This window comes from Doryrhamphus excisus, linkage group LG2 (genome assembly GCF_037039965.1).
Source record: "Doryrhamphus excisus strain RoL-2023G ecotype Guam linkage group LG2, RoL_Dexc_Guam_v1.1, whole genome shotgun sequence".
Taxonomy (NCBI): Eukaryota; Metazoa; Chordata; class Actinopteri; order Syngnathiformes; family Syngnathidae; genus Doryrhamphus; species Doryrhamphus excisus.
In genome coordinates, this window is record NC_136358.1 from 13,554,647 (window position 1) to 14,077,724 (window position 523,078).

The window sequence follows — 523,078 nt, forward strand, 5'->3', positions numbered from 1 at the left end:
TGATTGGTCACACCTGTCATGACATACGTAACTTTGAACATGATGATATTGCGCTTCCACTTGAGGGCGATTTTGTCAACAGGTATGTCTCATTTAATTATTTTTGTATTCAGTTACACAAGCCATATATTAAGGGTGGGGCTAGAATTATTCAATATTCAGTTTTGTTCGATTTTCACCTGACTTACGGTTGAAAGGCGAGCTGTCCCAATACTTGTGTCGAAATAGTGTATGTAAAAACATGGCGCAGCTACAGCTTAATAAATCACTGAACGGGAATTAACTACTAAATAGTTATCTGAGAAATGTCTGTCTATGTGTAAATATTGAAGGTAATCTATAGTATGGAAAGGGAAACAACACTTTATGTCAGTGTCCAAAGTCTTCTCATATCTAAAGTGACTTTTTTTTCTTGTGTAGAAGCATTCAGAGGATGTAAGGAATCAGGCCAACCTGGGCCCCGTTTCACGAAGCAGGTTCAACCAACTCTGGAGTCTAACCTTGAACTCTGAGTTGATCTACTCTGAGACAGGAAACTCTGACTTACGGGTTTCAGAACAGGTGATTTCAATTGGTTCAATCAACACAGAGTTTGTTCACGCTGAGTTAAGCAGGTGCACCACGACTTTAAAAAGCCCTCATCAATGGAGCCCCGTTCCCTCGATTCACCATGGGTGACCATGTAGTTGGTCTACATTTCTCATCAAATGTCTTTACACTTAAGACACCACATAAAAAGTAACTGGTTTTCACGCACATTTTCAATTGAAATAAGTAGAAATAACAAACTTGCTCCACTGACAGATTTTTCAAATTATTTTTTTAAGTGAAATGTGATTGAAACACGTGAACATTGTCTAAAAACAATTTACTTTTAGGTGTGATTCGTTTTGATCAGAAATTAGACATTTTGACGAGAAATAAGATAAATATTGTTGGTATGATTTTGAGTTTTTGCAGTTTGATGCAGTCTGACATTCAATCTATTTGCACATTGATGCTGTGAATGGATTTTCTGTTCACATAGTCTCCTTCATTTTCTGAAGGAGCAACGATGGGAATGTGCGCCCCATCGATGCACCCTATCACACCAGGGAATCCTAAAAGAAATTAAAATGACAAATCCCAGTGTGAGGTTGCAGCACCATGTCATTAACTGAATATGATTTATAATCATACATTTTAACTGATTTCTACATTCACCTACAATTCTGTGGAATTCCTCCTTGATGACCCCCACGGGTTTATGTCCCGGGAACACAACGAAGGAGTTGATTCGTCTTTTTAGTGCTAGGGACACTTTTGTCACAGCTCTGCAGACGGTGGCCTTGCTAATGTTTTCTGCATCACCTATATTATATAAAAAACTTCCGTTGGCAAAAAAACAAAGAGCAACACACAGAATCTGGGTGGATGACAATGGACGTCCACGGTTGGTGATGTTTTGAATGTCCTGACGGATGAGATTATGGATGTAAGTGATGGATGGTGAAGTGAAGCGGTACCGTTCGAAAAGAAAATTATCTGGAAATGATAGCGTGTCCAATCTCGACCTGTGGATAACTTCCCTACGAATGCGGAGCTCTCTTCTGAGTAGTAGTGCCTCTTCGTCTACAGCAGGGGTCGGGAACCTTTTTGGCTACGAGAGCCATGAAGGCCAGATATTTTAAAATGTGTATCTGTGAGAGCCATGTACATTTTTTTAAACATTGAATGCAATAAAATGTGTGCATTTTTATGTAAGACCAACAGTTTTAGATAATGGGCTCTAATTACGTAGACCAGGCACACTACCCCACGCCAATGGGGTGTGGCCAGCACACTTGTCTAATAATAAATCAAATACTTGTTGCCATTAATACAACTTCTGCTGCTGCATAGTTTTGCACCGTACTCCGTAGACGTATTTCATTCTTTTGGCCATCTTCATCAGAAGGCTTGGTTCTGCAGCTTTAGCTATTTGACTAAAGGAGGAAAGTTTACATTTACATGTTTTTTTGACATCTCAATGACCGAGGTAGACTACCGCATTACCCAGTAATAATCGAGTTTTGGTGTTTGACCTGGAAAATATCAGGAAAGATAGATATGGTTGGCCGTATTGCAGCAGAATATAGATGGACGAATTAAAATGCATAAGAAAGTTGTTGATTTTGAATATTATTTTTAACAGTCATTTCTGTGATGTTTACTTTAAAATGTTAGCAAAAATAAATTTTTATTGTGGTAAGAAATGCTTGAGAGCCAGATACAGTCATCAAAAGAGCCCTACCTGGCTCCCGAGCCATAGGTTCCCTACCTCTGGTCTACAGGGTCTTCTACAAATGGACATGCCATGGTTCAAAAAACAATGCGACACACAGCACACCTTGAAGAAAAACGACCAAACTGGCTTTAAACACGCGCGACAATGAATTAATCACACCGTGTGTAGCGTAAGAGGGCGGAGACAGAAAGAAACTCGAGGTTCATTGAAGAAAACCCGGTCCCGACCAGGTTATGTTCACAGAGTCTGTTGCCATAGTAACTGACACCGAGGTTAAGTTACCTCTCTCTGTGAAACAGGCTGGAGTTACTCCTCTGTCTCTGGTTTGACTTACCTCCCTTTTTGAAACGGAAAACTCAGAGTTTCCCTCATTTCAGGGTTAACATACTCCGAGTTTTCACTAAACCTGCTTCGTGAAACGGGGCCCTGGACTAACATCACCAGAAAGGGATGACTGGGGTAAACAAAACCTTGCAAAATGAACTAAGCCCACTAATTATATGTGATGCAATGATGGTATATATGTGATGACTTCAAAGACAAGTTTTACAACAGATCAGGAGTACAGTATACTATAGCTGATTGTGTACAGCTCTCTTCTTGTAGGAGATGATTAAAATTAGAAATTGGCAGGGAAGGAGAAGAATAGTAAAAGTAAGTGCTTGTAAATGTAAGCAAGAGGACGACTGTGAGTGATGTGAAGCCAAGCTCCTGCTCGAAGTTGAATTGTTGAATGGAATTGATTTTGTACTATTGGGTGCGTTTGCACTGTCCTGCATGCTTGATCACTTAATGTGGCTTCTTGTTATGGCTTCCATCAGGGTCGTTCCACGGTATTTGATATAATGCACTTCATTAGCAGTGGTAAGCTCTCTTGTTTTATGCAAGAAATATATGGGTTTGAATCAAAACATCTGTGTTCATGTATATATCTATATACATATATCATATTTTAGGCACCGTAGGGCACACCGGATAATAATGCGCACTTTCGATGTTTGAGATTTTTAAGTGTGCCTTATATTGCGATCCCAATCCGATGTTCGGGATCGGTATCAGCTGTAGCTCCACTGTATTTTGAAGATTGGATAACCAGATAACCGGTTGCTGTATAACATGTCGGTGTACCATGATGAAGTTGGTTTCACATCGGCTATTTGGTGCTGTAGCTATATTGGTAGTTCCCCCTCACTACGCCTGGAACATAAATTATATTTAATTATTACATTTTTCATTGTTGTGTTTCCCTTTCTTTGCTGATTGGCTGGGGGAAATCACATGGTTCATCAGGCTTGTAATGAGCTGTTACCAAATATACCGTATTTTCTGGACTATAAGTCGCTCCGGAGTATAAGTCGCACAAGGGCAAAAATACATAATTAGGTGGATAAAAACATATATAAGTTGCACTGGAGTACAAGTCACATTTTTGCAGTAATTTGACCAAAGTAACTTGAGTAACTTGCAGTAACTTGCAGTAACCAAAACAGACATTACGTCCTCTTGGAAGGCAAGTTCTAACAATAAAAGAATAGAGAACAGGCTGGATATGTGTAAGATATGCTAACACAAAAAATACACATGAACAGAAATGGTGTCGAGTGGTTAGCACGCAGGCCACACAGCGAGTTCGATTCCACCTCAGCCATCTCTGTGTGGAGTTTGCATGTTCTCCCCGTGCATGCGTGGGTTTTCTCCGGGTACTCCGGTTCCCTCCCACAGTCCAAAAACATGCTAGAATGTGTATTGTCCATAGGTATGAATGTGAGTGTGAATGGTTGTTTGTCCATATGTGCCCTGCGATTGGCTGGCAACCAGTCCGGGGTGTACCCCGCCTCTCGTCCGAATACAGCTGGGATAGGCTCCAGCATACCCGCGACCCTTGTGAGGATAAGCGGTAGAAAATGAATGAATGAAAGTCGCTCTGGAGTATAAGTCACAGGAACAGCCAACCTATGAAAAAAAGTGCGCCTTACAGTCCAGAAAATATGGTATTTCCATATAATTGAGCATCTTGCGTTGGGTCACTCTGACTTTCCAGTTTATGTGATGGGTGAGTATAAGAATAATTAGCAAGGGAGAGTGACGCAGTCGATAATAAAAGTCATGAAGAGACTAGTTGTTGAGGGACCTGTTGCAGCATGTTGACTCTCACTGTGAAGTAATGTAATTGCGCGGCTCGCTATGTGATTCAATCACACATGACATGGATGTGAGCGTGCACATTAAGTCAGTCAGGTGCTCAATTTAGGAATGTAACTGTGTAGCTTGTGGCTCGAGTTCAGGCTTGAACCCAAAAATGATGAAATGATTGTATTGTAAATTGATAATTGTTTGTGCAGCTAACGATCCCTAACCTCTGGTTGGACTAGTTGTTATTTCAGATCCAGTTTCCTACTGTTTGTGTCTGTTTCCATGACGCTTTTCAACATGCGTGTGTAAGCAAAGCATGCTTTGAGCGATTTTAGGATACGTGTCCGAAGTTGCTGTCTTCAATTAGCATATCATGCTGTGTGAGTAAGTGGAGGAACTTTATGTTAGCAATGTTATACGCCGGCCTGTTTATAGAGGAAGGCTTGGTGATGTACTGTATATTTAGCCAAGGTGAACGCAGTTAGCTATCAGTGCAACCACATGCACACACACTGTCAAGTGAACAACCAGAACACTGTTTTGGAGTATTATTCAACACGCTTGTTGTCTTTGTCAGAACAAGGGATTAAAAGTTGAATTATTTAAACACATATTGTGACCAGTTGCTAATGAACACACTATTAACAGACCTGCCATTTTATTTCATATCAAGATTTATCATCTATTGAAGGTCAGATGTATATGCACCTGACATCTTTTCACCAATAACACATTGCTTTTGGAAATAATAATTATTATTATTATTGTCGAATTTTTAAGACAAACAAATAAAAGTCACTTTTACACTGTTATTGTTCTTTGCAAGCTACCAAGCTTTACATATTATTAACTTGGGGTTTTAAACGGAGTGGGGAAGGACAGTAATAAGCCAAAAACTTACCACTTCAACACGCAATGGGAGGAGAACTGTTTTTCACTCTGTCATGTCAGAGTAGGGATGTAACGATTACCAGTATTGATGATTATGTCCTATATCGTGGATACGTAAAGTTATATTTGCAAAGGCATGTGTGTTCTGCTGTATTCCCTTTGTGTGCCCTGTCACAGCATCTCAAGATCATTTCATGATAATGCATGTATTATTTTACAGCACAGTTGTAACTCAAGCTTAAATAAGCAGTCCCTGTACTAGAAATTACAGTAAATAGCTATCAAGTTTGTGTTTATATTGCTGCGAACACTGTTATGTAAAGAATGGTATTACGTATTAATTACACGATGGTCACTACTTGTCACAATTGATCGAGAGCTGTGTCTCAGGAACGGGGAACACAGGAATGTGGTGGTTGATGTAGTGTATTGATACCCTCTCTTTTCTATACTGTTTTTTGGGGTTAAGCTATAGGCTTTAGCCCGGCATGTGTTCTGTCCTGCAGTGTGCCAAATGTGACTGACTTTCCTTGCCATTTGCCACACTAGAAACAGCCCTCGTCAGGGGTTTCCCCTTTGATTTTTTTGAAGATGTGGTGGTGGGCGGCATGAGGGGGCTGACTGCCGCTGCTGTGTTGTACAGACAGGTGATTCCGGTGCATGATTTTCAAAATGTGGGTAAATAATAAGCTACTTACATAGGATTCATATAATAACTTACGTTACATTTTTTAAGTAAAAAAACAAACAAACAAATTTTTAAGGTGTGGCCGATTTTATTTTGCATGGTGATGTGCCACGATCAATTACATGTAGCGGAAACCCTGCTTGTTGACCTCACACACTCTTATGAGGAATGTGGCTGCTACCCAAAGCACCCGCAGCTGTTTTGGTGAGTGTGCATGCATTCCATGTGCATGAGGATGTGCATCTGTTGTGTTTGACTCGATGTACATTGGAAACACACACAACTTGTCTTCCAAAGCGCCAAAACTAGTAAGGGTGTGTATTTGTGTTCACCTCGCATACACACTTGTGTGTGTGTATTTGAAGCGGCTTCGATCGTGCCGTGAGCAATGATGTTGAACTTGATTTGCAAATTAAATCTCATTGATCCAGCATCACGCCACTGACTGAAGTGGGTTTGCCATCTCATTGTTTTCATTACGTTGATTACAACAGCCAGATCACACGGAATGTTCCAACAGGAAGTTTACTGCTAAAATGTGTATTAAGTTACGCAGTTTGTAAACCAAAACCACCTGATCAGCAGATGAGCTGCTTGCATCTGACCATGTTGCAGCATAAGTAGAAATAATCTCATGAAACAGGAAAAGAACATTAAATAAAGGGATTGGAATGCCATTAAAAATATGGCAAGAGGGAAAATTATGATTATTATTATATTATTTTAACAGATGTACTTTGGACACCAATCATCTTTACTGCACTGCCTCTTGGCTTCAAGTTGGAACAGGCTGTCTGTGGATGGATGAGGCTTGCGTGACCTCCAAAGAACAAACAAGAGCTTTGCTGAGAGGTGTTGTCATTGAATACAATCCTCCTTCAGCGCTGCGTTTGTGAGCTGCTGTTTTGGCCTCGCTTACGCACAGAAACTCGTGTTTTCCTGTATCTTGTTTCTTTACAAGCGTTATTACTTCACTCAATAAACCGGCAACAAGTCATAACTAGTTAAGTGGCAGTTTTCCCACATCACTCTCATCCTGCATGGTGATGATCGGCATGATACTTTTATGGGCTTTCCTCGGAAAAGCACTTTGGTTGCACTTAATTACATTTGAGGATGAAAGCTGCACCTTGCTAAGAGATGACACTGATAAGAAAAAGACATATTTTACCTTTTACATGACGTCGATTTTTACAATATACGGAGGGTGACTACAAAAATATGAGCTGCGGGCTGAAAATGGCCCCCAAGCCACACTTTGAGCACCCCCTGGCTTTGTGGTATGGTATTTTGCTGTGTTATTTAGCTGCATCTGACTGATGACTGAAAAAAAACTAGTACTGATAATGTACATTTCAGGGAACACCAGGGAAGCACAAACATGTTCATGCGGTGATTGAATGTCTCCCATGGGTTCACACAGCCTTTGTACATTTTAAAATGAACACCAACACGATCTGTTAACCTTTGGTCCCCAAAGTCTGGAAGCGCTGACATCATCCATCATTCTGTTCATAACAGGAAACAAGTCCCAACCGCCAAGTGCTTTTCCCTCTCAGAAGATATCAAATTCTATCATGTAACATTTGTTTGAATTTGCAACTGACTGTTTTTGCATTTGATGAATATTATTATCATATATAATATATATATATAATATATATTATCATAATGAATATTGGGGTGCTCACACTTTTCATGCCTTCAAGCATCTGTTAAAATGTCCCAAAGATCTACCTCAGAATATACATTTAAAAATATATACTGCACTGTATACTGTATGTACTATATTCATGAATATGAGTATTAATGTGTGTTCAGGGTTTTCCGCTACATGTAATTGATTACCATCACAGTTTTTTTTTCTAAAAAATAGCGTTAAGTAATATATTGTATGAATGGATATGCTCTCTAGCTCCATATAGTATACATTGGATTTCACATCGTGAAGGGAACCCAAACTGCCTTCATGATTGACCTTATGGGCACCCTTGCTGTAGATGTTTTACACTGGATTTTCTATGAAGAACCCTGACAATTTAGCTTCAAATATACAGTATTATCCTTTTAGCCATAACAAATAAATATTAAACAAATGGTCAGTGAACTATGGGCAAATTGTAACCCTGCAAAGATTTGATTGTTTTGATTGATGGTAGCCATGTTTGTCAAATAATCTTGCTCAAATTTTACAGACGTGCTGGTCAGTACAATGAAGATATGTACCAAATTTTACAGTGATTCGGCAAAACACTCTACAGTTACAGTGGCCGTTTTGTAAAGCGAAATTTCATTTCAGTCTGACTTTATGGGGTCAAACGTTAGCGTATTTGTCAGAAAAATAACACACAACACACAAAGGGTGCACGTTTGCCACATGTTCACCCTTTTATGTGTAGTGGACTAGAGCAGGTAATTGACGCAAAAAAATTACATAATAGTGTTTTAATGATGATGATTAGCTTGTGATAACATGAGTTGATCCCTCCCTTAACATTCATTCATTTATTTTCTACCGCTTATCCTCACAAGGGTCGCGGGAGTGCTGGAGCCTATCCCAGCTGTCTTCCAGCGAGAGGCGGGGTACACCCTCCTGGACTGGTCACCAGCCAATCACAGGGCACATATAGACAAACAACCATTCACACTCACATTCATACCTATGGACAATTTGGAGTCGCCAATTAACCTAGCATGTTTTTGGAGGAGGAAACCGGAGTACCCGGAGAAAACTCCACACAGAGTTGGCCGAGGGTGGAATTGAACTCGGGTCTCCTAGCTGTGAGGCCTGCTCACTAACCACTTGGCCTTCCCTTCACATAATGCATATTATTTAGCCATCCAAACATAATAAGCTGTCAGTAAACCATCCAAGTAAAGGTCCAGTGTGATAGCCAGAATCTGTGATTAATAATATGATTCATTCTCTATCACAAACCTTGGCAGAGTTCATGATAGTCAATAGGCAATTCATTTGCTGGGAAGGACTTTTTTTTGTATCTTCAATAGGTAAACATGACCAAAACCGGGACACTGGAGTTGTGAGAAACTCGGATGAGGTAGTATTTAAAGTGACAAGGTTATGACTCCACTTCAGCAGGAACTAAAATAATATTATATTAGGGAGTTATGGGAACAGGGATGCTGTGGGTAAGAGCCCATCGTTCACTGCTGTGCTTAAAAAGTTGGGCTTAAACTTAAAATGCAGTAAAGGCCAAAAGTTTGGACACACCTTCTCATTAAATGCATTTTCTTTACTTTCATGACTTTTGACTTGCGTGTGTCCAAACTTTTGTCCTTGAAATCCTTGTAATAACAATCAATGAATGTAATGGGATTTCCACCGCGGCCATAATGGAAATGCCCTTGTTTTAATTTGACAGCTTTAGAACAGTGGTTCGTTCCAACGGGTCAGACGAAAACCGAAACGTACAAAAACCAAGCTAATTTTGATGGAACTTATTGTTGATTTGGACTTCCTGTACATCCTGGCGCACGCAGAAGCTAAACTCAGACCTTGAAATGAGTTCTTTCTTGAATTGAATAATTTTTGTTACCTTTTTATCAATTGCAGGTGCTTGTAACTTTCTTTGGCCCCGTGGCGGGTTATTTGGTAATCACACTCTACAATCTGTCGTTCATTTTTGAGTGAAAAGACGTATTTGATTACTAGGCAAGGGAAGTTTATTTATACAGCACAGTTCTTACACAAGGTAATTCAAAGTCCTAGACTGTAGAATATTTAAGATCTCCGGCCCCAAATGCACATGTTTAATCTGACATGGGTCACTTATCATGAGGAAATGTGGCTACTTTTTACATGAGTCGGGTGCAGCTGCTCAAACTGGGGCCACCTTTCTTGCCAGACAGAAAAGAGAATAATGTACATCCCGAGAGGATTTCAAAGCATACATGAAAAGTTTGAAACAAAATCTACTGTATCTTGTCTGGACGGGTGTCCTTATATTTTATGGCGTATATGTATTTTCAAGTAAAATATAAGTATTAGCAATTTAAATGGACTGAATTGTCAGTTCCAAGGTCAGGCTCTTAATGGTTATAAGCTGCATGCATCCGTCCAAATCACTTAAATTCAGGCAGGAGGCCTCCTTGAATTGCACTGGTGTCAGTTTGCTTCTTTTCAGGAGTCAGTGGTCTGCAGAGGTACAATAACACAGTCATTTACAATTCCAACAGAAACCAAACTTCCATTGGTATTGAACTCTTAGAAAACACGTTACATCGTGCAGATATCTTATATTCATCTTGTACATCATCAATTTATAAGAAGCGATATATAGTCTTAATACAATTTTGAAAAACTGTTGTTTAGAACAGTCCTTTTGTTGTTTGCATGGCACACTAACTTAAAGACAATTTCATATTTACTTACACAGCAGTATCAAATGACTGAATGTTTATGAAACTATTTAACCCATATGTTTTGCCTCTTCAACACCTCCACAGGCATGCACACATACATTGAGAAGACACAGTGGGTGGTCAATGGTGCATCCAGCTCCAGATGTTAACACGATGGCCTCACATCTGCAAATCATCTCCGCAAACCTTCTCGTCCTTTTCCTCTTCTCCTTATCCCCCAATGTGTTTGCGCGCGCACCAGGACGGTCTCGCCCCTCCGTCGGCTGCACAGGCCTTCCATTGTCACCTAATTAAACGTGGGCCCGCTTCACTCAACTACTGCCAGCGTCCATCATAAATGCACCCCCGCTAACCTTCCCCCACCCTTTAAAGCTGTTCGGAACAATTGTGGAGGATCTCTGAGACCCTTTATATACTTCAGATAGGTTTGATGCTGTCTCTCTGATGCTTGGATAGATACTCAAATACCCTACATTATTGCAGAAGCCAGAAGACATAGCATAGACTTCATGTGAAATTGCCTATTTTTGGCTAGAAGTGATGGTTGGCCTTCTTGAGGACCATATTAGGACTTTTATTCTGGGAGTGTAAAAACATGGTATTAGAGGATCCTTCAAAGCTGATATCTGGAATATCCGATGTTGAGTTCCTGGCCTTCTAAAGCACTTCTTAATCTGCTGAAAGTCTCAAGTATGGTAGATGGAGCAGATACAGGTTCGACAGTCTTCTCATGCAGCATAAAAGTCCATGAACGATAATGATTAGGTTGTGAAAAGGAATACAATATAATATATGTAACTTAGAAGAACAGCTGAACTTCATTTCTTTTAATTTATCTGTTCCAGACAACCAGAAATATGAACAAGAAACATATTTTATAGAGAATATAGTGTTATATGCAGGAAAGCAATTTGCAATACATTTAAAAGATAAATTGATAATTGACATTAACATTGTTTTTACACAGTGGTCAAGTGGGGTTCGGCCTGCTTTTTTTTTTTTTTTTGTTTTTAAATAAGCCATTTTGACACCAAAGACATTTGCAAGTGCCAAGAAGGTGAGAAACACTATTGACTTAAAGGAAGAAGTTGTTTCAAATTGCCACTGTAGCATCTGTTACTATCAGATAGTAATGCAAAGGTGGAACCTTTTAACACAGGTTGCAGGGAGAACGAGTTGCACAGACACACAAAGTCATCTGGTCCAGTGTGTGTAATGATGAAGATTGTACCGGCTGCTGAGGTTTACAGTAAAGTTCAAGTGACCATCCACTCTTTTTAAAGTTACCTTAATTCCCGGACTATAGATTCCAGCTGGTGACTTCCTTTTATGGGTGTGTGGGACCGATCGCAGAGGAGTGGGCGTGCCCGAAGGCAGGTCGTGGGTGGACTAACTTAATACAGACAGTTTTGGAAAGCCAAGGAAAAACAGCTGGAATCGTTGCAGATTCTGGAAGATCTAGAAAGCTTTCTGTGTGGGTTATCATGTGTAGCTGCTCAATAAGAGTCCACAACTCCGAACAAAGGGCCAAAGATTAGCAAAAAAGGTTCCCTTTGTACACACAGTATGTAGGCTGCAGGTGTCCATGTTGTAAAATGGGATGTTTAGTCATCATTCATTGCCGTCCACCTCCTCCACCTGGGAAATAAAACCACTCAAGTCAACATCTTCAATGTTGCAATTGAACAGCCTCATGTTTCCGTCAGTCTCTTGGACGCTCTCGGAATCTCTTATCTTGAGGCGAATTAGCATTTTGGATTGAGCTATCTTCTTCACACAAAAGTCTGGCCTTACAAAATTGGTGATTGGGGCTGATAGAACAGATTCATTATACCGAGTTTTCACTGTTTCACTGTTAATTTAACAGTATGCCGAGCTTGGTGGTCCGTTGCCAAAGCGTGTCGCTTCTTAGCCTCGGTGTCATCCTCCCATTTGTAAACACATGTGACCTTTGACCATCAGGCTTCCAGCAGGCTATGGGACACCATGAACCCCATGGACTGTTCTTGTCCAAGATACACAATCCCCACTCTGCCTCCCGTAGGAGGCCAAAACCTGAGCAAGGCCTCTTTTATACCCATGTCTGTCAGAGTGCAGCTATCCAATGCTGAAAGAATCCTATAATCCACTGCCTTTTCTCGCTTGTCAAGCATGCAATGGGGATGTAAGTTAAGACTCTAACACCCGGGCAAGCTTCATCTTGGTGTTAAGGGTATATTTGTTTCCCTGTAGAAGCTTATTTTAACAGGTTAGGGTACCAGACAGAATCAACACTGAATTGAGTTGACTCTTAAAATGAGGGTACGTGTTTTCACCCTTGCATGTAATTGATCTGCACGGTTTAACATTTTGGTCTTTCGGAGTGATTCCACTTTCTCCAGGCTTCACTGACCAATATCCAAATAAGTTGCACTTCATTTTGTACTTCATCAGTTGCAAAACCGAAATGGAAAGAAATATGCAGTCAATTGTTTTGCAGTTTTCCACCATTACAAACAATGACCACAATAATAACCACATTGTAATAAAAAGGGCCAGGGACAACGCATTTATCATTTATCATTAGCATTTAATATTCTATCATCACTGCCTTTGTCTACATGGTGAGCTATTTTGCAGTTGCAAAATGCACAGATTGTGAGTCAGCAACGCGCGGTCACTTAATTTCGCAGAACGATGCAGTACAGACCAAATGGACGAGTTTGTTCCGTGCAGTATTGTATGATTGTGTTGAAAAAATGTAGAATTAACATCTCATCCTATTTGTAAAAGTATGCAAAGCAACAATACTGTGTATTGTGTACTAAGCTTTGCACTATATTTCATTTAGCATTGTCATAGCTAAATTCTGTCCAACTTTACCCTGAAGCCCGACTACGGACACGCAGTAATTTGGTCAGTACATCGAACACATTGCTGATCTTCTCTCTTCTGCAGCCTGGCAAATGATAAGCTCCTCTTTAGAATAGGAGATTACAGCCTTAAATCCCAGCTCGGCATGTATGCACATCTTCTTAAGTCAGCTTTGCCCCTTTGTAAGACCCTGGGTCATTAGAGATGGCAAATTCTGCCTCTGCCGCTGCCTCGGATGACTTCCTAGACCTCGCCTTGTCGGAGGCATAAATTGGAACATTTGGGTAATTTTCAAGGCTGTCAAAGGGTTTAATCAGATTAATCATAGTTTTCAAATTAATTCACCATTTGCCACTTTGTCTGAAATATGCCCATTTTTACTGTCTTTTATTAACAGAAAGACGGATGACTGGACACAATTATATTACATACACTCCTGATTTAAAATTTTAAGACCAGTTGAAAAATTGCAAGAATTTATAATCAAAAGTTAAAAAAAAAAGTTTTTTAAAAAAAGTTTTAAAAGCCAAAATCTTGGAAAAAATGGATTCAGTGTAATTATCTGTATTATTTCCACTGTTATGATCTCTTGATGGCAAAAGAAAAAAATCTTTCTCTTTCAGTGCGGTCATTAAAAAGGCTTCTCGCTACGCACCATTACTGCTGAGGTTGGACGCATCATTTTAAACTATCAAAGATCCTGAGGGTTATGGAACAAAAAAGTCAAGTGGTATATCAAAAAAATATCGTCGTCATTATTTCCCATTTCTTGGTTTTGCATTTTGAAGCTCTACTTAAAACCGTGCAAAACAGTGCCAATGGTACAAATGTTCCATTGGTCTTAAAATTTTGATCAGTAGAAGCTGAAAACAACCCAATGCTTTAAAAGACACTTCTTTTCACATTGAAGCAAGAACTTTCCATTCAACTTTTTTTGTTTATTTTTGTTTGCAAACCAAACAGGTTTTCAAGGAACTGGTGATGACGAAATGTAATACAGTACATGCTCTCACCAGTCTGTGGACAACCAATATACAGTATCATGTTTTGGTCCATGAAATATTTTCAAACATTGCATTTGTCGTTTATATTTTTACTAAGCAGAATATATTGCTCATGATACCAGTTTCGAGTAAACCTGTCAGGATGAGGGGCATCAATGTTGATCGGACAAAGTTTGGGTTTGTCCAATTTTTGTATTATGCTGGAACTGTGCATGCCTAATTGCCTCGTATGCTTTGTCATTGTTAGTTATTGTTATTGTAGTGATTATTGCTGGTGGATGGTGTGTGTAAATGACTTTCCTATGCAGCCACACTGGTCAAGGCACATAATAAGTCTGTGTGAAGCACCTTTGCAGCCCAGTTCGGCCTTGTATTCTCAGAATATCCAATTAAAATTTTTTTATAGAGCTTTTTGTTCATTGGTTCAATAAATAACACAAATATACTCGTACATATATATTTAGACAAACATGTATAAACTACATGCATTTCATATAATTTAAATAATTTATATATACAGTTCCCCTTCACACCCTGTCTGAAACAAGTTCTTCCAAAACAGCATGAAATATTGAAATGGACCCACATATTCTTCAGTAGAAGTGTCATTTTATATCACCACTCAGGTGCATATTCCGGTGTCGGAGAGCGGTTGATCTGGAAATAGACTCCATGACAGGAATTCCAGGTGATGGAGGTCCCCCTTGGGTTGTTTTCTTACGTCCTGTGACGTTTCCTGGACAGTGCGCAAACACAGGAAGTATCTATGCGTATCCACCTCCAGCCCACTGAATTGCGAACCTGCGTTAGCGCTCGAACGTAAGTTTGTGTCGTCTTACACTGCGAGTTCCAGTTCTTATCATCGATTCCTCTGCAGCCTCCCTTAAAGGGTCGAGGCGTCCGACAGCGTGTCTCATAAAAGTATTGTTTGATATCCTGCGTTGCGCTGGTTTTGATCTTGTCCAAAACAGTGACATGGTTCCCCCTTGTGTCCACCGCTTGAGTTTTATCCGTCACCCACTGGCTCTCACTGTCACACACGGAATATTCCCCACGATAGCTCTTGTGCTCTGTGTAGCGCTTCTTCCGGGTCTTGTTTCCGGATGTTTCACCCTCCAGCCCGCCATTCACAAAATCGTCAGCCAGGTACAACGGTGGCGGTTGCAGTGGCGGTCTGTCACTCAGCAGCACTCGAGGTGAATTAAAGCGCTTGTGCTGCCTCAGAAGGTCTGTGTTCAACACCATCAGCTGCTGTTCGCCCACATTCTCGCTGCTTTCGCCACTGCGGCCCGCTGCCCCCCACTGCTCAGCATCCTGCTGCTCCTCCAGAGGCATATTGGCACTGAGGAGAGACGGCAGCGTGTCCTGTGGTTTGGTGTCTTTGCTTTTCCCCTGGTGGCTCTGGTTCCCCCGGTTCTTCCCCCTGGTCAGGTCCGCCTGGAGCAGCTGGATGATGAGTGAGTTTAAAGGGTCAGGACCGGGCGGTTGCTGCTGCTGTTGCTGCTGCCGCTGCTGTTGCCCCTGGCGACTGTTGTCCATGTTGGTTGCTTGGATACCATAGAGGTACACAAGGACCATCACATAGAGCAGGATGGACATCACTAGATTCACCTGTAAGATCTGCAACGACAGACAGAGGGAGTCATTTTCACTTGTGTTGTGGTTGCCAGGTTTGATTCCTAGACGGCATCATAATGCTCCTGGTTTTTTTGTTGTTCCGCTGAGGTTTTCAACAACACATGCTAGTTCCTGTTATGAATGAATATGGCTACAAGCGAAACCCTTGGGGGAGAGTCATTGCTACTTTCTCTTTAGGAAACCCTGTTTGTACCAAAATATAAGGCATTGCATGATGAAACAGTAGCATAGACTAGTAAAAAACAATTCAAGGCTCTGACACACCTTGTTCTTAGTCAGTCATCATATACAGTACTTGTTGACCAGTTTGCTTGTGTATCAAATATCAGAAAAATGTGCTACAAATGTGGAGGCTGCAAGTCTGATAATTTAGTTTATCTTCAACAAATAGGCTAACCTGATGCATGATGTTGCTGTTAAAATGTGACTGCAGCATTACAGCCCAATTCAATTCAAAACTTTATTTGTCTCCAAGGGCACATAAAGCAGCAAACAGCCAAAAAACACAGTAACCACTGTTTAGTACGGTAGGTTAAATACGAGAGACAGGAAGAATTAATGCAATGGTTATAAATATGATGAAATGAAAAATAAATAAAATAAAAAATAACCAAGGTTTCACCCTACAGGGCGCTCACACTTCTTTGCACATGTAGTGCATAGAGAGCAAAACAAATTGCAGTTAGGTTTGGAATGGACAACACACTCATTTGTCAGTACGATTTATTGCACCCTGTGGTTACATATTATGTCCATTCAGAGATTGTAAGAACATATTTGACTTCAGGCAAATGTGAAAAACTTGAATATGGACAAGTTGCATTTGTCATGTGTCCACATGAGGGCTTTTTTTCCTTTATAAACTTAACATTCTAGAGCTATGTGCACTGTTTGCTCAAAAGAAACGAGTATGCCACACTCTGAGGAGCATAATGTCGGACAGTGATATGAATTGTCATCATAACATCACCTCCTATTGCTTTTTTTTAAGAGTGAATTGGGTAAATACAGTAAATGACTCGAGCGACAGGTATGGGCATGGAGAAGTATCTGAAGCCTCAGGGAGTAGAAGAGAATTCCTCATATTCACAAAAGGTCAGATATTTGAAAAGTCGTGTTCCCGGAAAGTGACGTCTCCAATTTTGCAAGACTTCAGCTCCGCAAGCGTCAGAGGAGTAACTTTTTTTATGTTTTGCTTTTTCTTTGGCTTTTTTGAGGCTTTTTGGCAACATTATTTCCATAAACCGCCCACATGGCAGCATCTCGATGATTACGTTGAGCAGAGTGCCTTAATGTTGGCCACACATTCCAAAAATATGCATGTTAGTTTAATTAGAGACTGTAATTTGTCATTGCTTTCTAAAACCAAAACACAGGACTACATTCACTTAACCGCATGAATGTGCAAAGGAAATACATTGAAAATTCAAATGATGTCAAATAATCTTTATCTGATGACTTTAGTCTAAAATAAACAAGCACCGGACACGACTCTGAACAGGAAAGTTAGCTCACAACACAACCGCCGGTGATGGTGATGCAGGATTACCATGGCAACAGCAGATACCATCCTTACTACAAGCCAGTATACAGTCCCGATTGAATCTGAAGCTATTACAAACCTGTCACTCACACACTTAAAGACAAACAATAAGCATGTTTACAAGAAAACCACCCAGAGTCTGAGAGTTGCTCAAGGACAATTTATGTGATTTTTCATGTGACAATCAGATGGTTTAGTGGTCCAAAATAAACTGGTGTAACTGGAATGCTGGGCTTTTGTCTTGCACCACCACAGTACTTCATGTGTTTGTTTGTTGTTTTTTATTATGCTCTTAATTAGTACTGGTTCAATGTTCTGGCATTTTTCTGGCATTGCCAGTGAACCAAGCCTTTTAGTTGGCAATAATAATTCCACAGCAGTTGGGAAGATGTATTTATAAAGGCTAAATAAATGAAGCAAGACCAACATGCAAGTAAAGCAGTACAATGGCCAAAGTCGGATGACACAATCTGGAGGTTGTAAAAAAATGCGATTTCACATCTCATTCACTCTCAAGTCTGTAATAGTTTATGAATATGTGATAATAAAGCATAATACCGCAGAATAAAACATTATACATGTACCTAAGAACATTACAATGGAATAACCATTATTTTCATGAATATTGAATTAATTTCATATTATCTAGGGCCAGTCCAGCTGTCCCTTGTTGAGCCGCACACACACACTCGTACAAAAGAGCTTGTAAGCTCAGACTACCCATTGACCACAAGCTTCTCGGGCTTTGAGTGTCAAAAATAGGCATTTTTATGGATGTGCAATGGATACATCAAAGCACTTGTTAAATAGATGAAGGTAGCAGTTTCGTAGTACAAGTTGTTTTTTGCCTCTCCGCCTTCTTTTGCTGTCATTAATGTGTGAAACAGACGTTTTGGAACAAGCCGGGGCTTGATGAGGCTGTTCTTTAGGTATCTGTTATAAGCTCCAAGCAAGCCTACCCTTTTATTTCAGGCTGTGGAAGAGGATGTTTGGGACTTTTTGGGGAAAAAAAGTTTTGTCAACATTATATCCAGAAACTCCGTTTTGAATTGTATTTTGATAGGTAGGTTTGATTTGGTATAAAGTTGCATTGACCACGGAAGTCTGGGATTTGTTTTAAATGATTGATTAAAAGGCAATGTTTTTGCTGAAGTAACTCATTCAAACAAGACAACAATGTGCATCACTGTAAACTTATCGGATATACATAAGAGCCAATAAAAAAATATATATAAAACATATATATATATAATATATATATTATATATATAATATATATATAATATATATATAAAACACAATATTTATAGCTTTTAAAGCTGCATAGATACACAGTGAATACTTTATTAAAAATACTTGCAAATAAATATTTCCTTTTAATATGAATTGATATAATCTTCAGACTCTCGTCTAGCTGCAGTTCAGAGGCGGCACTATTCAGTCTATTCTTAATGCCATCGACATTAAGGTTGAGAAGCTAGCGCTAATCAGAGCGATGAATGTACCACGAAGGTGGTACCGTCCAAACGACCACCATCAGTGGGCAGAGACCCCACTCCATTGTACCCTGACGATCATCAGTTCACACCTCTTGACAAGAGCCAAAACATTCCTTTCTGGCCATGCCTCCACCTTTAGAGGGTAAATAGGTAAATAGATTGGATCTTGCAGCAAGTTCTCAGACTCGAGCTGTTCTTTCTAGTCTGACTGGTGTGTGTGTCTGACTTTGTCTTCTAGAACAACCTTAACAGTCCAGTTGTGATCGATTAATTGCCCTGAGAATGAACAATTTGGATAGCCATCTTGGATGCCTGTAGGTGCCACAGGTGCACCCCAGCCCATCTTGTAAAATATCTGTGCATTCTACATTTCAACATTCATACATTTCCACAGCATTTCAGTCCAGCTTCAGCTCATCTTCCAAACTATTTCTACAGTCATTCTACATTTCCATATTCAACCATTTCTATAGCATTGCACCTTCAGCATTTCACACGCAATTTTGACAGTTGAAATTGCTTCATCTTGTTATATAATCACTTGTGGTGACATGAATGCTGAATGGAAGATGTGAGGGGATCCACTGTATAAGGTAGTACTGTATATGATATATGTCAGAGCTGAACGTTTGACTTGTGAGTTAATCATTCAGACTTGTTTCCACAGTGAGTGAGTGTGATGACGGATTGCCTTCATTGCTACTTTACATCGTTTGCTGTTTTGTGTCAATGATGGATGACATTCAACTCCAAGAGATCAATTGGTGTCACTGGTGTTATCCGTGTTTGTGTATGGAGAACACAAGGTCGATAAAACTTCTACCTCTACATTGCAGTGATAGTACTTTTTTTTTAGACAGTGTTATTCATTCAGTCATTCATTTTCTACCGCTTATGTTCACGAGGGTCGCTGGGGTACTGGAACTGTCACACCCTGGACTGGTCGCCAGCCAATCACAGAGCACATATAGCCAAACAACCATTCACACTCACATTCATACCTATGGACAATTTGAAGTCGCTAATTAACCTAGCATGTTTTTGGAATGTGGGAGGAAACCGGAGTACCCGGAGAAAACCCACGCATGCACGGGGAGAACATGCAAATTCCACACAGAGATGGCCGAGGGTGGAATTCGCTCTGAGGCCTGCGTGCTAACCCACTCTTCCGCCGTGCAGCCTAGACAATGTTAATTCAAACTAAATAATGTAAGGCAGCAATTTAAATTGTGTAAGTGTGTGTGCGGATTATCATTGTCTGCCTCATATAACCACATATTTTGTTCATCTGTCTTGACGCAGACAAATATGTCACGGTTGCGCTTGGCGGTGTTGCGATACGACCCCAGGATGCAGAGAGCAGGACCAAAAGTGCAAATAAAAGGTAGTTTAATGCAAAAAATGGCAGCAGCAGGAAAACACAACAACCGCTACAAAGCAAAGACTATTCACAATGAAACCACAACAGAAAGAGCACGCACCTGAACTAAATAGGGATAATGAAATTAGAAGCAGGTGTGTGAAAAGAGCAGGGGTAAGGAAAACGGAAGAGAACAACAAAGGAAGTGGTTAACAAAATAAGGGCATGGAAACCAGAACAGAGGCAAAGAAGGAAACTAAGAGAGCTGTCACAAGGGGGTGAAGCCCGCTCGTGACAAAATATCTTCTATTTAATCCAAGTACAATGTCTTTATATGTGACGTGATTCCCCGGTGAACTCTCTTGTGTATCTATTTGTAGGTAAATTCAAGCACTTGGTGTTTGTGATTCAAAGCCAAATGTGGATTTGACCACCTGCCAACTTGTGTGTGTTTGTGTGTGTGTGAGTATTGTATATGTGGCTGTCCCCATTATTTTTTTCTGTTCTCATGCACATAGAGGCCTCAACACATTTCCAATCAAAACATTTTATTTTTCTAATGAAACAGTACTAGGATGCAGACAGTAATAGTTAGAATGATGTGAATTCTTCGTTTTTATTTGTAACTTGGCAGCAGTGATTGTTCCAGCTGTAGCCCTGTTCCCCATCTCTACTGAACAATGGCAGCACGCTGCTTTTGTCCTATCCACTTGTCTTTGTCTTTCTGTTTATGTGTACCGTATTTCACCAGGGAGGCCGAGCGTTCCTAAATGACTGAAGAGGATTTTCAAGCTCTGGCTTGGCAATATAGATAGAGGCGTGATATATCATGAGGCAGTTACACACTTGGCTTCTGTAGCGTACCAAAAAATCTGGTTACATGTACCATTCCACCCCTAATAAGGACATATTACTATGCTATTACTATACTATGCATCCATTGATCACATTGTACTGCAGTTTCTAATGACCACTCCATAAAGAAAATGTCTATATAAAACTAATATTGGCACTGGTGTACTTGACCTCTCGTCGCTCAGCTGAGGGAGGTTGATCTTCCACACTTGGTCAGACAGATAAGGTGCAAGCGATTTAACTTCTGTCATGGCTGCCAAGCTATAAAGGTAAGGATGTACCTGTCAAGTAAATTGTTATTAATTGTTGTGTGCAGCTAGAGGAAAAGAGAGGAGCGCAGGCATGCACTCGGCAGCAGTGGTATGTTTACTTTATTCTACTGCCTCTTCTGAAGCCTTAAGTGGAAATACTTTAAACTTTAGAGTCCAAATAAAAGACACACTGGAGAAGTAATTGGCCACACTGCATGGCCTTTTGGGGCTAATGAGTTGTGAACTGTAAAAAATAGTTTTAAATCATCCGTTTTATTATTTTACCCATTCTTTACAGTATTGGATTTGAATATTTGCTTGTATGAAACATCACCAACAGTACAGTACTCCGTATTTAAAACTGCATTCATTCATTAATTCATTTTCTTATCCGCTTATCCTCGCAAGGGTCGGGGGGGGGGGGGGGGGTTGCTGGAGCCTATTCCAGCTGTCTGTGGGCAAGAGGTGGGGTACACCCTGGACTGGTCACCAGCCAATCACAGGGAACATATAGACAAACAACCATTCACACTCACATTCATACCTATGGACAATTTGGAGTGGCCAATTAGCCAACCTAGCATGTTTTTGGAATGTGTGAGGAAACCGGAGTACGCAGAGAAAACCCACGCATGCACGGGGAGAACAAGCAAACTCTACACAGAGATGGCTGAGGGTGGAATCGAACTTGGATCTCCTAGCTGTGAGGCCTGCACGCTAACCATTCATCCAATAGATAATATAGTGTTGATATTATAATGTGAATTAAGCTATTTGAACTTTATAGTGTTACATTGAACATGGAGACCCCCAGTGATAATGCATGCAGTGGTGCTTAGTGACAGAGCTTAAAGGACAGTGTGCCAAACCAAAAAATCACCCACAGCGACGTCTGAGCAGTAATACTGTCCAGTGGACTCCAGATGTTTGCACACGGAATGGATACTGCATGGAGAGAATGTCACGCATAAGGTCACGTCTGTGTCTCTTTTTCCTGCCAAGTTTTTATCCTCCTAATGATAATTTATCAACACACACTAAACTCCACCAAATGTTTTGGACAGCTCAGGAAAGATTAAAAGGCGGATGGAGAAATTAGAACTGTGCATAATACAGTGGCGTAGCATGCAGATAAAAATAATGAATTGTCTCAAAGGTCTACTTTGTGGTGTTAATTTACATAATCCCTTTTGTGGAAACTGCACACATTCTATCCCTTTGCATACTTACACATCAGTATGTGAGCCAAAGCTTTTCATTTGGGGGGCTGTAGGCTATGAGGCCCCAGGGTAAACATATACAGCCCGCCAAAGCTTTTACTCACCCAAATACAACCTTGATTTTCATACACCCTGGTTTTCGTAGGATTTGTTTTTTGACAAAAATTACTCCCAGAAATAAAAAATGGTACGCTGTCATGGTTATTACATGGCCAAACAGTGCGCCTGTTTCTGTTTCCAAACAACAACATTTGCAATTGATGACATTTTAGTATGATGATTGTAATCTGTAAAAATGTTGTTTATATGGAACACTTAAGTCAAAATTAAAATGTTCAAGAACTGGATCAATGCAGCCTTCATAGACATCGTTGATGTAACAAAAAAGGAAATCATTCATATTGTCAATAAACGTAGTAAAAACATCAACTTGTAATTGAATTTAAATTTAAACCATAAAAAGGATCTTTAATGAGATGGTAGAACCGCTGACGTACAACAGTAATTTTTCATTTCAGACTAGTATATTTCTAAACAATGGCTAAAGTAGTACAATATTGACTTGTGGACTCCTATAGAGCAGCTACACACAATAACCAGCACAGAAAGCTTTCGAGATCTTCCAGAATCTGCACCTATGTCCACTTTTACCATACCTTAAACATATGTGTTGAATCCCGAATCCAATTCAGGAGAAGAGACTGGCCAGCCCGATGTTTCTCAAGAAAAGAGGTTACTTCAAGGCGTCTGTCAATGTTAAGTAGCTTTAGCATTTTAGTTTTCGACAGCATCGGTAATGTGGTTAATACAAGTTTTTTGCGGGACTACCAGTGTTTCAAAAACTCAGCACACCCACTGATTTATGGAGGACCAAAACTGCCAAAATAATAAATAAATAAATAAATAAATAAATAAAAGTGAAAATAAAAACAAAAATGAAAAAAAAATCACAAATTAAATACAAAAAAATTAATATAAATGGAAATAAAAACAAAAATAAAAAAATATATACATAAATAAATAAATAAATAAATAAAAGCAAAAATAAATACAAAAATAAAAAACAAGATTCAAAAATTAAAAATAAATACAAAAATAAATGTAGAAATAAATACAAAAATAAATATATAAATAGAATTACATATCAATAAATAAATAAAAGCTCTCTGCTCTCATATGTATTTATTTCATGCTGCAGACAATGTCAGCCTGAAATGCAGAAGGAAAAACTATTCAAATGAGGGGGCGGTCCTAAGTGTGTCTTGGGTTGAACTGTTCGCCTATTGGTTGATCGACATGTGATTAAGTAAAAGCGTAACACATCAGCTGTTTCATACTTACCACGCTCCAAATCATCCAAACGATTGGCAGCGTCCCTGAGAAGCTCGGACACCGACTTCCTGGTGGACCCCGCCATTATTGTCCCGGTAAATGTATACTTTTCTCCCTGTATACTTCCTCTTGCTGTGGCCGTTTGCAGGCATACCTAGTCGATTTTCGCACTCACATGTCGATCAACCAATAGGCGAACAGTTCAACCCAAGACACACTTAGGACCGCCCCCTCATTTGAATAGTTTTTCCTTCTGCATTTCAAGCTGACATTGTCTGCTGCATGAAATAAATACATATGAGAGCAGAGTGCTCTTATTTATTTATTGATATGTAATTCTATTTATATATTTATTTTTGTATTTATTTATATATTTATTTTTGTATTTATTTCTACATTTAGTTTTGTATTTATTTTTAATTTTTGAATCTTGTTTTTTATTTTTGTATTTATTTTTGCTTTTATTTATTTATGTATATATTTTTTATTTCCATTTATATTAATTTTTTTGTATTTAATTTTTTTATTTTTTTTTCATTTTTGTTTTTATTTCCACTTTTATTTATTTATTTATTATTTTGGCAGTTTTGGTCCTCCATACTGATTGTGGTGGGAAACGACTATTAGCAACCCCGCCCCCTGTATGCACACTCTATAATGCTACACAGACAACTGCTTTTGTTCCATGACACACACAAAATAAACAGTTTGGACACTAACTGCCTTGCAAATATTGCCAACTGTAGGTTGTGTTCACCCGAGCCTACAATGTAATGAGTCCAGCCAGCTATGATGCAAGACCCTGTTGGAGTATTTGGCCCAGTGTCAATGTCAAAGACAATGGAACAAGACAATATGATTCATGTGGCTAAATCCCTTATGCAACAAACCAGTCAGACACAACAGGACTGCCCACAGCATTCTGTCTAGGGAACATGTTGTTTATTCTTTGGAGCTGGGATGTTGCTGTTGTTTTTTTTTTTTTAGGATTTATCCGACTGATGTGTTTGAATGTTTGAGTGTTAAAATTCAGTGTTTTGAGATGAGTTGGACAAATGATGCACCACAGCATCAACAGTTAATGGTTAAAATGTCACTAAAGATTAATCTGATCATTAATATAATGTATTTGTTCAGAGCTTTGTCCTGACAAACAGACCACCCAACTCTTGGAACTGCTCATTTGATATCAACACTGGGGAGCAAAACAGTTCTCCAGATTTGATCAAATCTCCCATTTTCCCCTTGTTTTTAAAAGGCATTGTTCATTGTGGACCCTGACCACTCAGACCTAGATATCAATCGAAGGAGCCGGAAGCAGCGGTCTCATTGAGCGCATATGATTCACCTAAAAAAAGTTTCAACTGCAGAGACGGATGATCATCATGTTTGGATCTCGCCTAATAACTGAACCATACCAACCTTGGCACCACGCTGTAGGTGTTTACTGACGGAATTTTAAGTTCTTTATGTGAGTGGAATGTTTCAATACCAAAGCAGGGATGCAGATACATTCTCTGGCTGGTCTTATTATGAAAATATGGCTTTCATTATGCCTGACATCTGAAAGCGTTCACAAGAATGCACCAAAATGGCACGGATTTGAGCAATTTCCTACATTTCTGTAAGATCAGTTTTCTGCTATGACAGAGTTATACATTCATACCACCACCTCAACTCTCCAACCTAACAGTGGTTTCCTCACTCAATAAGGCATTGAATGACTGACAAGTTGTGTGTTAGTAAGAGTAGAGTACAGTGAGTGATTCAGTACTATAAACCAAACTAAATCACCCTCAGAGTTCAGGAGATGTTAATCCAGCGTCAAGCCTAATTGAATCACTAACACAAGAATAGACTTGTAAGGCTCAACAGTGGCTTTGACCTTCCTTTTTCTCTTCTGTGTGTATGTTGGTAGTATTTAATGGTCCACGGCCACTTGAAAATCAACTGGAACAGTGGCCAAAGACCCAGGACGTCCCAAAGAGTGTCAATGAGGAAAGATAATTCGTTAAAAATGCTTGAATTGTTTGTTTGGAAATGTTTGACCGTCAGGACTTTATTTTGGGGACAGAAAGATAATAATGTATTAAATGATTCACCCAAAGCATTTCCAAATGAAGTGAATCCGTTATCCATTCACGCCTCAGTGAGCAGTTACCACTGGTGGTGGTAATTTACGTCTGTAGCCACAGCTGCCCTGAGGTAGTCTGATGGAAACCCAGTGTGCCTAACTGAGCACACATGACTCACCTCAAAATGAAGACAGAGCAACGGTTGATAACTATTTTGTGAATGTGATCACAGAAAGAGATATTTTCGTGCCTTCTATTAATATCTGATGGTGACGCCAACCTGTGACTTCTTCATTGGGGCTAGGTCGGGTCAGATGGGGCCTTGGGTTTTCTCCCATAGTGTATGTAGATAATTGGATGTGAATGTTAGGAGATGTTGTCGCTGAGCTGAAATGGTAATGTTAAATATGTGTGTTTTGGCAGAATGGCATTGTTGTAAATGCTTGACAGCGCTTGTCATGTTATAATTTCTTCTGCCATTATAAAGTAAGTGTCCAAATAGTATTTTTGGCCCTAACCTGCGAATGCTTCTTCTGTACACTATCACAGAACCTGCAAGAAACTCCTGTTGGCATAAAATAACCCCTTGTCACGTCAGTCTATCATGTTTTTTCACAAATATATTAATAAATCATTAATAAATCATTGCTGTTATTAGTTAAAAAAAACTGCATATTTAAGCAAATGTTACATATTTTTTGGCTAAATAAAGCATTTCCAAGCATAAAAATGACTAAATGAATGAAAATACAAATATAAGGCATTCAGAAGGCTCATTGAAAGACATTGCATTGATATGTGGTATTCTAAACGGGTCACTAGGTGTCAGTAATGTTACATTGATGAGGCAATAGCCACCCAGTAAGTAACGTCTTGAACAAGAAGTGCTCCCAGTGCTAATGTGTGAGTCTATATCATGTTTGTTTATGTCTAATATGTCTTATTTTACCTAATTATGGCTGGTATAGTAGCATACGAGTCTAAAGCTGGCTAATGGAGCTGTTTCATGGCTCTAGGGCTCTAATGTTAAAAAAACATAATTAAAGGTTGTAAAAAGATTGTCTATATTACATTTATAAATGAGGTATCATACTTCACGGAAATTCACTTATCGCAGTCTGTTTTGGAATCAATTTAGTAGCGTTAATCAGTATGCGGATCAAAAAGATTTGCTGTGGCGACCCCGTAATAGGGGGAAAAAGCCGAAAGAAACAAACAAAACGAGGGATTACTGTACTGTTGTGGGAAAAAAAGAACACCCACATTTTTGTGTATGTTAACGCTGCTACTCCTGCACACAAAAGAAAATTGAAAAAAAAGTAAAAATTTGACAAAATGACTCTGGTATTAAACCCCAAAATGTAAAATGTAACCCTTCATGTCAGATTTACTAGCAACACAGTTCAGTTCTGTGCAATACTAGCATGAGATTTTGCAGAATCAACACTAAATTTGGTATACTACTATTATTATTACTGTTATTACATGCATGTAGTAAACGCTACTATGTTGGAACTAAGCTGTAAAATACACACATCAATACACCCTACCCCTGTAGTCTGAGCCTGCACTGTAGCCTGCACGTTCATACTAAACATCAATGTTGATGCAGCTGATCTTTACGTATCGATGGGTGGTGCTGTTCTTGGGACTCTAGGCTTTCCCTGTTAGCTAAAGTATGAGTCTTGTTAACACTGATGCAGGCTAAAAAATACAATCTGGCCCTCGCAGGGTCTGCGGAGGACAATTCTGGCCCAAATGTACTGGTAATTGCCATGGAGCCATTACGGCCCATTCAGAGTTGGCATGCATGATTTAGCTTACCAACAAACACAATCAAGTCAAGTTTATTTATACATCATGTATAGCCGTTAATCATAAAATAGCCTCAAAGGGGCTTACAAGCAGGCAAAAATTGGAAACAATAGACGATGTACAACATCCCCTGATCTGAACCCCCCCCGCCCCCCCCCCACACACACACACACACAAACAAAACAACATAAACTTGTCCAAATTAAAGAAGGATGCATTATTTTTGTCCTGTGTTGCCAAAGTCACACACACAATAAAACAATGGCCACTGTTCGTGCAATAAACATCTGGAAAGGCGGACAAACCCATATTTTCTGGAATGCTTTTATTCCTTGAAGCTACAAGCATATCGGATGATTTTTACAACTGGATTTATGTCCGTGACATTTATACGGGGAGACACAAATGTGCAAGCGTACACTATCAGGGTCTGCAGAGCAACCATTACAACCCTCACATTGATTTAATCTTTTCAAAACTTTCTCAGACTTGTAATACTAACAGCGTAACTGGCACAGTGAATTGAAGCCGAGCTGTGTTCCACTTATCACATTATATTCTTGGATTTGAACCTAACCCTCCTCGCAAGTCACTATTGTTTACCGCATTCATCACTTGTGATGACTGCAGCTATTTGTAGGCTCCCACTGACATCCAAACGTCTGCTGCTGATCCAGCTCACCGTGTGTGTGTTATGCAACATATTACCAACACAGCACCAGTTTGTTTTCCTAGTGTGCATTTTTGCTCTGTTCGTGTGAACACATGCAAATTATCAGTGGTACTCCAATAGGGCCTGTTGACAGACAGTTCCTAGTGTTTCTGCAGAATCCAACCAATGAGCACTCTAGAAACGTCTTGCATGAACACAGTCATTCAATATATATTCTCTAGGAAAGACAAATATACACTACATAGTAGTAAAACCAAGCAAGCAATCAATCAACACTGCATGTACACTGTAACGCTACACTTGTCCAGCGTATTAGATGGCATAAATCACATACGATACAACAACATTGTAACATTGTTTTGTTTTGTTTTTTAACACAAAGCTGTCCTCCATTAAGTGGTGGACATATAAACGAGATGGGCTCATATAACTAGGGGCGTGAAAATAATGTCCACGAGGAAGGAGGGTTTTCCTTCATGATGTCATGAAAACACAGAACATCAACAAACAACTGAAAGCCTCTCAAAAGTGGAGGAATCAAGGAAGGGAGATTATAGACAGTTTGCTAGTGACACACATTACTGTTCCAACATCATTAAATAAAATTATTGTAAACTGCAAGCACCATATAGACTAAATTGGGCCCTGACTTCTTTTAGACTTCCATTTAGGTTTCCATATTTAGCTACAGGGTGGAGATTAAAGTTAGGATTAGTTTAATTTTAAGGTTGAAGTTAAAACCAAATGGCAGGACAAGCAAGGATTAGGTGTGTGTGTGTGTGTGTGGTTGACATACTGGGCAGCAAGTTTTACCTTCCAGCCATTGGAACATCTGCCAGCTCAAATATCAAAGCAGCCACTAACCTGACACACAAGTCCACCCACATGTCACCTATGGGCATCTCGGTCTATACGAATAAATGGAAGATGACCACTCCCATTTATTTGATGACGGCAAAGCACACCACAAAGTGACAGTTATCAGCCAGGGAGAATTAAGTACTATTATTGTTCTTTTAATAAAAACAGCTGTAGCACAGTACAGACACTTCGGTATGACTTATTTGGCTAAACTTTCCACCAATCAGTACACTTTTTGTTTGGTAAACAATGTTTTATGTTTCCGTTGACAACAGTCAGGAACAGTATCAACACCATGGGTCCATACTGCTGTTAGTCAACCACAGTTGTTTAATACCTATCCATCATCCACTATGATCTACACTTTACCAAACATTGACAAGTCTCTGACCGTGATAGTTTAAAATCACCTCTAGTTTTCATCGTTTGGGTCACATTTTATCTGTTAATAAGCTTCCAATATCACATTACATGAATACAGAAATGCCATATACACTTACAGTGCATCCGGAAAGTATTCACAGCGCTTCACTTTTTCTACATTTTGTCATGTTACAGCCTCATTCCAAACTGAATTAAATTAATCTCTTACCTCAAAATTCTACACAAAATACTCCATTATGACAATGTGAAAAAAGTTTTTTTTTACATGGTTTGAATTTATTAAAAATAGAAAACAAAAACATCACATTTACATAAGTATTCACAGCCTTTGCCATGAAGCTCAAAATTGAGCTCAGTTGCATCTTTTTTCCACTGATCATCCTTGAGATCTTTCTACAGCTTAATTGGAGTCCACCTGCAGTAAATTCAGTTGATTGGACATGATTTGGAAATATAATAACTGTCTATATAAGGTCCCACAGTTGACTGTGCATGTCAGAGCACAAACACCAAGCATGAAGTCAAAAGAACTGTCTGTAGACCTGCGAGACAGGATTGTCTTGAGGCACAAATCTGGGGAAGGATACAGAAAAATTTCTGCTGCTTTGAAGGTCCCAATGAGCACAGTGGCCTCCATTATTCGTAAATGGAAGACGTTTGGAACCACCAGGACTCTTCCTAGAGCTGGCCAGCCTTCTAAACTGAGCGATCGGGGAAGAAGGGCCTTAGTCAGGGAGGTGACCAATACCCCGATGGTCACTCTCTCAGAGCTCCAGCGTTCCTCTGTGGAGAGAGGAGAGCCTTCCAGAAGGACAACCATCTCTGCAGCAATCCACCAATCAGGCCTGTATGGTAGAGTGGCCAGACGAAAGCCACTCCTTAGTAAAAGGAACATGGCAGCCCGTCTGGAATTTGCCAAAAAGCACCTGAATGACTCTCAGACCATGAGAAACAAAATTCTCTGGTCTGATGAGACAAAGATTGAACTCTTTGGTGTGAATGCCAGGCGCCATGTTTGGAGGAAACCAGGCACTGCTCATCACCAGGCCAATACCATCCCTACAGTGAAGCATGGTGGTGGCAGCATCATGCTGTGGGGATGTTTTTCAGCAGCAGGAACTGGCAGACTAGTCAGGATAGAAGGAAAAATGAATGCAGCGATATATAGAGATATCCTGGATGAAAACCTGCTCCAGAGCGCTCTTGACCTCAGTAGACTGGTCATGTACCTTGACCATATAGACAGTAGACATTAGCACACAGCCAAGATCTCAAAAGATTGGCTTCAGAACCACTCCGTGAATGTCCTGGAGTGGCCCAGCCAGAGTCCAGACTTGAATCCAATCGAACATCTCTGGAGAGATCTGAAAATGGCTGTGCACAGACGTCTCCCATCCAACCTGATGGAGCTTGAGACTTATTGCAAAGAAGAATGGGCAAAACTGCCTAAAGATAGGTGTGCTAAACTTGTGGGATCATATTCAAAAAGACTTGAGGCTGTAATTGCTGCCAAAGGTGGATCAACAAAGTATTAAGCAAAGGCTGTGAATACTTATGTAAATGTGATTTTTTTGTTTTCTATTTTTAATAAATTCAAAACATGTCAAAAAAAACTTTTTTCACATTGTCATAATGGAGTATTTTGTGTAGAATTTTGAGGTAAGAGATTAATTTAATTCAGTTTGGAATGAGGCTGTAACATGACAAAATGTAGAAAAAGTGAAGCGCTGTGAATACTTTCCGGATGCACTGTATAAACACGGATAGATAGGAGACCTTGTATAGTGCAAATCCAAATCACCAACTCAATTGAAAGACTGACAAGGCTGCTTGTTGTCCCCCCAAAAAGACCATTTAAGATAAATGCTGAAACCTTAATAGATTACCAGTGTGCAGGTGAACAGATACTATCATTCAAATACCGACATCTTTGTTGTGTTGTTTCACTAACCCTCTTTTTCACAACAGTCATTCAGACATGGTAAATAATCCATGTAAGATGCAAGTCTTAATTATGTTATGGTTATGTACCATTTAAGACGGCCTATTATTGTAAGGGGCCATCCATAATTTTCAACATTTTCACAAGAGTACAAAGAGTACTTTTTTGAGCACCCCCCCCCCCCCCTAAAAAGAGTACAATCCCAAATGAAAAATGTTGATAGGTCCATGACCAACTGACCCAATACAGCCAGGAAATTCGAACATGTCCAATAGTGTTCTCTGGCTGTATTTTGGGACTCTGGTCAATCAGTCACTGCCCATCAACATTGTATTGAACACGAACAAGATAAAAAATTATATCAAATGCCTCTTTTTTGTATTTTTCTTTCAAGAAAATACAAATGTATTACAAAATTGGTCTTTTTGTATTGTTCTTTCTATCCAATGATACATGTAGAAAAGTCCTGATGCAACAACTGTTTTCCACAGGATTTTTTTAAACAAGGCAATACTTCTTGTATACACACATGATTACTCAAGGAGCAGAAGAGTTGCCCCTGGTTTCCAAAAGCCTTAGGAGATAAAATCTTCTTTGAAATGATGGACACAACCCTTGAACTCAACTCAATGCGAAGTATGCAATAAAGATGCCACAACTGTTTTGAAAAGGCTTAACAATCACACCAATAGTCTATAGTCAGTGTACCACAGGAAGTGAAAATCACATTGATTGTTACTGCACTGTCCACAAAGTCAAATTCACCACCACAGAGTAATTCAGAAAATGGCAATCACAGCCAGGTCCATGCCCAAGTATAGAAAATAAACACAGAGCTGGCGAATAGATTTAGGATGGTCGGTTTAGTTTTGATCTTCTCCATTTTCGCAACGGCACTTCGGAACAAATCCGCCCTGCTCGATTCCTTCGATTCCAAGCCGCCTGGCCAGCCGCAACAGCGTCCTTCCGCTTTCTTTCCGAACGGACAAAGCAGTAAACATTGATGTATTGTTCATATGCATTGCTTGGTGAGCGATGAATGGCAGTAATTTTTTTTTTGATGAACGAAAATAGGTAATCAAAATCACCGGGGTCGGCCATTGTCTGATTGTTGTGTTGGAATGCGAAGCACGCAGAGCTACGTGGAGTATCGCGTGGACTGGTACGCTCTCGCGCTAGCATACGACGACCAGTCTACGGGACCTATTCTAGTCTATTCACGCTGAAATTTGACTGCGTCCCGCGGTTTGAACATACGGACATCGACATTTTCTGGTTTTAAAAAAAGCGTACGTTGATGTCTTATGTCTTAACCCCCCCGTACGGTTTGTACGCTCGTGAAAATGTTGAAAATTATGGATGGCCCCTACTATCACCTTGGCCTACCAAAGCCGTTTTTAGGATTTCCTGTTTTCCAAAAACTGCATTAACAGCTGCAACAATTTTATTTCATTAATTACATACAAATATTTAGTGTTAACTCGTGCGCATCATGTATTTTATTCGGAGCAGAAAACATCAACAGCAGATCAATTCCAACACCATGTATCAGTGGAAGGGAACCTATGGCTTACGAGTCAGATATGGCTCTTGGGATGACTGTATCTGGCTCTCAGACATGTCTTAACATTATAACATTTAAAGATTTTTAACTAAAACAAATGATTGGATTAATCTGATTAATCACAGATTTTAACTAATTGTGATTAATCACCATTAGCAATGCCCATTTTTACTGTCTTTAATGACTAGAAAGATAAATGATGATATATATTTGAATGTATTAAGATCTCTTAAGATTTGCACCGTTTTTTTTTCTCATTCCCACTCCACACCCACTACCATCGCACATCCATGTAGCGACATTTCAATCATTAAGAGTTACGACGTGAGTGTTCAGAACATCCAATTCATGTTTGCCTTCATCTCCCTGTTTATTTCCACACATTATTAAGCCATTTTTGTGATGTTCAGGGTATTGCTAAAGGCATCTCGCATGCAAGGACAGAATGAAGGAACTAGAAGCGTGTCGGTTGGAGATACATACAGTATTGGAGGACTGTGCTTCATCCTACGTGAATGAAGTCTGACCCAAGGTTTATGAAACATTCATTCCCACATTGGGAATGAATTTGGTGGTGGTCAGAGAGGCCGTAGGGACGAATTGGCAGCCACGTTTCCGGAGCAGGGCAGCTGTGACTACAGATGTAGATTATCACCACCAGTGCGTGACTGAGGACTGAATGAATAATGGGTTCAATTTATTGTGAAGCGCCTTGGGTGCCTTGGAAAGCCCTATAAAAATCGAATCTATTATTATTATTCCAATTTTTAGCCCTAGTTGTTTTTGTTTTGTATTCATATACACAACAGTGCAAATACAACCGTAAAATTGTAGCCCAATAATTTTTCCCAGTGCCGTGCATCAGTGTTGGATGCAGGCTGCATGAGAACGCTTTGGGTAAAAGTGAGAGGTGGTCCTTACTAAGGGATCCATCTATCACACTCTTGCTATCTGGAGGTCAGACAATCCACTCTTAAAAGTGGAACCTGAGTGAGAGGAATGGGGGGGAAAAGCGATAGTTTGGAGGTTGAAAGATGTCGAGAGGGTCATAAAGAGAAAAAAATTAGCGACATAAAGATCCGGGCCGTAAAAGTGAGGGAGATAAAGAAAATTGTTTCAGACAGTAAAGCAGATAAGCGGGTCAGAACGGACAAAGAGGAGAGCAGATCCGTCATGTGATGGAAGTGGCGGGAAGGCAGAACATCACCTCGAAACCACTTGATTCCTATCTGCTTCACCCGTCAGTCAGAATCAATAGATTGGTCAAGCAGAATGCTTTTTTTCTCAGTGTCTTTACACGGCATGAGTTTATCCGAGATGTAAGATAAAAATATCAAGACACAAGAAAGGTCACGAATTGAAGCAATAACTCTGTCTTAACTCTGTGTGTGTGTGTGTGTGTGTCCTACAGAGGAGAGAAAGCTGTGCATTGCATCATCTACCTCTTTACATTATGTTTTGTGCACATGGACAAGCCATATACGAGAATGTGCAGCATGTAAACACTCGGCTAAAAGGATAAACTATCACGGAGCCAGCGTGGCTCGACAATTGCAACCATACTGGATGAACGACCACAACTTCATCAGAGCAGAGGAGCACAACCAAATGTGAAGCAGACAGTGATGTCTTTCAGCCGCTGACTGGTGCAAAGACAGACCCATGGAGGCATGGTTGTGGGAGAACTCAACATCCCTGACCTTAACACCTTTTGGGAGGAACTGACATTAGCCACGTTTGAGCAGTTTTTCCTCTTTCCGAATGACTTTTCCGAAAGCATGGTATACATGGAAAGGAATATTCCAATCTCTTGTCTACATGAGCCTATGTGTCTTGTCTACATGAGCCTATGTGTCTTGTCTACATGAGCTATAATCAAACAGAATAGTCAATGGGGCTTGCGCAGTAAAGCGTTAACATAAACATCACATGTTTTTCTTTCACTTGTTGGAATAACTCCATATTACAAGTTTTTCGTTCGTCCAGTCTTGAAATTGTGTTTGGATCAAAAACAAACATTCCGCAGCAGTCCAGTGCTGATTGTTTGTCTGCATTTTTAAAACTGAAGAAGGTCTCGAGCTGCGTGTTACGTCATATCTGAGCAAATTTAAACAGGAAAAGATCAAATTCAATCTTCAAACTGGGGACATGTTTTATATAGACATATATTTTCTTTTTTAAGAAAAAGTGGACTTGTGAATACAGTATAAAAGGGTTTAGATTCTGTTTAGATTCAGTTCCACAGATCCACAGACCAAAAGCTGCTTGCCAACCGCCAATAAACAACAGAAGAAGAAAAACACGACGAAGAAGAACGCATCCTGACAACTTTCCGTTTGAGCGGGTACAAGATACCTCAATCGGATTGGGGAAAGGAATATTCCACCACTGTGAATCCGATTATATGTTCATTCGGATTGGCACTTTTCTTTTGGAATGAGGTGTATACAAAATGTAAAATTCTTTCCGTTTGAGAAAATATAACAAATGAATTGGAATATTTGGGTCCATGTATACGTGGCTATTGTGAGCCTGGCCTTGTCTGATATTAGTGAGAGATCACCAGTGCCTGTCTCACAATTAACCTTCTTGATTAATACATTAAGCCGGTCAGTCAAGTTCTTCCACACCAACCATGCCTTCACAGACCTGGCTTTGTGCACAGGAGCCCTCGTGGTAAAAAGTTACCCCAATGTTAGCAGCATACATTTTCCGTATGAGTCATGAATAGTGTATGTATGTCCCTAGACTTTTGCGAATTCAGAACAAGATCCGAGTGAGGATTAAATGCGGCCTGCTTCATCAGTATTTATCTATCGTCAATGAACGGGTGGACACGTTTGCTCTTGCAACAAAAAACCCAGCCATTGGTCCAGACTCTGGTGAAGATCTTTCGACTCTTTCCAAAGTAAACAGCACATCGTTTAACACACTTCTTTTAAGTCTTTTAAGTAACTCTTGTACCCTTCAGCCATCAAGACATTTCAACATGGACTCTTGGCAATCATTCTTCCTCACTGATTGTTAGTCATTTATATTTTATGGACACATCATCTCTGCTTCTAACATGCAAAGTCAAGATTTGGGTCACCCAAAGCAACAACAACTACATTATATTCCTCTTATCGATAAATTGTCTTGTATTCTTCGAGCCTTTTTTTCAACTCAATCGTGTTCACACCCCTCACTTCTCATTTTTCCTCTTTTCTCCTGCAGTAAAACTCTGAATGAACACTGTTAAACTGAATAGTTGCAGCTGTCTCCCACTTGCACGCAATCGCCCAAAGCCGTGGCAGTACGTTTGTCTCGGGGCGCCTGCAAGGGCCTTTTTTTAGAGCCTATAAAGTCCACGTACAAACTGCTCGTCCGTTGTCTCTGTCTCTGTCCTAATTCCTCACCCTGCTCGTATGTGTCTGCATGGCAAGGGTTGGAAGGGCATCCAATCCGCCACTGCAACAGCTGTTCCTGCAACCTCCCCGCACACCCGTGCATGTACTTGCACACTTTCAAGTCGAATTGACAGCTATAGAGGAAAAAACCTAAGTATTATGTACACCTGTGGGGAGGGAATTTGCATGAGGTGCATCCATCGCTAATGTTCTTGCACGTGGTGCTTGTACACTTTATAGATGGTGTTAGAAGTGCTGCAGAGAGCATTTTAGCCACACCAACAGAAAACGTCTGATTAGCCATTTTCATTTGTAAACCCATCACAGCTCAGTTCTAAACCTTTTGGGGGGAATCTAACAGCAGGTCATTTTAACCACTCGACATAGATTGTAAAATAGTCATTACAGGCTGGGTTTGAACCTGTTACAGCCCGATGCAATGAAACAGGACAGCTACTTGGGAACCACAAAATTTTTTATTGACTTTCGTTTGGTGTGTTTTAATTATTTGCTTTTGCAATAAAAAATATTTTTACCAAATTGAATATGTATTGCCTTTAAGCAATATGAACATGCACAAATCAATAGAAAGCTTACTGTAGCCACAAAGTGTACTATAAGTGAAGTAGTAGTACATGTGACTTTCAAATATACTTTAAAACACATTAGCCTACTTTACTTCCAGATTTTTTGAAACTCGTCAGTTAACAATCCGCTTGAATATGACATAATTTTTCCAAACATACAAACACAACCACATCAGCAGGTCCACTCCCTAGAACACGTCCACAAGCCTTTCCACACAGCTGCAGGGGGCTCTCGTAATATTTATGTGCAATTGAAAGAAACCCAACCCCTGTACCTGCACAAAGACATACAACAGGCTGAGTGTCATTTGTGCTTTTTTTTAAATATACTATATATAAACGGAAACAATCTTTCAAACACATCACATAACTTATGTGTTATACAAATATTTACGGTGCAGGCCTTCAACCTTTTCACCAAACTCGAGTTTATGAGAAAGCACACTTGAGCCACTCCAAGACTCCATAAGAGTTCAACTTGGTGTAAGCTTGTTATCATGTGTCACCCTCTCTGATCACAGTGGATACACAAGTAAAAGTTGAGTTGTTCCTACCGTAATAAAGGTAACCATAGCATCGGCCGGTTAGTATCCAACAGAGTCGACATGAAGGTGATTTAATTCTAGGACAGAATTCTTTGGTGAAAACTTTTCTCTCATTGAGGAGGGCTGCAGTCTGTCTGTCTGCCTGCCTGTGCGCCACCACCACCACTCTGGTTCTGCAAAGAAGCAGAGGATCAGGGTGTGCGTAATTCTCTCTCTCTCTCTCTCTCTCTCTCGCTCTCTCTCTCTCTCTCTCTGTCTCTCTCTCTCACCCCTTCCAACATAATCTACACACTCTCTCTGATGCAGGACAGATGGCTCTCAGTGCACGTTGCTGCAGAGACTTACATGCATGCATGTAAAAAAACTATAACCTGAATTAGGACCTTTTTTAATTTAACTACAACCACAAAAAATTAGGACACATTATGGGGTGAAATGTACTTGTCACCCAGACAGTCAGTCCCCTAAAGGTGTGGAGCAAATACGGTGGTGCTCGGTTAAATGCCCTCATGTTATAATGAGTGTTTTTGTAGAGCATATTCAGCTGTGTGAGAAATTTCAAGGGACTCTGACTCATGGCGTTTAATAACAGCGCCACCATGTGGTGTATCATAAAGATAATAGCACAGACAAAACAGTAAGGGTGCTTGATTTGAATAATTTCACTGTAGAATGGGTATATATTTAATTTTTAGGCACCTTTCAGGACTACTTCAGGATGTTCATAGACATTTTTTCCTTCCAATCCTAACACCTAACTTCTGGCTATGTTTCTTGACTGACAGATGGATTGAAAATATAGCCGGTGGTATTGGCCCTTTCTGATCCATAAATCGGAACAGATTGGCCCCCATCCTTAATCTCAGTGCTTATATTAATTCATCTTCCTGTTGGCTCTCCATCCAGTGGCACATAAATCATTTTTATTATTGATTGGGCCCTTTATGGCTGCACGGCGGACAAGTGGTTAGCGCGCAGACCTCACAGTTAGAGACCCACCCTCGGCCATCTCTGTGTGGAGTTTGCATGTTCTGGATTCTGGTACTCCGGTTTCCTCCCACATTCCAAAAACATGCTAGGTTAATTGGCGACTCCAAATTGTCCATAGGTATGAATGTGAGTGTGAATGGTTGTTTGTCTATATGTGCACTGTGATTGGCTGGCGACCAGCCCAGGGTGTACCCCGCCTCTTGCCCAAAGACAGCTGGGATAGGCTCCAGCAAACCCCGCAACCCTCGCGGTAGAAAATGAATGAATGGGCCCTTTATACTCCTGGCAATATGCCTGGCAACAAATGGAAGAGCAAGCAAACTGCTAGTTTTTATGCCCGTTGGAAACCAGTAAATCTGTGGTTGATAACCTGACGGAAGGATGCCGAAAAGTAGCACGGTTTGGATCACTTATTTTGGTGTCCTTTTATAAACACAGCCGATTATATGTACAGACCTAAACCAGCTGTACTGGTTTTGTCCATCACGCTGAATTAGTGTGTCTAATTGGGATTCCACAGTTGTCCCTTTTTATTGCATCAAATGTGTATGATGCCCTCTTTACGCTTAAACATGTGTACCGGTGGTTTAATTTGATGGACTTCCAGCTTGTGTGTTTATTGGAACAAAGTCGTCCAGCGATTCTGTGTCCAAACTCATTTCACGGCCCAGTAAGCGACACCAAAACAAACTTGGCAGATATGTGTTCTCTGCACATCTGGTCGTTCCTTTTGTCGCCTCTTGTTCTCAACAACACATCTGGTAAAAGTGTTTCTCCACTGTAAAGACAAGACCTGATGTGACCTGTCGGATAATTGGAAGGGTGATGATTTTGGCACTTACACGGCATGCGCAAGTGTTATATTGGGGTGCACAGTAAGTGCTCTCTTGACATTTTAGTCAAGATCTATATATTGGACTGGATTAAGCTGTCATCTTGTAATACGATACGTATGTGCAAAATGGACTTCATGATGTTTAATAAATAAATAATAAATGAACGGACATGGACACGGATAATTTCCCCCACTCCGATGTCTAAAAAAAAACAAAACAAAACATGTATCCACATGAAAACACAATGAACGGCCGCCATGTGTATTTTGCCTTAGCCTGAAAATGCACAGAGGTTGCCGTATTGGGCCCGTGACCTGAAGTCGGCTTTGAGTTTTGGCCCCCCCTGAGCGATTGACTTGACTTGACTGTTGTATGCGATATCGGGCATCTATTATGTTGGACCAGAGTGAAGTGAAGTGCAAGTGAAGAAAAGACGCCTGTCATGTGGTACTTTTAAGGATATACTGTATGTGCTAGTTAATCTTGTTCACTGTATTGCAAAATAAGATACACATGCCTATTTTTAATACTGGAAATGTTGCTGTTGTATTAATCACACAATTATCATGTCCGCATAGCCCCATTAGATGTTTATTTCCCAGTATAATAGAAACAAATGCAACCATGCTGTAAGTCGTTTTCCCCCTCCATGACAAAGCATTAGTCATACATCACGAGGGCTCCCTTTTATTAATGCAAGCTCTTACATCGTCATCACTGTAAAGCATGTCTTTCATTTTTTATGAACGCTCTTCTTCACACAGTCCCTTCGGCTGTCCGCATGACGCGAAGCTGAGTAATTATTATCCTGGGCCGGAGTGAAATCATCAAATATGGAAGCGGTGAGGCAGCAGGGGGAGAAAGTTTTACTTGGATGAACCGGATGATGAAACTATGACATGAGTGGGGACGGGTGCCGGAGATAACGTGACGAGAGTGGAGGTAAAGTCGTAAAGTAGACATTGCAGCCAAACTGTTCAGGTTGTTTTGGAAGACGTTTCACCTCTGATCCTAGCAGGTTTCATTAGTTCATGCTCACAGCCAGATAGGACAGCTCTATTCTGACCAGGTAGGACCGCTTCCAGTCTGAGGGGATGGTAGGACGAGGTCTACTCCTCTCTTCTTATCTCTAGATAACGTATTTTTAAGTCACACTTTTTTCATAGGTTGGCTGTTCCTGCGACTTATACTCCAGAGTGACATATAAATGAAAAAACTGCTTATGTTACATAAACACAGGACACCTGTTATGTTTATGTTTATTTTTCGTTTTAGCATATCTTACACCTATTCAGCCTGTTCTCTATTCTTTTGTTGTTATAACTTGCCTTCCAAGAGGACTTAATGTCTGTTTTGGTCAAGTAGTTTGTAAAATAAATTACCCGCAAAAAATGTGACTTATACTCCAGTTCGACTTATGTATGTTTATCTGTGTTTTATCTACCTAATTATGCATTTTGGCCTTGTGCGATTTATACTCCATAGAAACTTATAGTTCAGAAAATACGGTACTTGAATCCCGTAACATCCCCTCAGACTAGAGCTGTCCTATCTCGTCATGGATTGACTTTGAAGGGATCAAGATGGCATCAGAAGGGATGGCGTAGGAAGCATGAATCAAGCTTTATTACCGAACGGTTACACCATATCACCAGCCAGATGTTGGCAAAGATACTCGCAGCAGGTGTACGCAGTTTCAGAGATTTGAACTTATCTTCCACACTGATTTTTCCAGTCTTTTTTTGTTATCCCAAGTCTTTTGGGATCGTCATTCTCCAGTCCGTTTCCAAAATCAAGCCCTGACAGTAAAACCCATCACAGCACAGTTCATCTTTCAAAGACAGTGAGGTATCAAGTATTCAGCCTGCTAGAAGGAATGTGTAGTTTTGCCTCTGTATTGTACAGTACACTCAATAACCAATAGAACTAGGGGTACTTAAAGAAGACATTTCCGTCACGTGGATAGCCTAGATAACCTTAAATACAGATAGCAGGGTGTTCCTGACAGACGAGAACCACAAATTCCACAAACCAGGCTAAAATTGTTTGCTTTGCACAGAAAATTCCACGTCACGCACTGAAATCAAAAGGCACCGCATGCTTTGTTTGTTTGTGATAGACATTGAGAACAATAGCCAGTACCAACCACCACGCTTCTTGTTCCTGACATCGTTTGTGTCATTGCATTCTGTAAAACACACCACGGTTAATTAAACCCACACTACAAACGCAAACACTCATTGGATGACGTTTGCAAGGTACACCTGCTATTTTTTTGTTGTTCTTCTGGAAGATTGACTGGTTTTTACAGTATTTGTATGCAAGTACAGATTGACAATGCGACAAACAAATGTACTCGAGTCATTCCAGTCCACAGAATAAGAGTTATTTCAACCAGGCTAAGAATAAAACGTGGGGGAAGAAATCAGGAAAAAGGCGTTGATGATTATCAGAGCAGAACACTGCATTATTTAGCCCACTCTATGTGGGAGATAGACAGAAGCACGCAGAAGGATGGATGGAGACAAGGTGGAAAAGCGACTTTTTTTTGAGGGAGGAAAAATGTGGGACAGCAGACCACACGTTCGTGAGATTGAGTCATGATGAGTTAGAATTATTAAAGACAATTAACCATATTTTGTCTTGGATTTCACCTTGTCTAATTGAATGCTTTTCAGCTTTTCTTCACCCTGAAACATAAATGATCTATCTCAGCTTCACATTTAACGTCGGCATGCCTGACCTGTCACAGTCGGACGGTGCTGACAGTTTAAGTGAGAAGTGGAGAACACCACAAAGAAGGAATTTACAGGACCTGACATACGATGATTAAGTGTGACAGTGCGTGAACTCTCCATGACGCAAGTCTGTTCCAAATTACTCAACACACATTTTTCTCAGAAGTTGAGAGACCAAAATATCAAACAATACGTCCTATATTGCCAATAAATATCGCCTATGCTTACCTCGGCATTGACACAACGTTTTGTTTATTGATGCAAAGAACCCTATTGTTGACGCATCAATTTTCAATTTTAATTTTAATTTTAAAGCTTTCAAACCGAACCGCCAAATAAACGCTACATGCAGCACGGACTGTTACAGTGCATCATGAATTAGTCAAGGTTAATGAAGGTGTTTTTAATTTTTCAGCAGTAAAGTGCTTTGAATCCGTCAAAACCCAAGCATCCTCTTTTGGGTGGGGTGATTTTGCTCTTTTGTAAGATTTAAAGTAGGAATTCCAAATCTCTTATGGCTGGTATGTAGGTCACTGTGGATAACTTTACTACATGTACAGTATTTCCATGAATGCTTTGTCAGACGTGAGAGCCTGTTTCATTATGCACAACCAACTTTCATGACAGCATGGATGATTTTTGCAATGTCACCTATTTCCATCTGACCAACGTGATGACTCAGCATGTGTCCCCACACAGAGAGGACCTTGCACATGTTTGTATGAGTGTGAAACAGGGCGTTGGTTTTGGAACATTATCGCTAAGCAAACCTACCCTGAGTAAATAAAGTTTCATTCAAATGAAAAGAAAGATGTTGCCTGGAAAAGGGACATCTGGTGGGATGATATTTCCAACATTGTGTATGAACACACAATGTGCATTATGCATATCGCACATGAATTATTTGGTCAAAATGAATAGGTGCTTTCTGCATAAAAAATACATGGCTGTGCAACTTTCTAACAGCTATCTTGGCAAAGGTGTTTCCCTGCTTTTGACCCACTTCCTACTAGTAGTGGCACCAGTGGGATACAGTGGATCCCTGCACAATTCAGCATTCACAGCATTTTTTTAGTCTTTTTTTCCCCCCTAAAAATAAGGCATTTCATTTGTTCTAAAATGGTAATCATTTAAACGTGGTAAAATATACAGCATACATGTTCAGGGGTCCTTGAACACAGCATGGTTGCTGTGGATGCACTGTGCTTGTGAGACTCTGACTCATCTGTTCTATTGACATTATCATTTACTAGTGGTGGCCACCTCTACATTTTAGTCATTTAGCTACTATATTTAGGGTTTAAACCTTGATTGTGCATCAATGGCAATTGAAGAGAAACTGTTTCAGATTTGAATGTAATCTAATAATTCCAACTGTGGTTTTTATTGCAAATGTTGATCTGAAATCGGAGGAGAACATTGTCAAGCGAGCAGAAGGGTTTAGAGAGGGAGGAGCGAGCCGTGTGTTTAAAAATAGACACAAAGTAGGTGCCTTTTTAAGTGGTTAAGGTCTTTTTCTGATACGTCGCCACAACAAACACAATAAATCCAAGATTTGTCAAGCGTACTTGTAGAAAAGCAGGCTGGCCGCCTTGTGTACCATTCAGGTCAACAAAGGGAATATGAATTAAAAAGGGCTTTCCTTTGGCGTTCTTACAAAGACTGAGAAATGAAAAGGGCTTTCCCCGTGCTCCGCCTCTTTTTGCACGATGAGGCTGTTTTGTTGTCTAGTTTATAGACAGCAAGTAGCTACAAGTAGCAGACGACCAGGATATTCACACTACTTGAATCTTTCAGTCAGTCTTCCACATGGGGGGCTGTTTGCACCAAAAAGGAGACAAATTAAAGCTGAAATAAGTCAATATTTTTAAAGTAAACGTCACGTTCAGCTCTTAATTGGTGACTCGAACTGGCAACTGTAGTCCCAGCTGAGTAAATGAAACCATAGTCGGCAACAGGTGCTCTCTGCAGCTCTGATAACTAGACAAGAACATTGCCTATAAATAATGTAAATATATTTCACTGAGCATTGTGAACTACTGTTTCACGCTCTAATCAAAAAATGACCTGAACTCCAAGGAAAAAGAGAAGGAGGAGATGAATCAACAGGCCTGTGTGGAAAAGAGAGAAGATATACATTGTCAGGATGTCAGGATGATAGCTTTCACTACTGTCTGGGTCAGATTACTTCCTAGTTTCACGGATCATCGCTTGGCTCTGACACATAAAGCCGTCTTCTTATTCGCACAAATGTCCATTTTTGAATGAGTCAGAAGACCACACATGAGCAGGTAAGACAAAAAAGTGTGATGAAGATGATTTGGAGGACAATTCTTTTTAGACAGTTTACAGAATCTGACCACCAACTTCATCGCAAGAAAGGAACAAAGTTTTCAAGCTTCCGTGCCAACCAGTCAACCAATTAGAGAACTAAAGCAAATTTGTTTTGTTGCTCTGAGAGAAGAAGGTGTGTACAGAGGAGACTTTTTGGGTTAGATTGCCCAGACAGATAAGTCCTTGCTCAGTTCCCAGATGGCAGAAGGAATGTAACACCAGAGTAAGTGCTCTAATAAATAAAAGCCTTTCAACATAAAGGAAGAAGCATTTGTAAAGGAGAGTTGAGGTAAATTACTGCATACAGAAGCCTCCGTCTTGAAGCTGACACCAGAAAGTGTCCATGCTACCATAAGTACCAATTTTGACCACCAAACTACTACAATACACTACCAAAAGGATGATCCTTTTAGCATTATACATGCTAATGTAAATAGAAAAGTCAAACTAATCAGATAGGATACAGTTGGATCTGATGGTTGAATGTCGCATTTGAAACCAAAACAGATGATTTCATTGTAGTGTTATGCAATCTAATTGGAGCAGAGGTGGTCAGAAGTGGTTAGCCCGTGCTACTGCCGCACAATTACATTACGCATCAATTATAGTTGCAGAAAACTGGTCTCCTCCAAGAGCAGTGCTGCGAATTATTAGCGTGTCTTGCACGGAAGGCATGAGGCCAGAATAAACAAACAGTTGGTAGGAAAAGGGTGTTGACCAAGAAGAATGCTGTGAGAGTTGACAGGGACAATACAAAAGGCAATCAATAGTAGACGTGAATGCAGACGGGAAGGGAGTTAAGCGTAATACTTAAACAGCAGACTACATGGAATTAAGTATGCCGCTGAAACACGCAAGCCTTTTTGGTTGTGGATGAATGACATCAACAAAATGCACCTGTGGTCATTGTCCATAACTTACGTCAGTCCATACCACCACATTGGGGCCACTGGATCCGCAACACAAGACCGCATACTCGCTGGACATGTCAGGACCCCTCCAGATACAGATTAACTGCACATCTTTGAAGTGGCCTTTTATTGTGGCCACTCTAAGTCACACCTGTGAAATAATCATGCTGTCTAACAGCATCTTTACCTCGTAGTGTTCAAAACTGACGTTTACGTCTGTTGAGTGTACATTCTTCACTGAGCGGCCTTTGCATAAAGGTACACGCACAGCACCTGCCAAGTCGGCCCTTTTAACAGGAATGTCACCCGACGGTGAAGGATGGCAACCATCTGGGGTCTGCAGCAGGGTGGGGACAGGTGGGCAGGGCTATATCATCGTATGGAACATTCATATCATGAGCTACTGCATGTAGCGAACTTGTAGTCATCTGTGCGTTTGCTATTATGTTGTATGTAGTTTTATCGTGGTGCTCCATCACTCCATCACAACCCATTTAGTTGCTAAAACATGCTCATAATGTTCTAATGATGACATAGCACAGGTGAAACATGTTTGGAGTAAGCGGATACAGACAAAGTTCAACATGGAGGAGGAAGGAATGTGAAGGCTTTCATTGTTCACTCGACTTTCCATCTCTTGTTCGCACAACGTTGCTGGAGGGTCCTCTGTAAAAAAAGAGGCGGGGGTCATAGGTTTGAAGCCAACACCCAGATTATATTATTCCTGCATTGCTGAAACTTTGATACCTTTAAACAAACCGGTGTTGGTTGCACCTAGAAGCGCTTATGTTTTATTTGTTGACAGTTTTTGGTGTGGAATTGCATAGCTCCACTTGCTAAATGCTACATTTCCTCAAATCCTGTACGATACAAAAGTGGGAGAGTCGTTGCATGCATGGCTGTATGTGTGCTTGCATGTTTGGCAAGCCCAGACGGAGCACACAAATTAGACATAATTGACATCTTTGTATACGTGTGTATCCTGTTCTTTTGGATCAGGTCGATGAACCTGAAGTGGATCTTACTTGTATAGGCAGACCCACCTGCAGTATTATCTCTTTTAGACTCCCACAGAAAAGGCGAGATGGGTCAGTGAATGAGCGCCATTGTCAATGCTGACTTGGCACTCTGTCAAGTCCTAATGATCAGTGATTGTAATGAGGAAGTCATATATGTAAATGTGTCAGGTATAACATCAGCATACCTTGACAATTCTCCAACGTAGCATGAATTCCTTAGTCGCACAATACACCTGGTGACTAATAGAACAAGTGTTTCTGTCATGCCTTTACGCATCTCCAGTGTTTTCTTTGCGCCTCTTTAACTGTCACGTTGAGCTCTCTGCAGTGTTTGCTTTAATCTGGCCTCTATTGCTTTTTTGAAACACTTAAGACACGGCTATTTTCTTTGCATCATTCTTTTTCTTACCCAGATGAAGGCGCGAGGAATTCCCCTTAGTTTGTTTTTTCCCGCCATAGCTGATGAAAAGAACAGAGCACACGCTAAATTGTGTGTTTGTGTCACATGTACAGTACAGTGCAGTACATGGCTACGCATCAGCCATCACCAAATGGCATACATGTATCCAGATCCAGACCCAGTCTTTGTATACAACCATGGCTTGCTTAATGTTATGGTAATGGTAATGGTTTAATTTCATTTGAACATGCATCAGATTACAATTGAGTGCATCCCATAATCAGTTCACAGTTCCACATGTCCAAAAGGAGTAGGAAGAAGCAAAGCTTATTAAATCCTACCCCTCCATCTGGTACTTTTACAATCAGTAAAAGCTACATTTTACATACATAGTACATCAGTTACATTTGTTCACTTCCTGCTTTCATAATATGGTTTAAGGTTTTTTTTTGTTTGTTATTTAATTTTTTAATTTTTTTGTCCCATACCGAAGTACAAGGTGATATGACCATCCAATGACATAATGGGTACCATAGTAACTGTCAATATAGTGATATATGTATAGCACATCATGACTGGTTCAAGACTCTTCATCCTTGTATTTAGCAAACAAGCTAGAAGTTGATTGAGAAAAGTGAACATTTAAAGGTGAAAGGACGGGCCAAAATGTGTTCATTCTTTCAGAAGGCAGTCCCGAAACGCTTCTGGACTGAGACCACTGCCCCCACAAACTGAACTGAAGTGGAAGAAAATGGAAGTTTCATCCATCCTCATTAGGATCCCCGGGGGTATGCTGGAACCTATCCTAACTGAATTTGGGCAAGAGGCGGGGTACACCCTTGGACTGGCCTTGGATGGAAGTAGATGCATGTATATCACATATTTATAAGTAGCAGCGTATACATGGACCCAAAAATTCCAATTACATTTGGTTTATTTGCTCAAACTGAATTTAATTGAACCTTTGTATACACCTCATTCCAAAAGAAAAGTGCCAACAATCGGATTCCCAGGGGTGGAATAATCCTTTCCCCAATCCGATTGTTGTATCTTGTACCCGCTCCAACGGAAAGTTGACAGGATGCGTTCTTCTTCGTCTTGTTTTTCTTCTTCTGTTGTTTATTGGCGGTTGGCAAGCAGCTTTTGGTCTGCATTACCACCATCTGTGGAACAGAATCTAAACCCTTCCATACTTTATTCACAAGTCCAGTTTAAAAAAAAAAAAAAAGAAAATATATATCTATATAAAACATGTCCCCAGTTTAATTATAAAATATTAGCAAGATTGAATTTTATCTTTTCCTGTTTAAATTTATCCAAGGTGCGTTCTCTCAGCGCATGATCTGATATGACGTAACACGCAGCTCGAGACATTCTTCAGTTTTAAAAATGGAGGCAAGCATTCAGCACTGGACTGCTGCGGAAAGTTGGTTTTTGATCCAAACTAAATTTCAAGACTGGACTAACAAAAAACTTTTAGAGCGGCGCATGTCGACAAGAGATTGGAATATTCCTTTCCATGTATACCATGTTTTCAGAAAAGTCATTCGGAAAGAGGAAAAACTGCTCAAGCGTGGCTATTGATTGCTGATTTAGGGTTCATTTGGCGTATTTTCAATGAATCAACGAATAGGGATGTATGACAAAAACACAATATCTTATCTTCTGTAAGACCTTTCACTTGAATTATTAGATCTACATGAGAGGGTGGAGCCTGTTGAGACGAAAAATGACAAATGAGCTTAGACACAGCCAGATTTATGTCTGCTATATTTCAGGAACAGTGGTACCTCGGTTAATATCTGCCCTGTTTAGCGGGTTTTTTCACATTTTTGCTCAAATTTTGCCTTGGATTGCATTCGCCCGCTTGTTAAGCATACAAAATACTGCACATGTGACCAAGCCACCAGTATTTGTTTAAGATAAAAGCAGTGGGAGATGAGCTTAGTACTGTTACTGCCGTCATGCATTGTTTTTTTTTTATTGTTGCTGGTGACTTTAGCAGCTGTTGGTTTTGCATTGAATTGACTACACATTGGAATGGAAGGATAAAAAATGATACTTTTGCATAATACATATATTTGCAGTGTGTGGGTACTTTTGTGTGTGGCATTGGTTGCTTGACCCTTAGCGTGCCCGTGGATACACGAGTATGCAAACTGAGATGATACTTTTCAACTTTGACCTCCATGATTGCTTTTCTGTCTGTTAAGATTTAAGTTTCTGTCTTACTTTTGTCCGTCTCTTTCGCTCTCTCACACACACATCACCCGCTAACCGCTTGACTAACCCTAACCACTGACCCAAAAGGCGCCTTTTTCTCACATAACAACAGGTCAGACCTTTCCCAAATAACTTGCCATCAATCAAAATCACGTCTTTGAAGGAAGACAGTCATGAATATAGACAGGACTATGTCTTGCAAATCTCGAGGTCCTTTATTACAGTGTTTCCACTATTTTAAAGATGTCTAAGAGGTTGTGTATTCCACAAAATCTTGTCTTGAAGCTGGAATTAAAGTGTTTTGGTAAGCTGATAGTCAGTCTTTAATTTAAGACGTGCAGCAAACCCATAATCTCAAAAGCTATGGGTGCCCCTTCTCTAAAATGTTAGCAAATATTAAGGAGATGACCGATTTCCTCATGTTTTGTGCTCATAAACAGGCTCTTGAGATACGTACTATATTACTGTTATAAAATCATGAAACGCCAATTTTCCATTATAGGTATCTTTTTGATACCTGAGGCTATAAAAGCAAATGATCCAATTTTCTGTATGTAGTAATTTGTATTCATTTACACTTGCAAGAAAAGTGAACTCTGAGAAAGTTTAGGTGTCCTGTCAATGACCGCAGGCCTTTTTCTCACCCAAGACTGGCCTTTGACCCCTGCCAAGCCACATTAACTTGTTGACCCCAGGTCCAATTCCGACTTTGTAATAATCAGCATATGTGTTTTTGTGACCCTTAACACTCGTCTTCTCCAAAATATGTTGTTGGCTTGTCACTCAAATATTTAACACCTATACATTTTCTGCGATGCGCCAATGCAATTTGTTAAATATGTTCCGATCCTTGTTCTTTCCCCACATTTCACAAAACACGCAAAACACACACACAGTGAGCGAAAAAGCAAGAGTAACCCCAGTAGAGCCGCGAAGGATCAATTACTGAATTAGCATCCCAGACCAAAGAGCCAGGAATAGAATGACACTTTTTCTTCTATCACTCCCTTCCATTATCATTTCCACCGTGACTCTTATGTGGCCAAAATGTTGTAGAGTTGACTGTCAACAACCGCCCAGCATGAGATACATGCGTTCCACACCGATGGCTGAGTTGTGCAACCAAGGTTTTAAAGCGCACGCAGAGGTAGATAAAGCTACTGGATGCTGGGCGTCATTTAAAAATTACAGGTGGTTGCTTACAGCCACAGTTGTTCATACCAGTGTTCTTCAATTCAAGACACGAGCAGTTATTATTTTTAAGCCACTGTAGTAGGCTTATATCAAGAGAACTGTTTTTTTGTTTGTTTGTTTTTTTTAAAGCCACTGTGCCATTCAAGTGATGTAACTAAATACTTTTGTCTGTGCACAACAATTTCACAGATGATTACTGGAGATAGAATATGTTGTGCTCTGCTTCATATCAATCAGTGCTAATCAAAGTTTTTTTCCGGTCTGCTTCCCTTGATGTTAATAGTTACCAAAATGATGGCATTTGAGATAGCAGGAAGGATGGCGAGCACGCAAGCACACGCAGCGCCTCCGAGTAAGAGTGGTATGCTGAAAAGAAGTTGGTGAGGCAGCAAACAGGCCAAGTTTTGACAAGTCTCTCACACGCTCCTCTCTCTGCCTCACTCATTTACTCTTCCCAGCCGCTGTCATCCGCTCCTCTAGTTTCTCATGCCGCGCTCCCTCCCAGACATGTCCACAGCGTTTTACAGGGAACGCAGACGCACGACATAAATAATTTCCAAAGGCCTGTCTTGTATCGAGAGCAGCGGGAGTCCCAGAAACTGCTCAGTTTTAGGGCTGAAAACCAGGAGGCCGGTGACATTGTCTTTAAATCTACATCAACCTATCAAACAGGACCGGGGGGGACTTTTGAGATTTTTCACTACACTAAAACCAACCCAGTTTAGGTCAGTGTATGCTAAGCTATTTGAAGAAAATCCTAGCTTTGTGTTATTAAAAGTTAACCCCGATAATAACAAGTTATGATGTTTTTTGATGTTCCACCCTCGGCCATCTCTGTGTGGAGTTTGCATGTTCTCCCCGTGCATGCGTGGGTTTTCTCCGGGTACTCCGGTTTCCTCCCACATTCCAAAAACATGCTAGGTTAATTGGCGACTCCAAATTGTCCATAGGTATGAATGTGAGTGTGAATGGTTGTTTGTCTATATGTGCCCTGTGATTGGCTGGCGACCAGTCCAGGGTGTACCCCGCCTCTCGCCCGAAGACAGCTGGGATAGGCTCCAGCACCCCTCGTGACCCTCGTAAGGATAAGCGGTAGAAAATGAATGAATGTTTTTTTATGTGCGATTAGCGTGCACACGTCCTGTTTGACCCTCGGCCAACCCCGTAGTTATTGCGTTGTTGATGTTGAGCCACAAGCCCTCCATTGGTCACTGGGTGTCAGTAATTGTTTGATGGGCTTTCATTTTTACCTTGTACATCCTGTTGGTGGTTCCTACATCCACAGGAAATGTATTCATACAAAAAAGTATGCACATTTTTCCCATCTGGTTATCCTACAGATTAAGGCAATTACTGCCAGTTTAAACAAAGTCAATATACTGAATGTTACAGTCACTCCAAATATGCATGTGTGAAAATATAAGAGTAGCTCGGTATCCTGTTGGACATGGAAAATGATGTTTGTTTGTTTTTTATCTCTCTGGAGAGACGAGCATTGGATCAGATGAGATGCTCCTTCCACCATAATAATAACAGCATGTTAAACGCTACAACATCTGTATAAAGGATATTAAACTCTACAGGATATGATAAATATGTTAAATATGTTTCTTTTTTTAAAATGCATTTCAACCCCCCTGTTAGTAGTGGAATCGGACACATGGGAGAATTAAACAAATACAGTGCATCCGGAAAGTATTCACAGCACTTCACTTTTTCTACATTTTGCCATGTTACAGCCTCATTCCAAACTGTATTAAATTAATCTCTTACCTCAAAATTCTACACAAAATACTCCATTATGACAATGTGAAAAAAGTTTTTTTTGACATGTTTTGAATTTCTTAAAAATAGAAAACAAAAAAATCACATTTACATAAGTATTCACAGCCTTTGCTTAATACTTTGTTGATCCACCTTTGGCAGCAATTACAGCCTCAAGTCTTTTTGAATATGATCCCACAAGTTTAGCACACCTATCTTTAGGCAGTTTTGCCCATTCTTCTTTGCAATAAGTCTCAAGCTCCATCAGGTTGGATGGGAGACGTCTGTGCACAGCCATTTTCAGATCTCTCCAGAGATGTTCGATCGGATTCAAGTCTGGACTCTGGCTGGGCCACTCCAGGACATTCACGGAGTGGTTCTGAAGCCAATCTTTTGAGATCTTGGCTGTGTGCTAATGTCTACTGTCTATATGGTCAAGGTACATGACCAGTCTACTTCTTCTTCTTCTTAATTTATTTCAGACATGAATACTATGTTACATTATTCTTTCTCACATATGCACTTACAATATCTATTTATATATATATATATATATATATATATATATATATACATATATATATACATATACATACACAAATATATACATACATATACATACACAAATATCTACATACATACATATATACATATACAGTGAAGAAAATAAGTATTTGAACACCCTGCTATTTTGCTATTTCTCCCACTTAGAAATCATGGAGGGGTCTGAAATTTTCATCGTAGGTGCATGTCCACTGTGAGAGAGATAAACTAAAAAGAAAAATCCAGAAATCACAATGCATGATTTTTTAACAATTTATTTGTGTGATACAGCTGCTAATAAGTATTTGAACACCTGAGAAAATGAATGTTAATATTTGGTACAGTAGCCTTTGTTTGCTATTACAGAGGTCAAACGTTTCCTGTAGTTTTTCACCAGGTTTGCACACACTGCAGGAGGGATCTTGGCCCACTCCTCCACACAGATCTTCTCTAGATCAGTCAGGTTTCTGGGCTGTCGCTGAGAAACACGGAGTTTGAGCTCCCTCCAAAGATTTTCGATTGGGTTCAGGTCTGGAGACTGGCTGGGCCATGCTAGAACCTTGATATGCTTCTTACGGAGCCACTCCTTGGTTTTCCTGGCTGTGTGCTTCGGGTCGTTGTCGTGTTGGAAGACCCAGCCACGACCCATCTTCAATGCTCTGACAGAGGGAAGGAGGTTGTTCCCCAAAATCTCACAATACACGGCCCCAGTCATCCTCTCTTTAATGCAGTGCACTCGTCCTGTCCCATGTGCAGAAAAACACCCCCAAAGCATGATGCTACCACCCCCATGCTTCACAGTAGGGATGGTGTTCTTCGGATTGTACTCTTCATTCTTCTTCCTCCAAACACGCTTATTGGAATTATGACCAAAAAGTTCTATTTTGGTCTCATCTGACCATAAAACTTTCTCCCATGACTCCTCTGTATCATCCAAATGGTCATATGCAAACTTAAGACGGGCCTTGACATGTGCTGGTTTAAGCAGGGGAACCTTTCGTGCCATGCATGATTTCACATCATGACGTCTTAGTGTATTACCTACAGTAACCTTGGAAACGGTGGTCCCAGCTCTTTTCAGGTCATTGACCAAGTCCTGTCGTGTAGTTCTGGGCTGATTCCTCACCTTTCTTAGAATCATTGAGACCCCACGAGGTGATATCTTGCATGGGGCTCCACTCCGATTGAGATTGACCGTCATGTTTAGCTTCTTCCATTTTCTAATGATAGCTCCAACAGTGGACCTTTTTTCACCAAGCTGCTTGGTAATTGCTCCGTAGCCCTTTCCAGCCTTGTGGAGGTGTACAATTTTGTCTCTGGTGTCTTTGGACAGCTCTTTGGTCTTCGCCATGTTACAAGTTAAAGTCTTACTGATTGTATGGGGTGGACAGGTGTCTTTATGCAGCTAACGACCTCAAACAGGTGCATCTGATTCAGGATGATACATGGAGTGCAGGTGGACTTCTAATGGGCAGACTAACAGGTCTTTCAGGGTCAGAATTCTAGATGATACACAGGTGTTCAAATACTTATTTGCAGCTGTATCACACAAATAAATTGTTAAAAAATCATGCATTGTGATTTCTGGATTTTTCTTTTTAGTTTATCTCTCTCACAGTGGACATGCACCTACGATGAAAATTTCAGACCCCTCCATGATTTCTAAGTGGGAGAAATAGCAAAATAGCAGGGTGTTCAAATACTTATTTTCTTCACTGTATACACATACACATACATGCATACACACAACACCTCATTACTACACATGTCTGAAAAGGAGCAGGAAGAAGCAAAGCTTATTAAATCCTACCCCTTCTCCACACCATAGCAGTTACCAATTCAATAAGTTTTTGTTTTTTTTGGGGGTTTTTTTCCACACATATAATCACAGAATCTTACATAAGACAAAACAACAAGGTCAAGAGCGCTCTGGAGTCTACTTTTCATCCAGGATATCTCTATATATTGCTGCATTCATTTTTCCTCCTATCCTGACTAGTCTGCCAGTTCCTGCTGCTGAAAAACATCCCCACAGCATGATGCTGCCACCACCATGCTTCACTGTAGGGATGGTATTGGCCTGGTGATGAGCAGTGCCTGGTTTCCTCCAAACATGGCGCCTGGCATTCACACCAAAGAGTTCAATCTTTGTCTCATCAGACCAGAGAATTTTGTTTCTCATGGTCTGAGAGTCATTCAGGTGCTTTTTGGCAAATTCCAGATGGGCTGCCATGTTCCTTTTACTAAGGAGTGGCTTTCGTCTGGCCACTCTACCATACAGGCCTGATTGGTGGATTGCTGCAGAGATGGTTGTCCTTCTGGAAGGCTCTCCTCTCTCCACAGAGGAACGCTGGAGCTCTGACAGAGTGACCATCGGGGCCTTGGTCACCTCCCTGACTAAGGCCCTTCTTCCCCGATCGCTCAGTTTAGAAGGCTGGCCAGCTCTAGGAAGAGTCCTGGTGGTTCCAAACGTCTTCCATTTACGAATAATGGAGGCCACTGTGCTCATTGGGACCTTCAAAGCAGCAGAAATTTTTCTGTATCCTTCCCCAGATTTGTGCCTCAAGACAATCCTGTCTCGCAGGTCTACAGACAGTTCTTTTGACTTCATGCTTGGTGTTTGTGCTCTGACATGCACAGTCAACTGTGGGACCTTATATAGACAGTTATTATATTTCCAAATCATGTCCAATCAACTGAATTTACTGCAGGTGGACTCCAATTAAGCTGTAGAAAGATCTCAAGGATGATCAGTGGAAAAAAGATGCACCTGAGCTCAATTTTGAGCTTCATGGAAAAGGCTGTGAATACTTATGTAAATGTGATTTTTTTGTTTTCTATTTTTAATAAATTCAAAACATGTCAAAAAAACCTTTTTTCACATTGTCATAATGGAGTATTTTGTGTAGAATTTTGAGGTAAGAGATTAATTTAATTCAGTTTGGAATGAGGCTGTAACATGACAAAATGTAGAAAAAGTGAAGCGCTGTGAATACTTTCCGGATGCATTGTAGCTTCCAGAAATAGCTGCTAAATTTGTTCTGATGTACAAACAATACACTCTTTTCCTAAACTCAATATGGTAATCCAAGTCATGCAAGTGTTGTCAACATGTAAATTAATAATAAAATACAGTGGAACCTTGGTTGGTATCAATAATAAGACTAACCTAATAATGTAAATCTAATTTCATTGATTTTAGGATTTAATATATTGAATATATGAAGAGGCTGCACGGCGGACAGTGGTTAGTGCGCGGGCCTCACAGCTAGGAGAGCCGAGTTCAATTCCACCCTCAGCCATCTCTGTGTAGAGTTTGCATGTTCTCCCCGTGCATGCGTGGGTTTTCTTCGGGTACTCCGGTTTCCTCCCACATTCCAAAAACATGCTAGGTTAATTGTCGACTCCAAATTGTCCATAGGTATGAATGTGAGTGTGAATGGTTGTTTGTCTATATGTGCCCTGTGATTGGCTGGCCACCAGTCCAGGGTGTACCCCGCCTCTCGCTCGATGACAGCTGGGATAGGCTCCAGAACAGATGCACAGATGACCTCACACAGTGCATTAATAAGATGATAAAACTCCCGAGAATGCTCGCAAACCAAGGCAAAATTGTGGCCTACTTTAACCAACAAAGCAAAAAGCTTGCACTATAATGCCTTTTATTCCGACCTCCCCACAGCGATGAATCAATCAAGGCAGCATGATCAACAGTTGTGACGTCAATAGGCCTCAAAATGTATAATAAATAGCTTATCTGTTTATCTGTGCTCCTAAGGAGCTTCGCCATACTCTTGTGTGTTGTCAAAGCAAATTTTATGCTGATTTGCTGATGCTGAATGGATCATTGTCCTGTGACATCCTAGAGGCCCTGCAGCTTGTCCAGACCCCTTTTTATGTAATCTGGTTTTAAAAATTTCCACACGGGGGGAGAAGCCCCATGTGCAGCTAAGGATTGGGAATTTGTGCTGAGCTGATTCAAGGCCCACTTGGTGGTTTGAAGGAATATGCGTCATCAGACACAGTGTCTAAGCACGACACTAAGCCTACAAACCAGAAAGAGTCGGAGTTTGGTCATATAGATGACCCCACAAGCCAGACCCTAGCTTAAAAACTAGCTCATTTCAAATCTGTGTCTGTGCACAAATCCAAAAGCGTCTAGCTGGCCAGACTGGTGATGATTTAGTATCATGGTATTTATTGGATGAAATGTCTCACTCTGTTAGCGGGCTGGTGTTCAGACACAAAGTGGACATTAGAGGTGGGGGTGGGCGAGGGTGGGAGGTCACAATCCCTGCAGTGGGTCACATCGTTTCACTGCTGTCACGCTACGCTTGATGCTGTCATCCTAATCCAACAGGAAGTAGAGCTGAGTGTTAATCACTGCTCATCTGGCTGCACGCAATAGATTACACACTCGCTAATATGGACACATGGATGCATTCAATGTTTGGTAGTTTTTTACTGTTTTCAATGTATGTGTAGTATGTATAATGAATGAATGACCACCTTTTCCACACCTTTGCTCAATCTTTTGTGTAAGAGGGAAGTATCCATGAATGAATCCTCTCTTGGTGGATGCAGACATAATCCAAAAGTCGTAATCTATGAGAGAGGTGGCAGATCGGGCTTTAATCCCCCAAACATCAGGAGGAAAGCCATGGTATTGCCCCTGCTTGAAGTGATCACTTCCGTTTGGGATTTAGACGGCTTGTCTAATGGACGTGGATTGTGGGGGGGGAAAAAAACGCGGTGGATGAATGGGCAGATGCAGGAAGTTTTAACTCGTCCTGTCGAGATTATAAAAAATTGAGAGATTAATTGCTTATGATTCAGAATTAATTGGTCTAATTATTTTTTAATCTCACCAAAAAATTGCAGCAAAAAGCCCTTGCTTTGAGGTATTTTCATTTGAGTTTGACATAATTGTGGCAGCTCAAATTACTGGCTTTATAGTCATTTATTGATTTTAGCAGACTTAAACTGATGCAGTCCTAGCCATTTACATTACGCTGGATTTTAGACGAAGCCCAAGTGCCACCTGAAATCTTTCATTTTGAGAACCCGGGAATAATATTGTTTTATTCTTCAATCTCCAAATAGTTAGAAACAAAAAAATAAAATAAAGCATCAGGCCCATATAAAGCACTGATGTTAACACTGATGGCTGCCTTGCGTTGATGTGGTCAGCAGACTCCCATCTTATAAACAAGACATATCCCTTTACCCTTATCAATGGTGCTATCGGAACGTTTTTTTAATGTAAATTTCCCACCTTTCCTCTCCGCACCTCACAACTACAATCAGTTGATACTAAACAAGCCCAAACACAATGTCCACTTCAGGGTGTGACTGGTCATTGTTTTGCACCCACAATTCAAACACAAGCATAAAATTTGATTTTTAAGGCAACTTGCGTACAAAAACAGTAAGATTTGAGATTTAAAAAATTGGTTTTTTGACAATGAAACGTGCCAACATTTGTTGGCGAATGCGGGCATCGTCTTCACAAACAGATAAAACGTATTACCGTGGAAGTCACTTCAGCTGGCCCTTCTCACGTCAACAACTCGTCTGTTCACCAAAGTCACATTTTAGCGTATAAACTGCTGGTAAAACACCATGAGCCCATTTCAAAGCTGCTACAGATGGTGTCTGAAAGTAAAATCAGCATGCCAGTCACAACTACTTTGAAGTGGATTTTTAAAAGGAATTGATTGATTCCTAGGCCAGATTTACAGTAGCCTTGCTGTGTTGAGGTGGATTCACTATTGAAATCCATACAGTTTCATCTTGTCGCATTTCATCTTGATACTGTGTATTTACATTGGCTGAGACCCCGCGCCTCATGTGAACTCCACGCCCTTTGAACCCAATGTTAGAATCCGACAACTGGCAAGTTTCTTCAAACTTTTTTTTTCAAGTTGGATGAGCTCTTTATCTGACTTCTCAGTGAAGTTGCTATTCCTGATGTCGTTTGTTTACTCCTCTTCTCAGCCCAGTTATGGAGAAATAGTTATTTGTCGGCTGTGAGAAAAACTAAAATAACCTATGGGTTCTTTCCCAATGGTGCGTGTCTCCTTGTAGCCGTTGTTAGCATATGGTCCTTCAACTTTTTCTTTTGGAAATGCTTGGGTTCCTTAAAGTCACTCATAGTAAATGAAAAGAGTCTCCATCACATGCTCTCATAGGCAGAGGTGTGGACTCGACTCAACAATATTGTCAAAGACTTTCAACTAAACTTGGTAGGTATGAATGTGATTGTGAATGGTTGTTTGTGCCCTGTGATTGGCTGGCGACCAGTCCAGTGTGTGTACCCCGCCTCAAGCCCAAAGACAGCTGGGATAGGCTCCAGCATACCCGTAACCTTAGTGAGGATAAGAGTCATTGAAAACGGATGGATGGATTGGTAAAATACTGACTTTCTCCTTCTTCTGTTAATATATTACTAACATTACTAATATAGATTTTGCAATACAGCTTACAGTTGTCCCTCTGAAAGTCTTTATTTTTGTGTAGATTTTCTATTCCCAAGTGCATGTTGACTTTCACTGGCACAGTGTTACAGTGTGTGGTGATCTTTGACATACTGCACAAATTCCCAAGCTGATGTACGCTATATAAACTCATATAGAACAGATGGAATGTTTTACTCTCGGCATGTTTATGATCTGGCCAAAATAAAATCCACTTCTTTAAATGAAACACAACTTAAACTACTACTAAAAGATGAAGTTGTACATTGTTGTTCATATTTGATGTAATCTATTTATTCTCTACAGTATTATTTATTATTTAATATTACACAGGAGCCAGGCAACGACATTTTGTTGGCAATTTCACTGCTGTGTTATTGTGCAATGACAATAAAGAAAGTCTATGTCTGTCTATGTCTAAGTTAACGTTCCAATTATTGAAATATGTAAAGAAATTATATTTTTGTATATTTCTACAAATATCACATATGTTTCTGACATATAACTGAATCCGTAAATAAATATTGTGTTTTCACTGCAATATATATGATTAAACATTTTTGGGGGGAGGATCAATGGCCATCATGGAATCATAGATCATAGCGGTTACCCACGGCCATTAGGTGCACGTCTTCTGCCCTCTAATGGGCTACATCTGCACTGCAGGTGTCCGTCCAAAAAACTGCAATTTACTTAGTTACGATTATGCCTTTTTGTGTGAATTTATTAACGGGAGCTGGTACATTGCAAAACGTGAATGGTAAACACGATTAAATATTACAAGATATATTTCTCCTCTATGTTAGACCAGTTTGCTTAATATGCACTAAAGTAGAAAGAGAAATAATTAGCGTGATCTGATCTCAGATTGTATAATTATAATAATCATAATAATGCATTTTTATTTAGTTGTTAAATTAATAAAACAATAAATTAATGACAAAGACCTTACTTATGATTTTATTAACAATAATAATATTTTATTAGGTTTTTTTAGATTATTTCTTTATTTACTTTAGAAAATTGTTGGATGTTTAAATGATAATAATAAGATTATTGCACAGGTCAGCTGTTAGTTCCTGCTTCGATCTTCCGGCTTGTCGCGCCACCTCCGGTGCCAATGTGCCAATTATAATTATAATAATAATAATCATGCATTTTTATTTTGTTTGAATATGTAATAGAATATACATACATAATTGTAAGAAAACATATCTTGCTCACCAAAAATATCCGACCTTGAAAATTATCTGATGTTTGGATAATAATAATCATACAAGTGGGAAAAACAATTTACTCAAACTATTTAAAGAAAATTGTCGGATGCTTGGATAATAATTTTTATTTATGCATATGTAATAGAAGATACATACATACACAATTGTAAGAAAAAATATCTTGTTCACCAAAAATATCCGACCTTGATATCCAATATCTTGCTTGATTTCAGTTTGTACAATGTGAATCTTTTAAAAACACATTACTAGAAAGACTTTTTAATATTGTTTTGGTATTAGAATCGGCAGTACAGTTCTACACCACTCTAGCTTACAATACCTCCCCGATCATGAGTCTTACTGTTGTAGTATGTATGTAATTTATCTCATCAAGTGTGCAAATATACCTGCGAAAAAAATCATTAAAAATATTCCAGTTTTGGCCTGACCCTGAGCCATGACTTGGCTACATGACACTGTGTAGTGCTTCACTCTTTCCACTGATTCATGATATCCTGGTCAGCATATTTCCCGTCTGCTTTTTGTATTCCTGTTTGCAGCCAAGTAGTGAAGTAGTAAAGTGATCTGATGTTGCACCATATATCCAGAAGAGGGCGCACTCTACCTCCTTAACAAGGTGAAGAGCCACCAAAGGAGTTTCCTTCCCATCACATGATCGTCTGACTCATGAGAGGTGACCGTGATGACAATGAGCGTGACTCTTGTCAAATCTTTTTTGTTTCTTTTATGTGTGTATTCCCTTAATCCAACTCTCACTATAGGAGTGAAGGCTTTCAATCCAGATTAGACGACATTATGACTATGACAGGACACACTGATCTCAACACAGACAGGCAGATTAAAAAGGATACTCCTGCAGATTCCCACGCAGTCAACCACTGGGTTGGAGCTAACGTGCACTCCCTGACCCACCATGCTTCTAATCTGCAGGTTGAGTGGACTGGCCAGTGGACACGTCGTCCCCTTACAGTATGATGAAGAAGCTTAGAAGTGGCACCAGATGTGTGCTGTATCATCTTAATATTATATAATAATGATTACAGTTAGGACATACAGGACAACCAATCACATCATCTGTCATGATACTTTATTTTTAATATAGTTTTTATAGTTACTACAGTATAGTGACTATCTTATATTGTAAATTTGTTGTACTGGATGCTTTGTTGTTATTTGTCATATCAAACTTGAGCATAGAGTATATTTTTTCAAAGAAAGTGGTGAGTGTAAAGTGAGCAGATGCCACTTGAGCTGATATGTTTACTGTGGACTGAAACGTTCACTCCTGCATAGCTGTTGCATCAGCCCAGTATCATAATTTCCTCACGGGGCTGTGCAGTGGGGGTCAAGTTGAGTGTGAGGCGTTGTGGTTTCAAAATGCATTTGATAAATCACTGAAGTGCCATAACAGGAAACCATTTCTACGAGTCATCCTTACACAGCCCCTTCTCTTTGCCCTCAACTACTACACTACACGACATCTTCTACTGTAGAAATCAAAGAGAAATATACTTAGTCAGTAGTCAGTGTACCACTTGTATAGATCTGCTATGCCACTGAGGAAAAGACAGGAAGTAGAACTGGAGGTAGGAGAGATGCAGATGCTGAGGTTCACTCTGGGAGTGACCAGGATGGATAGGATCAGGAAGGAGTACAGCAGAAGGACATTACATGTTAGAGGCCTTGGAGATAAAGTCAGAGAGGCCAGACTGAGATGGTTGGGACATGTCCAGAGGAGAGATAGTGAATATATTGGTAGAAGGATGCTGCCAGGTAGGAGGCGTAGAGGAAGACCAAAGAGGTTTATGGATGTAGTGAAGGAGGACATGAGGGTAGTTGGTGTGACAGAGACAGGACAAGGTTAGATGGAGGAAATTGATTTGCTGTGGCGACCCCTGAAGGGAAAAGCTGAAAGAGAAAGAAGAAGCTATCCGCTAAAAATGATTCAACACACAGCCATTATTGTCTAAATAGGTGGCAACACAAGTGTGAGTCTTGAGGGCGTACTCACATTAGACCATTTGTACCATGCTGGATTTGGCCCCAATTCCCGCTCCCACTGGTGCGTCAGCCCTGTCTTGCTTGACCCATCACATCAATACGGATGCAGTTTCCCTAGTCCCGTTTAGACAATAGCGGCTGTGTGTTGTCATGTCATTTCCAACACATAGTAAACCGTTGACAGCGTTAACAAAGGGGAATCCTGGAGTCTCACTTGAACTTTCCTGGAGTTCAGGACCTCATATCTGTGGCCTATGCTATGGATGGTACAGCATGGTAACGCAGTTTCACTTGAGCTTCACTTCACTTGAGTGACCAATGTAGAGTACTACATTAACAAGTTGGTGGTCCAAATGGCTTATACTATATTTGTATTTTACTTCATTCAACCATAGGAAATGTTTCATTTGGGCAATGAAAGCAAAGTAAACAGGCAATGAAACATGGTTCCACCTTCACCAAATACAACATAAAAGTACATCAAACTGCTCCAACGAGTTCCACACCAATATAAAAGTATTTAGTAGTTGTTTTGCATGAAGCTGGTAACTATTAAATGAATGAAAACAAGCAAACTAAATCGCAGGTCTCGTAGTATTTGGGTATTTTTCTCCCAAATTGCACTTGCAAAATATCAAATGATGCTGATTTCGGATTTTACCAACTTAGCGAGCGGAAGGCCTGCATCCAAACAGGACCTAATAGTGGTTAAGAAGTTCCCAACAGGACTGCGTGTTCTTCATGGGTTGCATAAGATCATTAGCCAACAGGCTGAGGAGTAAACAGCGAGCTACTGTTTGTACACAGAGCAACCAGGTGGCACAATTGGCTCCATGCTTGATTTGGACCTGTGACATCAACCCTGCTCCATTGCCAATGTGACTCACCTCACCGCAGGGTGCTCCACACCCGACTCTGCAGTCATCGGAGAACTTAGACTAATGACTTCTGTACATAGTATATGTACATTTTTATGCATATTTATATATTTAAGGAATTAAGTAAGGTTAATGTATGCATGGTAAATCAACTACTAATTATACTAATAAAATAATTTCCATGAAATACACTTACACCTGTTATGCTTTCCCCACTTTTCTGACCTATAAATGTAGTTGGAATGTTGTTTTGTAGTGTTATAAACAATGCAAAAGTTTCAGATAATGAGGTTTGTGCATTTGGAAGTGAGGCCTGAAAGAAGTTTGGGATGGCTCAAAACACTCTGTTTCAAAAGGCGTGGTATACCTGCCTCTTTGTGATGTCACAGAGGGGCAGACTTCCTTATATGGTTCATAGTTAGGAAGCACTTTGAGCGTGTGACAGATTCCTCAAAAACTAGTAAACTAGTACTAGTTTTCTGTATGGGTTATTGTGTGTAGCTGCTCTATAGGAGTCCAGAACTCAATACAAAAGAGTCAAAAAATACCATACGACTTAGACACCAGCGGCTTCGATGCGGCATATATACACTATATATACATATTTCTTTTCAAATTTAGTGGGTGTGACTTATATTCAGGCGCACTCAATGTAATGTTGGAAATGATGGTATATTCATTCAACACAAAAATATATTCATTATGTTATTCCTTGGCCCATGTCCGACCCTTCCACAAAGAAATGAAGTCATTTTTGTGTAATCCTTCTCTGGAATACAAACACAGTTACAAGCACAATGGGGACACAATCAGTGAACTTTTTCTGCCCTGGGGAAACATCACCATGTCCCTCTGGGTCCACAATGGAGCCACATTCAATTCATTCCACTGTTTTGTTTTGTTTTTTCTCATCACTGAGCTCTCAGGTCATGTCCTGTCCAAACTGGAGCCCTCATTTGTTTCCTTATGCTGCTTGACTCAGGCTTTACTGGCACGGCGGTTTAACTTGCTTAGCGTTACATCAATAGTTTTATAACTTGTAGATAATGTTAATGCCTCTGGTTCACAAAGGGAAGCACTGGAAAGTCTTGGAGTGTTCCTCGGTTATATCTACGATTCTCCCCCTTAGATCTTCACTGAGCTCCTCAGACTTTCCTACTATTTTGCGTATTTTTGTGTTACACAAAATTATAGTAGTTAACTCATTCAATGCCAACCATTTTTCCAAATCTCTCCCATTTGGATGATTTTGACAGATTTTTCAAGGCACGCAGATTAGACTCTTCATCAGAAAAACAAGTTTGTTTCTACATTTTTCCGTTCTTTAGTAAGCAGTAGTAGAACATACTGTAAGTAAGTTTCAGCAAAATTTCAGTTTTTGCCAAAAAAAAGCCAAAATGTCTAAACAACTGTTTTAATTTATTCCACCCACAGCTCCCACACCTCCAGGCATGCCCATGACATAAACACACCCAAGTGCTTCCTAACTATGAACCATATAAGGAAGTCCGCCCTCTGTGACATCACTAAGGTGCCGTTTTACCATGCCTTTTTGAAACCGAGCATTTTGAGCCATCCCAAACGTCTTTTAGGACTCACTTCAAAATGCACAAACCTCATTATCTGAAACTTTGGCGTCATTTAACAGGAGAATACAACATTCTAACTACAATTATAAGTCAGAAAAGTGGAAAAAAGCACAATAGGTCCCTTTTTTAAAAAAACATTCCAGACCTTTGTGTTTAGGAGAACCTACATATGTATATACTGTATATTAGAGCCTGTGAGGGTCAATTTGACTTTGTGTAAATCAGATCCAAAGTGAATACAAATTTGTGCACCTCAAAAACCATTGAACATGCATGATGTATTGTCACATATCGCACAACTTAATGACGTTACTGTAAAGTTGACATCAAAATTCCAGTGTATAATCTGCATCTGTGTAAACCATGAACCATCCTGGGCTCTTATAAGCGCAGGCAATGATCTCCTGCCAGTGAGAACGGGAACACATTGCTTCGGTTATGAGTGAAAGTGGACGCATTTTCACACTTCTCCATTTCCTGTCACACGGGAGAGGAAAATTGTGTGGCAACGACGTCATGTACTATTTGTTGTAATGCAAGTGTCATCGGCGTATTTACCACACCGGGGCTTTTCTTTCTAGTCCTATGTGAGCTTCCACATGCCCTTCTCAAGGGTCCTTTGCTGCTCTTTTCCAGCTTTATTTCATTGACTCTTCGTCCTCCCCTGCTCTGATGTTGGCGTGTCTGTGATACCGAACTATCCTATTAGTCCATTAACTTTGTGAGGCCGCCCTAACTCTTCAGGGCAGATATAACAGGAAGTAAGCTGCTGCTGTCTAATAATGTTAAGCGAACTCTAATGCACTCACCCACCTTTCTCATAGTTTTTCAGTCCTGACATTGATCCACCGCAAAGTCGTTGGACAATCAAGTCCCTCAGACATAAAAATCACCAATAAAGAGGACTTGCATGTCATGTGACTTAAAGGAAAACGTTTTGTGCCAACTGTGCACAAGAATCCGGTAAAAGAGGCTTTTATATTTCAAAGCCAGTGTAATCGAGGCTATCTTATTAATTCTACCCCACTCTAGATCATGAATGGCTTATCCTTCCCATTCACATGGAAATGTCTCCATGCATGGCTTTCATGCACAAAGGCAGAGCGGCGTTGTGGTGGCAATCTGTGCACTTGTTTTGTTTTTTGTGATAAAATGAACATCTAAAATGGAATAAATGTGTTTGAATGGAGGCCATTTTAAAAATATAAATATGTTAATTATATTTGATTTATATAATTTCTTATTTTTAAACAATATTTTTAGATTAATTTGATAACATTTTTGAACGTCAACATTTGAATTTGATAAGGAATTTTTTTGCTTTATTTTTTAATGAAAGTTAAAATATGGACAACAGGGGAAACGATTACAACGGGAGGGTAACAGGAAACAAAGGCTAAATAGGGTGTTTCCTGAGGAAAATGAGCTAGTTGACAGTTGTGAAATGAAGGGTAGCCTTGAACCAGTAAACTTCCACACATGAGCGTCACTCCACTGTGTCCATATAATGTCATAAAATATCATGTGTGCATATCAGCTCGTGTGACTGTATTTTATATAGGCCGACCAGTTTGTGTGTGTGTGTGTTTATAAGATTACTTCAAGCTCAGAACAGACACCCGGGTCACATGCTCGGCTAATAAGGAAGAGCTAATGAGATACAAGAGGGCAACCGGCTGAGTCATGATAAAGGACACAAGGCAATGCAATATTCTGCATAGAATGTAGAAAATTCAAGCCATTATTTGATTGGCAAGAGTCTGCAGGCTAGCCGGGGCCCGCCTTCACGACTCCACTTTGAACCCTCAAAGAGATTGAGAATACAGCAAGTCCAACACCTTCGTCAGCAAAGCATTAAGGCCGCTATTTGTGGAGCGGCTGGCTTAGCGCTGCATGGTAACACCGGGCCCATGTTACCGTTTAAATACCTGACACAGCAGCTCCACTGTGCATTCACACCAGCGACAGGCAACACACACATATTGGCCAATGAGAAACTGAAGTATAATAATACTTAATCCAAATGACACTTTAGACTTTCAATATTAGTACAGACCTGCCAACATGTAGGAATTTGTGGTACTCTGCATGCAATTTGACTCTGAACAGATAAATCAATAGATATATAATCCGTTTCTCAATAGTATATAGTGAGTGAAGTGGGGTGGCGACGGGCAGTGGAAGTGGAACCTGAAAGCCGTCACACGGCCACTAACAGCATGAGGCACAGACGCTCGGTCTAACCGTGATTCACAAGGAAACACCACATTTGTCTGGCAAATGTTGAGCGTCTGTTGCTTGCGAGGCCGAAATAGGAGAATGCATGCTGTGCCAAGTTGTATTTATAACCAAGTCACATTAACATGAACCCAAGGTGTTATAATATCAATATAGTCGTGGTAAAAATTATCAGTTTATCCATCCATTTTAAGTAAAGGCACATTGTTTAGACAGATGTAATGATGATAACCAGCTCATAATGTAGCAATTTTCATGGTTTCTTGATGATACCCAAAATTAGTTAATATTTATATGTATTATATACAATAATGGGATATATTAGGAGTGTGTAGCCACTCATTATTATTTTACCAACCAACTGCCATAGAGTCAATAATCAATAATCTTAAACAACTGTACAACATCCTGAATTGCACCAGTCGTCTTATCAGCAAATAGTCGGTGACTCATCAATGGCGAGAACGGGTGTGATAGTGGATTTACAAGAGCCGGAACACGATGTGAGCGCTTCATATCGCCACAGTTAGAAGATGTAAAAAAGACAACATGGGTGTATTTTTCCATAGTCGGTTTATTGGTCCAGCAGATGCAAAATCAACACAACAGACTGTCCTTTCCTGCATAGCAGTCAGGTTCAAATAGTCACGTCCCGCTCTCTTCTCAAAAACGACAAAAAAATAAATAAAGCAATTAAAAAAAAAAACACTTTTCAAGTATGTCAAACTAACATGCCATTTAAACATAACATTTTCATACAAGACTCCCAGAAAATTCCATCCATCTCCACTTTGACTGTATGTACACTGATATTTACAGACATATTGTTACCAGCACGCTTCCCTAAGAGAAAAATAGAGGTGCTTACATTTGTGCGTAGCAAACAACGACAGCAAGGAACTTAAGAAATGACAGTGCCGAGAGGAACCCTGTTCAATTCAGTCCAGTTCAGTGTTAGCTATTTGAATGATATGTGAGGTTATTAGGTGGTAAAACGTATCATCAGAGAAAGCGATAGGCTTGCAAAACAAGCACTACAGGCACTCTACGGCAAAAATCAGCTTGGAACAAAGCACATTAAAGACACTGTGACACATAAAAATTCAAACTGAATGCATTCTGAATGTGCAAAATCATTTAGTGGCATGTCGATTGAAAAATCTGGCTCTGCCTTGACACATCAAAAAAACAGTGTAACAAATACAATCCAATGACAACAATAATAGAATTGATATTTAAATGAATCACAGTTTGCTTGCAAATCGATTTAGTAAAAATATCTTGAAGGCATGGAAGTGATGATTTTTGCGTTGAAGTGACATCTTTGGATTGATCAGACCATGTCATTTAAATACCATAATGTGAAAAATAAGATCCTTTTCATTTCAAAGAGATTTATGAGTGAGTTTTACACTTTCAGGACTCGTGCCGTTCTCAAAGGCAGGGCTGGCGGATGTCCTGGCAGCCACACGAGTGTCTCCTCAGGTCCTGCAAACGCACACAAAGACACCACTAACGTTAACACTCACGCTACGCCGCGAATATGCTGCAGTGGTTTTAGCAAACAATACCATAAAGCTCTCCTTTTGTTTGTCATCTCTTACGGTGTCATGCCTTTCCTACAAGTTACATCACCGCTTTTGTGTTGGTATTTTTAGAAGGTGTAGCGTGCATGACGGCCGCCAACAATGAGTGAGCCGACACCCTCTTAATCCTCAGCTAATTGTTAAAGAAGCAGGCACACACACACACACAAGCAGTATGTGTGGTAACAAAAGTAGAATGACACTTCCTTTGTCTTTGAAGGTGAAGGAAACGATGAGCGTAATCACACCTCTTTTCCACGTAGACTACTACGCCCTAAGCGCTGATGTTTGCGTCATTGTTTTGCTTCTTTATCAAGCTTCCATGCTGCTTTTTGTGCACTGGTAGATACAAGCACAGCACTAGGACAGCACTAGTAAACACTTCTCAGCTGTCATCTTGGCAATATAACACTATTTGGTGGTCTAGAGTTGAACCACAAGGTGTAGAAAACGGTGCAGCTGGGGTGTCCAAAGTACACGTATACACGCCTGCGCTATATGGACAAAAGAGGTTGGATGGCTTTGGTGGTAAGTTGCAATACAGGCAACCGGCTTTCTTTTTCACTTCCTGTGGGCGACCTAATACTTTTGCCCATATTTCTACTGTGGCTGCTGGGAGAGCTATGAAGCAACAGCTTCGGTTGTGTTTACCTTTGAAAGACTAACAGCGAAACCACTTCCAAATAGGAGGACACTTTGTCTTTTAAGAAGAGAGAATAAATCCACACCCACAGTCAAGTAGTTAGGGTGAATCAGCACACTTTAACCGTAAGAAGCACAATGCAAGTACAAAGGAGCGTGTTGTGAAAAGAGTGCTTCCCCCTTCCTTGTTATGTTAGTAAGAAGAGCTGGTACTCCCTCCCTGGTGTCAGTTCCCATCACTTCTTTTTTTAAGTCCAACGCACGTACACAAACTATTTGATGACAACATATCCTGCTACAAAATGTCATTGAAACTTTGCAAATAGATTTCTTCAGGTAAACATTTTATGAAAATAAGAAAACATAACAAAGAAGTGAGCAACTTGTACTTACAGGCAAACTTTACCCAGCCAGTGCTGCATGGTGAAGTGCAAGTGAAGGCAGCAGAGGAAAAGAAGAAGCAGGGTGATATAAATATAAGTAAGTGAGCACACGTGCGGTCTTACATATAAGAAGGTGAGCATTATTAATGGTGATTATTTTTCTTTGTGATGAACCTACCTGGCCGGCCAGTGCAAGAGGGAGGTGTGTCGGGCTGCAAAGGGCCAGTGAAGCCACCGAGTGAGGGAGCTCCTGGATGGGAGCTTCATCCAGATCGTCTATGCGAGGTTTCTTAATGTTTGACTCGGGGCTGGTCAGGGGAGTCACGCTGTTCCTCCTGATCAAAGTTCCAGGACCCCTTTTCACCTCCTGTACGGATAATATGAATCATTAGCTGCAAAGTGCAGGCCGGGCTACTGATGAATAATGAAGTATTACCTCTGGTCTTTCTCTGTGGGTGTTCACCGCCTCCACTTTTAGAGAGATGGACTCCACTTTGCACCCGTAGGCCACAGGGGTGAGCTTCAGCACTGTATGCAGGGGACACTTCAGGTAGGGCATCTCATCTACAACACATAAAAAAGACATGATAATCACGACGTGATGCTGTCCCACTTAATGATTTGTTGTGGGAACTTCATTTTTTAGGTCAAATAACCAAATATTTTGGTCGTATCAACTATGTAAATCAAGTAATCTCAACTCGTTAAATCAGGTTAACAAATTATTTAAATTTTTTTTACAGTGCATGAGTTAAAACTGCGGCTTTTTCTTCCCACCTGCACTTTTATCCAGGAAGTAGGCAAGGAGGCAACGCATGACAGCTTGGTGGCAGATGACCAGAACGTTCTCCTGACGCTCCAGCTCCATGATGACCGGCTCCACCCTCTGGACCAGGTCCTGGTAGGACTAAAATCAACAGTGGGGGGAAATTATGTGCTTGATTAGTTTGGTTTATTTTGGCAAATTGGCTGTGATGTGATGATGCTGAGCAGATGTGGAAGCATACCTCTCCAGCAGGGTAGCGGTAGTAGTATTTATCTTCATCCCTCAGGGCGAACTCTTCAGGGAATTTCTCTTTAACTTCATCGTACGTCATCTCCTCACACACTCCCTGCAAGGACCAAAGTTAAGACGTTAAAATGGAGACTATTTAATGAGGAAAATAAAAGCAACACCCACCGCATCTATTTCATTGAGAGCCTTCCACTGCTCGTACGGGACCCCCAGATGCTCGGCGGTCTGGATGCTGCGACACAACTGACTGGTCCAGATCTTAAGATTCTTCGGCTGCTGCTCCTCCACAAACGCCGCCAAGGCTGCAGAAAACTACAACAAGAAGGGAGACGACCATCACAACCCGGCTTCCATTGACGAGTCATATAATCGTGGGGGCCCGCCCCACCTGTCTGCCCCTCGGGGAGAGGCCGGCATCCCCCCCCAGCCGTCCCTCCAGGTTATCTGTGCTCTCTCCGTGTCGACACAGGTAGATGGTACGTGGCTGGACGTGGATGTTCATCAGGTAGTAGACGATCTTGCTCTGGATGTGGTCTTGGATGCGGTTGACCAGGAAACGGCGGCCCACATCGATCACCTTGATGAAGGATAGATCCCTGCATGGACAGGAAATAAAAGAGCATGAGCGACGTGAAAGTAAGCTTGATTGTGTGCTGGCAAGATGGATTCTTACCTGTCATGTTGATCAGGGTCTAGAGGTTGGTAGCTAGCTTTGTAACATTCAATTCTCCTTTGGAAGTCCAACATGGCATCAGTCTTGTTGCAGTCTTTGTAATCTGGACAGGACACCTTCACTTCCTGTACAGGAAGGAAGACAAGACAGTCAGACATTTGTTTGCTAGGGTCCAATTCACCTCTAATAATTGCATTACTCACCATTATATTGGACGCAATGACGTTAGGATCATCACAGACGGACTCGATGAAAAAGATCTGCAGGAAAAAGAAAATGCAGTTGCTACGCTGCACAACTTCATCGATCAGGTCACCATAGTGACAACACACGTACATTAAAGCCATTCTCACGGCCGAACTGGAGGATCATCTCTCTCCTGTCCCTCGTTGTGTTTGTTGCATCGAAGACCTGCATGGAGACATAATTGTCACTCATGAACGGATTTCTACAAGCTGGAAACAAAAAAAGTGATGGAAAACGTACCGCTACTTGGCCTCCCTCGTCCTGCAAGTAGGACTTGACGTCCCTCAGGGCTGCTAAGGCACATTGCCTGCAGGGGAAAGACACTTTTATGAGTTCTCGGATTTGCACCAGGCACTGGTTCTCAGTTGTGTGTTTGTGTGTGTTTACACACTTACTGCCTGATCTTCACTGCACATTCATTTTCAGGCTTAAAGAAATCATAGGAGCTGTAGTTCTTGACCGCCTCCCTGCGGTACTCCCCCACGTTGAAAACTGCAGGCGGTAATCATGAACATGAGATGTGCTACCGCTTAACTGGTGAGTCACTGAATGAGCTGTGCTTCTACCTTTGGTGGGCATGCCGATCCAGTTGAGGTAGCGTGTGAGTTTCCTGGACATGTACGTCTTGCCTCGAGCCGGCAGCCCGACCATCACGATGACGGTCGGGGGGTTGGCAAGGTGGGGGGACCCAGCCACTGTTGAGACAACAGTCTGACTTACAGGAATGCAATAACCAGGTTTTAAACTCACGGCATGCTTGCCCTTCCTTTAGAGTCTTGAGCTGTTTACACTTGCCCTGCACCCTCGCCCATTTCCCTTTATGATACACACAGCTAAGAATCCCTTTCAGGTTGATGTAATTACTCAGCAATTTGATGTCACATGCAGCCAACTTGGGCGCCATCCATTCGTTGCCGCACTGCACTATACAGTAGATCATCACCCATGCCAACTGACTGATCTTGTTTCCATAACACAAGAACCACATGAACGGAAAAAGAGATTAAGAGTTAATTGACAGTCAGACACCAGCAGCAGCTCTGTCTCACCTTTTGCACGACACCGCCCATCATTCTTGAGCTAACATATCCGGTGTTATACTATAACACCGGATTCCCCTCAGGACGTAAACAAAAACGTGTTGTTTTTTTTTTGTATTGTCACAAGCAAGATGAAGCCCCCTTGAATGCTTTTAAATGGGGTGGGGGTGGCACAGCATTAACAAGCCAATATTCATTGAAAAATATTTTATTTTTTATTGCAGTTTTTTGATATTTTATGTTTTTCCTATTAAAAAACATCGTTATAGCGTTATGGACTGAATGTATTTAAAGGAACTCTTAATTTGGGAATCATGCAGTAGTTTTGCTGCCGCATCAGTAAAGCATCAAGTGTCGCTCCATCCACACGCGTTGCTTTCCGGCCAATAAAGCGTCGGGTTTTTGCAGCATCACAAGCAGGTTGCGGCGCAATGGAGTTACTATGGTGACGGGTGCCGGTGCCAAGTCACGCCTCATGTAGGGCAAGTGCCGTAGCTATTATCTGCTCCCATAACTTACTATGGTCATAAAACGTGCAATAGTCTGGTTAAGGTAATTATAGAGGGTACTAAACATGCAGGTGGAGTCGTCAGCAGTAGGAGACCGTTAGCATTCTAGAGGTCATTAACGGGTAGCATAGCAATGAAATGGGAACATGGCTGTAATCGCACACGTTGATATTATGTCGAATGGTCGGTGTGGTTGCAGCAAAATAGCAATAAAAAGTATTTTACCTCTCCGGGGCGCCGGCTTGTCATCCTTGGTAGGAACCCAGATCTTTTGGATCCTATTCTGGGTCAGCTCTCTGGGCATTCCTTGAGGACTGAAAAGCCGCACAGGATAAGTGGGAAGCTCCTCGGTCAAAAATAAAATAAAAATCTACCAAAAAAAAGCCGGTGGTTGCTGAGGAAAGAGACGCGTCAGTTCAGTTGCAACTAACCGGACTGTTGAATACCTGCTAAGAAGCGTTGAGTCGCTATCAAATGCCGGTCTGCGCCGCAAGTCCGCCTTTTAACCCCGCCCGGCTGGAGAACAACGTGACTGGATGACGAAACACGAATACGAGAGGAAGCCACAGCGACATGTTGTGGTCATTTTAGATATTACAGGATGTTTTATAAAATGGCCTCAAATTTTTCTTTTGTGCTTCTGGGTAATTCTCTTTTTGCCCAATATTATTATTGCAACTGAGTCTTATCATTTAATTATTATATGAATTATTATTTCAAGCCACATTTGTTGTGATGCAACTACATTGTTCTCTATTTTTGCCTCATAAGTGAAACGTGCTGATTGTCACTCCTCTCCTGGGTCTACCACTGAGTCATCAGGAGTAATTACTCATTCATACGTGTTTGTAAAAGCCTCATAAATACCTCATATACAAAACAAAATAATATGGTGCGGAGACAGCTAAGGAGCTGTACAAAAAAGTACAATTATTGCAATTTGGAGTGGCGTCTATGAATGCGTCTATGAAAGCTTCAAACAACCAGTGAAACAATCAGTTCCTTACTACACTACTTAGTCACAACAACACTATACTTCAGTCAATGTATTTATTTGCTGGTAAACTTTAAATTAAAAAAGCATGGTCAACTCTCCATGAGAAGGATTCAGATATCTCGAGTGAAAAGGTAGAAATTCAGATTGTGAAACCAGAACTTGTTGGTTTTGTCTGGCTTGTTTGGCCTGATAGGAACACTCTTTTCAAACTTTTACAGGAAGAGGCATTGATACTCCATGTATTGTTATTGTTAATCCTTAAATTACTCAATGACAATAATTATAACAAAAAACATGATTTAATGTAGAGTTGACATACAAAACACACAAAATACTTGGTAGTGAGGCGGGGGTGTCTCATTTTTACAGTGGGGGCTGCATAGAGGAAAAAAAAGGATGTGAAAGTGTCACTCTATTGTATTGGCATTCAAGTATCTCCCAGTGTGTTTACATACTCAATAGGCACGTATCAATTCAAATCATTTTAAACGTGCAAGGCTCATATTATTGAGAAATGGGACGGCATATCTAGGTCAACCTACGCACCCATATAAACATACCGTGACCCTTTAAGCCAGGCATCATGACCTGTCCGCCTCATCTCAAGTCTTACTGGATGGTATGTGGGTCAGAGATTAATAGGTTACCCTTCCAAATGCCAGTCAAATTAGTTGGTGCGATGGATGGTGCACACTCGGGACACGTTACCAACATGTGGCCACTTTGTATGCTTAACAATGTTTGTCCTTGCAGGCCATAGCATAAATGGCACTAAAGGACGCTGCCAATATTCCTACATTAATACAGTTGCTCTGGAGGGATTCCTACTGCTGACGTCCGCCCACCCAAAAACCTCCGGGGGCCCTCTGGACCACTTACATAAGTTCTGAATGAGGCTGAGGCGCACCGAGGTACAATTCTCAGCTCACTGGAGACGTGTTAACACTACTGGGAGATGGGTTAAATGAGACAAGTAGGTTTCTTGGAAAGAGTGAGCTCCTCAAGCAAGGCGGCGTACTTGGTTTAGTTTTCTCTTGCCCCATTGTTGCTAAAATGATTTTAACACCCACAAAGTGGAGTTTCACCCTTTATTCTGTCGGCATGAGGTGTTTTTCATCCCACAACAAAATCTAAATATCTGACATTGAATAGGAATATTTTAAAAAAGGGGGGGTTTATGTACATGACAGAAAATGATGGCTTCATAATTGCTCGCCCAGGTCAAAAACTCTAAATTTGTCTTGGTTGTAGAAGCAGGCTTTGACGACCTGTCCGCCGAAATAACGTCCGTTCAGATCCACCACAGCTGCAGAAGAAACAAACGATGAATGCATATCTTGGTAAGCAAAGGATGATGTAATACTATCATTCTGCATTGATATGTTTGTACTTTACAGTACATCGTGTTGTCTTAGCTAATGCAAAGTACCACATTGAGCTTTACATAATGGGGTGGCCACCTGTTACTTTGCACATACAGTACATTTCTAGAAGCCAAATATAAGACGACTTGTCTTTCAGATACTACTCTCCCCCAGAGGAAAAATACAATGTTGTATTCGTGTCAAAACAGTAATTGGCAACAGCAAAATATGTCAAAAGCTTTCATTAGGACACTTTTGATGAAAATATACTTTATGCTTCACTTTATCGGTTTTTGGACAGTATTACACATAATCTAGTCAATTTACCCTCTACTGTATTGTTCCACAAAAACCATTGCCCTAAGCAAGCACTGTACACATTGCTGACTCATTGTCTGTGAGCCCGTTAACCCTCCATGGGGCCAAGAAGCTTTCAGTTCCAGCAATTTGATGAAAAGAAATATGTATTTTGCTGCATCGTGCTCCTAAATAACTCACAGCCTGACAAATGCTCACCAGTGAAATAAAGAATCATTATATTTTCATTTTTTTGTTGTGGTTTTCTTTAGTGTCCTGCTTTGCGAGTTGTGATGTAAGACTGGTTTGTCCCGGTGCCGCTGGGAGATGATAATGATATAACACCACAGGGAACGCAGTCTCACCTCGTTTCTGATCTGGGCCAACTCAATTAGAAAGGAACACACTTTTCGCCCACAATAATAGAGCGCTTATGCAATGGCAGAAAGTAATACCATTACATCAGGTTGAACCGCTAGCCGATATACAGCTGCTTTAATTTGCACTAAACTAAAATTCAAGTAACAGTCATCTCCTCTGGAATGTTCAGGTAATAGATACAAACCTTTGATAGCCGATTCCACCCTTTCAAACTCCAGAAATATCCTGACGGCTTCGTCATCTGGTACATCAGCAATCTCAAGAAATAAAAAGAGATGTTTTGTCACACAGAATACAATAACAGGTTCCGTTTCCTGTCCTTGCTTACCTCAAAAATGACACATTTAATCACTTTCCCGTATTTCTCGCATTCTTCTTTGGTCTCCCCCTCCAGGTCTTCGTCCACCTCTCCCCGGCCCACCATATTCTGTAGCACAAAGTGATTTGCATAGGGGACAAAGGTTAAATCTCATTGAAAGAAATCTTCAAATGAGTTGTTCTCATGTCACTGTTAGTAATGTTTGCACTTTTTGTTTTACTTTTGCAGAAATAACAGACTGGAAACATGCAGACGTACCCTCAGCAGGACCACTTTGGTCGGGTTTTTGAGGATCTCTGTGAGCGGGTTTGCATCAGACTTCTTGGAGTCCACTAGGAGATAAAAGGTCATGTGATGGATTTTTTTCTCCTTCAGAAAATATTGACAGAAAGGGGTATGCCAACTGTACCCTGTATTATATCAAATTGTATTGTTAAGACATGCAATGTCATTCAATACAATTGAAAATGTGGAAACTTTTCTATGGTGCTGCTTGTTTTGCAATACTGTGCTTTTATACAGCTATGCTGTCCTGAAAATGAATGACCTCAACAGCAGAGCACAAAGAAACATTGCGGTGCATATATAGGTCATCACATGAATGCATGCCTATTTGTGCATTCAAACTATAGAAATAATGCATGTACTATGGCAGCATATTTGTGTATAAGAGAGAAAATGAAGAGAGTGAACTCCAACCTGCTGCTCCAGGAATCTCAGCAGCACCTGCTTGGAGCGCTCCTCCTGCTAGGACAAACACCGGAAAGTCAACATGTGTGTGAAGATGGTATGAAAATACACAATAAGTGTGTGACAAACAAGAGAAGAGCACACCTTTCTCTGCAGCGTCCCCGATGATGATTTTTCCGCCTCTTTTGCTCGTCTTCTCCACAGACAACGCTGTGCTCAAGCCTTGCTCGTGCTTTCCCAGGCCCTGGCCTTCTTTGAAGCCATACTTCTGCATGATTTTGTGCGCGACGGTACCTCTGCAGGAAGAGGTACAGTTACATTGGGGAGGGAAGGGTGTTGCTAGTATTTGTGAGATGCATTGGCATTTAGCTCCTACACACCCCATGTTAGCCAGGAAGGAACTTGTTGGTCCAGGTGGAGAACGTGGCCCGTCCGAGTCCTCATACATAGGTGGAGGGATGGCGGCCTTGGAGCCTCTGACAGGACGACCTTCATCCTCATATGAGTACGAGGATGGGCCTTGTTCATGTAAACAATAGATATTAAGTTTAATTGAATGTATGACTTGAATGTATTTCATGCCAGAAAATCCCTATAACTTACCCTCCCGGTCCACAAGCGATGAAGGCGGGGCAATGGCAGCACCACCCATACCTGAGAAAAAGACCCACATAAATAACTAGTTTACTGACATCATCATGTGTTCTAGGTGTCGAGTTGTACATCGGCATTATTTCAAAATGCTCACTTCGTTTCCGCCGCTCTTTCTCATAATCATCATCCTCATCAGAATCTTCCTCTGCAGCTGGGAATCTCGAGAAGCCACTCGGTGCGCCTCCTTCATGTCTTTCCTTCCTTTTCCTGAGCAAAACAGTATATTCATAAATTATGGGTGCACCATAATTATCAGGCAGATATGAGGGGAACTATAGCACACCGGCAACTCAAAGCATGTGTCCGTATATTGTGCACTTTGTAGGGCCACAGCAGGTGACACCTCCGCTCTATACTCAGGTTCTCCTGATAGTAATGATGTGGTAGTGGTAATGTCATGATATTTGATTACGACAAACAGGTACAGTTTGTGAAATCCAAATTAGTTTGAGTCCATCGTACCTCCAGGTGTGCACAAACTACAGTTAAATCTATATTTAAAAAGTACATACAAAAGTTATCGCTTAACAGTACAATATCAGTCTTGAGAATCAGAAAAGTTTGAAAAAAACTATTGTGCATCTCTAATCTAAATACTTGTGGACTCGAGAATCTGATATAACATTTAGCCTTACTTTTCTCTGTCCTCTATCTCCTTCTGTCGCTCCTGCTCCCTCTGCCGCTGTCGTTCCTCTCTGTGCCGCTTCATCACCTTCTCATAGTCGTTGGGGAACATCGGGTCATACTCGTCTGCAAGCGGGATCAGTACATCTCCCGACGAGAATCCACTGGGCACTGGATCCTTTAAAAAAAAGCCCACCATGTCCACATTACATTTTAAAGGACGGATAAATGATAAAATTGGTTCAAATTAAATCAGGGCTGACCTTTAGGGCACCAACAGTATGCGGAGGTGTGTCTGTGATTTGTCTGTCTTCACTGGGTCCTCCTCGCTTCAGATCAATAACAGGAGCCAAGACAGTTGTTTGCTTTATCCGATGAGTCTGCATACAAGTACATACATGTCCATACTCAGGTACAACAGGGCTTGTATTGATAATTTCTTATAAATAGATATGCATACCTTAGCTTGACTCAGCGCAGCCTTCTTCACCTTCAGCTGGGACTGCAGGAGCTTGAAGTTTTTGGACCATCCTTCGGTTTTGGTGTCACTTGCACCCACCCCGAGGTCATCATACAAGGACATTATCTGCAGGTGCAGTAGATGTTCCATTTTAGTCTACAATCCTACAATCGTGTTTTTATATAACGCAAACAATATATCATTCATGGGTCCCTAAATGGTTCGCTGCTACCTACAATGAGCGTCAATGGGAAAGAAATTAAGTAAAAATCCATGTGAATAGCTAATAACTAACTAAAAAGAGAGCAGGGTCTTACTACATTCTGTTCCTCCGGTATCAAACAGATGTCGGCTACATATATCATATCTATCATTTGATATCAATATTTAGTGGGATATCCAACCGAGCAGGCCACGAGAAACTAGCTGCATGCTAACGCTAGCTAAAAACAATAGAATTAGGCAGTACTTTCGTCTGCGGTGTAGCGACTATAAAAGGTAGTACCGTTAGTGATTATGTTGACGTACCGGGTTTATGTTGAGTTATGCAGTTATTAGCTGAATTAAAACCAATAATTCTTGCTGCACATTTAACATACAGCCATGTCGTATCCTGAGGCAGCAACCAACAAGGCAAGAGCGACAGGCAACGACCGTGGCTTTGTACGGCTTGTGCCACCTAGCGGCTGGATGATTTAAAGTGGAACACGACCGCCTTGACGGAATTGATTTTGTCGAATAATCCAATTTGCTGGGTTTTACTAGTCACTATTCTTTCGATGTTAAGACGCGGAGGTACATGAATACATTTGTACATGGGGAAAAGAAAGAGAGTTGCGTTTTGATACGGAACTACAAACATGGCGTCCAGCAGACATGATATATTGCAAATGACTTTTTGTGCCAGAACCGTGAAGAGGAGGTGTATTGGTGGCTAAAAGTGAAAGTCACGTTTGCATTGAGAAAATGGGGTCCACGTGCTAGTGCTTGGTTGACAAACGTGTTTTTAATTTTTTCCGTAGAACCGTCAGATGGATTTAAGATCACTTTTGCTTTACGGCTGCCTGGTGATGGTGAGTCGACTCGGTGCAGTGCACTACTCCACCGGCGGTAAGTGCAAAACTCTTCTCTAAACGTCTATTCTGTTGACTTGTCAACTCATCCCCAGCACAGCAAGCATCCTACATTATGCTCGTGTCTCATTGTTTGATTCGTGTGCTAGTAACTTTTAAAAAGACAAATATCATTCGATACAAAGATTCACATCGTGTGCAATCTAGTCATGTTTAAAAAAGAATAAACCTGCACCAAAATATAATATTTTTGCATTTAATCAACATTGATTATAAGCATCACAATAGACAGTGCAGGTGTACTCAATGAAATGACCTAGTGTGTGGATTTGCAAAGATTGTCTATAAATGAGATTTTCAAATGTGCATATTTCATGTTCCTTGGAGTTGTTGTTTGATTACTTCTTAACAGTCTGTATTTCCTACTTTTTAATAGTAACAAATATAGACTAGATGGCATCTGCTTATAATGTTTGTTTATTGTACAAAACCTCTAACTATAGCTTTGTATTATTTCCGCTGTTCCCGCAGATTACATTTTGTTTTACACTCCTTTGTTGGTAATCCAGTTTAACCCGTTGACTTGACTATAGATATGCATGCTTTGTTTTGTCATTTACATTTTTATCTCCCACATCATTTGTGTTTGGCTTGGTTCTTTTTGGTCAGATTATAGACACATCCTTGAGGTTTTGTTTGAATGTCATCCCTCTGTCGTCTTCCAGAGCCAAATGAATGCCTGTGCTCAGAAATCCCGCCTTTGAATTGGACCGAGCCTCCCGACTGCCACCAGATGAACAAAACTTTCCGTTATACCTGCGTCAAAGGCTACGTGAGGAAAGCAGGGACATCAAACCTCATCAAATGCCAACCTGATTCACGATGGTCCACGCCACACCTCACATGCATACGTAGGTTTTCATGCGTGGTAATAATAGTACTAATAGAACTGGAACAATTAGCATGCGCATTAAACACTGTACTGTGCCAAAGTCCTAGTCTGTCATTAAGTATATTGTCTTAACAGTGCTTCAGGGAACGTATAGAACTACAGTGTCACCTCATAGAGTGCAGATTAGTGGAAAAACGTGATTAAAACAATCAATTTAGTGGTCACTTTGGACTTTTTCACAGTACTGTGTATATAACAATCAAGAGCATGCCAGGTGGTTGTGGTCGTCTACGGCCATGCAATGGGTACATTGTCGTTGTCTCTGGCTAATTTCTGTATGTACTCGTCAGTTGACCCGAGGGGCACACCACAAGCATCTAACAGCACCAAAACAGGTGAGTGGAATTGCCCAAGTCAACAATACAGTCAACAACAGGTCTGAAAAGCAGTAGGAAGAAGCAGAATTGATTTAATCCTAACCCCTTCTAAAAAAAAATCAATGTCAGTGACATTACTGACATTATTTGACAACATCCACAAAGTAGGATTCCTTATTTACATATTGAATATTTTTTGTATACTGAAAAAAAAATGTGATGGTTTTTTTCCCCCGATTTCTATAAATGCGAGTACATTATATTAAAAATAAAGAGAACATGAACATACAAAGTCCACACAGAGATGGCTGAGGGTGGAATTGAACTTGTAAACAGCTGAACTTGTAAACAGCTGTCAATATTATGTTGATCAAAAGTGAGGATTATCATCTGTATAAATTCATGCAGGTTTTTTTTGCACGTGTAACATTACAGCGTAATGACTTGACCCCAGTTTGGCTCTTTGTCCAGATGCTGTGACGGCTAGCCTGGAACATGACAACCCCACAAATTCTCATTCGGAGACCAAAATAGGTAGTATTTTGCTTGTATGACATTTTTATTATTGTGATGTTGTAAATGCCAGCCTTTAACATTGTTTTGTTGGGAATGTCTAGCTGAAGATACTGCATTCTAGCATTGGCAAACACCTCTCAACTGGTTTGTCCACTAATGAGTCTTTCATGCGTCATCATAGTTTTATAAAAGCTACCTAAACGTGTCTTCTTGCATTTCACTTGTCGTGGGGAGCAACGGGACAAGCTGGGCGCTCGTTGTAGTGAGATTCCACCGAATATATGCTCATGTTCGATATTTCTTCCTGGCAGGACTTGGCCATAGCACAGTCATTGTCATCAGCTGCATTTCAGTAGTCATCATTGGTCTAATCGGGATCGGCCTCTTTGTTTGCAAAAGGTAAGCTCCATACTTGCACTGAATTGGACATCTGCCTGGAAAAGTAAGGTCAAGCTTGTGGCAAACTTGATGTAATTTCTTCTCACCACTAGGAGGCACTGGTAATGACCTATGCTTAACCACTGTTACCATGACCCCTCTCATCCAATGACGCAGGCTAAAATACTTATAAAATACTTATAGTAGTATAGTATAGTAGAGATTTGGGCTCAGGTACTCAAAGTTGTTTGGCTGCTCCGAACCAAAATGACCGATGAACTGTTTGTTTTTGAACATGGCTTCTTGGGACTTTTTCATACGTCCACCAAATTTGGTGAAGATTCGTTGGCAGGGGGACATTTTTTCAAAATTTATAAGAATTGTGAAAATTTGTCAAAACCCAAATGCTATAACTTTTCTGACAAACACACCACACTGACATCTGACCATCTGAGTGTTTTGGTACACACACATTTAGGGGCCTTACATGTACATGACTCTGAAATTTGAGCAAGATTGGATGAAAAACGTGGCCACCGTGAACCAAAACGTTACATAATTCTTGTACAATCAGAATAGTGTAGTGGCCAGAATGTGTTGTTTTCTTGTTGTAAGTATTCTCTTTCTAATGCGAAATGTTTTATTACTCAGGAGAAGGGCGGAAAGCAACAATCCATTGCAGACGGCAGCAGAGGTGATTCCCCTCAATGAAGTTCCATCATAGTGTGGACGAGTGAACGCAAACTACGATGTATTCGTGTCTCACAGGATTGGAGGTGTGTGCTGTGTCAATCTGAAGGACAGTGTAAAAATGACATTTGGCACATTTGCAAGAAGTCTGATGGCATTGAGCTGTGTCTAAAGAGTGTCTTCTAAAGTTCTCAAGGTGTGGCTCACTCCGTTGAGGATGCGAGGCCCTCCCAGTTTCTCAGAGTCCATGGATCCCTGTCTTAGGAAGATCATTTCTTTCTTTGCACTCCGAGCTTTCTTCTTGGTGAACATCTGCAACACATTTTGAAGAGCTGAATTCCTAGCACTGTTGAGCAACTGCAGGCGCTTATCAGGGTAACATTTTGTTTTCCCTTTCTAAATAGTCTCTGAAAACAGTCCAATGTGATGTATGGTCGTGTTTAGTGTGTATTTTCAACCTGAACTCCATTAATGTAGTGGCAGAATAACACTTTCCTACATAGTGAATTGTTTTTTTTATAGCACTGATTGTGAAACATGTAGCAGCACTTTCCGTAAAGCAGCTATTCCCTTCTGGGTTTTTTTTTTTGCCAAACCATCCCAGGCAGATGTTAATATGATTTAGTCTTATCCTACATGCCGCACAAAATCTTAGAAATGCCTCTCAATACCATTGAAGTATATCATAATAAAAATACTAACTGTGGGTTTTGTTTAAAGCAACCATTCTCTGGTCCAGCTGTTATTTATGATGATGACCTAATGGAATGCATTTATCTCCTAACTTGATATTTATTTCAATACCAGGACCCTTGTGCTCCACAAAGTCCCAGCAACAGCTCTATTTAGTCCAGCTGCATCATCTCCCTTGTCGGAATGCGCCACATAAACAAGCACATGCTTGCGTCTTGACTCTAGCTCGATATATCAAATAACATTGTTGAGTTAGCACAGATTATGCAAGAATCAGCTTCCACTGTTAAGGTGCAGTTATTCGACCAAAGATATTAGCACTCATGCTACAACATGTTACCAGCAGGCGGCGGTACATGTGAAGTACTCTACTTGCTTCCACACACATTACCCACGAAGCATTGAGCACACTGGCATAACAAACCAGCAATCCAATGGCAACGACGGACCGGTGCGGTCAATTCAAATGTCAAGTGAAGATGAACACGCAGATGGCTCCGCTTCTGATTGTTTACGGGAGTTGTATGTATTGTCACCCATAGATTCCGACTGTTAAAATGTCACCTTTATGTGCAAACCAAAAAGCCCGCACGTCAGCCTCGTCAAAAAGGCATTTGGAGTTGAAGCATCCTTCCAGTATGAGGAAATATCTTGTCCTTGACAATCACACAAAGTCATCAGGAAAGTTGAAGAACACCCCTGCCAGCCCCCAAACGACTCCCAAGGTCAGGTCAGTCTTTCATTCTCACTTTTCACCTAAAAGTATTGAAATGAACTGAACTTTGAACTAGTTGAAAATGTAAATGGTTAACTATGAACGTGACCAATTCATATTTATACTATGTGAACTGAACTTTGAACTACTTCGTGGCATTTATGAACTTGCACAAACCTGGTCATATACAGGTACATTTTTAAATGTTTTATAACTTCTCTTCACAAATCTAAAATGTTTTAGTGACCTTAATAGTTGTAACTACTACTGCTAATCATTTATGTTATGTGTAGTTGTGTAAAGACACGTGCAAGGGAATAGACGGCGGTTCGCTTTACGTATAGGCGACAAGAACTACAGCTCCCATAATGCGTAGAGTGCATAGACAGGAGGTATGCCCTCTTGAGACACTACTATCACGTTTCCAGTCATCTGCAGGGATCGTGTTTCTTTCTGACAAATCACGTTTTCATCTCGCGAGATCAATTACACCCCTTTCATGATAAATCTGTGCTTTTCTTGTTGAATGTGCACATGCTAGCCTGTTCTAGTACAGACACAGACCATATGTCATTACTTGGGTAAATATCTATTTGAAAATCTTTTCAGTTGTATTATATTCTGTTTGTGTGGATGCATTGTATGTCCTTTTAGAAATTCAATGGTGCCTCAAAGTTTTAAAAACTTTAATTCACCGCAAAAACTTAAACTGAATTGTTTGTCAATATTCTCTGATATAAAGTATTGCACTGCTAGCAACTGAGCTAGATAAATGTCTGGCATAAATTGTTTAGAATATGCTAAAGGCCGCGATGGTAGGAATGAATGTATCACATTCTTTTCATTTCAATTCAGAATGGTCCCGGAAAAAATAACTGGATGAAAGGCAGGTCCGGGGGTAATATCACTGGAGCGTCAGCCATGCAGCACACGTTGTCAGTCATGAGAAAGGCGACGGGGCCCACACGGGACCAGACACACCTCTCACACAGTTGGCCCCCTGTAGACACCACACTGCCAGTCTGCACAAAGACAATAGACATTCGTTGATGTATGCTTTAGGACTATTGGCCTTCATCTGCACTTTTTTTTTTTTTGACACCACGGTTTTCATTGTAGCGTCATTTGATGGTATGTTTCTGACTTCAAGTAAACATCAGCAGAATATGGAAGTCTGGACAGAATAACATTGAACCCTCAAGTGACTGACTTACAAACGGCAGCTGTCTTTGGCACATCATGAAAGGCGAGCCTGGTGTGATGGTGTTGGGACAGTTGTAGTTGGTACACTTCAGCACGTTGTCCTCTGTCAGTGGGGCGCTGGGCATCTCAGACTTCAGGAAGTATTCCTGTTGATGATATAGTAGACATTATCAAATCTGTGTGTCTGTCTAAGAACATGGGTGGAAGCATGTCCTACGCTAGCCATAGTGATGATGCGCAGGATCTTCTCTGTGAGGATCAGTGTCGTTTTAGCGCGAGTCACTGCCACATAAAGTAGGTTCCATTCATCATCGACGGTTTTATCTGATGGTAGATCAGTAAATATTAGGACATGTAGAGAACATTTATGCTGTTGAAGGTAATACTCACCAAATGAAAAATCGGGAAAGCAGTGGATGTAGTGATATGAGGCCGGCACATCGGCAAAGTCATCACTGACCATCACAATGTCAAATTCCAGACCTTTTGCCTTGTGGACTGTGCCCAGAATGAAGTCTGGAGTACAACAAAATCAGCAACATGTAGCGAATGAGCTATTCAAAATTCTCAAAAAAGTGCATACCTGCTTTGTTGATGTTAGCCTCAGAGAGCCTTTTCAGGCGCATCACCAAATCTGGGATACGATGTCTGTATCGTTCTACGATGTTCAGTTTGCCCTCCAGCTCGTGGTCTGCTGTCTTTTTGGCGTAAATCTTCAGGGCCTCAAAGGAGTTAAATTTGATTTTGGAAAAGGTGCGAAGGAGGTCATCCTTGATGACTGATGATAGAAGGAGAAGGGCAGAAGAGTAAGCGGGTCACATGTTTCTCATCCATGGCAAATTGTAACAACATGTTGAGGATGAGCCTCACATTTGCGATTGCCTGCGGCTTCCATCAGATACCAAATGTCCTTGATCTTATCCAAGCCAATGTTGTCCACGCCCTGTGGGAGAACACTTAGCATCTTTCAAACTAAATGTGGACAGTAGTTAGAAAAATTCATTAAAACAAGCTGGATAACACTATTTTACATCAAAATGGTCATTTAGAAATGAAATCGCATGTTAGTGTAGAGGTGAAACCCTAAAAAGTGGCCAGCATCCAGCAGCTTATCTACCTATGGGTGAGAAATTCATACATATCCTGTGTATATACGTATATCATGCAGTATTATGTTGGCTAGTTCCTTACCAGTATTACAACATTGGTTTTGTTGCTGCGGTTCATTAAATGTCCCAGCTATAATGAAGTCTTTTGCTACCAAAGGCATATTTCTAAGTTTGTTTTACTTGAGCGAGAGGCACAAAGAGGTGAAGATGCAGCTCTGCAATGAAAGAGCATGTAAAATATGGCTACAAGGTGGCAGAAGTATTTTAGAAAGAAGAGCGTGGCCTGCATCTTTGCCTTGTAAAAAAAGCGTGATGCAGTAACCAGGAAGTAACCAGGCTTGAGGCTGTGTTGTGTGAAAATGATTACGCACAGTTCAGTTGCAAATGTGAAAATTGTAAATAGCTCATGGTGGTTAAAAAAATAATAATTTAATGTATCATTGTTCGGGCATTTAGGAGACCAGGGTTCAATTCCACCCTCAGCCATCTCTGTGTGGAGTTTGCATGTTCTCCCTGTGCATGCGTGGGTTTTCTCCGGGTACTCCGGTTTCCTCCCACATTCCAAAAACATGCTAGGTTAATTGGCGACTCCAAATTGTCCATAAGTATGAATGGTTGTTTGTCTATATGTGCCCTGTGATTGGCTGGCGACCAGTCCAGGGTGTACCCCGCCTCTCGCCCAAAGACAGCTGGGATAGGCTCCAGCACCCCCGCGACCCTTGTGAGGAAAAGCGGTAGAAAATGAATGTTCGGACATTTTGGCTAACTATATATATTTGGCTAAATTTGTGTTAAAGTAAAAAAATTATCTTTTCACAAAAAGCCTTTTTTTCTCAAGAACTGATATTTTGCTGAAACTCACCTATGTTCTACTGCTGATTACTAAAGATCAAAAAACGGAAAGATGACAATCTTTCATATACCATGTTTATATTGGCCAAGAACGCAATATTCTGTGTGCATTTATCAACGTTTTCCTCATAACTGGCAGATTTTAACATATGAAAACAGCCCTAAATGGCTTAATAATGTTCAGAACACTTGAAGAATGTATGCACACTCACGCCTACAAAGTGGATCCTGCAGTCTTTGTTGGTGTCTGTCAGCCGCACGGCCTCACTGAACATGGTTTGATTGCATCGGGACAAGAGGGCGGTTTTTCCCTTGCCTGGAGTCTTGCCGCTTGCAATGTCTCGAGCAGCCTGGGCCGCCTTTTCATCAAACACACCCCCTGTGTCATTAAAAAAATGATGTTACAATACTATGCAATACTTTGAGTGGCGACAAACATTAAGGGAGAAAAAAATTGTAACCCTCTTGGCCCTGTGTGAAAAAGTGATTGCTTCTAAACCCAATACCTGGTTGGGGCACCCTTAGCAGCAACAACTGCAATCAAGCATTTGTGCTTATGACAAGTATCTATCAGCGCTGTGGAGGAATTCAGGACTTTTTGGTAGCCAAAAGAATGTATAGTTCCATTTATCACAGCACGTTAAAACAGCCACACTACCACCACCGTATTTTACTTTTGCTGTGATGTTTTTTTCCTGAAACACAGCTTACTTTTATGCCAGATGTAATGGGACACACGGGCGCTTTCAGGGGCCTCACAATATTTGTTTGGGCAAGCCACTGAAAACAGCTCTGCAACCCACTTTTGGGTCAAGACCTACCAGTTGAGAACACTGCTGTAAAGACCTGCTATAGTGTTTACCTTCCTGACGTCCTCCGACTAAAATCTTGCGGACTTTCTTGCACACCTTGAGGACCATAGCACCCACGAAGGCGATCTCGGCCCCAAAGCGAAAACTCTTGACAATGAAAATGAGGTACAAAAAATTGAATTGTGATCTACTATGACTCGGAAATCAATGGATGAATGATGGCTGTAATGCAAACCTGTGTTAGATAGTAGATATGGGTGTGCACGACTGTCTGCAGAGCATTCACAGCTCCTCTGAAGGTATAAATCTGCTGGTGAGGATCTCCAACCAGGATTTTGCCACATTGCTGTTTCAACAGCACATCCATGATGCCTAGGAGTGGAGCAGAGGAAGAAGATGAAAGAATACGAACAAAAATCAACTTTGCTGGCAGAGCAACACACATGGAGTGCAGTCCTGGGCTTCGTCAATCAAAAGGACGTGGTAGCCGTGGAGTTGGGGCGGTGGGGTTTGGAGCTGCCATAGCTTTAGGTAACCTGGAAATGAAGTTGTTCAAATCTCCCAACGTAACAGCAAGCTAACAAATGTCTTACCATCGTGAGTGATGTTATAGCCTTTTTTAGTCTCATTGACGTCCGTCATTTTCATCCAAATCGTCTGCGCATCCTCAACAATCAACTTAACAGAAGATGTACGCTTAAAAAACAAACTTGTCTGAAATATGTCGGCAGAGTGTAGTTGCTGCGTACTCACATTTTTTTCCACGTTGTCTAAACATGTTTTGAGGCCTTTAAGACTAACGTGCACGTCCGGAACATGATCAACCGTGATGGTCTGATCCTTTGAAGCCATGAAGTTGTTCAGAGTGGTGGTGACCACTTTGGCCTTGGCAAGTCCCCCTCGGCCCTCAGGCAGGACCGTGTTGATGGAGAACGTGGTCAAATTAAAGGTGAGCTTCTTTTTGTACCTGCATCACATCAGTATCAAGTTACTGTGAACGTTTCCTCCACAACTCTGCATGCAAGTAAAGTTTCTCACAGTCTCCCAATGTCCCTGAAGGCCAGAGAGTGGACAGTCTTGCAGTCCACATTTGCTGGGAAGCGATGTGAGGCCTCATTGGCCACGGATTTGTTGAAGGCAACGTACAGGAAGCGGAGGTCTGGCCGCTGTTCGGTGTATTTTATCAGTGTGGTCGTCTTCCCCGTACCTGTGGCGGTGCACCCATTCAAACACAATGACAAACTCCTTATTTATATATGGAATATTATCATAGACCACAGAAACCATGCCTTAGGGCCCTCTAGACATGAAATACCATCCTTTATACTCGTATTACCCAACACAGACATCAGACATAGCACGTTTGGAGAGTTAAGCACAAGTAGTTAATTTAGCCATTTTTATGCTAGAAAATGCTCCAAAAATGCATCAAATTAGTTTAAATACACGTTCTCGCGAACAGGACATAGTCAATCACAAAACTGTCAATTTATTAATGTATTTTGAAAACCCTGGTAAGAGTGATGATGCAAAATTTGAAGTGCCAAGTGACGACTGTCACAGGAAATATCAATTTAGTGCTTTACTCTTGCATTGCGATTGCTGTCACGATACCTGCAAAAGCAACGATCTTCACCATGTGGTCCTTCTGGATGTCGTGGCTGAGGATATGCAGCTGCTCGGAGGTCATGTTCATACTGGACGACCTGTCAGAAAAACAAGGCTCACTGACAAATAAGTCTCTACAAAGTGTGTATGTGCAAATTATTGTCGAGTGAAAACGATGTAATACACATGGCACACCTATGGTGAACTCATATAGCTACAGCATAAGTCTGCTTTTTTATCGAGTACAGCAGCAAAACAACCCACCATGGAGCCACAGAAAGTTGCAAATGCCAGCTCTTTGATAAGAAAGGTGAGAAACACGATTTCATTCAAGAAGTGACTCAGCAAAACATGAAAGGGGCCAGTTGACTGTTTTCTGCATGTAAAAGTATGTGTCCTATAAAATGTGTTTTGTGTAGAGCTACTTATGGCAAAAGAATATCCAGCTTTCGACGCCCTCACCTGCCCTCTGAGGTCCGAACAGAAAATGGTCCATTATCCCTGAGATGAAGGACATAGTAGATGTTGTAATGCAACCTGGAGAAGCAAAAGCAAAGTGTTCAATAAAATCATAATCAGAAAGGCATAAAATAAATGTTATTTGTTCCAGCACCGGGCTGCACGGCAACCAAGTGGTTAGCGTGCAGGCCTCATAGCTAGGAGACCCGAGTTCAATTACGCCCATCTCTGTGTGGAGTTTGCATGTTCTCCCCGTGCATGTGCGGGTTTTGACCGGGTACTCCGGTTTGGCGACTCCAAATTGTCCATAGGGATGAATGTGAGTGTGAATGGTTGTTTGTCTATATGTGCCCTGTGTTTGGCTGGCGACCAGTCCAGGGTGTACCCCGCCTCTTGCCGGAAGACAGCTGGGATAGGCTCCAGCACCCCCTTGTAGGGATAAGCGGTAGAAAATGAATGAATGAATGTTCCAGCACCTTTCACTAATCTTTACGTTGTTCCTCCTGGCTGCAAGCAACAGCATCGCCATGTGGCTGAGGTACTCCGTGACGGCCATGTGTGACATGCAGCCATTCAGTAAAGACACCAAAGATAGCACGTCGCTGACGCTCTCATTGAGCAGCAGTATCACGGCCATGGCTGCATACGGGTTGGGACCCTTGAAGATGGAACACATTTATATTCCAGGGTTTCTATTCAACACAATGACATGTTTCAGTGTGTGTGAAGCGAGACAAACCTCAGTTTCAAGATATTTGCACTTGGGAACATTACGAATGCGCAAGGTCAAGGACGCCTCGGCATGAGGAAAAAGGCGATGTTTCTTGATGCACTCCAGGACCGCTGTTGGATCCACTCTCTCACCAAACCCATGATGTGCCATTGAACTGTCCGCCAAACAAAAGATGCTTGGTTATCACTTATAGTAGCACGTATTGTTTACTTCAGTAGTACAAACTTACATAACAAGGTTTCGGATGCCACTCGGTGACATATGTGACGTCAGTATGCCGCAGTTCCTCAATGAGGAGGATACTTCAAAGACCATAGTCTCTTCCTCCATCAGGTAGCGATAATACCTTTTCTTGTAGGGCATAAACTGCAAAAAGGGACACCCAACTTAGAAATGTAACTCTGATTATGTGTGTATTGTATTGGCCGCTCAGTTGCCAACCTTGCGATCCTCGATTATGTTACGCCAATGAAGGCAGACAAGCATGGCACTCCTGTAGAGGTCCCGTGCAGGAAGATGAGTGAATATCTGTCTCAGCACCTCCTCTGGGAGGTTGTCAATGCAACCCTGAGGCTTCTGCAGCATCCTACTGCTACCTAAAAGTCCGTAGGTGGCATCGGGTAGTGCTTCAACCTCCGGTTCTTCCAGCATGACCCCATCAGAACAGTCAAAGTCATCCTCGAACATTTCGGCTGTGATTCCCTCGAAATGGTCTATCTCCGTAACATCAGACTGCTTGTCTGAGTCTGAGGGTATTTCGGCAGGTAGTGGGCTCCATTCCTCATCGTCAGTAGTGCTTACGTCTTCAGATAACTGCTCTCCGTTGAGTCCATTTGCGTAGGCCTCTGCTGCTGATACATTAAATTAATAATAAATATGATGTGATACATAATAAAATTGCTCATGTATTTACCACACTTCCGTCTCTTGGCAGGTGTCCATGGGTGTAAAGAAGCATTGCTACGGCTGGTGTTTGTGTTTTGCGGGTGGGTGAGGGCTCGAAGACCTTCTTCACTTCTTTCCAGTTCATCTGCTTTCAAATGCCTCCTCTTGGCCCTCCCTTTTAAAGCGTTCATTGGACAACAGCTCGTTACCACAATGCCATGTTAACAAGCGGGCGATGCGTTCATTTTTTTAACAATCAAGTAAAGTCAACTTGCCTTTCACAGCTACCTCCATAGTCCCGTTTGTATGCTTGCAACACGTGTGTCCGTAAATATTTACCATAGCAATATTTACGTTTGATGGAGACAAAAATCTCTTACCGGTTCAAAGTTTGCAGCCACCAAGTGGCTAATAACATCAATCCACAGTGCGTCGCCAGGCTTTGGGAAAGGCTTTAAATATTGTACTTTTAAAAGCTTAGCGCCAGAGCAGTTAAAAAGAAGAATCCTCAGAGTTGTTTGGGGGGGGAAGTGACGTCGTAACGAAGCCACTACATAGTCGCGTCTACGCATGTGCAGAACGCGTCTACGTCTGGCACCAAGATTTCTTCTACGCATGTGCAATATACATTGAAGGAATGAAGGGACTTATATTTGATTCTTTGTTACAATAATGAATCATTTTACTTGTTTAGCCGTTATCTAAACTTAAAAGGCAGTCACACCCACACATAGTGTTTTGCGTTAATACACCCACACATATGACTCACCATGGCATAGACACATCAAAGGAGCAACGGGGTAGCAAATTTCTAGACACCTGGGGTGAAGGACACGCCATAGATAGGCCGCCACCACCAACAAATACATTAAACCCGGACCTCCGTTGTATTAGGTTTGTCTGTCAGGAATAAATCTCTTGAATTGCATACTATAGTCTCATGTGGTTATCCTTCCTCCAACTCGACACCCACTAGGACGAGGCCTAAGGTGAAAGTGGCCAATTCCTACAATATCCACACGCAAAAAAACTACGGAAAGACCTCGGCGGATTCAGAATTGATTAAAATTAGGTTTTGTGTTGTAGGAAAATGTTAGTTTTTGCTTTTACAAGAGTTCCTGCGCTAACAAGTTCTACGAATTCAGGAAAGGTTTTTTTTTTAACAAATTAAATTCCCTTTCAGACTGTGTAGTTCCTTTTCCAACCACTAGAGCACAGTGGCGCTGTATGACAGTCAAACCCTTTTTGTATATCTTACCTGTATTTGTGGCAACTGTTCGTTTCAGGACGATTCAAGTTTTCAAATATATAAAAAAGTAAAGTCTCACACAAGAACACATGTAGAAACTCATTTATTAGTCAGCTATGCGTTCTGGTAACTACAGCATCAATGAGATGAAGGCCTCAAACCGAGGCTGGATGGTCCAGCATGGATTATTTACCGCCGACTTCCGTACTTTCTCTGTTGCATCATAAAGTACAATTGATTGAGATCACCATCGATCATCTAAAGTTGACTAATCCTAAGGAATGAATATGCATTAATGTTTAAAATAATTTGTGCACTGTTTGTGCACTGTTGACAAACAAACCACAAAGCCCAATTTGAAAGGGCTTTCGGTAATAAGATGTATGTTAGCAAGTTAAGGAATGTATTACAATCACAAAATACATTGTTAAAACCCTGAAACTGTGTCCCTGGCATAAAGATATGGAACATTTAACTCTATTCCTATGTTAGGTGAAATGAAAACATACAGTACATGCCTTGCGATGCAGTCCAAACTATTCTTAAAATGTTGCACCCAAATGGTTATTGGCTTTTTTTGTACTTGAACGTCACATCACAAGTGTGTTTATTCCTGTGTGCGAACAGTAACAACTGTATAGTGTTTCTATGTCACTTTCACTGCTTCAACACGGGGAGTTCCCTTGGCTTAAAAAAAGCCTGCATCATCCCCATGGCGAAAATGTAAACCTTGGCATCCACTACTATTTTTTCTTTCTTCAGCAGCTCTGCAGAATGAAGCATAGTCAAAGTTTCAGGAAAGCACTTTCTATTGAGAACACGACAACCACCAAATCCTTACCATCTATTTTCATCTGGAATTCATCAAGAGGTAAAAGCACAACATCCACAAATTCTGGGAAAACAACAAACAGGCTATGAGTTATGTTTCATGCACTAAGAGTGTTTGTGTTCTGAAAAACCCTGACAACTCACCTCCGTCACCCGTAAAGGAGCACAAGAGAAATGGTGAGTTCAGTGACGTGGGAAAAATTCTGTACAGTTTATTCTATTATTTCAGTCATTTAATAGAGATGAGTGTCATATTAAGCATTACTGGGACTTCCTTCCTGAATGCATTCATTTCACATAGAAACATAGCATTAACTTTTCCTAACTCAAAAACAAAGCAGCAGTAAGGCCGCCTACGGTATGCAGTGTAACCTTTCGGTTGTTGCCAGAGCGAGTGTGTGGTGGGGCGAGGTGTCACTACACCGGTAATGTAGGTCTTTGGCGTAACAATGTCAATAATAATAATAGCAATGTTGGAATATTTAGTCTGTGCTGAATATGTATGCATGTGGAAAATTGCGCCTTCTCACCCAGCTGTTGTGTTGGGTTAATATTCTCCATTTCATCTCCATTGATGTTGACCATGACAATCTGGGTGGTGCAGTTGGAGAGGCCGGGGTCCAGACATGTCACTGCAGTGGTAATAACAACAATTCCTTCATACAACTGATAACAAATTTGTTTCTCTAGAAGGGCATAACTTGGACAATACCTGGCGTTACTCCGACTACTTCGCCTTTGTAGCCCGTTTCTTCCTTCAGCTCCCTCAACGCAGCCACCTCTGCGCTCTCACCCTCGTCGATCAAGCCTTAGCAAAGAGACAGGACTGTTCTATACACTGACCACAAAGAGCTATCATTTACACCAACCTGCAGGAAACTCCAGGCTGAAGCATCCAAGAGGAGGCCGAAACTGCTTCACCATCACCACACAGTCTTTGTGCAGCGTCCTCTTCAGCAGCGCGATAATGCCCACACCTGTGGGAATACTTTGTTTAAGCTGGAATTTCATCACAACTAATAGACACCACAGGTGTTAAACTCACCATCTGCATCTGTGTTGGTTTGCCTCGTCGTCCTCTTCACCGTCTCCCAGACTCTGATGATGACCACACAGTAAAATAATGTAAAAATGTAAAATAGAGTAAAAATGTTATTTCAAGAACTAAATAAATAAATACAAAAATAAAACTATGCCTTGTGTTTCCTGCAGGATCTACATATGTCGTCTTCTCCAGTTTCACCCATCTCCCAGATGCCAAGAGCTGGAAAAAAGTAATAACTTTTCCAATTTTATAAGTGTTTCCAAACGCATGATGTATTTATTAGCATAAAAAACTATGTACACAATCTGCAGATGTGGTCTGCACAGTCGATATGGATGCTAAAACGCAATTTAACCATTTAGAAAAGTTGAACAAAGACATACCTCCTCTTTCACGATGTGAGGCACACTCGTAACTTTGGGGTCCTCTGTTTGATTCATTTTATTTTCTGGGGGAGAAAATGCAAATTCAAGCCACCATTTTGATAAAGCTCTCGTCTTTGGATGTTTCTAATCATGAGTTGATCATTTGGCTAAATGCGGATACACGTTTTCACTTTAGCTGAGCAACAATACCAATGACATTGTTGCGTTTACAGAGACTAACTTTTCTTGATTTTAAACGGCAAAATATGTCAGTAATGTGTCGATTTCGCACTTTAACAGCCATATGAAGTGGGATAGTGGAAACTGGACTCACGTGAAACGCAAACCTGGTCCAAGCTTTACTGAAGAGCGAAATCACTGTAAGAGCGCTCACTGTGTTAATACTTTTGGGTAACGAAACCGTAGGCCAGATTTCTAATCCTGTATCATTTACTTTGCTAAAATACTCGACGAGCCTTGTTTACGCATGTTATATGATATGATTTAGGAAAAACATTTTTCGCGTGTTTTGAGAATGATAGCGAGTTGTGACATTGGAGTACACAGCTAAAAAAATAAACGATCTGCGTCACACGGCAATGAGGGAGGGATTGCCAGATATAGTATACGAAGAGATATCCAAAATATGACAAACAAAATTACAACTAATTGCTAGACTTAAACCTTCCGTTATCCAAGTTTCCAGGTTAGAGCTACGTTTAAATCTCTAATTAAAATCACCACCATAAAAACACAGACTGTTAGGTCAGGACAACGACTAAATGCGACGCACCAAGGTGGGTGATAATCTTAGTTTTAGAAGATCTTTGTATCTACGCTCCAAACTTGTGTGCAACGGTAAAATACTTCCCCCCAAACAGTCCACAATTGCTAGCATATAATTCGGATAAAATAATCAATTCTACGAAGGTCAAATTGATTTAAAATAAACAGATAAACTCAGAGGTGCATTCGAATTAATTTGACGTCGTAAATAACTGTACGGAAATGTCGTGGTACGGAAGACAATTAATGACGGACAGTGTTTCGCTACAGGAAATTGCAGCATGAAGAAGGAGCAAGTTGAGCATTGCCAATTTTCGGTCTGGTATCCGATATTTAAGCAACATACAATTAAAAGGTAAAAGCTGTTTTATGTTGTGTTATACTTTCTGTTGACAATAGCTAACATTAGAGGCTAGACGCAGCGAACGCTCTTATCTCACGTTGTGTATCTTGTTTATTATTTGCCATAGCTGAATAGTGATGTATTTCAATTCTTTCAGTCTGATTCTTCCACTGCCACAGAATGTAATAGACTATTTACTGGACGATGGGACACTGGTAGTCTCTGGGAGGTAAGCGAGCACACACAAACACGCATAAATGTTGCACATTTTCAAAATATGTTGCAATAATTGACTATTTTTGTCTTTCCAAAGCGACCGAGTTGCACAGCAGACGCAAATTAACAACGATTCAGATGCAGAAGAAGACATTCAAGTGAGGGAAAACAAAAGTGTCATATTTTTTTTCATATCTTGCACAGAAGGAATAATTTAGCTTTTGTTGGACTTTTCGTTCTCTATAGTGGTCAGATGATGAAACAACTACCACTGTCACAGTAAGTACAAAGCAACTATAATGTACTGTATACAAGCATTATGCGGATTGTAAAAGATCCGCTGTGGTGACTCCGTAATCAGGAAAAAGCCAAAAGAAACAAACAAATACAATGTATCATCTTGAAAACGTAGTATATCCAAATTTGCTGCCCATTCCTTTTCTCTGCAATAATAATGAAAGTGTTATGTAGAATATGATTCCCCTTGTGTCGCTCCACCAGGCTCCTGAGTTCCCAGAATTCACTGCTGAAGTGCTGGAGGCCATAAATGCTTTGGGTGGACTTGTTTTTCCAAAACTCAACTGGAGCGCTCCAAGGGTAAAAGAATAGTTACTCTATTTGCCTGCTTCAGATTATGATAGAGTAGCTTTAATATTCATTTATATTGGATGTAATCCATGCACAATTTAGTATGGTAAGAAAGAATTGCTTCCAGCTGTAATATTGTGCGCATGTTCATCTTAGGATGCTAATTGGATTGCACTGAACTGCTCCCTCGAGTGTCACAGTCTAAGTGACATATTCTTACTCTTCAAAAGCTCTGATTTTATCACCCATGACCTCACACAACCGTAAGCCCCTGCAACATGATAGTAAATTGCATAGGGATGGATATTATCATACTAAAAACAGAACATTATTACTTTGTTTGTGCAGATTTCGCCACTGCAACGACAAGGATTCACCTGATCCCATAATCAATTATGAGGTATTATTGGAGAATAGATGTGGTTTTACACATGTTTTTTGTAACATTGCAAAAAAATAGCTTGTATTCTCTTTTGTCTTCAGCTAGTTCTGAGAAAGTGGAGTGAGCTGATCCCCGGAGGAGAGTTCCGCTGTTTTGTTAAAGAAAATAAACTGATTGGTAAATTTGGGCATTATAATGCTTCCGCATCGGACAGGAAATAATTGAGAACCACTGGCCTATACTGAAATGTTCAAAGCTCAGTGTTTCTTCTGTGTTTGTGTTGCCAGCGATCTCCCAAAGAGACTACACTCAGTATTATCCGCACATCTTGAAACAGGAGGAGTCGATCGTCCATGCTATAGAGGACTTCTTTAACCGGCGCATCCAGTATAACTTCCTGGATGAAGACTGTGAGAACCTTATTTTTGAATGTCATTTCTAGTGAATGTATTGACTTACTATATGTGTCTTTTCAGTTGTGTTGGACGTCTACAGAGATAGCCAGGTAAGCACGTCTTTTTGTGATCACGTTAAGAACTAAAGAGATTGTTGTCATGTATTCTGTGGTCTTTGCAAGGGGAGGGTGTGGCTCATTGATCTCAACCCATTTGGCGAGGTCACAGACTCGCTTCTCTTCAGCTGGGAGGAGCTGACGTCTGGTGGAGAAATCACCCAGCAGCAGGTTAGCCAGCATGATAAGGTCTCCGAGTAGTGGCTGTGTTTCAATTTGTGCGCTTCCACACATAGCGAAAGTGGAGAGATGAACTCGAGTAGTTACAGTTCACAATTAGAAAGGAGGGAAGTCGAGAAGGTGGATAAATATTACCATATGTATGCAATAACAGCACACACTCACAGGAACCTGATGTCCATAGCATGCGCTACATATTGAAGTGTTAAGTGTGGAAGTGGGCAAATTGAAACACAGCATGTGTTTATAATGAAAATTCTCCCCAGGAAGGCCCCATTTTCCGCTACACCACCAGTGAGGTGACGGTGCAGCCCAGTCCGTGCCTCAGTTACCGAATCCCACGTGACTTTGTGGACCTCTCCACCGGAGAAGACGCCTATAAACTCATCGACTTCCTCAAACTGGTGAGGGCAGTATGAAGAACTGTAAAGCCCACAGTCTAAACTGCACAGTACACCCATCGCTACAGTAACATTACTGTGACCTATGTATGTAGACTACTACATATCACGTTTTTAATTGCGTCTTCTGAATGCCTTATAATTGTATTTTTCTTCATTGAAGCAGCTTGAAATGCTTAATTTAGGCCTAGAATACATAAAATGTGCTTAAGTAGGCATATTTTTCCACTAATAGTAGGCTTCAGATATAATTAGATTATTTACAGTGTATTGATGGGCTGCACGGCGGAATGGTTAGCGCACAAACCTCACAGCTAGGAGACCCGAGTTCAATCCCACCCTTGGCCATCTCTGTGTGGAGCATGTTTTCCCCGTGCATGCGTGGGTTTTCTCCGGGTACTCCAGTTTCCTCCCACATTCCAAAAACATGCTAGGTTAATTGGCGACTCCAAATTGTCCATAGGTATGAATGTGAGTGTGAATGGTTGTTTGTCTATATGTGCCCTGTGGTTGGCTGGCAACCAGTCCAGGGTGTACCCCGCCTCTCGTCCGAAGACAACTGGGATAGGCTCCAGCACCCCCGCAACCCTCGTGGGGATAAGCAGTAGAAAATGAATGAATGAACAAACAGTGTATTGATCAGGTTAATGTTGCACAGAGCAATTGTTTACAGCGCCTCTGCTGGTCACAACCAAGTAGTGCACCACATTTTGCCCCAGTCGCTTCAAGATATGAATACAGGTAAGGGCCAGAAAATTTAGAATATTTTCATAAACTTGATTTACAGTGAAGAAAATAAGTATTTGAACACCCTGCTATTTTGCTATTTCTCCCACTTAGAAATCATGGAGGGGTCTGAAATTTTCATCGTAGGTGCATGTCCACTGTGAGAGAGATAAACTAAAAAGAAAAATCCAGAAATCACAATGCATGATTTTTTAACAATTTATTTGTGTGATACAGCTGCAAATAAGTATTTGAACACCTGTGTATCATCTAGAATTCTGACCCTGAAAGACCTGTTAGTCTGCCCATTAGAAGTCCACCTGCACTCCATGTATCATCCTGAATCAGATGCACCTGTTTGAGGTCGTTAGCTGCATAAAGACACCTGTCCACCCCATACAATCAGTAAGACTTTAACTTGTAACATGGCGAAGACCAAAGAGCTGTCCAAAGACACCAGAGACAAAATTGTACACCTCCACAAGGCTGGAAAGGGCTACGGAGCAATTACCAAGCAGCTTGGTGAAAAAAGGTCCACTGTTGGAGCTATCATTAGAAAATGGAAGAAGCTAAACATGACGGTCAATCTCAATCGGAGTGGAGCCCCATGCAAGATATCACCTCGTGGGGTCTCAATGATTCTAAGAAAGGTGAGGAATCAGCCCAGAACTACACGACAGGACTTGGTCAATGACCTGAAAAGAGCTGGGACCACCGTTTCCAAGGTTACTGTAGGTAATACACTAAGACGTCATGATGTGAAATCATGCATGGCACGAAAGGTTCCCCTGCTTAAACCAGCACATGTCAAGGCCCGTCTTAAGTTTGCATATGACCATTTGGATGATACAGAGGAGTCATGGGAGAAAGTTTTATGGTCAGATGAGACCAAAATAGAACTTTTTGGTCATAATTCCAATAAGCGTGTTTGGAGGAAGAAGAATGAAGAGTACAATCCGAAGAACACCATCCCTACTGTGAAGCATGGGGGTGGTAGCATCATGCTTTGGGGGTGTTTTTCTGCACATGGGACAGGACGAGTGCACTGCATTAAAGAGAGGATGACTGGGGCCGTGTATTGTGAGATTTTGGGGAACAACCTCCTTCCCTCTGTCAGAGCATTGAAGATGGGTCGTGGCTGGGTCTTCCAACACGACAACGACCCGAAGCACACAGCCAGGAAAACCAAGGAGTGGCTCCATAAGAAGCATATCAAGGTTCTAGCATGGCCCAGCCAGTCTCCAGACCTGAACCCAATCGAAAATCTTTGGAGGGAGCTCAAACTCCGTGTTTCTCAGCGACAGCCCAGAAACCTGACTGATCTAGAGAAGATCTGTGTGGAGGAGTGGGCCAAGATCCCTCCTGCAGTGTGTGCAAACCTGGTGAAAAACTACAGGAAACGTTTGACCTCTGTAATAGCAAACAAAGGCTACTGTACCAAATATTAACATTCATTTTCTCAGGTGTTCAAATACTTATTAGCAGCTGTATCACACAAATAAATTGTTAAAAAATCATGCATTGTGATTTCTGGATTTTTCTTTTTAGTTTATCTCTCTCACAGTGGACATGCACCTACGATGAAAATTTCAGACCCCTCCATGATTTCTAAGTGGGAGAAATAGCAAAATAGCAGGGTGTTCAAATACTTATTTTCTTCACTGTATTTCAGTCATTGTGTTCAAAAGGTATAACTTTTACATTGTATTTAATCATTGCACACAGACTGATGCATTTCAAATGTTTATTTCTTTAATTTTGATGATTATAGGTGGCAACAAATGAAAATCTGAAATTCCCTGGGTCAGAAAATTAGAATATTACCTAAGGCCAATACAAAAAAAGGATTTTTAGAAATGTTGGCCAACTGAAAAGTATGAACGTGAAAAATATGAGAATGTACAGTACTCAATACTTGGTTGGAGCTCCTTTTGCCTCAATGACTGCATTAATGCGGCGTGGCATGGAGTTGATCAGTTTCTGGCACTGCTCAGGTGTTATGAGAGCCCAGGTTGCTTTGATAGTGGCCTTCAGCTCTTCTGCATTTTTGGGTCTGGCATTCTGCATCTTCCTCTTAACAATACCCCACAGATTTTCGATGGGGCTAAGGTCAGGCGAGTTGGCTGGCCAATTGAGAACAGAAATATCATGGTCCTTAAACCAGGCACTGGTAGATTTGGCGCTGTGTGCAGGCGCCAAGTCCTGTTGGAACGTAAAATCCCCCACCCCAAACCATCACTGATGGTGGAAACTTCACACTAGACTTCAAGCAACGTGGATCCTGTGCCTCTCCTCTCTTCCTTCTGACTCTGGGACCTCGTCAGTGATGGTTTGGGGTGCCATGTCATCTGCTGGTGTCGGTCCACTCTGTTTCCTGAGATCCAAGGTCAACGCAGCCGTCTACCAGCAAGTTTTAGAGCACTTCATGCTTCCTGCTGCTGACCTGCTTTATGGAGATGGGGATTTTACGTTCCAACAGGACTTGGCGCCTGCACACAGCGCCAAATCTACCAGTGCCTGGTTTAAGGACCATGATATTTCTGTTCTCAATTGGCCAGCCAACTCGCCTGACCTTAGCCCCATCGAAAATCTGTGGGGTATTGTTAAGAGGAAGATGCAGAATGCCAGACCCAAAAATGCAGAAGAGCTGAAGGCCACTATCAAAGCAACCTGGGCTCTCATAACACCTGAGCAGTGCCAGAAACTGATCGACTCCATGCCACGCCGCATTAATGCAGTCATTGAGGCAAAAGGAGCTCCAACCAAGTATTGAGTACTGTACATTCTCATATTTTTCACGTTCATACTTTTCAGTTGGCCAACATTTCTAAAAATCCTTTTTTTGTATTGGCCTTAGGTAATATTCTAATTTTCTGACCCACGGAATTTCAGATTTTCATTTGTTGCCACCTATAATCATCAAAATTAAAGAAATAAACATTTGAAATGCATCAGTCTGTGTGCAATGATTAAATATAATGTAAAAGTTATACCTTTTGAACACAATGACTGAAATAAATCAAGTTTATGAAAATATTCTAATTTTCTGGCCCTTACCTGTACATTTCAAATTATTATAAAAAAATTCAAATAATAATTTTAAAGTGACCAATTGATATATGCCCTATTGGCCAGTTTTCTGCTGCTAGTCCAAAATAAACAAAAAAACATGCCTAAAATATAAACCTCTTCAATTGCTATCACCCTTTTCTCCACAGAAGAAAAGCCAACAGGAGGAGTCCGATGATGAGGAGGCTGACACTCCAGAGTGACGTGCAGCGGAGCTGAACATTGACATTATCTCTGCATGACGTGATTTTATTACACCCCTGCCATGTTTTGGATGATGCTGAGTTAGTCCACTGACAATCACTCAATCAATCGGGGCTTTTCACAAGTGACATTGGAGCAGAGACTAGAATAATATTGGGCTATTTTTGAAACGAGTATGTTCTTTTCACTTCAAATCATGTCTGTAGTTTACACACGCACAGTCAAGTCTTGAACAAACTTGTTCATTCCAAATTCCTAATCACCTTTTTACTTACTTGCCCTATATGGCCCTGTCAATTTAGTCTGAGCACTTCTGACACACTCATTGCTCCAAGTCGCTGCAGGCACCCTTTATTTCTGTGAGTGTGTGCTGTTTCCCATCATGCATCGCTGCAGACTGTGGACCAGACGGAACCCACATTAAACTTTCTTGTCATATATTGACTGAACTGTCAAGTCTGGTGGATGCTGCAAACTCACACATTAGAAATGGATTGTGCTTTTACGTAACGACTCCAATTACGCCACGGGCTAAATGAGCTCCAAGCAGGCCACTTCAATTTGTGTAGTGTGTGTGTGTGTGAGAGAGAGTGTGTATTTTCCCCACATGCCGCTGGACTGAAATAGCAATTACAGGTTAGGTTAGGTTTATCATTGTGGGTTGTAGGCATACCATGGATGCGTATGGCAGCGGTGTCCTGCTTTAACCTGCATAGTAGTGAGTTCATCTTTTTTGATGTCTGCTCTCTCGCAGAAGGGTCATCAACTTTTAACATGCCAATTGCTGACTCAGTACAAGAGGAAGAGAGAGTGTGTGTGTGTGTGTGGGGGGGGGGGGTGTTTTCCTTGGCTACAGTTGAGGTAGCGCTGCAGTGCTTTGCAGACAGAATACTCATGAGCAGCCTCACTTCCTACTATACAGTGTGTGTGTGCATGGGTGTGTGTGTGTCTAACAGCGTCGTACGTGCAACGAGGCCGGTGTGTGCTGTTGAGCAGCGACGTAGCCTGAGATGACCTTAGTGTCTGCAGCTGTCACACAATGTGAGGATGAGTGTCCTCCCCAGTTTGCAAACATCAAAATACTACACAAGACGCATGTCGTCTGCTGTTTCATATTGGTGCATTGCTAAGCATGGGATAGCACTGAAGGCTTTTCAATTAATCTCCAGGTGACAGCATTGCTTACATCAAGGCTGACATGTCAATACAGGAAATAATGGGAGCTCGCCTTCAAATTAAGAGTTGGGAAAAGATAAGAAATGAATTTTATATGGGGCTTATAAACGAAATTAAATATCAATTTGCTCGTCATTTGCTGTGTAACAACCCACATTATAAAAATAATTGTTCAAAATAAAATGGGAAAAAACTAAACTGGCATCTACTTTTAGATATTACACTAGTTTGCCTTTCCACCTACAACACAAAGCCAAAATATGTATGTATCGTTCAGATAGCTTAGCACATATTGACCCACATTGCATTGGCCTTAACATCTGTAGCACAAAATGTATTCAAGTAGTCCCCAGGATCCTATACTTTTCAGTGGAAAACGTTTGGACACCCATGCAGTACTGTATACAGTGTATACAGTATACTTTAATATGACTTCTTAATGGGTATGCATGAAATAGCAAGTTTTCTTGTTTACAAGTTTACTAGTTACTTGTAATATTGTTACAATATTGTTATTGTTACTTGTTATATATTATTGTCGTCAAAGTGGTTAAAAACGAGTCGAGTAGTACATATGTTTATTTGGAGTATTTAGCTTTTTGCGTGTTATGCTCATGCTTTTACATATCAAAACGTAGGTTGGGTGACATTTGAGGCCTGTGGCTCAGTTTTTATTGCCCTGTGACACATTATGGAAATAAAAATAAAAAATGTTGAAAAATAGAGCAAAAATGCACCAAGTAAATTTAAAAAATGAATAATAAGTGAAGTAATAATTACACATGCAGATGTACAATACATACAATTAGAATGTCCTGTACCACCACTGAACATTCTTTAACGTTTTTATTGAAATTACGTGCATTTCCAAACGAATTCTGAATAATTTTATGCCATACTCTATATTTGAGGGATTAACTTAACACACGCGTGCTCTTATTTTGAAGGTCATGGTAGGAAGTGGGAGTACTTTCCTTCAAATTTGACAGCCGGAGAGGAGAGCGAGGGAGAAGAGGAGCAGGGACACAGCAACCTGCCGGAGGACTCACATGGTCCTGCTGCAGCTCTCACTACCGGTACAGCACGAACCCTCTCATACAAGTTGGAACCCCGACCTTTTTTTGGGGGGGGGGGTTGTTTATTTTATTTTTTTTTTTCATCACTCATCCCGTAGCCCACAGGACTTGGCTCCCCCACCCCCGGTAAAAGCAACGCCATGGCTCGGGAGAACGGAGACACCAGCGGAGGTGAGACGTGGAAGAAGCAAGTCGACGACATCAAGAAGATCTTTGATTTCAAGGAAGTGCTCGGGACGTGAGTAGCATGAACTTTCACCCCTTTGACGTTGCTCTAGCATCCATGCTGGCTTCCCTGCAAAGTCACTTTGCAGTCACCTTTGTACTTTATCACCATACTCCACATTGGACTCATTGTCTGTATTTACAAGACGATGACAATATACACAAGCATACGCTAGTAGGGGTGTAGAATTACTATACGAGAGATTTCAAACGTTTTCATGAACACCAGGTGTATTTTTATTGTATTTGATAGATGCTAAACTTGGCAAAAGTGAGAAACAGGGAATTAACTTCAGTTGCACACTCCATCTTAAAATGTAGCGTTCCTTATTTTAAAAAGGTACACACAAGTAGGAATTTACCAAAAATATCCAGTAAGACACACCATCATTTCTTGGAGACTTCCATACACCCATTCATCCATTCATGCATGTTCAATGCTGCCTATCTTCATAAGGGTATGCTGGAGCCTATCCCAGCAGACTTTGGGCAAGAGGCAGGGGAACTTCTCGGAGGCTTCATATTTTTTTGTTTACCTTTGTTAGTCAGGTTTCCACTTAAAATAATGTGTTTTTTGAGTCATTTTTCTCTTATTTTTAATAATATATATAATAGTCTATTTTTTTCTAAAGCTAAATGACTGAATTTTATTTGCTATTATGCACAAAAAAATTGAAATGTGAAAATGTAAACAAAAAATATTATAACACCATATGTTTTTGGTTTTGCTTTCGAAAGCCATGCTAATATCTGATATAGATATCCTCAAAATCTTATAATCATTAGACAAATGGGCAATAACATTACTTGAAAAGTCATGCCTGTTTTGGATGATGGTGGCCATGTTTTTCAACCACACATAGTAATGTGTTACACAAATGTCCCCTAATGGTGCATGCTAAATTTAGTGGTGATTCGCTAAAAACATGAATGTTACACTGAGTGTTTTATCATATGATAAAAAAGGCTATATCATATGAAACATGGAACAATAAAATCACCTTTTATTGAGACAAAAACATATTTTTATGAAATGAGATGAGATGACACATGAGCTCCACATGGCAGACATGTTTGTTTTGGGTGCTCAGGGGGTGATCGCTACAGGCTGTAGGCTGCTATGGTCCTAGCTGGAGGTGATTGTTGTTGAACAGCATTCATTTGGCATATGCCGATCACATGCTTTTTGACTGAAAGTGGCTGATTTTATATTGTTGTGAGGTCTCCAGCACTTAGTTTTCTTCAGTTTAGCAGCATCAAATGTGTTGATTCTAAAATATTCCATTCTATTGTCAGGGCATTGATTCAATTACTCCATCAGTTCGTATTCAAAGACGAGAGAGGACGATTCTAAGAGGGCCTGATTCAGTGCCCTGAGAATACAATGACCTGGATGAATGGCAATATTCACACACACAATCATGTACAGTAATAACAGTAATCTTTTTAGCACCTCCTGTAATTCCTGCAGGGGATTTTCTTGTTAACAGGCTGAAGGAAGTGGGTCTCAGTACTAGCGACAGTTTTGCTGCTTTTTCCCACTTGGATTCACACTCAGTGTGTCTTGAGGGACATGTAGCTCTCCTCTTCTTCTTCTTCCTTCCTGTTTTCCCCTCCAGCCCCCTCTGCTCCTCATATCCCCGACAGCCAGTTCCTGTCACCGTCTGCTCTGTTTTTCCGGCTCTGAGAAATGAGCGGGACTGGTTTGGACGCCAGCCTGGAGAAGGAGGAGGCGGAGGGGGCACATGGGGCTGATGCACGTTGGGATTAACAGTGCAGGGATTTAGAGGAACTTCACCCTGAATAGAAGAAGGTTTGGGCGGGTTGTGTAATGAGGCGAGCGGATGGCGAGCAAGGCTTGATCTGCAAAAACAGCTGAAATGGAAACCAGATTTAAAGCACACACAATCAAGACATATTGTTGATGGGATGCGGACTGGCACAGGACCCAGTGATCCGAACAGCCTCTGCAGTAGACACACATTAACCAAAAGTGCTGACAAATTTGATGCATCAGCAGAGTAGAGGAAGGGGGTGGCAAACAACTGGTCATGGAGGAGTGATTTTTGATCAGTGAGAGCACTATAAGGTGTATTATATGGACAAATCAAAGGGGGTCCTTTTGATTTTTTTATATTTTTTAAACAGGCTAAAACCAATCCATCCATATATGCTATGTATATTCGTACATTAATTCATTTATCTATTTTCTACCGGTTATCGGCGAGAGACAGGGTACACCCTGGACTGGTCGCCAGCCAATCACAGGGCCCATATAGACAAACAACCATTCACACTCACATTCATACCTATGGACAATTTGGAGTCCAATTAACCTAGCATGTTTTTGGAATGTGGGAGGAAACCGGAGTACCCGGAGAAAACCCGAGCGCCTGGTGGTCGGGCCTTCACCCGTGGAGCCCGGCCGGGCCCAGCCCGAAGAAGCCACACGGGATCTCCCCCTCGTAGACCCACCACCTACGGGGGCAAGCATAAGGGTCCGGTGTGTGTTGGGTGGCGGTCAAGGGCGGGTGCGTAGGCGACCTGGTCTTCGGCGGCCAAATCTGGTTCTTGGGACATGGAATGTCACTTCGTTGGTGGGGAAGGAACCTGAACTTGTGCGAGAGGTTGAAACATTCCGACTAGACATAGTCGGACTCACCTCGACCCACAGTTTGGGTTCCGGAACCAAACTCCTCGAGAGGGGCTGGACCTTGTTCTACTCTGGAGTTGTTGCAGGGGAGAGGCGGCGAGCTGGTGTGGGCTTATTAATAGCCCCCCGGCTTGGTGCCTCTGTGTTGGAGTCAGCCCTGATGAACGAGAGGGTCATTTCCCTACGCCTTCGGGCTGGGGAAAGGGTCCTGACTGTCATTTGTGCGTACGCACCAAATGGCAGTTCGGAGTACCCGGCCTTCTTGGAGTCCATCAGAGGGGTGCTGGAGAGCACCCCAGCTGGTGACTCCGTCGTTCTACTGGGAGACTTCAACGCCCATGTGGGCAATGACAGTGTGACCTGGAGGGGCGTGATTGGGAGGAACGGCCTCCCTGATCTGAACCCGTGCGGTGTGATGTTATTGGACTTCTGTGCGAACCACAGTTTTGGCTGACACGTCTCTTCAACATTGCATGGAAGTCGGGAACAGTACCTTTGGATTGGCAGACCGGGGTGGTGGTCCCCCTTTTCAAGAAGGGTGACCGGAGGGTGTGTTCCAACTGCAGGGGGATCACACTCCTCAGCCTCCCTGGGAAAGTCTATTCCAGGGTGCTGGAGAGAAGGGTACGACCGTTGGCCGAACCTCTGATACAGGAGGTCCAATGCGGTTTTCGTCCTGGTCGTGGAACACTGGACCAGCTCTACACCCTCACGAGGGTGCTTGAGGGTGCATGGGAGTTTGCCCAACCAGTCTACATGTGCTTTGTGGACCTGGAAAAGGCATTCGACCGTGTCCCTCGCAGCGTCCTTTGGGGGGTGCTCCGGGAGTACGGGATTGGTGGCGCCTTACTACGTGCTATCCGGTCCTTGTACAAACGGGGCAGGAGTCTGGTTCGCATTGCCAGTAGTAAGTCGAGCCTGTTTCCGGTAAACGTTGGCCTCCGCCAAGGCTGCCCTTTGTCACCGATTCTGTTCACAATTTTCATGGGCAGAATTTCTAGGCGCAGCCAAGGTGTTGAGGGAGTCCAGTTCGGGGGCCTTAGAATCTCATCTCTGCTATTTGCAGATGATGTGGTTGTTATGGCTTCTTCGGGCTGCGACCTTCAGCGTTTACTGGGACGGTTTGCATTTGAGTGTGAAGCTTCTGGGATGAGACTCAGTACCTCCAAATCAGAGGCCATGGTTCTCAGTCGGAAAAGGGTGGAGTGCTCCCTCCGGGTTGGGTGAGGTCCTGCCTCAGGTGGAGGAGTTTCAGTATCTCGGGGTCTTGTTCACGAGTGAGGGAAAGTGGGAGCGTGAGGTCGACAGACGGATCAGTGCAGCCTCGGCAGTAATGCGGTCGCTGTACCGGACCGTCGTGGTGAAAAGAGAGCTGAGCCGGAGGGCAAAGCTCTCAATTTACCGGTCGATCTATGTTCCCACCCTCACCTATGGTCATGAGCTTTGGGTCATGACCGAAAGAATGAGATCGCGGATACAGGCGGCTGAAATGAGTTTCCTCCGTAGGGTAGCTGGACTCACCCTAAGAGATAGGGTGAGGAGCTCAGCCATCCGGGAGGGGCTCAGAGTAGAGCCGCTTCTCCTTCACATCGAGAGGAGTCAGTTGAGGTGGCTCGGGCATCTAGTCCGGATGCCTCCCGGACGCCTCCCTGGCGAGGTGTTCCGGGCATGCCCAGCCGGGAAAAGGCCCCGGGGCAGACCTAGGACACGCTGGAGGGACTATGTCTCACAGCTGGCCTGGGAACGCCTTGGTGTCCTCCCGGTGGAGCTGGAGGAGGTGGCCGGGGACCGGGAAGTCTGGGCTTCCCTTCTAAGACTGCTGCCCCCGCGACCCGGACCCGGATAAGCGGAGGAAAATGGATGGATGGATGGATACTGATGAAATAAACACTGTTTGTGAAAAAATAAGCCAAATACTGCAATATAAGTTATAGAAAAGTGCCATATTTATTTTACACATTTTGTCTTAGCAAAAGTCATTTCAAAGTAAAATAGGTTAGTCTTCATAAATTCACAAATCCAATTGAATAATGCTAGTAACAATACAGTTGGGAAAGCTGCACATTTCTATATGGCACAAACGTCCTTATTTGAAGTAGGAAACTCTGGACTCGTGCAGGCAGTGAAATTATAAACTGGGCTCATTCAGCATGTCACCCATTAGATTTCCACAAAATAACTCAATTAATGTAATTGCTCCTCCTGTGACCTGATGGAGGATAGCAAGTCACTCAGTATACTTCGGGAATTATTTCATATGTATTGTCCTGTGTAACTCCCCTCTTACGCAACAACACAAACAAGTACAGGCCACGTATTGAATTCTTAGCCATGATGGTAAGCCGTATATTTTTGATGTGGTACATGGTCTAAAAACATTTGAGAAGTGCTCCTTAAACCACATAGAAATGAGTTGTCGCATGACCAGAATACCCGAATACATCACGAGAGAATGCTGCGGTTCAAATCGGTGTCATGTAAGTAGGAAAAGTCATTTTGACCAGCAGTGCGGTCGCCCATACTTGCTGAGTCACATTGCCGTGTGTGTACTTACACTTGAAGTTTGCCAGGGCACTAAAATACTGCATTATCTAATCCGTATTAGCTTCTTCCTAGCCGCTTTGTGGATGTCACCTTACCCTCCTGGGTGTGCTCACTCTTCAATAATTCAATAGCAGTTGTCTCACCTGTACTGCTTAGTAGGAGGCATGAGAGGAGGATAGAGGTCTAAAAAAAGAAAGCAGATTGTGTTTTGGTCCAGCCAAGTGTCAGTGGAAGAGAAGAGAAGGAGGACCCACAGAAAGACAAAGTGTATGGTGGGGCACGTGTGTCGTGTGCGGGTGAGATAGCGCTGATGGTGATGCATTGTGGGAACGTTGCTGTGCCATCCAGGGCATGCTGCCCTTAATTGATGCTCTAATTCCCTGCTGCTGTCTTGGTTCCCTCCACTCTTTCTGGGACTGCAGAGCACCCCACCCACTTCCACGGTGCCTTGACGTCTCTCTGTAGATCTCCCTCTTGGTATGTCCCAGGCTGCTATACATCATCCTAATTGCTCCGCATTTGACCGAGCTGTCCTTTGTGACACAGCATTCTGTTGCTTGCATGGTGATGCTTTCAGGGCTCTTTTGCACACATGCCCGAGAGTTGAATGAAGTACCTGTTGTAATCAATCGTGCTTGACATCATTGCAGGCGACCTTGGTTGACGATTGCTCGAGAAAAAAAAACAGTGCAGTGATGTCACTTCCTGTTGTTTTGCTACAAATGACCCTATACTGCACTGTGATATGTTATGGGATTTTATTTTATGTTATGCTATGTTATACAGCAGGGGTTGGGAACCTTTTTGGCTAAGAGAGCCATAAAGGCCAGATATTTTAAAATGTGTATCTGTGAGAGCCATATACATTTTTTTAAACATTGAATGCAATAAAATGTGTGCATTTTCATGTAAAGACCAACAGTTTTAGATATAATGGGCTCTAATTGTGTAGACCAGGCACACTACTCCACGCCAATGGGGTGTGGCCAGCACACTTTTGTGAGCAGCGCAGTGTCTAATAATAAATCAAATACTTGTTGCCATTAATACAACTTCTGCTGCTGCATAGTTTTGCACCATACTCCATAGACGTATTTCATTCTTTTGGCCATCTTTGCCAGAAGGCTTGGTTCTGCAGCTTTAACTAGGTGACTATTTGACTAAAGGAGAAAAGTTTATATTTACATGTTGACATCTCAATGACCAAGGTAGACTACCGCATTACCCAGTAATAATCGAGTTTTGGTGTTTGACCTGGAAAATATCAGGAAAGATGGATATGGTCGGCCGAAAATAGATGGACGAATTAAAATGCATAAAAAAGTTGTTGATTTTTAATATTATTTTTAACAGTCATTTCTGTGATGTTTACTTTAAAATGTTAGCAAAAATACATTTTTATTGTGGTAAGAAATGTTTGAGAGCCAGATACAGTCATCAAAAGAGCCCTACCTGGCTCCCGAGCCATAGGTTCCCTACCTCTGTTATACAGGGTCAGGCAAAATGATCTGACACATTTGTAGGTTAAATAAAAGGCAAATAAAGTAAAGAAAGTGTTTTTTATTTCTGAAAAGTAATAATAATAATAAAAGTAAAAAAGTGCCAAAAGTGCCATTCTGTTTCATTATGTTTTAAAAATTAAATCAGTTCTGGCGGTGTGAGGTCACCCGGTTGATTTTCGTTTCAATGCAGATCCAGTAGCTCTGAAGTTGGTAACCCATAACAAGATGGTGTTCGGAGCTGGGACGGGATCACGTCTACCAAGATTGAAGTGCAAACGGAACGCTTGTGTTGCAGTTACAGATTATTTTGTTTTGATAAACGTTTCCACAATGAAAGCGCGATGCTCACCAGTCGAATTCATGACAGCAACTGAAGAAGAAACGAAAAACAATGGCATTATAAAGAAACAAAGAAAAATGGCATTGTATGAAAAAAATGGCATTATAGTATGTACTTTTCGAAAATAAAAACACTTTTTGTTTTTTTTACTTTATTTGCCTTTTATTTAACCTCCAAATGTGTCAGATCATTTTGCCTGACCCTGTATAATGTAATGTCCTACATTGGTGTATGCATTGCGATGTGTCCCCCCCGCCCACGGAATCAAAACTGAATAGCCCCGTCATGAAATGTAATCGGCCATTTGCCCCACATTATGATTTGCGATAGCCTAGTCTTTACCATTCATTGCACACCCTACAGATAGCGGAAACCGCCAGTGGACGGACCCATATATAATGTTACTAACCTTGGCTGAGGTCTGTGCTCGACTATACATTTCAATACTAATCTCACAATATTAAAACATGGCGATGATATAATTCCTTCAGTGGGCACTAGGACTGGTACGATAATATATTCATTCATGAATTGCACAATAAATGAAAATGAAGTATATTAGTTTGCAGTGCCATGGCTCGGATTGCAATATATATTCATTCATTCATTTTCTACCGCTTATTCTCATTACGGTCACGGGGGTGCTGGAGCCTATCCCAGCTGTCTTTGCGCGACAGGCGGGGTACCTGGACTGATCGCCAGCCAATCACAGGGCACATATAGACAAACAACCATTCACGCTCACATTCATACCTATAGATAATTTGGATTAATTAACCTAGCATGTTTTTGGAATGTGGGAGGAAACCAGAGTACCCGGAGAAAACCCACGCATGCACGGGGAGAACATGCAAACTCCACACAGAGATGGCCAAGGGTGGAATTGAACGCTGGTCTCCAAGCTGTGAGGCCTGCTTGCTAACCACTCTCCACCGTGCAGCCCTGCTATATACATATATTTTCATTATACTTTTAAAAGTAATGTTAATTTCGTCTCATTTTCATAGACCCAATCTAATCTCCCAAACTGTCTCATGACACCCCTACTCATCACACATTTTAAATGCATTTACAATCGGCACCCAGTAGGCTGTGAGTCATTGTTAATAGTGATCTCATTACAAATAGTGATTTTAAATACACATAATTGCTTACCATTTTAACACTCAAGTCACATGCATATATATACACACACACACAGCGTGACTTTTCAAAAGCAGCAGAGCGTCAAAGTCACTTTCCGCTCGACGAGCATGCAGCAAATACATTTACCAGCTGTCAGGAGCTCACTCAGCACGGAACACATACAAGGTAAGATTATTATTTTACCCATGGAGGGGGAGGGGGCTGCACAGATTCACACGTGCATCCAGTGTATTAATAACCACAAACTATAGTCCATTATCGGATCGGGCACTATTTTAATCCATCCAGCTCATAATGGCCGTGGAGCTAAAAGCTTGCTGACAATTGTGTGTGAACAGTGGCACGGGGGAAAGTTGTTTAAAAACATTTCATGTGGTTGGCTGGAACTTTTCAAAACAAACGGTCCACTTCTGTCTTTTCTCCCATTGTCATTTTTAAACAGACTTGAGTCCTTTTTAAAGTGGATCAAACAGGGATTTAGTCAACCTGGAGTGCTTGTGATGCTTGACAGTATGCCACTAATTTCATCACACATTGCATACACAACTGGGATGACAAGTCCTGAGATCCGGCTGTGTTCACTTACTCAGGGAGGCCAGGCAAAAACGCTGTCCCTTTCTTATTTCTTTGACGGATCCCTCAAGAAAGATGGTTCCATCCTTCTTCTGACGCGTGCAGATAAGGAACACACCGTTGGATGGAGATTGATGAAACACAAACGCGGTGTGCAGCTGATACAGAAGGGATGTTGGTGTGGGTCTTGTTCTCCTTGAACAGAAAATTTGATTTCACAATCCCAGTGGATCTCGATAACATCTGCTGTTCTTGCGGGGGAAATCAGGGTCACAGCTTCAACTACTTGTTATTTGGAGGAGGCAACACTTGGTGGGGTTGCCCGATTTTAAAAGGTTGTGGGCATTTTTAAGAATCAGTTTGGTTGGTTTACAGGTAGGATTATATAGAAATGGCTCATCAATTATTTGTTTTTCTTCTTTACATTCTGACCAAATCATTGGTCACTAGTTTGATATTCAACAGACGTTCATTCATTCATTTTCTACCGCTTATCCCCATAAGGGTCGCGGAAGGTGCTGGATCCCAGCTGTCTTCGGGCGAGAGACGGGGTACACCCTGGACTGGTCGCCAGCCAATCACAGGGCACATATAGACAAACAACCATTCACACTCACATTCATACCTAGTATGGACAATTTGGAGTCACCAATTAACCTAGCATGTTTTTGGAATGTGGGAGGAAACCGGAGTACCCGGAGAAAACCCACGCATGCACAGGGAGAACATGCAAACTCCACACAGAGATGGCTGAGGGTGGAATTGAACTCCTAGCTGTGAGGCCTGCATGCTTAAGCACTTGTGCTAACCAATCTCCTGTATTTGTTTGTGTAAGATTACCCTTCTAAACATAAACCACATCACACAAAATTAAATATTGGGCATTTATTTGACCTCCTTACGCTGTTACTATACCTGTGCTGTTATTTTTCTGATGAGTTCACCCATTGATGGCTCTGTTATTAAAAGCCAGACATTGACCTCATACAGTATGTTGGATTGACTTGAAATGGCTTAACTTTAGCCTGTTAAGTTGAATCACCACAAAATGTGGTACACATCTTTAGGGGACTGACAAGAATATATGTGTACAATTTGAGCAAGTTTGGTTGAAAAGCATGGCTGCCATGAATTCAAATCTTGGCAACTAATTGCCCATGGGTCATTGACCATTTGTCTAATGATTAAACATGTTTGAGGAGATCTGTGTTATACATGTATGCTAGCTGTCTTGCAAAGCATTTTGAGCACAACCAGTTTTTTTCTTGACTGTTTTCAGATCAGTGTCAATCTTATATCAGCTTAACACAGAATGCAATTCTTGTTCCAAACAGAAATTCAAATTAGAATATGTTCTGTTGAGACTTTAGAGCCTCTGGCAAAGCAAACTATAACAAAACAGATGATGATGAGGAAATGTAAATAAGTATCCAATATTAATGGAAGTGAAAGGACTGAAGTAAATGTGTGCTGAGCGGAAGGAGTGGGACAAAGTAGGGATGCCATACATCACACTGCTTCTAATAAACTATTGACACACTTTAGTATAAGTAGTCTATATATCAGTGTGACTTATCTCGGCAAGTCTTATGTGATATTTTTACTTGGGAAATGGCTTTCCGGTTCACAGAGGATAAATCATACCGCTCAGAATCTCGAATGAATCATCACACCTGCTGTGTTTGTCCACCTTTCTTTCACAGTAGGACTTTCTCCTTTGCAAGAATGCAGGGACCTGCAGTTCTATTTTCCCCTGATCATTCTCAAATTTTTTTTTACATGATTTGATTTAAAGAGCTTCAGTGCAAGGCAGAATCCATGCAGAGGTGGATATTTCTCAAACACATGGCAGCTTTCAAACATCTGCCATCATCCCATTAAGTCAATCCATCAATAAAATGTTTTATGTCTATCCCACAACCCAACAGACGGTGCTAAAAGGTTGTGTGGAATGGACCAGTTTATTTGACACCCTTCACAACTTTTAACAATGGAATCCCTCAACTGTATTGAATGGTAATTTAGTTAAACTCCTGTTTCTCCAGTTGGCATCTATTCCATACTTCAAAACACTGTTAACTGCTATCAGTAAGTTAGCATGCAGCTACATGTCTGTTTTTGTCTCCTGTGAGATAAAGGTGCATCACCTCCGGTTGTGTACTTGGCAGAAAGCACTCGCGGTGTACTGTAGATGCAGTGTGAATATGAATGCAATGTTTGCCTCCTGAAGCACTGTGGCTCATCCTAGAACAGTCAAATTAACGCACAACAGCCATGTTTATACCGCAAAGTACCCTGAAGTCTGTTTTTTATGTTTGAGTATGAAGCAAATTGCAACATTCTCTGTGTACTTTAAAAGTCACATTGCATGAAAAACTCAAGCCCAGGATTTTCATTCAATGAGTCATTCACCTTGCTCAGTGCTGCCACCAGGGCCAGAAGTGTAACTATATTTTCACCTCTCAACTGGGTTAATGTATTGCATGCAATTAGATTTGATGTCCAAATATTTAGCTATGCATGAGGTTGTCGTGGTAACATCCGAGACTGTTTCCAATCCGATTGTGATTGATTGTTTCTTTTTAAACAGTGTACTTCCACGGCTGGTCGACACACACTCTGTCATGTGGACAGGCAATTTTAGGTAGACTACACACACACACACAACACACACACATAGAGGAATTCAGGCGCACACTCGCACAATGATATTGTAAATTTAGGCAGACGCACATGGTCTGCTCTGCTAAGCATCGCACTTAAGTGTGACACACACACACACACACACACACACACACACACACACTTATCTGCACCTGGGAGGCTTTTTCTGTATTATAGCAGACCTACTTTCCCAGAGTCCCATTACCACAATGACATCATTTAAATCATGTGTGTAGTCACTTGTTTAGTGTAGAGTTTTTATGCATATTTTTTTGAGTTAATGTGTATGTGGCTTTAATGTAAATGCATACACATTTTGGAAATTGAGGTCTCATTGAGGTCAAAGTTGGATGATTGCTCACGACTGACACAAAAAACTTCCCAGGCCAATGAGGATAACGGGGAGGCGAGAGAAAGCCAAATTCAACCCAAATGATGACAGCAGCTGCTTAAAATATGCTTTCGTCGCTTCCATCCTAATCCATCCAAACTGCTTGTGTGCTGCGCCTGGCACCCACATACATGAAACTATGCTATTACAGTATCTTCTTCTCTGTGGAAAACAAAGAACCCCCACCACCCTCGCCTCGAGTCCATCAGAGGTTTGACAGACACGAGCTGGTCCGTGGGCCCTGGAAGGTGGAGGAGCGAGCTGCTGTTTTTAGGAATGGACTGAACACCTCCATTTTCTATACCGCTTGCCCTCATTAGGGTCACCAATCAGCTGGAGCGTATGCCAGGTGACTTGGAGCATGAAGTGAGGGGCACCCTGGACACACAGAGAAAAAACCCATTCACACTCACATGCACACCTATGGGTGACGACAGGCAAACTGCACACAGATGCCCAGCAGAGATTCCAACCCTTAATCCACTGACTGTGAGGCCAATTTGACAGGAGTGCTGTGCTATTTTTCGAGCATATACTCAAAAATAAGAGATTTTCTCTGACCGTTTTCTGCTGCAAAGCACTATTCAAAGATTGTAGTTTTTGACTCAAGGACCAGCTCATGTTCCCACAAATCTCTCTTGTATCTTATTTATTGTGTATTGCGTGAAGATAAGACTCAAATTAAAAGCACTAAATGAATATATATGTACCATCCACCAGTATGAGCCTGGAGTTTGTTTTTCAGAGAGTCAAAGAGTGACTAAAGGTAAAGGCTAAAGGTGTTAAAGGTAATGTGCTAGCACCAACAAATATGCACATTAGTACTCAGTAATGTCATCAAAACCTACCTTTATGCATTCTCACATAGTATCAACATTTGGGACCAAAAATGAGGTGAAAGAAAAACTGAAAAAATACAGTTTGTCTATCTGTGCTGTTGGTATACGCACAATGGTTTGTTCAAGGACCGGAGAACAAAGTGGGACGGGTTGCCACCCACAACAAACATAAATGTTGGATTTGTAACTGTATATTATTATTTTTTCATAAAATAATGGCCCATATTTCCATGGTACAAATGTATGCACTGCTGCTTTTTAGGACTCTACTGCAAAATCACTAGTCCAAGATCCTGTTTATAAAAGGAACACTGGTTTTAAGGATGTGCTCGTCAAGAGACAGGAGTTTTCTGCTGTTTCAACTGAGAAAACCTCTTCGACACTTTACAGTTTTTCAAGTGAACACGTGGGCCGGGCTGATGTCATTTGGCCCCCGGTGCAGCCTGCTGCTGTTATCGGAAGGCCTTATTAACTTGTGCTTTTTGTGACGTGTATTAGTGATGAATCTGCCAAGACATTGCTTGTATTGCAACACCTGCTGTGTGTGTGAATTTACAGTGCTTGGGAAATCGAAAACAGAAAGACCTAAACAAGTACGGGCGTGTTGTTGGTTTCTGAAGAATCCATGTTATCTCCGATCTTTATTGTGGCTTATTCAGAGTAAGACATTAACAAAGAATAGTATTTGCTGGCTGGAGACAATACCATGGAGTGTAGCAGCTTGTAATATTGACGCTCTGTAACACTTTGTTAAACCAGTCTGTTGTGGTTTTGCTTCCAAATGTCGGTCTCAGCATGGAGTCTGCTATGTTTATGACATCTTCTTACAATCAATGTGTTCACTCTGCCTTTTAAAATGGACGATTTTTGCTCACCGCGACTGTAATCTTATAATATACAGCCAAGGGACAAATGTATGACACCCCATGATGCTTTGGAAGACATGCAATACATGTCATACAGACATCATAAAAGTTCTGTAATCATGAGACAAATGATCAATGACTTATCTCATTTCAATTAATTAGTTAGCAGAGGGTTCCGGACTAGATGAGGCTCTAGTCCTAGGCATTGTTATCAATAAATTGATTAATTAAAGTTAAATTTGAGTGCATTACGCAGCTGCAACAGACAAAGGTGCTGTTAATCAGTTCAGACTAGATTGTTGTCTAAAGAAGGACACCATGACGTCAAATGAAGGAATTTGAAATCCCATTCTGAAATTGTATTGTTTACGTAGGCAAAGATGATTATGATGAACAACAGGATTTTTCTGTTGCCCTATTCTTAATCACTGCATCAGGGCTGAAGATGCATGTTTTGTCGTGCCAGTTTATCACTGTGGAGGAGATTTATAAGGTCAGGGAATCAGAGTCAGGAAGGATGCAATCACACCCAGCAGTATATTACTCCCAAGACAGCAGTGAATGGTTGGAGCAAATGTGACCAATATCACCCATTTTTCCAGCTAGTTTTTGGCAGTGAATGATGTTCGCATGGCTTTCTAAACTCTATAGTGATGCTCATATTGACTTCCCATGAAAGCTGCAGTCCCTCCTTGACTCCAAATTACTATTATTATTATTATTAATAATAATGATTATCGACTGCACGGCGGTCGAGTGATTAGCGCGCAGACCTCACAGCGAGGAGACCCGAGTTCCAATCCCAATCCAATCCCAGCCTCGGCCATCCATCTCCGTGTTGAGTTTGCATGTTCTCCGTGCATGCGTGGGTTCTCTCCGGTACTCCGGTTTCCTCCCACATTCCAAAAACAGTGGCAACTCCAAATTGTCCATAGGTATGAATGTGAGTGTGAATGGGTGTTTGTCTATATGTGCCCTGTGATTGGCTGGCCACCAGTCCAGGGTGTACCCCGCCTCTTGCCGGAAGACAGCTGGGATAGGCTCCAGCAGCCCCCGCGACCCTTGTGAGGATAAGTGGCAGAAAATGAATGCAGATAATAATAATAATGGTATAATCATAATAGTAATTATTATTTTCTTTTTTTTCACCCAAAAAATATAGCAACACTACCACCGGTTAGCACAGGAGAGCATCCACAATAAAAATTAATAAAAAATTAACGACATTGACTAATTGTTTAATTACAAAAACATTTTTAGTGTAATTAACTTATGTGCATCATGGCAAGCCACACCTCTGTCGTGACCGCAGACCGAGACACAATGTAGCATCCCCACAGTGACACATAGCCTGACACACCTTTTATGGCTTTATTCTGACCTGAACGCATCAGCAGCAGAGCATTCACGTGCATTCAAGGACATTGAACATCACAGCACTGTCTTTATTATGCGTATATGAGTGGTGTAAATAAACACAAAGACAAATGTTATGACTCTACTACTCTCTCACTACTGTAGAAGTTGGCTGCATTTGAGGAGGCTTGGGAATCCCAGAAAATACATGTGCACTCTAAATGTACTGATTTTTTTTTCTTCTTGACTGGAGAAGGAGGGGATAGAAAAGAAGAAAAAAGAAAATGGAGGGAGGAGTGCGGTGACAAGAGGGGGACAATACAAAGAGAGGAAAAAAACAACAACAACAATTGCAATGACACGGAACAACAGAAACAAACAGGACAACATCAGCAAATGTCAATCTAAATTACGTGGTGTCTTTGAATGCAACTTTGAATGAAAGTGTCATTTCAGACAAGTTGACAGATGTATGGTGGTAGTGAGTTCCACAGCCTGGGTGCCAAGCGTCTGAAAGCCAGTGTATCGAATGTATTGAAAGTATCAGCAATTCACAAAAATTTGCAGTATCGCCCACCCACCCCTAATAAAGACCCCCACTTACACACAGTTCTTTTCCGGTACGATGATAAATGTAAACAGAAGGGAAGCCTCCCTTCATCCAGTGGTGCTAAGGGTTGTTGCCATGGTGAATTCATCCTTGGCTGGGTTTGGCTGAGCACACAAAGCAGACGCTGAGCGTCATCATTCTTTCATGCGGTCTCCCCTGCACTTTTTCATCAATGAAATGCCACAATCGCATTACTTAAGATGCACCTTTGCTCACGGGGGGGAAAAAAAAAAGGCTCGGAAAATGGTTTGCTGTCAGAAGGTAAATGTCTGTTTTGATATGGCTGTTACTTGAGGACACTAAATGAGCGCACCAACCACAATGGCACCTACTCCTACGCAATTGTAATGAGCTCCCCGGGCTAAACTTTATTTTTCTTTTAGTTCAGCATGCATCTGACAGCTGTCCTATGCGTTGATTCATCAGTTTCCTTTACCAGCACACAGTGGCCTGCCATGATTCTGCTCTGCGTGTTGTTTTTCTGTTAATGTTTAATTTTGTCCTACAGAGCTCCACATGCATGTTCCATCTGCTGGTAAGAGTCGAGCCCATTCTGGACGCCCCATCTGGGCGATGGGTTGAATTACGCACTTTGAGACCAACTATGTGCCAATTGTGCAGATTTGTTTTATAATTACATAGAAGAATGTGCCGGCATTTTCTTTCAGCGCTTTCTCCCTCTCGCTCGCTCTCTCTGTCTCTCTCTCATCTTCATCCCCTGCCATTGGATCCACGGTGAGCATACAGACTATAATTGGCTCTTAATTGCTGCCGTGGCAACAGTGCTATTTAAGCCTAGCTGTGTGAATGTGTGCACCAAAAAGCGGAAAAGACACACAAGGGTCTCTTAAGTCTCTTCCCCTCATTTCACTCTACATGTTAATGTTTTTACTAATGGAGTGTGTGTGTGTGGTTTGTGTTGTCCTCTTTTTATGCCCCATTGCTGCTGTAATAGAATCTGCACCCATCATGACTAACCTCCTGTTGCCATAGTGATTCAGCTAAGCACTTTTTCCACATGTGGAAACAAATGTTGAAAACAAAGTGATGAATGAAGAAAACATTTGTGCATGCATCCATTCATGTTGTTTCATGACTTTTCTTGCTTTACTTTATTTTGGTTACTTATTTCAAGTAATAATAGGAGATAGCACTCATTAAAGTTCAGAATGCACCTGAATGAATAAATGCTTGCATCTAGCAAGCTTTACGGAACCCTGACTCAGTGAATGCATCCCTGGTGATGCGCTAAAACTGCATGGCTCCCCGCCACGTCTCAGAGCTATCAGGGAAGATGAAAGTTGGAGGAATATTTCCCATGAACAAAAACTGATGTATGGGTGGTGTTTACATTCTGTGCGCTACAAACTCTCGCTGACCTGATGACTGAATTGGAGTTAAAATATCCAGACACAGGATCACTGATACACCACACAGAAATACGTACGTCTGGGAAAAGAAGGCTATCCATCCAGCCATTCATTTTCTATGCTGCTTATCCTCATTAGGGTTGCAGGGGTATGCTGGAGCCTATCCCAGCTGTCTTTGGGCGAGAGGTGGGTTACACCCTGGACTGGTCCCCAGCCAATCGCAGTTGAATCCATCCAATACGAGCACACAGGCACTAACTTAAATCTGCATATCATGTTTGGACTTCACAGTTTAAAGTGAAGTCCAAGTGTGAAGTATTTTATAATTTCAGCTTGTCATCCCCACGGAAATGACGTTCTGGGTACATAGAAATTGTATTTTTTGATAACGGCTTCCCTTCTGCACCTGCGTTTTTTTTTACTTCTTCTATAGCTTTGGTGTTCCACATGGTTCCGTCTGTATGTCTGTTTACAGCACTATGTGTGCCTTGTGTATTACATCATTTTTACATAGTTATCCTATTTACATGTCACAAATGACCCCTGGCACGTACTTTGTAAACCCCTGCTTGAATCCATTTAATGAAAGGATGAACATGGATGTACATAACCTACCAATTCAACCCAGCAGATGGAATTATGGTTTGTAATGACAAAAATAGCAGTGTGAACGCTAAGTGAACCGCACCAAAGTGACATATTTTTCCAATTTTTTTTTCTGCAGACCTGAGTACCAAACCACAAGTGTAAACGCGGCATTAAAAGTACAAAACCCGACGAATGTCATCTTCTTCTTTCTAGTCAACAAAACAAACCCTCTCTGCCTCATTCATCCACTCCCTCTTTGCATGTGTGTGCGACAAAGGATTGTTTCATTGAGTAGAAAGACAATGATACACAATTAAAGCAGATTGCGTTGTGTTCTCATGAAATCAAAGGAGCATGTGTGCTCATATGGGTGACGTCAGTACCGTGTTATCTCTGTCTGTGCCCTGTCATTATCGGGCCCTCTTGCCACTTCGCTCTGTGTGTGTCTCTGCATGTGTGCATGTCCATTCAGAGGCTACTGCCACCGCTTTGATTAAACTGCTAATTATTGATATGGCAGGAGCAGATTCACACAACTGGCATCATCCCTCCTTGCATGTGTGTGTGTGACTTCACAATGAACCCAGAAAGCAATCTGGTTCCTCTCCCTGGCGTGTGTGTTCGCACATCATTTTTCTCTATTCTCCAGTCATCATTCACTGAGTTTTGAATTCAGTGCTACTTGACGACATTTAAATTAACAGCGCTGCTCATACTCGGTTACATAATTAAACTGGGTGCAAGAAAGAAAAATATGTGAGCTGCTTAAAAACAAACCGAGACATCATGGCAATGGCCTCAAGAAGTCATATTGCTAATCACGTAACAACAAGAAGAAGAAGAAAGATGCGTCATTGTGCTTTCGTACACAATCAGTCAAAACAGGCAGGGAATATTTTTAACTAAACGCTAAAGTATAGAAATGAGTCGGGACTTGAACATTTCTACTGAGGTAGCAGCTCTAATATTAACAGGTAGAGCATTCCACAACGTTGGGGCCCGAATGGAAAAGGCTCTAGAGCCCACATACTTCTTTCTGGCTCTCGGGATAGTCAAAAGACCGGCGTGTTGTGAGCGTAGGTTTCTAGACGGAGCATAGGGTACAATTCGGTCAACCAGATAAAAAGGTGCCAACCCATGTAATATTTTGTAAACCAGAAGCAGTACCTTAAAGTCATATCTTAAATGAACTGGGAGCCAGTGCAGGTTGGCTAGTATTGGAGAAATATGGTCACACTTACGTGTCCTTGTAAGAAGTCGCGCTGCAGCATTTTGTACTAACTGCAAGCTTTTGAGACTTGCCATTGGAAGACCAGAAAGCAGTACATTACAGTAGTCAAGGCGAGACGTGACAAATGCATGGACTAGGGTCTCTGCATCAGAAGTGGATAGAATAGGTTGTATCTTCGCAATATTGCGAAGATGAAAAAATGCTGTTTTAGTAACATTCTTAATGTGTTGATGAAAGGATAGAGTCGGGTCCAATATCACACCCAGATTTTTTACAGAGTCACTTTGGGAAATTATGCTATTATCAAAACTCAGAGTGGTGTCCTTAAACAGGCGGCTCTGTTTAGCAGGGCCGATGATCAACATCTCAGTTTTATCAGGGTTCAAGAGTAAAAAGTTACAGGACATCCAATGTTTAATATCAATGAAACAAGCCTCCAAATTAGAGCAGTCCTGCGGGTCAGTTAACTTTAATGGGACATATAGCTGAGTGTCATCAGCATAAGAGTGAAAGCTAATCTTATGTTTGCGAATGATGTCGCCAAACGGTTGAATGCATTAAATGAGAAGCACTGATATGTCAGTCTTCATGTTAAATGTGTCACTGTCACCTTGTCCTAGTCCTTCCTGCTCTATCTGTGTGTGTGTGTGTGTGTGTGTGTGTGTGCTCGATAGAGAAATGCACACACACTAACTGCAAATATATGCACTGATGGAGGCAGTGGAGCTCGACCGACACAATTACACAGGTTCATACAGGAGGAAATGCAGTTGTCGTTGCCGTGGGTAACTGCAGCAGGGACCGCCAGCTCATCAACCGCCAACACACAAACACACATAAAGTACACTGGTGAGCATATTAGCTCACCTTCCAGATGTTGTACCATCCCATCTTCTTCCAATCAATCATTCCTCCGACAGGTCTATTATTATATGAATAGTAGGGGTTGGGCTGGGGGTAATTTTATGGATCTTACAATTTTCCTGCTCTTGTGGTCATGTGATGCTGCGAATGTGTGTGTTTATGAGCCCAGCGTTTTATATTGATTTACCTTCATTTACATTTTTAGTAGCACACATTCTGCCTCACCTTATCCCCTCTCTCTCTCTTCTGACCTTTTTCCCTCATTGCGGTGAGCTTGACATGATATTCAGCCACAACGAGCGTTTTCATGTGAGGGCAAATGACATACAGTACATGATCATTTCCATGGATGGTGACATCAGCGGTTATCCTTATTGACGGTTACCATGGTTGGTGGCCTTTACATGAAACAACAAGATCTTGTTAGACAGTCAGGTGATGCCGCTTTACCCTCCTAGCCAATCCATATGAGGCAATTGCATTATAGTTGCTTCATTCAATATTCAATATTTTGCAACTACTGAGTTTACATCAGATCCCAGCTTTTCGAGTGTTTTTGTGACCACAGTGAATGGCATACATTTCACAAGTAATGCCCATAATGATGCCCATAAAAGACATTTGCAATGAGAGTGACCGTTGTAATAATATTAGATTCAGCTTCAGAACCCTCTCTCTTCAATATGCCTCACAGACTTACTACTAAACACATGTATATACACATGCTTGGTTTAAGTCTGCATATTAATTTCATAGCAAATTAAAGGGGAAAATGTAACATTGTCTTATTGTTGTATGAGCAACAAGTGGTTGTTTTGTAAATATCACCTACTTTGGGCTCCATGTGCATGTTTGGGTGTGTTTGCTGTGATTTACAAGTGTATCTGAATGGAGTGGCAACATTATGTGATGCACATGAATGCACCATTTATGAAAAAGCTTGCGCAGCACTGATAGCAGTTTGCTCGTTTTGATCCTAGCTTGATAGCTTGTTGAGTATGACGTGTCCATTATCTGACTGGAATCTTTCCATGGTGTCCCAATTCTAACATAGCACTACCTACTTCTCACTAGTATAAATATTATAATAAAGCCTAATTTTCAGATACCGATAACAGATACATTTCACAAATAAAAACTGCAAAATCCAAAATTGTGGAAAGTGTTATTTTTAACATTTTATTTTAACAAAATAATAATTAAAATTACCAACAGTCAACTAAAATAAAATTTCCTAGAATCAACAAGTGATGAATAAATGTACAATCTAATTAAATAATGCTGTTAACTATACACTTTGGAAAGCTGCACATTTTGATGTTGCACAAACACCGCTCTAAGAATAAAATAAAGTTTGAAACTCTGGACAACTGTGATCAGTGAAATTATCAACTGAGCTCATTCAGCATATCGTCCATGAATGCAGCATGAATGAAAGATGTTAGATTAGACGTATGAAAGGAAAACACCCAATCCCCCTTAGCATAACCAGCACTTTCATTGCGAACTGCTTATATACAATTCAAAGGCGACACTTGGAAATAATTCCACACCGCGGACACACTGAGCTAGCAATTGTGGAGGAAGTCATCACTCATGCACTGAGACGTACTGACCCATGTTATTAATTTTATATTTAACAAAATATACAGACGGTTCATAAAAAAATGTGTCGCAGGCCAAATATGACACCCCTGATTGTAACAATGAAACAAGCATGCTTTCAGATGTACGGGCTAGTCCACCAATATTATTAACCTCAACAGTAGGCGATCTTGGGTTGCCATGGCAATGACAGAGATGCTATTCTCCAGCCAGTGTCTCATCGGTATGGTTTAGATGCTGCTCTTTAAAAATGTAATACAAAAGTGGCTGCATATTGTTGCTTTGAATATGAGGGCCCAAACATTTACATTTCAGTTTTTTTGTGTTTACATGCATTGTGTTCATGTATTCTATACAGCCTGCTCTGGCTTTATAATAGATGCTCATTTATGTGCAAGTGTGTGCCTTTACAGCGCAAACACTACATCCCACGCACTTGTTTTGTCTGGATTTGACGTCACCCAAAACCACAACAACCATTATCAGAGCAAGCAGGTGCAGTGTATGCATGCGTGTGTGTGTGTGTCTCAGTCCAAGGCTCATTACCAGGGGCAATCGGCAGCATGATCACTTGTCACGGTAAAAAATGTGCTGAACGTCAGGTGAGAGGCAAAGAGGCACGAGAGAGAAAAATAGAGAGAGGCAAAGGAGGAGGTGAAGGTGAGATGAGAACGAGGTAGTCTCTGAGAAGTGTGAGAGAACAGAAGTGGTACAGGAAACCTTCTGTTTTCTCTGTGTGTGTGTGTGTGTGTGTGTGTGTGTGTGCGTGCGTGTGTGTGTGTGTGTGTGTGCTGCTGAGGGAAGACTGTTGTTTTACTTAATAAAGGTGACACCAGAGAAGGAAGGAGGTTTCTCAATTGTGCTTGACTCTAATCAGTGTCTGGGCTTTTTGGGGCATACACACACACACACACACACACACACACTTGTCTCATTCATAACAGCACATTTCCGCTAAGCAAGGAGCGAAAAACACAACCAGCACGTATCTTCACACCCAAGTGAGAACAATAAATGAATGTGATTTCAGAGAATAGATGATGTCTTGAATGTTTATCAAGCGGTTTATACGACAATCGAATTTGTCTATGATGCCTGAATTTATGGTTTTGTCATTCACGATGATAACAACTGTTATGTATCTTTTTTGACTTTGTCTGTGTGGGAAAACAGATCTCCATCCATTTGAATGCATTTCTGATTAAGCGCTCCACTAATGTATTTCACTGAGTGTTCCCAAACAGGAGACTTTAACAACTGAATAGGATTTTCAATCTCCCAACTCCCGACAAACACGTCTCCAACTTCTAATGTGTACCAAATGAGCAAAGTGGAAGGATTGCCATAAAGTAGGAGTCAAGATTATAATTTTGTACTTATGGCGTAGAAAACCTGTTTAAAGTCTTCTAAATATGTTTTTTTTAAATAATTAGAGCCCTCTAAACATGAAATAACACTCATATACTCACATTTGTGTTACCCATTACAGTACATATAATAAGATTAAAGCAACTCCTATTTGTGTGTGTCACAGTAAATGCGTTCCCTAGCAGACCTTAGTGGCGGGTGGACAGATGTGTAGAGGACAGGAAGTGATGTCAGAGGTTCAGAGTTGAGTTTTAGCTTGCCTGCCTGTGCTATTATTATGATTATTGTGTTATTATTATTATTATTATTACTGTGCCTGTTGCAAGATAATTTGAACGTGCAATAAATGCCTTGTCTGGCAGTTTCTAGCTTGTATTTGTAAATGCGTTATTTAGGCTAATATTTAAACAGTAAATACGAAACGGCAATCTTTAATTACTTTATGAAAAAACACGTTACAGTGAGGTTGGGATGTTTGAATCGTGGTGTAGCAATTGTACAATTACACCCCTTGTGACCATGCATTTCTTGTTGTTTGTATGCATTTCCATACTTAATATTAAGTGTCATCAGTCTTGTCATAAGGAGCAATAACAAATCCCATTCCAACATAAAGCCAACAATTTAATTAACGTGAATTGCTTGGTTAATGACATGATTGTAAATGTAAACCAAATAGTGCAAACTATAACAGCAACTGTGTCTGCTCCAGACAGGCTCACTGATAAAATGAAGAGAGAAGAATTGAATATTGAGGCGTTCAGGATGGAAAGATGTGTACTTTGGTGGCAAATTAATAACATGGTGGAGTCAGCAACTTGGTCACAATGGACTCATTTTCATTCAGCAGCCTGCTTATTTTCTTGGTATAGCACACACTTCCCAGAACACACATTAAGACATGGCTGAATTTCAATTCCATTTCATTTGCTTTCGATATTTGTGTCATGGATATTTCAAATTTGCGTCTGTGAGTTAAATGCCTCCAGTGAATCAGTAATTAAAATGCTAATTTCCTCCATCAGAAGCCGTTCCACTCACTTTGTTCCTTCGGCCCAGTTTGACGAAAGTTTTGAGAACTGGCTGTCGATCACAGCTGTAACCGTGGTGACACTAAGCAAACCAATAAATGTTTTTCTGCATATTTAAATATGTCCATTTAAATGAGTTAATGCTTATTGTGTGAATAATACTGCTATTACAGGCCTTTGTAATAGTTTGGTGACCAAAATATTGAATCAGATGTTGTCTTCACAGAGGAGCCTTTTCCGAGGTGGTCCTAGCCCAGGAGAAGCTGACGGGTCGGATGTTTGCGGTGAAGTGCATCCCAAAAAAGGCTCTGAAGGGGAAAGAGAGCAGCATTGAGAATGAGATTGCCGTGCTGAGGAAGTGAGTGCTGCAACACACACAACTGTGAGCCATCTAATTCATGGTTACTTTGGCAACTGTGACTCCCTATGGATCTTTGCCATGCACCATAAGTCCCTCCATCCACCACCCCTGGGTCACAATCCACATCTTCCCTCATTTGTTCCAATATACATTATGACTAAAACATCTATCAACTAAAATGACTCGACGCTGTGCTCTGTAAAAGCTTTTTATGCAACATTATGAACGGACATGCTTCAAAAGCAGTGTCTATCCTTTTTCCCACATAGGGCCACATACTGAAACATCACTATACAATACAAAAAACAATATAAACATGTCATCATTGATTTTTCTTTCTATCTGGATGATATTTTTCTGGTGTATCACTATATGACAATATAAAACGATACAAGTCTTCTATGAAAAGCTACAAACCTTAAGCCAGGGGTCGGCAACCTTTACTGAAAAGAGCCAATTTACACCCTTGCCCACTAAAGAAAAAGAGCCTGGAGCCACAAAACATTAAAAGAAGGTCTCCTAAAGTCTAAGAAGAGAATAGAAGAATGTGTAAGGGATGCCAACTAGTAGGGTTTTAATTTTTATTTATCTGTAATTTATTTTATAGAAATGTCAAATAGCTCTGGGAAAGTATTAGTTTTTCCCGCCATGTTTACCTCTGTGAGAGAGAACTGAATAGCATCCTGTTGGCTCATCCTCGTATGGAGGACCAAAACTGCCAAAATAATAAATAAATAAATAAATAAAAGTGGAAATAAAAACAAAAATGAAAAAAAAATCAAAAACTTAAATACAAAAAATAAATATAAATGGAAATAAAAACAAAAATTAAAAAAATTTAATTTTTGAATCTTGTTTTTTATTTTTGTATTTATTTTTGTTTTTATTTATTTATGTATATATATTTTTATTTTTGTTTTTATTTCCATTTATATTTATTTTTTGTATTTAATTTTTTGATTTTTTTTTTCATTTTTGTTTTTATTTTCACTTTTATTTATTTATTTATTTATTATTTTGGCAGTTTTGGTCCTCATAAAAATGCAGAAGGAAAAACTATTCAAATGAGGGGGCGGTCCTAAGTGTGTCTTGGGTTGAACTGTTCGCCTATTGGTTGATCGACATGTGAGTGCGAAAATCGACTAGGTATGCCTGCAAACGGCCACAGCAAGAGGAAGTATACAGGGAGAAAAGTATACATTTACCGGGACAATAATGGCGGGGTCCACCAGGAAGTCGGTGTCCGAGCTTCTCAGGGACGCTGCCAACCGTTTGGATGATTTGGAACGTGGTAAGTATGAAACAGCTGATGTGTTACGCTTTTACTTAATTCCAGTTCAGGTGTGTTGACTCTTTCTTTACTTTCTGCTTTCACAAGCTTCAACTTCGGACGAATCGGACGAGAGTGGTGTGGTGACTTCCTCTTGCTGTGGCTGTTTGCAGGCATACCTAGTCAATTTTCGCACTTACATGTCGATCAACCAATAGGCGAACAGTTCAACCCAAGACACACTTAGGACCGCCCCCTCATTTGAATAGTTTTTCCTTCTGTATTTCTGAGGACCAAAACTGCCAAAATAATAAATAAATAAATAAATAAAAGTGAAAATAAAAACACAAATGAAAAAAATATATATCAAAAAATTAAATACAAAAAATAAATATAAATGGAAATAAAAACAAAAATAAAAAAATATATACATAAATAAATCAATAAATAAAAGCAAAAATAAATACAAAAATAAAAACAAGATTCAAAAATAAAAATAAAAAATTTTGTTTTTATTTCCATTTATATTTATTTTTTGTATTTAATTTTTTCATTTTTGTTTTTATTTCCACTTTTATTTATTTATTTATTTATTTATTATTTTGGCAGTTTTGGTCCTCCATAATCCTCGTGCTCATCCAATCAGCAGTCAGAACTCAGCCAGGATGCGTTCAAGGTCTCACACAAAGTTGTTTTTTTTTTAAACAAAGACGTGCATTTTTCCCACTCGGGTGTTGCAAAGGGAGCCGCAACAAAGAAGCTGAAGGGCCACATGTGGCTCTGGAGCCATGGGTTGCTGTCCCCTGGCTTAAGCCATACAACGAAATGCACACTCAAATTGTGAAGCACTTTTATTCATTGGTAACAAATTGGCTAGCTTTTCGACTGGATTTAGATTGGTGAGGCATTTGGGGGGCGAGAACTTGGCAGGGTGTGTGATATGATCATCAAGATTTGGGGTATCACCACAATACGGATTTGGAAGCATGCAGACACGATGTAGCAATCTTAGTGCAGGAGGAACTTTTGTTGTGTGCGGGGCTGCTTATGACGTGTGACATGTGTGACGTCTGCAACCACCATAACTCCACGATGGGTGCACGTCAGTCTCGGCACTTGCCCAGTTTGGCTGTCTAATGAGAGCGTACAGCTCACGTGGACCGTGACGAGTGAGCATTTGCGCCACCCTTGCAAACGCGTTGTGCACACTGATTTAAGCAGTGGTTCCAAACTGACAGACGAGTGCATCCAACATTTTGTCTCCTCTCCGGACACAGTATAGCAGGGGTTTGAGACCCTACTCAATTTACCTGGGGGCCACTGGAGCTAGGGTCTGGGCAAGGCTGGGCCGCATCAGGTTTTCCAAAAAAAACAAACACATTTATTAAAAACAGAAAAACATACAAACTTTTTCAGTGCTTTGGTTCTGACTTTCTACAATAAAAGCTCTGATAAAACATTCCACTGTTCTCAAATATCTTGATTTTTATTTTCTGCACAAAATAAAATGAAAAATAAATAAACAAATCAAGAATAAAGAAAATAAATTAATCAGTAATAAATAAATATAATAATAATAATAATTAAAACTGCAAGCAGTGATGAGCGGGCTCGAGCACCCCGACGCGGTCGGGGGTACGCGCGGGTCGGGGGTTCGCACGGGTCGGGGGTGCGCGCGCGACCGGGCCGTACAAAAAACCGCGGCGATGGGATAAGCGGTAAGGGAGTCACGGCACTTGCAATTTTCCGCCAGGAGGGGGCGACACCGGCGGCGAGGCGGGTGCGCGGTCACGTCCCGTCCGACGCCCCGAACCGCCGTAAAAAAATTCACGACGATCAGACCGCGCGGTAGGTACTTGCGGTGGATATACGTTTCCACCAGTTGGTGGCGCTATACAGTCTATGTACACAGACAGTCATAGACCAGAGGGTACCCCGAACCACCAGAAAAAAATTCGAGCAGATCCGACCATGTGGGAGGAAGTTACGGCAGATATACATTTCCACCAGTTGGTGGCGCTATAGAGTGTATGTACACACACAGTCATAGACCAGAGGGTACCCCAAACCACCAGAAAAAATTTGGGCCCGATCCGACCATGTGGAAGGAAGTTACGGCTATATACATTTCCACCAGTTGGTGGCGCTATAGAGTCTATGTACACACAGCATAACAGACCAGAGATTGACCCAACACACTAAAAAAAATTTCAAGACAATCTGACCATGAATCAGGAAGTTACGGCAGATATACATTTCCACTGGTTGGTGGCGCTATAGAGTCTATGTACACACACAGTCATAGACCAGAGGGTACCCCAGACCACCAGAAAAAATTTGGGGCCGATCCGACCATGTGGAAGGAAGTTACGGCTATATACATTTTCACCAGTTGGTGGCGCTATAGAGACTATGTACACACACAGTCATAGACCAGAGGGTACCCCAAACCACCAGAAAAAAGTTGGGGCCGATCCGACCATGTGGAAGGAAGTTACGGCTATATACATTTTCACCAGTTGGTGGCGCTATAGAGTCTATGTACACACACAGTCATAGACCAGAGGGTACCCCAAACCACCAGAAAAAATTTGGGCCCGATCCGACCATGTGGAAGGAAGTTACGGCTATATACATTTCTACCAGTTGGAGGCGCTATAGAGTCTATGTACACACAGCATAACAGACCAGAGATTGACCCAACACACCAAAAAAAATTTCAAGACAATCTGACCATGAATCAGGAAGTTACGGCAGATATACATTTCCACCAGTTGGTGGCGCTATACAGTCTATGTACACACACAGTCATAGACCAGAGGGTACCCCAAACCACCAGAAAAAAATTGGGGCTGATCCGACCATGTGGAAGGAAGTTACGGCTATATACATTTCCACCAGTTGGTGGCGCTAAACAGTGTATGTACACACACAGTCATAGACCAGAGGGTACCCCAAACCACCAGAAAAAATTTGGGCTTGATCCGACCATGTGGAAGGAAGTTACGGCTATATACATTTCCACCAGTTGGTGGCGCTATACTGTCTATGTACACACACAGACATAGACCAGAGGGTACCCCAGACCACCAGAAAAATTTGTGGCCTGATCCGACCATGTGGAAGGAAGTTACGGCTATATACATTTCCACCAGTTGGTGGCGCTATACAGTGTATGTACACACACAGTCATAGACCAGAGGGTACCCCAAACCACCAGAAAAAATTTGGGCTTGATCCGACCATGTGGAAGGAAGTTACGGCTATATACATTTCCACCAGTTGGTGGCGCTATAGAGTCTATGTACACACAGTATAACAGACCAGAGATTGACCCAACACACCAAAAAAAATTTCAAGACAATCTGACCATGAATCAGGAAGTTACGGCAGATATACATTTCCACCAGTTGGTGGCGCTGTGTTTTGAACATGGCTTCTGGAGCATTAGGTGCGTCCTGTCATGATAGACGTCTCCACCGAAAATCATAGTGATACGTGTAACGGGTGGCGAGGGATAATGAATTGAAACTTCTAGGTGGCGCTAGTGTGTCAATTTAGATTGGTGTCACATGGGAGCACCACCAGGGCGCTCAGGCCTGGATTAAGGCCTCACGTTTAAGATTTCAGCAGCATGTGACCTTCTGCAGGCAAATGATGACCTTTTGATGGTCAATGGCGAAGGATGACCATTCGCCGTGGCCACGCCCCCCACATGTGCTTTACACACATCATAGTCCATCAACTGACTTCATCAGTCTGTCAGTCAAACTGTGTATTGACTTTGATGTACATTGCTTCAAGGCAAGGCCAGACACCAGGCAGGGCCAGATATGAAATGGTCAAAGTTTGGTGGCGTGCCACGCCCACATCCTATGGAGCGGCCCAAAATCCTTCGCAATTTAACGTGGGCCATCCGTCTAGTGTCCGTTGATGCAACAACGGACTCATTCGGTCAAACCCCCTAGGAGGAGTTCGTCGAGATACGACCCATACATCCGCCCCCAAATGGCCGCCGCCACCTAAAATGGCCGACTTCCTGTTGGTTTTAGAACATGGGTTATTGAGACTTTTTTGTGCGTCCTGTCACGAGTGATGTCTCCTCCGAAAATCATGCCGATACGTGCAACGGGAGGCGAGGGATAATTATTTTAAAACTTCTAGGTGGCGCTAGTGAGTCAATTTGGCTTGGTTTCATATGGGGGCCACACCAGGCCGCTCAGGCCTGGATTCTGACCCCCCCTATGAGTTTTCAAGCCCATGCGACCTTTTGCGGGCGAATGATGACCTTTTCTATGTAAATGGCGAGGCCTGAGCATTCGCCGCCAGGCCACGCCCACCACGTGCGCTTTTCCTGCATCATGGTCCATCAACAGGCTTCACCAGGCTGTCAGGCAGTGACCTTGTGACCCTGATGTTCATCTGATGAATCTCCTGGCAGAAAAGGCCTCATGTAGATGACACGCCTTTAGCCTGTCGCCAATAGGTGGCGCTGCGACGAAATCAGGAAGTGACCTACGGGGACCTTCGGGGCGGGGCCATGATCACATGTACCAAGTATGATGAAGATCTGACCACGTGGAGCCAAGTTATTCACGTCTACAGTTACGCTCAGCGTGCAAGGCCCGGACATATGAAAATGGGCAAAATTTGGGGGCGTGCCACGCCCACATCGTATGGAATATCCCAAAATCCTTCGCAATTTAACGTGGGCCATCCGTCTAGTGTCCGTTGATGCAACAACGGACTCATTTGGTCAAACCCCCTAGGAGGAGTTCGTCGAGATACGACCCCAACTTCTGGCACGAAAAAGGCCGCCGCCATCCAAAATGGCCGACTTCCTGTTCGTTTTCCAATATGGGTTCTTGAGACTTTTTGGTCCGTCCTGTCACGATAGACGTCTCCACCAAGTTTCGTGACGATAGGTGAAACTGGTGGCGGGGGCCAATTTTTTCAAAAATTAAAGGTGGCGCTAGAGAGTCAATTTTGGAACATTGTTTTCGGGACCCCCACCAGATCGAAATTTTCGCCAGACCTGACGCGCTTGCAAAATTTGGTGAGTTTTCGGGCATGTTGAGGCCCTCAAAATGGCCGTCCTTTCGTCAGAATAAAAAACGGAACGATTACAATAGGGCTTTCGCACTGGTCAGTGCTCGAGCCCTAATAAAACGGCAAATAATAAAATCTTAAGAAACCACATATAGTTGGTGGGTAGACAAATGATTTTTTTCAGATTAAAATTAACAAAGCATTATTAGAGCCCTGTCGGCATGACAAAACAAGACTATGATCACATTTATACTTTTTTATTTACAACATATTGCGCAACTGCAGGGTCTTGAGACACATTTCCTTTAAACTTAACAAAAAACTTACCACTTCCACATGGGTAGGGAGGATAACTATTAACAGTTATTTAACCTTTAACATGAACATTAATCAAACGTAATAATTTTTTCTGGGTACATGATACCATACAGCATCCATATCAAACTTGCGCGGGCTGCACTAACATTAAACTTCAACTATCAAACTAGTGTCCTGCGGGCCACATTTGGCCTGCGGGCCGCGTGTTTGAGACCCCTGCAGTAGAGGGAGTTGGCTGCATCTGCGGTTCAGAAGGCGGGCAAAACTGCTTTTCATTCAGGTATTCAGTTCATAATGCGAGAAGAGGAGAAATAAATGCATCGTGGATACCAGCATGTTGTTAATGTTCTGGTAAAACAAGCATATTGGCTTGAAATAAGCTATGAAAATAAAAATGTGCTTCTCCTGGCCATTTTCACCCAAAGTATAGCCAGTAGTACATTTAAACATTTGCAACTGCATGTATGTGATCGGCCAATTTCACTCATGGCGATATGCTCCAAAACATTGTAATTCATCCGATACTATAAACGTATTATATTATGAGCAGAGGCTCACTCTGCTGCACTTTGAAAACCCTGTAATAGAAACAAATCTTTCTGACTAAAATTTTGAATCACACTTGTTTTTTTTAGAATCAAAATCATAGATGCCTTTTGCACGTGGTTCCCATTCACAAATCTACAACACAAGTCCTTGAATCAATACCCACTCGTGTCACGTCTGAGAGGGCTTTTCCAAATGCACTGTGGCTGTTTGCTGTCATTATCCTGTGGGCAGCTCTTCAATACATACACAGAGACACACACACACTGTATTTACTCCTTTGTCTACACGTCTAAGAATTACTGACATCACGGCGCTGCGGGCTGCCAATGCAGCAATCATACGCTCGTAATGACTCTTAGATACTTACCTGGGTACCTATTGGGAATGCCTTTGCCTTTGTGTGTGGGAAGGCAAGACCCTGTGGGAATTACCTGTGCTCCCAAAGTACAGTAAATCAGTTGTGTCAGATGTATTAGGATAACAAATGCACACATCTACACAATCAGGCTTACCTTTACGGGCAAACCTGGCCTCTTGTGATGCTGTAACCATGGAGAAATCAGCAGAGATGTGACAGACAATAGCGACGGATATACAATGGGGAGGGGGGGGGCATAATGAAGCGCAGCCAGGAGCCTCAGTCTGTGCCAATGAGGCGACTTTGCCATGGAGAAATAAAGCCTGAATGACTCTATTTTATGTGTATTAATACAGCACTATCTTAATGGGAAACATTATTGCCTCATTAGAGAGATGACTCATTTAGTTGACAATATGAATATAGACGCTGAATAACAAATTGCTTTGTCTTTGCAGGATTAAACATGAAAATATTGTGGCGCTAGAGGATATCTACGAGAGTCCGGATCACCTCTATCTCATCATGCAGCTGTGAGTTGACGTTGGATTGACGTGAATATAAATATGGTTATGGTTGTTGGTGTATTTGTGTCAAACACGCTCAACGTGCAACACAGTAAGTCGTACATGGCAACTTTTCATCAAGAACACATACACGAAAAGCAGGCTTGTTCTCTCACGTGCAATACACAAATGTCAGCGTTAGAGCCAAGCAGGATAGCCTGTGGTTCACCCATAGGTGGCCTACTGACCTCCTCTGAAGGCTTACATAAGAAGAAAAGTTGGACTGGCACTTGGAAACACTGTGGAAACATTTCAGTAAAACAAGTGCAGTGGAAGCCAAGGTGGATGATTACACAACAGTGATGTTATTTGTAGCTCCTCGTCAACAGATTATCACAGATCTTGGTATAGGTACTTGCTTCTGTTTGGATTCATTTTAAAAGCCGTTGTGGGATGCATTTTAGGAATTGTGTGCACCGGCGCTGTCATTGAAATGTTCTTTTGTTTACCATTGATAGTGGTAAAACAGGATGCTGTAATTCAGATCCTTCAGTTGACTACACTGAAAGCCCTTAGTGGGATTAGACTTTCCTCTTTTCATTAGCCAATTAACAGAGTACCTCTGTTTGCTGCCTGTCTTTTCCTAGAAACCTCCAATAGACTTTTACAACTTAAGCTTGTCATCTCTTTAACTCTAGGTTTCGATTTGGTACACATGCCTTTCTATTATCAGTGGCCTTTTGAGGGGTAGAGTCAGAAGCCACTGTACATACATGGACCCAAATATTCCAATTGCATTCGGTTTATTTGCTCAAACAGAAAGAATTGAACCTTTGTATAAACCTCATTCCAAAAGAGAAGTGCCAATCCGAATGAACATATAATCGGATTCACAGGATGGAATATTCCTTTCCCCAATCCAATTGAGGTATCTTGTACCCACTCACATGGAAAGTTGTCAGGGTGCATTCTTCTTTGTCATGTTGTTCTTCTGTTGTTTATGCAGCTTTCGTGTGTTTTTCCGCCATCTGTGGAACAGAATCTAAACCCTTCTATACTTTATTCACAAGTCCAGTTTTTATTTAAAAAGAACATATATATCAATATAAAACATGTTTAATTTAAACTATTAGCAAGAGTGAATTGGATCTTTTCCTGTTTAAATTTATCTTGGGCGTGTTCTTTCAGCGCATGCTCAGATTTGACATAACACGCAACTCGAGATGTTCTTCAGTTTTAAAAATGGAGGCGAGCAATCAGCACTGAACTGCTGCGGAAAGTTTGTTTTTGATTCAAACTAAATTTCAAGACTGGACGAACAAAAAACTGGCAATACAGAGTTATTCCAACAAGTGAAAGAAAAACTCAGGGAAGCCGGTATCACGTGATGTTGATGTTTACGATTTACTGCGCATGCCCCATTGACTATTCTGTTTGATTATAGCGGCACATGTAGACAGGAGATTGGAATATTCCTTTCCATGTTTGCAGAAAGGTCATTCGGAAAGAGGAGAAACTCCTCATGTAAACGTGGCGAGTGAAATGGTTTGAAATTAGCTAAGACGTTCTTTGAATAGACCGAACCACTGCTTCGTTGTCCATGTGTATCTCTATCAGCACACACTCATAAATGATGCTTTAGAAATAACACTTTAACCCAACAGAAGGGTTACTATAGCACCAGCCCAACGTAAGGTCTTTTGACCCAGCATGCTGGGTTGGTCTATTTTAACCCAGCAGATGAGTTACAATGCTGGGTTGTTTTAACTACATATATTGGCTATATATTCCACCCAAATGCTGAGTCGAAATAATTACAATGCTGGATTATTTTAACTACAATATTGGCTAGATATTCCACCCAAATGCTGGGTCAAAGTAATTATAATTCTTGGTTGTTTCAACTACGTGTATTGGTTATAGTATTCCCAAATGCTGGGTCAAAATAATTTTATTCTCTGTTCTTTCAACTACGTATATTGGTTACGTATTCTACCCAAGTGCTGTATTGAATGAATTCCTATTCTGTGTAGTTTCAACCACATTATGTACTCCACCCAGATGCTAGGTCAAATTACCCCAAAAATGCATTTCTCATTTCTCACCTTTATTTCACCATCTGCCTTCATTTTTTCCTGCCGTTTTTTTCTCCTCGCTTTCACACCTCATTTCCATCACCATCATCTCTTTCCCTCCACCTGCTCACTTGGAATTTAGTTTGCTTGCTGTTTTTTTCCATCTGTTCATGGGTCAGCACACCACACTAGCCATAGCTACGTACAAGGTCGAATGGAATAGTGAATGTACTAAGGGCAGATCGACCCACAAATATCATCGCAAACATTTTGAGCACGGAAGTTGAACTTCACTGGTTGTGAGCCACAGCGGGGGATTTGTGCATGGGAGATTTTGCACTCAGCAGCATCTTTCTGACTTTGGTGGGGGGGTTGCCACATGGGCGACATCGCTCCTGCTATTTCGTTAGCACATGCTGTCGTTGTGAGCGTATTGAGTCTGCATGATGTTCCAGAGTCTGGAACGGACTGCTTGTAGCATCATTTTGCCATAAGCATCACATATGATGCTTATGGCAAAATGCTAACAGCACTAATAGTCATCAAAGCTTATAAGCTTAGCTTTGATGACTATTAGTGCTGTAATGTAGTATTTAACAGCATATTTTTGTTTCACCCAGGCAGTTAGTTCTGCCAAATCAAATGATGAAAGCACATTTCTTTGAATGCCCGTCTTAACTCCTAACGAGATGATCTCATCTTGATCAGATGGAGTAAAGCCAAATTCTCATGGAACACACTTCTCATCTTGCTCTCTGGTCAAGCAGCAAAATAAGAAAACAAAATCAAATCAAATCCCATTTGATCTGGCCTTTGTGCTGCAGGCTGCACTCGGCTGTAGCGCCGCCGCAACCCAGCATATTTGATGTGCCATAAAGCATTTGTGTTATTATTTCAGACTGACAGTAAACTCTTAAATTCAAGCCTATACACCAGCAGCCCTTTTCCAAACGTATTACAGAAAGGAAAGTCATCCAATTTGTCATAAATGTGCACATGTATTTCGACTTTAAAATTCCAGCCGGCACCAAGGAGTTGTTTTATGTTTTACACAGAGTTGTAGCACAGCAGATCAATGCAGCGTGACAGCGTTTGCTTTGTTCCCCACTCGGCTTATGTAAGCTGTGACACCGCATGGAAGCAATCAGTCCATGCTGCTATGAAAATCGATGCCATTCAGTGCGGTGTGGGCTACTGATGTCGTTTGTGTGATGAATTACTTTATATGTAAATCATAACAAAAACGGCACACAAATTGTCTTCCAAGCATATCAAATTTTATTAGAAAAATGTCAAATCCTCATAGCTATGACTATATGGTTGTATTGTAGGCTTGTTCCGAAATAATGTTGCTGTCAAAATTGCTCTTAGTATGTCAAGCAATAGATTCAAATGAAATGCAGTAACTAAATGTGTATATCATTTGGGATAAGTGAGCTATTACTTTTTACAAGCAAAACACTTGTCAAACCAGAGAGCTCCAATGTACACCTTTTACTGCCCTTAGCCCATAGGCAGCATATTTACACAATGTCTATGATATGATGCTCTGATGTCATATGAATAATTGGTATTTTTCGCTCAGTGACAGAATCCTTCTCAGCATGTCAGCAATAAGAGCATCGGGGAATTATCAACACCTCATTGGGGAAAAAGTCATACTTTCCAGTCGACAGCATTCAATTTACCTCAGTCAGAATCAGTCAGAATAAATACCCCAATAAAATCTGTTTGACTCTCAGTCCTAATCAGGTTATCGTTTCACAGGTTAAGAGTTCAATACAATAATTGTTATCATAGTTTGTGCACTGACTGAATATTATCTGGAGCCTGTGTGAACAAAGAAGGTTTGCGGTTCATCACTGCAGCCACACAATTATTATGCTCAACAATGTGCATCTCTTATGCTTGTGTGTGTGTGTTTAGCAGCTTTTGTTCAGGCATAACTTCTTTTAATTGCGCAAAGTGTATCTGTGTCAATAGTCCTTCACTCTTTTGTGTACACAGGCTTACATAAGAAGGCGTCCATCCTGAGATGATTGCCCTTATTATTTATCAACATGAGAGCATGGAAACAGCCTCTTAAATGACTACACTCGTACATGCTATCATTTAATGACACAGCGTCACCGTCACTGTGAGAATTCCCTGCTTTAAAACCAGGGGGAAAAAATCAGTCCACATTGTGAGCAATGCGTTCTGACAAGAAAAATCCAAAAGTGAAAGCAATTTCCCCAGATGAAATAGATGAAAACTAAAGAGGAAGGCCCCATTTTGTAGGGTACAAAAGTGATGAAACTTGCCTTGAAATCACTTGGGGGCTCCAGACTAAATAAAAATTTAGAGGTAAACACCGCTGCATGGTGGTGAGTGGTTGGCAGCAAGGTGACCTGGGTTCGATTCCCACCTCGGGCATCTGTGTGTGGAGTTTGCATGTCCCCGTATGTGGGTTTTCTCCGGGTACTCTGGTTTCCTCCCACATTCCAAAAACATTCATTCAGTCATTCATTCAATTCCTACCACTTATCCTCACGAGGGTTGCGGGGGTGCTGGAGCCTATCCCAGCTGTCTTTGGTCGAGCGGTGGGGTACACCCTGAACTGGTCACCAGCCAATCACAGGGCACATATAGACAAACAACCATTGACACTCACATTCATACCATAATTTGGAGTGGCCAATTAACCTAGCATGTTTTTGGAATGTGGGAGGAAACCCGGAGTACCCAGAGCGTTTTTGGTCACAGACTACTAGAATCTCAGTCTCTGTGTTTGTCGGCTTGCGATGGCCCTGCTCTTGCATGTGTATTGTGTGGGTTTTCCTGTGGGATGACCAAGCTCTCCTTATGCAAACATGAAGGGAACCATGCAGTTACAGTGCATCCGGAAAGTATTCACAGCGCTTCACTTTTTCTACATTTTGTCATGTTATAGCCTCATTCCAAACTGTATTAAATTAATCTCTTACCTCAAAATTCTACACAAAATACTCCATTATGACAATGTGAAAAAAGATTTTTTGACATGTTTTGAATTTATTAAAAATAGGAAACAAAAAAATCACATTTACATAAGTATTCACAGCCTTTGCTTAATACTTTGTTGATCCACCTTTGGCAGCAATTACAGCCTCAAGTCTTTTTGAATATGATCCCACAAGTTTAGCACACCTATCTTTAGGCAGTTTTGCCCATTCTTCTTTGCAATAAGTCTCAAGCTCCATCAGGTTGGATGGGAGACGTCTGTGCACAGCCATTTTCAGATCTCTCCAGAGATGTTCGATCGGATTCAAGTCTGGACTCTGGCTGGGCCACTCCAGGACATTCACGGAGTGGTTCTGAAGCCAATCTTTTGAGATCTTGGCTGTGTGCTAATGTCTACTGTCTATATGGTCAAGGTACATGACCAGTCTACTGACGTCAAGAGTGCTCTGGAGCAGGTTTTCATCCAGGATATCTCTATATATTGCTGCATTCATTTTCCTTCTATCCTGACTAGTCTGCCAGTTCCTGCTGCTGAAAAACATCCCCACAGCATGATGCTGCCACCACCATGCTTCACTGTAGGGATGGTATTGGCCTGGTGATGAGCAGTGCCTGGTTTCCTCCAAACATGGCGCCTGGCATTCACACCAAAGAGTTCAATCTTTGTCTCATCAGACCAGAGAATTTTGTTTCTCATGGTCTGAGAGTCATTCAGGTGCTTTTTGGCAAATTCCAGACGGGCTGCCATGTTCCTTTTACTAAGGAGTGGCTTTCACCTGGCCACTCTACCATACAGGCCTGATTGGTGGATTGCTGCAGAGATGGTTGTCCTTCTGGAAGGCTCTCCTCTCTCCACAGAGGAACGCTGGAGCTCTGACAGAGTGACCATCGGGGCCTTGGTCACCTCCCTGACTAAAGCCCTTCTTCCCCGATCGCTCAGTTTAGAAGGCCGGCCAGCTCTAGGAAGAGTCCTGGTGGTTCCAAACGTTTATTATTTACGAATAATGGAGGCCACTGTGCTCATTGGGACCTTCAAAGCAGCAGAAATTTTTCTGTATCCTTCCCCAGATTTGTGCCTCAAGACAATCCTGTCTCGCAGGTCTACAGACAGTTCTTTTGACTTCATGCTTGGTGTTTGTGCTCTGACATGCACAGTCAACTGTGGGACCTTATATAGACAGTTATTATATTTCCAAATCATGTCCAATCAACTGAATTTACTGCAGGTGGACTCCAATTAAGCTGTAGAAAGATCTCAAGGATGATCAGTGGAAAAAAGATGCACCTGAGCTCAATTTTCAGCTTCATGGCAAAGGCTGTGAATACTTATGTAAATGTGATTTTTTTGTTTTCTATTTTTAATAAATTCAAAACATGTCAAAAAAACCTTTTTTCACATTGTCATAATGGAGTATTTTGTGTAGAATTTTGAGGTAAGAGATTAATTTAATTCAGTTTGGAATGAGGCTGTAACATGACAAAATGTGGAAAAAGTGAAGCGCTGTGAATACTTTCCGGATGCACTGTATGTGGTGGTGCATTGAAGAGCATATGCATGTGTGTGCACAAGCCGCTATGTTTGTATTTAGCCCGTGACTGCCTCTGAAGCCAAATAAGTCTCCTTAAGGCTTCTTTGAAGAGAGGATTAGCAATTAATGAAAAAACAAGTTAGGTGTTTAACAAGCACTAATCTGATCTGTCACTTTGGCAACACGCCGCAAATATATCAGCCTCTTGCCGCCGCATATGTGTGTGTACGTGTTTGCCCTTGTGTGTCAGCGGTGATTGTGCACATTAATGCTTGCATGTGTCTTTCAATATTATGGTTTAAATTTCACCTTGCTGCACGGCCAAGTGGTTAGCATGCAGGCCTCAGGAGACCCGAGTTCAATTCCACCCTCGGCCATCTCTGTGTGAAATTTGCATATTCTCCCATGCATGCATGGGTTTTCTCCGGCTACTCCGGTTTCCTCCCACATTCCAAAAACATGCTAGATTAATTGGCGACTCCAAATTGTCCATAGGTATGAATGTGAGTGTGAATGGTTGTTTGTCTATACAGTGAAGAAAATAAGTATTTGAACACCCTGCTATTTTGCTATTTCTCCCACTTAGAAATCATGGAGGGGTCTGAAATTTTCATCGTAGGTGCATGTCCACTGTGAGAGAGATAAACTAAAAAGAAAAATCCAGAAATCACAATGCATGATTTTTTAACAATTTATTTGTGTGATACAGCTGCAAATAAGTATTTGAACACCTGTGTATCATCTAGAATTCTGACCCTGAAAGACCTGTTAGTCTGCCCATTAGAAGTCCACCTGCACTCCATGTATCATCCTGAATCAGATGCACCTGTTTGAGGTCGTTAGCTGCATAAAGACACCTGTCCACCCCATACAATCAGTAAGACTTTAACTTGTAACATGGCGAAGACCAAAGAGCTGTCCAAAGACACCAGAGACAAAATTGTACACCTCCACAAGGCTGGAAAGGGCTACGGAGCAATTACCAAGCAGCTTGGTGAAAAAAGGTCCACTGTTGGAGCTATCATTAGAAAATGGAAGAAGCTAAACATGACGGTCAATCTCAATCGGAGTGGAGCCCCATGCAAGATATCACCTCGTGGGGTCTCAATGATTCTAAGAAAGGTGAGGAATCAGCCCAGAACTACACGACAGGACTTGGTCAATGACCTGAAAAGAGCTGGGACCACCGTTTCCAAGGTTACTGTAGGTAATACACTAAGACGTCATGATGTGAAATCATGCATGGCACGAAAGGTTCCCCTGCTTAAACCAGCACATGTCAAGGCCCGTCTTAAGTTTGCATATGACCATTTGGATGATACAGAGGAGTCATGGGAGAAAGTTTTATGGTCAGATGAGACCAAAATAGAACTTTTTGGTCATAATTCCAATAAGCGTGTTTGGAGGAAGAAGAATGAAGAGTACAATCCGAAGAACACCATCCCTACTGTGAAGCATGGGGGTGGTAGCATCATGCTTTGGGGGTGTTTTTCTGCACATGGGACAGGACGAGTGCACTGCATTAAAGAGAGGATGACTGGGGCTGTGTATTGTGAGATTTTGGGGAACAACCTCCTTCCCTCTGTCAGAGCATTGAAGATGGGTTGTGGCTGGGTCTTCCAACATGACAACGACCCGAAGCACACAGCCAGGAAAACCAAGGAGTGGCTCCGTAAGAAGCATATCAAGGTTCTAGCATGGCCCAGCCAGTCTCCAGACCTGAACCCAATCGAAAATCTTTGGAGGGAGCTCAAACTCCGTGTTTCTCAGCGACAGCCCAGAAACCTGACTGATCTAGAGAAGATCTGTGTGGAGGAGTGGGCCAAGATCCCTCCTGCAGTGTGTGCAAACCTGGTGAAAAACTACAGGAAACGTTTGACCTCTGTAATAGCAAACAAAGGCTACTGTACCAAATATTAACATTCATTTTCTCAGGTGTTCAAATACTTATTTGCAGCTGTATCACACAAATAAATTGTTAAAAAATCATGCATTGTGATTTCTGGATTTTTCTTTTTAGTTTATCTCTCTCACAGTGGACATGCACCTACGATGAAAATTTCAGACCCCTCCATGATTTCTAAGTGGGAGAAATAGCAAAATAGCAGGGTGTTCAAATACTTATTTTCTTCACTGTATGTGCCCTGTGATTGGCTGGTGACCAGTCCAGGGTGTACCGTGCCTCTCGCCCGAAGACAGCTGGGATAGGCTCCAGCACACCCTCGACCCTCGTGAGGATAAGCGGTAGAAAATGAATGAATGGAATTGCACCTTTTTGTGTTTGAGCTTTCCAGAAGGTGGTGCTATGCGCCTGCACTATGTTTCCCAACAGTAGGGAAAATTTTTTTAGGAGGCCACATTTTCAAGAAACAAAATACATCTTCCTTCACTACTATTATTATTTTTGAGAATAATAATGGCGTAACATTTATCTTAACTACTACAAGGTAGTTAAAGCGAGTCAAAGATCCTCTGACAGTAGTGCTTTGCATTTTATGGACATACTATTCCAAAAACACTAAGTCACAAAATGCCTATTCTACCCATTATTTACAATATCATTCTCCAAGGTGTCTTTAGTTGCCTTACATTTTTCGGTGGTCTTGTGGCATCACAGTATTTTGCATTTTTCCCTGAAAGAAACAACCAATTCATCTTTTACATGATCATGTATGCTTTCATTCTGCAGGGTGTCAGGCGGCGAGCTTTTTGACCGAATTGTTGAAAAAGGCTTCTACACAGAGAAAGACGCCAGCACGCTCATCCGACAAGTACTGGATGCAGTGGACTACCTGCACAACATGGGCATCGTACACCGAGACCTGAAGGTATCATGCACAGACATCTTCCTGCTCATCCTTACACACAAACACACACCTCTTATCACCTCTTAAATGCTGTATGTGCCTACTTGACAGCTAGTGATTTACTGCAGCAATAAGGGCAGCGGCTCACCACATGTTGGGTCAGGGCAGCGTGTGCTGGTTTATTAGTCTGACAAAGCTTTTAGTGTGTCTTCAATTATCTTTAAGTATGTTATGTATCTACTGTCAAATTCACCATCCAACATGTCTGCATATCTTATTTCTCCTGAAGCCAGAGAACCTGCTGTATTTTAATCCCAACGATGGTTCGAAGATCATGATCAGCGACTTTGGCCTTTCCAAAATGGAGGGAAGCGGTAATGTCATGTCCACTGCATGTGGAACACCGGGATATGTTGGTAGGTTATTCTTCCATTATTAATGGTTATTTATTCGCATATATAGGGGCTTTCCCATGCATGAAAAGTTGCCAAATTATGCTGCTCAGTTTCACAGATCGTCACAAAATTTGGTCTCAAAAACCCATAATTTGTCTGTTTTGGTTTGGACCTGCCATTTTGGGCGAAAACCAGGTGTTGTGCTTTGACAAACTTCTCCTATAGTGACTTTGACCAAATTAACATGAAAGTCCTGTACTACGATGCAGGATTTCTCTTTATCCTGAATGCATTTGAGGATAAAGTCCGCATATGTCGTACTATGATGCTGGTTCACTTACAATATAAGAGCCGATAAACGATTCGAGCCTATAAAATTCCCACTCAGTGACCAATCAGTTGTCACATTTTGTCACATCATCCACTCATCAATCCATTTTCTATGCCGCCTATTCGCACTGGAGCCTACCCCAGCTGACTTTGGCCGAGAGGCGGGGTACACCCTGGACTGGTCGCCAGCCAATCACAGGGCACATATAGACAAACAACTATTCACACTCACATTCATACCTATGGACAATTTGGAGTGCAGAGACAACATGCAAACTCCACACAGAGAATTAAACCCAGTTCTTCTCCATTTCCTGACCGTGTGACCTACATGCTAAGCACTCACATCATGTTTGTGCAAATGTGTTAGAAATTAACATAGTTGTGGTTCTTGGGATCTTGCCACCGAGCAGTCATGAAAAATTCAATGAGCCCATCTTGTTTTCGCCTGACACCATTTATGCAGGCTGGGTCATCTTTGTGTGTGTTCATGCATGCTTACTCACTTATAGTATTAATCATTAATCAGCCTTGACAGACCCATTTTCCTCCTCCCTTCTTCATCAACTGTATGTGTGTAATGCGTGTGCATCTGCACATGAATGTGTTGTGACAAAGGACAGGCACACTGTTCAACTTTCTGACAATGTCAAAACTCTTGCATCAACAAGATAATGTAATGACTGCATGTTAACGCCATGTTAAACTCACATCTGATTTTAAAAATAGCTCAAGAATGTAGGCTTGCGCTCAAAAATGACTTCATGTGCTTTAAAGTCAGAATTTGACTTTAAATGGTCAGAAGTACTCTTAAATATTTTTTTTCCTCCTTTTGTTTCAATCTTTCTTCATCCAACTAATTTGGGCCTCAAGCCCACCTTGGCCTCCTGCACGGGTTTACTTGGTCCTGTGTTTTTAAATATAATTACAACTACAATTCTCAGATTGAAAGCCAAATATGAAGGAGATGCACACAATGCTTAATGATTGAGCCAATGCTGAGCTAATGTGTTTCCATCAAAACTTTAACTCACTCCATTTTAACTTAGTAGTGATACACTAATAAGGACATGGACATGCACTAAGCCCCATCCTCCCTCCCTGGCTTTACGTGCAATGCTGCAACTCCATGTATACTGACGTACACTAACTCTAAACCCACTTAGGCTAATCTTACGTTCTAAAGGAACCAGACGTAATGACCTCAGTGTACAAAGATGTTGGAACCTATCAAAAGCAGAACACAGTCACACCATTACAATGACTCAATATAAACAAACTCAAGTGCTGTCTGATTCAGCACACATGTGCAAACTTTGTATTTTGACCCATATGAGTACTTTTTTTCTGCATATCTGCACACCAAATCGTCTGCTCTTGTGCATAATATGTGCTAAAATAGAGTAGCAGGTCTCTTTCTGTTGTCATGGAAAATGGTTTTCATTTTACATCTGATAGTTGAGAAATGTTTCCCTTTCCCACCATAATGGAGAGTATAAAGCAGCTTCAATTTCACTTGAATAAAAATCACCCTGCTACATAAACACAGCCTCAAGCTGACAGGAATGTAAACTACTATTACAAGACCAAGCCCTGCTTTAACGGTGCATAAATGACCGCACAGCTCCTGTAAAAGAGTTTCATCAGTAATTAAGAGGCTTTAAGAAGCTCATGAATGTTGTCTCCCTGTGTTTTAGCACCGGAAGTTCTTGCCCAGAAGCCATACAGCAAAGCGGTGGACTGCTGGTCCATTGGAGTGATTGCCTATATTCTGTAAGTGCGACATTATCTCCAAAACATTGATTTGAGCAGCATGCGGTGGTCACATACATGCATACTTACTCCAAAAGATCTACTCTTTCATCCACACATTGTTAATTTAACATTTTCTTGAAAGTTTCTTTCCTCAGAATGACTTTGTCATAAAATTGTCATAATTGTTTTTTATTACGGTTTATGACGGTTTTGTTGTATTTTTGCTGCTGTTGCCATAGGGCCAACAAAAATGGCCCCCAGGCCGCACTTTGAACACCCCAACCATAAATCATGCAGTTGCTGTTAATTAAAGCTCACATATACTGTATGTGGGCTGCACAGCGGACAAGCGCTTAGCGTGCAGGCCTCACAGCTAGGTGACCCGAGTTCAATTCCATCCTCTGCCATCTCTGAGTGGAGTTTGCATGTTCTTCTCGTGCACGCGTGGGTATTCTCCGGTTTCCCCCCACATTCAAAACATGCTAGGTTAATTGGCGACTCCAAATTGTCCATAGGTATGAATGTGAGTGTGAATGGTTGTTTGTCTATATGTGCCCTGTGATTGGCTGGCGACCAGTCCAGGGTAACCCCGCCTCTCACCCAAAGACAGCTGGGATAGGCTCCAGGACTCCCCGCGACCCTTGTGAGGATAAGCGGTAGAAAATGAATGAATATGAGTATGTATGTGTATGAGTATGTATGTGTATGAGTTGATCTCTATGCATGAGCGAGTGTGTGCTAGGTGCAAAGATGATGATGTTGCTCGGCGCCGTCATCAGAGCCAGATGCAGCTCTTCATGATGACCTTATATAGAAATGGATCCAGATGCATTTTTCTGGTTGTTCTTTGTTTTGCCTTTTGCTGCAACCATCTCACGCAATCACTCATACAGAATAGGAAATCAGAGGGTTTATTGCCAGGTATGATCAAATACATACTAGGAATTTGTTTTGGTGAAGTAGGTGCAGACACATCTATTAAAAAAGAATGAAAAATACAAAATATACAGAATAAACAGTATAAATACTATATGTACACAGTCTGTTTTTTGTTTGTTATTCCGGAAGTGCAGTCTGATTGTTTTTCCTAAGAGTCCAAAACTGGGCGTTAACGTAACGCATATAGTGAAAGTGTCAAAGTGGCAGGATGAGGCAGGGTTGGATTGTGAAGAGTGTCGGGGGGGTTCCGGGCCTTGTTGATGAGGTATTGGCGGAACAAAAAAAAGTAGTTGGTTAATTGAGCATGTGTGTGACATACTATATTCCACTATATTATTTAAGTCTATGTTTGTGTTTACGTCTGTCTGTGTGTTCTCCACCTGACAGAGACTAGGTGCCAGAAGTCAGAGGTCAGTAGCAGGTTAACAGGACACAGAAAAAAAGTTGTGTGGGTGTGTTTTTGTACTCAAAGAGAAAGACTGCCTCCCTGCTGCCAATTTGCACAATTAGGTTGGCGATTTAGACCTTGTTAGCTTTTAGCTGCAGCTCAGGTGGAAGGATCACATCAGGTAATCAGCCATGATAATCACCTGGGATTCTCTGTGTGTGTGTGTGTGTGTTTGTGTGTTCACTTGGAAAGTAGGTGAAGTGAATGACAGCCAATTTCATAGTGTGGATATTAGAATGCATGTGCTCATTCAGGTGGACGTGACCAGGTTGAGTCCGTCACCTGAAGACAAACCAAAGGAAAGACTTTGTTCCTCACAGCAGGCAACCGTCCTGTTTTCTTCAGACTTTTTACTTGTGTGTGTCTGTGTGTGTATTGATGGGGAACGGCATTTTAATGACTTTTTATGAAAATCTCTCGGTGCATGCAGAGCTTCGGTAATGAGGTGCAGATGATGTTTTGGTGGATCGGCATTAATTTGATCATCTCATTAGGGAGGTTCTAACGGTAGATTGAGGCAATTTGTGTTCAGCACTTAATCTCATGTCATCTTGATTAAGGTGATGCAGGTAACTAGTGGCAAGGGTGCCAGTGCAATTTGGGCTAAGTCGGTGATGTAAGCTCATATGGGATATAGCAAAAATACTGTTATTACAGTATGGCAGTGCTTCTACATATACAGTACGTATTTATTTCCACAGTTTATATTCATCAGTGTTTTATATATACAGCATAAGTGTCTATTTAAGGATATGGGGGTCACTTTCATTCATTTTTATCATCATCATTTTTCATTCATTCATTCATTTTCTACCACTTATCCTCACGAGGGTCGCGGGTGTGCTGGAGCCTATCCCAGCTGTCTTCTGGCGAGAAGTGGGGTACACCCTGGACTGGTGGCCGGCCAATCACAAGGCACATATAGACAAACAACCATTCACACTCACATTCATACCTACGTATGGACAATTTGGAGTCGCCAATTAACCTAGCATGTTTTTGGAATGTGGGAGGAAACCGGAGTACCCGAAGAAAACCCACGCATGCATGGGGAGAACATACAAACTCCACACAGAGATGGCCGAGGGTGGGATTGAACTGGAATAATACAGTATAAGAAAATATTGACTATTATAAAAAAGGTTGAAGTACACAATCCACAAGCCTTCAGAAAAGTGTTCTTTCATCATCTAATTAAGTGATGTAAAGCAGTAAACGGAAGTACCACTTTTATTCCTCACCCCATTGTGAGATTATTGAAATGTTTCCTGTCTACAGGCTATGCGGCTATCCTCCCTTTTACGACGAAAACGACTCCAAGCTGTTTGAACAGATCCTGAAAGCAGACTACGAGTTTGACGCACCCTACTGGGACGACATATCGGACTCAGGTGATCGTCTTCCTCCTTTCCCTTGACCACTTGCATCCTGTTCAGTGCAGCACATATGGACCCCACAGCGCCTCTGATGTAACTTGGAATAAATCAGTGTGGGAATGTGTGCGGACATTTGAAAGGGCCTGCTTTCTAACAGATGGTGTTCAGAACCCGCTAAAACCTGCCAAGCCAGACGTATATGGGGTATCCACTGCACACAACAGGGTGATAATTTTGTCAAACATGTGTCCCTGCTGCGTTGCCTGGGTTATTTTTCTGACAAATACACCACATGACTGCGCTGTTTCTTTTTTTTTTTTTTTTTTCATTTATCACACAGCTCACTGCACTGTACAAAACATCCACTATAACCTTTGTGTTTTTAGTGCAAACACCACTAAATTTGTTACACACGTGTAGGGACTGGCAAACCCTTGTCAAGGTTGTTTGAAAAACAAGGCGGCCATCAACCAAAACGTCTTTGCAGGGACTTGGCAACTAAAAGTCACTGACCATGTGTCTAATGAGTCTAGAACTTTGTGGATACCTTTTATGACATGTATGCTACCATGACTTCCCAAAGCATTTTGAGCATTTTTTTTTTGAGCATTTTGGTTCTGTACAGTACCACAATGAATTTCAAATGAATATGTAGCTAAAGTGCAGACTTTCAGCTTTAATTCAGTGGGTTGAACAAACATATTTCTGATAATTGGTTGAAAATCCTTTGCTGGCATTGACTGCCTGAAGTCTTGAGCTCACTGACATCACTAGACGCTGATGTTTAATGCTCTGCCAGGCCTGTAAAGCAGCCGTTTCCAGTTGCTGTTTTATTTTTGAGGCAGAATGTTTTGGGTCATTGTTCATCTGTAGTACAAAACCCCAGCATAATATAATTTAGCATCATTGTTGTGATATCTGTGATATTTTGTTCCATGAACTTTTTTTTTGGCTGATAAAGCCTAGTTTACAGCAGATTGTAATCCTGTGTTGTGGTTTCTATGTGTACTTCTTTTCATTTTCCCAGCCAAGGATTTCATTAGCAGTCTAATGGAAAAAGATCCAAGCCAGCGTTTCACATGTGAACAGGCACTCCGACATCCCTGGTGAGCAACACACACACACACACACACACACACACACAATCACAGTGGCAATGGCAAACAAAAGGATATTAACTCGATAGAGATTGTGATGCACTAACAGAGTATTTGCTTGTGTGTCAGGATCGCTGGAGATACAGCTCTCTGCAAGAACATCCATGAGTCTGTTAGCCGGCAGATCAAGAAGAACTTTGCCAAGAGCAAATGGAGGGTAAATTTCCTGTCTTTCCTTCAGGCTCTGCTGATATATGACGGGAAGATGAATCACTTTGCGGTATAAAGACTGCCGTAAATGTTTTCTCTTGTTTTTCCAACCTCCTCCTCAGCAAGCGTTCAACGCCACCGCGGTGGTTCGCCACATGAGGCGGCTGCAGCTTAGCAGCAGCATGGGGAACAGCGTGGACTCTTCCAACCCACACAGGCTGAGCCAGAAGCTGGCACAAGATCCGAGCCAGGTAGACCGGAACCAGCCGGCTCAAAGCCAGAACGCCGGCTCAGCAGCGAGTCAAACTTCATCCTTTGATAACAACATGACAGCCCCACGCAAGGAATGTGAGTAGCACACATTCATATCGGTATCATTTTTTTCTGAGTCCGTGGTGTGGAATTAGTTCCAAGTTTCAACTTCATGAAATGGTCATGAAATCTGGTGTGGTGGTGGTGGTAACTGGTGTTGAGCCACCTGAAGGACATCACAGGCCCCCTGCTGGACCGCTTGCTGTTTGCCTTAACGATGATGCAGTCCACATTCTGGATCACCTCAATCCCCAGGAACCGATGCAAGGATCCTCTTTGTGAACTTCAGCTTAGCGTTCAACACCATCACCCCTGAGATCCTCCTCCAGAAGCTCTCCCAGCTCAGCTCTACCAGAGTCAGTTGGGGAGTATTATATCCCTCTTCTGTGAAACTCCCGAAGTTTGCAGACCACATGACAGTCATTGGTCTCATTCAGGACGGCAAGGAGTCTGTGGACCAGCTGATCCGCGAGTGTGGTCAGAACCATCTAGAGCTGAACCTATCCAAGACTGAGCACAGTGGACAATGTCCCAGACTATTAGTCACACATCCACTTACTTGAAATGTCATTATATTATTTTCCCTTTTGCACAATTGCACAAAAAAGTAGTGATAAAAAGGATGATAAATTGTGTTGTTACCTTCTCCAGGTGTCCCCACCCCTGCCACTCCCTGCAGTCTGGCATCTGCAGCCGCTGCTCCCGCAGCAGGGGCGGAGCTAAGCCGGCCGCACCCCTCGGTGGTCCCCGCCCCGGTGCTCACGGAGACAAAGTGACGCCAGATCTTGCGGGGGACCAGCTGGGAGGCCACGGCGCTGTGAGGCGGAGGGACGCAAGGATATGAAGGAGAGCAGGAGAGGAAGAGATTGGCCCTCTTGTTTCAACTTTTTTTGTCTCCTCACTGAACTTCTTCATGGGAGTGCCCCCCCTCCCCCCACCCATCACCACCACCACCTCTTCCTCCTCCTGCCCCTCAACTGGTTCCTCGCCCTGCTCTAAGGAGAGCAGAGGACTGAGATTTGTACACACTGGGCCACAGTGTGTGTTCAACCCCACTACATCACTGACTCTCACTGAGCTGCCTGGCGCTGTGTCACATTAGTCAATGTCACCTTGTCTTTCCGTCGCCACTTTTATTTCATTTTTTTCTCTTAAACTTGGGTTTGACTGTTGGCAACTGGAATGTTTTCATGTTTCTATGACTGCTGTTCATTCATAGAGGTTGTACTTTTGAAAAAGCCATCACTGTCAAATTATCAGCGCTGCATCGGTAGAATTACTGTAAATAAAGGAGGCCATAATCGACAGGTCACCACTACCTCATGCAAATTACCAGCTTTCAACTCGTAAATCCCTAAATTGAGTTCAGGTGGTTTCCCATAATCCCCCATCCACAACATGACTACTAACTACGTATTTAATGTGCATCTTCCTGCTGTGTGTCCAAAAGCGTTCTGGTCCCTTCGTCTCCTCCATTTGCGTTGACTCATGTTGCACACAAAAGCAACAATGTTTATGTTTGAAATGCTACACTTAGCACTTTTAAGCCCTTTTTTTGTTTAGGCTTGCTTGTCTATTTGTGTTTGTGCTTTAAGAAGTGCTTTAAAAGTACCATATGACTGTTGAGAGGGAGAATCATGAGTTAGAGTATTTTGCACAGAAATTCAAACGCCACCCACCAATGTTTATCAGACAAGAAGTCGAGATTGTATTTTACTTTTTAATTTTTTTTTTTACTTTAAAAAGAAAATTCTTGCTTTTTAAGGCACTCATAGATTGTTAAACATACAGACGTATGAGGGACAAACACGATATCAGGGGTGTCCAAAGTGTACTTTATTTTCAGCCTGCAACTCATTTTTATTGGCATATTGAAAACATAAATTGCATCATTAATGATGACTATTCTAAGATATTACACTTGCTTTGCCACCGGTAACAAAAACTAACTTTTTTTTAGTATATGTTTACCTACTTTACAATAGATTTAAAGGGGATCTATTCTGCTTTTTACACTTTTCTGACCTATAAATGTAGTTAGAATGTTAGTATTCTCCTGCTAAACGATGCCAGAGTTTCAGATAATGAGGTTTGCACATTTGGAAGTGAGCCCTGAAAGAACTTTGGGATGGCTCAAAATGCTCGGTTTCAGTAGGCGTGGTAAAAATGCCCTTTTGTGACATCACAAAGGAGCAGACTTCCTTATATGGGTGGGACTGTAAGCCAAATAAGCTCTCTGCCCTCCCCCAATCTCTGCTTCCCTCACCCTTCCCTAAGCGCTCCTTATCTGTTTACCTTGCTAGCAAAGACTTGTATGGGAAAGCCACATTTGTTTGGTTGGAGTTCCTGATTCCCTACTAGCAAAAGAAATACATTTTAATCTGTCAACGGCTTTTCACTCTTCACGTGTGGAAGAGTCAGAAGAGCAAGCAGTAGGTAACAGTTTATCAGTGTCCGAATTGTGTTTAGTTTGTGTAAGTAATGGAGCAAAAGCGTTTGTCTGTAGCGTTATAGGATTATTAGCATTATAGAGTGTGTGTGTATACAGTCTCTACTTCCAGATCGGATTCATTATCCAACACACATGGCTGTATGTTAAAAGAAGATCTTTTAACAAGAGCTTTTCAACTATATACTTTTTTTTTTTATACTATAAAGTTAGGTTCGCAGCTAGCGGCACAAACCGGAAGTCCTTCTGAGCACTCGGGAGTATGACCAACCACAGCGGAGTGGGCGTGCCTGCTGCCGGGCATTGAGTTTCTTTGGATTTCATGCGTCCCGCAAAAACTGTCTTTGAATGAAATAAATACAGCTGAATAGGTGCAGATTCTGGAAGAACTTGAAAGCTTTCTGTGCTGGTTAACGTGTGTAGCTGAGCATAATAGGTCTCCTTTAACATCATTAATGGACAAAAGCGCATCGTCAATATCCCTTAACTAACCTGATTTGTTGGTGCATGGTTGGGTGATATACTAGATGTGGACAAGCTCCAAAACATCTTCTGGCTGCAAAGGGAGACCAAGCTCATATTTTCTTCCATTTTCACTCAAATTATTTTGTCCATATGGTGTACATAATGTTTTTGATGATGTACATAACTTATCACGCGTTTTTCTTAATTGTCCAAATTAGATGATGATTGTCCCTCGCCTTTCTATTGAAGCCATGATTTTTGCCGCTGCACCCAGTTCAGTCATGCTCAGGGAAAACTGCAGCTGCACTGTGTGCTGGCGGCTTCCCTGGTTTAGTTTCACTTTCACTCCATTTGTGTGCTGAGGGCAGCATGTAGGCATGCCCATGATAGAATTACAGTATGTTTGGTTTAATCAGATCAGATAACCAGAGCTATAAAAGATAGTAAACATGACTACCAAGCAGAATAGTTCAGTTCCATTAAGTATCTGATCTGTATAGACCGCTATTTGGTACCTTCTGTTGCAGTTCCAACAACAGTGGTGAGGTTGGCTTTCAGGTTGGCTTTCAGGTTGGAACTAGATGCAGTCAGATCAGGATTTACCATTCCGAACCTCACCATGGTGAGCGTAACTGTTCTTGGTCAAAATGCTGCATTCAAGTCAGCTGTGAAGTTGGAAATATTGGCGCTCACTAGGTTTTGTGGTGTAAACAAAGAATAATAGGAGCGTAAAGGGATTTTATTTCATGTCTACTGGGCTGTAATAATGGGAAAAAACATATTTACAAAGTCATAAATAGGTTTTCTATGTTTTAACTACATCAAATTTTAACTAACATTGAATCTGGATTGTTAATTAATATTGAATCCTACTTCATCTGTAACCAATTAACCACAATAAACAAGGCACAGCAGTAATGCATTTTAGTGAAGCTGCGGTTTACACCAATTTGGTGGTTGGAAAAGTCTCACTTTCTAGTTTTCTAGAATGCAGCATTAGACTTGATGACTTGATTCCATTATATTCCAAAACATCAACACTTCACACATATCCGATTGTCATTAGTTGCTATCCCTTTATTGTGAATATGTAGCCAAAGACAAGAATATTAGGTACATCTGAGAACATTTGATAGATTTTGTATGATTTGATATGATAGCTACTGTTAGTTGCCATCTTTTTGGGGATATTTCTCCCCTGTAAGAGTGCTACTGACGAATGTCACAGCATGACAGGTCCTCAATTGGGCAAAAACACACCATTTGTGAGACCTTTGTGATATTTGTGAGTCCTTAGTTCTGTTTTTTGGTCATGGTGACATACTTTGTGAGCTCCAAAATGCCCTATAGTTGTAAGTATTTATGCAAATGTTTAAAGCCACCGCATGTAGGTTAACCTGTATATTCCCTAAACCTACTTTGTCCTGTGTACTTGTCTTCATGAACGCACTTGTCCTTTTAGCGTGTCTTTAAATGCTGTTAAATGTTGTCTCAGTAATTGTCTTGACAAAGTTTTTTTTTTTTTTATTCAAATGTGACTGTGTCAAAGTAGCAACATTTTGTTCCGAAAAAAAATCATGTTTTCTCAGAGGAAATCAACTTTGCCGTTACCTTCATTTAAAAAGATGACATAAGGGCTTTATTCCAACGTAATCTGATTATTCATCATGACCCTGTACACTGTACATAGAAACATTGATTGCTATGCATTGTCAGAAAATCCTGAAAATAAACTATATTTATTGAAAGTTTGGCACGTTACAGGGAACAAGTGTCCTTGCTAGAATTGAATCCAAATTAGTTGTTTTTGTAAATTCTGACTAGATTCTCACAATGCCCCTTTGACCTACAAGTTCAAATCCCTACATTGTAAATTGATTGTCAGGGAGGGGGCGGGGTTGCAAACTGAAATAATGTGATGTGGTGCACATCAGTGAATGTTCTGTGAGCTTTTGTGTCATTGCTTTCTGAATGAAATCCTCTGTGTCAAAGATGCTTGTGTACAAAGATTGTGAATATAAATTATAATTTTCAAGATATTTACAAATGTTTGGCTGTTGTGGCTTGAAGGTTGTGTGTGTGTGTGTGTGTGTGTGTGTGTGTGTGTGTGTGGGTGGGTGGGTGGGTGGGTGGTTCAGGGTGTTAATTGTATCTAAAATGTCAAGACAGGGCAAGGTGGAGGGTGAAAAAATCAGTGTTCTGATACCATATCGGTGTCTGTCCATCTGCAAACAAAGTTTAATGATCTCAGGCTTACGTTTTTTTCCATTGGCCAAAGCTGTGACAACTCAGAAACGCAATGTTATGGAACTGGAGCGGCTCTCATCTATTTTGCCTTCAAGCTCATGCATAATGGATGTGTTTGCATTAACGTATATGCTCTTGTATCATTTTAGTGGCTGTCTTGTGTAAAAATGAAAAGTTCGCAGCACCCACCTGGAATTAAAACAGTCGCATAAGAGTTTCAGTTCTACAAACATGAAAATGAATGTATTTAGAATAGTACAGGTTGCTGAAATGAATGTATTTAGTAAAGTACAGTATGAGGTGCTGGTTTATTTCATGTAAGGTGGCACATAATGGCTGACCTTAGCTATTAGCTATTTCATTATTTGTTTCGCTAAAAGGCCATTCCCTGAAAAAAGCAAATTCGGGTAATCTGGCAAGAACAAATAACCAAGGAAAAGGTAAAAAAAAAATACTGTATCTACATTCCATATACTACATTAACATTTCTTTTTTGTATTATTTTGCGACTTTGAAATAGCCAGTTTGTCTTGTGTGTGCTACGCTAAAGCATGCTAGTTTGCTAAAAGATGCTAAAGGCTTGTTGTTGAGTACTCGACTAAAAATGAGCTACGTCAATTAAAAAAAAGTACGTTATGACAGGTATGTGATTGTGAACACAAATCATTTCCGTTGTCTCAAATGTAAAAGTTAGCCTTAATGCTATTTTAGCAGCCATGTTTTTTTTTAAACACATTCTGGATTAAAGCTGTATAATTTAAGTGAGTCAGTTTTGCTTTATGATTTACAATGCAACCTTGGTTAACATCATTAATTTCTTTCAGAAGGTCTGACGCTAACCAAAACAGACACTAACTGAATCAATTATCCAGAAAGCCGAAAATGTTTACACAATGTTGGTCACCTTCACAAGAGCAAGAGTTATTGCTACCCTCTCTAATTGTGTTCGTAAAATACAGTAAAAATTGGTGCATAGTTGCAAATAGTGATTAATCATGATTAATTTGAAAACTGATTAATTTGATTAAAATGTATAATCATTTCACAGCCCTGTTTTTTACAGGTTTACATTAGAAAACAATTCAAAATGTGTATAAATACTGTACGTAAATGAGATTACTTTTGCCTTCACTGAAGGCGCGACTGTCCCCAAAGACACGATGTGACAGTGAGATCAACCACCACCACTTTCCTGTTTTGACATGGGTTGGGTTTTTTTTTTAATTCACTAGTTTCTCACCTCCAAAACTGTAACCCAAAATTGATAACAAGGAAGGACATTTCTGTGAATAAATGTTAACCAAAAAACACATTTACCGGCGCGGATGTTAACCAAGGTTCCACTGTATTTGTTATATGAGGCAATGCAGGTAGGAAAACACATGGAATTAGAACTGGAATTCAATTGTTTGGAAGACTGAAACTCTTAACGTGGTACTTGTGTAGGTCCGACATCTCACTGTCTGTCTCTGTTCTTCAAAAATCTTGCATTTTCCCGTGAACTCCCATCTGGTGGGCCATCGTCACGCTCGACAACACCCTCGTAAAGCGGGCACTGCCGGCTGCAGCGATGATGATGATTTTGTGTGTCCATGGGGCTTGTATATCGGATGCCTTTCGACAATCATGTGCACATATCAGCATTCCCATGATAACACGGGCTGGATTTTGTTTTGTTCTTCTCTCCTGGAATAAATCCTGAATGATCACTAAAGCATATTGTTTTTTCTTTCATGTATACATTTTCCCAGAAACTGCAAATTTCATATTCAGGTGCTAATTGTGCTTTTTCTTTCCTCCGGCAGGCTTGGGAAGATAAAGCAGAGTTTATCATCGCTTTTCTGCGTAGAGTGAAAGGTATTTAGTGTGAAACAGATGTTCACAGACGAAAGACAGATGTTGCAACTCTCAAGGCAATTGTTACCTTTATTGGTCCCAGTTGGAATTCTTTATTAGAAGCATGCCAACACACTGTCTACAGATGCTGCTTCTGATAACTATAAATCCCAAACAAAGCTGCTTTACGCACTGTTGTCCTTGTAGCCTTTCAAACATTTGACCAACTTTTTTACCAAAGGTTTTCCATCCTATATGTGGCATATATCATCGTCCCTCATTTATCGCGGTTAATTGGTTCCACACCTGACCGTGGTAAGTGAATTTCCACAAAGTAGAATTGAAAATTTAATTAAAATAGTTTTGTGGTTGGCTGCATGTCGGCCAAGCGGTTAGCGTGTGCAGGCCTCACAGCTAGGAGACCCGAGTTCAATTCCACCCTCGGCCATCTCTGTGTGGAGTTTGCATGTTCTGGTGCATCTGTACTCCGGTTTCCTCCCACATTCCAAAAACATGCTAGGTTAATTGGCGACTCCAATTTGTCCATAGGTATGAATGTGAGTGTGAATGGTTGTTTGTCTATATGTGCCCTGTGATTGGCTGGCCACCAGTCCAGGGTGTACCCCGCCTCTCGCCCAAAGACAGCTGGGATAGGCTCCAGCACCCCCGTGAGGATAAGCGGTAGAAAATGAATAAATGAATGAGTTTTGTAGTTAGCGCATTGGAAACTTGCTTATGACTTTCTAAATATTTTTACCATTATTAGAGCCTCGTGGACATGAAATAACACCCCTATAGTCATGTTTACACTGTAATGCGCTGGCTATGAAATTAATGCGGAGACATATGACATGGCTGCCAATCATATCATATAGCAAGTTACTGAGCTAATGAGCTAGCCTCAAATTTATTTGTTCTAAACTTGAAAAAAAATGAAAAACTAGTGTTTCAAACACTGGGTAAAAATACAGAAAATTACCACTTCACACACAGTGACTGGGAGGACAACTTTTTTTCACTATCACATATGACAATCCATAGCATTTGAATGTATTTATTTTTTATCATTTTCCAGAGAATTTCCCATATTTTCAAACGCAAACTTTGACTGGTATGATTGAACAAAAACAGAACAAAAGGTAAGCGGCCTACTTCCTTAGCCAAGGAGATTTTTATTTGAAACAGTGTCTTTGTCACCATAGTTATGTGTGTTCCTTGCAGAGCTTTACCCTGGCTAATTTAGAGGAACATTCAGCGAAGTCCTGCTGTTCTTGCCCCCTCACAAACACATTCCATTCACTTGATGAAGCAGACACACACACATTGGTGTGTATCCTCTGACCTACAACACCATTAACACAGATTCCGTGATTGTGTATGGCAGGAGGATTCAATTAAAATGTAAAGAGAGCCGGTCCAGGAGTGTCTTGACCAGAAAAGCTGTGCAAATGCAAAAATGGACAACACGCTAATAATAGATCTGTGACATATGGTGTAGGGTTTGATTGTGTTTGTCTCTATGCTATTTATGTATTGTATTTCTGTACTCCAGGGACCCACACAGTCATAATGAAAATGTATTTATATTAATATTATACGCATTTTTTGTGGGAAATCCCATGTTACTGTATACCAGATAGATGTTAATTCTACCAGTATTTCCGACAGGAAAACAGTGGAACCTTGGTTAACATATGCCCCAGTTAGCATGTTTTTGGTTAGGGCCAAAATGTTTGCATGTATTTTCCAGTTTTCCGACATGTTAATTTAACTTAACATGTTAACTTAGCAGGTTAATTGGGAACTCTAAAAAGGTATGAATGTGAGTGTGAATGGTTGTTTGTCTATATGTGGCCTGCGATTGGCTGACAACCAGTCCAGGGTGTACCCCCCCTCTCGCCCAAAAACAGCAGGGATAGGCTCCAGCATACACCCGCGACCCTCAGGAGGCCCTCAAAAATATGCCACAACCACACTGTTTTTGATCCAAATCCAATGTTATCATTTAAAAAGCCTAGTGTGTTTTTCTCAGTAAAAATGACATCACATAATACATTTCAGTTTGATTAATCCTCACAAACTGATTTGGTTTAAGTAATAAATGACATTAGACATAAAGTAAGATCAGAAATTATATCAGGACATTTGGTCAGCAAAAATACCATAACAAAATATGGTATGTTGCAACTAGTACTCTGACAGAATAACCACTGTTAAGACTTGAAAAGTGACTCCACCATCTTGCTTCTTTACAGAGAACTTACAGTATGAACGCTGAATTTCAATGGCATTCCAAGATGACCTGAAGATGCAACTTGATCTTCCTGCAAGAGGCAAGTAAATATGCTTTAATTCTCTTCCAGGTCGCCTGCTTTTGTTATCATACCCCATATAACCTGGAGTGAAACCAGTTGTGTGTTATAGCAATCATGGTTGCAAAGAAAGAGCGCAATTTATTTACAGATGGTCCTCGTCCATAATTAGCCTGAAAGTCGTATGAGGATTTGTCCATAAGACCGCCCAGCAGTCTGTCATTACACACGGCCCCTTTAGGCAAGCAGGTTTGAATGTGGTTCATCACAGTTGCATAATCTGGCGAATGGCAGTGCCGGCATAGCGTCCTGGTGGAGGTTCTTCCTGTGTGATGGTGTTGAGATGATGGCCTGCTTGGCGCTCGGCAGCCTTGAGCTTCACCAGCAGCTCCTGCGCCTCTCGCTCGGCCTTGCGAGCCGCCTTGCGGGCGTTCCTCAGGGAGCGTTTTACTTTGCGAACACGCTCCTTCAGCTGCTTGTTCCTCCTGTCCGCAGCGACCAGGCGCTCCTGTATCTTGCGACCTCGCTCCTCTTCCTCAAACAGCGCCGCCTGCACGGAGGAACACAGCAGCTGGGGAGGAGAGATGCAGAGAGTCAGCAGGTTGTTTGTTTTCCTGACAAACTTCTCAGTGGCTGGCTGGAGAAGTGTGGGAGCACTAGTCATGTGATTTTCCCAGCATCCACTCTCACTAAATGAAAGTGTTTGTTTCATTCCACTTAAGTTGGCTACATACAGAGACAACAGTAATTTCTCCAGAGCCAGCCTTACTCAAAGGCGCCATCTTCCATCAACTAAGTAACTGAATGATATTGTCCATAGTTACGAGTGGGAATGGTTGCTTGTCAATATGTGCCCTGCAATTGGATGGAGACCAGGGTGTACCCTGCCTCTTGCCCAAAGTCAGCTGGGATAAGCTCCAGCACACCCCCATGATCCTCATGAGAATAAGCGGCATAGAAATTGGATGAATGAAAGTTCAATACCCTTACCACAAAGTAAAAATCTGTAAATAAAGAAATAAATAGTCAAAACAAATTATAAATACACCAATCAACATTAAACAATATAAACAACTAGTTTGCACACAATAAATTTGCACCCTATTTTCATTTTTCAAATTTTCAAATGTCCCTGTGTAACATTTCAACATTGCTCTGTATTATATACAAAATGTTTCAATTGATGACTAGCTCTCACCACAAAAGCGCTTACTGCATAGACAGTATCCACAATTCAACAATGCTCCCTCCACTTCCCCTCTCACCCACTTTGTTTCAGGGGCCCTCATTTTTCCATCTCACCGACAGACCAGAGCTGACCCCAAGTGGCAAGGTTGATTGCTCTTATAGCCCCACTGTGGCTGTGTGTGCGTGTGTTTGTGTGGATTCCCACAGGCTCGTGAAGATACAAGCAAGGCCTTGACATTGTCAGTGATGTCACATGAGGTACCTTACAAAACTGTAAGGTAAAGTATGTATTCGTTTAACAGTATGTTTGTTATTATGTTGTATTGTAGTAGATATATTTGCTACATGAGGTCTAAATATTATTACAAAGATCCCTCAATATTATGCAGTGCATTTCTCCACCACAAGGGAACCAAAACAAAACCTAGTGTTGATTATCTTATTCGCCCCACAAAGGTCACATCTGGAATATATTTCTACAGTTTGTACCCTTTCTCATAGGGTCCTAGGAACGATCACAGTAGGACATGCAAAACATGTGCAGACACACACACACACACACACACAGCATCTGTCAAAACACCCGGGTATCACCTGCCTGCTGTTCAAGCATCATCTGCACAAACACTATTCAAGGGACATGCATGTACTGTATAGTAAACATGCACAATTCCATTACTGTGCATCAGTTTCATATTCAAATATGACATTTTCAGCAACTATTATGCTACACTACAGAAATTAAACATGTATATATTTTAGACTAGAAAATATACAGTGTTTACAGTAGTATATCCATCCATTTTCTATGCCGCTTATCCTCACTAGGGCCGCAGTATATTTGTTTGGCGTACTTAATGACGACAGGTGTGCCGTTGTTTTTCTTGCCAAATATTACAAATGCATCTATCGATGTTGTTGACATCCATATGCACCCACTTCGATTGCAGAACATTGGCCGCCTGCTGCTCTGTTGGAACGACATCATCATGTTATCATCTGTCCTGACATGTAGCCTGTGTGTAATGTGTAGCCCAGTTACAATCACATTGTCCTGTCCGTGGACTGTTCCAAATAATCCATTCTGGACATGACTTGCGATATAATGCAATCCCTTTGCATTTTCCAGCCCATCAATTTGTTTATGAAGAGATGCAGTATCATTCTTCACTTCCTGAATGTTTTGCTAAGTACTTGAAGTCATCATGTTCTTTATCTCATCATTACTTCTCAGAGACTACCTCCATCCCATCCTCCTCCTCTGTATTTGTTGCGACAGTAGCTCTTTTTCTGCCCATTTTGGCGGTGGTCAATGATTAGTGTATGCATTTACTCGCCACCAAAAATGACACAACTGCCTAGAGACGTGTAGTTGATGTTGTACCTGAACATGTACTGTGTTTATTAGAACCTTATTCAAGGCAAACCAGGATGATAGAAAGGTAGTAAATAAACATAAAGGCAGGTAAATTATCCATAAAGTGGATTTGCACCTGAAACACTTTCTATGCCTCTGAGAGTCCACAAAAATGTTTACGAGAGCCACAAAACACATTCCCCACATAGTACTTTATCAGTGTATGTGCATAATTTGTGCATACAAAACATTATATTGTCTGGTGCCGGTCTTGTTAATACGCCAAGGCGCTAAACAAATGCTAATTAAAGGTTTAGGCGCATAAGTGGAGGAGAAGAAGTCCTTCAGGAGGAGTGTCTGGTTTTCATGGGGGTGAAACCTGAAGCATAACAACCTACCACACTCAATTTTAGGGCTGAATGAAGCCTAAAAAGCACCAAGAGAGGGCAGAGTTCTTCTGGAAGGCAAAGGATGTGAAAAACAATGAGTAGGTTTCATTAAAAGAGCTAAATTCCTGAACACCTGTTTGGCATCCCACTGAGCCTGAAGGTCATGACTTCTAAACATGCAGACGCTTGTCCTTGACATCAGCGGCGTCTTTATGGTCTGCCGGTATGACCTCTGACTTCATAGCTTGAGGATTCAAACCAAAAAGAAAAACGGACGATTTCCTTTTGCACTTTTGCTGCTTTCTCTCTGTAGTTCATTAATCAATAAGCATTAATCATCTCTGCAGAAACAGCCCATCATTAAACTGCCATTACTGTCATAGTAGATTGCATTTTTGTCATATAAAAAAGACAGTTATCATCCAGCCATCCATTTTCTACATCACTTGTCCTTAATGGGATCACAGATATGCTGGAGCCTATCCCAGCTGACTACACCCAGCACTGTCATGATCTCTTGAAAGCAAAAAAGCTTCCGCTCTTTGAACACAGTCAGTTTGTTGAGCAGCATAAACAAAGCCTCCCGCAGTGTGTCATTGCTGCTGAGATTGGACGCAGTAAGAGACTTCTTAAAAGAGGGCCTGAGGGCTAAGGGACACATAAGTCATGTGATAGACCCAAAAAAATGTCACCGGCCCTGAGCCCGAGGATCTGATGCCAGTCCATCAAGATGTGTCACATTGTGTTTTCCACAATGTAATTTTTCCTTCAATGGAACAATGGACTTCAGGTTGTGTAGGGGCGTCAAAGGGCAACTGGTTATGTGGAGTACATACCTCATAACTGAAGACAATGGGTTTTTTTCAACAGGGCAACACTGCTGGGCATTGTGAGCTGGAAGTCTTTGGACCATACTGCATGTCCCCTTGGTCTAAATTCACTTGAGAACATCAAGTTGGGAATGGGAATGGAAGTTTAGAAAATTGCACATCAGTTCCAGCCAGTCTATGCCTTCTGTGAAGCCAAGTCCTTGAATGCACATGACTTTGTTAGAACTAAAAATTAACCTCCAGTCGAAATGTGAATCAGGTCTTTAATGGAGACCTCCAAACATTGTTAAGCCCTCACCTTCCCTATCTCATCTCAGTCAAACCTGAGATAATAGATGTCTAAATAATAACAAACCCTGCCCCTTCTAATGGCAGGGTCCGGCTTATCTCTAGTCCCAGGTCAACTTAGTGTTCAAAACGCCTTTTGTTAGAGATGTTGATCTCTGCTATGTGACATTTGACCCCGGAATTGGTCACTATGTTGCTTGCCTGAGGAGCCAGACGGCCGATCAGTCACTGCTTTTGTCCCCAACGGTTGACATGTGACCATGTGCAGCCAGTCACATGCAGGGAATATATAAGACGCTCAATCAGTGCTTCTGTCCATCCGTGTGTATGAATTCCAATTCCCAACCTTTTGATCCCCCACCCATTTGGGTGTCAGACCAAGTTTTTCCACTTCTTGGTGTGTGTGTGTTTGGAATTTAGTCAGTGTCAGAAAAGTCACTAGGCGCACACACAGTATATATAAGTAACAGTTAATGTGTTATACAAATACAAGATGTGTGGTGGAAGCAGCAAGTTACTATAGCAACAAGCCAGATAATGAACTTAACACCCTTACCCTGCTGTCCTCCAGGGTTTCCCACTCTGGGCTGAAGGTGTGGAACGGCTGGCTCCCCTGGGTGCAGTTGGAGAACTGGAAGAGGCTGGAGAAGGTGCGCCTGTTCTCTGCCGTGTCCGGGAAGATGGCATCTTGGAAGTTGACGCCATGGGGGAGGATGTTGTAGTTCTCATCCATCCTAGTAGGAAATTAGGCATTTTTTTTTATAAAGGGAGATAATTTCACATATTTTGTTGGAGGGCAATGAACTGATAGATGACTAGGTTCAGGTATACACGTGCATGTATTTCCTCCTTACCTGAGGAAGAAGAAGTAGGAATAGTTCTCCATCACTGTATGAGACTGACAGGAGAGGTAGCCCAGTCCAGTGAAATTAAGCCGGGACCCGGCGGGTACCTCCAGCATGCTCCCCCAGGCTTGATCGCACAACAGCTCCACCTCCGCTGAGTACAGTAGCCCTTCCTCCGCGCCCTCGTAGCCGTATCCAAATCCGAAATGCAACGAGTTACCCACCCCTCTACCAGCCAGGGGCTCCCGGTGGATTGCCAGAACCCGGGCGTACACGATTATCTCCGCTAGCTCTGCGCGGCATCCCTCGCTCAGTGGGCGCCACTCGGACGGGAGCTGGCACCCGTGCGTAAAAGTGTCCAGGTGCGCAAAAGCGCCAAGCAATGCAGGCAGGACGACCATGAAAATCATGCCGAAACTCTTGCAAATGCCGGGCTGGAGTTTAGCTTGCAAATGCTATTGCTATTGCTTGAATGTTCAAACTGTTGTTGCCCGCAGACACTTTAACAGGCGCAAAACTTGTGCAGCCCCTTCCAAGTGTCATGTCACCAGTCTGCTGCAAGTGCACGAGGTTCTCTGCAGGGAGCACCCGTGCTGCATTCATTGACTCATGGAAAACAAAGTGTTGTGCGTTCTCCGTGGCCTGATTGGTGCGTTCAGTTGCATATTAATAAAAGTGCAAAAGACTTGCACTTCAAATTTTTTAAAAACATTTTGCATTTCAACTACTTTTTAGATGTTTGGAGTCATCACATGAACTGCACCAAATAACTTATCTTGAGTGTATGTCGCAAAACTGAGTACACCCCACACATTTTTGCAAATATTCTATTAAATATTTTCATGGGACAACACACACAGAACCATTAATGTCTAAATCACTGTCAACAAAAGTGAGTACAACCATATGTAAAACGGTATACTAACTGGGGCTATCATGTGATTTGTTAATGTTAATTGACTTTTGTGACACAATGTGGATGAAATTGAACTTGTATTTCAATATAGGTCACTCATACTGCCATGAATGATAGGGACGTTTTATCCTGTAGTACAACCTGGGTTGAAGGCAACGGATTAGGTTTAGGTAGGCTTTTTCGACGTACAGTATAAAACACTGCCATCTGGTGGGATTTAAGCTGAATAACAAAATCAACATGCATTTTATTTCATTTTGGTTTTTAAAAATCAACGTTTACTATTCCCAAGTATATTGTCTTGATGTTAGTCTTCGCTGGCATTATTTATGTCATGTTTAAAAATAGCTAGAACTGGTTTCCTGACTAGTTGCAAGGTGACGCCATACGGGAATATCCAACCACTAATTTACACATTACGTGGATAACACACAGTAGCATCACGGCTATGTACAAGTCTGTTATCCGCTTTGTGACGTCACTTCAAGGTAATGGCAAGCCGCGTCAAGGACTACATTGTAGTGGTAAGAAAGTCAGGCAATTATTTTCAAAATAAAAGACCTTCTTGAATGGTCAAGCATACTGACTTGTTTGCTATGACATGTATTTTATTTAGATATTTCTAAACCGGATGTTATTTGCTATTACTATGAGACTTGAAGCTAGCCCAATAGCAGAAACAGGCGTAGCAAGGTTCATCAATAACACCTTATCATCGAAGTGTTGTTCTGTTCGGACCAAGATTCCGGCTCTTAACGCAGGTCAGTTTATATCATTAAAGTCATTTAATATTTGTTGTGACGCAGTTTGGTGGATATTTGAGTACCTCTGTGTTGTGTAAATTACTTGAAGTTTGGTGACTGAACCAAGCCAAATAAAGAAAGTAAACATGTAACGATCTTAGAGAAAGAAATGATATTAGCTGAAATGATTACAACATGAGAGCTGTTCCATAGTGTGGCGTGATCACTTTTACGTGATATTTTCCATTATGTGCATCGTATATTCATTTTTAAAGCAGCAATAGACTTGATTGAGACATTATGGTTTCTTATAAAGACCTTAATCATCCAAATCATGTGACCTGATGACGAGCTAATTCCGTTCAAAACTAAATGTTGGAGCTCTGAGTCACTTAGGGTTTCCCTGCTTGTAATTAAACTCCCAGATCATCCATCATTAATCCACAGTGCTACATTTAAAAACACATATTAGCTGCAAAAGCAGCAACAAACCTATTAAATCAATACCCAACTCATAGTGACAGTTTGCATAAAACTTGTATAAGTAATTATTAAAACTTTATAACTGACACAGCAGACATAACTTGACTCCAATGCCAGCTGTTGTGACTTTACACCAAAAATGTCCAATGTTCCACCAAAAATTCATTCTTCAGCATCATGGCGTCCGGAGGCCCAATGATGAATGGAGACATCACTCGTTCTCCCAACGGGATGGGCACGCTGGAGGAAACTGTGCAGCAGATGAACGTCCTCATTCAGGAGAACATAGATTTGAAAGGTGAGTGAAGGTGTATTCTAATATGTTTTATTCATATTAATTGTCTTCACCCCTCCAGAGGCTATACGTAAGACCAACATTATGATGAAAGAACGTTTCGAGGGTCTGTCAGCATGGCGGGAGAAGCACCAGGAGGAGCGCAACCAACTGGTCAGTAAGCTCGATGAGGCTCTGGTTCAAATGGAGGCTATGACGCTTCAAAACCAGGAACTGAGCAAAAAACTGGAGGAGGCGGGGATGTTGACTGAAATTTTGGATAGCTCACAAGTGAGTGCACTGCAGCGTAACTTATTCAGGACCAAAGTTAAACATATTGAACTTGATCGGTGTGTGATGTGGCCTCCAGGTAGCAAGTCACAGTGTAGAGGTGAACACCCTACGTGCACAGCTGGCCCGGTTGCAGGCAGAGAAGAACGATCTGGTGGCTTTGAACTCTGAGTTGCAGCTGAAGGCTGACCAGAACTCGCATGAGGACTGTTTCATCGAGATCATCAAAGTGTCTGTGAGGAGGAACTAAAACTATTTTTAAATGTTCTTAATTATAGTTGGGGCATTTATTAGTAATGGGGCATTAATTAGTATGGCAAGGTTTATTTGTTTCAGACATGTTTTGACAAGTTACATTAAGGGACGTCACGTGGTTAGCACAATTGAACATGTCTGAAAAGGATTAGGAAGAAGCAGATCTTATTTAATTCTAATTCTACCCCTTTTTCATTCACATCGTAACTTTTACACATTGACAAAATGTGGACAAAAATGTGACACTGCAGAGCTTATATAGTGTAAAAAGAAAAAAGTAAATAATATGATTCAAATGTATTAAAGGTGAAAAAATATGAATGTAATTTTTAATAATATAAATGTGACAGTAAATACAAGTAATTAAAACTGCAGATAAATAAGTCATTTCTGTATGCTCCATTTGGAAAAAGTGCTTATTATGTATTGCAAACATGCTGCCTTTCAGGATGACAACGTTGTCAGCAAACACCCCGACATGGGCATGACAGCATCCCGGCTGGACAGCGAGGAGGTGACCGTCAGCCACCTGCTGCAGTCCCTAAGGAACGAGACGCAGCGGGCCGAGCGGCTGCAGGGCGAGCTGCAGGCTACCTTTGACAAGTAAAGCAGAGCTGCTTGGTCATAGCATTTAAATGTCTTCACCTGCTTTGTTTCTTTTTGTTTCACGCTTCACCCCACCTATGTTGTTATTGAACAGGATAAAAAAGCTGGAGGAGAGGAAGAGTAATGTTAACGTAACAACGCAGACTTCCATGGCAGCAGACACCACAGAGGATTGTGGGAAGGTAAAATAAAGAAAAGGATTTGCTGCTGCTCTTGTCCTGTCTTAACTAAACATAAGAACATGTTTTTTTAAGCTTTTGTTAGCGTATTTTCCATTTCTTGCAATCATTTATTTTTCTCAGTTGAGTAATAATCACCAGCTTCCTTTTTGCATAACATATATGCATATTCCTCCTTACATATTGTTTTAGTTCTATTTCACCCTTGTTATCAATATATGTCAGAATCAATCAAGTATAATAAGTCTTGTGTCTGTATAATTACTCCAGGTTCCTTCAGAGTTAGAGAATATCAAGTCTCAGATGAGGACACTGTTCAATGAGCTGCAGCAGGCCCAAAGCAAGTTGGATGAAGCAGAAGGCATGAAGAAGAACCTGCAGGACAGGTTGGCTAACCCATCAGCGCAGTAACATACATGCAGTATGTTACTGTATTGTACCACAATGCTTCATGGCGTTCATTGTGATATTCCAGATGTCGGGAGGGGGAACAGGACGTAGTGACTCTGAAGGCTCAGCTGGTGGACAAACAGGGTGTCCAGACGGAGAACGATCGGCTGAAGCTGCAGCTAGACAGCATGCAGGCACAGAGTTTAATTGAGCAGAGGAAGGGTGTGGAAGAGAGGTCAGTGGCCCATTATACATTAATTTGAATTCATATTGACTCTGCAATAAACAGATTCTGGTTCCTCCTCCGCAGGAGCAACTTGGCCCAACTGAAGGATGCATACACACAGTTGTTTGAAGACTACAATGAACTCAAGGAGGAGAAGAAGAGAAGCGAGGTAATTTAGTGCTGGAAGATGCCTAGAGAGCTTTGCACTATTTATACAGGGTCAGGCAAAATGATCTGACACATTTGTAGGTTAAATAAAAGGCAAATAAAGTAAAGAAACAAAAAAGTTTTTATTTTCGAAAAGTACATATAATGCCATTCTGTTCCATTATGTTTTAAAAATTAAATCAGTTCTGGCGGTGTGAGGTTGGCCGGTTGATTTTGGTTTCAATGCGGATCCAGTAGCTCTGAAGTGGGCAACCCATAACAAGATGGTGTTTGGAGCTGGGACGGGATCATGTCTACCAAGATTGAAGTGTAAACGGAACGCTCGTTGTGTTGCAGTTACAGATTCGTTTGTTTTGATAAACGTTCCACGATGAAAGCGCGATGCTCACCAGTCCAATTCATGGCAGCAACTGAAAAAGAAACGAAAAACGAAAAAAGAAAAAGAAACAAAGCAAAATGGCATTATATGTACTTTTCGAAAATAAAAACACTTTTTTGTTTCTTTACTTTATTTGTAAAAGCAGTGGCTGATACACTGTAAATTACGGTAACCTATTGGGTGGAAATAGTCATCAATGAATGTTTGACCTTTTAACTCCGGTTCTGCAGTCTCAGCTGGTGAGTAGGGAAGTGGTGGATGAGCTTCAAGGTCAGCTGACTGCTGCTGAAAAAGCCCTGGCAAATAAACAGGAGAATATCGACCAGCTGAAGAAGGAGATCTTCCAGAAGGAGAAGGAGCTGGAGACCATATATGTATTGCAGGCACAGGTCAGACACTATCCTCACAAGGAACTGTGTACTTACAGTATTAAGTGAGTCAAGTTCTTGTATTGTCCCTGCTCTATAGGTTGAGGTCTACTCTTCTGATTTCTATGCCGAACGGGCAGCGAGGGAGAAATTGCATGAAGAGAGAGAGCGTCTGGCTGTTCAGCTGGAATATGTCAAGAAGCAAAACAGCCATCTTCAGGAGGAAATGGAGTCGATGAGTCGGTATGCCAAAAACACAATTATCATTAGTGCTAAGTAGGTAGCAGCCAATGGAAAACTGGTGACTTCCAAGTAATTAAAGGTCCCATATTTTTCAGTAATTTTAAATCAGTGTCAGGGGTCCTACAATGTGTAAAGAGTGCTAACACAATGTGTGTCTCCATGACGTGCTATTGCACTTTTACATGGACACTAACTCTGCATTTGTCCAATGCACTTTGATAGAGTGCTGTGTTTTCCTTGTTTGTGTCCACAGGCAGACAATGTTAGAAATGCAGAAAAGACATGTGGCAAATCAACATGGACGAGGAGCAGCTTTAGTTGGGAGAGGTTTGTTTGATTGTCCCCACATTTTCAAGGTTCAAGTGTCATGATGGTGCTGCAGTTCTAAATACACAGAATGATACAAGATGGTGTGCTGTCATTAAACCGCACTTTTCTGTCTTGCAGGTACCGACTGGCAGCATCAGGGGAGTATTCCTGAACACGTCTGTCCAAAGTGCAATGACATACTCCCAGACCTAGACTCTCTGCAGATCCACATTATGGACTGCATCAACTAGCCTGTCAGCATAGTTAGCATTATTTGCACTTTATCCCCAAGTCTTCCTCTTGTTGCACCTCCTTTCTCTCCAACAAAGGATCTTTTTACTTCTTATGCAAGATTCAGAAGAGTTTGTATACTTTTTTTTGTTGTTGTTGTCATCTTCCATGTGTTTGTTAGGGTGTTGACCTGAATAATCTGGACTCTGTAAGGACTCAAGAGGCTTTGAATGGAGCATCAAGTGTGGGCCTTTTAATATAATGTGGTTGCTGAATGGGTTGTATTGAGGAGGAAGCTAATGGATTTTATTTTAGACATGTAACTTATTTATCCAACTTACAAATTATTAATTGCAAATGCCAATAAAATGCAAATGATTTACAGTGTAAAAGAAAAGATGATTGTCCCTGGTGCCTCCCTTGTTTGTGGGGGTTAGCGTACATCCCCATTCTTCTGGTTTGGTTTGGTTTGTCGCACCCAAGAACCTCCTGATTGAGGTTAATTAGGTTTGAAGGGACTTCCTGATGTGGCCTTGTCCTGAGAGGGGGGCGGGGGGCTTTGAACATAGATACTTCCTCTGAGGAAGGCTATAAAAAGCAATGCACATAAAAGATGTTATGTAAGTTATACCTGTAAACTATAAATGTTCACGTTTAATTAACCTTGTGTATTTCTGCATTTCTTGTACTGCTCAACTTCCTCCTCAAATACATTTATTTGACATTAGTTCCAACTTCCTAGATACACATATGTACAATTACTGAAGTGATGACAAACATTAAAAAATATGGCCCCCGGTTAGGGCGCAGGGGGGCTCTGGCTGCTTGGGCACTTGTGGTAGCTGGTACTTGAAAGATTTTAATACAAATAAATAAAAAAACGTTAACTGCGTCATGTGAGTGTCTGAGAGTACAGTTATTAGTGGTTCACTATCCTTCCACAGACTGGTATACAACAGCCACTGTTCAGCTCAGTGTTTACGTAGAGAACAGTGAATTAATGGCGTGTAGCATTTTTCAACTCTTCAGGACCTCACCCTTGCAGACACGCCTATTAGGGTGTCTTGAGTTTTCGCCAAACTTTTTGGATGAAAATGATTATTCGTATAAATACACTGTATCGATGTAAGTGATTTTATTTTTATCCAAAATATATTTCCCGTTTTCATACGTGAACAAAAAAATAACTCACGCCACGAAAAGGTTTTATGGTTAGGCAAATAATTAGACACCTAAAAGTGCATTTGACAACACAACGGGGTCCTTCGTTTAGCGCCAGTTTGGATTTTCTCCCTATTTCTGGAGACAACAGCAGCGGAGGGAAAGCAACATTTTAGATCTTAAATACATAGCAATAGTAAAATAACGGAAATATTCACATTCCCCGTCGTGTAGCATTGCTGAATTGGCATTGAAGATAAAGCATGTACTAACTTTGGTAAGTTGACCGTCACCTCAATAGAGAAGCATTGGATTTGGTATGTCGAGTTGAACTAAGTGTACCGACTCTTATGTACACGTTGTTTCATCAACAATACATAAAATATGCTACATTTGGATCTTGATAATGTTCGTACTTCAGTATTTATAGATTGCTGAACATAAGTGGACTACTGATAAATCTTCAATGGATTGTAAGTACAGCTTTTTACGTGATTTAACGCCCCAACTGTGTTGAGCTGTAATTGATATCCGGTATTCCCTGAAGGCGAAGATGATCTGGACATTTTGACGGCAATGATGGTTGAAAATGAGGGCTTTGGAGAGGAACAGCAGGTTGCAGATGACTTGGATGGCCATTTTGACAATGATGGCGAGGATGGACAGTATGCGGAGCCGGAGGATGAGTTGTTTGGGGATGTGGGTGATATTGAAGAAGAACAAAGTGCTAAAGAAAGCAAAAGCCAAGCCGCAGAGAGCTTGAACATGTCCCAAGAGGCATTACAAGGTTTGTGTCAGAGTGGTTTCTTTTGTGATTTAATGCTGAACTTTTATTGATGCTTGTTCAATTCTGTATCTTTTCAGATGAGTTGAGGAAGATGCAGGAGAAAATGCAGGCATTGCAGAAGCAATTGGAGGCGAGTCAGAAGCCTAGTCAGAGGCCATCACCGCCTCAACAGGCTACCCCCAAACGTACCCCAGTAAGGCCAACTGCTGTGACACAGACGACCAAAAATCAATCAGGTAAACCATAGTCACAATTCACAGAACTATACGTAAGTATACAAAACATAATCAACTTTTTTCCACATTAGTCATATCATCGTCAACTCCAGTCAGTGGCAGAAGCCAGAAGCTGCAGGAGTCCTCTGACTTTCTTTCCCAGCTTAACAAAGCTGACTCCTTCAAATCCAAGCCCAGAGTGGCTCACCAAGCAAAAAACAATTTATCAGGTACAGCCGGTCATGTAATTGACTATACAAATGTTTGAATGCCTCATGTACATTTTGGTTAGCAGAATCCAGTGGACCACGAGTGGATATTAAGATAGGCAGCTCCTTCCAGCCAGTGAAAAGCACAAGTAAGGCTGCCACTCCTCTGCAGCAGTTGCCTCCATCCACCCAGAGGAAACCCAGTCCGACTGCATCCAAGGGGCTGCCTAACCTGGGCTCTCTTGCTAAAGACGTGGCTGTGGAGAAATACTCAGGGTTGCGGCTCAGGTAAGGACATTGACAATTGGAATTACTCAAGAGCCTATTAGGTCAAATCCCACACTTGAAATGTGTTACAGGAAGCCACGTGTTTCGTCCAGCGAGATGGATCGCAAGATGGCTGACCGTAGCCTGATCCGTTTGTCGCAGGTTCCAGAACGCCTTCTGCGTGAGAAGCTGGAGGACAGTGACTGGGTGACTTTTGCGGTGCTGGTCAGCAAAGCTACACCACAAAGCAGCAGCAGTGTAAATATGTCTATCATGTGTCCCTTGTGCCATTTGAATCATTCTCAAAGAGCAGAGGCAGTGTAGCAATAACACATTCAATTTAATGTATTTGCTCATATTGTTTCTTCATATTGTTTCTGCATTTTGCAGGGTAAAACATTTAGCATCTGGAAGTTGAATGACCTCCATAACCTGGACGTGTTTGTGTCGCTCTTGCTGTTTGGTGACGTCCATAAAGAGCACTGGAAAACCGAGACGGGCAGTGTCATTGGACTCCTCAACCCAAACACAATGAAGCAAAGAGATGGATATGATGGGGTGAGCACAAAGCCTTAGTTTCACATACTGTATGTTTAAAAAGCTGATGTTCCGGTGTACCACTAGAGCAGAGGTAGGGAACCTATGGCTCGGGAGCCAGGTAGGGCTCTTTTGATGACTGTATCTGGCTCTCAAGCATTTCTTACCACAATAAAAATTTATTTTTGCTAACATTTTAAAGTAAACCATCACAGAAATGACTGTTAAAAATAATATTCAAAATCAACAACTTTCTTATGCATTTTAATTCGTCCATCTATTTTCTACTGCAATACGGCCGACCATATCCATCTTTCCTGATATTTTCCAGGTCAAACACCAAAACTTGATTATTACTGGGTAATGCGGTAGTCTACCTCGGTCATTGAGATGTCAAAAAAACATGTAAATGTAAACTTTCCTCCTTTAGTCAAATAGCTAAAGCTGCAGAAACAAGCCTTCTGATGAAGATGGCCAAAAGAATGAAATACGTCTACGGAGTACAGTGCAAAAGAAGTTGTATTAATGGCAACAAGTATTTGATTTATTATTAGACACTGCACTGCTCACGAAAGTGTGCTGGCCACACCCCATTGGCGTGGGGTAGTGTGCCTGGTCTACGTAATTAGAGCCCATTATCTAAAACTTGCTCTTACATAAAAATGCACACATTTTATTGCATTCAATGTTTAAAAAAATGTATAGGGCTCTCACAGATACACATTTTAAAATATCTGGCCTTCATGGCTCTCTTAGTCAAAAAGGTTCCCGACCCCTGCACTAGAGGGAGCAATGTGGAATTAAACATTGGCTTAAATTAGCTAATTTCTATAAAATAGGGAACTCACTGTGCGAGAGGCAAATTTCCACATTTCATTTAGATGTCTTAAAAAAAGACCTTAAATTGATTGACTTGTGTTTTATTGGTTATATTATACGACTGCATTCACAAATCACATAAGTCAGTCAGGAAAAAATGCAACAGTTTACTGTCAACTAAAGCAAAAATCCTAATTAAGAATGTAATTGCTTTTCTGGCAAAGTGAATCTCATCTTCATTGATGTCACTTTGCACAAGAATCTTCTGAGGGTTTCTGTTATAATAAATGTGTATTACACTTGCACTATATCATTCAGCTTATATTGAACATGCGCAGGTCAGCCTGACAGTGGATCACCCACAGAAGGTGCTGCTCATGGGTGAAGCTCAAGACTACGGCACATGCAAAGCCATGAAGAAGAACGGCGACCCTTGCTCTCAGCTTGTTAACATGGTAGTTTTAAATTGTGGCCCCTCCGCAAATCATTTTGTCTCTGCTAGCTAATGTATGGTTGTGTGAATTTTTTTTCACTCTACAGTATGAGTGCCAGTTTTGCCAGTATCACGTCAAGGCGCAGTACAAGAAAATGTGCTCCAAGAGGGCTGAGCTGCAGTCGTCGTTCTCTGGAAAAGCTCCCAACAAGGTGAAAGGCGCCAGCCTGAAGGAACAACTCTGTCGGGATGGCTTCTACTATGGCGGCGTGTCCTCAGCTGCCTGTGCAGCATCGCTGTGAGTAATAATGGTCTCACCATATATTCAAATGACAAGACATTTTATCACAGTAGCATCTTCATGTGTTACAGAGCTGCATCCAAAACTAAGAAATCAGGACAGAAAACTCTGGACAAGCTTTTTGTGAAGGGTTCAGCTCGCCCGGCTAGTCTGGGTAAGACTGGTAACGAAGCAGCATAAGTAGAAGTGCATGGCTCTTGACCACCACAATGTATCTCACCAGAGTCCAGTCTTTTGACTGATAGTAGAATACCTGTACTGTGTACAGTAAATGTGTACAAATGGCAAATGGATCTTGAATGTTGGAACTGATGTATTGTGGTTTATGTCCTGTAGCCATGCAATCTGGTAAAGTTTCGGGTTGTTCCAATGAATTCAAGACCTTGATGTCCGTTCCAACACCGGGAGCTCTGCAGCTGAAGAAGCACCTGGCACCAGGTACATATCACAAATATCCTACCTCGACTCCAAACCAGTGAGCTGATTTTCTTCCGTTTTTCACCAGCTGTCTCCAAGGACCCCCAAGGACTCCCTGTTCAGTCCATATCAGCTTCAGACCTTCTAAAACAGCAAAAACAGAAGCAGAGGGAACTCATGGAGAACCGCCGTCTTCGGCTGGAGGGCCTCCAAGCGAGTGCGTTGCCAAAATCACGTGACTTTTTACTGAAATCCCCAAAAGCAGCTCCTGGCGTCCCCAAAACCACCCAAAGCCCTGCAACGCCGCAAACCCCCACGCTTGGACGGGGCTTGTCTAAAGGCGAGGATGTCCTCTTCTTTGACACCAGCCCGCCTCCTGCACTGGCCACCGCCTCCCTCAGCATCTCAGCCACTAAGATGGCGGCTCTGAGGAAGCTGAGAGCAAAGGGGATGGCACTTGAGAAAGAAGACCCCAATGCTTTGAAGAGGAAGAGGACGGACACCAATGAGATCAACACCCGTGTAGAAAAAAGTCTCACCTCACCTGATGGTACATACACGGTGTCAATACCATATTAAATACTTTTCTATGCTTAATATCACCTATTCTTGGGTTCCTCTGTGCAGCTGAGTTGTCTGCCAGTGAGGAGCCGGCTCTGAAGAGAAAGCGAGATCAGCTAAGCTACATTCAATCAGAGGAGTTTCAAAAGATCCTAAATGCCAAATCTCTCCATGGAGCCGTCCTAGAAGCGGTACGCATCCAAACGGTTGACGGTATACATGCTTAGCAATTTATTGCACATGGTTCTTTAGGATTAAATAATGTCCTTTTTACCCAGACTGAGTACCAGCTGCAGGAACGATACTTTGATGCGCTGGTGAAAAAGGAGCAGATGGAGGACAAAATGAAGAGCATCAGAGAGGTTAAGTGTCGTGCCGTTACCTGCAAACAGGTACACTTTCATTATAAAGAAATGAGCCAGTACCCAAGTGGCTAAAACAGCACCATCTCCCTGCCTACCCTTTCTAACTGTCCTGTTTCCTTGCTTCCAGTGTAAATACACATACTTCAAAGCAGCTGATCGCTGCGTCGCGGAGAATCATCCTCTCTTCTGGCACGACGCTATTAAACGTTTCTTCAAGTGTCCGTGCGGACAGAGAGCCATCGCCCTCGACAGACTGCCACACAAACACTGCAGGTAGGAGGCCCTCTTGTCAATGTGGTGTACTTTAAGGAAACATCATTGCTGTGATGTATATAAACGTAATAAGTACAAACTAACCTTTGTCTCTTCTTTACAGTAATTGTGGTCTGTTTAAATGGGAGCGTGATGGCATGCTGAAGGTAAAAGTTCTTCCTGGTAGTAACAATCTAATCCAATACAAAAGCCATACCCCTAAACCGCACCAACGCGCATGCAGAGGAAGCTAAATGTGCTTAATACTGACCATTCATGATAATTAATAAAAAGAAGTATTTTTTGACCCAGTGCTAATTACAAAACCTTGCACTTATTTGCTTTTCTATACCACTCCCCAGCAAGTATAAGGGACTCTGCATGTAATTGAATAGATGAATAATTGGAGCCTTTAATGTACTGGTAATAGAAATAAGAAATAAGGCTCATTTGGAGACACAGTGTCAAAAAATGTTCATCTAAAATCTTCATTAAAATTTAGCATTTCAACAATTTTAATGAAACGTCTTATATTGGATTTGCTAATATTTCTTTCTCTTTTTTGCATTTGGGCAAAAGCAGAAATGACCTCATTTTCTCTCCCACAGGAGAAAAAAGGGCCAAAAATTGGTGGAGAACTTCTCCTGCCGCGAGGAGAGGAGCATGGCAAGTTCCTCAACAGTCTTAAGTAGAATCAATTTGAATTTCGTCCACACTGCAGCGTCGTGCTAATTTCCGGAACAAAAATGTTTTTAGATTTTAAATGCATGGTGATTTGTTTTTATTGTGACATGTATTACTGCTCATGAACTAATCATGGAACAAAACATGTATGATATTTGGGAATTATTAAACGTCACACGTCCAAATGGTTTCTGTTCATGATATTACATTGCTGAGGTAACAACTTGCGGTAAACCTTTTGTTGGAAGAATTGTGCATAAAGTTATTCTATTTTTACTATATTCTTATGACCTATTTTCTTATGACCTACAAATGTTTCATATCACTCACATAGCAATGTAAGATTAATGCTGTGACGCCTGCACATTTGGTGTATATCATGATTAGAGAAAACAGAACGTGACAGAACATTCTCTCACTAGATAGTTCTATCCTACCCTCGTGGACAGGAAATAGCTACATGTGACCCAGCAGGGCTCTACATTAAAAACCAAAATGACTTGCCCATGGGGAATCCTTAAGGTGAGAACTACTTGCCCGAACTTGCCCCATGTAAAATGAAAAGACTGCCATAATGATATCATGTAATTTTTTGTGGCATCACATGAGAATCTCAAATAAATAAAATAATAAAATAAATAATACTGTAGCGTTGCGTGTGTGTTGTATTCCGGGCTGTAGTTTCATGCATGGACGCTGGGGGGCAGTCATGTTCAGCTCGCGGTCTTGGAGCGGGCGTTTTGGGACCAAAGAAGAGGAACGAGAGGGAAAAAAGAAGTTCGGTTGCCGTGCCCCCAGCTAGTTAGTTAAGTCTGCAACAGGCCAGTAAGTAGTTTTTCATGCTGCCTTGGAAATAAAAACCATGCAACGATAGAGGTTCATCACTTTTTGCTGTTTCCTTCAGAATTAGACGATGTTGGCAGCGACGCCATGATGGATGTTTTCGTAGTCAAACGATCGCTGATTGGTTGATCGCGAACAACGGGTGTGGGTAAAACGCGGACTGTGGATTACGGACCGCGGTCTAAATAAACGATTCTGATTGGTCCATTGCAAGGATTGCTTTGCAAATTACCACCGGAATTACGCAGTCCGTGTTTTACCAACACCCAACAAGAACCGCTTTAAAAAAAAACTCTTGGCAGTATGGCATGCCAAAGTGCACTTGCCCGACGGGAATATCACTGATTAGATTTACTTGCCCGAATTTTGTTTTAACTTGCCCCGGGCCATCGGTACATCGTTATTGTCGAGCCCTGCCCAGAATGTATATGTGTGTGTGTGTGAGTGAGTGTCTCCGGAAGATCACATGCCAAAGAGGAGATACCCACACACTATGGATAACATGTTGTGCAAAAGAACCGGTTTCAACTGGAATAGTTAGACCCCCCCTTCCCTTAGCAGGTGAAACCACGTGTAACTAGGGCGTTCCTGATTCAATAAATAGCGAGGAGAATGGAGACTGTTTCAGAGTTGGTAGGAGGATTGTAACTGTGCAGTCTCCATCATCTCTCCTTGCAAGTAAAAAGAAACTCATCTCTCTGTGTCTTTCTTTGTACAGGCAGTGTTTTTTACAAGTGTTGGGGTTTAAACCGGACACCTTTTCAATTTGAAGACTGTGTTAATGAGGAAAACGCGCCAAGGCCTTTCTAGGAATGCAGAAGGAAATACTTGACAAGGACTTTATGATTTCACAGCTGTATGACCTCAGTGGACCTCCGAACTACGGAATATTTCATTATGGAAGATGGAATCCTACACATTGCGTCTGGTATTCCATAAAGTCATGCCATATTTTGGCCATAACTGTCATCACCACATCACCACACTTTTTCTTTCAGATTTTTGATTCTCCCCTCTTGTTTGAAGACAAAGAATCTTTGGTAATCCACTCCAGGTGTTCACTGCAACCTTGACTCGATGGCATTTTTAAAATAGTCCAGCCACATCTTGCAGAAAGATCCACAGGTTTTTCCCCCTTGTTGTTTCCCCCCCTTTCTGCACCTTCTCTGTCTCTTTTTGCCAGTTTTCCCCCACTCTGGAAAGTTTCCTCGTAATGATGACTTCTGCAGCTCAGCTTCTCTAATATTCCACCCCCCCCCCCTTTCATTTAAATTCTCCAAATTCTAGACGGTGCTGGATGTGTGTTAAACACATCAGTGCTGTAAACTCTTCAGGAAACTCATTTCTGTCAGATTGCCAGGAGTACATAGAGTCCATTGAAGTTTGCACTCTCCGGCAATAACAAGTGTATTGTGAATGAATTGTGAATTTAACTAGCTACAAATGCCTCATGGCTAACATCACCTTGTATTAAGTTTATCCTGTAGGTGCATGGAAAAAGCAGTAAAAACAAGCATGCAGTTAAGACAAGTCTTTAACATAGTGTTACCTTTATTATTCTTTTTGTGACGTCTACCATGAAACACTGCAGAAGTATACAATGCAGAATATACACTCCCTATTTCTAAGACAGCAGTAGCATTGTAAGCTATATCAAACTATATGGTTCGCTGTCAATGATATTGCATCCATGGCTCCGTTGATGCCACACTAGTGAAACCAGTGATATCGAGGATAAAGGCCGTCGTAATGGTACTCTCGAATTTGCTCATTTTTCTCCCTCGTTCTTTCAGTTTGCTCTGTGGATTTAAAGAGAAAGATGAAAAATTACTATATAAACATGTTTATTATTATGTGACTATATTGTATATGAAAGAAGCCTTTACAAAAATACTGTGGCTGACAGCTGTGTGACCTGTGCGCTAACCACTCGGTCACCGTGCAGCCTGGAAGTACGTAAGTAGTAAGCGGCATTATTTACTTTTGCATGCGCTTCCTTCTTTTTCTCCTTTCCGGTATTACCACAGTGGTTCCATTGCTGCTTTGTGGAGGAATATACTGACGTTCTACTTTCTCATGCACCCCATATTATTATTCAATAAATAAATGAATTTGTGATGTATATAACGCAGCCATTCTCCAGGTATCATCTGCTTCCAATTAAGGCAATGTCTTCCTTGCAGTTGAGGTAAATAAACACCCCGTCCATAATTACAGCATTTACTGTGTATGTATGTATTTTCATCAAATCAGTACATTGCATTTGTTGGGAAAATGTATTGATGGCTATGTGTTTGACTACAGTAGTTTTCATGCTTGCTATACCATCACGGTCCTCTTCGGCGTAGTTCTCATACTTATTCCGCCGCTCCTCATTGTACTCCCTCCAGCGCTCGGTGTTGGCCCGCTGCACCCTCTGCTCAGCTATGGAGACGGGGTGGAAACGCAGACGTCAGGATTGTACTTAAGTGAGTGTTTGCATTGGAATGATTAGGAAGCGTGTTGTTCGTCACAGTGACACTGGCATCAGAGGAATGGCATTACAGTACAATACAGTGCTGGAAGTCTGCTTCTTTGCTCCACATTACCCTGTGACTCCTTCTACATGCAATGTGATGCATATTGTATGGAGAAACACCTGATGCTTTCTAATATTTTGTTTCCCTTATTTTTTACTGCAGGACAATAACTTACCCAGCTGTTCATAGTAGCTCACTGAGCGGCGACTGCGGCGTTTAAAGAAGTTGGCAGCATCCGCCCCAGGCATGAAGACCCTCTGAGTTCCCTCTGCAAAGGTCAGCGGTTGAAGGTTTTGGCATACTGAGTGGCAATATTCATATGATGTCTTTAAACAGCATCACCTTTGATATCAGCTGCTGTTGAGTCATCCCGCACTGCTGCACTTTCACCAACACTAGAAACTGACAAAAAATGTTTCACCCTTTATCTTTTAAGTTGGGAAACCAACCCCAAATTGTCGTAAAAAGTACCACAATTGCCATCTTTCCAGAATACCATGCTTACTTTGCAATGTTTCCATCAAACTCCTATTGTTTCACTTCTAATGTAAAACATTTTAGTACTAAACTCAAGCCTGACTGATTTTGCCTGTCCTTATGTAACCCATTTAGCTGTACCCACATCCAACCCCCACCACAAAAGCTACTCACAAGTGAGGATGAGGAGGGTGGCGAGGAAAGACAGAGCAAAGACCTGACTCCAGGACATCTTGCAAAGAGATGAAGAAATGCCGCAACCAAACTTCACAGCACGCAAAACTCCAATGGAGGGAAGAGAAAAGTAAGTCATGATGACTGTGGAGGAGGAAAATGGGAGGAGAGAAAGTAGTAGTGAGGAGGGGCATCTTTATTGAGATGAGGAACAATAGCAAGTGTGTAAATATGAGCAGACTGGACACTAGCTGAAGTCAGTGGTCAGACATAATGTATTTATAGCAGTCAGAACTGGCGTAGTGGCAAGAGATAGCCTGAGGAAACACACAAGATATCAGCTATTAGAAGAGGATACTACCGTTAATGCTGTGATTATAGCATGGGCGTGTATTGGTAGCAGGCAGAATCACACATGTTAGCATTGGGAGAGTTCCTTGTTGTTGCTGTTTTTAATAACGGTGATAACGGTTAATAACGGTGATGAGCGGTCAAGAGAGGTAAAGTCTCACAAGTCATCATGAAAAATAAGTAGGGATGGCCGATAATTCTCAGTATTGATCATTATTGGCCCGATATCAAGCATAAAAATACAAAATCTGTCGATATTGGCATCCGATTTTAAGCTGTACATATACAACACATGCAACACAACGTTCATTCCACCACAGTAGATATGTCATGTCACATATATCAGCATTGACTGATATCGGTATCAGAAATTGAGAGTTGGACAATATTGGCATGTAGGATTTGGACAAAAAAGCGATTATCGGACATCCTTAAAATAAAATGATGTAAATTTAACCTCTGTTCGATCTGTTTTTGATATTTTGTATGTTGGAAACTTGACCACTTTATTGGTGGCGTTATATGCACAAATGATGAAAATGGGCCTATCACGCAATGTTAAAAAATTCCTGGATCCATATCGCCCCCAAAATTAAATCAGTTCTTCCTTTTCCTGAAAATCTCATCCAAATCCATTCAGAACTTGACTAGTTATTTTGAATACAAACAGATAAGCACCGGCAAAAACCAAACATGACTAAATCTGTAATATAAATTACATTTCTTTATGATTCCAAACTTTTTCTAACATTTTCTTAAATTAAAATCGCTGAATTTGCAATTTTTTGCACTATTTGCAAATTTGCACTATTCCTGATCAAATACAAAACCTAAGATCAGTCATCATCTTCCTGGCTTTGCCCAGCCTACCGTCTGAGTGCACTCAGTGAGTCCCTTAGTTGGATCATGGCACCTGGTAGTTTCTGTAATGTATATATTTTTTAATGTTTCAGGTCATCTCCCCAGGTTTCATCCCTCTTGTAATATATTACAAGGTACTTGCAAAAACATACTTAAATTGATAAACCTAATTTACTTACTGTATGTCCATTATTTTAACACCTTAATCCCGATCCTGTATTAAATATAAAATACATACTGTATATAAAAGAAAAGCTGTAGTAACGTCATAGGCTCTGAACTGTTTGAATGGCATGTCTTTTGTTTTATTTGTGTACCATCTTAATATTTGTGCATGAGTTGACATGATTGAGGTATGAAGCACACTTGAGACCTAACAGCCACTATTAAAGATGATAACAGAGATGCATTATTTATACTGCTAAGGTATGTTGAATTCCCCTTGCAGGCAGAAAGCACGTGTAAGTATCTTGTGTTGAACCCTCTCATTATTTACACTATCGATGATGTCGAAATGAAACAATGACTTTACAGTGTATTTTTCTTTTGCATGTGATATACATTTCATACATGCTATTTGTGTATTTATTTCAAATGTAAGAAGTGCATGAAATTGAAATTATATGAGCAGCAATTCCTGTTTATTATTATTATTATTATTAAAACATTATTCTTTGTACAAACAACAAACGTTCCCGCCTCCGGTGTCCGTCAACATGCCAAAACCTTTCTTATTCTGATAAGGGAGTGGCATTCTGGCAAGTGAGTGCAATTTTATGTTGTTAACCATACTGCTATATATATGATATATGACTTCACTAGGAAAATCCATTTCTCATCTTCAAGCAGAAGCTAGTCTCAACACACCCTATTGTTTTTGCTATAATCACTATGTCGCTCTGAGCTAATTTCAGCTCAGTTTGTCTTCTGAAGGCCACTTTACAGTGTGTGTCGCTCTCCCTGCACCAGGCGACCTCTGAAGGCCCAGGTATCCTGCAGGGGGAGACACATAACAAGTCAACAGAGTTAAAAAGTGTTTTTCATCATTTACATGAATATTTTTCTTTTCCTTTTACGTTCACATTTTTTGTCATGAACAAACAGAGCCACAATTGCGCCCCCACAGAGTTACACTGACCCTCAGTAATAACCTTATTCTGACCTGAACACATCAAGATTGCAATTCCAACACTATATATGTACAGTATCTCCACCCCACAAACTCGTCCTTCTCCTTATTTTACACTTATATTACACTTCCTTATTGTCAGGAGACAATTCACTGACACTCTGAAAATCACAACAACCTCTTTATTATATGTATATTATATGTATGTGTGGTCTAAATAAACAGAAAGACCAAGAAAAACAGGAAGTGGCTATCCTTATCTCTCACAGCCTCTCACTGCAGAAGTACACTTTGCTGCATTTAAATATGCTAGGAAATCCCAGCTACACCCAAAACATATGAATATCTTTTAAAGCTTTACAGAGCTGTTAATACACATAAATATATATAATTGTGTCCTCTCTTTTATTTTCTATTGATAAAATACAGCATAAATGTCCATATTTCACACATAGTGGCAAATGGTGATTAATCATTCATTCATTCATTTTCTACCGCTTTTCCTCATGAGGGTCACGGGGGTGCTGGAGCCTATCCCAGCTGTCTTTGGGCGAGAGGCGGGGTACACCCTGGACTGGTGGCCAGCCAATCACAGGGCACATATAGACAAACAACCATTCACACTCACATTCATACCTATGGACAATTTGGAGTCACCAATTAACCTAGCATGTTTTTGGAATGTGGGAGGAAACCGGAGTACCCGGAGAAAACCCACGCATGCACGGGGAGAACATGCAAACTCCACACAGAGATGGCCGAGGGTGGAATTGAACCCTGGTCCCCTAGCTGTGAGGTCTGCGCGCTAACCACTCGACCGCCGTGATTAATCATTATGAATTAATTTAAAACTGTGATTTATTTGATTAAAATTGTCAATAATTTGACAGCCCTAATAAAAAAAACTCTTAAGTGTATATATCAAATCGTATTGGATTGTGTCAGACCTGGAAGGTGATATTAATAGCTGTGGGGTATTTCTTGGCTGCGAGCTCCTTCACTTCATTCTCAATGTTTTCCTGTGTGGTTCCCTTAACGTCGATGTAATAGCAGTCAGAACTGGCGTAGTGGCAAGAGATAGCCTGAGGAAACACACAAGACATCAGCTATTAGAAGAGGATACTACCGTTAATGCTGTGATTATAGCATGGGCGTGTATTGGTAGCAGGCAGAATATAGAATCACACATGTTGGAGAGTTCCTTGTTGTTGCTGTTTTTTAACTTTCAGTATCTGTCTAGTACTTCCTGCAGTGGCTGTTGTTTCCTCAATGTAACAATACTGACACCTAGTGACCAGTGTAGACTGCTGCAAGTTTGAATGTGTCTTCTGAATGCCTGAAGTTAATTTATGTCATGAAGGGGGTAATGCAAACCTTACGGAAGCCTTGTGTCTGATTCATGCCAGAACCGTGGATCAGCAAAGGGTGGAAAAAGACCGTGTCTCCCTTCTCCATCTCCAGATGCACCCGGGGGTGTTGGGGGTTGTAGTCACGCACTCCGTGGTACATCTTGTTTACCCCACCCTTTCAACATAGGGTACTTCAGCTATGTGTGTTATTTTATTTCATTTTATTATGTGTCCTTACCTCCCACTCTGGGTAGTCGTGCTCCTTCAGCGTGCCCGTGTGCGTTCCTGGCAGTACCACCAGGCAACCATTTTGCCTGTTCACCGGCTCCATTGCTGTCCAGGCGCATACAATACGGTCTGCTGGTCGGAATGGGAAGTAATGCAGATCCTGATGCATCGGGTGACGGGATGTTTTCTTTCCTGCACATCCACACCTCAGTGAGCCTTTTTAACACTGTCATCTTTTGTTCTTGCAGACGTGGGAGCATCCATACCTGCATCTGGAGGTTTATTGATGAGCATGGTGTGCATCGCCATGATGTTGGGCCCAGTGAAGCACTCCACATATTTTAGAATCTACCAGTCAGAAGGTCAGTCTTTTATCCCTGCTTCCTGGTAGTTGAAGTATGTTGTGAAGGTGAGATTTTAGTACCTGTGGTAAGGTGCAATACTGGAAAAGGTCAGGATCCTCCTGGAAGTCCTGGAGTTTGGACACAGCTCTCTGATCAGGAACAAACTCAGACTTGGAGATGGCGATGTCTCTCATCACCATCAGACCGGGAATGTTGACTTCTTCTTGACAAATGTGCTCAAACCTCCTCCTGAAGATCAATTCCAAAGGTGACTCAATGTCATGTGTCATTTTGATATGGTGAACTACATGCGAGTGGCTGATTGTCACCTCAACAAGTCGATGTATTCATCAGACACCAGGTTCTTGACAACGAAGAAGCCATTTTGCTCATAAAAGAGTCGCTCCTCTGAAGTCAGCAGGTCATTATCCATCGTGTACCTAACAACAAGTATAAAAATTGATGTAGTTAATTATACACTACTCACAAGAGCTTTATATCATACAGATGCAATCGGTGTCTACTTTGACCCTGGCATGTGTCTACAATATACATTGTACATACTAATATATTATAATTACTAATTGTGCCCTCACTAAACTACCCTCAAAACAGGTCCTCTTGAATCTGAACACCCCACCATAAACAAGCAGAGTACTTTATTGATGTTATTCAAAGGGCAATGACAAACAGATTATGTAACCATGCATAAAATAACTTCCACTGAAGGTTTGTTTCCTTACCTGAGTTTCTGTGGGTAAAGGCTGAGGGTTTGAGCAGCAGTGGCTGCAGCCTGAAGGTAGCCAAGTCAAAGATAAAACCAACGTCATTACTGTTGACACCATAATAAGCCCCTTATAACGGTATGTCAACATTACATTGCACTCAGGGATGAATAATAGGGATAGAAATAAAATAAAATGAAATACAGCGTGCAATACCCTATCGGGGACATACTGTATAAGCAAAAAGCTTCATAACACCAACAACATTACTCTCTTCCAGTAGACCTATTTGTGTTCAGTGGGACTCCGGCCTGCACTACCACCACTGCTAGCTGCTCGATGCACACACCTTTCGGCTCCACAATATCAAACATAATCAAATTAGCTCCATGAATGAAAGGATACCAACACAGCCGGTGACCGATCAAGATGACCGATCAACAGCCGGAGTCTTTCCGAAGCCCGCGACATTGTCCAGTCGGCTTTGTGTCGTCGTTCTATCGGCTGTTACGATGGGGATCTTATCAGCGAGGCTATGTGGATGTAGGTCAAAGTGCACTGTGGCATACTTTTCCCCTTAACTTGAAATATATTTAGAATATGCAGTTATAATTACCCAAAACAGTGTATACAGTTAGTTCCACGTTATGATGATTATTTAGTATTAGTCACTGGGTTACAATGAAACCTGTTACATGCATTACGTCATTCTATCCACTAGAGGGCTCTCTTTCACAAAAACTGGTGTATGATTTCTGAGTAAACTATTAGGTACACCTACCTATTCTAAATAGAGGTACAGATACATTTTATATGGACATTTTCAAGATCATTGAACCATTTTGTAATGTCTTTCATTTGTTTATCATGATCGTCATTAGAATAAAACACAGGCAACATTATTCATTTTAGGCAAAAAAACCCCAAATTATTTGTGAACAATGTGGAAAGAAAAAAAACATAGAAGACAATGTAACAATACAAGTAATTAGTAATATATAATCACATACAGTTGCATTACCTTGCAAAAAGGTCAGTGGAACAAAATAACTTCAAAAAAGCCAAAACTACAATCTCTTTCAAATCTTTTGACTTTTGCCCCTTTTTGCTTTTTGTATCGATCTAACAACATTTGAATTGATCCCCATAAATTACAAAAAAAATCTCAAAGTGAAATGTTTGTTTTCTGTAGTAATATTTAGTATTTTATCAAACGTCTATACTGTAACTATATACCAATACGTTTTTTGGTGACCGGATATTGCTATGCTTTTGTTTTTGAACTTGACAGGAAGTTGTTTTACTATTCTACTTGAGCTTGACAGCCCTCCCGTCAGGTCGACGGTGGAGAGCAAAGCGATCCTCCTCCTCCAGACTCTTTAATCTGCTTGTGCCGCCACACAAACGGCTCGTTGGTAGCTTTGCTCCGTCGTCCGTCTCTGTCTGAGGACACTAATTCATTTTTCTGCGAGATCGCTTACAGCCGGAACCAAGCAAGAGCTCTGTATCTGTTTTTTGCGGTTGACTTCAGTGGGCGGATACAGCGGAGGAGGGCATCCGGGCCTGGCAGCTCCGGCGGCCCCGCTTGAAACGACGGAATTTAACATTTTCAGGTAATTTCTCTCAACGTTATGTTTGGAAAAGCTTCAATTCTGTTTGATAACAAAGTCCGTTAAGTTACTGTAAAATCGGCTCTGAAGTCATGGTTGAAATTGTGGTTTGTAGTTATTAAAATCGCAACACAAGAAACAGAATGCAGTCACGTTGGAGCCACTGCAGTTTTGACAAGTGCATTCTGTTTTGACTTGTTCCGTGTTGTGTAAATATTCTGCTTTGTTTCCATAACGTGTTCATTTTGGCACGCGTTGTGTCCGAGCGTATTTCAAAATGTACGCGCCTCACTTTTATTTGGTTTTCCAAAAAGATGGAACACACTGCATTACTGTACAGTATTGGATTGCATTGAAGGCAGTCAATTCAATGCAACTTGTAGACATATTTTCCAGTAACGCTTTATGAATGTAGGTTGGTTTAATGTATTACATACATTGGACTCCATCACATATTACCATTCACAATTGTACATGTCAAAAAAAATGTCTTCACTTCCTGTATTCAGTAGAAGGTTTGTAAATCAGTATAACTAATGTAAATGGCGTTGAAATAAATAATTTGAATTTTTGATGAGGAAATTAGTAGTTTTTATAGTAATATGGGTAATATGGCAATGTGCTGCTCCAATAAGTGACCTGAGGATAATTTTGGCCACAAGGTGTTCCAGTGTGTTAGATTCATGAAGCTGTCATTACATCTCTAGGCGTCCCCCAAACTGACTGATGTACTTTATGTCTGACCCCAATTTGCTTCTACTGTCCTTCAATGGGAACAACTGGGCACTCATGTATGTATTCATGTGTCTGCACCAGCGTGTGTTCTGACCCACATCCACATGCAGGCTATTGAGAGTGGCACCCCCCCAGAGGACAAAGTCATTACCTTGATATCCCCTCTACCAATAATTGTTGGGCCATATAGAAGTGCTTGATTGATCTGCATTTTGTCACCGACAATACAGCAGGTTCATTATTCAGGATCTGACACACACTCTGTCCCTTATGGAGCTGATGGACGAGGACAATGTTTCAGAACAATAACCCTTTCACGCTTCAGCTAGGGATAGAAAAATGTAAAGTGTCATGTGGCAGAACCTCAATGGGGGATTGTATTGACCTTTTTGGATACGGTTTGGCTTGTTAATGTACCACATGAGGGTGCCTTCACACTTGTCATTTTTGGTGTGGTTAAAGCCGACTCAAATCTGTTTACTCTGCTGGTATTTGGTAAAGTGTCAGGAGGAGGAACAAGACTGCCTGAGGGTCTCGGCCTGAGAGTGTGTTACCAACTTAGTGACTTGTACTGTGAATGATGGATGAATTGGTAGTACGCAAGGAAGCGTTGGAACTCCACTTAAAGTGCTTTCCTCACACTATAACCTTGCAATCCACCCTACTTTTGTGTTGCTGCAGTGATCCCGTAGCCCGTGCATTGTAGTTATGTAAAGCAGACTATAAGGGCATTATTTTATGTGTACGTGGCTCTAATAATGGTAAAGATTGTCTTTAGAAAGTCCTAAACAGGTTTTCTATGTGAGATAAACAAGGGTTGACTCTGTTTAAATACACATGCACCAGCCAGCAGGAAATGACATCATCAGATTCATCTTTTCTTGGGATTAGTAATATTTAACAGAAAGGTTGCATCATTGCCGTTGGGTGCAGCAATAACATAGGAAGTAATGAGTCCTGTGTTTTCTTTTGTGTGTAACTTTGCATCATGATGACAGCTATTTATAATATTTTGTCTATAAGCCACGTGTGATAGAAACAATATTATAACCCGCCCTCAGTGTGATCACTACAATTTTCAAGTATCGTCACGCCCACAATGCTTTGCTGCAAAGATGACTGTGCTTGCTAATGATCAGCCTCTAAAACACTGTTGCTATTGACAACCGCTCCAGCTCTCGCGTTTGTCTTATGCTCTTGCTGGTTTACATAACGCTGACATATTTTCTTTTTGTGTGCACTCATTAGTATTTGTTTTTTCTTTTGCAGTAATGTTAAAATTATCACTTTTGTGCCGTTAGAGTGAACACAATTATAAAGCATGGAACTCACAAGATGAATTATGTTAGCCATGCATGGAATGTGGAGTGCTGTGAGTTTATTCTACGAATCTTTCGCTGTGTGTGTGTGTGCGCACGCTGGTCATGCTGCATCAGAAAACTCTGACACAGTCATCTAATGATAGTCTGTGTGCGCTTGTCATCCTCCATGAATGTTGTTGGGTGTCAGAGAGGATGTTTGGTCTTGTAGGATGATGCTTGTGTCAGCGCCGTTGTGTTGGCTCGCCTTTGTGCTCTCCCTCACACATTCCAACCTAACACTTACTTTTGTGTCTCGACGCACATTGTCTGCATCACAAAATGTTTTGTCCCCTTCCAGATGTGTGTGTTGAGCTGGGTGAGGGAGATTGGCTCATAATCTGCGGATTAAGTAGTGGCATTTGTTGGAGCAGCATCAGACGGGGATTACACACACACATTCTGGTGGTCACATCAGTGCAAACAAACGATGTCGCAAATGTGAAATTTTAAGGATCCAACCATGTAAAGTTGTGGACTTTTGCATACCCTATATTTTGGCTCTATTTTTGAAAGTACTGGTACTGCGGTTTCCTCCCACATTCCAAAAACATGCTAGGTTAATTGGCGACTCCAAATTGTCCAAAGGTATGAATGTTAGTGTGAATGGTTGTTTGTCTATATGTGCCCTGTGATTGGCTGGCGACCAGTCCAGGGTGTACCCCGCCTCTCGCCCGAAGACAGCTGGGATAGGCTCCAGCACCTGCCGCGACCCTCGTGAGGATAAGCGGTAGAAAATGAATGAATGTTCCCTTTTTGTCTCAATCAGGCATCTCTAATTACAGTAAACCTCGGATATATCGGATTCAATTGTTCCCACTGGTTTTGTCCGATATAAGCGAAATCCGTTATATGCGTATACCGGAAAATGTCCGTTTTACGCATATATCGGATTTATATCCGGTATATGCGTAAATCGTATTTTATCCGTTATAAAAAGGCACTTCCTTGACTATGTTTCCAATGTACCTGGACTGGGCAATGAAAAGAGACGTAAGGTAATGAGAATTTAACTTTATTGGACTCTGAGCATAACAAATTGTTAATTAAGCTAGGCCCTGTTACGCCCGTCAGGCCTACGTTATTTCCAATAGTGAGGTTAAGATCTCATTCACTGCTGTGCTAGTATTATTGACGTCACTCACTTTTATATTTGTCCTAAATCTGGAGCCAGGAGAAAGACAATAGCCAGTGACATCAACAAGATTAGCATAACGTAGGCCTACGTGATCTTAACCTCACTACTGTTTTGGGATTTGGCCTCATGTAGACCTAGGGCCTACCCTTCCTGCCACATTCATTACACGGACGCAATGCCATGGGGGAACTTTCTTTGATCCATGTTCACAGCCAAAGCTGAAGATTATAACATCTTTGTATGAATTACAGACATGTACATGAGCATGTACAACGAAAAAAAAAAATGTCTCACATCTGTAGAAATGCCTTCTTTTTGCGATTAGGGAGGTTTAGAAATCAAACGATAAACGTAAACGCAAACGATAATGACGTCACAGGCTATTTAAATGTATGGGAACTTGCCGACTTGTCAATAGCCTGTGACGTCATTGTCGTTTGCGTTTACGTTTATCGTTTGGTTTCTAAACCTCCCTAATAGCAACAAGAAGGCATTTCTACAGATTTGAGAATTTTTGTTTTTTTTTTCGTTGTACATGCTCATGTACGTGTCTGTAATTCACACAAAGATGTTATAATCTTCATCTTTGGCTGTGAACATGGATCAAAGATGGATCAAAGGCCACGATGCGGCCATCCGATATATGCGAGGGAAATTGGAACCGGACTGGAGATTTTGTCCAAAATAGGCGAAATCCGTTATAAAAAATCCGATATATGCAATGAATTTTTATTGGAAATGCATTACAGAAAAATTGGTTCTTTTTTATCTGTCCGTTGTGAGCGAATTTCCGATATACAGTGAAGAAAATAAGTATTTGAACACCCTGCTATTTTGCTATTTCTCCCACTTAGAAATCATGGAGGGGTCTGAAATTTTCATCGTAGGTGCATGTCCACTGTGAGAGAGATAAACTAAAAAGAAAAATCCAGAAATCACAATGCATGATTTTTTAACAATTTATTTGTGTGATACAGCTGCAAATAAGTATTTGAACACCTGAGAAAATGAATGTTAATATTTGGTACAGTAGCCTTTGTTTGCTATTACAGAGGTCAAACGTTTCCTGTAGTTTTTCACCAGGTTTGCACACACTGCAGGAGGGATCTTGGCCCACTCCTCCACACAGATCTTCTCTAGATCAGTCAGGTTTCTGGGCTGTCGCTGAGAAACACGGAGTTTGAGCTCCCTCCAAAGATTTTCGATTGGGTTCAGGTCTGGAGACTGGCTGGGCCATGCTAGAACCTTGATATGCTTCTTATGGAGCCACTCCTTGGTTTTCCTGGCTGTGTGCTTCGGGTCGTTGTCGTGTTGGAAGACCCAGCCACGACCCATCTTCAATGCTCTGACAGAGGGAAGGAGGTTGTTCCCCAAAATCTCACAATACATGGCCCCAGTCATCCTCTCTTTAATGCAGTGCACTCGTCCTGTCCCATGTGCAGAAAAACACCCCCAAAGCATGATGCTACCACCCCCATGCTTCACAGTAGGGATGGTGTTCTTCGGATTGTACTCTTGTACATGTCACATGTGCTGGTTTAAGCAGGGGAACCTTTCGTGCCATGCATGATTTCACATCATGACGTCTTAGTGTATTACCTACAGTAACCTTGGAAACGGTGGTCCCAGCTCTTTTCAGGTCATTGACCAAGTCCTGTCGTGTAGTTCTGGGCTGATTCCTCACCTTTCTTAGAATCATTGAGACCCCACGAGGTGATATCTTGCATGGGGCTCCACTCCGATTGAGATTGACCGTCATGTTTAGCTTCTTCCATTTTCTAATGATAGCTCCAACAGTGGACCTTTTTTCACCAAGCTGCTTGGTAATTGCTCCGTAGCCCTTTCCAGCCTTGTGGAGGTGTACAATTTTGTCTCTGGTGTCTTTGGACAGCTCTTTGGTCTTCGCCATGTTACAAGTTAAAGTCTTACTGATTGTATGGGGTGGACAGGTGTCTTTATGCAGCTAACGACCTCAAACAGGTGCATCTGATTCAGGATGATACATGGAGTGCAGGTGGACTTCTAATGGGCAGACTAACAGGTCTTTCAGGGTCAGAATTCTAGATGATACACAGGTGTTCAAATACTTATTTGCAGCTGTATCACACAAATAAATTGTTAAAAAATCATGCATTGTGATTTCTGGATTTTTCTTTTTAGTTTATCTCTCTCACAGTGGACATGCACCTACGATGAAAATTTCAGACCCCTCCATGATTTCTAAGTGGGAGAAATAGCAAAATAGCAGGGTGTTCAAATACTTATTTTCTTCACTGTATCCGAGTCCGATATATCCGAGGTTTACTGTACCGCCATTTCTTCCCTGTGGGTAAATCATTGCCATCATTGGCGAGGTCAGGTAAGAACAATACATGATCCAATGTCCTGAAAACGTGACCAGTCAGTTCAGTTCAGTCAATGTATGCTTTATGCACTGGAAGACGTGTTTATTACTGTTGCCTTTTGGTTTCTCTGTGCCACTGTTGTCTTAGAGCTAGTGTATACACTGTACATGGCGTATAAAACACTCTCTTCCATTCATTTGCGGCTCAGTCAACAGTCCTAATCAATCCTAGTGTTCTTTACAAAGCTAACTACTAATATAACAGGACAATAAATATGGTGAGATTTCATGTAAAGGTGCTATTTTCAATCCTGTTTGCATACACCTGCAAAAGTGTCTGTAAACACTAGTATTCAATGTTGGGCAGAAGTTGTCAGACAATCACAATCTCAATTCTAACAAAATGTATGCATTTTGTACACTTTATAGTCTACGGTACAGATTTAAATTCTATCTCCCTGTGTTGATGATGCAACTTCGCCGTGTCCTACAGAGCAAGTACACATCCGAAAAACAGAAATGACACTTTTCGCTACCACATACTTCAGCAGCCAAGGAAAGAGCCCACAACCTGTTTTGTATTGTTAATCCGCATGCCAAGGAATATGTCATGCTGCAATAATATATTGCAAAATTGATTTTCGCCCATATTGCCCATCCTGACACTGCGGTGGTGTAGATTGGCGAAGCTCTGATTGGTTGACTTTATTACATTAATTTCTTCAGATGGTGTACAGCCCACTTTGATGAACGCCTCTGATTTCAGTAGTGACTATCGTAACACACAAATTACTTTTTTATTGGCCCACAGCACATTGTTGAAACAAAATTAAAATAGGGAAAATAGAGCAAATGTAAAGACAAATAGCTGGGGGGTTGATTGTGTAGTCATGCAACCCTATTCCACAGAAAAAATAAGAGTTTCATTGTCGGGGTCGGTTTGGGCTCCAGAACATCGCATATGTATATAACATAACCAATTATATTTTCATTCCAAAGTGGTGTCCCTTAAATGTCAGCATGATCATTTTGCTACAGCAACTGAACAAACACAACCTCCTGACTTTCTTTAAAATAACTCTACTGCAGTTTGCCTGCAGCACAAACTGCGACAAGCGTATGGTATCAAATAAAAAAAAAAGAAATGTGTACAACCTGTCTTCCCGCGTGAACGCTTTAGGGTTCCAGGGCACTGAGAAATAGAACATTGAGTTTCCATGCTCGCTGTCACAATACTAGACAAGTAGTAAGTGTGAAAGATGACTAAGCGGAATGTCATTCTTCATAGCCAACTTGGATGCATCTTTTTGCATCCAAGACGATCCACAGCACATTTTATCATTCCTAAGGATGATAAAAACATACTGCAAAATTTACCCATTTACGTTTTTATGCATCTGGAGTATAGTTTTTATCAACAATGTAATGGCGTTTAGGCATAATATCACCATATAGCATCAAGCGTACTTTAAGGGGCGTGTTGCACAATGGGTTAAACCATAAAGGAAAGGAAGAGTCAAGAGTGTAAATTTTGCTAATGTAGTTAAGGAAAAACCACATTTGGAAGTATGTGTCAAAGCTAGATACTTAAAGTGTGTACTTAAAGTGAATCAATATCATCATTGAGCCTCTGTGTCAACACCAGAATGGAAGCAAAGCTTTTACTTGACTGCCACAGTCTTCCAGTCCACTGCGTTGCAGCAACAGAGTGCACAGATCATGTGGATGATGTTGGAACATTTGTAAAGATGCATGCATCCATGTTAATGCATCCCTGCACTGTGAGATCATTTGCTCAATGCATCAGTACTGATGGTTGGACCGTTACGCACTCCTTGTTGAGAGCACTCCACTGTTAAATATGCTATTTTTAGCTACTGAACAATGGTCCTCTATCTGTCGTAGATGTAACATTGCTGATGTTGATTTCTGACTGGGACTTGTTGTCATGGACCCCTTTCTTTTGACTTTTTGTCAAGGGTGCATCGTGTATGTGCAAGTGTGTGAGAGCTTCACACATGTGGATCTAAAACCACTGACTTGAGGATCAGCCCTTCCAGTTGAGAAAAAAAGGTGTGACTTTAAAACACACATATAACATGTGTTTGTATTATATAAAGCATTATTTGCTGTTATTGTTTATGTAGTGTGTGTGTGTATGTCCAGTTGTTCTGCGGCCTCAAGGCTTTGTGTTTGTCATCAAGAGAGTCCCTGGGGGTAGTAATGGTTTGCCACGTGCTGTGTTTACATTTGTATGCTACAGGGAGACATTGTAGGCTTCACATCTATAAATAACAAGTTTCCTTCAGCTTAGCCTTCCTCTTCTCCATCTTTATCTTCATTTCTTTCTTCCACATGATCTTTCTCCTGTCTTCATTGTGGTTTTCCTGTTTTTTTGTCCATCCTTGTAGTAAATTATATTGCATGCATACATAGTCATGTAAAAAAAAAATACATTTGAGGCACTTAACTCATTCACTCCCAGCCATTTTTCAAAAGATATCCCCTCCACTACCGGCCATTATCGACAATTTTGACCGATCTTTCAAAATGTTCATTTTATGGCTACATTGTATAAACATGCAACCTACCAGAAGAGCCACACTCCACCATGCTCGTCCATATCCTCCATGCATATAAAAGATGCATGTTGAGCTCTTATCTTATCCTTGTGGCCGTTTTATATGGCTTCAAACGGCAGGCACAGTGATGCCTCTAGTCTGCAGTTGCATCATCAACTCTTTTTGCCTTTTGAGCAAAAAAACCCAAAAGACGACTTACTGTATGGCTGTTAGTCTGCCTCTGCAAAGATGTTTTGGTTGATGGCGGCCATGTTTTTCATCCAATCTTGCTCAATCAGGCTAGCTCTTTGGCGGCAGGATGATGAACAATGCCATTAGGATTCGAGGGAATGGAGGCTTTCATTGGTGCCAAAACTGTGAAAATACAAACCTGTACCGACACCTTTATCCAGATTCTCACCAAAATGTAATGTTGTCACCTTAAGGTACAACCAATTTGAATGCAAGTTTGCCTGATGATAATAAAATCAGCTTAGCCAAGTATCACCAGTATCAATTGGATTCACTTGACACTCCAGGACATATTTTTTTCAATGTTCTTTTTTTATTCATATTAACAGTACAGCCTTTTGAGCTATTGCTCGCAAGTATTCCGTAAAGCCCCTGTGGGTCAGTCATGCTGAAGCTCCTTTTTTGGCTCCTCTCAAAACACACAAAAGGGTCTTTGAGCTGAGAGCACCCACTGCACCGGGCAGCAGTACTGATGCTGTTTGTGTACGCTCTCTCATGGCTGCACAAACGCATGCTTTTGACTGTACTGAAAGCCTTTGTAACACTTTGTCTGGACACAAAAGACAATAATCAGTGTAAAAATGTCAAAATGCATAGAAAAGATGCCGTGACCGCCGTGTGAGTCAGCAGTATCAGATGTAGAGATCCATCCATCCTGTCGACGAAAGGGAGGTGACACCTCTTGTCTTTCAAGTCTTTGTAGAGTTCTATATCACATAGACCAGTCTTTGTAATATGACAAAAAGGGAAACTCCCTGGTCATTGTGTGTGTGCTCCTCTCTGATCTTTATACCTACCTATATATACCTAAATATGACTAAAGTGAAGTTGGCTGGCTCGAGGCTATACGATCCCCTCCAAAACACACAAACACATTAGCACCTGTGCAAGGTCACATTTCACCCTCAAGCTTTTTTTTAAGCACCACTGGTGTTTTATCTAAAATTCAGTACTCAGGAAACTGCGTCGGGTGTGGGAAGAGTCAGTCAGGATGTACAGGATGTTAAGACTATTAAAATATTGGTTCTCAGAGAAAACTTACACACATTTTCGCCGCTTGTTTGTCTGTGAGGTCATGAACACCAAATAATGTCAAGAGATAAGCCCTTGGGCCAAGGAAAACTTGATTAGAAGGAAATTGGAACAACATCAAAATCCAGGAATGTTTGTTGGTGTTGCTAACTTTGGGAGATTTCATGACTTTTATCAAAACTGAAATCCTACAATCTTTACAGGAAATGTTTTATAATATGCTGTTGTTTTAACACAACATACATGATTACTCAAGCTATTAGTAATAGTCATTCATTCATTCAATTTCTACCGCTTATCCTCATGAGGGTTGCGGGGATGCTGGAGCCTAGAGGCGGGGTACACCCTGGACTGGTGGCCAGCCAATCACAGGGCACGTATAGACAAACAACCATTCACACTCACATTCATACCCAGGGCTCGACAATAACGATGTACCGATGGCCCGGGGCAAGTTAAAACAAAATTCGGGCAAGTAAATCTAATCAGTGATATTCCCGTCGGGCAAGTGCACTTTGGCATGCCATACTGCCAAGAGTTTTTTTTAAAGCGGTTCTTGTTGGGTGTTGGTAAAACACGGACTGCATAATTCCGGTGGTAATTTGCAAAGCAATCCTTGCAATGGACCAATCAGAATCGTTTATTTAGACCGCGGTCCGTAATCCACAGTCCGCGTTTTACCCACACCCGTTGTTCGCGATCAACCAATCAGCGATCGTTTGACTACGAAAACACCCATCATAGCGTCGCTGCCAACATCGTCTAATTCTGAAGGAAACAGCAAAAAGTGATGAACCTCTATCGTTGCATGGTTTTTATTTCCAAGGCAGCATGAAAAACAACTTACTGGCCTGTTGCAGACTTAACTAACTAGCTGGGGGCACGGCAACCGAACTTCTTTTTTCCCTCTCGTTCCTCTTCTTTGGTCCCAAAACGCCCGCTCCAAGACCGCGAGCTGAACATGACTGCCCCCCAGCGACCATGCATGAAACTACAGCCCGGAATACAACACACACGCAACGCTACAGTATTATTTATTTTATTATTTTATTTATTTGAGATTCTCATGTGATGCCACAAAAAATTACATGATATCATTATGGCAGTCTTTTCATTTTACATGGGGCAAGTTCGGGCAAGTAGTTCTCACCTTAAGGATTCCCCATGGGCAAGTCATTTTGGTTTTTAATGTAGAGCCCTGATACCTATGGGCAATTTGGAGTTGCCAATTATGTGTGGGAGGAAACCGAAGTACCCGGAGAAAACCCACACAGAAATGGCCTAGGCTGGAATCGAACTCGGGTCTCCTAGCTGTGTGGACTGCTCGCTAACCACTTGTTCACCGTGCAGCCCTAGTAATAGTCAGGGTTTTAAAATTAAATCCCACCCAAGATGCACTGCTGCTGTTGGAGACTGAAGACCAGAATTTCCCTTTTTTTCAATAGTTCAGGGTTATCACAGAGTATTTCTTCAAGGCCATGTGGAGCATTCTAAACTACTCTTGGGTGAGCATCCTTTCTATCATTACATCCTTTATTGCTTCTATCTTTTTCTTCTCCTGCAGTGTACATGGAGTAATGCTCAGACAATGGTGGAGATTCTGCCCCTCCTTCTCCCACTGCAGTCCCCTGCTTGCCATCTCCATTCATTTGTGGTTCAGTGCAGCCTTCAGTTGCTTGTTATTTTCCGCCAGCATGGCTACATGGACCTCCAACTTATTCTGATGAGATGTTTCACCTCCAGGCCTTTGCTCTAACTCAGGTCATTCTAAGGAAACTTACTCAACTTGGTTTGGGCTCCTCTCAGCGCTTCTTTTTAACCGTTTCAGCTCAGTGGATTTGTTCGTTCACGTCGCCATCAGTGTGCAACACCAAAGTAAGATTGTTAAGAGACACAAACCATCTGAGGCACCTGGTGGGTGCTTCTTTTTTGCCATGCTCTGTTGAGTTGTTTAGACATTCAAGTCCCCGGAGATTTGGGTACTGGTATGTGTCCTCAAGTTAATACCCCATATAGGCTCCCTTGGTGCACCTGACCATTATGTTGCAACAGCCATCTGTCGCACCTTGTGGGGTGCTTCCCCCCTACTGTCCACTGTTAGCTCTTCTCTTTAATACGCCGAGTACTGTTGCAGCTGGTTTGGAGATGGAAACTCTAACCCCCAAATAGGACTCCTTGGTGCACACTGAAGCCTACTAGGATGATGAGCCTTAGGTTGTGGACCTTCAGGTTCATCAGACAGTTTGGCACAAGGTGGTGCAACTGCCTCATGTTGTCCGACTTGAGGTCTTTCAGGTGCTCTTGTCAGGTGCTTTCATGTTGTGGTCTAACTGATTAGTCAACTTAAAATGCTTGTTTCTCCATAATTATCTCCAACATAGTAATGTAGAGCCAGCAGTAAATAAAAATCATCATGACAAAGAGACAAACAAGAAAGAAATGTTCTTTTTGCGCCTTCTCTGGTGATGTTATAGCGAAATGATGGACAACATTGTAGCATTTTAAAAACATTCTACGCAGCTTAGTCAAAAATAGGAAGTACCTTTTGGGGGTAATTTGCAAATCTACACAATCTTGAACAAGTCCGACGATGCAGACGAAGAAGACAATGGGAAAAACGCTGAGGCTTACACGGAGCTCATCCAGTTTTTGGACGACAAAAGCCTATCACTGGTGATGCGTGAAGCCGCAGATGATGGACGCGGTGCACTGAAGATTCTCAGTGAGTACTATGCTGGAAAAGGAAAGCCCAGAATAATTAACTTGTATACAGAGTTAACCTCACTGCAGAAGTCGCCAACCGAGGATGTCACAGAGTATGTTATCAGAGCAGAGACTGCGATTACAGCCCTGAGAAACGCAGGTGAAGCGCTCAGTGATGGACTTTTAATAGCAATGGTGCTGAAGGGGTTACCAGAGACATCTAAACCTTTTGCCATACATGTAACCCAGAGTGAAGCCAAAATGACTTTTGCTGAGTTTAAGACAAAACTCCGAAGTTATGAGGATGTTGAAAACATGCGCGCAACTGTGTCTGAGGACAATGTCATGAAGGCAAGAACACAGTGCCGCGTGCCCGCCGGAGTAAAGGACAGCAATTATATGGACGTTGTATGTTACAAGTGTGGTGCAAGTGGACACATTGCCAGATCCTGTTCGCGCAGACGATGGTGCCATCACTGCAAAAGCAACACACACAACTGTGCCAGCTGCAGACGGAACAAGCAGCGGGATGACGTGCGTAAAGCAGCCGACGAGACTGGGGGCAAGGAGTATGCATTTCGGATATGCGACTCTGAAGAACCAGCGCTGGATGTCAAGAGGAAAGGCCTGATGGTGGATGCAGGTGCGACGTCTCACATAATCACGGACATCGCAAAGTTCAAGAAGTTTGACAGCAGTTTCCAAGCCGGGACTCACTGCGTGGAGCTGGCTGACGGCTCCAGATGCAAAGGAGTGGCCAAGCACACTTCCGAACAATGCTGAGGGGTGCCTTATACATCCCAACGTATCCTCAAGATGTCTTTTCAGTGAAAGCTGCCACTTCCAGCGGAGCCACTGTGACCTTCAGTGGGAAGAAAAATGCGCTGCTGCACAGACACAGAGACGGTACCAAATTCCCCATACACGTACACAACAAACGTTATTATCTGCACACATCAGAAAACATGTGTAAGACTAATGACCAGTGTAAGAAAAGCCTTGATTTGCAGAGTTGGCATGAAATCTTAGGTCATTGCAATTTTGCAGATATAATGATATAAGAATCAAACTTTGGTTTTGGCTGATATAATCATTGACCCTTTCAGTATGATGTGCTGCAGTTTGCTATTACTGTAACCTAAACAGATACGTTTATCGCAACATACAGTATTAATTGACTGTATCATCAAAACTGACACCGTTATATCTATTTGTGACATGGACACTTTGTTTCATTGAGCATGGTACTGTACATGCCCAGTCTCTCTCTAACAAAACACAATGGATGCCATTTTGTCTCCATCCTCTGTATCTCGCGGGTTGACTTTAAAGTCATCTCTCTCTGATATTCTTGGAAAAGAGGTGAAAGAGAAGGCAGTGGAAAACCGGAAGGAAAGTGGAAGTGTGTAATTATTAGCCTAGTAATTAGGTGCCGTCTTGGCACCCCCGGGATTCTGAGGAGGGGGGGTTCTCCTTCTTGACTACCCACAATGCCCCTGAGATGTGGGAGGCGGGTGTTTCAGGGGGATGGAAGAAGGAATGTGGGTCAAAATTGCTTGATCTGCTGATGAAAGAGAAAGACAGTCGGGTTCTCAGTCTGTGCAGGATGATCCAGCTTTTCATTATACGTTTTTCACTCACACACACGTGTCTGCTTTGTGTATTGCTTTGCTGCAGAGATAAAATGAAGCCCTGTTATGCTCCTCTGAAAGAAGGTCAATGACTGCTTAATTGTATCTGTGTGTATGTGTGCACTTGCTTGTGCCATTTTACATTTGCATAGTGATATTTCACATAGTGATATTTCCTTCAATAAATTGCCATAGCTTGTGTGCAGTTGTGACTTGACGTGTGTGTGTGTGCATATCGGCTGTACAGGATGACAGAGCCACCAGGATGGGCTTGACACACTTTCTCTTCAAAAATAGGCTAATCACGCAACGTACTGCATGGCGAACACGTTCTCCATTTTTTAAGTTCTTCAGATCAGTTAGGGAGACTGCTAATTTAAATACAGTATTTCCTCAGGCCTTATTTGCAGTGTTTTGATGCAAATGTCTCACCAGTGAGCTTTAGTGTCCTTGTTTGCTCATGCTTTTGTAGTCATCCCATTTTTTAACTGTTTTATTATGACTGTCAAGTCAACACAAGAAGTAGAAAGGTCTGCAAAGCAAGATATCCTGATATCTTTCAGTGTATCAGCATAATACCCATTCCCACCAGGTGTTGGATTTGGATTTCCTAGGAACTAATGTTCTTGGAAGTAAAAGGTTTCTGTGACATACCTCAAAGCAGTCTTCCAGTCTCAACCTAAGGGGTCCCCAAACCTTTAGGCGGGCCGAATTATTTCCTCCAAAATGGTCAGAAACTTCATTTTGGGGCTCACACTTGCGGTCCAAACATACATAGTTCTGGGATTAAAGTTTCTGGTTCCTGGGTTAATTTTCTGCGGTGGAACAAAGGGGTCTTTTGATGATAGCTGAAGCCAACTAATCTAGCAATGAGGAGTGTCCTGATCCAATATTGATATTGGATACTGGTCTAATGTCGGCAAAAAAAAGCCTGTATTGGATTATGTCATGTTGTAATCTCTGATATTGTCACTCCGATACCATCAGTCCATTCCATACGCCGTGCAGCACTTCTGTTCAGCTTGCAGAGCCCATGTGATTACGACGACAGCGTGTGCTAGTGTGTTTCGCAAGGAGCATGAGTGATGTCAGCAGTGTGGCAGTATGGGTCAGTTTTTCTCATCCTTACTCACTGTTAGCAATATCACTTGATCAAGCCTTTGATTTTGATGGGTTGTAGATGTCCAATCATCCAATTTTTCACCCGTAATATTTTATCGAGAATTTCACCAGTTGTTGGCTATAATGATTTTCACCAGCATCGTAGGCTATTGGTGCTATGGAGATATCAATGGAAGTAATTATTAGGCTTTGAATGAGCTGTTGACACACAACAAAAATCTATATTCTCAATTCTTCTTCCGTATCCTAGTAGGCTTTATAAATGTGACCAACTCCAAGCCAACTGCTATCCAGGTCACCAAACACACACGTAAACTCTCAGAGCCAATCATGAGTTTATGTGTGAAGATTACACATAATTGGATGGATTGTGTGACGCTGCGTGAGCGCGTTCACGCACGCCTCGCACATGATTAATCACTTCCAAACTCCATGCAGCGACACAGAAGTGGATGTGTCATGTGTGGGGGCTGTCTGTGGAGAGGGAAAGGGCAAGAGTGGAGGAAAGAGATGACGGAAAGGGTCAACTTGTTTGGCGCTGAGGACATTTCTGCGTCCGTTTCCTTGCTGTGTTTCCTCCGCTCGACTCCCCCGTCTCTTCAGCCTGCACACACACTTGACGGGGCGTTGACAGAGCAGCACAATGAGCAGGGAGCAGCTTGAGGGCGATTTAGCAAGGTGTTTCCTGCAACCGCCGCTGCATCAACACACTCGTCTGGATCTTTCTGTCCTCCTCCAATTAGTTCCATCTCCTGTGGTTTAAAAGTGAAATAGCCCTGTTTGAGTTTGTCATCTTTTATTCATGCTTTGTTCATGGTTTATACATGTGCTGCTCAAGTATTTGCAGGGCGAATTAATATTGGATTATAGGCAGCCTGACTTCATTCATGAGGCTGGAATCCCCCATGCTGCTCTCAAACACAAACAGCAAGCCTGTTTCGTGAAATTGTGCTTAGTTGTTGTTGTTGGGGTTTTTTTGCATGACACTTGACTGTGGTTTATTTGCGTGTCTTGCAGGCTGTGCATTGCTCCGCCATGGAGAAGATGAAGAGGATCAAGAAACGTCTGTCATTAACACTCCGCTCAAGTCAGACCATCGATGAGTCGCTTTCTGAGCTAGCAGAGCAGATGACTATCGAGGATGGCGGCACAAAGGACAATGGTTAGTATCTCTGCCTGCAGAATGTCTAACAACATAAACATTGAGTCTTTAAGTCAAAATACCGTAAGTGAAATAGTAACACTAATAAAACAGTAAAGACCATGTCCAGGTTAAGCGGCAGTCTATTCCAAAGTCTAGGACTAGCAACAGAAAAAGCCACAAGAGTTATGTTTAGATTGTTGAGTGGTTAACAGCAACTGTGAGCTGGACCTCATTGTTCTAGGAGGAGAATTTTAAACTGGATCCTGTGATTAACAGGTAGCCAGTGTAAGGGGTTAAAAAAATAGTTCACTTGAGCAATGATTAAATCCTTTTTCTGCACATGTCCATCGCTGGAATTTTATGACCACACAGAGTGCTTTTAGTCGCTCTCCGGGGTCTTTAAATTATGAAACGGTGAGTATTACGAAGCATGAATGAAAACACACTGTGAAAGTGTGTGTGTGCGTGCGTGCGTGTGTGTGTGCACAACTGGAATGAAGAGTTCTTTATGGAGTTATGTAACAGGAGGAGTAAGAGCAAGGGGGCAACGCTGTTGAACGCTCACATTTGCATAAACACACAGTCAGCTCTTTAAGTGAGAAGGTCAGACAGGAACCTGTCAGTTTAGAGTAGCTAACATTTAGCTTACACTGATGAGCAACATCTAGATTAAAGTATTGCACCTTGTATGTTTATACATAGACACTTGCCTTTGTTACATAACATTGTGCTCGGTTTGGCACTACAGAACATGGCCTTTCCAACCACTAGCTTTATTTGACACTTTTAAAGTGATTGGCAGGAAGTTGCTGGGATCTGCCAAAATGCACAAAGACGCGCATCCATCTTTAGCAGAATCTCTGCTACTTCCATCTGTTGCTTAAACGGGCTGATTGCCTTCTGTTTGCTTTAGCTTATTTTAAAGTTTCCCCTATTTTAATATATTTCAACTATTTTAAATACGTGTGAGGGGTCCAACAATAGTGTATTGAGAGTATATTGCCCTAAAATTGCCTTTTTGCCTGAAGTTAGTTTCTGGTCAGATCAACTTTAATGTCCTGTTGTTTTGCACGACACATAGCTACATGAGCTACACAGCTTTTATGCAACATTTATTTGCTGAAGAAAAACTAAATGATAAATCTTACAAGCTCCCACCACTGTTGAATAGTTGCCAGAGCTTTATTTTGAGATGTGTAGTGAAGCCTGCTTCTTTTCATTAACATTTTTTTGCAAAGCTGTTCTCTGCAAAGTGATGACCGTATACATCTCATCTAGCTAGCTTCCAATTTCATGTGGAAGGAAGTTTTTCGCCAGAATTTTAAAAGTGACATTTGGGTCCCTGTCCTCTCCTAAGTGGAGCACACAAGTGAGGGAGATGATCGATTTTCATCTCCCGGGTCTTGGGACAGAAAATACTGTTCTATTTTGTATTCTAGGGGACCATTAAACACTTCAATAGACTGCACAACCTTGTAACTGAACTACAAAGGCACTTTGAGCCTTCATTTGAGCTATACTGATTAAAAAAAACAAACCAAATCTCAGCATGCATTTCAAGTGAAATATTCTGCAAGTGTGATGCAACAGCTGAAACACAACCTCTAACTGTCCTTGTTTTCTTTCAGAGCCCTTCATGAGGAATGGCCGCCCTCCAACCTCCCACAGCATGCACTCCTTCCTGCACCAATACACAGGCTCCTTCAAGAAGCCACCGCTTCGACGACCGCACAGCGTCATCGGCGGCACCCTGGGGTCCTTCATGTCCATACCACGCAATGGCAGTCGCTTGGGTGAGGCAGGCACACGTTTGCACACACACATGCACACAGTGGAAATGGCCAGCTTGGAGAACAGATGGCATCTGGGGACAAACAGGAAAAGTGTCACGGCTGTGAGATTTCCGTCTTCCTACCCTGATATTTTCAGGGCACCTCCCACCTTTGCCCTGCCTGGGTTTCGAATGGAGCTTGTGTGAAGTGACTCATCACAACCTAGGTGTAACCGTGTCTATAATCCCGACAGTCAGAAGCGAGAAGCTGTCAACATGATGAAGCAACCTCTCACTTTGATTGGAGGTGTGGGACAACCGGAAGCCTCTGATGTGAATATCGAATGCTAAAGCTGCTTTTGTCACTGTTGATTTGATTGTGACTTTGTACATGGTTCTATTATAGGGCCTCGTTCCGGACTCGAGCCCATATGCAGGAATGTGAATATAAAAAACGGCAGTTGAGCAGGATGATGGTGCACCATAATCACATTGTAATTAAGTATGAAGAATACCATGTTGGTGTAAAGATTGCAAAGTAGCTTTAATGTTGTTGCATGGAGCTGGTTTGTTTTGTTTGGTTGAATGTGAAGGACTTGCAGGGTTGTCCAAAGTGCGACCCGGGTGCCATTTTTGGCCCGCTGTTCTTCTTTTTAAATAGACCTTCTGCATATTCTAAAAATGATTACCGTATTATCCGCACCATGAGGCGCACCTAATTATAAGTCACAGTCCAAATTATGGGGTCTATTTCTGTACTTAACACATACATAAGGCGCACCGCATTATAAGGCAGATGCTAAAACATACGGTTGAATCCCAAAGAACAGGTGTTTGAGTGTCGAATGCTGGAGCAAACTTTATTTTCTTGATCAAAAATGAACTCACAAGCATAACCGCAGCACCCTCAACTTTAAAAGTTCCAGGGGGGGATCACAGTATGTACAAACCCACTAGCACTAAAAAGTGAAAAGCTCAACGAGAAGTGAAAGTGTTTTTTAAGTATGGAAATAAACATGTAGATGAGTGTCACAGAAGTGACAAAAATTGAACATTTTCAGTGAAGTAGAAGAAAGAAAGTAGGGTAAGATTTGCTGTCTGTGGGTGGCAGAAGCTTTTTAGTAAGGAATTTGGAAGAAAAATAGTCTCACTGTATTATTTATGTAGACTATAGCAAGCATTTTTGTACAAATGCCTCAGCTCCATCATTGCACCAAGATATCAAAAAGACATCCCAGAAACCAAAAGGATGTGAGGAAGAAACTTCCCAGTGTGTACTTTTTTTTAATATTATTGGTATTTGTTTTTGTATTTCATTCTACCCCCTTTCTCCATGTCTATTTTTGATAATTCCCTCCATATCTTTTACATGTTGACATTTACGTTGTTAGGTTTGTTCACTTCCTGTGTTTAAATGTCACCATCTTCTATTCAAAGAGAAAAGAATAGAGAATGTGTTGCAATGGGTAGGTGACTTATGCAGTGATGACGGAAACAAAAGAAAGAGGACAATATATTAAAAAGTAAAATACTAATAAGGTACTCATGTATAGCTTGTAAAATATTGTTCAAGGAAAACACATTGGTGTCATGTGTCCTTGCCCATCCAATTTTAGGTTCACATTTATGTTGTGTGGAATTTCTGGAATTCCTGAGTGTATTTCCATGGTCCCTTTTCATTTTAGGCCTATCATGAGTCCTCCACACGTACAGTAGCTGACCTGAGTGAAAATCCACTGACCAAACCCATGTTTTCAACTATTTCCTGGAAATATAATGATGCTGGTTCACACACAATTGAATTTGTGTACTAATTTTAGGTTGTGCAGCTGAGGGCATCATTTGATTTGGGTGTGCATGCTGTATTTACTGTATCTGGAGTTTCCTCTACATGCTTGCATTTCTGTATATTTAGTTATTACAGTGACATTGTCAAGTTGCGTAACATGTTTTTCATTGCACTACCACCTATAGACGACAGATCACCTGTAGAAGAAATATCTCCACTATCTCTGGAATGAGCAACATTCGAAAAGAATTGAGTCATTATTCTTGCTAACAGACTGCATGCTGTGATGACAGAGAGCTGTGACTCCGCTGCGGTCACTTACTGATTGTGTATGTGTGTCTTTACGGTGGGAGGTAAATGGGGTTGGATGAAGGATGTGGTGCAGAGTTATATGAATGGGCACATTTTTCATTTACATTAACTTTGAGTGGATATCAGAATGGCCTTTTTAAAAATGATGAGGTCACATACCAAGTGTGCTTAAGTACCTAATAGACAATGCACATTGTCAAGTACCCTAGCATTCATTACACCCCTTTGAGTTGCACTCGAAATTCACTGGAAGTTATATTTTATGTATCTATGTATTTGTTCTAGGGGATATTTAGAAGATCTTGGCTTCTCTCCGTGGAGCCAGAGCCCATAATTGCGGTCTGGCAGTGAGCCCAGTGCATTGTGGGTGTTCAGGGATTGGTATTTTATGAGCAAAAATAAATCACACTGCCACTTTCCGTCTCAATTTTCAATTTATTAATTTGTTTACAGCCTAGAAAGCACATTTTTACTGAGGTGTTAAAAGTCTTCACTCTCCATCGGCTATCATATTGTTTATAATAGAGATTGTGTTTGTGTTCCATTTTAGACATTGTGCATGAGAACCTGAAGATGGGATCAGATGGAGAAAGCGACCAAGCATCAGGGACGTCGTCTGATGAGGTTCAATCCCCGACAGGGGTCTGTCTGAGGAACAGAGTCCACCGGCGAATCTCCATGGAGGTAATCTTGTCTCATCGACATAAAACACAGCTCTACAGAACGGACATGTTTATGGTCTTGCCGTTACCCTCCCTCCTTCTCATCTGCTCATCACTGCCACCCCGTCTCATGGGAGCTGGTGGGGGTTCTCCTTGCCTCCTAATGGCCTCTCGCTGTGTCTGGGTGTCACCATACCGATATCAGTGCTGCTCCCTCAGGACCACAGCGGCGGAGGGTTATAATTAAAAAGAAAGCTTGGTGGGATACATGTGGTCTATATGTTCCTTCTGCTAGGATGTATAAAAGGGTAGATTATTGTCATGTTTGGTTGCAGTTTTAAGTTGAAGTCCACTCATTCATATCGTTTGATAAAGATGAGAAACATGGTCTTTGTTATGCTATGTTAAAGCCTTCTGCTCATTTAGAAGGGCTTAAACCATGAAGGGGGTGTTTTGCACATACTGTTCCATAGTGGAATGCTGAGCTTGGAGGCCTTATGCCCCCTACTGGCAGACCACAACAAGTTCCAAGACCCCATCCCTGCAAATGGCAAAAAAAAATGCAAATAATGGATCTTTTTTATACTCTTAACCCTATAATATATAGTTAATTCAATACATTTGAAATTATGTTTTACACATTTAAGAAACAATTGCAATTGACACTTGCAATTGTGCAACAATTGCATTTACAAAATCTGTTACACATTACATCGAGTCAAAGCATCTTCCTGCTGGAAAATCTTGAGTGAATACACTTCTGAGATGGAATAGGTGCAGATTTTGGAAGATCTACAAAGCTTCCTGTTGGGTTATCACATGTAGCTGCTCTATAGGCGTCCAGAAACTCAATACAAAGGACTGAAAATGAGCATAATAGGTCCCCTCATTATTGCAGGTTCAATTTGAAATACCACTTTGCGGCAAACAAGCGGCGCACTTACATAATATTATTAGCTTCTTTAAAAAAAAAATAAAAAATTTAGGCAAAAGACGTACGTACAATAGCATCTCTCTATTTTTACTCTCCTCACTTCCGTTTCTCTGCGTTTCATCATCATTAGAGTTGGTTTCATTTTGATCTCAGAATAGATCCCATCAGTAGCAATCAGATGAGACGTGTAGCTTGTTGTTGTGCAAGTGTTCTTATGATGGGTGTGTGCATTGTGAATGAATAAGGACTACAAACACTTCTGTGATCACATGTAGTGAACAAGGGAGGATTCAGTCTTGCATTTGTGTAGATTGTAAAGACATTTGAAGGGGACACACTTAGATATATGTGACTTTCTGTTTTAGGACCTCAACAAGCGTCTGTCACTCCCTGCTGACATCCGAATTCCCGACGGCTACCTGGAGAAGCTGCAGCTCACCAGCCCGCCCTTCGATCAGCCACTCAGCCGCCGCTCACGTCGAGCATCGCTGGTACATATTTGTGTGTGTGTGTGTGTGTGCCACTTTTATAGCCCTGCAGCGCTCGCAGCACTGGCAGCAGACTGTTGCCATGGCAACTGGCCCAACGTGAGCCTGAGATATATTAATCTGGACTCACAAGTGCTTACATTGTTTAACCAGTCAAAGATGATCGTCATCAGATACAAAAAGATGTCTGATAAAGCTGTTCTTTGCATTCTCCTAGACTGATCGATGATAGAGAATCAAGGAGGTTTTCCCTGTAATACAGTTGCATGTTTATGTCTCCATGATCTTTTCGTAGTCGGAGATTGGTTTTGGCAAGTTGGAGACCTACATTAAGCTGGACAAACTGGGAGAGGTGAGGAAAGACACTAGTAAACCAAAATATAAGCTACATTTTATCATCATACTTGTAACACATTAATTATGTTTATTGTCCATCAAGGGAACGTACGCTACAGTATTTAAAGGACGCAGTAAGCTGACTGACAACCTTGTGGCCCTGAAGGAGATCCGGTTGGAGCACGAGGAAGGAGCGCCATGCACTGCTATCAGAGAAGGTCATTCACTGTGATACAGATTTTTTTTTTTTCACAAGATGATATGTATATATATATATATACAATATAAATCATTCTCCTATGAACCAGGTTGCTTTTAGAGTGCTGCAAACATAACGAAAGTAGCTACATTGCTAGTTAATTAAAATGATATTCGATATGGGTCAAATCACAATGTTTGTTTTTTGTTTTTTTAACTGACTATTTATTCTTTTCTGCAGTATCATTACTGAAGGACCTTAAACACGCCAATATTGTGACGTTACACGACATTGTCCACACCGACAAGAGCCTCACGCTCGTGTTTGAGTACCTGGTAAGGGCCTGCTATTTGTACAAGGGCAACTCAGCCTTTTGTTACCCATCGTCACCAAACAACATGTGTTTATTATTCAAAGTTCTTTAGTTGGGTTTGTCAGAAATGATCATTTAAAATGTTCTTTCATGCTTGTTTTTTGTTTTGTTTTGCAGGATAAGGATCTGAAGCAGTACATGGATGATTGTGGAAACATAATGAGCATGCACAATGTGAAGGTGAGAATCACCTATCACTTAAATTGGAGATTTGTTGTTTCTCATCTTTTCTAACCTTAATTCACTTATAATGAATAAAATAAATATCCTTTTATTTCAGGTCTTCTTGTTCCAAATTTTGCGTGGACTGTCATATTGTCACAAGAGGAAAGTTCTCCACAGGGACCTGAAGCCTCAGAACCTCCTCATCAATGAGAAAGGAGAGCTTAAATTGGCTGATTTTGGTGAGGAGGACATTCCAAAAATTCCAAAGTTCTGTTTGATGGATTTTCCTTATTTTGATTTCTGTTGACGTTTGTGGTGGGCCGACAGGTCTTGCAAGGGCAAAGTCCGTCCCGACCAAAACGTACTCCAACGAGGTGGTGACTCTTTGGTACCGGCCTCCTGATGTTCTGCTGGGATCGTCTGAGTATTCAACACAGATTGACATGTGGTAAGAACCTATTTGATTTTGCAAAGGGCCAAAAGCTTATCCAAAATATCACCAACTTGTGTATGTTTGCATGTGATTATAGGGGTGTTGGCTGTATATTTTATGAGATGGCTGCAGGTCGGCCGCTATTCCCCGGCTCCACAGTGGAGGATGAGCTCCACCTCATCTTCAGGTTACTTGGTGAGATCCAAAATGGAATCAATTCAATCCCAACACTGTCTGATCTGCAAAATGTTTTTATTTTGATTCCAGGCACACCGACGGAAGAGAACTGGCCGGGAATATCTTCCATCGAGGAGTTCAATTCCTACAATTTCCCCAAATACAAACCTCAGCCATTCATCAACCATGCTCCCAGGTACTGCACTGACTTCTTTGAAGTCATTCTCTTTGATTTAAACATCAGGTTAAGACATACACATACAGTGCATCCGGAAAGTATTCACAGCGCTTCGCTTTTTCTACATTTTGTCATGTTACAGCCTCATTCCAAACTGTATTAAATTAATCTCTTACCTCAAAATTCTACACAAAATACTCCATTATGACAATGTGAAAAAAGTTTTTTTTGACATGTTTTGAATTTCTTAAAAATAGAAAAAACAAAAAAATCACATTTACATAAGTATTCACAGCCTTTGCTTTTTTTTTTTTTTTTTTTTTTTTTTTTTGTCCCGTCCAGCCATTGGGGCAGATAGTATTGTTGATCTAAATGCCCTTACATGCTAGACAGATTTGCTCTGTGTCAGGAAAGGTGTTGGCTACAACTTCCCTGTACCATGAAATTTTATTTGCCGTTATTTGATGTTTTTGTTATGCCATTTGGAGTGACTGGACCGGAGCAAGAAGAAGAACAGAAAAGAAGAGGAGAGAAGAGAAAAGTGGGGTCGGGGGGGGGGCAGTAGAAGGAGAGACAAAAACAGCAGCAACAAGAATTCCCAAAACAACAACAGTGACAAACAGAACAGTTAAATGTCAATGATGGCTAAGGGTCACACTGGAGATGATATCAGTGAAATGAAACAGTCCAACTTACCAGTAGCAATAGTAACGATGAAGACATGACCCATGATAGTAAACACAATTGCAACCATACGGTTACAGTAATTAAAATCTCACTGCTTGACATCATTATTACTGTAATAATAGCATACAAATACTATATAAACATCAGGGATACGATAGTAGATTGTATAGAGAAGCACCCATGTGCTGTGAGTGCCCATATGGAGGTGTGTTGTGTATGTGAATGCGAGTGTGTGAATGTGTAATTGTCACTGAAAATGACAAAAGGAGAGAGACTGCCTTCTACCACCCAGCAAACCCCGCCCCGCGCAGCCAGGTCAAGCCCCCACCGCCAGAGATCCTCCGCCCCCGTGGGTGTGGGCAAAGCCAGGGCCGACTCCCCAAGACCCGCCCCCGAAGCAACTCCCCGTAGAGACCAGCAAGAGGCCATGGAGGAGCAATCCCAACCGGCAACAGGGCGCCAGCAGGCCGGAGGAGAGCCGCACCCCCGAGACCAGCGGGAGACCATACCCCACTAGGGCAGAAGGGCATCGAAGGCCACACACCCGTGGGCACAGGGGCGCCCCCGCCGGCCGGAAGGGAGCCCGTCCACGGCCGGAGGCACCGCCTCCCGCCCCCCACACACCCCCAGGAAGCAGAACCAGGCCCGCCCCAGGCAACCCCAGGCCTGACCACCGACATAGGACCGCCCAGGCCAGGACAGAAGAGGCCCGGGCACACTGCCCCATGGAGGACCGGGCGGTAGAGATGGAACGCCCTACGCCAGACCCCCGCAGAGCCCCCCCCCCCGTATATCTATATGGCCATATACCCACATACACACCCACACACACACATATATGTATATATATATATATATATATATATATATTATGGCAGTCTTTTCATTTTACATGGGGCAAGTTCGGGCAAGTAGTTCTCATCTTAAGGATTCCCCATGGGCAAGTCATTTTGGTTTTTAATGTCGAGCCCTGTATATATACAGTGAAGAAAATAAGTATTTGAACACCCTGCTATTTTGCTATTTCTCCCACTTAGAAATCATGGAGGGGTCTGAAATTTTCATCGTAGGTGCATGTCCACTGTGAGAGAGATAAACTAAAAAGAAAAATCCAGAAATCACAATGCATGATTTTTTAACAATTTATTTGTGTGATACAGCTGCAAATAAGTATTTGAACACCTGAGAAAATGAATGTTAATATTTGGTACAGTAGCCTTTGTTTGCTATTACAGAGGTCAAACGTTTCCTGTAGTTTTTCACCAGGTTTGCACACACTGCAGGAGGGATCTTGGCCCACTCCTCCACACAGATCTTCTCTAGATCAGTCAGGTTTCTGGGCTGTCGCTGAGAAACACGGAGTTTGAGCTCCCTCCAAAGATTTTCGATTGGGTTCAGGTCTGGAGACTGGCTGGGCCATGCTAGAACCTTGATATGCTTCTTACGGAGCCACTCCTTGGTTTTCCTGGCTGTGTGCTTCGGGTCGTTGTCGTGTTGGAAGACCCAGCCACGACCCATCTTCAATGCTCTGACAGAGGGAAGGAGGTTGTTCCCCAAAATCTCACAATACACGGCCCCAGTCATCCTCTCTTTAATGCAGTGCACTCGTCCTGTCCCATGTGCAGAAAAACACCCCCAAAGCATGATGCTACCACCCCCATGCTTCACAGTAGGGATGGTGTTCTTCGGATTGTACTCTTCATTCTTCTTCCTCCAAACACGCTTATTGGAATTATGACCAAAAAGTTCTATTTTGGTCTCATCTGACCATAAAACTTTCTCCCATGACTCCTCTGTATCATCCAAATGGTCATATGCAAACTTAAGACGGGCCTTGACATGTGCTGGTTTAAGCAGGGGAACCTTTCGTGCCATGCATGATTTCACATCATGACGTCTTAGTGTATTACCTACAGTAACCTTGGAAACGGTGGTCCCAGCTCTTTTCAGGTCATTGACCAAGTCCTGTCGTGTAGTTCTGGGCTGATTCCTCACCTTTCTTAGAATCATTGAGACCCCACGAGGTGATATCTTGCATGGGGCTCCACTCCGATTGAGATTGACCGTCATGTTTAGCTTCTTCCATTTTCTAATGATAGCTCCAACAGTGGACCTTTTTTCACCAAGCTGCTTGGTAATTGCTCCGTAGCCCTTTCCAGCCTTGTGGAGGTGTACAATTTTGTCTCTGGTGTCTTTGGACAGCTCTTTGGTCTTCGCCATGTTACAAGTTAAAGTCTTACTGATTGTATGGGGTGGACAGGTGTCTTTATGCAGCTAACGACCTCAAACAGGTGCATCTGATTCAGGATGATACATGGAGTGCAGGTGGACTTCTAATGGGCAGACTAACAGGTCTTTCAGGGTCAGAATTCTAGATGATACACAGGTGTTCAAATACTTATTTGCAGCTGTATCACACAAATAAATTGTTAAAAAATCATGCATTGTGATTTCTGGATTTTTCTTTTTAGTTTATCTCTCTCACAGTGGACATGCACCTACGATGAAAATTTCAGACCCCTCCATGATTTCTAAGTGGGAGAAATAGCAAAATAGCAGGGTGTTCAAATACTTATTTTCTTCACTGTATATATAATTATAATAAAACTAATCATTATTTATCTAAGTATTTAAAACAATAAATACATAAAATAAACTCAAACACATGCACACCCCATCCACTCAATACACACACATGCAAGCACATGCTGTGGACGTCCCTGGGTGGGGCGTCCGGAGCATCACAGGGCGGGGGACCCAGGGGTCCCAGACCCACAACCAGGCCCCGAGCCCAGGGAGGTACGGACCTCCAAGGCATAGCACCCCCAGACTCCCCTCGACCACGGCATCAGGGCTATGGCAGTGTGGCAGACAAAGGAGCGGGTGAGGGGAGGAGGCCCGCATATGAGCAAGCGGAGGGGGCGAGCAGGCGAGTGGTGAGGCGCTCCACTGGGCCGGCCGACACTCGCCGGGCAGCTGACCCCCGTGAGGGAGAGCCATAGCTCCAAGTCACGGGGAGGCCAAGCACCAGAGCCGAGGAGTTAAGACCAGCGCAAGGCCACCGACGGACCCCACCATCCACCGGGAGGGCCAGCCCCCCCCCGCCCCCAGAACCAGCAGCGCTCCACCCACGTACCGGAGAACCATCCCCGACGAGCCCTAAGGCAAGACTGGGGATGGGCAAAGACAGGGACAGCGATGCGGCAGAGCATAGGACCAGTGGCAGCAGACACCCAAACGCCCGGAAGAGCACCGCCCCCCCATCAGGCCCCACCCCGAGGAGCATGCTCCCCATCCCCACACGCCACCCAGGCCCCCGTCCCCATGAGCAGGATCAGGCCCCCTCCCAACACACAGCCCGGTCCCCGCAGCAGCCACCACAGCGCAACAACCCCAAGCCACCACCGTAGACTTCCAGCTACCAGCAGCGCGGACCCCACCGCCTGGAGGCCGGTGAACGCCCCCCCAAGGGCACGTTGGCGCCCGCGACCCAGGACAGACCCAGGGAGGTAGCACCAACCATGACACCAGGGCAAGCCCCGGCGTCAGCTGGTTCCAGCGGGACCCCCAGGAAGGCCACTGCACTGACTTCTTTGAAGTCATTCTCTTTGATTTAAACATCAGGTTAAGACATACACATACAGTGCATCCGGAAAGTATTCACAGCGCTTCGCTTTTTCTACATTTTGTCATGTTACAGCCTCATTCCAAACTGAATTAAATTAATCTCTTACCTCAAAATTCTACACAAAATACTCCATTATGACAATGTGAAAAAAGTTTTTTTGACATGTTTTGAATTTATTAAAAATAGAAAACAAAAAAATCACATTTACATAAGTATTCACAGCCTTTGCTTAATACTTTGTTGATCCACCTTTGGCAGCAATTACAGCCTCAAGTCTTTTTGAATATGATCCCACAAGTTTAGCACACCTATCTTTAGGCAGTTTTGCCCATTCTTCTTTGCAATAAGTCTCAAGCTCCATCAGGTTGGATGGGAGACGTCTGTGCACAGCCATTTTCAGATCTCTCCAGAGATGTTCGATCGGATTCAAGTCTGGACTCTGGCTGGGCCACTCCAGGACATTCACGGAGTGGTTCTGAAGCCAATCTTTTGAGATCTTGGCTGTGTGCTTCGGGTTGTTGACCTCAGGCTGGGGCGAAGGTTCATTTTTCAGCAGGACAAGAGCGCTCTGGAGCAGGTTTTCATCCAGGATATCTCTATATATCGCTGCATTCATTTTCCTTCTATCCTGACTAGTCTGCCAGTTCCTGATGCTGAAAAACATCCCCACAGCATGATGCTGCCACCACCATGCTTCACTGTAGGGATGGTATTGGCCTGGTGATGAGCAGTGCCTGGTTTCCTCCAAACATGGCGCCGGGCATTCACAGCAAAGAGTTCAATCTTTGTCTCATCAGACCAGAGAATTTTGTTTCTCATGGTCTGAGAGTCATTCAGGTGCTTTTTGGCAAATTCCAGACGGGCTGCCATGTTCCTTTTACTAAGGAGTGGCTTTCGTCTGGCCACTCTACCATACAGGCCTGATTGGTGGATTGCTGCAGAGATGGTTGTCCTTCTGGAAGGCTCTCCTCTCTCCACAGAGGAACGCTGGAGCTCTGACAGAGTGACCATCGGGGCCTTGGTCACCTCCCTGGCTAAGGCCCTTCTTCCCCGATCGCTCAGTTTAGAAGGCCGGCCAGCTCTAGGAAGAGTCCTGGTGGTTCCAAACGTCTTCCATTTACGAATAATGGAGGCCACTGTGCTCATTGGGACCTTCAAAGCAGCAGAAATTTTTCTGTATCCTTCCCCAGATTTGTGCCTCAAGACAATCCTGTCTCGCAGGTCTACAGACAGTTCTTTTGACTTCATGCTTGGTGTTTGTGCTCTGACATGCACAGTCAACTGTGGGACCTTATATAGACAGTTATTATATTTCCAAATCATGTCCAATCAACTGAATTTACTGCAGGTGGACTCCAATTAAGCTGTAGAAAGATCTCAAGGATGATCAGTGGAAAAAAGATGCACCTGAGCTTAATTTTGAGCTTCATGGCAAAGGCTGTGAATACTTATGTAAATGTGATTTTTTTGTTTTCTATTTTTAATAAATTCAAAACATGTCAAAAAAAAACTTTTTTCACATTGTCATAATGGAGTATTTTGTGTAGAATTTTGAGGTAAGAGATTCATTTAATTCAGTTTGGAATGAGGCTGTAACATGACAAAATGTGGAAAAAGTGAAGCGCTGTGAATACTTTCCGGATGCACTGTAAAGTCATGTGAAAGAATGTGAAGACCTCACAGAGCTTCTTTGAGTTGTGGTCAAAATGCTTTGGAATGTTTGCAAGGATACACATAATACAGAAGGAAAATGATTCAAAAGTTAATCTTGGTTATTAATAGAATAAATTCACTGTATAATATAGAAATATAAATAATACCAATGCTGCGGTGTACAGTCTAAAATAACGGCTCTTAATTGTTGATTAACCATGGCAACAGGCGTCACATGATGTCTAAACACATGTTTAGAAGCAGTAACAACATAGATGGACGTTGTGTAATGATAGCCTGCCTGTGTTGCATGTGCTGCGCACGCAGGAAATCCTGTGAAACATTGTAGACACAGCTGTCCACTTCCTTCCTCTTTAGGAAGTCTGCTCCTTTCGCATCTGCCTTTGCAGCAGTAAGCTGCCATTATGTTTGTTGTCTCTTTCAGACTGGATGGCGAAGGCATTGAGCTGTTGCTGGCTTTCCTCAGAGTGAGTGTTTTCCAGCAAAATATTATAAATGGAATGAATGACCTTATGCCATCCATTTATGGCGCATGTTCATGGCTCATTTTTCTTCACAGTATGAATCCAAGAAGAGGATCTCAGCCGAGGAGGCGATGAAACATTCCTACTTCAGGCATCTCGGAATGAGAGTTCACACACTGCCTGAGAGTAAGCACACACAAACACACCCACACACCAAAAGCTGAAGGAAAACACTGTTTGACATCTTTGCTCTCTTTCAGGTGTCTCCATATTCACATTAAAGGAGGTGCAGCTGCAGAGAGACCCGGGTTACAGGAACTCTTCTTACCCGGAGTCAGGTGCTCCTATTTGCTATACTCGTTCAGTAAAGAGAACTGTCTGATACATTGGTTATCAAACCAGCGTTTTGCAAACTTTGCTGTTTAGCTTAGAATATGTAGTGGGCACTCGCAGTCGGAAAATGTCATTTGAATTGGAGTGTAATTTCCAGTGTTTAAGACGCACACGTATTTTAGAAGAAAACCATATAGGCCCAACATGTCCACATCATAAAATTGCATATTTTAACGTGCACGGGTTTGTGAGGACTGGGTAGCTATGAGAAAACTTGCCATGAGGTTGTCAACTCATCAGAAATTAGAGGAGGTCATTACTCAGTCTGACTTACGGTGACATCTTAGAAAGAATGCTAAAATCATAATGCAGCAACTTAACACTCAAAAGGTAGGTAAGAATGCAAGTACAAATACGAATTAAAACGGTTACACATCACACATTTCTTCCCAGCAAGGTGTGTCATTGGCCATGGCTGTCCCTCTGTCTGGTGGACAGCAGTAGTACCACTAGTACCATTAGTAGTACCACTAGTACCACAGTTTGAGAAGAAATGATGATAATTGGAATCCTTTTATGCATCCAGGGAATGGCAAGATCAACCGGCGACAGAGCATGCTCTTCTAATATAGAGGAAGGACATCATCACTCTCTACCTGACCAACCTCTCTCGCATGAAGCCCCCACGGTGACCTCACCCTTCCTGTTGTACCCACACACACTCATTCACGTGCACACACCCCTCTTGAACGACAATATTAGGTTGGGGATTCTAGTTTAAGTTTATTTATTGACAACAGTGAGCGGGGCTGTTTGCTGCTAAAATACTACTGTATGTATTTAACACACGCCGTGTGTGTGAGCGCGTGTGTGCATGTAATGTGAAGTTGAGCCGCCGTGCACAGTTACAGCAGTCAGTAAAGATTGCAGTAAGATTCTCCTTAGAGATTCTGTTTTAGAATTCCACGGATGTTCATGTCCAGGCTGTGACTCAAGTTTGAGAGACCACTTTCTTTTTTTTTTAAATATATATTAAGAAAATATACACGTGTATATATGTATTGATTTGATGATTTATTTGTCCATCAAGCTTCTTTGACTGAATACTTTACAGCATTTCCAGGTCTTAGTTTCTTAGGGTTTTTTTTTTTTTTTTGACACTTCTGATTCTACCAAGGAGTATTAGGACCACAAAAAACACAAAGAAATACGAGGAAAAAAGTCATAATACTACAAGAATAAATAAATGATATTTTAATAAGTGAATGTGGAAAATATATAATAAATAAATCAATTAGTGGTACTAATATAACAAATTATGAAGGCATGTATACACATTAGTATGACTTATTAGTATGACTGCAATATTATGACCTTATTTTCATTCAATTAGGACTTTTCACAGTATTCCCCTTTCTTTTTGTCATATCGAGCCTTCATTCTGATGTTGTTCTGACTTTTTCATTCTCTTTTTTCCTAAATGTACTGCTTGTATTGCGACTTTGTCCTTGAAAAATTACTACTGCCATTCGTCATACAATTACTTTATTCTCCTATACACTACAACTTTTTTCAACAAAACGTTCAGCAAGATTGCCAAGTTGTTATTATGATTTTATTTTTTTCCACACAATTATGACCTTTTTTTCTTAGAATTTTTGGACATAATTTTCATAATGAAACACATTGCGGTTCACTTCACGGCTTCACTTTCACATGTTTTTTCAAAATATGTCATTTATAAATGATCACTGTTTTCTGGTTGACCACGTCCTGTTGTTAGTCAAAAGATGGATATCTTGGGCTGAAACGGCGCATTTTCAAGCATCAAAATGAACAAAAATATAAATATAAGGCATTGAAATTATGTATTGAAAGACAGTTGTGGTATGTAGTGTTCTCACTGGCCACTGGGTGTCAATAATGTTACATTGATAAGACAACAACCACCACAGGAAGTACATCATATGTTCTATTGTTATATCTACTATATAGGGTAATACGAGTGTTAAGGGCTCTAATAATGTTTGAAATTGTATTTAAAGTCTTAAATAGGTTTTCTGTGCTCTAGCTACACAAATATTCAATTAATAGCGGAAATTAACTTCAGGTCTGAAACCAATTTGCCGCAATAAAAAGCGGTAGAAAATGAATGAATGAATGAAAACATGGATTACTGTATTTTGGCTTTATGCGGATAACATTCCAACTTATTTCTCTCCATATTGTAAATTTTCTTCCTAATTTTATGACTTTATTGTCCATAAAATCTGTTATTCTTGTAGTTACTACTTTTTTCTCGTACATCTATGACTTTGTTCTGGTAGTCTTATTTTTCATGACAGTGTGGCCCTGATACTCCTTCCTACTGGCTCAGGTTTGCGACCAAAAGTCAGGATGTTTTTGGCAAGTAAGTAGGAAACCTAGAAGAAAGGCAGTGAGGCAAAACAAGGAAGTCGGTCACCAACTTCCTGCGGGATGTAACAGTTTTTTAATAGAGAATTCACACAACACATCCTCGCTCTCTCTAACTTTATGTTTAACTTGCACTTTCTTTTTTAAATAATATTGCAAGGTGTTGGCTGAGTTTACCCAACAGTATTAAGAGATGTTCCCTACATCTGTGAAGCTACAGTGTCATTGTGGCATGGCGTAGTTGGGATTGAGGGGGAGTAGCAGGGCTTCTCCACCCAACCCAATAATGTAGTTACATTTCGAAGTACACATTGTAGATTCTAACGGATGTGCTTTGCTGTGTTTGCAACCAACGGTGACGCTACAATCTCATTTCCCGCAAATCTCATCGCACTATGAAGTGTGCCTGGCATTCCTGCAATTTGTATTTTTCCAGTAGATTTTCCTTCAAATACAGGAGATATTCTATTTATCTAAAAAAAAACACAAAAAAAGGCAGCGAGACCAAGTCATACACTCACAGTAGCAAAGAAATAGCAGAGTGTAAACAATACAATGACTCCTGGAATGTATTGCGACTGAGCAGAGTTACTTTACTGTGTTTCTACATACTGATAGAGTACAAGACCAGTGCAGTAATGACTACTACCACTTGTTGTTTGCAGCTAATGGTGTACTAATGTGTAAGCACACTGTATTTGTCCTGATGAAATAGATGAAACTATATGGCAAAGTGAAGTATTTTTTCTACAAATAAATCTGGTCTGTGTTATAGCCATATTGTTTCAAATAATGTGACAATTATTTTGTTCTCTTTGGGTGGGGTAAAAAAGACATTATATTAATGGTCATCACCACAAATGAGAAAATGGCCGAGGTGAGGTTGTGTTGCAATTAACTGCAAACTTTCATGATGTCTGTATTTTGACATGAAACGCAGTGACGTGCATGATAGGACAGTTCTACGACGCCGTTATTTATCAGTGTAAACATTTTCAAATGTATAAAAGTCCTGACTTTGACCATGTCTGAAAGTGTGTGTGTGTGTGTACTATATGTGCGTCTGCTGCATGGAAGGCCTGCTGTGTTTTGTGAACAACTTCTTGGAAACACTGAGCTGCCGGCAAACAGTTGGTGTGTGACTCTTTTTACTGGAATTATTTATTTCTCATAACCATTGGAATTAAATTGAATCTGTTTCATAATCCGTCTGTGCAGCATTTTCTTCTGGAACTGAAAACATCCTTTCCCGAAACATCATATTTTTAAAAACTGTACATCATATTTCAACTGTACCAAAACATGACACGTGTCAATCGTCCAAAATTACAATCACCATAACAATTGTCTGTCAAAAATGAACATTATTAAATGTAGTTGCCGTCAGCGGCCACTAGGAGCCGACAAAATGAAATTGCGACACAATTTAAATTGCAGATGTTTTACTACTGTATTGTATGAATACTGCACACACAAACAATTTGTTAAACTATTTATTCCTGTATAAAAATAAGCATTTTAAATTTTGTGTCATGATTAGAGTCTAAAATACATATGTACTTATATCTTAGAAGGCACTGCAGATATAAAGCAGAAATGTAACGCTCTTTACATCATCAGCTTTTTCAGGTCACTTAACTGTTTTTTAAACACAGCTGCGTCAAATACTTCAATTGTGTTCCTTTTTAAACATATAAATTATTTAAATGATAATAATGTATTATCTGAAGCCTGTCAGCTTACATTTCTATTTTCCTTAAGACACCTTAAGATGACATAGACTTCAAAAAAGCTCGTCTTCAGCAGGACTTGTGTGAGGAAGAGGAGAGCAGCAAAGGAGAAGGAGCGTCCACATTGGGCAAAGCAACTGATCCATTTACCAAGGTGGGAAACTGCAGGACATTTTCACAACAGCAGCAAAGTCAGTACACACCAGAAAAGACACATATGTATCGTATATGATGCAATAATTTGACCACTAATTTTAACCACTAATGAGGCATTTTGTCAAGGTTTACTTCACCTGAAAGAGAGGAGCGTGGTTATGTAGGTGGGCGGGGCTTGTAGGTCCCACTGGACTCAAGCTGGACCAGAAGTGGTGGATGTTGGAGAGCAAAGAAGTCGGACTGAGCAGTAGACCAGATGGAGTCTGCACAGACCAAAAGACAGAGGGTAAATACATCAAGATGGAAAGCTGATGTTTATTTTGGCATCAAGAACAAAAATAGCCATTTTGTAGTCTATGGCTGCTGTATAAACCAGCGCCTCATTGGTCACCCATGCAGTGCTTGGACATAACCAGGAGAGGGAGCAGCTAAATGAGTCCAATTGATGTGTAGCCTAAAAAGACATCAGTCGAAAGCAAAACAGGAAGTAAACAGGAAACCTCGAATTTTGGTAATTTTGTTTGTAAATATTTCAGTGTATGTACTAAATCACCACGTTTTTATGTACCTGGCTGTATACTCACAAGGCTGTACTCACTTTTTGATCATATTTCTCAACAAAAGTTCCTTTTATTTTACGAGGGAGGGTACATGGCTCAGTCTGCCAGTAAATCACAAGATTCTGGAACATATGGCTTCACTTATAAACCTCCTCCCCTCTTTGTAATCACCTCTCACCATTTCCTCTTCCTGTGAGTGTAACTTTCCAACTACCACACGCTCCCCCTGCATGGATACAAGTGTTCCACAACAATTTGTACCTGTGCACTGAGGAAGGCAGGAGTCAAGGACCCAGATGGAAGTGCTGGGCTTTTGAGGGCGATGGATACAAGATCACTTCCTGTCAGGCCGAAGGAGGGAGAGGAGATTTCCAGATCTGTGCGTTTCCTGAATGTGGAACTTTTGCTGTTAATGCTCTGTGACCTCTCTCGTTCCCTCTGACCAGATGACAGGTTCAAAGGCAAAGCGTCCTGATGGGACTGGTCAGTCTCTGTATGGATGGGGCTTTTTGGCATGGGGGAGGCCTGGCGAGGCGACAGCCTGGACGAATGGTAGGTTTCCGTCAAGGTTGGCGGAGGTGTGGAGGAGCTGGAGGAATGGCGGTGGTTGGTGATGAACCGGATGACCGAGGAGGTGTCATCATGGCAATGAAGTCTTGCCTCTGTCTTGATTGAGCCGGTACAGAGGTATTGGCGTCTCGCTTCCTCAGGCTCCGCTTCAGATGACACGCAATCATCACTGCTGCGTCCAGAATCCACAGGAGCAGGGTCCATCTTCAGAATATCCGGGAATGACACAAACTTGTAGACAAACTTCTGGCCTATAACTTTTTTAATGATGTTCTGTAAAGAGAACAAGAAGTGAACATTACTTCTACTGCGCTGTATAGCCAAAAGCACATTGTTTACCTTGTCGTAGTAATAACGCAGAGCTCGGCTCAGCTTGTCATAGTTCATGTTGGTCTTGTTTTTTCTCAGTCCCCACAGCTTGGCCACCTCTTCTGACTTGAGCAGCTTAAACTCGCCATCGTTGGACGTCCAGCAGATGAGATGTCGGTGGTTTTGGTCGAGCAGCAGTTGCAGGAGGAACTGCCAGAGCGTGCTGCAGCTCTCCATGTTGGTATTGGTGATCTGGACAGAGTTATCATCTGGAATCATCACTCACTCGTGATTTTAACTTTTTGACTTGCAGGCCGCATTGAGTTAACAAAGTCAATTTGTCTTATTTTAACTGTAAAATTGTAAAAAAAAAAAAATGTGCGCGTGTCACTTTTTCAGGAGTACTTTAAACATCAGACCATCAGTAACGTAATTGAATTTTACTGTTTTGTTTTTTTACTGGACTTCCTGTCATTCAGCATCACAGGCGTCTTCCCGAGAGTAAAAAAAGAAGGGAGGACTTCCTGTCACTGAGAAACAGCACACCAAATGTTTTTATGTGTTCTTGCCTCATTTGACATCTGAGGGGATGATTTGTGGCTTTTCCGCATAAATTTCTGGTCACTAGTTGTATCTATACAAAACTGTGTGTCAGGCAGAGGAAGTTTCCAACATCATGTGATGCATAATCAAGATCCTCCTACACACACACACAAACACACACACACTGTACTAAGGTACACTACAAACCAAATAAAAGTTTCACTCATTTTCTATTCGGTCGAAGGATGCACATATTATATAGTACTGATCAGCATCACCGCATCTGCGGAGGAGAATATCGTACTTTTTTCTCTACATTTCGGTGACGTTCAATCCGGAAGCAAGGTCCAGAACTGCCCTGGCATGCCACCTCAGACTTAAGTTGATATTTCATATTCAGACATGGAAAGTGTCTAATGCCACTGCACGAATGTCATTTTAACCATGATAACATTTGTACCTGATCGAAATAAAGCATTTTACTGATGTTGCGCATTTATAATATATACTGAAGAATGGTTGTAATTAGAAGAGAAAGAAAGTGCGCATACCCTGCTTATGGCGCGGCTGCTCCTCCTCTGTTCGTCTGTGTGTGTGTGCTAAAGTGTCTTGTGTTGTGGATCCATGCTGCTGTGTGAAAGCGGATCCGCAGCTTTTTTTTCTCTGCTACCACAGAGCAGGAAGTTGGGACGCGCAGACGGACATCGGGCGCACTTCCTCTGGCGAATTATTCCCGTCCGTGTAAAGGCAAACACACGCACGCACACACATTGGACAACACTCAGCGGCATGACGTCATTCATTCTTGCTTAATGCTTAATGCTCACCGAGATAGAGTCCTGTTACACACGTCACCAAACAACCAGTCTTCAAAAGTTTGTAAATGTGGATGTATTTGTATAGAAAGTTCTCAAAAATCTCAATAGACCAAACTTCTTATTAGACGAAAGATGTCGAGTAGGAACCATAGGTATTTTTACATGCAGCATTTTGCTGACTCAAAACTGTATATCCTTTATTCCCAAGTCCGTCAATTCCAAAGCAACTTTTGTATACGGAGAAATTACAAAAAAACGACAAACGAGTGAGACATCTGTGTTTCCCCATTTCAAGCTCTTTGGTTGAACTTCCGGTTTCAGCCTTGGCGCCGCCCACCTTTGAAACATCAACAGCGCCAAATTTCAGCTTCTCTGTTAAACAGGAAAATGTCAAGCGAGGAGCCACAATGGAGAAAAGTCCATAGTATAACAGGTGTAATACCGCGTTCCAGACATGGACACAGGGCAGTTGCCATTCGGGAGTTGATTGTCGTGTTCGGAGGTGGAAATGAAGGAATAGCAGAGGACCTCCATGTTTACAACACTGGTATGCTAACATTAGCATGACGGCAGTTTTTACTGGTTAGCGGGCAATGTTTTTAGCATTAGCAATTGCAAATAATGTCACAAGAACGAGTTAGTATAATCACATTACTGTTGGATACATTTAAACTTTTGTATTTTATATTTGAGATCGAGATATCGAAGTTTTAACTATGAAAACCGAACAGATGCACTCACAAAAACTTTACTTCAGTTTAAACCAGGCTTGACAAAGTGAGGCTTTATGTATGTCTGTATGATGCCCTTGATGGGGAAAAATTGCCACTCCTGATTTTAACAGTGAATATATAGCCGGATGGGTACCCTTGCAAATTCTACATACTGTATATTATACATCGCGGAGGGAATTCGCTCTCAAATGTAACGGTTTTAACCTAGCTCATTTGTATTGTACTGTTTATTACAGTGTCAAAGCAGTGGTTTCTGCCTGCTGTGAGGGGAGACATCCCACCTGGCTGTGCTGCCCATGGTTTAGTCTGTGAGGGCACTCGTATACTGGTCTTTGGTGGAATGGTGGAGTATGGAAAATACACCAGCAGCCTCTACGAACTTCAGGTAATGCTTTCCTATGATTTCAAATCAGACTTGCAGTCTGCAGTAACACACATGTTAAAATTGTGATTTGATAGGCTAATAGATGGCTTTGGAAAAAGTTGAAGCCCAAAGCGCCTAAGAATGGCTTGCCTCCATGCCCTCGTATCGGACACAGCTTCACACTTTTGGGTAACAGGTGCTACGTGTTTGGCGGGCTATCCAATGTTAGCGAGGACCCCAACGGAAATGTCCCACGGTACTGGGAACACTTTCTAAAGTTGTTCAGAATTGATGTGATATTTAAAAAATACACCTATAATGATCTGTATTTTGCTGTGGAAGGTACATGGACGACTTTTATGAGTTGGAGCTACAGTCCGTATCGGGCACAAGAGGCTGGAGCATCCCAGAGACAAAAGGGGGTGGTCCTACAGCACGGGAGTCCCACACCGCTGTTGCCTATGCTGGTCTTGGCTCTCCAAAGCTCTTTATCTTTGGAGGAATGCAAGGCCACCGGTTAGATGACCTCTGGCAGCTTGACCTCAGTAGGTTTATTATTTGGGACCCATCCAATTCATCATGTGTTCATCGCACAATCCTTCTCCCTTCCTCAGACACAATGATGTGGTCGATGCCTGACACTAGTGGTTCTATGCCACTACCCAGAAGCCTTCACTCTGCCAGTGTAATTGGAAACAAGTAAGTTCTCTGGCTTTAACTGTAACAACTCTCCAATGAAGTGACACCCGACTCTGTTTGTCTGCAGAATGTTTGTTTTTGGTGGCTGGATTCCTGTTCCAGAGTCAGAGAAGCAAAATGCGGCAGGAATTAAATGGATCTGCACTAACTCCTTAAGTGTTCTTAATTTAGGTAAATATTTCTCCTTTCATCCCACCCTCGGCCATCTCTGTGTGGAGTTTGCATGTTCTCCCCGTGCATGTGTGGGTTTTCTCCGGGTACTCCGGTTTCCTCCCACATTCCAAAAACATGCTAGGTTAATTGGCCGCTCCAAATTGTCCATAGGTATGAATGTGAGTGTGAATGGTTGTTTGTCTATATGTGCCCTGTGATTGGCTGGCGACCAGTCCAGGGTGTACCCCACCTCTCGCCCGAAGACCGCTGGGATAGTGTCAGGTTTAAACCCCAACACTTGTAAAAAAAAAAACACTGCCTGTACAAAGGAAGACACAGAGAGATGAGTTTCTTTTTACTTGCAAGGAGAGATGATGGAGACTGCACAGTTACAATCCTCCTACCAACTCTGAAACAGTCTCCATTCTCCTCGCTATTTATTGAATCAGGAACGCCCTAGTTACACGTGGTTTCACCTGCTAAGGGAAGGGGGCTCTAACTATTCCAGTTGAAACCGGTTCTTTTGCACAACATGTTATCCATAGTGTGTGGGTATCTCCTCTTTGGCATGTGATCTTCCGGAGACACACACACACATATACATTCTGGGTCACATGTAGCTATTTCCTGTCCACGAGGGTAGGATAGAACTATCTAGTGAGAGAATGTTCTGTCACGTTCTGTTTTCTCTAATCATGATATACACCAAATGTGCAGGCATCACAGCATTAATCTTACATTACTATGTGAGTGATATGAAACATTTGTAGGTCATAAGAAAATAGGTCATAAGAATATAGTAAAAATAGGTCATAAGAATATAGTAAAAATAGAATAACTTTATGTACAATTGTTCCAACATTTCCCTCCTGTTTATTCATTTTGCACTATATTCTCCCATCCTCCATTGACCTCTTCTTTTTAGATTTTCAGTCCTGGCAAGTCTGGAAAATGCCATGATGTTTCATCATTTATTTCTTCAGTTTCGGTGTCTTCATTGTCGCTGTCTTCTTGGGGCTCCCCTTTTGGAGTAAGGAGCGCATACATTTCTGACACCTCTTGCTTAATTGGTTGGATAGCAGTGGTGATTAGCCTGGTGCACAAAACCCTAATGCAGGGAATGCAGAATGCAACAATATCCACATAAGGTGAGAATAGCTGCAAATACAGCGATTAACATTAAAACTGACATTATCAGTTGTTTATATTTGCCAAATGCGTCTCCAAAACCATCCCACATTGACGTGTCAACTCCAGAATGGTCTTTCATCTTGCTGTTAAGGGACCTTAGACCTTCCAAGGCCTTGGTGAGACTCCCGTCCGCTGCTGTGTTGTTCGGAATGAATGTGCAGCACTGATCACCAAAAATGGCACATACTCCGCCCTTCTCCGCCAGGAGCATGTCAACAGCAATTCTGTTTTGGAAAGCCATGAGGGAGGTAGCTGACAGTTGTTCATGGATGGCGGAGAACCCTCTTTCAGTGTTGTTTCCTAATTTCTGCACGTTGTAGTGGATGTAGTTGATTCTGTCTACATTTTTGTTAATTGTGCACCACCAGCATATCGATGATTCAAAACCTGCTGCTATCTGGTTGACTAATTTGTATTCATCAGGGACTCCTCTCGGAACTCCAATACTGTCTATGTAGGTGGGATCATTTTTATCCCACCCTGACACTGATCTCTTTGATTCTGGGTTTGAATGTTATGTTTACCATCTCTATTGATTGACACTGAGTATCATTCAATCTTCCTAATTTGATTCCAACACCTGTTCTGTTTATGCATGAGAAGTTTCCTACAGCTACCTTTTTAGAAAATACTGGTTTTTGTTTTTTCAGTGGAAGTAAGAGGATAGACCTTATCCCATTGTGAACAATTTTTTTTTTCTTTCTTATTCATTACTTCGATCAAACAATCTATTCCCATAGTTGAAGGCACTACTTGTAACAGTGGTCTGGCTCCTATACATACTACACAATCTCCTTGATTTGACATTTTTGCTGCCTGTTCCACTAGCAGCAGCCAGTTATTGCTTTGTTGTGAAATGCCCGTAGTGGCATAAAACCAATCATCTGCATTTCGAATTACGGCTATTTTAACTCCAGCGTGATGTGTGTAGTTATTTGTGATTGGCAGTTCAACAGGGGTCATGGTTTGATTTTCGCAAATAATTATAGGAAAGTAGGGATCTGCCCCAGAAGAGTAGGCCCATAAAAGGAAACCCCAACACGAGGTATTTAAAATAATGCTCAATGGTCGGTCATGTGGGTTGAGCTTGGCTGAGCTAAAAGCAAATGTCATACTTAATATGGCCCCATGTTTCTTGAACATAATTTTATTATGGAAATGCCTGGCTTCTAATGTGGTACCAGGTGCCCAGTAATCACCTTCCTGTGTGGTAATCAATGTGTCCCAACTTAAATCTAACACGTGTCCAGTAACATACCACCAATAACTAGCATATGTCTCCCCTGACACCTGATGTCTATTTGTAAATCCTTTCAACGATGATATGGGTATTTGGAGTTCGGTAGTCGAATTTGGGGCTATGGTCATACATATGGAGTTGTTGTATGCCCACTTAATAATCCAGGGTGTTAGGTCGACCTGTGTTTGTGATCGGTTAGGGTCCCCCACCCTTCTTTTCTGCATGTTAAAAATGTTTTTTTTTTTCCATAGTGGCAGTGACATCACTATTATTGCTCTAATCAGTCCTCATACTGCTGCTAATTAATTTTTTTTTTTATTTTATTTTATGCGTCTGAGTGATCATCTTACCTGCAGGCTTGCAACCCCTCCTAATAACGCAACAGAGTTGTGGACAATCTTCACCGGTTTGAGACGACTGCAAACTAGAATTACAGCCCCCTTTGTAGCCGGACTTCCTCTGACGGTTGTTGAGGAGCTACAAATCTACAGCAGATACCACAATGCTATTATCATGACGCAAATAGGTACAGTTAGGGTAAATACTAAGATGGAGATGGATAATTTAGTCATAGTTTATCATTGTAAATTTTTTTCTGGAATACCATAGCGTAGAATTATGTCTTTGCATAGAGCTTTAGCTACTGTTAGTGCATCTGGATGTTTTGTAGGAAACAGTTTTATCCATTTTGAAAATGAGTCTATTATCACTAAACAGAATTTTTTCCCTTCACTGTTGTTGAGTTCAATGAAGTCCATGTGTATTTCTTGAAATAAGTATTGTGGTTCTTTGAAATTGGCCACGCCGAGGTCGCAAGCTGCCCTGGGCATTGTGTTTTGCACACGCTAAACACGCTCTACAAAAATTTTTTGAATCAGAATTAAATCCATACGTAGTAAAGTGGGTGTTAATAGTGTGGCACATATCGTAGTAAAGTGGGTGTTAATAGTGTGGCACATATCCCTCCTGTTGAGACACGTGTAAAACCATGGCTCAAAATAGCGGCCCACTTATGCAAATTTTTTGGCAAGATTATTTTATTATCTGTCGACATATTAACATTTTTGTCCAGGGTTGCTTTATTCCTTAGCCAATGGTCAATTTCTTGCTTTGGACTCTGTTGTTACATGTCTGCCAGGATCTCAAAGTGTACTTGTAATTTTTCTCTGTGTTAAGATGGTTCAGTTCCTTTAGTGCCGCTTGTTTTACCATTTTATCAGCGAACATATTTCCTAAAGATATTGGATCCAAATTATTAGTATGTGCCGTGCATTTACATACAGCAATTTGTTTTGGCAATTGCACTGCTTCTAGTAAAGTTGTTAATAATCCTGCATGAGTTACTGGTTTTCCTGTTGATGTTATCATACCTCTGTTTTGCCAATATTGTGCAAAGATATGTACTGTTGAATATACATATTGGCTATCAGTATAAATTGTCACCTTTTGACCTTTCATTAATTTGCATGCTTCTGTAAGCGCTATGACTGCATAGCCTGTTATTGTTTTTCCCAAATAATTTTTCTTTGAGGAAGCATCTACAAAATCACCCCTTTTGGTGTCTGATCTAATAAGTCTGGTCTACACTTTGCAGTTTGTGTTCTTAGCTCATAACAATCATGTGGTTGGCCTTCCTCAGGGAATGGTAGAAGGGTAGCTGGGTTGAGCGTGGTGCATCGCTCAAGTGTTAAATGTGGTTTAGCTTCATTTAAGATTGCTTGTTTTCTGTCTGTTAGAATGGTTTGACCTTGTCCTGTCAACTGATGGCCTAAATACTTCACTGATTGCTTACAAAATTGTAGTTTGTCTTTACTCACTTTATGGCCTTCTTTCGCTAAATGGTGCAATAAGGCTATTGTGTCTTCTTCACATGACTTCCTATCTTGTGACGCTAGTAGGATGTCATCTACATATAATAATTTCTGGCTTCCATTTGGGGGTTCAAACGTGGACATACTGGCCATCATTGCTTGTGAATAAATTGTCGGGTTTTCACAATATTCTTGTGGTAAGCGTGTGTACATACATATATATATATATATATATTTTATTTTATTTATTTTTATTTTTTTCTCTTTCTTTCTGCAAACGTAAATGCGAACCTGAACTTTCTTTCTCTATTTGAATGGAGAAGAATGCCTGATGTCTACTACGGTGAACCATGTGAAATCTGTTGGTAAAGAATTTAACAATGTGTGTGGGTCAGGCACACAAGGTGCTCTCGCCACCACAGCTTGATTTACAACTTGTCCTGTATCATTCGCCATCCCACAGAGAGTGGCATTTTTCTCACTGAGAAAATAGGGATGTTACATCGTGGGTTATCGCATTCTACTAAGATTTTAGCTTTTAACAAATCTTCTATTGCTGGTTTTATTCCTTCATATGTATTTAGTTTTATTAGGTGTACTTGTAATTATACTACTGGTTCATCATTTGGTTCTGGTTGTATTTGTTAAGACAAACCTCGTCATGCTGAATATCGCTTTTGGATTTAGCGAATTCAGCAGCGTGTGTGGATCTGCAACACACGGAGATCTTTGGATTACTGCGTTGTTTACTGCTATTAAGTCCTGAACCATCCTCCACCCTGTTGATGGAGGTGCCTTTTTCACAGGAAATATTGGTGTGTTTACTGGGGAGTCAGCACATTTTATTAGTACACCTGCCTTCTTTAGATCTTCAATCACTGGCTCTATTCCTGCCATTGCATCTGATTTTAGAGGGTATTGTTTTATCCTGGGACGATGCTCTGTTTTGGGTCTAATTATGATAGGTGCTGCTCCTTTCGCTAATCCTACGTCTGTCATTTGAGGTGTACACTGCGGGGGTTGCTCTCCTAATTCTTCATTTGGTGCTGATGCTCCCACTGGCTGTTCCAATTGTTGCCTCAACACGTTGTAAGGACCTGAATATTCATTATCTTCCCTCCTATGAAACATTACGGGTTTTTCTTTCTGTTCACTTTCTTTTTCTTTCTGTTCACTTTCTTTTTCTTTCTGCTGTCTTTCCTTCTCCTGTTTATTTTTTACTTTTTTTTTTATCCAGACTTGTGTCTGCTCAAAATCTTTCCTCCTCCCGTCTAAACTTACTCTGAACCTTCACAATATTATCCCAACTCTGCCCTTCACACACTTCCCACGTACCATCTGTCTATCTTTATTCTTATCCTGACTTACCAAGCCACTCATAACCTGACCTTCCACAAGACCAAACAACTCACTTTCTTTTTCATTCTCTTCTAGTTTTGCTTACATTTCTTTTTTATGTTTTGTTGTAACTCCCTAATACATGCTGTGGATAATTTTTTGTTGAATTTGTGCTATTTTATCCAATAATATAGGGGGTCTACTGCTAGACTATCCTCTTTGCACGAGAGTTCTTCAAGGACTTTTTGTTTTTCTTTACTTTGTCCCTTCCCCATTTTGAACTAAATTTGGACCCAGTGGTTCTTAACACCTGTCGTGTTCTAACACTGGGGTTATTTTCAACAAGATGGTGATCAACAACCTTTTGTGGTAAAATTCTCTTCAACCTTTTCAGGTGGAATTTTCTTGCCTACAAGCATCCACAAAGGCTCACCATTTGTTTCTTGTTGGTTTGGTATAAAACACAGTTACCTAGTGGTAATTGTATTTTCATTCATACATTCACATTCACACTTCGCGCGTCTTTATTTTTCCAGCCCAGAGGACTCCGCTCATCCTATGTAGAGTTTAACTAGTCTGTTTCAACTAGGGGTGTCTACTCCACATACGGAATTTAACTGTCTGACCTGATAGAGCCTAGTATTGTCAGGGTTTGTTACACTTCTATTTTACTTTTTTTTTTCAGCACAGAGGACTCCGCTCATCCTATGTAGAGTTTAACTAGTCCTTTTAAACTAGGGGAGTCTACTCCTCCACGGAATTTAACTGTCTGACCTGCAGGGTTTGTCTCTTCTTCTTCTATTTTACTCTTTTTCTTCTATTTTACTTTTTCTCACTTTCATTTCTTTTAAACAAAATTTGTACTCACAGTCTCTGCGTCTCTGGATTTCCTTCAACCTTCGGATCCCAGCCCGCAAGTGAGGGACCAGTCCCGGAAAGGGTCTTGATGCTGTGGCCACAGTCTTGCCTGGATCTCGCTTGCCCGCTGGGATTGTCAGGTGTCTTGGAATCCGGCTCGAAGGACCAATAAAATGTCCGGTTTAAACCCCAACACTTGTAAAAAACACTGCCTGTACAAAGGAAGACACAGAGAGATGGGTTTCTTTTTACTTGCAAGGAGAGATGATGGAGACTGCACAGTTACAATCCTCCTACCAACTCTGAAACAGTCTCCATTCTCCTTGCTATTTATTGAATCAGGAACGCCCTAGTTACACGTGGTTTCACCTGCTAAGGGAAGGGGGGTCTAACTATTCCAGTTGAAACCGGTTATTTTGCACAACATGTTATCCATAGTGTGTGGGTATCTCCTCTTTGGCATGTGATCTTCCGGAGACACTCACACACACACATATACATTCTGGGTCACATGTAGCTATTTCCTGTCCACGAGGGTAGGATAGAACTATCTAGTGAGAGAATGTTCTGTCACGTTCTGTTTTCTCTAATCATGATATACACCAAATGTGCAGGCATCACAGCATTAATCTTACATTGCTATGTGAGTGATATGAAACATTTGTAGGTCATAAGAATATAGTAAAAATAGGTCATAAGAATATAGTAAAAATAGAATAACTTTATGTACAATTCTTCCAACAGATAGGCTCCAGCACCCCCCGCGACCCTTGTGAGGAAAAGCGGTAGAAAATGAATGAATGAATGAATTTCTCCTTTCAAATATCCAAGTGTATACATGCTTAGTGTGCATATAATGACTTTAAACACTGGATTCCAGACACAATGAGCTGGCAGAACCTGGGCCCAGAATACGATGACATTGGGTCCCAGTTGCACAAGTCCCAGATTGACACCCAGAATGCCAGCAGACCCAAAGCCAGGGCTGGACACTGCACCGCTGCTGTCGGATCCAGGCTCTACATTTGGAGTGGCCGCGATAGTTACCATAAGAACTTGAACTACCAAGTCTGCTGCAAGGACCTTTGGTACCTGGAGACAGGTGAGAGGCAGATGACATTATGAAGTAATTGTGCAATATCTTTTTTTGTGTGTGTGTTTTCAGATCGACCATCCTCAGCAGATGCGGTGATGCTGATCAAATCCACTGTCAGCATGCTCCATGTAGCATGGCGCCCTCTGTCTGCAGCGGACTGTTACCTCCTCCAGATTCAGCCAGATTCAGTCAGTTCTGCAGGAAACGAGCAGCAAGCCAAACAGGCCGATTCAACGGCAACAGATGGAGAAAGCAAAGGTACACAAGGTACGCAGGGACAAAAAAAATTGCATATACGGATAAAGTTAAAGCATTCTAAGTATTTGTACTCAGATTTCCAGTCCTCTCAGAGTGTAAGTGAATGCAACACTGCAGAACAAGAGACCACTTCATTGCAGGTATTTGATGCAGCTTCAAAGCCAATAATTTTATGATTTTAAGCTAAAACGTCTGTGCGTATGCAAAGAATTAATGAATGTTGTTGGATGGTGCTAGAATGAATTATTGTGGATTTTCTTTCAAAGCAGGATGTCAGTCCAGTGAAATCTTCCAATAGCCAAGTCGACCCCCAAGAAGGTGCGATTGTCAGCTTAGTTCACAGACACTTGACATGTATAAATTATGACTTCACCAAAAAGCGACAGATTGAGTATTGTCTATTTGCTTTCTCTCTGACAGAACAACATGCAGCTGAGAAGACAGCACACCAGGTTAGATGTATTCCTGAAATTTCACTTTGTCTTGCGCGTGGTTCTGTGAGCTGTGTGACAAAACAAACGTCTTTTGCAGAATTCAGAGGAAGCACTTTGGTTTGACGTTGGGGTGTTCAAAACCCTCTTTTCTGAGGTCCTGTACTACTATCTGCCTGCTGAGCACCACCAGGTGACCCTCAGCAGTCGGTCTTCCATTACAAAAGAAGTAAATATAATCACAGTGAAGATCATCAACATATAGAGAACATGCTATTAATGGACTATTGGTTTTTACAGTCCTACACTCAGAGGAAGCTTCCAGGCCCTCAGGATTACCAGGACAGAGAGAAGAAGGAGCTGACTCCAGGTCAGAGGTACAGGTTTAGAGTGGCAGGCATCAACTGCTTAGGCCAAGGTGACTTCAGCCCAGTCAGTGAATTCAAGACTTGCCAGCATGGCTTTCCTGGAGCGCCCTCTGCTGTCAGGATAACCAAGGTAATACATAAAGGAAAGCACAGGTAGCTAGGTGACCCCCCCCCCCCCAATTATTGAATTTTCTTTTAATCCAGGCCAATGATTTAGTCTACATCACATGGGAAGCTCCTCCTTCTCCATCAGGCCGCATCCTGGAGTATTCCATGTACATGGCAGTAAAGAAAAGCCGCTCTTCCAGCTCTGAGGGTCCAGGCCAATTGGCGTTCATCCGAATCTACCGTGGCACCAAAATGTCTTGCACGGTTAGCTCCAACCAGCTGGACAACGCGCACCTTGACTGTTCCGCCTCCAGCCGCCCGGCTCTCGTCTTTCGTATTGCCGCCAAAAACGAGCAAGGCTACGGCCCAGCAACTCAGATCCGCTGGATTCAAGGTGGGAGCAGACAAAGCAGCATCGACATCTCCTTTTATGGTGGCATCCACTTTGATATCCAAGTCTTGTTTGTGTTCTTTTCAGATCCTTTTAAAGTACGAGCTGGATCCAAGACAGATGTTTGTGCTGCTGATGACCCCGATGCTGCTGACAGGTGAACAAACAAACTACACACTCATTCTTATGTATTTTACTTTTTTCCTCAATTTTTTGTCCCTCTGTTTTACAGCTCCAGCTGAAAATATTACCAATGAATAATATTACAAAGAGACTGCCCTCTGGAAATCAAGCAATATACAACAGTACATTTTTGTGTACTATAGTTTATTTTTTTGCTAATTTATTTTTTGTATTTAAATATTCCTTGTACATATTTTCAAAAAATTCATGTCTGACCATTTCATTATAAAATAATTCACCAAATAACTTTTGTATGTTATGTTATAGCACTTGTGTTTTTAGCATGGATCAATTTAATTAATGCTTCTAGGTTCGTATAATGGTTTATCTTCATCTTCAGTTTTCTCTCAAGCAGTGTTTCCCAACCATTTTTGTGATACTATTTTTGTTTGTGAGTTTGTGAGTACCTCCTCACTCACACGTGTTGATAGTTCTCCAAAAGTAAAATGTAACACTTACACTGACATTTAGAACGGGGAGGCAGTAGGAAACTACAATCTGTTAGCATAATATTGTCTTTTTTGTACATGAAGGTACATTTGATAATATATGAATCATCATCACTCACACGGAAAAGAAAAAAAATACTTTCTTTTTTTTAAGTGAATTGCTCTTGGGGCCCCCCTAGTGCTCACTATGGTGTCCTAAGCAAGTGCTTAGTCCGCTTGTGCCTTGGGGGGCTATGCTTACCATCTTAGATAATAAATGTTTTCACTACTCCCTGCAATTTGCCCCTGTACCACCGGGATTACATAAAGTGGTACGCGTGCACCGGGTTGGGAAACCCTGTTTTAGAGCAGGAAAGTGTACTTTGTCATTGTCCATCTCAGTTCTAGTGCTTATAATTACAAGAACGTTACAAATCTATTCTTAACACAGGTCCCCATATTCATGCAATAAAATTATATTGTGTGGGAGACGGTTTCTTTTGGATGTGTGTATGTTTTGTTCTGGGTTTCTTTTGAGAAAATTAGCAGATGCTCGCTGCTCAGTAATTAGCTGATTAATTTGCAGACGACGATCACTTTGGCTGAATCGTCCACTTGGCATGGAACATTTATGGGCAGGTGTTGGTACTTTTACTTACTCTATCGACATATGAAGTGCAAATTTTGTCAGTAAAATGAATTATACTCGTAAGCATGACCGATTCGTAATGACAGACGGTATCATTGTTTCTAAGTTTGCGTGCAAATATTACTTTAGCAACATTTATTTCGTTCAATGTGGTGCGTATATATTCAGTAAACTTATATTCTTACTTTCGTGTACATATATTTAGCTTGTATACTCGTTTTGCCGTCCCTCAAGACGAAGATGAATTTATACATACAATCTAAAATAAAATATAGTTATTGTCATTGTTCGCCATACATTTTGGTTCATTTTTGGCTTCTTCCACTTGGAATATATATTATTGGAAAACTGAAGTCTGATAATTCCCATTTTGGGGAAGGTGATGAAACGCGGCGCAATTAATGACGCCCGTGCTTCCGGTGGACGCCTGTCCTCTGTGACGTCAGTGACTCGGGCTTTAAAGCTCGGAGAGTCAATACAGTAAAACTTTGTCTCCTACTGCCTCTCAAGTAGTAGAGATAAAATGGAGTCCTCCGACCCGCAACAGACCAGTTCCCTCATTCCAAACCTGGTGCCGGAGTTGGATGGGATGGAGCTTCAGAACATGCTCACTGATCTTCAGAAGAAATGTGAAACCTATAAGTCCAACTACCAGGTTCTTAAGATTGAGCATTCCAGGTACACTTGTTCTGTATCACCCTGTATCCAGTGAAATTAACCAAGGTGGCTTTATTACAATTTTGATTTGTTATTAGTTTACAGGATGAGTTAATGCATGCCCAGGAGGAAGTGAAGCGCCTACTTGCTCAACAGGAAAAGCTCCAGTCACAGGTGTCTGAGCGATCAGGAGAACTTCTGTACACAAAAAAGGAGAACGAGGAGCTTCGGCTGCAGGTAAAATAAGCCAGAGAAGGCAGCTTTCTTGGAATATCTTTCCAATTTCATTTTGTAAAGAGTTTTTCTTTCAACAAAAGCTATAGTCCACCAAGGAGCATTAAAGCCATCAAAGGTAGTCCGTTTTGTGGAGGGTGTGTCAGCCTTATGAATACTTGAGCACTGTTTATTCACGTGCATTTGTTGCCTGTATAGTGACTGACATTATGCAGCATGTCACAAATATCAGGTGATGACCCCTCAACGTCTGGAGTTACTCAAAGTGCAGCTGCAGCAAGCGATGGAGGTGCCCATCAAAGAACGTTTCCACAAACTAGAAGAGGTCTGTTTGATTATTAACAAGCCACTCTCTAAAGCAGTGGTCACTGACCTTTTTGATATTTTATATATACTGTATATGTATTGTTTACTATTTAATGATGAACGTGAAGGTAAACTTTGGTTTTACAGATGCCATGTCTTGTCTTGTGTAGGAGGCTGAGAAGTACAGGTCAGATTTCAACAAGCTGCGCTATGCCTTCACCATGCTCATTGCACAGGTTGAACGCCAAAAGGAGGATGATGCCAGTGTATTGGAGGGCCAGAGGATGCGCTATGAGGTGGAGGTGAGTACTTGTTTATACGTTATATGTGAGTGAATATATCTGAAGGAAATCTGCTTTTAACCTCTGATTTTTACTGTATTTATTTACGTAATCACAGAGAGTAGAGTAGAATATCAGTAATGGCGACAATGTGTATGTCACTGTGTCACTATTACAGATAGATATGCTGTAGCAGTTATACTGTATTTGCCTTCTTGCGTCATGCATGTGTCTATATAACTGACAACACTGATGGACACACTGATTAATTAACTAACTAATTAACTATATATGACTATATTAACCATACAAATCTATGGATATTACTACAGATTGCTCATCTGAAGAAGGAGAAGGAGAGCCTGGTGTCCCAGTACCAGAATTCCGACCAGCTGCAAGACAGGAAACACCTGGAGATTCTACTAAAGGAGAAAACACAGCTCACCATGTTGGTCAAGGGTCTGCAGGCAGAGGTGGCTGAGTTGCAGACCCTGAAGGACAACTCCGACCAGCAGGTGGAAAACATTCAGCACACCCAGAACCGGCAACTAACAGAATCTCAGGCTATGGTCAAATCTCTTGAGGTAGGTGACTGCTATTATGAGGGAAATAGATTTTTGGCTGCCGGATCGCAGAACTTAATACAATCTGCTTGCAGGTGGAGCGACAGTCTCTGTCCCTGCGAGCGGAGCGCATTGAGGGAGAACTTCATCTTAGCCAGGAGCAGAGCAGCCAGCTCACTGGACAATTGCACAAAGCTAAAAGAGAAGTTAATGCCCTCACATGCCAGGTAAGGTTTTTTTTGTATATATCGCATATGACGAAATAGATCAGTATAAGAAGGATTGCAGTCATTCACCATTCACAAATTTTCATCAAGTATTTTTTTTCAAAATCAACATTCTGTCATTCCTCGCTTTGAACAACAGAGGGGGCTTGTCACTACAGCCAACGTGGCAAAGCTGCATTTTTGTAACTTTAAATGTTTGCCACTATTGTGTTCATATTTTTGTCATTTAATTTGTCAATTCTCAGATTGAAACCCTGAAGCTTTCACACAAGACTGACGTGGACAATGTCAAACTGGAGTTTACGCGCTCAAAAGGGGAGGTGGAGAGGGAGAGAGATACACTGAAGGGGCAGATTGAGAGTAAGCATTTCTGTTAGAACAGCTTGCCCTGTGGATCCATTGGTTTGGAGCCGGGGTGTCCAAACCCATCGTATTTTCATTATTGTATTTTTTTTACAGAAATTGCAACTTATTTGTTTCCAATATTACGACTTTTTAATATTTCAACTTTAAGCTTGACCTGAGTTCAATTCCACCCTCTGCCATCTCTGTGTGGAGTTTGCATGTTCTCCCCGTGCATGCGTGGGTTTTCTCCAGGTACTCCGGTTTCCTCCCAAATTCCAAAAACATGCTAGGTTAGTTGGCGACTCCAAATTGTCCATAGGTATGAATGTGAGTGTGAATGGTTGTTTGTCTATATGTGCCCTGTGATTGGCTGTCGACCAGTCCAGGGTGTACCCCGCCTCTCGCCCAAGACGGTTGTGATATCCTACAGCACCCCCACCACCCTTGTGAGGATAAGCGGTAGAAAATGAATGAATGAACTTTAAGCTTCCAAAATGAATTTATTTGAATTTATTTTCTCATAGTATTATGACTTCATGCTCGTAAAACATTGTTGTTATGACTTCATTGTATTTTTATTTAATTACTGCCCCCCCCCCCCATTTTTTCCATTTACCATTCATTTTTTGGACACCCCTGGTTTGGAGGAAGAATGTTTAATTGTGGCTGTATGATGCTTTGTGTATTTTGCCAGGTCTGAAGACAGAGGTGGAGGTGTTAAATGAAATGCTGGAAAAGCACAATGAAGTCCTTGTGGAGAAAGAAAGAGAGATGGTCAGGAAGGTGAAATCCGTCTGTGAAGAGGAACTCCGCAAGACAAGCATATTGCACGAAGAAAAGTGAGAAAGTAAAACTCTGAGGTTGTCATGACAAGAGTAAAAATGTTTGCAATTGACGTGCGCTAGGCTGGAGTTGGAGAGCCACCTTGCAAAGTTGGAACAGCAGAGGTTGCTGCAGGACACTACCGTGGAAGCTCAGAAAAGGGAATGGGAGGAGCAGCTTCGCTTTGCCCAGAAAAGCGAGGAGTCTGTACGCAAAGAACTTCAAGGCCTGAAGTCAGTTCTTTTCTTTCCACTTTAAGCAATTTGTATTTTAACTACACTTCCACCATTTCTAACATTTGGCAAATGAGCATGTGCAAATGTTGAAATGGGCGTCATATTTGTAAGAATCAGATTAAAGCAGCAAAGCTCTGAGTTGGAGGAGTTGGAGAGACAGAGAACGGAGTTAGAGGACCTAAAGCAGGTAGGAGAAACCCTCTTTATGCATCATGATGCTCTGATGTGATTTTTACTTTTAACAGAAAAATCAACAACTGCATGTCCATGTGGGGGCGTTGTCAAAGTCTGAAACTGAGCTGATGGAAACAAACCAACATCTGAGGGAAAAAATGGCCATGGTGAAGGAGGAGAACGTTCGCCGAGGGGCAGAGCAGTATGACTATTAGCTTGTCCTTGTATATTATTATATTATAATGGATTGTTTTTCCTGTTCTTTTACTTCTCTCTCTCGCCCAGGCTGGTGGAGGATAGCAAGGCACGAGAGGCCAAGCTAGAAGAGAAATACTCTCAACTCAAAGACAAAATAAAGAGGATGGCGGCTACTCAGAAGAAGGTATGTCATCCATGAGGAAACTCATGAAAATGTATCCTCTGGTTGTCTACTGTTTGTCTGCTGTGTAGCGGAAAGCTAAGATGGAGAAAAAGGAGAAGAGTCAGCAGGATACGATCCAAACGCTGACGGAACAAATAGATGAACTTAACCGGGAAGGTGCTGCAGCCAACAAGTAAGCCTGTTTCTCATATTGTATGAATGAAACATTTCTTCTTATAGTGGCCGTAGATCTTTTACTTAAAATATTTTTATATATACGGTGAGGCAAAATAAGTATTCAATCTTCTGCTGATGTTTGTTTTTTTTTCATCCAAAGCAATATACAGTAGGGGCCAGTATTTGAAGTACGGTATTCCTCATTCATTATCTCTGTAATGTCATTTCAAACGGAATTTTGCCATAGGAGGTTGCAGGACTATCAGCAAAGGCACAGCGAGTTCCGGAGCCTCCTGATGAGTAACAGTGGTTCTTTCGGTGCTGGCATTTCCCAAGCAAAGCCCTCATGCCGGTCTGCCCTTTTCCTTGGGCCTGAGATACTGTTATCCAACGCACAAGTACGCAATGACGACCATTACCCAGTTTGCTTATTTTAGTATCACACACTATAATAAAACATTTTAGATTCCGTATTAAATAATGATATATTACATATTTTTCTATGTTGTGTGTCTTTAGGAAGATGAGAGGGAACAGAAAGAACTAGCCCTATTACGTCAGAGGGTGGATGATCTGGAAAGAATCCAGCAGAAGCAGCTGGAAGAGCTGGGATGTGTGGAGCAGAGGGACCAGCAGAACTCCCTACACTGATGCATTCAAGTTAGTGACATTTCATATAAAATAAATTTATATATATAATATATAATTATATATATATGAATAAATCTATTACCAATATGTATTCAAGAATTTACATTGAAGACGCATTCTTTAGTTGTTTCCACTGCAAAGCTCTTTCATGCCGGTAGGGGGAGGCAGTGTAACGTCTATCGAAGCCTGGCAGAAGAAGAGAAAAACCCACAATGCCCCAGTTTGTAGTTTTCACATAAGCCCGCTAGCTAGCGAGCTTGTGTACAATTTTCTACGAAAAAACATATATACATACACTGTGTATATGACTTTCAGCATTCGACACAGAAATAGAACAGTAAGTGATAGTTTGTTTTTGTTTCCACAGCAGAATGCGTGCCGAGAATGCTTTTCGGGATAGCGATGCAGCTTGCTAACTTTGTAACATTAGCTCGTAAGTAGCAGCTTGGCCAGGATCTTAAATCTTTCTTCTGTGTTGTTGATAGAACTTGAATAAGCGAACGTTTTCACCATCGAATACACACATTTACATGACATTATTCGTAGAAAGCCGTGGAAAGTAGCTGGTCAGACACTACACACCAGCCGAGGGAGACAAGGCGCGATATTTGAATCCCACATTGTTATCGAATTTGTTGTTCCACCGCAACGCAGCTTTAAGAAGAGTATCACTACATCGCCAATTGTCCCACCATCTTCAATACTGATCGAGTCCGATGTTAAATGAATGTTGACTTCGTACTTTAAACGTAGGCACATTTTTACGCTTGGCTGTGTCTATCTAACCTACATTGCAGCCACAAAGCAAATAAGAATAGAGAATAAAAAAAAGAAATTGCTGAATGGGGATGCTTGACCATGAAATGGTTAACGATGCGTCGCCGTAATCAGTTGCCGCAGACTCTTGTGTCCATGTATCCACAACAGACGCTGCAGCCAAGGAAGGGAGCTGACTTATCACTTGAGTCTGATTAGCAGCCTTTTCCTGACAGCTAAGAGGCTGTGATTGTATCAAATAATAGCTTGACTCTTCTTATAGCTGCCATGGAGACTGACAACAAAGACGGGCCCTTCAGTACCACACTAACTTGACTTGAGGGTACTCGTCTTGCTCGAGCTGCTTTGTTAGAGAACAAGCAGGTCGTGGAAACAATCTCTTGCCGATTCGGCCTCAGTTGACCAAGGATAACGGTATCCTCTCCTGACTCGTCTAGGTGGGATGACTACATCGACCCTCCATCAGTCTTTGCCCCTTGGGGCCAACCTGGTTCCTGGCATGCTGGGATTGTCAGGCGGTGCCGAGATGGAGCTTCAGAAGATGCTCATTGATGAGAGGACAAAGTGTGAACTGCATCGGAGCAACTACGAAACTATTAAGGCTGAACACACCAGGTACTCGTGAATCGAATAGAAGACGACTTGGTGTTCAATATCATCATTAAAAAAAGTTTTTTTAGCTTACAGGATGAGTTCATGCAAGTCCAGGGGGAAGTCAATTATCTGCAGGCTCAGCAGGAGAAGCTCCAGCTGCAGCTGGCCGAGAGGACTGGAGAAACCCTGGAGAAAAACAGGGAGCTGGAGGAGCTCCGACTGCAGGTAAAGTTAAGAATCTGGTATAAAATAGAGACAGCCATATTTTTGGTGACTGACAACGTGTAATTACTGCAAATATCAGGTCATGACTCCTCAGCGGCTGGAGTTGCTCAGAGCTCAGGTGCAGCGGGAGATGGAGGGTCCAGTGAGAGAGCGTTTCTCCAAACTGGAAGAGGTCAGTGATATTTCTTTGTTAAAATGAATGAATGAATGATGAATAACATAATTGAAAGCTCTAATGACGGAAAATCGTGTCAATTGTTGGTAAATGTTAACAAGAATTGTCGTCCCAAATATAGATGATCTCTGTGTGGCGTTTGCATGTTTACAACTGCGTTAGTGGCTTTTCTCCGGGTACTCCCATTTCCGCCCACATTCCAAAAGCATGCTAGGTTAATTGGCGACTCCAGATTGGTATCAATTTGAGTGTTAGTAGTTTGTATGTGCCTAACAATTGCCTGGCGACCAGTCCAGGGTGCACCCCGCCTCTCGCCTCTCAAAGTCATCTCTGATGGTAAAATCATGCAAAATAAGCCATAAAGTGCCTTGTTTGATGTTCCATCTGCAGCTGCTGTAGTTTGAAAGTCAAATGTTGTGTTTTGCCTGCGTGAGTGGCCACTCCACCTCCCTTCTCACTGATTTGTGCTGCTGTGTAGGAGGCAGAGAAGTACAGGGCAGACTTCAACAAGCTTCGCTATGGATACACCGTGCTTAACGCCCAGTTTGAACACCAAAAGGAGGAAAGTGCTCGCATGGTGGAGGAGCACAGGCTACGCTATGAGGCTGAGGTGAGTATGCAGGGTTTCCCACGGGACCGCAATCTTTGTGGTGGAGGAACTGACATAATGGTCACTTTTTTTTGGCTTTTTTTCCCCACAACCTTCCTGTGAGTGCTTTTAGATGGGGGAGAGGCCCACAGTAGCATTAGATTGCTAGATACTTTTTTAAGAAAGATTATGTTAAGGGGGTCTGATTACTTTGTAAATATAGCAGCATTTGTGGCGGGAATGTTTGGGACACCAAACGCCTGGAAAACAACAACATAGTAATTAGCTGTTTGTCTTCCTCGATAGATCTCTCATTTGGAGAAGGACAAGGAGAACCTGGTGGCTCAGTTCCAGAATTCTGACCCACTTCAAGACCGGAAACAAGTGGAGGTTCTGCTGAGGGAGAAAAGCCAGCTCAGCTTGCGTTTGAAGGCTCTGCAGACGGAAGTGGCCGAGTTGCAGGCCCTGAAGGACAACTCTGAGCAGCAGGCTGAGAATGTTCAACGTGTTCAGAACCGACAGCTTTCAGAATCTCAGGCTGCGATAAAATCTCTTGAGGTCAGACGTCTACCACCTTCACTCTTGATTTGGGATGTTCTCGTACTCTGCGCTGCATGATGATTCCAATGTGAAACAGGCGGAGCGTCAGTCGTTGCGCCTGCGACTGGAGCACATGGAGAGCGAGCTTGGCCTCAGCAACGAGCAGTACAACCAAGTCACCAGACACTTGCACAGAGCTGAGAAACAAGTCACCTCCCTCACCAACCAGGTACAGACCTCTCTCATTTCACATCTACTAAAACTGTTTATTGAATGCATCACCACATTTATTATCTTGTATATTTTATTCTAGTAGTCCACATGCAAATATATGTTAGCAGCAACATCATAACATTTTCTTCATCTGATTGGATGCTTAGCAGAGGTGGAAAGCCTACTAAGATATTATATATCTTATATATAAGATGTCAAGTGTAAGTACAGGTCAAAAATCGACTCAAGTAAAAGTCAATTTTTGAAAATGCAACTAATTTGTTACTTTTTAGGAGGGTTGTCTGCTCTGTAATGCAAAAAAGGAAAAAGTGGTCCAAGTGTCAAATAAGGTGTTAATGATGCAACAATACTGTCTTGTAGTATATTAATAATAAATATATCATTTGGCTTTGGGCAAAGGCAATAATCTGACTTACTTTCTCTTTCTTCACACCTTTTTTTCTTGTAAATGTACGACTTTATTCTCATACATTTTTTTTATAACTTTTTTTTCTCTGAACTTTACCAGTTTTCTCTTTTTGTGTAACTTTGAGTTTTATAGTTAATTTACATATTCTAATAAATCTACAACTTTTTTTCTTGTAAATGTACATTTACCTGTAAATGTCCAACTTTATTCTAGTAAATTATGACTTTTTTCTTGTGAACGTAAGACTTCATAAATTTACAACTTCGTTCTCCTAACTTTACGTTATTCATGTAACAGTATAACATTATTTTTTGTACATTTACGCCTTCTCTTGTAAATGTACAACTTTTCTTGTAAATGATGGACTTTATTTTCATAAATTTACAGCCTCTTTCTTGTAACTTTTGAGTTTTATGCAAATTTACACATTCTAATATCTACAACTTCTCTTGTAAATTTTGGACTTCCTTTCTCGTAAATGTACATATTCTCATAAATATACCACTTTTTTCACGTAAATGCCCACTTTTCTTTTAAATGTATGACTTTATTATTGTAAACTTATGACTTTTTTAATCTTGTGTAAGTTTACAACTTTTTTTCATGTACATTTTTGATTTTTTTCACCCAAAAATGTGCTGTTACATTCTCATAAGTTTACTTAATTCGGTATTATTACATTATAACATACATTTTTAAGTTGCAGAATTAAGTGCGCCCTCTAGTGGTTGTAACTTTGGTGTTCTGTCAAGTTCCACAACCTGTTGGTTGATCTTCTCATCCACTAGTTCTTTGCCATTTCATTGTCAGATCGAAAGCCTGAAGCATTCTCATAAGATGGAGGTGGCGAGCGTCAAACTGGAGTGTACTCGCTCCAAAGGCGAGGTGGAGAGGGAGAGAGACACCCTGAAGGGCCAGCTTGATGGTAACGTCTGTTCATGTTGTCTGAGCCACATCACCACACCCCATTGCACAATGTGAACTTTACCTGTGTGTGTGTGTGTGTGTGTGTGTGTGTGTGTCAGGTCTGCAGACGGATGTGGAGGTGCTCAAGTCTGCGTTGGAGCGACATAAGGAATTAGTTGTGGAGAAAGAGAGGGAGCTGGCCAGGAAGGTTCAGTCTGCACGTGATGAAGAAATCTACAAAACTACTGTCTTGCATGAAGAAAAGTAAGAAATAAAATAAGATGTGTCATGCAAAAGACAAATCTTTTGACTTCCTGGAGTTAACCTTTTTTTTGTATGATTTTCTTGCTGAAAGGCTGGAGTTGGAGCACCGCCTTGCAGAGTTGGAGCAGCAGAGGGCGCTGCAGGATACTAAGGAGCACGGCCAGAAAGAGGAATGGGAGGAGCAACTACGGATAGTTCAAAAAGGGGAGGAGTCTGCACGCAAAGAACTGCAGGCGCTAAGGTCAGTGATGTTGATGACCTGCTAAAGAAAAACGACACTTTTTTTTTAGGAATTTTTCCCATCATCTACAACCCTTACGTGAAAAGTAGATGACAATGCACGTCATGGAACACATCTATTGTGGATGATTGGCAGAATTCCACAAAAAATGCAATTTTCCCTTAATAGCTTGGCCTTATGCTCCTCATTTCTAAATGTATTGTTTGTACGTCAGAGCCCGATTAAAGCAGAAGAGCTGTCAGCTGGAGGAGCTGGAGAGACAGACGGCCGTGGTGATGGACTTACAGCAGGTAGGACCAACCCTCATTAGCGAGATACATGATGCTGATGTCGGCTTGAAACTCACATTGTGTGTTTGATAGAAAAACCAGGAACTGTGTGGGGAGCTGGGCATGTTGTCACGCTCCGAAGCTGAGCTGATGGAAGCAAACCAGCACCTGAGGGCCAAACTGGACGCTGCGAGGGAGGAGATGAGAACAGTCCGAGCTCAAGCTGAGAGGAGCCAACACGAGGCTGAGAGGTAAAAAAAAAAAAAACAACCTGTAGAGGTTTAATTGATCTCTGCATGACTTATCGCTTCTCCAGGCGAGTGGAGGAGAGTCATATCGAGTGGCTGGAAGAGAAACACAAGCTACAAGAGCGAGAGGCTAAGCTAGATGAGAAGTACTCTCAGCTGAAAGAGAAGCTGCAGCGGGCCGCTGTCGCCCAGAAGAAGGTACTCTTCTCTTTGTCCAAATCGTACGTATGTGTAGAACTTTAATATCATGTATTCCGTGTAGAGGAGATGCCAGATGCAGAACAAAGAGAAGAGCCTTCAAAATAAGATCCAGCTCTTAGAAGCCCAAATGGAGGAGGCCAAACTGGAAGCTGCTGCGGCCAACAAGTGAGCATCATGTTGACATTAGGACACAAAGAGCAGTCAGCCAAGCAAAATATCAATATCTTCATGCAGACGTCCACTTCACTCTGAGGAACACGCTCAACTGCGCAGAAGGTTGAGGGAGCTTCAGAGAAGACATGATGAGTTCCGGCGCCTCCTGCTGGGTGACCACGGATCCGTCAGTTTTGGCCCCGCCCTCCTAACCTCCACGCAAGACCCTTTCGTCATCGGGAACACTGCGTCTAACATACCGGTCAGTAGGAGTCAACACACTGCTGTAGAAGATCACATGACCAACAGCTCACTTTGTTCTCTGCAGGAAGAAGAGGAACACAGGGAGATGGTTCTGCTGCGTCAGCGGATGGATGACCTGGAAAGAGCCCAGCAGCAGCAGCTTGAAGAACTGGGCGGTCTGGTGCACAAGGACCACAGCGTGAGACCCCACAATGACCTTTGACACAAAGGAGAGACACCAATTATGCATCGTTTGTTTACAATGTACATTCTATGTACTGTAATCATGTACAAATATATCTTTCTTACATTTTGCACTGTTGGAGTGGTGCTTAAAGGGTTAACAGCTCTGCTTCTTCCATTGGTCACATGCTGTAGCTGGCGATGACTTGTAAGTTTTCAACTTGATGTTTTTTTGTCTTTTGTAAGAACAAAGTGTTCCAGTTGACTTTTGACTGAGTGCTTATTCTTCCAGCACATCCATATAAGACCGACGTGCTGAGTTACCTCGGCGAGAACTGGCTTGAACCTCTAAGAGTATTGGTAGCCTTACACCTGAGTTGTCCTTGTCACTAGACCATCACTTCCACAGCTTAGTATACACGTATGCTTAGTATAAAAATGCACCAATTTTATAAGATCATCTTTACAGCACACCTCTACCCAGGGAAACAAAACAATAATAATATACTAGCTAAATGTAATAAAGACGCTATCTTAAGAATACAAACAATGTATCTTTCTCTCCCTCTCCCTCCAAAAGTCTGTTTCTATGTTAATATGTTCGGTACTTGAATTCTCTGCTTTGCCAGATACTGTGGAAGTAAAAACAGCAAGACCATTAAACTATAAAAATCTAATATTTATCGTTGCATTGCAATGTATTGTGTAGCTTTAATTTAACAAGATGTTTATAAATATGCTAAAACGTTGTGCTTGTTTGTGTCAGCCCCAGGAGCAGCTCTTCAGTCCATCAAACATCTTCTTGACTTGGTGTAATTCCTCCTTCAGCTCAGCGGGGGCGCCATTGAGCTCCAGTTTTTCTATGATCTGGTGTCAGGAAGGCATGAGTTCACAAATGTCACAATCTTTGATATATGTTTTCTGTAGCAGAGAGATAAACGGTGCAGAATGTTGCGATCTGATAGACAAATCCGTGGTTTCTGGTGTGATGAGACACTGATTGCATGAGATGAGAAATAAACAGACCTCTGAGAAGTATCTGTGAATAATCTTGTAGAGCTCCTTGAGGGCTGCAGCTTCATTGAATTCGTTTTCATGCTTCTGAAACAAACATTCCAACGTCTTCACTTTAAGTGGTGAAAACAATAGAAGATACTGACTGTTAAAACGCCACCTTTGACTCCTCGAGCAGGAAGCTGTGGAAGTCGGCGTGTGTGATTGGTGGCTGCTCTCGGATCTGCCGGTAGTATGCCTTGACTTCCTGCTTAAACTTTGGAATGTCTTTGGCGTACAGCAGCTTGTTGGTGGGTGCGTGCTGCACGAAAAGAAAGTGTAAAAAAGATTATAGAAGGTCTACTAAAGCAAATAGGTTTATATTGTCAGACATTTTCCTTAATACTTTCTCATGCACTCCAAATCATTAACTTATACAAAAATGAAGTTTGTCACGTTACCTTCCCCAGCTGTATCTCGCTGAGGGAGAATGAGTCCATGAAGGCCTGAGCGATGACGGACAAGCAGCCGTCCAAGTGTGGACTTTTGTCCATGTCGAACACGAATTGGGGATTTTTCAGAATGTTCACCCAAAAGCGCAGAGGCAAACTGCAATCGAAGCAAAGTGCACTCGTTGAACGGCCCGCCCCCAATAATAAAAGCATCATCCACACCTGTTGGTCTTCCAGATGTGCAGCACATCTGGATCAGGGATCTTCATGTTGTCGGCTTGAGAGTCCAGGAAGTCAAAGAAGTATTTGACAGCCTGTGGCGCCCTGCAGTGAGGCATCCCCCACACAGACCGGAACAGGTTCTCTACAAACGAATGCACTGCCACCTTTAGAGACAGACACATGTACGTGTTACTTCCTGTTTACCTGGACTATTGTGTTGCTGTGGTACCTTTGTTGAGAGCAGCTTAGTGAGGTGCACTTCCTTCAGTTTTAACTTCTTCCTCTCTGGGCTCTTCGTTTGGTCCTCATCCACTTCAGGATCAATCTGCGGGACAAAACAAAAGCTAAACTTGTCATGTCATCACAAAAAGGTGATGATGCACTTCACAAGCAGCCTCTCACCAAATGGAAATATTTCCCTGAGAAGTCCTGATCATCTGGAAGGAACAAGAGAACAATTGAGGTCCATTTTAGGCTAACTTTTTGCATTTGGAGATGTTTTGGTGACACTGAAAAGGTGGTTTGTCACGCAGATGAAGATATTTCCCCTCAGCTTACCTTTCAGACTCGGCTGGGGGCTGTGAGAAGGTGGCTTTGAAAGCACTTTGATTGTGGCTCCATCTGGAACCTGCAGGAAATACATTTTTACATTTCAGATGTTGATTTCTGCAAAAATGTTAAGAGGTTAGCCTTTGGTTTTTTGTTTTTTCCAGCTTGCTTCAACTGCACTTTTCTGTGGTGGAATGGAATGGAAACCACCACCATGCTCATGGGGTTCCCAGCAGCATCCAAAAAAATGCTGGAAATTTATTTTTTTCAGAAGTTGATTTTTCGCAAAAATGGTAAGGGGGTTAGCCTTTTGTTTTATAATTTTTTTAAACTTGCTTCTAATGCACGTTTCTGGTGAAAAAAAACATGGAAAACCACACACACACACAACAGGGGCCCGAGAAGCATCCAAAGCATAAAATGCCAGAGTTTGAGGGTGGTGATTTTTGACAAAAAACGTAAAGGGTTATAATTGACATACATGATTTTAAAATGCCAAAGTTTGAAGGGGGTCATTCATTCATTTTCTACTGCTTTTTCCTCACGAGGGTCGCGGGGGTGCTGGAGCCTATCCCAGCTGTGAGGGCGGTCATTTTTGACAAAAAACATAAGGTATGTTTTTTTGTTTTTTTTTTTTCAACTTTCTTCTAATGCACTTTTTCGGTCAAAAAACGGGGGGAACCTCAAACACACTCAAAGGAGGCCCGAGAAGCATCCAAAAATGGCATAAAATGCCAGAGTTTGAGGGCGGTGATTTTTGCTAAAAAACGTAAAGGGTTAGTATGTCGGTTTTTTTGTTTTTTTAAACTTGCTTCTAATGCATTTTTCTGGTCAAAAAAACTGGGGAAGCCTCACAAACACTCAACAGGGGCCCCACAAGCATCCAAAAATGGCATATGGGGGTGATTTTTGACAAAAAAATGTAAGGGGTATGTCAGTTTTTTTTTGTTTTTTTTCAACTTGCTTCTAATGTACCTTTCTGGTGAAAAACACAGGGGAAACCTCACACGCACTCAACAGGGGCCTGAGAAGTATCCAAAAATGGCATAAAATGACAAGACAAAAAAAAAAAAACAACCCCCGCGCTGCGCTTTGTGGCAACAATAATAAGAATGATTGTAAATTGCTACCTTGTAGTGCTTGAGTGTGTTGAGCATGGTCACCTCCCCGATAACCTGGGAGCTTGAATCCACCTCTTCAAGAGCAATGAAAGATCCATCCGTGTCTAACTCTGCAATGAGAAATATGACCTACTTTTTGTACAGATGTCACATGGCGTGCTGCATCCCTTACCAAGATAAACACTCCTTTGAGGGCTGCTGTAAGGGAAACCAAACTTGGCCTTAAAGGTGGTTAGGATTTTCTCCTTGACCTGCTCCACTGTGTCACAGCTGAGGGCGATGACTTCCAGAGGCTCGCTGACGCCCCCGTCACTGCCCACCGCAAACAACACCTTCAGCCTCTGCAAACAACACAAGCAAAAAAAAGTTTGGTGTTTTTCATGTGTCATGTCATGTCATGTCATGTGCAATGCAGCAGTTTGGAGCCACTTGACAAATCAGTCAATCTTGTTGTCGCTGTGGAGACTTGTGGTTAAGGTGGAACCTGTGTTGGGTGGTAGTCAGCAAACTGATCTGTTTCCTTAGATTAGATTACGCCGTTGAGGCTGCACTGCACAGCATAACAGAACTCAATAAGGATGACCTGTACAGATATGAAGCAACTTTATCATTTTAATTGTGCACAGTTTCCTATGCTTTGCTCACTTTTTTACCTACAAAGGAAGCTCAACTATATGAGCTGGGATGCACACAGATGCTGTTTTGGCTCTTCTTCTATATATCATGCTTGGCTATTATTTGCTCTGTCTTTGGGTAAATTCATTCATTCATTTATTTTCTACCGCTTTTCCTCACAAAGGGGTGCTGGAGCCTATCCCAGCTGTCTTTGGGCGTGAGGCGGGGTACACCCTGGACTGGTCGCCAGCCAATCACAGGGCACATATAGACAAACAACCATTCACACTCACATTCATACTTATGGACAATTTGGAGTCGCCAATTAACCTAGCATGTTTTTGGAATGTGGGAGGAAACCGGAGTACCCGGAGAAAACCCACGCATGCACGGGGAGAACATGCAAACTCCACACAGAGATGGCCGAGGGTGGAATGGAACCCTGGTCTCCTAGCTGTGAGGTCTGCGCGCTAACCACTAGACCGCCGTGCCCTTTGAGTAAATTATGAACATTACTATATTATTAGTATTGTAAAGTGCAATTGCTGTTCTTCAGCATATACGTATTTATGAGTAAATTCCTAAGCATTATTCCCAAGCCAAGACGGAGTCATTGGTGGAGATGGTTGAGATTATGCTGTGATTGTACCAATGAGCTGAAGTCCTGAGCCTGCCACAGCAGCCAGTCCTCACTGAGCGTGTACAACGCTTTGTCCGTCACACAGTCCACCGGTCCTCTGGCGATCTGCTGCGTTAGGGCGCTCACCAGCAGGAACAAGTGCTGACCAACACTCTCCTGTGCAAAGACACCAGCAAGGACGTGTCAAACGGAGAAGTGACGCAGCTCGCAAAAAGAGGAACTGAAGAAGTGGCACAACCTTGGGCTGGTTCTATCTAGACTGAAAACTGAAGTGTGAAATGGGCGGTTAACTGAAACAACACACTTCCTTACTTGTGTGTAAGAAATGTCACTCAATGTCACTGGTGCGCACACATACATATAAATTGTTATTTTGGTGTAAAACAAGTATTTTGTGTTATGTTACAGTGTAGTTACGCTTCAGATGTATCTTTCCACAAAAAGATCTTTTTCTCCCGTTAACTTTATCCCCTTACAAAGGACATGAAGAGTACAGAATGTTTGGTATGTTTAACCAATCTGAGAAACAGAGTGTAATGACTTTGTAAGATCATAATGAATGATAATAATAATAATAAGTTCAGTTCTATTTTCAAAAAAACTAAACAAATGTATGTTTAGTTGTACCAGGAATTCAAATGAACAAAAAAAATGAAAAAACAGATTTCTAATATAAAAATACATACAGTATGTCCTATTTTATGTATGTCCTTAAAACCTACCACCATCATAAAAAAAATGTAGACCAAAATGACAAAAGAGCGACACACCCTCAAGAAGCCATAGAGACAGATGGACATCCAGTTGGTCAGTAGTTTCTCCACTGTGCACTCGGTGCGCCGCAACAGCATCTTGGGCTGAGCGTTGTTATTTTTCTGCATCAAATCTTTCAGCAGCACCTCCATCACTCCTGTCAGATACGACAAGTTGCTGTGGAGCGCCACGGTCAGCAGGGACGCCAATGCACACCTGGAGCAACGGGAATAAAGAAGAGGAGTGGATAGGAGTGTTTGAGCCCAGCAAAGATGAGAATACTAACTTGTCTTTAATGGTGAAAGTCTTCTGCTCCTCCACAGCGTGGACCATGGACCGAAGGAAGTGTGGGTCCCGGATCAGCTTGGACAAGCCCTGGCAACACTCGTCCAGATGTACCTTCACAGAGACCTGATCCGCAGTCAGAGTCACAGTGCAGACATCATGTACGTCAATCGTCAGCGTCCATCCTTACCTGACCCACGTCTGCTAAACACGCCGCCATCAAAGCTTCATTCTAAAATTACAAAACCCAAAAAACATGACTGTAAATTATATACATATTTATAATTTTAAATTAAATAAATTTATAATTATATACATATTTATATTATATAAATTTATAATTTGCATCAAAACTGGGTTGACCATGGAGTCTGGTCTGGATTAAAGTAAAGCTTGTTTGTTTCATGAATTATTGCATGATAAAATGCTGTCTGTGTTGCATATGTTGATGATTTTTCAGATTTGACAAAAAGCTTCGAAAATAGCATTAAAATGACAGCCAACAACCATGCAGAAATTACAAATGCATAAGAGAAAGTGTGTCAGAAGCTGCTCCGCTCTCAGTGTGTATATTATGAGGTATTTTTTTTATTTTTATGTTTTTTTTTTATATATTGCTGTTTACCTCAGGAAAAAGGATTCTGGATGCAAAATGCTTGTAGTCAAGGAAAGGAATCGTGCCAACATTTTCCATCAGGTCAGCCTTTTCGGTCTGCAGATCTACAAAACCTGTTGAATGAGTGACAGTTGAGTATGTGCATGCATCCAGTGCCAGTGTTGGACTGCCACTATTATGTATTATGTAAGTACTAGGCAAGTGTGTAGCTGTCAGGTAGTGTAATGCAGACACCTTTATAAGAATGTTTGATAATACTTACAAGAATACATCGTATATAGTTAAAAATGTAACAGTGTGACACACCTTGTCTGATATCATTGCGGATGTCAAGCTCCAGATTTTCCATCCGTTTATTCATCTTCACAGTGAGCTGCCGCTGCTGGCGTCGGTAAACCATCACCACGACTGACAGACCGAAAAAAAAGTCAAGTCCACCCTCAAATATACTGTATAGACTATTAATACTTTAATACTAAATAATTTACTTTGGCACCACTAACCAAGTATAATGCACGGTATGAGCAAAAGGACGAGCAGCATCAGAGTTAGCAGATGTGACGTATTCTGCAGCGTTACTGTTTTATCTCCGTATATGACCTGTGTGGAAAACACGCACACTGCTCATGTGACTCGTACTGGTGTGTTTTCTACCCGATAGACCTACCTTCAGTTGCTTAAACTTAGCGTCAGGTGCGCTTTGAATTTCACAGATGAAAAAGTCAGTTTGGTTGCTGGTTTCTTTGTTCTTCATGATGCAGGGGTAGTCTTTTCCCTCATACACGCCCAATGCTGACACATCTTCTATGCTCATCTCCAGGTTATCTGACATTTTCTGGAAGGTGAAATGTTTACATACAAATGTGTACTTTTTATTGGTGTACGTATGTGGTGTGCGTGTGTACTTTGAAAAGTGAGTGGTACCTGTATAGTGAAGCGGACACCATCGCCAGTCCTTCTGGAAGTGAAGCTTGTAAACTGAGGGTCTGGATAGAAGGTGATGGACTGGGAGCATTGCAACGACTCATTGGCAACTTTTAACGATAGAAAACTGGTAAAACCCCTCTGAGTGCTTTGAGCTGCAGGAGTATGGTAAGTGAGACTCTGAAATTCAAACATAAACACATCAGTAAGATACTAATGTACAGGCCATATATGATTTGTGTAAGATGCTGTCGCTTTAACTGGCATTTTCACAGCAGCAGGAAGAATAAGTGCATGAATTTCATGCTGAATTGCATACTGATTTTTGGCTTGAGCCCTTCACATTCCGGATGCCCTTCCTCACGAATACCGATGGTGCTTACGAGTGGAGATTCAAACCCGAGTCGTCCACTCCAAAGTCCATAACGCTAACCACTACACCACGGCGGCCTCAATTGCAAGAATTTCACTATAGTTATGAAATAAAATCTACATTTAAGTTGCTGAGGTAAATACAAATTGCGTATATACAATGTGTATACTGTAGGTGTATGTCTAGGCTGCTGTTAGCACTGAAGTAAGTCATCTTGTGACACAAATGCTAGTCTCCTTTTAAAGGTCTTCTAGTCATGTGACTTTGTAGCTGTATTACCAAGGCTGCGTTAAAGGGGACTTATTATGGTCATTTTTCATCACTTTGTATTGGGTTGTGGACTCCTATACATCAGCTACACGAGATAACCAGCACAAAAAGATTTCTAGTTCTTCCAGAATCTGTACCTATTCGGCTGTATTTTAGCGTTAGCTTTCCATTGCAGGACTCCCAGTGTGTAAAAATATATTATGTATTTGTATTATGTACAGCATTTATGGACAACTCATGAAAGTTACTGCTGTTAGTTAGGAGTTTGTTTTTTTCATGTGGTTTTCTTTTTGTAGGAGACGTGTGCATGAGAGTGCTGTACATACGTTGCTGTACATTTTATATGTTGTGCACAAAGAAACTGACTCTGACTCTGCCCACGCACACACTTACCTCAGGACTGCACACTTCACTTTACCCATGCTCATTTGCACCATTGTTACATATACCTCATGTCTGTTCATTTTAATCTTACTTCACCCATGCTAATTTGCACCACTGTTCATACCTTATGTCTGTTTACACTGCTCACACTGTTAATTATTTAATTTAGTTTAGTTGTTGGAAATGTATTACTATTACTTCCTGCACCGGGGGTCGAGAGGACTGAAATTTCATGTATGCTGTATGTTGAGCATGTATAGCATATTTGACAATAAAGTTGACTTTGAAAAATAAACGCCTCCTCCGGTTGGTGAAAGAATTGCAGCCTTCCACCTCGTCATTCACAGCAAACAACACAACGCAGAGCTTAATTTTAGCCAGTGTCAGCAAAGATGTGTCTACATGCGTTCCTGTGTGCTGTCTCACTTGAGAGCTTCTGTTTATGAAGAGGCTGACTTCCTGCTGGGTGTGACTGTGCAAGATAGCGTCCACAACCTCGAGGTTGGATCCTGTGAGGGTGATTTTTCTTTTTCCACTACAAAATACAGAACAGCATCAAATGAATAACAACAACTCATTTGTGGCTCCACAAATGAACAGACGGGTGTGCAACAATGATGGCAGTCAATTTCATGGAATTGAGCACATTATGTTCCGTCTTAAAGGATTCAGTACTAAAATCGGTAGTAACATAGCTGACCATTTGGTCTTGGGAATTATAACTTTTCAGAGTCTTGCAAAATTGGCAAAAACAAAAAATTATAATAAAACAGTACTGCCTACCAACATGCGGGCCACATTTGGCGGGCCGTGTGTTTGACAAGATTCAAGATGGCGCCGGTGTGTCTGGCTCGCCGTCCCGGTCAGCTCACTTTCGCTTTTTTTGTTTTTTTAATTATACTAAGGACCATAGACTCTCTGCTGGTGTATAACCGCCAAGAATTACTGAAAATCCAGCACATTGTTGCAGTATGTGTGAAACAAGAACACTGGGGGTCACACAAACCGCGTCCCTCATACCTGTCCGATGTACCAAACTTTCTGCTGCGGGCAGAGCCGTCGCTTCCCAGGAAACGTAGACGCCGCCGGGGGACACGGGGTGGGAGACTCGTGAAACTCAAAGCTTGGCTGGCATTCTCTCCCGAGGTGGCACGGTCCCCACAGAATATTCCGAGCGAGTATAATGATTGTTTTCGCCGCTTCCTCTCTCGGCGTTTTCTCGCTTTCGTTGGGGCATGGCTGGTGCCGATCGTTGGGCAACACGACGAATGTCGTGCACTGCGTACTCGCCGTCCTCATTGGGCCGCTGCCGGCGTTAGCCTCGGCAACCTTCGGCCGCTAAACCGTGCAGTTTCAGCGGCACTTAGGTTCCCAACGAAATGTGCACTGGTGAATGCGCGGTCAGTTCCAAGCAAGACGTTTATCCTCCAGGACCTCTTCAAATCGCACGGTTTGGATTTATTATTCATCACGGAGACCTGGATTAATGCCGGTGAGTCCGCTGCCTTCTCTGAGCTGGTGCCTCCTGATTGTACCTTCATCAACACGCCAAGAACCACTGGCCGTGGAGGAGGTATTGCTATTATTTTAAAAGCGTCTTTGCGCCATAAGCCACTGTCAGTGGTGTCTTTCGGCTCATTTGAGGTGAGCTGCTTCAACTTCATCAACATGAGCGGGTGCTTTGCGCTGTCATTTATAGACCACCCAAGCACAACAAGGATTTTATTCAGGACTTTTCTGACTTTGTCGCTGCAATGCTGGTAGAGTATGACAGAATTTTAATTGTGGGTGATTTTAATATTCATGTCTGCTGCCCTTCTACGCTTATGGCGAAAGACTTTTTAGAATTGATGGAAGCTTTTAATTTGACACAAAGTGTAACAGGAGCTACACAAATACATGGACACACTTTAGACCTCGTTTTGTCTTATGGTCTTACTGTTCATAACGTCTCTGTAGGTGATGCGGTGTTCTCGGACCACAGTCCGGTTAGGTTTGACTTAGACGCACACTGTAACACCAGCCTGCATGCTCCCGTTCGCTTTGGTCGCTTTATCAAGCCTGACGCGGCCTCGGCCTTTGCCACTCTGTTCTCCACTGCGTCTGAGGCTTTTATGACCTCCGACGCTGCGCTGGACACCGAGCAGTTGATGAACTGCTTTACTTCTACCTGTGCGACTGTCTTGGACAGTTTAGCCCCCCTGAAAGCCATGCGCCCCAAAACTAAACAGGAAGAGTGGCTCAACGATGTCACTCGAGCAGCCCGGCGTGAATGCCGAAAAGCAGAGCGCAGGTGGAAGAAGGACGGTCTACAGGTCTCCTATCAAATCCTCAAGGACAGTTGGAGGCATTATCAGAATGTGGTGAAGATTGAGAAAACAAAATACCTCTCAGACTTGATATCAGACAATATTAACAACCCACGTGTTCTTTTTAAAACTATTGACTCTGTTTTAAATCCCAGTCCATCCACTATACTTGAACAATCTTATAAAACGTGTGAAAACTTTTTGCAGTTTTTTAAGGACAAGGTTGCATCTGTACGAAGTAATATATCACCCCCCTCTTTTAATATGCCCACATTGACACAGTGCTCTAAAGGTTTTTATCAGTTTGAACCGGTGTCACTGGCTTTTATCACGGACATGGTAAAGGGTCTTAAGCCTTCTTCTTCCCCCATCGACCCAGTCCCACCTCGCTTTTTTAGGGAGGTGTGGCCAACCGTGGGTCCTTCTGTGTGTGCCATTATCAACAGTAGCCTGGCCTCTGGTACCGTGCCATCTTTCTGTAAAAAGGCTACTGTTGAACCTTTGTTGAAAAAAACTAGTCTGGATCCTTCAATTTTATCAAATTATCGGCCAATCTCTAAACTGCCTTGCACAGATGCAACCTTTTTTAGATGAGAATGGGATTTTAGACACTTTCCAGTCAGGTTACAGGGCCTTTCATAGCACTGAGTCTGCACTTTTAAAGGTTTTTAACGACCTATTTTTAATAACTGACTCTGTTGGTTCAGCCATTTTAGTGCTTTTAGACCTGACTGCTGCTTTTGACACAGTGGACCATACCATTCTTTTATCTCGCCTGGAGAACTGTGTGGGTGTCAGGGGGTCTGCTTTTGAGTGGTTTAGGTCGTACCTGTCAGGGAGATGCCTTGCCGTGGGACTTGGGGGATCTTACTCCTCCACTGCTCCGCTTGACTGTGGAGTTCCATAAGGATCAATTCTTGGGCCCATTTTATTTGCCCTCTACCTGGTCCCACTTGGCGCAGTACTTAGAAAGCATGGCATCTCCTATCACCTGTATGCGGACGACTGCCAGCTGTACTTGCCACTCGCAAAAAATGATCATGCCCCCCTGACACCCCTTCTTGAGTGCTTAAGGGATGTCAAGGCCTGGTTGGCCCACAACTTTTTAATGCTTAACGAAGAGAAGACCGAAGCTATCCTCCTCAACTATAAAGCCCCCCCTATAGACTTCGGCCCCCTCCAAAACAACATTCGTCCCTCAGCCACCAGCCTTGGCGTCATAATAGACAGTGATTTTAAACTCAACAAACAAATTAATGCAGTTATAAAATCCTGTTTTTATCATCTTCAGCTTTTATCTAAAATTAAATCTTTTTTATCTTTGCAACACTTTGAGCAAGTCATGCACGCTTTTATTTCATCACGTCTGGACTACTGTAATGCACTTTACTCTGGAATTAGCCAAAAGTCTCTCTCCCGCTTACAGTTAGTCCAGAACTCTGCGGCACGGCTTTTAACAGGAACCAAAAAGGGGGAGCACATCACCCCAATTCTGGCCTCCCTACATTGGTTGCCTGTTTGTTTTAGGATTGATTTTAAGATTTTATTGTTTGTTTTTAAGGCGTTGAATGGGCTGGCCCCCAAATACATCTCGGACCTCATCCAAGTTTACTCTCCAGCTCGGTCACTGAGGTCCGAGGGCCAGCTCCAACTTGTGGTGCCTAAGGCGAGACTTAAGACCAGGGGGGACCGAGCCTTTTCTGTGGTCGGCCCCAAACTATGGAACTCTCTGCCCTCCCAAGTAAAAAAGGCCCCCAACATCGAAAGCTTTAAGTCCCGTCTTAAAACCCACTTTTATTCTCTGGCTTTTAACTCGGAGTGAGTCGTATGGTCCTGTGTCTTTTAGTTCTTCGTTTTTATTGTAACTGGTTCTATTTTCATACTTTTATTGCTTTGTTTCTTGTTTTTAATATTTTAATATCTATTTTATTATTTTATTTCTTAAATGCTCTTTTAGTTTTGGATTATTACTTTTTATTTTTACTAGTCTGTGCAGCACTTTGGAAACTCTGTTTATAAAATGTGCTATATAAATAAAGTGGATTGGATTGGATTGGATTTATACTGTCATTTGTTCTATTGTGTGTCTGCATGCTTGTATGGCGCCTTGAAACTGAGGAGTGCAGAAGTATCACTTTCAGATGTTGCAACTGAAAAAGGGAACTTGTGATGGTGAAAGACATTTGACATAGGTGAATAGTATGACTCGCAAACCCGGAAACTGATGCATTTACAAGGCAAACGTGCAATCTATTTTGCTATCTTCAATTTATTTCGTTCCATTTTCCTATTTCTGTTTTCACACATGCTGTATGGCACTTCGACCGCCTTGACGTTATTCTTGTTACACTGAGAAACACATTATACCAGGGGTGACCAAAGTGTAACCTAAGGCAGGGCTCTACATTAAAAACCAAAATGACTTGCCCATGGGGAATCCTTAAGGTGAGAACTACTTGCCCGAACTTGCCCCATGTAAAATGAAAAGACTGCCATAATGATATCATGTAATTTTTTGTGGCATCACATGAGAATCTCAAATAAATAAAATAATAAAATAAATAATACTGTAGCGTTGCGTGTGTGTTGTATTCCGGGCTGTAGTTTCATGCATGGTCGCTGGGGGCAGTCATGTTCAGCTCGCGGTCTTGGAGCGGGCGTTTTGGGACCAAAGAAGAGGAACGAGAGGGAAAAAAGAAGTTCGGTTGCCGTGCCCCCAGCTAGTTAGTTAAGTCTGCAACAGGCCAGTAAGTAGTTTTTCATGCTGCCTTGGAAATAAAAACCATGCAACGATAGAGGTTCATCACTTTTTGCTGTTTCCTTCAGAATTAGACGATGTTGGCAGCGACGCTATGATGGGTGTTTTCGTAGTCAAACGATCGCTGATTGGTTGATCGCGAACAACGGGTGTGGGTAAAACGCGGACTGTGGATTACGGACCGCGGTCTAAATAAACGATTCTGATTGGTCCATTGCAAGGATTGCTTTGCAAATTACCACCGGAATTATGCAGTCCGTGTTTTACCAACACCCAACAAGAACCGCTTTAAAAAAAACTCTTGGCAGTATGGCATGCCAAAGTGCACTTGCCCGACGGGAATATCACTGATTAGATTTACTTGGCCGAATTTTGTTTTAACTTGCCCCGGGCCATCGGTACATCGTTATTGTCGAGCCCTGCCTAAGGGCATTTGTTGCCTGCGGTTCTTTTTTTATTGATCTACGGCACATTGTAGACATAACATTAAACCAAAATATAGAGGCACAATGTAAAAAGAAAAAGCTGAAATATTGATACTAATAATAATAATAATAATACAAAGCTGTGCAAGGATGCGCCTGCATCCTTTGATTTTTCCCTGCCTTACACCAACTTTGCTATCTTGCAGATGCTCCACATTGCGTGTTCATTTAAAAATGTTTGACATTTAAAATGATGAGAAAAATATTCTTTTAAATGTCAATAACTGTACATAATTATATTTCAGGAAAATGACAAAAAACACAGCTGAAGCCACAGAAACATTATCTACAGCACTTAAGCAGCAGGAATAATGTATTAAGCAAAGACTGCAGTCTGCCTGGTGAACACTCATACACACACACACACACACACACACACTAGCTACTCGTACCTGTTCCAGGTGCTGCTTGGTGTGACAGTGGTGCAGGATGGGGAGGACATGTAGGTGACTGTGCTGTTCCCGTGGCAACTACCATCTGGGAGGACAGAGCACAGACGGCCTGTTCCTTTGCCTTCATTGGCGGGAATGTGGAACATCAAGTTCATGCCCGTGTTGAACCACACTGGAGACCTGAGATGGGAACGTCATATGGTTTAGTAATTTGAATTCAGCTTTATATGTTTAAATATCTTGATGTGATTATGGTTCTTAATAGTCATTGTAGTCTGTGGATTTACAATAGGTTAACAAAACACAAGATTGACACAATGTAGTCCTGGAACACTCACTCCTGTGGTGTGCAGTCCATGTTGGTCTGGATCCTCACCCTGGTCACATGACTGAGGTTATAGCCTGACATAACAGCATTGTTGTGGCCGTAGAAAGACACAATGCTGGGAGTGATGGAGGAGATCTCTGGCTTCTAACCATAAAAAAGGCATAAAGTACAGTGTCTTCCACTGAAATATAGACAAATAATATTCAAACAGTTGACTTACCAAAAGGTTCATTCCTGACTGTACTGTTTTGCAAACACGTTCCTGTTGGAGGACATTTACCAATAAATCTCTCACTCTATGTACTGTACAGTGCATCCGGAAAGTATTCACAGCGCTTCACTTTTTCTACATTTTGTCATGTTACAGCCTCATTCCAAATTGTATTAAATTAATCTCTTACCTCAAAATTCTACACAAAATACTCCATTATGACAATGTGAAAATGTTTTTTTTTTACTTTTTTTGAATTTATTAAAAATAGAAAACAAAAAAATCACATTTACATAAGTATTCACAGCCTTTGCCATGAAGCTCAAAATTGAGCTCAGGTGCATCTTTTTTCCACTGATTATCCTTGAGATCTTTCTACAGCTTAATTGGAGTCCACCTGCAGTAAATTCAGTTGATTGGACATGATTTGGAAATATAATAACTGTCTATATAAGGTCCCACAGTTGACTGTGCATGTCAGAGCACAAACACCAAGCATGAAGTCAAAAGAACTGTCTGTAGACCTGCGAGACAGGATTGTCTTGAGGCACAAATCTGGGGAAGGATACAGAAAAAATTTCTGCTGCTTTGAAGGTCCCAATGAGCACAGTGGCCTCCATTATTCGTAAATGGAAGACGTTTGGAACCACCAGGACTCTTCCTAGAGCTGGCCGGCCTTCTAAACTGAGCGATCGGGGAAGAAGGGCCTTAGCCAGGGAGGTGACCAAGGCCCCGATGGTCACTCTGTCAGAGCTCCAGCGTTCCTCTGTGGAGAGAGGAGAGCCTTCCAGAAGGACAACCATCTCTGCAGCAATCCACCAATCAGGCCTGTATGGTAGAGTGGCCAGATGAAAGCCACTCCTTAGTAAAAGGAACATGGCAGCCCGTCTGGAATTTGCCAAAAAGCACCTGAATGACTCTCAGACCATGAGAAACAAAATTCTCTGGTCTGATGAGACAAAGATTGAACTCTTTGGTGTGAATGCCAGGCGCCATGTTTGGAGGAAACCAGGCACTGCTCATCACCAGGCCAATACCATCCCTACAGTGAAGCATGGTGGTGGCAGCATCATGCTGTGGGGATGTTTTTCAGCAGCAGGAACTGGCAGACTAGTCAGGATAGAAGGAAAATGAATGCAGCGATATATAGAGATATCCTGGATGAAAACCTGCTCCAGAGCGCACTTGACCTCAGTAGACTGGTCATGTACCTTGACCATATAGACAGTAGACATTAGCACACAGCCAAGATCTCAAAAGATTGGCTTCAGAACCACTCCGTGAATGTCCTGGAGTGGCCCAGCCAGAGTCCAGACTTGAATCCGATCGAACATCTCTGGAGAGATCTGAAAATGGCTGTGCACAGACGTCTCCCATCCAACCTGATGGAGCTTGAGACTTATTGCAAAGAAGAATGGGCAAAACTGCCTAAAGATAGGTGTGCTAAACTTGTGGGATCATATTCAAAAAGACTTGAGGCTGTAATTGCTGCCAAAGGTGGATCAACAAAGTATTAAGCAAAGGCTGTGAATACTTATGTAAATGTGATTTTTTTGTTTTCTATTTTTAATAAATTCAAAACATGTCAAAAAAACTTTTTTCACATTGTCATAATGGAGTATTTTGTGTAGAATTTTGAGGTAAGAGATTAATTTAATACAGTTTGGAATGAGGCTGTAACATGACAAAATGTAGAAAAAGTGAAGCGCTGTGAATACTTTCCGGATGCACTGTATATCTACTTTAGTAGACATAGCAACGGGGCAGCTAACAGCATCCATTCAGATTGATGAAAGGGCAAGGTTTGCAGATGGACACTTTCAATTGATTGTGATGTTTACAAGCATCTTTTTAACTGATGTTAGTTTATCGGTGACAAATGAAAATGTCCATCTTTACATTCATGACTCCCGCAGTAGCCCAGGAACAGCCGGTTTTACTCCACGCGCATCCAACCTCAATACATCGTTGGCACCTGACAACAAAACAAAAGATATTTTTAGTTGAGTCACATAAAATATAACATTAAATTCAGCATAAGCACAGTTTTTTTTAACATCGAACAATATTAGCAGTGAAATGCAGTTACGGAGCTCTTAATTGGCTCAAATAAACGGGAAAATAATCAAATTAAAGGAAAATAGACTATAAAATGCAAACGGTCATGTTATTAATTATCCACTATGAAAACATGGAAGTAACAGTATTTTAATCACACAAATTCAAGACAAATCTGCCCAATTTTATAAGTACATTCTTATATTAATGTGAATGACAATAAAGGGAGTCTATCTAACATTTGTTCTCACAGAGCAGTAGTGGGCGACCCCTTGATGTCAGAACACGCCATTATGTTTAATGTTTCAGAAAACCTCATCGACGCCAGTCTGATTTTCACAGCAACTCTCATTCCTGCAAATATAATGTGACACAGGGAGATAAAAAAATGCGCATATATACAGAACCACAACTATTTGTTAAGTCGTTGACCTCTGCTGGGTAGTGTGCCATTTGGAATGATGCAGTTGCATTCTGGGAACTTAGGGGGAAGGCCGACCCTGCTGCAAAGCTCGCCAGAACTTCCGGAGAAATGACAGGAAAAGATGGCGCTTGCATTTGGACCCACAGCCACGTTTGTGTGAACGTTTAGCTTGATCTGAGGAAGGCGGGGCGGAGTGTTATAACAGGCAAATGGACAACAGCCTACACTTGAGAGGAGAACAGAGACATTAACAACACTAGATTAGCTTTGTGAACCTCAGTGCTAACATTACAGTCACATTTTAACAGCAACATCATGCTAGATTAGCCTATCTGCTGAAGAAAAACAATGTCTGGAGCTGACTAAAGTATGTCAGAGCTGTGTTTTATGATGTGTAGTGAAGCCTGCTATTTTACATAGCTGCCCTTACATAGTGTGGGTATATATACATGAGGAGGGCTCAACGAGCTAGGATCGGGTCAATTGTCCATAATAGGGAACTCGTACCTGACCACCACTTAGCTTTTCAACACTGTAGGACATCATCTTTGGCTGGTAATCATCCACAATGGACAACCAGATGGAGTTTTGGCATTCATCCTTAAACGTGCAACTGACAAGAGAATATTCCATCATCGACACCATGTTTAGGAGTGAATGACGATGCCATGACGTGTCCTACCTGTTTTTGGTGCTGCACCACACACAGCTTGGATCCTGTGCGTACCAGCAGTCCCGCAGGGTTTTGTGTGTGTGGCACTTTGACACAAGCACACGCTGCACCTGCAACGCAGCAACTGTGAACAAAGTTCTTTGTGATATGCATATGTGCGTATTGGTTAAAAACATACCATGTTACCAAAGGCCACATACAGATGTTTATGATCCACTTCATCTAGATGCATTCTGGGAAACACTTTCCTGTCGTCATCAGTCCAGTAAAGCACTGTGGGACAAGTGGTGCCATGGTTTTTGTCCACGTTTAGCTGACAACAAGTAGCAAAGATGGAAGATGATTCATTATCACATGCCTGAAGTCTGGCAAGATACAAAAATGGCCAACTATAAATAAAAGCTCAGCCTCACAAAATGACATTCAGCGGAGGTGGAGTTGCGTTCGTTGTGTGTGAGACGGCTCTCAGAGATTACCAAGCTAATGACCACCTCCATTAGTGTTTGTGAAGAAGCCTGTGATCAACTGCTGGATATATTACTGTTAATGGGATGCTGCCTTGCCTTTTAGCCTGCTGACACCCAGCAATGCATTTTTGTTCTCTGTAAGTGACATCCTTATTTCAAATGCTAAGCACGCTACAAGAATAAAACCTGTTGTTCTCTGGTGAGGACATCCTGGGCTTTCAAGTGATATGTGCTTTGTTGGGGTTTGTGTAGTGAAACAGACGACCTGCCTTCTTGATGTGGCTGCCATAGCGACCAGTGGGCTTTTGGGCACTTATTCTGTTTTTAAATGTATAATTTGAGCATTTAACAAAAAGTTTGTTGGAGTTTCAGGTTTTTTTTGTAATTTTTTAAGAGGGAACACATTTCGAAATGTCCTCTGTGGTGGATAATTTTCATCGAAAATTACGACATGATTGATACATCTAATGCAGGGGTCGGGAACCTTTTTGGCGAAGAGAGCCATGAAGGCCAGATATTTTAAAATGTGTATCTGTGAGAGCCATATACATTTTTTTAAACATTGAATGCAATAAAATGTGTGCATTTTTATGTAAGACCAACAGTTTTAGATAATGGGCTCTAATTACGTAGACCAGGCACACTACCCCACGCCAATGGGGTGTGGCCAGCACACTTTCGTGAGCAGCGCAGTGTCTAATAATAAATCAAATACTTGTTGCCATTAATGCAACTTCTGCTGCTGCATAGTTTTGCACCGTACTCCGTAGACGTATTTCATTCTTTTGGCCATCTTCGTCAGAAGGCTTGGTTCTGCAGCTTTAGCTATTTGACTAAAGGAGGAAAGTTTACATTTACATGTTTTTTTGACATCTCAATGACCGAGGTAGACTACCGCATTACCCAGTAATAATCAAGTTTTGGTGTTTGACCTGGAAAATATCATCAGGAAAGATAGATATGGTTGGCCGTATTGCAGCAGAATATAGATGGACGAATTAAAATGCATAAGAAAATTGTTGATTTTGAATATTATTTTTAACAGTAATTTCTGTGATGGTTTACTTTAAAATGTTAGCAAAAATACATTTTTATTGTGGTAAGAAATGCTTGAGAGCCAGATACAGTCATCAAAAGAGCCCTACCTGGCTCCCGAGCCATAGGTTCCCTACCTCTGATCTAATGTAAACAAAAGCTGCTGCTTCTTGCAATATCATTCATTATATAACTAAAAAGGGGCTGCACGGTAATCGAGTGGTTAGCGCGCAGGCCTCACAGCTAGGAGACCCGAGTTCAATCCCACCCTCGGCCATCTCTGTGTGGAGTTTGCATGTTCTCCCCGTGCATGCGTGGGTTTTCTCCGGGTACTCCGGTTTCCTCCCAAATTCCAAAAACATGTTAGGTTAATTGGCGACTCCAAATTGTCCATAGGTATGAATGTGAGTGTGAATGGTTGTTTGTCTATATGTGCCCTGTGATTGGCTGGCGAGGGTGTACCCCGCCTCAAAGACTGGGATAGGCTCCAGCACCCCCTGTGACCCTTGTGAGGATAAGCGGTAGAGAATGAATGAATATAACTAAAAACTAGGGCTGTCAATGGATTAAAATATTTAATCATGATTAATCACACGGGGCTCTAATTTCACAAATTTGGCATGGGGGCGCACCAGGGGAGGTGTCCACATTTTCAGGCGCAGTGACAATTTCATGACCCTTGCTAGCTCCGACCAGGTCTGGTCTATTCTAGGCACAGGTGAAGCCCATCCTGCTCTTCAGTAAATTGGCTGAGCCCACAGAGTGCACACGTCACCAAAACCTTGCAGGCAGATTTTTCCGCGTGTCAGGCACATTTCAACACAACACCCAACATTTCAATGTAACCGACTGAATCAACATGTATTTGTTAGTCAGCTAATGATGGTGACTTGGCATAGTTTATTTACTAATATTCTTTTAAAACACTATTGGTAACTTATGCTAACCAGTGGTAGTTCCTATATTTAGGGTTTTGAAAAAAAGTTTAGGAGAAGAAGGACAGTACATTTAAGAAAGAGGAAGCGTGAGACATCGTGATGAAAGAACAAAACTTTCCTTAGACCCAGTACTACTTCATTTCTGTCCCTTAGTGACACTTTGTCCCTGCTTTACTTCCTACTTAATAGGCAAGCATGCAACATTATGACCATTTTTGTCTTAACAAAGAAGAACAGCAATAATTCAACTACAATCCCATGCAGGTAAAAAAAAAGTAACAAACAGAGAGCATTAGAAATGGTCCATCAATTAAGCAGGGCCACAGATTTGTGACAGGATCACTCATAGCACATGCTGACTATAAAATTGCTTTTGTTTGCATGGACAAACTTTCCACGGTTACTACAGGACGTTCAATTATTCCTGGTCCTGTGTAAATGAATGAAAAGGGAGTGAGACCCACCTTAATGAGCTGGCCATCCCCTGTTCCAATAAAGATGACCAGCCATGTGCCTTGTGCCACAGCCAGTACAGACATCATGGAGGTCTGCCTGAAGAGCACCTTCTTAGGCTGCAGCACTTTGGGCTGGGAAGTACAAACACTGACATTATACATGCAAATCCAACACACTCGTCACTATATCTGACCCATTAATGTACTAATGTACTGTCGCAGCCAAACTGTCACTGCAAAGCAATATTTGGTAACACAGGTGATAAACCAACCTGAGGGTGTTTCTCACTGCAGGAGACAGCGCTGCAGAAGTCTTGATCTTTATCTGCTGCTATGTTAAGATCAGGGGTGATATCAAACAGAACCAGCTCGGTGTTGGTCGGATCTCCATCCACACTGAACACACCAACCCAGAGTGAAGAATGAGCCCGGGCCAAGACCACCGAGGAGGCTACGAGTCTGCTGCTTTTCCTCCCAGGAATGATGAGGGATGCACCACGAAGCGACTTCATGGTATCAATTTTTTTTGCTTCGGCCTGGAGCCATATGAGGCGAACTTTGTTACTGCTGGCTTTGGAAGAAGGCACATTGGCAAAAAGATAGATGATAGAATCAATCTGAAATCCATCCACAAAATCTGCCTCCCTGTTGCTTTTAAAGAGTGGGTTGGAGCCATCACCAGCGAAGGAAAAGATGCCTCCTTGGTTACTTGCTTTTTTATCCTGGTTGTGACTGGTGTCATGGAGGTACACCGTCTCAGAAAAAGAGGGGCACATGCTCTGTGAGGTATGGTCTTTGCTTTGCTCGATGGCGGTCAGAATGTAAAAGCCTTTGCTGGCCACAGACACCAGGAAGGCCACAGATGCGCTGGTGTGCCTAGAAGGCCCCACCAGGATGTGCTCCCTGTAGAGCACCCTGGAGATGTTGGCCAAGGCCAGCAGCTCACAGTAGCCGCACTCATTGTCCGTCACACCGCAGCTGATGAGAGTTCCATTCACCACAAAAGGCAACAGTACGTTGACGCTGAAGGTTGCATTCCATTTATCCTTCTCTGTGACTCTGTAAAACTGTGCAGTATCACTTTTACCTCTAAGGACCCCTCTCTGGTTCACAGTCTGGACCAAACTCAAGTCGCGATTCAGCTGGTAAAGCCTCTCTGCTGCTGCTATGTAAACAGCATTAGGTGTGGAGACCAAGTGGCGGATGTTTCCTTCCACGGTGAAGTTAACACCTGCCGCTGAGCACCGACTTGCTTCCGACCAGAGAAGACTGATGAGAGCAGTCAGCAGCAGCAACATCCTCTTGGTAGTGGTAACCAGACGTTCTTATCGGGACAGCTTGCATGGCTCTCAGCCTGCTACTATGGAGTCATACATAAAAGTGCAGGGCACGCAACCACAGAGGAGAAGTGACTCTAATGGGAGGAGCTCACCATCTAACAGGCATTTGCTTGTTGACCTACCAACACCCAAGACTTGAGTATGCATAACTATAAAAAAGAAAAATAAATAGAAGGAAATGCCTGATATGATAAGGCAAATGAGGCTTGAACATATTTCATTTTCACACGTATGTATATTAAAAGCATAAAATCATTTTTTTTTTTGTCCCGTCCAGCCATTGGGGCAGATAGTATTGTTGATCTAAATGCCCTTACATGCTAGACAGATTTGCTCTGTGTCAGGAAAGGTGTTGGCTACAACTTCCCTGTACCATGAAATTTTATTTGCCGTTATTTGATGTTTTTGTTATGCCATTTGGAGCGACTGGACCGGAACAAGAAGAAGAACAGAAAAGAAGAGGAGAGAAGAGAAAGGTGGGGTGGGGGGGGGGCAGTAGAGGGAGAGACAAAAACAGCAGCAACAAGAATTCCCAAAACAACAACAGTGACAAACAGAACAGTTAAATGTCAATGATGGCTAAGGGTCACACTGGAGATGATATCAGTGAAATGAAACAGTCCAACTTACCAGTAGCAATAGTAACAATGAAGACATGACCCATGATAGTAAACACAATTGCAACCATACGGTTACAGTAATTAAAATCTCACTGCTTGACATCATTATTACTGTAATAATAGCATACAAATACTATATAAACATCAGGGATAAGATAGTAGATTGTATAGAGAAGCACCCATGTGCTGTGAGTGCCCATATGGAGGTGTGTTGTGTATGTGAATGCGAGTGTGTGAATGTGTAATTGTTACTGAGAATGACAAAAGGAGAGAGACTGCCTTCTACCACCCAGCAAACCCCGCCCCGTGCAGCCAGGTCAAGCCCCCACCCCCAGAGATCCTCCGGCCCCGTGGGTGTGGGCAAAGCCAGGGCCGACTCCCCAAGACCCGCCCCCAAAGCAACTCCCCGAAGAGACCAGCAAGAGGCCATGGAGGAGCAATCCCAACCGGCAACAGGGCGCCAGCAGGCCGGAGGAGAGCCGCACCCCCGAGACCAGCGGGAGACCATACCCCACTAGGGCAGAAGGGCATCGAAGGCCACACACCCGTGGGCACAGGGGCGCCCCCGCCGGCCGGAAGGGAGCCCGTCCACGGCCGGAGGCACCGCCTCCCGCCCCCCACACACCCCCAGGAAGCAGAACCAGGCCCGCCCCAGGCAACCCCAGGCCTGACCACCGACATAGGACCGCCCAGGCCAGGACAGAAGAGGCCCGGGCACACTGCCCATGGAGGACCGGGCGGTAGAGATGGAACGCCCTACGCCAGACCCCCGCAGAGCCCCCCCCCGTATATCTATATGGCCATATACCCACATACGCACCCACACACACATATACATATATATATATATAATTATAATAAAACTAATCATTATTTATCTAAGTATTTAAAACAATAAATAAATAAAATAAACTCAAACACATGCACACCCCATCCACTCAATACACACACATGCAAGCACATGCTGTGGACGTCCCCGGGTGGGGCGTCCGGGGCATCACAGGGCGGGGGACCCAGGGGTCCCAGATCCACAACCAGGCCCCGGCCAGGCCAGAGCACCCAGGGAAAACCCGGCCCACCCCCAGGGGTGAGGGAGGCCGCGGAGGAACCAGCGCCACCGGACGCACACAGGCCCCCCCCAGCAGCAGCAGGCGCCCACCACCCACAGGATGCGGCTCCCCGTCTACCCACCCCCCCGAGGGACGGCCTGCACCACCCCCGGGACGACCACCACCACCCCACCCACGCCCCATCCCCAGATCCGGACAGCCCCCCACCAACCACCACCAGAACCTCCAGGGGGTCAGCCCAGCAGGAAGGGACAGAGATACACGGCACCCACCCGCTCACCCCCCAGACGCCAGGGCAACCCGGCGACCAAGACCATGCCCCAAGCCAGAGGAACGAGACCGCCAGGGGCAGAGACAGGCACACTCAGCCCTTCGAGAATTACATTAAGAGATTAATTTAAGAGATTAATTATTGGAGTCCATATAGATTGAAATTCTGACAGTTGATCTTTGGATTCAGCAGACATTCTCTCAATTGCTATATGATCTAACAGAAGATTTTTGTAAAAGGCTATGTTCAGTTTTTTTGGGGATTTCCAATTGATAAGAATGGTTTTCTTGGCAATGCTTAACGCTGTGATGAGGAGTTGTGTGTGATTTGTTTCTACGTTGACTGCAGAAAGATCACCCAACAAGCATAATACAGGTGAGGAAGGAATAGAGGTCCCAAGTGCCAAAGAAAGGTCCTCGCACACTGCTTGCCAGAAATTACTAATGGGGGCACATGCCCACATGGAGTGTAAATAATCATCTACTACATGATCTGGGCAGTGTACACAGATGTTAGAGTCGGTTAGACCCATTTTAAACATTCTCTGCCCTGTGTAGTGTACTCTATGAATGGTTTTGAACTGAACCAACTGTAGGTTGGGATTTTTTATTAAACGGAACGAATTAAGGCATATTTGCTTCCAGAACTCAGGGTCACAGCTTGTAGATAAATCTAGGTTCCATTTGGAGACTGGAACCCCAACGGTGTTGTCACACTTTGACAAAAGAATGTACAACTTGGATAATGTTTGGGGAGCGGATATGTTTAAGAATTGGTCAATGGTGGGATAGCTTTCCCAAGATATGTTACGAAACCTAGCTCTAATTATGGATTTAATTTGTGAGTATTCAAGAAATGTATTCTGTCTTAACCCATACTGTGTAACAAGGTAAGTGAATGACACAAACTTTCCCCCCATTATGATATTTTCCAAGCAACTTACTCCTTTGTCATGCCATGTTGTAAAATCCAAGGTTTTTTTTTAAGCAATATATCAGGGTTATTCCAGATTGGAGTGTACTGGCAAGGATTGAGCGAGGACCTAGTTATTTTTAAAAATTCCCACCAAGATGTCAGAGTGGTTTTAATATTTATGCTTTTAAAACAATCGTGTTTCCTAAGGATTTGACTTATGAAAGGTAAGTTAAAGATGGGGATTTCTTGGCTAAATGATTGTTCAATGTCTAGCCATAACTGATCCAAGGGGTTAGGTTTTATCCATTTTAAGATATACTGTAGCCTATTTGCCGGGAAGTAATTGGAGAAATTTGGCAGTTCTAAGCCCCCACATTCTTTAGATTTTTGTAATGTTTTCAGGCTTATTCGTGCTGGCTTATTTTTCCAAAGAAATTTATTTATATATGAGTCTAATGGCTTAAACCAAGTTATAGATGGTTTGGTTGGGGTCATAGAGAACAGATAATTGATCCTTGGTAATATCATCATTTTCACAGTAGATACTCTGCCCATAAGAGAGATCGGCAAAGTTCTCCAACGTTCAAGATCATCCTCAATCGATTTCAACAGTGGGGTATAATTCAAGCTGATCAGGTCTGACAGATTGGAGGAAATGTTGATGCCCAAATACCTGATATTCCCTGAACGCAGTGGTATAGAGGGGGTGCTCTGGAAAACAAAATTAATGGGCAATACTATGGATTTAGACCAGTTAATAGAGTAGTCCGAGAAGGTGCTAAAGTTATTGATGAGTGTGATAGCTTGGTGAAGTGAGAAGTGTGAGTTTTTTAGGAAGAGTAACACATCATCAGCATAAAGGCTTATCTTATGATGAACATTTGTTGTGTGGATCCCTTTAATATTTCCATGTTGTCGAATTGCAGCTGCAAGAGGTTCAATGAAGATAGCAAACAATGAGGGGGAGAGTGGACAACCTTGCCTAGTACCTCTTTGTAAAGTGAATTCTGGAGAGATCAGATTATTGGTTCGAACGGAGGCCTTTGGGGTACTATATAATATTTGGATCCACGTTCTAAATGACTCTCCAAAGCCAAATTTCTGTAGGGTTGCAAAGAGAAATTTCCAGTTAACTCTGTCGAATGCCTTTTCAGCGTCTAGTGAGACGATTGTGGTTTCCAAATTATGGATGATAGAGTGATCAATCAAATTGGTTAAGCGGCGTACATTGCTAACTGAGTGTCTCCCCTTGATAAATCCTGATTGATCGGGATGTATTATATGAGGGGTAACTTTTTCCAGTCTTCTAGCTAATACTTTGCATATTATTTTAAGATCCGCATTAATAAGTGAAATTGGACGATAACTGGAAGGTAATGTTGGGTCCTGACCAGAATGTTTTATAAAATTCGGCAGGAAACCCGTCCGGTCCTGGTGCCTTGTTATTTGGCATTTCCTGTAGAGCATCATAAAGATCTGTTAGTGAAATGTTAGTGAAAGTCCAGGGTTGTCACCTGATTTTTTTCTAATTTTGGTAATTCTATGGTGCTAAGAAATGTTTCAATGTCTGGAACCGAAGGGTTAATCTGAGGTGTGTATAGTCTTTTATAAAAGTCCCTAAAGACTGAATTAATTTCCTCCGGAAGGTGAGTGATGTTACCTTCTGAGTTTCTAATGGAAAACTCAACAAAATCATTTTTAAACTCTTAATATTTCGTATCTATATTATACTAATATTGGAGTTAGATCAACTCAGAACGAAAGCAATGCCATAAAGCTGTCCATTTCTGACCTCTTGTGGCTCAAAATAGTACAACTGTAAAAAAAACATTACAACATAGTACTGTTGATGGGGAAAAGCTATCATGGGTTTACTATTGTACATTTTAACATATTTGATTATAGTAATGATTTGATATTGTACATATCTTGTGTTTATCATTCACTTTATTGTATGGTTACATATCTTAAATTAGTCTGAACGTGTATTAGCTGAAGTGTGTTGGCTCACGTGTCAGTTTGCAACTCACCTCTCCTATGGAGAACCATTACGTCTACCTATTTATTTATGTCCGTCTCCCTATTTATTTTTTCAGATATTGCGAGTATTCATTTAGATATCGTATTCACTGAGTTAATTTGGTAAACTTCAGTATTTAATGGAGTCCAGCTGCGAGACATCGGCCAAACACAAACAGTAAAGCTCCGCCTCTAAATGTGTATCACACAAGCTCATTGGAAGACAATTGACCAATCGGGGGGTCTGTAAGACGTCATGCCGTAATTACGATGACGCACATGATGCTGTATTACGACAGCAATCTATTCGGAGAGGTTTTAAATAAATCATTCCAAATGCTTTAAAGCAATTTTAAATTACTTTTCACTGCAATCACATTGCTATACTTTGAGCCTTTTATGTACTCAGTCTGGGTGTGCAGTGAGTGTATTGTAGATATTTAGTATAGCGTCAGAAACGTACTACCACTAGAGGCCGCTGTCCGTAGTGTTTTGCGGCCACGCAGCGGCATGCGGGGCTACCCTGGTCCCACTCATGCAGTGTTGGGAACTCCGCGTATAATATCACGGCTGCCCGCTCGCTTGAGAGCTTCATTTATGCCTGCTGCTCGCCCTGCTTCCATCTGTCCTCCATTCATCTACCCGTCCAGCAGTGCAGTGTCCACATCAGGAAGGAAAGAAGCAACTTTTATACATTTCTTACATCACCTTCCTTATTCGGGGAGATCATCTCTGCCTTCAGCCGTATTGGTGAGTCTTTTTCCGGGTTAAAAAAAATGTCACACAGGCTCCCATAAGGAATCACGAGGAGAAAATACTCCTCATACATTTCCAACATTTTTTTTAAAAAGGGAAGTGTGTCTAATATGATGATTACCCTCATCTGGTTTGATTCGCATCCCATGTTGCCACTGATACAGTACACTGTAAGAAATAGAGCTACATGTATTTCATATAGTCGTCTGTATTGTAATGTACACCAGAAGACCAATTAAAGGAGTTGACAGAACCAACTCAGTGACAATCCACTGTACCCATACAGTTACTTTAAGATGTTACAGATCAGTCTTCATCAATGTGCAGTTCCTCCTCTTCCTGGGCCCAAAGGACATAATTGACATTCACAAGCTGCCCTGGCTGTTGCATAACAATCCACATCTCAGTGGGTTTTGGGTTCACTCTGCTCATCTCATACATGATCTTGCCAAAAATATGTTAGTCATTGCTATCATTTAGATGTGTTTGATAGCAAGGCCTGACTTGAAGTCATCTCCGGGAGGAAATGAAGGCTTGATAAGTTAACAAGATGTTATTGGGCCCCTCATCTGACCCGTGCACTATACTAGACTCATGGAATGTGCTAGAATAACATCATTATTAAAGTAGCGGTACTACAATATGACTGCTATGATAAATCCACTTGAACCCTTGCAAGGAAACTTAGATGTGACCATATGCTGATGTGGAAATGCTGGTGTTTGCCTCCCACAGTTGGTGCTGTTACGCTACTGGTGGACCAGTTTACTGCATGCATATTTTGATGACAAGCCTGTGGTTTGCTGCCTTTCTATAGAGTGCTGCTCTGCAGCGGGTCTCCTCCCATGGACTGTGCTCTGTAATCTCCTCAACCTCAGCACCACCCAGATTTGTTTCTCAGGGTAAAAGAGGCACAAAAAGCCAAACGGGCACACAGCTGAAGGAAAATACATACGCTCACTTTGACAGTGCAATTATGAGTCCCCAAAGGGAGGCGTTCCACCCATGGGTAAAAAGAAAGCAGACTAACTTTGGTAACGTGACCTCTAATGTCATTAATTTTAAGTTGAAAGGCACGTTTTGCAACCACAGTACTTTAGGAAGTACATTTTGGACTCCAGTCTGACAATGAAATTATAACCTGGTGTTGTTTCTGTCTAATTACTATTTAAATACAGTATGTGTGTGCTGGTGATTCAACATCACACACATGGACACAAATGTGTGCACAAATGTGGTATTTTGAACTAGAGCTAAGCCTTAAGTGAGTCAGGGATGTCCAAACTTTTTCCACAAAGGGCTACAAACTGAATATCTAAGAATGCAGCAGGCCACTTGATATTTTTATGTATTTTAAAATCATTAAAAAGGCTAAAATAACTTACGTTTCAGTTTCTTATGTTTACATTTTTTCATTTTGGCTCTGTTTTTGTTTTAATTTTGTCTCTACAATGTGCAGCGGGCCAATAAACAACAAGCTGTGGGACGCAATTGGCCCTCGGGCCGCACTTTGGACACAACTGGACTAATCTGTTACTATTTTTGAATACTGTGTGCTAATTCAAAGTCTTTACCATTCAGTGAATAGATGAATGGATCACTGATTACGACTCACACAGCCAAGGATGATTAATACCTTTAAAGCGACCTTCAATCAATTTCTTCTACAGTCATGGAAAACAAGCGATAAGACCACTCTTGTTTCTTCAGTTTCTAGTTCTTTTTCATGCTCATTATCATGCCTACTACAACTACAGGTACATTTGTTTGAACTAATGTAATGATGCAATTTTGGTTATTATTAAGAAAATAATGGAAATGGCTCTCGCCCAAAGACAGCGAGGATAGGCTCCAGCACCCCCGCGACCCTTGTGAGGAAAAAGCGGTAGAAAATGAATGAATGAATGAATAATGGAAATGGTCAGCACTTGAAAATCTAATCAAATGAAAATCAAATGAAAATCTTAAGAGCTATTTTTGTTGTCATCATTATATTTGTCCAAACAAATATCCATTTAGCTGCACCAGGCATTAAAATAAACAACAAACTGAATAAACAAGGGTGGTCCAATCATTTTTTCTATGACTTGATTGAAACTAGGTTGACTCGGAGCTAGAAAATTAATCTCCACTATCATTCTACCTGTGCTTCAAATGCATTCTATATATTCCCCTGCAGTACACTTCTCTAACTAATTACTTTGCATTTAGCACTCTCTCCCTTTAGGTAATTACGATTTGAAAGCTGCCGTTTAGCTGTGACTTGAACAGATAATTGCAGCATATGTGAGTCTGTAACGCGTATGAGAGAGTGTGAGCAGTGAACAGGTCAGGAAATGGTTGCAGTGGGTGGATACTGAAAATGGCAAAACACAGGAATGACCATGTTGGCAGGGAGACTCTGAGTGGTGTTCCCTATTGCTGCTGCTGCTGCTGTAGCGGCTGCGTGGGAGATGGGCTGTGAGTGACTGCGGTAATATATGTGAGGTATAAAGTAGGTTTTTTAAATCAATCATAGGTATTCCGGTTTAACCAATCAACACTACACAAAAGGCTTAAAGCAGGGATCTCAAAGTCAATTTACTTGGGGGCCACTGGAGCTAGGGTCTGGGTGAGGCTTTTTCAGTGTTTTGATCTCAGTCATGGATGATGAGAGAAAAAAAAACAGACGGGCTCGTTCGCTTGCGTATGGGCAGAGCAAAATCGCGTCAATTGTGTGCGGTGTGCACACAGCTTTAAGCTGTCATTTTTGGGTTCATGAAACCATATGGCATCCATATCAAACTAGGCGGGGGCCTCAAACTCGCATCCTGCGGGCACGCGGGCCGCGAGTTTGAGACCCCTGGCTTAACGCATGCGTTGCAGGAAGCAGAAAAATGTAATACTGTGGGACAGTCTCACTCTAGTTAATTCGGCTGCCAGCAATAGACAGTTGCATCATGTAGACCTCCAGTTTGCACACAGTGTGCACAGTGCACTATAGGACAAGTTTAAGAATGCATTGCACAGTGCTGTGAGCAGCAAGTGTGCATTGCTGAGAGTCCAACATGAGACTCAACGCTTCGGGACAGCATGTCACTTACATTCATAATAACAATATAAAAGCTGTCCTGAACATCTCAAGGATGTCACTTTGACCACTGAGAGGAGTACATGGCCACCATGTATGGGCATGTGTGTGCCAGCAGGAAAGGGAAATGACTACAGTAGCTTCCCTGTATGTGTGTGTGTGTGTCAATGAATGAAAAAGTGCACACCACAAATTGCACATTTGTATCTCCACAGACGCTGCTTCCTCCTGTGTGGACAAGAGGATGGATGGTTGACCTCTGAGCTTGCTGACTGGCTCACTGCGCATTCTAATCATGGCCAAAAGTCCGGAGGTGAAACTTGCCGTCTTCGGCCGTGCAGGGGTGGGCAAGTCAGGTAGGCTGTGTGATCATTATCTATATTTATGGAGATACAGATCATTAATATACAGCTGCATACCGTAAATATCCAATTATCAGCAGAGTCCACAAGCGTGTGGTCTACAAAAGCAAACAATCCCCAGAGTCTATTACAACATCGGTTCTGTTGCTGCAGCATGTGGTCAAAGGGAGTTACCACTTTCTTGTGCAATACAATTGAAGTTATTATAACTATACATAATACGTTTTCGCAGTCAAATTAGAGCATTTATAGTATGTAAGATTTTATGAGATACATATTTAGAGATGTGTGTCCCTTTTGGTCAGATGCTTAAGCTAAGATTGTTAAATGTAGCACAACTGTAAAACTATGACTCAGATAGCAATTTACATAAAGTGCGTTTAAACCTGGCACGATTTTGAGCACTGATTTGTCTCTGTGTGAGTCATCATGACCTTCCCAAATCTTTTCTGTCAGAATTTTTATACTCAACATAAATTCCGCTCCACTTTGTTTGCAAAGACACAGTGTTTTTTTTGGCCTAAATACCTTCATTATCCCCGCTTAGTGTCCTTGGAAACAAAAAGCAGGGTCATTATCATTCCGAGATCCCACTGTAAGCTGCAGGAGCTTTGCTGCCCAGGTTTTACGGAAGCTTCGCACAATAACAAAAAGTGTAAAGCTTTGAAATCAGCTCTTCAGTAACACCTTCTAAGTAAAAATAATACAAGATGTTCATGTCCTTCAGCTTAGAAAGTGCAGCTGTAAAACACGACAATGGAGCTGAGCATGGCTGACAAGGAGTCGGCGACCTTAAAGTGCCAGGTTAATTCCTCAAAATCCTTGATAATCAGAATGGTCTATTCCTGCTTTGATGCCTGCAACCACAGATGGGGGGTATCGGGTTTGCAGCATGTCCAGCCATCCATTTAATACAACTGACACAACACCCACCTGGACTTTGGGTTAAGCATTTGATAAGTTAAGAATTTGCTTGGCTTCTTGCGATCCTAGAAATGATGAAAAATGTTGATTGTTAAAGCTAAAGCCATTATCTCACACTTCCTGCAAGAACACATACTCCTTCTATCCTGTTACACATGAGCAGGAATGTCACTGCAAACAATTATGGGTGATAATTCCCAAATAGCCGTCTATTGCAAGTATGCATGGGATCTTATCAGCAGACAGTCAATAGCTATTACTAACCATGCGCTGCTTTTTGGTTACAGTGACTCCAACCACCTTTTCTCTTTACTGCGCTCTCATCAACATACGTATCTATTCTCTTTGCGAATACAGTATGACGCATACAGCTCTGCATCATCATTGCTCTTTTCAAAAAGGACACACAAAGCAGGCTTGTTTGTCACATTAGAAGCTACACATAGCCTCGGCGATCTCATCAATAATGAGTGTACCTTGTCCAAACATTGTCCCTTTTAGCAGAGACCCACGGATGCAAATAAATATCCGCTGTAAATGTGTGTATTTGGGCTGTGAATTACCCTACCAGTGTTTTTGGGGACTAGGAATAATCTATATATTTTTTAAGGTTGCACATATACTATTTTCACATGATTCAAATATGTTTGGCTTCCGTTATATAAAAAAAAAAACATGACTGTTGTGATGCTTGGTTGTTTAAAACATTAAGCGCAAAATTAGTTTTGACATCTTAGAGCCCTGACGTCATAACGCAAATGACTGGAAGCAATATTTCCATTTATATGCTGTTGTGTCCACTTTGCTGCTGGATGATAGAAATAATAGGTTGCTAATGAGCGTGTCTGTTGGGGGCCTTTGTGTTGTTTAAAGGGTATGTGATGATGATGTGTTTTGGACCCCTGCACAGCCACCCACCACTAGCTTGTGGATAGACATAGTGGATCAACTCAAGTGTGGCTCCTCTGACAATTTGCAGCTGTTCATTCAGTGCACCTAAACCTTGTCTAATTACTGTGCCTATGACTAAACACGCCTGTGTGCTCACACATAGAGCGTTTTAACATTTTCTTTGAATACAAGTACATAGATCCCCGCCTATTCTAAATTCACTCCCTCGCAGATTTCATTTACTCAGCTTTTAAATTGGGAAAAGAAAAAAAAAACTCGGCAGTGTGGGGGCGAGAGGATACTTTGTCATGGACAAATATGCTATTCTCCTCAGGATAAGGCAGTATTTTCTGATCAAACTATGCATGCTCTGCTGACTGAATGATAAAGACTCTTTCAACCTGATGTACATAAATGGTAAATGTGAGCTGTGGGCTGCTCAGGCTTCTTTTTGATCATTGTTGTTTATGGCCATAAAGGAAAAAGGGAATGTTGGCATTCTCACTAAGAACCTCTTAAATTACGCTATATGTCTGATTTGTGAGGACCGGAGATAATACTAGACTTGGTTGTGCTGGCTCGATACCGTACATGCTCCAATTAAACACCTCTATTCACTTAACGCTTGTGTCTGCTATAGTCTAGTCCCATTGTTTTACAAAAGCATAACATTAGCGACAGGTCCAAAAACATTGACATTAGCAGCTATGGCTGTAGGCAACTTCCTCATGATTAACTCCACAAGATGTTAATAGTTGCATTTGAAGTACCATTAATGGTTATAGCATCCAACAGGTTTATCTACCTCTGCATGCGGTTTAAAATGTTGCTTGTTCCACTCAGCTGTAGGTATGTTACACTTATCGTACTGTTGTTTACAGTGAACTCATCCATCCGCTCATACAGTGAACTCATTAATGCTGGCTGAGCCTCAGTACCCCATTACAACATTGGTTCTGTTGCTACTGTGTTGTGCAATATAGCGTTTAATTGGCTCCAGTCTGCGACCAGTGAATTTGGGAATTTCTGTCAAGTCGGATTCAATATGGCTTAGAAAACCTGTTTACTTCTAACTAGGTTTTTAAAATATTAGAACACAACATTATTAGTCGAGAAAGCGACATCGCTTTTTGATCCTTTGATGTCGGCTCTTCCTATCGTTGTGAAGCAGAATTCACTAATTTTTTCAGATACTATGCAAGAAAATTACTTTTTTTTCCTGGCCAGTTTACTTCCTGTAAACAACGACACCTAGTGGCCAATATAGAATACTACATTCACAAGTAGAATACTTCTGACTTGTATTTTAGTTCATATAGTTAGTTCATTTAGCCTTTTTATGCTTAAAAATGCTTAATTTAGGCCATGAATAAGTACAATTTTAAAAGTGATCATTTATTAATGAATTATTATTAATGAATTATTATTAATGAATTACTTTTAGAAAAAGCATGATAGTGTGAGGGCGGGATGTTTGAACCCCGATGTAGTGAGGGATCACTGTATACTCTTTAATATAGTGACTCTGTGGTCAAGGAGATCTATGTTTTCCTTTCCACTTTCTCATGCACTCCAAATGATTATTAAAGTATAATGAAATTGTTATAAAAAATGAAATACCAGCAAATTCCTCTTTGTGGTGTTGATAAATAAACACCCAGGCTATAATTACAGCATTACACCCTTTAAAATCTTTTCATTTTTTCTTCTTTTCGTTTTTATCTGCGAATGTTAATATCGGTTTGTTTTGTGTCAGTCATAATCTAATAAAAATATAAACTAAACAGATCATATTACCAATAAAGTCAAAGCAGGATATGATACCCGATCTAATCTTCAACAATGCAAGTCTGCTGAACAAACAACAGAGGTGTGCGTTTTAATAAAACACTTTTTTAAGAAATGAATTTCATAACGTGATTGTGTGCCAGGCTTGTGAAACATCTCATCACACTCCCCACCCCATCCCTCCCCCTGCACCCCAGCTTGTCTGAAGGCCAGACAGCAGAACAAAAACATAAGGGTGCGCCAAACCTGCATCGGCCTCACAAATCCCGCTGTTTACCACCTCCAGGGAGCAATGAATCTGCCGACTGTACACGTCAATGTACACGGAGGGGTGGAGCGGTGGGGGTGGGAGGGGTGTTGGGAGGGGGGGGTGTAAACAGTCATCCAGGGGGCAAGCAGGCCAGACCAAACCACAGGAATACTCTGGACAGACAGACAAGATGCGAAGTCAAAAGGTTGACTCTGAATGTTTTTTTATATAAACTGCAGTGCTTATCGTCTTTCAGATCTATTTCCCAAAATAATTTCTTGTTTTTATAGCTTAAACCTAAGAAATATTGAATTCATCTGGACTGAAAGTTATTCCGCAGCTTTATTCAACCGAAAAAAACCCAGAAATCCATCAGTATGACGCATAGGTTAGATTATGGTGTAAAGCAGGGGTCTCAAACTCGCGGCCTGTGGGCCAAATGCGGCCCGCGGGCCAGATGCTGCCCGCAGGATGCTGGTTTGAGGCCCCCGCCTTAATAGCTTGATATGGATGCCGTATGGTTTCATGTAGCCAGAAATGACAGCTTAAAGCTGTGTGCACACCGGACACAATTGACGCGATTTTGCCCCGCCCATACGCAAGCGAACGAGCCCGCCTGTTTTAGTTTTTCTCTCATCATTCATGACTGAGATCAAAGCACTGAAAAAGTGTTTTTTTTTTAAAACCTGATGCACCCCAGCCTCACCCAGACCCTAGCTCCAGTGGCCCCCAAGTAAATTGAGTTTGAGACCCCTGGTGTAAAGGAGAAGATAAATGTTTAATAAAAGACACATTAATTACATCCAAATAATATTTTAAAACATTTCTTTTGGAAAAAGTGGCATGGTCCAGTCAAAATTGAACATTACTTGTACTGCATCTCAATAGATGCTATACCGAATTGATAAGAAATACACCATTTTAGCGTTTACAGTTGTATCTGTATCCTCTCATTTTATTCTGTTTCCACCGCAGGCAGTCATGTTCAATGACCCAGGTTTTTTTTAAAAGCCTGACCTGTTATTAGAGACAATTAACTCTCCTGTGACAATAAATCAGCCACACCTGATGCAGCCTGCAGCAATGCACACCATTGTAGGAGAAAGAGAAAGGGATTTCTAACCCTGCTGGCCTGTCATCAACACCCTGATCCAACCTGCCTGCCCTTAATATTTAGTATGTTTCTAGGAAAGGAAGCGTAGCAGCATGTCCTGCTGACCTTGCAAGTCATTTTGCACAGTGCAGGTCACCTGACAGTGGAAGGGCTGCTGCAGGGAGGAAATAACAGCATTGGATAGTCATCAATTAACTGATGAGATCTTTACAGCCATTAGCTCCAGGATACAGAGGCACCACGACAGTCCCCCGTCATGCTACCGCTGCAGCATGTTTGACGCAAAAGAGCCGGTTGTCTCTTTGACCTTCATGATTACATTCCTCCACCAGTGAGCGGCCATAAATGATGAATGCAGAATGCAGTATGGGTTCTTATCAGCACAACTGTGGTTTTACTCTTCCAGATAAGAGATTTGGAAACAATCCCGAGTGGCTTTCAGTATGATTGAATGTTTAGGGTGATGTGCGTCTGCCGCATAGAATGTTAAGTGGCTTTTATGGAGCTTAATGGCTTGCACAAGACCTCCCTGAACTTAAAGCAAAGACGTGTGCTTGATGCCTAAAGAAGAAATCATTTCATTCTGAACCAGTCTTGTGTCCTTGTATCGGTTCCTCCATATAAGAAACAGCTCTTGATCACCGCAACTAAATCTTTTCTATGAGCAAAAAGCAGACACATCAACAGAATATCCTTACGAGGACATCCCGTAGCCATTATGGAACACTTGTTTGTTAACTCATTCAATACCAAATATGCATTTATATGTCGTTAAACCCGAATGCTTGCTCCCATTTGTACGTCTTTTAAGTTTTTTTGCACGAGAGGTGACGACGCAACTGCACAGTAATAGAAGTCACTGCAGTTTTGGGTCCATTTACACACTCAACAGCAAGGAGGAAGTGGAAGAGCATGGAGGAGTGTAGCGTGCAGAAGGTTACGCATTGGAGGGAAACTTTGACACATGCATACAAGCATTGTATTTGTTGTGGTGCAGTTGTGTAGATATTTGAGCATTCACTAAAGAAAAAAATATTGTGTCAAAGTCAAAGAATTTCCCAAAAATATGTTTTTTTTTCCTGAAACTTACCTATGTTCTACTGCTGATTACCAAAGAACAGGAACAAACAGTTTTTTCCTAATGAAAGATGAGAGTCTAGCCTTTCTTTTGGTAGGTTCCATGTTTACTGTATATAGCCATAAAACACAATATTTTGTGTGCCTTGGAAAATCTATAAAATTGTCTAAAATTGCTGGTGCTGAAGGGGTTGAATTTTGAAAAACGGCCGGGATGAGATTCTTCCTCATTGTTCCCTGACCTGAAACTACTTTTCAAAAGGTTCCTTGAGGATCCAACACAATCCCCCTGGTAGGCTTCATTCTGTTCCTCCATTTATAATAATTACATGCATCATCTTGAGCACTCAGGTTGTTCACTTGTTGAATTATTTTTAGTCCGGAGGGTGTCCTCAACCTTGGCATATTGTCTGCTTGCCCACTCACTGTAATGCTGACGCTGTCTCTGGGTGGTTAGACCCAGAAGACAGCGTGAGTGGTTAGTTCCTTTCCCAGTATTGACAAGTGCTGCTCTCTGGAGGCGTTTTTAAAATGCCTCAGTGGATCTCTACGTGTATTTTATTTGATAATATAACAGTGACTCAACATTTTATTTTCTGTGACGCATTCAACCGCTTTGTATTACAAAAAAAGCACAAACACTGATGTAGCTTTCAGAAACCTATTTCAGTTTTTGAACATTTTATCACGTCACCTCTCTACAACTCAGTTTTAAATGCATTTTGTCAAACTAAAGGTGATTATCAAAGGCAGTGCAAGAATCGTGTTGAATTGGAAGTTTTTTTAAATTTGAAAACTGATAACATACTACAGTATAACGCCATTTTATGACTTGGCATGAGGAAGTGGAGAGGAAAGTGAATAGATATATTGTACAACATAGCAGCAACACAACAACTGTTGGAATTAGGGAGGTTACTTTCGGTCACAACCATTCCAGAAGAATATCAGCAAATGTACACAAACATAAGATTGCACACAACTTCCTGGTTGCTACATAATAATTACAGGCAAGTATGATATTGTTGTGACCATACGAGTGGGTCATGTCCGACATTTTGAAAATAATGGGCATTATTTATTGACGTCAGAGCAACCATTATACAGAGTTTAAATGATCGTCAACACTCAAGACTTCTTGAGGCCAATGTTCTTTGCTACAGAAAGAAGTATGCTGATTTTCAATGACATTGAACGGAAACTGGCCAGGGTAACGAAGGTCAAAGTTCACTGCAGTGATCCCCCCCTCCTCATCTTCTCAAAGGTTGCTAATGTCAGACAGATAAAATGTCAACGCTCTACCTGTTATACAGTGAAGAAAATAAGTATTTGAACACCCTGCTATTTTGCTATTTCTCCCACTTAGAAATCATGGAGGGGTCTGAAATTTTCATCGTAGGTGCATGTCCACTGTGAGAGAGATAAACTAAAAAGAAAAATCCAGAAATCACAATGCATGATTTTTTAACAATTTATTTGTGTGATACAGCTGCTAATAAGTATTTGAACACCTGTGTATCATCTAGAATTCTGACCCTGAAAGACCTGTTAGTCTGCCCATTAGAAGTCCACCTGCACTCCATGTATCATCCTGAATCAGATGCACCTGTTTGAGGTCGTTAGCTGCATAAAGACACCTGTCCACCCCATACAATCAGTAAGACTTTAACTTGTAACATGGCGAAGACCAAAGAGCTGTCCAAAGACACTAGAGACAAAATTGTACACCTCCACAAGGCTGGAAAGGGCTACGGAGCAATTACCAAGCAGCTTGGTGAAAAAAGGTCCACTGTTGGAGCTATCATTAGAAAATGGAAGAAGCTAAACATGACGGTCAATCTCAATCGGAGTGGAGCCCCATGCAAGATATCACCTCGTGGGGTCTCAATGATTCTAAGAAAGGTGAGGAATCAGCCCAGAACTACACGACAGGACTTGGTCAATGACCTGAAAAGAGCTGGGACCACCGTTTCCAAGGTTACTGTAGGTAATACACTAAGACGTCATGATGTGAAATCATGCATGGCACGAAAGGTTCCCCTGCTTAAACCAGCACATGTCAAGGCCCGTCTTAAGTTTGCATATGACCATTTGGATGATACAGAGGAGTCATGGGAGAAAGTTTTATGGTCAGATGAGACCAAAATAGAACTTTTTGGTCATAATTCCAATAAGCGTGTTTGGAGGAAGAAGAATGAAGAGTACAATCCGAAGAACACCATCCCTACTGAAGCATGGGGGTGGTAGCATCATGCTTTGGGGGTGTTTTTCTGCACATGGGACAGGACGAGTGCACTGCATTAAAGAGAGGATGACTGGGGCCGTGTATTGTGAGATTTTGGGGAACAACCTCCTTCCCTCTGTCAGAGCATTGAAGATGGGTCGTGGCTGGGTCTTCCAACACGACAACGACCCGAAGCACACAGCCAGGAAAACCAAGGAGTGGCTCCGTAAGAAGCATATCAAGGTTCTAGCATGGCCCAGCCAGTCTCCAGACCTGAACCCAATCGAAAATCTTTGGAGGGAGCTCAAACTCCGTGTTTCTCAGCGACAGCCCAGAAACCTGACTGATCTAGAGAAGATCTGTGTGGAGGAGTGGGCCAAGATCCCTCCTGCAGTGTGTGCAAACCTGGTGAAAAACTACAGGAAACGTTTGACCTCTGTAATAGCAAACAAAGGCTACTGTACCAAATATTAACATTCATTTTCTCAGGTGTTCAAATACTTATTAGCAGCTGTATCACACAAATAAATTGTTAAAAAATCATGCATTGTGATTTCTGGATTTTTCTTTTTAGTTTATCTCTCTCACAGTGGACATGCACCTACGATGAAAATTTCAGACCCCTCCATGATTTCTAAGTGGGAGAAATAGCAAAATAGCAGGGTGTTCAAATACTTATTTTCTTCACTGTATCACTATTTTATGCATATGTAATCATTTAGGAATTATTTGTTATACATGAACCCTAACGAAAATCGAGCTCTAGCTTACTTTCTAAAAACACGTTTATAGTCTTTGTGGGCCCGTCTCAGTGAAGGTCTGGCGTCTATCATTGGCCTTCCTCATCATGAAACCAAAAAATACGTGGACAAATACAGCGTCCTAACCCAATGTCCCTCCCGTTTTAACCTCCGGAATGTGAACTCTTGTTTATTGCATTTTCCGGAGGTGTGAAATCAATGAGGGCTCTGGTGTCCCATTTTACAGCGCCTCAGGGTCCCGTGGAGACCTTGGTTATTGTGTGCCTGTGGAGCTGCTCTAAAAAGCACATGGGAGGGGACTTTGTCTGATTTTTATTCAAAGTAAACTGGTATCCAGATGAAGAGACAAACATTAGCACTGTGAATGCAACCTACTTGGGGAAAAGTGTCTTATATCAAAGTAATGGTGTGAAAAAGCAGTGCAAACAAGGTTAAATTGCGGACATTGTGCTCTTGTGATGCTGCAGATTGGATGAATGAAAGACAAGCATGAAGCGTTAGCAGCAAGTCTATAGTGTGAGAGAGTAACAAGCCCCGCGTGCAGTGAAATTCCTACCCCGCATTGACATGACTAAATCAATTAGCAGCTGCACTCTTTGGCGCTCAGTTTGTGGTCTCATATTGGTCGGAAAAAGTCAAAGTGCCAAAGCACTAATAGTCAGATAGCTGACACAGCTAATTGGTGTGTCAACCTTTTAGCAAGTCTTTTTCCATGAGCAGTTTCAATGTCTTTGTCGCTCTGCTGCAGCATTATACGTTGACTACTACATTTATTTGATTTGTTTGGGAATGAGTATGCCAATCTAAGCAATTGAGGTACTCAATATGAAAAATACAAATCAAAGTGCTAATTGACTACTTGAGGCTAGGAGTCCACTGGGCCGGAGCCAGTTGGTGGCAGTTCGCGCGAAAGATTATATGATTGGCGCTTAGTGACTCGCTGTGGCGCCGAATTAATGTTCGCTCGGCATGTTGCCATATTGCTGCGCCACAGCAAGCCACTATGCACCAATCACATAATGTTTGGCGCGAACTGGCACCAACTGGTGCCGGCCCAGTGAACTCCAAGCATTACTCCAAGCAACTTGGCTCGCGCCATTACATTCCAGTGGATTCCAATAGGTGGATTGTTTGCGACATTTGGTTCCACTTGGTGGAAGATTTTAAACATTTAGAAATTTTCTTGCCGCCAAACTCAATTTTTGCCGCTGGTACGGACCACCACGAGCCAGTTGGGAGGCAGTTTGAGCCACTAGGCACCTTATTGGCACCACTAGGCGCCACAGCAAATTGCATTGGTACGAACTAGCACCAACTGGCGCCGGCCCAGTGGACTCTTAGCATATGAGCATGACGGGGAATGAAAAAGCACATCCTATTTTCCTGAAAGCTGGGATAATGCCGCAAGTTACAAGAATTTGCAAAGCATTGTCACCGATGAGTCAACGGGGACGGTAACTAACAATTAAGACGTATGTTGTTTAGAAAGCAAAGATATCTGGAAAGCATTTTTTTTTCCAGTTACAAAAATACAAATACATAAAATAGAAATCAGTCATGCGTAACTTAAAACAAAATTGCATCACTATTTGAGCTGTCAACTGTCAACATTTAAATCGTACACAATTTTATTTACCAAGCAGATCTCCTCTCTGAAATAAATGCACTGAGTGAGTCTCGTGTGTATTTTGTCCAGACAACATCATTCACGGGTGATGATATGTTTACTGTGGCCTTGTATGTTACTGTTGCTCTGGTAACATTATACTTCCCACATCTCCTCTGATTGGAAAAGCAGTCGCTATCTGATCTGGGACGGGACTGACATTATGGGATATCTTACTTCATTTCCATTAAATTGGGCTTGGACTGCCGGCGGTTTCACATATTTTCTTTATTGTGAGAAATACAGCTTGTGCCAATGCAGCGACTCCATTATGGAGTTTGTGGATGCAGACGTGCCTCAGGGGGAGGCGGGTGGTGAAAGGAACTCTGGGAAAGCTCTGAGACTGGGGAGTAGTGGTGTGACCTCCTGTTGAGGAAGTGGCTTTGTTGCTTTTGTGGATGATTTGCCTGCCTGTCTATCTCTGTTGACTAATCAGGGTGGGGAAACATCTCCCACAATTTGTGGAAAGTGACTGCAATTTTAGATGTAACAATCCTAAATGTTAAATGAAAAATATAATACTGAGAGCTCCTCAACAGTTTCTGATGACATAAAGCCCTACATCAATAAGATAAGCACAAAGCACAGTTGCAACCTTTTCACCGGCTACCGGTAACAAGGAATGAGGATATTGATTATAGACAAGGTCTTCTTTTTCATCTGGGTAATATAACAGAAAATAACATGATCACATTTACTGTGGGAGAAACCATCATCTACAGAGACCAACAGTCAAGGTAGTTATTCTAAGCACCTTTTTATATTTGTAGGCCTGCTTTTTGTTGTTTATTTTTGCTTTTATCTGAGCTTACAAACACAGCCTTCGGTAGACTTATACTACAGATTAGCTATTTTCAGCAAGGTAATATATAATTTTTATAGTGAGAAAATAACCTGAATGACTGAAGTATTACATTAGTAAACAGTGGCAAAATTACAGTTACTCTATAGCATTGCTTCCCAAATAGTGGGGCAGGGTGTCTTTGGGGTAAAAAACCCCCACATTTGTACAGAGTGTAAGGTGCCTCTGTCCACTAGAGAGAGTCAAAAGTCCCAGAGCCGAGAGGGAGGCTGATGTCAATGCAGCGTCACAACGCATTATGGGAACGTTTTAGAAGAGTTGTTTTTTCATTTCAAAATAACATTGGTACATTTCAGTATATTCCTGAGGTATTGTTAAGTTCATGTGTGATGAATTTAGTGTTGTTGCTCCGAACCTGGGGTGACAGGGCCTACTCCATCGCTGCCCCCACCCTCTGGAACTCTTTGCCCCATTCACTTCGTGCATGCCCTGACCTTCCCAGTTTCAAAAAACAACTAAAAACCCATCTGTTTAAATCTGTTCTTAATGTCTAACTTTTTATGCCTGACTGCTGTGCCCCGCCCCGCTTTTTCTCATGTTTTAATTGTGTATTAACGAATGAAGATTGTATTTTAATGTATCTTTTACTCTGTTTACTTGCTTTTATTCAACTCCATTCTTCTGTAAAGTGTCTTTGAGTATTTTGAAAAGTGCTATACAAATAAAATGTATTATTATTATTATTATTGTTACTGTTCTTAGTAAGATGACACAGGGGGTCAGACTGACCTCATTTTACATCACGTTTCAATGGCTGGTGAAGTGAGTTACTCTTGAACTAACGAACAATGCTTTGACGAACACAGTGTTCAGTCTCTCACATAGTTAGAAGCAGGGTCCATTCACTAGCTCTGTTACTTGGAATATATGTCGCTAGTACGCCACGTCCTGGGTAGCCCAATAACACACATAATGGTAGCCCGTATACTGCACAATATCATTTTTGTAGTACTGTAAACTAAAGAAACTGTGAGGCACTGAAAATTTGACACACACATGTAAAAAGGAAACTGTTACTCATGCAAATTGGTTAGAAAAAAAAACAAAATTTTTTGCTTGGTATGTCCCAGTTTTGGTACCAAACTAACTTGCCAAAAATGCAACATGTTGGATGCAGTGTGTTGCGGTGGCTTGAACCGCCGTGCTGTCATGCTGTTTACGCAGCTATCACCAATCCGCAGTGGAAAAACTAAACCAGATCACGGTTCACCGTTCCAGAGCATAGTGTGGCGACTGTAGTGCTTGGAAACTTGCTTTTATGTGCACAGCTGGCCGAGCCAACAAGACTAAAAGTGACAGAAACACAATAGCTCCATTCCAGCTAAGCTGCACTCCGGTAAAGGGTTGTTTTTGTAGCCCTTGTGATGTCTGTGAGAACATCATGAGGCTGTTCCAAGGAGTAACACAGTATCCTCTCTCCAGACAGCCTAATGGCGCTGCTAATTACTTTCTCTTTGTTCGCAATTAGCCTGTTGTTGTAATTGTAATGCTATCAGCATTTGAACTGAAGCCTTGATTTCATCCCCCAACAGTGTTGATGTTCTATTGTAACGCTATTTAATAGCAATAACCAAGTTTATCAGTGAACATAATTGTGTATAGTTTTCCAGTCAGCCTGTCAAGATGTTAAAAACACCACCTGTCCACAGTGGAGCAGATGTATCTGCAGATTAGTTTAAGGACACGTGATGCATCGAATGTGTTAACAACTCCAAAGTAAATTATCATAACATAAGGGAGAACATTTTCCTCACTGCTTACCTTCATCGGTTTGGTCTGCATGCACCTGAAAGTCAATGACTTGCTACTTGCACTGCACAGCGCCTAAATGTATTCTATCAGATCTTCTTCTATTACACTGCCGCATTAATTAAGGGCCATTGCATATCATTAAAAATGTGCCACACAAGTAGCGCCATCAGTGCCAGTGAATCGTCCCCCTTTGTCCCCCTGGTGATACTGTTTCCCTGTGCGATCCTTTTTGGAATCTGGGCCATGATGTCCATATTAAGGCCCATTAACAATGGCTCCTCTTTTCCGTGCCTATACATTTATTCTGTGGCAGTGAAAAGCGGGAGATAATGTTACGTCTAATGAGGAGCGGACTTCACACACCATCGGTTGTTCTACTCAGTTGGAATCCAGGTCAGTCCAGCGGAGATCCACTGGCCACAATATCAGGTACACCTGATGTTCTTGTCTATAAAAGTCGAACATGAAAATAGCTTCATGTTGTAAGGAATGATCTTCAGTAAAGTGTTGAAGGGGTTAGGTAGGCCGCATCCTCCTGCAGCTCCTCCCTGGCTGCAAAAATGACAAATTGAGCTGACAAGCAGTGCCGCTATGAGCTCCATAGGAGTGTAATGAAACGTGGCAAAAGGCACTATGCCCAACATAAAGGCTTTTTCTTAACCCGTCCCCTTTGGCAATTTATGAGCTCAGAAGAGAGGCCTGGTTCTAATGGATGTTTTTAACCCCCTCCCAACTTAAGAGGCAGTGCTGCTTCATCACTGACATGAGGACACAATCATACCTGCCGGGACTCAAGTGGACCTCTCAGGGTCCTTTAATGTGACAGCCCCTGCAGGGAGATGGACCGATTGAAGTGTGTATTTGTTTGGTGTATGGACTGTGTAAAAGAAGTGGACAATAGCAGATTCAAATTGACAGTAAGAGACAATGCATTAGGAAGGATTATACAGTGGTATTTTCCCCATAGTATACAAGGCAGAAAGGCTGCCCCCTGCTGGCCATTACAGGACACACTTCTACATTGCCATGGAAAGATTTAGCATCCTTGAGTCAGGGCTAATAACACATCAAACATATATCACACCCCACACCATCTCGGGTAATGGTCCAGACTTTGTCCTTCACCCACCAGAACAGAGCCCCTTGCAAGTTTAGGAAGCCAAAGCTAAAATAAAATTAATTTGGCTTGTATCCGTGCTCATCCGTGCTTCGTAATACCACCCGGAGATGACACCATCATTAAGAGCATGAGTCACTGGCTTTGGGATGGAGCTTTTCTTTTTCATTTGTAATAAGGATGCAGCATGGGGATGTTGACAAGTCTGTTTAGTGCATATTTATATGATAGCCTTGGGACATTTAGGCAAACTTTGTAAAAAGTCAAAGGAAAGTACACTTTTACTGAAATGTCAATATAACCTATATTGACTATATTTTTACCTATATTGACTATATTAACAGTTACTATGGTACCTATTATGTCATTGTATGGTCATATCACCTCTACTTCAGTTACTGATTGTAAAAGTACCAGATGGAGGGGTAGGATTTAATAAGCTTTGCTTCTTCCTACTCCTTTTGGACATGTGGAACTATGAATTGATTATGCGATTCACTCAATTGTAACCTGATGCATGTTAAAATAAATTAATAATAATAATAATAATACATTTTATTTGTATAGTGCTTTTCAGAGTACTCAAAGATGCTTTACACTAGAGAAAAAGAAATAAAAATAGAGTTGAGTAAAAGATGCATTAAAATACAATATCCAAACATTCATTCAGAATTAAACCATTAGCATTACCATTTATGAAACATTTCTGCATGTATTCCTAATGTTGAGTAAAGGCAGGCAATGCCATTCATTCTATTTGATACATGTCATATGTGACCTGTCTCTGCAGCACTGGTGGTGAGGTTTCTGACTCGACGCTTCATCTGGGAATACGACCCGACACTTGGTAAGCGATGACTATTAAAAAAAAAAGAACTTTAACCATGCACACACCAATTTGCATTTCGATGTCATCCTCTCCATTCATCCGTATTAAGTGCCTCACATTCACATTCGAGACAAAAAATGCCATAATTGCAGGCTTTCTGTGTGTCTTTGTGTCTGCACAGCATATAGGTATGTAGCGTGAAAAGTACATAGAGTGAATGGGTCAACAAACAAAGGCGAGCTCTACAGGACATTGCTTCCTAGGTTACCACAAGAGTAATAATAAGTAGCCTTATTGAAGATAGTATTTTGACGGTGTGAGTAAATCACTGCATGTTGAGTACTGGTCTTACAAATGCATCATTACTGCAAGAACTTTGTCTCTCTGAGTCCATGTACTACAGTACAATATATCTCTCTAAGTATCCCTCCCATTAAGACTGTGGTTAAGTTGATTATCTATTTAGCGCTCATCCCTTGCTCCTGCATGCTAACTGCCTACGCTTGTGTAACAAATGATGTAAAAGGCACCTAGAATGTGCTGTTCCTACTTTTCATTAAACATTTCTCCCCTCAACTGCAGCTTCATGTATTCCAATCTTCAAGGTCCCATTTTATAGATTTTTTTTTTTTTGTTACAAGTTTCAGATGTCCAACAGTAATGTATTGGAAGCATTTGCCCCAAATCTCGCCTTAATGCTGGAATGTAGCCCTTACTGGGAACACGCCAGAGTGCTTTTGTGGATTTTATCCACTTTTTACATACTGTAACTCCGCACCGGTCCAACGTAATAGATGCCATACATCTTCAACGACGCATTAAGGACCGGGATAGTAGGACATAAATGCTACACTGCTAACATTACACTCCCGTTTTAACTACGCACCAAAAAATATTGAGCTGGATAGCTGACAAATCTCCAGGCTTTATTTGAAGATGTGTAGCGAAGCCTGTTTATTTATGAATTCCTTTTAATTTGTGTCAAATTGGGGTGGGTATATACACAAGCTATTACGTCCATGAGGAAGGAGGTTTTTGGTTTATGATGTTGTAAACACCTGGAACTTCAAAAGCGAATGCTTACATACCTCTTGTCTCAAAAGTCACACGAACATGTGAGGGAGATGAGAGACTTTTCACTGGTGTAGGGCTCATAAACAAGCTCTAGGGACATACAATATTTTTATAACGTCATTAAAAAGTGTTTTTTTTCTCCTTTTAACAGCCTGAATGAGGATGAGAGAACCCAAACACAACAATAAAAGTATGAGAGAAAATAATAGAGAACCACTGCATTAAAGGTGTATATCGTATTTATGAGTAAAAAAGTAGCATTTTTGAGAACGCGAGTCATTTTTACATGGATGTTGTAAGAAACCTTGGGTAGTGACAGCTCACAACCAAAAAGATGGCTTCAGCGTTGAAAGGATGCCTATAAACACAATGGGTGCTGTTAGCAGCAGACAGAGTGATGGCTCCAGAAATAGAGCATCCCACAGGACACAGCCCTGATTCTCCTCCTCAGCCTGCAGCCAAACAAATAAATCCTCACGCAGCTTCCACCTCTGGCTCTCGGTGACATTTCATTGACGTCACTTGAGCCCCCACAGAGAGGTGAAGCACCTGGAATACGGCAGGGCGAGATTTGAGCTTCCCGATGAGACATTTTGACAGGAATAACTCCAATGCTGACACTAACGCAACAGCACACCATGATTAATACAATATGCACCAAAATAACTTTCCATGAGGAGATTATCGAGTGAACAATATCCTGGCTGGTCCACTAAAATATTATGAAACAATATTAAGAAGCTACATATTGTTACTTGGAATGAATACCTGTACAAACATCTAGGGCATGTTTGCATTCATCTGCTTCAATGTTTTGACTCTCTCTCACCACTGAAGTAAAAGACAGGCAGCTATAAAATTAACTGAAAGATTTAAAGCACACTGAAGAATGTTAAAAGCCAGCAAAGGTCGTACGTCCGTTCAGTTTAAGATCTTTCACTTCAAAAGCAGTGGTAAAAGTAGAGTAGAGTGCAGGTAGATGCAACCTGGTGCAAAACTAAAATGTATCTGACTTCAAGAGATTCAGACTAAGAGACTGATTAAAGGCTCAGGAAGTGTTTGCATTGCATTTGGGAGATGTGATTTTAACATTACTTTTAAGAAAAGTACAATGACAAAACATCTATGACAATGACAACTTACCATTGGTCCTCATGAGGCTACATTCTTCTGTGTTCAGAGTTTATGCTATTAGTCCTGCCTTCACCCACCCAGACAAAGACTGACAAAAGAGCTCACTCCGTTCATGCCGTTGTTCTATGTGTGCTGAAAGGTGCTGAAACCCACGCACAGAGTGAATCCCCTTCCTGCCTGTTTGGAGGCGATAGACAAGGACAACAGACACACGTGCACATGGCAGGCAATATTTCCAGGCAAGCAAAATCATCGACTAAATTAATTTGTTTATTATCGTACCAGTCCGAGGGACCACAAGAAAAAAAATCTTACAAAACAAGAAATGATTTTCCCTAATACCAAAAGCATGATGCACGACAGTCTTTAAAGACAATCAAATTCTTAGTGTAGAATCACATAAAGTTAGTCTGAGAAATTAGTTTGAGAAAACAGTGCTCAAACCCCTCCAGTTAAGATTACTCTAAAGCCCGGAACATTCTCTGAAGAACAAGGGGACCTCTGTTTACACAGATGTGCTTTTACAAGGGGGTCAATTCAAGCAGATAACTCCAGTGGCCGTCTATGCAGCAAAAAGAACTCCAGGGGTCATAGTTCACACCTGAGTTCATAAGCTTGAATCCTGCTATTCACACTGGTCGGAGGTGAAAATCAGGTTATTGCAGCAAAAACACACGGAACCATGTGAAAAAAATGCACACTGGGAATGTAGTCTTTTTTTGCCCATCATCGCCAATCCTTATTTGAGACATGAAATCATGTCTTATATGTGACATATCTCACATCAAGATGACTCCTTTATTAATAAACCTGGCATCACTGACAAGCCTTGAACGATTAGTGATTATTAAAGGTGAAAATTGTCAGAATTCCCCAAAATAACCTACATTGTGCAAACTGTTGTTTGTGCCATACAGAATCCACCTACCGCCATCAGGCCAATATTGATGATGAGGTTGTCACCATGGAGATTTTGGACACAGCAGGCCAGGTAAGACAACTGTCCCTTGAATTCTCACCTCTTTCTATGTGTTGTACATGCAATACGTTGAAAATGATCCAAAAAACAATGATCAAGAAAAACAAAAACACAATTACAAAGAATTGTGAAAAAGTTGATGTTTATAACAATGCTAAAATTCAGGCTGCTTTTTTTTCTTTAAATGCATTCATTCATTCATTTTCTACCGCTTATCCTCACGAGGGTGAGTGTGAGGACCAGTGCTGGAGCCTATCCCTGGACTGGTCGGACGTGACTGGTCGGCAGCCAATCACACGGCACATAGACAAACAACCATTCACACTCACATTGGACATATGTACAGTGAAGAAAATAAGTATTTGAACACCCTGCTATTTTGCTATTTCTCCCACTTAGAAATCATGGAGGGGTCTGAAATTTTCATCGTAGGTGCATGTCCACTGTGAGAGAGATAAACTAAAAAGAAAAATCCAGAAATCACAATGCATGATTTTTTAACAATTTATTTGTGTGATACAGCTGCAAATAAGTATTTGAACACCTGAGAAAATGAATGTTAATATTTGGTACAGTAGCCTTTGTTTGCTATTACAGAGGTCAAACGTTTCCTGTAGTTTTTCACCAGGTTTGCACACACTGCAGGAGGGATCTTGGCCCACTCCTCCACACAGATCTTCTCTAGATCAGTCAGGTTTCTGGGCTGTCGCTGAGAAACACGGAGTTTGAGCTCCCTCCAAAGATTTTCGATTGGGTTCAGGTCTGGAGACTGGCTGGGCCATGCTAGAACCTTGATATGCTTCTTACGGAGCCACTCCTTGGTTTTCCTGGCTGTGTGCTTCGGGTCGTTGTCATGTTGGAAGACCCAGCCACAACCCATCTTCAATGCTCTGACAGAGGGAAGGAGGTTGTTCCCCAAAATCTCACAATACACAGCCCCAGTCATCCTCTCTTTAATGCAGTGCACTCGTCCTGTCCCATGTGCAGAAAAACACCCCCAAAGCATGATGCTACCACCCCCATGCTTCACAGTAGGGATGGTGTTCTTCGGATTGTACTCTTCATTCTTCTTCCTCCAAACACGCTTATTGGAATTATGACCAAAAAGTTCTATTTTGGTCTCATCTGACCATAAAACTTTCTCCCATGACTCCTCTGTATCATCCAAATGGTCATATGCAAACTTAAGACGGGCCTTGACATGTGCTGGTTTAAGCAGGGGAACCTTTCGTGCCATGCATGATTTCACATCATGACGTCTTAGTGTATTACCTACAGTAACCTTGGAAACGGTGGTCCCAGCTCTTTTCAGGTCATTGACCAAGTCCTGTCGTGTAGTTCTGGGCTGATTCCTCACCTTTCTTAGAATCATTGAGACCCCACGAGGTGATATCTTGCATGGGGCTCCACTCCGATTGAGATTGACCGTCATGTTTAGCTTCTTCCATTTTCTAATGATAGCTCCAACAGTGGACCTTTTTTCACCAAGCTGCTTGGTAATTGCTCCGTAGCCCTTTCCAGCCTTGTGGAGGTGTACAATTTTGTCTCTGGTGTCTTTGGACAGCTCTTTGGTCTTCGCCATGTTACAAGTTAAAGTCTTACTGATTGTATGGGGTGGACAGGTGTCTTTATGCAGCTAACGACCTCAAACAGGTGCATCTGATTCAGGATGATACATGGAGTGCAGGTGGACTTCTAATGGGCAGACTAACAGGTCTTTCAGGGTCAGAATTCTAGATGATACACAGGTGTTCAAATACTTATTTGCAGCTGTATCACACAAATAAATTGTTAAAAAATCATGCATTGTGATTTCTGGATTTTTCTTTTTAGTTTATCTCTCTCACAGTGGACATGCACCTACGATGAAAATTTCAGACCCCTCCATGATTTCTAAGTGGGAGAAATAGCAAAATAGCAGGGTGTTCAAATACTTATTTTCTTCACTGTATATGTATATATGGACAATATGGAGTCGCCAATTAACCTAGCATGTTTTTGGAATGTGGGAGCAAACCGGAGTACCTGGAGAAAAGTATCAAATATAGAATATACAAATTGAAAAATATGACATTGTATCGTTTGATTTTTAGGACACCTGTGAATTATATTATACTTACTTATATCGCCCACATCAGAGGTCCAAACTTTTTTATGCTAAAATATGCGAAAAATATGCGAAAATATTAGAATAGACAATACAATAGCCTAAATGTCATTACTTGTCAATACGCTTTAATGTTAGTATTAGTGTGACATCATGTGATATATTCAATATTTCTACTTTGTTTTTGGAAAATAACTTTCTGTCACATAACCATTTTATTAAATAAAAATAGAGTTGTGGTCCACACATGGACCCTGAGCTGAACTTTGGACACCTCTAAACTTGGATTTGTGTGTCCTTCTTACGGATTAATTCTAGAGTCCTTGAATGCACCGTCAGTTCTAAGCGTTTTGCCTTTGAGGTTTCATATACTTCAGGTTTCCCAATAAAGCTGCATTATTGCATGAGAGGTGATTGCCATTCATGCAAGCTCATTCTAAATTGCTAAAACTCTTCTCTTAAGGAGGACAACCAGCAGAGAGAAGGCCACATGCGTTGGGGTGATGGCTTCGTCATCGTCTACGATATCACAGACCGAGGAAGCTTTGAGGACGTAGCGCCGCTCAGGAGTCTTCTAGAAGAGGTCAAGAAACCCAAGAACGTGCCTCTGGTTCTGGTGGGCAACAAGTCCGACCTGGACCACATTCGGCAGGTGACCACCGAGGAGGGCGAGCGCCTGGCCGCTGAAATGGCGTGTGCCTTCTACGAGTGTTCGGCGTGCGCTGACGAAGGCCGCGCCGTGGCCGAGGCATTCCACGAGCTGTGCCGCGAGGTGAGGCGCCGCAAGGCCGTGCAGGGGAAGGCCAGACGCCGCAGCTCCACCACACACGTCAAACAGGCCATCAACAAGATGCTGACCAAGATCAGCAGCTAGGGGAGACTCTTTACAACTCAAGAACCAAAATAATAATAAAGCATTTCTCATGTACAGTAAATGTTTGTGACTGGCGCTCAAATGGACTCGATGGAGTGTATAATTTATCACCCTAAAGAGCAATATATCATCCCTTTAGTGCACATTCACGCAGGAAACTACACTGTAGATTTTACAGGGAGAATCTACTTAATAATTAGCCCACCTTGGAGTCGACTGCATCCTGAGGGACAGAAATGGAGTCTTGCCGTTGCCCTATTTCTGACAGCGCAGGTAGATAACGTTCATGGATTTATTCCTGGAAGCTGGTGAGATACGAGATCTGTCTCCATTTGACTCAATAAGTGAGTCGGCGAGGACATAATTCTGATTGAACATTCATGTAGCCGTCTGTATATTGTAGGGGTGTCACAAGATAGGCCGTTCACGAGACGAGACCATACATGATATTGGGTCTATGATGCTGAAATATATGGCTGGACAAATTTAACTGTCACAAAACAATGCAGGGGTTAGCATGTTAGCCACACAGTCAGGAGATCTGGAAGATCTGCGTTTGAATATCCGTTGGGTAGTTGGAGTTCATATGTTCTCCCCATTTCTCCGGGTACTCCGGTTTCCTCCCACATTCCAAAAACATGCTAGCTTAATTGCAGACTCCAAATTGTCCATAGGTATGAATGTGAGTGTGAATGGTTGTTTGTCTCTTTGTGCCCTGTGATTGGTTGGCCACCAGTCCAGGGTGTACCCCACCTCTTGTCCTATGTCAGCTGGGATAGGCTGCATAGATAGCGGCATAGAATATGTCACTATACACAAATATTTTAATTATTATTATTATTTAATAATTTTGCATGCATGACCTAGGCATGATGCTTTTCACTGTTGAACTTTCCACAAATTGAAACAAAAACTACAACTTCAAATAATGACGGGAGTTATAGCTGCTAAAAAGTAGGTCCGAATTACTTCTAGCTGCCCTGAAAAAACAAAAATGTATAGAATACACGGTGTGTATGTCTGTGTGTGTGTGTAGGGCTCAAATTGACAACATAACAGAACAGCATGTCAACCCAAAGGCAGGTCGAAAGTGACTGTCAATCCTCTTGCTTAGACGACTCTATTTTATTAAACGGTAACACACGGGAAGACCCACTGGGATTATCCAGGAAATAGAACAAAGCACATACACGCAAAATAAGCGACTAACTCGCATACATCACACACCAAAATCTGACTTGAAACACTGTATTGTAGAGTATAGATAAGCCTTAAGCACCACCGCAATTACAGTACTCAAGTGTATTATATATATATATATATATATATATATATATATATATATATATATCAACCTATATATACAGGTATATATATCTGTGTGTGTTTTCCTCTATGTGACCTGTCAACATAATGTGCACTTAACAGCAATTAAAAAACGTATTGCACCGTAAAGTCTGTTTTTTGGTTGTTCCTATGAATGCCACTGTTACTGTTGGTACTTGTGGTCATCGGCATAATGGCCCCTCCCCCCGTTTCCTTTGTCACACCCAACACAGATTAGCAACGCAAGATATGGCGGAAATATATTCACATTCTGACATTTAATATCGGTAATTAGGTTACTACGGAGATGCTGAAGGAACACAAAGCAGTGCATAAGATGCTTGTGGGATTAATCACAATAAATGGTCATATTTTCTCATTATTTTAATATTAGCTATGACTTTGAGACAGACTGGGTAACTTAAACCTAATATAAATATACTGTAAGATAACATCATATCACCTAAGGATGAAAATAACAAATATGAGTGAAATCGTCCGCCACTGATACCAATACCGATTGCATACATGCAGTGTAAATGTTTCAATGTACGACTGGCTATGTTAGGGGTCACCAAGGTTTTTTTTTCTTGCATCCGTGTGCATCCTGAAACCCTTGGTTTATTGTATTGCATCAAAGATGGAGCACTCCATTATTTCTACACCATGAATTTGGAAGTTTTTATACACGCTGGTAGCATTTGCATGATATCATTTTGAGTCGACCGTTCTTTTTTACGAAGTTAAGTCATTTCTATCTCGTTGAATCGCCAGGTTAGTCCTTATTTCATCAATGCTCAAGACTCGATGTCCCCTCACCTCTGTGAGGTGGCAGACATATAGCGTACACAAGGCTGGTTGTCATGGTATCACGGTGTCATGAGGAACAAGGTTGTTCCTTTATGACGTTGTAAAAAGCTTACAAAGCCACTGTTTTGAGTGCTTCTACTCTCAAAAGTGGAGATTTTGCCCACTTTTGGACCTGTGATGGAAAATTTTATATTTCACAGGTATAACATAGTTTACACATTGTGTGAATTACTTTATGGCCTTTTGTAGAGCTTCAACATTTGCATCCGAGCACATCCTGCTGTTCCTTCAAGGATGGTGGCACAGCAGGAGGCTATCTGTAACCTGGGGTTAGGGGCAGTGTCGGAGGAGGTCATTTTTTGATCAAAGCTCTACCTTTACGGGACAGGGGACATCAAGAGGTCCCACCAAATGGTTGACCCTAGGAGGTTATCTCACATGGATATGACAAACCGTGCCAGAGGAATGGGTGTGTAGGCTAACCCCCATGCATGAGGGTGGCATCGGCGGAGTGACATGAATGTCTCTTTTCTATTGTAATGTAATTCATTTGCATGCTATGGAGTATAAAAGTTCCCGCCAAGAGGCCACTCTTGGCCAGACACCTACAGACCGCCATGCATACTGTGTGTTGTCTGTCACAACAGACCTTATAAACATCATCTAAAAAATGCAACCAATAATAAGCAATAACCTAAGTTCCTGTGATAACCATGAAAAGCATTCTTATAATAATCCTTCCTATCACGACTTTGGTGTTTCAGAGGCCATACTTCAGTTTCGATTGCAGCACAGAAAAAATAGGCAATATATATCATAATGTGGCAGATGCTAGAAAGATGATCATCATTCACTGAATGGCATCGGTGTCAGTTTGTGACTTCAGCTTGTGTTTTCTTCACACGGTGGTCATTTCCAACGTCACAAGAAAGGAGGAAAAGGGATTGCTAGTTTGTGAGACTGATGGAAGTTTTATATCAATATTAGTATAACTTTGGCAACCAAGTGACGCCTCCCTTGCTCAGTTAAATACATAATGACTATGAACTAAATGAGCCTTAAAGTGATGTTGTGCCCAATTGTCCTCAGTATCAGTGTTACAAATGTTGCTGCTTTACATTACAAGGATGTGTGAGCTATGTATGTCTGTTTGCTGAACACGACTATCACTCTCCTGATCTCATTAACATCTCCAGAGGAAAACAAACATCTCCCGAGTGCAAATAACTCCCCCGTGTACTTGCAAACACTGATCTAGCCATACATCCTGTTTGGGTAAGCAGTCATGGATAAAATTAGCTTCATATTGATTTGGGCACAGTTTGGTAAACAACCAGAGGAGTGTTATGATGGACAGATAGATTGGAAATTGCAAAAAAAAAAAAACTGTGCAAATATTTTAAGATGTTTCTTGTGGTTTATTTTTTATGCATCCCTCTTGATGACATTTTCCATTATGAGACAGTGGAAGGGAAAGAACAGAAGGAATGGAATTTGACTTTCCTAGAAGAGGACTACTAAAGGCCCTGCAGAGAGGGGTAATGTTCCCCTTGTAAACATCTACTCCATCCAAAGTGGTCTGTCTCTCTCTCCTTTTCAGCTCAAACTAACAACACATAGTTCTTCTCTAAGTGGCTGACAACATGTTTAAATTGACTTTATTTCAAAAGTACTGCACACAATATTGTTTTGTGCATTTGGAACATTTGGTGATTTTATAAAAGTACTTAAAATCTCAAGACAGTACTTCGGCATTGACGAATATGTGTATAGAGCCCTCACATCTCAGTAAGGGACAACATACTTTAAAAAGGAGGAAGGATTTTCTTGCCAACAGTCAAACATAGTGGTGGTAGTGTAATGGTCTGGGGCTGCATGAGTGTTGGGGAGCTGCGGTTCATTGAGGGAAACATGAATTCCAGCATTTGCTGTGAAAATAATGCCTGTGTGGTTGTTGTTATATATAATATAATTTACCTATAATTTTATAAATAAATTTTTTTTCATAATAAATAATATAAATAATTGAGAACCACTGCATTAGGCATAGGTGGATGTAAGAAATAACTGTTATTGGGCTAAACCTTGCTATTATCTTGGTGTACAAAGAAGCATTACAGTTTCCATGACAACCAAGGCTTTTACTTTTCCCTACTCACAGAATTAGGTACACATTGTTTTTCTCCTTGAAAAGTGACCAACAGTTAAAACAAACGCAAATTTCATTATATTTCATTCACTTTAATCCTGAAGAAAACATTAGCCTGTTGCTAGGGAACTAGATGATACATTGGCTTGTTCATCTCACATGATGATGATGATGTAGTGTTTGTCTGGGCAGTGTGAGAAGAAGATAGTGTGCGCCACAAGTGGCAGAATGAGCAACCTTTACACATTCAACGCCAACCATCACTTGTATGCCTTCAATCAGTCTACTCTAAACTATTGTGTCATTACTAAATAACTGGACGGACACTCAGCAAAGATCACGGATCAACATGAGTCATTCTTACGGCCAGAAATAAAACGGAAACAAACACATAATAATAAGAAAAAGTGCAAGTACTTTTATCCAGATCCCTTGATAGGAAGGATGTGTGGGAATGCAGCATCATAAACATTCATGCAGGTAGCGCCTGTGGGTTTAGTGCACCCATTTACAGGAGTGCCGCCCGCCTGCAGGCAGGTCCGGACTAGAACATTCAACCTTGACAATGCTGGGGCTGGGGGGGGGGATCACTGTAGTAGCAGATTAGCATCAGGTCGCCAATACAACCGGTCTGGTTGGTATGCAGCACTTGTGTCATATGGGGCAGAAACAAGTTTGAAGACGTAAGCAGAAGATGAAGAGTGCGAAAAAAATAAGGCAGTCTTGTCTTTATATTCAGCCAATGAAGCCGTTAATTTTTTTTTTAATCAGCAAGTGCACTTAATCATCTCTGAGGTGTGTTAGGGCTTGTTTTAATGTTGGAAAACTGTTATGCTCTGCTTTAGAATGTCACAGCACATGCTGGAATTCAAGTTTCCGCTCAATGAACCACAGCTCCCCAGTGACAGCGGCACTCATGCAGCCCCAGACCATTGTGCTACCATCATGATGCTAGACAATATCAGATCTGAACAGAACAGATCTGATTAGTGACTTTTTCCACCTTAAAAATGGCAAAAAATCTCAGCGAAACAAAGAAAAATGTCAGGTTTGAGGATAAGCGGCATAGAAAATGGATGTACAAAACCATGAAAATCAATTTATAAAATCAATTTGGCTTTACGATTTGAGACCAAATCAGTAGAAAGCTGTGGTCAAATCAATACCTGTCAATAAGAGTATGATCTCATAACATTGTGCAGTGTTCCCTCATGTTTGTCGGCAGCCAGACGTGTCATTGCCTCACAAATGGCTGCAGAGATGAAGTCATTGTTTGAAAATGGAATATTGTGCGCAGGCTGAATGTGTTTTTTTATTACCCCTACAACATTTTAGCGCTCCTCAGAGTTTATTTCACAGCTTGAGGTGACGCACATGAAAGGAGTCCCGCAGGGTTGTACGGCCTGCAGCCCGACACCCCAAGCTTCATGCCAGGAGGAATAAAATACAGTAGACGAAGTGGTTTTATCATTCTCAGTATGGTATGTGTGGCTTTTAAAAGAGTGACCATACATGGAGAACATAACATTTTATATCTGTATAGTTCTCTGGATGACCCACAGCCAAGGTGTAGTAAAAGGTCTCACTTTTAATAACAGAAATCTGGACCAAACTGTACAGAATACTGATAAATTGCAGAAACATACGAGATGCATTCCACTCACAAATAAGCAGCCGGACATTAAAAAAAAAATTACATGACGACCGAATGTTCACACCTGAGGCACACAAGTAGGATTCATGCCACATTTACAACAATATACAGAAGAAGAACACCTAAAGTACCATTTCATACCATCCACCAGAGAGGGAGGGGACACAGTGGCGGGAATATTGTGTAACTCAACAGTGACAGTCGCAACGATTTCAACTTAAGTCTCTGTGGCTGCATATTTCATACCTTTCACAATAAAACTTTGGAACATAAAAAGTGTATTGCCTTTTTCCAAAGAGGACAGGTTAAAAGGATGCACACATTTTTAAAAGCTCTAATTGGTCGACACAACTGCCAATCATTACCGTTACTGTCATGGCTCAGATTGTTTCCAATCGTTTGTTTTCCAATAGTTATTTCAGACCGAGCTAGATGTCTGTCGAAAATGGCTGCGTGAAACCAAACAGGAAGTACTGGACTCATTAGCTGTAATGTAGAGTAAATCTTAAGCAGAGTTTGGTGCTGACATTTTAACGAGAAAATAAGGTTAGTTGCCATTTCACATAAAGTTCATGTTTATTTACGGTAATAAAGGAAAAAACACGCATAATTTTTTCTGTAAATGATATACAGAATAAAAGAAACTAATGACATTTTCCATTGTCAATTCTTAATGAAAACAATCTTTGCTCTTAAAGTCTCTGAATGGTCTTGACAGCAATTGGGATGCTGATAATTCCCTTAAGGGTGAGTTCCATTGCAGCCAGGTAACTTTACACTCGGGTTTTGACGCCACAGACATTAAATGTCGAGTACATGTCTTCTCACTCGTAGTACGCAGATCTTAGTGTCCCAGTGTCAACCACACTAAAGTCATTTTCTGCATAACTTGAGGTAGTTTGGAAACAATGGAGGTCTGTTTCAATTTAGTAAAATTAAAAACATTACGTTAGAATGACATTTACTTTTTTTTTCTTGCTTTGACAGAGAAAAACAACTGTCTGACGGAACGCTAGAATGAACCGCATCTCAAAGTCACATGACACGATGATCTAAGTGGATATGTCAGTTGACAAGTGAGCGATTATTGCGTGGCGCATCCTGATAATTTGCTTATGGCTTTTCACACTGGTGTTTTAGGCAAAGGACAAAACAATATACTTTTTAAACGTTATTTTGGTCCCTTTTGACACAGTGCTAAAGGAAATTGAATGGAATCGTCTGTAATTATTCTTGTTATCTTTTCTCAATTTTACTGCTGTGGTTGACGTTAGCGCGTACTATGTACAGTTTTTCTAGTTAGCATAGCTTAGCATACAGGCTGGAAACGGTGGTGGGAAAGTATCATAGCATAAATATAAATGAATATTAATTTGATAGTTTTTACAGAAATTCTGCAAATTTTCCACAACTTCCAGTCAGTGTGCTCAGCGGTCTGTAGTTAGCTTAGTTAGCTAGCAACATTCTCATGTTAAAATGTGAAACAACTCGAATAAGGTTAGCTTTTTTTGTAGTCACAGCATTAGGCTTCACGGTGAACAAATTAAAATAGCCTAAAAAGTGAATTATTGCAAATAAGGGCCGTACTATTTTTAATTGTTTACACTTAATACCACCCGCACCCACACTTTTGTACAGTTTCATGCATTACAACTATTTATATTCAATTTGACAACATTTGGACACAAACAGTGCAAACAAAAACCCAAATACAATAATACAATGTATTCTTTTTTGGGGGGTGTGGGGACTTGGTGGCCATTGTTTGCACGCAGCTGTAACTTAACACCATAAATTGCCCTGGATGGAAGCGTGTTATTCACAAAGCACTAAACAGCAAGAAAACTAAAACAACAACTTTGCTGTCACGGAAGACGATGGCCAGAAGCCAGAAGAGCATTTGCACCTTTGTGAAATCACTCAGTTCAAAGGTCGACAAGCTGTGCGATTTCGCTCTTGACGCAGCGTGCTGCAGACTTATTTTTAATTGGCTTAAAAAGCACTTTGGTGGAGGAATCGCTGCTTAAGCCAATGTGTGAGTAGCTGGCAAATACGCTGGTGAGCCATGTGCTTTTATGCACTTCTCTTGGAATAATATTGCCATGGACAGCTGCAAACCTTTAAGAGCGGTTGCTTCACAGACACTGTAATGACTAAACGTGGGAGCGTAAACACTTTCACTAAGTGAGACAAAGAAAAAAAAGTACATTTATTGAAGGCTTATTAATTAAATATCAAGTAGATCAAGCTGGATTATGATATGTGACTGGAATAATTCACCACTAGAAAGGCCAAGCAAACTGCAAATACTGAATTGATTAGCGTCGGGATTGATGCTTCACTAAATGATAAGTGAAAAAAAATTAGCAAATACGGCATGGAGGAGATCATTTGCAGGAGAATTTGATATGTTTCATGTTTGATTTTATGTCAAGAATATTCTGCACTTTGGACACTGCTGTATGGCATGAAGAGAAAAGCAGGCACGGAAAAGGTGGTCAACACAAAACTGCACTTTTTTGGGAATGTTGCCCATCATCCACAATCCTTACGTGAAACATGACAACACATCTTTCCCTTTTCTGTGTGTTTTTCGAAAGAGATAAAAACAGCTAGCATGTGGGAGCTAATGCATCTGACTAACCTGTATATAAACCACATTGTTATTGTGATGGGCTGCACGGCTGCGAGTGGTTAGCGCGCAGGTCTCACAGCTAGGAGCCCCGAGCTGTGCATGCGAGGGTTTTCTCCGAGTACTCCGGTTTCCTCCCACATCATTCTAAAAACATGCTAGGTTAATTGGCGACTCCAAATTGTCCATAGGTATGAATGTGAGTGTGAATGGTTGTTTGTCTATATGTGCCCTGTGATTGGCTGGCGACCAGTCCAGGGTGTACCCCGCCTCTCGCCCGAAGACAGCTGGGATAGGCTCCAGCACCCCCGCAACCCTCGTGAAGATAAGCGGTAGAAAATGAAGGAATGAATGAATGTTATTGTTATAACAGGTAATACGAAGAACTACTTTTCTGGAGTAGTGACACAGCGCCTCATGCCAAGAACGACTGAGAGGTAACAGCACTCCAAAACAATGCAATGGGATACCAGTGACTGGGAAACAAGAACAGATATATGAACAAATGCAAATAGACAACCAAATGATCTGTAAAGTATTAGCCCACATTCCATGATTTGTTGTATACATGTACTATATGTTCCATGTACGCCATATATAGTTGGCCGTTTGGTCATGCTTGTCTGGGGCGTCTATTCCACTTTTATATATTTTGGGTCAACACGGCTTGGCAAGCTCAACATTTTCATGACGGTGGAGGTTTTTTCGAGGGCTTAATAAGTGTGTCCCATTAGGTGCATTGTTAGCTCTTTCAGGCCTACTGTTTTTCTCTCTTTAGAACACACTGAAATGTACCTTCATGTTTCAAGTTAGGATTGTGGATGATGGGCAAAATAAAATAAAAAAGATTGCAGTTTTCCTTTAAAATGAAGAGAAATAGAAGTGGTCTGACGATTGTGCTCACACTAACATAAAAAGTGTTGAAGAAGCCTTTCTAGTAGCGAAGGTGCAAGGATAAGCAGTTATTCACAACAGTGACAGAAGATGGAAGGAAACCAGAAGATGAAGCAGGGAGACTCCTCAGCAGATTGACAGGAAGCAGGAAGGATGAAGAAGAAGGAGGGTCTCAGTCAGAGAAGAGGCTGGCGAAAGACTGCCGGAGACTGCGGATGGTCTCTGCTTTGGCCTCGTCATCTGTCACGTTGCCTCGTAAAGTCTCTGTGAAGGTGTTGGTCAGCGACTGCGATTTGCTGTGCGGTAAACGGAACAGTGATTTAGTCGTCTTAGGTTGGTGTCTGCGATGTTGATGGATTTTTATGTTTCCTCCTTTCAGCGCCAACTTCCAGTTCAGTGTATGTCTATGTACGTTAAGCTACCTGAACAAAACATCCACATCTTAGCTCCGTTTTATAGGTGACAAAGAAAAACTGAACCGCTGCACATGAAAGGGTGAACATGAAGGGTGATTTAGAAAAACATTCACCCCATTGTGTTGGCTGTGCTATTATATTTTGACAAATACACCACTGGGTGGTGCTGTTATAAAAAACCCCATAGGTTGGATTGCCCTGAAAACCGGGTCTGAAAAACACCCACTGTAACTTTAAGGTGTTTAGTTGTTTAACCACAAAATTTGGTATACACCTTCAGGGCACTGACAAGCACACATCTGGAAAGGTTTGAGTAAGATTGGTTGAAAAACATGGCCACCATCAACCAAAAGGTATTTTCAGGGGCAACAGATTAGCCATAACCTTTTCTTGTGTGTATAGTTTACGTACATGGAAGCTTCTTACTTGAGTTGAGGAGACTGTTTCTGAGCTGCAGGTCCAGAAGTGTCAGGGATAGGCCCGGGTTGAAAGGCCTGGCTCGGTGAAGTGGTGGCTGACCGGGCTCGCTGTGGAGAACCGTGGGCTGACTGGGAAGGGGATGCAGAGCCAGAGCGGTGTCCACCTGTAGTGCAAATGTACACAGATAAGACAAAACATGCAAATGCAAAATATTGTTACATAAACAGAGCGTTCCCCACCTCGTCTGGGCTGTGTGGTCTGTAGACAGAAAGAAATTCGGCGTTAATTATAATATATATTATATAATGTCAACACATGCAGTAGCAAAGTACTCAAAAGCTTGTGTCAAGCTGTATTTGACCTTGACTGAAGATGGCGGTGGTGTGGAAAGTCCCAGAAGCAGCTGCGCCATCTTATGGAGGACCAGCTCTGTGATCAGTTGCTTATCTTCCTCCACATGTTCCCCAATCAGAGGCATGGAGCTGTCCATCACCTACACAACCCAAAACATTCAAATCAACAACCTCCAGGCTTTCTCCACTAGATGGCAGTGTTGCACCATGACACTGGAGTTTTATTTCCAGTCAGCAGATGGAATCTTATGGGTTATTATCACTCATGACAAGCACACGTGCGCTTGTTTTGTGCATTTTCCTTCATTAATTATTAAACCTGCAACAACCACTCTTTTCCCTTACTTTTCTTCATTAATCTCAATCACCTCTGATTTACAAAAATAACATCTTAACAAGACAAGTTGTTGAGAGAAACTGCATTCAATCAGTATTATTTTTTTAAATATGATATCCCTGTGCCACCATCAACTGCAAATTTCCACATGCTGCACTTGGTATGCCTTGCATGGGCACAGGCCATGATAGCTCACATGCACGTACACGTGTACTGGTAAACCACTGAGACTGATCGTCCTCAAGTATCAAAATAAACATGCACACAAGGAGTGTGGCTGCTGCTTTGGATGTACAAGTAGATGCCCTGAATATACAGCACTAAGAATACAACATGTACACAAACTTTTCACTCAGCAGCCCGCCCCAATGGTACTCAATACAAGTCAGTCAAATGTGGGAAGAAACATTTTAGAGAGTGAGTGACCTGCTGTTGCTATGACAATCAATCCCATGCATGTCCTATTAAGCAGCAGGAAAGCTTTCATTGAAGATTTATGCTAATTCTTTGCCAGGTGTTCCGATACTTTTATCCATCCATTTCCTATGCCTCTTATCCTCAGGGGCGCAAGTGTATGCTGGAGCCTATCCCAGCTGTCTTTGGGCGGTACACCCCACTCTGGGGTCGCCAGCCAATCGCATGGACAATTTAGAGTCGCCAATGAACCTAACATGTTTTTGGAATTCTCATGCACGGGGAGAACATGCAAACTTCACCAACTATGCCCAAGTCGAGAATCAAACCCAGGTCTTTCCAGTCTCCTGACTGTGTGGGCAACATGCTAACCACTCAATCACCGTGCGGCCCACGATAATGATGTCGTGCCTCCAAATCAAGCATGGTGGTTGCAGTGTCATGGTCTGAAGCTGCATGAATGCTGCCAGTACTAGGGAGTTCACTAGGGAGCAGTACATGTGTCATCTTGGGAAACTGGTCCACATGTCAGTTTTCCAACATGATTGAGCCCAAACACACATCCAAGATGAGTGCCTTGCTGAAGGTGATGGAGTGGTAGTCTTAAATATTGTGCCTGGAGAAGCTATAATACAACGGTTGATGAAAAGTGAGGGGTGTACTGACTTTAGTATGAGGCACGCTAACAATAAAAGCAAAGCATCACTGGTATTGTTGCAAGTCAGTGATCAGGAACACCTCAATTTGCAATTGTGCCGAGCCCCTTTTAATCCCTATTTTCCTCTGTACCCAGGCCTCTACTTGGCAGGGATTTGGCGGCACTGTGGGGTGTGGCATGATGTTTTGGCCAGTTGAGTCATGGCCACACGGGAACTGAGCAGAGGCCCGGAGAACGACCGCCAGGCCCCCCACTTCAAATGGCGTGCGGTGGCAGGCATAGCCAGGATCCACCCTGCTGATTTATTAGGATACAAAGTCATCCAGCGCAAGACTGTAGCTCGCCACTGGCCTTTTCAGCATTGGAGCACAGGGGTGTTATTCTTCTCTTTTTAATTGAGCTGTTCTGTCTGGACAATGTAGCCTGCTGCATGGGAAAGTTCACTAAGCGCAACGGGAAGTATGTTGTGCAGGCACGATACTTGCTGGCTTGATGGACGGAATTACGCGCTCTTGCATGAAAATAAAAAACATTCATAGGAAAAAAGCTGGTCACCTTTTTACCCTGAGTACACTCTCTGGCTACAGTAGTGAGTCAGTGTCTCAAATGAGTGGTTAATATTGGTAGTTATTTTCTTTTATGTATTTCCATAAGTGATATGAATGCTCAGTTTTGATTGATGCTGCATGAAAAGGGGCAAAACATAACAAATAGTGCGTAGAATATGTATTAACAGTACTCATGACACCAAAAAAGTTAAAAGAACCATTACAAAGTGAAGCCACACGGTAGACGAGTGGTTAGCGTGGAGGACCTGGGTTCGATTCTCCGCTTGGGCATCTCTGTGTGGAGTTTGCATGTTCTCTCCTGTACATGAGTGGGTTTTGTCCAGGTACTCTGGTTTCCTTCCACATTCCAAAAACGTGCTAGGTTAATTGGTTTCTCCATATGAAAAATTATATTTATTTTTTATTTATTTTATTTATTTTAATTATTCAGGATTTTTGTTGTGTGTCTTGGAACACACGGCCGCAAATAGCAGGAATCTTCCGTATATATTTTTTTCCAGAGACTCCAATGGAAAAGACCTGCTATGACATTTTGCAAACCATGTTAATATCATCTCAAATGTTTAATAAAATGCCTGAAAGCACTTTAACCACAAAGAAGTGTCATGACTGATGTCTTAGTCAGGCACAAAAAACTGATTCCCTGCCCATGATGGACAGACGGATGTTGCCTGCCACGCTAACTTAAATTCCATCATGCTGAAAGGCTGAGACAGATAAAGAGAGGTTAAAGAGGCGGAAGAAGGGGAAGAACATAGTTTATATTGTGTCACTGACTTTCTCAGTGCAGCTCCAAGACGGCACGTCTCGGGGGAACTGCTGGATATAAAAATAGTTGAGCGTTAATACGAGAGGGCGAGGCTAAACGCTCTCGCTGTTGACCTCATCCAGTGTGGAGATAGTGAAAAATGTGATGTCATGCTGTCAAGACTAAATATGGGCATGTCAGACGTCTCACATCAGCCTGTTTCCGTAGATGTGAAGACGTAAGCGGCTGTTCTAAAAACAATTACAGCACAGATACTATAGCCGTTTGTCTGCTGCTGCTCTCCAGAGTATGATCCTCCCTCACATTTCCTTGCTTTTTTCAGCTGCCTTTTTTAGATTTCCTGTTTTTCTATCATCCCATGCTTCTCTTTCTTCTCTTTTTTTGGAGAAAGTGATAAAATACAGTGCAAACGGAATTTTTTTCTTCTCCTTTATCTTGTTGTACCTTGTGCTACTGACAGTACAGTATGTACGTATATCTCTGTGTGGAGTTTGCATGTACTCCCCGTGCATGCGTGGGTTTTCTCCGGGTACTCCGGTTTCCTCCCACATTCCAAAAACATGCTAGCTTAATTGCAGACTCCAAATTGTCCATAGGTATGAATGTGAGTGTGAATGGTTGTTTGTCTATATGTGCCCTGTGATTGGCTGGCCACCAGTCCAGGGTGTACCCCGCCTCTCGCACAAAGACAGCTGGGATAGGCTCCAGCACCACCCGTGACCCTCGTGAGGATAAGTGGTATTTATTCAAAATAATTTAAATTATTTGTACAAATTACTGTTTACGCTGTACATTGTTCATATTTGATGTCATCTATTTATTCTCCACATTATTCATTCATTCATTCATTCATTTTCTACCGCTTTTCCTCACGAGGGTTGCGGGGGTGCTGGAGCCTATCCCAGCTGTCTTCGGGCGAGAGGCGGGGTACACCCTGGACTGGTGGCCAGCCAATCACAGGGCACATATAGACAAACAACCATTCACACTCACATACCTATGGACGATTTGGAGTGGCCAATTAACCTAGCATGTTTTTGGAATGTGGGAGGAAACCGGAGTACCCGGAGAAAACCCACGCATGCACGGGGAGAACATGCAAACTCCACACAGAGATGGACGAGGGTGGCTCCACATTATTATTATTATGTATTATTATGCGGGAGCCAAGCAACGACATTTCGTTGGCAATTTCACTGCTGTGATACTGTGCAATGACAATAAAGAAAGTCTATTTATCTATCTATAGGGGTGTTATTTTATGTCTAGGGGGCTCTACTGATAAAAAAAAACCCCATATGGTTTTCTATACCATAATTACGAAAATATTCCATTTACCAAAATGTAATTTGCGGAAATTCAGTGCTGGAACCAATTAACCGTAATAAACGAGCGATGACGGTACATGTGATTCTGAGTGAGAAGCATGTTTGGTCTGCCGAATAATCATTGCTTCAAGGTTTTGATAAACAAATGCCACCAAGTGTGACTCTACAGTCCCCTTATTTACACCAAACCATCCGTTGACTACTTTTCATTCCAACTCAACAGGTGACTGCTTCATCCACTCACCACTATTTAACCTCACCGTGACTGACCTCAATGATGTAGTCATTGCCATCTTTTCCGTGGACGGCCTTCACAGCACAAATGTCAAGGCCACCAAACATCTCGGCGCAGGAATCCACCCACAGTCGGTATCTAGGACACAATGACACTCACTGATAAACGGTTGCAAAAGAAACACAATATAACGCAACAATACACACACACTCACTCTCCAAGGGGGTTTCCATTGTGATTTGGGGTGACGAAGAATGCTTATTTATATTTGAAAGGTTTATTCAGGTTCACCTGTCAGTCATGGCAATCTGCTCCAACATGGCCGAACCTGTGTTGGCCTTCCAGTTTCCAGAAATTGAGGTTCTCCTTAAAATCAAGAAGAAAAACAGCATTTAATTGCAGCAATGCTTTCACACTGACTCACTTGCAACTTCGGAAAATAATGAGGACGTGAGGAAATGGAGATAAGAGCACAAGCATTGTTTCCCAAATGCATACAAACAAGGCTTTTCAGCATGCTCTTCTTACATGTAAGCCTTGTAGTTGTTGCCGATCTTCTGGATGCGGATGTCATACTTGGACTGGACGTAGGGCTCAGTGGTAGCATAGGTCCCGGCCAGCGCCACCACGCTGGTGATGTCCTGGAAGTCCTGCTGATTTTCAACTTTGATCTGCAGGCCAGACATCACTAATTAGAAAGCACACACTCAAGAGCTGGTAGCGCTCTGCTGGAATCGCACAGGAAGTTCACACTTGTACACAAGGTGGGATAATAAAAGGTCCTAAGTTGGAAACATTTGCGCAGGGGTGGCTTTGAACTATGTCACTTTGTGCCCATTAAGAAACTAAATGTTTGGGGAAATGACATCATGGTGACACCGTGACACAAGAGCTTATGCAGATAATGTAAAACCCAAATAATAACCTTCCTCACTGAACTTTCCACACACTTTAAAAGCTACTATATTATAGTATTTTTCAACAATTTGAAATAAGTATCAAGAGAACTGAAAGTGTGCTGCACAAAATCTCGTATTGATGGTGGCATTCAGACAGTTTATGCTCCTGGGAGCATGTCTGTATCTTCCAGCATGTATCAGCATGTGTGGCTTCAAGACGCACTTTTATCCACTTTTTATAAACAGACTGAAACTAAACGTAATACAGGCGTCCCTCGCCACTTCACGGTTCTAATTTCAAGGCTTCAATCTCCCACGGTTTCGAAAAATATGAATAAATCATACTGTTTTGAAAATCTATATTTGTGCGGACATAGCCTTAATGTTGCGTCTATAAAAACCTGTTTTGTTGGCCATGTTATTCTTTACGCTCACTAAAGCGTCACAGGTTCCTGGTTCAAAAAAAGCAAACATCAACAGCAGCTGCATCCCACATGTTCTTGTTTGTTCTCAGAGCTCAGTGAGGTCTCAAGGGGTCAAAGGAGGTCTCGGTTGTACAAGGGTCCACCATGGTCCTTACAAGACCTACGTATATGGGAAATTCTATACACTGTCTGGCTCCTGAAAAAGGAAGCCCAGCCCATCCAGACAGACGGAGGCAAAAGGCACATGGGAAGTGTCTCCCCCGACATGAGGATACAATATCAGGGTAAGATAGACACTGATTGCAGTTTTGATCATGCAATATTATATATCGTATGTGAGGATGGAATAGGATGAGGTTTGGCCTTCCTCGCATTATTCTGGCACAGAAAGACCACTCATTTGCAGACGTGTGAGAAAGCATGTTAAGATAAATGGAGCTAGTCATCAAATTCAGTGACACATGGGACATTTTATGTGTGTATTTAACTCACCTTCCCCATGCCTGAGTGAGCATGACCCATCTTCACCACCACAGGATAGGAAGGGGTTGTAACCTGCAGGACAATGTGTTGTTTGATTAGTCTGAGCACACATGTACACACTATTATTTCCTATTCATATGTCACTAGAATGATGATACAGTCATTTGATTTCTAATCATTTTCTAGATATCATTTTAATTTAAGAGCTGATATTGAGAAAATGCCATGGTTTTCATGATAATAACCAAACTTACTTATGTTTTTACATCAATAGCGAGCAGTGTACGTCCAAAAATGTTAAATCGTACGAGCTGTTTTTGTTATCATCATTATATTTGTCTAAATAAAGGTACCAGGCATTAAAATGATCAAGAAACTGAAGAAACAAGTGTGGTGTAATCACTTAGTGTGGTTTATCACAAAGCTGAGACGCAATCTTTTCATGAAATATATATCATTTCTTAGCATATCTACAAAATATGACTTTTCAGTATGTAGGATATTATTTCAAATGAGGTCACATTATTTTGGGACGCCTTTGTATATTGCTGCAATTCCTGAGCCTCCAACAGAGGTTAAATGTTAACGTGCATAGAGTACAGTATGTCCACTGATAATAAGGTCACCATTCCAATGTCACAGTGGAAGAAAGCAATGCCAAACTATGAACAAGTGGGAAGAAAATGTCCTGTTCCCTAGAAACGTTTGGCATTTTAAATATAACGTTGGTGGCGTCAACCACATAGAAAGGAAAAATATTTCCTTAACTGAAGCGACATAGTGTCCACAAATGTAACCTTGCAAGCAAAGACGTAGCACCGAGTCTCATGGCATCAGCCTAAACTTTTGCTTTATACACACAATAAAGAAGTAAGGGTTCTGGGAAGCCCAGTGGAAGACCGCAGCTCACTGGGATGGGTTTGGACAAACGAGGCAGGCCGCAAACATGTTGTTTCTCATAGTTTGTAGAAGTGAAGTGGATGAAACATCAACAGATTACTTCAACCGTCTAGGCTGTGGTTTTAACACGCCCCTCGGTGCATCAGACATTATTGTAAATGGGACTATAATCTAAAGGGGACTTTTCCAGTCTGCAAAGAACCTTACCCGCCGGTGTGTGAAGTAAACAGTCGGCGGCATTGCAAGATTACTTTGCGCTGAGCAATTGAATGCAATCATCTGCTGTTTATTTGAAGAAAGGGCGACGCATCTTGCTTGCATGCTACAGTTAAATTATCTGATCTGCAGGTGAAGCCTTCATTTTACACATTCAGTGACTAAACATGATAAAAACACCCAGACAGCTGCAATCTGTCACCCAATCAGGATTGCACACCCTTGTGTTACTCAGCTAGGTGGGGTGCAAGAAGAGGGTCAAAACAGTGTGAGGACCGACTGCCTAACATGAAGCCAAAACAAAGTGTACTCCTACTGCCTCTATTATCACCTTTACACAGGCCAAAAACAGAAGGGAAGGGCAAGTGTGCTCAGGAATGATTACGCAATGAGCTTTACCAGGGAACTGTATGAAATCATCATATGACACAATAACAGTTGATGCAAAGTTTGTGTCTACTGCAGCAATAGTCACTTCTAATACTGCAAAAGATTTTCAATAAGTCCAAAACAATGTAGCAATCTTTATTTTTTATTCATGAGTGTCACGACAGCCAAATGGCTGAGAGGGCCACATACATACAAGGGCCACTTTGATATTTTCTAAACCAACACATGTAGATATGCTAAAGAGTTATGTATTTCAAGAAAAAACTGCAAATGACAACTTTTTCTGGTTAGATTATTACTTTTTTCTCTTAATATTCTTACTTTATTCTTGTAAAAATACTGCTGATTTTTCAGTTTTTGTTGTTTATATTTTTAGAAGGTGCTGTCGGACAATAAAAAAATAAACAAATGTGGGCCACAAATGGCCCCTGGGCTGCACTTAATATTGTCTTGATATTTTGACTTTATTCTTGTAAAATTACTGTTGATTTTTCAGTTTTTGCTGTTTATATTTATAGAAGGTGCTGTCGGACAATAAAAAAACAAACAAATGTGGGCCACAAATGGCCCCTGGGCTGCAATTTGGACACCCCTGGCTTTTACCAAACATGCGGCCAAAGTTTGTTGGCATTTGTCCACTTTCTGAGCATGTGACAATGTCTAATCCCACCCCAGACTTTGTGTTAAGTATTCTATTTATGAATTCATACAAACTGCATGTGCATGTGCAAGTAGAAAAAAATTAAATATAAAGCATCACCCTCCTTTTTAAAACTTCCAGTCTGTTATTCTCACTCAAACAGGAGGACAGAGTCATCTCCAGCCTTTCACCAGAGAATCACTAACATTAAGTCAGCAGGTCCTTTTGTGGTAGGGCTGAAATGTAGTGGAAATTTTTTGGGGGGGAATGAAATTCATTTTCACATCAAAGATGGACTTTGCAATTAATTGTCATTCATCTTATCACTCTTCAAAACATTTTGGGGTCTATGCAAATTGTCAACATAAAGTGCTAAAACTTGTGTAATTCTTTGCCTCGCTAAACAAGCCTGGTCGTATAAAGCTGTGCCATATTTCACCAGTACTGGTAACAGCATTATAACATTTGCAATAGCAATTGATTAGTTAACCAGTTACTGTAAACCAGTTCTTATTTTTAAAGCATTTACTCCCACCACTGATATTGACTAATGGGTGAAAATGCGGGAATGCGTTTCATACATCGGAGTTTTAGCACGTGTCTGAGAAGTACTCAGTAGCAGCAAGGTGCGGCTGTTTGTCTGTGAAGAAAAGAGAGGGTTTGGGTGGATGGGGGCCACAGCCGCCCACTCTGTTTGAACATGCTCCTTCCAGTCATTCCCACGTGCATGGCAATGACGGCACAAGTGGAAGACGCCGACAAGAGACAACCACATCCTCTGCCCCACCTTAGAGTGTTTCCTCATTGATTCACAAGCCGCAAAAACATGCAACGTCACCTTCTCTGCTGGAGGGGTTTACTCAGCAATGGCTACTGTATATCTTATCTCATATCAGAGCCTGTGCGATGAATTACATGATGAAACTGTATTGTCTATTACTGTACACCTAGTGGAGTATTGTGTTCTAAGGTTGTTTAATTGAGGGGTCGTTATTTTATCGTAATTTCATTTATTTTATGAGGTTGTTCAACAAAACAAGCTCCTACCATTAAAATAGACCTTGGTAGCCATTAGCGTTCACAAGCTCTCAGATGTGGAAGTTTTGTGGTTTTCAATATTGATCTCCCCATTTCATCCCAGCTGCCACCCAGCCCTACAAACTCTACAAAAAAGCATGCAGTATGGTAAAAACATTAACTGGGGGAAAAAAAAAGCTAATTGTGCAGTGGGCGATTTTTCTCTTTTATTTCTTAACTCACAGGCTGCCTTCATTATAGTAAATGTGCCAGACAACCAGCTCTGGAACATAATGGAAATACTTCAGGGAAGCCCATGGAGCCCACACCTGCCCCCTCCCTGTGGCTGCCAGGCGTGATGTAAGTGACTCACACAAGACCGTCCCTCAGGTTAATGCAGGGCTCTACATTAACAACCAAAATGACTTGCCCATGAGGAATCCTTCAGGTGAGAACTACTGCCCGAACTTGCCCCATGTAAAATGAAAAGACTGCCATAATGATATCATGTAATTTTTTGTGGCATCACATGAGAATCTCAAATAAATAAAATAATAAAATAAATACCTTACACATGGTAGTCGTAGTAAGCAGTGATATTTATAAGTTGTGCACCACAATGAAACATTATTGAATAGACACATTTGTGTACTAGTAAAGTGTTTTTAATCCAGAAAAAAAAGCTCAATGGTCAAACAATAATTTGTGAAGCAAAGGTGAGAAAAATCCACAGAGAAATGGAAGCGCTAGATTTTGTAGCTTGTGCAAAATCAGCACTTGGTATTGGATCTAATCGTGGTGTTTCATTGTGACCACTTCAAATTGTCACAGCAATGTGATTCACTCACCTGTGCCATCATTTGATTTGCTGCCGCTAATAAAATACTTGTTTAGGAGGCACTGGTTCATCACTTTTTGAGGTTTTCCTTCAGAATTAGACGATGTTGGCATGTTTTCGTAGTCAAACGATCGCTGATTGGTTGATCTCGAACAACGGGTGTGGGTAAAACGTGGACTGTGGATTACGGACCGCGGTCTAAATAAACGATTCTGATTGGTCCATTGCAAGGATTGCTTTGCAAATTACCACCGGAATTACGCAGTCCGTGTTTTACCAACACCCAACAAGAACCGCTTTAAAAAAAAACTCTTGGCAGTATGGCATGCCAAAGTGCACTTGCCCGACGGGAATATCACTGATTGGATTTACTTGCCCGAATTTTGTTTTAACTTGCCCCGGGCCATCGGTACATCGTTATTGTCGAGCCCTGTTAATGTCTGCGGCGCCAATTTCCACCTAAAAACCCATCTATGGTGGAGCTTTCCGCAAGTCAGTGTACGATACATATAAACAGATCTAAGTCATAAAATATGATCAAATCAATCATGAATGGCTCATTCATTAGCCGATAGAACACATGGTGCAACGATCTGGGATTTATGATGGCAACACATTTTACCACATGAATGAGAAGACACAATTGGGTGGGCAGGCAGACCAGGAGACCCTGACCCAGACTGCTTTTCAAGACACAGTGGGCCCAAAGACAGCATTCCAACATTGATAAAAAATATAAAATTGCTTGGGTTGATTGGGTATACTTTTCCAACCATGCAAACATGTAAGTTCACAAGGTTGTAAAAGTGCAAAATATGTTTTATAGCGCCCTACGCTCACTGTGTCACAAGCATGACGCATACATTACAGCTCCGGCATCCAGACTCAATGACAAACAAGTCGTCATGGTGACCCTTTATGTTTACATCCGGCTAGAATGGCAAACTTTAACGCCCACACGATTAAAGTATATACAGCAGAAACTGCCTAATGGGGATGGTAATTATTGTTGTGGATCTAAAGCTCACATGGCTTCCATTAAAGTCCTGGTGTATTTCCATAGTGTGGAAAACACAACTTCTCTTGAAGATGGAAGTTTCCAGGGTGGCTCCTCACAACACAGAGATGCTGACAGACTTGTGGCGGTCAAGTCACCTGCTTGGTAATCACAATTGTATTGCAGTGTCACGCTCTTCAAAGTTTTTCTTTTAAACATATACAGTATTTCTCGCAGATCAAATCATCTAGAAACAAATGAAGATGTTCCTGAAATGAAGACCAGTCTATGTTTTGTGGTCAGGTTGCTTCCAAGACCCACTGTGACATTATCTTCTTATAACTACAGACTAACATCAAAAAAGAAAGCAGTCAGTATATCATCATTAAATCAAGAGTGGAATCAACAAGTAGTAGTGTGCTTTGCCAAAAGTCTTCATGAAGAACTAAATATGTGAGTACCCCAAGATGGTTCCCCAGTGACTGCCAAAGGTCAAGCCACTACTCTAAGTACAGACACACTCAATGGACCCAAATGGGGAGCCATGAAAATGCTAATTCCCAAGGTCCTTGGGTAATGGAGAGATATGGACACAAACTCATCCTTAATTCTGGAAAAAGGGAGACCCCGTGACTGCTCTGAAATGGAAATACAGTACATAGCTCCTGATATGTAATTAAGACGGGGAGACTGCCTCAACTCCCATTTGAGACAGGACATGCTTGGAGGACAGCTGAAAGGATTTCCCATTCAACAGACTGGCTATCTCACTGACCTCTAAAATGCATCATTCGATCATTTCCAATGGAAGATACGGTTGTCTGCTGGGGAAAAAGTCCTTTTCCATTTCACCAATGGGTGCTCTCCATGCACACTCATTTACATAAATTCATCAGCTGTCAGAGCAGCTGGGGAAAGCTGGAAATGGTAATGACCACGGCCTTCCATAGCTTTGAATCCTATGATGAGCACAAAACATGAGACGTCAGAACCGAGTGATGTCACAGGTGTCTAATATTACAGATGGTTAACCAATACCATTTAATACGGCTACTGCTTCAGTCTACTCATTTCAAGTCAAAACAGATTTGTGATTTGTTAAGTACATGTCCAGGCTGTGGTCAAGTCTAGCTTCCATGTGGTCTTTGCAGTAATAGGGTCCTGGACCAATCTTATTAGTGATAATCAATTCAGTAACCTGCGTTCGTGCTTCCGTGGGACAGACAGGCCTGGAGTGAGCCAGTCCTGCAAAAACCATCAACAGTGTGCCACATTCCTCTTAAAAGGAAAAGAGATGTTTCACCCCCCCCCCCCCTTTTTCCGGCGGTATTATGTCTCGGAAAAGGCAAAGCAGGAATGAAGTGACTGATTGACTGGAAGTCACACGACTGAACCGAGTGGAACGTTCAGTCACGTCTCATCAGTGTAGGTATGAGGCTGAATCATAAAGTCCAGCTGGGAGGCAAGGACACAAACAGGTAGGAAAGTTGAACACAAGCACGCACCCATAAAACAAGCCAGGAACGTTCTGTCACTAAGTGGTTCCATGATCCCGTTTCCACTGAAAATACATTAAAATGAAGGAAGCTGGATGGTGTAAACAAGCACCTTCACTGTGACCCTCGGGATAAAAAGCAGATGTGGAGTCTGGATTTGATGTGTTGCTTTAACTACCGACATGCTCCTCTTCTTTCTGCCACTCTTTCAACATTGTCTGGGAAATTGTAACTCACCGAAGCTAAAGCTGCTTGGACAGTCAACAGTCTAAAAATGCAACAGGTGCATATACAGAAGCTGCACCCACAACTACTTCATTCAATGCGACATCTGTTTAAGCAAACGGCTGCAACGCTCACTCCAATATCAATAAACGGCATTTAAAAGCAGGAAGCGTTTAAGTCATAAACGTTTCCTGCTCTCAACCTCTGAAAAGGTGATAAGCAAATGAAGGCCTACTTGACAGCAGAGGAAGGAAAAGGAAGATATGTCAGCACTGCCACTGTTTCCAATGAAGATGTGCTACATTGGGAATGAAGGAGGAAACATCCAGAAACATCTTTGCTTTCATTTAGTTATCATGAATCATTTGAAGGCAACTACGATTCACCATGCAACACTATGTATTTTCTTTAGTCTTAACCAATTGACCCTTTGTCTTGTTACCACTTTAACATCATGCCTAATAATATATACAGAAAAACACCAAATGAGATCCCATGTTGAGGTTATTGTAAGCTATCTTGGAACTGGACAAATATTGTTTAATCTGACTGTATTCCCCAAACTGTTTGTATAGAGTCTCAACTGGCTTACCGGGGGATTCCAATAGTAAAAAATAAATATGCAATGACTAAACACTGTCTGTGTTTTTTAAGAAATCTACGGTCAACGACAGTCAATAAAGCCCACGCCCTTTGGCCTCTCAGCGCACAGACTGCCTATTGTTCAATTTTATTCGATTCCTGTCATCCCGCTACTTCCAACTGGATAAAATGACACAGAATTCCCCCAAATGATTGTAAAAAATACAAAATATACAATACAGTTCCAGTACATGTGGTGCTGAAATGGGTTCCATGGCCAAATAAAGAACTGCAGTGGTTCCTAAACTTTCTTCCCTTCCCTATTCCCCTCAAGCCATCTAAAACAATTAAAAAATCTGAATTAGTTTGCAATATTGAACATGATTCATTAGTTAATTAATTTGATAAATTACGAGTCAAACATTTTTATGTTTATGTTTTATAATTTATTTTTATGTTGCATGGACAAATTTTGATGATTTCATATCAGAACTACAAAATGGATGAATCACCATCTGTTGGGATCCCTCCATTTGTATGTACCAAATGGAAGGTAAAGTTTAACATGCAACCAAAAAGAGTGACATTGACAGGTTTTACCGCTGCGTCGTGCAAGATCGCAACATCAAAGTAATTTAAATCTGCAAGATTAAACACTCTCATTATACAAACTTACTTGTTTGTTCATATAACGCGCACAGAGCAGAGAACTACCTCATACAACCTCAACCTCACTAAATCACGCTGTTTCGTGGTTGAATAATCCCTATTAAAAACATGGGCTGCGATTGCTTCAGCTACCGTATGGAACACATACTACTACTCTTTTTAGGTCTACTATGTTGGGTAATACTATTGTAAAGGTGACAAAAAAGGTGTTATTTCATGTCAAGGAGGGCTGTAGTAAATGTATAAAATCGTACTTTGAAGGTCATAAATATGTTTTCTAAAAATATTCAATTTATAAATAAGGAATCTTACTTTGTGTCAATTCCCTTCAATCACGGCCACGCCTGGAACAGTACTTTGTACTATGGATTTATTGTCCTCTGAAAAGAAGTTAATACACAGTTTGCATTATCTAAACATTGTTTCTCTCCAAGAACCACAACTCCCCAGTGCCGGCAGCACTCATGCAGTCTCCGACCATCACGCTACCACTACCATGACACAATTATCTTGCAAAATATTAAGACATTATTGAGTGTTGAGTCATTTTTCATATTTTCATGGTTTCACCATTTCTATATTCAGCCCAACTCATACGGGCCCACTCTTGTCAGTGAGACATCCCCCAGACCCCTTTAACATCCTTGACCTTTGATCTGCTGGTGACTCACTGGTTCTCCACCAACCAACTTCCCTAAATACGCTTTCTCTTTTGCCTTGCCACGCATGCACCACCTTCCTCTCCAAATGCTCAGGTTTCTGGGAAACACTGCCCTTTCTAAACATTTTCTTTTTCTCCTCAGAAGAAAGACTAATCTCATTTACTGCTTTGTCCCGAAGGACAAATGAATTGGAACACACTAGAGGTGGAATAAAACACTTGTTTATTTATAGCAGGGAGGAAACCCACTTCCTATCTTATCGGGGGAAAAAATTGACGAGCTATTTGGGATTTTGTTGGTTGAATATTTCATGGGATTGTTTTTAAAGTATAAAATGTTACAGTATATTGGCTAGTGAGAGGGCGCCCTTGTGGGTGAAAAGCCTTAATTAGACAACCACTCAACCTTCAGGAATTCCTCCGAGCTTGTTCCATGTTGTCATATTCCCATGTCTATGGTTTGCCTTGGTGTCTCGCTGTCTCGTGCCGTAATACAACATAGTTATTTGTGGGGTTTCCTTGCCAGTCAAGCCATCCAAATATGTGCATGACGGTACATCAGCGGTTACCTTGGGCTCGCATGTGAAGGAAGTAAGCAGTAACTGACCATTCATCACGTTTTACTGCATGCATTGTATGAAGGCTCATCTCAGGTCACGGCTATGGATGCGTTTGCTTCTCGGATATCTTAACTTTACATTGGATGACGTGCACGCCAGAGTCACTAAAGCAGTCGGCATCTGCTGAAATATTCAATGGAGTGGGCAGACAGGCGTGATATCACGTCTGATCCAAATGGAACAATGGGGATGATTGCATCACACTGACAGAAATAAGGGTAGTATAAGGGTAATAGGGTATAAGGGTAATATTAAGGGTAAGGGAATAAGGGTAATAGGGTACAGAAGGGGCCCTTTCCTAGAACTTAGTGTACAACTGACATAAGGTGCCCCGTAAGGGCCAAAAGCTACAGGAATGTTCCCAAGATAAATTATGACCTTTGAGAGTGCCTTTGCAGTGACAGTTTTGCACCCCTTCTGTGTCCAGTTTAAGATTTTGGATTAAGAATCCTATGTAAACACGACCATAGTACAAAATGAAACTAAGGAGGCACTGATAAATAGTTACATAGCAACTCACCTGTTTGAATAACTTTAGCATCTCCATCCATCCATCTTCTATACCGCTTATCCTCATAGGGTGGCGGGGGTATGCTAGAGCCTATCCCAGCTGTCTTCGGGCGAGAGTCGGGGTACACCCTGGACTGGTTGCCAGCCAATCACAGGGCACATATAGACAAACAACCATTCACACTCACATTCATACCTATGGACAATTTGGAGTCGCCAATTAACCGAGCATGTTTTTGGAATGTGGGAGGAAACCGGAGAACCCGGAGAAAACCCAGAGACATCTCTCACCAGATTCTTTTGGACAACTGACAACATGGGCCAATAACGAGAGAGAATAAATATGCTGCCAAGAGCCAGATTCCCAGGTTAATGTGTTTCAAATACCAATGGTCACAGGCAAACACAACTCCAATTGCATATGAATTTGACACATAACATGAAATGTGAACACAACCCAAATAAAACTGTGCTGCTTTGAATTCAAGCTACCAAGCTGGGAACGGGAAAGAACAAACACAAGTGAACAAGCGAGCCTACTCTTTAGAACTCGAAGACACCATTATTCTCCTTTGAAATGACTCCCTATAGAACAGCACAGAGCTTCAGACCAGGGGTCGTCAGTCTGTCCCACTTAGCTTGAACGGCATGTGGGCCATGCAGCAGGGCTGAGTGAGTCAAGGCCGGACACACTCTGCCTTGGCGAGCCCCCTCCCTCCTTCCCTCCCTCCCAGTGGTGCTATCTTTTTAAGCTTCTCCTCTTCCTGCATCTCTTTAGTGGCCTGTCAGTCGGATGAAAGGTATTTCCTCTGACTCACTGCTTTGTTCTCTTTTGTTAACCTTCAACGTCACTCTTACAGACCTTTGATACACAAGGCTGCAGTCCTCACATTTAAAAAAAATAAAAAATTTTACCTTGGAAAAAGACCTTTTCAGAAGATGCAATATGCTGACCTAATTAGACAATATCATTCCTATTTCAGTTGCTTGTTTCAGTTCATACGTAACAGGAATATTATACTATAATATTACATTATTACAGCCCATATAGTCACCTTTATATTCATATTACCCAAATAATAGATAGTTTTAGCTTGTTGTAGGTTATGGCGGCAACACCAGCTGTTGTTATTATTATACGATTATTATTATTATTGTACGTGTTGTGAGATAAATGAAACCAGCAATACAAGCCTGTTGTTCCGGCGACCGAGTATGGTGCCTGTCTCACCAAACACTTACTGACACCTAGTGGCCAACATAGAATACTACAATTACAATTTGAATACATTGTCTTAATGTATTCTTAATGTATTTTTTTGTATGTTTATTTTACCCCAATTAGCCATTTTTATGCTTGAAAGTACTTATAATAATAATAGTATAGTAATAGTAATGTATTAAAATTGGTTTAAACATGCATTTTAAACTGCTGATCTGTATTCAATCACAAAACAACATGCTGTATAACTTGATATACATGTTTGAAAAATTGGGATAAAATTCAACCAGGCAATGTTTTATCATCATGACAACAAAAGTTCAATGAGTTACATGCACATTCTTGCTAAGTGGTTGTGGTTGATAGCGGACATGTTTTTTAACTAATCATGCTCACATTTTACAAGCATGCGCTTGTCAGTCCCCTTAAGGTGAACATCAAATATTGTGGTGATTCAGCAAAGCACCCTAAAGTTACAGTGGGTGTTTCATAGAGCATATCGAGCTGTGCGAGAAGTTTCAAGTCAATCAGATTTATGTGGTGAAAAACCAATGGCACTATGATAGATGATATGATAGAGTCGACCAAGGACATACAGAGAAATATCTACGCGCAATACCCATGCCTAAAAAACACCCATACATTCCCACCGCAAGGCATGCTGGGTAGAATATCGCACTTTTTCTCCCAACATATGCTAGGTTAATCAAATTTTTGCTTGATTGCATAATATGTTAATTAGCTTGTCAGAGAAGTAAAAAAGGAAGTAAAAATGTTTTATTGTTCATAGTTCATATTGTGGGCTGCATGGCAGACACGGACGGGGTTAGCGCACAGGCCACACAGCTAGGAGAGGCGAGTTCAATTCCACCTTCTGCAATCTCTGTGTGGAGTTTGCATGTTCTACCCATGCATGTGTGGGTTTTCTCCGGGTGCTCCATTTCCTCCCACATTCCAAAAACATGCTAGGTTAATTGGCGACTCCAAATTGTCCATAGGTATGAATGCGAGTGTGAATGGTTGTTTGTCTATATGTGCCCTGTGATTGGCTGGCCACCAGTCCAGGGTGTACCCCGCCTCTCGCTTGAAGACAGCTGGGACCCCCCGCGACCCTCCTGAGGATAAGCGGTAGAAAATGAATGAATGGAGTTCATATTGTTGTTGCAGCTGGACTACCCAGCATGCCTTGCGGCATTTGGAAATGACAGCTTCAAGTTACATGTTATGTTTAGCACCTTGTTGTTGGTTTATGTGATGCGTTAACATGCTGTGGATGTGTTGTTTTGATTTCATTGCACCGTGAGCAAGTATGTTGTTCTGCTTGATGCCACCTATATTTAGACAGCCCCACTTCCACATTTTTTTTTCACCAAATGTGGCCCACAAGTCAAAAGTTTGATTCGTAATTGTGACAAATGGTGTCCCCGTTGCTAACAGGGGCCTGGAATTAAAGGCATATTAAACTAAAAGTGAAACAAAAAGGCAACAGTGAATCACTAAATTGCTCTGATAACTGTTTTTCTGGTGATAATTTATGCTTTCAGGTCAAACCACGTGTGGGATATGCGGTATGTTTGGAATGCTGCCTGTTTTTTTCACCATGAGTGAAATCATTTGTTCTATCAAATGAACCAACTCTGACTTCCTCCTAGACCTCCTGTCTTCATCTCCACATTTGGGCATACAAAGTCAAGTCCAGCTATATCATGCATGCCAATCTAGTGTCTAACACAGGAATGTCACATATCTGTTATTTCAGATGTTAGGTCGGAGGCTGGAATAATAACTGACAGGACATTATCAATGAGCCGCAGCAGCACAGCAGCTTTACGTGTTTCCTCGTGATGTCTGTTGCCGTTGAGGGGTCCAACGTTAAATGTCATGCTGTTCTAATCTGCAGAGCAAACACTGACTTTTTTGTGAGGACACATTGATGTGACTCATGTGTGAGGAATGAATAGAAAATCACATAAGCAGTGCCAGTTTCTTTCATCAATACTTTAAGTCAATATTTTTTTCTCATTCACTGATATGAAGGCAAAGATACAAAAATAAAGACTCTAACTCAACACAACCATTAATGAAAGCACATTAGTGGCCATACTTCCTTAACTTGATTATTTCTGGCTGGGTTACATAATGACGAGTATCGTCATTCCTTAACATAGCGCTGCCAGTCTCTGCAGATAAGCCTCTGCAGCGATAACACAGTTGCACTCAGGTTCATGAACACAGTCAGAGGCGGAGGAAGACAAGTTTAATTGGCTAATTTAACCCTGATCGTCATGCTCCGCGAAGCCTTTTGCGAATAGAGACGGATTAAAAGAGACAGTGATTGCTGCTTTCAAGGTCATACAGGCATGATGAAGCAGCTCAGCATATATACTGTATTATATTCATGCTGGTGGCTTGTGTGGGTAGAAATATTAGCATGAAGTCACACATATTTTTTCAGATGAATTTATACACATTCATTTATTTTATGTGAAGGTAACGGTAGCAAAAACTGATTCATTGCTCCACTGCAAGAAACGTTTCATGTTGATGTACTTTCCTTTAGTCCGTAAAACACAGGAAGACAGATCCTCTTTTACACTGGATCAGGGGTGTCCACACTTTTTCCACACCGGGCCACATGTCGAAAAACCACAGGATCTGCAGGGTAACTTCCTTTTTCAATTTTGTTGAACGGCTGTTTATATATTTAAAGACAAAGCATTGTGCTATTATTAGTTATTTTACATTTACATTACATTTCAGCGTTTTTCTCTGTACCTTTTTGCTTAATATTTCAATTTTAGCTGGGTTTTATGTATTTCTACAATGTGTTGCAGAGCAGTGGGCACAAACCGGCCCCTGGGCCACACTTTGGACACTGCTGCATTGGCCAAACCCCAACAAATGACATATCACAAGAAAGGCCAGGATGTCCTCTGCACAGCACAACAACTTTTTCCATTTCAAATAAAACAAAAATGTGTTAAAACTGACATTAATAACCAAGCCGGCAAATTAATTGACAATATTACTGCGCGGGAATGAATACAAATGATTATTATTATATTATACCGAGGTTGAACAGACACAACTCAAGACACAAGACTGCAGCAGCCCGACACCTCGCATGACGTCACAAATGTAGAACAAGTTAATGAAAGCGACTTTGAAATTAAAGTTTCCCGCGGCTTAGATAAGCGGCATAGAAAACGAATGGATTATATACAGGTGGGGAGGTACTCATACCCGGTATGTGTTTGAAGTGACAAAAAAACCCTGTTAGGGATAACCTTTCAGGCATCATCGCGCTGTGATTGGCCGCCCCGCCCCCGGGCTGCAGAGGTGGAGGGCGGCGTCACCGCGTCTATATGAACGCCGGAGCCGCTCTCAGTCATCAGGGTGGAGAGACGCTCTATAGCAAGCAATCCGACACTTGGACATAAACCACGCAGCTCCGACAGCAGCAGCAGCAAGCAGCGGATCCACGCGGACCTCACACGCCGAGTCGCAAGCAGCACAGCGCGGGGAAAGTTGATAGCGATGCAGTCTGTGTACCAGCACCTGATTAGCCTGCTGTTTGTCTTCAGCAGCCTGCAGCTTCAGCAGCTGACCGAGGGCTGCTCCTGCGCCCTGACTCACCCGCAAGACGCGTACTGCAACTCCGACATAGGTGAGTAGTACATTACACCCTGCCACGCTACAAAATGAATATGAATATGAAATATGGCGTGCCTTCCACAAGATGCTCTTACATGTTCCTGTCTTAGAATGGAACACAGATTATTTTAGGTCAGTGCTGAGTGTGAAATTGATGGCTGAGCATCCAACACATATTCATTTCAGCATCATCTGACTTTTAAATGTTTTATTTTAGTTCCATCCTAAGTTTTCACTTTCACTGCACAACTTCATTTGTGAGTACTTAGTAGACTGTATTTCCACTGTGGTGGCGGTGGGTGCAAATTTATTTTTATTTGCCTTTTTACCCCCCCACATATTTGGACCCGTCAAGAGCATTAGAGCATTCACGTTTTACTGCAGTGTTGTAGTATCGTGGATGAATGAACACTGCAAAACAAGGGCTTGCAGCTGTACTATTTACCTTCCCTTCTTCATTAAATTGATACATGAGACTAATATCATGGAACATTGCAAAAAAGCACACAACAAAACCTCTAAATCCCAATAAACCTCCACCACAACCACGTGTTTGCACACACAGAGATATACACTAAATACTCACTTAATACTGATAGCTCGAGTTGCTGGCTACATGTACTCATTGACATAAATTCACATGTTCTGCCCCACAGTTAAAATGATATCTATGACCTAAACCTGTTCAAAACCTTCATCACTGCGGGTGGTGAGGATTGCCTCAACCAGCTCTGTGTTTACAATTTCTCCCGCCTCCATGCCTGCCAAAATCACATTACCTCGTGAGCTGGATTTGAGAGATTGCAAGATCACACGAAAATGGGAAAACCACATGAGAATCCTGGCTCTGACTGGAAGTAGAGTCTGAGCACACGACAACATTTGCTGTCACTGCCTGGTATTTATCCTCATTTCACCCCATATATGATATCCATAAACATGAGTCACTTGGAATATGATATTAAATCGTGGAACAGGCTCATAGGGAGTGAAAATGATGTTTTTGCATGCATCCTGACTGACAAAGGCTCTGTTGGCTTTCATAGAAAGTCTGGATCAGACATCAATGGGAACAGTGGGAACATCAATTCTGAGCCACTTAAATCCCATTTCTAAGTTCCGGGTTTAGCTTGAGATGTACCCTTCACAAACTGCAGGCGGGTGTTGCATTGAAAGTTATTTTCCACGCTGAAAATGACAAGCGATAGTTGAGTTCAAAGCGTTTTGCTCATTTCCTTGGCCTTGACCAATCATCACCCGCAGATATTTGACTCAATGAATCTGAATTAGGGCTGGAAATTGGGTTGTTGAAGTTTTATTTCCATTAGTCATAGTGACACTTACTGCTACGTATCTGAGCATCAGGCCACTGGGTGACCCGCTGCTTGGAGAGCCCTAGCTGGCAGCCATCAAATTGCTGGGTTCAAACCGGGTGGGGGGGTGGAATGAGCAGTGCTTGTTGTTCCAAAGCCCTCCGAAAGCAAGATTAGAGGCCTGGCAGTAAACTTTGACCCTGCGATTTAATATTGCTCCATGTTCGTTCCCAGCCCTTGTGGAGAGTGACAGGAGCAAACCTATACTTGCGCCGTGAACCAGGTCAGTTGCCGAGGATTAATGTGATATGTGTTTATGCTTGGTTCGGGATCAGGCACTGGGAGTAACAGCTCCTGCCCTGCTCTGGCTTTTTTTGTGCATAGAGGACCTTTGTCAACCAAGTGCTGCCTAGCGGCTTTAAAACCTTGCATAGTCATCGGCTTTGTGACCACTCTCTCCTGGTACGTAGATAAATCTCCCCTACCTCTACAGTACATCAAACCTGACAAACAGCAGGACCCCTGTGATGAGGTTATGTAAGCTCGGATCAGGTCGCCACAGCTTTCCCTAAAGTTACTTCAAATACAATGCCATGTCAGAGGCTAGAGATTCCATACAAGGCTGAAATGTTTGTCCCTTTGGCTGAGCATATCAAATCTCCAACCCGTCCCCCCCTCCCCTTCTGATGATCACAAGGCTGCTCTGGGTTTCACTATTTCAAACAGCCAGAATGGAGCACGGCGACGCCACACACAAGAATGAAAAGACAAAGGCTAGACTCGGACTGATTATCTTCATGCATCTTCACATGAGCAAAAATGCATTTTTTTTAACGTTTACACGAACGTGACTAAGCAGATCCAAGATATTATCAGTAGTGATGAAAACTCTCATTGCAGGATTTCTACTCTTCAGTGGAGATTCATTTCAAGTGTTTATTTCTGAGCGTGGTAGTGTGTCATCCTGAGAATTCCTCTTCCACCCACTCGCCTCCCCAGACTTGCACCGCTTCTTCAGCCTGACGCCTCGCTATATTTCTCACTCATATTCACAAACGCCAATGACTAACCTTATTTTTGCCGTCGTACGTAGGCCGGCAGAAACGTTTAACTCAATTAAAGGCTCACCTTAAGATGAAGCGTTGGGCTTGTGTAATCCTCCGCTTTAGGCCAGAGAACTGAATTCACTTCACAGGCTCCCTGTTACCTCTCTTATCACGGTAAAAAAAGGCCTCCCACTCATTTTTTAAAAATGTATGTCACATCCTCTGCACAGAATGAATCTACTATGTGCGTCACAGCTGCAGTGTAAGAGCACGGTATGTGGGATCTCTCATTTATAAATGGGTTAAATAAACACTCGTAAAGTACACTTTTTGAGCGCTGAGGTAGTATGTAAATATAGCTGATGAATGGAAAGGAGGTCAGGGAGTCACAGAAGCGGGGGAATCACACAAATCCTCTGTCCCTAGAGCAGCTGAGGCCTTTTGCACATTCCTCTGGATGATGGCACCACCACCGGGCCAATTAGTGGCTGCTGTCCAACAAGAGGGGTCCTATCTGAAAGTACTTGACTTAAATCAGCTGACATGTAGCCCCCCTTCAAACACTAACATGTTTTTCCTCCCGAGGAATGGTTGTAATAGCATCTAGTGATACCTGCACATTCCCACTCTTAAATGACTCAGTAAGAGGTATGGCAAATAGCACTTGGGTTGCAGGGGTCCATCGAGTAATGAGTACTTCAACATGTTCCTGCATAAATGCATCATTTTCAGCACCAGGTACTGTAAATCTAAAGATTGTCTCACTAGGAACCTCTACAAAGAGGTGGTTTGGTCTTCTTAGCCCTGTGGTCCATTTCAGAGCAACTACATACCAATGTTATTATCTCAAATGGTAGGTTTTCTCCACATTGGGAAGAGAAAACAGGTGGTTCAAATCTGTTGTTACAGCGACACATCCAGCTGGACAAACGCAGCAAGGCCTGATTTTATTGCGACTTCATGTAAACTCAAATCATCATCGTCGTGATCCTGCAATTGCTTCCTTTAAAAGGGTCTTATTCTAAATTTCCTTTAGCCTGGAGGTATTGCAGCAAGACCGGGTTGCCTTCCCTTTGCATTTGAAAAGAAAGAATGAAAAGGCTACTCATTTTCCCTCCGTTTCTGGGGAATGTGAACACCCAAAGAATGTTAGAAGGAAATTCCATGAGGAGAAGATAACAAGCAGGGTCAGTTTTAGTTGTGTCTGCGGCTGCCAAGCTGTGGGCAGCAGGTGAACCTTGTAGAGGACTCTCTTATGCAGGACCCGCACGTCTGCTTCGGCTCCATTTACCCGCTTAACATCGCTCCAGGTCTTGCTTCAACACTGATCCCCATATAGAAGCCAAACACTGTACATGTTACTCTGCTATGACCAATACTTTATGACATTATTACCTCCAAATCAAACTCAAAATGTTCCCTTTAGTGTTTTTCCCTTATTTGTCCCGCTTGGCAAACAGCAGTACTGCAGAAAATCGGATAAACGGATTACCAGTAGTGCCAACCTGGTCCTGAAATTATCTATCCTTTAATGCCTCTTGCTGGCCGGGACGGCGTGTTGTATGACGAAGTAAAGGGGAAAAGCTCAAAAGTTGAATGCACCATGGAATGTAACAGTTTGTCTGAAATCATCTGAAAAGTTGTTGACCAGCTATTTCACATCTCTCTCTCTCTCTCTCTCTCTCTCTCTCTCTCTCTCTCTCTCTCGGCAGTCATTCGTGCTAAAGTGGTGGGCAAGAAGCTCCTGAGAGATGGACCGTTTGGAACGATGCGCTACACCGTCAAGCAAATGAAGGTGAGAGGATAATCGACACAGTGATTTTAAAAGTCTGTTGTCATGTTGTCATCAGTCTAATTCAACAAAAGGTTAAACATTCATTTCACCGAAAGGTTAAATCGTGAAATTATTTTGTGTGATTGATTGATGCTGTTGTTGAAAAAGCATGTCACTTCCTCTATTGTTACGTAAGGCTGCATATTTCTCATAGATCCTGACACCGGCCCACTGCTTAAACAGGAGCCAGGCTGTAGGATTATAGGGCTTTGCAGGCATTACATCTCAACCAAACTCCTCATGTAAACAATCCAACATAAAGACCATCAGTTCAAACACAAATGCATTAAATGGCCTTTTCCTTCCACACTGGAGGGATTATGCTCTGGATTTTGACCTCTCGGTTTATTTATTTGTATTCCAGTCTGCTGATCCCCCCCCCCCCATGTAGTCAGATTAAGAATGCATAGCTTCCCAAATTTAAACAAATCTGATGAGAAAAATGCCATCCAAACTTACGGTGCTTAAGTAACAGTTTGTTCTGGGAGCATTGAGTCTAAACAAGGATTTCCTGTTGTTCCCAGACAAATAAATTGCACCGGAGAAACGTCAACAGTTCTCAGGGCAAACACTAACTCTGCATACCTGAGCTAAATAGAGAGAGCTGAGGTCCACGGCTTAGCAATGAATATGAGGACGGCTTGCCAACACAGCATCAAAGTCGAAGCACATTACACGACATAATCGTGTTATCTATGATTTGGTCAGGGCAGAGCACTAATACTCACATCTCACACAAGGCATTCCTTAAGGAATGTCATCTGAGAAAGCCGACATGCGGAATTTCATGCTGGATTATTTATGTGGGGGCTAAGTAAAGGCTGCAGTGCCAGGGAGAGGGTACGGCATGGCACATGTTTTATTGTGGCGTTTTTTCCCCCATTTTCCTACAGATGTACAAGGGCTTTGAAAAAGTGCAGCATGTGCAGCATATTTACACTGACGCATCAGAAAGCTTGTGCGGCGTCAAGTTTGACATCAACAAGTACCAGTACCTGATCACAGGTAAGATGATTTTAGATATTTAACATGGAATGTTATTTTGGGGTAACCCATTGGATCATTGGGGTGACTCTAAATGCAATGAAGTGGTCAGACAATATTACATTATTAGGTTTGGTTTCTTGGTGAGCTCTCAAGCATGAAATTCCTAGTTATCTGAGATAATTCCATGCGCCCCAATTTGTGGGAACAGTTTTGGTAATGCAAGGTCCAAAGATGCATGCATTTCACACCTTCTGGATGAACTAAAACAGATAAAAGAGAGACCCTGTGTGCTTTGACTGCTTCTGGAAGTATATTACACTTTTTTTTTTAATCCAGAGGCATTAAAGGATGACACACTTAACACTTTTTGTTCCTGTTGGTTAATGGCAGATGTGTCTTTATACACCCTATGGCAGGGGCGGGCAAATATTTTGACTCGTGGGCCACATTTAGTTAACAAAATTGTCCAGGGGGCCAGAACATATATTTAACACACACTATTTTATGCTTATAATTTTCCTTGAATTATTTGTCTAATTTTATATGTAAAAGTGTTATACTATCAGCTGTATGTTCTCATGTCCCTTTTTTCAGGAGCACTTTAAACACCAGACCACATCAAACTATGTCATTTAATTTTACAGTTTTGTTGTTTGTTTTTTTTTTTCAAATAAAACATCCGACTTGCAAGTCATGTTGCCAGTTTGTACGTATGTTAAAAGTTGAAATACTTAGAAAGCAACTGGTTGGCTGGATTCAAACGCCACATGTGGCCCCCGGGCCATAGTTTGCCCATCCCTGCCCCATGGGGCCCCCTATGGGTTTTGTTTTGGCGATAAATGGTCAATGACTTATGGGCAAGCACTGCCCTAGCCACACCTCTAGAGACAATTTGGTTGATGGCGGCAGTGTTTTTTTTCTGGCTGAAATTTAGTCCGCTGAATGTGTGTACCAAATTATGTGGTGATTTGGCTAAACGCACTCAACTGTAACATACAGTTTTATGGAGCTGTGTGGAAAAAAATCCATGTTATCTGACTTATGGGGTCAAACACAACAGTGTTACGCGGTGCATGCATTGACATAGCTTCTCCGTGTTGCGTTCACTGAATCAGGAGTAAAAGATTTAGACACCCCATGTATAGGTACACCACGTCTGCAGATTGGTGATGTGTCGGTCAACAGATTTTAAATTGACAGTATTAATATGATATTTAACTAAACCGAGTACAACCTACTCTAATAAACAATATCATTTCCACTCAAGTTGACACATCCTCTGAGGACAGGATGTTTTTTTGTGGGGGGGGGTATCCAATGGCTCAGCCAGCAGCAAACTGTTTTCAGTCCCACAACTTATAATTACAAGCCAGCAGGAAGCAACTGGTTTCCAGTGTATTTTACGAGTTGCTATTTCCAACAGAAGTGTAGTTTACTTTGGACCCTGCGGTGCTCTGCATATATAACCATCGCTAAGCTCTGACCTGTAAATACTGTAACTACATCACACGGCGCGAGTGAACAAGCCGTCGGGTTGCCAAGCGATGGCTGCGATGTTTTTCCGGGCCGGGGTGCGAGTGACATCACTGCAGCTCTCACGGTGTCTATATTAAGTCGTGTAGGCAAATTAAAGACACTCGGGCATGTGAGAGGGCCGTCTTCAGCTTTCTTTGATGGGACCGGTATTTTAGGAGCGTGTCACACGCTCAACACGATGTTAGACGTCTGCAAGTGACTCCATTAACCTCTGTGCGCGCCGAGCAGGAGGTTCACAGGGATTGAAGGGGAAAATATATGTGAACTGTCAAATTCCTGCATGGTGAAAACATGGTGACATACGTGTGACATACCCTGATGTTCCCGGGTGCTTGCGGGCTGCTATAGACTAGCGCACCTGTCTCAGGAGTCAGTAAGCTGCAAACAGTCCATGTTGACCAAAATAGACACGCGGTGACCTTTGGATATTCAGAAATAGGGGTGATGGTTTAATTGGGCTTACTGTGTGAGATTGTTTTACCATGCATGAATGAATTGGTACCTTGGGGGTGGAAATTCCAAAATGTAGTGTTGCATACAAAATATTTTGGCAATTAATGACAAAAGTTGCGTATTGCAACATTAATGAGGTACCCCGCCATGGGTTGTGCTCAAAAGGCTTACATCCAACCCTACATGTAAAAATATAGTTTTATAATCATACAAATGGTCAGTGACTAATAAGTCACTCAAATTGTTTATGATTGCCAGTCCTCGAACAGTGTGTACCAAATATTGTGGTCACATGGACATACATATCATATACGTGCAGTTTTTTGTGGCTCTGTTTCTTAGCATGGCGAGCATAGTATTCAATGCTGCATACCACACATGGCTGCACGGCTGCTGCAGACTCATCGTCGTCTCCTGTTTACTACCAGAGGAAAAAACACCAGCTCATATTTTCAAATCATGTTAAAAGCAACACCATACACTTTCATCAACTAATCAGCACACCTCCACTGAGACTGAGCCACACCATAATAATTCAAAATTCATCTCCAAAACAGCTTTTTTTAAGAGCTTGTGATTGACCAATTTCCTTGTATTTTCTCAGGGCGAGTGTATGATGGCAAGGTTTACACGGGACTGTGCAATTTCAATGAGAGGTGGGAGCGCCTGTCATTGGCTCAGAAGAAAGGCATCAACCACCGTTACCAGCTGGGCTGCAACTGCAGGGTGAGTGGAAACCAGTATTCAATGCCTGACAAGGACACCTTCTGTAATAAGTTAAAATACTTCAAATAACCTTCAAGAGGAAAAGTATCCTGCATCTGTTTACACTACCGCTGAGTATTGGTGGATTATTACAATGACCCACTTGTTCCTAGCATGGGTCAGCACCTATGAACAGCATGTTCTTAAAAGAAAGGGGCCCCCAACCATCAATCAATCAATCTTTGGCTACGCTGTGACTCGCCAAGGCACAAACATCATCCGAGTTAAATGTGCCTCTTCTTCACCAAATGATTAACTGTGCTAGAACGTTTCTAAGATGATTCCTCCAAAGCAGGAAGTTGCACCAACCTTTAGACCTTCATTAGACTTCATTTGGCTCATTCAAAATTTCAAATAAAAGCATCTTTTTGCAGCTGGTGACTTTCTGTCAATAAATAGCGTTTCCGATCATTACCTCCGTGAGAGGTTACACGATGTGACTCGTCCTGTGCGTGCTTTTTGTGCAAAAACACCTGGAGGCTGGATGCATGAGAACCTTGAACAGAATAATTTGGGATTGACAAAAACATCAGAACCTTAGAGTAAAATGCCCATCATGTGAGGCATGAACAGACATGTTCTGTGCGTTCTAAAGATATAAAAACAGATAAAAAGATTGCTAAGAATGCAACTATTCCCTCTATAAACCCTTCTGAAAAAAACTCCAACGTCCATAATGTTACCTACATATGTACGAAGATACAGCGACATGGTTATTATTATGGTTATTAACACAATAATGTTACGCCAAAGAACTACTTTACTTTACTTTACACAAGCTAGCGACGAGCTTCACCACACACTCATTCATACTGCGTCAGGCCTCTATAGAAAGGTAACTCTACATATTGGGAATATTTAAAACTACCAAAGTACAGCAAAATAATGTGTAATATGTTATCATGAATGTACTTGTTACTGCATGATTACAGCATGGATATACAGTGAAGAAAATAAGTATTTGAACACCCTGCTATTTTGCTATTTCTCCCACTTAGAAATCATGGAGGGGTCTGAAATTTTCATCGTAGGTGCATGTCCACTGTGAGAGAGATAAACTAAAAAGAAAAATCCAGAAATCACAATGCATGATTTTTTAACAATTTATTTGTGTGATACAGCTGCAAATAAGTATTTGAACACCTGTGTATCATCTAGAATTCTGACCCTGAAAGACCTGTTAGTCTGCCCATTAGAAGTCCACCTGCACTCCATGTATCATCCTGAATCAGATGCACCTGTTTGAGGTCGTTAGCTGCATAAAGACACCTGTCCACCCCATACAATCAGTAAGACTTTAACTTGTAACATGGCGAAGACCAAAGAGCTGTCCAAAGACACCAGAGACAAAATTGTACACCTCCACAAGGCTGGAAAGGGCTACGGAGCAATTACCAAGCAGCTTGGTGAAAAAAGGTCCACTGTTGGAGCTATCATTAGAAAATGGAAGAAGCTAAACATGACGGTCAATCTCAATCGGAGTGGAGCCCCATGCAAGATATCACCTCGTGGGGTCTCAATGATTCTAAGAAAGGTGAGGAATCAGCCCAGAACTACACGACAGGACTTGGTCAATGACCTGAAAAGAGCTGGGACCACCGTTTCCAAGGTTACTGTAGGTAATACACTAAGACGTCATGATGTGAAATCATGCATGGCACGAAAGGTTCCCCTGCTTAAACCAGCACATGTCAAGGCCCGTCTTAAGTTTGCATATGACCATTTGGATGATACAGAGGAGTCATGGGAGAAAGTTTTATGGTCAGATGAGACCAAAATAGAACTTTTTGGTCATAATTCCAATAAGTGTGTTTGGAGGAAGAAGAATGAAGAGTACAATCCGAAGAACACCATCCCTACTGTGAAGCATGGGGGTGGTAGCATCATGCTTTGGGGGTGTTTTTCTGCACATGGGACAGGACGAGTGCACTGCATTAAAGAGAGGATGACTGGGGCCGTGTATTGTGAGATTTTGGGGAACAACCTCCTTCCCTCTGTCAGAGCATTGAAGATGGGTCGTGGCTGGGTCTTCCAACACGACAACGACCCGAAGCACACAGCCAGGAAAACCAAGGAGTGGCTCCGTAAGAAGCATATCAAGGTTCTAGCATGGCCCAGCCAGTCTCCAGACCTGAACCCAATCGAAAATCTTTGGAGGGAGCTCAAACTCCGTGTTTCTCAGCGACAGCCCAGAAACCTGACTGATCTAGAGAAGATCTGTGTGGAGGAGTGGGCCAAGATCCCTCCTGCAGTGTGTGCAAACCTGGTGAAAAACTACAGGAAACGTTTGACCTCTGTAATAGCAAACAAAGGCTACTGTACCAAATATTAACATTCATTTTCTCAGGTGTTCAAATACTTATTAGCAGCTGTATCACACAAATAAATTGTTAAAAAATCATGCATTGTGATTTCTGGATTTTTCTTTTTAGTTTATCTCTCTCACAGTGGACATGCACCTACGATGAAAATTTCAGACCCCTCCATGATTTCTAAGTGGGAGAAATAGCAAAATAGCAGGGTGTTCAAATACTTATTTTCTTCACTGTAAAATGATAAAACATTTTTGTGAAGTGTTTTAATTCTTGGTGGATTAAGTGTGTCCCATTAGATGCATTGATTAGCTACCTATTTTGATCTGTTTTTATATCTTTCAAACACAGAAAAGAGAAAGGATTGTGGATGATGGCCATGAGTTTTCCTTTTGCTTAGGAAATATATCAACTTCAACCTCCATTAATTTCAAGTTTAACTGTTGACATTTTTGTCTCTGCAGATTAAGCCCTGTCACTACCTGCCCTGCTTTGTGACCTCAAAGACAGAGTGCCTCTGGACGGACATGTTGTCCCACTTCGGCTATCCCGGCTACCAGTCCCGACACTACGCCTGCATCCAGCAGAAGGAGGGCTACTGCAGCTGGTATCGGGGCATGAATGCCCGCGATAAAACTGTCATCAACACAACTGACCCCTGAACCCGAACAAATCCTGCCTGAGCAATTGCATTGCTTCTTCCCCCTTTTGACTCCATCTAGCCCCTTTTAGCCTCTATAGTATTACAGGACTCAGTCCCGCATTTAAGGGCAAAAAAAAGACATCAAATCCATTGCAGTGCCTGTTTGGTAGCACTTCTGATTGAATTGTTTTATTGTTGTACAGACCACCCAGTTGAAGTGTTATTCCCAGATTATAACTCAAATATTCCTATGGGGTTCGGTGGTGTTGAAAAGGCAACATAGTCTTTCTTTAAAGGCTAATAGGAATGTATGACATAGATCTCCACCTCTAATGGGATCTTCGGAAGAAAAATACAAGCTCGGAAAACATCATTCAATGATTCAATGAACAACCAGCAATCAGCCTTCCATTATGGACAGCATCTTTCCAGTACATTAGCCATATTCTACAGATCATGTGCCAATGTGAGGTATGACTCCTCTTATTTTGGCTTCAATCATTTTAAAAAAGAAATGTCTGTTACAGTGCAGACGCACAAAAAAGCTCACGTTGTCCTGAGATGGTTATATTTTGTTTTGTATTGTACATAAGCTACAGAAATCAACTCAGCTGAAACCTCTGTGATACATTTATTTATCTGTTTATTGGATCAGACGCTAGATTTGCTGTGGATGTCTACATAAATATATATATAAACATATATATATATATATTAAACATAAAAATACTGTCCTGAATGAAGGACCAGCATCTCCAAGTTGAATATCGTGGTTCTTCTTTTTGTGATTATAATTTCCTTGTCTGGTACTCTTCACAAACCAATCAATTATACGCAGAGGTTTCAAATAGTGAGATATTTTTTATCTTTTTGTATTTAACTATATCAAATGGACACATACAGTATATGAAAGTAACAATATTATCACTAAATTCATTCTTCCTCAGCTGCTTTTTCTTATTTTCTCTTCCCAGAGCAGTATCTTCGGTTCATTCCATGAAACTGATAAGGCACAGATTTGTCTCCAAAAGGGAGGAACAGCCCTATCACCACTAATAAAGCATTACACTAAATGCTTTGACCACAAAGATTCATTTGTGTCAAACTTTCAAAAGTTGAATGAGAAAATATACTGATGCCGTTATCAGAGTTTTATTGCAGACAAAATGAGCGACCTTCAACCACCAACAAATCCACTTAAAGCTGTCCTCTCTTCTGTCTTAAATTGTGGTGATAAGGCTCTTCCTCCAGCTGAAGTGTTTGCGTGTCCCACATTTCTGTAAATATACTGTTTCAAGTTTGATCTTTATGGAAAAAATATCCAATCAAGGAAACTGTGTACAGTCTGTGTGCAAACGCTGTTTCCTGAAGTGTGGCAATTTTATATTTTTATATTAAATATTTAATAAATGTTTGCTTTTGGCTGATTTGTTGACATAAAAGGACAAGGAACTTACCATCTGCATGTGGTTGGCATAGAAGGTTTGTTCATTCAAGGGGAATTTCTCAGCACCGAGTGAGTGGTAGAGCTTAATCATCTGAGAAAACTGCAAGACAAATGCAGAATTGTCTCATTTAAGCAAACATATCTTGAAATCAGGGGTGTTGGAACTTCATGCAGAAAAAAAGCAAAAAAAGATGAAGGGGCCACGTTGATACAATGTAGGTCTATACATGCTAAGATATCCTCTTCTTAGCTTTGCAAAAGTAAGTAATGAGTAACCCCTGCTTTAAAATGTATAAGCAACAAGACCGTGGCTGGCAATGGTATTGTGAATCATTCAGCTGCAGAGTCATTCATAGTGGCTGTGGAGGTCACCTGTGTTGCAAGAGAGACAGGTGTTCCAGCTCAATTCAAACACCCAAATAAATCAGTCAGAGGCAGCTGCTGAGGGAACGGAGAAGGTTAAAGTAGAGCAAAGAGGGCTGCTAATAATTGACTTACCACCCAAGGCTTGCTGCAGAAGTTGTAGATGGAGAAGATGGAGTTGATACTTGGGACGCCGCCAAAATGCAAGCCAATGACCAGGTTCCTGAAGTCCTCTCCTGGGACCATGCTGTAGGCATGCTGGCGAATCAGGACAAAGTCCGGTTTGATGGACCTGCACACAGACGCAGATGTGGAACACATCAGTGACTCTGCTTTACGAACTTGCAGTGTTTGGTCAGCTTGGAAATTAGCATCATTTAATTAGCCCCTGTTACTTCAGGCATGCCTCCAAGTTCTATCCCAGGACCCTTCCTTTTCATCATCTACCTTCTCCCTCTCGGAAATATGTTACATGAATTCAACATCCGGCTGCACAGTGGACGAGTGGTTAGCATGCAGGTCTCACAGCTAGGAGACCCGAGTTCATTTCCACCCTTGGCCATCTCTGTGTGGAGTTTGCATGTTCTCCCCGTGCATGCGTGGGTTTTCTCCGGGTACTCCGGTTTCCTCCCACATTCCAAAAACATGCTAAGTTAATTGGCGACTCCAAATTGTCCATAGGTATGAATGTGAGTGTGAATGGTTGTTTGTCTATATGTGCCGTGTGATTGGCTGGCGACCAGTGCACAGTGTGCCCCGCCTTGAAAGGCACTTGCAAATAAAATGCATTACTGTTATTATTGTTATTATTATCTCCAATGACATTTATGTTCAACACAGATTTTGCTTCATGTCTCAGCCATGGTGGCGGACAGCCAACAGCTCTGTCAGCACATTAATACACCGCATCTGGACCTGTGTCCACACTCGGCAGCTCTATTATACACCAGCTGTGCCTGAGCTGAAGGGGTGAAGAAATGCTTGTGAGAGCACCTAATCTTTTTGGACTATCTATCCAATTAACACAAGCTAATCCTCCCTAACAAATTGCTCTGGGCTAAGGGCCAAGGAACCCGTCAGGTACCTGGAGGTCTCGTTTAAACCCTCACCCCCTTCAATGGAAAAGAAGAAATTCACTTTGGCGGTAGTGAAGTTTGTTCCGGCACAGGTAACACAAACATGTGCATGGATTTTAGTCAATGTGATAGTGTATACCACAGAAACAGAGGACATGAAATGAAAATATGCATGTATGTACATGAGCGTACACAGCGTGATCTCAGGCTGATGACTGCCATTACAGACGGGCTCTTGAAACGGCTATAAGTGTTATGTTTGACAGGACGGCTCAGAGGAGATCGGTCCTCAGTGTCGCTCGCCAGCCGCTGCATTCAGTCATGGCGGCTGCAAACCCGTTATTAATACTGGATGGAACTGGTCCTTGAGGGTAGCAAACCAAAACAGCTTCAAGTGCTGCATCATTGGAACTGCCAGTTCCCACTGCTCTCTGCTGTGGAAGGCTTTTCAAGTGGCCCTGTAACAGCTTTGTACATGGAAAATGTAAGAAGACATTGCAGAGGATTGTGAGCCATTAACGTCTGCCGGTGGGTGACACGTTTATGCTTTACCATCCAAATTGCTCACCTCCTCACTCTCTCATACTTGATATGCTAATCTGGCTTTTAAATGAGTTATTAGTGGTGAAATAAAGCTTGAGAACAAGACTGTGTAGATCTGGATAGGTTGGTTATAAGGCTGGTGCTCTTATAGAGCAGTGGTCTCCAAAGTGGGGTCTGTGTACCCCCAATTGCCATAGGGGCTATGTGAATAAAATGAAAAAGTTGTTCCTTGCTCTGTGTGCAACAAATAAGTAAGTCTGAATGATTACTTTGTGCATTAAGAGTTACTTGCACAATAGCACCTTCAAGCACTTGTTGCAGGTAGCTGAGTCTGCATTAATTTAGCACTGACGTGAAGAACCAATGGCTACTTAATCTTTAAATCTTGACACAGAGTTTCAGTATGCATCCCCAGTAAAGAAAACATCCAAAAACGTACCTTATGATTCATACAGTTCACAGTAAATGATCCCACCCAAAACAGGCCAGCTCCTCTTGTGTGAAGAGACCCACTGAAGTTTAGCATCATTTTGTGGTGGCCTGAATATAGGACTTGTTGTAATTGTGGCTGTGGCTGCAGGCCCCGTGGCACCAGAGCTCATTTGGCAGAGGGCTCACATTCTAGAGTGGCGGCCTGGTGAGGGCTGCCGGAGCTCTGATCCTTCCCAAGGCTCATCTCCATAACAACGGGGAAATGACCAGAATGGTGACTTAAAATTCTCCTGCAAAAGATTTACACGCCGGTTTTCATCTGCTTTTATGATCAGACATGGATCTAACTGTGGGTCTAAATGATTGTAAACAACAGTGCAGGAAGTGTAAGGCCAAGGCAGATAAAACTGCTAGATGCTGACCACTCATACTTTAAATACAGCTGTTGTCTTGTGGATTGAATGAGGTGAATTGAGGAGGTGTCCTACAGCCACAGTTGTGTTTTCAGACCTGGTGCTAATTAAGAGAGCCTGGCAGTTATTTGCTTTCGTAGACCACACATCCAGCGAGTAGGGGAGACTGGGGTTAATTGAACACAGGTGTTAATTGGAGCATTCACAGTACATTGCAAGATCGACTGCTTAGCAAGTGTGGAAAATGAAGATAATAAGGGTTAGGGTTGCCAGAGCAATCGAGCACCTAATCAGTTCTGGCAAAGGGAGGAAATGAGCGTAGAGAGAATCACCCAGCCATTTGTATTCATGGTTTTATTACAAAAGCAGAGATGCTGGGCAAGCCCTCCTGGCCCATGCATGCTTTCATTACAGCCACAGTGCCCCTAAGAAGAAAACCACCCCCTGGCATCCTAAAGCCATGTCTGTGAATGGGATTTATTTGCTCTGTAACAAGATGAACCTGTCTGTAGTATTAGGTGTTGAGGCTGCTCTGGGCAGCCACTTCCTTTGCTGATTAAAATGGGCCTTAAAGAGGTTCAGTGGAAAGGGTATTAAGGCTTGTCTTGTGGTATGTATGTGTCTGAATTAGCTCTGTGTGGTCAAATGTAGTAAATCGTCACCTGAGGTAACCAAAAACGGGGCAGACTAATCCTTATAAAAATTGCATAGTAAGAAAAAAAATCAGACAAGGATCTGCTTATGTAATCTGTCTGCCTCAATTCAATTGTGGTCTGAAACTTGGCTGTTGCCTGCTTGCATCGGAAATTAACTTTTGGTACACCTGCCACCAAGGCGGAAGATTTTAAAACCCTTAAAGGGGGCCTATTATGCTCACTTTTCGACCCTTTGTATTGGGTTGTGGACTCCTATAGAGCAGCTACACACAATAACCTGCACAGAAAACACTCTAGATCTTCCAGAATCTGCACCTATTTCAATTGTATTTCGGGAGAAGCCGGACATGTGGCCCTGCCTACGGCCTCACGAGCCCGAGGAGGAGCACTCATTGTCAGACACATTTTGTCAGAGCTCAGAAACCGATGTGAGGGCGCCGAGTTTACTAACTGCATTAACTTTTATTTAAGGTTTTTTTTGTTGATATACAGTATGTTTGTTGTTATGTGGCAACTTGATGACTGTTGTAAAACACTAGCTGAATAAGCTTGAATTGATTTTCTTTCATTACAGTAGCCTCATTGGCACGACCAGTGTTAATTAGCCCCTTTAAGAGCAATACAAGCTGTGTGGTTTTCTTTTTTGTATTCTGATGTTTGGTGTGATAAAAGTTCCACACTACAAAGCAGAAACACCCCCAACTTCTATTTAGTTTTATGTGCACATTTCAAGCAACCGATACTGCAAGTGTCGTAGTAAAACAAGCTCTATAAACAGCAAGCGGACCAATTAATCAACACGTTTTATTAAAAGTGTGTGTGGGGGAGGATGGTGTACAGAGTTGTAGCTCTGTGGCTTATCATACTTGGTTGCAGTGCTCCAACCAAGCTGAGCGGCTTGCTGGAGGTTTTGGCAGCCGAGTGTGGAGACTCCAAAGGGCTGACTAAAGCAGTGCCACAGAAAACAAGTTGAAATGACACTACCTTGTGGTGTGCTAGTTTGCTGTTTACTGCATGCCACGTTGCATGTTGTAGCAACTGTTTATATTCATTCTTGAAAATGTACTGATCCTGCAGGCAATAATAGTAAACAAAGTTCAGCAGCCTTTAAGAGTGTAAAGAAAGCCAAGATGTCACAAAGGTGTCACAAAGGGCTTATTCCCCTCCAGCTTGGTATTGCTATTGGACAGCAAATGACAGGAAGGGGTGTAGCAAAGGAAAAGACACAAGACAATCACAAGACAAGGCAGTGACAGCTGCTTGATGGGCAGCTCGTGGGACAACAGCTCAGAGTAGCTTAGCAGCAAGTCAGGCGTGCAGCTTTGACACTGAGCAAAAGTGACAGAGCAAACTTTGTAAAAAAAAAAATACTGGAAAACTTCATAATGCAGGCAAAGTGAGAACAAAGCCGGTTACTCTCTGAGGGTACTGAAACGCAGCCTCCCCCTGTTTAGTCCCAACCCTGAGCACCCACAGGAGACCACTCCCCGAGATGGTTCATGGTGCTCTAACATATCAGGGCTGTATTTTGGCAACACAAGTTGAGTTGTTTTAAAGTCTATTCTCTGAGCGACAGGAAGCTGTCGCTGACAGGAAGAGACATGATTATGGGACTAATTTGCTCATATTCTAGTGAGGACTCGAGCAGCAGCATTCTGTTTCACAGCTCGTTTACAGGGCCCAGTGAGAAGGCTGTCCAGTAGTGTAGCCTGCTGGACACAAAGGCATCGATTAGTCTCTCTAAATCTGGCTTAGGCACTACAGACCTCTACAGCCTTTGTAATGTCTTTAATGTAGGTGTCACATCATTATTCTTGCCAATCGGACAATAAAATACACAGAAATGTCATGCGGGAGGTACTTGAAGGACAGGGATGCAGCGGTACCCCTCGTCGTTCAGGTGAGGAAAAGCCACTTTACTGAAATACACAAACAGCATTTAAAAAAATGTCAAATAAAATATATTTTTATGTTTTGTGGATGAATGAATGAATTTGACTGCCAAGATAGAGGATGATTCACCCACGCTCACCATGAGGTGATCATACTTTGACAACAAAGTATCAGAACTTCTTCCTGGAGAAGAATAGGATGCATAAAGGGTCACCCAGACAGGGGTGAAAGGTCACACCAGCCTGAAGAAGCACGCAAATACAGTACAATACAATAAACGGTGTCAAAGTGCAAGACTTCTGAGTAGTCAGTCTCTCACAACCGCACCAAAAATGTGTTTTGTTTGTGTTTGAGAAATTGGTGTTATGACTGATCTGTCGACATTCTACAACATTCCTCTGGCGTCCCTATCAAAGACAGACTTTGTTTTCGCTTTAATCTGTGACAAAAAGCGCCATCAAGGTTGTTGGGGGCTGTTTTTCCTCCATTTCCAGGAATTTTTAGTCTCACTTTTGGGTTGGAAACTTTCATTTAGAGGACATTTATTTGTCATCAAGCTGCCGGGGCTGCTTGGTGCTATTCAGAGCTATTCGTAGACAAGGGCAGAGTCATAAAACCACAACAGTTTGACAATGAATGTCATTGCTCGCGAATAAGGCGGCAGTCACACCATCTGCATCCAATTTGCCTTCTCTATCATTATAGCGATAACGCCAAAATTATACAACACACACACACACACACAGTAACCTCAATGTCAATTTTGACGAGCAGTAGCTTCTAGTTTGTGATTATCCCTCTTTTATTCCACACGCCAGCTGCATGTTCAATTTGTTTCTCTGCTGATAAGAGGGGTGAAGTGGAGGCCAAATAAGATACATATTCTACAAGGACGAGATGACAAGCACTGGGTTGAAATCAACATTTAAGATGAAGACCATTTATGCTAGTGCAATTTCTTCCACCCTGCAGAGGATCAGTGGTTGTGTACAATAGATTTTTTCGTCTGCGACGTTACTCTTGCCAATGATTTGAGAGCTGGACAACCTACGAAGTGTCACATGAGGTTTAGTGGGGAGAAGATGAAGTCATTTTTGCCACCCTGATCAGCTGATCATCACTCTCCTTGAGCCCTGATTTAACATAACAGAGCCGTCTATTTAAATACACAGCTTCACGTGTTTGACCTCTGCTACTGTTGGAGCTGCAAACTGAACAAAGGACATTACTCATGTCCTCGATTCCCAAAGTGGGGTACATACATACAGTGAAGAAAATAAGTATTTGAACACCCTGCTATTTTGCTATTTCTCCCACTTAGAAATCATGGAGGGGTCTGAAATTTTCATCGTAGGTGCATGTCCACTGTGAGAGAGATAAACTAAAAAGAAAAATCCAGAAATCACAATGCATGATTTTTTAACAATTTATTTGTGTGATACAGCTGCAAATAAGTATTTGAACACCTGTGTATCATCTAGAATTCTGACCCTGAAAGACCTGTTAGTCTGCCCATTAGAAGTCCACCTGCACTCCATGTATCATCCTGAATCAGATGCACCTGTTTGAGGTCGTTAGCTGCATAAAGACACCTGTCCACCCCATACAATCAGTAAGACTTTAACTTGTAACATGGCGAAGACCAAAGAGCTGTCCAAAGACACCAGAGACAAAATTGTACACCTCCACAAGGCTGGAAAGGGCTACGGAGCAATTACCAAGCAGCTTGGTGAAAAAAGGTCCACTGTTGGAGCTATCATTAGAAAATGGAAGAAGCTAAACATGACGGTCAATCTCAATCGGAGTGGAGCCCCATGCAAGATATCACCTCGTGGGGTCTCAATGATTCTAAGAAAGGTGAGGAATCAGCCCAGAACTACACGACAGGACTTGGTCAATGACCTGAAAAGAGCTGGGACCACCGTTTCCAAGGTTACTGTAGGTAATACACTAAGACGTCATGATGTGAAATCATGCATGGCACGAAAGGTTCCCCTGCTTAAACCAGCACATGTCAAGGCCCGTCTTAAGTTTGCATATGACCATTTGGATGATACAGAGGAGTCATGGGAGAAAGTTTTATGGTCAGATGAGACCAAAATAGAACTTTTTGGTCATAATTCCAATAAGCGTGTTTGGAGGAAGAAGAATGAAGAGTACAATCCGAAGAACACCATCCCTACTGTGAAGCATGGGGGTGGTAGCATCATGCTTTGGGGGTGTTTTTCTGCACATGGGACAGGACGAGTGCACTGCATTAAAGAGAGGATGACTGGGGCCGTGTATTGTGAGATTTTGGGGAACAACCTCCTTCCCTCTGTCAGAGCATTGAAGATGGGTCGTGGCTGGGTCTTCCAACACGACAACGACCCGAAGCACACAGCCAGGAAAACCAAGGAGTGGCTCCGTAAGAAGCATATCAAGGTTCTAGCATGGCCCAGCCAGTCTCCAGACCTGAACCCAATCGAAAATCTTTGGAGGGAGCTCAAACTCCGTGTTTCTCAGCGACAGCCCAGAAACCTGACTGATCTAGAGAAGATCTGTGTGGAGGAGTGGGCCAAGATCCCTCCTGCAGTGTGTGCAAACCTGGTGAAAAACTACAGGAAACGTTTGACCTCTGTAATAGCAAACAAAGGCTACTGTACCAAATATTAACATTCATTTTCTCAGGTGTTCAAATACTTATTAGCAGCTGTATCACACAAATAAATTGTTAAAAAATCATGCATTGTGATTTCTGGATTTTTCTTTTTAGTTTATCTCTCTCACAGTGGACATGCACCTACGATGAAAATTTCAGACCCCTCCATGATTTCTAAGTGGGAGAAATAGCAAAATAGCAGGGTGTTCAAATACTTATTTTCTTCACTGTAGATTGTCATGGGGGTACGTGAAAACAGATTTAAAACAGTGTGACTATATTAGTGTCAAACACTAAGACCTGAACCTCATCATGTGAACAGCACCTGACTTCTATGAGCTAAATAATTCATCATTTTTCTTAGTGAGGGAGAACAGACATAGAAACGAGAACTGAGTCTCCCTACCTGACCACTTTTGTGCCACCCTTGTTGACCTGCATGTCCACCATGCACCCCGAACCGACATAGGAGGCCAGGTTGATCTCTGAGAACTCTGCCTGGGAAAGACAAATGGGACATTGTAAATCATTCAGTCACATTTTACTGCATTTATCAAGCATCTGTGATTCATTTCACATGCTGGATGTGCAGTTGTACAAAAAAGTCAAGTGTGATGACTGTATGACTGTAAACATTCACTCATTTTCTACCACTTATCCTCACAAGGGTCGCGAGGGTGCTGGAGCCTATCCCAGCTGTCTTCGGGCGAGAGGCGTGGTACACCCTGAACTGTTGGCCAGCGAATCACAGGGCACATATACACAAACAACCAATCACACTCACATTCATACCTATGGACAATTTGGAGTCACCAATTAACCGAGCATGTTTTTGGAATATGGGACGAAACCAGAGTACTCAGAGAAAACCCACGCATGCACGGGGAGAACATGCAAACTCCACACAGATATGGCCGAGGGTGGGATTGAACTAGCTGTGAGGCCTCCTAGCTAGTGTACTGACGCTGTACTGAAGTATATCCAAGTTTCATTTCTATAGTATTGTCACTTGCTGAAATATGAGGAGTACATCCCACATTGTATTTCCCCAATGATCTTATAGTTGTACAAAGGAAGGTTGTCTATTGTTCTTGACATCACATATAGACTAACATGCAGAAAGAAAACCAAGTCCTCCAGTTGACCCTCCTCTCAACGCAATCTGCCAATTTCCATAGTAAATTAAGTCCGTTCCTATCTACACGTTCTCATATGGCAAACCATCATTTAAGGCTTTAAGCCTGCTTTGTTGGATTTTATATGTGCAAAAAATCTTTCATGTACAAAAAAACATAAAAATCCTCAGCAATGTTTACTGAGAGATATAAATAAACAGTGTGTGAGGGAGTGAGTCATCTTTGAAAAGAATGTTCTGACGTCACACAAATGTTTATTTTTCCTGCCTATTGAGAAATAACACCCACTTGTTTCATTTCAATGTGTTTCACTCCCAGGGGAAGAGCAAAGGGGGCGAGTCAACGCCGTCGTCTTATTTAGGGGACAATGAGGTGTCAGTCACACTCAATTTGCTACAAGGACATGGTGCACTTTTTTTCTTTCTGTTGATTCTCAACTCAGAAAGGAACATCCGTGTGCCCACCGCTGTGCTGAACACATTCATGCACAGACGCATGCATAAATGCATACTGTACATGCCCTCCATCTTTACCTCTGATAAGAAAATCCGATGTAAACATGGACTGGGATTGATCACTGTGGTGATGGTAATGGTAACAGTAATGGATGAAGAGGCTGGTGTGGGGGTTTAGGGCCGAAAGCTAGGAAGGGAGGCATTTCTTCGTGCCATGGCAACACATTACAAAAACACACTTGGAAAGGAAAACGTAAACTGTGAGGAGAAATAGATTCATGAACGATGTGTCATGTGAAAGTGGCACTTCTGATGCAGTTGCTCAATGCTAACAAGCATAACATTTGGATATATGCAACAGTTCACATGTTAAAAATGTATACAACCAATAACATAAAAAAATAGTTCCCATAACAATACAATGGGATACTGTGCTGTAGGTGGCTTAACAAGAGCAAATCAAGCCCTCCTTTATTGTGATGTGCTGCAAACGACCTGTCGTAATATCCCCCTGAGCTCACTTATAAACAAACATGGCGTCCATCATTTTGGATTTCTCACCGTTTCAGAGGAAGGCATTTCACCAAATGCTATGCAAACATTCTGTCATGAGGAAAAAAAAAACTTACGAGCCACCTAAAACGCCAGCATTGCTGCAATACCGGTGCATCAGCATCAGCTTCAGCAGGGGTTACATGCCGCATTTGCATTGCCTCAGCTGGCTCCACTCACACGCATACAGGTTCCATGGTGTAATGGTTAGCACTCTGGACTCTGAATCCAGCGATCCGAGTTCAAATCTCGCTGGGACCTTAAATTTTAAAAGTGAGGAAAACTACTGCATTTCATGATCTTGACTTAACCCCTGGGCTGCACTGCAGGTGGTTAGTGCGTAGGCTCACAGCTTGGAGACCCGAGTTCAATTCCACCCTCGGCCATCTCTGTGTGGAGTTTGCATGTTCTCCCCGTGCATGCATGACTCTGGTTTCCTCCCACATTCCAAAAACACAAACTCCAAATTGTCCATAGGTATGAATGTGAGTGTGAATGGTTGTTTGTCTATATGTGCTCTGTGGTTGGCTAGCGACCAGTCCAGGGTGTACCCCGCCTCTCGCCCGAAGACAGCTGGGATAGGCTCCAGCGACCCCCGTGAGGATAAGAAAATGAATGAACGAATGACTTTACCGCTACCACACTACCACTTTTATTCTAGAGTGAAATAGTCCATTGTAGAATCAAACATAAGACAGACGCTACAAAGAACAAGTAATCCATCTGCACAGATGACAAACACGGGTTCCTCGAGTTTAACTGCCCTATTTGTTTATTTGTGAACGACATTGTTGCCAAACCATTTATTTGTGCACATTGATTCACTTTTGATATGACGGGGCATGTACTCACAGTCTGTTTTATAATTTCGATAAATATATGCTGTTTTTGGAGCACGGCGGTCAGCATCCCTTGTTATTTACATCCAGTCTCCTGTATTATTAGTCAGTTGGTTCGGAACCCGCTAATTACATCTACTTGGGGGTTACACAGGTGTCTGCCAAATTCATCTTAAAACTGGGTCAAGTAAATGGGAAGAAGCCTTACGAAAGATCATAGTTTTATCCTTGCTAAACATCAAATCACTGCAATGTGAGTATTTTTTCTCTATGCATTATAACATGAAGATATATAGTAGAGATGTTCAATGGGATAGAAAAACAGAAAGCGGAACATCTTCATCTGCTACGTTGCCAACTTTTCACATCGAGGTGCACAAAGCAGGCTGGCCGCTGAAGGCAATTACCGACCGACTTGTTAGCATCAACTTGGAGGGCTTCTGGGAAGGAGCAGAGGGCTCCAGCAAAATCTAAGTAGGTCAGCTTCAGCTTTTGAGGGGCTCGTATGGTGCAAACACCCATTCTGACCCACCCCCCTTCTCGCTGGTGGATTTAAGGGGCCTCATTAACATTTTCATAGGGGCTCTATAGCTGTGACACCCTGGGATTACAAAGCAAATCTCTTACATGACATAGAAACATGGAGACTCCAATCTATACAGCTCGTGAAGACAGGATGTGACCACAACAGTAGAGAGTTGAGCAAACAGGCTGTAAAGTGCAACTTTTTTTTTTCATTCGCCCATAAAAACCCACCACTCCATTTCAAAGGCCACTGCAGTCTCAACAATGGCTTGCAGATGTATAACCTAACGCTTATTGGAGGTAATTTAGACGTTATCTGCACACTGTAAATATGCTGTGTCTAGACACATTTGTGGGTATATTTACACAGGTACAAGTGGCTGCCTGTCGGAAGTGGGTGCGATGAAAGAAGATGAAAAATATACAGTATGTCCTGTGTATGGAAATACATTTTTTGTTGTTAAGTTACCTGGTATGTCATTACTTTAGCCAAGTGGTTCTCAATTATTTTCTACATTACTTTGAAATATGTATAATTGAGAATGGGAATGCACGGCAGACGAGTTGTTAGCCTCACAGCGAGGAGACCTGAGTTCGATTCCACCCTCGGCCATCTCGGTGTGGAGTTTGCATGTTCTCCCCGTGCATACGTGGATTTTCTCTGGGTATTCCGGTTTCCTCCCACATTCCAAAAACATGCTAGGTTAATTGGCGACTCCAAATTGTCCATAGGTATGAATGTGAGTGTGAATGGTTGTTTGTCTATATGTGCCCTGTGATTGGCTGGCGACCAGTCCCAGGTGTACCCCGCCTCTCGCCCGAAGACAGCTGGGGTAGGCTCCAGCATTCCCTGTGACCCTCTGAGGATAAGCGGTAGAAAATGAATGGAGAACCTGATAATATAAATGTATTTATCTGTACAAGCCACCGTATGAGTTGCTGGCACCAGCATTCTGCATACAGACACCTGATTGAACTTAAAATGAAAATAAATAAAATGAGCTGAAAAAACACCATTAGTCTCATTTGTAAGTGATTCCATTTGTAGCTACTGCTTGTTGGGCCATAAAAAATGTCTGAAAATTTTTGTTTCCGTTCAATATTGCAGAGAAATATTTGTATTTCATTCCAGCATTAATTGTCCCCTGAGAAGACGCAAAATGTGAGGGGTTTACTCACTTTTATGAGCGACTACATGTGTTATACATATGAATAACATTCCATACCTGCTCCACTCGGATCTCATACTCCCCATTCAGCTTCTTGCCTCTAAAATACTTGGCCCTGCAAGCAAACAGAAGACACCCTTTCAGACTTACAAACAATAAAGCATCGTTTAAAATCACAAACCCTTTAATGAGGTAGTTAACCAAAAACATTGCATAAACCGATGCCAAAGAGTACTGTGTCATGCATGTAACACTCTCCTATGAGTCATAACAAGCTCCAAAAATATCTTTTTGTTTATTTGACTTAAGGAGACATTTAAACAGACCTTCCTAAATACCTTGCAAGCTCACATTTTCCGTGATTAGACGCTGTGGCCTTAATATCAACATCAACATAGCACGTGCATGGAAATATGCTACGGTGTGCTGTCATAAAGAAACAGCAGTTATTAGCATCCAATGTGTACAACTTGACATAATTTGACATAAACTTATTTGTGTCGTTTTGTGTTTAGAGCCACGTTGTGTCCCAGTACTCAGAGGGTCTCAGCATTGAACCCCTCGCAGCCGTGGGACCATCAACAATCTGTCAAGAGCTCCAGGCTAGATATGCGACTATATCAGAGGATCTCCCTTCCATGTTGGAGGCCTTCAGTCACTGGGACAAGCTGTTTGGGATTTGGCTGGCGGCAAAATAAGTTTTCCCTTACATTTTTCTTTTTAATCCTCCACGTGTCTTCTCCATGCCCTTACATCTGTCCTTTAAGATGCAGTCATTACCCTTCATTATGGTCGCTGAGGGGGATCTCTTCGTGAACATATCCCAGCTGTTGCGACTTAAATGTTTAAAATCTCATTTTGTGTCATTTTGGAAGCCGTGAATCTTCAAACATAACCGACCTACATACTACACTTGCAGTGCCCCCGGTCACCTTGGCCCACCACAGTCAAGGGAGCGTGCGGCCGATCCCGAAGGCTCATTGGCCAAATACGACTGGTATGCGTTTCAAGATATTGCAAAATGTGTCGTCACTCTGAGTGATCGCTTTAATTTACAAGGCGCTGGGCTTTGCACATGTTCATGTGTAAACATTCAGAGGTCCGGAATTTCCTTCTCTCTTGTGCCCACACCCGCTATGTCAACTCCACTGCTTTTTATATGCACCAGGAGAATATATTCCTCGTTTTGCACAAAGGTTCATGCACAAGTCAATGAATAATGAGAGTTTTTACATTTTTATGACTTATAGTGATTACAAATCTACAACATCCTATACTACAGCTACGACTCTATTGGGATAGTGCACACTCTTTCAGTCACTGCAATCTTAACGATCTTGGGCTTTCTTTAAAAAAAAAAAACTAATTTAATTTAAATTAATCAGCAACACTTTTTTCAAACAAGTCCGTCACAGCTGCAGCTCTCCGGGTGTGTGTGGGACAAGAAGAAAAGCTCTGACTGGCTTGGCGCCACCCGTTAGTTTGCACTTATTCATTCATTCATTTTCTACCCCTTTGCTCACGAGGGTCGCGAGGGTGCTGGAGCCTATCCCAGCTGTCTTCGGGCAAGAGGCGGGAAACACCCTGGACTGGTGGCCAGCCAATCACAGGGCACATATAGACAAACAACCATTCACACTCACATTCATACCTATGGACAATTTAGAGTCGCCAATTAACCTAGCATGTTTTTGGAATGTGGGAGGAAACCGGAGTACCCGGAGAAAACCCATGCATGCACGGGGAGAACATGCAAACTCCACACAGAGATGGCCGAGGGTACAATTGAACTCGGGTCTCCTCGCTGTGAGGCCTGCGTACTAACCACTCGCCCGCCGTGCAGCCACATGTATAAATCATCCATCCATTTTCCATACGGTTTGTCCCCATTAGGGTCACGGGTGAGCTGGAGCTTATCCCAGCTGACTTGGGGTGAGAGGCAAGGTACACCAGATATAAACAAAACATCCATTCACACCTCTCTGATTAGCCTAGCATGAATGTTTTGGGGATGTGGGAGGAAGCCGAAGCCCCCGGGGAAAACCCAAGCACGCACAGGGACAACATATATCACACGCAGGGATTCCAACTTGTGACTGTGAGACCAACTTTGTAAACACTACGTGACCATGGAGTTCTCGGCTGTCCTATGTTTGGGTCATAGCATAATCCTGTGCACAAAGCCTTGCAGCAAATGTAAACAATAAAGACAGTTGGTACACTTCCACCCCGTCCTGTAGGTGGTGGTACTGCACATTAATTACAAACTGATAGTGATGACCTCACTATATGTTTTCATTCTTTTTAAAATACCTTGTTAGTTTAAAAGCAGTGTTTTCAGCTTTGTGTATGTGCAACGGTGTTCAGCTGTTCAGTGAATTCCACCAAGCAGTGAAAACATTTCCAGAGAAAGTCCCAGTCGGCCTATGTGACGCTGGTATCATTCAAAGCCCAGTGCAAACAGATGGACAGCTCCTTGGCAATGCATTTTGCATCTTGTCCCAGGAGAGACGGATAACAAGTGCGGGAGAGACGTAAGGGGCAAGAAAAGGAGGGATTGTTGGTGGCGGCGACGGCAACGATGCTCTTTGAGACTTTGCATCAGTGCTGTGTACCGCTTTTGTGCGCCAGTCATTGCTGGAGGCCAAGTTTGTCAGGACGGAGCAGAGTTTCCGCAGAGACCCAAGCCTCTCTGCTGGAATGCCCAGGGGGAAATTCAGCCCTGAGGCTTAGAGCAATGGATGTTCACCGTGCCTTCTAGTTAACACAGGTCAGAGGAATTCATATTCATTGACAGTAACATCAATATACTGTCATAATTACAATTTCATCCTACTTTGTGTGCATCACCACGAAGGCAACATTACATTTCTTTGACATGACAAGAGCCTTCTTATAGCATACTTAGTTACTCTGCCTGTTCCTGAAAAAAAGTCCTAAAAGCAGGTTTCACATTGTCCTCACAGCAAACAGTATGACAGAAAAAAACAACATGACACAGACACGTTGCCAAAGCAGCAGCCAAATATTTGTCCCCCTTTTATTTACGACTTGTCCTTGTCTCAGAGTATTGGAGCAGCATTAAACATTCGGTTAAAACATATAGTGCATTGTTTACATGTAAAAAAGGACATATTACTTACTTACTGAAGCAGTACTTATTTGTCAAGTATTTTGAAGTTGGCTGAGCTTTATGTGCAAAGGAACCAAGCCTAGCACACAAACATGACTATGAGGTGGAATCTGATTGATAGATTTACAGTATAGTGCTTAGAACAAAATATTTTTTTTCAAAGTATTTGAAAAAACTGCGCCAATAAAGCCTCAAATAAAAAGCATTAAATGTCTAAGCTTGTGTTAAATAATACAAAATAAAACACAAAGTGAAGTTGGTCGCTAAGCTGTTACTGTTACATTAGCTGTTCACTAATGGCCACATTAGGAGCAGTTCATGAGAAAACTAAAACTACTGGATAAAAATATTTCCCACAAGACTCAATAGAGCCATCTACTGGCCGGAGATTGTCGCTGCAAGACCAATACGCTTTATGGGCTTTATAGTTACGTAGCAGCGTTTGTGAGGCTTTAGATGACCAACAGCACCGCCATGTGGTTACATATGGAAAAACATGAGTGTTACCTGGCTCAATGATGTAAAAAAAAGACCTCTATAAAAACAAAAATATGAAGACTTACTTCCCCTGAATAGTCAATATTCATCTCCTTTGAACATTAAATGTATTTCACAAAAAGGTCAGTAATGGGTTCTTCCGTCCGGTGGTGGTGTTCTTATATATTTTTTTGTTTCACAAAATGTAATTTGGAGTTCCTGTGGTCAATCACATAGAGCTTGTTCCGGTCAGTGATTCCCGCTAAAGAAGGACGGTCCCTAGGAGAGGATGAATGTGTTATGTTATGCTCCTCGAATGGACAATGATCCTCTGACAAGTCATTTCAAAAACTGAGGTGTGAAGAGGAAGAGCAAACCCTGCGGGTATTTCACCCAGGCGGCTGAGAGCCTCGCAGAGGGGAGTTAGTCTTCCTTTCTTAAAAAAGCTCGTCTTGGTGCTCATGATATGGATGTCAGTGGGGTGGATTAATTTAGAGACCTTTTTTAAACCTGGGCTTGATCCCCGTTGAGCCTTTAGCTACTGCACGTAATGATCCCTGCTGATGATTAATTCAAGGGCTTGAAATGGCGACTAACACATCAGCAGAGGTTGAGGCTCCCCCGCTGATGGCGGGCTACAAAATAGCTATTCATGAAAAGGAAGAGTGGTTTTATTGATTCGAAGAGGCAAATGTGATAAACGAACTGCTGTGTGCCTTCAATGGAAGAGAAGCTCAATGTACGTATATATTGGATCTCATATCCTGTCAGTACCTGTTTACATTTTAATTTGCCTTCATTACTAATCAAAACAAACTAAAGAAATCACATAAGAGGGAGTGACATGACCCAATTTCTGGCAGAATATTGATGTATAACACCCCCTCATGTCATTCTAATAGCTTATAAAGGCGAGGGAAGTGGTGTTTATATATTATTGTGATGGAATTTGCAGTACTGCATCATAGTGAGAGATGTTGCGATGCATTTTCTAAAAAGTAAAAATATGATGTAATAGTACTCACCAGTCTGTGTGCTGATCATCAATGACCAACAGGATCTTAGGTTTGCGGACAACAGGCTTGGCGGGCTGACTGCTCCCTGTTGGTGCGCCCTCAGTGGCCGCTGCCGCCGCTGCTGACTTAGCATGTGCGGCAGCTGCGACATTCTGCGCCATCTGGGCGCTCTTCACCACACTAGAGAAAGAACTGAGGAAGCTGCCTGTCCCTGCGGCGGAGCTTGGAGCCGGGCCCTGAGTCTGGGTTGGGAAGGCAGGGGGCTGTCGCCTCTCTGTGGCCGGGGAGGCCGGAGAGGAGGTGGATGAACCTGGAGGGGTTGGCCTCTGCAGATCCATCATGTAGCCGTTGGGGAGGTTGGCCACAAAGCTGCTGTCTGACAGGCGCCGGCGAAGGTAGTTCATGGTGACGGGGCTGGTGGGTCGGTCAGGCCAAAGGAGGTGTTGTGGAAAAGTCCTTTGAAGGAAATAAACAATTAATTAAATAGGAATGTCGTAAAATTTGGCTTAATACTGTATTTATCTAATAATCACCTTACTCTCAATACATGAATGAACAAAACCTTAAGACATACACTCACATTCTGCCCTGTAGATTGGAACTAGATGGTAATGCATAATAATAATAATAATAATAATAATAATAATACATTTTATTTGTATAGCGCTTTTCAAAATACTCAAAGACTCTTTACAGAAAAATGGAGTTGAATAAAAACAAGTAAACAGTGTGAAAGATATGTTAAAATACAACATTCATTGGTTAATACACAGTTAAAACATGAGTAAAAGCGGGGCGGGGCGCAGCAGTCAGGTATAAAAAGTTAGACATTAAAAACTGATTAAAAGAGGTGGGTTTTTAGTTGTTTTTTGAAACTGGGAAGGTTGGGGCAAGCACGGAGCAAATGGGGCAAAGAGTTCCAGAAGGTGGTGGCAGCGATGGAGAAGGCTCTGTCACCCCAGGTTCGGAGCTTGGTCTTACAGGGGTGTGCCAGGAGGTTGCAGTCGGAGGAGCGAAGGGGATGCGGGGGATTGTGTGGATGGAGGAGGTCTGCGAGATATGGGGGGGTCAGATCGTGGAGGGCTTTGTAGGTTATGAGAAGAACTTTGAAGTGAATGTGTTGGGGAACGGGAAGCCAGTGGAGGTTTTGGAGGACAGGGGTAATGTGTTGACGGGAGCGGGTGGAAGTGAGGAGGCGGGCAGCGGAGTTGTGAATATATTGTAGTTTGTTGAGGGTTTTGGAAGGTGTACCGTAGAGAATACTGTTGCAGTAGTCAATTCTGGTTGTGATGAATGCATGGATCAGGGATTCAGCGGCAGAGAATGTAAGTGATGGACGGAGTCGGGCTATGTTCTTAAGACTGAAAAATGCAGTCCGGGTTAACTGTTTGATGTGGGGTTCAAATGAAAGAAGAAAGTGGGGCAAAGGCAACAGGCTTTCTGTCTTTAAACCAGGCAGTCCACACTATATGGTGCAGTTCAGTTGCACTATTTCCAATCCATCAGTCCAAAATGTGACTACTTGGAATTACCCCCAGGCTTCATACATACACTATGTTGAACACAGGGGTTGGCAGCTATGATATTGCTTATCCTTATTTGCATAGGAATGGGTTACCCTGTGCATGCTGGGGGAATAAAACTCAGCATTAATGACTTGAAGTTGGAGTGCAGATTCACAGCGCTGTTGTTTGTGGAGCAGACAGAAGCCTCTGGGTGGAATGAAAACAGTTATATAACATGTGGGAGCCAACGCGGCGGAGAGGAACGAGACGAGCCCAACCCCAAACCTGATTAAAACAGCACTGATATCACATTAATTGACGTTTGCATGAGGGTGCACATTTCTTATTGAAGGGGGGGGGGGGGTCGTATGTTCGCAGCAATGTTTTTGTAGGGAAGCCCTGTAAGATTAGAATAACATTTGGCAAATGCTACATCTGCACAATGTGCTGCCATGTGGAGAATGCTTCTGCCAGGGGAACAGCTGTGGGCCAGAATCTGTTCCACTTGGGCCTGAACTCTTATTGTACACTTTTGAGTTACCTTGTTTGGCTGCAAGATAGGAGCTCAATATGAGAAACACCTCTCAGTTTGATGCAGTGCAGTGCAAACTAGAACCATGCACAATCATCATCATACCTGTCAGACCGGGTCTAACAAAACTTTGCATTGCATTGCAATTTTGTTGCTTTGAATTGAATTAGGTGGCAACGTGGGGGTCAATAGAAAAAGCACCTATAATGCAAAAACCAAAGGAACATGAGGGCCATTCTAACGTTTTATACATTGTTTGAACTTTGCAAAATGGCTTTAAAAAAAAAGACACCGCTTTGTGTTATTATTAGCTATTAAGATCAACATTTCACTTTTTTGCTCTATTTTTCTGTTTTTTTTATGCTTAACTTTGTTTCTACAATGGGCTGCACGGTGACGAGTGGTTAGCACACATGCCTCACAGCTAGGAGACCGGAGTTCAATTCCACCCTCGGCCATCTCTGTGTGAAGTTTGCATGTTCTTCCCGTGCATGCGTGGGTTTCCAGTTTCCTCCCATATTCCAAAAACATGCTAGGTTAATTGGCAACTCCAAATTGTCCATAGGTATGAATGTGAGTGTGAATGGTTGTTTGTCTATATGTGCCCTGTGATTGGCTGGCGACCAGTCCAGGGTCCACCCTGCCGCTTGCCCGCTGGGATAGGCTCCAGCACCCCCGCGACCCTCGTGAGGATAAGCAGCAGAAAATGTGTATTACAATGTGCTGCTGGCCTATAAAAAAGGAGCAGGACACATTTTGGACACCCCTGGTCTAAACAGTACCTTGAGACTCTATTTTTAACAGTTTACGCTCAAAAAATGAGAATAAAGAGGAGTCACAAGGCCACCTCACTACCTGTGATCCTATCAGGCAGAAATGCACAAGCTCTCCATCTCTACAGGATGCCCTTCCTGCACATCCACATCTATATAATCCAATGGCTGCTGGTGATAAGAGGTTCAGAAAAAGAAACTTGGATGATCCATTTATTTTGGACTATAAGAACATGCTTGTGTCACGCTCTGTGTGGGTTTGCCCGTGACAGTTTATGTTTGAGTTCCGGTCTAGGTTTTGGTTTCCGTTTTGCACTCTTATTTTGTATTTTCCTGTTTTGCCCTGTCGTCCTTGGTTGCCTTAATCATTTACACCTGTCCCTAATTTGTGGTCGTATTTAGTTCAGGTGTGTGCATCTCCCCTTTGTGGGATCATTGTTAGTTTGTCCTTCTGCTGTCTGTGTTGCCTTTTTCCCGCTGCTACAATTATAGCAAAAATAAATATTATTTACCTGCTATTTGGTCCTGCTCTCTGCATCCTGGGGTTGCACCGCAACAAAGACATGCCACGCCGTGACAGAATGATCCCACCAAGTGACGACGACCTCGCGGAGAGCGATTTTTGGAAACGAGGACGAGGAGATGGCGATGCCGCCATGGGAGATGGAGGACTTGGTGCGCGTTCCGGACGACACGTTCGTTTCCACGGCGTGGCTGTATCCCGGACCCACCGACGGCACTCCAAACCCTCCGCGACGCCGACGCAAGCCGCGGCGCCACAGAGCGAAGCCAAGCTCGTCCTCCCCTCCACGCCAAGCGAAGGTGCACCCGCCCTCATGCCCTGCCGGCGTCGACGAACCCGACGACGACTTCGCGGAGCTCGACGAATGGACCCGGCAGTTCTTCCAGGCGATGAAGCAGGAATGTGCAAGGTACACCCCGGAGGAACTGGAGACCAGTGGGGGCCGGACGGCACCCTAGTGCCCATGGCGTCGGTGTTCCCGGTACCCGCTGCACACCCTCCGACGCGGCGGCGTCGCCGACGCACGGCACGTCGCCAAGAGGTGTGGCCGCCCTCTTCCGCCTCGCCATGTCACGCCACGGCACAGCTCAACCCTCTCGCTGTTGCCGAGTCGCAGCCCGTCGTGCATTCCCCGACGGCTCCCGTGCCAGGTGGCGAGGCGCCCCGGATTCCTCCAGTGCCCAAGCCGCGCAGCCCCTGGGGTTCCCAAGACCCGGCTCCCGTGCCAAGCTGCGTGGCCTCACAGATTCCTCCAGTCCCCAAGCCACGCAGCTTCAAGGTTCCTCAAACCCCGGCTCTCGCACCAAGCTGCGTGACTCCACAGATTCCTCCAGTCCCCAAGCCACGCAGCTTCTAGGTTCCTCAAACCCCGGCTGTCGCACCAAGCTTCGTGACTCCACAGATTCCTCCAGTCCCCAAGCCATGCAGCTTCAAGGTTCCTCAAACCCCGGCTCTCACACCAAGCTTCGTGACTCCACAGATTCCTCCAGTCCCCAAGCCACGCAGCTTCAAGGTTCCTCAAACCCCGGCTCTCGCACCAAGCTGCGTGACTCCACAGATTCCTCCAGTCCCTAAGCCACGCAGCCCCAGGTGTTTCCAAGACCCGGCTCCCGTGCCAAGCTGCGTGGCATCCCGGATTCCGCCTGTGCCCAAGCCGCGCAGCCCCAGGGGTTTCCAAGACCCGGCTCCCGTGCCAAGCTGCGTGGCATCCCGGATTCCGCCTGTGCCCAAGCCGCGCAGCCACTGGGGTTCCCAAGACCCGGCTCCCGTGCCAAGCTGCGTGGCATCCCTGATCCCGCCCGTGCCCAAGCCACGTGGCTTCAAGCCTAAACAAGTGGCTGCGGCCGGGACTGCTGACCTGGAGGAGCCAGTGACCCTCCTCCCTTCCCTGGTTTCGGCTCCCTCTGATGACGGCGTCTGGGATCCGCCTACGAGAGGGGGGGCTAGTACCACCTGCTGGGCTACGCTGGAGGCACAGCCCAGCCTGCCAATAGAAAGGGAGGATGGCGCCACCTGCGGGGGGAGTGAGGAGGCACAGCCCACTCCACCGGCAAGACGAGGAGCAGGGCCTGCTGGAGCAGATGGAGAGGCTCTGGCAGGGCCGGACGCCTGCTGCTTCGCCGTCTCCGCGTCAGGGCCGGACGCCTGCTGCTTCGCCGTCTCCGCGTCAGGGCCGGACGCCTGCTGCTTCGCCGTCTCCGCGTCAGGGCCGGACGCCTGCTGCTTCGCCGTCTCCGCGTCAGGGCCAGACGCCTGTGGCTTCTAGACTTCCAGCCGGAGCCCAGGTTCCACACCCAGGGCGCCCCCCTGAGGATGCCTACCTCGCTCTTGGTCGAGGGCGCCCCCCGGAGGGTGCTTACCGACCCAACCATTCCCTCCGTCACGTGGAGGGGTCTTGCTGGCACCGCCAGGCCTGCCGCCCCGGCCGGCCCCCTGAAGGGTCCCGTCGGAGACCCACCTCCGGTCCCCCCACCACCCTTCCCTCTGAACTGTTTCGGACGTCTGGGATCCGTCCTTGAGGGGGGTGTACTGTCACGCTCTGTGTGGGTTTGCCCGTGACAATTTATGTTTGAGTTCCGGTCTAGGTTTTGGTTTCCGTTTTGCACTCTCATTTTGTATTTTCCTGTTTTGCCCTGTCGTCCTTGGTGGCCTTAATCATTTACACCTGTCCCTAATTTGTGGTCGTATTTAGTTCAGGTGTGTGCATCTCCCCTTTGTGGGATCATTGTTAGTTTGTCCTTCTGCTGTCTGTGTTGCCTTTTTCCCGCTGCTACAATTATAGCAAAAATAAATATTATTTACCTGCTATTTGGTCCTGCATCCTGGGGTTGCACCGCAACAAAGACATGCCGCGCCGTGACAGCTTGCTTACAACCGCAGCTATAATAACAGGCTTTGTTCGCTAATAACGTAGAAGAAGCAGAGTAGTGCCACCCTAGTGTGTTGGATCCCTGCTGATGACCGTGTGTGCCTTCCTCTTTTAGGAATTTGTCGTTATCTTGTGAAAGATATGGCGCGAGGCCTCTCCGGTCGATTTGTCGTTTGCATCATCAAACAGATGGCCCTGTGTGACTTTACATTTGAAAGCGTGACACTAATTACCAGAGGACCGAATATACAGCGAACATGTATATTCATGACTTGCAATCTCATAAGTATGATTTACATTTTTTACACAATTTACACAGCCTGAATAGCAATGAAAATCAGCATACTATTTATTTATGAATGTAGAATATGCTGTAGATGAGGGTGCACGGCTTTTTATGACCCGAGTGTGCAGTGCAGCACAATTTTTATGTTGAGTTATACGGGACAGGGAAGAACAAGGTGAAAATGCACCACTAAAAAGTCTACTTTATTGACAGGTTGATGCTGGAGGGGAGGCGGCCATTCAGCCCACAATTTATAATATACCATAAATTATAACCGCCGATAATTGTGGACTTAATGAAAACTACATGAGGACGTTGCAGTCATCGAATGACCAAATAATTTCCCTCCCAAACTCGGCCATTTGACTCCGTAAAGCATCCACACGTTGGTGACTGATTCTCTGTGATGAATGGATACTGGAACGTTTAGAGGTGGGACACTATAGACAGATTCCGACCAAGAAATCCTTTAACCAGTTTTATGTGTTCTCCTCTCATTTCGTGTGAAAGTGGTAAGTTATTGGCTTCTTTATCCTCCCCCCAAGTTAAGTTTGAAGAGGCTTTCCAGTTAGCCCAGTAGCTAGCTATGCTAGAAACAGCCATCCCTGCTGTGACCTGAGCAAAGTGATGTAAACAAAGAATAATAAATAATAAATAATAATAAAAGTGACTATTAGGGCTCTAATAATGTTAAAACCCGCATTCAGAAAGTCATAGACATGTTTTCTATGCTCACGCCTTAAGTTTCTCCCCCAGTGACACCGGAGCAGTCGAACGTGGCTTTTAGTATTCATGACAGTCTGAGCTGAGGGTTCAGGAGCAAAACCAGTCAAAGGCGATAGAGAGAGAGAGAGATGAAATAGTGTTTGACCTGTCTTTAGCAGGAGTAATGTGGAGTAATTCCACATTTAAAATAAAACACGGCCCACCTACTAGCTGACAGGTAGTGAGGAAATGGTAAGACAATGGTTTCTAGAGGCAAGAATCAATGCAACACTGGCCCATACAGATCTTCCAACCACAGTGGAATTGCTTTTGCTGTGTGTATTGATTTGAGTAACACCCTTAACCATCCTTGGGTGAAGTACTTTATTTATACTCTCCTGAAATTTTGAAATTCTGCTTTCCACATTACATTGTTTGGTGAGCTCCAACCTAATTTGGATTTGCTACAGTGAAACCTTGAAGTTAAATGCTCCTGAGATTTTACAATAGCGAATATGAACATTTGCAGGAAAATATGTCTCTGAAGAAAGGCAATATATCAGATAGCGTTTTCTTTAAAGGAGCAGCCTCAATACGAGATATCAGCGCACAGAAGACAGTTGAGTTTGCTGATGTTGTTTCGGCGCGGTTCGGCCAACAGTAGCCAGGCCACAATGTTACGATACAATCTTTATTAGGAGTGTCACGACACACCCAACTCATGAGACTAGACGAAGCATGAGATTTTGACCACAAAAAATCTCATGCAAAACAATGCAGTTGCTTTTTGAAATATTTATTGTGCCATAAATTGACACATAGAGATATCATTGTCTAAATTTTTTTAAACCTAATAAGTTACTGTTATGATAATATATAATAATAATAAGACAGCTCACTCTTTTTCTCTTCATATATTTATGTCAGGGCCGCCCAGCTGTCCTTTCATACTTATAATTTTTAAAGGGGACCTGTTGTGCTTTTTCCACTTTTCCGGTGTTAAAAACCATGCCAAAGTTTCAGATAATGAGGTTTGCATGTTTGGAAGTGAGGCCTGAAAGAAGTTTGGGATTGCTCAAAATGCTGGGTTTCAAAAGGTGTGGTAAAACTGTCCCTTTGTGATGTCACAGAGGGGCGGACTTCCTTATATGGTTCACAGTTTAGGAAGCACTTTGGCCCTGTGACCATTCCCGGAGGCGGGCCTTGGGTGGAATAAATTAAGAGACCATTTTGGCAGGAAGCACAAATCAAAGTTCTGCATAATCGAAAAAGTTTTCTGTGTGGGTTATTGTGTGTTGCTGCTCTATAGGAGACCACAACTCAATACAAAGGGTTGATAAATAAACATAACAGATTTCCTATGTTGTCATCCTCAAAACTAAGGTAAAAAAAATGTTGGTTCACCAATACTAGTGGTTTTTGCACTGGGAATTAAAAATGATATAAAGTGAGGGGCGCATCTGCGACGTGACTCGAGTTTTTACACTTGTTACTATAGATATGATACTTCCTTAACCCAAACAAATCATAGGACGACCCAGAACAGATTGTGTTGAACCTCACAGCATTGGCCTCAGATTGTTGCTTGATGCGTACAGTCAGTGTAAAAGCCGATTTGTAGGATCACTATGAACTTCCTGCAGTTTTTAAACTTCCTTTCATACCACGCACCTACGACTATGTTCTCTGCAAATGAAAGTAGTCAGGTTGTATAGTAATTCGATGTGGTCGCCAAGCAACCCCACTCTTTAAGTCATTTATGGCTTTAAGATGCAACAGAAGCACAGTGATGTTAACACCGTGACGAATTGTGTCTGTAATGCCCTGTCACCTGACTGATGTGAGTCAGTAGATTAAAAAGAGCATCTGTCGAGATTTCCATGGAGATATTAATGTAAGTATAAGACTCATTTTGAAAATCCTTACCTTCCACTATGCTACTCTCGACTCTGCAAGCAGCACATCCTTATTCTAGGACCAGCCTGTGTGTCGTGGGAGGTTGTGTGAAAGTCTGCTGCTTATTTTGAATCGCAGCGAGGCTTGCGAAGCTGTTATTTCAGAGTGTGAAAATATACTCTCAACTTCTCACCATCCTCATTGCATGTTTCGAACCAAAACTTCAGAGGTAAAACTTCAGGAGCTAAATCTGAAAGTACTGCTCACTCCAGGAGGATTCAGGAAGTCATCCCTGAGCTGAGAACTCTGACAAGTGCAGTGACAGAACACTCGAGGCGCCAGAACACTGGTGAGCTGGGGAGGCACGGCCAAGTCATCAGCCTCCTCTGTGACCTCACCGTGCTTCTCAAGGCAGACGCCAAACTCAGATGCACAGGCAGGGGCGAGAAAACAACCACTGCAGAGATTAGATAACTCCGGAAACTCCATTCAGAAGGGAAAGAGGAGGTAAGAATCAGTGCGGCAAAACAATACAATGCAACCACGATGCAGGCCTCCAGCAAGGCTAATCGGGTTTATTTTGGATGAGCACTAAATGTACACCTCCAGATACATATTGCTCTGATGTTGTAATTATAGCCAGGGTGTTAATTCACCAGAACTGAGAGGACGTTATTTGTAAACGGGCAGTAGATGGAGACAGCCAATATAGCCATAGCCTAACATTTTTTAACAGACCTAAATAGTCTGCTTCAATAACATAAAGTAAATTCATCTCCAAAAGGGGGAGTGCTACAAAAAATTTGTTGAATAGGGGATTAATTGAGGTATTTACGATATAGTTTAGATAGATCACCAAGATGAACGCTGTAAGAAATTCATAAAAATGAAAAAAATATATATTAAAAAAGTAAAAAAATAAATCCTATATTGCTTTTACAACTAAGGACGTAAAGTCAGTTGAGATTAAGCAAAGATTCCAAGTCACTTGACACCACTTGTCTTCCAATTGAGGGATGGGAGAATCTCTCTTTGAATGTTCTGAACCCCTGTTTTCATCCCTATGGAGAGAGGGCTGTCATAGTTGATATCTGAAGGGATGTACTTCGACATCCTACATCTGATGTCATGTCGTTCTGTGCCCAAGTAGTGCACAGTGCATCCGTTCCATCTCTACGGAATTCCTAATGACCAATTATGAATCAGAGGTAAGTAAAGTCTTTAAGCTACGACGAGTTATTGATAAATCCCTCCCACATAAATACAATTAGTATATTGATCCAACCTTAAGATGTTCTCTGTGAAGTCCGGTGCACATTTGTTGTACAGCTTAACCAGGACAAAAAAAAGAAGGTCAGTGTCGTAATCCAATTATCCTTATACAATGAAAAAGCAGGCTCATTAGCTTAGCTTTCATGCTGAGGAGCATCTGTTGGGAAACAAAGCAGTGCGATGATTGTTTATGGAGAGAACACTTGTGTCTTCCCCGTGATTACCGGATAAATAATTCAAGGCATTTAGTCAATTGCGCGAGGTCATTATCATCAATATTCAGTGCTTTCAACCTGATTTGATTGACAGTCAATGACCTGATTTTTTGTTTGATTGGTTGCATGGAATTGTTTGACAGCACTTTTCAATCTATATATGAGGAATATATTTGAAAGGGCTGCTATTTGTAGGGGGACGTGTTCAGGAGGAAAAGGGGGCATAGTGTACTCCACTGTATTTATACGCCACTGCGTATTGATCTCTTATGTATAAGATATTTGATATAGTGACAGCTTGGAGCGTCACAAGACGATACACGAGATTGGGTCTACAAGAAGGAGACAGGATGAGATTTTAACATTACTTTTAAGAAAGGTACAATGAAAAAAGTCCGAAAAATATATATGACGGTATATTCATGAGCGAGGGAAGCATGGAACACGAGATCAACAGGTGAATTGGTACGCCGTCTGCAGTGATGCAGACTCTGCATCTGAGCCGAAAGGCAAAGCTCTCAATTTACCGGTCGATCTACGTTCTTGCCCTCACCTATGGTCATGACCTTTAGGCAACGGCCAAAAGGACAAGATCGCGGCTACAAGCCATCGAAATTAGTTTTCTTCGTAGGATGGCTGAAGTAGAACCGCTGCTCCTCTGCATTGAGAGGAGCCAGATGAGGTGGCTCAGACATCTGGTCAAGATACCTCCCGGACGCTTCCCTGGGGAGGTGTTCAAGGTACGTCCGACCCTGTAGGAGGCCTCGTTGGAAAGACTATGGCTGACTATGAGGCATTTGGAAGTGAGCCTTGAAAGAAGTTTGGCATGGCTCAAAATGCTCAGTTTCAAAAAGCGTGGTAGAACTGTCGCTTTGTGATGTCACAGAGGGATGAACTTCCTTATATAGTTCATATTTCGGAAGCACTTTGGGCACATGACCAATCACAGAGGCGTGGGCATGCCCGAAGTCGGGCTCTGGGTGGAATAAATGAAAACAGACGGTTTTGGCAGGAAGCACAAAGACACAAATACAAATGGAATAGGTGCAGATTCTGGAAAATCTAAAAAGTTTTCTGTGTGAGTTATTGTGTCTAGCTCAGGGGTCAGCAACCTGCGGCTCCAGAGCCGCATGTGGCTCTTCAGCCTCTTTATTGTGGCTCCCTTTGCGATGCTTGAATATTTTTAACACCCGAGTGGGGAAAATGCACGTCTTTTGTAATGAGTTTTAAAAAATCCAACTTTGTCTGAGACCATGAATGCATCCTGAGTGAGTTCTGACTGCTCTCCAGTTCAGTACATGAAGAAAAACAAGTAATACTTACCTACAAATCTAAAAAATAAATTCGAGATAATTTAAAAACAGCGGCATGGGAACTTGTTTTTACGTTTACAGTAGTTTACACATACATTTATGTAAGTTTATCTCCAAAACTAGCAAGAGTACTCCAACTCGTCTTTTCTTATCTGAACTACTTTGATACCCCCAAATTCCCTCCAATGTTGTTTTAAACATACTATATGTTTTGCGGCTCCAGGCTATTTTTCTTCAGTGGGCATTGGGTAAAATGGCTCTTTTCATAGTAAAGGTTGCCGACCCCTGGTCTAGCTGCTCCATAGGAGACTACAACTCAATACAAAGGGTTGAAAAATAACAATAATAGGTCCACTTTAATATTACCTTAAGTGACAATCGCTGATTTCCTGATCAAATACAGGGACGAAACCTAAGGTGAGACTTTCTACAGCCTGTGTATACCTTTCATGTAAGAGTGACATCATTATTCTTGCTCATTTGGCAATAAACGTGTATCAAACAGAACAACACACTTGCTCATGTGCAAAGAAACAAAAACACAAGTCATCCACAGCAAGTTAACACATAATACATACATACATCTAACTATGTTTAGCTGCTTGCTAGACATAACACGCAACTTAAAACTGTTGTATCAAAATGCCCGCAAGGCATGCTGGGTAGTCCAGCTGCAACAACAATATGCATATTATGAAATCCAGCAAAAATGCGACAAAAAAAGAGCACCACAAGCTATCCAGCATGCCTTGCAGTAGGAATATGTGGGTGTGTGTTTTTTTGTTGTGTGTATGTATATTGTAGGTAGTAGTATTGTAAGGAGGTAACTTTGGACGTCGAGTGTGTTGACTTGTTGTGTTGTTTGGATCTACAGATTGCAACTGAAGAAACAATACAAGCAGTTGATGTTTGCTAAATACAAGGATGAAGAGTCTTGAACCAGTCATGATGTGCTATACATATATCACTATATTGACACTTACTATGGTACCCATTATGTCATTGGATGGTCATATCACCTCGTACTTCAGTACGTGACAAAAAAACAAAACGAAACAAACAAAAAAAACCCTTAAACCATATTAGGAAAGTGAACAAATGTAAGTTACTGATTGTAAAAGTACCAGATGGAGGGGTAGGATTTAATAAGCTTTGCTTCTTCCTACTCCTTTTGGACATGTGGAACTGTGAACTGATTATGTGATGCACTCAATTGCAATCTGATGCATGTTCAAATGAAATTAAACCATTGCCAATATTTTGTTCACTCAAGTGTGTCTTTAAAGGTTTAAAACAAGGAATTTGGAAATGCTTGAAATGCCTGAGCACCCCTGCAGAAGAGATACGTGTTTTGCTAAATGTTCACCCTTTAAGTAGAAGCTGAAAAAATACAGTACAGAGTGCATACTGTAAAAGGGAATTCGTTAGGTGAATTCCATCTGAACAGCAAACTACAAAACAATTAAGCAAATGGACTCTGTGTAATTGGAATTAATTGTGGTAATATTTTGCCTTAAGCTGTGAAAGGTGGTGAGGTCACCATCACACACTAATTGATAGTACCCTGCCCCCCCAGGCACCAGAGGAGTGACTGGGCTAAAGGCTGCAGACAGTGCTGAGGGAATCACCTAGCTGTCCCCCCTCCCTCAACTAGCTTGACGCATCAAGCGAGGGCATCCAGATTCAACCCCTCTCATTTGACAATGTGGCAAAAAGGTGTTTCATTGCTTCATTGTGTCTAATGCAGCAGCCCACAACAGCCCACCCGCGTCAGTGGAATGTGGAGAAAATAGCGAATAAGATTTCAAACAAGAAGCAATTTACCTGAGCGGTTATCAGTGATGAGTAAGATGGGGAGCCTTCTTTCTCTTCTTTCTTTTAAGGATGCTGCTGCCTCTTCTTCTTCTTCCCTGCTGTCCTCCTAATTCCAAGCAACCCGGCCAAGCCAAGCCCCCCACCTTCGCTCTCTCTCTCCTCCCTCACTCAGACACTTCCGCAATGCATGCCGGGGAAAGAGGGGCGCGTTCATTACTGCAGTCAGTCGTTCCTTGACGCTGATTGGACCAGAGACAAATTGGGGGCGTTTCAGTCAGGTCTGTGTGTAAATAAATTGGGTGTGATTGAAACATGAGCCGGCTGTTTCGATATTTTTTAATTTGTTGGTCATATTTATAATCACAATAAAACCCAGGGAAAAAAGTTTTCATCAACAAACATATTGATATTGTTACATTTAAAATGTAACAATATCGACAAAATAATATCATGATTCCCTTTTGTTACAACAAAATTAACTAAATTTATATAAACTCAAGAGTACATAGTAACTAAACAAATGCAAAAACATATTATATTGGCCAAACCGTCCTGTGGTCAAGAAAGAACATGTTACCTGAGTTTGTAAACAATAGAGCAATATATAACAATATCTACAATCTAACAATATCAACAACAATTTTTCTGATTACGACATTTGGGTGGATCCACCCGCGAGAAACGGGTAATTTCTTCGAATGCTTCACGAGAAATGACGGATTTTGGGATTTTTGCCATTGACGCTATTTATTCTGATTGTGATCAGAATAACACACAGTGAAAACATTTTAGTGGAACAGAAATATACATTTGGTTAAAATGTATTTTAAAAAGGAGCAAGTGGAGGACCTCAATGACTAGGTTTGCCTCTGGTCCCCAAATGACTAAATACGCCCCTGGTTATCACTGATGGGACATGGAAAATATTTACTTGAAGAACAATAATTACAGTCAGCGAAGTAATGGCGCCCGCTAGTGGCCATAACGACTTGAGCAAAAAAGCAGCAAAGGAGGAAATCAATGTAAGAACAAATAGCGTGGAAGGAAGGATGACACAGCAAACCATATCAATTCCGTCTTGTTTACATTTCGCCTTAACCAAGTGGAAAGCTAACCAAACAACTATTAACATTTATTAACATTAATTCAAGAACAACTACAGTTTAATGAGAAGCTGTGATCCATCACTAACTCAATGTGTGTTGTTTAATATGTTGTCACCCAATCCTATAGCAAACCACATCTGACCTAAACACATATTGTGTAATTTAGTCGCCAACCAGAAAAATGTGTTCACAAAGTTGTCTCAACACAGCACAATCAAATGTTAATATGCTTGCAGACATCTCAGCAGGAACATCTCTTCCTACCAGGAAACGACAGCCAAGAGAAGTCTCAGTGGCCGCCACAGGCACCTCTCAGACAGGAAGTAGCTGCTTGGGCTGGTTAATGTCAGTGCATATACTTACTGTCGCTGGGTGGGCTGTTGCATCCTGCAGCTCCATTTCCCATAGGGCACATTCATCTTAATAGGCAGCATATACACAATAAAGAAAAGCCATTTTATTGCCTCTTCTTATCTACTTTTTGTGCTCATAAACCCCCCCACACTGAACCTGCTTGTACATAGGCCACTTGCAGAGTTATCTGAAATGGTTTTTTGCCGGCGGTGTTGTTTCTAAGCCATATATTCTCTTGTTTTGGCTCTCCACACTTGTCTGGCTGCCCGATTGCTTGCAGTTATTTTTAAGAAAGTGTGGGCAGAAGACTACAAAGCACCCCAAAGTCCTGAAACATTTATTTTATTTTATGTGCTAAAAGATTCACAAGCTCCATAAGATACACACTACATTAGAGTGGCAAGATAAGCATACATCAAAGGATGTTTGTGTCTAAATCTGCACAGATGAAGATGCCTTTTGAAATGTTTGCAGTATTTGAGGATAAAGAGCAACCACCTCTCTCCTCTGAGTAGCATGTAAACACATCTCAGGCAGCAGTATTTGTGAATTTAGTGCAATATATGTTCACGGGGAGAGTGGAGGATTACATTCAAAAGCCAATACCAAATTATAATTAACGCTTCTTCTTATCAAGGGAGAAATAACGGCTCTCGTGTTGTGCCTGCAAAATGTCACATATAATGTAAGTGGCCATTTTTAGCCAAATCAGCTGTGCTAGCTTTGCTTGCAGAGGCATGCTGTCAGCATGCATATCTTCATATCGGGATCTGTTGTTGCTGCATGCACTGCTGCACTCCTAGTAGTTCATTCAGGGACTACTTCAGGGATAACAGGACATCGGATAATGTTTTTTCTATAAGAATCACACTTTTGTTTTGCTCCAAGTTCAATTTTTGACATGTCATGTTGTGCAAATACTTATGAAGGTGCAATCAGGCTAAATAATCATTCTTATATAAGTGGAGCCCTCAAAAATATTATTGATATGCCTATTAAGCGTATGGTACTGCGTGTTTGTTTTCTTCAACCCCAAAACACAGGGATTTATCTCTAGAATACTACGTACATAAATGCACCATGCTTGTAACTGAAACAATAATCCCTCAAATAAACAAAATATGACTTTGAATAAAAAATGGCATGACTAATTAGTAATTATGAACAATTTATAAAATACACTGTGAATGGTTGTTTGTCTATATGTGATTGGCTGGCGACCAGTCCAGGGTGTACCCTGACTCTCGCCCAAAGACAGCTGGGATAGGCTCCAGCATACCCCTGCAACCCTCGTGAGGATAAGCGGCAGAAAATGAATGAATGAATAAATAAAAAAGTAATGTTTGCTTACAGCTGTAAACCAAAACATACCTCGTTATCAACGTCTTGGCCGCACGGGGGCGCCACTGTGTTGTGAGACTTAACCAGGTGACGTCACATCAATGAGGTTAGAACAAGTTAGGAATTGCTAAAAGAAGTGTCTTTATTCGAGAGGTGCAAAGGACAGAAGTGACATGTTTTGTTGTATTATTATATTAATGTTACGCAATGCTTTATATATGTTCTGTTATTTTATGTTACTTTTACTTTAGCTTTAGCTTTTACTGAAGCTCCACACAGAGATGGCCGAGGGTGGAATTGAGGCCTGTGCGCTAACCACTCGCTGTCGTGCAACCCAATGCATAATTATTCTGCACTATTTTGCTTCATTTTTCATTCATTTTTGTCATGCCTGTCATCGCCTACCCCGCCTTCACCTTGAAGACCCCGCCTCCTGCCTGATTGCGCTCAGGTGTCCCTCATCACCTGATTACCTTCTTGCTATTTATTGCCTCTGATGCCTCCTGTCTGGTGCAAGTTCGTTGTACATTCATGTCTCGTCCTAGCACTCCTTGTTATCGTCTCGCCTGGTTTTCGACCCTTGCCTGCTTTTCGACCACCCCTCCTGCCTGCCGCTCTCGGATACCGTTGCCTTATTGGACTGACTTACCGTGTACCGACCTTCACCCTCGTGTAGTACCTGCCAACTCTGCCTTTGGGTCCTCCTTCCCACGTCCCCTCGTGACAATTTTGGGTTTTTGACCGACTTTTAGGAAAGGATTACAAACAACAGCGGTTTGCTAGTGCTTTTTCCATCTTGCCCATCACGATCCTGCCTTGCCAATCTGATGAGGTCACTTCCTGTCAAGTCTCTCGTACAACTCATCCAAGGCCTCTTGTTTAGCCCCATCTACACCTTACATCTCGTATCTTTGTGCTCTTCCACAACCCTCCTCCACGTCATGGAAAGCTGAATAGCTCCGGACGCAAGGACAGCGCCAGAGCCAACAAGAGGAACAGCTTGCCGCTCTGGGCACGGCGTTGCAATCCCTGTCGGAGCGACAGGACGCCATGGCTGGGAATCTAGGCTCCCAGCTTAACTCCTTGCTATTGGCTCTTCAGCCCGCTGCTCAACCCGCGGCTCCAGTGGATCCAGCAGCGGCTCCGCTCCCTCCACCGGTCCTGACTTCCGCCTTGCCGGCCGCTACGTGTCCACAGTTGTCACGGCCGGAGTGGTTCTCGGGCGAGTCGGGCGACGTACGCCCCTTTTTGACCAAGTGTGAACTCCATTTCGAACTTCAAGCCCCCGCATTCATGTCAGAACGTGCCCGGGTGGCTTTTGTAATCTCCCATCTCACGGGCAGGGCAGGAGCGTGGGCCACCACGGAATGGAGCCGTCGGTCCGCCGTGTGCGAGTCCTACGCAGCATTCTCCAAGGCACTGGAGCAAGTGTTCCAACGCCAGCCGTCCGGCAGGGAAGCAGCTCGCTCCCTGCTTCAGCTACGTCAGGGGCGTCAGCGTGTCACCGACTACGCGGTCGAATTTCGCGCTCTCGCGGCAAACAGCGACTGGAACGCACCCGCGTTGTTAGACGCATTTTTTCTTGGACTGTCCCCCCCACATTCGTAGACAAATGATCCCTCTGAAACTGCCAGGAACAATTGATGAACTCATCGCCTTGGCGGTCATGATTGAGAAGCGCCTTCATGATCATGAGGAGGAGAGCAGGTCGCGCGGGCGAGTTTCCACCACACACTGGAGTGGCAACCTCGGGCACGTCAACAACGTCCGGCCCACCCCTGTCGCCGTGCCACTTGCTGCGCCCTCTGCTGACGAACCCATGCAACTGGGACTAACCCGACTGTCTCCAGAGGAAAGGACCCGCCGCCGAAGTGAGGGCAGGTGCTTTTATTGTGGTCAAGGGGGACATCTAGTGGCTAATTGTGGGGTCAAGATGGGCAAAACAAGCAACCTGGGACATGGCTCTGTGAGTCTTAATGTCATTATCAGCAATCCTGCTCTCTATAAACCTTTGGTCCAATTTTGCTCTCAGCATACATCCATCATGGTACCTGTATTTGTGGACTCTGGGTCAGATGCCAATCTCATTAGTACTTCTCTCGCCAGGAAACTAAAGCTTCGCCTGTGCCCTCTACGACACCCCCTAACGGTGAAGGCGGTGGATGGAAGTTCTCTGGGCAAAATTAGTCACAGAACTCATCCGGTCAAGATTTCATTCCCAGACAGTCACACAGAAAAACTAAGTCTCCATGTATTCTCTAGCTCTGATCATGAAGTTATTTTTGGGCACCCTTGGTTAAAGCAACATAACCCCCACTTCGATTGGGCATCTGGTCAGATCGTCTCTTGGGGGCCCGGCTGTCAGGACAACTGTTTGGTAACTGCCAAAACAGTGATGGAACAAGGGGAGGTCAATCTAGCCTCTGTTCCAGAGTGTTACCACGATTTAGCTGCTGTGTTTAGTAAAGTCAAGGCCAAGTCACTGCCCCCCCACCGGGTCCACGACTGTGCTATTGACCTGTTGCCAGGAACCACACCCCCACGGGGAAGACTCTTTTCCTTGTCCCCTCCTGAACGTCGTGCTATGGAGGAATACATTCAGGAGTCACTTGCAGCAGGGATTATCAGGCCTTCCTCATCTCCTGCGGGGGCTGGTTTCTTTTTCGTAGAGAAGAAAGACAAATCCCTTCGGCCATGCATAGACTACAGAGGACTTAACGACATCTCCATCAAGAACCGGTATCCCCTGCCCCTCATTGCCACCGGCACTGAGCTCCTGGAAGGAGCTAAGATTTTCACCAAGCTGGATTTGCGTAACGCTTATCATCTGGTCAGGATACGAGAGGGTGACGAGTGGAAGACGGCCTTCAACACCCCAACCGGACATTATGAGTACTTGGTGATGCCCTTTGGACTGACCAATGCCCCAGCAGTGTTTCAGGGCCTTGTCAACGACGTTTTGAGGGACATGTTAAATATTTTTGTGTTTGTTTATCTTGATGCCATTCTTATTTTTTCTCGCGATGAATCTGCTCATGTGCAGCATGTCAGGAAGGTGCTGCAAAGACTCCTGGACAACCACCTATTTGTGAAGGCCGAAAAATGTGACTTTCACCAGTCCTCTGTATCATTTTTAGGGTTTATCCTATCCGACGGGAAGGTGAGGATGGATCCGGGAAAAGTCTCCGCTGTTGCAGAGTGGCCCACTCCTTCGTCTCGTAAAGATGTTCAAAGATTTCTGGGATTTGCAAATTTTTATCGTAAATATATCAGAAACTTTAGCTCGGTAGCCTCTCCTCTCCATGCTCTCACCTCTCCGCACAAACCATTTCACTGGACTTCTGAGTGTGAGAAAGCTTTTGTGAAGCTTAAGGATGGTTTCACCACAGCCCCGGTGCTTGCCATCCCTGATCCCCATCTGCAGTTTGTGGTTGAAGTGGATGCGTCAGATATTGGAGTCGGAGCCGTCCTGTCCCAGATCGGTCCTAAGGACGGTAAACTGCATCCATGTGCCTTTCTGTCAAAAAAATTGTCTTCAGCAGAGTGCAATTACGACATTGGGGATCGTGAATTATTGGCAGTCAAGACAGCTCTTGAAGAATGGAGACACTGGCTGGAGGGGTCTACGCTGCCGTTCCAGGTATGGACTGACCACAAGAATCTAGACTATCTCAAATCCGCCAAGAGATTAAATTCTCGACAGGCTAGGTGGTCATTGTTTTTCAGCCGTTTCAATTTTACTTTGTCATACCGTCCTGGTTCCAAGAACACCAAGCCTGATGCTTTGTCCCGTATTTTTTTTCCGTCGGAAAAGGAACCTGAGGTCGCAACCATTCTGCCTAACTCATGTTTTGTCTCTGCTGTGCAGTGGGCAATAGAAGATAAGGTCAGGGAGGCAGGACTTGAAGTGCCTCGGCCCCCAAACTGCCCTCCAGAGAAATTATTTGTTGTGGAAACCATGAGGGGTCCAGTCATTCATTGGGCTCATACCAATAAGACCTCATGCCACCCGGGGGTGAAAAAGACCTTGTTTGTAACCCAGCAACGCTTTTGGTGGCCCAACATGGCGAAGGATGTTTCCGAATATGTCTCTGCCTGTCCTGTCTGTGCGGCTAACAAATCTTCACCACAGAAACCCATGGGAGAACTCAGGCCCTTGTCTATTCCCCACCGGCCCTGGTCCCATATCTCGTTGGATTTCGTTTGTGGACTGCCCCCGTCAGAGGAGAAGACGGTGGTACTCACAGTCGTGGACAGATTTTCCAAGATGTCCAGGTTCATTCCGTTTGTTAAAATTCCCTCGGCCAAACAAACGGCCGAGGCATTACTGAAAAATATATTTTGCATTTTTGGTTTCCCGCAGGACATAGTGTCCGATCGTGGTCCTCAATTTGTCTCCTTGTTTTGGAAGGAATTTTGTGTCTTGCTGGGATCCACAGTCAGTCTCTCATCTGGATTTCATCCCCAGTCTAATGGACAGGCAGAGAGGATCAACCAAGTGCTCGAGACAAAGTTGCGGTGCCTCGCCTCTCAAAACCCCTCTTCTTGGGCTAAACAACTCTTGTGGGTGGAGTTGGCCCACAACACCTTGCCTAGCGCATCCACCGGTATGTCTCCACATCACGTGGTATTTGGTCACCAACCCTCCTTGTTCCCCTCGCTCGTCAAGGATTCCGTTGTGCCCTCCGCCTTGGCCTTGGTGGGGCGCATCAAGAGTTTGGCAGAGGGCTCGCAACAACCTTCAAAGACAGTCGGATATCTACAAGGTGGCGGCGGATCGTAAAAGAATTCCTGCTCCTGCCTATACGGTGGGCCAAAGAGTTTGGTTATCCTCCAAGACCCTTCCTCTGAGAGTGGAGTCGAAGAAGCTGACCCCCAGGTTCGTTGGCCCATTTCCAATCTCCAAAGTGATTAATCCTGTCTCCGTTCGTCTAAAACTACCTAGGTCCATGCGAACCCACCCATCCTTTCATGTAAGTCAGATCAAAACTGCAAAAACTGGACTGACTTACCGTGTACCGACCTTCACCCTCGTGTAGTACCTGCCAACTCTGCCTTTGGGTCCTCCTTCCCACGTCCCCTCGTGACAATTTTGGGTTTTTGACCGACTTTTAGGAAAGGATTACAAACAGCGGTTTGCTAGTGCTTTTTCCATCTTGCCCATCATGATCCTGCCTTGCCAATCTGATGAGGTCACTTCCTGTCAAGTCTCTTGTACAACTCATCCAAGGCCTCTTGTTTAGCCCCATCTACACCTTACATCTCGTATCTTTGTACTCTTCCACAACCCTCATCCACGTCATGGAAAGCTGAATGGCAATTGGATTGTACATTTCACTTTCTGTACAAAAGGCTTCTTTTGTTTTTAAAATGTTAGGATTGGAGTATCCCTGTTTATGTCCCTGGTGGGTGTGTCCCCATGGCCCCGCCACAGAAGGGTTGTTGTGGCTTCTTACCCAGCCTTTTTCTAGTTTCACTTTCGCTACTGACCTACTTTTCCGACATTCGAATTGATTTGAATCCTGAACAAAATCAAAAATGTTGTGCTAAACAAGCCAGTTGTCAAGATGGTGTTCATGACCTAAATATGTGTTTTTCCTGATGGATTCAGGTACAGAAATGTGAGTTAGTACTTCTTAATGCTATGTAATGGTACTACAAAAATAGCACTTTGAGTCTGAAAACTTCATTTTGATGGAAATGCATAACTTGCCACGATTTGTGTGTGTGTGTGTGTGTGTGTGTGTGTGTGTGTGCGCATTTCCTGCTTGGTGTTTCCCTTTAAAAGGGGGCAAGGCTCAGTGCTGGGAATTGACGTCATTTCGCCGTTTTACACACGTCCGAATCAATGAGAGAGAGCGCGTGTGTGCGTGTGGGTAGCGCGCGCGTCGCTCTTCCTGGAAGGGATTACTGTATTAACGTGCGCGCCGCCGACATGCGAAGGACAACACACACGCCGAAACAAAAGAAGTTTCTTTTCCACGCTATGGATCGGCTCAGCAGATAGAAGAAGAAGAGGAAGAAGCAGAAGAAACAGCGTGCTGGCTTGCGTGACGAGACGCAACTTGTGCACGCAGTCCACGACACATATAGGACACTTCAAGAGAGAGAAGTTGACGGGAGATCATGTCTGAATCCTCCTCGGCTGCAACCAAGGTAACCACACGCACGGCGTGAAGGGGCTTCCGTGGGGCTCCTTGTCCCTTGGTTTCACTCCCACGCTACGCAAACGTGTACTTCCAGGAGGCTCGTTTTTTTGTGTGTTTTTGTTTGGCCACTCATCTGTTGCTTGCCTCTGCTCCCCCGCGCGTGTACACTGCTTGCGTGGAAGTCGTGACTGCATCAGAACCACCCTTGACTTCTTCCTTTAAAAAAAAGTCATCAAAGCTGACAGACTTGTTTGAGAAAAAGCAGCGCAACATTGCAGTGTTTGTGCATGCACGGGCTCCACGCGTGGAGGTTGTTGCCCACGGCATCGTGACACAGAACAAAACACAGCTGGATTGCTGTAAGGAATTGTTGGTGCAGTTACAACAAACGGGGCAGTGTGTCAAAAAGCAACCCAGAAGACACTTAAAGTCATTCATTCTTAAAATGTAACATATGACATTAGCACCTACAGCAGTACTTGGCATTGCAACTGCAGTCCTCCTTTGGGAAGCTGTCATGTAATGTAATGTAATTTAATGTCCCGGGGTCAAACTGCACGTGTGTTTCTGTTTTGGTGCTAATATTCTTGCAGTGAACAATAATGAAACACTTCTCAGGGTTTCCTTTCCTTTCAGAAATCGGGGTGTTCCTCCCTGTCTCCCACAAATTCAGCCTTACCAATCAGTTGATCACAGTCTAAATGATAGTTCATGTAATGGCTGCTTTTAGCCGTTGGTGCTCCTTTTCAAGGGCAAGCGACATGGATGTTGTTTTTGTTTATGAGTAATGACTCGTCATTAGTGAGTATGATGTCATTCTCAAGGGTGATCTTCATGCTGAAGCCCAGTTCTGTCACTTTTGCATGATATCTGCAGTCTGTCTTCAACACAAGCCATTCATCCCAGCTGCCGTGTGAAGACGACTGCTGTTTTTTTGTTCTTTTGAAAGAATATTTACAAAGTGTCTATAACAGGATGTCATGCAAACCTTCTGTGAGGAGAAAATGGAAGAATGAAAGACGATTTCTTGGCTTTCACAGGAAATTCCTGGGACAGCCAGGTCTCTTTCCAAAAAAAAAAAAAAGTGACTGGGTGCCGACAACAAATTTCCTCTTAAAAAGTTGGCTTTGGCTCTCAGGAAAGGAAAGCATTCAACGTAGAATAACCACAAAGTGGGAAAGCTGACATTTTTAACCTTGGATAGAACTTGGAGTAGTCTGTGTACAGCTTGTATAGAACTTGTATCAATTGAAAATGACTTGACACAAGTTAGCACCAAGGAAGTTATATCTTGCCTAGTGGTGGTGTCATTCTCTGGGGCTGCATGAGTGCTACTGGCCCTGGGGATCTGCGTGGCAGTTTTCCGCCGCCGAGATGACAAGTATCTCCCTGGAGAAGGTGATGGAGCGGGCGAGTCTGTCACCTCCGGAACCCAACATTCAGTTACAGCACTACATAATATGACATGCTCGCCAAACCTGCTGACTAAAGACCTGACAAGGGAGTCAAAATTCAAAGTTGAGGTGCACTCACTGTTCAATTACCAGCACATCATGAAAAGCCTCTAAAACCATTACTGTACAATGTTAATGTCAAAATCGTGGAAAATAAAATGTTATAACTATCATGATGATGGACACCACATGATTCTTAGATATCGATACATAATTAACTTAACGTTTTATTCACAGAGTAATTTGGCCCCATAACTATAGCCAAGCTTCAGAAAAAACAAAACAGAAGGTGCTACACTATGCTAAATAACACGGATGACGGTGATTGACACGATAAGTAAGTATTTTATTGGATTTCCAGAGTTCCTGTATTCCGTCAATCCATTTATTCAGGATTTATTCATTCATTTCTACCGCTTATCCTCACATGGATCGCGGGGGTGCTGCTCTACGGGCAAGAGGCGGGGTACACCCTGGACTGGTCGCCAGCCAATCACAGGGCACATATAGACAAACAACCCTTCACACTCACATTCATACCTATGGACAATTTGGAGTGGCCAATTAACCTAGCATGTTTTTGGAATGTGGGAGGAAACCGGAGTACCCGGAGAAAACACACACTTGGACGGGGAGAACATGCAAACTCCACACAGAGATGGCCGAGGGTGGAATTGAACTCGGGTCTCCTAGCCGTGTGGCCTGCGTGCTAACCATTCGTCCTCATTTTTATCATCCTATACAATTTGAAAATATACATGGCAGATTATATTATATGTACTGCAGATTCAGAGAACATGTCATGTAGGAGAAGTGAAATGTAACAGGATAATGGATGATGCATTCTGTAACCACCGATGACTACCGCAAGACAATTTCTACCCATACAAGAGCAAGGTTCCTCAAAATGTCGCACAACACGTTTGCTCGTGTGCCTGGCACTCATCATGATGCTTCTGGTTGGCAATATGATGACTTCAGCTAAACCATGCCTGGCATGCGCTATGCCAATAAAAGATGCGCACATTTTTTTGATATGACTTCTTCACGGTGGTCCCAGTTGTCTTTTCCACATGGGAAAATATTTGAAGAAAGCACTGAGAGTGTGTAAACATTTGTCTCTGCTTTCAGTTGAGCAACTTTCCATGACTAGGCTTGGAATCGACCCTATTGGAATGAATACACACTCAAGTCGTTTGAAAATGTGTGCGTTAAGTAGCATACATCCATGAATCCTCTTTAATTTTAACTAAACATTGTCATCGTTTAGCTTCATTGGCCACAACATTAGGTACACATGGACAATCCGATGACCAGAACACTCACTTTTGATAGTCACATGGATAATACACTGGAACCTTAGTTAGCATTATTAATTCATTCCAGAAGGTACGACGCTAACCAAAACAGACTCTAACCAAATAAAGAAGTCATGTAAATCCAATTAATCCATTCCAGAAAGCCAAAAATGAACAAAAATGTGGACCCTGCTGATCTAGTGAACGTTTTATTATACTCCATAAACCATATACTGTATTTATTATTTTTTTAACTGACCCAGCAACATTTTTGGACCGTTTTGTTATTTCAGGGATTAGCTACACATGCGTGAAAGCATGCGTGGCATTCTGGATATTGGTATTTCCACAGCTTAACAAGCCTGTGTTTCACTTTAGCGGTCAACACACACACACTTACACACTACTTACTGGTGTTGTGGGTGCATGGTGAGGTGAGGCGGGTCCATGTGGGGGCTGTTTGGGTTCAGGGCTGGTGAAGGCGGTGGTAGTGGTGGGCTTGGCACGTTTTGTGAGCCTGGCTTTTGTGTCTCTGTGTCTATTCATAGCAGGAGAGGCGCTCTTTCAGTCCTTCCGCGAACCCGCTGCCAAACTCCACTTCCTCCCCCGTCCATGCTCCCGCCGCCAGGCCAGCCAGCCGAATGGAGGACAAGCCGGCCAGGCTGCCTGCACACCTGCGTGAGTTTCCCACACACACACACAAATTAATTACTAAAATGTATATTATTATTGCATTTTCCCCCATGGTGGTAAAAACCAAAAAGATATTGTGTCTTCCTGATTATTGTTAGGCTGTTTTATTAATATAAAGTACCGGTAACTACTCAGGAAGCAGCAATTGTAATGCAACACACTATCATTGTCATTAAGCGAACACTCAGGAAGTGCTTACTTAACCTGAAGTGATGAAGCAGTGTTTGTACTCCAGCAGATACTGGCAGCAGACCAGATTGTTAAAAATATATTTTAGACTTTTTTGGCTATATTGGTACTACATACTGTACTTGTGAGTTAATCATGCATTCATCTGATGCCCAATTGGCTGAGCGTGCATCTATGAAGCCTTCTGATGCGAAGGCTACAAATGCAATACTTTCCCAATTTAATGAGCTGGTAAGTGGCTATTTGGAGATAAATGGTGGCTAATGCCGCAAGTCTCAAGATGGATTTTTCATTAAAACTGACAATACATTGACGCAGTTACGATAGCGAAATGTAGCTAATGATGCTAGAGCTGGAAATCTAAAATGTAAACCCTATTATGCAAAAGGGACTCAACAGTGATGCACAATCTGCATCGGTTTGTTGTGATGAAGAGGGAGCTGATAATCGACAGTTGGGAATAAATTAATGTAATTTTGTGGAAAAATACAACAATTTAAGTTTGAAAAGTTGACCAGACAATGGAGTACCCCGCCTCTCTAGTGAGAATAAACGGCATAGAAAATGGATGGATTAAAAAGTAGGTTGGTGCTTGTGATAATGGTTAGGCCAGCAGATAAGGCCTTGCTGGCCCTGACTGCACACCACTAGTTAATTACAACTAAAGCATAATACAAACCAAGCATACGTAACTTTTGCTTGTGGGATTCACATCATTTTTACTAAAAAGCACACTTTTTTTTCAATGACACAATTTCACCTGTTGCCGCAGCTAAATCCAAACACTGTTAAATATGGTTAATAAATGAATTGCTTAACCAATAGGAGAGCAGGTGGGGCTGGAGTGCTGCCAAAAGATAAACATTCAAAGAGTAACCCTCCTATGTCCAAGACATTTGTCAATCTTTAACTTTTTTTTATCCACAAGTGTTGAGTTGAGTTGAGGAGTTGAGTTGGGCAAGATGAAGTTGGATGACATCTACAGGAAACACTTCTACTTTTTGTTTCCTGCATTGTTTTAGAAAAAGGAAGAACTGGTTTTGGTTCCGTTTCCTATCAACGAAGGCGACAGGTCACTCTACATCCGCACACTGGAGGAAAAATGTCATGTTCCCATTTCAAACACGGTTCCTGGGTTTCTTTTGTGACCATGTGGTGTGGCAGCGAACACCTCCTTCATCCTATGCAAACATATGTGGTGGGAAATGAGCTGTCTATTAACACTGAGAAGGAAAGGGAGCGAGGAGGATACTGAGATAGTAGGTGGGGGGGAGTAAAAAAGAAAAAAGACGACAGAAAGAGAAAGAATGAGGGAGGAAATTGCAGTGTGGGCAGAAATCCGCCTTCTCCATTTCCTGGGGAGGAAGTGGATTAGATGAAGTCTGCTCCTCACACTGAAGAATGCTCGCAGCCCTCTTATTTCAACCCTTTAAGCCACTGCGATTAAAGAGGTCAACAAAATAAAATTTTCTTGTTTTATATTGCGTTTATAGAAATGCTGTACTATTAAAAGCTCGTCTTTACTCTAATTTAATAGATGTTTTGCTGGAAAACAGTCAGGTGTTCTATTTTACTTGATGTTTTTATATTGTTTGGTATTTTTTTTATTCAGGGATTTTTGGTGAAGTTTGGTGGTGTTTATAGCAGAGAAGCAGTCCGTGCATGATGTGTGTAGATAGTACTTTTATCTTGAAAAGGTCCCATACAGTTACTAAGTGCCACAATAGTGTGTTGGAAGCAGTTGCAAGAGGTGCATTTTGGTTTTAAGCACCAGTGATATTCCAATCAATACACAACACAAATATAGGATGGACACATTTACAAAAAAAACCCCAAACCTTATAATTTCAGTACTTCATTTGCAAAGTACATTTCAAATGTCTTCAAAGAATAGCATCGTTTAGTAGCTAAAAACTATACTTGGTATTTCAAACATTTGCTGGTTAAAGTCACGGCCATGGCAACAAGGCTGCCTGTTGCGTTCACACGCAGTTGGCTTTCCTCAATGCATGCGAGTGGGTGGATGAGTGTGAGTGAATCTTTGTGTAAAGCTTGTGTAGGTGTGCACAGAATGAGTAACCGTTACAGTACATGATTGCACACCCCATGTCACCGCTGTCATTTTGTTGTCTTCCTCTATAGTATGTGTATATATATTAATATATATATTTTACACATTGTAGACTGTGTGGGAGCATTGGGGTTAATAGGTGTGTTTGTGTGGGGAAATTTCCTGCCCATGGAAGCAGCTCTCTTGTCCTCAGGAATTTCCTGAGTGGGCAGACGGTGCTTCCTGAATAAATGTTGTTGTTGTTGTTGTGTGTGTGTGTGTGTGTGTGTGTGTGTGTGTGTGTGTGTGTGTGTGTGTGTTTGAACTCGCTCCTTTTTCTCCACTGAAAGGGAAACTGTTCTCACATGCCAGAGTGTGAGCGGAATCCAGCCTCCTTCTCTTCCTGTTCGCGACACACTCCGCACAGACTTTCCAAAAGGGAGCCTTATAATCTGATGAATCTATTCTTTGCAAAATAACAGATCATCCTTTGTAATAACTATCACATTCCTTCCTCTGTCCCCCCTCACAGTGAATAGTCAATATATTTTGTGAAACTAAAAAAAACATACCAGGTAATAATGGCGTTCAAACATGAACTCAACTTTGCAACGTCCTTCCTCACGAAACTGCCTCCAACTAGATTAAATGAAATTCATTTTTATATACCGTAATTTCCAGACTACAAGTTACAAAATAATTTCACAAAATTCAAGACCAAGAACAGGAAACTCAAGTTATTCGACGACACAATAACAGTCTGAATAGGTGTCCGGTATGTTAACGTAACACATTAACATTTCTTCCACTCCGTAGAGTATACCTGGGAGGGGGCCGAATAGGCTGAACTAAATAAATAAATAACAAGCCAGCCAACAAGGAAGTTACTGGTAAGGAAGTTCACCAAGCTCACAATCTCTTTCCACATCACTGAATGGTACCTGGGCCTTCAGTGGGTTGAAAACAACATTTTTGCCAGACACCATGATAACCGTTATCCAAAACCAGTATAAAAATGCCACAATGGGGTTTTGAACCACGGTCACCCATATGGAGCAATGAATTGCGACAAAATGCTACAACCACACACTGGTCTACTTTCAAGCATCAATCACCAATACCCAGCAGTAATCCAGCACATACCACCAGCCATGTCCAGTATTGTATTCACCATGAAAAAAATCTGTACAAATAAAAAAAATAGTGAAATAAATGATTGAATGCAGCTTTATCATGCAAGCTGTGGTATCTGTTTTCAACCACTAATAAGAATACAACTTATAATGGAGACTGTGTTGTCAGCATGCATGTGACTTAAACTGCTTTTACTTTCCACAAGTTGCAACAAGCTGTGCTAAGTAATCCATGTACACCGTGTCAGTCTTGTAAAACATCATTTTTTTTAATGTTCACGGTGGAAAGATTCAAATATTTGATGGTATAGTTTTCAAGAAAGCGTGTCTCGAACAAGATCATGCTGGACAAAATGCTGACTTGGCTTTAACCAAGAGCAGAGAATACTCACTGTGAGTGTGTGTGGACATGTATAGGGGCCGCAAACAAATATCTGTAATTGTTATGCATAGCATGCGGAAAAAAAGGAGAGTTATAGTGAACAAAAGGAAGAGTGGCAGTTGGAACTAAGCTACAAGAGCTGGCTTGTTCCCGTGCTCGACAACAAACAACCAGGAACAGGTCGTGCTACTTCCTGGCCATAAAAGCTCCGTGTGATTGATGGTGTGTTTTATGTTTGCTTTGACTGGATGCAGTCCAGTTCTGCTGCATGGGGACAAGCACATGCCTGCTGGCTAAGGAAGTGGAGGATTTCACTTTATGCTGTGTATATGACAGAAGAGGGGGAGACGGGAGAAAGTAAGAGTGTATGTGTGTTGGATTGTTTTCCCCCTGTGGGATGGAGTGCTTATATAGACAACAAGGGGGGGTGTACAGCGGGTTAGGAAACTGCTTGCGCTCATAGCCACATGTCCCTGAGTCAGAAGAGTGTCAGAAGGTCATGGCTGGACCTCCTCCACCTCCTCCTTCCTCTTATTCCTTCCCTCTTCCTCCTGCTCTGTTTAGAAAGAAAAAGCCTCCTCTCTCTTGAGATAGCAATGCCAATATCCGCCTACTTCTGCTTTGAGAGGGAAGGCAAACATTTACCAAAGAGCAGAGACTGGAGCAAAGTCCCAGCTTTACTGATAGAGCCTTGTTTGTTTATATTTAGATAGTTGAAGCCAATCCACACTGTGCCATTCCACAGTTTCCCCCTTAGTTATAAGAGTGTATATTTATCCAATTATTGGCAAATTAATTGTCTAAACACATTGTCACACATTAAAAATAATATAGGGGGTACGGTGCTGATGCTTCCTTGACATTTGATTTTCAGTTCAATGACTACAGTAGCTTGTAGTAGTATTTTATGTGGAAGTACAATACTGTACACTGTATTAAAAATACACTTAACTGTGAGAGGCACATTATAGACTTAAAATTTAGGGCCTTTTATGGGTATGTCCAATATATTTCACCATACGCAGGGGTCTACCGTATAGTCCAGTATTGATGGACTATATTTCTGACAGTCTAACTAATTAGACATCTAGTATAATAGGCAGGAGTCTCTGTTGGATGAGCAGAGGTATACAATATGGAGGCATGCTACTCTTTGGATGGGACCTTAAAGCTTCTCAGCAGGACAAAACTCATTAACCCGTCTGGCTGGGAGGGGAAGTCAAGGGCTTTGGTAGCGCTAAAACGAAATGAGATAGCGGTGATCTCAGCCTCCTCGTCTCCTCATTCATCGCAGGCGCTTATGAGTTGCCTCGGCAACATGTTCGCCCCTGCATCTCTATGTGTCTTGGGAAACTAGTGTGTCATCATGGAGGATTAGGAGCCCACGGTTTAGTCAAGGGCTTGGCATCTTGCTGCTGCCGCGCTTGGTGTGTTAAAGGCATTGTAAACACGCACATAGGCCTGTCACCATAATTCACAGAAATTGAGAGTTGGACCATATTGGCATATCGTTTTTTGGGAAAAAAAAAAGCCAATATCGGACATCCCTAATATTAAGGCCTGCAATATTGTCAAGTTAATGTGTGATTAATTAATGAAATTTTTTATCGGCCACAAGAAATGTTATGTTTTAATTTTTTGTAAGTATTGTAAAAATGTTGCAAAAAAAAACCATCAGCCTTTCATAAATTTAGTATGGTTGTGAAAAACCGTATCCCTCATACCCATCACTGTTATATGGGTTACAACCCAGAATAGATATGATGCCCCCACACTGAACTTCACATGAGCTCTGGCCTAGTATCATTTTCCTGTTTGTATTTCTTTCCTCATTGTGTATCTACTCCAGCAACTCTGGCCAATACTCCTTTATTTGTCTTTCATCAAACACCATCCATCTTTCCTCTTTATTCCCACACGGACTTAAAAAGCCTCCTGGTATTGCTCTCTGACCTTCCAGCTGGAAGTTTCCTGTGCTGAAACGAAGCCTGAGCTGGATTACTTCCTGCCAATGTGTGTCATGGGACAATTTTTTTTTTGCGCCCCCTTTTTCCCTCCACCTCCTCACTTCTGCTCCCCTCGTACTTCCTCCTTTGGGCTCTGTGCAGATGGCCGAGATCGACATACCGGATGTAGGAGGGCTTTTTTGGCAAAGCAAGCGTCACTCGCTCTCCAGCCCTAGAGAGAGCATATCACAGCCCTGACCCTGTGACCCACTGCCGCCCACCGGGCTTTGCTGCTCAAACAAGTTACCACGAGAGACGCATGTGCAGCTGGTGCATGCTGCTCCCTTGGCAGCCTGATATTGCTTCAAGTATAGGGTCAACATCTATGCCTGCGAAGAAGCCTTTTAATGCCTCTCAAGATCACTTGCATCACAGAGAGCCTCTACTGAGTTAAGATCCTGGGGTTGTTTAACAATCTTTTTGGCAACTGTACACCCGAGAGGGATATGCTAAACACGTCTTGAAATGACGGCCGTTCAATGTTGTTCACAAAGCCTACACCGCTATTTGAACAGAGAGACTTCTTCAAGAAAGCCAAGAAACGGGAAGCTGGCAGTCGGCACAGAGGTTTCATGTTATATTGATCGCTTTCTGTGAAAACTTCCTTTGTTTGACAACCACGGTGGGAATGGTGGGGGTTGATGGTTGGTCTGAAAGTGTTCCAATTACTTGTGACTGACATTGGTGGCCCCAACGATAACAGCTGCCTGATGGCCCTAGAGGAAGAGTTTGAGGAAGAGTTTGAGGTCGAGCGATAAGTGAAAGATGAGTTGTCATCATGCTTGGTGGCGACATTATGCCTGAGTTACCATGCCAATCATTGGATTGCACAGTGGGTGAAAAAGTGATGAGACGGCAGGATTTGTCTGTATTGAACGGAATAAATTAGCGTTAAAAAAATATGCATCCTGTCTAGCCTGATAATGAGAAGATTACAATATCAGTCTGAGATGCTCACCTCAGATGTCAGAGAACCCATGACCCCTTGAACAGAGGATGCTGTTGTTTTGAACAATGGAAGCACATGAATCTATAGACTTTAGAAAACTAAGCTAACTACGCTATTCCACTCATGCTGCACAAGAAAGGAGTTTGGAAGTTTTTTGCCAACTTTTACCAGTGTTTCAAGTTGAGGGGATTCTGCCACGATTGAGCGGTCCCCCGGGGAAACATTTCCCCACACAAACATCCCATCTCCTGACAATAACAGCATTTCATTCACATTATGTCAGTTTCCCTGAGATTCCGCGTTTAACAGAGATTCCATTTTTATTGAGAAGTTCCGGGATTCAAGTATCATAGGTGCCTAGTTTAACAACAATGAAAACATAAGACTTTTGAAACGGATCGAACTGGGAACATAGGACATATAGACACTGGGGATGCACAGCTTTAGAAACATAGGGAACTGACAACGTAGGATTCAAAGGCCCCTGGGAACACACATGTTTAGAAACAGAAACTTGGAACATGGGATTTAATTACACTTGGAACATAAGACATTAGAAACAGAAACTGGGAACATAGGCTTTAAGGACAGTGAAAACATAAGTGTTTATGAACAGACAAACTGGGAATACAGAGACAGTGGAACATCAGTAGGAGTGAAGGACTCTAGAAACGGAACAGGGAACATACACAAACTGAAGAAACCGACAATATATGATTGAAGGAAATTGGGTATATAGTAGGACTTTAGAAACAGTGAAATAGTATACACCGGGAACATAGGATTTTAGAAACTGAGGAAATTGGGAACATAGGACTTGAGAAACCGAGTATATTGGGGACATGGTGTTGAAGGACATTGGGAACATAGGACTTGAGAAATTAAATATATTGGGAACATGGGGTTGCAGGGCAATGGAAACATAGGCCTTGAGAAACCGAGTATATTGGGACCATGGGGTTGAAGGACACTGGGAACATAGGACTTGAGAAACAGTATATTGGGAACATGGGGTTGAAGGACGCTGGGAACATAGGACTTGAGAAACCAAATACATTGGGGGCATAGGTTTGCAGGACACTGGGAACATAGGACTTGAGAAACTGAATATATTGGGAACATGGGGTTGAAGGACGCTGGGAACATAGGACTTGAGAAGCCGAGTATATTGGCGACATGGGGTTGAAGGACACTGAGAACATGGGACTTGAGAAACCGAGTATATTGGGGACATGGGGTTGAAGGACACTGGGAACATGGGTTTAACAAGAACAAAGGTTTAAGCACCCTGGGAATATGAGTTATAGAAACTTAGTGTGCTTTACACAAAACAGTCTCTTCTTATGTACCATAGAACTACTACTACTACTGCTATTTTGTTGCTTTGTTGTCTTGTGTAGTTGTATGTTGCTGTTGTCTTGAATAGTCTCCAGTGCAGATGTTCTGTTGCCTTGGCAGCCAAAGAAGTGTTTCAGTGTGTGAGGAAGGCAGGCAGAAAAAAGATAGCGTGGTTCCTGTTTCCTCCATTTCCTTTCCTCCGTTTGTGTTTATATGCAGACTAATAAACCGGCTCGCATGAAGCACCGAGAGCACGGAAAGATTGTCAGAGACAGTCTGGCCATATTTCCTCATATCTTCACCATGTTATTCTTCTTTCTCCATATCTGTTTTTTCATCTTTAATTCCAAGTCCCACGCACTGCCTGGCTTTATCACGGCCGTTCCCGTAATCACTCCCCCCTTTTATCTCCACTTCCTCAATATCCTCTTTACTGCTTCTACCTCCTTCCTTCCTCTCCCCCCTCCCCCATCCTTTCCTCCCTCCCACTCACCCCCTCCCCTCCATCCGGCCTTTCCGTCTTTCTTCCTTCCTTCCGCTCCCCCTCTCTTCCTTTCCCCTCATGTCTACTTCACTGAACATTGTTTTTTCCCCCTGCAGTCTCTCACTCAATGTTGCTTGTTCAACAAACTCATTTTCATCAATTGCCAACTTCTCCCCCTTCCTGACCCCTCCAGGTTTGCAGCCGGTGTTCTGGAGCAGAGAGGATGTGGCCCAGTGGCTGCGATGGGCCGAGAAGGAGTTTGCATTGCGACCAATCACAAGCGGCTCTTTCCAGATGAACGGAAAAGCCCTGTTGCTACTCACTAAGGAGGACTTCCGCTACCGCTCCCCCCACTCTGGTATTCCTTTCCTTTCCCTTGTCTTCATAAATTATTTGCAAGCAAAATTTAGTCCAGATGGGGTATTGTTTTTTGGTAAACTACCGGAGTTGGGAAGTCTTTAATGTGAAGGACGTGCAAGTCCAAGTCAAGACAAGACAAGACAGGTCGACTCCACTCCAATGTTAGAGGCTTGAACATTTCTTGTCCTTACACATTACAAGAACTAGTCTTTACCCAAAATAACAATGTAACAATCTATTAAATATGATTAATACAATGAATGCATTGAATAGTTTTTGAAATAAAAAACTATTTTGAACAGACTGAAGATTGCTGACATACAAACATAATCCACCCATTCGTCATTTGTTCTTAAACCTGATTGGATGTACGTAAAAACATAGATTCATAGGGGAAATCTAAAAGCAATCACATTAAGTGAATACCTTGAATGGGGACACATTTTACCCAACACATATCAAGTATTTTCAAGTCATCAGGCTAAAAGTCAGAGTAAAAAAAAGTATAGTTTTGGAAAAGCTCACAGCAACATTCTTGGCTTTCAAAGGTGAAATGAGCTTGTGCAGCTTTAAACCAACATCAACAAATCAATAAAGTCATCCGGAGATGCAGCTATTACAGCCAGCCTGCAAGGAGGAGGGATGTGGGAGCCTAGTAATGGGGTTTGGAGGAAGTAGGGGACGGTTGATCAGGAAGTACGAGCACCAACCTCAACTGTTGCCCCGGCAACAGCGGCAAGAGGAAAAAAAAACATTATTTTCCAAGCAGAAGAGGGATTTTCTTTAAAATATAAAACAGGAATTGAGATTAAAGTGTGACGCACAGTTGTGGTGTCAAGGTTGAATGCATAATAATAATAGTCATCAAATAAATACAAGAAAAAGATGTAATGAAGAATAATGACTTATGAGAGTCCTGGAAATGGGATTTATTTTCACTGCTTTTATCAGTTATTTCCTCTTCATGCACTGTATCACCAGATTTGAATGTTTAATATGAGTTTATCCGAGATAAAACATTATTGAATATACTGTATATTTTGTATGTGCCAAAGAGCTGTTCGAGGCTGTTTGTCATTTAAGCCTGAATCAGGAAGCAGCAATTTTCCGGGCACTGCAACTGCAATAGGACCTCAAAGTGAGAACTGAAAGACACTCGCACACGCATGTGTGTGTGTGTGTCCACTATCACTTCCTTGTTGTGGTAAAAGCTCAAGCACAAGTCATCTTTGGAGCTGGCTTCAAACATTATCTCAATGTTCCTTTTATTTGAAGTTATGTGCTGCTGTAATTGTGTGAAAACACTTCCTGTTTCGGACCAATACTACTATATGGTCGACACGTCTCATTCACTATTCAAAGCCATGCCTGGAGGATCATACAGGGGAAAATACTCTACTACACAGAGAGCCCAGCATCAGTCAAAGTATGACATATTATACTTGAACAGAGTTACAGCTGATGTTTACTCTGTGCTGTTTGGATCTTAGGAAATTTACAGGAACCATTTTCCCTTCCCTGTAATAGGGAATATGTCTGTGACGCTTCTGTTATTACTCAAACTTCACGCTGCTCGGAAGTCATAGAGAAGTCCAGCAAGGCATCAAGAGTAAATTTCCCGTTTTCTACGTAGGGAGTCATCAAGTGATGTGTTTTCTTCTGCAGGTGACGTCTTGTATGAGCTGCTGCAGCACATCCTGAAGCAGAGGAAGCCCCATGTGTTCTACCCCTCTAGCTACTTCCCTGGAAACCCTTTCCACCTGCTGCCTGAAAGCACAGCGCAGCACCTGAAGCTCGAAGGTCAGCTCACTAAACGTTATTGGTCATCATCAAAGCAGGGGGTTGGCCACTTTGATAGCTACCTCAACAAAACTTAGTGTAATATTAGTGTTATATATAAAAATACACCCCATTAATAATGCATTTGTTTTATTTTTAGAATTAAACGAGCTGCACAGCAGGAACAGCCCGATTCAAATCAGAGGTGTGTTTTTTTTACATGCTAATACCTGCTATTATTTGGCTCTGGTGTGTAAGATAACAACAACATGACGGGAGTTAACACAAAACCGATCAGTGATGGGCATTGAGAAACCTGTTCCACAAGGAAATGTTACTTTATTTCATCAAGTTACACTAAACGGGTGCCGCATTCTCCTGGCAGGGCTTTGCATCTGGATTGGAATTTACTTTTGGAAAACACCTGCTTAGTTCCTCATTGCTGTAGAAAGGTTTATGTTTGCTCAAACGGAAGGAAGTACCTGTATTTTGGTATAATGGTGACACCTAGTGGCCTTGAGTATGCGACAAACTACAGCAGACACAAACATTTTGCCTTTTAAACAATAAGTTATTATTTAAGCATTATAGCTATACACCATTCACCTCAGTACATGTTGCTTGGTTTTTGTTTGTTTTGGCACACCTATCTTGTAAAAACAGGAAATAGTTTCTACCCAGAAACCTATCATTACTCAGTTACCCTCGGGCAAATTCAAAGTACGACTGTACTTGCAATTATCTACCAATAACTCTTTGGGTTATGTGACAAAGTGCTGCCTCACACGTCCCCACAGCCAACATTGTACATGCCGTGCTATTTAAATGTAACATTCAATGAGTTATGTCTGGCGTATCCACAGAAACGGTACGACGGGCGCCATGTGCGACAGAGCCACTCCCCCAGCATCCGCCCACCATTGAGCTGCGACACCGCTCCCGTTCCCCGCACCATCCGGCACCACGACAATCTCCCCCAGAGCCAAATCACCCACGGGCCACCACTGAGGACCACCTGCAGACCTTTTCCCAGCTGCCAGACAGCAATCACCACTTGCCCGAGGACGTGTACCCTCTGTCAGTTTCCCCGACTGCACCGAATGGCCGCTGCGTGACCCCCAGAGAGGCGCCGTGCCCCGGTAGCCCTGGAAGCCAGGAGGCAGGCCCTCCTGGTGTCATTCAGCTCATGCCCAGCCCCATCATGAACCCTCTGTTCCCAAACCTGAGCAGGAGCGGTGGAGCCTTGGACTTCAGGCACAGCCGTGCTGGACCTCAGGCCATGCTTGAGAACGGTCGTGAGGGGAAGGTGCACTCTCATCAGATGACCGTGGCCCAGCAGCCACCACATCATATTTTACATCAGCAACATCAGCAGCAGCAGGAGGAGGTCCTCTACAGGAACATCATCATGCCTGTGTCTCCTCCAGAGGAGCAGCAAATGCCCATGGGGCGGATAGCAGGTAAAAACATGAAGATGGATATCTAATTAAAATCTCCATGGGAATCTTTTTCCACACCCATTTTTGGAAATATATGATGTGTGCCAGTGACAGGGAAAAAAAGCTATGATTGGCTTGGAGCGAGCTGCATGGCGAACAAGTGGTTAGCGCACAGGCCACACATCTAGGAGACCCAAGTTTGATTCCACCCTCGGCCATCTCTGTGTGGAGTTTGCATGTTCTCTCCGGCTACTCCGGTTTCCTCCCACATTCCAAAAACATGCTAGGTTAATTAGCGACTCCAAATTGTCCATAGGTATGAATGTGAGTGTGAATGGTTGTTTGTCTATATGTGCCCTGTGATTGGCTGGCGACCAGTCCAGGGTGTACCCCGCCTCTCGCCCAAAGACAGCTGGGATAGGCTCCAGCACCACCGCAACCCTCCTGAGGATAAGTGGTAGAAAATGAATGAATGATTGCCGTGGAGCGAAGTCATATGGCGCCACCTGCTGGTGTGCATGTATACATTTCTAACGCTTAAGGAAGCAAGCCAAGGCAAAATTTTAATAGACTTAATCGAAAAACATGCTACCCGGGGCGGATGTGAACTGAGGGGAGGCGCACGACTGAGTCCACAAGGGTGAAATACGCAAAAGTTGAAATTTTGATTCAAATTTGACACCATCAAAACATGCAAAAGACAGACGCTGGCTGTACGATGAGTGTATAAGTTTGTCTTACAACCTTAAGAAACCGTACGTGTCCGTAGAGTTTGTTTGGTATGGCAAAGAACAGCATCACACACGCCATGCATGTGTTTCGTGTTTTTTGGCATGTAGACCAGTCCAGGAGCCCGTATGACTGGCTGAGAATCACCACATGTTGTTAACTGCAAGTGTGGTTGGACAGGTTTGATGTGGAAGAACTTCAACCCTCAAACATCTAAGGGATGAAGGCCATCATGAGTGACATCAAGAATGAGTCAAAGGTTTCCTTTGTTGTGTTCTACCAGACTGCAGGCTTCTGTGGGACTACGTCTACCAGCTCCTGTCAGACAGCCGGTACGAGAACTACATCCGTTGGGAAGACCCAGAAAGCAAAGTCTTTCGCATCATGGACCCCAACGGCCTGGCCAGGCTGTGGGGTAACCATAAGGTAAGCATCGCGTCTGGAGGGGTGGCCATATGCAGCACAAACTATTGTATCTAATGCATACCTTATTAACCATGTATGGTTTGTTTTTAACAGAACAGGACCAACATGACATATGAGAAGATGTCCCGAGCACTCAGACACTACTACAAACTCAACATTATCAGGAAAGAGCCTGGACAAAGACTCTTATTCAGGTAAGACACTTTCACTGTCATACCTCGTTCATAGCCGTTAACTGGTTCCAGACCTGCCGGTGTGAAAATAATTTCCACATTATAAGATTCAATGTTAATAAATTTAATATTTTCTACGTTAAAGCATAGAAAACCTGCTTAGTACTCTCAGAATACGGGTTTTAACATTATTAGAGTTGTGTCGACGGGAAGTAACAACACGCCTGAGGTCACCGTAACACTCAATTATTCATTGCTTACACCATGCTGCAACTCTGGAGTTGAGATGGCCGCTAGTAAGCGAGCTAACCAGTTAGCCTCAAATGTATTTCTTTTAAACTTAAGAAGTCAAAAACGTACCACTTCCACACAGGATCTGAGAAGTTTTTTTTCCCACTCTAAAAGGAACCACTTCCACACAGGATTTGACTTTTTTCCCCACTCTAAACGTACTACTTCCACACGGGATCTGAGAAGTATTTTTTCCCCCACTCTAAACATACCACTTCCACACGGGATCTGAGAAGTATTTTTTCCCCCACTCTAAACATACCACTTCCACACGGGATCTGAGAAGTATTTTTTTTCCCCACTCTAAGCGTACTACTTCCACACGGGATTTGAGTCCCCCCCCCCCCCCCACTCTAAATATAAGACTTCCACACGGGATCTGAGAAGTATTTTTTTCCCCACTCTAAACGTACTACTTCCACACAGGATTTGAGTTTTTTCCCCACTCTAAATATACTACTTCCACACGGGATCTGAGAAGTATTTTTTCCCCCCACTCTAAACGTACTTCTTTCACACGGGATTTGAGTTTTTTCCCCACTCTCAATATACTACTTCCACACGGGATCTGAGAAGTTTTTTTTTAATTCTATCATGTCGGGACATGCCTTGACTGACGTCATGGCTTCATGCAGTGTTGATGTGTTAATGTAAGGTAATGTCATCAATGTCATCAATGTTTTGCATTACTGTCACCTAGTGGCCAGAGTCCGACATATCACTTGAATTTCAATATGTTTTGACTAATAATAGACCACAGTCTACCACGAAACAGCAATCAGTTATTAATTAATTTCTGGAAACATGAGATATGGTAATGGTTACTAATGGAAACGTGATAACCCAAGGCAATTGCCCAAGATTTCCACTCACCTGCACTCACTCACTATTAATGTGGCACTTCCAGGTTCATGAAGACCCCGGATGAGATCATGAACGGTCAGACAGACCGACTGGAGCACCTGGAGTCGGACACAGATGAACAAATTTACATCAAAGAGGAGTGCTGAGGAACTCTGGGAAATGGAGTCCATGAACTTTTACTACTGCAACTGCCGCCGATGCCTTTTCCAAGCAGCTTGAACAATCACTGATGATGAACCTCAAAGGTCTCGGGCATTTGCTATTGTCAGTCACACCCACATATTTCCTTAAAAGGATGCCTGTAGTTAAAATGCAGTTTTGATTTTTGTTGTCCCAGTTTTGTAATTTTATTTCTCAATGAACTGCAAAAGCACGCCAATCACTTAATGCTTTAATTTCTCCACGTGTGTGTGTGTGTATGTGTGTCTGGAGTAAACATCTTTTGAATTAAACGGCACTTGTTTTTTGGGGATAAAACATCGAGGTGTAATATGCAGGATGTCCACTTGGGGGCACTGGTGAACAAGTTTATATATCAGAAGGAAATGAGACGCGAATAATATTGCAAATAACACATTACATTGAGCAAAAATTGTTAATTTGTTCACATTTAATGAACTTCATCAGTGAGTTTGACACGTCCCCTTTTAAAAAGAACCACATTATTATTAGTTTTTATACAACCAACCATCATTAATATAATATAATTTGGAAGATGATGACATCTCTGATTGGACACGGTCACGGTCCAATGAGAAAAATGCAGTTTGCAGAATATGACGCTGAAGTGGAATCCGGTTGGAGTGCTGATAAAAGTTGGTGTGCGCAGAGGAGAGCTGTCAGACTGTGCCGAGACGCGCTAGAAACCACAAGCCAACGCGGACTCTCACCGCCAGGACCAAGAAAGCCAGACATGCATTCCACGCGTGGGTTCTGAACCACTAAGGAATTGTGTAAAATGATTTTGATCCACTTGAACTGAGCTAGTGGGATATTCCAGAAGACAGCTGAGGAGGATTTGATTCTGTAGTGGCGATTGAGATGCCATCAGTGATTGCGTTAATGGACCAATAATCACATCTGATAAAGTGACACCAAATCAGGTCTTTTACCAGATCTTAACACTGGATTGTAGCAGCAGCAGCCGCAGCCCACCTCATGGTTTAAAAGGGTGTTAATGCGCGGGAAGGGAGTGGAACACTTCCAGGTAAGATGCATTCACTGTCTTCTTTAACTTTGCCTTGAATGCTGGCATACCTACTATATCTAATCAATACTGAAACAATTACCTGCAAAATGGGCATTTAACTGTCAAGCCGAAGAGAAAAGTCAAAATTATTCACTCACACCTGCAATTTATGAGTGGGGGGATTGACTACCCCCCCCCCCCCACTCCCCACAGCAGAGGAAGCAAACATCTGATTATTTATTAATGGCAAATGTTGCTCTCACTGTAGTTTGATTTGCATTGAAACCGACAAGCTCACACTTTTTTGCACTTGCAATACAAACTCTGATAGGCAAATCCAGCCTTGCACTTGCAGGCTCCTCTGCCCCCCCCCCCCCAAATAGAAACTAGAGTGAAATTCACAACCAGGAATGATAGCAGCTCCCTATTCATTTTAATTGTGATTTACTGATTTCACCTCCAGTCCAATGTTGGCCGGCCTGTACTGCAAATATGAGTCCTCTGATGATGAAATGTAGCAGCAGAGGCGCTCCAGACTGCAGCCTAGTCTATATACTTGCTGCCACTCTTATAATAGCCATGATAAATAACAGACAGGGAGCAAATGAAAGAGAGAGCGGTGTGGTGGGAATATGGACAATACAATATGTACCCTGACAACTATAACATCATATTAGGGAAGGTGCTTTCATGGCTTTCCATAACTATTCTTTCTCGGCTATTCCACGAGCAACAATTTTATATACATATAGTACATCATCATAAACAAAGCCCTCACATCTTTAATGTGAAGTAAATCAAAAGCAATTAATCATCATGAAAACTCCATTAACTGTCTTTTCATGGCGTACAACAATTGTTTTGGAGGACACGTGTTCACATAGCTAAGCCCAACTTCTCCATTCACTGTTATTCTTATTTTGTATATGCAATGTCAATGCAAGGCTCTGACAAATGAATAATATTGTCTTAAAACCAAAGCAATGTAATATGTCAGGTCAAAGATCTTCTATTAAACAATAGCGCACTTCAGTTTTTAAGCATGCACTCCAAAGATCCTCTATGTGACAGGAGTGCTCTGCTGCGCAGCTGCTATGACAGGAACTCCCTGATGTTTTTCAGGGCTGCAAAAATGGTAGTCAGAGATTGTCTGTATAACAGGAGCCTTCTTCTGTTTTTAGCTCAAACTTTTTTCAAAAGCCACCCCTCTCGGTACCGGCCATGTTTGTATTATATTACACAAGATTTTTTTACAAACATAACACCATGAACTGCAACTACAAGTGCAACTGAACTGTGCACATGTGTGTATGTGTTAAATTTCCTTTAACCTCCTTCGCACAAGACAGTAGACAAGTTGCTTTGTCACTTCCTGGTTGTGGCAGAGCACGTATTTCCATGGGAGAGATGCAGGCCGAGCTCTTATAAAATGCACTTCTGCCACCTTGTGGCCATTTTTTCAGCTTAAAACTGCACTAAACATGCTCTATTCTATTGTGGAGTTGCATCATCACCTCATAACCTTCTCAAAACATGGAAAAAGGTATAAATACGTCTTTGGGAGTGAGTGGCCGGGTTGAAAAAAGGTATAAATACATCTTTGGTAGCGTACTCCAAATCTACTAGTCAAAGAGTGTTTATAAGACAGGAGTGCTCTTCTCTTTTTAAGGGCCTACTGCAAAAACACAAGTTAAAGATTGTGAATACCGTATAGCAAGCGTGATATTTTGTTTTAAGCACGAGTCAAAGAGCCTCTAAATCAGGGGTGCTCACACTTTTTCAGCATGCGAGCTACTTTTAAAATGACAGAGTCAAAATGATCTACCCACTACAAAAATGCAAAACATCTGTTTATTTTCAAATGTATTGAGGATTATTTGTACGTACAATGTATGTTGATGTACCTTACATAACCAAATAAGCCAATATTGCAAAACACACATAATTAACTATTAACATTTTTTGTAATTACCTGAGTTTACTTGGATGACTTGCACTGAATTGAATCAGCCAGGGATGCATAGTCCGGACAGTAGCTGCTGATAGCCAGGTTAGCCAGGCAAACGCACTTCGAAAAAGACATTGTGAAAAAAAAAGTCCACCTCCCATTCCGTATGGAAGTGATATGTTTTTGCCTTTTTACTTGGTCCAGCTACTTCACTCATTTTAGTGACCATAAACTTTAGCGAGGGCTTAAAATCTGACGCAATTCGCCGACTAGCTTAGCACTTTGCATCGTTGTTTATGCATGAGCGGTGACCTAAAGGTCAAAATTCAGTTGTCATCAGACTGGTTGTCCTGTATGTCAATCAAGTAACGGGGATGGGTGATAGGCTGACATCGTAAGTTCTGCTGCACTTAGAGACGTTGTTTGATTTGATTGGTCCCCCGAAGGGCAACATTCAGTTGTCATCTGAATGGCTGCCCTGTATATCAATCAAGTGACGGCATTGATGCTAGGATGATATTTTTTTAATGTCACGCCGCGATCGACCAGTACCACCTCCGTGATCGACCGGTAGATCGCGATCGACTTAATGAGCACCCCTGCTCTAAATGGACCAACTGCAAAAACAGTAGTCAAAAACAGTCTATATAACAGTAGTGGTCTTTTGTTTTTAAGTAATACTCCAATATACTCCAAATCCTCTGGTCAAAAACTGGATACTATATGACAGGAGCATGCTTTCCATTTTTTAAGACCAACTGCAAAAACACTAGTTAAAGATCATCTATTTGACACGACCCCACATATTGTTTTTCAGGACAAACAGCCAAAATGTTCGTCAATGTTTGTCTCAGGAGCACTTTTTTGTTGTTCGGCATGTATTCCAAATCCACCAGTCAAAGATCCTCTATGTCACAGGATCCCTCTGTTGTCTTTAAGGACCTACAGCAAAAATAGAAATCAAAGATCCTCTATATAAGACAGGAGCGCTCTGCTGTGTTTACGAGCCCACTGCAAAAACACCAGTGAAAGATTTTGTATATAACAAGACCGCTATTTTATTTTAAAGTATTCCAAATCCTCTAGTCAAAGATCCTCCACAGGACAGGACAGGACCTCCCTGCCCAAAACACAAATACAAAAACTACATCAAAGATTATCTCTAAAACAGGAGTGTTTTCTTTTTTTCTAGCATATCCTGTATTCCAAAATCCACTGGCAATTTTTCAGAACCTACTCAAAAAATGCAAGTGAATGATCTATATGACAGGACCTGCAGCCAAAATATAGTCAATGAATCTCTATATGACAAGACCGACTGCAAATACACTCTATGAGGCAATAATATCATCACAACCTGCCTATGTGACAAACACAAAAACGTGATCAAATGCAAAATGGTTGCAATACCAGATTGTTTCCAAAGATTTGTAGGACAATTCTTTTGCTGTCCCGATATTTTGGCCCATTTTGTGTCCTTGTCTCTAAGCACAACTGGCAATACTGGTGGGTTCCAATTAGCTGGAAGCATTGTATTAGTAACAGCTCCTTCACCATGAATGATGAGGATTTAACGCTGCAGGCTCACTGCCTCGGGTCACGCTGGTCCTCCTCCAGCTGGACGACCTGGCGCTGACTTGTCTGGCCAGCGCCAGCGCATCAGCCCAATGTCACCTCTTTTTTTTTTTTTTTTAATTCTGGCCTGTCGATCCAAGTGATGATGCTGAGGCTTTATGGTCGAGCACTTTGAGCCAACCGGTCGAAAAATGACCAGCTGTGGCGCGTGACACACCATCAACTCTTTGAATTTGTGGTTTTTGTGCCATTTCCTTTTTCCTCTAATTTATTTCTACCTAGTAGTTTTTACTCAAACAGCCTGGCCATCCTGCTCTATTTTACCCAGACAAATGCTGCTTACTGCATATTTTCCCTATTTTGGACCATCCTCGAAAGTTAAAATCCTATTAGATCTCAACTCTCTGGAACACTGGCACCGATGCCACTTCCAGAGTCACTGAAATCACATTTCTTCTCTTTTTGGATGCTCCATTTCAGTCTGAAATAATAATGCTAATTTACAAGCATCAGCCCTTGGCTGTTTACACGGCAACAATAAGTAAACAAGCCTACAGTTCACACAATGTAGAACATGCAGTTCACATTAATTAATTACAAAACCTATTGGTCTCACTTCACAATAAGATACACAAAAATGCAGTAGTTACTGTGGAACTAGTGGAGAACGATGACTAAGGCACACGCATTTAGAGTAGTTACTGAGTAACTCATGAAGAATTCATGAATAGAGTTTTTACTGAAGAACTAAGGCACATACATTCAGAGTAGTTAATGAGGAACTAATGAATAACTAAAAACCAAGGCACATACATTTTGAGTAGTTACTGTGGAACTAATGGAGAACTGGTGAGCAGTGACTGAGGAACCAAGGCACATACATTAAGAGTAGTTACTGAGAAACTAATGAATAACTAATAACTAAGGCACATACGTACATTAGGAGTAGTTACTGGGGATCTAATGAATAACTAATAACGAAGGCACGTACATTTAGAGTAGTTACTGAAGAACTAATTGAGAATCACTGAGTAGAGTAGTTATTAAGGAACTAATGGACATACATTTAGAGTAGTAACTGTGGAACTAATAAATCATTAATGAGTAGAGTTGTTACTGAAGAACTAAGGTACATACATTTGGAGTAGTTACTGTGGAACTAATGAATAACTAATAACTAAGGCACATACATTTCAGAATAGTTACTGAGGAACTAACGAAGAACTGGTGAGTAGTGACTGAGGAACTAAGGTGCATAAATGTAGAGTAGTTACTGGGGAACTAATGAAGAACTACTAAGCAAGGCACATACATTTAAAGTAGTTACTGAGGAACTAATGAAGAATTCACGAGTATGTATTGAAGAACTAAGGTGCACAACGTAGAGTAGTGACTGAAGAACTAATGAAGAACTGATGAGTAGCTACTGAGGAACTAAGGTACATAAACGTAGAGGAGTTACTGTGGAACTAATGAAGAACTACTAACCAATGCACATACATTTAGAGTAGTTACTGAGAAATTAATGAAAAATTCATGAGTATGTATTAAAGAACTAAGGTGCACAACGTAGAATAGTTACAGAGGAACTAATGAATAACTAATGAGTAGTTACTGAGGAACGAAGGCGCATACATTTAGAGTAGTGCAACAAAAAAGTGCTGCAACCTAAACCCAATCGTGACACGGCGCTCAGCGGGTTTTTTGGGGTTCTCCTCATCGCCAAGAACGAGAGTTAAATCTCAGGTCGTGATTGGCGCCCACTGTGCCAAGTGTTTGATGTAAGTTGGATGCATGGTCTTGTCCCGCCAGCCTGCCACTCCCCCCCACCCACACCACCATCCATGCGCTCTTCCACATTCTGTTTGATCTGAGGTTCCATCTCCCTCTGCTTCATTTCTAGTAAAGCTAATTCACCAGCTTCTAAATAAACTGCAACTTGGGAGAGAATGAGTAAATATGATGAGGTATGAAATAAAAAGACGAAGGGCGATGGGAGCGCTCAACCTTGTCTGTGACCTGAACAAACTGTAATGACTTGGGAACTTGCGTCTCTGTCCAGTATTGCTGAGAGCAGGTAAACAGGATATGGAGTCCCAGATGGTTTTTGCACACACCATGAAAGTACTGGACAAACTATCATAGCCCACCCACAATGAAGCTAACTCAAATGGGAAATGGGTGCAGACGAAACTGTCCAAAAAGTGTTTGGAGTGTTTTTTTTGTGAGACGACACGGTACATGGTTGTAAGACGCGTGATGATGAACCTGGAAACAAAGCAGTGGATCTCTGTTTTCCATCAAGTGCATTTTATAAGAGTTGTGTATGTATACTTCCCTTGTAATAAAGCACTCCATAGCAAGCAGGAAGTAGACGTGTAGCAAGCATAAGGTTAAGCATCGAAGGGAAATTTTAACACGTGAATGCGTGCATGTGCACCAAAATGTATGCACACACTCACTTCAGTTGCAAATGTGAAAATTATAAATCGTTATATTGTAAAGAAATTGTTTTTTTCATGTAAAACAACAATTTTTTGTGTTTTTTGTTGTGGCATAGTTGACATAGTACATTCATTCATTCATTCGCGGGGGTGCTGGAGCCTATCCCAGCTGACTTCGGGCGAGAGGCGGGGTACACCCTGGACTGGTGGCCAGCCACTCAAGGGGCACATATAGACAAACAACCATTCACACTCACATTCATACCTATGGACAATTTGGAGTCGCCAATTAATCTAGCATGTTTTTGGAATGTGGGAGAAAGTGGGAGTAGCCGGGGAAAATGCAAGCTCATGGAAACGCCACACAGAGATGGCCGTTGTTGTAACGGAAGTTGGGTACATATATTTTTTTAATTTAATGTCAGTGAAAGTTATGCTTGAAGTGTATCTTTTCACAAAAAGCAAATTTTCCTCCCTTTTATGTTGAAATTTTGCTGAAACTCAAATATGTTGTACCGCCGGTTACAAAAGAACAGAAGAACTATGGGAGTCTAATCTTTATTTTGGTATACACCATGTTTATATAGCCCTACAACACAATATTTTGTGTGCCTTGAAAAATCAGTCAAAATCATCAAAAATGGCTGGAGGGATGTCTTTTGAAGAATGGCTGGGATTGAATGCATTCATTAAAAAAATCATCCATTTCAGACAAACATGACCTCAAATGATTCAAAGTATCAATATTTTGATTTGAGTAAAAATGCTATATCATGAAGAGCTGCTATCGGAAGCATCACTCGTGCACAAGAGCTCCAATCAGCATGCCAATAGCCTGAAATGAGGTTGGTCCCGCCAGCAGGGTTCAAGCGACAGAAAGACAAATGGTGTAAGTAATTAAGCAATGAGTGTCAGGTCATAATGGCAATGCTGTCATCTTGCAGTTACAGCTGATGAATGAACACTGTGCTCCATTTACACACCCAATGAAGACAATATATTACTCATCGTGAGCTCGTCTATATCTGTGGGGATTTTTTTTTAATAAAAAAAGAAAAGTCTTCAGTTTGTCTTTGGAATCCCTGAGTAGAAGAGTTGAGATGTATTCCACCTGTGTGCCTGTTCACAGCTGGAAACCTGCTTTGATGCACCGATGTGAGCAATCTCACAAAGCGTCTTTGGCTTATTAGAAAGAGAATTATGAATATTTGTTTGATTTGACCTGCTCCGAACGGCACCCGCATCTTGATGATCTGTGTTTAAATATTAATTTTACTGTGTTAGCTTTGTGGAAAACACACAGATTGTGTATGGTTCCCCCTCTGGCCTTCCTTCGGAGCGCCTTGCTGGGTGCTCTCAGCACGCCCGCAGGCTACCGGGGCTATAAAGGGTGGGGGGGGGGACTGTAACCTAAAGACTTGATACTGGCAGCCTGTGGCTTCCAATCTAACCGCACTCTCTCACTTATCTGGAAAATAAGCCATTTTAATTGCTTACACACAGAGCCCTATCTGGCCATGTCGTGAGCGCAGAGATAAGGGTTACACGGAATCAGGCATTAGTAACAGGATGAGAGGACAGCAGAAAAACAGAGCTGCGGGGTCCCCAGAGGAGCAGGAGTCAGGAAATAGCCATAGCCATCCTATTAATTTCAAACCCGAGCTGCTCTCTGTCAGGCTCAGGAGACGACTGTTGTTCGCCTAAATTCATAGTTGCTTTTAATGATCTATTTAAAATGGTGATACTGGAGAGGAAAGAATGTGTAAAATTATGCAGCTTATTGAGCAAAATGACCCTGACGTTGGTGTTTGCTATTAATCCTGAATCTTAATTAATCCCGCCACAGGGAAGGTGTCATGCTGACATCGACAGCAATAATACCACAAGGACACGCAACAATGCTGGCTTTTTACCCCAAATGACAAAAAAAGAGTGGAGCTGAGTTGGCTTGCAAGTGTACTCAAGTGTGGTTTGGCAACAGTAACTATGAACCAAAAATGGACACCTCGAATCCTGTCCCATTGCTGCACTCTGTTCCTCAGGGTGTGTGTCTGAAAAAATTTCTTCTCTTTAAAATGATATTTTAGAAGCTTTTCATAAACAATCTTTCAATAATTGCATTGTGCTTTTCTACCTCGACGGGACCATGAGCACCTTTACCTGCTCCTGACGCAGCATCGTGAGCAACTGGCTGTTCAGTATCTTGAAAAGGATACCTCCAGGGATCGAACCTGCACGAAACTTCACGTTGGGAGACGACCACTCTACCACCCACGCCATGCGTAAAATCGCATAATATGTCACAAAAGCTTCCCAATTATGTCCTTACTTTACGCATTGGGTCACATGAGAACAAGGTCAAACAACAACCAAAACCAAAGCAATTTTTCCCCTCAGAAATGATGTGAATCCAATTAATCTGTTCCAGATACACAGAAATATGAACAAAAAAACACAATGAAATTGATTGATAAATGAACATTTAACATCACTTTTACATTATTGACGGAAGAGCCATGGGACGCTGCTTCACCCTAGTCTGTTACAAACTTAACTGGTGACTATAGGGGTGTTATTTCATGTATAGAGGACTGTAATAATGCTAAAAAAACATACTTAGGGGGGTGTAAACATGTTTTCGATGCTCCAACTATGAAAATATTCCATATATAATGAAGGAATCCAACTTAAAACTTCACTTATTATGGAACCAGTTAACCATGATGAACGAGTGATTACTGTATATACATTCTAAATAAACAATTAAAGTCACCTTTACCTTTTATTGACCCGGCTCGCTTTCTTTTGTGTCTCGGTTAAACCCTTCCCCACTGTGTTACTTAGAAGCCATTACGTATATTACAATCACATACAAAACATAATAAAGATGATTAAAGGATTCCCTGGCTAGAATCTGTCTATTGTGTCCCAGCTCTAAAGGAACCACTACTTTGTTAGGTACTGTTTGGCTGTACGATAACCAAGACAATGTATGAAAACCAAGACATATTGTACTTTTGTCAATCATTTTCAGGGGCATACAAAACTGAACTGTATCGGCAGTAAGAGGGCATCTGTAAAGCCGCATACTACATTTTAACATTGTTCCGCATTGCCGGAATGTCCTTCCACTGTTTTGTTTGCCTGTAAAGGCATCATGCTAGCATATTTACATTTTTAAGTCAACATACAATCACGTCACAACATTCTCGCACAGGATTCAGGGCTCACAGGAGTATCTCACTGTGTATTGTTTTGACTGGAGCGCCCCGCATGAAGAACTAGTGAGCACAGTGGCTGAGTAAATGTCAGCTCCACTCGGCTTCTAATGAGACCAGAGACTAAGAAGAGCGCTGACACCATGTGCTGAGAGGCTCATTTACATTCTGCCAGCCGACAGCCGCAGTTATGAAGGGGAAGCGATGGGAAAAAATCAGAGCCAGGAAAACACATTTGGTTGTGGCCTGCGGACGTTTTTGCTTTTGGTTTTGTTACACTGTCAGTGGCTTTCATCAATATTCTTATATTGGCAATGGGCAAAATGCAAAATGATTCAAACTTCAGCCTTTAGTGCCTTTCAGCTAATAAACGCTAACAAAGTGCGGCCAATGCAGCTGCATACTCTTTTTGCCAATTTCTCCTCTAGTGGCAATGCCTTTTTTTGTTTTGCATGTTTATTTGCAACTAAATAATCAATTTCAGGACCAATAGTACTGCTTATGTGACCAATCGTCTTTGTGGTCTTTTAGCACTTTTGATTTGTGTACTCCTTACGGTGAGCTGAATTTTTCATTTTGGGTCTCCATCAAGGACTCTTTTCCAATCATGTTCTGAAATGGTTAACTTGAGCTTGAAGTCGAAGGCTGAGCAACCAATTACTCTCGCAAGCTCAAGATACAGGCAGCTAATTACCAAACCTGGAGTGGGCAGTCTATCGTCTATCTGTTGACATTGTTCTTTTAATGACATTTATGCAAGGGTTTCATAGCTATCAGACAGTTGCACAAAATGGATATGCTCCTTTACGGAGTCTTATTAGCGGACACCAAACATTACAGTGAGATAACTGTGAATTCCTGCTGCAGTCAAAGACTCATAAAAGTTCACAATCTTGCTATAATAAGCCATCATTCTGTAATGCAATGTGCTGGTTCATCATCAGAGTGCAAGCAGCCCAAACAGTTTGCATACAACATTGTGCTAATTGTCCATAATTGATGCTGCAGTTGTGCAACATTATAAGGCTGAAGTGCACTTCAAACTTGTAAAACTTTAGAAGGCAATTGAGTGGAAGAAGAAACAAGTACCGAAAGCAAAGCAGTTCATTGGCCAATGGCTGCCGGGCCACCAGAGGGTGGTCAGCTATATTGCTGACCACCGTCGTTTATATTTCTAAGCTACCTTTTGAGTGTTAAGTTGCTGTGTGACGATTTTAACAATCTATCTAAGATGACAGCGTGCGCTATATTGAGTCATGGGCTTGTTGTGAGTTCTCTTATAGCTCGTTACTTGTTCTTACTAGAAAGAGCTACTGTTTTTATAATAATGCAGTAATTATAATAATGCAGTTTTTCCTTTCATATGTCTTTCAGTTTTTTCACAGGCAATTCATACTGTCTGTAATACGTTTGTAGCATTTCTTGAAATGCTGGATTCTCTATCGTGTTAAAGCGCAACATACATATACATCATTTTGCGCTGTTCCATTTGTATTCTATTTGCCAATCAAACGTCTCAGTGACTGTTGACTGTTTTCAGGTGGATACGTTTGAGGTGGCCAGGTTCGTTCTACGTTGCCACCACTTCAGTGTGTTATTTTGACAACTCCTGCGTGATCATGATTGAATGCAGTTAGTAATTTCTCCTTGGCAGCCTAAAATGTGTTTGACTGCGCTCATTGGATTGAGAAGCTACTTAACACGGTTGTGTGAATGCAGTCTTTCAGAGACAACAATGCCATACTTATTTTGTCCTCAGAACTTTTGAATTTGTGGTGTTTGTAACGCTTGAAGTATTCAGCTCAGGTTCAAAGTTTCAAGGACACCTGTTGAAACTGTTATCTACTTTGTGCAATGAGGCAGGACAAAAAAAACACACTCACTGGCTTATACACACTTCCATCTATCCGCTTTTCCTATCAAGCCAACCAGAGTGTAAAGGGTCATGGGGAAATGGAGCCTATCTAGCATTCAATGGGAGAGAGGAGGGGTACATCACAAAAAGAGGCCCATTCTGGCTGGCAGTTTAAATCCAGAGCCTCTCTTGCCTCCAGCTGGAGTGCCCACCCACTTCACCACTGTCCTACCTATTATGCTTTTTCCGTAACCTCATATTTACGACAATGATTTAACAGCCGGCGAAACCTGCGGGGGATACAGGACCTTTAACGTCAACATTTCAAGAGACCACAGTTGAAATTTTAGCAAATCCGAGGAGTCATGTTTGCCGTGGAGCTTTTTAAGGGGGGGGGGGATCTGAGTGATAGTAATGAGCTCCAGGAGACAGAAGCGCCGCCATTGTAGTCGACATGCCACCCAATTATCCGCTGGCACCTGTCGAAATCGACCGTCGCTCTGTGGAGTGACGGCACGTGCGCGGTCCCAGCCCACCCCCGGCTCCCAACTGTATGTCCTCTACACTCTTATAATGAGGGGGTGTCTCTCTGGCACCATCTTTGGTTCCCGTATGCACTGATGTTTAATGCTAACTTATCTTCCCTTTTAGGTAAAGACACCAATTCTGCCTTACTGCAGTTACACTTATTTTTCCTTTGCCTGGGGTCTGCTACGTTTTCCTTCACGCTTATTATACAGGCTGTTATATTAGCAGCCATTTTGTCTGTCCGGCACAATGTCACACTCCATTATGACCCCAGCGTGTTGAATTGAGCTAGAAATTGCGATTCCCTTTAGAAAGTGTGTGTGAATACTAAGACAAAAAGTCTGTCCGTGTAGGGCCTTCAGTTACAATTGCTGACATGTTGCATTTTATTGCCTGCATCGTTTTTATTGATAGCTGGAAGGACATTTGTGATGGCATAGACCTCCACCAAGGTCAAGTCGCCATTTCTCCATTATACTGCTGAAACCATCGCAATCACATATGAGTTTTCCCAGAATTGTGTATTGGGCATTATATACTAGGTTGTCCATCACCGCACTTGGGTTGCAGAGGCCTATCAGGGTACCCAAGAAATGTTACATGTCCAAAGAATCCAAGGAAACTAAATACAGTCATTCCTCGCCACTTGCGGTTTGAACATCGTTCCCTTACTGTATCCCGGGTTTTCATTTTTAGTCAAATAATTTTTAGAAAATTGTAAATATTCAGAGGCTGCACGAGTGATTAACGTGCAGGCTTCACAGCTAGGAGACCTGGGTACTCCGGTTTCCTCCCACATTCCAAAAACATGCTAGGTTAATTGGTGACTCCAAATTGTCCATAGGTATGAATGTGAGTGTGAATGGTTGTTTGTCTACAGGTAAGGGCCAGAAAATTAGAATATTTTCATAAACTTGATTTATTTCAGTCATTGTGTTCAAAAGGTATAACTTTTACATTATATTTAATCATTGCACACAGACTGATGCATTTCAAATGTTTATTTCTTTAATTTTGATGATTATAGGTGGCAACAAATGAAAATCTGAAATTCCGTGGGTCAGAAAATTAGAATATTACCTAAGGCCAATACAAAAAAAGGATTTTTAGAAATGTTGGCCAACTGAAAAGTATGAACGTGAAAAATATGAGAATGTACAGTACTCAATACTTGGTTGGAGCTCCTTTTGCCTCAATGACTGCATTAATGCGGCGTGGCATGGAGTCGATCAGTTTCTGGCACTGCTCAGGTGTTATGAGAGCCCAGGTTGCTTTGATAGTGGCCTTCAGCTCTTCTGCATTTTTGGGTCTGGCATTCTGCATCTTCCTCTTAACAATACCCCACAGATTTTCGATGGGGCTAAGGTCAGGCGAGTTGGCTGGCCAATTGAGAACAGAAATATCATGGTCCTTAAACCAGGCACTGGTAGATTTGGCGCTGTGTGCAGGCGCCAAGTCCTGTTGGAACGTAAAATCCCCATCTCCATAAAGCAGGTCAGCAGCAGGAAGCATGAAGTGCTCTAAAACTTGCTGGTAGACGGCTGCGTTGACCTTGGATCTCAGGAAACAGAGTGGACCGACACCAGCAGATGACATGGCACCCCAAACCATCACTGACGAGGTCCCAGAGTCTGGAGGAAGAGAGGAGAGGCACAGGATCCACGTTGCTTGAAGTCTAGTGTGAAGTTTCCACCATCAGTGATGGTTTGGGGTGGGGGATTTTACGTTCCAACAGGACTTGGCGCCTGCACACAGCGCCAAATCTACCAGTGCCTGGTTTAAGGACCATGATATTTCTGTTCTCAATTGGCCAGCCAACTCGCCTGACCTTAGCCCCATCGAAAATCTGTGGGGTATTGTTAAGAGGAAGATGCAGAATGCCAGACCCAAAAATGCAGAAGAGCTGAAGGCCACTATCAAAGCAACCTGGGCTCTCATAACACCTGAGCAGTGCCAGAAACTGATCGACTCCATGCCACGCCGCATTAATGCAGTCATTGAGGCAAAAGGAGCTCCAACCAAGTATTGAGTACTGTACATTCTCATATTTTTCACGTTCATACTTTTCAGTTGGCCAACATTTCTAAAAATCCTTTTTTTTTATTGGCCTTAGGTAATATTCTAATTTTCTGACCCACGGAATTTCAGATTTTCATTTGTTGCCACCTATAATCATCAAAATTAAAGAAATAAACATTTGAAATGCATCAGTCTGTGTGCAATGATTAAATATAATGTAAAAGTTATACCTTTTGAACACAATGACTGAAATAAATCAAGTTTATGAAAATATTCTAATTTTCTGGCCCTTACCTGTATATGTGCCCTGTGGCGACCAGTCCAGGGTGTACTCCGCCTCTCGCCTCTCGCCCGAAGACGGCTGGGATAGGCTCCAGCACCCTCTGTGACTCTCGTGAGGATAAGCGGTAGAAAATGAATGAATGAAAGAATGTAAATATTCATGGCGTTAAAATTGTTGTTTATGGGTATTTTCATGTTGTTTAAAGGGGTACTCTGATCGATCGGCTACTTATCTGTATCAGGCGATATCAGTACGGCACAATGTCGATATCAGCCGATACTTGCTTTAAAATGCCGATCCCCTCGGCAACAACAAAAATGCAGCAAAAAATGTCTATAGATTGGTACAGCATTTGGAGGCTCGCAATGTGATCATCTGTCAGGCAGAGGCTATAAAGCCCCGGGCCCAACACACTGTACTTGCAAGTGTGGGCAATATTTGGGGGTGAGTACCGCCCTACAGACACTACGTAGCATTTTTAGTACAGGAGGAACTTTTGTTGTGTGCGGGGCTGTGTCGCACCGCGCTTGAAAGGCGTATTGTGCAAACAGATTTCAGCAGTGCGGACGAGTCTGCAGTTCAGAAGGCAGCTGATGCAGCTGTAGAAAACCCCTAATATAGGCAGTGGTACATTTAAACATTTACACTGCATGTATGTGATCGGTATTGATATCGGCCAATTTTCCTTTTGGATTATTGTTATCGATAATATCGATAAACCATGATCAGAACATCCCTAGTTGTTTAAGTTGTGGCATCGTTTGACTTACCTATGTTATACTGCTGATCATTGAAGAACGGAAAAATGTATAAACAAACTTTTTTTCTGATGAAACATGAGAGTCTCCCCTTTCATTTGGTATAGAACACAATATGTACGTCAAAATCATCAAAAACCTCCGCTACTGAGAGAGAATCCTTTTGAAAAATGGCTGGGATTGAATGAGTTGGAAGACGTCGATGAACTGTACTGAATTGAACAATACTGGCCACTAGGTGTCACTATGCACCAGACTCGATCACTGTCAACAATTACTGTAGGTTTGAATTATCTCACAACATGCCCAAGATTAACAATCATAATAATAACACTAGGTAACGTTGTGGCCGCGCACACACAAGAACAGGTCTTATTTATGTCTTGAATGGCTTATTTTGTCTGATTATATCTACTATATTGGGTAATATGAGTGTAAAGGTGATTATAGGGGTGTATTGTATGTCTGGAGAGCTCTGATAATGTTAATACCCGTACGTAGAAGGTCATAAACAGGTATTCTATGATTTAACCATGAAGATATTTGGAATCCTTCCTGTGCAATTCGGTCTGTCACGATAACAAATTATTCTGGACATAATTGTCTTACAAATGATTGCCTATGTACAATATAATTAAATATCATTTCAGCTTATAGTTGTCCTACATGAATACACGGTGCATCGCCAGCCAAAGTTCCATCATCGAGTTGCTATGTGATGTAAAAAGTAATAAATTGTCTTTTCATGGCTGGTAAATGTAATAAGACCCCAGCAGGCAATCAATTCCCAGACAGGGGAACATCCCAGTATTACATTAGGTGCTATTAAATCTACATATTGCATATAGTGTAGGTAAAGCAGAAGTATGACTTGATCATTTAATGTGGGCCAATAAAGTTGATATATAAATAATTCAAGACAGTTTATACAGCCTGATCATTATTTATGATCAGTTGGTCAATAAGTGGCACAATTGAATGAGTCCTGTCCTCTTTAATGCTGAAATGTGTGCAAATGGGATAAATAATTCAACTCAAAATACCAACCACCCAACCAAGATTTGACCCTTTTCGGTGCATTATTTTCAGCAGGATGATATTATGCATCTAATTGGCATTTATATGCTCCTAATCTCAGCCCCCAAATTCCTCCCTGAATCATCTGCAGTGGGTTTCTCCAAATGAGGAAACATATTTCCTGCATTTATTGTCATATATTACATTTCCTCGACAAAACAAGGACGGGGCCACCGTGTTCTTAATCGCTTAAATCCACACGCAATCTGGCTCAGCCATCTTAGGCAGTGCTGCACATCCATTAGCCCCCTTTCTCATTTGTGAGAGCTGCCAGCCCATTAGTTCTGATATGCTCTGCTAGATTTCCATGTCCTTCCATTTCAGCAACTTGGGCAAGAAAATGCGAAAAGTTGAGGGGATTAATTTGAACTAATCCCACATTTTTCTATTGGCTTTAATTACTTGTTCCGGCCTCTGACACCCTTAATGGTCATCAACAATAGGTTGACTTAGGACCCACGGAAGGGAAGAAAAACACTTGCGTTACAAATGCTCTGTGGGCCACCACTTCCTTGCTTTTCATCTGAATGCTTTAGACTCCCACCCTCATATTTTGGTGTGTTTTTTCCAGTTTCTGTGCCCTTTATTTGGACTTGGACATATGCTCATTATGAACACACCACCTTCAAGTCACGGAAGGGCTGCAGCTCTTCCTTCCTACCTTCAGCTCAATTCTGTCTCCCTCGCGCTTCCCGACAGGAAGATTGAAAGTGACCGTGGAAATTTGGCCCCTGAGAACACTTACAAAGAGCCCTTTCCCGATTCAGTCACACAGACTCCGAATGAGAGCGCTGACGCAGAGCGGTCTTTTCATAGCGCCAATGTCCAATGCAGGCCTCAATGAATGCAATCTAATATCACAAATTAGCCTGTCACTTAGCCTGGATTATAACCCTCACGGGGGCCGCCGCTAAAATAACATGAGCCTTGTTGCTCACTGATGTAAAACAGAGGACGATGGTTCGGGGAAGGGGGGGGGGGGGGGGTGAGGTGCATTTCAATATTTAATCAAGCAGATTATAATGTAATTTAGACTGATCCCCCCACCCCTCCACTTCATCAGCCACTTGCTAGTTTCTTGTTTTTTGGTACCACCACACGACAGGACTGCAGCAAGGGGACACCAGGTACATGATTTATGGATCACTCATGGCAGTATTGGACAGCACTGACAATAGGGGGGGTGTATGCGACATTTTCACAAGAGCTGGAGATCAGCAGGTTCGTGCTCTGGATGCTTCAACCTACCCCCCCCCCCCTTCATTTTCTTTGAAATATTGTTTCATAAGTTTCATTCCCTCTAGAAGATAAACTAAAATACTTTTTTTTATATTACATATTTTTAAATTTAATATATATTCATATTAAGTCATCCCTTGCCACGTTGCAGTTCACTCTCACAGTTTTTCAAAAATATATTCACAAATTTAAAAAAATACATATTCAAGTAAATGTCACATATTTATGTGCCTAAATTAAAGATTTCCAAGCATAAAAATGACTACATGAACTGAAATAGAAATAGAAGTCATTAATAGGACACATTCAAATATTGAATGTTGTCTTCTACACTTCGTCGCTAGGTTAGTAAGTAATGTTTAATAATAATAATAGTCATAATAATCACACAGGCTACTGTTGTGGCCGTAACACCAAGCAAAAAGTCAACTCTGTACTGTTAATTATGTCTTAAATAGCTAATTATATCTGATTAGGGGAGTCACGTCATGCCAAAAGGATCTCATCATGTTAAAAAACTTATTTAGAAGGTTTTAAAGAGGTTTTGTACAGTAAAGAGGGAATCGTACTTTGCAGAAATGGACTTATCATGGTCGGATCTGGAACCAATGAATAAGGAAGGGATTACCGTACGTGTATCCGTCAAGTGACCATACGACCTGAATCGGATACCATCTAGGCTTCGTTGAAAAGAATAAAAAAAATACATCTTGATATCAGAGAAGCGACATTTCAACTACTAGCTTTCAGTGAACTTTACCAGTGAATAGTTTCATCTTAATGCAGGCAACACACGTTGACATTTCAGCTTCCATTCAAAGCACCTAAGCTTTAATTACTCTGCAAGTTTGTCTCACCATTCTAAAATGCTCTAAGGGCAAATATCCAGCACCAAGCACAGGCATTTATCTGATTAACAGATTTTTCACATGGAATCATCTCTTTGTAGTTATTCATTGCCATGATATTCTGCGTTATCTTGCACTAAATCAAACAAAATTGGCATGATGGTTTTTCCACAGTTCCGCCTCTCTGTCTATTTGTTTTTCGTTGACGGTTTTTGTACGAGCCGAATGAATGAAAAATGAAAAATGTCATGTTGTATAAATACAACACAGAATCCACCATGCCATCTCAGAAGTGTTTTTGCTTATCTTTTCTATACTGGGAATATCACACACTGTGTGGCATGCAGTGCACAGTATCCGTCCTTGTCATATCGACCTGGGTAGGAGGCATCAAACCTGGCATTTGGTGATGATAATTGGCTAACAGAGATAGCGTAGCTTATGAGCTAATTAAAGAATGTCATAATTGCCTGTCAAAGTCTTGCCTGTCGTCGCCATGGCACAGAAAGGTTTTCATTGCATGCCTTAAAATAGATTTCCCTCGTGAACCAACACCTCACGCGTCACCTTTTCTACTCATCAAAGTATATGACAGCCGGCGAGCGGCAAATCTCGAACCCTCCCTCCAAGCCTCACACTTATTGGCTGTAGGTAATGCGACGTGGGAAAGTTCATCAGGTAGTCACATTTCATTTCAAGGCCTTCTGTGACCCCTGCTTTATTATTTGAAATCATACCTTCAAATCAGACCCTGTCTTTATTAGGTAAAACCAATATGAGGCACTGCTATTTTTTTATGTCGTTAGGGAGAAACCATATGCTCTTAACACAAGAATCTCACACATCTGTTTGCTTGGAGTGCTAAATGGCAGCTTGTGGAAGTGTAATGTTTCCATTTGTAGGAGAGTTGTGTGTCATTGTCACTGGAGTTTGAGCCTATACTTGCAAACATGAAACAAATACATGCACGTATGGACTGAAATCAAAGCTGACCACTCCACACCATTCTGGTGGTCAGGGATAAATATAAGTTCCCATTCATCATTTATTTTGCATCCTCTGCATTATCCCGCATCACTGCACGGCCATTTTTATCCTCAGCCGCTCATGGTTTGCTTCCATTTGTCATTAGGACAAACTGACAGGACAATGTGACACATTTTTAATGGAGGGAAGTTGTGTGATTTACATCAGTTATGTCTAATTGTCACCTATTCATTTTTTTCAGGCAAGGTACTTTATTCCAACTCCAAACCCTAAGAAACCTTTGTCGACTCTATAGTAGCGACCCATCGTACACACCCAAGGAGTCCTGGGAATGGTATACCCTGATAATGACTGGAAACTAGTGCAAGACACGGCATCCTACACCAACTTGAAGCTATACAATACAGTTGCAATACTGGCACGTGTAATACTGTAGGTATTTGGTTCGGTCCCAGGAATCTGGTCAGACAACGTAATAATTCTTAAAGTGCTCGTGTCACCAAAAAAGTACAAAAAACAGAAAAAGAAAATGAAAGTACTCACTTCAGGACCAACTCATTCAATCCCAGACAAACCCTTGTGTATCGATGGCACGCAGAATGTTCCTTGACTATATAAACATGGAACCCACCAAAAGAAAGATTCATCTGCTGTCTTTCATTAGAAATTATTTTTTGTTTCTACATTTTTCCGTTCCTTAATAATCAGCAGTAGAACATAAGGTTCAGGAAAATATCAGTTTCCAACTAAAAAAAGGAGAAAACCAGATTTAAAAAAAATAATAATAATGATAGCTCAAATATTTAAACAACTGTACCAACACAACACAAAAAGGTGTGTTTAACATCAAAACAATATATTTAAAAAAATAACACACTGAACTAGTTATAATTTTCACATTTGGAACTGAACTATGTGTGTGTGTTTGTGTGTGTGTGTGTGTGCGTGCGTGTGCATGTGTAACGGTGGTCAGTTGACTGCCCTCCAGCTGATGCCGCTGTCAAAACAAATAAACAAACAAACAAAAAAACCCACTGATTTTTTTCTCTTTATTCAATGGCAAGATGGCAGTGACAAGCACCTTATCATAATCATGTCACATTTACATTAAAGACTCATTGATGTATATACACACATCCATTTATTATAAATCAGCCACCTCTGATCGCACATCAGTGGTGTGAGTGACTTTGGACTTAATTTAGACATCATTTAGGCAGACACACTCCAGGAAATGAACACGTTCATCACCACAAGATCACCAGTACGTCTGAATTCCTGCATACAGTTCTTACCTTGTCATCATCCTCTGCTTATCTTGTCTTTCTAGTTCCACATTTGACCGTTGCGGTTTTGATGAGCGCGACCTCTCAGATAGCATCTCAGTGTTTCATTATGGAAGGTCGCCTCAGTGGCTAAACGCTCGAAAAGGGCAAACAGCATCAGTGTCAGGTGACAGCGTTTTTGGCCAAATGCAATTAATTTTTCTCTTGTCTTGAATGTGACAGTCGCTTGATGAATAGGGAGCACTAAGAGCACAGCAAGACCATTCCTGCATCGGATTTGGAGCTTAGGGTTTATATGGATGACATGTGAACTCATCAATGTGAATGGCTCTATACGCACAGTAGTATATGGAAGATTTTAACAAAACATTGATGTTGCTTTTTGTAAAAATTGAAGTTTTTAGTACTGTATTGTTTGTGCTTAGCAGGCTTCTGCCTTTCAAAAGATACTTTTACTAACATTACTGACAGTTTAGGATAATATTTGAGAGCATAAGCAGTTGGCCCACATGTGTGTCGGGTTTCTTTAGTACATGACATCACACGCTTCCTGCTGTGTTTTTAGTCAGGATGTCCAAAGAGATATCAGATCATATCGGAAATATTTTTTTCTGCCGATATTGATACCAGAGCGCCAGTGAAAAGCTTGCTGTCTCAGTATGTCTGTGGTTTGGTATTATTTCCAGGGTTTGGCCTTTGGATCATAAATAAGCAATTTACAATGACTTTATAGGTCTTCTTTCATTACGTCTAACCTAATAGCACACTTCAGGAATTGTGTGGTATTGTTGCAGAGTTTCACACTTTGCACTTTACTTGATGTTTGTGCCACATGGAAATGTGCAGCTTTCCAAATTGTATTAGTTGGACATGTAATAGCTGAGCGTGTTTTTTTTTTAACTCATTCAATACCAAAGACATTATATACATATATATATATGCATATTATATAAATTTATTCAAAAACAAGAGACAAACAGAGGTGGTAACACAACTCTGCACTAATGTATGTCACCTTTAGAGCAATTTTAAGCCACAAGGTGGAAATTATAAATAGTTCACATTTGTAAATAAATTATTATTTTGATGTGAAACCCATTTTTTGTATTGTTTATATTGGTAGAGGTTTTTATGATATTAGAACTGCCACATAAGCAAAACATATATACATCTATAGAACACAATATTCTTTGTCATGAAAGATCAGACAAAATCATCTATAGCAGTGGTTCTCAAAGTGGGGTATGTGTACTCCCAGGCGTACGTCAAATTCTCAAAATGAAGAGTGCACCTGAACACCTCGCAGTGCGAGGAGACCGCAGCGGGAAGGAAACAGAGCGGCAAGTTGTTCCTTGCTCATGTTCATCTCGTAAATCCTTGGACACAAGTTGCCGCTGCATTCAGGGACACTTGTAAATCCCAGCAAACACACCCACACATTGCAGCCCAAAGTATATGATATTTATAAAATCAACCACTCATAGAAGAATGTTATGAATGAAGACAATGTTACAAAATGTTTGTAACATTTTGTAACAAAACAGTCTGAAGGCATATGTGACTGTAAAAAGGATGGATTAAGACCCACTGATCTGCAGAATAATGGCCGGTACTAATATTCATTCATTCATTCATAATTGGAGTCACCAATTAACCTAGCATGTTTTTGGAATGTGGGAGGAAACTGCAGTACCTGGAGAAAACCCACACATGCACGAGGAGAACATGCAAACTCTACACAGAGATGGCCGAGAGTGGAATTGAACTAGGGTCTCCTAGCTGTGAGGCCTGCGTGCCGTGCAGCCCAATGGTACTAATAGCTTTTGAAAAATGTTGTTGAGACAAAATGTTTAAATAAATTGGCTTTTCTAAATGTATTGCATATTGCAGTGTTTATTTGTGAAATGGTTGTGAAAGTGGCATCACAGTAAAATAAGCATTGTGCATCAATATGGTATCTGTAAGAAAGCAAATAGTTTGTTTGCCGGTCTATAGAGATATCAATTATTTTGACAACCCACAGGAACAGTAATCCACAGAGCTGACACAAAGTCACAAAGATACTGCTCCGGTCTTGATTTGCTATGTGATGAATTGCATCTCAGCACTGATATGAGCGCCCATCCAAAAATGATCAGATATGAGCAGAAGATCAGAAGTGAAGCAAAGGCCCGAGGAGTCTAGTGAGCCTCCTCGCGTCCACTCTCGCCTGCTTGACACGGCGGCGTCTGGAGTTGCTAAGCGTCGCTGCGGGCTGGTGTGTAATGATTTGATTAGCGAGCCATCAGGACAACGTGCTAAAGCATTGCTTATTTTCTAGACCGGAGTTCATGCTTCAAAAACAGCCATGACAGCTACCATATCTGGCGATCGAAGCGACTTGACATGGATTTTCGCTGCTTCGCGGAGCCCGGCGACAAAGAACAGTGCCGTTGTTCTCGAGCGACGGGGTTGAGTGCTTCCCTCCTCGACTGTCAGAAGGGAACATCTGTGTTTTGGCAAATGAGACATGTTTGTTCTCACATGGAGCAATCGGCTGCCTGCAGCCGTCCGAGGTGACAGTCTCAGTCACGCTCCAAGTAAAGAGTGAGATAGAAGACGGAAGGGAAGGAGGAGAGGGGGGGTTAAATCCCTGTGTCGAATCCAGCTGCAGAAACCGAGAAGGAAAAGTCCAGCTTTTTTCGGCTTCTGCGCCTGCCCTGCAATATCTGGCATACTGTGGATTACAGACTTGTGCATTTCCAGCGTTTTTATCCCCTCCATTGAGAGGAAAAGTGGAAATTGAATCTTACACTTTTTAAAATGTTTACCGGCTTGAGTTGAAAGCGCTTACGGGTTTACGACTAAAGCTGATTTGCAAGCAAGATATTTCAGGAAAGCGTTAAATGCTTGAGAGAATATGTACAAAAAAAGAAGGCAGCGGATTTTAATACATTGACGAAAGTTCTCTCAGTCTCACAAAATCCAGTCTAATCAACGTCAGCCTTAATTCACTATGCTATGCTACCAACCAAATGTTCTCCTATATGTATATAAGTGATTTTATTTTAGTATGCCCTCTTGGGAACATGCTGTTTTGCGTGTCTGTAGCTTTAATGCTCATGGGCTGTGTTTGGCCACGCCTGTCTCCTTCACGGTCATATTGTATTAGTCTGAAGATTCCCTGAAGATAAAGAAAAGGATCAAACCTACAGATCCCCCGTCTTTAGATGCCCGACGGATACTCGGACGAGCTCCAGACACGTAGCAAATAGTGGTGGGCAAAACCGTTCATTTCAGTGAACCGGATCATTCCGGTTCATTCAGTAAAAAGTCTGTTCATTTCGGTCATTCCAGTCAATTGGTCGTTAGCCTATGATCTCCCCCTGTGCATAGACCCGGTCAGCCGTGTCGAGTCAGTCCGTTCACTCATGTTCACCTTCGTTCCGACTCAACAGTGCAACAACACGAGATGATTAGTGGTGTGTCAGTCATGAACAAACGGGTCAAAAGAACTAGTTCTTTTTTGTGAATGGAATGAACAAGGTCACCGACAGTGTCGGTCAATCTCTCGGTCTCGGTCTTTCAGTCAGGTAACACCACCCACCCACAGAGCGAGGTGCGACGATAGGATAAGACAGGCAAGCAAGCATATAGGAACCGTGAACTGACTCTCCAGCCAATCAAAAAAAAAGCATTTGCAACTGAATGGACTGAATGGGTATTTTAGGGGCGGTGACCTCGTTCATTCCATTCACAAAACTAGTTCTTTTGACCCGTTCGTTCATGACCGACACACCACTAGTAGCAAAGCCTTTTTTAAAAATCCTTTTAGTAAGTTTTCCTTCCAAAGTGGTAAAAACGTGCCCACCGTGCGGCCATCAAATCAAACTGTTCTCCAAACTGGATCTCCAAGTAACTCAAACAGTCTACTTTAATCTGATTACGCATTGCTGAAAGCGTATTTAATTACAGTTCACCTGCTATTATTTGACCAAACGACCAACAACATTGATTTTATAGCCACTATTTCTTCCCCGTCTACAAACATCTGCTGTAATGTAGGCCACGGTTGAAACCCTAATGAAAAACGTCAGTGAAGGATAATGTGTTACCTTCATTTTTTCATGTACTTCAAAGCCAATCAGACATTGCAGGGCTTGTCCAGTTGCAGTCATGTTTGTGTATGTGAAAGGCAAGGTCGAGTGGATTTTTTTTTTTTTCTTGCAAAGCACGATTATTTGTACGGCTGCCATTCAAGTGGGAAAACAAAAAGGTCACACTTTTGGTCAGATGTGGAGGACTTTAGCGTCATTCTGTTTTCACATTCTCTTTGTGCTTTTGAAAGGAAATGTGATCCCTATAGCAGAGCCTATTCATCACGGAAAGGATGAAAGTCAAGCACAACATGAATCTGAGCACATACTGTTGATGCACACGCACTACAGAGGCAGCAGCAGTAATGAGAGACTGTATTATTCCTCTGTAGAGGTGTCCATTTGCATTTGAAGGTTCTGTAAAGCTCACCGTAGGGTATAGTGAAGGGAGGAATACGGGCTACTGATCACAAATTATGTGTAATTTACCTCAATTAGTATCACTTTTCTTATTGCAGCCACTGCCCCCTCCCTTCCATATCATAGTAGGAAGTAGTAGTATTATCAATTCGGGGTGTCAAATCAACCATTAATTGTGATTAATTAATTACAGATTACAGACAATTAATTATTGTGTTTTCTTTTTTTGAACTGTGTTGTTATGTGTTGGGTATCTTGTGCTTGAGTTTGGAAAACAATGCTCAGCCACAAAGATGGACACAAATTGGCTGCCCTTGTGTTTGGGTTGGGTTAGCATCAGCTGATCAGCTCTCGCCGTAGTTGGGAGGGCAAAGTGAGGAGATGTGTGGAAATAGAAATAGAGTGTGTGTGATATAGTGATATGTCTTCTTTGTTGGGAGAAGTTTACCTACCACCAAACAGCCTAAGTCTAGCCTACCACATCACGGCTAACGTTAGCAGCGAAGGAAATTTGGCGAGCCATAGCAAAGTACTTGGGCAAAATAAACTAGACACACAAAATGATGAATGTTCCCGTCAAGTAGGTAGCAATGAATTACAAGCCCATAGTGGAAGACAAAGGGTTTACAGAGGTGTTGGAATCTGCGTCCAGTGACCCATCAACTACAATGACAACCAAACTCGGCATACGGTGCCTACAGCCACACCCATAAGGAAGTCCACTCCTCTGTGACATCACAGAGGTACCGTTTTGCAACGCTCTCTGAAACCGAGCGTTTTGAGCCATCTCAAACTTCTTTCAGGGCTCACTTCCAAATGCTCATAACCTCGTTTAGCACGAGAATACAACATTCTAACTACATTTATAGGTCAGAAAAGTGGAAAAAACATAATAGGTCCCCTTTAAGAACAATAAAGTACTTAATGAAACATCCTTTTTTCCCATGTATAATTTGCCACAGTAATGTAATGAATGAATGAAAATACCTCAAGTTTTTTTTTTAAAAAGTGAGATAAAAAACAGATCAATTAATTATGATCTATAATTGATCAAATTAATCTCTTTTTAAATATCACTTAAAAATATTAGAGGTCAAAAGATCCTGCAATTGGTCAAATTAATCTCTTTAAATCTCACTTAAAAATATTAAAGGAGGTTAAAGTGTTAATTAATCAAAATTATTTAATTAAATCCTGCAATTGATCAAATTAATCTCTTTTTTAAATGTCTTGACATCACTATTATCAATATAGTTTTTTTTGCAGCTTGGGGTCCCATGAAAGGTTCGATATACTGTAAATAGCATTAATGATATCAGGTAAATAAAAAATATAAGTGCAAAATTAAAACGCAACAATTTGTCACAAATAAAAATGACAAAAATGGTCAAATCTCCTAACTTTTCTCCATGGCCGTATTGGGCTGAAAGGCTGATTCCAGCCTTGTAGAGCAAAAAAAAAAGTGTGCTTTGAAGAGCACAAATATTGTTGCCTTGAATGGATGTTACAAGGTCAAGCTAAGAGACAGGCTGACACTGCAGCTGCACCACAACACAACACACTCAGGGACAATGAGACACCATTTGTACAACTGCACCCTCACTGTAGAGAGCGGCTATCAAATGATGCCGTGGCGAACAACCCTGTACTTTGTCATCAGTGACCCTTTTTTCACACGCGTTCTAATTGAGCCATTGCCATTCCCAGCTTTCAAACAACCAGCCATAAATCTGTCCGTGTGAAGGTGAACGTCAAAAGTCAGTCGGTGTCCAGTGGGAAACTATTAGAGCAAACACGTCAACGACACGTCATTCAACATACTGTAAACATGATGCTCCAATCCCCGCAAGCTTGTGAAACTTTCCAATTGATGTTTCAGTGGCAGTGGCTCAGGAGGTAGATGATGAGAGAAAACTGATTTGGAAGTGAATTGGAGTTTCCATTAAAGTAATATTCATTCATTCATTCATTTTCTACCGCTTCTTCCTCACGAGGGTCGCGGGGGGTGCTGGAGCCCATCCTCAGCCCCGGGCGAGAGGCGGGGTACACCCTGGACCGGTCGCCAGCCAATCACAGGGCACATATAGACAAACAACCATTCACACTCATTCATACCTATGGACAATTTGGAGTCACCAATTAACCTAGCATGTTTTTGGAATGTGGGAGGAAACCGGAGTACCCGGAGAAAACCCACGCATGCACGGGGAGAACACGGGGAAACTCCACACAGAGATGGCCGAGAGTGGAATCGAACCCTGGTCCTCCTAGCTGTGAGGTCTGCGCACTAACCACTCGACCTGAAAGTAATATACATTATAAAAATAGTATCGACTTTGTTGTTGCATTTAAAACTATGAAAAGTCCCAGAATTTTGCCAACCCAGCCTACATGCAGTCCAGTAAGCAAGAGGGGCAAGTTGGGATTCATTATAAACCAAGACCTTGTAAAGGATCAATTTACTGCAATAGTAACGAGAAATGCTGAACTTTGGGGTCTGTCGGAGACCAACAACATTCGATTTGAAGTCCTCCACAGAAGCTCACGCTTGCGCATCCAAAATAACTTTAATTAGTTACGCAAATAACATGAGAATCCCTGCGAGGTTTAGACAATCTATATGTCAATGAGCCAGCAAGATAAAAAGGAAGGGGTCAGTGAGTAAGGCGTAAACGCAGCTTGTAACAGTGCACGCTTGCGCCATTCGATATCGGGCCTCTTCCAGTAATTACTGCTGCGGCATTCCAGTATTTTTTTTCTCCTGGTTTTTTGGAAATGTGACCGCTGTCAGTCAAAGATTCCACGCAGTGTGGCAGATGGAACTCCACCTCTTCATTTAGTGGGAGGTAGAAGGTACAGTGGTGGGATGGATTAAGATTATGGGAGCCTGGCAGGGCAGTGGAGGGTCGTCACCTTCTGTTCTTGTTTCAAAGACAGGATGGGGGGGAAATAAAGGTTTGGGGGTGAACTAATATATCTTTATTATACATTGCTTCTCACAACCTAATGTGTTTACACTTGATATTTGCTTATAGGCTAGTAACCTACCGTTTCTCTTTGCCAGGATGAGTGAGCGATACACGCAGGTTGGATGCAAAGGGTTTTTACTCATCATGGTCCTTGCCATCAGCATCTGGGATATGTCTGAGGGCTCGACAGGTGAGTACACGAGGATACATTTTGCCACTCAATGTGCTATTGTTGCGGCGTGTCATAGACTGCACCCATCCAGATATAAGAAGGTATGTTTTCCTCCAGAAAACAGTCGGAAGAAGACAGGTCATCTCATATCTGGTGTCTTGAGATTTATACATGAGTTAGAGCTTTTCTTCCTGTCAGTCACACATTCATGTGACATATTTTTCCCAAAAAACAAGTCTCAAAATAGAGCGGCCGTGTATATATTTGAGATGTATTTTAAATACAGATGTTAATAATTGTAATACAGTAAAGTCTCGTTATATCGATATTGTCGGGAGTCGGAAAATATATCGATATAACCGGACTGTCGATATATCCGATCCTGCGCCGAACTGCATTAAAAGTGGGCAATAATGCACTCGACATTGTTCTATAGTATAGAACAATGTCGAGCAGCTTAAATCAATCTTTGCTTAAGGATTTCAATACCAAAAAAGAACACGGCGAACGGCTGCTTCCAGTCAACTTTATTTTTCACACTTCCACCACCAGAGCACAGCACACACACCGATTCCCGCACTTCCTGGTTCACAGGTCATGCTCAACTCGCTTGTGTCTTCGTTGGAATAGGTGTGTATGCTATGTCAGTTGGTTCTTCTGTTGCAGGCATGTGTTTGGCCAGCTATGTGGGGCCGTGTTCTTTTTTGGTATTGAAATCCTTAAGCAAAGATTGATTTAAGCTGCTTTTGTATCGATATAAGCAGACCAAATTGGCTGGCGGGAGATGAAAAGGGCATCGTAGTAACCGGATTATCATAATAACCGGGTATCGTACTAACAGAACTAATTATATCAAAAAAGACTAGAAATTTGCCGGGAAATGAAAATAGTATCGTAATAAGCAGTAATTTGTTATAACCGATATCGATATAACGAGACTTTACTGTAATACATTTTATTTGTATAGCGCTTTTCAGAATACACAAAGACGCTTTACAGTGAAGAAAAATAAAGTTCAGAAAAAAAACAGAGTAGTAGACATAAGTAGTAGACATAACATATATATAAATATAACATCTATACATTCATTCAGAGCTAAAAAAAAAGTTAGACATTAAAACGGATTTAAACAGGTGGGTTTTGAGTTGTTTATTGAAGGTTATTGAAGGGTGGGGTCAGCGATGGAGAAGGCTCTACCAGTCGTCCCTTGTTCATCGCAGTTAATTGGTTTGAGACCCGACCGTAATTAGTGAATTTTCATTGAAACCCGCAATGACGATCATACCTGATACCTGTCTTACTGAACAATTACTGACACCTAGTGGCCAGTGTAGAATACTACATTCACAATTACAATGCGTCATTTGTTTTGCCTCAAGTCATTTAGTTCATTTTTCAATTTGTATGCTTGAAAATGCTGAATTTAGGCTCTTCTGTCTTCTTCCCTCAATCATCCATGTTTTTTTTTTGACAATATTTTTGAGCGTCTTGAACAAATTAACTGGATTTACATTCTTTCTGATCAGAAAACTTGATTCGTTTTCCCGGAGGTTCCACTGTATCCTAAAAAGCTGTTTTAAATCAGGACAAAAGCAGTCATGCCTTGCCTCTTTTCTGTCGTGTAACAAAATAATTAACCCACATGAATTCCAAGCATAGCTGTCTGCATGTGGGTCCACTGTTGAACAATTAAAAACACATCCACACCGATGAGCCTGGTGACTTTGTCCTTAATTATTATAGAAGACAAGGGCACCTTCGATGATTTTCAATCAGCCTCACATATATATGCGGATTAGACACAGCAGCGCAGCAAATGGCTACTCATCTAAAAGTAGTGCCCAACAAAATTTAGTCCGATATATTTTTGCTTCAAAGACCGTGAAGCTGTGACATTGGAAACTTTATATTCATGGCACTTGGGTAGAGATTAGCGGAAAGTGATGGCCTCGGGGTTCATGGTTGGCTTTGCTGCATGTTCACGTCAATATGTCAATCAAATATTTAAAAAAAAAAGACAAAAAAAACTTTCCTACCAAATGCCCACTTTTGTCACAACTTTACCCATGCTCAAATGTCAGCCACTCTTGTGAGATCTGGCTCAGCTGCCATCCATCTGTTCACTTTCCAAACCAACAGGACGTGAAAAATAAAAATACAAAATATCCCCCTTCAGTAATTTGAGCTAATTGTATCGGGTCCAACTGGCGTCAATCCCTTTCTCATTAAAAGTGTTGTCAAGCTTTGTAAACCCAGCGAGATCAATTATGGCAAGTTGGTAACATTACAAGTGGAGGCCAAGCTACATGTTTGATCACTCCACGGCCGCGCTGACAACACACAGCCGCCGGTAATTGGTGGCGTACAGGCGTCGCTCCTGGCGGACAGGATGTCCATTTGCGAGCATGATAGATACGCACTTCTCTTCCTTTGTCGACCAATTAGGCGAGAGTGTACCTCTTTGATGGGCTCGCCTTTGACTGGCAGGGACGCGCACTCAAGGCGCTCATCATTCCAGCAGGAAGTGGATGCGAATAATCTCACATCCTATTTCTCTCTGATAACCATCGCGGCATCGCTAATTTCCCCTGTGCGTTGTGTCTGTGCCTGTAAAGCTGTTGTAATTCAAGGCATGCAAGCAGCCGAGCGAACATCCAAAATACACCAAATTAATTTGTTTCCAAAGATAAAAGAAGGAGGAAGAAGGAAAATGGGTGAATTCAGTTCATCACCAGTGCGGGACCATCTATTTATTACCTTTGCCGGGGGGTGGGGTTTGTTAGTGAGCTTTGTTTACAGTTGCTGTAAGCGCAACATGGTAGCTTTACAATGGGTGCCTGCACATTGACCCTGAACATCACACTTAAGAGCTCTCGTCACACAAGCTCTCGCCAGATTTCTTGTTCAGATAGAAACTCATGGGCACTAGAATTTGTACGATAATAAATAAACAAATGAATCACACAATAAATGACTTGATCATTTTGCCGGTTTCAATATATCGCCATGCTTCTCAGTTCACTCTGTGCATTGGTTTCAGCACCTTGTTCCATAGAACAACGGCATGATGGGAGTGAGCGCGTTTGTCGGTCATACAGTCTCTGTCTCGGTGGGTCAATCCTGCTAGCATACACAGTGTAGAAGGGTGGAATGGATTTCGTAGATTGCAATATAATATCATATGTTTTTCACTCATCTCGTGTACCGTATCGTTTTGTGATACTCTACTGTAAAAGTTGTTTAGAACAAATGGTGGAGCGGGACCTAAAAGTGGGTGGCCGATCTATTCTGGGTGGGCTGCGGACAGTAAAAAAAACTACATTAAACTATGTCATGTACAATCAATTTTTTAATGTGTACTTTGATATGATATGTACTTAACACTAAGCGATATTTTAGTGATCTGTAGTCATTCCTGCAAGGTATATACTCATGACATTTAGATAAGGAGATAAAAAAGTTCATACTCAATTCATAAAAAATGGCCCAATATCTGAAAGTGGTCCAACTAAATGGACATTTACTTATTGATGACGCAGGGGACACAATCTTATGCCTTGGCGGAGGTCTGCAGTAGTAAATCAGTTCAATAATGAATTGTGTGTATATATCACTTAAATACAGTTACTGTCTGTCTGGTGACTTCTGATTTATAATAGCACCCAGAATGATCAATAATTATTCAATATCAGCAAACAAAGGTGCATAGATGAAGCATGAAGAGCATGACTGAGTGGTGCAAAGCAGTGTTTCTGCAGCACAGCAATGATTACATTATCATTCCCATCAGCACTGTGAACGATATAAAGTATGTATCATTTGCACTTTCCGCACCTAAGCCAGGTATTTTCACCACCAGACTGAGTTAAAAAAAATCTCAATGAAAGCAATCTCCCTTGAAAGGATTCAGTGAGACAACATTTTCCTTCAGAAAAAAAAAAAAAAACGTTCACAGTCGGGTATCAGGTTGATGCCGTGGTGTTTCTCGGGATGATCAAATGTCGCTCTCAACGGCTCGCTTAGTGTGCATGGAGAAGCTGTGTGTAAAAAATGAGTCACAGTGACTCACACAACTCCATTTAAATTCCACCCCGACACCAACGGAACAGCTGAGGAATGTTTTATTCAGACTTCAGTCAGGTAGAGTCACTACGACATTAGTATGCCGACTACTCATTCCCTTCATAGGATGCCTGGCATTTAGTACAATTATGCATAAAGTGCTGTGCTCTGATGTGCCGAAGTGAGTTGTTTAGGCATTATTACATCATTATGTAAATACTGTAGACCCCTGATTAAATATGTTGCAAAGTCACGTTTAACTCCTTGTTAGTTATTTAAGATATTAAAGCACATAGTAGCGCGCCACCAATCCTGTACTCCCGGAGCACCCCCCAAAGGACGCCACGGAATGCCTTTTCCAAGTCCACAAAGCACATGTAGACTGGTTGGGCAAACTCCCATGCACCCTCGAGCACCCTCGTGAGGGTGTAGAGCTGGTCCAGTGTTCCACGACCCGGACGAAAACCGCATTGGACCTCTTGTAACAAAGGTTCGACCAAAGGTCGTACCCTTCTCTCCAGCACCCTGGAATAGACTTTCCCAGGGAGGCTGGTATAGGCTGATATAGTTAATCTTCAAACAGCTAAAAATAATGCATATGGCTAAAAATAACCATTCATTCATTCGTTCATTTTCTACCGCTTTTTCCTCACGAGGGTCATAACCAATTAGCTAAAAATGTCATCCAATACTTCTCTACAAGAGAGGAGAAATATGATCTCAGGGAAGAACTACATTTGAAACACTTATATGCTAGGACTACGTTAAAAAGTCATAGCATTTCAGTATGTGGTATCAAACTATGGAATGGATTGAGTAAGGACCTCAAACAATGCACAACGATGAGCCAATTCAAGAAACAATACAAGCAGTTGATGTTTGCTAAATACAAGGATGAAGAGTCTTGAACCAGTCATGATGTGCTATATATATCACTATATTGACACTTAGTATGGTACACATTATGTCATTGGATGGTCATATCACCTCGTACTTTGGTACGAGACAAAAAAAACAAAAAAAAAAAAAAAAACCTTAAACCATGTTAGGAAAGCAGGAAGTGAACAAATGTAACAGTTGCTGATTGTAAAAGTACCAGATGGAGGGGTAGGATTTAATAAGCTTTGCTTCTTCCTACTCCTTTTGGGCATGTTCAAATGAAATTAAACCATTACCAATACCTGAAGACTGACGCGCACATCTTGTGCTGGAAGACACAGCCATCCCACGGATGGCCGCTGTTGTTATTGAAGGAACTAGCATAAGTATGTGTATCAATGCGCTTAGGAAAGACGTTTCAGTAGTGTTTTAAGTCATCAAAATACGGTAAGATACTGCAATTATTCCATATTACCATCAGTGTACGTGTTAATGGTTTTTATGTAGTGGCATCGTTGTTTAGAATTTGTCTCAAAATGAAAGTTATGCTGATTACTAAAGAATGGAAAAAAGGAGAAACACATTTTTTTCCGATGAAAGTCTAATCTTTCTTTTGGTGTGTACCATGGTTATATAGCCATAGGACACAATATTCTGTCTGCTTTGAAAAATCAGTCAAAATCAACAAAAATGGCAGGTACCGAGAGGAACAGATTTAGAATCTTGAATGAGTTAATCCTTTAACTAGATGCCTTAACCAGCAAAAACCTGAAAAACAAATACCGATTTGTTATCCAAAGACAACATTGCACCCCCAATGAATGCACGTGGCCTCCCCAAAAGTTGCTAAATGCTTATCCACGCTCTACACCAAGGCAAGAAAGACAAACACATTGGGAGCAAGTCAAGCCGCGTGAATGTTTGCTCAACAAGAGCTGCCAGAATCTCTCTGTAAAGGGACGTGCTTCACACCGAGAGGCTGTGTCGTGATGGTCCCGATTGGCTATGGAAGCTCTTCTTGAATGCCCACTCAGCTTTCTCCGCCAGCAGATTCAGAGAAAAGCAGTCACAGTGGAGTGTCTATTTCGCTATGAAAACTAACATTTCTAAATCTGCTGTGACAGAGGGTCCCTTGATCCGTTTGTCAAACCTATTCATGGCTATGGGACAGGCATGTCGACCTGAACAACAGCATTCATGCGCATTCCTCGCTGGTGAGGATGCAAATCTGCATTTGCATGTGAGACGTGCAAATGTAAAAGTGCCCACACGTTAAATGTTAGAAAGACGTAGGAGGACAACCGGAATTTGGGAGAAGTTGGGGAAAAAATTGGCAAAGCTTTTATATTTGGAGGCAGTTACATTTGAAATGCCTTCAAATACAAAACGCTTGCAGAAACCCATCGTGTATCTCACTAAACAGCTCCAGGATCCAAACGTGCCTTCAGGGACCCGGAAGGTAATACAATTCCATTCAAAAGGATTCTGAAGTGAAACAAGTAAGCTGCCAATTAGGACCCCCGATCTCTGTTTAACCACGGAAGTGTCTTCATATGGCCACACCTCATGGAAAGGTCTCACGCAGCTAATAGAGGCAGAAGCTGTTCAGGCTCTAAATAATTCAGACAATGAGTGTGATCTGGAAATTGGCTCTTATGTTCTGCAGCGCTGGTACTTGCACCATTCTACACATCGGACGGACGCGGCATGCATCAATCATTCAATCATCTGTATTTTCTGGAAGCAGGAAGGTACTAAAACATAAATCACTAAACGCAATCATTAAATGAAACAGTAATACAAAATGTAAAAGCACTTTGTTGTCAGTTTCAGAGGATCGGTGAACTGCTGTATTGTAGAGTTTTTTGTATTGAAAAATGTGTGGTGTCTGATTGTCTTTGAACGTGTCAAGCTGAGTCTGTCGGGGTGTGGGCTGAGGTGGACCGATCGCCATCATTATCGGGTGACATTCGCCATGATAGATACAGTAGCAAGCCTGGAAAGTTTACGTTCTGTTTACGCATTTGGTACGCAATTTGTTCCTGAAAATGGTGCACATTGGCACAGAATGCCACCCTTATTTACACCTAAATTAAAGCACTGTGTAGTACCAGCACTTAAAGCATCCGCGTGGCATTATTAGGTCCTGCTTTGTCCTGCAAGACACCACGCAACAGCAGGCATCCCCCCTACTGTTGCTTCGTTAATTCCTCTATTTGCAAAAGGACGTACAAGATGTCGACGTACAAGAAAATCTCAAAAGAAAGCTCAGTCTACATTTCTCGCTGCTGCAGAAAGAGAATGCAAAAAGTGTAGGAATCAAGCATAAACTAGAAAAAAGAAGGCATTTCCAGTGTGGGGGAGGGAATTGCTGACTAGAAGACATGGCTTTGGGCACTATGATCACTTATTAATGGAAGTTCACAAGGAAGATCCAAGAGGCTACAGAAATTACTTGAGAACTTCGACTTTCTCCGAGAGATGGTGGAAAAGCTACTCCATTAATGTCAATGAGACACGCGTGCACCTCCCACAGTGGTTTTGACAGGGGAAGGGGGCTCCCGTTAATAACACTTTAGAGTTTTTTTTCCATCAGTTTTGGTATTACTATTTCAAATGCTTGTAGCTTGAAAATGGTTACAGATACGTACATACTGTAAATGAGAAAAGTCATCATTGTCAAGTTTGTCATGGGACTAAATTCACTCATCTAATTCATATTATGATGTCACCAGGCTCGGAAATGGTCAGATCCCTGTCTCCACGATACCAGTCCTCCTCATTCAGTACTGTAAAAGTGACCACTGCAGTGATTAGTTGAGGGGGGGGGGGAAGTTTGGGAACCACTGGCTTAGGCATATAGGTTGCATGCCACAAATTTGCAGCATTTCATCAGTAGCCACGTATACATGGACCCAAATATTCCAATTCCATTCAGGTTATTTGCTCAAATGGAAATAATCTAACCTTTGTATACACCTCATTCCGAAAGAAAAGTGCCAATCCGAATGAATATATAATCGGATTCACAGGGGTGGAATATTCCTTTTCTCAATCCGATTGAGGTATCTTGTACCCGCTCAAACGGAAAGTTGTCAGGGTGCGTTCTTCTTTGTCATGTTTTTCTTCTTCTGTTGTTTATTGGCGGTTGGCAAGCAGCTTTCGTGTGCATTACCGCCATCTGTGGAACAGAATCTAAACCTTTCTATACGCCATTCATTATAGAGTTATAATTATTAGCTTAATTATAAAATATTAGCAAGATTGAACTTTATCTTTTCCTGTTCCCGGGTGCGTTCTTTCAGCGAATGCTGAGATATGACATAACATGCAGCTCGAGACGTTCGTCGATTAAAAAAAACCGAGGCGAGCAATCGGCACTGGACTGCTGCGGAAAGTTTGTTTTTGATTCAAACTAAATTTCAAGACTGGACGAATGAAAAAGTGGCAATATGGAGTTATTCCAACAAGTGAAAGACAAACTCGACGAAGTCGGTATCACGTGATGTTGGTATTTACGCTTTACTGCACATGCAACATTGACTATTCTGTTTGATTATAGCGGCTGTTGGAATATTCCATGTATACCATTGCTTTCGGAAAGGTCATTCGGGAAGATTCCATTCGGAAAGAGAAAAACTCCTCATGTAAACGTGGCTATTGTTTTGCACACTGGCATCGCACAGTTCACACATACTTCACATCGCTTTACCACCTATTTACTCATCGGCACATACAATGCGAGGACACAATGCATGCAAGTGTAAACTGCGATTTCCTGTGTCTGGGTAGACGGGGATGGTCGTAACAGTCAAATGACTGAAACAAGTGCAGCCTTTCAAACCACTGCTGACAAACATGACTGCATTATAACATAGTGGGACTTGTGTGCAAAGCTGGAAAATATATTGTTTTTACTCAAAGGGATTTCCTGGCTGATCCACTAATATTCTACGCCTCAAAAAAGGGGAGGATATGTTGCCAGCATGGCAACGACAAAGTTTGTATTCTCCTAATTAGCAGACAGAATGTGAGTGAAATAATTTTGAAGGTGTTATTCTCAAATGGAACTATTACTTATTGTGGCTTTAAACTGACAGATATATCTTAGATGCAGTATGTGTATTTGTGTTAATGATCAGATGCATTATGTTATTATAAACAGTGTCCTTGAAATATTGTGTGCAACTGATGGGAGGTTTGAATTACCGGAATTATAGATAGCAGTGATTTCCTTAATAAGGACACAAGAAAATCAGTCATTGTACAAGATGAGAGTCGTTTAAAGAAAATGGCTTGTCTCCTTTAATGAGTATTAACACTGAGAGAGATAAAAGAGGTGCTGTAAAGGCCCGAGAGATGCTCTTATGGGACTCAATCCAAGGCCACAAGTGGAGAGTAATAACTTACTACACCACAACAGCATTAAACACTGTTCTCCCCCCCCTCCTTTTTTTCCTGTCATCCATCCAGTGGCACAGCATGTTCCCACAGGCACCTGCGAGGTAGTCGCCTTACGCCGCTGCTGCAACAAGAACAAAATCGAGGAGCGCTCTCAAACCGTCAAGTGCTCCTGTTTTCCGGGCCAAGTGGCCGGCACCACCAGAGCGGCCCCTTCCTGTGTAGATGGTACGATCCACCACAATCTTTTTTTGTTGCTATGAGTACTTGATTATCTTCCAGGATCTGTCTTCAGCAGTGTAATGTTTATTATACTTTATGGTGAACTTTTTTCAATGCAATGTGAGCTGCTGTGTTGAGACGCTGTCTCTTTATTGCACGTTTATTGCACAGGGCGGAGCTGACTGGCATTATGAAGTTGATATTGATCCTGAGCTTTTTCACTGATATCGGATGAGCACACCTTGTCATTACATAATTTTTTGCCAACTATTGATCTCCAGTATTACTATAATGTAACCATGTGATGTTTTTGCTGTTAAAATTTAATGTATTTACCTTCACTGAAAAAAGATGGGGTGTTAATTGGAAATAGGCTTTTTTTTATTTTAAAGATATTTGGACATGAAGTTGTATGACATCCCCATCAGCGGTGTAGTGCATCAACAGTGACTTCCTCCCGTCAGCTGAAAGTAGTTCCGGCTAATTGCTTCTCTAAACAATATGCATTCAAGAGAGTAATACATTTTGCATCACAAAGCTGCTGCCCCCTCAATCTTCTTCTTTCCCTTTGGGCTTTTCCCTTCAGGCGTCGCCACAGCAAATCAATTTCCTCCATCCAACCCTGTGTTCTGCATCTGTGTCTCTCACACCAACTACCCTCATGTCCTCCTTCACTCCATAAACCTCTTTGGTCTTCCTCTACGCCTCCTACCTGGCAGCATCCTTCTACCAATATATTCACTATCTCTCCTCTGGACATGTCCCAACCATCTCAGTCTGGCCTCTCTGACTTCATCTCCAAGGCCTCTAACATGTAATGTCCCTCTGATCCTATCCATCCTAGTCACTCCCGATATGAACCTCAGCAGCCGTATCTCTGCTACCTCCAGTTCTGCTTGCGTTATTTCCACACTACATGTAGATATGTCATAACATGACACGCTGTTTCTAATATTTTGGTTACCTAAATTAGCGCAACCACAGTACAACTTTACTAGCTTGACCTTGCCAATTCTCAGTATTTTCACACAATGTGTTAAATGTTCAAAGTAGAGACAGTCGCCAAAGAAGCTTCAAACGGTTTCCTTTAATGAAGAATGCGCCTCTCAACATGCTAATGAGTCCGACCTCAGGCCCAGCACGAGCGCTGGCTCTGCTTTGGTCTAAGAAGCAGCTACTCTGCCTAAACTCTGGATCCAATTGTGTTTGACCTATTCCCTGACATTTTAGTATTGACATTTTCTGCAAATTACAGCTGCGAGACGCCGGCCACAGTTTAACGCTTCATGGGTGTTCTCAGCAAAAATGACCAGCACTTAACCTTTTAATTATTCTCCCTTTCCCCTCCAAGATGGGATTACCTTCAGCGGTGCTCTGTGTGACACAGCCACCACTTTGATAAATCATCACATCGGCGGGGACATGCAGGGATTTGAATTAAACCTTTAAAATCAGTGGCTATTGATATAAAAATACAAAGAAAGTAGCTACCTTGCATTTAACACACATTAGCAGTGTTTTTTGTCTGGTTTTGTACTCCAAGCAATCATTTCAAACTCAATAATCCACCTCTCATTACACAATGCGCCTCTTGTTGCCTCACTAATGAATGAGTCCAAGGTCAAAGCCAAATTTGTGGGCATCTCTAACTAGCCACAATGAGAATAAATGAATAAGCAGCTCGCTTCCAGATGTTTCCAGCCATCGTATTTACCTCTGCATCATTAACTGTTAACTGAAACGCATACGATGTGCTACACATAGTTAGCGTTAACAAGAAACCTCGCTGGCTTTTTTGTTAATAGTTGCCGTTGCACAGTCCGCCATCTGCCCGCCACTGACCTCGTGCGCAGCGCTGATATACGCATAAGCGATAAAGTCTGGGGATACAAATTGAGTCATTCCAGTGCAATTTACTCTATGCTGTTATGTACAGACCATAATAACATCATCATTTGCTAATGCTAGTTGAAGCGTATGTGTAATATAGTAATATAGATAATAATAATACGGGAATATGGAACATACTGATTAAGGAGCGTACCAATATGAGCCCGTTAAGAAACAGTACAAGGTATATGGAAGAAGTATCTGATCATTTAACCTTATTTCATTCGGAGAGTCGTTTCTAAAAATATAATTTAACAAGAAAAACAGCAATAAATTGTAATTTTAATATTAAGATAATTTTTTGAAAATATCTAAAAAGAAGTCGCAATATTACTGGGATACTAATATTAAACACAATATTGAGTATTAAATTTATTTCAGTCGCACAAAATTAAAATATTAAAGACAAAATTTTTTTGAAGTCTTACCATTATGACGAAAAAAATCTTTGAAAAATTAGGTTGCTGAAAAAGTTCAAATGTTACATAAATAAAGTCAAAATATCATGACAACAAAGTCATAGTTACCAGAACAAATATTTACAAGAAGAAAGTTGAAATAATTGCAAAATAAAAACAAAAAAACCAATTGCACAATTACAATAAACTGTTGTAGTTGCATGACAATAAGGTTGACATATTGAATAAACTCATAATATTATGAGGGGAAAAGCAATGTCCTTTTATATAGAGACATAGAGATGAAATATTTAAGAAAATGTATGTTATATGAAAAACAAAGCAAAATGAAGTTGCAATTTTTGGAAAATTAATTTGGAGAAAAAATAAGAAAGAAGATTTACAAAGAATAAAGGTTAAATATTTAATTAAATATTGGAAAAGAAGATTTAATGTAATGTACAAAATATCAATGCATCCTTTCCTTTTTCAGTATGTCCCTTTGGTGGAAAAAGTTTGGACACCCCTTTTTCTTTTATTCCACAAAATCTTTTTTCTTCTTACCTTCTATAAAAGGGTAACATTTAAAGACAGGAAGTGCACAAATGATCAGTAATTGCTGAGACACGCCGAAGATGAGCTTCCCCCTACTTTTTTCAGTCATGTTGAATTGTACAAGTGTAAACTTTGTTAAGTATGTCCATGAATAAGGTTGACATATTGAATAAACTCATAATATTATGAGGGGAAAAGCAATGTCCTTTTATATAAAGACATAGAGATGAAATATTTAAGAAAATGTATGTTATATGACAAGCAAAGCAAAATGAAGTTGCAATTTTTGGAAAATTAATTTGGAGAAAAAATAAGAAAGAAGATTTACAAAGAAGAAAGGTTAAATATTGAATTAAATATTGAAGACCAAAGTTCATACTACTAATGCACTTTTTCACAAACCTTAGTCCAGTTTAATGAAATGTACAAAATATCAATGCAACCTTTCCTTTTTCAGTAAGTGCCTTTGGTGGAAAAAGTTTGGACACCCCTTTTCTTTTATTCCACAGAATCTTTTTTCTTCTTACCTTCTATAAAAGGCCAACATTTAAAGACAGGAAGTGCACAAATGATCAGTAATTGCTGAGACGTGGCAAAGATATGCTTCCCCTACTTTTTCAGTCATGTTGAATTGTACAAGTGTAAACTTTGTTAAGCATGTCCATTTGTCTTCCAGCCTCCATAGTGGAGCAGAAGTGGTGGTGTCAAATGCACCCGTGCCTTGACGGCGAAGAATGCAAAGTTCTCCCTGATCTGAAGGGCTGGAGCTGTGCTACGGGCAACAAGATCAAAACCACAAAGGTAAGATTTTAGGAGACAGGCATTCAAATTAACACGTTGAATGTGACCTTGCAGGCTTGGTAAAAGACAACAAGCGTCTCTTGTATTTATCCCAGTCGCTGTGCTCGGTCTAAAAAGAGCTAATGTTTGCAGTGGGACCTCTGGGGGCCTCTAATCAATGGGCTGCCATGTCTCCTTAGCACTTTCCAAACACTTTGAGCACCCAAACCGGCCAATTACTCGCTCCAATTACCTGCTTTTAACGTTGTAACACGACGCCCGTATCCTTCACCGTGTTATGATGACCCATAGACTTGGCTGCTGCCTCTCTCTCTCTCTCTCCATGTACTTAATTATTTAAAGTGTCCACACCACACCTGCCAGGAGCTGGCAGCCTGGAGCCTGGGGCTATTGATTCTGGGACTTGTCGGGACCTCAAAATGGGATATTTATTTATTTTCTTTTTGTGACATAGAGTCTGCTGACTGCCATGTTAACCAAATACATTTTTCCTTTCTTACATGGATGACTGAGAAGATTTCCGCAGATAGAGACCAACTTTGGTAACATCATGCACATCACCAGGGAGTCCAGGTGAATGTGTGAAGGTAATAATGATACATGCATATAGCATCATCCCAGATAGGATCATTAACACTTTCTCACTGTCTCACTTTCTTTGACAAAATGAGTGACTGATGAGAGGACTGTAAATCCAGCGGAGTACATCAATTTCAGAGTCATTACCTAAAAGTTTACCTCAAAGAGTTTGCAGTAATATAGTGCTGTATTGCATCATCGGGTTAACGTTTAACATGTTCATTCATTCATTCATTTTGTACCGCTTATCCTCACGAGGGAGCCTATCCCAGCTGTCTCCGTGGCCAGAGTCCCGACTGGTGGCCAGCCAATCACAGGGCACATATAGACAAACAACCATTCACACTCACATTCATACCTATGGACAATTTGGAGTCACCAATTACCGTATTTTCCAGACTATAAGTCACACTTTTTTTCATGGTTGAAGGTTCCTGCGACTTAGACTCCAGAGCGACTTATAAATGAAAAAAACTGTTTATGTTACATAAACCCTGGACACCTTTTATGTTTCTGTTTATTTTTTGTGTATCTGAATAACCATTGTGTTAGCATATCTTACACCTATTCAACCTGTTCTCTATTCTTTTATTGTTAGAACTTGCCTTCCAAGAGGACGTAATGTCTGTTTTGGTCAAGTAGTTTATCAAATTAATTACCTGCCAAAAATGCGACTTATGTATGTTTTTTTCTACCTAATTATGCATTTTTAGCCTTGTACGACTTATACTCCGGAGCGACTTACAGTCCAGAAAATACGGTAACCTAGCATGTTTTTGGAATGTGGGAGGAAACCGGAGTACCCAGAGAAAACCCACACATGCACAGGGAGAACATGCAAACTCCACACAGAGATGGCTGAGGGTGGAATTGAACTTGTGTCTCCTAGCTGTGTGGCCTGCGCGCTAACCACTCGCTTGCCTTGCCTAACATGTAAACTTCACACAGAGATGCCCAAGTGTGGACGTTTAACATGTGAGAAGCAAAAATATGACAAAAAGACTTCATTCATTCATTTTCTACCGCTTTTTCCTCACGAGGGTCGCGGGGGTGCTGGAGCCTATCCCAGCTGTCTTCGGGCGAGACCCTGGACTGGTCGCCAGCCAATCACAGGGCACATATAGACAAACAACCATTCACACTCACATTCATACCTATGGACAATTTGGAGTCGCCAATTAACCTAGCATGTTTTTGGAATGTGGGAGGAAACCGGAGTACCCGGAGAAAACCCACACATGCACAGGGAGAACATGCAAACTCCACACAGAGATGGCCGAGGGTGGGAATTGAACCCTGGTCCCCTAGCTGTGAGGTCTGCGCGCTAACCACTAGACCGCCGTGCCGCCCGACAAAAAGACTTTTACTTTTAAATCTATGAAAACTTTTCTCCTTGTCACACACTTTGTAAGCAGAGATACTCTTGTCCATATTTGAGTGACTAAAACCATCCATTTAGTGTTTACAGACATAATATGCTGAGAGATGACTTTGCACTATCTCAGCGTTCCCTCTCCTGCTGAAATTCCAGGTGTATTATGTCCGAATAATCCCGCCTGCGGTTTTAAAATACCCTCATTATCATAAACCCAGTCGGTGTCGTACACAACTCGACTCATATCGTTGTGTTGACTCCACAAACGCACATCACACACCTGCTGTGTTAATTCTCACAGCCAAACTGACTTCAGACACACGGTGGCAAATACTCCCTTACTTGTTACATTAGCACTTGTCAGACACCAATTAGGACAAAGCAACACCCACTCAAGTGTTTCCCTTCTCAGTATTTTTAGCTTCGTTTAAAAAGAATTATAATGATAATGACTTGTCCCGAACAGCATCTTCGTGCCTTATCTCTAATCGCAAATTGCTCTCAAATTGATGCCGCACTAATCACAGACTCAAATTGAAATGTAAATGGCTTTAAACGAGACGTTTAATGCAGCTCAGCCAGCAGCCTACTTTTATGGGGCCTGTTCTCTTCTTCACAAGTGAACAGTTTCATAATTCCTTCATCACACACTTTGTCAGTCTCTCTTTCATTATTGTTCTTGGTGTCTTTCATTTCGAGGCAAATTAGCCCTTTTGCATGAGTTGTCCTTGTCATCGTGTAAAAATCCAGCCTTTCGAAAGCAGGTGTGGATGACAGTGAAGCGTCCGAGGTTATAAAGCATCTAAAGTCAGACTTTTATAAGGAAAAAAACTCTTTTGGAGTGGACATGCTGGTCACATTTATTTAACACAACATGTGATCCCAGTGAAGCAAAACAACAGTGTTTTTTTTTTCATGACATAATCCATGCGGCCCACTTTCCAGGCATGACAAATGAGCTCACGCAAAATCAAACAATTACAATAGTGATGATTGGCGGTCCGATCGGTCCAAGCTCTAATAATCCTACACTTGATCCAATTTACTTAAGACTTGTCAGATCAAAACAGGAGCTATTGGCATCCACGTCAGTACCTCAGAACTGCACTTTAAGCATCATGGGAAGTGGGCTTCTAGCCATAAATTAGCCACATCGTTATACAAACCACAACGTTTAAGCATGAGGAAAAATAACAGCTTATGCACCGGAAATTAGATAGCTTACCTCATAATGTATATACTGGTCATATATTTCATTCATTCATTCATTTACATTTTATATTTCATATTATCTTGTAGTTTGTCTATATGTGCCCTGGGATTGGCTGGCGATCAGTCCAGGGTGTACCCCGCCTCTCGCCCGAAGACAGCTGGGATAGGCTCCAGCACCCCCGCGACCCTCGTGAGGAAAAAGCGGTAGAAAATGAATGAATGAATGAATATTATCTTGTAAACGGTATTTGTATATAATTCTGGGAAAATTGTTAATTTGCTCATACTTTTAGGTTGTTTATATTTAGATTTTTATTACTGTTATTACTGTTTAACCGTTCTGTCCTCTTTGCTGCTGTACAATGCAAATTTCCGCACTGAGGGACGAATAAAGGCATATCTTATCTTATTCCTACTATATTACATGTGCTTCTATTTTCTAACAAATACGCCACATGGTGGCTCTGTTATGAAACACCAAAGGTTGACCCCATTAGTCGGATTGACTTCTAAATTTCTCACACACTTCAATGCGCTCTACAAAATAGCTGTAACTTTCGGGTACTTAGCTGAATCACCACGAAATTACACACCTTTAGGGGAGTGGCAAGCACACGTCTGCAAAATTTGAGCCGGATTGGTTGAAAAGCACGACCAGCATCAAGCACAATGTCTGGACTTAGCAACACATTGGCGATAAGTCATTGACCGTTTGTCTAATGATTATAAAACATTGAGGACATGGGTATGACATGCTGAGTCATGAAATGTCAGACGCTGTGGGATAGTCTGTTAAATGAAACTATTTGTGAGCGCCTTTCCCTACAGAAAGTTTGATAACAAGTTCGGCGATTGCTTCCCCGAGTCCGTCAATCCTTCGTGGCAGCTGACAAGAGGTTTGAATCGATAGAAAGTAGTCGTCACAAAGGCTGTTACGAGTGTTCCTCCCTCTCCAGAATGTTCTTTTTGAACGAGAGCAAAAAAAAAAAAAAAAAAGAGCTGCCAGTCAGCCTCTGAGATGCGCTGACAGGCAATTTAATCTGCACAACCTCCAGTCTGGAGCACAAACCTAACTTAGCAGCATCTTTATCCTGAAAGCTGAAAACATTCCCGCCCCAAAAAACAGGGATGGATAACGCTTATCACCAGAGAAAGTCTGTGAAATGAAAGCCACAACGGTAAACATGATAACTCCTTTTTAACTCGGAATTCTTGCAATCACGTACATCACAAGTTTAGTGTTGCATAATGCGAATTTTTGAGTTACTTTGCCAACATTTGTGACCTGTCAGAGAATGTGTAGGCTGGGGCCTTGAACCTTCTTCTTGAATGTTCTTTTGCTGAAAGTTGAATTTGAACTCGTTTAACTCTCGTATATATATCTCTCCTCACACTGTACTTGGTTAAACATATATATATTGAGATTTTGTGAAGAATTACAGCAATTTTAACACATCTTTGTTTTAATCACAGGCGTTCAAAAGGAGAAGAGGACCTTTTTTGTAAATAGAGACTTTGTTTCTTCTGGACTGAAACGAATCCTTGGAAAACGGTCAGTCCCAAATTCTGTGATTCTATGGGACGCTCTTCTTCTTGAAAGAAGCCTTTACGGGACAACAGGATTCACGCTCTTATACCGTACTGCTCGTAGTGGAATACAAATGGTGAACTTTGCCTAAATGTTCAATTCTAGAGTCATATGTCCTTTACAGGTTTTGGTTTCTTGAGCCAGATGACTGCAATCGTTGTGAGTGGCTGTCACCTCTAAAGTAGCTTCAGAGGTTGAACAAGGTGAAATGATGTAGCTGAGTAGCAGATATTCAGGAGGATTTTTCAAATACACAACCACACCGACCTGTCTCTGCCCGGAATGTCATTATGCAACATGTTTCCTTTATACATTTAAAAATAACCGAGTGAAGGGATTTGCATAAAAATGCATTCAGAAGCAAGAATCACATCAATAATAGCTGTAGAGTTGTTATCTTCACGACATTGTCAAGATCAGTCCAGCCAACGTGGTTGGTTTGTCTTTGGAAAAGTCACTTTTCTGCTATTTTTCCTCAGGTAGGTAACTATCTAGACCGAGGGTGTCCAAATGTTTTCCATCAAGGGCCACATTCTGAAAAATGAAAGGATGCATACATTTATGACTTTATTATATATATATATATTATTATGTAGTAATTATAATAATCAAACTTTTTTGTCACACTAATTTTTCCCAAAAATAGTTTTTCATAGTACTGACATGACATTATTTTCATAAACTTTTTTTTTGTTAGAATACTTTTTTCCTTTAATATTTTGACTTTATTTTTGGTAAGATTACAGCAGTTTTTTTCATATTTTTCACATTTCCCCACCCAGCTATTTCAACTTTCTTGTAAATTTCTCGTAATTGTGCCATATTTGGCCTTCATTCTCGTAACATTATAAAACATTTCTGCAATGTAATTTACCAAAAATTACAACTTTATTACAACTTTTATTTCAACTTTATGCTATGAAAATACTATTTTTTGTCATAATATAATAATTTCAATTTTTCTCTCTCAATATTTATCTTTTCTTGTTAAATTATTTTTAGAATGTACCACAGGCCAATCAACAACAAAAAACAATCACGGGCCTCTAATGGCCCCAAGGCCGCCCTTTGGACACCCTTGATATAACTAGACAGAGAGCGACTAGTAACATTAACATGACTGTTTTCAACCCAAATATGACATAACATGTCTTTTGTCTGACAAAGTGATGAGATCAGTAATAAACTGTGGTTGTGTAATTCAAGGCTTGTGTTTTTGAGCGTCTACGCTGGCAAATAATTCAATAAACATGTTTTATTTCTTATGAGTGTACTGTATCTGTGCAATGGATACGCTTGTGATCTTGGGCGAGTTGCAAAGTTATAAAAGGGTGGCCTTTAGGGGTGTCACAAGATTTCTCATTCACCAAAAAAAATAAAATATCTCGATAATTTTGCCGTCCTCAATATATTGCCATGTGCATGCGTATCAGTTTTCCTCTTCTCCCGCCTCCAAACAGGCAGGAAGAGGGTTCATTGTGTGTGTGCTTAGGTTTCAGCATCGTGGCGCATTTGATCCATAGAATAACGACATCAGCAGAGTGAGCCCTTTTGTCATACAGTCTCTGTCATACTGCAGAAGAGTATAACTGTACTTATATATTGTCTTTTTTTGATTGTACTTTTCTTAAAAGTAAACATCTTCTCATGTATCGTCTGTCCCGTGACACCCCTAATGGCCTTTGGTAGTGCTACCTATCTGCTAGTCAGTATACAAAGTGTTGATCTTAGAGATGATATTTTCAGTGTCTGCAACGTTAAGGCTATTAAACTGTCAGAGAAAATAAACACTACATCGTGGAAAGTCAATGTTTCACTCTTCCATTGGTAGTAGTTACACAATATTATGTGGTCAGCAATTAAACAAGCTGCATGGTGAGGTGGATTTGTTGGGGGGGGGGGGGTTTAAAACTGCTCGGAAAAGTAAAAAAAAAAGGTAATAGAAGTTGAAGAAACGCCTTAAAGATGCAATGTCCTGTTGCTGATAATCTCAATTGCCTCCGCCAAGCGTAGTGCAGCACAGAGGGTCTGTTTTCACTTTTTTCGTGTACAAAATAATTTGAAAAGTTCTGAATGGATTTGCATGAAATTTTCAGATGTTGGAAAAAAAAAAAAACACAGGACAAGTTTCCAAAATTCTACAAAATATGAAAGGCCGATCCAAAAAATATAGCATTATTATTTTGGTGTGAATCACAACAAGGGGGAGGGGACCATGGCGCTTGGGGGACAGGTCTTCGCTTTCCGAGTGCTTGTCCAGTTTAAAATGAAAATACCCTCTGATTTCTGTCTCTCTTTAATTTGCTTCATCATTCATGAAAACAGTGATGGACATTTTTGCCTCTTTTCTGCTGGGTTGCAACCAAACCACTGACTGTTTGTGTTTTGTTGATTCTGATTTTGTCTGGAATTACCGTATTTTCCGGACTATACGTAAGTCGCCCTTTTTTTCATAGGTTGGCTGTTCCTGCGACTTATACTCCAGAGCCACGTATAAATGAAAAAAAAATTATATATATATATATATATATATATATACATATAATTTCATAGAAAGCCACAAGAGAGACTTTCACACCGATATCCCCTACTACTTCCTTAACAATTCAATATTTAGCTTATTTAGCTTACAAAGACAACCCACCTCTTTAAATCTGTTTTTAATATCTAACTTTTTATATCTGACTGCTGTGCCCCGCCTCGCTTTTTCTCATGTTTTAACTGTGTATTAACGAATGAATGTTGTATTTTGGTGTGTCTTCTACTCTGTTTACTTGCTTTTATTCAACTCCATTCTTCTGTAAAGTGTCTTGGAGTATTTTGAAAACCGTTATACAAATAAAATGTATTATTATTATTATTATTAACTGAGAATGACAGAACCCAAATGCCCCCCAAAAACAAATCTGCAGACGACAAGCTACAAGTAGTGAAATTAGCAGCTAAAAACAATAATGGAACAGCACAGAGAAAGTTTGGAGTAAGTGAGAAACTTGTTAGGGACTGGCGTAAAGCGGAGGCTACTGTTACTGCCATGAAGAAAACAGTTAGTGTACTTAAGACTGTTTGTTATGTTACATAAACACAGGACACCTTTTTCTGTTTATGTTTATTTTTTGTGTAGCTGAATAACCATTGTGTTAGCATATCTTATACACCTATTCAACCTGTTCTCTATTCTTTTATTAATGTTAGAACTTGCCTTCCAAGAGGACGTAATGTCTGTTTTGGTCAAGTAGTTTGGAAAATTAATTACCCGCAAAAAATGCGACTTATACTCCAGTGCAAAAAAAACGGTCAGTCCCAAATTGATTCTATGGGACGCCCTTCTTCTTATGTATGTATGCGACTCATGCAGTTTTTATCTACCTAATTATGCATTTTTATGTTACATAAACACCGGACACCTTTTCCGTTCATGTTTATTTTTTGTGTAGCTGAATAACCATTGTGTTAGCATATCTTACACCTATTCAGCCTGTTCGCTATTCTTTTATTAATGTTAGAACTTGCCTTCCAAGAGAACGTAATGTCTGCTTTGGTCAAGTAGTAAATAAATTACCCACAAAAAATGTGACTTGTACTCGAGTGCGACTCGACTTTTTTTTGGACCTAATTATGCATTTTTGGCCTTGTGCGACTTATACTCACTTATAGCCACTTATAGTCCAGAAAATACGGTACTTGACTAATCGAAACAGCAAGCTCTAAGAATATAATCAGTAGTTGTAATTTCCTGGTATTGGTGGCTGATCTACCGTTGACGTTTTAGTACAGTATACCTGGTTTTTGCTGTGTAGACGCTGGCTGTGTTTGTTGTATTTAAAAATAGTCACCTTGTGAAATGGAAAGTCACAGCCACACAACTTTCAGGCCTTGACAGCTGCAGAAAATTCCCCGGAATGATACGTTTGACTTCAATCAGCTACATGGCTGTCACGGCAAACACCTCAGCTTTACCAGCTTGTCAGCTCGGAGGGAAACGCCCGTGATATCAAATCTGAAGATTTGCAGCTCTTCCAGAAAAGAGCAGGCAGAGTCCAAAAGTGTCGCAGCCTTGATAAGAGTGAGTCTCCCTGCTGTATCAGAGTGTATCCTGCGGAAATTGTCTGCCTTCCGCAACTGGTGCACCATCGAGTGTCACACTGACCTCCTGTGAGCCCAATATTTTCTTTAAAAATGAATCAATCCTTTGAAAAATGACTTGATTTTTTTGTTTGTCCCCAGAGGGCACATTGATCTTCCTGCAAAGCGCTCTTAAATGACTCGCTGATGAAGAGCTGGAAGAGCTTCATTTTGAAAACAAATAGCTTTCTAGTTGAGAGGCAGCCTGCAGCAACATCACATGCTTGGTCAGGGATTTCTCCGTATCAATCAGGCACTAATTTGTCTTAGTAATTAATAGTCACACTAAAGACAATTGTGTCTTTTTTTTTATTTTCTTCTTTACTAACACCAATCACGAGTCGGATATCATACATTTTTGTGTCTCACAGCAGCATTTTTTATCCCATTAAAATATTTGATTTCTTGCTTTGGGAAGCAGGCTTATTAAAAAAAAAAAAAAATCTCATCTCTTAGTAATAAAGGGAGCTACCAATTGCAAACTGTGGGCCATTTGGTAGCTCCACAAGCAATAAATACGCATTTTTGTGGGATTTGTTATCTTGGCACAGTAATGGACACACATTTTAATCAATTCATGAATCAATGAATGGTTCCGAGGCTCCTTTTAAAAATCATTGTTGGTCATTTTGTGCTTACAAAAGTGTCTCATAGGTAGTACAAAAATCTAAGTCATTAAAAAGATCCAAATAAAGTAAAGGCAAACAGTGATGTCTTCTTTGTAACCCCTCCGCAGTCATCCAAAGAATTACCCCTCTTACCATATGTTGCATGGTGCTGTAATCTAATGAGGCTTTTGTAATTACAGAATCCACCGAGGGACGCGAGCTCATCGATTCTCTGGGAAAAGAAATTCCATTACTCACTATAAACCATGATGCTTTGTAGTTTAATTTCAGGTAATTGTTATGCACAACAATGTGATGGCTTTTTTTTGTGTGTTTTTAATGCGTGCAAATCATGTACTGTTGATGGAGGCTTCCTCTAAACTGTAATTAATCGGTGTGGTAATGTGGATGTTGCAGTTGTGCATCACTGCAAACTACAACCACACAAATGGACGTTATATTTGCTAATTGGAAACATGAATGGAATAGACACACTAGAGTGCACACTGACCATAACAGAGGTTATCTGGGCCTTCTCGCCCTATTAAAGTCCCTAATGAGCATCACAATGGATTATTTGACACTCTCCACATGATATTATACCAGGGATTAGATTACACCTGTGTGTAAATATGACACAAGACCTCCGTTATCTTCATGTCATTCCTATCAAAGATCCTCCATATGATAGGAGAGCTCTGTTGATTTTATGGACTTAACCACAAAAACACTAGTCAAAGATCCACCATATGACAGGAAAGCTCTGCCGTTTCTAAGAACCGAGTGGAAAAACACTACCCAAAGATCTTGCATATGTCAGAAGAGCGCTGCTGTTTTTCAGCAGAGGAAGCAAATATGCTCGTCAAAGAAGAGGAGAAGTCTGCGGTTTGTAGGGATGGAATGCAAAAACGCTTGTCAAACATCCTCTTTATACTGTTCCTGAGGACCAAACTAAAATATATTAGTCCAAGATCCTGTATATGACAGGACAACACTGCTGGAATGCAAAAACAATCTCCTAACCTAATGCTGGGTTATAAATGATGCCAACCACAGGACAGACTGAGACAGTGGATACACCGCCTCTCAACTTAGACCAGACGACATCACTACGAAGACTCCGCGAGATGCTTGTTTGTTGTGGGCATTTTTTTGTTTTTTTATTTTATTTTTTTTACATCAACTCAACCAGGAGCACACATCTTTGCTGGAAGATACAAGTAACAACATTATTTTATGCCTTTGGGAAGGAGGCGTCTTATCGTGTTCCGATTAATGGGTCTCTGAAATCAATGCGCCTTGGAAAGATGTTCCGGTAATATTTTAAATAATCAAGATACAGTAAGTATTGCATGTTATCATCAATGGGCTTGTTTATACGTATATATATATATATATATATATATATATATATATATATATATATATATATATATATATATATATATATATATATATATATATATATATATATTGGTTGAGGCAGTGTATCCACTGCCTCAGCATTATATCACAGCATATATATATATATAATCATTATATCACATTATATCATTATATAGCATTATATCACCGCATTATATACGCCGCCTCTCAACTTAGTCCAGACGACATTGCTACGAAGACTCCGCAAGATATATATATATATATATATATATATATATATATATATTGGTTGAGCAGCATTATATCACAGCATATATATATATATAATCATTATATCACATTATATCATTAATGTAATAACGCCGCCTCTCAACTTAGTCCAGACGACATTGCTACGAAGACTCCGCAAGATGCTTGTTTGTTCTGAGCGTTTTTTGGGGTTTTTTATTTTGTTTTTTTTACATATATATATATGTATATATATATATATATATATATATATATATATATATATATATATATATATATATATGCTGTGGTCATGCAAGAACGATAAAATGTTGTTAGAAGTTGTCCATTGTTAGCTAGCTCATTATAATGCATTATAATGCACAAAAAAGGGAAAGAAATATGTGTTCCTGTTTAAGTGGTGCAATCACCTTGTAATAGAAATGTGCTAGGATCATTTTTACAGTACGTACACACATACTAATTGTCTATTTTTTCATTGGAAACTTGACATTTGAGAGATTGTAAAAAACACAAAACACAAAAGCATGAGACCATTAAAGGGCTAGTCCCCATAGCAATGTCCCCTCTTGACATCTGTGAGGTCAGAGCTCAATAATATTGGACCTGAAAGGGCCTTGTGTCGATGTTGAAAGATGCAATGCTACAAAACCAAGTTGGATTTCTGTTTTCTCCATTTCATCTCCACAACGTGAATTCCCAAGGCTGACGACAGGATGGCCATCTTCTTGAGCCAGCACTGTGTGGTACCGCCTATGCATGCTGGCAAGCTTGTTGTAACCATGGGCCCAAATAGTTGGTGGCAAAATTACACAGAGTGCACAAAGATGTACGTAGAGAATACATTGGCACAAACTAAGCTCGCTTCTCAAAATCTATCTATCTATCTATCTATCTATCTATCTATCTATCTATCTATCTATCTATCTATCTATCTATCTATCTATCTATCTATCTATCTATCTATCTATCTATCTATCTATCTATCTATCTATCTATCTATCTATCTATCTATCTATCTATCTATCTATCTATCTATCTATCTATCTATCTATCTATCTATCTATCTATCTATCTATCTATCTATCTATCTATCTATCTATCTATCTATCTATCTATCTATCTATCTATCTATCTATCTATCTATCTATCTATCTATCTATCTATCTATCTATCTATCTATCTATCTATCTATCTATCTATCTATCTATCTATCTATCTATCTATCTATCTATCTATCTATCTATCTATCTATCTATCTATCTATCTATCTATCTATCTATCTATCTCTCTATCTCTCACAGAGGGCTTAATATAATTGCAGCTATTGTGAATAAAGACACAGCATTAATTCTCTTTCAATCTTTGCCTTCAGACAAGTGAGCCGATTTATATGACGCTCCATGCAGATTTAGCAAGGAAAATCAAAGCGTCACGAACACAATGAACACACAGGCATCTGGTGCTGCATAATGTCTTGCAGAAATCATCACCCCCCCCCCCAAAGCTCTCTCTTCATTGTCCACCTGCCGACACACGTCCCTCAATCCATTGTGATGTAAAAAGTTGAATGAAAACGGCAAAAAGCGAGAGCAAATTAGATGCCGCTGAGCATTACTTCTAGCATGACAAAGCGGGATGAGCCATCAGCGGGGTCCAAAACTACCTGTGAGCCGTATAGAAGGCCTGCCAGACGCTAGATTAAGCACAGTCTGTGACAGTAATTTGCTTTGCCATTGTGCCTACCTGGCTACAATTTTATTATCAGACCAGGGATGGATCTACACTGATAAAAAAAAAAGAAAAAGCCCAACAACAATGGCATGCTGCAGAGCGACAATAACCAAATAACGGCAGAGAGGAAACAGGCTTTTTTTTCCCATGAAAGCGTGTCACAACTGGCACTTTTGTGACGCCACATGACAAATGAACAAATGTTTCTTTTATCTGTTTTGTCAGCCTTTTTGTTTCCTGACAGCGAAACATGGTTCATGGAAGGCTCCTTTTGTGTGTTTCCTCATTTTATGAAATTCTTTTCATTATAAGGAATAAAGCGTGGTGGAACACAATCTGTTACAGGACTAATGATTCACCTCCCCCCATAGGGAATCATGAACGTGGTCAATCTAGTATGGGTATCATTGAAAGCAGGGGCATTGCCAGGAATTTCCCACCTACAATTGAAAGTATCAATTTAGCATTTTTTTACAAACCATATTATATATGAATATAATAATAGACATTCTCAGGGCATTGAATCGATTGTCTTATGTTTCGCCTCTCATCCGAAAGCTGAAAGTTCATGAGGATCTGATTCTGGGTCAGGGTTTCATACGTAGTAACAACACATCATCAGTAGGGTGAATCTAACCTGTGTCACGACGGTCTAAACCCAGTTTACATTGGTTCACCTAGTCTTGGAGCATGAACTGATGAAGCCTCTTCGGGAGACACAGGACACCTGAACAGTCCAGTTGCAATCGATTCAAAGCCCAGAGAATACTATGACCTGGTTAAAGGACAATATTCACTAGCATAATAATAGGCAATTATGTTTGTGAGCTGATGATACGTCTACACCAGGGGTCTGAAACTCAATTTACCTGGGGGCCACTGGAGCTACGGTCTGGGCAAAGCTGGGCCGCATCAGGTTTTCCAAAAAAAAAAAATAAACGCATTTATTAAAAACAGAAAAATACACAAACTTTTTCAGTGCTTTGGTTCCGATTTTCTACAATAAAAGCTCTGATAAAACATTCCACTGTTCTCAAATATCTTAATTTTAATTTTTCTACACAAAATAAGATGAAAAATAAATAAACAAATCAAGAATAAAGAAAATCAAAATTTAAACTTAAATAGCCAAAAACTTACCACTTCCACACAGATAGGGAGGATAACTATTAACAGTTATTTAACCTTTAACATGAACATTAATCAAACGTAATCATTTTTTCTGGGTACATGATACCATACAGCATCCATATCAAACTTGCGCGGACCGCACTAACATTAAACTTTCATATCAAGGCGATGGCCTTAAACTTGTGTCCTGCGGGCCACATTTGGCCCGCGGGCCGTGTGTTTGAGACCCCTGGTCTACACAGTCCATCATAGACCTGCAGACAAAACAAAATCTTATTAGTCAAGGTCCAATAACATAACCACACGGGTTTAGATCAGGGAGGCCCCTCCTGGTCGCACAGTCGTTGCCCACATGGGCATTGAAGTCTACCGGTAGAACTACGGCATCCCCGGTGATGTTTTCCAGAGCCCAGACACAAAGTATTCTTGGTATTCTGAGCTGCATATGAACACGACGACAGCCAGGACCTTTTCCCCAACTGGACGGCGCAGGGAAGTAATCCTCTGGTCCACCAGGGATGACTTAAACGCTCAGGCACCGAGCCGAGGCGCTATTAATAAGCCCACACCAGCTCGCCACCTCACCCTTGCAGCATCTTCAAGGAAGAACAAGGTCCAGACACTCTCAAGGAGCTGAACCAAATTGAAGGTTCCATACCAACTTCCCACTCAGTACATACTGTATTTCTGCAGTTACATACATTACATTGTGTTCCTTTAAGTTAATACCCAGGTACAAATCAAACCATGAGGGTCCCATACTGCTATACCCCAATACAGGTCTTTTAATATCGCAAGAAAGGAGAAAAAAGGTATTTAATTGATTAACTATTTGATGTCATACTTTTTTCACTGCACGAAAATGATGAAGACAAATCATTCATTCATTCATTTTCTACCAACTAACTCACGAGGGTCGCGGGCGTGTTGTAGCCTAACCCAGCTGTCTTCGGGCGAGACACCCTGGACTGCTCGCCAGCCAATCACAGGGCACATATAGACAAACAACCATTCACACTCACATTCACACCTATGGACAATTTGGAGTGGCCAATTAACCTAGCATGTTTTTAGAATGTGGGAGGAAACCGGAGTACCCGGAGAAAACCCACGCATGCACGAGGAGAACATGCCCGAGAGTGGAATCGAACTCGGGTCTCCTAGCTGTGTGGCCTGTGCGCTAACCACTTGTCCACTATGTTTCTTTGAGTGAAAAAGTGTATATTGTACACACACAAAGCCAAAGAAAAACCCGAAAAACAATTTATTTGAAGTAAAGTTAAGTCGCAGAACAGTTCCAAGGGTCCAATTTATTGGGCATTTTCAAGCTGTTCTTTTTACCTCCAGTTTTACACTTTGAAGGGGTCAAAAGTTAATGAATGTGGTAGGTGCAGCTGCTTCTAAATGACACGTATTTAGCACAAAGAGAAGCTCACTTTAAAGGTATATGAAGAAGAAAAGCTATCCCCCGTACAACCCCAAGTTTGCAGCAATAGACCCCGTTTCATCTCCGCTCCGCTTTTAACAAGATAAACCCTCTACTGACAGTGACCTGAGATGAAAGTAGGAGACATAAAGCCGACAAGAGTTCAGGGAAAGTTCTCAGATGCCCCACCTACCCGCCCACTCACCCCGGCTAACCCTCCTCCCTCCCAAACCCACGGCTGATGCAGCACTGGAGGAGCAGAAAAAGTTCCCCATAGTCTCTATTACAACTTTGTGGTTGATCCCGCGTGGAGGCCCTGCTTGTGAGCTAAGGATGCTACGACTGACAGCTCTAATCTTGCAGATTCTCTTAATCTTACCCCATCTTGGGCACTTCTTTTGTTCCTCAGGCTGCAGAATCTTCTACATCTCTATTTGGATTGACACCAGGCTGGACTGTGGTGATGTGCACGTGTGTGTAAACATTAACTGGTGCGAGGTATGAAACGGGGATTTCACTTCACCGCTGCTTCTAAATATTACTGGAATAAAAAGAAATAAAAGTGTCATTACATCTAAACCAATATCAAACCAGTAGCGGTTCATTGAAATTATATTTTCATGGTGATGCAACAGAGAGATTGCAACAGAAGCAGCAATTGCGGAGCGAATACGTCAAAAATATCTGACCATATATATTTTTTTGCTTGTAGATGAATTTTATTGCACTGATGAGATTATTCCATCATGGTTTATTTTATCTTGGGCTTCCAACTTTATGGGGACAATTACATAGAGAGGAGATCCTTGTGGCAGCTAAGGGGAGGAACCAGAAGGAGTTTGTCGTCGAGGTACCCATACTTTATGCTTGGTGATTACATTAATTTTCGGACTTTATATTTAGTACACAGTATTGTTTGATGTCTTCTGAACAATGCAGAACAGTGAGTGTAAGACTGTAAGTGTAAGTTAAACATTGAACAGCCTCCTAATTCCTTCATCACACACTTTGTCAGCCTCGCTCTCTCTTTCGTTGATGTCACTTTTGTCTTGAGGTAAATTAGCTATGCTATCCTCTTTATGACGCAGTACTCCAGTATTGGCTGGTGGTCCGAGCAGTCCAAACAGAAGCTGTAGTAACTGTACACTTGATCAAACTTACTTACTAATGCCAACACATTGCCGGAGCCCCACTTCCTGCCATCGGGGACATCTACAGGAAGCTACTTTGAAGCGTCTCAGGAGGGCATCACAAATTGCTAAGGACTCATACCACCCAGCCCACAGACTGTTTGCCCTCCTACCCTCAGGGAGGCGCTATAGGAGCTTACGGACAAGAACCACCAGGTTCAGGAACAGCTTTTTCCCAACAGCTGTCTCCCTGTTGAACTCTGCCCCCCATTGCCCACCCCTTCCACTACTTACATCCCCCCGCTGACCCATGCCCCCCCAATCACTTCATTGCACTACTTCATTGCACTATTGTACATATTACTGTTATATCATGTTGCATTCATAGATCATACTGTTTATAATTTATATAATCTGCAATAGCCATACTCTAGTCACTTCAATGCAATACTGTACATATTACTGTTATTATATATTGTCACATCCATACTGTACATACTGTTTATAATCTGTATAATCTTCAATAGCCATATTATAGTCATTTATATCCCTGTACATATACTCACTTTATTATAGTCATAGCCTGTTATAGTTTGTAGATCTGTCCATTTTTCTACATTTAATTATTACGAAGGTACTTATAAAATTGCACTTCTGGTTGGATGCTAACTGCATTTTGTTGCCCTGTACCAGTGAAATGAGCAATAACAATAAAGTTGAATCTAATCTAATCTAATCTAGATGTGTCAGAGATCGCTGCATAAGACTACTTTCTGAAGCTTTACTCTTTGCATGATGGGAAATGTAGTTTTTAGCCGCATCATTGTAGAAGAAGAAGGGTTCAAAGCATTAGAAAAAGTACTACAACTGGAATTCCGGTACTAGGCAAGACCATGTAGACAGCGTTTGACATTTCTGATGGCTGCTGGTTCTGGAATGGTACAGCACTTCCAAGACCAGGTATATTCGACTAGGTTCTGCCGCATTCTTTTTTTCTAAAAGCATTTAAAATATCTGACTTCTTCTGACATCTCTGTGTATATAACGTCATCGCAAGGCTAGGACCGGAGAACAGTCTGGAATAAAGTCAAAAAGTCAATCCAAATCTATTCTAGTTGTGACGGGATCACTCTTGTATTTAGAAGACCCTTACTGCAAAAGCATCCTCAGTCCAATATCATTTATGGGCCAGATTTGGGCCACCAGTTGAACGGTCATGTTCCAGACCTTTCCATGAGAATGGATGACAGAGGAGAGGATGATTTGCATCCAGGCTGAGCTCCATGATGCCCCGGTAAATAGAGCAATATTTAGGGAAGAAAGGATTGGTTTGACTTGTGCTGGCTTGCACACAGCGTTGGATATTTGGACCGGAAGAGTTGGTGCAGGGGTGCTTTGTGTGATCCGTGTGCTGGTGCCAGGCAGTAGGAAAATTCACAGATGGCGTTCCGAGCCGCTGGCGCTCTGCAGTCAGCGAGGCTCTTTCAGGTCCAGTGCTGTCTTTATTGTGAGTGAAGGCAAGACGAGACATGATGAGCATCTCAGGGAATACCACATATGTTTTGGGCTTGTTTGACTTGTTTGTTTAGGTCAGAGGTCACGGATGGCTTAACAAAGGACGTGGTTCAAATCTGTGCTCCGGGTCATTCCAAAAGTGTAACGGTACAATTATTACATCATGTGGCTTTAAGGGTGTACAAAAAAAAGATAAAAGTGAGGAAATAGGATATTTTCTCTGTACATGCCAGCCGTCCTCCTGATCGCAGCGTCTCCTGGGATTCTCTTGTCTCTTTATCATATATGCTGCCACTGGTCGGGACAGGGAGTCAAGAGGGTTCAACAGGGATGGCGGCACCTCACAGAAACCAATTATTCACAAGCTCCCAAGCCTTCATTTCTATGCTGCAGCTTTGAACAGTTTTGATATTCCATGATGAATTACCATGACCAAAATGAGAATGGAAGAAGGGGGGGTGCAATAAAGCAAGCGAGGGAGAAACTAAAAGAGAAAAATTCCAGGAGGAATTCTTTGCCTCCACTCCCTCGGGGTGATCTGTGTGTTGGCGGAGCACTGTACATTTCTCTGGCGAACGTATCTCCTTCACTTCTTCCGCCCACGCGAGTCTCCCGAAACGAATGAAGTCCCCGCGGAGGAGTTCCTTAATACAGGCAGAGTGTGCGTGCTCTTGTGTTGCACACCTCCTCTTAATTAAACAATGGCAGACGCTGAAAACATTGTTTGACAGAGGCTGAGGAAATTAGCTTTTGTCTGTGCTCAAGGAAAAAAAAAAGAATTCCATACAAAATCTCAAAGGAGATGACCATCGTTAAGCCGGAGGACCGATGCCATTTATGCAAAAACGTACATTTACCCACACAACGAGGTAAACAAAAATAAAAGTACCTCGTCTGTTCATCAATATAGTGGTATATTAGATATACAATGATGGACATTATCTTTAAAATCACCGCTCACTTAAATGGAGCCCAGGAAAATCCATAAATGATTCATCGACCGTGCTTGTTATAAGGCGTAAACACGTCTATCACCGCACAAAATGAGACCTAAGGAAATGAGGAAAACTGAATTTTTTTGGAATGTTACTCATCATCCACAATCCTTATGTGATACATGAATACATATGTTTCTCTTTTCTGTGCCTTTTAAAAAACAGATATGAATATGTGTTTGTGTCTCACATAAGGTGTGTGGATGATGGGCACAATTCCCAAAAAAAGTATAGTTTTCCTTTATATGTTCGTTCAATTGTGAACGTGTTTTGTGTTCACATTTTTTGCTTCTGGAATAATATAATTGGATTTACATTATTTCTTATGGGAACATTTTATTTGGTTAACATCCGCTTTGGTTAGAGTCAATCCTCCTAGAATGAATCTATGACGCTAACCAAGATTGAACTATATTTCCGGTAGGGGAAAACATATGGTCCGTTTTCGTCAGCTTTATGATGCTAACCAAGGTTTCACTGTACCGGTATTTGTGTGGACACGGCCTGAAACAAAGTTTGGTTATTGCCGACATCACTGAGAGTTGCTAATTATGTCAACAAAATGTGGGCGTTTGTCGCAGCATAAAGTGTCTTTGAGAGACTGTAATCAGTCAAACTAATATTTCATCAGTCGTGAATGTTTAAAAAAGCGACTGAAAGCCGTTATCAGTGAGACAAGGACATGCTAGCAACTCAAACAAAAGGCGCAGCGCAGTCTGACAAAACCAGGTAACGCCAACAGTCAAGCAAAGACTCCAACACAACAGTACTACAGACTTTATCGGGGATGTGAACAAGTTTCCAAGTTATTTTTGCTACTACCTTATTATTCTTAATAAGTACAACTTGGTGACATGCACTTTGAGGGTGTAACTACACAATCTAAGCTAGAAGAATACCCCCTAATTGCGTGCAGGTTTAAAAATTTAAATTAAAATAAATCAAGTAGTTTGCTTGTTAGCCAATTCCTTTAATTCTAAACTCCACCAATTAAGAGTTGAGGCTACACGTTGTACGCTGACAGCGGTGCAATAAAAATCTATGACTACAGTTGTGTGGCATACTGTCCAATTAGGGGGACTATAAGTGTTGCTCCCAACACACAACTCTACAGACAATGCTAATGAACACATAAACCTCACTCAACCTTATTTGTGAACGGCTGCAAGAAGTCAGTGTAATTCAGCCTAAATCCTGATGATTAATGCTCGGAATACTCTCGATTTTATGCCCCTAATTATGGCCCTCATTTGTTATTTACTGCAGAGAAGCTCTGGTGACCTATTTTGCAGGTTGTTTCAGACGTTCTTGAAAATGTGATTTATGCTCCCAGTGCAATTTCACTGGAAATTAGCGGCCACTGTAATTTATCAGTAGACAACCATCACAACCTTGTTTCCACACTCATTTACTGACTAATGAATAACTGGAACATCTGAAGGCAAATAAATGCCTTGGAGAAAAACAACATTGAACGTGGCGCTAATGTAAAGGTGATAATGAACTCCAGTGAAGATGAATTGGCATTAATTGCAATGATATTCACAATGTCATGCAGTCGGGTGGGGGGTGTCGTATCACAGAATGTAATACGACTAGACAAACGGTAGCTGGACACTGTTCCACACTGTCAGGATCCACTAGCGGACTTAAGCAAAAGTAGCCTTTGTGTTTTTCTTTGTGTTTTCTCCATGCTGAGGGTAAGAGTTTTTTGACGAGCGTGACATACACCAGAAAACACAGTAATCCAGTTTCTTTCGTGTCTGTTAAATTGTGTATCCACAATGACTGGTGAGATCAACTGAGATCTTTAGCTTGACATTTTCCCCCCTTAGCACAATATCATTGATTGCAACTTTAACATCTATCTGTTTACACACACAAAGGCCTAATAACATAAACCCATTCTATCAATACAAGCCTTCATAGCAACTTCCATCCAGGGGTGAAGAACATGTGCCTTCAACCTTGCTTACAAAAGTTCCTGTAACCATGAACTCATATCCACTCAATTACCCGCCGGCTTAATTGATTTGCAAAGGTAATCACTGGCCACATATCCACCAGGCACGGATATTTGATGTTTTAATAAATGGTTTTTAGAGGGCCACATCGATTTTGGACTCGGCAACCTTTGATTACAGCACATGTTGGGGCGGGTGAAGGGGTGCAGCTACAGGACAAGTTAAATGATGCAATTGGTTGGACTTACTTTCTTGTATCTGGACCGAGTTTGGTAAAGTGCAAATGCAAACACTTTACACATTTATACAAGCAGGTGTTTACTATGGCGGAGAACATTGGTTTTGGGTGAGCAATGGCTTCGCTTTTATGTAGAGTGCATGCCAAAATACGTTTATTTTCCTCACAAATCCATATATGTTTAAAAAAAAAAAGATGGAAATACACATGCATGGAAATATCGTACCATCTAGTGAACATATGGCTTTTGTTGTCAAACTATTTTTATATCATTGTTTTGCTGATGCACATACGTCTTCATGGATTTTATGGGCTTTCATTTTATTCATTCATTTTCTACCGCTTATCCTCACGAAGGTCGCGGGTGGTGCTGGAGCCTACCTCAGCTGTTTTCAGACGAGAGGCGGGGTACACCCTGGACTGGTCGCCGGCCAATCACAGGGCATATATAGACAAACAACCATTCACACTCACATTCATACCTATGGACAATTTGAAAATGGATGACATGACATGACACCTCTAATACAAAATATTTTTGTTTTGCTGCACATTTCCAGATTTACTGCTCCTATTGAATAATGTTGGATCTTACAGGAAATATCATTGCTATAATATCATTAATATCATAAAATAATTGGCATATCATGTTCATTTAATCAGCATTTTCAAATAAAAATGTAAAAGTAATTGTGCCAATATGTAAAGCTGCATCCCCTGTCAGTGGAATTGCCCATATACAGTTGCCCCTGTATATATTGAGCTACCACAAAGTTATGATACAATGTAAGCTGTTACTCACATGTGCAATCTCGTCCCAGCTCTAAATCAGGACAGACCTAAAAACAAAAACACATAAAAACGGTGAGCTCGCTAACAAGAGCTGACTGAAGGCAAAATGTCATTTCTATTGTGAAAATGATGTCTTTGTCTGTGGTCCTATTCGGGGTCCTCCCGAGAGTTGCAGCACCACCCTCACCTGATTGTTTTTCACCTTGTATATGGCCTGGCCGCCTTCTCCCAGCCTGCGTGGACCTGTCTCATTACGTCCATCTCCACGAGTCACTCAGCTGAAATCTGGAAGAGGGGGTGGGGGGCAGGTTATACAAGGACAGGTAAGGAGAGACGATTAGAAATAAATGAATGTACTGGGGGAACGCGGTGTAAATCTGCCCTGACAAGAGACGAGAAATAGTGTGGAAATCGCTGGTGGCATGTAAATTCATCTGAAGCAGGACGAGCGAGGAAGGGCAAAGTACATAAGGATAACCTCTGCTTTTAAATCAAGACTGATGTCTCGCAAGAGAGCAAACTGTTGTTCCAGCGCACATCCATAAGCAGATGCTTTTGGAATCTCTTTTGTCTCGGCTGTTAAGGTACCATTCAAAGTGCTTACTACCAGCTGTCAAGGTTCAAACTGAGGACCGAGGGAGGGGGGCTCTACCCCGACAGCAACAGGGGAACAACGCACCGTGTCTTGTCAACTCTTACAAAATGCAGAAGTTATCGAGTACACGGGACAAAGGACGAAAGACAGACCCCTGGAGCCCAATCACCAATCTTTCTAGCACATTTTACAATTTGAGGCTGTAAACACTCAGACAACATACGGGCACTAAATCCAAGATACACTGAGGGGATACAATCAGAGCTGACCCTCTGCAAAGTGACGCCCTAGGTGAGTTACGTGGCTTGCAAAAGAAATTCAATTCCTTTGGTTTTATCAAAGTTTTTCATTTGTAAGTTAACATGCCACCATATTGGATGAGTGGTTAGCGCGCAGGCCACACAGCTAGGATTGGTTTGATTCCACCCTCGGGCATCTCTATGTGGAGTTTGTGTGTTCTCTCCGTGCATGCGTGGGTTTTTTCCTCCCACATTCCAAAAACATGCTAGGTTAATCGGCAACTCCAAATTGTCCATAGGTATGAATGTGAGTGTGAATGGTTGTTTGTCTATATGTGCCCTGTGATTGGCTGGCCACCAGTCCAGGGTGTACCCCGCCTCTTGCCCGAAAACAGCTGGGATAGGCTCCAGCACACCCCGCGACCCTCGTGAGGAAAAAGCGGTAGAAAATGAATGAATGAATATATATATATTATATATATATATATATTGGAGGCTTTTTTCCCCAATTTTCCCTACATTGCCTAATGGGCTGGCCGGCTCTGGATAATTAATTAATTCATTTACTCACATTCATACCTATGGACAATTTGGAGTCGCCAATTAACCTAGCATGTTTTTGGAATGTGGGAGGAAGTCCCCAGAGAAAACCCACACATGCACGTGGAGAACATGCAAACTCAGAGATGGCCGAGAGTGGAATCGAACCCTGGTCCTCCTAGCTGTGAGGCCTGCATGCTAGCCACCAGCCCGCCTTGCAGCCCGCTGTGGATATAATTGAAGTAAAATATCAAAGGGTGATGTTATTAAGGACCATATCAGACGTTCTCAATATTCCGGCTAATATTATGTAATACAGATGTCCTTTTTTATAACCATAAGACAAATGGTCAATGACATATGGGCAGTTAGTTGTGGAAGAGTTCCAGTCGCTTCTAAAAGTACATAAAGTCTGACCATACCTTGGGAAAAGTCACGGGCCCCAGGATGAAACACCTTCAAAGTGTTAATGCAAATGTATGTTCTCCATGGGTTCACAGTTTCTCATATTCCTATTTTCCGCATGGAACTAGTGTGGCAGCAGTGTGACACGACATTATGTGAACCGCTGTAGTTCTGACCTTTACCAATGAGCGAGTGTTTATCATGACATAACACGTGGAGGACATCGCACAGAGAAGATGTGGACTATCTTCCTAAAAAAGTAATGCAACTGCCACAGTTTGATCATGTCATTAGATCGTCCTCGGCACCGTGTGACTCCATGCGTCATGTTGACATTGTTTTTTGACGGCACCGTGCATCACCTGCTGTCTCCGGGCCCCGCGGATCATCGATCTGTCCTTTGGGTTCCTCGGAGGCCCTTCGCTCACTGCCGACATGTCTGCGATTAGCTCGTCACTCTCCACATTTCTGGAGCAGAACTAATCACTGCTGCAGAGGAGACTCGGCCCAATGCTACCCGCGCATGACCGTCTTGTCTGATCAACGCATACGGTAGACAGGAAGTTTGATTTTCTATGCAGACTGTTTCTGCTGTGTGGGTTGTTGTGTTTGTCATTGATCGACGAGAGTGACTAACTCAATAAAGACATAAATATTCAACTTTATTAACAGCTTTAGATCGGCGCATCCATCCCGACGTCTCTTTGATTTTCTGTTCAATAAAGATGAAATAAAATGAACAGTAATGTGAGGCAGCATTGGGTAAACATTCTATAAAATATTATGATTTGAATTACACACTGGACTGTTTGGACACCAATCGTCTTCAGCTACGGACTTGTTTAGATGCTCAATGCTGTAGTGTTCAAACGGAACACAGGGTTATATAAACGAGGGTGGGCTCACTATTACTCCAATGCTGTTCACAAACAATAGAACGCGACGATTCTTCACCTTTTGTTAACTTTATTGACACGCTAAAACCAAATCAAGGTAGGTCAAAATGTAATATTTACTTCACATATACAGTAGAACCTTGGTTAGTGTCATTAATTCCTTCCATAAGGTCCGACTGTAACCAAAACTGATGTTAACTGAATATTTTTTTCCTAAGAAATAATGTAAATGAACATATTTATCAATTAGGCAGTTTTCAGAAAGCCAAAGAAAGACCACCACCACCATAGCTAGTACGTAACTTCCGGTTTGGGTTGCAATTTTGTAAGCTAGCGAATGGAATGCAAGGAAGGATGTCTTGTGATAAAAAAATAATAATAAATGAAGAACACAGTTGGACTCACGCAGTAGATTAACAAAAGTTGCATGTGCGCTAACCTGAAAATGAACACAAACCAAGGCAAAGGTGTGGCATACATTTTCTATGTTAACCAAAAAACATGCTAACCAAGGTGGACGCAAACCGAGGTTCCATTTGACAGTCAAACACCCCAGTTTTTGTATGATTTACTTTTCATTGACAAATCTTCACCAAAATCCTGTCTTGGTTTTCGTACAGTCGCTGCTTTTGAACAAAAAACAATTGTTCTGACGACTATATTTAATTTTGTGTTTAAAATGTGCCGCAGCCCAATTAAAAATGAAATGCAGGCCCCAGGGCCGGACATTGACTACAGTCATAAATGTACAGTATTGAGCCATCTGGTACACTTACAGCAAGTATAAAAATATAAAGAATAACTTGCTCCATATACTTCCTATTCATGCTATTAATTTTGCAACAACAGCTGTTTTTCCCTCGGTGAAGCCTCGTCACTAACATTAGCGCCTAATGTACTTTATTGCCGGCAAACATCTTCCTTTGAAAGTCATTTATATTTGGCGCTATTAAATATTGACTCTTTATTTAAATATTTTACCACAAATAATGAGCACTCTTGACCTCTTGTATTTAAATTTAATCACCATATGCAGAATTCATTAGCTGCATTTTCCCCTAGTCTGTCTTCTTATATAATTGAAAGAATTGGCCAAAATAGGAAAGACCTACAAATGAAGCATTTTCTACGACTCTGATGGATAAATTTGACTGAACTTAGGACCACCATGCTTTTCATCATAGCTTTACAAACAAACAGTACGGCGGTGATGAGGTAAATAAGGCCAAGCGTGAAGCGTCTGACAGCTCCATCACAGTGGGGGGAGGGGGGGGACGTTTACGCTTGAAGGTCGACATACGTCGCACATCCTATTTGTCTACATTACTCGTCCACGTTCAGGAGTGGGCGGCAGGTAAAAAGCCATTTGGCTGCTTGTCATCCTCAGTCACCTTCCACCGTCCACGCTTCTCATCAGCCACGCGTACGTTCAATGTGCAAAAGGGTGTACTGCAGAAAATGTGCAGCAAAATGTGCAATATAGGTTTTCTGTGAGGCCAAACATGCAGCCAATCATTCTTCCCTCACAAGGAGGAAACACAAATAAGACAAGATAAAAAGTCGTACAGACAATATAATGACAAAGATGGGATCACGCTCGGAGACGCTTCCCTGAAAATATGACTTTATACATTCAAATTGAGGCAAAAGTCAATGCAAAGAGCCTTTTGTATATCGGAAGTGCCTTGCTGTGTGATGATTAATGCAATGTCTCCAGTCTTTTGCAGCTAAATAAAGTGCCCAAGGCATTAGTCAGCACTTTACACAACTACCACTGTTCACATTCCAACAGAGGAAAGAAAAACATCCTGCACAAAATGAGGTAATCCGTCACAATAAACAAGTAGTTTGTTTTTATTCTTATCTCACTGGGAGAATGTTGTTTTTATGTTTGGATGCACGTCATTTGACACCTAAAGTCATTAGAGAGGGTAATTTCAAGCAAGATTGGATTTGCATAATACTGCTTGGGAGGAAATGTAAACTGCACAGAGAGAAGGAACTCTCATGTAATGAAATATCAATTTACAGTACATTGTTCTGCTGAGGGTGTGCCCCGCCTCTCGCTGGGATACTCAGCTGGGATAGGCTCCAGCATACACTGGTGAATGTATAGACTACTGCAAGTGGGAAAGCAATGAGAAAGAATAGAAAGGCAGCAAGGAAAAAACATTTGTGGGATCAATAAGAAGACCTAATCAAACTTTGAATGTCAAGTTTCTAATTATTGGATTTGTTTAATGCTCAGAAAGATCATATTTTAATATGTTTGGCACTTCCCTGTTTGGAAACTAATAAAAACCTTCGATGAATTGAAATTTCTTTCTGTTACTTGCACCGTGAAGGATGGGAACAACAAATCCTGAAAAGGTCAACAATGACTTTTGACGTTTAATACCAACATTAGACAGTTTCCCATTTCCGCAAATAAAGGCTAGCATTTGTAATTGCAATTCAAACCTTGTTGGGTTCCGTCACGTTTTAGAACTTGCGTTCTAAACGCAGCAATCAATATTCCTTTCGATGGGGATATGACCCAAATAACCCGGGGGTAATATTTAGGGTTTTAAAAAACGGAATATGAGCATGTTCAGGTTTTTCCAAAAGGGTTATTGGTGTTTACATGACCAGGTTATTACCAATAATCCGCTCTTTGACCTAACATGGACACACATGGCATTTTGTCACTTCCTAATTATTGCTGCTTACATGATTCCCTGACAACTCCTGCTGCAGACAAAATGCTAGTTAGTTAGCCATGCGAGAAGAAGAGAAAGCACAAGGGAAAAGATTATATAACTGACTGATGACACAGGGAGTGAGGGGTGGTGGGGGGGTGTTTCTAAAGCAGAAGTGTGAATATCATCTTAATAACAAATCTCAGCCAGGGTTCAAGCGGACACCGTTCCGCCTGTCGTAAACTCATTTCCATCTCAATCAGCGTGACCTCAGGCCGCTGACTTAATCCACGGCTTCGGAATGCAAAAATAGACGTGGAACAGGACTATAGTACAAGACTTAGTACAAGGCTTAGACTACGGTCGGAGACACTAGCGTGGATTTGGATTTGTCTGGTCTTAAAGTGACACACACACATGGAGTGGAAGGCGCGTGATCGTCTCGTCTTGAAAGTTCCCTCATCACTGTCTGAACTCTCTGTGAAACACATACGGGACACTTCATTAGGTACACCTGCTGTAGTGACATCCAGCGTGGGAGCGTCATAAAAAAAAAATCTGTTTTAAAAGATGATTATAACCGCAAGACCTCTCAGCGTGATGTATCCGAGTCTGTGCCTCAAGAGGTCAGCCATGCAGGAATCCTGGGATGCTGGCCTGTCAGATCCAGCATCCACTCAGGCGTGGTGTACGAAGCAGCAGGGGAAAAGAGCAACACACTTTCTCCCCAAAACCATCAGTGTTATTTAGAGTCCTGCTATTTAGTCTGATGCCAAGGTTCTACCCCCAGCACCCACCTCTTGGCAGCCATCTCAAGCTTTAACTCGGGTTAAACTGATATTCTCCAGGGTTGGGTGGGTGGCGAGAGGGCCATGCGAACTGACGGGAAGCGGACACTTTCAAGGGATGCAATTAATCTTTCTCAAAATTCCCCTTTTAGGCGTGATTACAAATGAGCCGTTCTCCAGGGGAGCAAAGAGAGAGAGAGAGGGAGGATGAGTTGGCTCCGAAGCAAGGATGTAAATACAGTCGAAACCAATATATAGACCCCGCTTATATCGGAAATCTGACGACCGACTCATCAAATCTCGATCCATCGTCTTCTTATTATGATTTAAAAAGTGCCCACTTAACAGAAACATCAACAATCCTTATGTGAGATGTCTTAAAGATATAAAAACAGCTATGAAGAGGCAGGCTGCATGGCAACCGAGTGGTTAGCACGCAGGCCTCACAGCTAGGAGAACCGAGTTCAATTCCACAATTCTGTGTGGAGTTTGCATGCGTGGGTTTTTTCCTCCCAAATTCCAAAAACATGCTAGGTTAATTGGCCACTCCAAATTGTCCATAGGTATGAATGTGAGTGTGAATGGTTGTTTGTCTATATGTGCCCTGTGATTGGGTACTGGGATAGGCTCCAGCACCCCCCACGATCCTCGTGAGGATAAACGGTAGAAAATGAATGAATAAATGAAAGAATGAATATAAAGAGGCAGCTAAGAATGCACATAACGGGATGCACTTATTCCATCTATAGAGCCTTTTTATTATGAACATTGTTGCGCCGAAAAACTCATAGTTACACCACCCCAGCTAGCGACTAGCTTCACCACACGTCAGCGTGGCAAGTGATTTTACTTTGAATTTTTTTTCAAAGGCAGTAAGGAAGAAGGACAAAGAAAGAAGCCGGAAACTTACCACTTCCACACAGAATGGGAGGAGAATGCCATGCCATAATATTTAGGTAATGCAATCTACGTATGTCACATTAGTGACCAAAATACATATGACATGTCTTAAATATTTTTTGACTAATAATAGGCCATAGTCAACCATGATCATTTTTGACAAACCGCGATAGCTTGAGAAAGCAATGTTTTAACTGTGATGTAGTGATAGACAACTGTATACAACTTTGGTTACATATTTACATTACATGTATGTGAGCATGTCTTTCAAAGCATTTTGATAAAATGCACAAATGTCATTTGCAGTCATTTTTTAAGATAATCAAAATTGGCTCAATACTAGTGAATTTGTGAAAGCACTTTTATCACTAATGGCCAATGTTGCTAACTGCTAATCTGTGAACTTTATCTGCGGACATTGCATGCCTACAAGACTACAAATGACCATAACACCATAACAGCTATACATCAACATGCAAAATGTTTGTTTTGCTTCGTATACTAAAGCGGGGCTCTCTCCCTGCCAATCCCCTCTTGCAGCCATAATATTGTGTTATTTTTGTGCTCATGTTCTTTTTCGCCTCATGCCAAATAGCATCACTCTTGCTTCTGCAGCAGCCCAATGCCCCTACAGGGATCAATACACTTTTATAGCATCTGATGTTGTGTTTGGATAACTGATTCAACACTGAGCAGAACTGGCGGGAAGAGGCTCGGGCTGCAGTTGCTCCATCACTCGGAATTCGGCGGCTTCGTTCCATATAACGCCCTGATGCTTTCCGAGTTAAAGCCTCTGCGTCGACTTGCATGAAGTCGTGCCATCAGCCCTCGGCTTTCAGAACCGTGTCCACCGATCTACGTATGACTTGCAAATGAAGACATTGGGGAAAGGAGAAAGGGAAGTGGGATCTGAAGATGACATTTTCAGCAATGACTAGGACATTGTGTGTTATTAACCTGGGTGAACACTGATAACGCCTTTGAGAGGGACACAATGGCTTCTTACAACCTAAAGATCCGTCATTTCTGTCCTCTTTACAAAACATTCATAAGATTTGTAAAACACATTTACATGTCTTATGTATACTTCCATGACAAACACATTCTCTGACCAGTAGAGCAAATCTCATTTTTGGCTCAGCATCTTGGCAAGGATTTCCCCCCCCCCATCCAAAAAAAAAAATATCAAAGGCCTGCAATTATTTTTATTTATTTATTTAGATTCCACATGGGAGACTATAGAGACAAGGATACAAACTTGCTGGGGTATCACTTCGAATAATTAAATGCACTTTTAAGAGATTGCTGCTTTGAGGCTGAATTGACATCAAATGTTCCATGACTCATTATCTGAACGGGTAAAAAGAAGTAGGGCACATACCTCAATTACATCTAAAAATGTCCAATTAAAATAAAATATGGCAATACATTTAGAACTGTGATCGTAAGTAGTGATTACAAAATATATTAATAAATCATTGCCACTTTGTGTGTGACTATGGCCTGTTGTTGGCAAAAACATATGCATTTGTAAGCAAATGTATTCTTTGTATTTTGGGCTTAAATTGAGCATAGTTAAGCATAAAAAGGGCCAAGTGAACTAAAATACAATATGATGTATTCATAAAACGCGTTCAAAGATGTTGTGATGATATGTAGAATTCTAATGCTACATTATGTTATGAGCTGGGGGGTGGGGGTGGGGGGAGGGGGGGTTTATGACAGGAAATTTTGAGATTGATATTGATATTAGATAGTTAGCTATTAGACATTGATATTAGTAAATGCATACTGTAAAAGAGAAAAAATCACCAGTATGATTCAAAGTCCATTCATTCATTTTCTACCGCAGTGTTTTTCCAACCTTTTTCGAGCCACGGCACGTTTTTTTACATTAAAGTCTATAGGAGGAACGAGCTAGGTGTTGCCACACGGACCAATATTACATTGCTCTGCCAGTCTTTACACCACGGACACTCGACAGTAGCCATGTTTACATGAGGAGTTTTTCTCTTTCCAAATGACTTTTCCAGAAACAATGGTATACATGGAAAGGAATATTCCAATCTCTTGTCTACATGCGCCTCTATAATCAACCAGAATAGTCAATGGGGCATGCCCAGTAAAACGTAAACACCAACATCACGTGACACCGACTTCCCCGAGTTGTTCTTTCACTTGTTGGAATAACTCTGTATTGCAGTTTTACAGTTTTTCGTTTGTCCAGTCTTGAAATTTAGTTTGGATAAAAAACAAAGTTTCTGTAGCAGTTGTCCTCCATTTTTAAAACTGAAGATCGTATGGAGCTGCGTGTTACGTCATATCTGAGCATGCGATATGATAAATTTAACCTGGAAAGGATCAAATTCAATCTTGCTAATATTTTATAATCCATGTTTTATGTTTCGCACCTGTTTCCAATTTGATTCTTGTATTTAGTTCAGCCAGGTGCGTCTAGTTTTGTTGGTGCATTGTTGTTCGCTATTTGCTACGCGTCGTATGCCAGTGCTGCATTCGCCCATTTTCAAAAAAATAAGGCTAAGCTTTTACTTGCACCATTCGTTTCGTCTCTGCATCCTGGGGTCGCACCGCATCACTCGCATGACGAGCCGTGACAGTTAATTAGGCAATACTATGGTTTTGATCATTATATGTGTTACATGTGTTTCTGTTGGAAAGCTTGTTCCAATCCAGCATCTAAATAGGAATTATTGCATCACGGTTGAGACAAATATGCATTCTCTCTGCGTTATTACCAAAAGGCAAGGCGTGTTCTTGCCCGAGTATTGTCGCATTTACCAAACAATGTTCATGTTCTTTAGCAGACCAGCTCACATTTCCCAGCCTTAACACGCAACGTCTAGTCTAAAGTGCCAAACTAATGATGGTGCAGCCACTTCCTCGCAACGCATGCCATCATATTCTTTGTACTGCCCAGCCGTGTACAAACACTCCTCAAGCTACCGTCTCAACTTCATTCACAGCGGGTCCAGGGTTCTTTCGTGTTGCCGCCGTTTAAGGAAGGCGATGTGGAAGTTTTTCCCTCCATCGCTCTGTGAAATGTTTGTTCACACTTCCCAGCTGTGAGCCGCATGTGTTGACAGAGCGCTTTCTTGGAGGGAATAATTAGAAATGTAGCTTGAGGAACACGTCTTACAGCTTCTACTGTTTGTAAGGCATACTGTTATGATGTGGAATGTGTGGCTTGATTCCAGAAATAATCCACTTAGAGGATTGGGGACAGGGAATTGTTTGTGTCCCTTTACACGCCATATATGTTCCAATTAATTGTACAGATTGATGGGCAGTACATACAAATACTCTCCTACTACTAAACTATAGTTTACATTGCTTGGCGTCCTGTACATTTGTGCGGCTTATTAATTTTGAGCGACACAGATTTGGCACTACCTATTACAAATTATCCAAGTTTTGGCAGAAACAGTCACTTTTACTTTGAGTTTTTGAATTTTGAAGCATGAATGTGTTCATTTGGTAAATTACATATGGCTGCCACACAAATGAGCTATTATAGCTGATTTAACGTTTAATTGACAGTTATTAGATGCAAGTACAGTGGAGGCTTGCCCCGGTTTGAAAATGAAAATGACTGCAATAATATTCCACAGTTAGAAAGCGGCCTTGTGGGAAGTGTCATCATCTGGATGTGAGGGGAGAGGCAGTTGATGCAGTGTGACAAACAAATGTGTCACTTCTAATTATTTCATGACTTACAAACTATTTTCATAGACTGTACACGTATACAGTATTAGCTCATTTTTCACAACCGTCTACCCCTGAAGCTGCACACACAAGGGTGAAATTAAGACAAAATATGCACTCGTGCTATGTTGGCTATCTCGCTACCAAACAGGCTGGATGATAAGAGACCTGGGCGTGTTGGTTCTATAGCAGAATGAACGGAGTGAGTGACAAAGAAGGGGAATGCGACCAACTTCAAACCGCACCTCAAACACAAATTATCATGTCCAGGTTTACCAACTGGAACAAAATCTGTATCAATAAATAATATGTAAATAAACAATGTGTACATGAAACACTATACAATTGTTTGTTTGTAGTCTTCACCCAATACTCTCACAAAGCTGCAGTCCCATTACACCAGGGGTGCTTATATGTACAGTATGTGTGTTTATATACTGTATATACAGTTTACATTATACATTATACTTTATATACATTTCTGTGACCCCCCCGGCATCCTTTGATTTTTTTTTGTATGCGGCCCTTGCTGGAAAAAGTTTGGACACCCATGCATGACACACAAACAGGGGAAGAGAAAGAAAATACACGTCTAAAAGTCCAAGAGTCTCTGAGGTAAAAAAAAAAAAAAAAACACATTAAAGCCCCTTTCTACTTATGCCTTGGCGCTGGACCTTGGTTAAAATTCCGCCTGAATTGAAATGTTCTGAAGCAGCATCAAGGTGCAGCACTTTCCACTACAAGCGATATGAAGATCAATGGACCGGCCAGAGAAGGCAAGACTGTGGTGACCAACTGAAAGCAGACCCAATCCCGATTAATGTATTCCTGTCAACATTGCAGCGTCACCGTTTTAATTCAGGCCCGAGAGGATTCATGGCAAGAACAGTCACGAGTCAAACTCCATTTGTCGGAGCTGAAAAAGAGATGTGGCACGGGCCTAATGCAGGTCAGGGACCGTCTCGCTGCAACGAATCATGGAGGACGGATACAAGCTGTTAGAGAGCTTTTCTCTTCTTCTTCTTTTTCTTCTTGCACGGTTGATTAACCCCAAACTAGCCTGAAGAGAGTAGAAGCACACCTTTACAGCTCAAACTCAATTACTTACACTCACCGGCCTTGACATTAAGTAAACTGTTGAGGACAATGGAATCACGTTTGCAGTTACCTCATTCAGCTATATGAAGGAGCAAGTGCTGCAAACTACATTAATAACAAGCACGCTGACTTTTACTGAGCTGTTACAGCTTTGACAGATTTTATTTGCGTTCTTGTCATTTTAGCCCTCCGCAAAAAAAGTCCTCATTTTCCTGTTATGTTAGAGACTGCTAATTATTCGCCAAGTACAATCATTGTCTCCCGAGGTTCCCTGCTTTGCAAAGTAGACACGAAGCATTCCCAAATTGCCTAATTAGTTGGTAATAATGTGATGTGAATATCCAAGCTTTGCTTTCTTATATATTTAATTTATCATATTCCTACATTTTGTATGTAAAAGGTCCCCTCAAATGCACAATTGACTTTTTAATGACAGTAATGTGCTTCCATCGAGGCAAGAGCCAGCAGACACTATGAGTAAGCAGAACAGTATCATTTAAAAATAAATAAATAAATAAAAAATGAGCCCACAGGCTACCTAGTCACGACTCCTGCCTCAGCGTTTTCATGGCCTCACCATACAATTACTGACATCTAGTGGCCAATGTAGAATACTACATTCACATTTTGGATGATTCTTCTGCCTAGTGTTTGTATTTTAGTTCATTTTGGCTGCTTAGCACGCAGGCCTCGCGGCTAGGAGACCCGAGTCCAATTCCAACCCTCTCTGTGTGGAGTTTGCATGTTCTCCCCGTGCATGCGTGGGTTTTCTCCGGGTACTCCGGTTTCCTCCCACATTCCAAAAACATGCTAGGTTAATTGGCCACTCCAAATTGTCCATAGGGATGAATGTGAGTGTTAATGGTTGTTTGTCTATATGTGCCCTGTGATTGGCTGGTGACCAGTCCAGGGTGTACCCCGCCTCTCACCCGAAGACAGCTGGCATAGGCTCCAGCAACCCCTGCGACCCTCGAAAATGAATGAATGGGCTGTATTCACCATCAGTGATCATGAAAAAAAAGTTCATTAAGAAAAAAATAGCATTAAAGATACAGACACACAAAAAAAGTTTTCCCTGTAGGGCTTGCAAAAATCACCATTAAACTACATTTTGGGCAATTTTGGGACATTTTGAAAAATAGTACACGAGCAAGAGGCAGAATTTGACTGATTCCTCTGGTGTTGTCAACATCCCCCCAAACTATTTACATCATGTCGAATGACTCCCTGACAAATAATTCACAAAGCATTTACATGAAAAACAAAACCCCAGCATGCCGTCACACAACTGCGGCATTATGAGTTCATAATTTTGACTAATGTCTGCAATAATAGTCGGGAAACTCTATATGAATGAGTAGTGAATTATGGATACAATTATAGGATGCTTTGTATGGTAAATAGACAATGTTTTCCATCTACTATATCATTGGGCATGATGGCTATGCTATATTTACCTGGAAAATACAATATTTTTCCATACATTGAGAGTACGTCCACTTCCTGTAAACTTATGTTTGTTCATATTGCGTGCCTCTTGTGTTTGCGTGCCTCTTGTGTTTCTCTCAACTGCTATTTTACCAGTTATGGCATTTCTTTTCAGGTCTCCCACATAGTCACTTGCTGAAGTTGAAATGCATATACTGTATTCCTTTATGTTCCAGTATTATGATTCAAGTGTGGGTTGTGTGTTGTCGCTGTCAGGAAAATGGGATCAAAGCACCTACACCCACATGCTTCCGTTGAAGAATATCCACCATAATTTTTGCAAAAAGACACAAGCTATGAGTTTCAAATTGGCTTTAGAGACTGCCAGATTCAAAGGATACACTAATTGGTTTGCAATAATACGGACTTGGAACTCAGGTGACAACAGAAAGTGTTTTGAAAAGGGCAAGCACATTTCTAAAAACATTCCAATTATCCCAACAAGTAAGAGTTCCCTTTGCTCCACCCTTTAATGAATGGAATATAAATAAACTGCTGACTCATCATCAGCATCATCATCATCATGCTGTGGTCGCATCTTCCCTTCCTTTATTTTCCGCATCCCAGCCCTCTATGGGACCTTCACATGCAGCCCAGCAAAAGCAATCGTTAAAGAGCCTCTTTTTCCCCCCTCCTCGCTGCCATTAAGGTCTAATATATCATTTGTGCAGTCAATCGTACTTGACAGGCAGCTTCTTGAACTTGAACTCGGTCGTCTGGTGACAGATAACAGGGCCTGTTTGTTCAATTTCCTTCCCCCGAAATGGTATCGCACCAGAGTGAGTTATTATAAATCACTGTGGATGCGTTCATCATGTAACTTGTCACTGCAGAGGAGAGAGTACTCTGTGTGTGTGTGTGTCTCAAACAGACAGTACAGAGGGCAGAAACAGGAGGACAAATAACAGGTGGCAACTTCATACTGTATATTCTTAAAGAGTATATGACATTGTTTTGATGGGATTTAGCATGTATTTTTACACTGTTTGTATTCCATACCCAAGACCGCGGCATGTTTACTAACTGCAGACAATCTTGGCACATCGGTCGTGGAAATGTTGTCATTACACTTTTTTTTTTGCGGGGACTACCGTGTTCCAGACAGTGAGCACTGTGGTCCGACATTAATGCACCTTTCCTGGCGAGAGCGCGCTGCTTCTGGCTTCAGCAAGAGTATAGCAGATATTTCACTTTCATGTTCACAAAAACAAGTCCCGTGTGAAATGCCGTTGACACATGAAAATATTTTTCTCTTGCTGGGAATCACCAATGACAATAACTTCCGCCTGAGCTTGTTTTGTAAATAGGGAAGCAGAGCTTGGGGAGACAATGCACTCGTTCCCCTTCATTAAAATGTATAAACGTTTGTTTTGGCTGCACGGCGGTAGAGTGGTTAGCACGCAGGCCTCACAGCTAGGAGACCCAAGTTCAATCCCACCCTCGGCCATCTCTGTGTGGAGTTTGCATATTCTCCCCGTGCATGCATGGTTTTTTCCGGGTACTCCGGTTTCCTCCCACATTCCAAAAACATGCTAGGTTAATTGGCCACTCCAAATTGTCCATAGGTATGAATGTGAGTGTGAATGGTTGTTTGTCTATATGTGCCCTGTCATTGGCTGGCCACCAGTCCAAGGTGTACCCCGCCTCTCGCCTGAAGACAGCTGGGATAGGCTCCAGCACCCCCACGACCCTCATGAGGCTAAGCAGTAGAAAATGAATGAATGAAGGGTTTGTTTTTTCTACAAATGGGGTGTGGTTACCTCATTGATACACTATAGATATACACAGCTGCTATAAATATATTAAGATTACGATTAAGATATGCTTTTATTCATCCCTCAGTGGGGAAATTTGTACTGCACAGCAGCAAGAGTACAGAGGCAGTTAAGCAGTACAAAATACACAATATAGAAAAATAAACAATATAAACAACCCAAGTATTAACAAAATCAACAGTTTTTCCCAGAGTTATATACAATACAGTATGTAAATAATATGAAACGAGATGAGATATATGACCAGTCTATACACTGAGATCTTGTTAGAGAGTTAATATGAAGCATAATGGAAATACTTCACATAGAACTTAGTATATTGCATTTAAAGCCCTTAATATTGCACATGGAGGTTGATCAGATATTGCACAGTGAATGGGGTCTGGAGTAACTATACTGACTATAAAAGCAAGAATTGCACAGATGTACATAGTGGTGTAGAAGATATAGATATATACATATAGATTCCTGCTTTTGGGGGGCTGGGCTCCAATCCAGAACCACCAGCAAAACGTGAAGTCCACCCAGCCATAACAATATCTATTTTTGGCACACGGTTCGTTGACATTCTCCTCCGATTTTCAGACCATTTTCAATAAGAATTGTTGTAATTCTTCAGCTCCAGAACCCTCACAGCGGCTATGGTGCAGTGCAAAATCAAAATCATTACCAGTGATGCTTAAAGACATAAATATGGAAAAACAGTGGAGTTTTTTTTTTTTAACAGTGGTACATATATGCAGTACCTGTATTATCACATACTTAAATTATTACCAACTCTGGGTGAAGGAGATGTGTTTTCAGCAGAAAAATTACAGAAATTTGCCAATGTGCGGTGATCTTCCGTATAAGATAACAATAGAGAAAAAGATGCAGCCCCTGTCACCAGATGCTACCCTTGAAAAAGGTCAATGAGCTTTAATGCAGCTATAATAAAGAGCTCTTTTTTAGCAACACTGCAGGGAACAACTCCCCTTGAGACTGTAATTTATTACGTAAACAGAAAAATTACATAGAAGGTAATTGGACCTGTTTTTGCCGTTAACTTATCAAGTCGCTGTCAAGAGAGCTACCTGTCCATCACTGGAGGCCGAGAATGCCCGAGACGCCAATTTGTCTTGACATGTTAAGTGGTTCTATCGTATTACGGAACGCATAGCCATTAACGGCTGAGTGGAGAGTTTGTCTCTCCACACTAAAATCTGGCTTCTCTTTCCCCTCGCTACCAACATCAAGAAAAGCCGGTGACCTTGCCAGTGTCTGTGGTCAAAAAAATCAACTGGCTACTTTGGTTTCTATAATTTAAGTCATTTTATTGTGCATTTTAACAGGATAAGAAGGCTGACCTTCCATTGTCATCTGTGGTTTATCATCACTGGTCACATGATTCCTGTTCCCCACAAAATGAATATCATATGTAGCTGTTCAACCACGAAGAGATTCGTTAATTTCTGCCTCAATCCTGTTCAGATTATTCTTCTTCTTTTATTTGTATTGGTGGTCGGGAAACCAGGTGCATTACCGCCACCTACTGGACTGGAAAATGATCTAATAAATTGCTCAAAATGTTGGTTTTGTGTTGAAGATATGCGTTTAGATATTACTTTTGTCGTCATTTCCTGTTTACTGCCCTTCACTTAATGTGAGCCAATCAGCTCCAGCCATCCTTTAATTGGCTTCCAGGTTTGCCGTTTGGTCCCGCCCCTCCTTTGTGTCTCAGCCAATCAATCCTTGCTTTGACTACAACCAACTAAAGTACATTAAATAATTCTGAATGAAGGACTATAGACTGGAGTGAATCGAAGTACATGAATGAATGAGTTGGTGTTAACCGAACAGTGTTTCCAAATAATGGACATTTTGAAAACATACGTTTAACCATATCTATTAAAAAACACACACACACACAAACACGACTAAATATAAGCAGTTTGTATTATATTTGTAATATAAGCACCAAGAATAAGGATAGACTGACATTTTAAAAATAAAATACAATAAATCTTATCTATTCTGTTTTATATGTTATATTACATTCGCTTCGGAAGCCATCAATCATTTTTTTCTATTATTCTATTTCTCACGCTCACTCCTCGAAGAGGCAAACTGCAGCCTGGAAAATAAACTTTTCTTGCATGAAAAAGAAAACATAATCTGATAAAAGAAGGGGGGTAGAATCAATAAATCCAAGCAGTTTGGTGTAGACCGCAACACTGTTGTAAACATGAAGAGAGAGATGATTTATTGCACTGCTGCACATTTGGCAGTTTTTGTTCCAAAACAAAGCAGTTCTACTTAAATTATTCACAAGATATAATAAGAGAGTTACTATAGAGATGAGATGAGAGGAATCTGTTGTTCAAAGGGAGACGTGAAATGTCTGTTAAAGCATAAGTGTAATTCCAGGTCGCACAAATAAGAGCTTTAAACATATTTTGTTATTATTTGGTGGAATAGCAAGAAATGAACCCAAGCTCCCTTCAGGGAAGCTGTTTGTTGTGCAATGTTGTTCTAGCGGTTGGCTGTATCTACCGCCTGTACGAACAGAACAACAAAGACAGACAGCTTTCAAACAGCACATGCACTGTCTCTTCCTGATGTCTGAACCTTCTGCACCGCTTCTTTTGAGTTTGTTCTGTGTCTGCAGGTGACTGAACTAACCATGCTCCCTGCTATTAAAGCCACACAGTAATTCGACACTGTCAGGAATGGATTCATTTCACGCTTATTGTGATGGTAATGCATATAGTTATGCCGCATAAAAACTAAAATGCAGAGGAAAGAGACATGATTTAGCAATCCCTAGATACAATGGTGGCCGTGAGGAGCATAGGCTCTGTGTATTCTGCAGTGTTTTTAAGTGTTTAATACTGCTTTATTTCTTCATTTATTTTCTGCCGCTTATCCTCATGAGGGTCGCGGGGATGCTGGAGCCTATCCCAGCTGTCTTGGGGTGCGAGAGGCGGAGTACACCCTGGACTGGTTGCCAGCCAATCACAGGGCACATATGGACAAACAACCATTCACACTCACATTCATACCTATGGACAATTTGGAGTCGCCAATTAACCTAGCATGTTTTTGGAATGTGGGAGGAAACCGGAGTACCCACAAAGTATCCACACAGAGATGGCCGAGGGTGGAATTGAACCCTGGTCTCCTAGCTGTGAGGTCTGCACGCTAACCACTTGACCGCCGTGCAGCCTGCTTTATTTATTACTTTCTTTTTGTTTTTGGTGCCATACCGACCTCTTAAGGAAGTGTGCAGCCATGGATGTTCCTCTTGTTATGTTTGTAGCTACATTGTTTACACTTGGGAGCAGCTGCTAGCTTTGAGCACCCCTTGGCTATGCAGAGCAATTGGAGATCCCCACAAATATAAGGAGGAGAGCCCTCATTTTTACAGCAATTTTTGGGAAGCAGACATTATTTATCATTTTGAGAATTTCATGGATTTCTCTCAAGATCCTCTCGCAACAGAAACAGCAAAATCATTACATTAAAGAGCAGAATAACACCATTCATTCGATGAATACCTCTTTACAACGCTTTGTGAAGTGTGTTAATTAAAAGTCTTGCAGCAACATAAACGACTTCTCCTCTTGCCAATTACAGGTTGTTGATGAATATGGAGATATGCTGAGCGGCTCATTTTCTCAGAGAGACAGGAAGCGGATTGATTACACTTGTTGTTATTGTTGTTCCCGCCTTTGTCCTTGATGAACGGTTAGTGACTTCTCCTGAGGACAAGCCGGACTGTAATGCTATCACGACTATTCAATGATACTTCATGGCAACAATTGTGACGATGACTGACTTGTACTGCAATAGAGCATGCAGACCCACACCTTCTCCTCAATGACTTCCTCTTCCTGAGACCTGATACCCCCAACACCTCCCTCCCACCCACCCTCAAATGTCAGTTCACCCAGTGTCCTGCGTCCCTTGTGAGCTTTTGACGCCACCTGAGCGTAAACACATTGATTCAGCATGAATGGATGTAGCCCACTGATGGCACTGCCATGCTGTCGCTGTTTACAAAAGCACACTTCCGTACTTACACTTAGCACTTTCAGTGCAAAAGCGCCATTTCCCTGAGGGTCTCCTGCAGTGAGGCGTCAGTACCAAGATCAGGGGTCATGGAGAAATATGGAAGGGCAAAAGGGATGCAGGGGCTATGTGACATTTTGTAAAGCAACACATAGATATGCTAATATGTATTCTTATTATATATATTACAAGAAAAAAAACGCATCTCAGCTTTGTAATATACAACTTCAGTCTTGCTCTTTTTTCCATTTTTTTTAACTGTTGTTTTTCCAAATATTTCAACATTCTACTTGTAATTATGCCACAATTTCCATAATATTTTTTCAATATTATAACTTTCAATCTTATTCTTAGTTTTGTTTGCTGTAAAACTACAGCAAACAAGAAATTGATACTCATATTTTTTAATAGTAATTTTACTTTATTTTGGGGGTTTTTAACACTCCTTTTTGTGTCAGCAGCAGTCATGGTAATTTTATTTTACATAATATTTTTTTTACAAAAATTACTGTAACACTTATTTTTGTCAGCAGTCATGATTGTAATTTTCTTTGCTATTTATTTATTTATTCATTCATTTTCTATTTTACTTTCCTCACTGTGGGTCTCGGGGGTATGGTGAAGACCATCCCAGCTGATTTTGGGCGAGAGGCAGGGAACATATAGACATACAGCACAGAGAGTTACGTGTGCTATGTGTTTATTTAGTTATTAAAAACATCAGAAGCTAATTATGTTAAGTAACTTATGTAAGTAAAAGATTGTATTTTCACTTTAATATTTGGACTTCTCGTAGTATTATGAATTTATTCTTTTTTTTCCTTCATAACTTTGGTTGTTTTTTTATAGTACAACTTCAATACAATACAATGATGTTATTTTCCTCGTAATACACTCTCGTAAAATGGTGACTTTTTCTTGATGTGTTGACTTTATTCTGGTAAAATTATTTTTTTCCACTTATGTTGCCTTTTTTCCAACTATTTCAGTTTTATTCTTGCAAAATTTCTCCCATAATTCTGACATTATTTTTGTATTTTTCCAAAAAACAAAATTTCCCCAAATTATAACTTAACTCATTTTGTTTGTTGTTAAAAAAAACATTACTATGTAGAATAAAGGGGATGTAGCTCAGTGGTAGAGCGCATGCTTTGCATGTATGAGGCCCTGGGTTCAATCCCCAGCATCTCCACCTTAGACAAATTTCCCCACTGAGGGACAAATAAAGGCATATCTTAATGCAAAAAAAAATTCTTTAATAGTTCAAATTTATGCTATTAAAATGCCCTTGTTTTCCCTCGTAATATTATGTTATTGTAAAATTGCAACTTCTTTCTCTGACTATTTTGACTTTATTCTAGTAAAATTACTGCAGATTTTTTTTCTATTTAGAGTTCTCGTTAAATTATATTTTTAGAATGTGCAACATTCGGATCCAGACAGTGCACTGCATTTTGCCTTATGTCTCATTAGAACACACTTACACTCTCCCAAGACTAAGTAAGTACGGACATGTGCCAATTGGGACACAGCAATGGCATTTGCAGGTGCAGAAAAAAGGCGTGCTACAATCATCAGTTTATCCGTGAAGCCGTTCACGCCACAAAGGGAGTGGTGGTAATGTTAGTGCAATTGCGGTCTGAGTGCCCAGGCTGGTGACCTTATTACCCCACGTCACTGCTTGAAAGATGCAAGCTGCTGCTGGATGGATCCCAGGTAACCTCGGCATGTCGACAGGGCACGAGTGTGTCTGCATGCAGCGTGGGCGATCAGACAGGCTCAGGAAATCCACTGATTATAGAGCAGCTTTTTCTTTTAGCAAAGTCATGGTGAATTCATTGCGAGCGTACGGTCAGGAATCAGCGTATGATGATGTGAAGTGACGTTAAGTGAAGCCGCAGCTGAAAGATGGAAAGAAGTGGTGGAAAAGAAGGGGAAAACGTGGCAGCACATGAGCCTGAAGTGAACTCAAGTCATGGTTTCAAACCCTTTATAGTGTTTTCACTTTGAGGAGACACCATTGAATGGACACGGACATTATCCATCCATCCATCCATCAATCTTCTATGTCACTTATCCTCCCTGGGTTCAGCTGATTTCAGGCAAGAGGTAGGGTACAACCGGGACTGGTGGCCAGCCAATCGCAGGGCAAATACGGCATATTGTTGGACAATTTAGAGTCCAAGTTTAAAGGTAATTTTACTTTATTTTATGGGCTTTTTTCATTACATTTTTCAAAAGTAATGGTAATTTTGCTCATTTGTATACATTATTTATATGTTAAAATTGCTTGTCATATTTTTGCCAGTGGCCACAAAAGTAATTTTACTTTTTTTTTTTTTAAGTCCAATTAATACAACTATTTTTCCTTCTTTTGTTTGTTTTTACTTTATTTTATGTTTGATTGTGTTTAAAAAGAGAAATTAATTCATTCATTCATTTTGTACCACTTATCCTCACAAGGGTCACAGGGGTGCTGGAGCATATCCCAGCTGTTTTCGGCCAAGAGGCAGTGTACACCCTGGACTGGTCGCCAGCCAATCACAGGGCTAAAAATAGAAATTAATACTCATATTTTTTAGTAGTAATTTTACTTTATTTTGGGGGTTTTTAAACACTCCTTTTTGTGTCAGCAGCAGTCATGGTAATTTTACTTTATTTCACTTTTTTTTTTTTACAAAAATTACTGTAACACTCCTATTTTTGTCAGCAGTCATGATTGTAATTTTCTTTGCTATTTATTTATTTATTCATTCATTTCCTATTTTGCTTTCCTCACTGTGGGTCTCGGGGGTATGGTGAAGACCATCCCAGCTGATTTTGGGCGAGAGGCAGGGAACATATAGACATACAGCACAGAGAGTCTACGTGTGCTATGGGTTTATTTAGTTATTAAAAACATCAGAAGCTAATTATGTTTGAGAGACAAAATCCCTGGCGCCAGCCTACAGCTGTACAGTATTTACCTGGTACTGTATCTCCTTGATACCAAAATGTGCTGTAGCCAGCCCTTCTAAATAATCTCCTCGTGGTGTTAGAGAAGGTAAAGCCAGGCTAAGAGTGCCCTCTATGTGCAGTGTGAAGGCCTGTGCTTGAAAATGTCATACAAAACAAAGTTCCCGCACACACACACACAGGTAATATGACATCATGTTTCAGCGTTGCAATGATATACTTCCCCAAAAGTGTTGTCCTCTCAGTGTGCGGAGTCATCGGGATTTACGTGGCAAAACAACCATGATCAAAGCAAGAACTGATCTTCACGGTCTAACTCCATACCAGCACCAGACTCCATTTTTCGCCCCCTTTTCCTCTCCTTACAAACACCAGTCACGCTTGTGTAAGCCAAATCAAAGCAGTCCGTTTGAAGTCCTATTCGGGTAATAACTCCATTACCAGACTAAAAAGCTGCAATTAGACGGAGGGAAAAAAATCTGGATAAAAATCCCTGATGGTGTTTTCCAAGACAAAGACATCATCCATCACCTGTGCTCTCTGCTGTGATGATACACTGAAGTAATTAAGAGTCCAAATGAAATTAGAATGTCTATGTCGCTGATTTGCATGCGCGCCGTGTACATGAGCACTTGTAATTATGTTGGTTGAAAATGAGATTAAGCAGGCTGATTGGGTTATTTGTGCTACATGTGTTTTACTTAGACGTTACGTGTTTTATTTATGATCTTTTCAAGGGGACCTTTTTGTTGCAATACACGTTGTAGCCCCCTACTGGCCATTAGGTGCAATGCACCTGGATGCTAAATCTTCTTTTATTAATATATACTGTACACTGACATTAAGAAATGAATTATAAATATTCGCAAAGTGAATTCAATTCCATTGAGCAGCAGAAATAGTGTCACATTTATGGAATACCTTGTGACTATTATATGATGACGATAATAATAACAAACAGAACCTCCTCATGGCTTTGAATCCTGAGGATGTCTTGGCTGACGTGTGTCTTCAACGTCGTGTGGAAGTCAGGAACACTACTTTTGGATCTAAATGGCTATAAATACCCAGCAGGAATGACGATGGGCTCCGTGTACAGTGACTTAAAGGGATTGTTTGTATTTTTTCCACATGACGTATGACGTCCCCATTAGCAGTGTAGTCCATCAACGGCGACTTACTCCCCACTTGGACCCCACTAAGTCCAGTTTTAGTCGATTATGCCAGCAAATGATTGAATATCTAATGGAAACATAATTGAGCTGTCAATCTATTAAATTATTCAATGACAATTAATTAAATTTGTCCATAGTTAATACATAATTAATGGCAATTAATCACAGATTTTTATCAATAATGAGTAGGGATGTAATTCTCTTTGTAGTACACAGGGTTAAGGTACGAGATACTATATATCAGGGGTCTCAAACACACTAGTTTGAGGCCCCCGCCTTGATATGAAAGTTTAATGTTGATGTGGCCCGCGCAAGTTTGATATGGGTGCTGTATGGTATCATGTACTCGGAAAAAATTATTACGTTTGATTAATGTTCATGTTAAAGGTTAAATAACTGTTGATAGTTATCCTCCCTATCCGTGTGGTAGTGGTAAGTTTTTGTTTTTTTAAGTTTAAAGGAAATAACTTGGAGGCTACTGTTTTGGTCACTAGCTCTCTTGTTTGCGAGTTAGCATGTGTCTCAAGACCCTGCAGTTGCGCAATATGTTGTAAATAAAAAGAGTATAAATGTGACTATAGTCGTGTTTTGTCATGTCTACAGGGCTCTAATAATGCTTTGTTCATTTTAATCTGAAAAAAATAATTTGTCTACCCACCAACTATATGTGGTTTCTTGAGTTTTTATCATTTGCCGTTTTATTATTATTATTATATTTATTTATTTATTACTGATTGATTGATTTTCTTTATTCTTGATTTGTTTATTTATTTTTCATCTTATTTTGTGTAGAAAAATAAAAAGCCTGATGAGGCCTGTGCAGATGAGAGGCGAAACGTCTCCTAAGAGAACCTGAAATGGTTTAGTTACGATTGATTCAATACCTTGATGACATCTGTATTATACATGAACGCATGTGCAGGTGGGTGTCATTTAACATGAGTATGATTATTGTGTTGGTAGAGGAATGCACAGGTTTCAGGAGTCAAAAGCAGTAAAAAAAATTGGACTTGTTGCACCTCCAAGATCAAACTAAAGCTCCTAAAAAGGTGCTGGTGACACCAGCCTGCAGAAATATGCAGTTGTTCTGCCATTCTAGCAGCACACTGGTTGAAAAACAAACAGGCCATCCTCCACTTTACAAGCCCGGCCATGGAGCAGATGTGCTGATATGCCATCTCTAGCCGGGGGGCTTATTCTGACTTCTAAAGGCTTGGGCTGTCAGGATGGCTCGCTTGGGAGCGTGTGACACAAAAGTTAAATGAAGGTTAAATGGAAGCACTTCAAAGTGGGCGATCTCCACGAGAAGAAAAAAAAATAATGGAGGAAAGGTTAATGCGTGTCTTGTTGAGACACCATCGCGGCTTGTAGCTTTTGGGCAGAACAGTTTGAGGTCCACTTTGGGTCAGAACACCTCAGGGCTGTCGTTTATTGGCTTTGTTCGCACGCTTCTCAAGAGTGCGGGATGGAAAACGGGGATTTGGAGAGATGCTGAGCCAGCAGTTTTCTTATGCTATTACAATGCAAGAAGGGCAGCCGGTGTGTGTCAGCACTCCATCGCCGGAAACTGCTCACAAAAGCTTCACAACTTCTTTTGACTGGAAGGAAAAGGGGAAACATTTGGCTGTTCTATCTCAAGAACATTCATGCAATCCTTAGAACTGCAAACAATATTCCAGTAGAGTCAACAAAGAATTATGTAAAAATATACTGGAGCTAGAATTAACACCAAAAGTCACTTTCCTACTAATTACACAGAATTATCTTTGGTAGAAATTAACTGGGATAGGTTCTAATGTGTTGAAAAAAAGACTCGGTGTGGAATCGCTCCTCCTCCGCATTGAAAGGAGCCAGATGAGGTGGTGGCTTGGGCATTTAGGATGCCTGCCGGACGCCTACTTGGGGAGGTGTTCAGGGCACGTCCAACTGGTAGAAGACCTTGGGGAAGACCCAGGACACGTTGGAGAGACAACATCTCCGAACTGGTCTGGGAACACCTCAGGATCTGCTGGGAGGAGCTGGACCAAGTGTCCAGGGAGGAGGGACGTCTGGGTTTGCCTGCTTGGGCTGCTGCCCCCATTACCCGACCTCGAATAAGCGGTAGAAGATGATTGGATGGTCTATTACGCCTTGTGAGGATATGCTCTGATGTTAATTATTAAAAACTTTCTGTTAATTACACTTAGAAAACTTGGAAACTACTATTCTGTGCAAAATCCTACAAAATTATTATTATTATATTTCTCCGGGTACTCCGGTTTCCTCCCACATTCCAAAAACATGCTAGGTTAATTGGCGCCTCCAAATTGTCCATAGGTATGAATGTGAGCGTGAATGGTTGTTTGGCTATATGTCCACTGTGATTGGCTGGCGACCAGTCCAGGGTGTACCCCGCCTCTCGCCTGATGACAGCTGGGATAGGCTCCAGCACCCTCACGACCCTCGTGAGGAAAAAGCGGTAGAAAATGAATGAATGAATGAAAAAAATATTCAATATATTTTGGGGGGTATTTATGAAAATAAGAAAACGCACATGTAAACAAATATATATATAAAAAAAATTTACTAATTACACTGGTTAAAGTAGACACTTATTTCATTTAAATGATAGCATATTTTATGACAACTTTCCCCTTAGACAGCTACTTTATTGCAAACAAAATCCTACTAAATTCTCACGAGGACATGCTCTAATGATACATTGCAGATATAGATTTTTAAAAATAAGAATTAAAAATATACATTTCTACATTATTATGTATATATACAGTAAGTTGATAAGCGCTGCTATTGTATGCCGCACAGGGAATAATGGTGCTGTTTTGAAAGTCATATTCCCGTCCACTCAACCCCCCCACTCCACCACGTAGCTGGAGCGCCACCTCCCCCTCCCCGGAGGAGTTGGTCCAGCTGATCACATGGACCTGCAGAGAGGCTTATTGTTCTCTGCTCCCTGGTTGACCCTTACTGTCCCATTAAAATCTTGCCTCAAACTCTGCCTGAGGGTGTCCAGCCAAGGCAGTGCATACTGATGAAGCAAGAAAAGAGAAGGGAGGTGCTTTTTTTTTTCTTCTTTGCATCTTTAAAATGTTAAGTGTGGCCACAGAGGTTAGGGGTGGTCACCGGGCAGAATGACTAACAGACTGCCTCTTGATTATTAGTGGGTTTAATGCAGGCAAAGAGCAAGAGGAGTCGCACTTTGAGCCTAATGAGACACGCACGTCCCATCCCAATGAGCGCCAGCACTGACTAAGACTCATAACGCTGGCTTTCTCGTATCAACCACTCTTGCAGTCGGCAGGATAGCCAATGAAAAGTTAACCACTTCTACGTGAGGGTTGCAGTGAGAAAATACTCAAAATTAGTAATGGGATGCAAATGGCACCCCAGGCCAGACTTTGGATTGCACCCTGCCTTCAAAATATGCAAATCTTCCCATAAATTACGGCAACATTTTTGTTGAAATATGCAACTAAATGCTATGGATTTCACCAAAATGTAGCAGTAAATAAGAGCTAAAAGCATTAAATTACATTTTATTTTCATATTTTGTTTATTGCACTTAAAATAATAATAATAAATTTTATTTATATTGCACTTTACATTACAGAAATCTCAAAGTGCTACGAATAAGCATAAAACCTATAGTGAAGCGATAAAACAACACAACAAAAAGGTATATAATAATAATATAAAATATTCCATATTTGGCCGTGAAACGAAAAAATATTAATCCATCCACCTACCCACCCATTTTGCATGCCGTTTTATCCTAATTGAAAAACTTGCATATGCAATTTTAAAGGAATTTTAAAATAACACTTAAAATATTTAAAATATTACCAATTTATCAACTAATTATATTATATTATATTATATTATCCATTACTGTATTATTATATTATGAATAATATGATTTTTTAAACAAATTCTATATGTAAAATAGTAGTTGAAAAAAGTATATATATAGGAAAAAATAAAAAAAAATATGTAAAAAAAATTCTAAATAGATTTTATAAATCTAATAATCTAATTTTATAAATCTAATTTTGTATAGAATCGTACCATATGTTAATGTTGCATTTTAAAATAATAGGGAATCAAAAATAGTAAAATCCACCAAGAAACTTTTCTATACTAAAACAAAAATAATAAAAAGCAAAACAAATATTTTGTCTTAACCAACTACAATAGGGTCTAATTATTAGGGCAGAGTCTAATTATCTGGTATGATAATTTGCAAAAACACTTGAAAACATATTTTAAAAAATGAATACCCCAATTGTCAGGTTGCATATACACAACACATTTATTGAGCTATTGTCACTACAATGACAAAACACTTTGCTATAGTTTTTTTTTTTTACACCGGCGTGGTACTTCATTGTGACATGTCGTCTGCAGAGGTAGTGTAAAAATACAATCTGGTTGAATAAAGTGTTTGAAAGTGTTTAATGCCAAACACACCATAAGCGAATTCAGCTGAATGTACAGTCGACCCTCGTTTATAGCAGTTCATTGGTTCCGGACCCGACTGCGATAAATGAATTTCCACAATATAGGTGTCAGTAAGATTTTCATAGAGCATAGAAAACCTGTTTATTGCGGTTTTTAACATCATTCGAGTCCTCTAGATATGGAATAACACACATTTAAACTCCTATTTAGACGGCCACGAGCGAGCAAGCGAGCGAGGGAGTTGACTTCTTCCCAACTCAAGAAGGCAAAAACTTACCACTTCCAGACGGAATGAAAAAAGTCATGAAAAACGTCATGTGGGATATGCCGTGGCCGACTTCATGGAACGTATACAACTTCCAGGCAGCATGGAAAAAGAACGTTCCCCCGTCATGTCGGACATGCCATGGCCGATTTCCTCTAACGTAATGTCGCAATGTTTTGTGTCATTACTGCCGACTAGTGGCCAAAATACTACATAGCATTTCAAATAGCTATTGTTTATTATTGTATATGTATATTATTTCTGGGGGTAAAAAATATATATATCAAGGGAGCAGTAATCAAACCGCGATATTGCGAGGGTCAACTCTACAAAAAACTGTTCATGACAAGGAGACACTGACTGCAGAAGCATAAATAAGGAATGCACGCTAAAGATCACAAATGTATGCGACACAACATTAATTCTATAATATGCGATAAGGCACTAAATACTAATTTGTTCACAATTAGAATGATAGTTGATGTTCTTAATAAGCTAGTTATACATTTTTGATTCTTCTATTCATCCACGGCTACTGTTCCAAGAAATGAAGTTAAACACAGTGAAATGTGACTGGAATAAAAACCTATTTTCTCCAGCAGCACATGCTGATTTTCAAGAAGCGTCATCACAGCATCAAAAATATAAATATTTCACAAATAATGAATAAAAACTGAACATGGACACAGTTCTGAGCCTGCAGGTCATTCATAAAGGTCAAGAGTAGCTAATTGGACATTAGGTTAGATTATGAGGTGTTGGCGGTTTGACACCAGCAGGGGGCAGTGTTATTAGGGGAAAACGTGATTGCAACACTTTGGAGAGTTTGCATTGATTGTCCAGACAGCATTCACAAGCCACAGTGAAGGTACAAAACATGCAAAAAATATCCAAATACTGCCAAACACTCAACTTATGTGAAATAAAACTGTATCAGTCAAAGGAAAAATCTGAATTATTATTTTTCAGAATTTAGGATAGTCATTGGTCAATATTATCTCTACAGCAGCATAAGTGAACATTTGTATCAGTCTTTGATGCAAACAGCACAGCTGAATTGAGAATATGTTAGAACAAAAGAGTCTGGACCACTGTGGACTTACAAAAAACATGTGATTTAAATACACTCATTAGAGCACCCCCCCCCCATCATGTCATGTGATTACATACCCTTTCCGTAACATTTCCTTCTATTACATTTAAGGCAATGCATTAGCCAAGAGTTACACTTCCTGATTTCCACACTTCCCGATTTCCACAATATGACACTATATAATGAAGGGGCAAAATACAGATGACTTTGGTCAGTAATACCTTATTAAGGCTTGCAGAGGGATGTACATTCAGCTCGATTAGAATAAAACAGTGTTAGTTGACGTACTCTATACATGGCATTTTCTCTTAAATAAGTGCAGCATACGTTGTTATAGGACACATTGTTTTCTTTCCCGCTCAGCAAAATTTCCCAGCAAAGACGTCATCTCTTTCATTTAACAATAATGCTTTGCGGTCGTCCATACCTGAAGATGTGGAAGACTTCAAGACTTAATCAGGAACAGACAATGGCTCTTTGGATCGTAACCATGCTAGTTTCGGCCCAAAATTGCAGCCGGCTGTGTATAAATGTGGCACCACATTGATAAGTTTAAATTACTGAAAGATATCTTCGCCGAAAATTCATTGATTTATACCTGGAATCTATTCAGAAGCTTTTCTGAACATTTTAGCATCTAATTTGATCTGATATGATGCCATTCCCGTGTATAAATTGTCATATTGTTCTCTAGATACATTTCAGCAGTAGTTGTTGCTTTGGCAGTTTGGAAGAGTTGCAAAGGACCCTGAATAGAGCCTTGTGGAACACCGCGAGGCACCTCTTGGCTTCATTTTGATCATTTCCGACCATTTTTACGGAAGCTACAGTAGACAAAATGCCTGTCTTTTATTTACATATTGGTTTCCCGCTGCATCAGCTTCTCCCCTTTCTCCTCGTCCCGCTCTTCCTTGACCGTCGCCTCACCGTCAGCCTCCTTCTGAACCACGTCCGGGTCTTCAGTACCGGTCGGTTTGTACAGCTCGGCATGTTTGCGCTCACGTTCCAAGAGTCTGTAGTTGATGAAGTTGCCAATGAAGAGCCAAATACTCGCCACAATCACGACGGCACCGCAGCAAAAATACATAACTTTGTAATTCTTGGTGATGTCCACCAGTTTTCCTGCAAGAGAAAAGAAAAAAATGATTATTTTCTGCCAAGTACCATAAATTCCAGTGCATATATTTAGAGGAAAAAACAGATTTATAAATATATAACCCATGTTATATAACATCAATACAAGTAAAAAAAAATTAAAAAGTTTTTCCATAATACAAAGCCTGAGGAAAGCATTTCATTAGAGGACAAGCGTCATAGAAAAAGATGCATGGCGTTGCAATACTGTCTGTATCCACCACAGCGAGCCAGAAGAGCCCAGAACCTCGAGGGAGGCTGACGTCATTGCAGTGCCCCAAATAATGTGTTGCTCAGGCACAATGCATAATGGAAAAGTGTTTTTTTCTCAATTTTAAACTCATATTGGTATATGTTTGTGTATTTCTGAGGTATACCTATTTGGGTGTTAAGTTGCCGTGTGATGAATTTAGTGATTTTTGTTAGGTGACACCGTGAGTCAAACAGATATTCATTCTTATACTGTTATATATAATTACGATTTTCTAGGAGATGTTACGGTATGCACATAAGGACAGTACCTGCTACTGGTGGACCAAGGAGAACTGGGCAGCATTCCACAATGGTTGTGAGGCCCACAGCACTGGAGAACCTCTGAGCACCAACAAGGTCCATGAGACTCTCAAACAACACGGAGCTGACCATGCCGAATGCAAAGCCGAAGAAAACGGCGTACACCACCAGCCCGGTGTAGCTCTCTGCAAGGGGGCACAGAATGTGGCACACACCGTTGTAGAGCACAGCGAAGCTGAAGAAATACTGAATCCTGGGCCTGATCCAGCGCGAGTTAGCCAGCAGACCCATTGAGGGCCTCGCAAACATGTCGACAAAAGCCAGGATCGAGAGGAGAAAGGCGGCGGAGTACTCGTCCACGCCCATGGCTTTGGCATAAGCGGAGAGAAAAACGATTGGTGCAAAGAATCCCAGGAACATGATGACATTCCCAGATAGGTAAATGAGGAAGCCGCGATGCCTGAAGAGCGACAAGTCCAGATACTTGTTGACAATTTCCCACGCGGTATGCTTTTCTGAAGTGGCGACCGGTTCCGCCTTTTTCACCTTAGACGGCGGAGGTCCCAGAGGCCTCATGAGCGAGCCGGCCACACAGCAGTTCAACAGCAGACCGCCAAGGATGAGGAAGCTTCCTCTCCAGCTGAAGTGGTTGAAGAGATACTGGTTGAGGGGAGCCAAGGTGCTGAGGAACACCGGGCTTCCAGCCATGGCCAGTCCGTTCGCAATGGGACGCTTCCTATAGAAGTATTTTCCGATCATGGTCAGAGCTGGCTGCAGGTTAAATGCCAATCCCAGTCCTAAGTGGAAAGATGACATACTCTGTGTGAAGTCACATATCATTTTACTTCTGAAAAACTTTATATTTAGGCCTCTTTATATTGACCTTTACCATTGGTACTAGCACTTTACTATGGTATTATTATTATTAGTGTGTTGTAGTTGTAGTTTGTCATTTTTTGGGGTTAGCCAATGTTGTTCAACACTTGGCCATGTTGATATGTGAAAACTAAAAATATAACCTGATCAAATTAACCTGACAGGTCAACAACACTCTTCCCGAAGGTCTATTTCCAACTGCCTGCTATTAGCAGAAGCTAATCAAGGCCACTCAAAACGGACTTAAGTGGATTTAGAAAGACTTACCGCCGATAACGCCGATGCAGAGGTAAAGCTGCACCACGCTGGTGCAGAATGAAGCGAGGGTCATGCCAAAAGCACACAGGCAGCCCCCCATCATGACGATGGGCCTGCAGCCGTACGTGTTGACCAGTATGCTGCTGATGGGACCTGGAAGACATACAAACAGAGAAACATTATATTTAGAACAGGAGATGGTCTTGATTTCCGACCTTGAGCCAAGTTACCCCTCATTTGCATCTGAACCACAAATTCTTGGAGGCGACTGAGACGAGGAAGCCCCTGAGCCTGCACATTATTTTTTTTCTTCGGGAGAAAAATTACTTATCTCCTGGCCAGACAGTGTGGACTCCATTACAAACTCAATATAACCACCTAGTGTAGATCCCAAAAGGGAGTGACATGCAGTTTGCCTCCACAACAATTTCATGGTGGCAGAGGGGAGTCATGATGATGATTTATAACAAAAATAGGGTCAGTCTATTAAAAACGAAACTACACAGATTTTAAGCTTGACGTGATGATAACAAATCATCAGTTTGTCTATATGGATCCTAAAGTGCAAATTCCATTTGTAGCACCATTTTTCAATAACACATCCTGTCAGCTACCTGTTTGTGCTTGTTTGCTGCCTCAGCCAAGGTCAACTGTCTCTCTGTCACGCTCTCTTTTTGGATTAACACCACTGATCTCACACGGACATACAGTCTGCAGCTTGAACGCGTCACCAGCCAGCAATGTTACCTCACAGCTGCCTGATGTAATGGCAAAAAGGATTGCACGCCAATGCTCAAATGTTTTAGTTGGTCTTATTTGCCACGGGAAAAAAAACCTACAGTGGCTCCCATCATCCACAAACCTAACATGGGACATGAACACTTCTCTTTTCTGTTTGTTGTAATGATTGAAAAACAAATTTTAAAAATGCACTAAATGGGATACAACTATTTTGAAAAAAATCCGAAACATGCCGACAACGCTCTATTTAAGTATAAAATGTTATTAAATGATGAAAGCCATAGCTTTTCAGTATATGAAATCAAACTATGGAATGGATTGAGTAAGGACCTCAAACAATGCACAACGATGAGCCAATTCAAGAAACAATACAAGCATTTGATGTTTGCTAAATACAAGGATGAAGAGTCTTGAACCAGTCATGATGTGCTATACACATCACTGTATTGACACTTACTATGGTACACATTATGTCATTGGATGGTCATATCACCTTGTACTTCGATACGAGGTGCATTATTAAAAAAAAAAAAAAACCTTAAACTGTATTATGGAAAGCAGGAAGTTAACAAATGTAACAGTTACTGATTGTAAAAGTACCAGATGGAAGGGTAGGATTTAATAAGCTTTGCTTCTTCCTACTCCTTATGGAACTGTGAACTGATTATGTGATGCATTCAATTGTAATCTGATGCATGTTCAAATGAAATTAAACCATTACCATTACCAAATGATGCCTCTCTTTATCTGTATTATACTTTAGAATGCACACACATGAGAAAGAGGTGTGTTCTGATGGTTACTATTCCACAAAAAGTGTGGTTTTCCTTTAATGCTGGATGATGGATGCATGTACTGTATTTCAAGGTCAGCCTAGCAGCCGTGAACACCAAGTGTATCAATAATGCATTTTAACTATCAAGTTAATATGGTCATTATTTGATTTTGCAGTGATGTACAACTACGCCAATGCAGCGGAAACAGCACGTTATGCATCTGTTGAGAGAGTGTCATAAATAAATGTGTAACACTGACATATGTAACTTTATTAGTTGTATCTCTGCACAGGCTTCACTTTGCTCAAACCCAATATGAGATTACTCTTCTATTATGCATGGTGTTTCCTCTGTAGCTGCAGCAAAGCCAAATCGCCGAGTCAGATTTGCGAGATAAAAAGGGTGGAAGTCATTTTGTCTCATGAGACGGTGACCTGGATTTAACCATACTGATCAGTGAGTTTGCTTAATGGTAACTGATGCACTGAGGTATCCAATCCGATTTTGGGCAAAATATGTTTCCAGTTGCTGAGCTCACCTGCTGTATCTCTCACTTTGGCTGCAGGCCTGCAGTATTGTGCAAGGCAACGCCACAGCTGCCATCTGTCCACACTATAATCCTCCTGTCATTCTATCTACTGCTGTTATTACCATCTGCACTGATCACCAGCAGGCCTGGTAAGCCGACTCCCTACATTGTGCATTACACAGAAGGTTTATTTGCTCATTGTACAGTATATTATACTGTTACACTGTATATACTATACATGCTATAATTAATAGCATCAATATGTGCAGTCGTCACGCTGGTAGTATTGATTATGCTCCAGCTGTCCATTAAATGCTCTGCTGCCGTGGTGAGTTTCTTGTTCTGTGTCCTGACCGCTGTGTCCGTGTGTTTACACAACAGCTCCGATTACAGTGAGGCCGTGTGATAATGGCGAACATGCAGGAATACGAATCCGGCCTCACCCTAATGAAATAGCTTTTTAGGTGAGAGCTCAACACATGACGGGGTGTCTTGGTGATAAAATGACATTAAATATTAGGGGTGTCATGATACTGAAAGTCACAATAACAAAATGCAGGACTGGGAAACTGTAATTGAAGTAAGTCAATTTTTATAATGTCATGCTTTTAACTGTCGGAACTTCTTTCCACCAATAGTAAAATTATAAACATTTTTACAGAGTTTGATTCCTTCTAAAGTGTCATCCCTTCTAAAGATTAATTTCTCCTCGGTTTAAGGTGGGTCCATGATCATCATTACATCTGAATGGGAGGCTGACGAAATTGATACCACCCAAACAACCATGGTTGGCGGTCTGAGGTCCCACTCCATTGTATCTTAACAACCATCATTTGACACCACTACAGAGCCCAACCATTTCTCTACGAGCAGGTCTCCTCCTTTAGATACATATATTGGCTCTTGCACCAAGATCTCAGACTAGAGCTGTCCTATCTAGTCTGACTGCTTTAAATTAGATTTTTAGACTTTTATACGGCCCAGTTAAAAATGTAAAGAGCAATGCAGTTAGCCTGCAGACCGTGGCTTGGACACCACTGGTCTAGTGGTCTAACCTGTTTTACTTGTTGATAGTCGGGGAACAGGCTATTAGAGGTCACTATAGGTCATTGTTTTTTGTTGTAAAACTGGCACTTTCTTTATAACTTTCATTTTATATTGTGGGCTGCACAGCGACCGAGTGGTTAGCATGCAGGTCTCTCAGCTAGGAGACCCGAGTTCAATTGTGTGCATGTTCTCCCCGTTCATGCGTGGGTTTTCTCCGGGGACTCCGGTTTCCACCCACATTCCAAAAACATTCTAGGTAGGAATTAGTGTGAATGGTTGTTTGTCTATATGTGCCCTGTGATTGGCAGGCGACCAGTCCAGGGTGTACCCCGCCTCTCTCCCGAAGACAGCTGGGATAGGCTCCATCACCCCCCGCCACCCTTGTGAGGATAAGCAGTAGAAAATGAATGAATGAATTTTATATTGTAGTATTTATGAAATGCATCCAGTGGCATCACAATAAAAATAACATATATATATATATATATATATACACATACATACATACATACATACATATATATATATATATATATATATATATATATATACATATATATATACATATATATATATATATATATATACATATATATATACATATATATATATATACATATATATATATATATATATATATATATATATATATATATATATATATATATATATATATATTCATTACACAAGATGTGGCAGATAGAGCTGTTGCCGTGCTGGATAATATCAATATATTGAAAATCCGATTGGCGTCTCTGTGTGGAGTTTGCATGTTCTCCCTGTGCGTACGTTGGGTTTTCTTATATTTTTAGAACGTGCCACGAGCCAATCAAATAAAGAGTCACGGGCCGCACTTTGGTTACCCCTTGTATATCGGATATCTCCCATTGGTGTGCATGTTTAAAACCAGAATCAAAATGGTCCACCTTTTTCATATTGTCTTACATCAGGAAAAAAAAATATTCTTATTATTTCTGGACCGGAATGTATGGTGACTGACCTGCGGCGTACATGACGGCGAGCATGATGGAGGAGATCCATGCGATTTGACTGGACGAAGCATCGAAGATGATCTGGATGTCTTTGAAGAAGACTGTGATGGCTTTGGGGAAGGCGTAGGAGAAGCCTATGGAGATAAACGATGCCAGCACCACAGCCCACCCCCAACCACCGTCTGGTGGGAGCACGGCGGGGGGACCAGTGACCGGGGGCGGCATCACCGGACCACGTCAACCCTTCACTGCACTGAGGAAAGAAATAAGAAAAAAAACAGTTATTGTGATGCCACCATTATCCGCTGTGACTCCTATTCACAGCATGGCATCATTTCAAGCGAGCTCCAGTGTCAGAATGTACACATCATTCGATTCAGAACACACAAAGTCTTTATGCCCTTCAGCAAACAGCCAGCAGTTACGTGACGCATGTGGGAGGGGGGCATACCAGCAGCTCCGTATCCTGGTGAAAGCATGTGCAAACACTGACACACACACATTTATGGTATTAATGCCGCCTTGTTCGAGGGTATGCACTCAGTCGTACCTGCGATTCAATGTGAGTCCCACCCACTATTCACCTTGAACCCACCCACCCCACAAGCCAGAGTGGGAGGGGATTGTAAACTGGGCGGAGTCTCTGCGTTGTGGCGCATGTAAAGCAAACAGCCTCATAAGCGTGTGACAAAATAAAGGAAACAAAAACCACAATTGTTTCCCTGACCGCATGCCATTGCAGTGAAGCACAATGACAATGATGTGTTTATTTACGACCATACAAAGGATTAGAAAAGGTATGCAGTACAGCTTTAACCGTATTTAACACAGTTCTCAATCAGCCCAAAATTCATTTTCAGTTTGTGGTTGCAGAGCGAGACGTGTCTATTCATGTTGGTGACCAAGATTTCTACTATGGCTGTGAAACTTGAACTTCAACATCTCAAAAATTACAGGGAGGTACCAGGTGTGTGCACCACCCCATAGGCTATAAGTCGCACAGATATTGGATGTTAGCCAAGTTTTATTCAGCCTTTACTGCCACAACTTGCAAGGCTGGCATGAGCCAATCAGAGTGTTTGTCTGTATCATCCCCACAGTATTATGTGAAAGAGGTGGCCTTGGCTGTGTATGTTCTCTTGTTAAACCACAGGAAACGCTGCATTGCACAACTGACTCTCCGCCCAACCAGACACATGTATGGCTGATGCTGCTGTACTATCCCTAACCCTAACCCTAACCCTAACCCTTATGTCAAAAAGGACACTTTAAAACAGGGGTGTCCAAAGTGCAGCCCACAGCTTGTTTTTTTGTTGGCCTGTGGCACATGCAAACAAGAAAACTCATTACATGTCATCATGGGTCAAAGACCAGCGACCTACCAGTTGAGAATCCACGGTTTCCTCTACATGTAATTCATTGTGGCGCACCACCATGGCAAAATATAAGCTGCCACACCTTCAAAATATTTATTTTTAACTTGAAAACAATGTTAAGTAGTAATGAATGAATTTATATGCTATAAAGATATATAGGGCTGCACAGCGGGAGAGTGGTTAGCGCGCAGGCCACATAGCTAGGAGACCCGAGTTCAATTCCACCCTCGGGCATCTCTACGCGAAGTTTGCATGTTCTCCCCATGCATGCGTGGGTTTTCTCCGGGTACTCCAGTTTCCTCCCACATTCCAAAAACATGCTAGGTTAATTGGCGGCTCCAAATTGTCCATAGGTATGAATGTGAGTGTGAATGGTTGTTTGTCTATATGTGCCCTGTGATTGGCTGGCGAACAATCCAGGGTGTACCCCGCCTCTCGCCTGACAGTTCCAGCATGCCCGCGGCCCTTGTGAGGATAATGATAGAAAATGAATGAATGAATAAAGATATATAGATGCACATGTCGACCACAATTAGTTTCAAAACAATTAAAAATATCATTTAATCTAACAAACATGAACCAGAATTGCCCGACTATCCTTTTGGCATTTGCACAATAAAAGTACGAGACCTGTTTTGTGTTGACGAGGAACTCGCGTTCTCCTTGTTAGCATGTGAATGAAAAAGAGTCACATTAATGTGTGATCGCTCACCTTTCAATCTCATTCCACTTTGCATCTTTGTTTACACATTTTGCCTGGCTCTCTGGGGGCTAGTGGTGTGTCGGTCATGAACGAATGGGTCAAAAGAACTAGTTATTTTTTGTGAACGGAATGAATGAGCACTGCCCCTAAAATACCCGTTCAGTTGCAAATGCTTTTTTTTTTTGATTGACTGGAGAGTCAGTGCACCGTTCCTTTTGCATGGCGGGACTACCTGCGTGCTTGCCTGTCTTATCCTATCGTTCCACCTCGCTCTGTGAGTGGGTGGGGTTAACTGACTGAAAGACCGAGAGATTGACCGGTCTCCAGTCGGTCTCTGTAACGCGGGACCGGCGAGCTGAGACGCTTGGATCTGGAGGGCTGTCATAATACTACAGATTTCAAGGTACTTCATCACGTGTTGTTGCGCTGTTGAGTCGGAATGAACGTGAACATGAGTGAACGAACTGACTCGACACGGCTGACGGGGTCTATGCAGAGGGGGAGATCACAAGCCAACAACCAATTGACCGAACCGAAATGAACGTAATTAACAAAATTAACAAAATGTACGGATCTTTTTACTGATTTAACCGGAATGATCCAGTTCACTGAAATTAAAAAGTTTTGCCCACCACTACCGGGGTCAGATACCCACCTCTTTTTTTGTCCCACCGGCAAGTGGTTTGCAAGCGGCTAGCACGTTCACACCGTCTCCACGATATTTTAACTTTGGTTGCTGATGACACAAAGTCACAATCCTTTCAGTTCAATACACACAAACACAAACTTTGAAGCACGCATCATTTTGTGTTGCGTCGTCACAACAACAACCAGGTCAGATGACTCGTAACTGTCAACCTTTAGTCACAGTGGGGCCTGTGTGACCTGCGAGTGGGCTGCTATTAACTAACTGGAAAATTCAACTAAAAATTGCTTTGGAATGTTCACCAAATGATGCCACCTTCTGTCAATGTCAAAATGTATGCTTTACTTATGTATTTATAGATTGTTCTGACGTCTTACTCAGGTCATGAACCTTCCCTGTGTCTTTTTTTTTTTTTTTTGCTGAAACTGCAATGTGGAAACAAATCAACGTTTATGGCAGGGGCCCAGCATCCAAAGTAGCGCGGCTATCTATAAGCAAATCATCTAACTGCCAATGTGGCCTCACTAAAGCAGTGCATGTCTTTGTTTCTCCGAGAAGAACACTGTTTCGTAGCTGGCACAAATAAAGACAGACATGAAGGAAGCGGAGCAGAGAGGCTTATACTTAACTTTTCATGCTATTTCAGTCTACATGGCAGAGCCCATGAGTGTTTTAACGCTTAAATAAATCTGATGCAATGGCTCGCAATACTACTTCCTCAACTTAACTTGTTAAACTCAAGATTATTTATGGTGGCTTTCCTCTCACGCAAGAGAAAGACTATGATTTCTAAGCTTAAAAGTATAAATATAAGAGTCAAGGTCAACTGACGGGCATGTGACAGTGTGTGAACATGATCATAAAAAAACTCTCCATTAAGGTTCATACCTGATTACCACAAGAGCAGGACTATCTAAACGGTGTACAAACAAACAGTGATAAACCACGTCTGACTCTACAAAAGGAAACTTGAGAACTGGAGTCAGCCAACTGGAAAGTCGCATGGCGATGAAAGTTATGGCACTCGAGCTCCAAGGTAATTTCAAAGTTACATTTGCTTTGCTGCATGTATAGCTTATCATTAATTCTATTCGCAACTCTCTCTTGGGGAATGTGGCACCCACATGGCTGCTGATCCGGCAAGTACACTCAAGGATCAAGGGCAGTGTGTGACAGTATCGCAACTGGTGTACTTGAGTGCATAAGTGCGTTCACATATTGAGTTTCCGTTAACTGGCAACTCCTAAATTGTCCATAAGTATGAATATGAGTGTGAGTGATTTGAGAAGCACCACATTTGTCACAAACATTGCAAACCAAGAAATGAATAGGATAATAATAGTATAAGGATGACAAGCGGATTGGCAGATTGAATGCTTAAACCTGGATTATGCTTCTGCATCGTCCCTTCCTCCCCAGGAGGAGAGAGGATGTGCGCAAAAGCAGGCTATACACCTTCTGAACGAGTCGTATACACACTAGAAATGAAGTACTAAAAGCCAACCAATCATAATTTTTATGGTCTGCACTGCCGCAATGAGGGGCATAATCCAGGCTTTAGTTATCAGGTCAGAACCTTGACAACGTTTCAGCCGTTCATCCACATGGAAACGGCGTTCCGGGTGACCTGAAGTAGTATTTTTGGAAAACGACTTCCTGAGTGGTAAAATTACCACTACATTACATCATTTTCACCCAGGGATTCGTTCCCGTCTGGATGCAACTATTTACAAATCCGGTCCAATACATGATTTAGGGCAGAAAACATACTAAAAGCTTCTTGGAACGTTATTTATAGTTGAAACACTAACATGCGGGTGGTAGTGGTGTTTGCACGATGCTGATTTGTAGCCACAACAAACCTCCTTTCAGGCCACATGGGAAAAAAAGCCTTGATCTGGATTGAAACCTGACCCACTACTAAAGTAATAACACTAAAATAAATACCACCTAGGTAGACAGGAGCTAAACTCAGCTGATAAAGCAGGAAACGTTATCATAAAGTTCACAGTGCCACTTTTTGCCAGTGAAAAACGCGTATAGATGTCAAGAATTAGAGGTCATCAGGAGCAAGACCACTATCATTAAGGCATTTAGCCAGAAGGAAAGTTATATAATCTTTCCTGCGGAATATTAGAGGCGTGTACATGAATCTTATATGAATGGGACCCATACAAGCCACATGACTGTACCATGCTGACTCACCCCAACCTTAATATGTGGTGTTTCTGAGTAAAGTGGCCCCTATGAGAAGAGATGCCCATCACGTATGTTACTTTGTGTACAGTAAAACATTTACTTGCGCCATAGTTACAGTTTCAATTGGTGCTCAAGGCATTGTTGGATATTACACTCATTTGCTTTGTCACCTATAACACAAAGTCACAATTTCCCATGCACAAAATGCATCAAAGTATCAAGGCTTTTGATCTGTGCCTTAAAGGTGAGCATTCATCCATTCAAGTTCCCTGCCTTTAAGTTTACAATTCAAAACAATAAGTATGTCCCTTGGAAAAATAGACTTTCCATGTCAAACTATAAGAATGTGACAAGCTGTTTTTAAAGCAAGCTGACCACTGCCGGTAGCAACACAAATGAACCTTTTCATTGAATTCTATGTTGTGGTTGAATAGTAAAAGGAAAAGCAGTGATGCAAGTCTAATCGTGTGTTGCTGCTGATGGAGGACAGGGGCCGGATAGAGCCAGTTTTTAATAGCCAAGGCCTACTGGACTCAGCCGGCTTCCGGCACACACGATGTCCATAAATAGCATCAATGAATTAACTAATAACTTAAGTGATGAGCAAGTGGGAATTCCAAGCAGCACAGCAACACGTGAACGCATCATTCAATGTACTTGAGACATATTAATACTCATTTGACGTCCATCCCCCAGCACATACTTATCCGCACCAAAGATGCTAAAACCTGCTCAATCACTGACAGAAATCGAGCACATCCAACCACTAAGACACGTGTTAAAAAGGTTACAATACCTTCAGAGGGGGATAAAAGGTGCGTTTGTGCGCGTCCCGGCTCGGTGACCTTGGAGGAGAAAGATGCCGATGTGTGTGTGTGTAAGTACAGTGTGTGGACTGTTTGAATTTCCTGTGTGGCGTGACGTGGAGTGCTGAGCGCTGCAGAGGGCGGTGCTCCCACGTTGCTATTTTAGACCAGAGAGGATTGCCACGCCACTGATTGAATCGTCCACAAAGTACTGCGCACTCTCTACTGGTTGATCACACGCGAGCAATTTACACACCGGAGCTCTGTGGAGTAGTCATGGGGCATTCGCGAACGATGCGGCTTTTGGAACCGGTGCTTTGATGTGAATGACGGTAGCAGACGTGCGTGGTGAAAATGTGTGTCGACACAAAGGAGTGGGAAAAACTTTATTACATAATATCCAACGACACACATTTAGATTTACATAAGAAATTTAGCATATTATTGACATTATGTGTGTATTTTTTTACATGGCTAGCATCACTGGGGCAAACCTAATCTCTTTAGCCTGTATGGTTCATCAAAAAGGGTGGTTAGCATGTGGGCTCCAGCATACCCACGAGGATAAGCCGCACAGAAAATAATGGATGGATTCATCACAAAGGGTCATGGTGAATTTTTTGCATAAGACTCACAAGGCAAATTCGAGATTGTTACTTGTAGGCCATGCAAATTGACTACATTGCTTTTGTATATTTTAAACAGCAAATGTATCAGAGTACTCAGGGATGTCATACCATGGCGTTGTTTGGCTATGAACCACATATTTCAGTTTTAACGGTTGTGCAAAATGTAAAGTTTCCCGACCGATCCTAAAATAGTGACACTATTTTATACACAAGAAGTGAACAAACTTTAAATGACAACAAATTTTGCGAGTGTCAACGTGTAAGAGATATTATGTGAATTGTTTGTTGTTATCAAAAATTAATTTTCTACCACTTATCCTCACGAGGGTCATGGGGGTGCTGGAGCCTATCCCAGCTGTCTTCGGGTGACAGGCGGTGTACACCCTGGACTGGTGGCCAGCCAATCACATCACATATAGACAAACAACCATTCACACTCACATTCATACCTATGGACAATTTGGAGTCGCCAATTAACCTAGCATGTTTTTGGAATGGGGGAGGAAACCGGAGTACCCGGAGAAAACCCACGTATGCACGTGGCCGAGGGTGGAATTGAACTGAAATGAAAGGCTGTGAGGCCTGCGTGCTAACCACTCCTCCACCGTGCAGCCCAAACACGCAGGCATTAAAGTAAAATTCTTGAGTTGCAAAGTATGAAGCAGAAAGAAGATATCAATAAAAACAAGCTAACTATCCTCTATTTCATCTAGACAACACTGAGATGGCTGATATGGATTTCTCCGACCTGAACATGTTCTATCGTTTTGATTATCACACTACATCTAAAAATGACAACGCTGTGTGTATATGAGAATAAAACTGGCAATAAAATACCTGCAGCAGGGTTCTATTCATCCACAGCACCTCTGATAGAGATAGAGATAGATTTCTGGAGGATGATATACACAATATGTACATTCCTCTACTCAGAAATGTAATGCCTGGAGAACTCCACTAGACCATGTGAGAACTCCGCTAGACCATGTGACCTCACAATCCTTATCTTATATGCTAAACGATGAAAAACTGCATATAATACAGACAGGTCTAAAGTCAACTTGATGCAACATCCTGTGATCATTCCCAAGGGCCTCACTTTTCCAATCAGTCAATGTGATATCTTTTAGGCTGTGGATAAAAACACAAACATGACAGCTAAGATAGTGGAAACCTGCTGTGTCAAAGCAGAAACACAAGAGCAGCGCTCACAGCGGAGGTCGAGTTGTGGCACGCTGGAGAAATATGGTTTTGCTTTCCTGCCAAAAACATCTTTGAAATAATACTGTTATGTAAAATGGCCCATCCGAAGTTTCTTAGTGTGTAGCTTTAGATGGACACACAGTGGATTCCACTAACTCCCACTGGATGAATGAATGAATGAATATTGAATATTCATGAATTGAATATGAATTCAACTCAATATTGTTTATCATTTTTTTCCCTTTACTGACTGAAGGCATCTCTTGATAGCATTATTGCCATAGTGTATCTCTTAGGCTGCCATGACATAGCCTACCAACAGAGGTCGCTATAATGACAAGGTCATTGAAGGAAATAGGGTTGTCCTTATTGCAGAGTTGCCCAATTTTTATGAGTAGTAATCTTTTAACAAATGGACCATAAAATATATATTTTGATATTATATAAAAACATTTTATAATAACTCAACAAGAATTGTCAAATTCTATTGACTAATAACAGTATGTATATGTTCAATATACATTTCCCTCTATTTGAGTGTGCTGATGTTTACCACCCGATTTAATGCTTTTTTCCAAACTGCCTGACTAATGAGACCACCGAAGGAAGAAGCTCTTTCCACACCTTGATGTTTACCTCTGCTGTCAGCTTGTTTCCACAAGGCCAGCAATGGGGCCCCGGCTGTTTGTGCGAGAAGAGAAGCTGCAGCTGGGCTGGATGGCGGAGGAGGCTGGATTCTCACCTCAACACCTCCCTGAGCGGTGACGTTGAAGGGAAGCATGTCTGCACAACCTATAGGCACACTCCATCCGCCTCACCATGCAGTCAGAAACATCAGGCTCACATTATATATATGATACAGTAAGTAGTTTTTAACACTGTTTTGATTCTACACTTAGATGCCCTATGTCACATAAACAAACAACACAAACAAATACATGACATTTTAGCACTTTCAAGAAGCCTTCTATGACTGGATCTCTGAACTCATAAAAAGTTTGGACATATTCACAAGAATAAAGTTAAAAACTTATGAGGAAAAAAGCAGTACATTTACCAGACTGAAGTCTTAAATTTACAAGAAAAAAAGCTGTAATATTCAAGGAATGAAGTCGTAAATATACACAAATAACATCGTAAATTTAGGAGCAGGAAAAAAAGTCGTAAATTTACAAGAATAAAGTTGTAAATTTATGAGAAGAATAGTTGTGAATTCACCAGAATGAAGTCGTAAATTTACCAGAATATTACAAGAACAAAGTCATACATTTATGAGAATAAAGTCAGAAATTTATGAAAATAACAAAGTTGTACATTTACAAGAATAAAGTTGTACATTTATGAGAAAAATAGTTGTGAATTTACCAGAATAAAGTCAAAAATTTGCCAGAATTAAGTCTTAAATTTATGAGAAATATTACCGAAAAAACCTTTGATTTTACAAAAACAAAGTTGTACATTTATGAGAAAAAAGTCACACACTTACGACAATAACGTCATAAATTTACCAGAATATTACAAGAACAAAGTCATACATTTATTTGAATAAAGTCAGAAATGTACGAAAATAAAAAAGTTGTACATTTACAAGAACAACATCGTAAATTTAGGAGGAGGAAAAAAAAGTTGTACATTGACAAGAATAAAGTTGTACATTTATGAGAAAAGTAGTTGTGAATTTACCAGAATAAAGTCAAAAATTTACCAGAATCAAGTCTTAAATTCATGAGAAATATTACAAAAATAAAGTCCTACATTTACAAAAAAAATCTTTGATTTTACAAAAACAAAATCTCACATTTATGAGAAAAAGTCACACATTTACAACAATAAAGTCATAAATTTACAAGAATTAAGTTATAAATCCACAAAAATGAGGTCATAAAGTTCACTACAATAAAAATTGGAAATGTTCGAGAATAAAGTCATAAAAATATGAAAATAGTCATCAATTTAAAACAGTAGTCATAAATTTAAAAGAAAAAAGCAACAAGTCTGAAATTTAGTATGAAAAAAAAGCTGTAATCTTATGAGAATTATTACATAAATGTAAAGGAATAAAGTTGTAAATTTGCAGGAAAAAAGTTGTAAATTTACGAGAATAAAGTCGTAACATTACGTGTCACGAGGGAAAATAGAGCAGCTGAGCACAAACAGATTAGCCTGCTTTCCTTACACTATAGTTGTCTCATTGCAATGCCTGTAAGATTTACATTTGTTTTGACAATAGTTGTAAATTTACAACTTTAAAATCTGAGATTAAGTCATCAGGTTATGACTTTATTCCTGAAAAGGGGGATTTACGTGACTTTTGGCAAATTTAAATTGGACTTTTTTTCTCAAAAATGACAGTCTTTATTCTCCAAACTTTTCAATGTGGCCCTAATATACCATCGTAGTATTAAACACCCCCATCTTAGGCCGTTTGGGAGTGATCTCCTGTCCCTTTGAAGCAAATAGCATGAATGATGGGCATCATCCAGCACCAAACAATGGAATGGAGGAGGCGGCAACATCAGCAGGAGATTTTCAGGAGATAAAACTAGGTTTGGGTTGGTCTGACCCCCGCTCCTTGCTAGTTCCTAACAATAGGAAGGTGATAACAAATCACAAATAAATGTTGACGATTCTACTTATTTAGTCAGATGAAAATCTGCATTTGTGTGTATGGCAACAAAGTGCTCACACTGCTATCATGAGCATACATTTTCTCATTAGGGCAGACAATGCTGGTCCGTGCATGTAACTAATTGGAATAAATGACATTGTTGGAATAATTGATTCAGTCTTTTCCCATGCAGTATCTGCATCATCTGATGTTAGCTTCCTGTTGCACAATGAGTCACCTAGTATTAGCAAGTCATTGTCCTTGGGGCATTGTGTGACTATTTGTCATGCTTTTTGTGCTAATTTAATGACCCACATAGTTTATTTAAAGTTATTTTACTTTAGTTTATTGTATTTCATTAATTCATTTAGTTGTTATTTTATTGCACAAGTAAAGTGTTTTAGTTTAGTGCCATTTTGTGCCAAAAAGACCCATTTACTCTTATACATTTTTATTGGCCGTCTGTCTTTTCAACCGTCACGTGCTTCTTTATGCTTTTAAGGTGGTCTGTTGATGTGCACAGATCATTGATTTAAATATGTTGATGTCTCCTCCAACCACCCCTACTGTGTTCCTTCCAACTGTTTGAACAGCTGTGCTTTCGTTATCACTGCCTGGACCCACCGCTGATTCTTGCTCCTGGCAGGAGAGGAGCGTGTGAAGGTGGAGGGTCCACAGGTTTGGAGGCTCTCAGCAGGAAGGAGGTCCATGGTGTGGTGTGACTATACTGCCTTGTTTACCACAACTCGGCTGTATAGCGAAGGCAGGGACACGTGTCACCGTTGTGTTGATGAGGTTGAGAAGAATGCATACATGTGTTGCATACAGCATGTGTGTACTGTATACTACCCTCATTTACCCTCCCAGCATCGTTAGGAGATTCCAAAGTCATTTTTTTACATTTTCCAGGGCTAAAAAGGAACAGGTAAGTTCCCAAACTGAAAAGGACAAATTTCATGGGTCCAGAACGAGCCCATTTAAATGACATTGAATCCATTAACTTTCAGTATGGTACTTTTAAGGGATGAAAGATGAAAAAAAGACACTCTTTTTTTTTAAAAATAGAAACATTTGCGACAAAACAAAATATTTTGACACAAAATAGCATATTGGTGGATTTTATTTTCAATTTGATATAATTGCTTTAATATTTATTAGTACTATACATATAATTATTATTTAATTTTCATTATTTGTAATTATTTATATTAAACTTTTTATTGTTATTTAATTGTTTCAACATTTAATTTATTTGGATTTTTATTTACCCTTCGTTATTTAAAAAAACATTTTATTCAATTGCTTTAATATTTTTCATTTTTATTTTTTCCCAATAATTATTATGTCATTTCCATTATTCTTTATTAATTTGATGACACTTTTTATTGTATTTATTTTTATTTTATTTAACAATTTCAACATTTGATTTATTTAAATTAGCATTTATTGTTATTGATTTTCATGCTTATTCTTTGTTTGTATTCTATATATATTATTATATTATATATCAGGATGTTATAATTATTGGTAGCTATAATTATCGACCTGTAATCAGTATAAAATGTGATATCGGTCGATATTGGTATCAGATATTTTATCCCAATCATGAAAACCGATGCAGTACGTGTTCATTCCACCACAGGAGGTATGTCATGTTACACATATCGGTATTGGAAATTGAGAGTTGGACAATATCAGCAAAAAAAAAAAGCTAATATCAGACATCCCCAATATTTATTTTCTTTACTTTTAAAAAAATCACCTCAAGTCGGCTGTGTGCTGTTTTGTGCTGTTACAGTATGTTGAAAGCTGCCTTCATGATACATTTATGGGTGCGGTAAAACAGAGCTAAGGCCCCTAATGCATCACAGAAATGTTTGAAATCGCACATAAAATAGCAGCCAATCATAGTACAAGGGTTTGCTGCCGTGATGCCTGGTGTTCATATGTGCTGCAACACAGTTTTTAATTTGAGTGCATTGCAACCATATGGAAAGGGTGTAAACACTTCTCCTTTCAGAGGACTTGAATGCTTTTTCTCAAACACATTCAAGCTCACTCAGCCACTTAAGTCAAGATGAGGCGCATTCACAATTCTCTTTTTAAATGATTTATTAATCTTCCTGAAATAAACACTTAATGTGTTCTTACTCCTACCTTCTTTATATTGCTAAACTATTCCATCAAGTGCGGTTTCTAGTATTTGTTTTTGCCGTTGCTTTACAACAGAGAAGCACAGCAGCAGACAATGTGTTGAAGTAAATTAAGTTAAAGTGCAAAAAGGTTGATTGGGACGTTAAATTGGATATTGAGCGGACTTGTCTGCATTTCGGCAAGCGCTCAGTGTGGTTATGAGTGAATAAAGCAGAGCGGTCTGAAAAGTGTGAACAAATACAGGATGATTGGCTTACAAACGAGCTGCAATTCTACCTCAGGGTGAAAGATAATTAGAATCAATACTAACCTCAGGCCAATGTCCTAAATGCCTTCTGACCTTGAGCCCAAGGTGAATGCATTTGTGCTATAATTGCTAGAGTTTTGCAACTTTTCAAAAAGTAATGTTATCAGTAATGATTTCCTTATTAAGATGGTGTTCCTTCACGCAGGAGTCAAGAGCAAGATGATTAGATTTAAAGTAAAGCAGTCGAGAAACTTTTTTTTCAGGCAATGTGTGCATGCAAGTGTGTTTAAATGACGGGGTGTAAAGCCGTATGTTGACAAATTATGGCCATCAGTCTCTTGGTCAGCACACGCCTTGCCCTTGTCAGTCATCCCATTAATTATGAGAGGCAGACGTCCTGCAGGAACTCCATACACACTGCCTCATTTGTGACCAGGTTGCACAGCAGACATTTTGTTTCTGACTCACAGACTCATAATTGGCGGCGGTCGCACAATGCCCACCTTAACGTGCCCACTTTGGAGGCTCTCAACATGCCTGTCAAAATCAGCCCCACACAGGCTAAAAGTCTTGACAACAGTTACTCTGTTCTTATGGCTCCAACACTGCTGTGCTGTGCCGTTTCTGTAAACATGCAAAAAAATGGCAACGCATGCAAAAAAAAAAAAGACCTCAAAACACTTTGCACAACATGAGCATGTTTAAAATGCATCGTATGAAACAATATAACCAACAGGGATTACAGGCCGTCCTAATAATACCAAGTTTCAACATTACTATGCAGTCCCACCTGCAAGTGAAATGAAAATTCCACATCGCCAAACGCTCGCAAAGTGGAGAAACGCTGATCAACAAGTCCTTAGAGGTTTTTTTGGAGGGCTTCGTAGTAGAAATAGGTGTGTCCCAATGACGTGTATTGTTAGCTAGCTTATATTAACTCATTTTCTGGCATTATAATGAACAGAGAAGGGAAATATGTGTTCATGTTAAGGATTGTGAATGATGGGCAAAATAAAAAAAGTGCAGTTCTCCTTTAAGAGAGGTGGAATGACTTCTGTGAGTCATTATGGAGTATAAGACTACAAAATATCAGGAGAATGTTGACTGTGGTGAGTTAGATCAGTCGGAATATTCAGATAGCATGTCGGCTTGTCGACAAAGCTCACTTCTGGTCACGTGATGGTGATGGGTTGGCGTTGGGTCGGGAATGTCATTGTTTTCTTAAAACAACAGTGTCACCTGTCGACACAAAAATGACAAGCTGGCGTTTTTCAGATTTTCCCACTCTGAAATACTGCTGCAGGGTGCCCAGAATAACTTTCATGTAAGTCAGAATTAATGCCAAAATTAACATCAAAGTCACTTGCACTGTAGAAAGAACATTTGAATGACATATAAATACAGTAATGAAAAGGTTCAATACAAGAACTATATGAAACTAATGAAAAAAATAAAACAAAACAACACTTTCCAACTCCCGGAACCTGTATGGGCAGTCTCAGCTCAAAAATCAGCACATCCGAAGCACGCCGCCTGTGCATCTCTTTTGAGCGGTTGTGACCTAGGTTGTACTTTTATTTCTGTGGTTGTCTTGCACACTGGAATGGGTGTTGCAAGGGAGGCTCATTGCTGTTTATCACTGAGTTATCACTGTCTAAGTTTGCTTAAAAATAGTATTTATATTTAGAAAATATTTCAGATACTTCTTTATATATATATGTTAAGACATCAGGTGATTGAATATCTTGAGAAAAAAAACAAAGAAAGTTCGCTTTATTCAAGTCTTTTTTGCTTATTTTGCAACATTAACAGCCATTTTGGTGTTGCGTAATTACATTTTTCAAGCAACCAACTCAAGATTGCTCATAACTGACTAACTGCCACAAAAACAACTTTAATCTGTGATGCCTCCAGTATTTTCTGAACTGTTGCTTGTGGTTTATATAAGTATGAGAGCGCATAAACACGCATGCATGCATACCTTCACTGGCACTCCACCCCCAATGTATACTTTTACTGGAAGTCACCTGGAGCTATGCATGCTAGGTAGGCATTTTTTGTGCACTGTTTCTATTCTGAGGATCATTTCTGGCAGTGGGAGCAGCATTTGTATTTGTCGCGGCCAAAATCTGTGTGTGTGCTTCACACAGACTGCGGAGGCTCCGGCACTCTTGAGTTCACATATCTCCAAACTGTCATACAAACTATCCAAAAGGGTGGTTTGGAGGTGCGCTAAGAGTACATGTGTATAGGGTATCTATCAAGCAGGCGCCGTTGTGACCAAACAAATCCGGCGGTGGTGGCTGGATGATATGATTTCACCAAAAGAGGAATGGAAAGCGGTAAGGGTAAAGCCTATGTTGCATAGAGGGTATAGCGTGTGTTGCAAGTGGGGTAAGGTGAGAGGTGCGGGCTGTTACCATTTTTAATCAACATTGATAAATATTCAGTGAAACATGCTTATCAGATGAGATGGTGGTGGTCCAAGCCATTGCTTGTAGGGTTTTCATTCACTTCATTTTCTACTGCTTATCCTCACGAGGGTCACGAGGGTGCTGGAGCCTATCCCAGCTGTCTTCGGGCAGAGGCAGGGTACACCCTGGACTGGTCGCCAGCCAATCACAGGACACATATAGACAAACAACCATTCACACTCACATTCATACCTATGGACAATTTGGAGTCGCTAATTAGCCTAGCATGTTTTTGGAATTAGCCCACGCATGCACAGAGAGAACATGCAAACTGCACACAGAGATGCCCGAGGGTGGAACCCGGGTCTCCTAGCTGTGAGGCCTGCATGCTGACCACTTCCACACCGAATATTTTTAATATGATACTTAGTGATGAGAGTATTGTGTATGGTTCAGTAGTTGTGCTTTAGGGGTGTTGGAATTTGACCTGTTCTTAGGTCAGTGATTCCTGTGGGTGTCGTGTTGGAGGCAAGAGATGACAACAAACTTGTCAGTTATATGGTTTACTCTTGATTAAATGTAGTGCATAGTTATATGAGTGAGACACAAGAAATAGGAGACAAACATACATGAGACACAAAAAATAGGAGACAAACATACATGAGACACAAAGAATAGGAGACAAACATATATGAAATCCTTCAGGGGGCAGCGGCGTTTGCCTGCTGGGTAAAGTCAGTCCAAAAGATAAAAAGAGTTGCTGCATTGAAGTGTGGAATGCATCTTGCTGTTTTGTAGACCCCAATAAATGGCTGATTTGTGTACAGTCATCCCATTATATGCATTCTTAGCTGCCTCTTTTTTAGCTGTTTTTATATCTTTAGAGCGCACACAAAAGAGACAGACGTGTGTTCACGTCTCACATGAGGATTGTGGGTGATGGACAAAATTCCTCCCCAAAAAGTGTGGTTTTCTTTTCAGCGGACCCTAAGGTTGGATTATAAGACAGAAAGAGATGGGCTACTGTGGGACACAAAAAGTCTAAATGATTTACATGCTGCAGTTCTTCTAATGTTAGCTGAGCTGAGAGCGGCGTCAGCAAAGGAGGCCATGAGGAAGCAATCCATGTGGATGTTCTCCAAAATCCTGCAAGAGTCCTTGGGGACCTAATCAATCACTACAAACAGGCAAAATACTCCAGCATGCAATTCCCCTGCCCTGGATTCCTGTTGTTTGTTTGTTTTTCTCACCACAGAGAGGTTAGCGCACTGAAATTCTCAAAAAAGAATGTGTTATTCCACCAATCATGAGCACAAACTGCAACTATCTACAAACAAACGGTTGCAGGTATGTCATTGG

General features: G+C 41.6%; 25 protein-coding genes, 1 long non-coding RNA gene and 1 other non-coding gene across 47 annotated transcripts; 14 read left to right on the plus strand and 13 right to left on the minus strand.

Moving 5' to 3' along the window:
- Positions 1–9,723: 9,723 nt before the first annotated feature.
- ntf3 (neurotrophin 3) lies at positions 9,724–37,918 on the minus strand. The gene is made up of 2 exons (XM_058077374.2): positions 37,761–37,918; positions 9,724–15,838 (listed from the first exon to the last, which is right to left on the minus strand). Exons 1-2 carry the CDS (start codon positions 37,776–37,778, stop codon positions 14,936–14,938), a joined length of 921 nt encoding a protein of 306 aa, XP_057933357.1. The 5' UTR covers positions 37,779–37,918; the 3' UTR covers positions 9,724–14,935.
- A 29,767-nt stretch (positions 37,919–67,685) lies between these two features.
- On the minus strand, positions 67,686–73,707 carry pfkfb3 (6-phosphofructo-2-kinase/fructose-2,6-biphosphatase 3). The gene is made up of 15 exons (XM_058077365.2): positions 73,443–73,707; positions 72,235–72,363; positions 72,064–72,160; positions 71,909–71,975; positions 71,759–71,833; positions 71,626–71,682; positions 71,423–71,547; positions 71,138–71,345; positions 70,915–71,061; positions 70,742–70,846; positions 70,512–70,641; positions 70,171–70,298; positions 69,913–70,101; positions 69,745–69,767; positions 67,686–68,611 (listed from the first exon to the last, which is right to left on the minus strand). The coding sequence occupies exons 1-15, from the start codon at positions 73,519–73,521 to the stop codon at positions 68,605–68,607; spliced, it is 1,566 nt and encodes a 521-aa protein (XP_057933348.2). The 5' UTR covers positions 73,522–73,707; the 3' UTR covers positions 67,686–68,604.
- A 1,581-nt stretch (positions 73,708–75,288) lies between these two features.
- Positions 75,289–79,678, minus strand: rbm17 (RNA binding motif protein 17). 2 transcript variants are annotated; one of them, XM_058077370.2, is made up of 13 exons: positions 79,532–79,678; positions 79,004–79,129; positions 78,807–78,923; positions 78,555–78,721; positions 78,014–78,126; positions 77,869–77,919; positions 77,646–77,784; positions 77,410–77,561; positions 77,275–77,319; positions 76,834–76,907; positions 76,585–76,683; positions 76,441–76,513; positions 75,289–75,520 (listed from the first exon to the last, which is right to left on the minus strand). In XM_058077370.2, exons 2-13 carry the CDS (start codon positions 79,124–79,126, stop codon positions 75,417–75,419), a joined length of 1,257 nt encoding a protein of 418 aa, XP_057933353.2. In that variant the 5' UTR covers positions 79,127–79,129; positions 79,532–79,678; the 3' UTR covers positions 75,289–75,416. The 2 variants fall into 2 exon arrangements, with proteins under 2 accessions (XP_057933353.2, XP_057933351.2); XM_058077368.2 differs by having other exon boundaries at positions 77,275–77,322; positions 79,532–79,677.
- il15ra (interleukin 15 receptor subunit alpha) lies at positions 79,003–83,647 on the plus strand. Of its 3 annotated transcripts, none has more exons than XR_013630252.1 (8): positions 79,003–79,135; positions 80,026–80,113; positions 80,802–80,987; positions 81,319–81,363; positions 81,817–81,879; positions 82,173–82,260; positions 82,891–83,015; positions 83,118–83,647. XR_013630252.1 is itself a non-coding variant. In XM_058077983.2 (8 exons), exons 2-8 carry the CDS (start codon positions 80,035–80,037, stop codon positions 83,113–83,115), a joined length of 612 nt encoding a protein of 203 aa, XP_057933966.2. In that variant the 5' UTR covers positions 79,003–79,135; positions 80,026–80,034; the 3' UTR covers positions 83,116–83,647. The 3 variants fall into 3 exon arrangements, 2 of the variants coding, with proteins under 2 accessions (XP_057933966.2, XP_078654549.1); XM_058077983.2 differs by having other exon boundaries at positions 82,891–82,933; positions 83,008–83,647; XM_078798423.1 differs by lacking the exon at positions 79,003–79,135 and adding an exon at positions 79,439–79,501 and having other exon boundaries at positions 82,891–82,933; positions 83,008–83,647.
- A 1,361-nt stretch (positions 83,648–85,008) lies between these two features.
- fbxo18 (F-box DNA helicase 1) lies at positions 85,009–92,565 on the minus strand. Of its 4 annotated transcripts, none has more exons than XM_058077364.2 (21): positions 92,274–92,565; positions 92,030–92,173; positions 91,555–91,961; positions 91,343–91,479; positions 91,120–91,267; positions 90,857–91,038; positions 90,384–90,458; positions 89,928–90,019; positions 89,352–89,520; positions 89,067–89,280; positions 88,907–88,991; positions 88,757–88,849; positions 88,549–88,685; positions 88,364–88,460; positions 87,714–87,880; positions 86,411–86,483; positions 86,124–86,318; positions 85,931–86,056; positions 85,758–85,864; positions 85,552–85,686; positions 85,009–85,359 (listed from the first exon to the last, which is right to left on the minus strand). In XM_058077364.2, exons 1-21 carry the CDS (start codon positions 92,338–92,340, stop codon positions 85,189–85,191), a joined length of 3,021 nt encoding a protein of 1,006 aa, XP_057933347.2. In that variant the 5' UTR covers positions 92,341–92,565; the 3' UTR covers positions 85,009–85,188. The 4 variants fall into 4 exon arrangements, with proteins under 4 accessions (XP_057933347.2, XP_057933346.2, XP_057933344.2 ...); XM_058077363.2 differs by having other exon boundaries at positions 91,555–91,964; XM_058077361.2 differs by having other exon boundaries at positions 91,555–91,964; positions 92,027–92,173.
- Positions 92,566–93,336: 771 nt separating this feature from the next.
- Positions 93,337–96,064, minus strand: nudt5 (nudix (nucleoside diphosphate linked moiety X)-type motif 5). Of its 2 annotated transcripts, none has more exons than XR_013630247.1 (8): positions 95,823–96,064; positions 95,507–95,571; positions 95,275–95,342; positions 95,124–95,176; positions 94,948–95,055; positions 94,791–94,886; positions 94,089–94,710; positions 93,337–94,014 (listed from the first exon to the last, which is right to left on the minus strand). XR_013630247.1 is itself a non-coding variant. In XM_078798348.1 (8 exons), the coding sequence occupies exons 1-8, from the start codon at positions 95,561–95,563 to the stop codon at positions 93,905–93,907; spliced, it is 657 nt and encodes a 218-aa protein (XP_078654474.1). In that variant the 5' UTR covers positions 95,564–95,810; the 3' UTR covers positions 93,337–93,904. The 2 variants fall into 2 exon arrangements, 1 of the variants encoding a protein (XP_078654474.1); XM_078798348.1 differs by lacking the exon at positions 95,823–96,064 and having other exon boundaries at positions 94,089–94,147; positions 94,605–94,710; positions 95,507–95,810.
- Positions 96,065–96,334: 270 nt separating this feature from the next.
- On the plus strand, positions 96,335–103,332 carry cdc123 (cell division cycle 123 homolog (S. cerevisiae)). The gene is made up of 14 exons (XM_058077371.2): positions 96,335–96,346; positions 96,545–96,629; positions 96,775–96,846; positions 96,931–96,991; positions 97,080–97,112; positions 97,335–97,430; positions 97,578–97,684; positions 97,770–97,821; positions 97,905–97,980; positions 98,091–98,213; positions 98,280–98,308; positions 98,381–98,485; positions 98,761–98,898; positions 102,840–103,332. The coding sequence occupies exons 2-14, from the start codon at positions 96,556–96,558 to the stop codon at positions 102,891–102,893; spliced, it is 1,020 nt and encodes a 339-aa protein (XP_057933354.2). The 5' UTR covers positions 96,335–96,346; positions 96,545–96,555; the 3' UTR covers positions 102,894–103,332.
- Positions 103,333–105,028: 1,696 nt separating this feature from the next.
- On the plus strand, positions 105,029–154,691 carry camk1da (calcium/calmodulin-dependent protein kinase 1Da). Its single transcript, XM_058077367.2, has 12 exons — positions 105,029–105,146; positions 105,245–105,384; positions 129,139–129,270; positions 137,276–137,350; positions 146,599–146,737; positions 147,006–147,132; positions 149,139–149,214; positions 151,862–151,974; positions 152,987–153,065; positions 153,186–153,273; positions 153,389–153,614; positions 154,230–154,691. Exons 1-12 carry the CDS (start codon positions 105,120–105,122, stop codon positions 154,352–154,354), a joined length of 1,347 nt encoding a protein of 448 aa, XP_057933350.2. The 5' UTR covers positions 105,029–105,119; the 3' UTR covers positions 154,355–154,691.
- A 6,962-nt stretch (positions 154,692–161,653) lies between these two features.
- ccdc3a (coiled-coil domain containing 3a) lies at positions 161,654–168,327 on the minus strand. Its single transcript, XM_058078651.2, has 3 exons — positions 167,794–168,327; positions 167,496–167,673; positions 161,654–163,458 (listed from the first exon to the last, which is right to left on the minus strand). Exons 1-3 carry the CDS (start codon positions 168,192–168,194, stop codon positions 163,153–163,155), a joined length of 885 nt encoding a protein of 294 aa, XP_057934634.2. The 5' UTR covers positions 168,195–168,327; the 3' UTR covers positions 161,654–163,152.
- Positions 168,328–169,361: 1,034 nt separating this feature from the next.
- Positions 169,362–174,719, plus strand: optn (optineurin). The gene is made up of 13 exons (XM_058078650.2): positions 169,362–169,461; positions 170,100–170,224; positions 170,283–170,491; positions 170,571–170,726; positions 171,195–171,349; positions 171,447–171,534; positions 171,802–171,917; positions 172,007–172,156; positions 172,232–172,316; positions 172,925–173,083; positions 173,163–173,305; positions 173,559–173,632; positions 173,753–174,719. Exons 2-13 carry the CDS (start codon positions 170,104–170,106, stop codon positions 173,863–173,865), a joined length of 1,569 nt encoding a protein of 522 aa, XP_057934633.2. The 5' UTR covers positions 169,362–169,461; positions 170,100–170,103; the 3' UTR covers positions 173,866–174,719.
- A 629-nt stretch (positions 174,720–175,348) lies between these two features.
- On the plus strand, positions 175,349–181,606 carry mcm10 (minichromosome maintenance 10 replication initiation factor). 2 transcript variants are annotated; one of them, XM_078798384.1, is made up of 17 exons: positions 175,349–175,479; positions 175,554–175,793; positions 175,871–176,029; positions 176,101–176,238; positions 176,301–176,505; positions 176,577–176,742; positions 176,875–177,042; positions 178,179–178,295; positions 178,381–178,571; positions 178,646–178,728; positions 178,911–179,012; positions 179,080–179,541; positions 179,619–179,743; positions 179,831–179,944; positions 180,045–180,190; positions 180,294–180,336; positions 180,778–181,606. In XM_078798384.1, exons 1-17 carry the CDS (start codon positions 175,473–175,475, stop codon positions 180,859–180,861), a joined length of 2,550 nt encoding a protein of 849 aa, XP_078654510.1. In that variant the 5' UTR covers positions 175,349–175,472; the 3' UTR covers positions 180,862–181,606. The 2 variants fall into 2 exon arrangements, with proteins under 2 accessions (XP_078654510.1, XP_057933016.2); XM_058077033.2 differs by having other exon boundaries at positions 176,304–176,505; positions 180,778–181,605.
- A 1,367-nt stretch (positions 181,607–182,973) lies between these two features.
- On the minus strand, positions 182,974–185,778 carry ucmaa (upper zone of growth plate and cartilage matrix associated a). Its single transcript, XM_058077038.2, has 5 exons — positions 184,867–185,778; positions 184,558–184,617; positions 184,391–184,483; positions 184,022–184,120; positions 182,974–183,495 (listed from the first exon to the last, which is right to left on the minus strand). The coding sequence occupies exons 1-5, from the start codon at positions 185,003–185,005 to the stop codon at positions 183,407–183,409; spliced, it is 480 nt and encodes a 159-aa protein (XP_057933021.2). The 5' UTR covers positions 185,006–185,778; the 3' UTR covers positions 182,974–183,406.
- Positions 185,779–185,783: 5 nt separating this feature from the next.
- Positions 185,784–190,508, minus strand: phyh (phytanoyl-CoA 2-hydroxylase). Of its 2 annotated transcripts, XM_058077037.2 has the most exons (9): positions 190,259–190,496; positions 189,872–189,921; positions 189,458–189,568; positions 189,209–189,377; positions 189,051–189,132; positions 188,795–188,976; positions 188,582–188,731; positions 188,155–188,289; positions 185,784–187,071 (listed from the first exon to the last, which is right to left on the minus strand). In XM_058077037.2, the coding sequence occupies exons 1-9, from the start codon at positions 190,322–190,324 to the stop codon at positions 187,018–187,020; spliced, it is 999 nt and encodes a 332-aa protein (XP_057933020.2). In that variant the 5' UTR covers positions 190,325–190,496; the 3' UTR covers positions 185,784–187,017. The 2 variants fall into 2 exon arrangements, with proteins under 2 accessions (XP_057933020.2, XP_078654539.1); XM_078798413.1 differs by lacking the exon at positions 188,582–188,731 and having other exon boundaries at positions 190,259–190,508.
- Positions 190,509–191,158: 650 nt separating this feature from the next.
- cdk17 (cyclin dependent kinase 17) lies at positions 191,159–223,131 on the plus strand. Its single transcript, XM_058077034.2, has 17 exons — positions 191,159–191,466; positions 207,357–207,501; positions 209,112–209,276; positions 211,906–212,039; positions 213,317–213,442; positions 213,735–213,791; positions 213,879–213,993; positions 214,215–214,309; positions 214,465–214,527; positions 214,628–214,751; positions 214,840–214,960; positions 215,043–215,140; positions 215,213–215,318; positions 221,714–221,756; positions 221,849–221,939; positions 222,014–222,091; positions 222,673–223,131. The coding sequence occupies exons 2-17, from the start codon at positions 207,375–207,377 to the stop codon at positions 222,711–222,713; spliced, it is 1,584 nt and encodes a 527-aa protein (XP_057933017.2). The 5' UTR covers positions 191,159–191,466; positions 207,357–207,374; the 3' UTR covers positions 222,714–223,131.
- Positions 223,132–225,565: 2,434 nt separating this feature from the next.
- On the minus strand, positions 225,566–229,116 carry elk3 (ETS transcription factor ELK3). Its single transcript, XM_058077036.2, has 5 exons — positions 228,921–229,116; positions 227,857–228,078; positions 227,209–227,790; positions 226,525–226,650; positions 225,566–226,393 (listed from the first exon to the last, which is right to left on the minus strand). The coding sequence occupies exons 2-5, from the start codon at positions 228,061–228,063 to the stop codon at positions 226,301–226,303; spliced, it is 1,008 nt and encodes a 335-aa protein (XP_057933019.2). The 5' UTR covers positions 228,064–228,078; positions 228,921–229,116; the 3' UTR covers positions 225,566–226,300.
- Positions 229,117–229,503: 387 nt separating this feature from the next.
- hcfc2 (host cell factor C2) lies at positions 229,504–241,306 on the plus strand. 4 transcript variants are annotated; one of them, XM_058077592.2, is made up of 16 exons: positions 229,504–229,734; positions 230,158–230,306; positions 230,381–230,541; positions 230,628–230,830; positions 230,900–230,984; positions 231,052–231,155; positions 238,456–238,677; positions 238,741–238,938; positions 239,005–239,069; positions 239,196–239,247; positions 239,350–239,381; positions 239,461–239,589; positions 239,661–239,858; positions 239,933–240,230; positions 240,315–240,384; positions 240,460–241,306. In XM_058077592.2, exons 1-16 carry the CDS (start codon positions 229,575–229,577, stop codon positions 240,467–240,469), a joined length of 2,136 nt encoding a protein of 711 aa, XP_057933575.2. In that variant the 5' UTR covers positions 229,504–229,574; the 3' UTR covers positions 240,470–241,306. The 4 variants fall into 4 exon arrangements, with proteins under 4 accessions (XP_057933575.2, XP_057933576.2, XP_057933577.2 ...); XM_058077593.2 differs by having other exon boundaries at positions 239,199–239,247; XM_058077594.2 differs by having other exon boundaries at positions 238,741–238,929.
- A 1,494-nt stretch (positions 241,307–242,800) lies between these two features.
- Positions 242,801–246,171, plus strand: LOC131132267 (centrosomal protein of 83 kDa-like). Its single transcript, XM_078789116.1, has 11 exons — positions 242,801–242,812; positions 242,855–242,986; positions 243,298–243,549; positions 243,624–243,755; positions 244,001–244,115; positions 244,795–244,939; positions 245,006–245,155; positions 245,270–245,345; positions 245,404–245,534; positions 245,618–245,886; positions 246,118–246,171. Exons 1-10 carry the CDS (start codon positions 242,801–242,803, stop codon positions 245,727–245,729), a joined length of 1,257 nt encoding a protein of 418 aa, XP_078645242.1. The 3' UTR covers positions 245,730–245,886; positions 246,118–246,171.
- A 1,217-nt stretch (positions 246,172–247,388) lies between these two features.
- Positions 247,389–252,902, plus strand: cep83 (centrosomal protein 83). 2 transcript variants are annotated; one of them, XM_078798389.1, is made up of 16 exons: positions 247,389–247,661; positions 247,736–247,913; positions 247,979–248,117; positions 248,197–248,289; positions 248,771–248,902; positions 249,188–249,439; positions 249,519–249,650; positions 250,875–250,989; positions 251,090–251,234; positions 251,326–251,475; positions 251,690–251,765; positions 251,838–251,995; positions 252,061–252,190; positions 252,255–252,358; positions 252,428–252,608; positions 252,675–252,902. In XM_078798389.1, exons 2-16 carry the CDS (start codon positions 247,741–247,743, stop codon positions 252,810–252,812), a joined length of 2,118 nt encoding a protein of 705 aa, XP_078654515.1. In that variant the 5' UTR covers positions 247,389–247,661; positions 247,736–247,740; the 3' UTR covers positions 252,813–252,902. The 2 variants fall into 2 exon arrangements, with proteins under 2 accessions (XP_078654515.1, XP_078654521.1); XM_078798395.1 differs by having other exon boundaries at positions 247,986–248,117.
- Positions 252,903–253,083: 181 nt separating this feature from the next.
- Positions 253,084–279,889, minus strand: plxnc1 (plexin C1). 2 transcript variants are annotated; one of them, XM_058077738.2, is made up of 32 exons: positions 279,749–279,889; positions 273,775–274,862; positions 273,512–273,634; positions 270,786–270,920; positions 270,617–270,717; positions 270,442–270,547; positions 269,943–270,108; positions 269,762–269,864; positions 269,352–269,427; positions 267,462–267,503; positions 267,252–267,385; positions 266,914–267,093; positions 261,396–261,504; positions 259,943–260,122; positions 259,686–259,853; positions 259,522–259,618; positions 259,325–259,426; positions 259,028–259,131; positions 258,593–258,634; positions 258,404–258,516; positions 258,135–258,333; positions 257,374–257,520; positions 256,282–256,450; positions 256,119–256,219; positions 254,998–255,067; positions 254,842–254,876; positions 254,669–254,764; positions 254,440–254,603; positions 254,227–254,374; positions 253,947–254,087; positions 253,799–253,873; positions 253,084–253,639 (listed from the first exon to the last, which is right to left on the minus strand). In XM_058077738.2, the coding sequence occupies exons 2-32, from the start codon at positions 274,798–274,800 to the stop codon at positions 253,535–253,537; spliced, it is 4,557 nt and encodes a 1,518-aa protein (XP_057933721.2). In that variant the 5' UTR covers positions 274,801–274,862; positions 279,749–279,889; the 3' UTR covers positions 253,084–253,534. The 2 variants fall into 2 exon arrangements, with proteins under 2 accessions (XP_057933721.2, XP_057933719.2); XM_058077736.2 differs by having other exon boundaries at positions 258,404–258,528.
- Positions 279,890–280,286: 397 nt separating this feature from the next.
- On the plus strand, positions 280,287–306,715 carry rerg (RAS-like, estrogen-regulated, growth inhibitor). The gene is made up of 5 exons (XM_058076860.2): positions 280,287–280,487; positions 283,779–283,919; positions 299,142–299,198; positions 302,306–302,379; positions 304,938–306,715. The coding sequence occupies exons 2-5, from the start codon at positions 283,859–283,861 to the stop codon at positions 305,346–305,348; spliced, it is 603 nt and encodes a 200-aa protein (XP_057932843.1). The 5' UTR covers positions 280,287–280,487; positions 283,779–283,858; the 3' UTR covers positions 305,349–306,715.
- A 4,486-nt stretch (positions 306,716–311,201) lies between these two features.
- On the minus strand, positions 311,202–379,805 carry syn3 (synapsin III). 3 transcript variants are annotated; one of them, XM_058076852.2, is made up of 14 exons: positions 379,624–379,805; positions 366,421–366,867; positions 361,843–361,900; positions 357,516–357,607; positions 349,591–349,747; positions 349,103–349,192; positions 322,129–322,191; positions 320,841–320,983; positions 320,604–320,678; positions 320,348–320,450; positions 316,011–316,142; positions 315,889–315,907; positions 315,656–315,812; positions 311,202–315,109 (listed from the first exon to the last, which is right to left on the minus strand). In XM_058076852.2, exons 2-14 carry the CDS (start codon positions 366,813–366,815, stop codon positions 314,986–314,988), a joined length of 1,608 nt encoding a protein of 535 aa, XP_057932835.2. In that variant the 5' UTR covers positions 366,816–366,867; positions 379,624–379,805; the 3' UTR covers positions 311,202–314,985. The 3 variants fall into 3 exon arrangements, with proteins under 3 accessions (XP_057932835.2, XP_078654558.1, XP_078654566.1); XM_078798432.1 differs by lacking the exon at positions 379,624–379,805 and adding an exon at positions 369,734–369,835; XM_078798440.1 differs by lacking the exon at positions 379,624–379,805 and adding an exon at positions 369,734–369,837 and having other exon boundaries at positions 314,981–315,109; positions 315,641–315,812.
- On the plus strand, positions 336,499–349,059 carry LOC131131872 (metalloproteinase inhibitor 3). The gene is made up of 5 exons (XM_058076859.2): positions 336,499–336,769; positions 340,828–340,910; positions 341,843–341,954; positions 344,530–344,651; positions 347,467–349,059. The coding sequence occupies exons 1-5, from the start codon at positions 336,640–336,642 to the stop codon at positions 347,662–347,664; spliced, it is 645 nt and encodes a 214-aa protein (XP_057932842.1). The 5' UTR covers positions 336,499–336,639; the 3' UTR covers positions 347,665–349,059.
- Positions 379,806–388,230: 8,425 nt separating the features above from the next.
- On the plus strand, positions 388,231–407,169 carry etv6 (ETS variant transcription factor 6). Of its 3 annotated transcripts, none has more exons than XM_058076856.2 (9): positions 388,231–388,571; positions 391,865–391,994; positions 400,734–400,898; positions 402,566–402,700; positions 402,840–402,884; positions 403,543–404,139; positions 405,131–405,273; positions 405,367–405,467; positions 406,645–407,169. In XM_058076856.2, the coding sequence occupies exons 1-9, from the start codon at positions 388,542–388,544 to the stop codon at positions 406,745–406,747; spliced, it is 1,449 nt and encodes a 482-aa protein (XP_057932839.2). In that variant the 5' UTR covers positions 388,231–388,541; the 3' UTR covers positions 406,748–407,169. The 3 variants fall into 3 exon arrangements, with proteins under 3 accessions (XP_057932839.2, XP_057932840.2, XP_057932841.2); XM_058076857.2 differs by having other exon boundaries at positions 391,868–391,994; XM_058076858.2 differs by lacking the exon at positions 402,840–402,884 and having other exon boundaries at positions 406,645–407,168.
- A 212-nt stretch (positions 407,170–407,381) lies between these two features.
- On the plus strand, positions 407,382–454,654 carry LOC131132437 (chemokine-like protein TAFA-2). Its single transcript, XM_058078044.2, has 6 exons — positions 407,382–407,808; positions 435,416–435,510; positions 444,907–445,062; positions 448,576–448,700; positions 449,217–449,287; positions 453,340–454,654. The coding sequence occupies exons 2-5, from the start codon at positions 435,417–435,419 to the stop codon at positions 449,244–449,246; spliced, it is 405 nt and encodes a 134-aa protein (XP_057934027.1). The 5' UTR covers positions 407,382–407,808; position 435,416; the 3' UTR covers positions 449,247–449,287; positions 453,340–454,654.
- A 16,037-nt stretch (positions 454,655–470,691) lies between these two features.
- LOC131132736 (uncharacterized) lies at positions 470,692–487,415 on the minus strand. The gene is made up of 3 exons (XR_013627040.1): positions 487,219–487,415; positions 470,935–471,032; positions 470,692–470,794 (listed from the first exon to the last, which is right to left on the minus strand). It is a non-coding gene; the product is annotated as an uncharacterized LOC131132736 (long non-coding RNA).
- A 3,627-nt stretch (positions 487,416–491,042) lies between these two features.
- Positions 491,043–491,114, plus strand: trnaa-ugc (transfer RNA alanine (anticodon UGC)). Its single transcript has one exon. It is a non-coding gene; the product is annotated as a tRNA-Ala (tRNA).
- A 9,297-nt stretch (positions 491,115–500,411) lies between these two features.
- On the minus strand, positions 500,412–512,718 carry LOC131132462 (monocarboxylate transporter 2). 3 transcript variants are annotated; one of them, XM_058078093.2, is made up of 5 exons: positions 512,455–512,718; positions 506,743–506,982; positions 502,659–502,802; positions 501,524–502,312; positions 500,412–500,990 (listed from the first exon to the last, which is right to left on the minus strand). In XM_058078093.2, exons 2-5 carry the CDS (start codon positions 506,957–506,959, stop codon positions 500,722–500,724), a joined length of 1,419 nt encoding a protein of 472 aa, XP_057934076.2. In that variant the 5' UTR covers positions 506,960–506,982; positions 512,455–512,718; the 3' UTR covers positions 500,412–500,721. The 3 variants fall into 3 exon arrangements, with proteins under 3 accessions (XP_057934076.2, XP_057934075.2, XP_057934077.2); XM_058078092.2 differs by having other exon boundaries at positions 506,743–506,987; positions 512,455–512,717; XM_058078094.2 differs by lacking the exon at positions 512,455–512,718 and adding an exon at positions 509,469–510,308 and having other exon boundaries at positions 506,743–506,987.
- Between the last annotated feature and the right edge of the window lie 10,360 nt (positions 512,719–523,078).

Coding starts and splice junctions, on each gene's coding strand:
- pfkfb3 (XM_058077365.2), bottom strand. CDS start 73,521: ATGCCCAGAGAGCTGACCCAGAATAGGATCCAAAAGATCTGGGTTCCT. Junction 71,548..71,625: donor TCATTGCGTCCAATATAATG/GTGAGTAATGCA, acceptor CTTCCTGTACAG/GAAGTGAAGGTGTCCTGTCC. Junction 70,847..70,914: donor CTCTCAATGAAATAGATGCG/GTGGGTGTTGCT, acceptor TGGTCCTTGCAG/GGAGTGTGTGAGGAGATGAC.
- rbm17 (XM_058077368.2), bottom strand. CDS start 79,126: ATGTCCTTGTATGATGACCTCGGGGTGGGTGCAAGTGACACCAAAACC. Junction 76,514..76,584: donor TTAAATGTGTCATTTTTGAG/GTAAGCAAGGAC, acceptor TTATTTCTTGAG/ATTGCTGATGTACCAGATGA. Junction 75,521..76,440: donor GGTGGAATCGGCTATCAAAG/GTTTGTATCTAT, acceptor TTTCTTCTGCAG/CTGTGGTGGATCTGAACGGA.
- il15ra (XM_058077983.2), top strand. CDS start 80,035: ATGGATTTAAGATCACTTTTGCTTTACGGCTGCCTGGTGATGGTGAGT. Junction 81,880..82,172: donor TCATTCGGAGACCAAAATAG/GTAGTATTTTGC, acceptor TCTTCCTGGCAG/GACTTGGCCATAGCACAGTC. Junction 82,261..82,890: donor GGCCTCTTTGTTTGCAAAAG/GTAAGCTCCATA, acceptor TTTATTACTCAG/GAGAAGGGCGGAAAGCAACA.
- fbxo18 (XM_058077361.2), bottom strand. CDS start 92,340: ATGGTAAATATTTACGGACACACGTGTTGCAAGCATACAAACGGGACT. Junction 88,686..88,756: donor AGCCCAGGACTGCACTCCAT/GTGTGTTGCTCT, acceptor CTCCACTCCTAG/GCATCATGGATGTGCTGTTG. Junction 86,319..86,410: donor AGCCGCAGGCAATCGCAAAT/GTGAGGCTCATC, acceptor TTCTATCATCAG/TCATCAAGGATGACCTCCTT.
- nudt5 (XM_078798348.1), bottom strand. CDS start 95,563: ATGAATCAAACAGAGGACCCCAAAGTTACGAGTGTGCCTCACATCGTG. Junction 94,148..94,604: donor CCAACACAACAGCTGGGTGA/GAAGGCGCAATT, acceptor GTTTGTTGTTTT/CCCAGAATTTGTGGATGTTG. Junction 94,015..94,088: donor ATTCCAGATGAAAATAGATG/GTAAGGATTTGG, acceptor TTCATTCTGCAG/AGCTGCTGAAGAAAGAAAAA.
- cdc123 (XM_058077371.2), top strand. CDS start 96,556: ATGAAGAAGGAGCAAGTTGAGCATTGCCAATTTTCGGTCTGGTATCCG. Junction 96,630..96,774: donor AAGCAACATACAATTAAAAG/GTAAAAGCTGTT, acceptor CAATTCTTTCAG/TCTGATTCTTCCACTGCCAC. Junction 98,486..98,760: donor GAGAAATCACCCAGCAGCAG/GTTAGCCAGCAT, acceptor AATTCTCCCCAG/GAAGGCCCCATTTTCCGCTA.
- camk1da (XM_058077367.2), top strand. CDS start 105,120: ATGGTCCTGCTGCAGCTCTCACTACCG. Junction 151,975..152,986: donor GGACGACATATCGGACTCAG/GTGATCGTCTTC, acceptor TCATTTTCCCAG/CCAAGGATTTCATTAGCAGT. Junction 153,066..153,185: donor CAGGCACTCCGACATCCCTG/GTGAGCAACACA, acceptor CTTGTGTGTCAG/GATCGCTGGAGATACAGCTC.
- ccdc3a (XM_058078651.2), bottom strand. CDS start 168,194: ATGATTTTCATGGTCGTCCTGCCTGCATTGCTTGGCGCTTTTGCGCAC. Junction 167,674..167,793: donor TCCTACTTCTTCTTCCTCAG/GTAAGGAGGAAA, acceptor ATTTCCTACTAG/GATGGATGAGAACTACAACA. Junction 163,459..167,495: donor AAACCCTGGAGGACAGCAGG/GTAAGGGTGTTA, acceptor TCTCCTCCCCAG/CTGCTGTGTTCCTCCGTGCA.
- optn (XM_058078650.2), top strand. CDS start 170,104: ATGGCGTCCGGAGGCCCAATGATGAATGGAGACATCACTCGTTCTCCC. Junction 171,350..171,446: donor CTGCAGGCTACCTTTGACAA/GTAAAGCAGAGC, acceptor GTTATTGAACAG/GATAAAAAAGCTGGAGGAGA. Junction 171,535..171,801: donor CCACAGAGGATTGTGGGAAG/GTAAAATAAAGA, acceptor TAATTACTCCAG/GTTCCTTCAGAGTTAGAGAA.
- mcm10 (XM_078798384.1), top strand. Junction 177,043..178,178: donor AAAGAGATGGATATGATGGG/GTGAGCACAAAG, acceptor GAACATGCGCAG/GTCAGCCTGACAGTGGATCA. Junction 179,013..179,079: donor GAAGAAGCACCTGGCACCAG/GTACATATCACA, acceptor GTTTTTCACCAG/CTGTCTCCAAGGACCCCCAA.
- ucmaa (XM_058077038.2), bottom strand. CDS start 185,005: ATGACTTACTTTTCTCTTCCCTCCATTGGAGTTTTGCGTGCTGTGAAG. Junction 184,618..184,866: donor CACCCTCCTCATCCTCACTT/GTGAGTAGCTTT, acceptor ATTTTTTGTCAG/TTTCTAGTGTTGGTGAAAGT. Junction 184,121..184,390: donor GAGCTACTATGAACAGCTGG/GTAAGTTATTGT, acceptor CCGTCTCCATAG/CTGAGCAGAGGGTGCAGCGG.
- phyh (XM_058077037.2), bottom strand. CDS start 190,324: ATGTCGCGGGCTTCGGAAAGACTCCGGCTGTTGATCGGTCATCTTGAT. Junction 189,922..190,258: donor ATCGGTCACCGGCTGTGTTG/GTATCCTTTCAT, acceptor GGCTACCTTCAG/GCTGCAGCCACTGCTGCTCA. Junction 189,378..189,457: donor GAATACATCGACTTGTTGAG/GTGACAATCAGC, acceptor ATTGATCTTCAG/GAGGAGGTTTGAGCACATTT.
- cdk17 (XM_058077034.2), top strand. CDS start 207,375: ATGGAGAAGATGAAGAGGATCAAGAAACGTCTGTCATTAACACTCCGC. Junction 215,141..215,212: donor CCTCATCTTCAGGTTACTTG/GTGAGATCCAAA, acceptor TTTTGATTCCAG/GCACACCGACGGAAGAGAAC. Junction 221,757..221,848: donor TGTTGCTGGCTTTCCTCAGA/GTGAGTGTTTTC, acceptor TTTTCTTCACAG/TATGAATCCAAGAAGAGGAT.
- elk3 (XM_058077036.2), bottom strand. CDS start 228,063: ATGGAGAGCTGCAGCACGCTCTGGCAGTTCCTCCTGCAACTGCTGCTC. Junction 227,791..227,856: donor TGCGTTATTACTACGACAAG/GTAAACAATGTG, acceptor TTCTCTTTACAG/AACATCATTAAAAAAGTTAT. Junction 226,394..226,524: donor ACCACGCTCCTCTCTTTCAG/GTGAAGTAAACC, acceptor AATGTCCTGCAG/TTTCCCACCTTGGTAAATGG.
- hcfc2 (XM_058077592.2), top strand. CDS start 229,575: ATGTCAAGCGAGGAGCCACAATGGAGAAAAGTCCATAGTATAACAGGT. Junction 238,939..239,004: donor AGAAAGCAAAGGTACACAAG/GTACGCAGGGAC, acceptor ATTTGTACTCAG/ATTTCCAGTCCTCTCAGAGT. Junction 239,382..239,460: donor CTGAGAAGACAGCACACCAG/GTTAGATGTATT, acceptor CGTCTTTTGCAG/AATTCAGAGGAAGCACTTTG.
- LOC131132267 (XM_078789116.1), top strand. Junction 242,987..243,297: donor GGATGCGCTATGAGGTGGAG/GTGAGTACTTGT, acceptor ATATTACTACAG/ATTGCTCATCTGAAGAAGGA. Junction 245,535..245,617: donor GTTCGCCGAGGGGCAGAGCA/GTATGACTATTA, acceptor TCTCTCGCCCAG/GCTGGTGGAGGATAGCAAGG.
- cep83 (XM_078798389.1), top strand. CDS start 247,741: ATGACTACATCGACCCTCCATCAGTCTTTGCCCCTTGGGGCCAACCTG. Junction 248,118..248,196: donor TGGAGGAGCTCCGACTGCAG/GTAAAGTTAAGA, acceptor TGCAAATATCAG/GTCATGACTCCTCAGCGGCT. Junction 252,609..252,674: donor ACACTGCGTCTAACATACCG/GTCAGTAGGAGT, acceptor TGTTCTCTGCAG/GAAGAAGAGGAACACAGGGA.
- plxnc1 (XM_058077736.2), bottom strand. CDS start 274,800: ATGTTGCTGCTGCTGACTGCTCTCATCAGTCTTCTCTGGTCGGAAGCA. Junction 273,635..273,774: donor GCAGTGAGAAACACCCTCAG/GTTGGTTTATCA, acceptor TGTACTTCCCAG/CCCAAAGTGCTGCAGCCTAA. Junction 259,854..259,942: donor GTGTCCGCTTCACTATACAG/GTACCACTCACT, acceptor TTCACCTTCCAG/AAAATGTCAGATAACCTGGA.
- rerg (XM_058076860.2), top strand. CDS start 283,859: ATGGCCAAAAGTCCGGAGGTGAAACTTGCCGTCTTCGGCCGTGCAGGG. Junction 283,920..299,141: donor TGCAGGGGTGGGCAAGTCAG/GTAGGCTGTGTG, acceptor CTGTCTCTGCAG/CACTGGTGGTGAGGTTTCTG. Junction 302,380..304,937: donor TTTTGGACACAGCAGGCCAG/GTAAGACAACTG, acceptor TCTTCTCTTAAG/GAGGACAACCAGCAGAGAGA.
- LOC131131872 (XM_058076859.2), top strand. CDS start 336,640: ATGCAGTCTGTGTACCAGCACCTGATTAGCCTGCTGTTTGTCTTCAGC. Junction 341,955..344,529: donor GTACCAGTACCTGATCACAG/GTAAGATGATTT, acceptor GTATTTTCTCAG/GGCGAGTGTATGATGGCAAG. Junction 344,652..347,466: donor AGCTGGGCTGCAACTGCAGG/GTGAGTGGAAAC, acceptor TTGTCTCTGCAG/ATTAAGCCCTGTCACTACCT.
- syn3 (XM_078798432.1), bottom strand. CDS start 369,786: ATGTCTTTGTTGCGGTGCAACCCCAGGATGCAGAGAGCAGGACCAAAT. Junction 349,193..349,590: donor TCTGCAGCAAGCCTTGGGTG/GTAAGTCAATTA, acceptor TTTGTCTTGCAG/TTTTCTCAGATGATTAAGCT. Junction 320,984..322,128: donor CTCACTCAGGCATGGGGAAG/GTGAGTTAAATA, acceptor TCTGGCCTGCAG/ATCAAAGTTGAAAATCAGCA.
- etv6 (XM_058076856.2), top strand. CDS start 388,542: ATGTCTGAATCCTCCTCGGCTGCAACCAAG. Junction 388,572..391,864: donor CCTCCTCGGCTGCAACCAAG/GTAACCACACGC, acceptor GTCTATTCATAG/CAGGAGAGGCGCTCTTTCAG. Junction 405,468..406,644: donor GGACAAAGACTCTTATTCAG/GTAAGACACTTT, acceptor TGGCACTTCCAG/GTTCATGAAGACCCCGGATG.
- LOC131132437 (XM_058078044.2), top strand. CDS start 435,417: ATGAGTGAGCGATACACGCAGGTTGGATGCAAAGGGTTTTTACTCATC. Junction 435,511..444,906: donor TATGTCTGAGGGCTCGACAG/GTGAGTACACGA, acceptor TCATCCATCCAG/TGGCACAGCATGTTCCCACA. Junction 445,063..448,575: donor GGCCCCTTCCTGTGTAGATG/GTACGATCCACC, acceptor TTTGTCTTCCAG/CCTCCATAGTGGAGCAGAAG.
- LOC131132462 (XM_058078093.2), bottom strand. CDS start 506,959: ATGCCGCCCCCGGTCACTGGTCCCCCCGCCGTGCTCCCACCAGACGGT. Junction 502,803..506,742: donor CGCCGTCATGTACGCCGCAG/GTCAGTCACCAT, acceptor TATGTCTTCCAG/GTCCCATCAGCAGCATACTG. Junction 500,991..501,523: donor CCTTGGTCCACCAGTAGCAG/GTACTGTCCTTA, acceptor TTTCTCTTGCAG/GAAAACTGGTGGACATCACC.